Here is a 576,716-nt window from a genome sequence, read left to right as displayed (position 1 = left end):
GACTAGAGACGAGGGAAAGGAAAAGCACAGACATGTATTCCTTGCGTGGCTGAGTGCAGGAACTCTCAGGAGCCTCATGAACCTTGTTCTTATCTTGTCTCCATTTTACAGACAAAGAGGTTGAGATTTTTTTAATTAAACATAAAATTTCTGTATTTCATCAAATTTAAATCAGTCTTGTTTTAAAATATAATGTTATTTTACACACTCACAAAAGGGAGAAGAAATAGTTAATTAGAAGACATCATGAAAAAAGTCATCCCTATTTCAGAAATATTAAAATGTGAGCCCGTAGGAGCGTGATGTCCTCAAGACCGCAAACTAGGAAGCCGCCCCCCTTCCCGGATGAGACATGGAGTTAGTGAAAACTCCAGACGAGGACCCTGTCTGAGAGCTCCAGGGACCGGTTGGGAAGCCATGGCACCCAGGCTGCTGTGAACCAAGACGACTCCAACAAGAGGGCAGGCGTGCTCATGGCGCCCCCCGGGCCGCTCGCCCACGTGGCACCGTGCCGATCGACTGGAGGAGAGCCTCCCACGCCCAGATCCTCCCTCCGGACCGAAGCGAGGGGAGGACCAGCCGCTGATGCTGTGGCTGCCGTGGGCGCTGCCAAGGGAGCCAGCTCCGGGCTCTCAGGCTCGGCGGTGGCCAGAGCCCCGCAGCCCACTGCACTGGGTTATACCCGCGGACATTGCAGGCTGTTGATATCTTTCTTAGAGGTTTTTACACAGTAAAATTCAAAGAATTTCCATTGCTCATTTTGATTCTTCGAGCTTATTTTGCCCATCACCTGAGGTCTGCTGTCACCAGGGCTGTCTGGGGTGGAAACCAATGACAGAAATCTGAAGACATCACCCCCAAGGACTCTAGCCTAAGGGCCCCGCCCTCCAGCCCCGAATACGGGGAACTGGGGCATCGCCTTTCTCAATGGTTGTCAGAGTATGTGGACAGTTAATGAGGATGTCAAGGAGCAATACTTATCTGGTCATTTAAACTTTTCCCCATAACTTCACCATTCTTTGCATTAAATTACACCAAGAAAAATAAACCATACGAGCTGTCTATCAGCAAACCTTGGTTACATGTTGCTTAGTAGTTGGAAATCACAGGATTATTTTTTAACAGGTGTCTATTTTGTAATTACCTATAGGAGGCAATTAATTTTTCTTCTGATTCTAGTAAGAATGATTATGAAAACACATCACAGCTTCTTTCCTATGAAGCGCTGAGACACATTTGACTCCTTTACAGTGTTCTCAATTTACATTGCTTAATTAAACAACTACAGAGAAGGCCACTTGGAGGACACAGCAAAAGGGACCATGGATGACTTCAGAGTTAATCATTTGGCCCAATGGTGCTATTCATACAATGATCTGCGGGATTTCTGTTGTCAGCAAATGTCCAGCCCATTGTTTTTGCATTTCAGTCTTCAGGGGGCAGCTGTTTCTCCACGAGCTCCCATGGAGCTTTGCTGCAACACAGCACTCTGCTCAGGGCTCAACTGTCTCCACCAACAGCGTTTTCTTGCACAATGAGACTCCCTGATGGGTCTCCTTGTGTTTCATTTTTACTTTGTATGAAATGTACTGCAAATAGCTGTTTATGCTCTGTCTATTTTATGGTGTCATGCCTTCTCTTTGGTGTATTAAGGGCCTGAAAGTCTTCTATTAGCTGTTTTCTACTTTAATTATTTGCCTGCCACTCTTGTGTCTTTGAGCTATGTAATCTCCAATAGGTAACAACCTAAATTATCTGACACTTTTCTTCCTGTCAATTTGCTTTAAAATGTACCTTAGCAGTTTTTAGCAGGCATGTATTATCATTGCAATAACATACCAATAAAGACTAAGTATGCTTTCATGTGCACGTAAAATATAAACACACCTTTAAAAGTGAGGGGGACTAGCAAACCAGTTCAATGTCAAGAAGAAAGTTGGTCAGAACTAAACAAAGTAAGCTGTAGGTTAGGAGGACTTTTAGTAACAAGAAATACATGATTCTGGGATTTCTTTTCTGGAGAAGAAGAGTAATAACATCTCTCTCAGATGCAATACTTTCAGTGTCAGCATTTTGCCTGGCAAATAGCAAGTGTCAACAAAAACTAATTGTATTATATATGATTTGTTATATCATATCACATAAATGTGTATAGTTATTCATTTCATTCAACATAACCTTTTTCCTGAGTACCTTGTAACAGACTTATGTGTTTGAAAGCCTACTATGTGACTATACTTGGCTCATGTATCATAATGATTTCATTAACTCTAGCCTAAGATATGAACAACTGATTTTTATTAAGCATATAAAACCTATTTTCTAGCAAGCCATAGAAAGGATCATTATATTTTTTAATGCAGAGATTATGTCTCTTACACTGAAGAAATTATATCTCTCAACTGTCACTGTTTATGGGATTTTAGAATAGTGTATCCCTCTTGGTCTCTCTGAAACTCCCAAACTCTGTGGCTCACCAAATTTCATTATATTGTCAAGATTTTAGGAGGTGCCATGGTACAGAGGCTTTATAAGTCATATAAGTCTTATAAGTCACTTAGATGATTCAAACATGTAGATAATGTATACGAATTTATATTTATCACAGAGAGTCATTAAAATGTCTACAGAGACAGTCCAGTCTTGTAGAATGCATTATTCTGCCATTCTCCTTTCAAATGAATCTAAAGAACTTTCGCAGGCTGCCACTTTCACTGTTCCACTCCCCAATACTTACCCACACAGTATGTGATTTGAATTATGCCCATCAGTGGGCTCCCTTCTATTTCCACCCACAAAAAGCACAATAAGTGACTTCTATTGATCTTTGCCGAAGCATTAAATAGTGACCTAAAAAGATTCTTGGCAGTTGCTACTGTTGTAAAATACAGGCTCCTTCATCATGTCTCCTGTAAATTTTGGAACTTAAAGAACTAGAGATCATTTCTTTGTCTGTTTGTCTATAAAATTAAGATCTAGATGCAGGGTTGAAAGGATCATTATAATATTAAGGGTTTACAAAGAGCCATATAATATATCCACCACATTCAAAATATTTTATAAAAGTGCCCCAATATTTCATCTTCACCACAACCAGTGTTTTATAATAACTTAAAATAATTTAAATGGTTAAATAAAGTGAAGAAATAAGTAAAATTCCACTGATGTCTTTCACATTATGTCATTAGTTTATTTGTTGATAGATACATTTTTATCATGTCTGATGAAGGGCACTTCAAAAATCAAGTTGAGTGACTGAACTGAACTGAACCAGAATTAAGTCACATTCCAGTCATTAGACTTCCTCCTAATAGTCTATGCCATGACCTAAAATTAAGAATTTTTCAACAGAATATCATATTCATCTCTTATATTACCAGATCATCTTTTGAATTTGACTCTTTTCTTTCTCTGTAATTGAGACCGGAAAATGAAGGCAAGCACTTCTTTTGTGATGGAGTCTGAGTACTTTTCCCCCTCTTTTCTTACTGAGAAAGATTGGAGATTTTCTTTTCAAATCACAGTGCAATCTGATTTGCACAACTGTTTGGAAGGGTATTGATATATGTGAATTTTGACATAGAATATGAGTACAAATAAATTATCATACCCTGAGTCATCATTTAGAATGAATAAATGATGGGCTAAAACACTGGACTATGCAAAAAATTCTTCTTTTACCATTTTCCTCATAGTCAGAGCCTTGTCCTGCGGTTCATCAGCAGTGATTCCTTTTCAACAGGGTAGCATCTTTGATGTTTGAGGGAAGAAATAAAAGTTAACTCCTAAGATGTCTAGAAAATACTATTCTTACTCCACAGAAAAAAAGATAAAAATCTAATCTATACACAGTCTTTTGAAAGAGAACAATTCATCAGGTTGTGCTCAAGTCTATTTGCCATTGAATTGTGAATATATTCTTAAATTTTGTTAGGACATAATGTGTTTTCATTTTTCAGTATTAGGTGAAATATTATATCAAGTAATGCCTTTACCAATTTAGTTATGGATTCCAGGCTATAATCCTCCTTTCTACATTTTAGTAATTCTAAATCTGCTCTATTTCTTCTAGGAATTATTTTCTAATAGTCTTCTTTTTCTGCTAAAGCAGACCATTTCTTTTCATTGCAGCTCCATTTTGAAATGCTCATTAGATGTTGAATGTCTATCAGTAGCCGCCGTCTGTGTTCCTAACTCTTCTTTGTGCCTTTCAACTTTCATTTTTCTCAATGCAAACACTTTCAGATTTTTACTTTCATCTATTCTTTAAGGACTTGAAGGATGACAAAACCACTTTCAGAAAGTGCTGGGTCAGTAATATGAGGCATTTTTTAGAAGATTCTCCACCATGCATAACAGAGCAAAACAGGAAACAAGAGGAAGCAAACTAGAGTTGTGTGAAATTGCTCATTTATTCCTCTCAAGTAGTTTTCAGTTTTTCATGAAACTGCTGAAAAATTCACAAATTGTATTCCAATGAGATGAATATTTGTTTGCCAAGTGTTCATCAAAACTTTCGTCTTCAGGTAAACATTGCATATGCATAAGACATCCTGCTCCCAAATGTGCTGCTAGTACCTGCTTGTTCACAGGCATGAAAATGGAATTGGTATTAAATATGCACAGACCGGCTGGCTGGATAAGGGGAGACGCAAAGGGTGCTGGGAGGGTGCTTCCAGACTAATGCGAGGGGTGGGCATGCACCCGCCCGCCCCCATGGTTCCAAAATGAAGAATTTAAGGGTCAGATTTTTTCTAATAGGAAGTTTTTGTTTTGATGCGTTCTTTCTTCCTTTCCGACTAATTTTATCATGGGAAACTACCTTCTATGTCAAAATTTCTTCACCCTTATTAATAATAAGGAAAGAAAAAATGACCCAGATGCTTTGGCTTTTCCCCAGGACTCTTTGTTTTCACGTATAATCTTTTCTTTTGACGATAATGTAATAATTCATTCATTTCCTTCTTCAAATCATAATTTTCTGAATGAGCAACTTTAAATGCCATAGTCCCTTAATGGATCAGTAATGTGACAGCAAGTTTGGGTATCTGCTAGCTTGAAATACCACACAAAGGGTACTTTGAAATTGGTTTTCCTCTGTGTGCATTTAAATGATATTAAAGCATTTCTTAATTTGGGTGAGGTAAATTATCCCGTCACAGAACTCTGACAGAGGCATTTGTAAGGCTGTAGCCCAACATAAAAGGCCATTTGGGACCCCTATAAGTGGATGAACTGAGAGGTACATTTTCTTTCCTTCTTCTCTGCCTCCGTCCCTTCCTTCCCTCCTTCCTCCCTACCATTTTCCCTTTCTCTCTTTCTTTCTATTTATTTTCTAAAATCTCAAAGCGTCTCATAACTGATTTTTAACCTTCACAAAAAGTGAAGCAGGAAGAGGTGTGCCCAGCCTAAAGACTTCCAGACTTTCAAAATGTTGTCTGATACTGTGTGTAATGAAGTGAACCATAACTTCACTTGGCCTTAGACAGTTCTTGATGCCATCCCAGAGCTTTAAACGTCTTTAACACTCTTTGTCTTGACTTCCTATACTTCCCATCTCCCAAATTATTTGTGTATATTCACGTGTGCATCTCGTGACTTGCTTTTTGAACATGTTATTTTGGTGGTTCAGTCACTAAGTTGTGTCCTACTCTTTGTGACCCCAGGGGCTGCAGCACTCCAGGCTACACGTCTGTCATTGTCTCCCAGAGTGGCTGCGGCATGTAGACATTGAGATGAGCCCCAAGAACCTTGCTGCCATCCAATGGGCCTTGGATAGTAACTATAGAATGAAGATATGATACAGTCTCTTGCTTTATATTCTAGAACGTTGAGTTCTTCTAAGTTAAAGGCCTAGCCAGTATTACCATAGCGGGAACCATAACTTCCATGAGGTGCTTTATTTCCTGCTGCTACTAAGTCACTTCAGTCGTGTCTGACTCTGTGTGACCCCATAGACGGCAGCCCACCAGGCTCCTCCGTCCCTGGGACTCTCCAGGCAAAAACACTGGAGTGGGTCGCCATTTCCTTCTCCAATGCATGAAAGGAAAAGTGAAAGTGAAGTCACTCAGTTGTGTCCGACTCTTAGCGACCCGATGGACTGCAGCCTACCAGGCTCCTCTTCCATGGGATTTTCCAGTCAAGAGTACTGGAGTGGGGTGCCATTGCCTTCTCCGGCTTTATTTCCTAAGTGGGGTCATATTCAGAAAACTTTCCCAAGAGATAGGACCAAATTATAAGATCCCTAAGAGTTTAAAGTTTTCTGTGGATTTCATTGGCACATTTGCTGTTTGGAATCTTTCTTTTTTACCTTTACAATGACCTCAAACCATTTAATGACTATCTGTTATATGCATGTGTGTGTGCTCCATCACTCAGTCGTGTCTGACACTGTGCGCTCCCATGGATAATAGCCTACCAAGGCTCCTCTGTCCATGGAATTTTCCAGGCAAGAATACTGGAGTGCATTGTCATTTTCTACTCCAGGGGATCTTCCCAGCCCAGGGATCACACCCACGTCTCCTACATCTCCTGCCTTGTCAGGTAGATACTTTATCACTGAGCCATCTGTTCACTGAGCCATCTGTTGTATACTTTTACATTGTAATATAACTAAGGACACATTGGTGAAAAAGACAAGGGTCTTTCTCCTCAAGAAGCTTGAAATCTAATAGGTGAAAAGACAATCATGATGTGTGGCAAATACAGGAAACTGACCCAACTATGGGGAATCAGAGTGGCCACTCAAGATAATGCAATGCCTAAACTAAGCTGAAGCTGAAGCTCCAATACTTTGGCCACCTGATGCAAAGAACTGACTCATTGGAAAAGGCCCTGATGCTGGAAAAGATTAAAGGCAGGAGGAGAAGGGGATAACAGAGGATGAGATGGTTGGATGGCATCACCGACTTGATGGACATGAGTTTGAGCAAGCTCCAGGAGTTGGTGATGGACAGGGAAGCCTGGTGTGCTGCAGTCCATCGGGTCACAGAGAGTCAGCCATGAGTGTGCAACTGAATGGAACCGAACTGAACCTAGTGTTTGGTGGGATGAGGGGTTATCCAGCTGAAGGAGAAAATAAGGAAATGTGAGTGCTTCAAACTCGGGAAACTTGTAAAAGGACTCTGAAGCAGAGTATGGATACTAAGAGAAGCAGACAGTTCACCCTGTTAGAAGGCTACAGTATGAGGATGGCAGAAAGGAGAGATGCATATGGAGAGGCCATATGCTTATGGCCCATAGACCATAATTACAACTATTTACCTCATCCTGGTGATATTGAGGGGCAGATCTAGAGGGGTGGGCTGGGGGCAGGGAGGGAGGCTTAAGAGGCAGTAGATATATGTATACATATGACTGATTCATGCTATTGTACAGCAAAACATTGCAAAGCAATTATACTCCAATAGAAAATAAATATAAAGAGAATTTTTAAGTATGAAAAGTTCTGTATCGTCAAAGCTACAGTTTTTCCAGTAGTTATGTATGGGTGGGAGACCTGGACCATAAAGGAGGCTGAATGCTGAAGAATTGATGCTTTTGAACTGTGGTGTTGGAGAAGACTTTTAAGATTCCCTTGGACTGCAAGGAGATCAAACCAGTCAATCCCAAAGGAAATCAGTCCTGAATATTCGTTGGAAGGAGTGATGCTGAAGCTGAAGCTCCAATACTTCGGCCACCTGATGCAAAGGGCTGACTCATTGGAAAAGACCCTGATGCTGGGAAAGACTGAAAGCAAGAGGAGAAGGGAGTGACAGGATGAGATGGTTGGATGGTATTATAAACTCAATTGACCTGAGTTTGAGTAAACTCCAGGAGTTGGTGAAGGACAGGGAGGCCTCGAGTGCTGCAGTCCATGGGGTCACAAAGAGTTGGACAAGGCCGAGCAACTGAACAACAACAAATGTGTATGTGTGTGTATGTATATATGCACGTGTACTTGCTAAATAACTTCAGTTGTGTCTGACTCTTTGCAACCCTATGGACTGTAGCCTGCCAGGCTTCTCTGTCCATGGGATTCTCCAGTTAAGAATACTGGAGTGGTTTGCCAGGTCCTCCTCCAGGGGATGTTTCCAACCCAAGAATCAAACTCACGCCTCGTTTCTTCTGCATTGGCAGGCGGATTCTTTATCACTACTGCCACCTGGCAAGCCCATACATATATATATTCATAGATACCTAATTATATGTGGATTTTTTGGACCTGAGGACTGATCACAGTGGGAGAGATGTTTACAAACCTATGAGTCCCCAGAATCATATGAGTCCAAATCTCTACCCCATCTCCACACTTTATATGAGAGATGCTTTATGAATATTCTGTTATCAAGATATCATTTCCCTTCTAACCTATACTGAGAGGTTTTACTGCTAGTTTGGTGGAGAGACCATGAGTTGGGGAAAAAATAATTCTCCCACTTCCTACCAGCTATGACTCTGGGCAAATAGCTTAGTCCCTCTTAATTTTAGTTTCCTTTCATTTATAAATTTAAAAATGTATTTGGTGACATCTCAGTCATCCAGTATACAATGCTGTAAAATATAAAATGACCTGAATAATTAAGGTCCATAGTACATTATTGTTGTGCTACAATTAAAGGAATTTCTCAGAGAAGCCTGACCTGTGGCAAAAACCGTTACAAGGATAACAGAGTCTGCGTGAAGACTGATGCTTGAGCTGGCCAGCAGGAAGCCCTCTACTCGTTTCTGAGCCATTCAGCAGCCATGGAAAATAAGTGGAAGGGAAGAATCTTATACAATTCAGAGGTGACTCCGGTAAGGGTGAAAGAATGACGCTTTGAAAGACTAAAGGAAGAAGAAGGAGAGGGATAAAATGGACAAACATACCCTGAAATGTATTATTTCTTACAAAGCAAATGCCAGGGCATATCACACAGTGTATGTAACTCTAGGAAATAATGCAATGAGATACATCTCAGTAGATTTTAAACCCAATATATACAAGTGCTCCTAGATAGCATTCTTTGCGCACGTGAGATGTACAGATTGTTCCGACCATGCTTACCGATGCTCCCTGCGGGGAGCAAGGTTCATGTATTCTATTTTATCTCAAAGGAAATGAAGACCGCAACCCAAAGTGCTACTACACTGAGGTCTAATCATCTTTGCACCATGAAAAATATAATTTAATTAGCTCTGTTAGTTACCATTTTATATTCCTATTTTTGGTTGCCCAGGTGACACCAGGGGTAAAAACCCGCTTGCCAGTGCAGGAGATGTAAGAGATGTGGGTTCAGTCCTTGGGTTAGGAAGACCCCTGGAGAAGGAAACGGCAGCCTACTCCAGCATTCTTACCTGGAGAATCCCATGGATAGAGGAGCCTGAAAGTCTACAGTCTATAGGGTCACAGAGAGTCAGACACGACTTGAGTGACTCAGCACGCGTGAGTTTCTTACTTTGTAGGCTGCTCTTTTAGCTTAGCTAAATAGCACCATCCCAGGAGGAGACAGCAGACATGCCCAGACTTTTTTGATGAGTCAGTAACTCCAGAAGCCAAGCTTGGGATGCCCTGTGTATAAGAACTCTGCACATCATTTGTGGCCCCATTTCCTACAAGTTGTGGTAGCCATTTCTAACCAATACATGTATTTACAGTCTTAACTCACAGCAGGAAAGCTTGATCAGATTCAGAAATCTCATAAGCGTATTTGGCAAGGCAAGCATTACTTTCAGATGTTTCTATGTTCTGGTCTATCAATTAAATGCATTTTTCCATTTAATGCAGACTCAACTAATTCAACTTTTTCAGGCTATCGAACAGGAATGTAAAGCCCCATTTCTTTAAAGGGCTGAAAGAAAGCACCAGTTATCATCCAAAATACCCTTTTAGTTAAAGTGATACCTAAACTTTACCAGATTAATGAATCGAGACCATTTCATAGGAATTTTATTCTACTCCATTTATTTAATGCAGTATCCAAAATGTTGTACACTCCTTGACTGCCTGGTGGGAAGATAGGATAGGTATACATTTATTCAAAACTCAGAATCACCATGGACTCATTAATAGTCCTTCTCATTGTAAAATGGTACTTTCTGCAAACACTTCAAATGGCCTATCAATCTACTCAATTTACATTTATGAGTGTCCTTCATGTGTCCACCCACAGTGCTATGCAGACTTAATATAAAAGAATATACAATAAATATTTAAAAGGCTAAATCAAACAAATAAGTTTTTTTTGTTGTTGTTGTTGAACCTTACAAATCAACAGTAATTTTAAAGTTCTCATGCATAAAAGAATAGATTTCCTGGCTGAAGAACAGGGTGTAGAAGGACTTATGATCTATTAGAATCAGATTGCAAAGTGGCAGGTAGAGGTTCGTGCTTGTAAATTGCGACAGAAATGCTTCCAGAATCAGAAAATCTTTTATGTGACAAGTGTGTAGTGGGTTGGTACAAAAATGAAATCATATGGCTAGTAAAACACACACACACACATGCACATGAATGCACATACAAGTTTACAGTAATCCAAAAGTCAAAAATGTGATTTTTAAAGCAAAGAAAATCACCTCTTTAAGGTTACCAGCATGGTTTATATTTTAAACATTTATACTAGAGAACCAACCGGTAGCAACCCAATTTTATCTGCACTAAATTCAGGGAAATTTGAAGACATCCATGCCTGAATATCACACAGACAATTATGCAAACATCAAGCCACTTCATAGGTCTGCAGGGACTGGAAAGAATATCTGAGTTCTGTCTGCATGCGCATGACACCGCAGGCCACAGCACTGAATAATGTTATTTGCTAAAAATATCTAAATATAAAGCAAAATAGGATTGCAAACAAGCCCCAGGGGAATCAGAAAGTAACTTGGCAAGCACAAATCATTTCCAAAAGGAACAAATTGAAAGGACAAAAAGGGGATAAAGAAATGATCCAAAGCGTTTCACGTTAATTCTAGAAAATTCGAAACCATAGAATTCTGTCAAAGAATGACACAGTCAGCAGTATACAAACTAGACAAAGAGCCTTAACCAGACATTCCACCAACAGAATGCTTGTGGACTATATATTCTAGTCTAAGTATCAGGACACATTTAATATGAGATGCTAAAATGACATAATAGCAAACATTCAAGACTTATTGTCTTTGTCTAATGATGAAATTTCTAAGGTGCTGATTTTTAAAAGAAAAAAAAATAATGTATTAAGCTTTCTAGATCTATTGAATTTGTTTTCCCTCTAGATCATAGAAACCTTATTCAATGCCCTATTTTAGAATTTAGTGAAGAATATAGGATTCTTAAGTGAAGAAAAGTGATGTAACTGTGGTAATGTCTTTATTGTTATCTGATACTATAAAGATCTGATAAGTTATTTTCCCATGTGCAAACTACATGTCATATTTTTTACATATGTAATACTCATGATTTGTCTCTCTCATAATCCTAATTGTTAAAAATTCCATGTCCTAAAAAAAAAGCACCAAATGGAGTTAAAAAGCCAAGAAGAATTTATTTAAGACTATTACAATAAGGGAGAGAGATTGAACATAACCCTTCTGAAACAAAAGTCAAGAGGATTTTTAATGTTAGGTGATCCATGACTAGATTATCTGTGTTAGCTAATTTTCAATTATTCTATTGAAATTAGGTTCCGTACTCCCATGCCATAGAAACAGAGAGATGGGCTCTATCTTCCTCAATGATTACATTATCACATTTCAAAAGGATGGCTCCTGGTCCTTGTAAAATGTAACCCTAGGCTGTAAAATGGTCAGGAAGCTGGGGGAAGGGGAGAGAATTTCTAAGTTCAAGGTGTCTGAGGTCAATATCCTAAGAAAAGGAAGAGTCAGGAAGAAACATGTCTAAATGTAAGTCAAACTGAAAGGAGCATGAAGTTGGTCAGCCATATGTATCCCTTAACTCAACTGTCCAGAAGCATCTGTCCTACAGAGACAGCACCTGGAAATATTCCAAACTGATTTCAATTAACAAAATAAGAATATCAATTTCCACAGCAGACTAAAACAACTACCATTACATCATAGACTAATAGAAAATTATGGTTATGTGCACAAATGTGCTCAGTATAATAAAGCAAAATCATATTTAATACCATCAACATGATGATAAAAAATGGATGAGCCTCATGTTCCTAAAATCATCATATGGAATGAATGGTGCTAATATATGTATTTTCACATTTTAATAAGATTGTGATTCTTCTATAGTCAACAGCAATAGATGTAATGTTTTATAATTTTAAACTTCTCAACATTTTTCTGTTTAGAAGAATGAATATAGTTTTGCAAAGACATGATACAAATACATGTCTATATTAAATAAAAGAAACTAATTGTTGGACATAATTAACTTTAAATGAATACTGCCATACCAGTGGGCAAAATGAAACCCATCAGATTCATTTTCTTTGACCTGGATCCTTTGTAAAATATTCGCATCTATATGCTCTGTGGAGTTTGACGGAACACACTGAAATTAACATACCTTTTTGACACTGTTTGATGATTACCAAATTAGAAATTTAAGCAAAATAGCAGAGAGAAGTCTTTCATAATAAATAAACCCTGTCACTATGGGCAAACTCAGATCCTTTATAGTTTTTCCTGTAAGTTGCCATTCAATTGTCAGCAGCTTTGTTTAATTTCCTCTAGAAAGAAAAACTAAAACTTGTTGGGAGCTTTTTCTACACTCACGGCAGGTAGTTAACAGTTTGGTTAAAAATAATTAAGCCAATTTGTTAATATCAAACTTAAACTCCTTCAGAAAGAACACTAAGCTCACAGGATAAAAAAGATTGCCTAAGTGGAAAGTTCTCGGGGGAGGCTTGGAGCCAGACCCAGCATGGGATGCTTTATTTTCTACTGAAAGTCTTCACACTTCTGCAAAATTGTTGGAAGTCAGTGCCTCCGTGGGTAGTTGTGCTTATTCTTTCCTGCTTGTAACTTGTCCCTACCGGGAGCGCTCTAGTTGCTACTAGGCAGATCCCCTACAGCTAGCTCAGAGCGCTAACAGAATGCAGAGGGAACTGAATAGAGGGTGACAGATGCCTCCAGAAGGGGCCGCCAAGGTAGGAGCAGAAGACAAAGAATAACGGAGGTATATGCTGCTCTTGCCTCGATAAAGATGGAATTAAGGCTCATTCATAGGATAAAGGAGAAGCCCGTTCAATTCTGTTATTCCAATTTTTACATCTGAATCATTTGAAGTAAATTGCTTAGCTTTCATCAATCATAAATGTTTGTCAGTAAAAGGTAAACTGTTTTTGCTTTCCAAATGTTACCTTAATTAACTATGACACAATGCTTCTTGTTGCAGCTAGAAATCTAGTTTAGTCTCAAGCTTCCATTTTCATGTATACAGATACATGTATATATACTATGTTAATGCATTCATTTTGCCTCTCAATATATATTTCTTGACTGCCTTCGCTTGAGCAGCCACACTGATATTGCAGTAGGTAAGGCAGAAATCCACTTATTCTTATCTATCCAACCATTGAGTTAGTGAAATTTGCTCAGTCGAGTTCAGCTCTTTGCAATGCTATGGACTATGTATCCCATGGAATTCTCCAGGCCAGAATACTGGAGTGGGTAACCTTTCCCCTCTCCAGGGATTAGAGCCGTTAAAGTAATACAATGAAATAATTACATGAAGGTGATTATTTTAAACCTCTTGATCTCAGCTTTAAGAAGTTTGCTTTTTAGTTCCAAGTTTTCAATTATTATTTTTTGCCAAACTGTATATAATAGGTTCATAGGCAAGCAAGGAATATCTCACATAACTTCAGGATGAAGAGGTACTAATATTTATCATTAGGACAATATGCCTTTGTGTGTCTATATGTCCACATTCATACACATGTATTACATATTATAGCCATCTAAAATATGTCTGTAGAGTACAAGCAACCAATTTCTGTTAGTTTAAGAAACCAATAAGGCTTTTAATATTGTGTATAAATTAGAGCTATAAAGTCTATAAAATGCAATTTATAATATGTATATCTAGATATAATCATATCCAATGATAACAATTAAGTTAATATTGTATTTTCAGAAGTATTTCTAATATGAGTTATCTTTATACCCACAAAAGGCAAATTACCTAGTTTTAAAATACAATAAAAATGTAGTTATACTTCATTAATTTTTAAATGAAGAAGATTTTATATCCTTCTACTCTGACAAGTTATGAATCAATTTTAAAAGCTCTGTGTTTGTCTTAGAATCCTCCTACACATCAAAAAAAAAAAAAAAACAACTTCATCATTGAATCTGCTTTAGAGAATGCATATGAAGAAAAAGAGAACACACTGAAAAATATTTCTCTTTTTCTGTCTATGTTTTATATGTCCCAGCTCAGTATACATTAATTTTGAAAGCCAGAAAAAAAAGTGGTAGTGATTTTAAATTAAATTTGGCTGAAACATTACAGAGCAAAGCAAAAGCATAGATATAGATAATAGTTATACCTCAAATGAGTGGCATCATCTGCATATCTGAGGTTGTTGAAATTTCTCGTGGCAGTGTTGATTCCAACTCAGTTAAAAGACCCTTGTTCCTTTGAAGAAAAGCTCTGACAAACCTAGACAGCATATTAAAAAAATAGAGACATCACTTTGCTGACAAAGGTCCATATAGTCAAAGCTATGGTTTTTCCTGTAGTCATGTATGAAAAAAGAAGGCTGGGATGCGAAGAATTGATGCTTTTGAATTTTGGTGCTGGAGAAGACTCTTGAGAGGCCCTTGGACAGCAAGTAGATCAAACCAGTTAATCCTAAAGGAAATCAACCCTGAATAGTCATTGGAAGAGCTGATGCTGAAGCTGACACTGCAATACTTTGGCCACCTGATGGGAAGAGCTGAATCACTGGAAAAGACTCTGATCCTGGGGAAAGATTGAGAGCAAGAGAAGGGGATGAAAGAGGATAAGATGGTTGGATGGCATCACTGACTCAATGGACATGAGTTTGAGCAAACCCGGTGTGATAGCAAAGGACAGAGAAACCTGGTGTACTGCAGTTCATGAGGTCACAGAGTCAGACATGATTTAACGACAGCAAATAAGTAGGTACAGTAAAGACACAATGTGAAACACTGCTGAGATTTCTAAACAGGTGTTTCACCCAAGACTCCAAAACTAAACAAGACTACCCTCTGTTGATTTAGCAATTACAGAAAATTCTGAAGATAAAATGAACAAAGGGTGCGTTGTATTTTCAGTCAAGATTAAAACAAACAAAAAAGCTAGATTTGAACTATTCTGTAATCCAGTTACCTTAAAAGTAAGAAGTTTCAGTGTTTTAAAACTTACTTCTTCCTAACCTCTGCTTCACACTTCAGATTAACTTTTACTTCTTTTGCATTTAATATTAGCACTCTAACAAAATTTCCTGGCTATTCTACCAAATTGAAAAGCATTTATTGAATACCTACTGAGTACAAAGTATTTGAGAAGAATACATTTGAGAGGCAAAACACTCTATGACACAAATCACAGCAAGATCTCTATGACCCACCTCCTAGAAATGAAAATAAAAGCAAAGAATAAAGAAATGGGGCCTAATTAAACTTAAAAGATTTTGTACAACAAAGGAAACTATAAACAAGATGAAAAGGCAACCCTTAGGATGGGAGAAAATAATAGCAAATGAAACAATCAACAAAGGATTAATTTCCAAAGTATACCACAGTTCATGCAATTCATTTTCAGAAAAATAAACAACCCAGTAAAAAAGTGGACAGAAAACCTAAACAGATATTTCTCCAAAGAATACATACAGATGGCTACTAAACACATGAAAACATGATCAACATTGTTCATTATCAGAGAAATGCAGATCAAAACTAACATAAGATATTACCTCACACTGGTCAGAATGGCTATCATCAAAAAAATCTACAAATAATAAATGCCAGAGAGGGTGTGGAAAAGAGTGAACCCTCTTGAACTGTTGATGGGAATGTAAATTGATACAGCCACTACAGAAGACAGTGTGGAAATTCCTTTAAAGAAAAGAATAAACCTATGATATGATGCAACAATCTTACTAGTAGGCATATAATCTGAGAGAACCATAATTGAAAAAGACATATGTACCCCCAATGTTCATTGCAGGACTATTTACAATAGCTAGGATATGAAGCAACCTAGATGTCTGCAGACAGATGAATGGATAAAGAAGCTGTGGGACATATATACAATGGAATATTGCTCAGCCATAAAAAGGAAAGCATTTGAGTCATTTCTAATGAGGTGCATGAACTTAGAGGCTATTGTACAGAGTGAAGCAAGTCAGAAAGAGAAAAACAAATATCATATATTGACACATTTTTATGGAATCTAGAAAGGTGATACTTATGAACCTGTTTGCAGGGCAGCAATGGAGACACGGAACAGGCACCGTGGGAAAGGAGAGGGTGGCCAAACTGAGAGAGTAGCATAGCAGCTTATACATCACCACAAGTAGAATAGAGAGCCAACGTGCATCTGCTGTCTGACCGGAATTCACACTGGTGTTCTGTGACAACTTGGGATGGGACGGGATGTGGGAGGGAGGCCCAAGGCGGGGTGACATATGCATATCTATGGTTGATTCATGTTGATGTATGGCAGGAGTCAACAAAATATTATAATGCAATTATCCTTAAATTAAAAATAAATCCATTTAAAAAATAAAATGAAGAATAGTGCAAATTCACCAAACTATGATTGTTTCTGGAGAGATTAAAGAAGCACAAATATATATACATCAGAATCAAACACAATGTGTATAGGATCATAACACTGAGCAACAATAGCTATTATTAATTAATTAGTAGCTATTATGTTATTTTATGATAAAGTATTTATTGTGCATATTACTATTTTACTTAATGCTGAATGATAATAAAAAATTGAAAGAATTAGTTTCTATCCTTTAAAATGCAAATCACAGAACATCTTAAAGGTATAACTCAAGGAATCACTTAAACTAACTCCTCACTGTCCTATGAAGACATTGATGAGTCCACAATGCAGAAAACAGACTGCATATTCAAAGGAAATGACTTTAAAAACAAGCACAAAACAACAAGATGAAATATTTCATTGAAAGGAAAAGATCCTGAAAATGGAAACAAAAAAACGAGTTACTGTTGTTCAGTCACTAAGTTGTGTCCAATTGCGACCCCATGGACTGCAGCACACCAGGCTTCTCTGCCCTTCACTGTCTCCCAGAGCTTACTCAAACTCATGTCCATCCAGTCGGTGATGCAGTCCAACCATCTCATCGTCTGTCATCCCCTTCTCCTCCTGCCTTCAATCTTTCCCAGCATCAGGGTCTTTTCCAATGAATGAATCAGCTCTTCCCATCAGGTGGTTGAAGAACTGGATCTTCAGCTTCAACATCAGTCCTTCCAATGAATAGTCAGGGTTGATTTCCTTTAGGACTGACTGGTGTGACTAGGGGTGTGATTAATTAGGAATATCTTTGAAAAAAAAATTAGTTGAGATCATACATGACATCTCAAACACTGCATGACAGTTGAGAGGCTACCACATATATTTGTGATGCCCCAAGTTGTGGCTCTGAAGTGGATCACAAATAATTATATAAAGGATCTCACAAATATTTCTGTTTTCATATAGAATAGGTGAAAATTCCCAAGAACAAGACAAAGGTTTTGCATCAATCTATACAAGGAAATTCGTGTATGTGCAAGAGATCTTACCAAAAAATATAAAGCCAATCATACAACTGATAACAAAAACACTAAGATACATTAGATAAAAAAAAAATCACAACAGGGGGAAAACAAATGCTTAATGTATGTATTATGAAATGTTCAATCTTACTATTGATCAAAAATTGTTAATGGTAATGGAAACAATGGAAAATCATTTATTTATATACTGCAGTAACAATGAAATTTCATGATATTCAGTCTCATAAGAGTTCATGACACTAGTAATCATTCAGTGAAGTATAATTTTAGAGAATTTCTGTGGAAACCAAAGTAATAACTTTTGTCAAAAAATTTAAACTATCTTAAATACCATCTTAGAAATTATTTTGAAGAAATGATTCAAAATTTCAAACATAAAGATAATATTGTGACTTTAATCGATATAAATTTGGAAACAACCTAAAAAATAAAACTAAAATATGATTCAACTATTCAATAAAATATTATGCACTGATTAAATACTGTGTTTACACATTTAAAAATGTGTATAGCTATTGTCTCTACCTAGTGGGATTATGAATGAATATTTCCATCCTCCTTATATTTCTGTACCTTACAAAAACTCTTAATTGAATGTGTTCCTCATAGGATGGAAAGAGTTTGCTGACTTTAGTTAGCTAATTAGTGTTAGTCACTCAGTCATGTTTGACTCTTTGCACCCCCATGGACTGTAGCCTTTCAGGCTCCCCTATCTATGGAATTCTCCAGACAAGAATACGGGAGTTGTCAGCCACTCCATTCTCCAAGGGATCTTCTCAACCCAGGGACCAAACCTGGGTCTCCAGTATTGCAGGCAGATTCTTCACCACCTAAGCTACTAGGGAAGACCTTGCTAACTTTGGTAAACAAAACATTTGTAAAGTGAAATCAAGTGCATTATTAATAGGGAGGTGGAAGAACAGAAGATAAAATGTGGCAAGTTGTATCCAGGTCAAATTCAAGTCTCACTGTAATAGCCAACAGAGAAGACTCCTGTCTGTGGGGCTACATTATGAAGGAGTCACTGGATTCTGTTAACTGTTTCATGATAACTAAGGTCCTAAAAAGAAGTCACTGAGTCAGTGTAAAATACTATTGCATCACTCTCAAAGCCCCTCTAAAATCTCAGCAACATTTGCCTGCACTTACTTTCAGAAGTAAGAGCTCATTATAGCACTTGAGAATAGGCCACACACATTTTTTGAGTTTCTGCATTTGAAAAAAAAAAATATGTATAGGCAATGGGATAGCCTCCACTCATTCAAAACTTTAAGCTCTTGCTCCTATAGGGCTTAAGGCTATTGGATGTATATTAATAGTCTCCAGTGTCTGTTTGCAAGAAATATTACCATTTCATTTACAATAGGTATTTTCCGTGTTAATATTTTATATTTTAAAGCTAAATACAGCTTCCAGTTTTGGCTGAGACTAAAAATTGTAGTCACAGTTATCTGAAAATTTCACTTGTATTTTGTTGATTCACAAAATCTTTCTTTGTTTAAAAGTATAGAGTGATTTTAAACAAATTCCTTGTCATTTAAAGTAAGTTTTATCTCTCAAAGCAATCAGGAGATCATGGGACCATCAGCAATTGAACCCTTTATTTTCAGGAAATAGTCAAGATAAATTTAAATATATATATCTGACCTGTGTCACTTGCATTAAGAATATCTGCCATGTCTCTAAACATGTGGAAACAGTGTTCATTTCCTTTTAGAATTTCTTTTCAGCCTCTTCAGATTAAGCTGACATTAGCATTTGTTGGTAATGTTGTCACCAAAATGTCAAAGATCAGCCAAACATCCTGACATCTGCACCACAACAATGAGTGGTATCAACCTGGAAAAATGTTGAAATCCTAGCCATCAAGTGGCTTAGTGCCTACTTTGCAATGTGTGTTTTCAGGTTTGTCTCAAAAAAAATACCTAGTAAAGCTTTTCAGTTTTCTTCTTTTCTTCCCACAAAGCAGTATGAGCAGTAATTGCCTAAAATATTTGGATATACATTGGCCAAACTTTACTCTGTGGCCAATACATTGGCCAATTGATGATCACCTTTCTATATCTTTCTCCATAAACCTAATAAGAATATAACCAATACACATTGTTACTTCATTATTATCAATTTCTTCAGAGGCATATTTCTTCTGTACAATGTCATGCCTTTTTTTGACAATTTATCTCAAATAAAAGTAAATATTAAAAATTTCTTTAAAAGCATTTTTTTAAAAAATTACTTTGATTGTTAGTGTATTCTTTATATATTCAACTTATGTCTGTGTGCTGAGTCACTTCAGTCAGGTCCGACTCTTTGTGACCCTGTGGACTGTAACCCACCAGGCTCCTTGGTCCATGGGATTCTCCAGGCAAAAATGCTGGAATGGGTTACCATGCCCTCCTCCAAGGGACCTTCCCAATCCAGGGATTTAACCTGCATCTCTTATGACTCTTGTATTGGCAGGCATGTCTTTACCACTGGTGCCACCTGGGAAGCCCACTCAATGAACGTTTATAAATATTTCAATTCTGTAAAGTAATTGCAGTGAGGAGGAAAAGGATGCAAAAAGGGAATGAGGGAAGTCCCCTTCAATGACAAACTCATAATGGGAGGAGGCAGATTACAGTGCAATGAGTTCCATGAAAAGGATATTCCCAGAGTGCTCTGGGAGCATATAGCCTGAGGATGTCAAGACTACTTCCCCAGAGAATGGAGAGCACCAGTTTGCCTTGGAAGAAGAGTAGGGATTTCCTAGAGGGAAAGAAGAAGAAAGTGGAAAAGGGGATCCTCAGAGGAAAGACTTTAAAAGAATACATGAGGTTGGAGAAAAGCTAAAATCTAAGTATGGTTGGAGCTTAGAAAATTTACTTGATGTTAATTGATACAGTTGATCTACACATGAACATAAGCAGATTGTCAATACCAAAATCAGATTGATTATATTCTTTGCAGCAGAAGATAAACAAGGTCTAGCAGTAGAGCAAAAATAAAACCAGCAGCTGACTGTGGCTCAATCATGAGCTCCCTATGGCAAAATTCAGACTTAAATTGAAGAAAGTAGGGAGAACAACTAGGCCAAAAAATCAAATAACTTATGATTACAAACTGGAAGTGATAAATAGATTCAAGGGATTAGCTCTGATAGACAGAGTGCCTGAAGAACTACAGACAGAATTTCATAACATTGTGCAGGAGGTGGTGATCAAAACCACCCCCAAGAAAAAGAAATGCAACAAGGTTGTCTGAGGAGGCCCTACAAATAGCTGAGAAAAGAAGAGATGTGAAAGGCAAAGGAGAAAAGGAAAGATACACCCATCTGAATGCAGAGTACCATAGAAAAGTGAGGAGAGATAAGAAAGCCTTGCTCAGTGATCAATGCAAAGAAATTTAGGGAAAAAATAGAATGGGAAAGACTAGAGCTCTCTTGAAGAAAATTAGAGATATCAAGGGAACATTTCATGCAAAGATGGACACAGTAAAGGACAGAAATGGTACAGAAGCAGAAGATGTTAAGAAGAAGTGACAAGAATACACAGAACTGTACCAAAAAATGTCTTAATGACCTGGATAACCATGATGGTGTGGTCACTCACCTCGAGCAAGACATCCTGGAGTGTTAAGTCAAGAGGGCCTTGGTAAGCATTACTATGAACAAAACTAATGGAAGTGATGGAATTCTAGCTGAGCTATTTCAATTCTTAAAATATGATGCTGTCAAAGTGCTGCACTCAATATGCCAGGAAATTTGAAAAACTCAGCAGTGGTCACAGGACTGGAAAAGTTCGGCCTTCATTCCAATCCTGAAGAAGGGCAATGCCAGAGAACATTCAAGCTACCATGAATTGCACTCATTCCACATGCTAGCAAAGTAGTGCTCAAAATTCTTAGAGCTAGGCTTCAACAGTATGTGAATGGAGAACTTCCAGATGAACAAGCTGGATTTAGAAAAGGCAGAAGAAACAGAGATCAAATCGCCAACATCCTTCAGATCATAGAAAGAGCAAGGGAATTCCATAAAAACATCTACTTCTGTTTCATTGACTACCCCAAAACTTTTGACTGTGTGGATCACAACAAGCTGTTGAAAATTCTTAGTGAAAGTGAAAGTTGCTGAGTCATGTTCAACTCTTTGCAACCCCATAGACTATACAGTCCGTGGAATTCTTCAGGCCAGAATGCTGGAGTAGGTAGCCTTTCCTTTCTCCAGGGGATCTTCCCAACCCAGGGATCGATTCCAGGTCTCCTGCATTGCAGATGGGTTCTTTACCAGCTGAACCACAAGGGAAACCCAGAAAAGATGGGAATAATGACCACCTTACCTGACTGAGAAATCTGTATGCAAGTCAAGAAGAAACAATTAGAACCAGAAATAGAACAAGGACTGGTTTCAAATTAGGAAAGGGGTATGTCAAGGCTGTAAATTGTCACCTGCTTATTTAATTTCAATGCAGAGTACATCATGTGAAATGTTGGGCTGGATGAAGCAAAACCTGGAACTAAGATTGCTTGGAGAAATACCAACAAATTCAGATAAACAGATGACACCATCCTAATGGCAGAAAGTGAAGAGGAACTAAAGAGCTTCTTAATAAAGGTGAAAGAGGAGACTGAAAAAGCTGGCAGAAAACTCCACATTCAAAAAACTAAGATCATGACATCTGGTCCCATCACTTCATGGCAAATAGATGGGGAAACAGTGGAAACAGTGACAGACTTTACTTTCTTGGACTCCAGAATCACTGCAAATGATAACAAAAGCTATGACAAACCTAGATAGTGTATTAAAATGCAGAGACATCTCTGCCAGCAAAGTTTCATATAGTTTCCAGTAGTCATGGATGGATGTGAGAGTTGGGCCATAAAGAACGTTGAATGCCAAAGAATTGATGCTTTTGAGCTGTGGTGTTGGAGAAGACTCTTGAGAGTCTCTTGAACTGCAAGGAGATCAAACAACCCTGAATACTCACTGGAAGAACTGATGGCTGAAGCTGACTTTGGCCGCCTAATGCAAAGAGCTGACACATTGGAAAAGACCATGATCCTGGAAAAGATTGAGAGCAGGAGAAGGGAATGACAGAAAATGAGATGGTTGGATGTTATCGCAGAAACAATGGACAACAGTTTAAACTAACTCCAGGAGATACTGAAGAACAGGGAAGCCTGGCATGCTTCTGTCCATGGGATTGCAAAGAGTAGGACACAACTGGGTAGCTGAACAATAACAATGGTTGGAACTTAAAAAAGTTGCTTGATATTAATCAACACAATTGCCTTTATATAGGAGTTATTATTGCTTCTCTTTTTTGAAAGTGAAGCTTTTTGATCTTACTAAAGCTTCCTCAAACTTTTTCGGGAGAAACTCTTTCCTTCCTTTAGTGCCTTACATACACATATTTCTTTGGAAATCCTCCAGTTCACTAAGCTTCTTCTCTTCCCTTTCATTTTGATTGGAACTCTGCTCTCCTGGTTCTTCACATGCTTGGCTTCCTCTCATCATGGATTTACATGTCCCTGAAGTAGCAACAGATTACTCTCTCTCAGGTAACCATACTTTTTTTCATCATAGCAACCATCACTTTTTGAGGTTATCTTGTCTATTTCTTATTTACTCATTATTTGTCAGTTGTTACCTAGATATAAAATTTGTGAAGTCAAAATACTAATTCAGGATTCAACACTAAAACCATCCCATATAAAGCAAAGATAAGCACATAGTAGGCATTATATGAATATGTTTAAATTAAAAAAGTGCAAATGGAAAAGCAGATGGAATGTATAAGCTAAGAAAAATCAGCCAAATAATGAGCACATTTAATATGTTAGCATCAAATTTGCATTCTCCCTTCATGACTTTTTAAGATTGGACTTTATCAAAGAGCCCATAGTAAAAGAGAATGGAGGGACTTTGCAGGAAGAAAAATGGAGGTCTTATGTTTTGCAAATGCTGTTAAAAGTTATTAATATCTATGTATTAAAATTTATTTCCCCCTCACTTATATTCAAAGATGGGTGAAACCTGGTGATGTTGCTTTTATATTAACTATACTTATATCACCAAATATTTCAAGATTCAAATGAAAAATAAGTATAAAAATATCATAAAATGTAAAATATTGCATTTCTTGTCTTCTAGTAGTGAAAGAAATAAAATATAGATTCTTGTGGGGTAGAAAGGAAAAAAATTAAGATACCAATTAAATAGATTTCTACTGTTGTATTTTCCATTATCATATGACTCTATGAATTTCATCAGGGAAACAATAAGTAACAGAATTATAAGAAGTATATCTCTTGTTGATCTTCAGAAAAGTGATTGTATAATGATGAAAATAGTGTTCTTTTTTAAATGTCACACATAATCGTGCATAACTGAAGTAAGTGAGCTAGTAAATGGGTTGGCGTTAATAATTATACTGACATGCATGCAATATCAAATATTGACTAATAAAATGATAGATAGTTTTTAGATAATTAAATTTAAAATTATGAAAGGACTTTGAACAAATGTGACTTGTAGCTTTTATCATGCTTAAGTACATGCTAATATAGCAATAATTTATTTCATAAATAAAACCATGAATACATGTGCAAAGTAAAATAATTTCAATAAGAATATTAGTATCAGCAGGCTTTAGATGTCAATCATTTTTAAAAGTATGGTTTATTTTTGTGGATATTGTTACATTTTATATACAATTTCTTACTTCCTTTAAGCTTCAGAATTAATTAAGCTTCTAGTCTTGTTGCATATTTACAAATCACTTTCTGGAGCTCTATCAGTAAAAATTTTGAAACAAATAAAAAAATGGAAAATATTTTTAAGGTAGAAGACAACAGCAAAAGAGAAAATAAGCACAACCAAGAGGAGCATAAACAGACATCACTATTAAAAGCAATCTGTTATCTTTGTTGGGATATTGGAACTGCCAGAGGGCAAATCTGAAGAAATAAGAATATGACCTTTAATTAACACTAATGTATCAATATTGCCTCAATTATGAGAATGAACCTTACTAACTAAAGAAAAATGTTAATAATGGAGAAAATGTGGAAAGGGGCATACATGAACTCTGTTGTATTTGCAATAATTTTGTAAATCTGTAGCTATTCTAAAGTGAAAAGTTTATTTAAAATATATTCATGGTTTTAAAAGCATTATTATCTATCTTCTCATTAACAGGTCAAAAATATTTGGTGAGAGATAGACTAGCAACTTTCAATCTTCATTCTATTCTTCTTAACAAAATTTCTCTTTATAAATAAAGAACATTGAAGTTATTTTCCCAGTGAGTAGTAGGTGTATGGATAAGAATTTTGAAATCTGTTATTGAACTTTTAATCTCAGAGAGCTACTGATAATGAAACATACATGTGCACACATAGTACATTGCATGTATTTTTAGGAAGACCCTCTATTTCCCTTACTGAGTTATATATCATAAGATTGCCTGAAACCCTGGCTTCAAGTGATTAGATAGGTGTAGAAATCTGATCAAGGAAAATCCATCTATATTCTGCCCAATAAATAGGGTAGTGACCTAGTTCAACAATGTAAGCAGAGCCAAACAGATCTCCCCTTTCAAGAATAATTGACTTTGAAGTGAAGATAACATTTGCACTTCCAGCTGTGGCAAAAATAATGCACGCTAAGTTGCCACAACGTGGTAAAACCTGGGTAATCATTTTGGGATATAGAGGAGAAAAGCAATCAAGAAAACCTAAATGCAAAAAGAGGTGAATAAAATAGATGCAAGAAACCTGTGGACATCCACAGGAGATGAGGAATAGAGGAGAAAAAGAGAAGAAGAAAAAAAAGAATAAGAAGCAGAATCTGCTTTTGAGAGAATGGCATCCTATGCCAACAGTTCTCTCTGTGTTTCTGCTTTGAACGCAGTAAGGACTGGTTGTATTTTTATTTCTGTCTTTGTCTCATTTGCTTAAAATATAACCCTCTTTCTTAGATTAAGTAGAGGTCATTCTTGTGAAATTATCATCAAAAGAACCCATTTAAGACAGACACCAGCTTTATAATAGTCACTATGCCTGCCTGTTGGAGTCCCTCTCTACCCATGACACTTCTTTATTTCCAACATCACCAGCTGGTTTTTGGGTACTTTTAGAAACAAAAATTGCCAGCATTTGATCAGAACCTTTAAGACAAGCTTTGGGTTTAAATTTGTAACATTGCAGTTTTCAAAAATTACATTACCCTCTGAATTAGTTTTAAATAATCTTGTCAAAATTATTTCTGTCTTTGTCTCATTTGCTTAAAATATAACCCTCTTTCTTAGATTAAGTAGAGGTCATTCTCGTGAAATTATCATCAAAAGAACCCATTTAAGACAGACACCAGCTTTATAATAGTCACTATGCCTGCCTGTTGGAGTCCCTCTCTACCCATGACACTTCTTTATTTCCAACATCACCAGCTGGTTTTTGGGTACTTTTAGAAACAAAAATTGCCAGCATTTGATCAGAACCTTTAAGACAAGCTTTGGGTTTAAATTTGTAACATTGCAGTTTTCAAAAATTACATTACCCTCTGAATTAGTTTTAAATAATCTTGTCAAAAGACGACTTTGAAAAAAAAAAAAAAAGAAAAAAAAAAAAAGACGACTTTGTCATTACTGAATATATTAGTGTCAAAGTTAAAATTAAAAAGGCATTGGCCTTTATAGTTATTCTTCATCAATAAGCTAATTATTTATCATTTTTTATTGAGCTATATATATAGATAAGTTACATCTAAGACATTGAGAGACAGAAAAATCCTAGATCATCAGAGAATAAATATTACTAGATGCTACTATAGAAATCTTAATATTGTACACATCACATCTCTTTCTGTAATTAAATTGTATCACTTTTCTTTTCTTTTGACAAATCTCTAAATTTCATGAGGTCAATAATGTTTTGTTTACCATTATATCTTCATAACCTAGAACAGTAATTGGTATATAGTTGCTGAAAAAAAATATTGGATGAATAAAGAAAAAGTAGAAAGACAGTCATTTCTTTAGCCACACTAAGAACAAAAACCATAAATAAACAATAAAAAGATGTCAGAAAACAATGAAATAATTACTGTAAAATGAGGAGAAAAATAATTTTATTATTTGCCTCATGAAATCATATTTCAAGATTGAGAAATATATATATACTTTTCTTAATGTATATATTCTATTGAAGTAGAGTTGACTTACAATATTTCAGAAGCACATCGAGGTGATATAGTTATACATATACATATAAATATTTTTGAAATTATTTTCCATTATAGCTTATTTCAAGATATTGATTATAGTTCACTGTGCTATACAGTAAATCTTTGTTGTTTGTTTCATATCTATTAATTAGAAATCTAGCATACTATTTATACTTAGGTGGAATCAAACGAAAGGAAAGTTTGTTAGCCAAAATTTCATAAGTTTTCTAAAATATATATATATGATATGTTATTTATATGTATTAATTAAAACAGAGTTTGCAAAACATGGAAACAATATGAAGAAGCTCCAAAAAGATGTATTTCAGGAATAAGAAAAATTATCTCTAAATAAAATCTGAGGGGTAAGAAAGAATACTGAGGGGAAAGAAGTGGTAGACTTGGAGATAAATCTAAGTCAATATTAGAATTTTCTAACTTGTGAGATCTTAAAACAAGAGAAATAAATGCAGGGAAATAGCACATAACAAGTAAAGTGTTAAGTCAATCAGTCATGTTTTGCTCTTTTAGACTCCACAGACAAAAAAAAAAAAAAAGAGTACATTACCAGGCTCCTCTGTCCACTGAATCGTCCAGGCAAGAATTATTCCATAGTCTTTTCAATTTTTCAGAGTAATATAAAGATATGTAATATATTATCAAGATATAAAGTAATATAAAGATATAGATATATTACTAGTCCCTGATAAATCTATATACTTGTTAAAGTTTAAAGATTCACAATAACAAACAGAAAAATAGACTCAAAATAAGTTTATTAGATAGGAATGTAATCACAATAAATTTGAATGATTAATAATATGCCAAAATGGCCCAATGGCAAAAACTGCAGCTATGTACCATTCATAAGGGCAATCTAGGATAGTAAAGCTATTACTTTTATTATAATAAAAGTAACAGATATGCCACTTGCCACAGAAAATGCTAGTAGGGAATACTTTAAATAGTTTTTTTTTCAGTTTGTCTTAGTAACTGAACACTGATTTTCTTCCGAATGGCAGTTTGTCAGTCTTAGAACTGCATTTTCCCTGCTCCCTTGCAGTAAATGTAACCAATGAAGCTGAACTGGTGGCTTCGAGGAAATCTCTTGACTGGAGATCCCCTCAGCTGGGAGGAAGACTCATTCTGCACTCCTCACATTTCCCCTCTCTGCCGCCTGGGGTGTGGATAGGAGGTGAAGGTGAAAATTAGAGAATCGTGATCAAGATGGCATAGAGAAAGAGATATGGCGTAGACTTTAATGGCAACTGTGACTCTGTCATTTCAGTTTGGGTTGCCTCTCTCCAGACTTCATTTTTGTAGGAGAAAAAAGAAATCTTGCGGTTCACTTTGGGTCTTTGGTTACATACAACTGTACTAAATCTTAAGTGACAGATCACAAAAATAATAATCAAAAGAGTGCTGATGTGACTAATTGTGATATCAGATGAGTCTGACTACTCCATTCAAGCAAAATAAATCACTCCCTCAATAGTGACTTAAAACATTTTATTTTTGTATTCTGTGGGTCAGTAATCCGAACAGTGCACAGGGACAGTCTGTTTCTGATTTTTACCATCTGGGCCGCTGGCTGGGAATTCTGAAAGTCTGGGGCTGATCCAATGTAAGGGGTAAGAATCATCTGGAAGAGCCTTTCTCCCCAGGCTTGCTCTTCACCAGCTATCACCTTAGACCTGACCTCCATGTGGCCTCCTCACATTCTTCAGTTGCATGGTCTCCTTGGTGTTCCTCACAGCTCGGCAGGCGAGAGGAAGCATCACTGCCTTTATAAACCAGGCTTGCAAGGCACAGAGTATTATTACTACCTCCTCCTTAACCACAAATTTCCCAGATTCAGGAGGCGGGAACAAACACGAACCCTCAAGGGAGGGATTGTCAAAGTCGCCCTGTGAGAGTGACTGGGGGTTGGGAGGTCTTGCTGCAGCCACACAGAGAAAGTAGGTAAGTAGAATCATGATGTGGTCGCGAAATAGTCAAGTTATATAAAAGACACAGCACTGCGAATCTCTTTAAAATGAACAATATAGCTTTAACAGTGAAGAAGAAAAACCGATGAAACATGGAAAAATGGACAAATCCACAAATTTAAAAACATCTCTCAGTAAACTATAAATCAGATCGAAAAATAAATCAGAATAATAGAGATTTGAGCAACATAATTAACAAGCTTTAAAAAGTGTATGCAAATAGAACATTGCACAATATTGGGGAATTAACGTTCTTCTCAAAGACACAAAAGATGGAATATACACTTGGCCAGAAAACCAAAAAAAATTAAATAGATCTTTTTACTGCAGATCATATTCTTAGTTCAAAAGTAATTCAGTCTGAGAAAATAACAAAAAGAGAAAATCATCAGGGTATATGTTAAAAATAAGATTCAAAAGAATTTGCAGGTTAAGGAAAACATTCTACAGAACTTTTTTTTAAATTAGAAATAAAAATTTTTAAAAACTACATCATAATTTTGGGATTCAGCTAAGAATCAATGTTATATTTAAAATCTTTTGGTAATTAAAAGATAGAATACAAATCAAGTAACTAAATCATCTAACAGATATTAAAGGACAACAAAATAAAAACACACAAAAGAAATAATCATGTGAGAAGAAGTAATTAACAAATTATGATTTAATATTATAGCAAAACAAATTTAACAAACCACTTGAGTTGTAAAAAGTCTAATAGAATTGTCAAATCTATGCCAAGATTAATACAGAAGCAGAATTGCAAAAGGGCATGTGTGTGTGTGTGTGTGTGTGTGTGTGTGTGTGTGTGTGTGTGTTTGAGCAAGAGAGAGGGACAAAGAGAGAGAAAAGAAGGGAGGGAGGGAGAGAATGAAGGAGTGCAGAAGAGCATTAAAGAATGCAAAAAGATCTATATCTATAGGTGTAGCAGAGATCAAACAATAAATAAGAGATTTCAATTTCATACCACAAATTTAACAGAGGTTAAACAAAATGAACCTATGCTTATAAATAAAGTAGAAAAATAAACCCTGAATAATTCCATTAAAAATTAAAGTATTTGATAAAAATTCTATAAAAATCTTCAAGTTCAGATATAAAATATTATTGAAAAACCTTAAATAATACATAAATGGTAATATGTCATTCCTTCTCAAATATGTCAACAGATTCAATGAATTTCTTGTTTCAGCAATATTTATATTTGTTGAGGGGTTTATTTTTTGGTTTGGGATGACTTGACATGTTAATTCTAAATGTTAATAGCAGAAAAATAAAATATATATATATAATCAAGAGCCTCATAAAAAAGAAAAACACATTGGACAAACCTGAATTAATAGTTAGTAAGATTTATGAGTCAACATAGCAAAGCCAAAGTCATATTCAGTACAAAAAAGACAAGCAATGGGGTAGACAAAATACATTACAGATCACTGTTGAAGAATGGGCTATCCAACTGGTGTTGGAAAAGCTGACTATTCATGTGAGAAGAACTATAATGCCTACGTCATACCATTCTCAAAATTTAATTTGCAAAGGTGATATAAGGAAACCATATAACAGAATATAAAACTATTTCCAAGACATGAAAGTATAAATCACAAACAAAAACATTGATAAAGCCTAAGCTAAATTGAGAGCTCACTTAATCAAAAATTAGAGAAAAGGGACACTGAAAAGCAAAGCCACAAACTAAGGGCAAAAGTCCTGAAGTTCTTAGAGCAAAATAATCGGCCTTCAAGTGTTGGAAAATATGATCACCCTCACAGGAGGATACAAAGTAAAACCACAATGAGATATAATTATGTTCCCAACATTGGCAAAAAAAAATTTTTTTTAATCACACCCAGCTTTAGTAAAAATGCAGAACACAGGAATTTTCATCCAGAATTTTTCACATTCTGCTGGTAGTAGCATAAATGCATCCAGTATTCTTTGAAACAATTCAATATTATAAAAATGCATTGAGACATCTGCATACCTGATGAATCAACATTTCCACTCACATGTGTGTACCAAGAAATAGATACAGAAAATTTGATATTAATATTGCTTAAAATAGGAAAAAGAAAGAAGAAATATAGAAAAAAGAATGACAGGAAGGAAGGGACAGAAGAAAAAAATAAAGGAAAAAGCATAGAATAATCTAAAATTCCATTAACAGTGAAACGGATAAGTAAAATTCATAGCAAGCTTCATGGCTTCAAGCTTCATAGCAAGCTTACAGAACTAGAATGACACATATTACAACGTTTAAATTACACAAGCTAAAAATGGTTTGAAAAAGCAAGTTTTATCTCAGCTTGATTTGCATTTGGGAAATAATAAAAATACTATTTATGCTGGAGAATGCCTGGGTGCAAAGGTGCAAGAAATACATTGGGAAGGAGAATACAGAGGCTATATATAATATAGAGGCTTCATTGATTTAGCTTAGGCTTTATCAATGTTATTGTTTGTGATTTATACTTTCATGTCTTGGAAATAGTTTTATATTCTGTTATTATATGGTTTCCTCATATCACCTTTGCAAATTAAATTTTGAGAATGGTATGAGGTAGGCATTATAGTTCTCACGTGAATAGTCAGCTTTTCCAACACTAGTTATCAGTAGTGTACATGTTATTCAATTTTTTATTATTCTTTAAGCTTGACAATTTTGCATCAATCATTTTATTATAAAAATTATAATTAACTCAAGGCATCAATAATTTTATCAATGTGATAGCTTACAGAAGGTTTCAATAATTACAAACCCACATGCTTACACTATGTTGCTCAGTTTCTCGATGGGTTTTCAAATGGTATAGAGCTAATAGTGATTGAAATTAAAGCAACCATATGATTTTCTGTCTGTTTTCTGATAAATTTGTATTCTTTTAAGCCAGTGGCCCCCCAATCTTTTTGGCACCAGGAACCAGTTTGATGGAAGACAATTTTTCCATGGACCAGGAGTGGGGAATGGTTTCAGGATGATTCAAGTGCATTACGTTTATTGTGCACTTTATTTCTAATCTAATGCTGATCTAACAGAAGGTACCGGTTTGTGGTCCAGAAGTTGGGGACCCCTGCTCTAAACTGAAAAATATATACACAAATTATATTAACTATGCACATTACTATATACATACATACACGTGAACATTTAAAAATAACTAGGGTAGACAATTTCACAATAAGATATATAATTATAAAATATTTCAAAGGGTAAATAATTATAAAATATCCACATTGTAGGCAGTCGCTTTACCATCTGAGCCACCAGGGAAGTCATAAAATATAGAAAATAAAGCAAATATATACTTTCAATCAAATTTTAGTCAACCAAATATACATATAAAACCTATTCAATACTGTTTTGGTTAGAACAATCTGTCTGTGAGATTATTAAAATTCTTATATCCTGGGAATAAACAGTATACTACAAGTGGACAGAGGAGCCTCGTGGGCTACAGTCTACAGGGTCTCAAAGCATTGGACACAACTGAGTGACTACGCACACACACACGCACACACCTTACTCATAGACTATAAATGTTCTTTTGTCTTTGGGAAGCTTGACTTTTATTTGTGAAATAATGAGAAGAAATTGTCTTTTCTTCATTTGTGTTCATCTTTGTATCTGGAGGATGGAAAGTAGAGTTAGTATGAATAATAGAAATTATTGGAAGGATGAAAACGAAGCAGATAGTACAGTAGAACTAGCTATTTTTGCATTCTAGCCATAGAGGAAGTGAAGATGGGTATCTTGTGGTAGTCTATCAGCTAAGCAAGTTGGAGCTGATGGGTGACTGATGGGGCTGACATAACCAGGTCAGAGTGCTCTGCTAGGCTCTTCCAAGCCCTAACAAGAAATTGGCACAGACAGAGCGATATGTCTCTGTAGGGTGATGGTAGTGGTTCAAGAAATAGCCCACAGCAATGAGGGTATGGAATCCTTTTATCCTACCGCAACTGGGTATTCTAAAAATGGTAACCCAAATCTTTTTCAATGGAAAATATCCAGAACTTTTTTCAATTGAAAATATCCAGAACCAGAATTAAACTAGAAAATAAGTAATTGCTGTTCTCCATCAAAACTTCAAAAAATTGAAGGCTTTGCAATACTGGCAAAGATATCAATCTATTAATATGAACACTATAAACAGAGTTTAGGGCAACTAACATATTTTAGGTATTAGCACTATGAGACAGCAGTCAAAATATAAGGATTTCAAGGATACATGGGTATACCCAATGCAATTTGCAAGACATCGTCTCATGTTAATTTGTGAATTTCTGTGGTAAAGAGGCATTTTTTTTTTAAACCAGCATTTGTTAAATTAACTTGGACAGCTTTTTTTTTCCCCCCTCTATAATACTAACACGTTACAGAAGCAGTGTTTTGCTCAATCCACTTAAGTAACAGTTGGCTTATAATCAGAGGCATAGAGTAGTCTGTTCAAGTCTAAATTTTGGAATCTTCTAAATCTGAAACTTTAAGAAGGAAAAATGATGAAAGGGACTAAGTGCCATTGAAAATTTCAAATTTAGTTTTCTGAAAAATTTTAAAAATTTTGAATTCAAGTAGAAAAGTATATGCACACATATAAATGTTCTGCTTTAAATATTCTTGAAGCGAAGTTGGATATTCTGTAGAAAAATATGTATGTGTATTTATTACTGGGCACAGAACACATTGGAGATGGAAATGGTAGCCCAATCCAGCATTCTTACCTGTAAAGAAGGAGACTGGTGGGCCAGAGTTCATGGGGTTACAAAGACCTGGACACGACTGAGTGACTAAACACATACAACACAGAACTACTGAAAGAAAGTTACGTGTCTTTGTCCTTATACTCTGTTCCACTACAGTGGGGGAGATAAGCAAATTTAAGAAAGCATAAAATTTAAAGACTCTAAAATTCAGTACATATATTAAAACCTTGCCGTGATGTGATAAGTACAGTCAAAATGTAGATAAACAATCTGTCACTCAATCAGGAGGTAAGAATTTAGCAGCTCTCTCCCCATGAACATCTGTAAAGGAGCCAGAAATGGGCTGGCCAAAGAACAGGGAAAAACTGTGACTTCATTATGTCTGTATTATAGTTGTATGGTCAACAATGACAATAAACACACATGAGGCTTATATAGGGAACTGAACAATCAAGGACTACTTAGGTACAGTGGTTAAGGAAATCCTGGCTGAAAAGGAGAAATTTTCTGAGATGTAAATGAAGAGAAAAATCTAGTCATGTGTTGATAGTCAGCAAGAAGCATCTTAGGCAGAGAAAAACACCCCTGAAGGCTAGACAAAACTTGGCATGTTCGAAAAAGTGAATACAGCACTGGAGTATCCATAGAGCCATGAGTTTAAAGAAGGGAGGTCCAGATATTCATCTCCTAGAAGAGAATAGAAAGAAGTTCAGATTGTATTCTAAGTACAGTGGGAAGCCCTTGAAGGATTTTAAGCAGTTGAATAGCATAATCTAAAGGACATTTTTACAACAAAGAAAAACTTGGGTTGAAGGCAGTGAGTATGGAATCTAAGGTACTACTCCATAGGCCGCTGCAGAAATCCAGGTAAAAACATACTGGCCTTGATTGGCATGAGGTCCTCTGCGGCCAGGTAAAAAGGAGGTGCATATGGGAGACAAGAGTTGTAGGAGTGGGAAGAATGAAACCATCTGTGAGAGCTGGAAAGCAAGCTCACTAGAAAATTGAAGTAAAGAAATTCCAAGAACAGTAATTTAATTGAAATAAAGCAGCTGAGCACTGCCCTGTTCTCCATCAATCTTTAGCTACTGAAGTTATTAAAGTTGAAATATCAGAGCTCATCTGTGTTTGGAGTTTGCTAGTACTATAAGAAGAAAAAAAAGGATATCTTCCTTCTAAGAGGATAATTGAAACAACATATCATATATTCTAGGTGGGCAAGAAAGGAAGAGAAACAAGAGGGAACAATAGAGAAAAATGGTGATAATGAAAAAGGAAATAATATTGTACACCTTCACACCCAGAGATTCGTGAAGTTATAAAGAAGAAAAGTTCCTCTCCTTGAGAGAACTGTAAGGAAACAATATCTTCACATTTTATAAGGCAAGAAATGTGGAGGAATTCCACAAAGCTAATGTTCCAGAGGTGGGAAATGAATAGGGATTAGGTCTAGTTCAGAGAAGTACAGGGCAATGTGGGAGTGATTATCACTGTAAAAAGGGATGGCCAAGAAGGGAAGATGAGAATAATTATTGTAATCGCCAAGATAAGTGTGGACATGCAGACCTACCGCTGTGCTTACAAATGCTTATGCCTCTTTATGCGATGGCATCTCTGTGATGTTTATTCATGCTCATGGGATGTTGCCAGCTTTCTCAGGGGCCTCCATGTGTGATAATAGCTGTTCTAAGCTGCAGTTCCCTGTGGCTAGGCATAAGGTCCTAGAGAGCTGACTAGAGACTCCCTAGCAGCTGTTCATGGAGGTTTGGAACATCACATTTTTGAGGCTTCTCAAAGTTTCGGCTCTTAAAACTTCCTGTATTCTTACAGCTTCCTCTAATAGAAGGCTATGACTACAGTCTAATTGGAACTATGATTTACCTACTGAAAGTAATTTGCAGATTACCCATGCATTGGTTCTTAAACTTGACTTATATCAGAATCACTTTTTGCAAATTCTTTTGGAAAATATGAATCTTGCATTCCATTTAACAGTTATACATCATCATTTGTGAATATTAATGTATTTATATTTTACTCAATGTTTTATAGAAAAAAAAATACTTTCTCTGCAAGGAATCAATACACCTAATAATGTTTCCCTATAATTGCTATACAGCTAGGTCTACACTGGCCAACAATAGGAACGTCCAGCCAGATGGAATTTTGTTTTAATTTTTATTTTATGTTGGCGTATAGTTGATTTACAATGTTTTGCTAGTTTCCAATATACAGCAAAATGTTTTAGTTATACATGTACGTATATATATTTTTTCAGAGTCTTTTCTCACATAGATTATTACAGAGCATTTATTGAGTAGAGTTCCCTGTGCTATACAGTAGGTCCTTGTTGATTATCTATTTTATATATTGTAGTGTGTATATGTTAATCCCAGTTAGGTGGAATTTAAGATAACCTCCCATGATCTGACTACATCTACAGCCAATCAATGCATCTACCTTGACTTTCACGGGAAAAAAAAAAAAAGTTTTTTGATTTCACTGAATTCTTAGTATAGGAAGTAATTGACAGTTCGGCGCTCATATTGAGAAACCAAATATTCCTAGACTCTGCTCACAGAGCACATTGATGATCTAGTGCACATCCTCACCCTCCACGTTGTATTGGATGACCAATTTGTATGTATGCTTTCTCCTACTAAGTTTAATTTCTTCAAAGATAAGAAAGTGGTTGCTCTTAACTTTGTATTTTCAATATTTAGCACAGTTCCTCCTATGCACATTATTTTTTTAATGCTTTAATAAACTCAATTGTAAGACCTCGGAGTTAAGTGAAAATAAATGCATACAATTAAAATGTAATTGGTAAGGACACACTGGAAACCCACATGAGATATTCTGCCAACATGAGAAGGAACCCCCAACTTAGGTTTGAATGTGGGGTTCAGGACAAGAGAAGACTTCACGAAAGGTGTGAAGGAATGAAATCAGTGTTTGAAAATTCTTAAAGTCAATTTTTAAAATGTTCATGTGAAAGTAGAGAAATGTGTCAAAGATAGGCATCTATTTAAGGCAGGGAAATGGTAAAAGTGAAGTATTAAAGAAGTATAAACTGCTGCTAGCGATAGCTTAGAGACAGCCAGATTAAACAGTGGGATTCTATGTTTAGGGTAGATTCTAAATTTTTTAATCTTTTTTTCCCCAATTTTCTGAAAATGAGCAATTGACTCTATCTACTAGATCCTCTGCAGAATATTTACCCTGAAACATAAGACCTCTTGATAGAAAAACAACAGAACTTGAAAATAGCAGATATGAGCTTGAGCCCTGATTCCTCCACTCATCAGCTTTTATTGCTACAAATTGAGTCCTTAAGTTTTTTGAGACCCAGTTTCTGTAAAATGAGGATAATGAGTCCCGCTTTACCACAGAGTTTTTGTGAAGATAAGATGAGAAAATGTTTGGAATGTGATTAATAAAATGAAAAATGCTTCATAAAAATAAAATTCTCTTATTTTTATTCTACCCTCACTCTGTGTCTGTTTCTGATGATATCATGTCATCTTTCCTAGGAGAATTCTCTAGAGCACATGCAATCATAATTTGCTGATAATTATCTAAATTAATATCTAATTATTTTATTCAAGTGTTTAATTCAAATAATTTTAAATTAAACATGCATGATCTCAAGAACAACTAGTACAGGCTACATTTTCCTTGGTCAGTGAATTCATAACCAAATGATTATATTTTTAAAGTACATTTAATAATACTTCATATATCCACTTTTTTGTTGTTGTTGTTAATTTCCACTTTCTGCCCCAAGGGGAAAAAAAAAAGTCTTTTAATTTCTTCTCCTAGGGGCTTGAAACTTCAGGGAGAAATATGTATGTTTAAGTTGGTGAGAGAGTAATAATAACACTTGCCATAATAATCCTCATTATCCATGAGAAAATAGTCATCATTTTTAAGTATTAATTTGTTCTTTCTACACATTACTTTTAAGGCTTCCTGTCTGCCAGGCACTATGTTAAATACAAAGGACACAGCAGTAGCATAAATAGACATACTCATGCCTTCAGAAAGCCCACAACATATTGAAAAAGACATATAATGAAAAAAGTTGCAATAAAGTAAGATGAATGTGCATGGTGATGCAAAAAAAGAAAACTACATACATGTAGATCCTGATATTTAAAACTTAGAATCAAGGAGATCCATAGTGAAAAAAAGCAAGAAGTCAAGACTTAAGAACCTAACTGGGTATCAAAGTCAACCACTTAGGAGTTCATGGCATGTTACTTGTTATTTAAATGCTAGTTCTTACTGTATTTATATTTAAACTATTTACTCTTGCTTTATTTTTTTCTAATCGGGCTGTCCTTATGTTCCTGTAATCTACACAGGACTTAATTGGAGTGACAGTAATAGACAAGCAGATGATTTTGTTGGCATAAACAAAGCAAGAATAGATAAAATAAAAGGGAAACTCCTACTTGAAAGGAACTCAAGACTATTACTCCAATATAATAAATTAATTATTTATATTTTGAGAAATAAAGGGTAAAATTGTCATTTCTTTGTTATGACCTTGAATAATGAATGAGGAATTTATAGAATTAAGCTTCAGCAATGAAATGCTTATATGATATAAAATCTCATGCACCCTTCCAATAATAATGGATCATCACAGCATGGTCTGCTTCAGAACTGTGTGGCTGTGAGATAAATCTTAGAACATGGGTATCCACAAGTGAGCCAGAGTCAAACTCAGAAAGATAGTTTTGACAACCCTATAAACCCTTGAAAGATTATTTTCTAGAGGTTCTTAGGATGATTAGTTCTTGTAATGCCACATGTTACGAGAAACATGGTAAAATTTGGTTGGTTTTGTTTCCTTTAGTTTGAAGCATTATTTATCAGAAACAAAGTAAATTTCCCAGTGGTTCTCCAAAAAACCGAATGGTTTCTCAAGTAGTGGCTTTCCTTTGTCTCACTTTTGCCCACAGCACAAAGGGATTTTCTAATCAACATTAATGGAGCCACGTAACAGATTTTTTTTTATATTTATATTTATTTATATTTATATTTAATTTAATTTTAATTTAATTTAATTTATTTTAATTTAATTTATTTAATTTAATATTTATATTTATATTTAATTAGATACAAAGGCCAGTGCCTGGGACATAGTAGATTACTAGCAAATATATATTAAACAAATACATAAATACTCACAGAGCTACCTTTAAAAAAATTGGTCTAGAAAAACAATGGCAAAAGCATATACTGAGTGTTAAAAAAAAATGTTACTGGAGCAGTTAAGGCAGAAATATTAAATAAAGTTTGATCTATTCTCACAAACAAGAGTTTTTAAACCAGCATCATACTACTGTACTTCCTTTAGTAAGGAAAAATGGCAAGGCTTTGCCCTGTCTCAGTACGCTACAGAAATGACAACGAGCTCTTGCTACAAACCACAAACAAAAGGATTCAAGATATATTACCGAGACAGTGCCAAGCCAACCACTGTCTCTATCCACGAAAGGTATATGACTAAACATGAAATGGATTTTTGAAATAAAGGCCATATCTTGTCCAAATAATTACTGTATTAAAACCTCTGTCATTTTGGTGGAGGGTTGACAGGTGAAATATCTCACTGATGACGGTCTTATCATATTACAGTTCTACTGTTGCACATTTCTCCCTTTGTTCCCTGCCTTGATAAAGCTGAATAGCAGAATGCTAACACAAGCCTCAGAAGTTCAATTTCTACCTTATATAATGTGTTTGATGTATTAGCAGTGCACTGTTTCATTAGAATTTATCATAATTTCTTTTGATTCATTCTGAAAAAGAAAAAACCATCTACAATCTCTAGCCCATATCAAGCACTTTATATACATTTCACTTTCTCATTTTTACTTTTATAATTTCTTACTGTGAATTTTTTTTCTTAATTAGAATCTTAAAAAAAAATCTACCTAAAAGAAGAGCTACCCATACAATATGAGCACATCGTATGGCAATTTACATCACCTGTATTTCTGTTACAAAACATCAGAATGTAAGGGCAAATGGCTGAATTGGATTACACTCAAAGTTGTGCTAGAAAATCACTAAGTCCATCACCATTACTAGTGGTAGAGTTAGAAAGGCAATTGGAATTTAGAAATGTTTTTTTTTTTTTGGAAATGTATTTTTTAAATGGTGCATAGGAAAAATGCACAATGTGCTAGATATTGAATTTTCCCTGACTTCGGAAAGTTGTAATCGTTTCTAATTTTCTTTTATGTGATATATGACCATCTGAGAGCAAGTAAATAGAAATTTCTAAATGTCAATGTATAAAATATTTCATAAACAAGAGACACAGCCAGGAAGTCTGCTGTATTTCTGGAAATGTTCCCTACACTCCAAAGTTGACAAGGCAGAGTCACATCACAACACTAATTGCAGCCTTCAGAATGGAAGAATATTTCATAGAAATTAAGACTTTCTGAATTTAAAGAATTAGGATCTACATAAGCTTCTCTGCTTTTATGGTAAATTGTTAAATAGTTAATGAAATCAAGTGATTTGAATGGTGGCTACTGGACACACACGGGTTTTCACAAACAACTTGCCAACACTTCTGCCTTGTTTGTCCCCAAACACTTAGACCTTCTTAACCCTACTCTGCCCTGGGGCAAGGGGGAAGCTGGAAGTTCTGTCAGAGCAGAGGAAAAGTCAGAGAGGCAGGGCTCCCTAACAACACGAAGCGAAGGAAAATCGAGGTCCGGTCCCGAGTGGAGGTGTTGGGACGCTTTCAGAGGGCAACAACCAGACTTGAAGCAAAAGGTTTCCAGCGGAGGATGGGTCTAAGGCACAGGCAGCTTCTCCCACTAAGGGGTAAGAAAGACTCCCTGAAACAGCAATGGACAGAGCAGAGAAGTTGGTTTTTTGTTGGTTTGTTTTTAACGGTTACTGCAGCAGCAGTGTTGAGAAGCTACACAGGAGCCAGGACAGTCACGGACTGAAAAAAAAATGTTTTCCCACTAGTACTCATACGGGGAAGAAGGGAGTTTTCAGATAACTGAGATTTGTGATGGCATGGGTGCTAGAAGTGTGGAGAAGTTGGAGGAACGTGAACAGGACTGCAGTAGACATTCATCCTCTGCTTTCTTGCAAAGTAGGGTTGAGAAGGTCTAACTATCGATTTATTCTTGGACTCTAGCTAGGGCAGGAATTTTCACAGGTGAAATGAACTTTCCGCACCCCTAGCTAGAATACAATAAAAAATCGATAATTTCCTAGTCTCCCTCAGATAGCTAACCAACAGTATTCCGTCTCTCATTTTTCTCATCAGTCTCAGTACTTCTGAAGACATTAGAATGTTCAGTCAAATATGGCTTGTAGCAGCCTACCACACCTTTCAGTTCAATCGCTCAGTCATGTCTGCTGATGTGTGACCCCACGGTGTTCAGGATATCAGGCCTCCCTGTCCATCACCAACTCCCAGAGCTTTCTTAAACTCATGTCCATTGAGTCGGTGATGCCATCCAACCATCTCATCCTCTGTCGTCCCCTTCTCCTCCTGCCCTCAATCTTTCCCAGCATCAAGGTCTTTTCTAATGGGTCAGATCTTCCCCTCAGGTAACCAAGGTATGGAAGTTTCAACTTCAACATCAGTCTTTCCAATGAACATTCAGGACTGATTTCCTTTAGGATGGACTGGTTGGATCTCCTTGCAGTCCAAGGGACTCTCAAGAGTCTTCTCCAACAGCACAGTTCAAAAGCATCAATTCTTCGGTGCTCAGCTTTCTTTATAGTCAAACTCTCACATCCATACTTGACTACTGGAAAAACCATAGCCTTGACTAGACGAACCTTTGTTGGCAAAGTAATGTCTCTGCTTTTTAATATACTGTCTAGGTTGGTCATAACTTTGCTTCCAAGGAATAAGTGCCTTTTTATTTCATGTCTGCAGTCACCATCTGCGGTGATTTTGGAGCCCAAAACAATAAAGTCAGCCACTGTTTCCCCATCTATTTGCCACGAAGTGATGGGACCAGATGCCGTGATCTCAGTTTAATGAATGTTGAGCTTTAAGCCAACCTTTTCACTCTCCTCTTTCTCTTTCATCAAGAGGCTCTTTAGTTCTTCTTCACTTTCTGCCATAAGGGTGGTGTCATCTGCATATGTGAGGTTATTGATATTTCCCCATAAATCTTGATTCCAGTTTGTGCTTCATCCAGCCCAGCATTTCTCATGATGTACTCTGCATATAAGTTAAATAAGCAGGGTGACAATATACAGCCTTGACGTACTCCTTTTCCTATTTGGAACCAGTCTGTTGTTCCGTGTCCAGTTCTAACTGTTGCTTCCTGACCTGCATATAGGTTTCTCAAGAGGCAGGTCCAGGTGGTCTGGTATGCCCATCTCTTGAAGAATTTTCCACAGTTTGTGGTGATCCATACAGTCAAAGGCTTTGGCATAGTCAATAAAGCAGGCAGATGTTTTTCTGGAATTCTCTTGTTTGTTTGATGATTCAACAGATGTTGGCAATTTGATCTCTGGTTCCTCTGCCTTTTCTAAAACTAGCTTGAACATCTGGAAGTTTATGGTTCATGTATTGTTGAAGCTTGGTTTGCTTGGAGAATTTTGAGAATTACTTTGCTAGTATGTGAGATGAGTGCAATTGTGTTGTGGTTTGAGCATTCTTTGGCATTGCCTTTCTTTGGGATTGTAATGAAAACTGACATTTTCCAGTCCTCTGGCCACTGTTGAGTTTTCCTAATTTGTTGGCATATTGAGTGCAGCACTTTCACAGCATCATCTTTTAGAATTTGAAATATCTCAACTGGAATTCCATCACCTCCACTAGCTTTGTTTGTAATGATGCTTCCTAAGGCCTACTTGACTTCACATTCCTGGATGTCTGGCTCTAGGTGAATGATCACACCATCGTGATTATCTGGGTCGTGAAGATCTTTTTTGTATAGTTCTTCTGTGTATTTCTGCCACCTCTTCTTAATATCATCTTCTCTGTTAGGTCCATAATATTCCTGTCCTTTATTGAGCGCATCTTTGCATGAAATGTTCCCTTGATATCTCTAGTTTTCTTGATGAGACCTCTAATCTTTCCCATTCTATTGTTTTCCTCTGTTTCTTTGTACTGACTTCTGAGGAAGGTTTTCTTATCTCTTCTTGCTATTCTTTTGAACTCTGCATTCAAATGGGTATATCTTTCCTTTTCTCCTTTACATTTCACTTCTCTTCTTTTCTCTGCTATTTGTAAGGCCTCCTCAGACAACTACTTTGCCTTTTTGCATTTCTTTTTCTTGGGGATGGTCTCAATCCCTATCTCCTGTACAATGTCACAAACCTCCATCCATAGCTCTTCAGGCAGTCTTTCTATCAGATCTAGTCCCTTAAATCTGTTTCTCACTTCCACTGTATAGTCATAAGGGATTTAATTTAGGTCATACCTGAATGGTCTAGTGGTTATCCCTACTCTCTTCAATTTAAATCTGAATTTGGCAATAAGAAGTTTATGATCTGAGCCACAGTCAGCTCCCAGTCTTATTTTTGCTGTCTGTGTAGAGCCTGCCCACCTTTGGCTGCAAAGAATATAATCAATCTGATTTCGGTATTGACCATCTGGTGATGTCCATGTATAGAGTCTTCTCTTGTGTTGTTGGAAGAGAGTGTTTGCTATGACCAATATGTTCTCTTGGCAAAACTCTATTAAACTTTGCCCAGTTTCATTTTGTACTCCAAGACCAAATTTGCCTGTTACTCCAGGTGTTCCTTGACTTCCTACTTTTGCATTCCAGTCCCCTATAATGAAAAGGATATATTTTTTGGGTTTTAGTTCAAAAAGGTCTTGTAGGTCTTCATAGAACCGTTCAACTTCAGCTTCTTCAGCATTACTGGTCAGGACATAGACTTGGATTACCGTAATATTGAATGGTTTGCCTTGGAAACAGAGATCATTCTGTCATTTTTGAGATTTCATCCAAGCACTACATTTCAGACTCTTTTGTTGACTATGATGACTACTCCATTTCTTCTAAGGGATTCTTGCCACAGTAGTAGATATAATGGTCATCTGAGTTAAATTCACCCATTCCAGTCCATTTTAGTTCTCTGATTCCTAAAATGTTGACTACACTCTGGCCACCTCCTATTTGACCACTTCCAATTTGTCTTGATTCATGGACCTAACATTCCAGGTTCCTATGCAATATTGCTCTTTACAGCATCAGACCTTGCTTCTGTCACCAGTCACATCCATAACTGGGTGTTGTTTTTGCTTTGCTTCTGTCTCTTCATTCTTTCTGGAGTTATTTCTCCACTGATCTCCAGTAGCATATTGGGCACCTACCGACCTGGGGAGTTCATCTTTCAGTGTCCTATCTTTTTGCCTTTTCATACTGTTCACGGGGTTCTCAAGGCAAGAATACTGAAGGGGTTTACAATTCCTTTCTCCAGTGGACCACATTCTGTTAGAACTCTCCACCATGACCCATCCATCTTGGGGGGCCATACACAGCATGGCTCATAGCTTCATTGAGTTAGACAGGGCTGTGGGCCATGTGATCAGATTGGTTAGTTTTCTGTGATTGTGGTTTTCCATCTGTCTGCCTTCTGATGGAGAAGGATAAGAGGCTTATGGAAGCTTCCTGATGGGAGACACTGACTCTGGGGGAAACTGAGTCTTATTCTGATGAGCAGGTCCATGCTCTTTAATCAAATTTTCTGTTGATGGGTGGAGCTGTGTCCCCTCCCTGCTATTTGCCTGGGGCCAAACTATGGTGAAGGTAATGGAGATAAGGGTTATCTCCTTCAAAAGAGAAACCTCAGTAAGATGGTAGGTGCTGGAATGGCTGTGAGGAGATACCCTACGCCCAAGGGCAAAGAAGAAGCCCCAGCAAGATGGTAGGCGGGGTAAATTCGAGTTTAGAATCAAACCCCATTCCCATCAGAGATGCTCAGAGGGCTCAAACAAAGCTTGTGTGCACTAGGACCCAGGGACCCCACAGAGACTGAGACAGAACTGTGTTTGAGCATCTCCTGTGGAGGTACTTAGCTGCCGCAGGGGCGGGGGCTCAGGGTGCAGCAGACCTGGGTGTGGCATAAGCCCTCTTGGAGGAGGTCGCCATTAACCCCACCGTAGAGCTGCCAGAACTTACACAGGACTGGGAAATAGACTCTTGGCGGGCACAGACAGAGACTTGTGCGCATCAGGACCCAGGAGAAAGGAGCAGAGACCCCACAAGAGACTGACCCAGGCTTGCCTATGATTGCCAGGAGTCGGTGATGACCTGCTGCAGGGTTGGGGCCACTGAATGCAGCAGTACCACATCTATATGCCTGCTGAAATCCATTCTAAGTGGGTCTCCCACATTGCACTTTCAAAAGCTACCTGGTCCAATACCCATGTTCCTAAAGTCAGCAGTCTCAAAATTAACACACACTTCCCTCCACTATGTGTCTAGAAAGTGTTTTTCAGGTGATAGTATGGCCTTGAATTTGTTGTAAGGCATTCTACTATATAGAGGTACTGAAATATGATTCCTGGCCCTGAGAAAGCAAATAGCCCCAGAAGCCACAGCTCTTGGACACACAGTAAGTCATCACTGAGCAGTGTTTTGTGACCAACACTGAAACACTGCTTTAATACCTAGGGCTCATTTCTGGTACATCCTCGTTTCTGTCGTACACAAAGAGCTGTCTGTGCTGCCTGCCCCGTGTGTGAGCTGTGCTGAGGTGCTACACAGGCCTCACTATAATGCTTTTATTCATTCTGTACAATCTTTCAAACTCAGAATCCCCACTCCACTAGAAAATCTCCAATCAGTGATGACTTCAGTATCTACTTTTGCTTCTTCACAATAGTTTACAAAGCAGTTGTCTCCAGTTTCGGTGGCTAAAATAAATTTCTGTTGGGGATTCTACTTATCCAAGGACTTTAGCAGTTTGAGTTGAATTGCCTTAAATGGCAAATAAAAATCTTTATTCAAAAACTCTGATGTGTATGGAATACCACTGTTTATTAAAAAAAAAACAAAAGCTTTTTCTTTTTTTTCTTTTTGGTTTTTTAATCAATTTAAATCTGACTCCAGCGTATTACTCCAGCTCCTGACTCCCTTTCCCTAAGATTGCAGGAGAAACCAGAAGATTGGTACCCAGGAAAGAAAGAGAAAGTCTTGAACTTTCACTCTCTTATGGATGCTGAGTCTTCCAGTTGTTGAAAGCTCAGTGTACTGCTGAGTCTATGTGAGGTACCTAATACTTCTTTCCATAACTCATTACATTTATAGAATAAAATTTACACAAAATGAAAATCATATTATTGATACTTTCAAGCACATTTTTCTAGTTATCTTCCTTTAAACTTCTTTGAAATAAGAAATTGTACTGATATAAGAAAAGAAATATGTTTTCCACTGCCCCAAAATTTCTGGTAAATTATTGTATACATATTAGGTACTGAATATTATTTTATCAATAAAAAAATAATATTGAATTAAACAGTACTAAATTTCAACTCTAGACACTTTCCATTGGTTGACACTGACTGAATCCATATTATGACACATTGCAATCCAGTGAAGCCTCATTGTTTCCCCCGGAAGTAAAAGTCTTACGTCCCAGGCTGTTTTCGTTCATTCACAGAATGATTTATGCCATAGGGTAAATGTGTCTGCATGAGTGTGTGCATTCACCTATTTACAAATCGCTGTGCTACACAGTGGGCAAAGTCATACATAACATGGAACTTGCAGTCTTCCTGTGGGTTTGAAACCTGTCTCACCATCTATTAGCCTTGTAAACCTGGTTATCTTAACTTCACTAAGCTCTAGCTTGGAAAGTTTCAAAATAGTAGTAATACCTATTCCATGAGGTTCTGGTCAGGATTAAGTAAGAGAAATGCATATAAAGCACTTAGTGGAGTATACAATGCATATCAAGTGCCTAATGGACATTAGCTTAACATATCTAACATGTTTTATAAGAAAATGACTTTCAATTGTTTGACAGCACAGTACATAATATAATTAAATAACAAGCAAATACATTGATAAGCTAAATACATTCTTGTCTAATTATATTTCTCTTACCATGAACCCTGGTATATATGTGTGTGTATATATATATATATATATATTTTTTTTTTTCCACACTATTCTATACTTGCTTCTATTATTTCATTTTTTTTAAATGCCAAGCAGGGCCCACTAAAATAATTTCATAATCCTTTAAATTAATCCTCTCTGAAATGAAGAGACAGAAATAGCTTTCTAAAATGAATAATCATGCTCATAGAAAAGATTTTTGTTTTTAAATACAGACCATAGTCTAGATTGTGATAGTCTGGGTTCCAATGAATTTCAGGTTTTGTTTGTACTAGCGGAGCTAAAATTCAGTGTTTGAGAAGGGAATTTCAATGTCTGACAGCAGATATTGCAAAAATGTACCCTTTGTGTGAATGACACCCAAAGATTTTGTAGAGACAGGAATATTACACAAACTGAAGGAAATAAAAATGTAGAGAGAACACTGTTCTGTACTAAAATACATAACTCTTGGTTGGAACAACATTGAACAGAGTATTTGAAATAAAAATTGCCTTAGAATATCCAGAATGTTTACCAGAATGACATAAGCTGTTTACCAAAATGATATAAAAGCATTTAGTACTTAAAATAAATTATATATTCATGCTTCAAGACACCACACTGATCTCTAGTACATTAATATTCTGGACACTGCAAATGTGCTAATACAAAGTCATGTAAATGTGCAGGTCAAGGAGTTCATTTGGTATTTCTCTGGGCATTAGCACAAAGATACTTGCTCTTTTCAATATAGTCTGTAATTCATATAAGTATTACATTTTCAGCTTTCAGTTAGGCTTTCAAATCTTAGTAATTTGATGAATTTTCTTACCATCATGTCCTGTATTCAATAATTTAGTCCCTGACTCCACTCTTTTGATTTTATGGGATGTTATCATGACTTACTCACTGAATTTTAATATGCTTTTTTCATATTTATGTATATATAGATCTTTCAAACATTTAGCATTTAACTATAGATATTACATGCGTTAGAAATGTTTCTAATCCTTTACTGTAAAAACTAAGTATTCGTGTGGTTAGGTGAAAAGTATGAATTGTAATTCTAATTTACTTATGAATAAAATAACCTCAAAGTTTCTTCTCATTTTTATCCTGAAAAAAGCATGTTCAAAAGTTTCATGTCCTTGGTGAGCATTTATTTTTATTTCAAAATAAAGTGTGAATGTAAAGTTATATCATTAAATTTCAGTTTCCCCAATGGAAAGAACTTTGGAGGAAAAAAAAATCCCAATTTAAAAATTCTTATCACCCTTTACTTTCCACATATCTCTTTTCCAAAGAAGCAACTCAGCTTAAAAGAACTAGTGATAGAAGTCTGCTTTTGTAAAAATGGACAGAAGATATAATACAAATAAAATGAATGCTGAACATGTGAATGTATTTCATAAAACCTTTAAATAAGCCCTTTCCAAAGGTTTATAATGGATATAAATAAGAATTATTTCATTCTCTTAGAATTCTAAGGAAGGAAGCTGGGGTTGAGATCTGGTTACTGGGAAAAATGTGGATTTCTTTGGAGTATCAGAAAACCTATGACTTTTTTTGTTTTTGTAAAATAATATCAATTAGCATATAAACAACTTCTGATTCACTTGATTTGTTAAAGACATTTCACAGTAAGATTGTATGATAAAAATAAATGTTTCATATTTAATTGAAATTCTACTCTTCAGCAAATTGATTTTTCTTAGACTAAGATACTAAATAAACAAAAAAATAAAATAAAATAAGGCTCTAGAATCCAGCCAAGATGGAGTGACTCCATTCCTCTCTTTTACTAAAACCCAAATCCCCTGTACATAGCACAATAAACAAGCATAGAAAAGCTCCATAAAGTAGAAAGAAGAAGGCAAACTTCCTAGGAAGCTCAGAGCTGGAAGAATGACATGGTTTTGAATTCCTGGGGGATCTTATTGTCTTTTGTATATCCCTGACAGAGTGCTGCAGAAACTGGCATCCCAGGTCTGCCAGAGGCCTCGACAAAAACAAGCACCATGAAAAGTCTTCTCGCTCCAGACAAAGGTAGCCTAATACACCTAATACACCCATCCCACAACCCCAGTTTCAGCAGGGCCAAATGGGACACGATTTTCCACCCACTCCTCACTCTTTGCAAATCTATGGACTGTGGCCCACCAGGCTCCTCTGTCCGTGGGACTTTTTCAGGCAAGAATACTGGAATGTGTTGCCATTCCTTTCTTCAGGGTATCTTCCCCACCCAGGGATCAAACACAGGTCTTCATTGCAGGCAGATATTTTTAACATGTGAGCCCCGAGGGAAGCCCATAAATCAGGCAGTGTACTTCAACTAGGTAGGGTTGGCCAAACAGAGAGCTAAGTGTTTCCCTACACTGTTTAGGTATATAAACTTTTAGTGATTGATTGGTTATTACATATTGTTTAGAAACATCATGGTTTCTACTAACTGAATTAATCAAGTGAAGCTATTATTTCTGAATAGAAAACTAGCATACACAATCTGTTTCATTTAAACCCAAGTTTTTATCCTGAAGAATTCTGAGTAATAAATTTCTAATTTTTATTGTATTGAAATTAAAATCACATGACACTGAGCATGAAATAAATCAATAATAATCCCCCTGAATTTCTGCATCCATAAGAATATTTAATGGTGTTGTTTGAAAATGTCACAGCTATGTGAAATGGGGGATTGGATTTCATTTACAATGCAAGTAACTGATTAAAATGCCCCTCTCCTTGCCCCAATACATTCACCAAACAAATATTTTTATATTGAGTATATACTATATAGGGCTTTCCAGGTGGCACTAGTGACCAAAAAAAAAAAAAAAAACCTGCCAATGCAGGAGACATGAGATGTGGGTTTGATCCCTGAGTGAAAAAGGTCCCCTGGAGGAGGGCATGCAACCCACTCCAGTATTCTTGCCTGAAGAATCCCATGGAGAGAGGAGCCTGGAGGCCCACAATCCATAAGGTCACCCAGAGTTGGACACGACTGAAGCATGCATGCACACACTATGTAAAATAAGTGTTTCATTTGCTAGGATACAATAGTGAACAAAGCAAAATGAACTTTCTGTCTCATAGAATTTATTTTTAAGAAAGAACACAAAAAAATGAACAAATTACCTAGTATACAAAATGTTGTTGAGTACCAAGGAGAAAAAAATACACTATACAACATAGAAAATAAATATGAGATTTTGAGGAAGAGAGATGTTTTCATGTAAGGAAGACTTCACTCAAAGTGTTTCATTTGAGTAAAAAGTTAAGTGAAATGGGAAGTCACCTTTGTAGCTATTTAGAAGAAGGCTCTGAAAAGAAATCATGCCTGATACACTTAAGGAACAGAGACTAGAGTTCTGATGGAGTGAGTAGTAAAAGGTAAGAGTGGGAAGCTATAGGTAAACATAATATAGATTATTCTAGGGATTTTGGCTTTAATCCTGATTGGCAATAGAAGAGTTAAAACACTGAGCATTGCTTCACTTATTAGTAAGATCACTTTGGCCACTTTGTTGAGAAGTCTTGTAGCTGGTGGGAATTCACTGAAGGCAGAGTAAGTGCTGCTAGAGTTTAGAATTTGAGAGAAAGTAGAGAGTCTAGGCCAAATCCAGATATATTTGCCTAAAAATTTGGCTTATGGAGCTTTCATTTACTGAAATGAAGAGTTCTATGATAGGAGAAAGTTTGTTTTTGTTTGTTTGTTTTGGTGATAGAAATGATTGGAAAGGAGGTTTCAGAAGTGATGAAGAGGAATGAGTCAAAGAAGCAGAAGAAATAACTGGAAGTGTAGAAGACAAGCAGAATGAGTGTACTTATCTGCAAGTCAAATGAAGAAAGTGTTTTAGGGAAGAGGATTGACAGTTTAATGCTTCTGGTATGTTAAATAAAATAAGAAATAATCAACAATGTGGACATCACTGGTGATCTTGACATGAAGTATTGGGAATGAAAGACTAATGTATGTTTAAGAAGAAATTGGTAAAGAGCAATGGGAGATAGCAAAAGTAGAAAAATTATCTTAGGGAGAAAAGGAGTGTCAACAACATAAACATTAAAGATAACACCTGCTCATCTCAGGTTTGTACAACCCTTCATGCATGCCAGGATAAATGCTTCATAAATTTTGTTTAATTGAATCCCTATAACAAACCTATGTAATAAATATTATTTATCCATATTTCATTGATGAGAAACTAAAGTATATTAAGATTAGAAAACTTGCTTAAGATGACAGAGATCTCACTCTTAAGCATATGTTATGCTAACAATGAGGTATTGGAACTGTATCATTTAAAATATGTTTTGCTTTTCTCGTGGACTTACGCACACAAAAAAATGCATCAACATATTTCACATTGCAAAAAGGTGAGAGTTGTGTGACTATAGGTCTGATTAGTTTAGCATTGCAATATGAGAGGTCTCTTTCCAGTTCTTTGCAGAAAGACTTCAGAGCTCCAAGAGTCACATTTTCATATGGCAACATGTAAAAGTTGGAAGGAAGGACAACTTTTCTTCTCTTAGGAAGAAATAGTCTATCAGTCAGTCAGTCAGTTCAGTCGTGTCCGACTCTTTGCGACCCCATGAATTGCAGCACGCCAGGCCTCCCTGTCCATCACAAGCTCCCGGAGTTTACTCAAATTCATGCTGACCGAGTCGGTGATGCCATCCAGCCATCTCATCCTCTGTCATCTGTCCCCTTCTCCTCCTGCCCCCAATCCCTCCCAGCATCAGGGTCTTTTCCAATGAGTCAACTCTTCGCATGAGGTGGCCAAAGTATTGGAGTTTCAGCTTCAGCATCAGTCCTTCCAGGACTTATCTCCTTCAGGATGGACTGGTTGGATCTCCTTGCAGTCCAAGGGACTCTCAAGAGTCGTCTCCAACAACACAGTTCAAAAGCATCAATTTTTTGGCTCTCAGCTTTCTTTACAGTCCAACTCTCACATCCATACATGACCACTGGAAAAACCATAGCCTTGACTAGATGGACCTTTGTTGGCAAAGTAATGTCTCTGCTTTTTAATATGCTATCTAGGTTGGTCATAACTTTCCTTCCAAGGAGTAAGCATCTTTAATTTCATGGCTGCAGTCACTGTCTGCAGTGATTTTGGAGCCCAATAAAATAAAGTCTGACACTGTTTCCACATCTATTTCCCATGAAATGATGGGACCAGATGCCATGACCTTAGTTTTCTGAATGTTGAGCTTTAAGCCAACTTTTTCACTCTCCTCTTTCACTTTCATCAGGAAGCTTTTTGGTTCCTCTTCACTTTCTGCCATAAGGGTGGTGTCATCTGCATACCTGAGGTTATTGATATTTCTCCCGGCAATCTTGATTCCAGCTTGTGCTTCTTCCAGCCCAGAGTTTCTCATGATGTACTCTGCATATAAGTTAAATAAACAGGGTGACAATATACAGCCTTGACATACTCCTTTTCCTATTTGGAACCAGTCTGTTGTTCCATGTCCAGTTCCAACTGTTGCTTTCTGACTTGCATACAGGTTTCTTAGAAGCAAGGTCTGATGCTGTGTAAAGAGCAATATTGCATAGGAACCTGGAATGTTAGGTCCATGAACCAAGACAAATTGGAAGTGGTCAAACAGGTGATGGCAAGAGTGAATGTTGACATTCTAGGAATCAGTGAACTAAAATGGACTGGAATGGGTGAATTTAACTCAGATGACCATTATATCTACTACTGTGGGCAGGAATCCCTTAGAAGAAATGGAGTAGTCACCATAGTCAACAAAAGAGTCCGAAATGCAGTACTTGGATGCAATCTAAAAAATGACAGAATGATCTCTGTTTGTTTCCAAGGCAAACCATTCAATATCAAGGTAATCCAAGCCTATGCCCCAACCAGTAACCCTGAAGAAGCCAAAGTTGAATGGTTCTATGAAGACCTACAAGATCTTTTAGAACTAACACCCAAAAAAGATGTCCTTTTCATTATAGGGGACTGGAATGCAAAAGTAGGAAGTCAAGAAACACCTGGAGTAACAGCAAATTTGGCCTTGGAGCACGGAATGAAGCAGGGCAAAGGTTAATAGAGTTTTGCCAGGAGAACGCACTGGTCATAGCAAACACCCTCTTCCAATAACACAAGAGAAGATTCTACACATGGACATCACCAGATGGCCAACACCAAAATCAGATTGATTATATTCCTTTCAGTCAAAGATGGAGAAACTCTATACAATCAGCAAAAACAAGACCTGGAGCTGACTGTGGCTCAGATCATGAACTCCTTATTGCCAAATTCAGACTTAAACTGAAGAGAGTAGGGATAACCACTAGACCATTCAGGTATGACCTAAATCAAAACCCTTATGAATATACAGTGGAAGTGAGAAATAGATTTAAGGGACTAGATCTGATAGACAGAGAGCCTGATGAACTATGGATGGAGGTTCATGACACTGTATAGGAGACAGGGATCAAGACCATCCCCATGGAAAAGAAATGTAAAAAGGCAAAATGGTTGTCTGAGGAGGCCTTACAAATAGCTGTGAAAAGAAGAGAAGCAAAAAGCAAAGGAGAAAAAGAAAGATATTCCCATTTGAATGCAGAGTTCCAAAGAATAGCCAGGAGAGATAAGAAAGCCTTCCTCAGTGATCAGTGCAAAGAAATAGAGGAAAACAACAGAATGGGAAATAGTCTATAGAGGAAGAAAATTTTCCTAGAATTCCCACATTTTGTACCTTTTTAACTAACACTGAGTAAATTGCCAGAGGCCTTGCTGTCGTGGATACTGGGGAAATGAACATTCACCCTCTTCAGTGTTTGTAATAGGAGTTCAGTTACAAGGGAGAAGGGAGTTGAGAACATCCATTGGGAAAAAATCACAGATCTATTAGAAATAAATCTCAGGACAGAGTGAGTCATATTATATCTTACAGTTGTACTTGTTGAATAAAATGACAGCCATATTTTGAGACAATATTTGAAAGTCAAGAAAAGTCTCTAAACTTAATATGAAATTTGTGCATTTGTTTCACTAAACAAGGGGTCTGAAATCTCTCAAAGTAGGTAAGTGTCATTTGTAATGTAGGTCTTAAGAATAAATGAAAAAAATATTGTTCATGAATTTCAAAACTTAATATTGTTAAAATGCCACCAAAACAATAAATAGATTCAATGGAACAGTTATCAAAATCCCAGTGTCATTTTTTAAACAAATAGAAAAAATTCTAAAATTCATATTGTAGGTTGAAAGATTCATGTAATCAAGACAATCTTGAGAAAGAAAAACAAAGCTGAAAGTCTAACACTTCCTGATTTTAAAACATATTACAAAACTATGGCAATCAAAATGGTATGGTTTTGGAATAAAAACATTTATGTAGAGAGATCAATGGAGCAGAATAGAGACCAGAAATAAATCCTTGCATATGTGATCTAATAATCTTCAACAAGGGTATCAAGACCACTAAATGGGGAAAGAACCATATCTTCAACAAGTGATATTGGGAAACTGAATATACACATGAAAAATAAAGAAGCTGAACCACTGCCTTACACTATAACACAGTTTAACTCAAAATAGGTTCAATTCAGTTCAGTTCAGTTGCTTAATCATGTCCGACTCTTTGTAATCCTATGGACTGCAGCAAGCCAGGCCTCCCTGTCCATCATCAACTCCCAGAGTTTATTCAAACTTGTGTCCATTGAGTTAGTGATGCCATCCAACCATCTCACCCTCTTTCGGCCCCTTCTCCTCCCACCTTCAATCTTAACCAGTATCAGGGTCTTTTCAGGTGGCCAAAGTATTAGAGTTTTAGCTTCAACATCAGTCCTTCCAGTGAATATTCGGGACTGATTTCCTTTATGATGGACTGGTTAGATTTCTTTGTTGTCCAAGGGACTCTCAAGAGTCTTCTGCAACACCACAGTTCAAAAGCCTCAATTCTTTGGTGTTCAGCTTTCTTTATAGTCCAACTCTCACATCCCTACATGACTACTGGAAAGGCCATAGCTTTGACTAGATGGACCTTTGTTGGCAAAGTAATGTCTCCGCTTTTTAATATGCTGTCTAGGTTGGTCATAACTTCTCTTCCAAGGAGCAACTGTCTTTTAATTTTGTGGCTGCAGTAACCATCTGCAGTGATTTTGGAGCCTAAGAAAATAAAGTCTGTCACTGTTTCCATTGTTTCCCCATCTATTTGCCATGAAGTGATGGGACCAGATGCCATGATCTTAGTTTTCTGAATGTTGAGTTTTAAGCCAACATTAAAGTCATGTAAAGGTTAAAGACATATAAAATCCTGGAAGAAACCATAGGAGAAAAGCTTCATGACATTGCATTTGGCAAATATTTCTTGTATATGACAACAAAAACATAGGTAGCAAAAACAAAATTATGTCAAACTTAAAAACTTGCACAAAAGAAAAACATTCAACAGTGTAAAAGCAACCTATGAAATGGAGAAAATAGTGTCAATGGATATATCTGATAAAAAATTATCAAGACTTTAGCTAAGTATATTTACAACTACTCTCTAAATGCAATGCACTTAAATCATCCTGAAACCACCCCTCCCTCCCCCATCCTGGTCCATGGAAAAATTGTCTTTCATAAAACCAGTCCCTGATGCCAAAAAGTGGGGACCATGGCTTTAAGACTAATGTTTCCTTGTTGACTTTCTGTCTGTATTTTCTTTCCATTTATATAAGTGGACTGTTAAAGTTCCCTACTATTATTGTGTTACAGTCAACTTCTCCCTTTAGATATATTGCTATTTGTGTAAGTAGGTGCTAATATATTGAGTGCATAGTGCAATAAGTTTACAATGGCCATATAAGAATAACCCATGTTCTCCTTGGGTGGATCCCTTTATCATACATAATGCTCTTATGTTTCTTGTTGCAGTTTTTGTTTGATTTTGCATGATGGAAGTCATGCTGCCCCAGCTTTCTTTTGATTTCCTGCACAGAATGCCTTTATTCTTCTTCTCATTTTCAATGTATGTGTGTATCTTTAGATCTGAAGTGAGTCTTTTGTAGGCAGCATAAAGGGATTTTATTTTTGTATCCATTCAGCCACTCTATGTCATTTGATTAGACCATTTAGTCTACTTACAATTAAATTGGTTATTGATAACTGTGTACTTATTGCCATTGTGTTCATTGCTTTTACGTTTTCGTTTTTTTTTTTTTTTTTTCAGTCTTTTACTTCCTTCTTCTGGGGCTATTGCCCCTTGTGATTTGATGATTATAGTGTTATTTTTTAATTTCTTTCTTTTGTGTATCTGTGTATCTATTATAGATTCTTGGTTTGTGGTTATGTGAGTTTATCTATAACTATCTACATGCAAATATACATGTGATTATTTTAAGTTGTTGATGTCTTAAATTCAAAGACATTTTAACAATCCCACATTTGTATCCCCCATTACATTTACTGTTTTTGACTGAATTTTACATCTTTTTGTTTTGTGCATCCTTCAATTTCTTACTCTGTTTATAAATAACTTTACCACTTACTTGTTTTAATCTTTTCAGTTCAGTTCAGTTCAGTCGCTCAGTCGTGTCCGACTCTTTGCAACCCCATGAATCAAAGCACGCCAGCCTCCCTGTCCATCACAAACTCCCGGAGTCTACTCAAACTCATGCCCATTGAGTCGGTGATGCTATCCAGCCATCTCATCCTCTGTCGTCCCCTTCTCCTCCTGCCCCCAATCCCTCCCAGCATCAGGGTCTTTTCCAATGAGTCAACTCTTCGCATGAGGTGGCCAAAGTATTGGAGTTTCAGCTTCAGCATCAGTCCTTCCAATGAACACCCAGGACTGATCTCCTTTAGGATGGACTGGTTGGATCTTCTTGCAGTCCAAGGGACTCTTAAAAGTCTTCTCCAACACCACAGTTCAAAAGTATCAATTCTTCAGTGCTCAGCTTTCTTCACAGTCCAACTCTCACATCCATACATGACCACTGGAAAAGCCATAGCCTTAATTAGACAGACTAGCATTATAAATGATTAATTTACTATCTTTTCTGTTTATTTGCTGTTATCAGTGAGTTTTTTTTTTCCTTTTGTGATTTTGATATTTCTGATTGCAGTCTCTTTTCTTTTTAACTTAAGACAATCCCTTTTACATTTCTTGTAAAACTGGTTTAGTGAACTCTTATTTTTTGCTTGTCTATAAAACTATTGATTATTATTCCTTTAAATCCTGCGAGGTAGAATATTCTTGGTTGTAATGTTTTTCCTTCTCATCAAGTTAAGTATATTATGCCACTGTTTTCTGGTCTGCAGAATTTCTACTGAAAAGTCAGTCCATAGACTTATGGGAGTTTCTGTCATTGAAACTTGCTGTTTTTCCCTTGCTGACTTTAATATACTTTCTTTGTCTTCAATTTTTGCCATTTTAACTACAATGTGTCTGTTTAGGCCTTTTGGAGTTGATCCTTGTCTGGATTCTCTGTACTTCCTAGAACTGGATGTCTGTTTCCTTTCCCAGGTTAAGGACGTTTTCAGATATTATGTTTTCATATATATTCTCTCTCACTTTCTCTTTTCTCCTTCTGGGATCCCTACCATGCAAAGGTTAGTACACTTGACGCTGTCTCAGAGATTCTGTAAACTATCCTCATTCTTAAAATGTGTTTCTGTTCAGCTTGAGTAATTTCTGTCACTTTTTCTCCCAGTTCTCTGATCCATTCCTCTGTATTATCTAATCTTGGTATATGTGCTGCCAAAGCGAGCACTGTATTATCTAATCTATTGTTGATCTCTTCTAGTACATATTTTTTTTATTTTGGTTATTGTATTTTTCTGCTTTGTTTGGTTATCTGTTATAGTTTCTAACTCTGTGAAACTATGTTCATCCTTTCTTCTTCTGAGTTCTTTAAGCATCTTTATGATCACTACCTTAAACACTTCTCAGATAGATTGTTTATCTCCACTTCATTTAGTTCTTTTTTATTTTCTTTTTCCCTACTTTGGAACATATTCCTCTGTCACTTCATTTTGCCCTTTTTGTTGTTTTTAACTTCTACATATCTGGTAGTGTTGCTATGTTTCCCAATATGAAAGAAGTGGTCCTTTGTAGTTGCGGTCTTTTATAGTAGAAGTGGTATTTTGTATGTTGGGACATATTCCTTATGTCCCAACAATGCACTACCCTCTGGCCACCTAGAGCTATATTCTCTAGGGTCCCCCACTGTGTAAGCTGTGTGGGTCCTTCTATTGTAGCAGGCTGATTACTGTTGGTGATCTGGTAGGTTTGGCTGGCCCCTGGTCAGGTTAGTTCCCAGGCCCTGCTTTATGTGGAAGCTGCTGGCCACTGGTGGGTGTGGCCAGCTTTGGAGTTAGCTGGTTGTAGGCCTGTGGGTCCTAGATCTGGTGTCAACCTGTTGCGAGCAGGTCAGTTCCTTCCACTGGCTGATGCTTTGGGGGCATCCCAAAGTTGTTGTCAGCCTGCTGGTGAGTTGGGCAAAATCCTGGAGCCCCTGGCTGAGGGGCACAGTTTCTTGGATCTGGTGCCAGCCTGAGAGTGAGCAGGGCCAGGGACCAAGTGGTCCTGGAGCTAGTACTGGCTTGCTGATGAGTGGACTGAGTCCTGGCCCAGCTAGCTGCTTGGCCTCTGGATTTTCAGGACCAATGTGCAGCATCAGGTGCTGGTGCTAATAAGCTGGAGGATTTTAGACTTTAGGATTTTAAAAAGGTTCTTGCCTGCACCAGTTTCCTTTTAATAAGACAAGGACTCAGAAATGGTTGCTATTAGGGCAAATGTCCCCAGTGTGAGTTCCAACTGCTTCTTGTCTTTCTGGGTGGCTTTGCAAGATCAGCAAGTGGATCTGACCCAGGCTCCTTTCAAATTACTACTTTTGTCCTGTGTTTCAAAGTGCATGGGATTTTGTGTGAGCCTTCTAAGGATGGACTCTCTGTTTCCCAACAGCCCTCTACCTCCTCTGAAAGTAAGTAATCCCTGCTGGCCTTCAAAGCCATATGTCTTCCTGATGTAGGGCTCCTGGGTTGAAAAGCTAGATATGGAACTTGGATCCCTCACTGCTTCAGGAGAACCTCTGCAGTTATAACCTTGTAGTTATCCTCTCTTCTGTGGGTTGTCCATCTGGGATATGGGGCTTAACTGTCCCATGTCTTTGCCCTTCCTGTCTGTCTCATTGTGGTTCCTTCTTTAGAGTAGAAAATCTTTTTGGCTAGCGTTTAGGTCATTCTCATCAGTGATCAGTACCTGCTCTGTAAACAGATGAAATTTTGGTGTGTTCATGGGAGGAGGTGAGCTCTAGGTCTTCCTACTCTGCCATCTTGGCCACACCTCCCCCAGAATCTTATATTTCTGTTTACATTTCCGTTGACCTCTCAATGTGTCCCTTCAAGAAATGTGAGTTACTTTCCCCAGGACATATATATAATAAAATTCTCTATTTCAGTTTACTATGTGGTCTGTTTTTGAACCACTACTTGCCATTTTTCACCCTATTCTCCACTTAACCAGTGTTAATTTGACAGATTTTTAGTAATAGTTCATAGTTAGAATATTAAAGAACTTTTGCAGTTTAAAAACAAAAATCAATCAATTGCCTGATATTTAAATGGACAAAGAGGTGCATTTTTCCAAAGAAGATATACAAATTATCAACAGGCATAGGAGATGATACCCAGAGTCACAAATTATCAGAGAAATGCAAACCAAAATAAGTCATCACCTCATATCTATTAAGATGAACACTATTAAACAACAACAACAACAAAAAGGCAGAAAATAACAAATGCTGGCAAGGATGTAGAGAAATTAGAATTCTTCTGGACTTGATGTAACATGGTGCAACCACTATGAAAAACAGTTTCCTCAAAAATAAGTAAATAAAACTACCATATAGCCATTCTGTTTCTTGGTATGAAAGTGAAGTGAAAGTGTTACTTGCTCAGTCAGGTCTGGCTCTTTGCCACCCCACAGACTGTAGCCCGCCAGGCTCCTCTGTCCACGGAATTCTCCAGGAAAGGATACTGGAGTGAGTTGCCATGCCCTTCTCCAGGGGATCTTCCTGACCCAGGGATCGAACCCAGGGATTCTGCCTTGCAGGCAGATTCTTTACCAACTGAGCAACCAGGGAATCCCAATGGATAAGACTGTAAATTTTATGTTATCGCTCCGTGAGAAAAGAATCTGCCTGCAATTCAGGAGACATCTGAGATGTGGGTTCGATCGCTGGGTTGGGAAGATCCCCTGGGGAAGAAATTGTAACCCACTCCAGTATGTCCAGTACAGACAGAGGAGCCGGGCAGGCTGCAGTCCATGGGATTGTGAAAAGATGGACTCAGCTGAATGCTCACACACACCACAGGAACAAATAAACACAGTTTAGCCAGGAGTAAGCATGTTTTTCTGTTGCATGCTTTAACTGTGACCTGAAACTGCTGAGCTATAATAAAAGTTTGCGTTTACTGAATAATTTACCAGCGTTGACTACAAAGAAGGAACCTAACATAGATTGTTTATAATTCTGTTCTACCAATGAGAAAATCAAGGTTTAGAGGATTATTTTGCCTGAAGTGACATGTCTCATAAAAGTTACATTATTATTCAAGTTAATCACGCCTGATTCTAAATAAGCACTGAGGATAGGGTCTACTTGATTGTTTTGTTGTTTGGGTATTTCAGCTAACCTGGAAAAACCCACAAAATGACCACTTTGCAGCATGGGCTTCCTTGGTCTAGTAAACTTCAGTAATTTTGCCAAACTCATTAAGGTTATAACTGTATATCCATTCATTTTATTTACAACATATAATATGTACATACCTGTGGAATAAATATGGATCTTCATAGCAGCAGTATGTTCTGAAATATCCTTTCTTTAATATAGTTGATCTCATTTAACCCTGTCAGGAAGGAAGAAAACTGTCCTCTACACTTCAAGGTCCTTCTGACTGGTCAAAGAATTAAACTGACATGAAACAGGAGAATATCAAATAATTTTTCATGTTTGGGAACTTCATGTAAATGAGAGGTTTAAAGACAGTAGGGCAAAATGAGGTATAGAAGTCATCCTAAGCCAAACAATGGGGTGGGGACCTGGGGCTTCCAAGGACAGAATGATCATTCATAGGACAAAAAGAACAAATGTTTGATAAGTAGCTTTTGGACTTGCAATAAAGATGGGACCACTTAGATAATATGTATCTCTGGCAATAACTCTTTCTTGGGAAAAATCCCCAGTTTAAATTATTTTAGCTCGTTAATGGAGGGGCAGCAGTTTTCTCTTGAACCTGAAGGATCTCAATTGTCTTTAGCTTAAAATAATCACCATGTAAAAGTAACACATTTTGAGGAGACTTGCTACAAGTCCCCTACAACCTTTGTTACAACTCTGTCTCACATGATGTAGTTTGTCTGAGAAGAGATGAATGATCTCCTTATGTTGATGGAGAAACTGAAGTTAAGAGAATTTGAAGTAACTGAGTTTATCAAGGTGAATCATTTGTTAAAAGCAGAATCAAGAATAAAATTCACAACTTCTCTTTGTCCAGGCTCTTCCCCAAAAGGATGCTACCAGCTACCATTCACAACTTTGCACGTTATAAAAAGAGACTAAATGTTTCTGCAACATTTCACATGAATTTCAAAGGTGAAGCACAAGCTTTGAAAAAGATTCCAGCTATGGGCTGCTTATGAAGCTCTTCTTTTCTTCTAGGAGGTTCTTTCTCATCTTCAGTAATAGCACTTGGATTAAAAAAAAAAAATTATAAGCTGTCCTTTAAATATTTAAAAACAAAGCTCTAGCCAATGTCATTTATACACTCAATGAAAATAGAAATTACCACTGAAATCTGTATGAAAACAAAGCATACTCTTTTATCAAGCCATTCATGATACACTGTTTCCCTTTTACTATTAAAAAGAAGATAAAAGTTAACTTGATATAAGACAAGTTATTAGTAGTACTTGTTTATGTTCTTACTTGAATGAGAAAAATTTTCTCAGGTTTAAATTTTTTTGAATAGAAAACACTTCAAAGACTCATGTGATATACTCACTATATTTTGAAATTAAATAGCACCATAATTTTTTTAAAGAAATTAAGAAATTCATACAACCATTTATTAATTCATATGCTTTCTCTTCAGTCACTGGGTTATTACTATACATATGATACTGTCCACATGCAAGGTTCTTTAAGCCTTTATTTATAATCAGTGAAGGAAAATGAAGAACTAGAGAACAATGGCAAACTATTAGTCAAAAACAAATTGAAAATAAAAAACAGTGTTTATTCATATCACACAGGTACCCATTTTCTGAAGTTTGGATAAATAATAACCAAAAATTCATTCTCACAAACATACATTTTCAACTTCTACCTCCATTTCCTTCTCCCAAACTCTTCTCAAACTTCTATGTCTTGGTTTTACCAACTAAAATCTAATTGACTTAAGTATACTCTGACTGAATTTGAATCCTTCCTTCTTTGTAGCAGCTGATGGCCATAATCAATCACCTTCTCTGTATATTGTGGTTCCACAAATAATATTTAAAGAATGTAACTGAGATAGAAAAGGCATGCCTATGTCTCCAATAAGATCTCCGCTTCCATTAAACCCATGAATATTTTTCAAAATCTCATTTTAAAAGGACTAAGAGAATGGAAATTGAAGGGAAAATGAAGATTATATACAGTGCAAAAGAAGTAAAATAGTGAATTATTTATATATTAAAAGAATAAAATGAATATTGTTCTTGTAAGACACAGATAGAAAGAAAAGATAAATCTTAAAAGAAAGACATGTTGAAACTGATCTTCTGTCTGCCTCTGTTCAATTGACTGAACCAGTACAAATCAGAATGATTAGAAGAAGCTAAGAAGCGAAAGCCCCTTTTTAGTTGGCTTGCAGTACACATAATTCTGTCAGTGAATCATGTAAACAGCTGAGGAAGCACATCTACTATGTTAGAAGGCCACAAGAATCAGAACTGTCTGGGAACAATAAATCACTAAGCAGAGCCAAGGCAGCAAGAAGCGAACAGGATTCGGGGTGTCATTTACACTGAAACACCAATACTGGAGCTGAGGGGAGAGAGAGAGAAAGAGGCAGCGGGAGAGAGAATGTAAAACAACAGTTGATTATAAGTAAACAAACTTAAATCTTAGCATATTATCCTCTAAAGATAGTCTTAAATATATATTGCAGATTAAATTCCTGGAAAAGTAATTGCAATTTGGAATAATGATACTAGCAAAATTATAACAGGAAGTCACATTTCTAACTCCAAGTGGGTTGGATGCCCATTTTTTATAGAAGTAGTCACAATTATCACTTTTAATCAACTATAGATGATATACCCACATAATCTGAGGTTTCTAAAGGATATATAGGGCTTCCCTTGTGGCTCAGCTGGTAAAGACTCTGCCTGCAATGCGGGAGACCTGGGTTTGATCCCTGGATTGGGAAGATGCCCTGGAGAATGGAAAGGCTACCCACTCCAGTATTCTTGCCTAGAGAACTCCATGGACTGTACTCCATGGGGTTGTGAAGAGTCAGACATGACTGAGTGACTTTCATTTCCAAGAATATATACTTTGAGAAAGGAGAACAGCACAGCAAACCATTATGTAAAATTGAATTTGATGTAATAGAGTGCAGCAGAATACTTAACCAAAGATTTAAGATAATGGACTGTATGGTGGAGCGGGTGAAAGTGCTTCAGAGACATGAAGCCCAGGCCATCACACTAGGGACCCAGCACCCCAGCACCTTGAGGGTCTGACCCCAACCCCCTCTGTCCAGGATACTCTATGCTCCTGGAAACAATGCTTCGGACCACGGAAGCGGAGACTAAGTCCTCCAAAACCCTCTCTAGCAGATCTAGGTGGCTGATCCTCAGGCAGGATGCGAATACCTCCAGGAGCCTCTGCCATCCCATCCCAGTCCGTGTGTCCTGTTTCTTAACCTGGCCTCACAGGGCTTCCCCCTCCCTCACCTTTCCCTCAGACCTCTGGTTTCACTGAATTATTTATTTAACATCTCTCCTTAAGTAAAAGCATTCTTTCCTGAAGACAGTGCTAGCCTTGAAACACTCACAGGTAGACGCCGTCTGAGGCGGGTTGCCTGCTCATCTACATTTCTGTTTTGTTCTTGGTCACAGGTCCTTGAAGCCCTTGCAGTTGTGTGACCACGTGGCTGGATTCAGGTCAGTTCATGTAGGAAAAGCATTGAGTGTTGCCTTCAAACCAAACCGTTCAAAACCTCCTATGTTTACTCTTCCAAAGGACCATCCCCTTTCCTTCTGACTGCAATGGAGACCGCTCCAAGGAAGCCTTGGAAACTGCCTGGTAAGATGATAATATAGCCATAGCTGGAAGGAACTCAGGTTCCTGAATATCTCTTGGAGGAAAGTTGGTCATTAGAGGTGATGACTGGGTTAGTTACGTGTATACACATAAATTTTTTTTTATGTTAAGCCATAAAGTTCTGGATGCTTTTCTGTTATAGCAGCTAGAAGGGCACTAGTGAATGCATTGTTCCTTTACCCATATCATAGTGCCTGAGGACTATGAGAAGCTTTTTGTATGCTCTTTAAAAAAAAAAAAAAAATCATAATGCCTTTAGGTTTTTACCTTTCCATCTCTTGTAAGTTTCACCTCATATCCTCCTCGGTCTCTTTTTTCATCGTCCCAGCTAGAATTTATCATTACTCAGAACTTAGAACTTTAACCTCTGAGATTAAATTCTAACATTCCATTTCCTATCACAGCTCCCAGTTAGCTCAGTTATTCAGTGATTCTTACTTCTTTGCTTGCTGTCTTCATGCACTGCTCATCGTTTGATTCCTCTGTTCCCTTGCCCACTCTGAACTGCCCGCCCTCACTATTCACCTTGGATCACTGTTCCAGCCTGTCCATCACCCTCTTCTCAGTATCGACAGCTCCATTTGCCTGTTGGCCCTCCTCAGCAGATTAGTGACACTCACCTGCATGAATTGGTACCTCTATCAATTCAAGGTCCCCGATGTCAACTAAGCTCGCAATATGCCTGAAAATAATTCTATGTTTTCCTAATCAATTTCTTCTCCTATTCTCCACAGCAGTTATTTCAAACCTTCTACATCTCCTTCAAATCTATAATACTGCCACTATGCCTCTCTCCTAGCCAGTGGTCTATTTTTCACTTCGCAGAGGAAACAGAAATTGCTGAAAGGAATTCAGTGAAAACTTCCTGCTATGAGACTTAAACTTAATCGACATCTCATCATAATGAAAAATATAAATTTTAATCTAGCTAACCTTTCATCTGTGATTGGTATCTCTAAGAGTTGCTGGATAAAATATAGGATTCCCAATTAAATTTGAATTTCAGATGATTTTTCTTTTAGTATAACTAAGTCTCTGGAGTTATTTGATATATACTTATACTAAAAAATGTATTTATTGTTTATTTGAAACCCAAATTTTTTTAGACACCCTGACTTTTGTTTTACTTTTTTTTTTTTATTAAATATGACAACCTGATTTATTCTATTTCTATCCTTTATCAACTTGTTAATGAATATTGTAGTCTCTTTTGTGTCTTCAGTATGCTGTGTTTACTGCCCATTCCCTCAAGAACACTGAGCATACAAACTCATCTCCCAAACTGAATTATTCTCTATCTACCCCATGTTTTTCTCAATAATTCCTTATTTCTCTTCTGCTCTTTACAGCCTTTTGAAAGTCATGTATTCACATTGTTCCCTCTTCCTCACTTGACATTCAGAAATCTGACCTTAATCTTCACCAATCTACTACTGAACTTTCTCTTAACAAAGTTAATATTAATTTTGCTAGATCAAGTGGACATGGTCTTTACCTTACTTGACCTTGAAGTAGTATTTGACACTAGTGCTTCTTATGCCTTAAAGCTTTTGCCTTGGAAGCTCATGGCTCTGGAGTCTGCTTTTCTTGTTTCTGTAGCTCTGAATCCCTTTCTTAGTTCATGTTCAGGTTTCTCTCCTCTGCCCAGCCTTAAAAGGCCAGTGTTACCAGCTCATCTACTTTGTTTTAAGTCCACACACCTTGCAATCTCCCTAGAAAATCATCTATCCTCAAGGCTTCCATCCTCATTTTTAGCATAGCTGGATCCCAGATTTTTCTCATAATATTCAGAAGTGTGTTTTCCAATGTCTTCTAGGCATTTTTATTTGAATATGATCACCAAATTTTTAAAATATGGTTAAAGCTAAACTTATCATCTCTACCTCCAAAATGTGTCCTCTCTCATTGGAAGACAAGAAGGAACTGAGTTTCACTTCTGGATCCCCTCCCTGCCACCCTTCAGATCTCCAACTAGTTAAACACAAAGCATTAAGAAATGTTATCTACTACACATGTTTCAAACCAAGCTGCTTGCTGTTACTCCTGCTGTTTCTCCTCTTTGACATGCAACTTTGCTTTGGGTCCAGCTCCTCAAGTCATCCATGCATAATCTTCATCCCCTGCCACTGTGGATCCAGGGTGTTGGGGTTGGCTCTTCTTTCCTGCCTGGTTCCTTTCACCTTCTCCTTAATGGGTAATGAGCAAGGTAGACATTAATGGCTAAAACAATCATGTTACCATTCCACAAAAGAAAGAAAGAAAGTGAAGTCGCTCAGTCATGTCTGACTCTTTGCAACCCTATGGACTGTAGCCCACCAGGCTCCTCCATCCATGGAATTTTCCAGGCAAGAGTACTGGAGTGGATTGCCATTTCCTTCTCCAAATTGCCCTTACCGCTCCATAGTTTGGTCTGAAGGGCCCTGTCTCTTCACTGTCCCACCAGCACTCTATTCTCACCAAGAGCTAGAGATGTTTTCCTTTTGGACGAGAAAATTACTACACTGTAGATTTGACTTCTCCCCACCTTTCACCAGAAAGCAGTTTTGTGACACTCATAATCACGGCCCAAACTCAGCTGCACTTCCTCATTCGGCAGGCTCTTACTTACTGATTATCAAAAACAGAACCCTCTTCCAGGAGTCTGCTAAGTTACAGTAACTTGAAGACCTTTGCAACTCTAAGGCTCCTAGCACCACATCTAAGTGGTGCTACATTAACATTCTTTCCCAGAGTTAAAGCATCTACCAACCAATATGATCCTTGTGTTCAGCTCCATATGGAGTGCCACACTTCACTCCCACCCAAGACAGTATCCTAACTCAAAGTGTAAGTGTGGCATCACTTAGAGCTTCATCCAAACTTCAGCAAATGGGCTAAGAAACCAGGCAACACCATTTTGAAAAACTATTCATGGTTATTCATATTGTTTTAAGGGGTTCCATTCTGGATGGAATGTTTCTAGCCTATCTAGTAAGGTTCTGACAAATATTGCCAGTCTCTTAGAGAAGATATGGCCCACTCAATGCCCTTATTGTTCTAGGTTACTGACAATACCTTCTGTGGCCATATTGCAAAACATCTCAATTGCTCTGAACAGATCTAAGCAGCCAACATGAACCCACAAAACCCACAAAAACTCACAATAGCCATCTCCAAAGTAGAAGCTTTTTTATTCTAGGTGGGTAGACTAGGAAAGCCTTTGCTAAAACCTGCTTTGAAGAACAAGGTCTCCTAAACCCACACCATATATTTAATATTGCTTCCTGTACCTTGGGGGAAAAATGAAAACATAAAATTATCAGATTAAACTCTGGTACTCAAATGAACTCCCAGAAAATCTTTGTATACCTTTCCCGGAAAGATGAATATCATATAATTAATTAAGTGAAACATGTGAAGCTTACAAAGTTTGTATAAGAATTTGTTGGAGAAATGTGTGACAGATTTTGTTTAGTCTTGTCATTGAAAAACAAGAGACCTGCTTTTGAAACTGCCTGAAGTGCTCCGGCCTGGTGCACTGGGAAGACCCAGAGGAATCGGGTGGAGAGGGAGGTGGGAGGGGGGATCGGGATTGGGAATACATGTAAATCCATGGCTGATTCATATCAATGTATGACAAAACCCACTGGAAAAAAAAAAAAGTCAAAAAAAAAAAAAACAAAAAACTATAGTCCACCTAGAGGGATGGGATGGGGGAGGGGGAAGCTTCAGAGGCTTGGGATATATGTAGACATGTCTGATATATGTTGTACAGCCGAACTTAACATTGTAAAGCAATTATACTCCAATAAAAAAAATGCTTTAAAAAAAATAAAAAAAATGAAACTGCCTGAAATGATCTAATAGGAAACTGACTGTTTGCCTTCAGCATCAACGCTTAGATCTAGCAGAGAATATTCACAATGTCCAGGGTACAGGAGACTCACTAGTGGCTAGCTTTCTGCTTTCCTAAATATCTTCTTTATGCCTTATTCAAAATAATTAAAAGTTAGGCCAACCTTGGAGAAAGCTATTCATTATTTTGTCAAGTATGAAACAGATGCATAGAATAATGAGTTAAAAGATTCATAGCTACAAAGATATTGCATATACTTTGACTATACAGTTCTAAAACAATATTTACAGGGTTTATTTAGTCTTTCTTGCCTTTACCTATACCTACTGGGTAGTGTTTTCTGCTGCCTACATTGGTAGATGGAAATACTCTTCTCATTTGGAGCAAAAGACAGGCGTTCTAAGAGTTCTAGAATGTGTTCCCTCCCATTACCCCATCACCATGCATTTCATTATAGGATTTTATTTGGGGGATATGTTTGGGGGGAGCCAGTTGTCTTCAATGTTTATCAGCATCTCTGACCTCTGCCTACCAGATACCAGTGACCACAAAGAAACGTCTCTAACTTATCCAGAGAACATAGAGATGACCAAGAAGCTCACAGAAAGATGCTCAACATCATCATATATCAGAGAAATGCAAATAAAATCTATAATAAGATATCACCTCACACGAATTAGAATGATCATCATCAAAAATTCTACAGACAGTAAATACTGGAAAGAGTGTGGAGAAAAGGTAACTCTCTTACACTGTTGGTAGGAATGTAAAATGATACAGCCACTGTGGAGAACCGTATTGAAGTTCCTTAAAAATCTAAAAATAGAGCTCCCATATGATCCTGCAATCCCACTCTGGGGCATAAACCCAGAGAAAACCATAATTTGAAAAGATACATGTAATATTATTCAGGCATAAAAATTAACAAAATAATGTCATCTGCAGGGACATGGATGGACCTAGAAGTCATCATTTGACATGAAGTCAGGCAAAGTCAAATGTCACATGGTATCAATTATATGTGAAATGTAAAAAACGTGGTGCAAATTCACTGATTTACAAAACAGAAATAGGGCCACAGATGCAGAAACAAACTTGTGGTTGCCAAGGGAGCTGTGGGGGAGGGGTGAACTGGGAGCCTGGATTGACGTGTTCTCAGTACCCGCAGATGGTGTGAGCGGCAAATAACTCGTCTGCCAGTGCAGGAGACATAGAGATGCGGGTTCCATTCCCGAGGCGGGAAGACCCCCTGCAGGAGGGCATGGCAACCCACTCTGGTATTCTTGCCTGGAGAATCCCAAGGACAGAGGAGCCTACAGTTCATGGTGTTGCACAAAGTCAGACGTGACAGAAGTGACTTAGCACACATGCTTACATAAAATGTGTGACTAATAAAAACTGACTGTACAGCACAGGGAACTCTACTCAATACTCCGTAATGACCCACCCGGAAAAAGAATCTGAAAAAGAGTGGATATATGCAAATGGTTAACTGACTTCTCTAAAACAAAACTAACATAGCATTCTAAATCAACTATGTGAAAGTGAAGTCGTTCAGTTGTGTCCGACTCTTTGAGACCCCACGGACTGTAGCCTACCACGCTCCTCCGTCCATGGGATTTTCCAGGCAAGAGTACTGAAGTGGGTTGCCATTTCCTTCTCCAGAGGATCTTCCCCACCCAGGGATCGAACCCGGGTCTCCCACATTGTAGGCAGACGCCTTACCGTCTGAGCCACCAGAGAAGTCCTAAATCACCTACACTTCAATACAAGTTAGTTAAATTATTTAAAAAATGTCTCCAGGCATTGCCAATTGTCCAGTTTGTGATTTGTGCCCAGTTTGAAAGTCACTGTTTTATTGAATATCTCATTAACTCCTGATATTAACCTATAATGCTCAAGATTTAACTACTGTCTTGCATCTCAGAAAGGTCATAGCCTTACTTGAAGGATCTTCCTCTTCCCATCCTCTACTACCTGTATCTCCAAACTGATACAGAGGGCTGCTTGCTCTCTTTGCCCTCAATCTACTTAAGGCATAGAGCAGTACCACTGGAGGGCGTTGGTTACACAAGCCAGGCTGCTGTCCCTTTTTTAGCCTATCATCCTCTTGGCCTTTCCAGATAGCTAACAATACCTCAAGTCATCTAACAATATCTATAAAGGTATCCATTTATTGAGAGCAGGGCCAGTGGCATGTATAGTCTCTCTGTTCATTCCCAAATAAACAACAAATACTGATGACAGTCACCAAGATTTAGCACCCAGTAATATGTCCAATCTGAGGTTGATAAGTGAACATCAAGCAGTGCGATCATCTTAGTCAACACTTCAAATCCTATCCACCAAGTTCTTAAATGTATCTGGGACAGCCCAATCTCAATACTAGTTTAATGAGTAGTGTATCCCAGCTCTCTGTCAAATTGTCTATGACTATTGAAAATTCTGAGTTTCTTTTTTTCCCACCAGCCTTCTGGTATCATTCTGTCTCCAGTCTTTTCAGACAGGTATTAATGTTGGTTGAAGTTAGTAAATTAAATTCAGAAGCATTTGCTGGTTATTTCAGAAGAATTCAGAATGTCTGCTTAGTAAAACTCCTACCCAACTCCTGTTCAATAAATTACTTCAGAGACTTGTGAACTATACCATAATCCACAATTAGAAATAAGTCTCAGCACTGTTTTCTCACTGTGGTTAACACTTTAAAGAGCCATTTGTCATGGTCTTATAAATTCCTTTCAAAAATGATTAAATCAACCATGCCTCTTCTCCCGGCACACCTCGCCCCTAAGTACTTTTCTATCAACAGCTCTGAAAGGTGATGAGGTTTATAGAGATGCTAAAAAAAAAGTACTTTCAAACTTCAAAATTAATAATAGAACTTAAAAAACAGTCCATGACAGATAAAAATTATCTTGTTATCATCCTTAAAACTAGATACCTGGTAATATTCTTTAAAGCCAATACTGAAAACTGCTATCTCTCTACAAGACTGCAAGAACATCTGGATTTCACCTGTGCATTTAGTGACAAATTCCAACTATATAAAATTCCAACTATATAATAATCTTTCTAGATTTTTTTGAATAGTGCCCTGAATAGTGGTAAACTTGAGAATTCAATATAATTTACTTCTTAGCATTTATTTCCTCTGGTCCTTAAATCCTTTGACAGAGTGATCCTCCTTGAATGTCTTGAATACTAGCAGCTACACTCTGTTCTCATCGTTATCATATCCCATTAATGGAGAAAGAACCATTGATTCCTAGTATATATCCCCCATTTTCATTTTCCCTATCATTTCTTCAGTGCTAGGAAATTAGAGAAGTCAATGTTGTATAAAGTTAATTGCAAAGAATCTCTCTTTTCTATCACAAGCTTGACAAGTGGAAACAATTGAAAATTGACTACCTATATCATCTTACTTCTATTTAATAATGTACATTAACTCAGAGTCCCAGGATGGGGACTTTAAACAGTGCATTATCCCCATCCAAGTTGGAATAAGACTTAATGAGTTCACTGATTTCAATCAAGTTTCTGCAGTCTTGACAGATATCATAAAGGAATATGTATGACATGATATCCATGTCATGACTAAAATATTACACTGATCATGGTCCCACTCATTGACATTTCACCAATTCAAGCAAATATTCTGTTAAAGTAACCCCCTGGCCTTTAATATCAGAAAAAGTGAGAAGTGTTAGTCACTCAGTCATGTTTGACTGTTTGCTACCCAGTGAACTATATTGTCAGCCTGCTTATTTAACTTATATGCAGAGTACATCATGGGAAATGCTGGGCTGGAAGAAGCACAAGCTGGAATCAAGATTGCTGGGAGAAATATCAATAACCTCACATATACAGATGACACCACCCTTATAGCAGAGAGTGAAGAGGAACTGAAAAGCCTCTTGATGAAAGTGAAAGAGGAGAGTGAAAAAGTTGGCTTAAAGCTTAACATTCAGAAAAGTAAGATCATGGCATCTGGTCCCATCACCTCATGGGAAATAGATGGGGAGACAGTAGAAACAGTGTCAGACTTTATTTTTTGGGGCTCCAAAATCACTGCGGATGGTGACTGCAGCCATGAAATTAAAAGACGCTTACTGGTTGGAAGGAAAGTTATGACCAACCTATGACATTACTTTGCCAACAAAGGTCCGTCTGGTCAAGGCTATGGTTTTTCCAGTGGTCATGTATGGATGTGAGAGTTGGACTGTGAAGAAAGCTGAGTGCTGAAAAATTGATGCTTTTGAACTGTGGTGTTGGACAAGACTCTTGAGAGTCCCTTGGACTGCAAGGAGATCCAACCAGTCCATCCTGAAGGAGATCAGTCCTGGGTGTTCATTGGAAGGACTGATGCTGAAGCTGAAACTCCAATACTTTGGCCACCTCATGCGAAGAGTTGACTCATTGGAAAAGACCCTGATGCTGGGAGGGATTGGGGGCAGGAGGAGAAGGGGACAACAGAGGATGAGATGGCTGAATGGCATCACCGACTCGATGGGCGTGAGTTTAAGTAAACTCTGGGAGTTGGTGATGGACAGGGAGGCCTGGTATGCTGTGATTCATGGGGTCACAAAGAGTCAGACAAGACTGAACGACTGAACTGACTGATTGACTGAACTATAGTCCACCAGGCTCTTCTGTCAATGGAATGTTTGAGACAAGAATACCGGAGTGGGTAGCCATTCCCTTCTCTAGGGATCTTCCAGACTGAGGGATCGAACCCAGGTCTTCTACACTGCAGGTGGATTCTTTACCACCTGAGCCACCAGGGAAGCCCTTAATATCAGACTGCATTGTCAGTTATCAAAAAGGACTTTCTTGCATAGAATTCAGAAGGATATGTAAAGGAAGTATTTATTTAGGGCTCAAATTATTATAATTTTTATGAAATCCACTCAAGGGTAGACTCAGGAGTACCTACTGCATCTTATCACATCAACGTCTGCCTCTGCTTCTGCTTTTCAAGATGCAAGTAGGATTGTATCCTTCTATGGTAGCCTACATAGCAACTCATATTGAGCTCTCAGGGAGACCCACTTCCCCAGACTACACGGGTTTCCTTTCTCATTTCTTTTTTTTTTTTTTTTCCCCTACAATCCAGTCAATCCAAAAATACTTCTTGTTCTACAACTTAACCATTACCACTTTAGAACAAAACCATCATCTTCTCTCACTGAACTGCCATGATAGCCTTTTAATTTGCCTCCTTACAATCATTAGTGCCTCCTTATTGTTTATTTGTCACATAGAGGCCAGATTATTTTTTATATGAATCATATTTTTGCCCTCTAAAAACCATCTGTTAACTTCTAGTCACACTTAGAATTAAGTCCAAACTCTTTGCCAAAGCCTCAAACAGCCTCCATGATCTGCGAGCCAGTCTCTCTCCTACGCTTTGCCTCTTCAGTGGATTGTGTGCGCTGTGCTTAGTCGCTCAGTCATGTCCAACCCTTTGTGACCCCTTAGACTGTAGACCGCCAGGACCCTCTGTCCATGGGGATTCTCCAGGCAAGAACACCGGAGCGGGTTCCCATGCCCTCCTCCAGGGGATCTTCCCAACCCAAGGATCAAACCCAGGTCTCCCACATTGCAGGTAGATTCTTTACCATTTGAGCCACAAGGGAAGCCCAAGAATACTGGAGAGGGTAGCCTATCCCCTCTCCAGGGGATCTTTCCAACCCAGGAATCAAACTGGGGTCTCAAACACTGCAAGTGGATTCTTTAACAGCTGAGCTACCAGGGAAGCCCCTTGAATGGAATACACAGGCACTTCATAAAGTACAAATTGCTTGGTCCTCATATTCATCAGCGTCTTTCCTCTGAAGTTTAAATAGATGACTCCTCATCATGCAGGTCTCTGTGAAGTCATCTTTTTCTCAAAAAGATATCCTAGTAAGTCTATCAAAAAGAACACTCCCATTGAGAATAATGTTTGCTGTGAGTTTCTCTAATATAGCCTTTATTATGTTGTGGTAGGTTACTTAAATGCCAATTTTCTGGAGGTTTTTGTTTGTTTGTTTGTTTTTAAGTCATAAATGGATGTTTAATTTTGTTGAAAGCTTTCTCTGCACCTGTTGAGATGATCATATGGTTTTTATCTTTCAAATTGTTAATATGATGTATCACATTGATTGATTTGAGCATATTGAAGAATCTTTGCATCCCTGGGATAAACTCTACATAGTCATAGTGTATGATCATTTTAATGTGTTGTTGGTTTCTGTTTGCTAAAATTTTGTTGAGGATTTGGGTTTTGGTATCAGGATGATGGTGGCCTTGTAGAATGATTTTGGAAGTGTTCCTTCTTCTGCAACTTTTTGGAAGGGTTTGAGCGGGATAGGAAGATCTTGAGTGGGATAGCTCTTCCCTAAACTTTTGGTAGAATTTGCCTGTGAAGCCATCTGATTCTAGACTGGCTTGTTGGAAGGCTTTTGATCCCAGTTTCAATTTCAGTGCTTGTGATTAGTCTGTTCATATTTTATATTTCTTCCTGGTTCAGTTTTGGAAGGTTATACTTTTCTGAGAATTTGTCCATTTCTTCCAGGTTGTTCAATTTATTGGCATATAGTTCCTTGTAGCAGTCTTTTAAGATCCTTTGTTTTTCTGCATTGTCTGCTCTAACTTCTTTTTCACTTCTAATTTTATAGATTTTAGTTTTCTCCCTTTTTCTTTTTTTTTTTTCCATTTATTAAGAGACATACAGATGGCTAACAAACACATGAAAAGATGCTCAACATCACTCATTATCAGAGAAATGCAAATCAAAACCACGATGAGGTACCATTACATGCCAGTCAGGATGGCTGCTATCTCCCTTTTTTCTTGATGGGTCTAGCTAAAGGTTTGTCAATTTTGTTTATTTTCTCAAAGAACCATCTTTTGGTTTTATTGATCTTTGCTATTGTTTCTCTTTTTTAAAAAAATTTATTTCTGCTCTGATCTTTATGATTTCTTTCTATCTACTAACTTTGGGATTTTTTTTGTTCTTTTTTTCCTAGTTGCTTTAGGTGTAAGATTAGTTTATCTGTAAGATTGTTTATTTGATGTTTTTCTCATTTCTTGAGGTAGACTTCTATTGCTATAAATGTCTGTTGCCACCACTTTTACTACATCCCATTAGTTTTGAGTCATCTTCTTTCAATTGTCATTTGTTTCAAGATATTATTTTATTCCTTCAGTGACCTTTTGGCTATTTAGAAGCATATTATTTGGTCTCCATGTGTTTGTGTTTTTTACCTTCTCCCCCCCACCCCCACCCCGGGATTGATATCTAACCTTATAGCTCTATGGTCAGAAGAAAATGCTTACTGAACTTTCAATTTGCTTAAATTAACCAAGACTACTTAGTCATAAAAAGGAATTAATTTGAGTTAATTCTAATGTGGTGGATGAACATAGAACCTGTTACAGAGAGTTAAGTAAGTAAGAAAGAGGAAAACAAATATTGTACATAACACACATAAAAATGGCATCTAGAAAAATGGTACCAATGAACTTATTTGCAGAGAAAGAATGGAGATGCAACTGTAGATAATGGACATGTGGACATATTGGGGGAAGAAGAGGGTAGCATGAATTTTGAAAGTAGCATTGACATAGATACTCGATCATGTGTAAAACAGAAAACTAGTGGGAAGCTGTTATACACCAATGAGAGGCCAGCCTGGGGTTTAGTGATGACCTGGAGGGATGGGGTCAGAGGGGGAGGGAGGCTCAAAAGTGAGACACTTCCCATCAGAGAAATGATCACTTTCTAAATTGTCTAACATTTGTCAGTTCAGTTCAGTTCAGTTCAGTCGCTCAGTTGTGTCCGACTCTTTGCGACCCCATGAGTCGCAGCATGCCAGGCCTCCCTGTCCATCACAAACTCCCGGAGTTTACACAGACTCATGCCCATCGAGTCGGTGATGCCATCCAGCCTTTTGTCAACTCCTTGTCAAATATTCTGTGGTTTGCCACTGTATCTTCAGCAACAGAATGATGTCTAGAATGTGGTAAGAGTTCCATAAATATTCAATGAATGAGGCAGTGCCTTCCTCCAATTCCTCATTCTTGCCTTGTCTTAGCCACTTAAGCACAGGTGATCAATTACTCTAATCTCCATGTTTGTTTGTTTGTTTGCTTGCTTTTCTGTGCATGGTGTTTTTTCCTGGATAGCTGTAAGATTTCAGATACAGGAAAGGTAAGAAGTAAAGGAAGGAAGGAAATTCCTGTTAGAAAGCTCAGAGTATAATTAGGCTACACACACAATATGGTAAGCCTCTTAGCATATCTTTAATATGTTGTTATACAAAAAAAAACACAAAAAACAACTCTTACTCTCCATTATCTGATCTTAATTGTACTACAAGAAGTTCCCATGAATTTTATTGCCTGTTCAGTTGGAGTCAAAGAAAAAAGATGGAGATTGTCCTGTACGTCCAGATCGCAGGCCTCCAGGCTCTAAAGAAAGTGAAAGTGAAAGTTGCTCGGTTCATTTCAGTGGCTCAGTTGTGTCTGACTCTTTGCAGCCCCATGAATCACAGCATGCCAGGCCTCCCTGTCCATCACAAACTCTTGGAATCTCCTCAAACCCATGTCCGTCAAGTCAGTGAAGCCATCCAACCATCTCATCCTCTGTCATCCCCTTCTCCTCCTGCCCTCAAACTTTCCCAGCATCAGGATCTTTTCCAATGAGTCAACTCTTCGCATGAGGTGGCCAAAGTATTGGAGTTTCAGCTTCAACATCAGTCCTTCCAATGAACACCCAGGACTGATCTCCTTTAGGATGGTCTGGTCGGATCTTCCCACAGTCCAAGGGACTCTCAAGAGTCTTGTCCAACACCACAGTTCAAAAGCATCAATTCTTCAGCACTCAGCTTTCTATATAGTCCAACTCTCACATTGATACATGACTACTGGAAAAACCATAGTCTTGACTAGACGGACCTTTGTTGGCAAAGTAATGTCTTTGCTTTTTAATATGCTGTCCAACTTTCCTTCCAAGGAGTGTGTGTCTTTTAATTTCATGGTTGCAATCACCATCTGCAGTGATTTTGGAGCTCCAAAACAATAAAGTCTGACACTGTTTCCACTGTTTCCCCATCTATTTCCCATGAAGTGATAGGAACAGAATCCATGATCTTAGTTTTCTGAATGTTGAGCTTTAAGCCAACTTTTTCACTCTCCTCCTTCACTTTCATCAGGAGGCTTTTTAGTTCCTCTTCACTTTCTGCCGTAAGGGTGGTGTCATCTGCATATCTGAGGTTATTGATATTTCTCAATATCAATCTTGATTCCAGCTTGTGCTTCTTCCAGCCCAGCGTTTCTCATGATGTATTCTGCATATTAGTTAAATAATCAGGGTGACAATATACAGCCTTGACGTACTCCTTTTCCTATTTGTAACTAGTCTGTTGTTCCATGTCCAGTTCTAACTGTTGCTTCCTGACCTGCATACAGGTTTCTCAAGAGACAGGTCAGATGGTCTGATATTCCCATCTCTTTAAGAATTTTCCAGTTTATTGTGATCCACACAGACTAGAGATCTCTTCAATAAAATTAGAGATACCAAGGGAACATTTCATGCAAAGATGCGCTCAATAAAGGACAGAAATGATAGGGACCTAACAGAAGCAGAAGATATTAAGAAGAGGTGGCAAGAATACACAGAGGAACTGTACAAAAAAGATCTTCACAACCCAGATAATCACGATGGTGTGATCACTCACCTAGAGCCAGACATCCTGGAATGTGAAGTCAAGTGGGCCTTAGAAAGCATCACTACGAACAAAGCTAGTGGAGGTGATGGAATTCCAGTTGAGCTATTTCAAATCCTGCAAGATGATGCTGTGAAAGTGCTGCACTCAATATGCCAGCAAATTTGGAAAACTCAGCAGAGGCTACAGGACTGGAAAAGGTCCATTTTCATTCCAATCCCAAAGAAAGGCAATGCCAAAAAATGCTTGAACTACTGCACAATTGCACTCATCTCACATGCTAGTAAAGTAATGCTGAAAATTCTCCAAGCCCGGCTTCAGCAATACGTGAACCGAGAACTTCCAGATGTTCAAGCTGGTTTTAGAAAAGGCAGAGGAACCAAAGATCAAATTGCCAACATCCCCTGGGTTATAGAAAAAGCAAGAGAGTTCCAGAAAAAATCTGTTTTTGCTTTATTGACTACGCCAAAGCCTTTGACTATGTGGATCACAATAAACTGTGGAAAATTGCTCAGTTATACCTAACTCTTTGCAACCCCATGGACTGTAGCCCGCCAGACTCCTCTGTCCATGGGATCATCCAGGCAAGAATACTGGGGTGGGCTGCCATTCTCTTCTCCAGAGGGTCTTTCTGACCCAGGTATTGAACCCAGGTCTCCTGCATTGCCGGCAGATTCCCTACCATTTGAGCCACCATGGAAGCCTGTTACAAGGGTCACCTCAAATTAAGTCCTTTGATTTAAGTAGCACCTCTACCACAGTATGCCCACTCCAGTGTTCTTGCCTGGAGAATCACAGGGAGGGTGGAGCCTGGTGGGGCTACCGTCTATGGGGTCTCAAAAAGTCAGACACAACTGACGTGACTTAGCAGCAGCAGCAGCAGCTACCACAGTATATTATTCCTCCAGGCTTATTAATTTCTCGAATACCGATGAGTAGTCAGAAAATATTTGGGTTTAATCAGGCTGGGATTTTGCCACGTTAGTAAGCAGCAAGAGAGGAAATCAAAACTGAGTTGAAAAGGAAAGAGCTAAGACAAGGTGTGTAGGTAGTGGGGAAATGATAGGATCAATCTGATAATCAGAACTGGTTGGGAAACAGCAGAGGTGTAGGTCTTAGAGTGGGTTTTCCTAGGTGGAACTGGTGGTAAAGAGCTCACCTGCAAATGCAGGAGACATAAGAGGTCAGGAAGACCCCCTGGAGAAGGGCATGGCAACCCACTCCAGTATTCTTGCCTGGAGAATCCCAGAGACAGAAGGAGCCTTGCAGGCTACAGTTCAGAGTAATGCAAAGAGTTGGACATGACTGAAGCGACTTAGCACACACACCACAGTCAGAGTGGGCTGTCAGAGAGTGTACTCTGCAAAATCACAATATTGAAAGTGTGACAGTTTTGATAATAATAAAGTCTAGGCTATAACCATAGGAAGGAAGATAACTATTTCACTTGCAGATACTGTTGTGTATGTATACACCTATGTATCAAAACTACTAAAAATAAAGAAATACCTGTGGGGAAGCAGTGACCTTAGGAGAAAGCTAGATTCAAACCACAGAAAGAGCTAAATATAATGCTTAGAGAAGAAACTGTATATATAGGTGTTATGGAATAAGCTGTGTTCCCCAGCAATTTACATATTGAAGTCCTAAAACTGAGCAGCTCAGAATGTGACCATATTTGAAGATATAGTCTTTAAATAGGCACTTAACTTTAAAATGATGATTGTCCTGGGCCCTAATTGACTATGACTGGTGTCCTTATTAAAAAAGGAAGTTTGGACACAGAGAGTTACAGGCAGAAGATCATGTGAAGACACAAGTGAGCAAATGGCCAGTACAAGCTGTTTTCTTCACAGGAAACCAACCACGCCAATACCTTGATCTCAGAGTTCCAGCCTCAAGAATCACAAAAAAAAAAAAAAACATTTCTGTTGTTTAAGTCACCAATTTGGGTTGCTTGCTATGATAACCCTAGCTGTACAATAGAGGATTTTGCTATCAATATTAGTCCAGGGAACATAGTAAAAGAGTTTGATGAGTTGAAACGGGTAATGGTAGATATTGAATCAAATTAGAAGATGTTCAGAAAAAATAAAAATAAAAAAAGCCTAGTGATACTGAATGAACCAGAAGACTTGATCTTCTTAGGCTGACAGAAGAGAAGCAATATAGAATATAAAGGGACCAAATCTGAAGTTCACTTATGGAAAGAAACATACTTAAATCTAAATTATTTACATCTTAGAAGTTACTTTTTAGATGGTCAATAGTGGAGATGCAAGAAATGTTAAGGATATATGGACTTTCATTACCATGAAATTATTAATTCATAATACAATGAAAAAGAAGGATTTCTGGTACAAAGAGAAACTAATTTTTTTTAAATTTGGTGACATGTTAATGAAATAAGTGATATTGACAATATTAATGAAGAATTTTAAGATTAATTGCCAACTTGTGTTGGATCGCAGAAAAAGCAAGAGAATTCCAGAAAAACATTTACTTCTGCTTCATTGACTATGCTAAAACCTTTGACTGTGTGCATCAAAACAAACTGTGGAAAATTCTTAAAGAGATGAGAATACCAAACCACCTCACCTGCCTCCTGAGAAACCTGTATGCAGGTCAAAAACAAGTCTGAACTGGACATGGAACAATGGACTGGTTCCAAACTGGGAAAAGAGTACATAAATCTGTATACTGTCACCCTGCTTATTTAACCTATACTTAAATAATGTATTTAACTTATATATAATTAACTTAAGTAATTTAACTTATTTACTTATATGCAGCATTTCCCACCATGGGAAATGTTGGGATGGATGAAGCACAAACTGGAATCAAGATTGTAGGAAGAAATGTCAATAACCTCAAATATGCAGATGACACCACCCATATGGCAGAAAGCAAAAAGGAACTAAAGAGCCTCTTGATGAAAGTGAAAGAAGAGAGTGAAAAAGCTGGCTTAAAATAATATTAAAAAAAACAAAAAAACAAAAAAACACGAAGATCTTAGCTTCTGGTTCCATCACTTCATGGCAACAGATGTAGAAACAATGGAGACAGAGGGAGACTTTATTTTCTTGGGCTCCAAAACCACTGCAGATGGTGGCTGTGGCCATGAAGTTAAAAGACGCTTGCTCCTTGGAAGAAAAGCTATGACCAACCTAGACAGCATATTAAAAAGCAGACACATTACTTTGCCAACAAAGTCCATCTAGTCAAAGCTGTGCTTTTTCCAAAGTTGGACCATAAAGAAAGCTGACGCTGAAGAATTGATGCCTTTGAACTGTGGTGTTGGAGAAGACACTTGAGAGTCCCTTGAACTGCAAGGATATCCAACTAGTCAATCCTAAAGGAAATCAGTCCTGAATATTCATTGGAAGGACTGATGCTGAAGCTGAAGCTTCGGTACTTTGGCCACCTGATGAGAGGTGACTCATTAGAAAAGACCCTGATACTGGGAAAGATTGAAGAGAGGAGGTGAAGAGAGCAACAGAGGATTAGATGGTTGGATGGTATCACCAGCTCAATGGAGATGAGCTTGAGCAATCTCCAAGAGTTGGTAACAAACAGCGAAGCCTGGAATGCTACAGTCCATGGTGTTGCAAAGTCAGATAGGACAGAGTGACTGAACTGAACTGAGGGCTGCTCACCTGATAAAAATAAATAAATAAAATGATAGAAAGCCTGGCAGACAGTTCCATACTCACAGTGAACCCTTAATAAATGCTTACTGAAGGGAAAAACAGTGAATTAGTGCCACCAGGAAATAGCCAGATTAAACAATGAAGAATAACTTGTAGTGAAAAAATAACAGAAAGGCTAAGTTACTTACTGATTACATTCCATTACAAAGAACTGCATACAGAACATACAGAATCTCTTTAGAAAGCAACACAACATAGGAGGATAAAGTCATTGGAAATCACAGACCAGCTTTTTAGATAATGAGACCCAGCTTTATAATTGTGAGCTGCATTTTCTGCAAATTCCTGAGGGAATTCCTTTTTAGCTGAATTTATTGGCAAACACTTGACAACTCATGTCTTAACAAGCAACGAAGTACAACCAATCAATAAACTGTGAAATGACAAATATTAGCAATTAATGTTGAGTATAAACTGTGGCCACATCAGAAGGTAATAGTCTCAAGTGTTGCTGCCTTACTTTCAGTGCCGATAACCTGTCCAGATTTTATTGCTGCACTCAAAATAAAGTGAGTCTCAATATAGATAACAGAGCATCAATTACTGCTTAGTACCTTGACCAGTGTATAACACTGTCAACAAAACAATCGATCTAAGAAAGAAGTGGATTTTTTATTTGAGTCAAATTGAGGATTGTAGCCCAGGAACAGCATCTGAGAAAGTTCTAGGACTCGTTCCACCTGGTAGAGGCAGCACAAGTACCCAGTCATATCCAACTCCCGGGGACTCCCTGAACTGTAGACCACCAGCCTCCCCTCTCCATGGGTTTTTCCAGGCAAGAGTACTAGAGTGGGTTGCCATTAGAAGGCAAAGAACAGTTATATAAGTTTTTTGAGACAGACAGCTATACGTGACATATTATTAATAGTTTATACAATCCAGACCTGCAAGTACAAAGTGGTGGGCCATGGTGACCCCCTTATAAGAACAGGAAGGAATGCCGTCTCCCAAGGAATTATTTTGTTGATGCTATGAGAATGTGGCTTTTTATGACTGAGCATGTGTTTCTGCTGTCAGGGAGGTTTGGTTGAGGCATAATGCCAGATACACAATACACGGTAGAGGAGTTCAGTTCAGTTCACTTTCTGCTCAGTCATGTCCGACTCATTACAACCCCATGGACTGCAGCATTCCAGGTTTCCCTGTCCATCACCAACTCCCAGAGCTTGCTCAAACTCATGTCCACCAAGCTGGTGATACCATCCAACCATCTCATCCTCCATCATCCCCTTCTCCTCCCGCCTTCAATCTTTCCCAGCATCAGGGTCTTTTCCAGTGAGTCAGTTCTTTGCATCAGGTGGCCAAAGTACTGGAGTTTCAGCTTCAGCATCAGTCCTTCCAATGAATATTCAGGACTGATTTCCTTTAGGATGAACTGGTTGGATCTCCTTGCAGTCCAAGGGACTCTCCAACACCACAGTTCAAAAGCATCAGTTCTATGGTGCTCAGATTTTTTTTATAGTCCAACTCGCACATCCATACATGACTACTGGGAAAACCATAGCTTTAAGTAGACAGACTTTTGTCTGCAAAGTAATGTCTATGCTTTTTAATATGCTGTCTAGGTTGGTCATAACTTTTCTTCTAAGAAATAAGCATCTTTTAATTGCAAGACTGCAGTCACCATCTGCAGTGATTTTGGAGCCCAAGACAATAAATTCTGTCACTGTTTCCATTGTTGCCCCATCTATTTGCCATTAAATGATGAAACCAGATGTCATGACAGTTTTTTGAATGTTGAGTTTTAAGCCAGCTTTTTCACTCTCCTCTTTCACTTTCATAAAGACTCTTTAGTTCCTCTCCACTTTCTGCCATAATGGTGGTATCATCCTCATATCTGAGGTTATTGATATTCTCCTGGCAAACTTGATTCCAGCCTGTGCTTCAACCAGGCCAGCATTTAGCATGATTTCTGCATATAAGTTAAATAAGCAGGGTACAATATACAGCCTTGACATACTCCTTTCCCAATTTGGAACCAGTCTGTTGTTCCATGTCTGGTTCTAACTGGTCCAAGCCAGGCTTCAACAGTATGTGAACAGTGGAGGCCAAATGGAAGAGAACATATTTTATGTCTAATTTTTTCTAATCTTATCACAAAATATGAATTTTATTTTACAACATAATTAATCTTTTGACATAGCAGCTTTTTAATCACTAGAAAAATTGACAACATTTTCTGGGAGTTGAATGCAATTCAGTTAGCTCCTACTTGAATATATTATGTCTCTTTTGTTTGCTGTACATATACAGATTGTCTTTGTGCTGCTTTATTTTTGAGGGCAAAGCCTCATCTTTTTCTCCCTTTCTTGCTATACATGAAGTAAACATTATATAAATTTCCTCTGTGAATGCACCAAATTTGTAAAAGAGAGGTGAACTTGTCCTTAAGTTTTCTAGATGATTTTTATGAATAAGTGGTCATCAAAAATGAGACCTATGGCTGATTCATGTTGAGGTTTGACAGAAAACAGCAAAATTCTGTAAAGCAATTATCCTTCAATAAAAAATAAATTAATTTAAAAAAAAAGATGCAACCAAGGAAAGGAAAAAAGGAGAAATTATACTAACAAATGTAGTAAAAAAAAAAAAAAAAACTACCCAGTTGCATCTGGCAGCTATAGTGATTAAGCAATGTAAAAATTATTGGAATTAAAACTCCTAATAGAAAACAAAAACATCTCAATTGTCTGAATCTGAAGTTAGTAACTTACAGTAGTGATTATAAAATAAATAGATACATAAAACAACTTTAAATTTCACAGGAGGATCTTGGAGAATAAGGATGAGCTATGCAGACCTCCATCGCATTATAACTGTATATTTTAAATTCACTAAGTTCATCTTTAAAGCATGGACAGTAACAAATATGCTTTATAATTTTGTTGAAATCATATAGGTTGGCATATAAGGAACTTTTAGAACAAAGCCTCAGCTTATCATAATACTCATCAAGTATTAGTAGTGTTAGTTGTGATTGTGTCATTGTATGCTTCTGCAAAACGTGGCTCTTTGGCTTAAGGATTGGTTTGGTCTGATTATTTTGAAAAACAGTAGAAACAGAAGCTCTGGAAACAGTAAGCTACCCTTTTCTAATGGAAATTTACATTTATAAAGAATTTCTCCATCTTGGGGCTTCCCTGGTGGCTCAATGGTAAAGAATCTGTCTGCTAAGGCAGGAGACGGGGATTTGATTCCTACTGTCAGGATGATACCCTGGAAAAGGAAATGACAACCCACTCCAAGTATTCTTTTCTGGAAAATTTCATGAACAGAGGAGCCTGGCAGGCAACAGAACATGGGGTCACAAAAGAGTCAGACACGAGTTAGTGACTAAACAACAACAACTCTCACTGTATCTGGAAGAGAAGGGTGACTCTAAATCATGAGCAATTTCTATCAATGGAGAAGGCATAGACTCAAATCTTTTCCTTGTTACTGAACTATTTTTGATAATCATCCCAGGACTCGCCTCCTCTGCACTTTTCTATGCTTTAATTAAAGATTATAGTTGAGTTCAAGTTCTAGCCACCTCTTTGACCTTACTTATTCCTGAGTTGCTGCCATATAAACATAGTAATGCATTTCTTTTTTTACTAATTAATCTATCTTTTATAACAGGATTCTCAGTTAAGAACCTAAAAGAATAAAAGGATTTTTTCCCCTCTCCTCACACCATTATTATAAACAATTTCATTAATATTTATTGAGCCTCCACTATGTGAAAGTGATTATAATAAAAACAATTTATGAATCTTCAGAGTGACAATCAATTTTAAAAGTTCAGGTTGAAATTTTATCACCTAATTCTTTCCCCTCCACCATCTACACAAATCCAGTCTAACCACCTGAATGCAAAGTTATATACTCCTCAGCAATTTAAATTATGCCATTATTCCATTGCCCATTTTTTATCACAGATATAAGCTCTTTAGTGCTATGGAACCTGCAGACACAGAAGTTCATGATTTATGTATGTATTTGATAGCCTCACCCCTGACTTCCTAGCCTCAAATCTAGACTCTTAAACTGCCTACTTAACTCTGTTAACTGTTTTTAATCTTGCACATTAGAGAAGTCATTCAAATGTTCTTAAGCATTATCATCCTGGCACTTTAATTGAAATGTATCTTTACATTAAAAAAAATGAAACATAACAGTGAATAAAAGCAGTCCTTTATTCATACAATGTATGCTAATGCTGACCCAACTGCTCTTGGCTTTTCAAAGGACTCCTGTGACTTCCTGGAATTTCCTGAACTCATCACTTTGATGACCATGGCTATTTTAACTTCATTGCTCTCCCAATTGCAAAGGAGTTTTAACATTTGGATTTTGTGTTCTTCTAATGACAATTGCAATTAAAGCTTTCCCATATCAATAAGCTATGTTTCTAAGGCCATTTCAAAGGGTGAATTCAATATTCAAATTGCATGATGCTTATTGATTTGTGTGTTACTATTTGTGTGACTGGAAACATACTCGTTAGAAATATTCTTGACTCTATTGATAAAAAATAGTGAAAAGAACTAATTTCACTCAAGTATTCTGTGTTCATATAATGAGAACATAGCTGAAGCCCAGATAATTCATTGATTAGCACTGGACCTATACAGAGAAAGCTGCCAACTCTCAGGCCTGATAACAGTGCTTATATTGAAAGGATGAGTATCTAAACTGCATTTATAGATTACTGAAAGTGCAGTTTAATTACTTCAGAGTCATTTTTAAAAGGTCTCCCAAGAAACTGTGGGTTTAGACAGCTTAGAAATAGAAGCTTCCTCTTTAGCCCATGACCCCTAGTAGATTCAGGAGCCCTTGACGCCCACCCTGGGTTCACAGGGTACAAGTGAGTGCCTTCTTTGTAAGCCCTACAGACACCTGTTGAGACAATACATTTTTACTAGTTAGAAAAACGTAGAATAAATAAATAAATAAAGTAAAACAAATCTGCCCAGAGCAATTTATAGATGTTTGTTTCATTCACACTTGCCTTGAGATTATACCTACCCATAAACAGTGGGCTAAGGGATAATTATAATTATCGCATAGTGTGTCATTAAAATTTTTCTCTTTGCCAAAACATCGATTTACTTGGTTTCCAACCTTTTTAAATCATGTGTTCACTGCATACCTAAAATAAATAAATAAATAAAAAGCCAAAGTCATTTCAAGTTATTCAGTAATCAGTTGAAGGACAAATTGAACGTTTATCTTGGTTAACATTCCTTCCCAGGCGTCGTGTTTTTAACAAGCCAAAATAAATAACTTTTAAATTTATTTTTACACATATTTATGTAAGGAAAAGGAATACATAATAATCAGAATCATTTGGAAAATAAATGTAGCTGGCAGCCTTAGACCCTGTTTTGAGCTTAATGCAGATGTGCTAGGAAAAAGTAGTCAAGAAACTCTTTTATTTAAAAAAAAAATAGAAAGGAAATAAATATACAAAAGAAGGGAAAGATGTATATGTATACTCCTGTCATCTCATACTAGGCAGAAGCAAGAAAGAAGCTTATTTTTGGTAATGCTGTCTGTTCTAACTAACAAATTGCACACTAGTTGAAGACACATCAATGGGTAATGACCATTTATGTTGTTAAAATGTAGTACATCTATATAATGTAACAATAATGCAATTTATATAATTGTCTTCATATATTACTGTTATCTCTATTGTATAGATGGAAGCATTAAGATATCAGAAGGTTTCAAAGGCTAACTTAAGGTAGCCTGGCCAATTGTTGGCAGAAAGGGTACTACTAGCAATAGAAACTGTCACAGCCATATACAGCAATCCCATTGTAGAGATGCAGCAAATAGGCAAAGTGTGTATATGGAAAAGAGACTACATAGAATGGACAAGCAACTGTAAACAGAATATACAAGTGTGACTGATTTTTTTCTGTGTGTGTGTGTGTGTGTGTGTGTGTGGAGACAGAGTATCAATTAAAGTAATAATTGTGCGTCTTGTTCTAGAAACCCAGAGAGGAAAAACTGACCATCAGTATAATAAAATTAACAGCAAAAGGAGTTGCTTCATAAGTTGTATGGTAATTGACATGAAATGATGTATAAAATTTTGTTTGATATTTGCATCTGCTGTAGGCAAAGATTGCTTTATCTAGGTGATAGTGGACCTTTTTCAATGAATGGTTTGATTTTTCCCGATATGATTAGGAAGCAAATAATATGAACAAACATTCACTTCCAAATAAACAATAAACCGTCTATTTAGATAATATCAAACAATAATCCTTTCTATAAATATTTGAAATCATATATATGAAGAGTTTTATACATCTTACTGAATATGGAAATAGATATTATTTCTTGTCTTTCACTCTAATTCTTTTTATTACAAACAGATTTCTGCATATCATCTTTCTAGTTAGAAAAAATTAGAAAAGTTAAAAAAAAATTTGCTTTCCTTAAGACAGTTTTCTCAAAATAACACTGTTCAGCCATATATTAATTTATTTAATAATATTTCCTGAGTACTTACCATATGACCAACACTGTGTCAATTTCCAGGTGTTAGGTAGTTAGAATAGGAGAAAAGAGTCCAGAATGGCGGTGGCTAAGAGACATATTCAAAAAGACAAAGAAGGGAAAAGCCCATGAAAATAGAACAAAGAAAGGTCCCAGGACCAGAGTGAGGACCTCAGGGGAAACAAACAGCCCTCCTGGCCAGCCCAATTAACACATGGCAGACTCAGGGGGAGGAGAAAAAACATTAAAAAAGAGCCAAAATTGAGCCTCAGGCCTCTCTTCTCTTCGAATCTTTTGGGTCAGCCCACCCTCAAACCTCGAGGAGGTATTTTCCTTTGCTTGTCAAATAAAACTGAGCTGTAACACTTGTCTGTCCAGCATTTCAAATTTTTGCAGTGGTGAGACAGAACCAAGGAAATTACAAACTCCCCCAACACAGGAATATCTGGATCTAGAACATACCTTCCCTACTCAAAGCAGCTGACTGGAGGAGACACACAGGCAAGCTCAAGGTAGCCCTGTAGTGTGATGCTTAGGATAACTGAGACTAGAGAGACCTGGGGAGACATCCCCAGAGAATGACATCTCAGCTTTGGATCCTCCTGAACAAGCAAGATGCAGTCAAATAAAATGCAGCATGTAGGTAGTGAGAGGGGTAAGTATGGCAATTTTAAGCTTCTACAAGCTATTCTTAAGAGACATATTCAAAAATATTGTGTGCAGAGTGGCTAGATTGGAAGAGCCTTAAGTAGCAAACTTTGACTGATACATTAGGTATGTAACAAATGTAAAACAAGACTGAAATGTAAGAGGCAGGTCAAAAGGAGGCATTTGCATTATATGAAGAGAATTATTTATATGAGAGTGTATGTGTAAGATTCTATTCAATACCTACCTTTTTGCCCTAAAAAGATTTATGTCAGTTATTTTGCACTTTGGATTTCATTTTGAAGCATCTTCTAAGATTATCATAAATGAGAATCATGAATGACAAGAGAATCTCTTATTGGTCAGAAATATATTTCCTTTGCTTACCTTCTCTACCTCTCTCCTACCCCAAATGAGTGTTCCATGAAATTATCTTCATCACTTTTATCAAGAAGGGTAGTTTTATCTTCATAAAAGACTATAACAAATGTATGTCATAAAGAATAGGGATTGATAATCTTTGTGATGTTATCTATGCTAATGTAACTACAAATGCTATTCACATTCCTTGTATGTCACAACAGAAAATGCATAATACAGGTAGAACATTGAAAATATAGTTACACGTAGTCCTATTCAACAAAACAGTTTACATTCTATTGTCGATAGAATATTTCTAAGCTGTTTGCTTGAATAATGTGTGAGGTAAAGCATTTGACAAGTTAATTATACATTGCTTTAAAAAGTATTCCCTAGGATTTTACTTGAAATTGGTTATGTTTTAATCCCTTTGAGTCTTCCCTTGCTCTTTTATCATAGAACCAGAAAAACAGCTTTTTAAGATTCTACCTGCAAGAAAAGGTGTCCATCTCCCTTTATTTTCAAATGTCTACTCACTTCCTTTACTTTTTGCTCCAAAGGCCAGAGTCATTCCTGAGGGGAGGGGTCAATGCCTGAGACATTATTTGGCAGCCTGTTTTACTAACACTTCAGAAGTCATGAGCCAAGTGCAGTTTTCAGATTATAGTGTTCAGTTTGTATCCAGGCAAGTTTTCTATCCAAACACTGGCTCTCTTTTGACCATCTTCCTCTCGCACCTTTTTTTTTTTTAGTTTATTAAGGTATAGTTGATTTACAATATTAGTTTCAAGTGTACAACACAGTTATTCAAAAGTTGTATAGGTAATACTCCATTAAAATTGTTATAAAAGTTAGCTGTATTCCCTGAGCTGTCCAACATACTTTTCTAGCTTATTTTATATATTGCCGGCATCCAGCCTGGGCAGGATCCAGGGGATACCCTCAGGATGAACAGCGTCAGCGAGAAAGAGAGAGAAGACACATGAGACCAGCCTTGATAGGGCCAAGTCTGCGAGGGAGAGAGAGAGAGAAAGAGAGAAAGAGAGAGAGAGAATGACCAGACGGGGGTGTTTGCAGGGTCTGGCAGAGTCTGGCAATGCTTTATTTTTTACCGTGGCTTTTATACCCTAAATTAGTGTATTTCTAAGGGGAAGATAGTTTAACATTACATCAGCTTATTCTTCATGAAACCAGGGTGTTTTCTGCATACTTCTTTGTTTATGAGGGTCTTGTACATTATCTTCTGGCCTTGGGGCCTATTGACATTTTATGACCTAGGTGAATGCAAAGCTATTTTCCGTAATCTATTCTTTAAGGAACACAAAGGTCAGTCCTTTGGCAGAGGTTATCAGTTAAATTTATCTAAAAGGTTTACCACACAAAGACTCTGCAGTTCCAGTGAGGCAGCCCCTGTTTAGCATTCCTGGTTAAAATTAACAATTTTAAACTCTTATTTTTCTAAATCTTTAACTATAACCACTTTTAGAATAATATTTTTATGTTCTCTAATAGGGCTTCCTCACCCCCGAAGGGCTCTGTGCCTATTAGGGCCTTTATGTGATCAGGTTCTTTATGCTGTTTTATGATTAGGGTATTATAAGCAATCACACATATTAGTACCAAGGGCCTAAACGCATTTGCCAAACAAACTAAAATACCAGCAAAGGAGTTTAAATTAAAACCCTCCTTTCACCCTGGATAATCTCATAAAATAGCACCACCCGGGAAACTTATTGATTAAAGTTCTAAACTGATTCTTATTTGGAAAGAGATCGGGGAAGGCCTTCTGCCTGTGTCACAGAAATTAGGGAGTAGTCTATTGAAGCAAGCATCAGAAACACAGATATCATCTTTAAGGTGAGCACTGGGGGCAGCTTTTCAGAATCCCTGAAAACCTGATCTGCCTTGCCGGTCAGGTTTTCTCCCTCATGACCTTGTCATGGGTGGGATCTCGTGTGCCGGCTCCTGGCAATATATAGCAGTTTGTACTTTTTAAACCCCTGTCCCTATCTTCCCCCCTTTCTTCTCCATCTTTATTATGACTTACAATGGGGTACATGCATGCTAAGTTGCCTCAGTCATGTCTGACTCTCTGCAACTCCATGATCTGTAGCCCACCAGGCTCCTCTGTCCACGGGATTCTCCAGGCAAGAATACTGGAGTGGGTTGCCGTGCCCTCCTCTGGGGGATCTTCCTGACCCAAGGATGGAACCTGCATTGCAGGCAGATTCTTACCCCTGAGCTGCAAAGGACCTGGACACAATCCCACCCATTTTAGATTCAAGGAAAGGAGATGGAAACACAAGTCTTGTTTTGTTTTCCTGGTTTAAGCAGTGTTCTCCAGTTTATCACAGCTCTAACTCAGAAGTTGTTAAAGATTTGCCCAGCTATTGATACAACAGCACTTTGCTTCCCATTCAAACTGGACTCCTAGTAAGTATTACTCTGTCAGACAGAAACCCAGGAGTAGAGGAATCCTTGTGTCAAAACCACTGAAAGACCAGTTATCATACAAGAGACCACACAACACATACTCCAAGCTGTTTTCCTAGAAATTGAAAGGTATTTTCCCTTATCTGTGATCATTATGAAGAAAGGTATCCACAAACTTATTTATCAATACATGTTAAATATCTACTGTACCTTTATATTTCTCCTATTCTTATCAATTCATTCTATTCCAGACTCATATTTTCAAAATCTAGTTGACATCTCAACTTATATAAATACTAGGTAGCATAAAGATATCAAAACCAAAAAGAGCTCTTTCCAAAAACCTTCTGTGCCTTAGTCTTATTTAATATGCCCCTTCCTCACCCCCAGCCCTCATCTGATTCATTGCAAGTTGCTCTTAACTTCAGCTCCAAAATAAACTTTGAATCTAACCACTTATTTTTCTGTTTCACTGTTGGCACATTACTCCAAGGCCTCCCTCATTACTTCTCTTCTTAAAGACTGCAATTGCCTCCCAATTGATCTTCTTGCTTCTTTAGAACTAATTCAGCATTTTACTGATTCGAACTCTGCAATGTCTACCACTACTCTGAGAATAAATTCAAACTCAATATCTTAGCCTAAAAAAGCCTACATTCAGTTGGCCCCCAATCTTATGTCTTAGACTTTCCCTTCCTCCTTGATTTCTGTGCCACAGACACACTGACTTATTTTAATCATCAGCCACCTTTTGGCCTCTGCACAAGCTGTTTTCTCCACCAATAAAGTTCTTGTCATCATGTTTTTTGTCTTCATGAACTTGAAAATTATTTTATTTATTTTATAAACCTATAGTCATGAAAAAAACTGTAAATCATAAATCAGTATTGTAATCACTTTTGTTAATAAGATAGATTTTTTTTTATTTTTAAAAATGTATGTCTATGTAAACAATAGCAGATATTATTTGAAATATTTTATATTATCTCATAAATATGTTTAGGTAATATTGTTTGCTCTAAATATCATCTTCCATTAATTTTGAAAATTTATCCACTAGAAACCACTTTTAACAATCTCTAATATCTGCTTTACTTCTCTCTCTTAACCATTTCTTAAGACATTGTTATTTAAATTCCCACATGCATATTTCAGGGTCAAGATAGCGCTTACCCTTTTCTTATTGATTTGGTATTCATTTATTTTTCTATTATACAATGATTATAAAATGTAACAAAAGTGATTTACAAAATAGACATGATTTACAGTTTTCTTTGTGACTATATTTTTTAATGATCACTATTTTAAGTTGCAAATTATTTGAAAAGTTCTAGTGTGGGTTGAAAGGCACATATAAACTCGTATAGTTATATGGTATCTTACCCAGGGTTTTGAATCTATCATTAGTATATAACACAAAAAATAATAAGAATTAGTATTGTTTGAAAATTCTTTAAGAATGTTTTAGTTTGGTGACCTGTAGAACCATACTGGAACAGACTAATGGAACTTTTGAATAATACAGAATGAAGTCATTGATTTGCATTTAAAGAGCAACTTTTATTTTAAAAAATGTGTATCTAAGTAAACAGTGGCAGATTTTATTTTCTTGGGTCTCAAAATCACTGCAAACAGTGACTGCAGCTACAAAATTAAAAGACGCTTGCTCATTCAAAGAAAAGCTATAACAAACCTAGACAGTGTATTACAAAGCAGAGGCATCACTTTGCAGACAAAAAGCTGTGTAGTCAAAGCTATGATTTTTCCTGTAGTCATGTATGGATGTGAGAGTTGGATCAGCTGAGTGCTGAAAAATGGACGCTTTTGAATTATGGTACTGGAGAAGACTTTTGAGAGTCTCCTGGACAGCCAGGAGATCAAACCAGTCAATCCTAAAGGAAATCAACCCTGAATATTCATTGGAAGGACTGATGCTGAAGCTGAAGCTCCAATACTTTGGCCACCTGATGCGAAGAGCCAACTCACTGGGAAAAACCCAGGTGCTGGGAAAGATTGAAGGCAGGAGGAGAGGGGAACGACAGAGCATGAGATGGTTGGATGGAATCACTGACTCAATGGACGTGAGTTTGAGCAAACTCCAAGAGATAGTGAAGGACAAGGAAGCCTGGTGTGTTGCAGTCCATCAGATTGCAAAGAGTCAGACATGAAATAGCAATAAACAACAACATCTAAGTAACACAAAAATATTTACTCTGGTAACATATTATGTGAGAAGAAATGGGAATATTTTCATTGATAAGAAACTGAGCAGATTCACTTATGCTATTTAATTTGTTATTTGGATCTCTCTCTTTCCCCCTCTGTTTCAGTCCGTGTCCCTGTCTCTCTCTGTCTCTACCAGCCTTCATTTTCAGATAGCTCTCCAGCAGGTTCCCAGATGTGTGTTAAGTCAGGTGCATGCCCCTCAGACTGATACTCCAAGACAACCAAATAAAGTCCCCACATAGAGCTCAGGCACCCCTCAGTAGGCTACTTTTATGCCGGACGTTTGGGTGGATGAATCCAAGCATGTGACACCTAAAGAGCCATTTCTCACCTCAGATCACAACAACCCAGAAGCTCTCTTGGGCAAGACACCTGATGAATTTTCAAAGTTGGATGCTTTGGGGGTTTCTCTGTCAGGTCTTAAAAGCTGAACCCCAACTGTGGGGTTCAAACTGTTCGTTCCTTAGGAGAAGCTCTGGGGTTTGAGTTTCTTAAAATTATTAATGTAGTTGCATTTATATATGGGCTTCCCTGTTAGCTCAGACAGCAAAGAATCTGCCTACATGCAGAAGACCCAGGTTTGATCCCTGGGTTGGGAAGATCCCCTGGAGAAGGGAATGGCAACCCACTCCAGTATTCTTGCCTGGAGAATCTCATGGTCAGACCATGGAGTCTCAAATAATCCGACACGATTGAGCAACTAATGCTTTCACTTTAACTTTCATACATACAGAGACAGAGAGCGAGCATATTTCCCATTCAAAAGTCTTCCTCTTATTTTTGCTTTCCTTGATTATTAAAATTCACACTTTTGTCAATTTGTTTGAACTTGATATGTGTATCTTTGTCCATCTCTTATTTTTTTATTTTTATTTTTTGGTATATTTTATTTTATGTACAAATCTGTGCTCAGTTGTTCAGTCCTGACTGACTCTTTGTGACCCCATGAACTGTGGCCTGCCAGGTTCATCAATCCATGGGATTTTTTCCAGGCAGGAATAATGGAGTAGATTCTCACTTCCTTCTCAACATACAAATCTAAATAAGAAATTATAGATTAACTCATCTACAAAGTTACTTTACTGAACCTGAGGATCTCTCTTTTCATAGTGTAGCATAGTTTTATTATTATTACTGTTTTTGGTCTTCCTCTCTAACTTGAAATTTATGTATCTTCTTGTCCCTTTGTATGACTTGCTCTTAGATTTTAAAATATATATTCAAATGCATATCTTCTATGAAAAGCTTCAACAAATCTTTTATCAAAATTTTTTCATGTCTTTCAGAATCATAATTCTCTTTTGCATTACTGTTGGCAGAATCCTAACAATCACTTTTAGTTTCACAGGTAGACTGTCAACATTTGTTGCGTATAAATATAACCAATTCAAGGGTCATATCACTTGAGGTTTTCAGTGCTGGGAGATATCTCTAGGCAGTCCTTCTGATCAGCTTCTTATATAGAAAAACTGGGTTCCAACTCATGATGTTCACGTAAGAGGACCCTGCAGTTCCCCCCACAAACACACTGAATGCACAGCTACAGATGGAAGAACTTCCTCTGAAAATTGCACTTTGAGAGATAGAAACCCCACATGAACACCATGCAGAAGAGGCTGGAACCCAGTTTCACCATAAACCCCACCCTAGCTCAGTGAGGCACAGTTGGGAGGAAACTCAAAATCCCGAGCTTTTCCATGAGGAGCGAAGGGTTTGAGCATCACACTGGGCATCCCCAAATTTAAAGATCTGTATCTGAGTGATGAACCGCCGAAACATCTAAATGTGAAAATCTGGCAGATCTCTTGCCCATGAGACCCATGTAGTTGTTGCGGTCCAACCTTAGAAACGGCTCTTTAGGGTTCGCATGTTTGGAATCACCCATCCCAAGTAGAGAGGCAGCCTGTTGACGGGCACCTGTGCCGAGACTTTGCCTCAGCACGTCAGCCTGAGGGGCAGGGGTCTCATTTGACACATATTTGGGGGCCTGTCGGAAAATGGAGGCTTGCAGGAACATCTCTGTGCTTTCCCTCCGCCATGCTCCTGAGTGCCAGTTCCCCTCGCAGGGAAAAGTTTATCCCTGTCTAGTGTCCTGGTTCTTACTTCCGGTGCCACGGGTTTTTGCAGCGCCAACCCAGCAGGTGCCCCTTGATCACCTAGCTCTGGCACCCAGGGCCCCTTGGGACTGTAGCAATCAGAAAAATATTAATAGTTCTTAGCAGGCAGCCACCCCCAGGGCACTGTACAGACCGCAGCTGACTAAAATACACTCCCTGTCTTTCTGCGGAAAAAGCCTATTTGCTTGTTCTAAAGCTTCAGCATGAGAGACAGACTTCAGGGTTTGCTCACATCTAAAGACCTATATCTACATCACATCTAAAGGGCTTCCCTTGTGGCTCAGCTGGTTAAGAATCCGCCTGCAATGTGAAAGCCCTGTGTTCGATCCCTGGGTTTGGAAGATGCCCTGAAGAAGGGAAAGACTACCCACTCCAGTATTCTGGCCTGGGGAATTCCATGGACTATACAGTCCATGGGGTTGCAAAGAGTCTGACATGACTGAGCGACTTTTCACTTTCGCTTCACAAAGGACTTACACCTGCTCTTGGGGCCTGTAAGCCACTGCACACCATCTAAGCACTGTCCCTCTGCCTCACCCCAGCTCACCAGAATCTCACAGACAGGAGCTTATGCAGCAGCCCCAAGATTTTGACTACAGCCAGGGGACACTCTAAATCTCCTTGGCACTGGCAGCCATGGAGATTACATGGTCCCACATATGGTATATATCTGCATACTTCAAAAGCTACTGCCTGAGGGTACAGGTTCCAAGTAGCCTGAATCTATATGTTGACTGAGATTCTCTCATTTGAGATACTCACAGGTCTTCACACGGCCTCAACTACTGGGAGCTATTAAGAATAGAATAAGCTGTTTGGACAACCACAAGGGTTTAAGAGACAACCAAGATGTAGGGTAGGGTTGAACAACACGTTTCATCTCCTACAGGAAGCCACTTCTTCAAGACTAGGAGAAGTGGCTATTTCGTCTAATGTACAGAAACTGACACACAGCATCAAGCAAAGTGATGAAACAGGAAAATATGTCCCAAACAAAAGTAAAGGATAAAGTCTTAAAGGGAAAAAATAATGAAATGGAGATCAGTGATTTACCTGATAAACAGTTCAAAGGAATGGTCATAAGGATTTTCAGGAACTCAGGAGAAGAATGGATGAACACAGTGAGGACTTCCACAATGAGACAGAAGATATAAGAAAGTACTAAACTGAAGTCACAAAGCTAAAGACAAGAATGGCTGTCACCTCGGCCATGACACTTTCCTACCTGTGTTCCAGGTGATATTGCTCGCTCATCGGATTTTTTCAGTCATATCGTAACTACTTTCTATCCTCCAAAAAAAACTTAAAGTTACTTTTTCTTTATGGCCCTTCTCTCTGCTTTCCAGAATTAGAAATTAACCTGTGTCTAGTACCTTTGTTGTCTTTCAGTAAAGTTTGGAGATGAGAAAAAAATTGCACTTAGTCTATCATCTTGAACCAAAAGTTTAAGGTCATATAATTTCTGGAATACTCTGTCTTCCCCTTCTTCTTCCTTGGTCTAACAAAACTTTTCAAGGGCTGTTTTTCAAAAGGCTATATTTTGTGCCATCTCTAGCTGCTTCCTCAATAGAACTTCTCATTCACTGCACCAGCTCTGGTGTTCTTAACACATCCTTTCTCATGGCTCATATATATTATCTTCTTCCCTCAGTTGTTTTTGAAGTTATAATTTCTATTCACAGTTTTTAACCTATTAGGTACTATTAGGACCTACCACAAAATTTTGTAGAGAGTAGATATTCAATAGATATTGATATGAAAGAAAAATCTCAAATTTTAAGCATAAAAGACCCTTGATGATTCAATATGCTTTCTTTGTGGATGGCATAACAAGATCACACTAGAATCCACACTGACAGGAAGTGTCCAGTGTCCTTTGTATTAGGTTTGAACTCATAGACTTTTAAACTTAGAGGCAAATAGAGTTACTCAACACTCAGAGTAGACATATATACCTTAGTTGATGGCCTGGCATGCAGCTACTTTGTGAATACTTTTTGTGATTTTAAAAATACTCACTTTTTTTTTTTTTTAACAAAGCATTGTATCATTTTTAAACAGATAGAAATATAGAATGTTTTTCCCTTAACTAAGTAAGTCATGCTTAACTAAATTTTCCTGTCATTAAAAACTCTATTCTTATCTGTTATTTCAGCTCAGTTCCTTTTCCACATGACATTCCCTCAATTGTTTACAACAATAAAATTACATATATGTCAGAGATTGAAAATGTCAGCACATCAGCTGTCACTCCCCCATAGTGTGATCATGTAATTCAAACCAGTTTCCTTGTTGAATCTAGATCTAACTTTAGAGTTCTTTACTAAGTTTTGTGGGCAACTTCTGCCTATGGATGATCAGTGGTACATATAATAAATTGTATACTTGTTGAAAATATTCACAGTCTTTCTCTGGGATGCTGACCTTACTTCCCCCCTTACCTGTAGGATCTAACTCAGAAACGCATATTTGACTTAGCTTGGACAATAAAATGTGCATGGAATTGAATATGTTGCTTGTAAGCAGAATCTTCAAGAAGCAATTGTAATTCACATTTTTCCAGGTCTCCTCTCACTTTTATGTTAGTGAGGTTCTTGCAACAAAAACCATATCGAGAAAAACTGCAACATGAGCAAGAAATAAGCCTTTGTGTTCTTAGTCACAGACGTGTGGTTGTTGTTTATAAGTACAGCTTAGTCTCTTCTCTCCTGAAGCACTGTGAATGAATTCACTTATTTGTTCATTACCAGATAGGTTTTCATCTCCAATCATTATTAGATTCTGGGAACACAGCACTAAAAAAGATAGATATATAAGTTCTGTGTAGAAGTTACATTAGAAAAAGAAACCTATTTTTAATGTTTTAACACAACAAAGAATTAGATATTGAGATAAATGCAATGGATGGAACTGATTATATATTATGATAGAAGAGGAGTGGACAGATAGAGACTGATACTGTATTTAAAAGCCCTCTAGTAAGGAGACAGAATTTATACTAAAAGTTGAAAAATATGACAATTACCAAAGTATGAGAGATTTTGAATAAAGTAAGAATGGATCAAGCATAGTGAAAATATGATCAAAAAGCTAAAGGGAAAAAAGAACATGATGTATGTCAAAAATTGAAAGGAAGTCAGTGTGAGCTAAGAATGTTGAATAGTTAATAGCAATGAGTTCTGAAAGCAATGAATCAACTGTAGGACTGTAGACAAAGATGTGGTGTGCACATATGAAAGATCACTCTGACTACTCTACAGGGGTGGAAGGAGAAGAAACCGCTAAGAGATCTTTGAGGTAATCATGGAAAACAATATGGGGACTTAGACTAGGACAAGAGCCACGAAGACTGTGGCCATATGAAAAATTTAATATGAGAATGGAATCAGTTGGAATTGCCAATGGAGTAGAATAAAATTTGAGATTAAGGACAGAATAAAGAGTAACCTTGGTGTGCCATTTCCTGAAAGAATGGCATAGGTACAGGCTTTTTAAAGATATTATGGTGAGTGCAAATGGAGAATTCAAATTTGGGCCCACCCAATAAGTTTTTGTTTTGCTCTGAAATGTTTAAATGGATGTCAGGTAGACAACTGAGTACATATGATTGAAGTTCAAGGGTAATATCTGTGCTGGAAATATAAATTTGTGAATTATTACAATGTAAATTCCATTTAAAGGCATAGATATTATTATAATTTCTTCGGAAAAACATATATAGGCAGGAAAATGAGAACCCAATATTGAGCCTTGCACAACATCAGTCCACCAGGAATTTAGTAAGGAGCAATGCCAGTGAAGAGGACAGAAAAGAATCCACTTTGAGAAAGAGGAGAATGCATGAAAATGATATAACAGGAATTATTAAGTCTTTCCAAAATAGAGTGATTTGTCACATCTACCAAATGCTGTTGAGACACCAAGTGAGTTAAGAGAAAAATAGTGGCTATTAAATTTGGTGACATGAGAGACTCTTAGAGATTTTGAAAATAGTCAGTGAAGGAAGAATCTGGACCAAGAAGGGTTACATGAGTTACAGTCAAAAAGGCATATGTGCCTCTCTTTAGCAAACTGAAGCTATTGAAAAGAAGAGCAGAAATAAGAAAATTCCTGGAAAGTGTCACGCATCTGTGGAGGATGTTTAAAGAATATGAGGCACCAAAGCTTGTTTCATCTTGATGGAAATAATCTATATTAGGAAGGAGATTTATGACATACTAGAAAAAAATCATAGCCATAGGCATGAATTCCTTGAGATGATGAAAAGGGACAGAACCCAGAGCACATGTGAAGACACTGGACTTTAATAAGAGGTCAATTTATTCCTTCATCTTTACTTGACTGGGACAGACCATGGTGCGTCAGAGGCAGATAGCTTTACAGACTGAGTGATGGAAAGATAGTGACTTTGAGAGTCCCTCAGTGAAGTAAGTGTAAACCAAGAGTAAGAAGAGGGTGAGAGACTTCTAATAATATATGAGCAGGAATGAAATAGTTAAGCAGGAATATCAAGCTGATAAAGAAAACATAGCAGACTCAATGATTATTGATTTCAAGTGTGGCTGGTCAGTGTGGTTGTAGGCTAAGACAAATACTGTGGTTTATCCAGGGGTTTGGTTTGGCTTCAGAGTACGCCAGAGAAAGGAGTAAGCAATTATATTTATACTAAAACCACACCATCTAAACTAGAGAACACGGAAATGAAGAGACGAGGCTGACAGGTTATAAGCTGTGGGGTAAAAGGGTGAGATATCTCAATGGGGTCAAAGTATTATGGCTCTGGAGGCATTTGGGTAAGTGAGTTGGAATACTAGGAGGTAAAGGTGAGAGTAAAGGAAGCAATTTTTAGCAACAACTATGTGCTGTCCTGGTCTTAAAAATTCCCTGCTTCATCTTTTAATGCAACTGTGATTCATTTAGTAATCCCTGTTTCATGATATTCTTTCTTCTTTGCCTTCACTGCTTTAGCTATTTTTATCCTATTGCACAGTATACATTTTTCTCAGTAACTTATAACTTTGTGTGGAACAAAGCAAAGTGTTCATTAATTAATTTGACTATTTCAAAATCCTTCTTTCATGGCATGGTTTCTAGGTTTGTTGCCATCTCAGTTCCTCTTCTCTGAATGGATTCCATTTTTTCAAAACTCTTAATAAAATGACATACCAAGAATGAAGAATGATCACTTAGAAATAGATTGAATGTGTCATTGTCAATGATAGGAAGAATTAAGACAGAGACCCAAGCTTCATGTCTCCTGATCCAGTCTGTGTATCTGTTGATCTATACAGTGAACTAAGAATAATTGTAGCTATTTACTGAGCAATGGCTTCCCAGGTGGCACTAGTGGTAAAGAACCTGCCTGCTAATGAAGGAGACATAAGAGACACATGTTTCATTCCCAGAAGATCCCCTGGAGAAGGAAATGGCAACCTATTTCAGTATTCTAGCCTGAAGAATCCCATGGACAGAGGACCTTGTAGGGCTATGGTCCATAGCATTGCAGAGTTGTACACGACGGAAGTAACTTAGCACACACGAGCTGAGTCATAATCTTTTTCCACAGTGACGTTTAATACTTTACATTGTGCATTTCACTATTTCTTACAAATAAACATGAGAAAGATATTAGCCTATTTTAGAGAAAGAAAACTGAGGCTTAGGAAAATTAGCCTGTACAATGTCACACAGCTAAGTTGTAGTGGAGACCATATAAAACATCGAATAGTCTGAAACCACAGTCCACTTTTTTTTTTCCTTTGTTTTAAATGCATTTTATTCAAGCAAGCTCAGGTTGTGTTTTCTGGTTTTAACAACCACTCATATATTTAAATTGAATTTATAATAAATTAAAATTCCTTGGTAGTCTTCATATACTATTAGTTTTTTTTTTCTTTTCTTCTTGCACAATGCCAGAAACATAACACGTACCTAATAAATATTTAATTTGCTGAATTAGTTTTCTGTTCAATCAGTAAACTGAATAAACTCTGCCTCACATATCTTCTTTCCAATAATTAATTAAAACATTGATTAGAATAGAATTGAAGACAGAGTCTTGGAGAAACTTTTTTCTATCATTCTTCTAGCATGAATGTTTAACCAACTACATCAATTTAAAATTCATCTAATATGCTATCTCTAACATACATTCTTTGTCTTGCCTACAAAAATAATCTGAGAAGCTGTCAAAGATAATAATAAAATTGAATGCTTCTCCATCATATTTACTTGATCCCTCTGCCCCAAGAAAGTTATTTAAAAGACAGTAAAGAACCTGCCCACAATTCAGGAGACCCAGGTTTGATTCCTGGGTGGGGAAGATCCCCTGGAGAAGGGAATGGCTACCTACTCCAGTACTCTTGCCTGGAAAATCCTATGGATGGAGGAGCCTAGTGGGCTACAGTCCATGGGGTCTCAAGGACTAGAACATGACTTGAGTGACTAACACTTATTCTTAGTGAACCTATGCTGGTTTCTAATGATCATTGCTAGCTCTTCTGAGAATACACAATCCATCTTGGTAATTAGTGGTCCCATTTTATGTATATTTTGTTTAGAAATAATTCTTTGCCCTTTGTTGATTTGTTTTCCTTAATAGCATTTGTGGGTAATATCTGTCTGTCAATATATTTAGTCTCTCATTGTTTTCTTTTCATTCCTTTTATATGTGTGTGTGTGTGTGTGTGTGTGTGTGTGTTAGAAAACTCTTCCAACAGTAATTGAATTCAATATTACTTTTTGTTTCCTTTTTCCATAGATGACAAAGAGTTCTCTGTGCATGTGTCTGGAAGAGGGCAATATAGTAGCATGATTTGTGGGTGCCAGTAAGGCCTTGATACTACATGCATTCTCTTAACAGATTTGCATTCCATAAATGGTAGCTCTTATCTTGACAGTAAACATTATCTCTTTGGCCTTGTACTATATGGAGTCCATAGAGTAGAATTTCTAAAACTTTGCAAATGAGAACTAGTAGATAGTATTTGAAGACTTGACCCCTAAAACAAACACATAATCATGTATGTACATAATTATCTTCAAAAGAGTTGATGAGTAAAATTTTGCTGTAACGTGACCAAAGGCACTAGTATATTTCAAGAAAGACTATATCACAGCACTATGGTTGAGGGTAGGGTGGCATTGTTCTGTAAGAAAGCAAAGAATAAGGAAGTTAATAAAGAATGAAGGAAATTATAGCTTGTGAGACCTTGAGGCTCTCTTCAACAGACAGAGATTCTTTTCCAACAGACTAGATCTCTAGCCCTACTGGCAAATCCTTCCCCATTTGAATTATCAAGTTATCTTAGTTCAACTAGTAAGCATTTCATTAATCCATTTTCTTTTCTTCAATTCCTTAATCATAATGGAGTTTTATACATCAGGCTTAATACTATATTATATATTGCTTGTTAATAGGGAGAAAATATGTTCATCATGCACACATAAATATTCTCATTCTTGGAAAGTCATTTTTCACTGTAACTAAAACTTTGATATTGGGCTAGAGAAATATATCTTTACTAACCCATTTCATCTCACCGGAGATATTGCTAGACTGGGAAGTGTAGTGTAGCTGTGGGCCTAGTAAAATGAAATGTTTTGCTGATCTCAGCAGTGCATCTAGAAGAGCTTTGTGATTTATCTTTCATCAATAGGATATGAGAGGAAGCGGTATGTCACCTACGGTGCTGGGAAGATGAAATAAGTGCTCATTCCCCACATCCTCTCTTCCTCTGCCAGCAACCTGAGGAACCATATGTTCCAGGCGGTGAAGCTATAAATGTGAAAAGGTGGGCAAAGTTCAAGTTCTAGTAGTCCACAAGTGCCTCACTAAGAAAGCTAGACAGGCAACTACTGAAAGTTACACGCAGAGAGGTGAAATATGAGAGTATCAGTTGAGAAGCAGTACACTCTGTTTATGACCAATAGACTGAGAATAAGAGTGCAGTGTAATGTTATATTGTTCAGTTGTACAAATGAAAGTATAGTGGCTTACACTATTATGTAAAATGTAACACAGCATGAATTAGCTGTCCTGTCTCAATTTTGTTCAGAGCTACCAGTTTTTATTTTCATTTGTATCCTTGTTTTAGTCTAGTCAATCAGAATTTTCAAGTTATTTTCAAAGACAGTGTCCAAGGTAATAATTGAACCATTTCTTTTTATTCCAAACTTAGTGTCTGTCTACAATGCGGGAGACCCGGGTTCAATTCCTGGGTCAGGAAGATCCCCTAGAGAAGGCAACGGCAACCCACTCCAGTACCATTGCCTGGAAAATCCCATGGATGGAGGATCCTGGTAGGCTACAGTCCATGGGTCACAAAGAGTCAGACATGACTAAGTGACTTCATTTCACCCCACTAGGTGTCTTTTTAAAAAAATCATAACTCTACATTTTATTTGGTGGAAATATGACACATGTTTTCTTATGTCAATGGCATTTAATGATTTGTATTTTAAAATTCCAGAGATCAAGAACTATATTCATCTATTTGCTTTCCATCATTTTTCCCAACCACATCCATAAGGTCAGTGCAAAACCAAGATGAGGGTCTCATGTATTTAAGCCTTTACTAAAAATTACCTTCACTTTTCACATGAATTCAGTCAGCTCCAGCATTGGCAAAAATATGTAAAACAATAAAACTGTTCTATGAAGAAAAATGTCAGCTTTCAGTCAGCTATTCTTGGTTGACATAATCTTAGGTGCAAAAATTTTGTGTGTAGAGTTAACTACATCTTATAGTTTAAGCTTCAGTCACCTTCCTCTAGTTCTTCACCCAGTTCAGCATAACTTTGAAATTAGACCCATTCTTCACCATCATTCCTCAAGGAGGTCTCCCTTGACCTTCCAGATCAGACCAACACTCCCCTTGTATGTGATAGCTAGGATCCAGTCACTATCCTTTTGGAGCCATTGTTAGAGATGGACTTTTCCATTTTTTGTGATTCTTTAATCACTATTTGTTTCCACGGCCTGACTATACATGCCTTTATCTTTTCTCACACAAGTATCTCTCCATATTTATCAGTACTGTCAGCACTTGAAGGAATTCATTAAAAATGTGTTATATGAATAAATAAAACATTTTCCTCTTTGTTTCCTAAGTCATCATACTGTATTATCTGAAGCTTATCCTGTTTCCCCTGTTTCCTCTTTGAATTTTCATTGATATATGCTTTTTTTTTTTTTTTTTTTGCTTTGCTTTTCTGTTTTCAGCTGTTTTTACTAGAAAAAATGTTCAGTTTAAATACTATTTAAATAATCCATAGGAATTCTATCCAGAAAATCCACACATTCTTGTCATTTTTTTAAACTCCTAGTAAACTCAAGGGATCATTTAATTTCATTTAAAAAGATGGTACAACAGCCTCTAGGACTCCACACTCAGTAAGTTATAGCAAAGTGACTTAAGCCATATTTTTATTCTCTTCTTCCCTTCAGGAATCTTCAAGACAAGCAGTCAATTTAGCCCCATTTTATTCTTAAAAAAGACTTTAGTGTTCTTGACAGGTGTCAGATTGCAAGTCCTTAGGGACAAATGTTTCCTATTTGCCATCAGAGCATTTATAACACACAGTTGTACGTGGTTTTTCTTTCTCTTCCCCTGTTCCTTACCTTATCCACAGACCACAACCCTGACCCTCAGAGAGCAACTCCAGATGTAGGAGAGTAATTCAGTCTCCTGGCTATTAAATCACTGTCTCTTTAGCACACTTTCTCTACAAAAGTGGCAGCAAACACAACTTGTGATAGTTCTTAGGTGGTATTATACTTCATTCCCTATAATGTGGATGAAAATATTAAACAGTTTATACAAAAATTACTGAATAAGCATACAATCAGAACACCTTCAGCCTTTTTTGTTGTTGTCATTCACATCATCAGTTCAGTTCAGTCGCTCAGTCATGTCTGACTCTTTGCGACCCCATGGACTGCAGCACAACAGGCCTCCCTGTCCATCACCAACTCCTGGAGCTTGCTCAAACTCATGTCCATTGAGTCGGTGATGCCATCCAGCAATCTTATCCTCTGTCTTCCCCTTCTCCTCCTGCCTTCAATCTTTCCCAGCATCAGGGTCTTTCCCAATGAGTCAGTTCTTTGCATCAGGTGGCCAAGTAATGGAGTTTCAGCTTCAGCATCAGTCCTTCCAATGAATATTCAGGACTGACTTCCTTTAGGATTGACTGTTATGCTCTCCTTTCAGTCCAAGGGACCCTCTTGAGTCTTCTCCAACACACAACTCAAAAGCATCAGTTCTTTGGTGCTCAGTTTTCTTTATAGTCTAACTCTCACATCCATACATGACTACTGGAAAAACCATAGCTTTGACTAGATAGACCTGTGTTGGTAGGTTGGTCATAGCTTTTCTTCCAAGGAGCAGCATCTTTTAATTTCATGGCTGCAGTCACCATTTGCAGTGACTTTGGAGCCCCCCCCAAAAATAAAGTCTCTCACTGTTTCCATTGTTTCCCCATCTGTTTGCCAACAAGCCATGGGACCAGATGCCATGAGTTTTCTAAATGTTGAGTTTTAAGCCAACTTTTTCACTCTCCTCTTTCACTTTCATTAAGAGGCACTTTAATTCTTCTTCATTCATCCACAATATAATTGGTGTTTTAAAAGTCACATTAAATTTGTTTTACGGCCTCAAAATTCAGTGTCAGGATTTTGGTATTTTCTTCCCACTGAAATGTTCTCATTTTAAGGATTAATATCTTCAGTTCAGTTAGTTCAGTCGCTCAGTCATGTCCGACTCTTTGCAACCCCATGAACCACAGCACACCAGGCCTCCCTGTCCATCACCAACTCCCAGAGTTTACCCAAACCCATGTCCATTGAGTCGGTGATGCCATCTAACCATCTCATTCTCTGTCGTCCCCTTCTCCTCCTGCCTTCAATCTTTCCCAACATCAGGGTCTTATCAAATGAGTCAGCTCTTTGCATCAGGTGGCCAAAATATTGGAGTTTCAGCTTCAACAACAGTCCTTCCAATGAATACCCAGGACTGATTTCCTTTAGGGTCGACTGGTTGGATGTCCTTGCTGTCCAAGGGATCCTCAAGAGTCTTCTCCAACACCACAGTTCAACATCATCAATTCTTCTGTGCTCAGCTTTCTTTATAGTCCTACTCTCACATATATACACGACTACTGGAAAATCCATAGCATTGACTAGACGGACATTTGTTGACTAGACGGACCTTTGTTGACAAAGTAATGTCTGTTTTTTAATATGCTATCTATGTTGGTCATAACTTTCCTTCCAAGGAGTAAGCATCTTTTAATTTTGTGGCTGCAATCACCGGCAGTGATTTTGGAGCCCAAAAAATTAAAGTCAGCCACTGTTTCCCCACATATTCGCCAGGAAGTGATGGGACCAGATCCCATGGTCTTAGTTTTCTGAATGTTGAGCTTTAAGCCAACTTTTTCACTCTCCTCCTTCACTTTCATCAAGAGGTTATTTAGTTCTTCTTTACTTTCTGTCGTAAGGGTGGTGTCATCTACATATCTGAGGTTATTGATATTTCTCCCAGGATTCTTGATTCCAGCTTGTGCTTCATCCAGCCCGGCATTTCTCATGATGTACTCTGCATATGTTAAATAAACAGGCTGACAATATCTCGCCTTGATGTACTCTTTTTCCTATTTGGAACCAGTCTGTTTTTCCATGGCCAGTTCTAACCGTTGCCTCCTGACCTGCATACATGTTTCCCAAGACACAGGTCAGGTGGTCTGGTATTCCCATCTCTTTCAGAATTTTCCACAGTTTATTGTGATCCACACAGTCAAAGGCTTTGGCATAGTCAACAAAGCAGAAATAGATGTTTTTCTGGAGCTCTCTTGCTTTTTTGATGTTCCAGAGGATGTTGACAATTTGATCTCTGGTTCCTCTGCCTTTTTTAAAGCCAGCTTGAACATTTGGAAGTTCACGGTTCATGTATTCCTGAAGCCTTGCTTGGAGAATTTTGAGCATTACTTTACTAGCGTGTGAGATGAGTGCAATTGTGCAGTAGTTTGAGCATTCTTTGGCATTGCCTATCTTTGGAATTGGAATGAAAACTGACATTTTCCAGTCTTGTGGCCACTGCTGAGTTTTCAAAATTTGCTGGAATATTGAGTGCAGCACTTTCACAGCATCATCTTTTAGAATTTGAAATAGCTCAGCTTGAATTCCATCACCGCCACTAGGTTTGTTCAAAATGATACTTCCTAAGGCCCACTTGACTTCACATTCCAAGATGTCTGGCTCTAGGTGAGTGATCATACTATCATGATTATCTGAGTCGTGAAGATCTTTTTTGTATGGTTCTTCTGTGTACTGCCATAAACATAAGATAGAGTTATAGCCAAAGCATGTGTTTCCTCCCAAAATGTTTTCCAAGTTTTGGAACTAGCAGTAATTTTTCAGAATCTTATGAGGAAGCTCAATAGCCTTCTCATAAATTTCAAGGGGAAAAAAAAAAAAAAACACTTAAAGCTACAGTTAGTCTCAAGCTTAGCAAACATCCTAGGAAGACTAGCTTGAGATTATCTCTTCATACAGGAGGTTGCCTGACACTCGATGACAAGGACAATATCATCAGATTTAAAGGTGCTATCTTTTTATCAACATGGAGATCAGTCTTCCACTTAAATCCCAGAAAAGTTTCCAGCATTATGAGAGAGGTGACAATTCAGCATTGGTGCATGGTCAGCAAGAGTCAGGCCTCGATGGTTCAGGATAACTGCTAAAGCCAGCACCCCCGCCCCATGGGGGTTGTTATTCCCTCCACCAGCCACGCACTACAGTAGACGACTGTGAATGCAATTAATCACCTGGACATCCAACTGATTACCATGCAGAGCTTCATTTAGAATCTAAATTCACATGTACAGACTTTTCTTCAGCTCTAATATTGAATGGAACAAAGATGCTCTACCCTCCCTGGTCCTAGCAGATCCTGATCTGACTCCCGTTACAACACCAATAGCACTAGACTCATACTCATCCTGGAAGGTCAGATTAGAAGTTCTTAAATTGCATGAGGTTGTGGCAGGATAGAACCTAATTTTTAAAGAAATACAATTCCGGAAACAGTGTGGATGATTTTGTATTCCTGTTCCAAACATTTTAAAGCTTGGATCCCAGCAACTTGTCATCATTCCAACCAAAAGCTGGCACAAAATGCTTCTGACTTTCAGTTGTAGACCATTTCCTCAATGTAGTTACTGACATCTTTATTCATTTCCTCATATCTCCTCTGGGCATATGGAGGGAGTCAGTACACTATATTAAAGAAAGAAAACACTAACACTGTGTGTGAAAGGAAGAATATTTTCACAGGCACAGGTCTGGCCACATTTTTAGGTAGAAATTTCACATACACCATCATCCTCAGCATAATCAGGATAGATCTCTGAACTGTGCTTTAAGCAAGTTTTTAACAAAGACATTAAGTTCTAGGACCTCAGTGACAGCCACATCAGAGGTGCTGATCTCAAATTTCCCCAGAAGTGTATCAAGCATATGTTTAGTTCTTCCCAAAACCTAAGTATATATAAAGGATTTATTTCGCATCTCAGAGGCCTCCCTCTCAAACTCCTCACTTGCCCTCTTATTAACTTCATCACTTATGTAGATCAACAATCACTAGTGTCATACATGTTCGACATATTCCTAATGATCACAGTTTGATGTACATCTTCTCCTTTCTCATCTTGGTTTTGGTTTAACATGGTGTCTGAATTGTGGGTGAGGGCATATTGTGAAAGTTTCATTAATACTGCATGTTAGATAACACAGCTGTAAAACAGCTGTTCTGTTGAAAATTTTCTATTATTGCTTATTAAAGTTACTCTCAGAATCAGCTTCTCTATAATGTGCACATTTCTATCAGAAAATTAAACATTTAAAAACAACCTCCACAGCATATGTTAATGCTTAGATATCACCCCTGGTATTGGTCTGGAACAATCTCAAATCTTGTGAATAAGTAAATATTGAGTAAAAGTAAGTAAGTTGCAAATATTAATTGAGACGTATCTTATGCTTCAGGTGAGGTACCAGGCACTAGAGATGCAGACGTGAATAAGGCATTTCACCCCCAGTGAGACTCAGTTCTTAGCTTCTTTAATGTATTGGAGTGGCCTCAATACCCTTTTTCTCTACAATGGATGCTAACACAAAAGAATTGATGAACATTAACAAAAGAGACAAATGGCAAAACTATTTGAAGTCTTCTCCAAATGACAACTGATGGTTAGGTCATGAATAAGACCTTACTAAAACCACTGATTTCTTCTGATTAAAATACTATGTACCGTAACGACATATTGCAGAGGGAACAATCTTTTCACACTCACTACTCTCTCATTGAGTTATCATTCAGTATTGGATAGAGAAGCAGCTAAATGTACAAAGTTTAGGGTCAAGTGAAAATTACCCAAAGCTTTATGGGTAATTAAGTTGGGTTATATTAGGCAAGGGACTATTCATTAGTTACAGTGCAAACACTATGTGGTTACTAGACATTTACATCCCGGCATGATTCCTAGTTCAATCCATAATTATCTATTCACCAGATGATCAGTTTTGCAGCCAGGTGATGAAGAAATCCTCAGGAAAACCCTGTTCTGTCACCCTGGAAATGTGGTGACTAACAGCAAGAGCACAGTTTCTTTATCTCTGAAAAGAAGAAAGGTTCTCTTTGAAATTTCCCTTCCTCGAGAGAGAACTTGATGCATCATTGGAGTAAGAATTCTTCTGCATGTGTTTTGAGGGAGTTTATAAGAGATCTGCTCTAAGATATCAACCCTGGTAATTGCACCATTATAGACTAACTTCTTCAAGTATCAGATGCTTTTCAAATTAAAGACACCAGGTAAAACCCAAATTCTTCCAGGAAGGCAGTATTTTAAACGGATGTAGCTTATAGTTAATTATCTAACTTTAGGAAGGGTGAACAGGTATTGCAGTTTACCCAAGACAGTCCTGGTTTACACCCTTTGGCATGGCATAACATTTAATGGTGCCCCATTTACTCTCATTCTGGGTTAGAGGATGACAATGATATAATCTAAATAAATTGCTATAGGTCAGGTTCTGTGGTTTCAAATATTAATAATAGAAACAACACTGGCTAATTTGAGTTTAACACAAGAGCATATCATTGGTTGAATAAAGACCAAATATTCAACTATATCTGCCAGAAATCAGGGAGAGCTTTTAGTCAGCTATTGTTGATGTTCAATCACCAAGTTGTGTCCAACTGTTTGCAACCACATGGACTGCAGCATGCTAGGCTTCCCTGTCCTTCTCTGTCTCCTAGAGTTTCCTCACACTCAAGTCCATTGAGTCAGTGATGCCATCCAACCATCTCATTCTCTGTCAGCCCCTTCCCCTCCTGCCTTCAATCTTTCCCAGCATCAGAGTCTCTTCCAATGAGTCAGCTCTTTGCATCAGGTGGTCAAAGTATTGGAGTTTCAGCTTCAGCATCAGTCCTTCCAATGAATATTCAGAGTTTATTTCCTTTAGAATGGACTTGTTTACGCTCTTTGGTGTCCAGTTCAGTTCAGTTCAGTTGCTCAGTCGTGTCTGACTCTTTGCAACCCACGAATCGCAGCAATCCAGGCCTCCCTGTCCATCACAAACTCCCGAAGTTTACTCAAACTCATGTCCATTGAGTTGATGATGCCATCTAACCATCTCATTCTCTGTCGTCCCCTTCTCCTCCTGCCCCCAATCCCTCCCAGCATCAGGGTCTTTTCCAGTGAGTCAACTCTTCGCATGAGGTGGCCAAAGTATTGGAGTTTCAGCCTCAGCATCAGTCCTTCCAATGAACACCCAGGACTGATCTCCTTTAGGATGGACTGGTTAGATCTCCTTGCAGTCCAAGGGACTCTCAATAGTCGTCTCCAACACCACCGTTCAAAAGCATCAATTTTTCAGTGCTGAGCTTTCTTCACAGTCCAACTCTCACACCCATACATGACCACTGGAAAAACCATAGCCTTGACCAGAGGGACCTTTGTTGGCAAAGTAATGTCTCTGCTTTTTAATATGCTGTTGGTCATAACTTTTAATATTATGTTGGTCATAACTTTCCTTCCAAGGAGTAAGCATCTTTTGATTTCATGGCTACAGTCACCATCTGCAGTGATTTTGGAGCCCCCTAAAATAAAGTCAGCCACTGTTTCCACTGTCTCCCCATCTATTTCCCAGGAAGTGATGGGACGGATGCCATTTTCTTAGTTTTCTGAATGCTGAGCTTTAAGCCAACTTTTTTACTCTCCTCTTTCACTTTCATCAGGAGGCTTTTTAGTTCCTCTTCACTTTCTGCCATAAGGGTGGTGTCATCTGCATATCTGAGGTTATTGATATTTCTCCTGGCAATCTTGATTCCAGCTTGTGCTTCTTCCAGCCCAGCATTTCTCATGATGTACTCTGCATATAAGTTAAATAAGCAGGGTGACAATATACAGCCTTGACGCACTCATTTTCCTATTGGGAACCAGTCTGTTGTTCCATGTCCAGTTCTAACTGTTGCTTCCTGACCTGCATACAGGTTTCTCAAGAGGCAGGTCAGGTGGTCTGGTATTCCAATCTCCTTCAGAATTTCCCACATTTTATTGTGATCCACACAGTCGAAGGCTTTGCATAGTCAATAAAGCAGAAATAGACGTTTTTCTGTAACTCTCTTGCTTTTTCGATGATCCAGCGGATGTTGGCAATTTGATCTCTGGTTCCTCTGCCTTTTCTAAAACCAGCTTGAACATCTGGAAGTTCACAGTTCACGTATTGCTGCAGCCTGGCTTGGAGAATTTTGAGCATTACTTTACTAGCGTGTGAGATGAGTGCAATTGTGTGGTAGTTTGAGCATTCTTTGGGATTGCCTTTCTTAGGGATTGGAATGAAAACTGACTTTTTCCAGTCCCGTGGCCACTGCTGAGTTTTCCAAATTTGCTGGAATATTGAGTGCAGCACTTTCACAGCATCATCTTTCAGGATTTGAAAAAGCTCAACTGGAATTCCATGACATCCATTAGCTTTGTTCGTAGTGATGCTTTCCAAGGCCCACTTGACTTCACATTCCAGGATGTCTGGCTCTAGGTGAGTGATCACACCATTGTGATTATCTGGGTCATGAAGATCTTTTTTGTACAGTTCTGTGTATTCTTGCCACCTCTTCTTAATATCTTCTGCTTCTGTTAGGTCCATACCATTTCTGTCCTTTATTGAGCCCATTTTTGCATGAAATGTTCCCTTGGTATCTCTAATTTTCTTGAAGAGATCTCTAGTCTTTTCCATTCTGTTGTTTTCCTCTATTTCTTTGCATTAATCACTGAGGAAGGCTTTCTTATCTCTTCTGGCTATTCTTTGGAACTCTGCATTCAAATGGGTATATTTTTCCTTTTCTCCTTTGCTTTTTGCTTCTCTTCTTTTCACAGCTATTTGTAAGGCCTCCTCAGACAACCATTTTGTCTTTTTGCATTTATTTTCCATGGGGATGGTCTTGATCACTGACTCCTGTACAATGTCATGAACCTCCGTCCATAGTTCATCAGGCTCTCTGTCTATCAGATCTAGTCCCTTATATCTATTTCTCACTTCCACTGTATAGTCATAAGGGACTTGATTTAGGTCATACCTGAATGGTCTAGTGGTTATCCCCACTGTCTTCAGTTTAAGTCTGAATTTGGCAATAAGGAGTTCATGATCTGAGCCAGAGTCAGCTCCCGGTCTTGTTTTTGCTGACTGTATCGAGCTTCTCCATCTTTGGTGTCCAAGGAACCCTCAAAAGTACTCTGCAACACCACAATTCAAAAGCATCAGTTCTTTGACACTCAACCTTCTTTATGATCCAACTCTCACAACTCTTTTAGTCAGTGTTACCTCCAAACCTGAGTTTGTGGGTAGACTAACCACATCAGAAAAAGGGTTCAGAGGATAATGAGTTTAAAAAAATTAATCGAAATCTGTCTTCCTTTTGACTTATCTCTAATGTGTTGAATTTATTATGATGTGACAACATGTGTCCCATAAGGACATAAACAGACATCAGTTAAGTGGGAGAAACAACCCCAGATGGTTAAATTTCTCCTTCCTATGTTGCCTAGAAATTACTTTACAAGTCTAATCAGGACGCCAAGTTTAGATGCCCTAAATTTGTTGATAGATCTTTCAGATCTATAAAGCACTAGAATAATGTAATAGTAAATATTTCTGTAAATTTTATGTTAATTTATCCATTAAACATTCATTTCCCTAATATATGAGGATTACCCTAATGTTGTTGCTAGTACACTCATTTATTATGCATATGCAGTAACCTTGTAAAATGAGAAGAATGCAATGGTTTGAAATTTTTTGTAATCCTTAGCTAAAAAGTGTTTGTCTGTGAATGTGAAGCTGCAGCTTGATTTTTAAATGCAGAATGTTATTTTCATAAATAAATGACCACTTTATTGAAGATGATGGAAATATTCAATTTCCTATACAAGTTTGGAAAAGGGATCAAAACCATTGATGATACTTTGGAAGGAAAACAAGCTCAGTTCATAGATAGAAACAAAAAACTTGTCCTGTGCTATACCAAATGTGTTTATGGAAAAATAATCATTAAACTCATGCCACTTAAACTCTTAATAATTATTTGCTTTATGATAAAATTTTTAAAATACTTGTGTACAATATTAAAATATACATTATACAACACTCCAAGAAAGAGGGTTTGATTTCTGTTTGATAAGGAGACATACATCTCTCTCAGAATAATAATTTATTGTAGTTTCAACAAATGCACATTCATGCGATACACTCAGAAAACAAGGTGAAAATAAAACAGTATTAATCCCCAGTAATTGGAATAGTGATTTGGGAATTGAACAGCCTTCGTTCTGCTTACTAATTCTTTATGCAACCATACACTGGCAGCTGAAATTCTGCTTTCCTTAAATTCTAAATTAGTAATGTGACTGTAATATGTCTTTTATGAATGCTGAATCTTGTTCCACCATTAAATATGGCTTAACTTTAATAGAGTTAAACAAAAATAAAAATGCCATGCGTGGACTTAATATTCCATATAGTTTAAGAAACAACGTATCTTTCATAAAAGCATTTTTCTCTGGGAGACTTGTTTGACTATGCTTAGACAGTCCCTTGTCCTCTCTAGATGTTCTTCTTCACTTCTGTATTTCTTGATTGATGATGAAAACAAACTCCAGAGACATGTCAAGAATGATCCCCATATAGATTTTGCACTGTAAAATAAATGCCTCATCACAGCAGGATTATCTGTAAGTGATCCATCCTAATAGAAGGAAAACATAACAGAGTCTATCTATCCTGCCACTAAAAGTTCTTCAGAACATGAATGATTGCTAATTGTATGCCAAAAAAAAAAAAAAAAATCTGAGAGTAGAATTGACTCCATTAAAAGTGGGAATTGATGAGCTCAATGCCAATAAAATGTACACACTTCACAGTTTATTAAACTGTTCACCTGGAAAAAAAAGTCAATATTAACATATTAGCCAAAACAGGACTTCAGCATTTGGGATTATTATATTACATTCAATATGTTGAATATTTTTTTCTATTTCAAAAGATATAATGATTTTACTCAACATTAAATTATATAATCTTACAATTTTCAGTTGAGAGTATAGAGATGCACTTTAGTATGAAGTTAAACCTAAGCAAAGACATAGCATTTATTAATTTGCATTACCACCAGGTCACTAACCAACTTGAACTAGTTGCTAAACTAAAATGAATTACTCTTAAATAACTGGAGAAAATAACAAACAATTTTTATATATAGCTGCAATGTCAAAGCACACAAACTGAAATGGTATAGTGATGATTACAGATAGAAAGAGAAACAGCATAATTTGCATGTATTCTATGTGTTTTAAAAGCCTTGTTAGTATTGTTGTTGTTGTTTTATTTTTCTGTATGAGTGGAAGTATTTCAAGTTTTCACAGAACTTCACTATTTTTTTCAATGAAAAGCTAAAGAACAAAATTACACACTTTTTAAGATAATAGAGCAGAAGCATTCACAATATTTTGTACTTGTTGTGTATGTCATTAGTTAAAATTCTTAAAAGCCGAAGTTGGAATTTAAGAATTCTGTTTCCATGCTTTGCCAGAAATCACTAGAACATTCTGTTCTGTAGATAACATGATGATTGTATTGTCTAATTACACCGTGTGTAATTAGGCTGACTATTTGGTGAGTGGTCATGAATTCAAACAGAAACACTCCAACAGTGAACTCAAACAAAAATTTCCAATCAAACACCCTTCAGCTAAAACATACCATTCCAGAGTCCAGTGTTTATTTCAGAACTTTCTTCACTGTCAATTTCCAAATCATTTAATAGCTGATCTTATTAAGAAATGCTTTATCCTTTTCATTTATTTCTTGGCCAATATATGTATGAGATTCTAAATCCCATAATTATACACATAGGATTCTCAAGAAGGATAAAGTACAGTCAGAATTCATTCCAAGGATGCCACTAATGCATAACAGAGAGAACTAATAGGTACAGCTCAGAAAACTAAGCAATAATTACTCTTATGAATTATATTGTATGAATAAAATATAGATGTATGAGTAATCATATATACATGTATATATATGCATATATATATTTTAGTAGATTTATAGTGACTTTCACAGAGAACATGTGATTTAAGTTGTAAGGAAAACACATTGTATTACAAAAGTACTTGTAAAGTCTAATAAAGAATCAAACATACAAATAATTTTTCTCTTGTTGGTACAGCATCTAGGTATACAAAAAAATAAATAAATAAAGAGTAGAAGATAAAATACTTTTTCTCTTCTTTTGTTTGTTTTTATTCCTGTTTTTCTGCAAAACTGGACCCCTCCCTATATGTACACTACTTCTAATATAGCCAAGACTTCCCTCTTGTGGCTGCTTGATGTCAATATATAACTCCTTTATCTCTTAACTGACCAATTTCTTAAATTGTTTTAGCGTGAAACTGAAAAGAACCAAATCAAAAAGCTTAAGATTCAAGAAATCAAAGATAAGTAACATCTAATTCGAGTAAGCTTATCAGATTCTCTGAAATACTCGAAGTTTAAAATAATCCAATTGAATTCCCAGAGTTCCTTCTAATAGTTGATTTAACCTGTGTGTTTTTCAGTGTGCATATTCTTCTTTTGCTTCTGGCTCACATTTCTAGGGATATTACTTTTGGTTTCTGAAATAAAATATTTACTGTGTTCTTTAGACTACTTGTTTTCAGCCGTACTCAAAGTGGGAAAAAAAAAAAAAAGAAAACACTGTCTTTTTAATTAGTATTTTTGCCTTGAAAACACAAAAATCTGATTTCCTGAAATTTAGAATATATTGGGTGGGAATAAGAAATGAGAAGAAAAATGTTAACCTTTAATTCTTTGAGTTAAAATAGCAACACTTGCAAACAACAAAGTGTTAACATTAAATAAAAAAAAAAAAAAACTAAACTAAACTGAAGGCAAATTAAGAGAAATTGAAGACCCACTTAATGTGACTTGCTTAACTATTCATGTTTCAATTAATACTTGTATAACCCTCTGATTATGCTACAAACTTCCATTTTGTAGCTGAAGAAATTGCTATTTTGATAATTTCCATGAACAAGCCCCAACCTGGACTGTTACACTGTTCAAAAATTAACTCTTGTGTTAGTATTAATAAACAATTTTTCTCATTTTCATGCCTTTATTTTTTTCCATCTAAACTTCACTTTCAACTAAAAATGAAAACTATTGAGATAAAGAGGCTAAATAGTTTGATCAAAATCACAGACAGAAATTATGGTTCCAGTTATGAAATAAATTACATGGGTTCTTTACCTCAAAGGAAAAATACTAAAGATATATCTTCCTTTGGGGCAATAGGCTTTATCTCATTCTAGGTGAGATGTCTATTTCTTGGATGCTATGAGAAAACACTTAGGCAGAGTGAAGTAAAAATAACAGAGATGCTTTAGCAGAAGTGTTTACTATGAGTTTCAAAAGCAGTCTGTTTTATGATAAGAGGGAATACAAAATTCTAAAAAAATAAAATTGCAAAGAACTGCAAGTAATATATTTGAACATTTCTATAAAACTGAAACTTAGGGATAGACACAATCTACCAAAAAAACTTTTGAATTATTAACTAGCTTGTCGGCATTTGCTATTTCAGTGCAAGCTGGAAGGTGGGTTGCTGTGCCCCCTTTTTGATAGGGTTTAAGAAAAACCACTTTAATGGCAGAATATCTTTGAGGTGCAGTTTATATCACTGCCCATCAAATGTGATGAATTCCAAAACATGATTATGACACTTTAGAGGACTTTTCCTTTAAATAATTGCTTTTTTAAAAAGCAGATTCAAAAATAACATAAAAATGGAATGTTTCTTCTGAGAATGAAAAAATATCCTATAGGAATTAGTATGTTAAAAAAAATAATAATAACTGCTTTAGAGTCACCTGGAAAATTATAACAGATCACCATTGATCTTAAGTTCCTTTCCAGCAATCCGTTTCCAATGATCCAGAAGGAAAGTCACTCTAGGAATCAATAACAATTAAGAGGGATGAAAACCTACCTCTATTTAAAATATTATTTTTTCCTATACTTTAATGAGCTGGAAGTAATCTGAGAAAGAATTCTCACTAATGTTGATAGAGATTTTAAGTTAGCACTTAACACGAAGACTTCCTTCAGAGCTGAGCATGCGTTTTGAGCTTCAAATTATTTGCGTTATCTTTAACTCCATCAGAAATAAAGCATAAAATGGTAAAGTTTGCTATATCTGAGAAAAACCATTTGTCTTAATTCAGTGTCACAGATAATCTTTCAGAGAAATATCAAGGATTGTCAAATGCTGCTAAACCAATGGACCATATTAGATTTATACCATGATGCATACTTCTGTTGAAAGCAATATTATATTACTAGGGAATACAATAGACTTGGTTATGGAAGACAAATCTGGTTATACATTTGTCATAAAGTATGCACTCATAAGTTCTCTATTCATTTCAATTGTCACAAAGTACCACATGCATCTTAACTAAACTCTAGATTGTTTTAAAAGAGAGAGAGAGAGAGGTCTAACGCACATCATAATAATGACTGTTTTTTAAAATTAGGTCTTGTCTGCAAGGGCTTAACTAGACATAAGATCAGGAAACACCTGAGTTATTACTACAGTAGTAACTAATGCATTCAACTATCAGTTGAAAAATCTGTTGTGCTGGGAAAAGTGTCTGTGTGTTTTGTCATACTTGGCAACTATATTTCAAGTCTTGGTTATCCTCCAAGTCATATTTTTTATAATTAAGTCATTCAGATGTATAACACAAATAATTGGATCTGTCCTGCCCTCAATAGCTTAATCCATTTTTTGAAAGAAACAGAAATAATCTTAGAAAAAAAATACTCTACCAAAAAATTAAAGCTTAAACAAACTCTAAAAGCAAATAGCTATGAAAAATAAATCAAACAAGCTTTCGTAAATAAATTTATGAAATTTTCATAAATAAATTTTAGGAAATATAAATAATTTAGCAAATATAATGCATTTTATTTTCAAAATTTATTCAAGTAAATTGCATCATTTGTTTGTGTTGTTGTTTAGTCACTAAGTCGTGGCTGACTCTTCTGCCACCCTATGAGCTGTAGCCTGCCAGGCTCCTCGGTCCATAGGATTTCTTAGGCAAGAATACTGGAGTGGGTAGCCATTTCCTTCTCCAGGGGATTTTCCCAACTGAGGGATGGAATTCATATCTCCTGCACTGGCAGGCAGATACTTTACCACTGAGCCACCTGTGAAGTCATTTGTTTTTAACAACTCCTTAAGCTCAAATTTATTATGTCCTTTTTAAGTAAATTAAATTTGTAAACTGTTATAAGCTTAGACATCAGTGGGGGGCAATGGAATAAGATTTTAGACTGACAGCTTTGCATTTGATAAAAAGTATGAAACCAGCCGTGTGTTCCTGCACAAGTGTACAACTTCATTAAAAAATACCAACACTGTGTCTTTAAAGACTATGATGCATAAAATGACATTGATGAAACCAGAAATGCTTATTCTCAAGAAAAGAAAACTTGCAGAAGATAGATTTATCTATCTTGGCTGTTTTGTAGTATAGAGTTATTTCTTTCTTTTTTTTTTTTCCTTTCGTTTTTTGTACATAGAATGAATGGTGGTCAGGAGGAGCCAGTGACACAGAAGCCTATGTGTGCGCAAATAATAATACCTAACCATGTTCTGTAGTGGGGAGAGCTCACCATCTCTGGAGGTTTTCAAAGTTTAAGTGTCTGGGAGGAACACAGAGAAAGGATTTCTAAACTGGAGTTCTAGAGTCCGAGTCTTGTGCTTGGATTCTTGTTCTATTACTGGGACAGTGAACTTGAGCATTGTGAATAATGAAAGTAGTTATATCATAAATTTGTTGAGGATTAAATGAAGTAAGAGATGAAAATCCTTTAATGTGGTAGGTTTCCACATATAGCATAAGACATCCTTAAATTTTACATATTATTATTTCACACATGCATAAACTCCCTTCTGTTTATAAGGCATTTACAGATCAACTCCTAACCGTTAAACATAAAGTGCCACCTAAAGTGTAAAGAAAAATAAGACAGTCTCCTAATTTTGAGGAGCTCATTCTTCTCAAATTAAATGAAATGCCAAATCATCTCAAAATGGCCTGGCAGGTACTAACCAGAAAGTGTAGGAGTACGGAGGAGGCAGGCCCTGGGCTCACCTGAATTTCTAAGCAGCGGACAGAAGACATAGACAGAGCCACAGGGATCAGCCCCTTTCTATTCTGTGTATTTCTGAAATAAATAATGTCTAGAAGTAGCTAATCTCATCATTACTTGAAACTTTATATGTTACTGTTAGAAAGTAGACTGATATTCAGTGTTTACTTCAAAATGTATGTATGAAAAGGGGTAGAAATGAATTGAAAGCAGGACTACAGCATTTATCTGAAAGCTATAGTTGCACATTAATTTGAGAGAAGTGATAGAAACCGAGATCATAAACCTCACCAGCCATTCTTTGGTGCTACCACTGCTGGATTTATACTATGAAACATATCCTTATCATTTTTGGTATTTCTTAAAATATCTTTTTATTAAAACCAAAATTCAAAAAACTGTAACTTTGACAAAACTACCTTTCTCTCCCTAGAGTACACAATTTAACATAACCAGATTTTCTTTCTGCTTGGAGAAGCTTCTCCACTGGCTCCATCTTTCAGGATCTTTTCCATTCTTCAAATACCCATTGAATTCTACATTATTCTTCTTACCCAATGATTCTTCTTAATAAGTGGGCATTTTCTTTTATGTAACACCATACAAATATCATTCTGATATTCTACCATAATTTGTGTTAACATAGGTTTTTGCCATTTTCTTGTTTTTATGAGTCTTACTGATTGATGAATCATCACTTGCAACCCCTAAAACTGTACTTTGCTCCATAAATGTTTGCCAAATAGTGAAATTGAGCAGCCCATTAAACAGCCCTTACCTGTTTAATCCTAAAAGGGGTAAAGAAGTAGTTGTAGCAAATATTAATAATTTTACATAATACTAGTTTTAAGAACTCTCACAATATAATTTGTTCCCAAATAATGTAGTTCAGAAAAATAACTAGTCATATATTCTTATCAAACTCTTTTGTTATATGATTGCTAAATTGCAACTCAGTAGCCAATATCCTCTGCTTCAGTCTTGTCCTTTGATAAAGCTTTATAAATTATGTGAATCACAGAAAATAAAAGGGGCAAGTTGAGCATTATCTAAATCATAGAGCTAGTAAATAAAAGCAATTCATTGGTATATGATTTTGTGCCAACATTTCATTATGTCTCTCAGGTTATTCTAACACACTTCAGAGACAATCGATCCTTTTCTTACGGCATCAATAGGTCCTAAGAAAAAAGTTACATACAAATTTAAAAGTGATAAAGCTAATAGAAAGGGATGAGTGAAACAAGTATTTCTTAAAAACTGCATTGCAAAAAAACTGTTTAAAAAACTATTTCCCTCAAAGAAAATTTCCAGTTCTGATATTTGCATGATTGAATGTCTGTCTGTAATTCCTGCAGAGAGTGACTATAACTGTGAGGGGGATTTTGTGATGAGCCTTAAGACTTCAATACTTTAGTTGGCTATAGGGTAAAGACAGCCAGTGTGTTAGAATAGTATAGTAGTTTATTAATAAATCTATTTGCTCTAAGCTGCTAACTATGCCATTGTTTCTTACTTTCACCTTCCTTGCCTGTATTCCTTTATCCTTTCTCAATTTTTTGTTCTATTTTAGTTTAATAATGTTCACCTAAAGCAACACTTACTTAAGTGAGTGGCACGAAAGAGTAGTGCCATGATGTATTCTATAATAAAATGGAACCATTGTCATATTAGCCTGGAAAATACTACAAAATCCATTACCATTTAGCAAGTCAATGTGCACATTGGTATATTAAGTCCCAATAAATCATACAGTAAAGAAATCTCTGTAACTTGGTTAGCCAACATTTTTTATTTGACATTTACCATGTGATTCATTAGAAATAATAAAGAATTGATAATGCACCACTGACTGTATTGATAATTATATTGATAATGCACCAATGATAAATTCTTTGCAGCCAAAGATGGAGAAGCTCTATACAGTCAATAAAAACATGACCAGGAGCTGACTGTGGCTCAGATCATGACCTCCTTATTGCCGAATTCAGACTTAAACTGAAGAAAGTAGGGAAAACCAGTAGACCATTCAGATATGACCTAAATCAGATCCCTTATGACTAGACAGTGGATGTGACAAATAGATTCAAGATATTAGATCTGATAGACAGAGTGCCTAAAGACTATGGACCGAGGTTCATGACATTATACAGGAGACAGGGAGCAAGACCATCCCCAAGAAAAAGAAAGACAAAAAGGCAAAATGGTTGTCTGAGGAGGCCTCACAAATAGTCGTGAAAAGAAGAGAAGCTAAAGGCAAAGGAGGAAAGGAAAGATATACCCATCTGAATGTAGAGTTCCAAAGAATAGCAAGGAGAGATAAGAAAGCCTTCCTCAGTGATCAGTGCAAAGAAATAGAGGAAAACAATAGAATGGGAAAGGTTAGAGATCTCTTCAAGAAAATTAAAGATCCCAAGAGAATATTTCATGCAAAGATGGGCACAATAAAGGACAGGAACGGTATCGAACTAACAGAAACAGAAAATATTAAGAAGAGGTGGCAAGAATACACAGAAGAACTATACAAAAAGAGATCTTCATGACCCAGATAATCACAATGGTGTGATCACTCACCTAGAGCCAGACATCCTGGAATGCAAAGTCAAGTGGGCCTTAGGAAGCATCACTATGAACAAAGTTAATGCAGGTTATGGAATTCCAGTTGAGCCATTACAAATCCTAAAAGATGATGCTGTGAAAGTGCTGCACTCAATATGTCAGCAGATTTGGAAAGCTCAGCAGGGGCCAGAGGACTGGAAAATGTCAGTTTTCATTCCAATCCCAAAGAAAGGCAATGCCAAAGATTCTCAAACTACTGCATGACTGCACTCATCTTACCCGCTAGCAAAGTAATGCTTAAAATTCTCCAAGCCAGGCTTCAACAGTACCTGAACTGTGAACTACCAATGTTCAAGCTAGATTTAGAAAAGGCAGAGGAACCAGAGATCAAATTGCCAACATCCATTGGATCATCAAAAAAGCAATAGAGTCCCAGAAAAACATCTACTTCTGTTTTACTGACTACGCCAAAACGTTTGACTGTGTGGATTACAACAAGCTGTGGAAAATTCCTAAAGAGACAGGAATACCAGACCACCTGATCTGCCTGCTGAGAAATCTGTATGCAGATCAAGAAGCAACAGTTAGAACTGGACATGGAAGAATAGACTGGTTCCAAATGGGGAAAGGAGTACGTCAAGGTTGTATATTGTCACCCTGCTTATTTAACTTATATGTAGATTACATCATGAGAAACACTGGGCTGGAGGAAGCACAAGCTGGAATCAAGTTTGCTGGGAGACATATCAGTAACCTCAGATATGTCATAACCTCAGATGATACCACCCTTATGACAGAAAACAAAGAAGAACTAAAGAGCCTCTTGATGAAAGTGAAAGAGGAGAATGAAAAGTTGGCTTAAAGCTCAACATTTAAAAAACTAAGATCACGGCATCTGGTCCCTCACTTTATGGCAAATAGATGGGGAAACAGTGACTGACTTTATTTTCTTGGGCCCCAAAATCACTGCAGATGGTGACTGCAGCCATGAAAATAAAAGATGCTTGCTCCTTGGTAGAAAAGCTATGACCAACCTAGACAGTATATTATAAATTAAAGACTTTACTTTGCCAACAAAGTCTGTCTAGTCAAATCTATGGTTTTTCCAGTGGTCATGTATGGATATGAGAGTTGGACTATAAAGAAAGCTGAGGGCCAAAAAATTGATGCTTTTGAACTGTGGTGTTAGAGAAGACTCTTGAGAGTCTCTTGAACTGCAAGGAGATCCAACCAATCCACCCTAAAGGATAACAGTCCTGAATATTCATTGGAAGGATTGATGCTGAAGCTGAAACTCCAATACTTTGGCCACCTGATGCAAAGAATTGACTCATTGGAAAAGACCCTGGTGCTGGGAAAGATTGAAGGCAGAAGGAGAAGGGGATGACAGAAGATGAGATGGTTGGATGGCATCACCAACTTGATGGACATGAGCTTGATCAAGCTCTGGCAGTTGGTGATGGACAGGGAGGCCTGGTGTGCTATGGTTCATGGGGTCACAAAGAGTCAGACGTGACTGAGCAACTGAACTGAACTGAATGCAGTATAGATCACATTAAGCACTTTACCTTCATTGTATCATTTAGTATCATAACCACCCTAGGAAATAAGTGCTATTATTACAGAGGCTTATAGATGAGAAAATATTGTTTTGCTAAAATAAAGAATTGTCTGAGAGTGATAAAACTGCTAAGACTTAGGACTGATTTGACTCAAAAATCCATGTGTGTACCCACCTTTCTCTTCCGTCCCAATATAATTGCATGACTTTATAAAACTATTTTATATTTGATGGGGAAAGGGGAATATAATGAAGATAATAGAGAAGTTCTTGTTCAAAATATCTTTTGCTGTGAAAAATGCTACTTGAAGGTAAAGCCTGGTAGCAGTTTAACAAGGTTGTAATAGTAAACAGAAATCTCATAGAACTCAAAAGTTCTTTTCTATCCTTGATGCACAGTTCTCTGGGCTATATCAGCAATCTTTAATAATCTTTTTTACCATCACATTTTTTCTTGGCTGCTTAATATCTGTTCTATTCTTTCTTTTCTTTTATTCATTTGTACCTTATGGTTTTGGTATTTTGTTTACAGTTCATATTTATAAATTGTTGAAGTAATGTTTCAGTTTAAAGGTCAGTCTTCCCTCATACTTCTGCTTAATATTCATTTTCTTAGGATTCATTTAAAGTCAAATAAGCTCAATAATTAAAACGAAAAACTAAATGAGTGATTCAGTTCAATTCAGTTCAGTCCCTCAGTTGTGTCTGACTCTTTGCGACCCCATGGACTGCAGCATGCCAGGCATCCCTGTCCATCACCAACTCTCGGAGTTTGCTCAAACTCATGTCCATCGAGTTGGTGATGCTATCCAACCATCTCATCCTCTGTTGTCCCATTCTCCTCTTGCCTTCAATCTTTCCCAGCATCAGGATCTTTTCCAATGAGTCAGTTCTTCACAGTAGGTGGCCAAAGTATTGGAGTTTCAGCTTCAGCATCAGTCCTTCCAATATATATTCAGGACTGATTTCCTTTAGGATGTACTGGTTGGATCTCCTTGCAGTCTGAGGGACTCTCAAGAGTCTTCTCCAACACACAGTTCAAACATATCAAATGAGTGATTACATATGCAGTTAATTTACATAATAAATTACTGGATTTTAAAGACACTTATAGATTAGGGTAGCTTCAGCAAGCTCTTACTCAGTGTTGGATAATATACCAGGCACACGATAAAAAATTAAAGTGAGATGTAAATTCTGTCTTCAAAGAGCAAGGAATCTAGTGGTGAAAATAGTTACATAGGAAATAAAATTCTATTACTCTAATACAGACAGTGAGAATAGAGTGAATGCAGTATGCGTGGAGAATTATGGAAACCCAGAAAGAAAGTATCTCTCTCCGATTTTTGAAAGGTCAATAGATTAACAAAATGGATGTGATGAAGAATGGGGTTCCAACAGAACAGCATTCTGTAATCACTGATAGGAAAAACAGAAGTGTATGTGTGTGTGTGTGTGTGTGTGTGTGTGTGTGTGTGTGTGTGTGTGTCTTAAGTTTGAATAAGTACCTCATGACTGTCAGGGTATGATGTATAAATGATGAAATGGCACCACAAGAAATTGCACAGGCAGATGCAGATCAAGCTATGTAGGTCTGTTATGTAAATAAATATATGAAATACACTGAAAATTTTATGCAGAGAACTGACATGGTTAGATTTGCAGTCTTGATAGATTACAATGGCTTTAATCTGGGGAACAAATTTTCATGAAACATAACCAATGATGAGAACAAATTGGACTTTATCACGATTATTGAGGTAGGAGATGATGAAGACTTGAGTAAAAGCAGTGGTAATAAAGATGGAGTTGAACAGATCAATTCATGCAAGCATAAGATGGTAGATGGATTACATTTGATATGTGTGTGGGAAGGGTGTCATCACTTGAACATTTGTGTTCTCCAAAAATTCAATCCTAACCCCAGTGTGTTAGTTTTTGGAGACAGAGCTATTGGGAGGCAATTCTGTTCAGAAGACACCAAGAAGGTGGTACCCCATGTTGGGGCTAGTGCCATTATAAGAGGAGCATGCTCTCTCTCTCTCTCTGTCTGTCTCCATCACATGGGGACACAGTGAGAGTGGTCATCTGCAAGCCTGGAAAAGAGAGAGCTCTATGAAAAATGAATGTCTATTGCCTAAGCTAGCTAGCCTTTGGTAGTATTTTTATAGCAGCCTGAGTTGAATAAGACAGAGAATGGAACTAGAAGTTGTTAAACTCATCTCCCCCAAATCTACACTGTGTGTAGGGCTGAATGATGGAGCCACAAACTAAAATCGAGAAAAGAGGAGGCGTATTATGTTTGAAGGAAGGATAATTGGTTTTGACGTGTGCATACTGAATTTGAGGCAGGGATGTCTAATAAGAAATTTCATATATATAAGAGATGATGAGGGGCTCCCCTGATAGCTCAACTGGTAAATAATTTGCCTGCAATGCAGGAGACCCCGGTTTGATTCCTGGGTCAGGAAGATCCACTGGAGAAGGGATAGGCTACCCACTCCAGTACTCTTGGGCTTCCCTTGTGGCTCAGCTGGTAAAGAATCTACCTGCAATGCATGAGACCTGGGTCCAATCCCTGGGTTGGGAGGATCCCCTAGAGAAAGGAAAGGCTACCCACTCCAGTATTCTGGCCTGGAGAATTCCATGGACTGTATAGTCCATGGGGTCACAAAGAGATGGACATGACTGAGTGACTTTCACTCACTCACTCAAGAGGTGATGAAAGCATGACCAAAAGGTGTGAAAGAGGCAAATGCTACTGAAGATATAAGTATGCATAGATGTTCTTCAAATACCTCTAAGGAGCTTTCCCCTCTCTATATATCACATAAGGTAAGATAAAAGGTAATTTTGCCTTAAGTTAATTGAAAAAGGTCAGATATTTTGCATACTCAGCTTCCTCTTCTTGTGAAGTTTAATTTCCTTTGGCAATACTTTATTTTCTTGAGGGATGAAGGCCATTTTGGAGACATATTTATTGAACGTAAGTAAGAAACTAAAAGAATTCCATACTGATTTCCCAAAAGCAATTGGGAGACAAGGAAGGAAAATGACCTAAAGAGAAGATAATGAGATTTATGTTGGTATGAGTAAGAATATTTCTATTACAAGAAAATAAAATTCAACTCAATTTAAGAAAAATAAGAGAAGGATTATTTGGCTCACATGACAAAAATTTCAGTGGTATCTGGCTTCAGGCATAGCTTGATCCAGGGTCTCCAACAGTGTCATCAAAGCTCAAATAGTACTCTTTCCCTGCTCTCCTTTTCTGTGAAGGGTCTTGTTCTCTTGTTACTTCTGTCTATTGTTGAGGTTCCTAGTAGCTCTTTGTTTATATCATCCTGAGAATTTTATTAGGAAAAAAAGTCTATTTATTTTGAGCTCAAAAGAAAATCCCAGAATTAAGTCTTATTGGACAGACTTGAGGCATGTGTTTATCCCAGAACCATTATCTCCAGTGGGGATAGAGTGTGCAAATTGGCTCAGCCTGAATTGTTTGCCCACAGAGGGTGCTGGCTTGGGAGAAGATGCAGCACCACTGAAATGGGAGGAAATCTCCAACCGGAAGTCAGGTTCTGACTTAAGAAAGAAGAATGGAACCTGGCAAGGCAGGGTCAACATCTATTTACCACAGATCCTCACCACAAAAATAACTAGCTTGGAAGGAAGAAAGGTGTTGAGTTTGTGTACATCCAGCTGTGTGTCCACATTCACAGTGACAGGAGTCTACAGCAGGCTACTCCATCCTGGTTTATTTCATTTGAGAGATTCCTCCTTTTCACCCACTGGATTTAAAAAGCTGGAGAAGACTCTTGTCGGGCCCTTGCTCCTAATAGTTGTATTAGCTCTTTTTTTTTTTTTTTTTTTTTGTATTGTCTCTTAAGAAGACATCTAAGACATCTCTGGGTAACTTCAGTCCTGGCATCCCCTCTCACTCTCATTCGAAGCAAATAATGTTGTGTCCAATTTAGCATCACAAAAATTTGCTCTGAATTCATTCCCTAAATGTTGACATATTATAGGAAATGGACAAATGACAGCTCATCAAAATATGTCCAGAACGGTCACGGACCACATAATGATCAAGACAATATGAAATTTAAAACCATTTTCCTGTTGCTTTCTTTCCTTCACTAAGTCAATACACTCATTTTTCCACTCCCTCCCTCCTTTCCTGCTGTCTGCCTCCATTAAATTAACAAAAGACAGTTATCAATCATGCACAATTCAATGTGGATGGCGCTCAGACTGGCAGCCTTGCTCCTTGTCCTTCTGTAAACTGCTGAGAGTCAGATGGATTGTGAAACTGATTTTCTACATAGTTCCAGAGAGCTGAAACTCATTTTTCCACTCTGGAAAAATAGAACTGGAAGAATAGTATTGATTTTTACTTCATTTTAATACAAACGTGATATGTCAGTTAATTATATGCCAAATACATCCTAAGTATCTAAATGCTCTACAAAATTTATAAAATCATTTAATTTATTAAATATCAAAATCTCAAACAAATTACTTTTAAACAGTACTTTATAAGAAAGAAAAAGTTGAGCACTTTTTACATGACATACAAATAAGTTAGAAGCCACACTGGACACTTAGTGGAAATGTGCTTTTGAATAACTGTACATAGCATATTTAGAGTAAATACAGAAAATGAATGCATGCTCGGTGAAGGCAATTAGATAGAATCAAATAGAATCAAATCTGTTCCCAGCAAGCAGTTTAGTGTCTGACATAGTAGGTTCTGCATAAACATTTGTTGAATGATCAAATTAAAAAGAATTCCATTGTATAAGATCTGGAAACAGAAATTGTACATACAGTAACTAATGCAAAAGTTCTTTGGAGAAAACAGACTAAAAAACAAGAAAGAGGGGGAAAATCGTCATGCTGAGCTTCAGCTACACCAATCTCAATTAATAATCAAGGTTCTATATTACTAGAGTAACAATCTTTGAGAGAAAACGTAAATTGCTTCCTGACAGCTTCTGTAATGCTAATAGAATCTTTAGACTCCATTGTTGCAGTGATGATTCACCTGTAAGAAGCAAGCACACTTTTTTTCCCCCTCATTATCAGCCCATTTCTGGTCTGATTTGCTTTAGATGATTTAGACTTTGCTGCATCTGAACTCTGACTTTGCTTATCAGAAAAGAGAATGAAAACTGAACAAAAGAAGGAGAGGAGGATTGTAAGAAGGAAAAGAAAAAAAAAAAAAAAAAACAAAACAGGAGTGTAAAAGTAGCTCAGTATCCTGCCTCAGTATCTCAGTCTTTATGCTTTAGGTTGAAATGTTAAGTATTTGTAGGATATTTCCCTGCATCTGACTCCTGCAAAATCTACTGTCTGGCATCCAAAGGATGTTACTTTATGGTGTGTGAAACAAAAGCTGTTTTGTCCTGGTTTGCTTTTCAAACTGTCTGCAGTGCATAGCAACAGAGCTAGGGAATCCAGCTACATTACAGCTGTCTTGCCATTCCTCACGGCAACCACTCTTTGTGGCCACAGCTTAAGTTTGTCAGTTTAAGCCCTAAGTATATCTCTTGCCCATTAGCAGGCAACTTTGACAATTTTTGAATAATATTAAAGCTTTCTGGAGCCCAGGAAGGCCAGAGAGAAAGCATGAAGCCAAGCCTCTATCTCCCCAGAGAGCTACCACTCTGTGACTGCCCCTGGGCACAAATGAAGCTGTGATGACCTGTGGTCAATCTGTGACTTCAGAAGCAGCCACAGCACTTCATTTCAGAAGCTGCAGCTCACATGTTTACTTTACCCAGTGATAAGACCAGCTGTCGGGTTTGTTATTGCAAGCCTCAGTACGTGGAGTGTGGGTTTACACTCAGACACCTGTCAGTCAGTTGAGTCGCTCAGTCGTGTCTGACTCTCTGCGACCCCAGGAACCTCAGCACGCCAGGCCTCCCTGTCCATCACCAACTCCCGGAGTCTCCTCAAACCCATGTCCATCGAGCCGGTGATGCCCTCCAGCCATCTCATCCTCTGCCATCCCCTTCTCCTCCTGCCCCCAATCCCTCCCAGCAGCAGGGTCTTTCCCAATGAGTCAACCCTTCACATCAGGTGGCCAAAGGATTGGAGTTTCAGCTTCAGCATCAGTCCTTCCAATGAACACCCTGTAAGTGATCCTTTTTAAGACTAGTATGATAAAGTGAATAAAGAGCCTGAATTAATATAAATCTTATTACAAGTGAAGTGAAAATGGATTCCCCCATCTTGATTTGCATTACTGTTGTGTTTTTATGGCTTCCCTCTCAGGAAAACTAAGCCTGAGATACCATGTACAGAATGATAATACGGTAACCTGGTCAATCCGGCAGTGTTGGTTCATTTGCAGACAGCCATACAGTCAGCTGCTATGTTAATGCAGTTTTGTTTTTTTAATTGTTTAGTGCAGACTCAACAAAGGATCACACTAATTTCCCAGTTTAAAAGCGCTAATTTCATTCCCCCATTTCTGAGTTCTGTTCTTTTCTCACTTTTCCGGGATTATATAGCCTATCTGTATGGATTTATAATGCACGCAGAGCATTTCCTTGTGTGGAAGCTTTCTGGCAGTGATAGAATAGCAAAATCCACCTTTCATTTTAATGTCTATTAACTTTTTTAGTCTTTCTTCCCTGGAAAGAACCTGAAAAGTCTCAGTAGAAGTGTGAATTTTAAGAGAAAGCAAGCTTACTCTTAAATAATAAAAACTGTTGAGTGTGAGCTATATTTTAAAACTTCATCAAAATGGCATCACTTCCTTTAATGCATCAAATTTTATGAATTAAAGTTGCCTTCCCTGGTCTTTCTGCACATTAGCATTTTTGATAGCTGGTTAATAAACATAAGCATCATAATGGGTTCTTCTAGTTGACTCATTGGAAAAGACCCTGATGCTGGGAAGGATTGGGGGCAGGAGGAGAAGGGGACAACAGAGGATGGGATGGCTGGATGGCATCACTGACTCGATGGACATGAGTTTGAGTAAACTCCGGGAGTTGGTGATGGACAGGGAGGCCTGGCGTGCTGCGATTCATGAGGTTGCAAAGAGTCAGACACGATTGAGGGACTGAACTGAACTGAACTGAAGATGATTTTTAAGACTCTTTAGAGAGCTACTCTGGCTTACCTATACTGGAAGCATCTACATTGGAAACATGACAGCTGCAAAAACTACACTGTCTGCAAAGTAGTTAAAATGTGGTTTTGTCACCATTTTGCCCAGTAATAAGTGAGGGAGGGAGAATAAAAGATTAGAGTTCACTTCATTAATACAAGAGCCATCTTCTTAACAAAGTTCAAATATACAGTGCAGTACTGTTAATTCTCGTGACCATGCTGTACGTTAGATTCAGAAAGCGTTCATCTTGCCTAAATGAAGCTTTGCGCCCTTTAACCAACATCTCCCCAATGCACCTCCCTCTGTCCCCTGCCACCACTGGCAACCACCATTCTAGTCTCTGCTTTTATACTTTTGAATGTTTTATTTTATATTGTTTTATTGAGATATAATTGATATATGACATTGTGTTAGTTTGGGGAAGCCCATATAAAACATAATGATTTGATAAGTATATATATTGTGAAATAGTTATCATAAATTTAATTAGCATTGCCTCACATAGTTAGAATATTTTTCTTGTGATGAAAACTTTTAAGATCTTTTCTCTTAGAAACTTTCAAATATACAGTAAGGTACTGTCAGATATATTTAACAATAATAACCATGCTGTATGTTACATCACCAGGACTTATTTGTCTTATAGCTAGAAGCTTTTACCTTCTAACCACCTCCCCAATTTTACAAGCCCTCACTCACCAGCCTTTGGGAGCTACCAATCTGTTCGCTTTTGAGTTTCCACACATAAGTGAGATCATGCAGTATTTATCTCTGTCTGACTTATTTTGCTTACCATGACACCCTCAAGATTTCTCCATGTTTTTGCAGATGAGACTTCTGATATGCTTTCTACTGCATAAGCATGTACTCAGTACAGGATAGCTAATAATGAAAGACATGGCAACAAAAAATCATTTTATCACTTATTACTTTTTCCTTTCTACATTTTTAAGGATACAATAAACTGCACTGTACCATCTGCTGAAGACTATTAGTCTATGAAAAAAACAAAGGGTTAATGTGGAACCATTCACTGATACATCTACTCACTTTAGCCCAAAAGGAATTGCATGCTAAGCTTTCTTGGCTGTCTTCACAGGCAACAAAGCATGGAGTTCATGGCAAATTATGTTGTGAGGGGCAATAATGACTTTGATGTTGAAAGTAAATGCTTTACTTATCATGATTTGTGTGTATGTATTTTAACCTCAAGCTATTCTTAAGGTATTTTCTCCATCAGAATTTTAAAAAGCAGGTGTAAGCCTAGAAATGAAGACGAATCCACAGAATGAATGCAGTCAGTGCCAGTGCAAGGTCCTATGTCCACATCCTGTAACTGCATGTTGTCAAGAACTAGTCAAGTACAATTAAGGCAAAATAATAATAATAATAATAATATAATCAAGCATACCAATTAATAGTATAGCAATGAGGTTAAAATTCAAATTTGACCCTGAAATATATAAATACACTGAAAGAATGCAAGAAATAGGAGGTCATTCACTTATTTATATTGCAGCAAAGTAGAGGAAAGTGGGAACGTGCTAATTGGAAGCAATAATCCAAGGGTTGTACGTATACTTAATATTCATCCATATCACCACTTATCTCCCAGCCTTAACCTTGAGTGATGTTACTAGATTCACAGAAAGGAATCTGTTATTTTTAAAAATGAATTTTTCAAACTCTACAAAGCATATGAAAAAGAGGAGTATTCTGACTCTGGGAGATGGGTGGATTAATTCAACCATCTTTTGTAAATGTGTTTTTATGTTACATCAAAGCTAAATGACTCTCTGCTGTTGGCAATGCGCACCTGGGTCTCAGTTCTTCCTTTGACTGGGAGAGTGATGATGAGTACATTGTTAAATGTCCCCGAGCCCCAGTATCCTTATCTACATATTGAGGATATAAAATACATGAACTTGCCAAAGAGAACTGCTGCAGGAATCAAAGGCAAAGCACTTTATTAGCCATTAGCAAATTGGTTAAGAGCAGACTCTGAATTGACTTGCCTCAGTTGTTATCCAGGCTTTATGCTTACAAGCTGTAGAGACATGGGCTAGTGATTTCACCTTTCTATGCATCAGTCCCTTCTCCAGTAAAATGAGGATGACAATACTACTTACCTCATAGAGTTGTCAGAATTGAAAGAGTTAATTTAGGTAAAGAAATTTGTGTCTGGCATATACTGCTATCTAAGCATTTGTTGTTATTGCTATAATGTTGAGAATTCTAACAGATTCTTCTTTGTACACAACATAAACTGTTTACACTGAAGTTTAAGCGCATATTTGAGTTGGTGGAAAAAGAGCTTGAAGAAAATGATTCAGCACAGAAAGAGTGAAAATGATCTCCCCAAAGCTAAGGCAATCATCACAAATTCCCTGGGCTTTCGTTACCCTAAACTGTCAATTTATTGTATTTCAGTGCCCCATAATGATGGTGGTCATTATGTTTTGCTAAAAAAGTAACTGCATTACATCAAACGCCTTTCAAAGTTAATACAAGAATCTAAGTTATACACACTCACACATATATGTAGCTTTAGAGCAAGTATTTAGCTTCGAAAATAATGCCGTATCATTTTTCAACAAAACAAGGAAAGATAGCTGACTAGAAAGATGATAAATACATAGATATGTAGTCAGAATTTTGTTTTCATGAGAAAATATATTCTGAAGTCTCAGTTTGGAATGTAAGATATTAGGGATATTGGTTCAATGGTCAGTGGTCTCCTAGCAGGAGGTCACTGACTTACAGGGGAAGACCAGGTCATGGTAGCACCTGAAAAGGAGGAAATTCCTGTCTCTCAGCCTAGGCTGAGATAAATCTTGTGCTGGGTACAATTCTCCCCCCGTTTTCTCAGAGACAGCTTCAGTCTGCATGATGTTGTTGCAGGTTTCCAAGGAGTGTATCTGTACTTGAAACCAACTTAAAAGATTTCACATTGTACAGCTCCTCCTCTGAGTTGCCTCTCTTCCCACACCCATCAACTGCCAGGCCAGCTTCTTATTTGTGTGTTTTTGGTCTTTTTTAGCACCTGATATCCTTGATGGTTCAGATAATAAAGAATCTGCTTACAAGGCAGGAGACCAGGGTTCAATCCCTGGGTGGGGGAGATCCCCTGGAGATGGGAATGGCAACCCACTCCAGTATTCTTGATGAATTCCACAGACAGAGGAGCCTGGTGGGCTTATAGTCCATGAGGTCACAAAGAGTCGGGTACGTCTAAGTGACTAATACACACAATCAGGAATAATAGCTAATAGATGGTCAAAATTTCTAAATTTATATCCATTTTATTTTAATGATTACTTGATAGTTTGTACGTAAGACCAAGGAAAATAAAGATTTATTCACAAAATTAACTTTTAGTGGTTCAAGCAACAATAGCTCTTAGGAAAACAACTCATAAAGGAAGAACCAAGCCAAGTGATTTTAAGGAGACCTGCAATCATTTTCTACTATAAATCAGGAAAATTGAAAAGTAACAGGCTGTCTAGATTTACAAATGAAAAAAATTGCATATGGATATTTTCATACATATTTAGAATGTTATATGCATTCACAAAAACACAACATAAATTCATTTCACACATAAAAAGTATAAAATGTGAAATGTTAGGGCATCATTTAATTCATAGGTATATGTGTGTATGACAAGGAGACTCATTTTATTTCTTCTCTAATAAGGATACTGCAGTAGAAAATATGGAAATTTCTAACATAGTATATTCATACATGTAGACTATCTCAAGAGGAAGACAATCTTTCTTTGTTTTTGAGGTCATCATAAAACTCAGTGACCTGTGAAGGTAAGAAATTACTGGATCTGTTGCTCTTGGAGCCATGAAGCTGGCTGAATCTCAGTGATCCTATAAAGGCACAAAGTATGCATTTAAAAAATTGTACACCCTAGACAACTTCCATAGTCACATTTTCACTGTGTCAACCAACACAGTTGCCTTGACCATAGCAGTCACATCATGGAAAACAATTAATTTTATGTTCTAAAGACTTGGCTATAAAACACGAATGAACTGACTATGCCTGTTGACTCAAAATAATCCACACTCAAGTGGTAAATTATAGGATGAATGATCAAAATAAGTAATTTACTTTTGAAGATAGGGAACAACCACATATAATATAAAGCACAGACACATCATTTAGTGAGTTGCAAATATTAAGCTTTGAAAAGTTATCTTTTCCATTATTGGGCTTCCCTGATAGCTCACTTGGTAAAGAATCAGCCTGCAATGCAGGAGACCCTGGTTTGATCCCTGGGTTGGGAAAGTCCCCTGGAGAAGGGAAAGGCTACCTACTCCATTATTCTGGCCTGGAGAATTTCATGAACTGTACAGTACATGAGGTCACAAAAAGTTGGACACGACTGAGTGAATTTCACTTGCTCACTTGCTCAAGGACTGTATTGGGTTTCCCTTATGGCCCAGCAGTAACAAATCCACCTGTAAAGCAGGAGCCACAGAAGACGTGGGTTCGATCCCTGGGTCAGGAAGATCCCCTGAAGGAGGGCAGAGCAACTCACTCCAGTATTCTTTCCTGCAGTATCATATGGACAGAGGAGGCTGGTAGGCTATAGTCCATAGGGTTGCAAAGAGACAGGCATGACTGAAGTGACTCAGCATGCACTCAAGGATTGTATTACACAGAAAATTTTAAAATTGTTAAGTGATAGTTCAGTTCATTATTTGGCAAGTTTGAGTAGCACCAACTGGAAGACAAGAGACTAAAAGCTGACTCCAACTCTAGCAGTGACTCAGTCAGTATGACGATGAACTGCACAGCTCAAGGCCCTTGATTGTTTATAGCAAAAAGAGGGGATTAGATAAAACATCTGGATTCTGACCTAGTTTCTGAGACTAGACAAGATACTAAATGCTGAGTTTTCAACTCTCAAATTTGTTATCATATTTCAAACTGCTCAAAAGGTGTTTATACAAAGAAAAGGAAGGGAAAAAAAGAAAAAAATGGGGAAAATAATTCCATTCATATTCCTAGGAATAAATAGATCAGAAAATTTGAGCATGAAGAGAAGAACATAAAAAAAAATTGCAAGTTTTATTTATTCCATCCACTCATACAAATACACATTTCCCTTCCCCAAGCAATGTGTGAAGCAATATGGCTCAAATACCTATATAATTATATGACAAAATGTAATCCTCTTAAAAGGAGGGATCACCATCAAGTCTTTCTTCAAGCTGATACTCAATGATGATGGTCCAAAACTACTCCCAACAAAAAGAAGAGTTGAGCCAGAGGCAAACAACCTCACCACCACTGCCTTTGCATGCACACCCCAAGCCTCAGAGATGCCCCCACTGCCCTCACAGTGTAACAGTGTTCAACTCATCCTTCCTCTAGGCACCAGCTTCTGACTTACATGAAAACCAGAAAGTAGGCAATTCTTTAGAAAGCTGAAATCTCTTGATTCTTTATGTCTATATGAGTCTTGATGTATGATACAAAACAGTTTCATATGGTGCTTAAGGGAGAAATCATGGTTGGGCTTTAGAATGCTGGGAACCAGCGTTCTTGGGAGTCTGTGCCCAGCTGTTTTAAAAAGTATACTCTGTGAACTCACAACACCCTCAAAAAAAATACCTGATCATCACTCTCAAGGTATCTGGGACAACCAGGAGGGGAACAAAAGCCTGAATGTAGATGTCATTTTTCTTTTCTTCTTTTCTTTTTTTTTTTTTTGTTTGGTCTTTTATACATGCAAAATGTGTTTCTGGTCATGAAAGAGGTAACAGTTCTCTTTATCCTTCAAACTTACCTGAAGCACTTTTGCTTTTTAAGTGTTTATTGGAGTATGACTGCTTTATAATGTTGTGCTATATGCATTATATATGTGTTTTATGTGTAGAGCAAAGTGAATCAGCCATAGGCATACATATATCCCCTCTCTTTTAGATTTCCTTCCCATTTAAGGAACTGCAGAGCATTGGGTACACTTAAGAACATTTTATATAAAAAATCTGATTTCTTCCTGTATCTGTGGATATCCCTTTCTTGGATCACAGCCTTGTCATGGTTAAGGGGCCTGCGTAACTCAGTGAAGCTATGAGCCATGCCATGCAGAACTGACAGGTCATAGTGAAGAGTACTAATAAAACCTGGACCACTCGAGGAGGAAATGGCAACGCTCCACTATTCTCGACCACAGAACCCCATGGACAGTATGAAAAGGCAAAAAGTTAAGGCACTAGAAGATGATCGCCCATGTCAGAAGGCATCCAATATGCTACTGGGGAAAGGCAGAGGAAAATTACTAACAGCTCTGAAAAGGATGAAGTGGCTGGGCCAAAGCAGAAATAGTGCTCAGTTGTAGATGTGTCAGTTGGAGAAAGTAAAATCCGATGCAATAAAAGCAATATTGCATAGAAACCTGGAATGTCAGGTCCATGAATCAAGGTAAATTGGATGTGGTCAAGCAGGGGATGGCAACAGTGAACATAGACATCTTAGGAATCAGTGAACTAAAATGGACAGGATTGGTTGAATTTAATTCAAATGACGATTATATCTACTACTGTTTGCAAGAGTCCCTTAGAAGAAATGGAGAAGCCCTCATAGTCAACAAAAGAGTCCAAAATGCAGTACTTGGATGCAATGTCAAAAACAACAGAATGATCTCTGTTCATTTCCAAGGCAAACCACTCAGTATCACAGTAATCCAAATCTATGCCCCAAACTCTAATGCCGAAGAAGATGAAGTTTACTGGTTCTATGAAGACGTACACCAGCTTCTAGAACTAACACCAAAAAAATGATGCCCTTGACATCATAGGGGATTGGAATGCAAAAGTAGGAAATCAAGAGATACCCAGAATAACAGGCAAGCTTGGCCTTGCAGTACAAAATGAAGCAGGGTGAAGGCTAATGGAGTTTTGTCAAGAGAATATGCTGGTCATAGAAAACACTTGAAGAGACTGAAATGGAAAAGAAAATAAAAGAAAGAAAGAAAACACCGTGTTCCAATAACCCAAGAGACAACTTTACATATGGACATCATTACATGATCAATGCAGAAATCAGATTTATTATATTCTTTGCAGGCAAAGATGGAGAAGCTCTACGTGGTCAGTAAAAATAGGACATGGAGCTGACTGTGGCTTAGATCATGAGCTCCTATTGCAAAATTCAGGCTTAAATTGAAGGAAGTAGGGAAAGCCATTAAATCATTTGGGTATAATCTAAATCAAATCCCTTATGATTATACAGTGGAGGTGCTGAACAAATACAGGGGATTAGATATTTTAGATAGAGTGCCTTGAGAACCATGGACGGAGGTTTTTAACACTGCATAGAAGGCAGTGACCAAAACCATCCCATAGAAAAAGTAATGCAAGATGATCAAGTAGTTGTCTGCAGAGGCTTTATAAATAACTGAGAAAAGAAGAGATACAAAAGGTAAGGGAGCAAGGGAAAGATACACCCAATTGAATGCAGAGTTCCAGAAACTAGAAAGGAGAGACAAGAAGTCCTTCTTAAATGAACAGTGCAAAGAAATAGAGGAAAATAATGGAATGGGAAAGACTAGAGATGTCTTCAAGGAAATATTTCATGCAAGAATGGGCACAATAAAGGACAGAACCAGTAAAGACCTAAAAGAAGCAGAAGATATTAAGAAATGGTGGCAAGAATATACAGAACTATACAAAGAAGCTTGTAATGACCTGGATAACCATGATGGTGTGGTCACTCAGGTCAGTTCAGTTTAGTTCAGTCACTCAGTCATGTTCAACTCTTTGCATCCCCATGAACTGCAGCATGTTAGGCTTCCCTGTTCATCACCAACTCCTGGAGCTTGATCAAACTCATGTCCATCGAGTTGGTGATGCCATCCAACCATCTCATCCTCTGTTGTCCCCTTCTCCTCCTGCCTTCAATCTTTCCCAGCATCAGGTTCTTTTTCCAATGAGTCAGTTCTTTGCATCAGGTGGCCAAAGTATTGGAGTCTCAGCTTCAGCATCAGTCCTTCCAATTAATATTCAGGACTGATTTCCTTTAGGATTGACTGGTTTGATATCCTGCAGTCCAAGGGACTCTCAAAAGTCTTCTCCAACACCACAGTTCAAAAACATCAATTATTTAGTGTTCAGCTTTCTTTATAGTCCAAATATATAACTATCCATACATGATTTCCAGAAAATTCTACTAGCTTTGACTAGACAGACTTTTGTCAGCAGAGTAATGTCTCTGCTTTTTAATGTCTCCACGACATCTTGGAGTGTGAAGTTAAGTGAGTATCAGGAAGCATTGCTAGGATCAAAGCTAGTAAAAATGGTGGAATTCAATCCAAGCTATTTAAACTCCTAACTGATAATGCTGTGAAAGTGCTGCACTCAATGTGTCAGCAAATTTGGAAAACTCAGCAGGTGGCACAGGATGGGAAAAAGTCAGTTTTCATTTTAATCCCAAAGAAGGGCAATGCCAAAAAATGTACAGACTACTGTATAATTGCATTCATTTCACATGCTAGCAAGATTACACACAAAATCCTTCAATCTAGGCTTCAGCAGCACATGAATTGAGAACTTCTATATGTACAAGCTGAGTTTTGAAAAGGCAAAGAAACCAGAGATTGAATTGCTGACATTCCCTGTATCAAGGATAAAGCAAGGGAATTAAAAAAAAAAAACAAAAAACAACTACCTCTTCAACTTAATAAACTAGAATAAAGTCAACGGTTTTACTTTGACTGTGTGGATCACATCAAAGTGTAGAAAATTCTTAAGAGATGGGAGTACCAGACCTCCTAAACTATCTCCTGGAAAATCTGTGTGCAGGTCAAGAAGCAACAGTTAGGACTGGACATGGAATAACTGACTGGTTCCAAATTGGGGAAAGAGTATCAAGGCTGTGTATTAACACCCTACTTATTTAGCTTATATGCAGAATACATCATTGAAACTCTGGCCTGGATGAATCACAAACTAGAATCAAGATTGCTGGGAAAATCAACAACCTTAGACATGCAGATGATACCACCCTAATGGCAGAGAGTGAAGAGGAACTAAAGAGACTCTTGATGAGGGTGAAAGAAAAGAGTGAAAAACTAACTTAAAACTCAGCATTTGATAAACTAAGATCATGGCATCTGGTCCCATCACTTTATGATAAACAGAAGCAAAGAAAGTGGAGATAGTGACATATTTTCTTTTTTGGAGCTCCAAAATCACTGAGGTGACTGCTGCCATGAAAATAAAGTATGCTTGCTCCTTGAAAGGGCAGCTATGACAAGACTAGATAGCATATTAAAAAGCAGAGACATCACTTTGTTGTCAAAGGGCCATATAGTCTAAGCTATTGTTTTTCCAATAGTCATGTATGGATGTGAGAGTTAGATAATAAAGAAGGTTGAGCACCTTGATGCTTTCAAATTGTGGTTCTGGAGAAGACTCTTGAAAGTCCCTTGGACTCCAAGGAGATCAATCCAGTCAATACTAAAGGAAATCAACACTGAATATTCATTGGAAGGACTGATGCTGAAGCTGAAGCTCCAATATTTTGGCCACCTGATATGAAGAACTGACTCATTGAAAAGACTCTGATGCTGTGAAAGATTGAAGGCAGGAGGAGAAGGGGATGACAGAGGATGAGATAGTTAGCATCACCATTCAATGGACATAAACATGAGCCAACTCCAGGAGATAGTGGAGCCTGGTGTGCTGCAGTCCATGGGATCACAAAGAGTCAGACAAGACTCAGCGACTGAACAAGAGCAACAATATCTTTGTGCGTAAAATAGATGGGTGAGGTCTTAATATCCTTTGTACTGAAAACAAGTCTTTTCAGATGCAACAATGAGAACCCTGTTCCTTCTCTACCCATATTCTTTTTACTGCATGTCTGCATTAAATTCCAACTATATTTTTTGAAAGCAGAATTTACTTTCAGGATTAATAATCTGAAAAGTCACCCTCATCCAGCCTCCAACTGGCCTTTTGTATCATTCTGTAAGGTTATTCACTTCTCACTATCCTTTGGAATTCTCACATAGAGAGAAGAAGAATTATTAGGTTTTAAATACTACTGTGAGTTAATTTATTCACTAAAAGTGCTAAAATAGAGAGATTTGTAAAATAATGGTAGATGGAAAATTTTCCTGAACTGACATGAAGCTCTCATTAAGAATCTAATGCTTGCTCTGGAATACATTGGTTTATTACTTTCCAAATATATTTGCTTTTTTTTTTTTTTTGTAGACACAAGCTTAGAATCAAACACTCTATAATTGACTACTTAGGAATGTTTTCTACTGAATCATTGACCTCGGTGGTCTGTCACAACTTGAGAAAGTGATCCACAAAACTCCTATGCCACCACCGAAAGATCACAGGAATATTTACCTTTCATGTCTGTGCTCAGAATGGTATTTGATGAACACAAAATCTTTAAAGATTGTTGGATACATTTACAGCTTAAAGTCAAACTGAAGCTTTTTGCAGGTTTTTTTGTTGTTGTTTGTTTTTTGGATTTTTCTTTCATTTTTTTTTCATAGTTCATCCAACACTCTGAGGAAAAGTTATTTTTGCATTCACAGACACTTAGCAGAGTTGAATATACTGTAATATGTTATTTTCCAGATATAGTAAATGCTGAGGTTTGTTTTTTTTAATCTATTTATTTCTTTTTCTTATCTCACAAAAACAGCTTTCATCTAAAGAATTTGGTTATGTTACATTGTTAGCATAAAGCAAAACCGTTCTGAAGGATGTACTCATCCTTGATTTTAATACCAGTAGAAAAGGGTTTTTTCAAAGGTGATAACATACACCCATTGAAATAAAGTTATTTTCCAGACACACTTTCCCTCTCCCTGTTTTCCCTTTGAACAGTGTGCGCATGTTTTCTAAGTGTAGCTGTAGAATCACAAGGCTGAGAGCCAGCAAGCATCCTGAAGGTTTGTCACACCAACCACATCTTGTGACACAGCTAAGGATAGCCTGTGTCCCTGAAAACAATTTTTCTCTACACTCTACTGGTAACTGGGCTGTATGGGAACAAGCAGACAAATGGTATCAAAAGCAATTAAATTTTTGACATGTTCACCATTTTCACACTGCATTGTATCTTTCCTGTCCTAAAGGCTCCTTTCTCTTTTAGATCTTGCAAACAAATTGTTACAGACCATTATTTTTCTGATTTTCAATACAACACAGAATGAGACAGGTCAAGGCCAGCATGGCAAGACATATGTTAGAAAGGGGTAAAGGCCAAGAGAATATTTATTAAAGGGTTATTTCTGTTGAATTTTTGAAGCAGTGAATATCAAATAACCCATTCAACCTCTGATCAAAAGCCAAGTGAGAACTATCTTTAGACATGTTGAAACAAAGGAGTTGGGATTTGTGAATTTCCAACTTTGGGGCAGATAAGGAAAGATGAAGAATGGTACTGAGGGAGGGTAAATCCGGGGACCTCCATCCCTGAAGACTTAAAGCTCTCCCATCTCTCTGTCATCACTGTGACAGACATGGTGGGGTGTCTCTGCCCCTCAGCTCACCCTGGGCACACTATTCAGGCCGAAGTCTGCCCTTGTGCAAATCCTCCCCCCCTCACCTCAATATTGCCTTTGATCTTTTCATTTGGGGGGAAAAATGAGTGAAGAATGGGGTAAGGGAAAGTAAAGAGAGAGACATTAATGTGACGATGGAGAGAGAATACCATATTATTTCTGGCACTAATCCACTTAGAGTCCTCAGGTCATCCTCAGCTGTATTTTATCCATTCTTTGTGGAATTTTTCATTTGGTTCTTTGTGTTTTACTTCTTAATTTGATTTTATTGATTTTTCCCCACTCATCATTACTGTACACCAGATTGATGACTCCTGACCAGTTCTTGACAGAAATGACTAGAGGAGCCCTTGTAAATACCTTAAATGAAAAGGAAAATGCATAATTACTTGTGTGGCAAATATTTCCTTATTGCTATTCATCAATTTATCTTTAGAAAATTTTGGCAACTGACTTGCCATATAGGCATGTCTTAAAAGCTTCCCTTAACTGTCTACCCCACTAATTCTCTGCTATTGACGATACACAGTGACTCCTTGAATCTGGAGGTAGCTACATCAGTGTGAGTTTAATTGTTTATCTTGGCTTCTGTTTCATATTCCCAGTCTCATCAGCTCCACTTGACTCTCTTCTCATCTGTCCCTAGTTCTCTTTTCCTTTCAGACTTCTAGCTAAGTATCTTATTCCAGGCATCAAACAGCAAATTCCTTTTTCTATTTCTTTAGCTAAATAGGTTGATTCTCATCTCCATTCTGTATCTAGAAAGACATTATAAATGTGCCTGCCTTGACAGAATGAATAGGAAACCATCTCGGATTCTTCCCTTCCCTAGTCTGCCTGGACAGACTACACTAGATGACAATTTCCAACCTTGGTCATTTATCAACCCATTAACAGATCTCTGATGTGTCACTAAAGAATCTATCAGGAGACAGACCTGGAAATGCAAACAGGAAACACTGTACAATTACTGGTTCTACCCGAGTATATCCTTGGCACACTACTTTTATATCCCTTCAGGGGGAGCAGTTAGAATTCACAAATAGTGACTTAATATTTTAATGCACTTCTGTTTCCTTACAGATTCTTGTGCCAAGAGGCATGTGGGGGACAAGAAAAAAAACGAATTGTTTACTGTACTAATGGAAAAAGTTTTGGCTCTAAATAGTATTTACAGTATTAAAATTAATGATTAGCCATCAAGTTGATATAGAGAATATGAAAATAGATGCAAGCTCTCTTTCAGAAGCATGCAGATCTGAACACCTGCTGTCTTCAGAGCTATGGCTACACTGTGCCACAGGTTTAGAGCCATGTCCCTCCCCGCAGCCTCAGCGAGGCTGCTGACTGTCAGTATTCAGTCTGATGCCCCCCTCCCAACCATTCTGCCTTTCATCACCTAAAGCTCTCAGCCAGAAAGTGGTGACAGAGGCGGCCTGCGTTGTATGTCAACAGATTATCAGGATGGTTACTAATATTCCCTTGCTAGGAGCCTTTTTAAATCCCTGCATTGGCAATCCTAAAGCTCTGTTGATTTTTGTTCCTTGCTGATAAGGCTTTTAATGGCCAAAGCCTGATATATTTTTAGGTCTTTTGTCACCACGGGTCTCCTGTCACTCACTGAGGTTGAAATCAGCAGGTTATTAGTTTGTCCGATGTATAATCTCAAGTCCCATGGAACAAGAGTTTGCAGCAAGTAGGCCCCCTGACTCGGAAATTTACTTTCGATTTTTACTCATAGAGCACTGTCATTCCTGCCTTTAAAACTAAACTGAAAACATATCCGTCTGGAGCTGTGCTTAGAACTCTCTTAAGGAAAATGTGTTTTAAAGCATCCTGCTATGTTTCATTAAAATGATATATAGATCTATTTGCTTAACACATCAAAATATAGCTCAAATATTTTTAAATTACTGGATGAGTCTTTTTTTCCCTGTAAGAGAGGTAATTAGAATCTCTTTTTAATTTAGATTGTGGCACTTTTTAAAAAATAGAGGGTAATAAATCATCAAATGGGAAACTAAATTAAATATAGGGAGAAAAAACCTTCAGCATACCAAGAAATATTGGGCCCATGCCCTTTAAAAGATACATTATGGAAAGAATCCCTTGTTTACCAGTGAATGTTCTTTAACTGGAGGGTTTTGTTAACGGAAATAAATCCATCCGCAGTCTCTCATTTGTAACCGCAGCTCCCCTGTTTAAGAAGGAGAATATAACAAAAGGAAAAGAGAGCAGGAAAGGGGACTTTGGAAAGATTTCACTGGAGTAGTTTAGTGGGGAAGAAGCAATTGTAAACATCTAGGTGGAGTAAAGGAAACGCAGGAAGCAGTCAGCCAGGCAAAGTAAACACATCATGAGTTTGACGCAGGAGATGAGCACGTGGCAAATCTCAGTTTCCGTCAGAGTGCAAAAGGCATATCCTGTGAAGGATGTGACTTTTGTTTAAACAGTGTGTGTGTTAGTGGCCCAGTTGTGTCCGACTCTTTGCGACCCCGAACTGTAACCCGCCAGGCTCCTCGGACCATGGAATTCCCCAGGCAAGAATACTGGAGTGGGTTGCCATTTTCTTCCCCAAGGGATCTTCCTGACCCAGGGATCAAACTCAGGTCTCTCGGGCATTGGAGGCAGATTCTCTACCGTCTGAACCACCAGAGAAGCCCTTTACTTTTTCGAATTTTTAAATTACAAAATATTAAATTGCAAAAAAAAAAAAAGGGTAAGGTGACATATTCTCAGTAGTCTGCTTTAGGAAGACATTTCAAATCCAGGCTTGCCCCGGGATAGACGGTGGCTTAGTGCTCAGGATATATTTGAAATAAAGGGGTCATTGTGCTGAAATGAAGTGAACAAAATCCATGTGGAGAAGGATGTGTTAACACAAGGCACAGTGTGGTTTTAGGATAAATAGCTCTGTTGGATGAAAGAGTCCTTTAAATAAAAAGCGGAAAGATTTAAAAGACACCGACAATGAAATGTGATGAGGCTTATACACAAAAACTTCCTGGAAAAGTAAGCCAGATATAGCCTTCATCACAGGATCCTATCCAACTGTACATCTTCCTGTTGTAAAAATACACACTCCGTTTCACTAAATCTTACTTTCTCCTGCAGAACCTGCTTATTTCGCAGTGGACAGCGCTCTCACAGCTACTTCACTTTCAAGAACTAAAACGTATCCATTTCATCAAAAGCTGAAGAGTCACAAAGGGAGGCACATATTGTAGCCGCCCTGACACCTGGAAAGGCGCGGGGCACAGGGCATCGTCAGCCGAGCGGTGGATTAAATGGTGGGGGGGCTGCGGGAGGACCCCTCCAATACGTTCGTCAGCCTTCCCGTTCTCTCCACGGGGTTCACTCCGATTTTCAAGAGAATAATATGGAAGTTTGGGATGCTGCACGAACAACACGTTTTTCCCTCTCAGCGTTTGTCTCTGAAGCTCAGCGCTACAAATTTCCTGATGGTTGCTCTTTCCTGAGCAATTCCACCATGGGCCCGTCATTTCCACAAGAGCAACATTGCACTTACTGATGAAGACTTTGATATCATGGAAGCTAACATTCATTATTTAGTGTTGCTTCTCTCTGACCTTCCCTCAGTTTTGGACAAAAGTTTTGCTATTACACAGAAAACCTCTTTTCTGCAGGCCCATACTATTTTGCCCTATCTCCATATGTATTTCTTTAGCGTTTCCTTTGTTACTGTTATTAGAAAGGCAATATTTACAAAAGAAATACTGAGAAAGTGACAAGGGAGGTAGGAGACAAAATACCTATATTGACATGTGTTATTTTAATATAGTTTATTTGTACATCTGCCTTGCAAATAATCCAGTATGTATATAATGGCCACTTTATACACTCTTCGAAATGCATAACAAATAAGACATGTAGATATGCCATTGAAATACTTAAAATCTAATTATAATAAAAGTATATAATGTGAAATACTTGAGAACCATCAGAAGGAGGATATTGTGAGATTGAAATGTGTAACACACAAATGGTATGCTTCAGTGTTTGAATCATGTAATATCAGGACATCATGACAACAGGTTTATCAGTAATGGTATCCCAGATGAGATAAAATTTGAACCATATTTTTCCAGAAAATGATGTAAATAGATGAAAATAAGCAAGGACTTTCAGCTGATGAGAAGGTCTTGTGTAAACAGAGTCACTAGTTTACTAGAAATTTAGAGCTAGAAGCAGATAATCTAACATTTTCTAAGCCCATTAAATATTTTTAATATGATTTTTCAGCATATCAAATTTAACCAGATTGAATATTTGAGCTGCATTCCAGTGAACAACTTTAAATGAAGGATTTGCTTTTTAGTGAAGCATTTGCATTTAATCATAAATTTGGAATGCAACATTTTAACTTGGTTATTTCTATTGGAATTAGTTCTTTCTGGACTTTATACTTATTCTTTAGTAAACACACTGTTTCTCAAAATATATTTCAAAAATAAAAGATGAGAGAAATATTTATAGAGAAACCTGGGAAATATAGTACATACAGTAGCAAATCCACAGTTATGTAATAAAAATTTCCAAAATTTTATCACTAAATCATGTGCAACAGCTCCAGAAGACTATTTTTAAAAGAAAGACAGAAACAAATTTTAGAAAAGTGATTCACAAGACTGTAGTTATTGACAGAGAAAAGCTGAAGTACCAAGTAACAGATGAGTCAGAAGAAAATTTGGGAGTAGTACATCAAAGAATGTTTTAAAAATTCATCATCTGGGGAGAATTATAATCTACTCTAGCTATAATAAGCAAAAAAGAAGAAAATATGTCTATTTAGAATGAAACTTGAACTAACAAAAATCCTCAATAATTTTTAAAACTACCTGCCTCTTCTTTAATTACAGCTTTATTGAGGGTAAAAGCCACCCTTCTGAATTGTACAAGTCAGTACTTTTTGTGTATTCAGTGATACAATCATCACTATCTAATCTTAGAACATTTTCATCATCTCCCAAAGAAACCCCATACCTGTTAGCAGTCACTTTCCATTTTCTCCCAATTCCCTAGGCAACCCTTAATCTACTTGCAACCTCTATGGAGTTCAATATTTTAAACAATTCATATAAGTGGAATTAGGCAATGCATGGTCTTTAGTGACTGGTTTATTGTATTTTTTTTCCATTTACCATGTTTTCAAGTTTCATGCATGACACTGGATGTAGGTAGCCTTTCCCTTCTCCAGGAGATCTTCCCAACCCAAGGATATAACCCACGTCTCCCACATTGCAGATGGATTCTTTACCAGCTGAGCCACAAGAGAAGCCCCATCCATGATCTAGTATATATCAACACTTCATGTTTTATTTAACTGCCAAATAATATTCCATTGTATGGTCACCACAAATTGATTATCCATTGATTAGTTGATGCGCATTTGAGTTATTGCCACTTTTGACTATTAGGATGTTGTTATAAACATTTGTGTACAAGTTTTAGTGTGGATATATTTTCATTCCTCTTGTATACATACCTAGAAGTTGAATTAACTTGCCTCCTCTAGAGTAATAAGATAATAAACAAATATCATGGCATATTTCAACTAAAAACAAAATACAAAAAAAAAAGAAGCCTTCGATGCAGGTTGTGGCTAATACAATGCCCTCCAGTATTCTAGTTTTGTAATATTGTACAATTAAAATTGATAGAATTATAATCTGCAGTCAGGGTAGGAGCAGGAGATTGTCAGCAAGATACTGGACTATTTGTTTACGACAGTATACTTAGTCAAGCAGAAAATTGGAGCAACTTAAAAAAAATTTGCAGCAGTAAGGTTGAAAGCAAAAAGTAATTAAAATTAACCCAATCAAAAATATAATCAAAGTTTAATGGGATTTTTTCTTTAAAATTGTGGTTCAATGAAAAATTTATTTAATGATGAAATTATTCAAATAAGATTTAAGCAAATTCAGATTGACAGAATAGTATTCATGTCAGCAGTATTTGTGCTGTAAGAGAAGTATCTAACCCTGACTAAATAGAATCTGATGACTCCAGTGGACTCAGAGCAAGATATATGAGATGAAATGTATTCTGCTTTGTTGTTCTCAGATGAAAACTTGTCAGAATACAATATTTTCAAGTGATATATGGGATCAAATATGAAATGATTATTCATCCTATTGTATGATATTTGAAAAAGGACTCATTCTATTCATTTTAAATTCAATATTATACAGGATTTATTTTTGCATTTATTTTTAAAATACAAATTGTGTATATTTAAGGTCAACCATCTCCTGATATATTACCTTTCATTTTGATTTGTGGTGAGAAGACATGAGATCTACTCTCTTAGCAGATTTTCAGTGTACAATACAGTATTAACCACAGATACCACGCTGGTAGTTAGATCTCTAGAACTTATTCATCTTACATAATTGAAACTTTGTACCTCTTGACCAGTATCTCCCCATCATCCCACCACCCTGCCCCTAGTGGTGACTATGGCAAGAGCATAACTCATAGGTTAAAACTATAAATTTTAGGGGGCATGTTAAAGATTAATTTTGAAGGGACTTATTCTGTCTCTGACAAAATATTTAGTGGTATTCATCGTTTGATTTTATTAGCCTGGCTTCCAAGCAAGATCACTGGTTGATGCCTTCCTATATGCAGAAGACACTTTGAGGATTCACTTAGGACTTCCAACCAAAGAAAAATTAGAGATTCAAATATGACTTACCTGTTAACATGCCAAGAAGCTTATGCCTCTCACTTTTAAACTTTGCCTCTTTTTTTCTTTTCATTAGTGATTCTCAACTTTTTCCCACTCAAATCATTTGAAAGTTATAAAGATATGATGTCTATCTTATCTGTGAATATTCTCATTTAATTGGTCTGAGATGTGGCCTGGGCATTAGAATTTTCAAAAATTACTAGGATGATGCTAATGTGTTGTGGTCCTTTAATGGACTGGAACCTGGTGGTCCAGAGTCGATGATAAGAAAGCAAAAGAGAGAAAGAGGCTAGTATTCTCTGGGTTACGCAGAGAACCAATAAAGCCCTAGGACAGGGCTTGTACTGCTCATGGAGGCACAGGGCGTCCTCTCAAAGAGGTCTTGAAAGCCCAGGCAGGAAAGTGAGCTCGGCAAGTTTCTATGCTCCAGAGAATTAACCAGAGGGAGAGAGAGAAAGAGAAAGAAAGAGCGGCATGGGGACCCAAGTATCTAGGGGAACAAGGGTATTTTATTAGCAGAAATGTACACTTATATATCTTTAGTAAAATGATTACTCAGCCATTACAAAGAATGAAATTCCATCAGTTGCAACAAAATGGATAGTCTAATACATACAAGGACGTTGATGCTGAAAAGAGTCACTGAAGGGAGCTACTGAAAGGAATCCAAGCAGGTACCCTTTCCCACGATCTCAGTCCTGAGAACTGCATGCAGCTCTACTCATTCCCGGAATAGGAACTGATAAGGAACAGAGAATAATCCTTGAAAAAGGGCCCACAAAGGAAGACAAGTGCAACATATTGGATTCCTTAAAGTCGAGTGTCCCCTGACACTAATGTACAACCCATGGTTGAAAATCACTGTCTTTGCTAAACCTAGCCATATGCTAAGTTCCTCTACCTTCAAAGCTAAATACTACAGACAACATTACCCATGAAATTGTCTTACAAAGTCACGAGCTTGCAAGGGCCTCCAACACTGCCAAAGCATGCTCCTCTAACTTTCTGGCTCATGTTCTACCAAAGCTTATTTTTAAAACTCTACTTGATTCTATCCAAACTTGTTATTAAAACTCCACTTGATTCTACCAAGACTTGTTTTTAAAACTCCACTTGATTCTACCAAAACTTGTTTTTAAAACTTCACATAATGCCCAGTACATGTCAAGTCATGTTTTAGTTCTTTATTTCTAGAAAAAATGAATCCATTAAGACTTAATCTTCCAGCTAACAAATGTTAAATTCTGTAATATCACACCCATCCTGTTTTACTGTCTTCCTGTAATAATGAAATAATGAACAAGTGGCTCCTCCTTAACCTCTTCTTTCAATGTATCCAAGCAATCTCATCAAATTTACACTCCCTCATTCCATGACATCCCATCCTGGCTTCCAGGGAATATATTATCTGTTCCCTTGGTGTTTTTAACCAAGACTTGTCCAAAGATCCTTCCCCAACATTTATTTAACTCCTCCCTTCTAGTAGCTTACTGTATCTCTCTTTCTCATTTCATTAAATCCAGCGGGTGCTTACTCTCATCTCACTCATCTGCATATTGTTGCATATTTACCTTTTTTGAAGAATGTCCTCCTCTTGATTTCTATGACACAGCATTCTCTTTAACCTCCTTCTTCTCCAGTCTTTGTCTGAGCCCATGCTCTACTAGCAAACCTGTGCCTATTAGTATTATTCAATTCCCAAATGCCAGCACCTTCCTTTTGTGACAGCATTCTGTCCTTATGCCCACAACTTCAATTTCCACCTACGTACATGTGATTCCAATCTTATATTGAGATTGATGAGATATTTCTATTCATGCATTTTCTGTTTTCATCTTTGACTCTTTAATATTTCAACAGCTGGAAAAGGTATAGATTTCATTTCCTTTGCAAGCTAACAACTTGGTTGGCTGCAGCTTTATGGATACTTAGATAAGATACAGGACTCTTGGATCAGACATTGAAGGTTTTTTTATAACAGAAGTAGTAGTTAAAGGGCCAACAAATTTGGGCCAGTTTCTCTAGGCTCAGTTCCTGAAGAGAGTAAAAAAAGAGCAGGTGACATTTACATAAACAGTGAGTTGTTTTAAAAGAGAGAAACTCGAGACACAGAAATACAGAACAGACTTTTGAACTCTGTGGGAGAATGTGAGGGTGGGATATTTCAAAAGAACAGCATGTATACTATCTATGGTGAAACAGATCACCAGCCCAGGTGGGATGCATGAGACAAGTGCTCGGGCCTGGTGCACTGGGAAGACCCAGAGGAATCGGGTGGAGAGGGAGGTGGGAGGGGGGATCGGGATGGGGAATACGTGTAAATCTATGGCTGATTCATATCAATGTATGACAAAAAATATATATATATATGTTCTCATTTGGGATACTGCAGAATTCCCTGTGCTTAGAGCTTTCTAAAACATAGAAGTCATTCAATAAATATTTGTTAATATATAAATAAAAGTTTAATAGGTAAAAAAAATAAATAAATTAAAAAAATAAAAAATAAAATAAAATTCAACAACCACAAAAAAAAATAAAATAAAAAATAAAAGAGAGAAACTCAAGGCCAAGGACTCAACATAGTATGGCCAAGCAGTTGACCTGTCTATCTTGCCTGGGATTGAGCATGACCTGATAGGTATATTTCCATCACTTTGACCCAAATTCAGTGGCCTAGGTGACAATCATAAGCCTTGTAACCTGAGGAGGTCAGCAAGAATGGGATGACATGCTCAGGGATCATGGAGGATGACCTTCTAACACAAGGTGACTTAAGTTCTCTACAACCCAGAACATTGGATTTTGCTCAGTTTTATCAAACTCATGCTTTTTTCTTCCATTGCAGAAGCTTTGAGAAGTGGAATTCTTTCTATGCCAGAAGCTCTATTTCCATTGTGGAAAAATGAAATGAATTCAAAGTAATTTTTATTTCTCTGAATATGATAGTAATAAAGTGGAAAAATGTCTGCATTTTTCTCTTCTGTGAAAATGCCAAACATATAGACCTTTTGGTCACCAGATTAAATGCTCATCTTGAGAATATATTATGCTGCTTAGTGTCATGTTGACATCCAATTAATGACATTTATGACATTTTATAGTGGCTTCCCTGGTGATTCAGACAGTAAAAAATCTTCCTGCAATGTAGGAGACCCGGGTTCGATCCCTGGGTTGGAAAGATCCTCCGGAGAAAGAAATGGCAACCCACTCCAGTACTCTTGCCTGGAGAATTCCATGGACAGAGGAGCCTGCCAGGTTACAGTCCTTGAGGTCGCAAAGAGTTGGACACAACTGAGCGACTGACACTTTCTCTTTCATGACATTTTATATCTTTAATTTTTTTTAGTGCAAATTTTTTAAAATAAGAAACAAAAATAAATTAATAAAATGAAAACAAAGATCTGAGAACAAGAAGACAAAACAGTAATGTAGTGGGGAGAAAGCAAACCATGCAGGAGATGCTAAAGATGCAGGTTCGATCCCTGGGTCTGGAAGATCCCCCGGAGTAAGAAATGGCAGCTCACTCCAGTATCCTTGCCTGGAGAATCCCATGGACAGAGGAGCCTGGCGGGCTACAGTCCATAGGGTCGTAAAGAGTTGAACATAACTGAGCATAGCACAGCAGTCATCTAAGTAGCTGAGATAAAAATTGGCTATCGATTTAAATTCAATCCATAACCTGAGGGTAAACCTCAGTGTTTATATTTGGTGCCCTAGCAGTATGAAAATAACCTAGTCAATTGTTCCAGAATCTTTCTCTGTTTCCCAAATTGTTCATGCATGTTCCTCACACTGTTTTATAAACATATCCTCAATGAATGACCTAAAAACAGTGTGAGGAGCATCCTGTGATTTTCTCCTTCCTAAAGAAAATTGTTCTGTTTCTGAAGTTCCTCTGTGGTATTTCACAGGATAGCTATGCTTTACCCCAGGCTAAGCTGTGGAAATGGATCATGAGCTTTTCCAACCTACTGTGACTCTTTCTACCCCCTGCCTTACATATAGACCCCTGCAAGAGACAGGAAGACTGTGCTTAGTCAAGGAAATGATGTGAAATTAGTATACTTAGAAAGATGTACGTCAAGGCAGCTGAAAGGAATCCCCTCTAATAATTCCTCTGAATCTATGCAAACTCACTCAACAGTTCCCACTTAAAATGCGTTTACCCACCATTTTGCCAATGCCTTAACATCTTCTTTGCTGATGATTTGCTTAGCAGTATTCTAGAAAGTTTATTTCATAGTATAGTTCTTTTCATTTTCACTCACTGGTTTGTGATTTTTCACTGAGCCCTAAGAATTTCAGTAAATGATATATTTTGCAGTGTAAAATGCCCCTTTAATTTAATATTTGCTGTCATTTGCACATTAAAAAATAACTCCCCTACTTTTATATTTGTACTTGAACTGCTTTTGCCAGCTCCCATTTTACCTTTTTCTCTATATCGAAATTGATATTGCCACCCCCCAGAGCATAACATGGCTTTACTAGCATTAAGACATAATTAAGATACTGAATTCAGCGTTTCCTGGCTTTCTAATATTGGCTCTTTAAAATATAAATTTAGTTATGAGGCTCTGCCCCTGAGGGAAAATACCAGTGACAACCTAATCAGTTTCTGGCAGTTAAATTTCAAATAACAGTGGGGTTTCTGTCGTGGTTCTGGGCAATTTTTCTCTGCTGCCAGTCAAGGATCTTCCTTTAGATGCATCTTTCGTCAAATCCATCTAGGGGCAGACTGTTGATTGACAATAGATTATATGATTCATTGATATGATGCCAGATCCGTGTACAAACAGCAAGGAATTTGATTAGCGACTTCATAATGGTTGAGTTATAATATTTGAACATTTTAGCATATGTTTAAGTAGAAGCATATATGCACACATCTTACCTAATGCTGAGCATATTTAGCATTTGTTAATGATGAGGATCCAAGTTTAGGATAAAGGGATAAAGATAAAGGGATGACTTGAATTTAGATAGGGAGGAGTTAGTGATTCAAGTTACCACAGCTGTGGTGATGTTAAAGATCAGCAGCGAGACTTCATCATCATAAGGTCCTGACATCCTTGGCCATAAAACTCATGCATGAGTGCATGCTAAGTTGCTTGAGTTGGCTCCTCTGTCCATAAGATTCTTCAGACAAGAATACTGGGGTGGACTGCCATGCCCCCCTCCAGGGGATCTTTCCCACCCAGGGATCAAACCCATGTTTCCCACAACTTCTGCACCACAGGTGAATTCTTTACCGCTCAGCCACTGGGAAGCCTCACAAAGTTTTTACTCACTGATAATACAGCTGTGTTCGCTTTTGAGAGAAATGGAAGAGCGTCTGAGACCCACGGCTTCCTTTACAGTGGTATCAGTTCCTCCACAGCAGCATGAGGGCCAGGACGGCTCACAAAAAAAGAGGTTTTTTGTTTTTTTTTTTTTTAATTGGTGAATGTGTCCCATATTTAAAAGCCCAGCTTTTTTGTTTTGTTTTGTTTTTTGTTTTTTTGTTTTTTGTTTTTTTATTTTATTTTTTTTTTCCAGTGGGTTTTGTCATACATTGATATGAATCAGCCATGGATTTACATGTATTCCCAATCCCGATCCCCCCTCCCACCTCCCTCTCCACATTTCGCCATATGTATGTAGCGAGGATTCATTAATGCAGAGCTACTAGTGCTCTAATCAAGTCAGAAATTCTGCTTCTGAGAGCCCCCAAGTGGCTGCACCACTATACATCTTCCCAGTTGTAACTGTTCAGTGTGTTGGCAGGGCCCATGAACATTTCATTGTACTTTCTTTCCTCCCTTCCCACTTGCTGCCCTTAACCCATGAGGGGAACAGTGGTCAATACTGTCTACAACTAATCCTTTTTCCCATTATACCCATCATTTTATGAGAGACTGTGAGAGAACAAAATTATATTTCTGAAGTCTCCATACCCATATAATTTGAGGCAAATGCTTTTCTATACTATGAGAATGAACAGGGTAGCATTTAAACAGTGATAATTTAAAGGCAGCAATAGATAAACTTTATTTTGTATTATATAGGGTTTGGGGTCCTATCTTAATTTGACATCTTCTAAACTTGGTTTCCAATATCACCAATATTTTACTTGCTTTATAATCATTTTGTAAATCTATAGACTTAAAGAAGTTATGAAAAACAGTTTGTATTCAATCCTTGTTGAGCAGTAAATATCAGCAAAATATTGCTATGCAACTTTGACTCCTGAATTTTAGTTTTATTAAAGGGTAATTAAGAATCCTACACTTTAATCAAGTTAATGTATTGTGAAATAAAATTGATAGCATTCCAAAAAAAATGAAGAAATGATCCAAAAAAGTATAAATTAAGTGTATTTATTGAAATCCAACATGTATCTGTGAGCATGTATATGTTTTTAATATATTTACTATATAATTTTTCTCTATAACGCTCTACATATAATCCATCTTTCTATAAAATAAAGAATAAATACAATAAATTTTCTGCAGGAACACTGTGCCTTTCATATCAATAAGTCACTAAATATAGTTGACCATATGTTTTATTTATCAGACACTTAATCTACATATCTTCTTAATTGTTGAAAATGAATCGTGAATTATATTGACTGTTTTATACATTTATATTATGTAGTATTTAGCAATTTAATAATTCAATTTCCCCACAGCTATAATAGAAATGATCTTAACAAAATAGTTCTGTGTAATACTGTATTATACTCTGTACTGTTAACTGTAATTCAAAGTCATTCCACTATGCCCCAAAATTTATATAGACCTTTTGTGAAATAGGGGGCTTTCCTGGTGGCTCAGACAATAAGGAATTTGCCTGCAATTCAGGAAACCCAGATTCTATCCTTGGGTTGTGAAGATCCCCTGGAGAAGAGAATGGCTACACACTCCAGAATTTTTGCCTGGAGAATCGAATGGACAGAGGAGACTGGTGGGCTACAGCCTGTGGGGTCACAAAGAGTCAGACATGACTGAGTAACTAACTAACTCTTTGTGAAACAGCTAAATTTGGTTTGTTCTTCTTGACCTTTCTCCATGAATCCATGAGGCTGGAATAGGGACAGTTTCAAATCAGAGCCATCAAGCTGAACTCAGAATAGTGAACTCCTCCAGTTTCAGAAATTTCTGAGGGTAGATTCGTCCTGCCTGGAACTCTCCTTCCTTAGATGTATTCTTCCCAAAGAGACTATTCAGTTCCTCTTGAAAAAAGAAAAATCCACCAGTCTCAGCTACTTTGGGGTACTGTAGCTGAGGTGATTAAGCATTACTGCAAGACCTTGAGAAAAATCACCTTAAATTATTACTCAGCCATTAAAAAGAATTCATTTGAATCAGTTCTAATGAGATGGATGAAACTGGAGCCCATTATACAGAGTGAAGTAAGCCAGAAAGATAAAGACCAATACAGTATACTAACGCATATATATGGAATTTAAAAAGATGGTAACGATAACCCAATATGCAAAACAGAAAAAGAGACACAGATGTACAGAACAGACTTTTAGACTCTGTGGGAGAAGGCGAGGGTGGGATGTTCTGAGAGAACAGCACTGAAACAAGTATACTATCAAGGGTGAAACAGATCACCAGCCCAGGTTGGATGCATGAGACAAGTGCTCAGGGCTGGTGCATTGGGAAGACCCAGAGGGATGGGATGGGGAGGGAGGTGGGAGGGGGGATCGGGATGGGGAACACATGTAAATCCATGGCTGATTCATGTCAATGTATGGCAAAAACCACTACAATATTGTTAAGTAATTAGCCTCCAACTGATAAAAATAAATGAAAAAAAAAATTTCTGAACTCATTTTAAAAAATGAAATAATACTATTATGTGATTAACCATATTAATATATAATTAATAGTGAATAATAATATTATATGATTATACCTTACAATTATATTCAATTAAATATATATTTTATATTATATAGATGATTGCATCAAGCATGAATACTATGGTTATTTAACAAATGTTCTTTGATAATCATCATGTGCCTAAGAATGTTCTCATTTCAGGGGACCTAAGAGAGAAAAAGTCCCTAAATTGTGGCGTTTATTTCTACTCTAGTCAGCAAATTCCCGAACCAAAACAATTTTTTCATTTTCTACAGACTGTCACTAATTAGGCATTTAGTCACTATAATCTGCGCACAAGACTTTCTGCTCACTGTAACCAGGATTTCTTAATAGTCCCTCTTGGGTAGAAAAGCTAACTTCAGACTTCACTTTGAAGTACCTGAGCAAAATAAGAATATGTAAAAAATCAAACAATAAATGTTTATGAAACAATCACCATCAGTATAAAAGGAAGCCATGCCCAATCTGTTTGAACTGCGGAGTAATATGTTTATGTTATCATTCAGCAACAACCAAAATCTCATATGTCAAAACATCAGCAAATAAAATCCCCAGATACATATCAACCTGAATTCGCAGAACTACATTATAGTGGAATGACACTCAGATCCATTTTATACATATTTTTAATATTTCAAAGAAGAATATAAGAATGTTATTAGCCTAGTAAATTGTAAGTGATGGAGCAGCAGTCTTGTTCCCACTTACCATATCTTATCCATCTTCTGCTCACTGACAGCTTCCACTTTGGAATGGCTGCTTATGAATTACTCTGAAGCAAAGAATCTGTCTCATTCAAAGATGCTCCTCTAGCCTTCCTTCCCTAGTGATGAAGCATGTCTCTACCTCCTGGACCTTTTTGAAAAATTATAATTTTTCCCATATTTTCTGCTATTATTTCTTTCATTCATGTGAGAGTGGGAGAAAAAGTAAGCAATTTCATGTTTGCTATGAAGCAAAACACTTCATAGATTATGATGTAACATTAATAGTCTAGAGACACTAAATTACATGTGTCACCAGGAAACCTCCCCGAAGTTCTTAATGGTAACTTCCATGGCTTACAAGGCAGTTATTAGGTGTCAATGGAAAACTGAGATAGGAAATATAGGTTTAAGAAAGAATAAAGATTATCTTACTCCTTGAAGGTAATATATAAACACATATATATTATCTAAAGAAATTTGAAGAACTTATACATGAAAAAAGTGATTTGGCTCTAAAGCCTATTTTTTTAGTATATATAGTGAAGATAATTCTATTATTCTGTAGGGGAAAAGGAAAAAAGAACGGGAGATAGAGAGGTAATATGCAAGAGCACTTGTTATATGCCATGCATTTTACATGGAGTATTTATTTTATTCTTCAATATATATTTATAGTATATATACTATGTTTACATATTAAGAAATGAAAATCCGAATGGGAAATGTATCTCATTAACGTCTTATAGTTAGCAGGTGGTGAAGACTGAAGACTACCCCCTTGCCTCAGGCTACCACCCCTTGTCAGACAAAGTATATCCTGTCTGTGATGGAGTCCATGCCAGCTTAGAACAGTAAAAAGGAAAGATGCACATAGTCAAATTCTGCTCATAAACTTTGGGAGAAAAAAAATAATCTTTCATATGACATGTGAGAGGGAGAAAATGTCATGTATGCATGCTAAGTCATTTCTCTTGTGTCTTACTCTGACTCTACTGACTGTAACCTGCCAGGTTCCTCTGTCCATGGTATTCTTCAGGCAAGAATGTAGGGGTGGGTTGCGATGCCTTCCTCCATGGAATCTTCCCAATGCAGGGATTGAACCCTGGTCTCGTAGGTCTCCTGCATTGACAGGAAGGTCCTTTACCACTCCCACCACCTTGGGGGTGAAAATGTCTTATTTCCCTTTAAAGAAAGTGCTGTTGGCCTCAGGCTGCAAAAGTCCTGAAGTGCAGGGACAAAGATGCTCATTCAGCCAATGGATTGGTGAGGCAGATGGGCAGCAATTTACCAACACTATGTTAAGGAAAGCCACTTTCCATATTTGGAAGTTTTCCATAAGACATGAAATATTGTCTCTTTAATGACATATGCACCCTAGAATTGATCACATTTCTGCAATTGTTTTAAACATTAGCTAGTTGAAACCACTTCAGAAAGTATAGTTTTTCCTTAGGAAAAAAAAAAAAAAAGTGCTAAAACTCAGAATGAATTAGGTGTGAAATCCTCACCAGCAACAAGTGAAGGAAACACATTCCCTTAAGTCCTGAGTTGACAATCTTCAAGTAGGAATATTGTCCCTGTGTTTTCAGAAAATGAGCTCCAAGACCCCTCACAACTGAATTCTTAAATCAAGTAAGGAAGGAAAATGAGACAAAGTTAGCATTTGGCTCCCAAATAGCAATAATAGTAGATTTAAAATCAGTTAAGTTTGCCAAGACAGTTGCTTATTATTCTGAAAATTCAACAAATGCACCTCTGTGAACACCGAAACCTTAGCAGAATTTTGCCAGTTGTATTTTTTTTAAATATAATTCTAAAGGAGAGTTTTGAAATATTTTGAACACTTAAAATTCATTGTACAGGCTACCTATGTGTTTTTAAAGATAATATTTAAATTATATTTTACAATGAGTGTGTCAGCATGCCAAGTGATGCCCATTGGTTTCTATTTCTAGCAAATCTTCACAGGAGCATGTTTAATGACTGCTCGTAAAAAGGGCTCCTTCATGTCTGATAGAGTACTGTTACTCTGAATGAAGAGATTCCTGAGGTAATTAAACTGTCCACATTTGCACTAAGTGCCTATTAAAACTGCTTTAGTCTTTGAAAATTACCTTTTGTTGTTGTTATTGTTGATTTTGTTGTTACAGTGGTGGTTGTAATTGTTGTTCACTGAAAAAACAAGTTCTTACCAACAAAAAGACATGAAGAAAGAGACAGAACTTTAGTGGGGGATGGACTTAGCCTTTTTGTGTGAATTTTGCTCTCACTTCTCCCACTATTTTCCTTTTATTTATTGAAATGGCTCTGTAGCTCAGCAAGGGGAAAACAAAAGGAATGAAAATTCATTTAAGTACTCTCTTTTATTTATGTTAACATTTCATCATACCCTGTTTAACAATTTACTAAATGTTTATTATGCACAGTGTTGCATTCTCAAGAGAATAAATAAGTTTCTGTCAGCACTTCTCTTATGAAATCCTATTTTGGTTGTGGATTTTAAAAATTCATAATAAACATTTCCTTCAGGAAGAAGCCAAGAAAGGAAATGCTTTGACACTGTTGATAAGTGAGCTTGTAACTAAAGAAACAGAAAATAAACACGTACATAAATATTCACTTTGTGGACGTGTGAGGAGAGGAGCGGGGGAGTGAAGAGAAAGAACGAGAGACCTGAGAGAGAGGAAGAGAGCAGGAGACCGTGACTAACCCCTGGATCGTCGGGTCTTCTGCGCGGTTTCAGCGTCAACGATCTCACAGTTATGTCGTTAGCTATATCCACAATGGCCTTCTTTAGAGTCTTCTAGTACGTGTGGTTCATGCTTCTGGACAGACCACTAAGTGGCCTTCTCAGTCCTCAGCTTCACCGACCCTGAGGAATGCAGGCTTCACAGGGGTGCCTTCAGGGCTCCCCAGATCAGGTCCATGTAGTACGTAGAATGTACTTCAGACCACACCAAATATACTTTCAAACTCTGGTGGCAGTCTATACATTTATTTTGTGTATCTTTGTAACAAGTATCCAGACTACAAATTTATATGGTTATATAGAGATTATGTGACTAAAATTACTTTTCCTTTTACCTCAAAAGCCAAATTTCCCCATACCATCTATTAAATAGACCATCTCTTTAATGTCCATTTATTCATTTGTTTATTTAATGAATACTCTTGAGTTTGCTACTTTGGTTCATCAACCTTGCCAGAAACTGAGAATATAGTGGAGAACAAGCTATAGTTACTATCTCAAAAAGGTGAGAATTTATTGGGGGAAAATAGACAAAAATAACTACACACAAAATTAGAATAATTATTAACTACTTGCAGGTTGATAAGAGATGAAGTAAACTAAAAAGATGCTGTGTCAGAGAATAAGGTGAATGTGATATCATTAGTACAGCCCAGGCAAAGAGGCATAGGTTGTATTTGTTTGGATGCCACCCCAAAGGCTTTTCAGTCCAGATATTCAGGGAGCTTAACTGAAATTTACCGGACAGAGGTCATTACCAAAAGATGAGAATGCATGCTTTTAAAATATAAGGCTATTCTGGATCCAGTATCAAGTAGGGAAAAATGAGATTATATGACTGTGGTCAACACTGAAATCAGATTGATTATATTCTTTGCAGCCAAAGATGGAGACGCTATATACAGTCAGCAAAAACAAGACTGGGAGCTGACTGTGGCTCAGAGCATGATCTCCTTATTGCAAAATTCAGACTTAAATTGAAGAAAGTAGGGAAAACCAGTAGACCATTCAAGTATGACCTAAATTAGATCCCTTATGACTATACACTGGAAGTGAGAAATAGATTTAAGGGACTGGATCTGAGACACAGAGTGCCTGATGAATTGTGGACAGAGGTTTGTGATATACAGGAGACAGGGATCAAGACCATCCCCAAGAAAAGAAATGCAAAAAGGCAAAATGGCTGTCTGAGGAGGCCATACAAATAGCTGTGAAAAGAAGAGAAGCAAAAAGCAAAAAGAAAAGGAAAGATATACTGATTTGAACGCAGAGTTCCAAAGAATACCAAGAAGATAAAGAAAGTCTTCCTCAGTGATCAGTGCAAAGAAATGGAGGAAAACAACAGAATGGGAAAGACTAGAGATCTCTTCAGGAAAATTAGAGATACCAAGGGAACATTTCATGCAAAGATGGGCACAATAAAGAACAGAAATGGTAGGTACCTAACAGAAGCAGAAGATTTTAAGAAGTGGCAAGAATACACAAAAGAACTATACAAAAAAGACCTTAATGAGCCAGATAATCACAATGGTGTGATCACTCACCTAGAGTCAGACACCCTGGAATGTGCAGTCAAGTGGGCCTTAGGAAGCATCATTATGAACAAATCTAGTGGAAGTGATGGAATTCCAGTTGAGCTGTTTCAAAGTCTAAAAGATGATGCTGTGAAAGTGCTGCACTCAATATGCCAGCAAATTTGGAAAACTCGGCAGTGGCCACAGGACTGGAAAAGCTCAGTTTCATTCCAATCCCAAAGAAAGGCAATCCCAAAGAATGCTCAAACTACCACACAGTTGCACTCATCTCACCTGTTAGTAAAGTAATGCTCAAAATTCTCCAAGCCAGGCTTCAACAATACTTGAACTGTGAACTACCAGATGTTCAAGCTGGTTTTAGAAAAGGCAGAGGAACCAGAGATCAAATTGCCAACATCTGCTGGATCATCAAAAAAGTAAGACAGTTCAAGCAAAATACCTTTTTCTGCTTTATTGACTGTGCCAAAGGCTTTGACTGTGTGGATCACAATAAACTGTGGAAAATTCTGAAAGAGCTGTGAATACCAGACCACCCCCTCTGCCTCTTGAGAAATCAGTATGCAGGTCAAGAAGCAACAGTAAGAACTGGACATGGAACAACACACTGGTTCCAAATAGGAAAAGGAATAGGTCAGGGCTGTATATTGTCACCCTGCTTATTTAACTTATATACAGAGTACATCATGAGAAACGCTGGGCTGGAAGAAGCACAAGCTGAACTCAAGTTTGCTGGGAGAAATATCAATAACCTCAGATATGCAGATGACACCATTGTTATGGCAGAAAGCAAAGAACTAAAGAGCCTCTTGAAGAAAGTGAAAGAGAAGAGAGAAAAACTTGGCTTAAAACTCAACATTCAGCAAACTAAGATCATGGCATCCGGTCCCATCACTTCATGTGAAATAGATGGGGAAACAGTGGAAACAGTGTCAGACTTTATTTTGGGGGGGCTCCAAAACCACTGCAAATGGTGACTGCAGCCATGAAATTAAAAGACGCTTACTCATTGGAAGGAAAGTTATGACCAACCTAGACAGCTTATTAAAATGCAGATACATAACTTTGCCAACAATTGTCCATCTAGTCAAGGCTATGGTTTTTCCAGTAGTCATGTATGGATGTGAGAGTTGAACTATAAAGAAAGCTGAGCACTGAAGAATTGATGCTTTTGAACTGTGGTGTTGGAGAAGACTCTTGAGAGTCCCTTGGACTGCAAGGAGATCCAACCAGTCCATCCTAAAGGAGATCATTCCTGGGTTTTCATTGGAAGGACTCATGTTGAAGCTGAAACTCCAATACTTGGCCACCTGATGTGAAGAGCTGACTCATTTGAAAAGACCCTGATGCTGGGAAAGATTGAAGGCAGGAGAAGAAGGCGATGACAGAGGATGAGATGGTTGGATGGCATCACCGACTCAATGGGCATGAGTTTGAGTAAACTCCAGGAGCTGGTGATGGACAGGGAGGCCTGGCCTGCTGCAGTGCATGGTGTAGCAAAGAGTCAGACACAGCTGATGACTGAACTGAACTGATGACTGTTCTTTTTGCCACTCCTCTCTGATTTAGAGGCAGGGTTTTCTCACATGCCAAGACCTACAAAAGCCTGTTTGAGCTGAGATAAGCTCTTCAGATCACTGCTGAGGTGCTTGACCTCATCTTGGGCTGCACTGCTGTCCATTCCAGAGAAGACCTAGCAGCACAGAAGGAGGTCACAATCAATGTTTCCAAATAAACAAAGATACACCCATCTGTCCCAATTATTTCACCCATTTGCCCTGGAGAAGGAATGCCAGGCTTTGTTTAGTAGGTTGTTTGAAATTTGAAGTTCTCTGTCAATTTGTCCCACCCTTCAGAGAGTAGCATTGAAACATATACATTACCATATGTAAAATTAGATCATCAGTGGAAATTTACTGTTATGATGTGGGCAGCTCAAATCAGGTTCTATGAGATATCATAGAGGTAAAAGGAACTATTGTCTGGGCAAACAATCCCACTATAGAAATACTGTATTTTTCTTCATTTCTGTGCAATAGAGAACCTGATGAGTTTTGATCCCCACTCCCTTCCAAACACATACACTTAAAACAGGTATGTGACATTCCAAGGCTTACTTGAACAATTGTTACTTAATAATTCAGTAATATTGCTCAAGATATGATCACATATTAAAGATTTTTAATAATTCCATTTGATAGTGGGACTATTAGTAGAATCAATATAACATAAGCAGTAAGAAAAATATAGAGACTGAGTGTTTTCTAAGAGCTTTTTGTCCCATTTCAAGCCCATATATTAATTTGGAAAGAAAATACCTCTACATTATTCAGGTTTTGCATTCAGAAACATGATATAGCTCTTTGTTTACCTAAATATTTTATCTAACTCAGTAAAGTTTTATAAACGTCTTCCTATCAGTCTTACCCATTTTCTTGCTAGGGTTATATTTAAATAATACATAAGTTTTTGTTGTTGAGCATAAACAGTGCTTCCTGTTTATCTTCTAACGGTCACCTCTGGTTGATAGCAGTTGATGTTTGCATATTTATCTTACATGTGCTCATTACTCAGTCCATACAATCTTAACAGTCTTTTAATTGGTTTACAAAAAGTGTGTCAAAAGTCATTAATATTAGTTTAGATCTCCATTTTCACCAGCTAGGTATTTCAAGGTATTTTTAATATCTGAATAGCTTTTTTGAAGTTTTAACATTACTTTTGAGTTTTAGAGAATATAGACTCCTCAAATTTTAGAACATAGACTCTTCAAATTTTAGAGAATACAGACTCTCCGCATTGAGAAGAGTACAGAGATTATTTTTGAGCCACCATAAGAAAAATTTTGTATATGTGTACCCCAAGGCTTTAAACATCTTTTTTAATTCTCTCTATTCTGTCTTTTGCAGCATGGTATATTTCTTTATCCAGCCATCTCATCCTCTGTCATCCCCTTCTCCTCCTGCCCCCAATCCTTCCCAGCATCAGGGTCTTTCCCAATGAGTCAACTCTTGGCATGAGGTGGCCAAAGTATTGGAGTTTCAGCTTCAGCATCAGTCCTTCCAATGAACACCCAGGACTGATCTCCTTCAGGATGGACTGGTTGGATCTCCTTGCAGTCCAAGGGACTCTCAAGAGTCTTCTCCAACACCACAGTTCAAAAGCATCAATTTTTCGGTGCTCAGCTTTCTTCACAGTCAAACTCTCACATCCATACATGAATACTGGAAAAACCATAGCCTTGACTAGATGGGCCTTTGTTGGCAAAGTAATGTCTCTGCTTTTTAATATGCTATCTAGGTTGGTCATAACTTTCCTTCCAAGGAGTAAGTGTCTTTTAACTTCATGGCTGCAGTCACCATCTGCAGTGATTTTGGAGCCCAAAAAATAAAGTCTGACACTATTTCCACTGTTTTCTCATCTATTTCCCATGAAGTGATGGGACCAGATGCCATAATCTTAGTTTTCTGAATGTTGAGCTTTAAGCCAAGTTTTTCTCTCTTCTCTTTCACTTTCATCAAGAGGCTTTTTAGTTCCTCTTCACTTTCTGCCATAAGGGTGGTGTTATCTGCATATCTGAGGTTACTGATATTTCTCCCAGCAATCTTAATTCCAGCTTGTGCTTCTTCCAGCCCAGCGTTTCTCATGATGTACTCTGCATATAAGTTAAATAAGCAAAGTGACCATATACAGCCTTGACGAACTCCTTTTCCTATTTAGAACTGTGTGTTGTTCCATGTCCAGTTCTAACTGTTGCTTCCTGACCTGCATGCAGGTTTCTCAAGAGGCAGGTCATGTGGTCTGGTATGCCCTCTTTCAGAATTTTCCACAGTTTATTGTGATCCACATAGTCAAAGGCTTTGGTATAGTCAATAAAGCAGAAATAGATGTTTTTCTGGAACTCTCTTGCTTTTTTGATGATCCAGTGGATGCTGACAATTTGATCTCTGGTTCCTCTGCCTTTTCTAAAACCAGCTTGAACATCTAGAAGTTCATGGTTCACATATTGCTGCAGCCTGGCTTGGAGACTTTTGAGCATTACTTTACTAGCATGTTGCTGCTGCTGCTGCTAAGTTGCTTCAGTCATGTCCAACTCTGTGTGACCCCATAGATGGCAGACCACAAGGCTTCCCTGTCCCTGGGATTCTCTAGGCAAGAACACTGGAGTGGGCTGCCATTTCCTTCTCCAATGCATGAAAGTGAAAAGTGAAAGTGAAGTCGTTTACTAGCATGTTAGATGAGTGCAATTGTGTGGTAGTTTGAGCATTCTTTGGGATTGCCCTTCTTTGGGATTGGAATGAAACTGAGCTTTTCCAGTCCTGTGGCCACTGCTGAGTTTTCCAAATTTGCTGGCATATTGAGTGCAGCACTTTCACAGCATCATCTTTCAGGATTTGAAATAGCTCAACTGGAATTCCATCACCTCCACTAGCTTTGTTCATAGTGATGAACAAAGGCCCCATTGACTTCACATTCTAGGATGTTTGGCTCTAGATGAATAATCACACCATCGTGATTATCTGGGTCATGAAAATCTTTTTTGTACAGTTCCTCTGTGTATTCTTGCCACCTCTTCTTAAGATCATCTGCTTCTGTTACGTCCATACCATTTCTGTCCTTTATCGAACCCATCTTTGCATGAAATGTTCCCTTGGTATCTCTAATTTCCTTGAAGAGATCTCTAGTCTTTCCCATTCTGTTGTTTTCCTCTACTTCTTTGCATTGATCACTGAGGAAGGCTTTCTTATCTCTCCTTGCTATTCTTTGGAACTCTGCATTCACATGGGAATATCTTTCCCTTTCTCCTTTGCTTTTCACATCTCTTCTTTTCACAGCTATTTGTAAGGCTTCCTTAGACAACCATTTTGCCTTTTTTCGTTTCTCTTCCATCGGGATGGTCTTGATCCGTGTCTCCTGTACAATGTCACGAACCTCCGTCCATAGTTCATCATGCACTCTGTCTGATGGCATCACCGACTCGATGGACATGAGTTTGGGTAAACTCCGGGAGTTGGTGATGGACAGGGAGGCCTGGAGTGCTGCGATTCATGGGATCGCAAAGAGTCAGACACGACTGAGTGACTGAACTGACTGACTGACTGATATTTCTTTATCAGTTTAAATTTCAGGGCTATACAGTAACTCCCCTTAAGTTACATACAAGTCTTCAAAATCCATGCTTTCAAGATGTGGAAGTGCGTTCACAAGTCCAGCCCTACATTAGTGCACGGGTCTGTCACACATTATCACATTCGTGCACTCACTGTAGGCGCGGCTGTGCTTCTGTGTGCTTTACTACACTATATAGAGCGCAGCAGCGCAGTATCTTCATTTCAAGCCCAGGATGTCCCGAGGCAAGCATAAAGTAGAGGTAATATAGCTAGTACTGCTAAGAAGGAGGTACTGTTCGTTTTTGAGGCACAAGATCTGAACATAAAACTGCACGTGAAGGTTGTAGCAGCCATTCAGAATGCAATCCAGTGCTGCCTTGTCATCTATAAAGATTAAAAAAAAAAAAAAAAAAAGCTACTACCCAGACATTACTAGCTTGGATTTTGAAGAAAGTGGATAGAATTGAGTTCAGGAAGGAAGCAGAACCTGTGCCATCAGCATCAGGTATGAGTAACGCTGCGGCTTGCCCCCCGTCTCCCATCGCTGAGCATCCTTCAGCTCTACCATCTGCATCAGCTCTACCATCAGCGTCAAGCGGGAGTGATGCTGCGGCTTGCCCCGCGTATCCCATCGGTGAGCATCTTTAGCTCTACCATCTGCATCAGCTCTACCATCTGCATCAGCTCTACCATCAGCGTCAGGCGGGAGTGACGCTGCGGCTTGCCCCCCTGTCTCCCATCGCTGAGCATCCTTCAGCTCTACCATCTGCATCAGCTCTACCATCAGCGTCAAGCGGGAGTGATGCTGCGGCTTGCCCCGCGTATCCCATCGGTGAGCATCTTTAGCTCTACCATCTGCATCAGCTCTACCATCTGCATCAGCTCTACCATCAGCGTCAGGCGGGAGTGACGCTGCGGCTTGCCCCCCTGTCTCCCATCGCTGAGCATCCTTCAGCTCTACCATCTCCCACCCTCTCTGCCTCTTCAGTCAGTAGGTTTCTTTGCCTGTTCACTCAATCCAACCTCTGTATGCCACTTTTTGTACTATACTACTGTGCTTTTCAAAGTATTGTACTGTAAAATTATTTGTGTGTGTTTTAATGCATCATTTCTGTAAGAAGTATCATACAGCGCAGCACTGTTTAGCCCGTTGTGTTAGCAATGCTTTGTTGCTCAGTCGTGTCCAGCTCTTCCGCACTCCATGGACTGCAGCCCCCAGACTCCTCAGGCCTTGGGGATTCTCCAGGCAAGAATCCTGAAGTGGGTGCCATTGCCTTCTCCAGCGCTAGTAGTGCACCTAGACTAACATGTTGAACTTATGAATAACCTGGACTCAACAAATATGCTCTCCAAATGAAACTTGTTCATAGGTAGGCATTTTACTGTAGAGATAAACAATTCAAAAATTTTAGAAACTACGCTTTCACTTACATAACTTTGATTGTCAATACCAAAATCAAGATGCTCCTTTTGGTCCATCCCCTCAGATTTCTTCTCACCCCTCTCCTCACTTCCTAGCTACCATCGCTCTTAGTCACAGATATTATTTTAAAGATATTTATACAGATCTTATTTATACTCGACAAAATGTTTAATAACAAATAATATACATTACAAGCCTTTTTATGTTTCTCTATTTTAAGATTTTACTTTTGTTTCTTCTCTTAAAATCTGGAAGCTATTGTTTTGTTTAATTTTTGGAGTCTTTGCATAACTGAGAATTTTCTTTTCACAAGAAATGAGTAGAGTGATTTACTTACAATAATAAAAGATTCTAGCAACCAACATTGATTAAAAATGGTCAAGTACTGGCCAATCTGCATTCAGAATTGTACAGTATGTAGTGCATTTTAAGTTATTAGGCTTAATTGAGCTCAGCATAAATATCTAATAATAGACAGAAGCCCTGTAACACAATTCTCAGACTAAATGCTCTATAAAATCTATAAAAGTCTAGGAATGCCCTTGACTAGAGATTTTTTATGAGGAACAAATGAAACATTTAACTGACTCCAGTCTTCCCCTCATGTTCTTTTGAGTCAAACACCTGTGGTTTCATCTGCTAAATCGTTGCTCAGGGTGATAGGTGAATACAGACTTTCTTCTTTTTGTACTTAAACATCTTCAGAAACATAAAGGTCATTTTTTGTACCCTAAGTTAGGTCACCTACAAGTAAAGACCCTCCTGCCATGGAGCCCCACCCACCACCCAGGTACATAATGCCACGCTTTGATTTCTGTCTGACTTTGTTCCCTTGGCTTTGGTATATGGTTCTGCCTCTGTGATTTGGGCCACCCAGGAACTTGTCACTGGCAGAGACTCTTTATAACTGTGATTCCCACTTCTCTCAACAATTACACCCTGCAAGAGGTCAAAATGAATATTCCAGAGGACTTGCACAGGCTGCCTGCCTACATCTTCAGCCATGTGAGTCCCAGTTGTTACACTTTCTCAAAGCAGCACTTCTTTGGGGAATATTCAGGGCTGTTATTTTTCACTTTCTTAGCAACAAGGCAAACTAGGGAGGAGGTATCTTTCCTTTCATTTCACCTCTAGGTCTGTTTTGCTTACTTTGCAGTTAGAACGAGAGAAAGCACCTTAGAAAATGTATCTTTGATAATACTACTAGCCTCTAAATAAAGCACTCCTCATATTATTCAAAAACACAATTTGTAAAAAGGGGAGCTTCTGTGGGAGAAATGAAGTGGGGAAGCTCTGTCTTTCTGAAGCAATACTTTCTTCTGCATTTTCTCACCAGTCCCTCTTCTCTCTGTTAGATAAACCCAGTGCAAATGTCCACTTTGCAGGAGCTCTCCCCTATTGAAGGTAGAATGAAGAGCAAGCAGCCGTGATATGGGCAGTTTGAGTTTTGCTCTAAGGATTGAATTAGAATTGCCAGATTCAGGATGCCAAACACAGGATGTCTAAATTTGAATTTCAAGTAAACTATAAACACTATTTAATTACAAGTATGTTCCAAATATTGTAAGGGACATACTTAATACTTAAAGATTATACACTTTTTAATCTGAAATTCAGGGTTGTTTTTTTTTTTTTTTTTCCCCCTGTATTTTTCCTATGTTTTTTATTTTCTAGCACTGTCAACTTTAGATTGGACCAAAGGGCAAGAGTGATATGTTACTCATGGGCTATTATAATGGGAGGATAGGAAATGGTATAGAGACCTATAACTAATTTCCAAGCTTTGGTTAGAGACTATGTACTTGCACTTAGGAATGTACACTTTTTAAATGCCAACAGAGTCTGTTGAGGTGGTCAGGGGAGGAGTGATTGACAGCAGTCTTGAGGAGGCTTGGGAGATTAGAATCCAGATGAAATCTCAATAGTAAACATGATACTAACAATCCCCTGCTCACTCTGATTTTGCTTTAGAAAATCAATCTTGTCAATGGGTTTAAGAATTAAAGTATTTGTTATCACTCAAGCCCCACAGGTCTCAAAGTATAACCAGTAATGTGTGTTAACATAGTTTCAGCAGGGTTATGAAATGGTTTTTAGCTTTAAAGAGAATATCTTAGAAGAAAACAGAAATAGCATGTTCTCCACAGGACACAAAGTTGCAGTGTTCTCTCTCCTCTTTTTGAATGTCTTCCATCTCACTCTCTTAAAGGAGATAATCTCTTATCTCTCAGGTACTGGATTATCCACTGTAGATAGCCTTCTACTGATCACCTTCCTCTTCCACTTATGTGTCTCTCTCTCACTAGATTGAAAATTCTCTGAGGACAAGGACCATTTTTTGTTTGTCCCTGTGTCTTAAGACCCTAGCAACCAGTGAAGTTCCAGAAATATTTTTTGAATGAATAAAGAAGTAAAATCTGCAATAACATTGTTTTGATAATAGGAACAACTCAATAGATTTTGAAGTAAAGAGTTTCATGAAATAATTCCAAAATGCACTATCACCAATTTTTAAACAAATATCAGAAAACCATTAAATTAAGGTCAGATTTAAGAAGAATTAGGTCACAATAAACTTCAAATGCTTGAGCCTCATGCTAGAAAAAGCAGTGTATTTAAAGTGAAGGATGTATTTCGGTTTCAATGTGGACATTTCATTTACTGCCATCTTGCTCAATGCCCCTTCTTGGGAATGCAATATATTAAATATAGGCATGTTTGACATACTTATCAAATATACTTTCTCAATTTAGAAATAAAATAAAACAATTAAACTATATCCCTCTGCATGATTTGTCCCTTTTCAATTTGAATGATTATTTATAGCTACTGGCAAGTTAAAGTGCCACTACATTTGAGGAAAATCAAGCAGTTTAAAAATCTTTAAAATATTCATAGCATTTAATTCAAAAACTCCATTTCTACAAATTCATTCAAATATGAAAGCAATTTTATCTCCAAAGAAACACATCAATTGGTTATATGTTGAAACAAAATATATGAAACAACATAGCAAACCAGCAAGCAGAAAATGGTTAAATTAAGTTTTAACACCTATGTTCAATTGGAAATTATTTAGCTATTTAAAATAATGCTTAGAGAAACATGTTACACATGAAACTATTTGTAATATTGCATAATTAAAATGAAATATAACCAAAATGTGATTTATGCAAAGATTAACAGGAAAAGTAATTAGAGGAAATAGAACAAAATGATAAACATTTTTAAAAATGGTTCTTGATGCACCAGTCATCTTTCTAAGTATTTTAAATATGTTAACTCATTTAAGCCCTTTAACAACCCCATGAGATAAGTACCATTATTACTGCCATTTTACAAATGAGGATGTAAGTCACAAGGATGTTAAATAACTCACTTAAGTCACACAGCTAATCAGTACAAGAGAGAATATTCAAACCCAGATCATTCAGGGCCATAGCCGATGCTCACTGACATAGCTATAATTATGTATCCAGGTTGGCATTTATCATTTTTTTTCATTTCATCTATGTTGTGTCACTTTTCATGGAAAATAATTATACATAGAAATATATTATCCTCTACTGAATAACAATATCTAATTTTAAATGGATGAAATTCAATAAATCAGAGCTTCAAGACATTAAGATGAGTGGTGCTATTTCATATCAACTTGGACTTCCTTGTCCCCTCTTACAAAGCAGTCTTTGGTAACCAGACATCTAAGTGCTGAGCAGTGAGGTCCAAAATGATGTCTAATTCTCCTCTCTATGGCAGATAGCATACCAGGGTATCACTTAATTGCAACACCAGGAGGGTAACTGAAAAAGATGAGCTCACACTAAAGCCATTAGTCTCAAGGCATAGGTGGAGATCAGCCAAGTGAAAAGGAAACAGGTGTCTAAGTTAGATGGCGAGAGATACAATTAGTAGTTCTCTAGATTTGCACAGGAGCCTCCTGAGGCTCATGTAACCATTCCCAGCAGGTGTTCAGCCTGATCCCTGAGAGAGCAAGCTGCTCCAAGGGACCAGCAGCTCTTGGCTGGAAACAAGGTTGCTACCCCAGGGAGGACAGGGATGCGGCAATGCTCCCTGAAGAGCGCTGCTCCATTTCCCTTGGCCACGGTCTCTGCAAGGTGCGCTGTAAACACGCCCTGGAAATGCATCTGTTCTACTGTCATTTCCATCCTAGCATGGCACGTCAGTGGCCTTGATTCAATCCATAGTAAGTTCAAAACCCTCACACTAAAGCACAAACCTAGGAACACTTTATTCCAGAATCCGTGTTACAGTGATTGAAATCACAATTGTGAGCACTCCCTTATATAATCCACCTTTTTTTCCTGTATTGTCTTCTAACACACTTTGGCATCATCCAATCAAAACTGTAAGAGACAACTAAGGTTTATCCTCTTTTATGAGGTAAGCAGAGGTCACAATCTCATTCCAGACAAGAATGGCTTTAAAGTGTCCAATCAGGTGACTTATCAAGACACCTTGTTTTCTAGTCTCACTTACATTTCAGAAGCACTCCTAACTCCATCCCATTTTTTTGTTTTTAATAACTAAGTATTACCAAGAAGAAAGGATATCTGAACTAAGGTGTTAGAAGTAAAACAGTGCAATTCAATGTGTATCTTCAACACCTAAGCTAAGTGCCATCACAGTATTAACTTGCTAGAAGGAAATATCCCTCTTGGAAATAATTGCCATATCATGTTCTCTAACCATGAAGTTTCCTTCACTTAATACTTTTTTAGCACAAATAATGTATATACGTTGCTAAACACTCTAATCTTATTTGCTCTTGGTAACAGCTTGAAACAACTATGTTTTATTTCACTCAATAAGTGATTTATCAAGTGCTATAGGACCAGTATTGAGATCACTCTCACAAACCATTACAATACCAAATATTATGTTTCTTCACCTTGCCCATTAGATGGGTATATTGCAATTAGTGGATATTATATATGCATATCTGTAATAGTTTTGTTTCATGTGCTGAAACAGATTTTAGGGTTGTTGTGTTTTATACACCTAAACAGATTTTAGGGTTGTAAACCTTCTTTTCAAGTGTCTTATTGCTTTAGAAATTAGACCTAAGCTGACACTATTTGCTCACACTAATGCTCTATACAAACACAAATGCAGGTCGAGTGTTCTAAATGACATTTGTACTAAATCTATATAACTGCTGCAGTCTGTTGAATTAACTATGTGTCAACACTGAATCCACTTGGCTAGATTCTCAATGCCTGGCAATAATGGATGTGTCCAAACTATGCTCTTCTGGAAAGTTTCCGTCTTTATAAGCTTAACATCTTATCTGAGTTTATTCTACTTCACAAGTTGATTGTAGCATTCATGAAAGAAGATACTGCTACAGATACTGACAATATTCAAGCCATGTCTTTCTTAATGACACTTTTCAGTTAATGTTTAATTCACTCTGCTAACACAGCTTGCACTGGGAGAGGAGGGCATCACAATACTTGGATTCTACTCCCACAATGTCTACTAACAGTCATGAGCTCTGTATAAGCCATTTAACTTTTCCAGAGTCAGTTTCCCAATGTCTAAACTACCTTGTAGTTCTCAAATCCCATGAACACTTACATCTCTTCTAAAGCAAAATCTGGGTTTCTATCTTTCATCCAATAAGTAATTTTAACCCCCATTTCTCTGAAAGCAATGCAAAATGTATAGTTTTACCACATACTCCTTTCACAGAGATTACACATGCAGATGCCAACACATACACAAAATGTAAGAAATTAAAGACTGTGATTCATACCAAAGAAATGTAAAACATTATCTGGCATTTCAAGGAAAGAGTAGCAAACTGCTTCTTACAGTCAACAAATATTAATAAAGATCTACTAGATAACAGACAATGTATTTGAGCCTTGGATTTCATGGATTAAAAAACAGGCCTGCTTCTAATATTTGTCCAGCCCAGTGCAAGAATATATAAATAGAGGTCTCAATATCACACATCTGAATATTTAGAAATTGGACTAACAAACTATTAAGTAAAGTATATTTCATCATCCTACCTTGAGCTCTCCAAGTGGTGCTAGTGATAAAGAATCTGCCTACCAATGCAGGAGACACAAGAGATGTGGTTTCAATCTCTGGGTTAGGAAGATCCCTTGAGTATGAAATGACAAACCACTCCAGTATTCTTGCCTGGAAAATTCCATTCAGTGGACAGAGGAGCCTCACAGGCTACAGTACACGGGGGTCGCAAAGAGTCAAGCATGACTGAGCACACACACACAGCCTTGATGAGTATAATTTCACAATGATGTGGAAGATTGGATTCATGTTTATAATTCTCAGACTTACTTGCCCACTACTGCTCCATCTTCTTTCTCTATTTTCCCACCTCTGGTTTTATGCCATTTCCTTGCAGGTCCTCATGTGTGCTTGTGAGAATATGCCAGTCTGTGTATTCAAGATCTTTCAGTGAAGGCCAAAGCTCCCATTGAAAAGCTGAAGAGGGTTTTAACAGATAGAATTAAAAACACTCCAGGCAGAAAAACGTAATTATTACAACCTTTGGTAGAACAAAGTATCCAGGCTTGGTTGCAAAATATTTGAATTGTTCAGTTTTGTTAGAGTTTAAGCTAAAGGAAAATATTAATGCTAAACCCACAAAAATAAGCCTAGATCATAATGACAAAGACTAAAAAGTCTGAACTTTATTTGGTAAGCAAAGAGAGATTTGAAGGTTATTGAGCAGGGGTGACATAATCAAAGCTGTACTTTAGGAAGATTAATTTGGCAGCCAAATGCAGAATGAGTAGATTAGAGGCAAGACTGGAGGCAGGGAGAAGAGTTATAGCAGTAGTTTAGGTAAGCAGTAATAAGACTGTTAACTAGGGCCGGGGTAATGTGCAGAGGAAAGGGCGCTGTGAGGCAGTAGGCAGAAGAAATTGACAGCCCCTGATGAATCATTGGTAATGGGAGGAAGGCGAGCGATAAATCAAAGAACACTTATAGATCTTGAGCTTCTGTGACTAAAAATGAATATTGGAAATCATCAGCAAGAAATCAGAGGGAGGAGCTAAACTGTACGGTGAAAGTGATGAGTCGCATTGGTGTATATTGTGTTAGCTGCTTTAGCAAACTTCCCCCCAGGTGAAAATGCTATTGTGAATTTAGAATTGCAGGACTAGGGTTTGAGGAAAAAATCAGAAAATTACACAAAGAGATAAAACTATTAAGTCAACTTGTTTCAAATACAAACGATGCTTTATGCAATTTCATTATCCCCATATCTTGAAAATTTTCTCTGGTTCATGAGTTAGCTCCTTGGTTTTTCAAGTTGATAAAACTATGTGTGTCTTCTGAAAGCATGGTTATTTACAGAGTTAATAGTTAAAGTGGGCCAGTTTATCCACTTTGGCAAGATCTGTTTTATGATCTGGGCTTCCCAGGTGGCACCAGATCCCACCTGCCAATGCAGGAGGTGGAAGAGATGCAGATTCAGTCTCTGGGTTGGGAAGATCCCTTGGAGGAGGACAAGGCAACTGACTCCAGTATTCTTGCCTGGAGTATCCCATAGACAGAGGAACCTGGCGGGCTACAGTCCATGGGGTCACAAAGAGTCAGACATGACTGACTAAGCACACAGAACAGCTGGTAACTGCCCAGGTTTATTCCCAGCATAAATCATTGGTCAGTATTACAATGTTTAGTTCTGTGAATATTGACTTGGTCCAGATTTAGACTTTCTGCCTTTGTCTAACTTAATGCTTACAAACAATGAGTCTGCCTCTGGGGTGACATATTTTTCTAATCCACTACTATGTGCCAGATGCTCTTTTTGGCTCTCAGCTGACACAACTATTGATGGACTATGAAGAGCATATGTCTTTTGTTCTCACTCATATTAGACACTGTTGTATATACAAACACCAACATACACACACAGCTCATGAACTCAAGCAACAATAAAGATGAGTTAACAGGGCTAATGCTTTACTTCCTGTGTCTGCTAATAATAGTCTCTGATGCATCCTCTTCAGTTTTCCCTAATGCTTCTCAATATTTTAGTCCTTGGTGAAAGATCTTAAGTAATTGCCACTAGTGCAAGAATTGGGAAAGAAGCCCTCCTGTGATAAGAAAATATCAATCTTTGGGAAAACAGAAGCAGGAACAAGCAACTCCCCAAACATCTTTTCTGGGGTGGTGGGGTGGGGTGGTGGGGTATGTAAAGAGTGGTATTAGGTTATTGCAATGGCTCCCTTTGCTTACCTCTATGTTAGACAAAATGTACCAAAGCTTTTACCTCTATCAATGCCTCAATTTTCAAAGTTGATAACAAGTCCTAAATCTAAATACATAAAAATCTAAATATGTAATAAGTCTGCCTTTTAACATATACCTTCAACCCAAATAGCATGGAGAAATGCACAGTTAATAAATTATTCCTCAAAGTATTAAATGGTTAATGTAGATTTTATGTCTGTAATGTAAATATATATATTTTTGTAAAGAAAATATATTACATTTCAGTGATGGCTTTCAGATAATAAAATTATCAAGCCTCTGAATGAAACTGTATGACTAATAAAAGAACATTTTGCAAAGCAAAGTAGGCAAGAGAGACAAATATAGCCAAAACTATAAGTAATATAAAAAACCACACTAACTAATGCGTTTTAGGTCAGCTGACTGCCTCTAGTCTCCCACAGCCAACCAGAGTTTGGACAGAAGCCACACATTCTCTTCATTGTTGCTGGAAGAAATATTCTGGCATTTGGACCAGTCTGACTGCTCATCAGAACATTGACCTACTTCTTCCATACCTTGCAATTTTTGCCTTTGTTCATTTCCTTATCTTTTCAATCAGTTACCAGCCAATCCTTGTTCTCTTCATCTGTCTTCATCTATTAAACTCCTCAACAGGCTATATTTACTTCTCTAATGTCCCTAACTTTTCAGGATTTCCTTGGTCCTAAGTCTTAAATACATATAAATATAACCATAGTTACATGTTAGTTAGTTCTAGAACTAATAGTTACATTTTAGCTAGTTCTAGAACTAATAGTTACATGTTAGCTAGTTCTAGAACTAACACCCAAAAAAAGATGTCCTCTTCATTATAGGGGACTGGAATGCAAAAGTAGGAAGTCAAGAGCTACTTGGAGTAACAGGCAAATTTGGCCTTGGGGTACAGAATGAAGCAGGGAAAAGGCTAACAGAGTTTTGCCAAGAGAATGCATTGGTCATAGAAAACACCCTCTTCCAACAACACAAGAGAAGACTCTATACATGGATATCACCAAACTCAGATTAATTATTTTCTTTGCAGCCAAGGATGGAGAAGCTCTATACAGCCAGCAAAACAAGACCAGGAGCTGACTGTGGCTCAGATAATGAATTCCTTATTGCAAAAATCAGACTTAAATTGAAGAAAGTAGGGAAAACCACTAGACCATTCAGGTATGACTTAAATCAAATCCCTTATGACTATACAGTGGAAGTGAAAATAGATTCGAGGGATTAGACGTGATAGACAGAGTGTCTGAGGAACTATGGACAGAGGTTCATGACATTGTACAGGAGGCAGTGATCAAGACCATCCCCAAGAAAAAAAAAGGCAAAATGGTTGTCTGAGAAGGCCTTACAAATAGCTGAGAAAAGAAGAGACGATAAAGGCAAAGGAGAAAAGGAAATTATACCCATTTGAATGCAGAGTTCCAAGAAGAGATAAGAAAGCTTTCCTCAGTGATCAATGCAAAGAAATAGAGGAAAACAATAGAATGGGAAAGACAAGAAATCTCTTCAAGAATATTAAAGATAACAAGGGCACATTTCATGCAAAGATGGGCACAATAAAGGACAGAAATGGTATGGACCTAACAGAGGCAGAAGATATTGAGAAGGGTTGGCAAGAATACACAGAAAAACTACACAAAAAAGATCTTCATGATCCAGATAACCACAATGGTGTGATCACTCACCTAGAGCCAGACATCCTGGAATATGAAGTAAGTGGGCCTTAGGAAACATCTCTGTAAACAAAGCTAGGGGAGGTGATGGAATGCCAGTTGAGCTATCGAAAATCCTAAAAGATGATGCCGTGAAAGTGCAGCACTCAATATGCCAACAATCTGAAAAATTCAGCAGTGGCCACAGGACTGGAAAAGGTCAGTTTTCACTCCAATCCAAAAGAAAAGTGAAAGTGAAGTGACTCAGTCGTGTTCAACTCGTGGCAACACCATGGACTGTAGCCTACCAGGATCCTCTGTTCCTGCGATTTTCCAGGCAAGAGTACTGTAGTGGGTTGCCATTTCCTTCTCCAAATCCCAAAGAACGGCAATGCCAAGGAATGCTAAAACTATCGTACAATTACACTCATCTCATATGTTAGTAAAGTAATGTGCAAAATTGCCAAGCCAGGCTTCAACAATACATCAACCATGAACTTCCAGATATTCAATGTGGATTTAGAAAAGGGAGCAGAACCAGAGATCACATTGCCAACATCCACTGGATCATAGAAAAAGCAAGAGAGTTCCAGAAAAGCATCTACTTTTGCTTTATAAACTATGCCAAAGACTTTGACTGTGTGGATCACAACAAACTGTGGAAAATTCTGAAAGAGATGGGAATACCAGACCACCTGACCTGCCTCCTGAGAAATCTGTATGCAGATCAAGAAGCAACAGTTAGAATTGTACATGAAAAAACAGACTGGCTACAAATCAGGAAAGGAGTACACCAAGGCTATATATTGTTACCCTGCTTATTTAACTTATATGCAGAGGACATCATACCAAATGCTGGGCTGGATGAAGCACAAACTGGAATCAAGATTGCTGGGAGAAATATCAATAGCCTCAGATATGCAGATGGCATGACCCTTATGGCAGAAAGGGAAGAAAACGGAAGAGTCATTGGTGAAAGTGAAAGAGTAGAGTGAAAATGTTGGCTTAAAACTCAACATTCAGAAAACTAAGATCATGGCATCTGGTCCCATCACTTCATGGCAAATAGATGGGGAAACAGTGGAAACAGTGACTGACTTTATACTTCTGGGCTCCAAAATCACTGCAGATAGTGACTGCAGCCATGAGATTAAAAGACACTTGCTCCTTGGAAGAAAAGCTATGACCAACCTAGACAGCATATTAAAAAGCAGAGACGTTACTTTGCCAACAATGGCCCGTCTAGTCAAAGCTGTGATTTTTCCGGTAGTCATGTATGGATGTGAGAGTTGGACTATAAAGAAAGTTGAGTGCCAAAGAATTGATGCTTTCAGACTGTGGCGTTGGAAAAGACTCTTGAGAGTCCCTTGGACTGCAAGGTGATCCAACCAGTCCATCCTAAAGGAGAGCAGTCTTGAATATTCATTGGAAGGACTGATGCTAAAGCTGAAGCTCCAATACTTTGATACTTTGGCCACCTGATGTGAAGAGCTGATTAATTGAAAAGACCCTGATGCTGGGAAAGATTGAAGGCGGGAGGAGAAGGGATGACAGAGGATGAGATGGTTGGATGGCATCACCGACTCAATGGACATGAGTTTCAGTAAACTCCGGGAGTTGGTGATGGACAGGGAAGCCTGGCGTGCTACAGTCCATAGGGTCACAAAGAATCTGACATGACTGAGTGATTGAATTGAACTAACCATAAGCATGATACTGTTTTAAAAGGCAAGAAATTGCCAAAGGGACAAACAAACATGAGTGTTGTCAAAGGATGTTTAACTTCCTTTGAAAACTAATGGGGTGTTAAAATTAAATATCTAGAATGTTAGGAAGAAAAAAGATCGGCAGAAAGACAAATTAGAAAATGTTTGAGAATTAACTTAAGTTTGAATTGTGAAATTTAACTAAAAGTGGCACTATTGCTTTTGTGAAAAAGTGAATAAAAACCTTTAAAGATGCAAGAAGTTATTTTAATATTTTTTCCTCCACTTATCATATTATTATGTATTATACATTGTATATATATTATATATTATGTAATATTCATTTTCTTGGTTTATTCTGTGCTAGATTACATTAGGTAATAGTAAGGTCTCCTATTTTCTAAAAAATGAAGAAGAAATAATTAGAACACTGCATCAGTAGGTACTAAATGGAAGTTTTCTAAATTAAATTCTTTATCAGACTGTTAAATATGTTTGAAGATGTCACAATGACTCATCACTACCCTTAAAAAATTTAGTAGTCTGCTACTAGACTGGTAATATTCTGCTAATACATTTGGGACCATCACTTAAATATTAAGGAGGCAAAAAGGATTAAAATGTTGAGTTCAGAAAACTCAGTAGAATCATGGTTAAGTGAAAGGGTCTAAGACTTTTTTTCATAGCACTTATTAAGCAAAAGAAAACAAAGTGGGCCTCAGTTCAGTTCAGTCCCTCTGTCATGTCTGACTCTTTGCGACCCCATGAATTGCAGCACACCAGGCCTCTCTGCCCATCACAAACTCCTGGAATTTACTCAAACTCATGCCCATCGAGTCAGTGATGCCATCCAGCCATCTCATCCTCTGTTGTCCCCTTCTCCTCCTGCCCCCAATCCCTCCCAGCATCAGGGTCTTTTCCAATGAGTCAACTCTTCACATGAGGTGGCCAAAGTACTGGAGTTTCAGCTTCAGCATCAGTCCTTCCAATGAACACCCAGAACTGATCTCCTTTAGGATGGGCTGGTTGGATCTCCTCACAGTCCAAGGGACTCTCAAGAGTCTTCTCCAACACCATAGTTCAAAAGCATCAATTTTTCAGGGTTGAGCTTTCTTCACAGTCCAACTCTCACATCCATACATGACCACTGGAAAAACTATAGCCTTGATTAGATGGACCTTTGTTGACAAAGGAATGTCTCTGCTTTTTAATATGATATCTAGGTTGGTTATAGCTTTCCTTCCAAGGAGTAAGTGTCACTTAATTTCATGGCTGCAATCACCATCTGCAGTGATTTTGGAGCCCCAAAAAATAAAGTCTGACACTGTTTCCACTGTTTCCCCATCTATTTCCCAGGAAGTGATGGGACTAGATACCATGTCTTAGTTTTCTGAATGTTGAGCTTTAAGCCAACATTTTCACTCTCCTCTTTCACTTTCATCAAGAGGCTTTTTAGTTCCTCTTCACTTTCTGCCATAAGAGTGGTGTTATCTCCATATCTGAGGTTACTGATATTTCTCCCAGCAATCTTGATTCCAGTTTGTGCTTCTTCCAGCCCAGCATTTCTCATGATGTACTCTGCATATAAGTTCAATAAGCAGGGTGACAATATACAGCCTTGACGAACTCCTTTTCCTATTTGGAATCAGTCTGTTGTTCTGTGTCCTGTTCTAACTGCTGTTTTCTGACCTGCATATAGGTTTCTCAAGAGGCAGGTCAGGTGATCTGGTATGCCCATATCTTTCAGAATTTTCCACAGTTTATTGTGATCCACACAGTGAAAAGCCTGGCGTAGTCAGTAAAACAGAAAGATATGTTTTTCTGGAACTCTCTTGCTTTTTTGATGACCCAGCGGATGTTGACAATTTGATCTCTGGTTCCTCTGCCTTTTCTAAAACCAGCTTGAACATCTGGAAATTCACGGTTCATGTATTGCTGAAGCCTGGCTTGGAGAATTTTGAGCATTACTTTACTAGCATGTGAGATGAGTGCAATCATGTGGAAGTTTGAACATTCTTTGGCATTGCCTTTCTTTGGGATTGGAATGAAATCTGAGCTTTTCCAGTCCTGTGACCACTGCTGAGTTTTCCAAATTTGCTGGCATATTGAGTGCAGCACTTTCACTGCATCGTCTTTCAGGATTTGAAATAGCTCAGCTGGAATTCCATCACCTCCACTAGCTTTGTTCATAGTGATGCTTCCTAAGGCCCACTTGACTTCACATTCCAGGATGTCTGGCTCTAGGTGAGTGATCACACCATCGTGATTATCTGGGTTGTGAAGATCTTTTTTGTACAGTTCCTTTGTGTATTCTTGCCACCTGTTCTTAATATCTTCTGCTTCTGTTAGGTCCATACCATTTCTGTCCTTTATCGACCCATCTTTGCATGAAATGTTCCCTTGGTATCTCTAATTTTCTTAAAGAGATCTCTAGTCTTTCCCATTCTGTTGTTTTCCTCTACTTCTTTGCATTGATCTCTGAGGAAGGCTTTCTTATCTTTCCTGGCTAGTCTTTGGAACTCTGCATTCAGATGGGAATATCTTCCCTTTTCTCCTTTGCTTTTCACTTCTCTTCTTTTCACAGCTCTTTGTAAGGCCTCCTCAGATAGCCATTTTGTTTTTTTGCATTTCTTTTCCATGGGGATGGCCTTGATCCCTGTCTCCTGTACAATGTCATGAACCTCTGTCTGTAGTTCATCAGGTACTCTATCAGATCGAGTCCCTTAAATTTATTTCTCACTTCCAGTGTATAATCATAAGGGATTTTATTTAGGTCATACCTGAATGGTCTAGTGGTTTTCCATACTTTCTTCAATTTAAGTCTAAATTTGGTAATAAGGAATTCATTATCTGAGCCACAGTCAGTTCCCAGTCTTGTTTTTGTTGACTATATAGAGCTTCTCCATTTTTGGCTGCAAAGAATATAATCAATCTGATTTTGGTGTTGACCATCTGGTGATGTCCATGTGTAGGGTCTTCTCTTGTGTTGTTGGAAGAGGGTGTTTGCTATGACCAGTGCGTTCTCTTGACAAAACTCTATTAGCTTTTGCCCTGCTTCATTCTGTACTCCAAGACCAAATTTGCCTGTTACTCTGGGTGTTTCTTGACTTCTTACTTTTGCATTTCAGTCCCCTATAATGAAAAGGACATCTTTTTGGGGTGTTAGTTCTAAAAGGTCTTGTAGGTTTTCAAAGAACCATTCAACTTCAACTTCTTCAGCATTACTGGTTGGGATATAGACTTGGATTACCTTGATATTGAATGGTTTACCTTGGAAACTAACAGAAATCATTCTGTCGTTTTTGAGATTGCATCCAAGTACTGCATTTCAGACTGTTTTTGTTGACCATGATGGCTACTCCATTTCTTCTAAAGGATTCCTGCCCACAGTAGTAGATATAATGGTCATCTGAGTTAAATTCACCCATTCCAGTCCATTTTAGTCCACTGATTCCTAGAGTGTCAACATTCGCTCTTACCATCTCCTGTTTGACCACGTCCAATTTGCCTTGTTTCATGCACCTAACATTCCAGGTTCCTATGCAATATTGCTCTTTACAGCATTGGACCTTGCTTCTATCACCACTTCCATCCACAACTGGGTGTTGTTTTTGCTTTGGCTCCATTTCTTCATTCTTTCTGTAGTTATTTCTCCACTCATCTCCAGTAGCATATTGGGCATCTACCAACCTGGGGAGTTCCTTTTCCTATCATTTTGCCTTTTCATATTGTTCATGGGATTCTCAAGGCAATAATATGGAAGTGGTTTGCCATTCCTTTCTCCAGTGGACCTCATTCTGTCAGACCTCTCCACCATGACCCATCTATCTTGGGTGGCCCCACACGGCATGGCTTAGTTTCATTGAGTTAGCCCAGACTGTGGTCCTGTGATCAGATAGGCTAGTTTTCTGTGATTATGGTTTCAGTGTGTCTGCCCTCTGATGCCCTCTCACAACACCTACCGCCTTACTTTGGTTTCTCTTACCTTGGACGTGGGGTATCTCTTCACGGCTGCTTCAGCAAAGCACAGCCACTGCTCCTTATCTTGGATAAGGGGCATCTCCTCACAGCTGCCCCTCCTGACCTTGAACGTGGAGTAGCTCCTCTCAGCCCTCCTGCGCCCGCACAGCTTCTGCTTCTTGGACGTGGGATAGCTCCTCTCAGCCGCTGCCCCTGACCTTGGATGTGGGGTAGCTCCTGTCGGAGGTAGTGGGCCTAGGCAGTAGCTAATGTTTGATGAATGAAAGAAACCAAGGTGGTGAGCAAACCTTCACTCACATGTAGATTCACAGGGAAAGGGAAGACCAGGCTAAGTACATGAGCCATTGAGTGGCTTACACATAAACTAAAAAATATGTTGTGACAACACTGGATCTCCCTGCAGAGGAGTGGACAGAGGTCCACAAATTCAAATATGGAAAAATTGCATGTTACCTAGTGGGACAACTCAGGAACCTCCAGAAAACCCTGTGATTGGGGAAATAAGTTATCATCTGCTTGAAAGAATGGTTCTTCACGGAGATTCTCATAAAGGTCCTAAAAACCTTGAAAATAGAGTAATTAACAGAGATGTCCTTAAGCACTAAAATTAAAAGAATCATAGATTTAGGTCCATTGAACATAGATATGCAAGAAGCTTCTGGCTTAGAACAGCAAGGTTTCTTGTTCATTTGAAGGGGGTAAAATTTAATAAAAGAAATTCACATCAGAAGACTCATGAAATAAAAATGTACATTCTGAGCAAAGTCAACACAACTTTACATCCAGGGCTCAAAGCTTCTTGTACCTAGTCTCAATGAGGTGTCATCTTAACGCTATCTGCTGAGTGTCCTACTGTGGTTGAGTTTTGCAAGTTTGATCTTTAATTGTGAATTTCCTCCTGCTGATGGCACTAAGGCAGAATGTAACATTTTCTAAAGTCGCTTTTGCTGGGTGAATATTTTAAAGCTAGTCTGTTATAAAGAAGGTACCAGTTTTTTTGCCAGTTTAGAGAAATGCTTTAGCAATCATATCATACCTATAAGCACTATTAATGTCAATAGAAAGACAGTGAACTTGATAATGTACATGTATCTGTTAAACTGTTGGAACAGAATAGGCAATGAAAAAGGAAGTCAAATACAGTATGGAAAATCAGTATGGGGCCAACAAGGTTGAAAAAACTATTAGAATACTTTGCTTTTGAAATTATGCATCAATGGCCTGTAGGATATTTTTATTTTAAAAATCAATACAACTGTATATATACTGAAAATTCTATTTTAGAGAAAAATTTTATTTACTTGAAGAAAATTTTAATTATTTCTTTTTTATATGTATTCATGTTTTTATTTATAATCTAACAAAAAGGTGAAATACAACTGTAATTGCTAGAATATGTAATAGGTAAACATTAAGGTGTAATTTTGTTTCCAAGCTACTATGAGCACAAATCTTTATTCTTAATAGGTTTAATAAATGTTACAGTAAATAACACAATAATAGTAGGAAACTTTAACATCCCACTCACACCAATGGACAGATCACAAAAACAGAAAATTATTAAAGAAAACACAAGTCTTAAATGATAAATTAGATGAGATGGATCTATTGATATATTCAGGACATTGCATCCAAATACAGAAGAATACAACTTCTCAAGTTCACATGGAGCATTCTTTAAGATAGACCGCATCTTGGGTCACAAATCAAACCTCAGTAAATTTAAGAAAATTGAAATTGTATCAAGCATCTTCTCCAACTCAGTGCTAAGAGACTAGATATCAATTAAAGGGGAAAATAAAAAACTGCAAGAAACACAAACACATGGAGATGAAGCAACAAGTTTCCAAATAACCAACAGTTTACTGAAAAAATCAAAAGGGAAATCAAAAATTATATAGAAACAAATGACAATGACAATATAGGAACTCCAAACCCATGGGATGCAGCAAAAGCAGTTCTAAGAGGGGAGTTTATAGCAGGACAATCCCACCTCAAGAAACAAGAAAAGCATTGAATAGACAACCTAATTTTACACCTAAAACAACTGGAAAAAGAAGGAAAAAAATAGTAGAAGGAAAGAAATCATAAAGATCCAAGCAGAAATAAATGAAAAAGAAATGAAAGAAATAATAGTAAAGATTAATAAAACTGAAAGCTGGTTCTTTGAAAAGATAAACAAAATTGACAAACCCTTACCCAGACTAATCAAGAAAAAAAGAGAGAAGAATCAAATCAACAAAATTAGAAATGAAAAAGGAGAGGTTACAACAGACAATACAGAAATACAAAGGATTATGAGACTATTATGAACAACTTTATGGCAATAAAATAGATAACCTGGATGAAACGGACAGATTCTTAGAAAAGTTCAATCTTCCAAGACTGAACCAGGAACAAATAGAAATTATGAACAACCCAATTACAAGCACTGAAATTAGAAGCTGTGATCAAAAATCTCCCAAAAACAAAAGCCCAGGAATAGATGGCTTCGCTGGGGAATTCTATCAAACATTTAGAAAAAACTTAAGGTTTATCCTTCTAAAACTCTTCCAAAAACTTGCAGAGGAAGAAAGACTTTCAAGCTCATTTTACGAGGCCACCATCACCCTGATACCAAAACCAGACAAAGACAACGCAAAGAAAGAAAACTACAGGCCAATATCACTGATGAACATAGATGCAAAAATCATCAACAAAATTTTAGCCAACATAATTCAGCAACACACCAAAAAGCTCATACATCACGATCAAGTTGGATTTATTCCAGAGATGCAAGGATTCTTCAGTACATGGAAATCAATCAATGCAAAACACCATATTAACAAATTAAAATATAAAAACCATATGATCATCTCAATAGATGCAGAAAAGGCCTTTGACAAAATTCAGCACCTATTTATGATTAAAACTCTTTGAAAAATGGGCATAAAAGGAACCTACCTCAACATAGTAAAGGCCATATATGATAAGCCTACAGCAAGCTTTATTCTCAATGGTGAAAAAGTGAAAGCATTCTCCCTAAGATCAGGAACAAGACAGGGGTGTCCACTTTTGGCACTATTATTCAACATAGTTTTGGAATTCCTACCTAAAGCAATCAGAGAAGAAAAAGAAATACAAGGAATCTGGATTAGAAAAGAAACAAAGCTCTCACTATTTGCAGATGACATGATACTGTACATAGAAAACCCTAAGGGTAGTATCAGAAAACTACTAGAGCTGATCAATGAATTTAGTAAAGTTTCAGGATACGAAATCAATACACAGAAATCACCAGCATTTCTATATACTAAGAATGAAAAATCAGAAAGAGAAATTAAGGAATCAATCCCATTCACCATTGCAACAAAAAGAATTAAATATTTAGGAATAAGCTTACCTAAGGAGACAAAAGAACTGTACACAGGAAGTTATAAGACACTAATGAAAGAAACCAAAGATGACATAAACAGATGGAGAAATATTCCATGTTCCTGGGTAGGAAGAATCAATAGTGTGAAAATGACTATACTACCAAATGCAATCTACAGATTTAATGTAATCCCTGTCAAATTACCAATGGCATTTTTCACAGAACTAGAACAAAAAATTTCACAATTCATATGGAAACACAAAAGACCCAGAATAGCCAAAGCAGTCTTGAGAAAGAAGAATGGAGCTGGAGGAATGAGGCTTCCTGACTTCAGTTTACACTACAAAGCTACAGTCATCAAGACAGTATGGCACTGGCACAAAAACAGAAATATAGACAAATGGAAGAAGATCCAAAGCCCAGAAATAAACCCATGTACTTTATTTTTGACAAAGGAGGTAAGAATATACAATGGGGTAAAGACAGCCTCTTCAATAAATGGTGCTGAGGAAACTGACAGCTACATGTAAAAGAATGAAATTAAAACACTTCCTAACACCATACACAAAGATAAACTCAAAATGGATTAAAGACCTAAATGTGAGACCAGAAACTGTAAAACTCAGAGGAAAACATAGGCAGAACACGCAATGACATAAATCAAAGCAAGATCCTCACTGACCCACCACCTAGAGTAACAGAAATAAAAACAAAAGTAAACAACTGGGACCTGATTAAATTTAAAAGCTTTTGCTCAGCAAAGGAAACTATAAGCCAGGTGAAAAGACAACCCTCAGAGTGGGAGAAAATAATAGCAAATAAAACAACTGACAAAGGATTAATTTCCAAAATATACAAAGAGCTCATACAACTCAGTACCAGAAAAAAAAAAAAAAGTGAGAAAAATACATAAACAGAAATTTCTCCAAAGAAGACATACAGATGGCTAACAAACACATGAAAAGATGCTTAACATCACTCATTATTAGAGAAATGCAAATCAAAACTACAATGAGATATAAACTCACACCAGTCAGACTGGCTCTCATCAAAAAGTCTACAAACAATAAATGCTGGAGAGGGTGTGGAGAAAAGGGAACACTCTTGCACCATTGGTGGGAATGTAAATTGATACAGCCACTATGGAAGACGGTATGGAGATTCCTTAAAAAACTTGGAATAAAACCACCATATGACCCAGCAACTCCACTCCTTGGCATATATCCTGAAGAAACCAAAATCAAAAGAGACACATGTATCCCATTTTTCATTGCAGCACTATTTACAATAGCTAGAACATGGACACAACCTAAATGTCCACTGACAGATAAATGGATAAAGAAGCTGTGGGACATATACACAACAGAATATTACTCAGCCACAAAAAGGAATGCGTTTGAGTGAGTTCTAACGAGGTGAATGAACCTAGAACCTATTATACAGAGTGAAGGGAGTCAGAAAGAGAAAGGTAAATACTGTATTCTAACACATATATATGGAATCTAGAAAAATGGTACTGAAGAACTTACAGAGCAGCAATGGAGAAACAGACATAGAGAATAGACTTATGAAAATGTGGAAAGGGGAGGAGAGGCTGAGAAGTATGGAGAGAGTAACATAGAAACTTACATTCAGTTCAGTTCAGTTCAGTCGCTCAGTCGTGTCTGACTATGATCCCGTGAACTGCAGCACGCCAGGCCTCCCTGTCCATCACCAACTCCCGGAGTTTGATCAAACTCATGTCCATCGAGTCTGTGATGCCATCCAGCCATCTCATCCTCTGTCGTCCCCTTCTCCTCCTGCCCCCAATCCCTCCCAGCATCAGGGTCTTTTCCAATGAGTCAACTCTTCGCATCAGGTGGCCAAAGTACTGGAATTTCAGCTTCAGCATCAGTCCTTCCAATGAACACTCAGGACTGATCTCCTTTAGCACATGTAAAATAGATAGCCAAAGGGAATTTGCTGTGTGTCTCAGGAAACTCAAACAGGGGCTCTGTATCAACCTAGAGGGGTGGGATGGGGAGGAGACGGGAGGGAGGTTCAGGAGGGAAGGGGGCATATGTATACCTATGGCTGATTCATGTTGAGGTTTGGCAGAAAACAGCAAAATTCTGTAAAGCAATTATCCTTCAATAAAAAATAAATTAAAAAAAAAGAAAGAAAGAAATCTGGCATTTGTTATTTACAAAATAAAGACAAGCTTGTGACAGGAAACTTCCTGGAACTAGGTTGGCAACAAGTTGATGCCAGAGAGATCAACTTGAGTGAGGCATTTCAATAACAAAACAATTTTCAGGAAGCAGTCTGTCAGCAAGACAGAGCAAAAGGAAGAAATTCTGCATTATTGGCAACCCTATAACTTCTGTTCTTCTTGGACCAGCTAAATATGAGACAAAAATTTTACTTAATGCTGCTACAAAGGAAGCTTCTTTATGAATCAGAATACCTCATAGTGTGAAACATGACTCTACCTTGACCCCCATGTTATTCTCCTGCAAATACTTATCCCAGAATTTACCTCAAACAAATATATATATTATAAATATATATATATATATATATATATATATATATATATATGTATAATTTTAAAATGAAACCGCTCCAGAATCTGCAGAATCTGGCTAAGCTGATTAGTAGGGCATTTTTCCTGTATAAGGCCAACTTGTAACGATTAGGAGAGGTCCCTGCCTTGTCTAATGTGCAGACTCCAACATACAGAACCAAGGAAAATGAAGAATCAGGCAAAGAAGTTCCAAACAAAGGCACAAAATAAATCTCCAGAAACTGAATCTAATGACATGGAGCTTTGTAATTTACCTCAAAGAAAACTCAAAATAATTGTCATAGAGATGCTCACTGAAGTCAAGAGATTAATTCATGAACAAAGTGAGACTTTCAACAAAGACATAGAAAATATATTAAAAAGGACCAAAATGCTAAGGAATTCAATAATTGAATTGAAAATTTCACTAGAGAAGTTCAATAGCAGACTAAATCAGGGAGAAGAAAGGACTATTAAACTTAAGGACAAGACACTGGAAAAAATTCAAGGAGTAAAAATTTCAAAAAAAAAAGAAAAAAAAAACTTAAAGAACTTATGAGATACCATTAAACAGAAATGCATACATTATCAGAGCCTCTGAAGGAATAAACAACAGAAAAAAAAAAAGAAAAATCAGAAAGATCATTCTTAAAAAAATTGCTGAAAAATTTCCAAATCTGAGTAAGAAAATGGACATTCAGTTCCAAGAAGCCTAAAGAACTTAAAATATCATGAACTGGAAAAAAAAAAAAAAGTCATTGTCAAAAGTCAAAGTGAAGGGAAAATTTTTGAAACTTGTTACATACAAATTAGGCTCCCATAAAACAACTAGCAGATGTTTCGGTAGAAATCTTGCCAATCAGAAAAGAGTAAGATGATCTTTACAAAAAGGTATACTTAAAAAAAAAAAAAAGATGTATACTAAAAGAAAAACCACTAAAGAAGAATACTGTAATTGACAAAACTGTTTTTTAAAGATATAAGAGACTTTCCCAGGAAAACAAAAACTAAGGGAATTCATCAACAGTAGGTAAACCTTACAAGAAATGCTAAAGGAAGTTCTTCAAGCTGAGATAAAAGGGCACTAAATAGCAGTATAAATCATACAAAAGTATAAGATTGTCAAATATTAGATTTTCTTAACGTTGCTTTCATAGGGCAGGGCTGGCTGTTTGCAAAAACTGATGAAAGAGGTTGTTTTTTTTTTTTTTCCCTGATACACCACACAGCTTGCAGGATCTTAGTTCCCTGAATGGGGATTGAACATGCTCCCAGACAGTGATATCCCTGAGTACTAAATACCGGAGTCCAGGAGAGTTCCCAAAAGAGATATTTTTATTTTATTGCTGTTTTAATTTGCATCTAAGACTTATAGGTAAAGGCAAATATATAGACAAAAACATTGTATTACTTATTACTGTAGTAGTATTGGATATATCACTTTTAATTCTAGTATAAAAATTAAACAACAAAGGCATTAAAAATAACCAACTAAAATGTATGTTAAAACCTACAGAATATAGATAGATATAAATTGTAGCACGATAATATAGAGAGGGAAGTAAATTACAGTGCAAATTTTTGCATGCAATTGAAATTAAGTTGTTATCAGTTTAAAATACACTGTTTTGACTGTAAGATACTTTCGTTAAGTCCAAAGGTAACCACATACAACACATGCACACAAACACCTGTAGAAGTTACACAGAGAAAAAGGGAAAAGAATCAAGGTAATAATTTTAAAAATTCAACAGAACACTAAATATTAAAGCAAGAGAGGAAAAGATAAACCCAACAACTACAAAACTAACAGAAAGGAAAAAATGGGAATACTAAATCTGTCTCTATCAATAATTACTTAAATTTAACTGGATTTAGCTCATCAATTAGAACACACAGAATAGTTGAATAGATTTTAAAAAATAACAGAAAAATATATGCTATACTTTTTTAGACTTAAGGACTCAAATATTCTGAAAATAAAGGGATAGAAAAAGATATTGCATGCAAATGGTAATCAACAGGGAGAAGGGATAGTTATACTTACTTCAGAAGAAAATAGGTTTTAAATCATACTATCTCATGAGACAAAGAAGGACATTGTATAGTGATGACTGGGTAAATCCACCAGGAAGACATAACAATTACAAAATGCATATGTACCCAAGCTTTTTATATTTATACAAAGGAAACATTAACAGAACTGAAGGGAGAAATAGATAGCAATACAATAAAAGTAGAAGACTTTAATACCCCACTTTCAATAATTGATAGAATACACAGATAGCTGATTAAGAAGGAGACAGAGAATTTAAAAACGCTATAGAGCAAATAAACCTTATAGACATATACACACTATATCAGCCAACAGCAGTATAATGCACATTCTTCTTTAGATTGCACAAAAATTTCTCCAAGTTAGACCACAAAAGAAATAACAATGAATTGTAATATATTGAAATTGTATCAATATCTTTATTAAACATACTAGTGAAACTAGAAATCAATATCAGAAGGAAAATTGAACTCACAAATACATGAAAATTTGTAATATATTTTGGAACAATTATTGGATCAAAAGTGAAATCAAAAGAGAAATCAGAAAATATGTCAAAATAAGTAAAAATTAAAACACTTTAATCAAAATTTATAGACTATAGTAAAAGCTGTTCTAAGAAGGAAATTTATTATAATAAGTGTTTATTTAAAAAATAAGGAAGATCTCAAACAACTAAACTTAAAATTTCAAGGAGCTAGGGAAGAAGAACAAAGTAAGCCCAAAGTTAGTATAAGGAAGGAGATAACAAAGATTAGAGAAGAAATAAGCAAAATAGAAAATTTAATAAAATGGAGTTTTTTAAAAAATATGAACAAAACTGCCAAACTCCTAACTAAAGTAACTAAAAAATAAAGACTCAAATAAAGTCAGAAATAAAAGCAATGATGTTACAGTTAATGCCACAGAAATAGAAAGGATCATAAGATACTATTATAAATAATTATTTACCAACAGTCTGTATAACCTAGAAGAAATGGGTAACTTCTGAGAAACATACAGTCAACTAGTGATAACGCATGAGGAAATAAAAGTTTAAACAGACCTGTAACTAGCATGGAAATTAAGTGAGGAATCAACCCTCACCTACCCACCCCCAACAACGATAAGTCCAGGACCAAGTGACTTCACTAGTGGGTTCTGCCAAACATTTAAAGAAGAATTAAAGCCAATCATTATCAAAATCTTTCAAAAATTAAACAGGAGAGAACATTTTCAAGTGTGTTTTATGAAATCAGCATTATCCTGATTCCTAAGCCAAAGACATAATAAGAAAAGAAAATTACAGACCAATTTCTCTAATGAATATAGGTGCAAAAGTCCTCAACAAAGTACTAGCAAACAAGATCCAAAAGGACATTGAAAAGATCATATATCATAACCAAGTGGGATTAATCCCTGAAATCCAAGATTATTCAATATATGAAAATCAATAAATGTGATACCCACTGTTAATAGAATAAAGAATTAAAATCACATCATCTCAATAGATACAGAAAAAACATCTGGCAAAAATCAACACCTGTTCAGAAAAGAGGGTATAGAAGAAATGTACCTCAGCCTAGTAAAGGTTATGTAGGAAAAATTAAAAAATAGCATAATAGTCAATGGAAAAAAACTGAAAGATTCCCGTTTAAGATCTAGACCAAGGCAAGGATGCCACTAACACACTTCTCTTCAGCATAGTCCTGGAAGTCCTAGTCACTGCAGTTAGGCAAGAATAGGAAATAAAATGTATCCAAACTGGAAAGGAACAAGTAAAATCTCCTCTTTTGGCAGATGCTATGATCTTATATAAAGAAAACTCTAAAGACTCCAATAAAAAACTGTTAGAACTAATAAAAAATTTTAATATAGATGCAAGATAAAAAATTAGCATATAAAAATGAATTATAATTCTATTAGCAATTAATTACCTGAAAATGAAACAACATGGAGGACATTTCATTATTCCACTTGTGTGAGATATCTAAAATAGTGAAAATCATAGAGCAAAGGTTGACATGATGGTTGCTAGGGACCCCGACTCCAGTATTCTTGCCTGGAAAATCCCCATGGACAGAGAAGCCTGGTGGACTGTAGTCCATGAGGTCTCAAAGAGTCGGACACAGCTGATCAACGAAGAACATACACACAGGGGATGGAGAGGGTGAAATAGAGAGTTACTAATCAAGGAGCACACAGTTTCAGTTTAGCAAGAGTGGCTATACAACACTGTACCTATAGTAAGCAGTAATGCATTGTACACTTAAACTTTTGCTGATAGGGATGATCTTATACTCAATCTTCTTAACCACAGTAAAATTAAATTTGAAAAACTAAATAAGTAAAAAATGGTTCAGCATCCCAATATGGCTCTTTCAGCGTCAACTCTAGAGAACCATTTATAGCATCTTATACCTTACCATGTTAATTTTCTATTGCTGTATTAAAAGTCTCCATGAACACTGTTACTTAAAACAATATCCATTTATTATATCACATTTATTATATCACAGTCTTAAGTGCAGGTAAATTCAGCTAGATACTCTGCATAGGGCTGATAGTGTTGACTGGGTGAGAGTCTTTTTTTTTTTTCCATTTATTTTTATTAATTGGAGGCTAATTACTTTACAATATTGTAGTGGGTTTTGTCATACATTGACATGAATCAATCATGGATTTACATGTATTCCCCATCCCGATCCCCCCTCCCACCTCCCTCTCTACCCAATCCCTCTGAGTCTTCCCAGTGCACCAGGCCAGAGCATTTGTCTCATGCATCCAACCTGGGTTGGTGATCTGTTTCCCTGTAGATAATTTCTTTTCTGAAGTCTCAGGGGAAGAATTCACTTGCAAAATCATCCATATTGTTGACAGAACTTATTTTCTTGCAGTTATTATTCTGAGGTATCCTTTCCTTTCTGGCTGCCAAGCAGAATCCACCTGTATGTCCTAGGGGCTGATCACATTCCTTCACTAAGGACCCTCTTCATCTTCAAGCTAGTAAAATAACATCAAATCCTACTCATGCTTTGAATATCTCTGACTTCCTCTATTGCCACTAGACAGAAAAAATTCTGTGCTTATAAGGGCTACTATGATTAGATTAGGACCATCTGGATAATTTCCCTTTTAAAGGTCAAATGTGCCTTTGTTATAGGTTGAATTATGTTCCCCCCAGAAGATATGTTGAAGTCCTAATCCCTAGAACCTCACAATGTGATCTTATTTGGAAATATGGGCTTTAAAAGGTAATCAAATTTAAAATGAGGTTAAGTTGGGCCTTAATGTCATACTGAAAGGGTAATCTGGACAGTGCCATATTAAAAAGGGGAATCTGGGCCCAGAGGCAGATGCTCACAGAGGAAGCATGAAGTAAAGACACACACGAAGACCTCCATATGAAGCCAGAAACAGAAATCAAACTGAGGCAGCTGCAAGCCAAGGAACACCAATTATTTACCACCACCACCACCAGTACCAGCAACAACAGCTGAATTTATAATGAACAGCTAATTCCTATGTCTATGAAAACATCCAGAACAGAAAAATAGAAAAGTTCCAAGTCTGTCATAAGAAACTAACAGAAATCCAATTCTAAAGCTGTAAATATACCACCTAAAAAAGAAAACAATAGATTAATCACATATTTACAAACTAAAATAAAATGTTAATACATTAAATGTAAATGAATTTTTAAAATTAATAAAACAACATAGTAACCCAGAATATATGGAAAGGTATACTAGAAAATCTATTAATAAAAATTTTGGCATTGTCCTTGGTGGGTCAGATGGTAAAGAATCTGCCTGCAATGCAGGAGACTTAGGTTCTATCCCTGGGTTGGGAAGATCCTCTGGAGAAGGGAGTGGCAACCTACTCCAATATTCTTGCCTGGAGAATTCCATGGACAGAGGAACCTGGTGAACTGCAGTCCATGAGGTTGCAAAGAGCTGGACACCACTGAGTGATTAACACACATATTAAAATTGGGATTATCAATGCCATATTCACTATTTTAAGAGCAGTTTTAGGAAGCACAATAAAACTTGAAAAATAAATGATCAATGTGCTTATTAAAAAGAAAACCTAATTTTCACTATCTTTAATGAGTTCAGGTAAATTAAAAGACCAACAAGCTCATAAAAGCATAAATAGATCACAAAATTTTTGAACTGCAAATTAAAATAACACAAAAATTGAAAAAGAAAAAATTTCAAAGGTAGAATAGAAAAAGTATTTTCTGAAATAAAGGAGAAATTTAATGTGCACATTAGGGGAATAATATCCCTTGGAAATATATATGCCTAACAATCAACATTAAGACATATCTAGCAATATTATTGGATTTACTATACTAAATAAAGAAGTCACCGATAGGAGGAAAAAATAAAGTAAAAATGAAACAATAATCCAGTAGACAAAGAAAGGACTTAAGTGAATTAATAACATAAAAGAGAGCAGTATACATATATGTTTGTGTATGAATATATATATATAGTATATTCTAAAAGCAGGGTAATGTCTGATCATTTGAAAATATACAAAAATTTAGTGAAACTAAAAACTCAAATTTTGAAATATAGTTACTTCCTCTAGATTTTGAAATATGAACATCTAAAAAAATTAAGCCTATCCTATTTCATTTAAAAAAAACAACCTACAAATGTTGTGAGGTGCATTCACCCTAGCTGCAGCAAACTCAGTATAACTACTTATTTTTGGACCACAGGTGTATTTCTGGTGGTCTGTAGCTGTTGGATTTTACCATCTGCCTCAGAGAAGTTGTTAAAAAGATTTATGTACATTCTTAATATGGAATAGTCTGCAATTTTAATAACATGGACAGATCTCTGAGACATATTTTTATATGAAAAGGCAAGTTGCAGAGCTATTTGGAAAGTATGTTCCAATTCATATTTTAAAAATAATTACATATGTAAAAGAATTCATGCAAATAAATACACTGGAAATGTACCCAAGTTTGAATATCAAATTTTCCGGGGGGAAGTTAAAAGTAGGAAGACTTGAATAAAATTTAGATGTTTTATTCCATATTATTTCTGAAATGTTTGGATCTTTCAATGTAAGTATTTTCATTTATTCTGCATTTAAAAATCAAAATATATTTTTGAAAGGATTATCTGACAGAAACCTAAATTAATCATCTCTAAAAGCCAACTACTTTAGTAATTATGCAATTTTCCTGGTTTATTATTATTATTATTATTATTGCAAAAGCAGAGTAAGCAATAGTCTATATTGCTTAGACTATATAGCAATGGAACTGCTATGGAAAGGGAAGATACCAAAAATATTTAACTGATCTACAAACTGATGGCTGAAAGAGTATCTGCCTTTGGCTTAAACTTACAATTTCACTAAAATGTGTAATGCCCTACGTATATAGCACTTTAAGTAATGGTTAATTATATTTGAAAGTGAGTGATTTGGGGTTCCTTCCTTAGGAAGACACTGGGAAAATTTGAAATAGAGTAAGGACATCTCAAGAAAAGGAAGAAGTGTTGCAAGTCCCCAAAATGCAAAATAAGCTCAGGTATTTGACAAAAATACCTAGGGTATGAATTGTAAGTTAACACAAAAGACAGGTCTTCTTCATTAAAATATCAATCAAAATATCTATGAAGGTAGTTAAAGGCAGAAAAGAGTGTTGAACTCATTAACTAGTTTTATATTTTAAAATGTAAACAAGAATGTGGATTTGCATGCTTAAGTCAAAAAAGGCACACATAAGGAAGAACAGTGATGTAAACACTGATGTTGTAACAGACCTCAGTGGGACTCTGAGGCCCAGGTCCAGTGTACATTCCTAATTTCTGGTTAATATTTTCCAAACCATTTAGATTCCAAAGGAGATAAGCAACTAAAGACTGGATATTTAAAATTTCCCAGGATAAACGGATCCAAGCATTGATATCTCGTTCTCCATAACAACAACAACAAAAATATTATGAAGGTAGGATGTTAAATATAAATCTAACACAAACTGGACCAAGAAGTAATTATGTGCAAATTTTCTCTTAATGTAAAATGAGAAAGCCTGTCTAGGCCATCTAAACAAAACATAATGATAGTCATAACACAGTGTTTCAGGGTATTACAAGTGATTCACCTAAGTATTGCCCTACTGAAACATTTTCATTTTTTAGGGACGTAGGATATACTTTTTTAAAAAAGCAGATTTTAGGAATTTCTTGAGGAGAAGGAATTGTGGCTAATAAAAACAGAATTTTTGCTAACACATTCTTACTCAATAAAATAATGTGTCTGGAGAAATATTAACATATTCTGCTTTGCAAGGAAGGTGAATAGGTAATTTAAACACCAAATAGGGATTACCAGATAACCTTTTCGGATCCCTTTCAACCCATAAAGTCTATGATTCCAAACCAAACCAGGCTGCAGTTAAAATGCAGGCATTGAATCAAAATCATTTATTAGTGTCAGGCCTCCCTTATAAGCTGAATTTCAGGTATATCCCCATTTATGCAATTTAATCAAGAAAGAGATTGTGTTTTGAATAAAAAATAATAGTAGAAAACTTACTGAAAAACAAGTGGGTTTATTCAGGAGGGATAATTCACAACTGGGTAATAAAAGAGTTCTTTAATATAGCATCATTACCGAATTCCATAGCCATCTAGACGAAGCACCTCCACCTCATATTACTCACTCACTCTTACTTGCTTTTCCAGCAAATAGTTGTTATTCAAAACTCAATGGCTTCTGTTGACAGGTCACTGGTTTTATAAAATAAATTAATACATTTATTTTTGACTATTGTCCCTGGCTTATTTTTAATCTCTTTATTTTAAAACAAATCAAGTTTACAGAAATTATGTTGACTAATACAAGTCCAATATAGCTTCTACTCAGATTCAACAGCTTTGCAATTTACCCCATTTCTTGCTTTATCATGCTGTTTATGAAGTGAAGTGAAAGTCGTTCAGTCACATCTGACTATTTACGACCCCATGGACTATACAGTCCATGGAATTCCCCAGGCCAGAATACTGGAGTGGATGGCCTTTCCCTTCTCCAGAGGATCTTCCCAACCCATAAACTCATGGACATATGCACACAGGCACACACACAGACACAAAGACACACACAATTTTCTTTCTCTATATGATTTGAAAGTTCATTGAGGGTATCTATCTCCTTTATTCCTAAATACTTCAGCATGTATCAATATTTTCCAAAAGCAAGACACTCTCTTACGTAACCATAGTATAATTGTCAAAATCAGGAAATACTGTTATATAAAGTTTGTATTCAAATTTGTCACTGATCCAATTCAGATCATTCATCGTGTTTAGTTGAGGCATCTCCTTGAACTTTAAATTAGAAGAATTCCTCCACTTTTGTCTTTCTTAACTTTGGAATTTCAAAGGCTATAGGCTAGCAATTTTATAGAATATTTCTCAATTTTTTGGTCTGATATCTCCTCAAGTCTAGATTTAGCTCATTCATTCCTAAAAGTAACACCACAGTGTACCCTATTAGGAAACATCTGATATTAGTTTTTTCAAATGTTTTTGATATTAACTTTGATTGAATGGTTGACATGATGTCCACAAGAATTTTCTGCTGTAACATTATTAGCTTTTCCTCTTGTAATCAATTGCTAATTTGAGTGTAGGTCATGGTTTGATACAATGAAAATGTTGTGTCTCTTCTCAAATTTTCACCTATTTACTATGGCATTGATTGATTTTCTAACTCTGTCCATCTCATAATTATTAGTTGACTTTTTATAGTAAAGAATAGCTTTTCCTTGAACTTATTCATTCAACATTTATTCACTTATTTACTGTATTAATATGAGCTCATAGATTCTTATTTTCATCATTACTATCATTACTGAATCTACAATTTTATCAATTTATCTGCACTTAATTGTTTAATTCATTAACATTGATGCTTCCATTGAAACTTGCTTTGGTATCATTTTTGACTTTGGTGCTTAACTCCTGTATTTAGTTAGCGAGAGTCTTTGGAGCCGACTTCAGTGTCCCTTTGATATGTCACCATATTTCTTGTGCAAGACAATGTTTTAGGGTTAGTTTGTATTTCCCCCATTCCAGCCCTAGTGTTCCTGAAGAAGAAAATGGCAACCCACTCCAGTATTCTTGCCTGCCTGGAGAATCCCATGGACAGAGGAACCTGGTGGGCTACAGTCCATGGGGTTGCAAAGTGTTGGACATGACTGAATGCCTAACACTTGCCCTGGTAAATAGCAGTTAGAAACCAAAATCTGGTCATTAGGTGAGCTTAGTTACTGGTATGTCATTACTTTCAGGATATCCCAGCAGACAGGGATATCCTTTCTTTTAGGAGGGAATGTACATTCAGAAAACTACATGCCTTAAATCTATAACTGAGTGAATTTTGACACTCTCATTTAATTGCCATGCTCTCATAAGATATGGAAAATGTCCAGTACCCCCCCAAAAGTTCCTTATTACTCTACCTATACAATTCTTCTCTCCCAATAGGCAACATAAACTGGTTTTGTCTGCTATGGAAATTCATGCAAATGGAATAATACATTGTGTACTACTTTGTGTCTAGTATTTTTTGCTCACCATAATATCTATGAGAGCATATTATTGTACTTAATCAGCTATCGTTGTTGTTTAGTCATTAAGTTGTGTTCGACTCTTTTGCAGTCCCATGGACTGTAGCCTGCCAGGCTCCTCTTCCATGGGATTTCCCTGGGAAGAATACTGGGGTCAGTTATCATTTCTTTCCCCAGGGGATCTTCTTGACCCAGGGATTAAACCCGGGTCTCCTATTTTGCAGGTGTATTCTTTACTGTCTGCACCACCAGGGAAGCCCCATAATGTCACATACATGTTTTTAAAAATTACCATGCTATGGGATATTGTGCAAAAAAAAGAGACAAGGTTTATGGGGGAAATGAGATTAAGGGCACAACACTCAATACCAAAACTCAATACAGTTGTCAATAAAACAACAACAACAACCTTTATGAAATCAGTTATGCTGTTTGTTTTTTTTTACACATTCTCAGGTGGCTTAGTGGTAAAGAATCTGCCTGCAATGCAGGAGATGCAGATGTGATCCTTGGGTCAGGAAGATCCCCTGGAGAAGGAAATGGCAATCCACTCCAGTATTCTTGCCTGGGAAATCCCATGGATAAAAGTGCCTGGTGGACTGCAGTCCATGGGGTTGCAAAGAGACAGACATGACTTAGCAACTAAACAACAACACATGACTAAGAGTACAAAAAGTGTAAGTATGAATCTCATTTCTCATGGAAAAAGAAGGTGGCTTGTAGAAGTAGGCATTCAAAAGGTTGTAGTTTGAGAGTTATTTTAAGGATTACTGAAAATAAGAAGGAAGACTGTAATACCAGATGTGGATCAATGCGGTTCGTAACACAGAGTTGAACTGTGTAGCAACTTGTAGGTGTTTGATATGTGTACATGTGTGTATTTGTATATTTCTATACAGCTCATTTCAGCTGAACTTCATGTTTTCTGTGCTGTGTTTGTCACAGACACAGTTATAAGTAAGCAAGTAAAATACATGTATTATACTCAAATTGTTCCCTAACATATCAATTGTATCAAACTGAATTTTCAATTTTTAAAATAAGCACTATAGCAGAACCAAATGTACCTAGAAACACATTGCTGAGTCCTAAGGTAAATATATAACTTTATCAGAAACTTGTTTTCCTTATCATTTGTACTATTTTAAACTCACACTAGCATTGATTTCATTGACTTGTGCTCTTATTATTTTATTCTATTTATTAATAAGTTTAATTTTGTCTTCTCTTCCTAGATTAAGTTGTAAATTTAGATAATTCATTTTAAACTTAATTAAATGTCATCAATTTTCTTATAAGTACTGCTCTAGTAGCTCTTTTTACATATTGTGATATATTGCATTTTCTTTATCTTTCAGCTTGAAATATTTCCTAAATTTCTTTAAAATTTTTGTTTTAAACTCAGTGTTTGCTATTTATAAGTATGTTGCTTAATCTCAAACATTAAGACAGTGCCAAGTGCCTTATAATTGATTTATATTTTGTTTTAGGTCAGATATCATATGTGCATGATTTCAATCAGTTGAAATATATAGAGACTCTTTTTAGAGTACCAAATATAGTACATCCTAATAAAAATTTATTTTACACTAAATAAGTGTATGTATTATAAATATTTGAGGTTTAAAGTACTGTAAATATAATTAAGGTCAAGGTGGTTGAAGGTTTGCTCACATCTATTCCATTACTGATTTTTTGTCTGGATTTCTAACATTTACTCTCTGTAGATTCAATAATATATTTTGATTTATCTTCAGATCCACTGATCCTTTATTCTGTTGTCTCCAGTTTGCAATTAAGGTGGTCCTGTGAATTTTCATTATCAGTTTGATACTTCTAAGTTCTAGATTGCCCATTTGATTCTCTTTTATAATTTTTATTGTTCTGCTGAAATTCCCCATCTCTTTTACCATTATGAATATATTTTTTCCTAAGCTCTTGAACATACCTGTTTTTATTCTTTCCTGTTAACTTCAATATTTTGGTCTTTTATGATCAGTTTTATTCACTGCTTGTTTCTTGGCTATAAATAGCATTTTTTCTCATTTCTTCCCATGCCTAGCAATGTTTTATTCTATACTGAACATTGAATAGAACAGTATTGCTTCTTTTCTATCAGTTGGTTAGACTGAATGTACCCAGACTTCGAATTCTCTCCCCCTTACAGGAAACAAGTGCTGAAATCTCTCCATTTCTTTCAGACTTCCAGTTTCTGCTTTTGCCAGAAAGCAGAACACTCCAGAAAGCTGGAGTGTTCCTTGGGGGTTTGAGTGGATAAGATGGAGGCTATAGCCACATTTTGGAACTCTCCTTTCTATGTGTCTCTTATTGTCAGCGTTTTCCTCTTTACTTTTTCAGCTGACCTGGAGGCTCCAAACTTCTTCTAAAAGCCAGGAAGATTTAAGTTTTTCTCCATTTCCAGCCTCCATCAAATGAAAATTTATGTAATTTCAAATTTTACCCATCTAATTAATTCCCTTGTCTAGAGTGTGATTTCTCCTTCAATTTCTGCCCTTTTTAAAATCACCCTTAGTGCCTTAGAAAACTTATTATTCTTGATTGTTCAGAGTTTATAATTGTTGTCTTCAAGAGCCTTAATCATATCTAAGTTCGTTTACTATTATTGGTATCAAATCTTATCAGTGGTTAAATTTTAACTTATTTATAAGTCTAGCCAAACATCTACTATGCTTCTAATATGTTTCAGATACCCCTCTGTGTGCCAAGGATGCAAAGAATGTAAAACTATAGCTCAAATATTTATAGGCAGGAAGTCATAATATAGACTTATGACCCACATAATAAGAGAAATTGAGAAAGTACTATAGGAGCGCACACACACAAAAAAGGAGAACTCATAGGCATATCTCTATCTCCAAGTTCAGTAACACATTTACCCTTGAGATAACGCTACGTCACGGATTTGAGTATTTCATTTATGCCATGATGACTAGAGGGTCCCCTGTCATTGGTTTGATCAGGATAGATTTCTCAAAAATGTTTAAGTACATTAATGTGAGAAATTGTTATTATTGAAGATTTGTTTGTTGATTAGTTGATTAATAACTAACCATGTTAGTGGTCTGGGGGGTAATAATCATGTAACTTATTTTAGAATACACTGCTATTTATAAAAATAAACAAAAAAGGAAACTACTTAAACATCCAACAAATTTAGGCCGAACAAAAATATCTTAGAAGAAGATTTGGGAGACTCTATTTACAACCTAGAGATTGAAAAGATCTTTCCAAACTAAGAAAAAAAATAAAGATATTATAAAATGTTTTTATGCAAAATATATTAAAACTTCTAAACATATATCAATTTGGAAAAAATTGCAATGCAAATGATAGACAAAAGACTATCTGAAATGCATAAAGGTATTTTGCAGAATGGTTACAAAGAGTTTAACAACCTAAAACATACAAATGAAAAAGATATGAGTAGACAATTCACAGAAAAGCAAATTCAAGTTGCTGATAAACATATGAAAAAATGCTCAGTGTTTATAGATGTCAGGAAAATATGAATCAAATTTAAAAAGCACTTAATGCTGCAAAGAACTCATACATTGTTGCAGTAGTTTTGGAAAGTAATCCTGAAACACCTGCTAAATTCAAAATGTGCTTGCCCTTCATTCCAAGAATCTAATTCTTGTCTCTGTGTGTGTATTTCTCATATTACTAAAAGCACCAGTAAGTAAGGATAGATATACAAAAGGGTCCATCACAATACAGTTTTATAAAAGAAAAAAAATTTTTTGAGGTTCTGTTTTGTAAACTCAGAACATTCCCTAATGCCATGAAAGTCAGTGGTTTAGTCATGGCATTCTAGATTAAAAGTCTTACTCAGTTGATGCGCTACATAAAGCAGACCCAATACATAAAGTAAACCCAATCCATAAAGCAGATGACATCAGATAACTCACTGCAGAGACTGAAGCCAAGTTGGGGAGGAAGAGCAAGGCAGTGGTATTCTGCAACTTGAAGTGGGCTGTGAGGAGTTCTATTTGAAATTCAGACCTCTATTTGATCACCCCCTACAATGACCTAAATTTATTTCCTCTGTATCTATAGTGTCCTTAGATCTTAAACTCCTTTAAGACAGGTGCTGCGTCCCTTTCCCCACCCATGGCCAATCAGAGTGCTTGCTGCTGTATATTATATGATATCAATAAATATGGCTTATTTGTTGAACTGAGGAACTTTATAGTGTACGTTACTGTCTGAGATGTTCAGCTTAAAAATATGTTTGATACTCTTTCAAACCATGTGAATAATAATTGTAATCAACTTTGGTGTGAACTCCTCAAATGCACTTAGGTATTTGAATATAGACAATTTTATATTATAAAGAGGAAAACAGATCAGAAGTCTTTGTGAAATTATAAAAGGATATCACTTAATGATGTTCTAGGATAAATGTTTCTTTTTTAATCTCAAAAAGTTTTTATTTTTCAAATAATTGAATTTTTGTGTTTTCCCCATTATTAGGTCAATAAAGAATAACAATGTTTAAAAAATGCAGTTCTTTGAAAAAAAACAAGCATTAAATAAAAAGAGTTTAGCCAAACATACTGACAAGATTATAGTAGCTCTCATAATCTAAGTTGCATTTACTCTGTAATTACCTAGGAAAAGGTGCAGAAGTATAATTCACTGATGTCACAGAATAGCAAACAAAAAGATATGTGATGAAACCATGGGCTAGGAGGTAAAATTAGTCACTGCTCTTCTTGTTCTTTCTGATGCACCAACATCATCCAAACCAAAGGCAGAATGCCACTCACAGCTTTATTCTCTCTGTACCCTTTCCAGCAACATGTTCTCCCTCACTTGTTCTGCAAAACAATTATTCTTCTCTTCCTAATAGGATAAAGAATGCATGTGAATTCATTGTAAACCTTAGACAGAGTTGGCACACCAAAAAGTCTGAAATTTGTGCAGTATCATCGCAACACTCTGCAGTGCAAGACAAAAACTTGGGAAAAAAGAGAAAACTTGAAATTAATTAACTGGTGATCTTATACCTTAGAATAATTAATATTGAGTTCAAGTTAAATCATCACCCATAGAGGTTCTCATTCTTTCATGATTTTATCATCACATATTAAACTTTAGTTAATTACTGATTCTGGAAAATATAAGGAGGTTCAGTGAATACCTTCTTGATGGCTTTCATGTTTAAATGAGACCGTGTTTAAAATTTTTAATGAAAAAATCCAACTCAATACAGTTTTCAAATATTTCAGACATTCAGAAATGTCACACAAGTCAATAATTTTGATGAATCTGTTTCTTCATTTATGAAATGAGGGAAACAACATCCATATCATAGCATTATTAGAAATATTGAATACAATTGTACATGTAAAATATCTAACTCAGCATTTAAACCATAATAAGTAATCATCAAGTTTTGATTCCTTTTATTCCCTTTAGTTCAGACAGTCTGAGTACTATATTGAATATGGTAATAAGAGACTGTAGCCTTCCAGGCTCCTCCATCCATGGGATTCTCCAGGCAAGAGTACTGGAGTGGGTTGCCATTTCCTTCTCCAGGGGATCTTCCCGACCCAGGGATGGAACATGGGTCTCCCACACTGCAGGCAGACTCTTTATCATCTGAGCCACCAGGGAAGCCCCAAAAATGTTAATAAAAAATATAAAAACAATATTATAAATATATTTTCACAAAACAGGCATAGAAATATTTATAAAAATAGCATCCTTAACCATTGGAACTTGGAAACATCTCACACAGGTGTACATATAAGAAGCAAGAAATCTAGATTGCTCCCTGTGGGCTAGCTGTTTTCTGCTCAGATCCAAAGTAGCAGATGAGGAATAATGCTATGATTTTTATTTCACAAAGATAGAAGGCACAAGGACAGAAAATAAGGCAACTGGCACTTTTTATTTTGTATTGGAACACAGCAGATTAACAAATAATGTTGTGATAGTTTCAGGTGAATAGCAAAGGTACTCAGCCATACATCTACATGTATTCATTCTCCCCCAAACTCCCCTTCCTTCCAGGCTGCCACATAACATTGAAAAGAATTCCATGTGCTATATAGCAGGTCCTTGTTGGTCATCTATTTTAAATATATCCGTGTGTACATGTCCATCCCGTACTCCCTAACTATCCCTTCTCCTTAACCTTCCCCTCGGCAACTGTAAGCTCATTCTCAAAGTGGAAACCAAGCATTTAGATGGTAACACTGATGTTTATTATCAAATATGTATTCCCAGCTCTTTCCTTCTTTATCAAAATATTTAATAATGGGAGGGAAAGGGTGGGAAGATATATGGAAGTTATAGTTTTTTGTCTTTTTGTGTTAAGAATTTCTAGAGTTTCAACAAAAATTCCAAATATGCTGGATAAAATAAATTAATGAAAGACACTTTGGTGAATTTTTATGTCATTATTAAGCTACATTATATTATATGTTCATAATATTCTTGAGATGTGGATTTGTAGAAAAACATGATGGAATATATGAAATCTCCCTCTTAAAAGGAAAAGAACATCATACAGATACAGTGGGTGTTTGTTTATTTGTCTGTGCAGGGTCTTAGCTGTGGTATGTAGGATCTTAGTTGCTTCATGCATGATCTTTCACTGTGGTGCATGGGCTCTCTAGTTATGGCACATGGGTTTCAGAGAGCATGGGTTCAGTACTTGCAACTCATGGGTTTAGTTGCTCTGTGCCATGTGGGATCTTTGTTTCCCAGCCAGGGATTGAACCTGCGTCCCTTGCTTTGGAAGGTGGATTCTTAGCCACTGGACCAGAAAAGAAATCCCCTGACTGATGAATTCTTGATGTATAGGAAGTAACTCAAGCACTGATGCTGTCATCATGGGATTAAAAGTTTTATTTCAAATCGCCCTAATTCTCAAACTCAGAACCTCTGAGGCTTATGAAATGCAGATTTTTTATAATAATTTTTCATTTAAAAATTACATTGTTACCTCCAAATAAGTATCAGTAAATTTTAAATAAGTTGTTGATTGAATAAATGAATGCATGAACACATACATAATTTTATTTCCACTGACTCAAGGTTCAAATAATTTTCTTGTTCTGTGAACTGTAACAAAAACAATTTTAAAGTCACTATCCAAAACAGTATTTTGAAAGGAATAGCAACAAAACATTGTGACCTTTATCAAATTTGTCTTTTATAACCTTTGAGTGAATGCATAAGTGACAACCAAACATTCCCTGTAAATAGTGATACAAGGAGGCGACATTTCTCATAGACAGTGGTAGTGCAAGCATAACCTGGCATCAACAGAGGAACAACATCTGACTTTTACAATACAAGAAGAATGAGTCCAGACTAAAACAAACTGAACGTATTGTCCTAGCTCTGTTCAGTAAGATATTCACCAATTCTTTAATGAAAAGAAAATACAAGTTTTATACCAACCCTCCCCCTTCATATACACAAAGGTAGATATAGGCATAGACACAGAGTTACACATATACTTGTGTGGCACACACACATATAACCATGCTATATTCCATCAAAAGTCACTCTTCCATTCCTCTTGGGAACTATTTTTTTTTTTGGGGGGGGGGAACTATTTTTAAAAGAGAGAACTAACTGAAGGATGTAAGAAGACCAATGAGCTAAAGTGAACAGTGGAGGAAATGAAGAGGTTATTTTAAATAACTTTAAAATAAAAGTTTAATAAAAAAAAGAAAATTTTAATAAAACTTTAAAAGAAAAAGAAAATGTGTGGGAATATTGGACTTAGATAGGAACTTCAGCTCTTGTTAAAAACACTGTAGGAATAGCCATGTATTTAAGGAAAGACAGCATCTGGATACAGAGGGTCTCTAAGCAGTGCTAGGATAGGATAACCCTACACATTGAGGAAGGACTTGCAAGATCCATATTTGGAATATGCAACAGGCTTTCAGTCTGCATGAGAAAGAAAAATAAATTAGAAACATTTCATTAATATAGAAGAGAAAGATCTCAAAGACTTTCTAGCAGATGAAGAATGAATGGTACACCAAAAATTATAAAATTTGCTATTAATATTTATATACCTTATTAGGTAAAATATTTTTCATAAGATAAAAATGACACATATTTCCCTGTTGACTCTAAGCTCTCCATAATGTTTTAAATTCCTCAGTCCCCACAACCAGCAATTGGAGTAGAGACTAGGAAAATATTTGTTGACTGTTGATAATTAATTGTCTGGCCTGGTGAACATTGTCTGGATATATATTTAAAGATTCTGGAGCTTAAGATGGGTAAAATCAAGAACACAAATGGTTGCACTCCAATTAAGAAGAAAAGGAATGAAGGGTCACAGAGAATGGGGATCCAAGCTGTCAAGAGGCCAATAATTGGTTGGAGCCAATATGTAAGGCAGGAGGAGAAGGGGATGACAGGATGAGATGGTTGGATGGCATCACTGCCTCCATGGACGTGAGTTTAAACTCCAGGAGTTGGTGATGGACAGGGAGGCCTGGCATGCTGCCATCCTTGGGGTCGCAAAGAGTCAGACACGACTGAGTGACTGAACTGAACTCAACTGAACTGAATGTGTAAGCCACACTTAAGAACTGCAGGCAGGTATGTTTCCACTGCCCTTTAGCAAAGGGATCACATCTTGCTCCATGGCCAGTGAAGCCAGAACATGGTCCCGAGAACCATCACTCCCACCATAGCTGGAACCATCACCCCACCACAGCTGAAGCCATCACCCCACCACAGCTGAAGCCATCACCCCACCACAGCTGGAGTCATCACCTCCCCACAGCTGGAGCCATCACCCCCCCCACAGCTGGAGTCATCACCTCCCCACAGCTGGAGTCATCACCCCCACCACAGCTGGAACCATCACCCCCACCACAGCTGGAGCCATCACCCCACCACAGCTGGAGCCATCACCCCACCACAGCTGGAACCATCACCCCCACCACAGCTGGAGCCATCACCCCACCACAGCTGGAGTCATCACCTCCCCACAGCTGGAGCCATCACCCCACCATAGCTGGAGCCATCACCCCACTACAGCTGGAGTCATCACCTCCCCACAGCTGGAGCCATCACCCCCACCACAGCTGGAGCCATCACCCCACCACAGCTGGAGCCATCACCCCACCACAGCTGGAACCATCACCCCCACCACAGCTGGAGCCATCACCCCACCACAGCTGGAGTCATCACCTCCCCACAGCTGGAGCCATCACCCCACCATAGCTGGAGCCATCACCCCACCACAGCTGGAGTCATCACCTCCCCACAGCTGGAGCCATCACCCCCACCACAGCTGGAGCCATCACCCCACCACAGCTGGAGCCATCACCTCCCCACAGCTGGAGCCATCACCCCACCACAGCTGGAGCCATCACCCCACCACAGCTGGAACCATCACCCCACCACAGCTGGAACCATCACCCCACCATAGCTGGAGCCATCACCCCACCACAGCTGGAGTCATCACCTCCCCACAGCTGGAGCCATCACCCCCCACCACAGCTGGAGCCATCACCCCACCACAGCTGAAGCCATCACCCCCACAGCTGGAGCCATCACCCCCACCACAGCTGAAGCCATCATCCCCACCACAGCTGGAACCATCACCCCCACCACAGCTGGAGCCATCACCCCACCACAGCTGAAGCCATCACCCCCACAGCTGGAGCCATCACCCCACCACAGCTGAAACCATCACCCCACCACAGCTGGAACCATCACCCCACCACAGCTGGAACCATCACCCCCCCCCCCAACTGGAGTCATCACCCCACCATAGCTGGAACCATCACCCCCATCACAGCTGGAGCCATCACCCCCCCCCCCACAACTGGAGTCATCACCTCCCCACAGCTGGAGCCATCACCCCACCACAGCTGGAACCATCACACCCCCCCCCCAACAGCTGGAGCCATCACCCCACCACAGCTGGAACCAGACACCTCTTCAGCCTTGCTTGTTTAAGGGTGACAGCAGAGCAGGCCCCACACAGCCCTGCTTGATGCCTTGGTGTGTCTGAGCTCAGGTACATCTAAGTTGTTGAATCTAGATCCTAAGCTTTCATCCCAGCTGTCGCAGAGGCAGAAAAGATGAGACTGACTATTGATGTAGGGAATTAACAAAATACAGTGAGTGTGATTAAAAGATGCTAAGTGACCAAATATGGTAAAAATTGAACTCACCTCACAGAACACTGCTCTCACAAGCCTTAATTCTGCCCAGGTGCAACTCTCTAAAAAGTGTGTGGAAACAAAAGCAAGCCACTCTAAAATGAATAATTCCTTAGTGATAAGACTTCAGTCTTATATAAGTCTTCCTGGCAGCATCTTTATTTCACCCTGTTACAGTGGCTCTTTCCCTCTGTGCTTAAATATGCTATTTTCTTCCTCTTCAATTAATTAGTAATTCAGCCTTCATTTGACTAGTCTACTTTTCCACCATTCTCTATATCTCTTTCATCAACTGTATTTGTTTTTTTAATTCTACCACTGCTGTAGTCAGTCCCTCATTCTAAGAGCATTTTGAGTCCTGTCTCCATCATTCCATAGCCGCTGCATGAGGGCAAGTAACTCAGTCATGTCTTACTCTTTGCAACCTGATGGACTATAACCCATCAGGCTCTTCTGTTCATGGAGATTCCCCAGGCAAGAATACTTGAGTGGGTTGCCATTTCCTTCTCCTGGATCTTCCCAACCCAGAGATAGAACCTACATCTCTTTGTCTCCTGTATTGGCAGGCAGGCTCTTTACCACTAGTGCCACCTGGAAAATCCCTCCGTAGTAGCTGTACATAGTCATTCAGTCATGTCCGACTCTGCAACCCCATGGACTGTAGCCCACCAGGCTCCTCTTTCCATGGGATTCTCCAGGCAAGAATACTGGAGTGGATTCCCACGTCCTCCTCCAGGGGATCTACCCAACCCATGGTCAAACCCAGGTCTCCCACATTGCAGGCGGATTCTTTACCGTCTGAGTCACCAGGGAAGCCCCTACACTACTGAAAACCACAAGCTGTACTTCTTTAAGTCCCATGGGCTTCTGAGCCCACAGCCTCCTGAACTGCTCTGAAGCAAGGGCATCATAGATCTTCTGGAAGCTCTTCCTGCATTCCTTTTCCAGAACGCTTCCTATTTTCCTTCACTTGATCTGTCATCCATTTTTGCATCTCTATTACCTCATCTCTGGTATCCACTCCTATAGTTCTGTCTTCAAACCTATGTTTTCTCTTATGATCTTCCTCAATGAGGTCACTGACACACTATTTCATATTCACTTGTTCACCTGCCCCCTCATTTATTCAACATGTATTAATTGATTGACTACTGGACAGAAGGCACTCTGCTATGACCTGGTGATCAAAAAAGTAAGACAGACATAGGCCCCACCCTCAGGTTACTCAGGGTCCTTCAGGAAAGAACATGGAACAGAGACGTGGCATAAAATCAAGCAGAAAGTGCACAGAGATAGCCATGCACAGCCTGACATCATCAAAGAGATGGGAGGGGACCACAGACCAAGGCAGTAGCTGATTGCCTGGAAGACAAGACAGCGTCACTTCCTAAGCATGTCTTCCCCTTTGTCTCCATCTCTGCCCTTGTACAGGTTGGATTCACCTTTCTTCCTCCTTGCTGGATACTTGCCCCTCAATGCCTTTGAAGAAACTGTGTTTAAATTCAAACATTTCATTCTCACACCACCATTAACCTCTTTGTTGTCTAATTCACAGTGATAGCATCAATGTTTCTTTATCCAGACCAGCTGCAAACCAGTGAGTCTTCATGGACTTGCTCCTCTGCCTCCCTCCAGACATCCGCTTTTTCACAAAATTCTGTTGAATTCTTTTTAAAAGCAAGTATAGTACCAGGGAGTAGTTGGCAACATAGGCTGAGTTCAAATAAAAAGAAAAAGTCACTTAATCTGCAGCTGTGGGCAGATTATTTTTGTGTCTCAGGTTCCTCTTCTTTAAAATGGGGCTAATAGTTCTTAAATCACAGGGTGGTTGTAAAAAGTAAATGAGATGACTTCCTGGAACATAGCAACTATGGATCACGTATCATCTATTGTTACTCATAATTTCTATGTTGTCCATTTCTACTTTTTCCTTCCCAGTGTCTTAATCATGCCTCTGAATTTAGACCATTCACATCTGGGTAGGCATCTTATTGAATGAACTGGACTTTTGACAAACTTATGAAGTCACTTAATTCTTCTTCTTCTTTTTTTTAACTGTTTCCTCACCTGTAGAGTGATTCTATCCTTGCCTGTTGAAATATTTCAGTCAGATTGACTAGCGTTTCAAATGTTCACAAGAACACTTCATTCTGGTACTAATACCTAGTTTGATGCAATAATCAAAAGTTCAAGCTCTTACTTCATCTGGAGCTTCCCCCATCACCAACTGGACAGCACTTCAAATCTGTAAACCTGCCAAGCCGGGCTGAAGTTTGGTTGACTTCGTTTTGTAGTCCGCCGGCTCCCCGCTCAACCTGCAAGTTATTGCTGTTGACACCTCCAGCGTCAGACCTGGGGAAGGAAGGAGTAGGGGCCAGAACTGCGGAGGTCCGTGTTTGGATCCTCTGGCTTGAAAGAGGGCATTCAAAACTGATCCGTTCTCTCTCGGGGGTCATTCAGCTCTGGCTCCCCCAGGAAGCCTTGCATAACGCGCTCCTTCAGTCCTTGGGCCTCAGGCGGCTCCACTGCCCCGCTGGGTCACTGCCCGCTGCACACCCAGACCTCAGGCACGCTCATGGCCTCAGGCCAACACCCTCCCACAGGACCACTCCTTCCAGAGAAAGCCCCGAGACCCTCACTCGCCAGGGCTTCATGCTCATTTCCAGAGCACACGGCACTCAAATCTCTGACTCTCTCTCTCTTGCCATTTCCCCCCTCCTTGCTCCCTCCCTCAAAAGTCTGCTCTTAGATTGATAGCCAGGATTTCTCATCTTAAAATTTATCAGATAGGTGTAAAAGCATTCATTCCCTTGGAGTCCTCAAACCCCCGATGATACATATCAAGCCCTCCAAGATGTTCCCATGAAGCTCTACAGGCTGGGTTTAAGCTGGAATGGAAGCATTTCAGATGAAAGAGGAAATGCTCCGAGTTCTAACAGTGCCTCCAAAAGAACTAAATGTCTTTGCTCCGCTGCCCTCCTGACCAGTCCTAGACACACTTTATCTATCCCTCAGAGAGGTAATGAGCCTCACAAGGCAGTCTGGGGAGAGTTCCTCGGCAAGTGCTATAACCAAGTCCTACAGGCACTTGGCATCCTTGTTCTCAGTCTTAGGACTTAATGCCGAAAGTGAAACAGAAAGAGCTCCATTTTCACATCCTGGTACCCAGCATTAGTCTATTCTATATTCCTCTCTATCTAGAATTTTGTCCCCATCAACCAGGTGGGTCGCCCTCAAGCACTGCTTTATTAAGCCCCCCAGCTTAAAAACTGCCATTGAATCCCACCGCCTTTTGAGGACTTCCGCTACTCCTATTTGGGCTACAAACTTTCTCATGTTCGGCTCATCTGTAATACTTAAAAATAGAATCCTTTCCTAAGGGGCTCTTGAATCATTATCATTGCTTTTTAATAAATAAGAGAGACACTCTATTAACAATTAATTAGAATAAATGAAAGGGGACTCTCCCTGCCTAGATGAAAGCAAATGGTTTGTGTTTAGGGAGGACTTACTAAAGTACTTCAAATTGTAAGATAGGCAATCAAAAAAAGGTGGAAATATTTTCTTCAAACTGTGACCAGAAATCATTAAGAACTTCTCTGCAGATTAGAAGCGCTAATAATGAACAGCACTCAGCCCTGAATAAATTAATGCATATTTATATATTATCTTAGTCATAAAAAGAATCTTTGGTAGCACATCCGTAGATAAGAAAACTAGAATGATATGTAATGTAGACTAGCTATTTTCTTATTTTAAAAAACACTGTAATTTTTTTCAATACCAAAAGAAAATTTTAGACACCAACTCTTTGTATATTACACTTATTAAAAACACCATGCAAATGATCATTTTAAATATTGTCCATACAGAGAATATTTTACTAAAAAAACAGTAATACACTAAAACATTCAGAAAAATTGAAGAATTGAGAAGCATTTTAATCAATTAATAGATTTCAAATTAGATAAGACAGTAAAAGTTTCCTTTTGTGGGAGGAGACTGACAAAATGGACCATTCAGAGAAAACAAGGGCAAAAAAGATGTCCTATATGCTTGGTTCCAATAAAACCTTAAAATGCAAAAGTCTGAAGTTAGCTAGAAACAGATGAATTGCGATTCTTATTTTTGATGAGTCATAATGTTCAAGAGGAGGGGTATATGAATATAGAATGAGGTTGTTCTAATTTCAAGATATTATCCTAGAGGACTTTTAATATATTACTTATATCTTCTTTTCCACTTGAAGAAAGAAATGATCTGACCTCTAAGAGGCACATTTTCAATAAATTCCATAAAACAGCAGGAGAGAATGCAGATTGAAAATGCAGTTCCAGCATCTTGCACTTTAAAAAGCTTTTAAGGCCTGTCTCATGCATTTATCTTTTAACAAAGATGAATGCACAAGACACCTCATATTCTACTCTTCTCGGTAAGGTGGTGATAATGTTAAATCAATGGCACAATGATCAAAAACGAGAACAGGATCAATATTCTGATCAATTGAATTGCTTTAGATATTAAAAAGCAATTATTCCAGAACAAGTCTACATTGGCAAAAATAAGGGTATGTCTGCCTTGTCTAATCATTTCCACTTTAAATATTGACAAACTTGGTTCACAAAGAAAATAACAAATTTTGAAGTATTTATTGAGCACAAAGTCAGACGAAAATGTGTCTGGTGCAGATAAAAATACAATTATATCCTTTTACACATACCTCTGAAAGGGGAGACTTCCCCTCTCCAATCAAACTTTATAATAAATTTCTAATTTATTATTATGTTTTTTAATAAAAAGCATGCATTTGAGTAGAAAAAAAAGAAAGTAGGCTGAGGTTGTACCCTCAGCTCCAGATATAAATCAGAGCTGCTAGGCGGTCATCACAAGGCATCGATTTATAGCTGCAGGTGAGAGGCATAGTAGGTAGAATTAGAATTGGTCCCTGACCTTAAAGAACTTACATTCTGTTTAGAAAGCCAAACCTAAACATATGAAACAGTGTGAGAAGACTTACGAGCAAAATAATGTAATGAGAGCTAACCTTTATTGGCAGCTTCCAACGAGCCTGATACAGCTGTAAGCACTTTGTATGTTGCAGTGGATTCTGTTGGTGAGCTGCCCAGAACTGCATCATTGGCATGATACACCCAACACCTAGCTGCCACTTGCCTTGGCTGCAAACTGCTCAAAGCTTACTGTTCCCCACAAAAGTGCTCTCCTTAGAAAGCAAGCCAATGAGTCTAGGAGTTTACGCACAGCCAACAGCTGACACGGTAAGGCCACCTTCATTCAAGGCAGGGCCAACTCTGTGGCCTCCCTTGTAGTTCATGACTGTCAGTGGGGTCAGTTTGGCATTATAGTCTTTTGCCAGGAATCCAACTTTGTCTAGCTTTTTCCTCCTGTTCCTTCCTCCTACCCTCTCTCCTTTCTTTGGGATCTTTCTCTCTCTTTCAAAAAATCATTTGTGTAGTAAGCTCTGCCTGTAGCTCTGCTTCTCAAAACTAGACCTAAGACACAGAAGTCTAAGACTCATTCAATTTTCTCAACAGCCTGCTAGGGAAATTACTATTAATATACCCATTTCACAAATGGGGAAACTGAGGCACAGAGAGATTAAGAGCATGGATGAGGTACCCAGCTCACGCACCCAAATGGTAAATTTTGACTTTGATCCTAGGCACTGCTGGCTCGAGAGATTGAAAAATCATGGGTTAAAACTCTACATTCCATGCTATGAATGCTTGCCAAGTGAAGATGTCCCTATGAGTGGCAGAAAGAATGCAGGATTTAAAATAAAGAGACTGATTTAATGTAAGTGCTTTAACTTCCTGGCCTTATGATTTCTGAGTCCGTCACTTGACTTTACAGTACATATTTGTAAAATAGGAGCAGTAATACGAAGCTATTGGAAAGACCAGATGAGATCAAGTGTGTGAAGTACCTGGCCTAGAGAAGCCTTCAAGAATGGTAGTAACATTTTAAATCTGAGAATACCAACATTGCTTTGAAAGCATGCAGCACTTTATAAGTTATAAAATGTCTTATTTAATATCACCTTAGTCATCACTATAGCCTGATGGCAAAAAATATTATTGAATCTAATTTATTGATTATAAAAAATTGATGCTTGAGAAATTTTCAAAGTTATTTGACAGAACCAAAACTCAAATTTTAAATATCTGAATACAATTCCAGTATCTTTATCTTATTTGTACTACAGTTTCTTAAAGTAATAAATTATAATTTGAGGATACTCTAATGATTACTAGAAAATATCATTTTATTCCTCTCTTGCCTTCTGAAGGAAATACCAACATTTTAAAACACAGTGAGTGCTATTATGCCCACAGGAATTAATAAAAGGAAGGAAATACGTAAGTGAGGTCAGGGAGACAGTTTCAGAAGACTCTATGAAGGACAGGACATTTGAGCTCAATTTTTATTTCTTCAACAGGGAAATATTTGTTGACTGCCTTTTGTATTTCAAGCACTTTTCTTTAGAAAGACAAAGACAGATGTTGGTAAAGAAACAACATAAGTAGAAGCAGAGTCAGAAAGGAAAGAGCATCTTCAAGAAAATAGGAGTAATATATCTCAGGAATCTAAGAAAGAATCATGGACCATCAACTTGAAAGTTCATTTGGAACAGATCGCTGGGGACAGAGAAAGTCCAAATTAGGGTCTGCAGGTTGAAGGAGAGTCATTGAAAGCCATCAAGAGCTATTGAGCACTGTAGGTAGTTGTGACATGATTTCAGTTTTACTTCAGGATCTATAACAGTTGAGATGATGGATTTGAGAAAGCAGAAGATGGAAAGAAGAAATATTGAAACTCTAGCAAAAGGTTAAAGGAAAAAGATGTTAAACTTTCAGAGGTCAAAGTAACAGGATTTGTTGATTAATCAACTGCAAGGGGATGAGAAAGAGGAGAAAGTACAAAACAACTTTGCAAACATTTCATTTTCATAACATACTGAAATAAGAAAAGATATAACCCAAGACCTCGCCCTCTTTCAAATTCTAGCTCTCCCAGTGAATTGCTAGCTAAATAAACATGTGTAAGTTCCTTTTCCTTTTTCTGTGACTATATCTGCATTATGGGGTGAATTGGTACCTCATTGTACCTCAGATTGATACAAACAGTAAATGAATCCTAACAAATGCACCTGCTGCAAAGGGACTCTCAGAAAACTTTCTATTATCATGAAACACTCTGACAAAAAGAAAAAATGCTATAAGACATGACTTACAAGAGGAAGCAAGAGTTTGGCATGAAAGGCTGCTACTGTCAGAAGAGTTGGGTTTGTTTCCCAGCATTGTCTTTTAGTTTTGGAATTTTTTCCCTATCATTCTTTTGCTTGATTTTTATGATTGCCCCAAAAGGAGAGAGACTAGTCTTTTTAAATTGCAAAGTTAAAATTTCATATAAATAGGTCACCACCAAAAAGAATAATTAAATCATCCATTCATGTACTAGTCCAACAGACACAAAAACCCGTGACCTCAGAAACTCACACAATAAAGTTTTTCCCCATGCACAATTTTCTCATGCTGCAAAGCACTGTAAACCAACTAAATTGGTGGAGAATTGGAAAAATAAAAATTAAAAGTATGAAATTCTAATGTTTTTAGTGAAAATATAGAGTAATTGACACAATTCAAAAGAATCAGGAATATCTGAATAATATACTATGTAAAGTTAAAACATATTTTTGTGTGTGTGACCAGCAATTGTTCCTTTCTAATGATATGATGAAATCAATAGGTCTTTGGTGTTCTGAAACTTTCCTAGTTTTCATTATCTGTAGATGATTCTCAGGAACATCTTAAGACAATGAGCATCCTTTCTGAAACCCATGATTAAATATCATGGAAGAAGTCTCTATGTACCCATCGTCACTTATATATTCTATTAGCTGACCTATTGTTGATCTTTCATTTTTAAAAAGATTCTCATTTTTAGAGCAGCTTTAGGTTCCCAGGAATACTGAGCAGCAGGACAGACATTTCCTATATACTTTCTGCCCCTACACACATAGTCCCCCCCCGATTATCAACACCCATTCCCCACTAGCACACTGGCAACAACTGATGAACTTACACTGATGCATGTTTATCACTGGAAGTCATAGCTTACGTTAGAATTCACTCTTGAAGCTGTACATTCTGTGAGTTTGGAAAGCTTCATTAGTACGTGTATCTATCATTAGAGCATCCACAGAATAGTTTTACTGCCCTATGTGCTTCTGATTCTTCATTTTCTCTGTTTTCATTTTAGTCAGAGTTACTGCAGCTATTCCAGGAAAAGTACTCCCTGAATCCATAGAAATAGTTTTAAAAGTGATGTACTTAAGATGAGGCTAAAGAAAGTGCAAGTGTTAGTTGCTCAGTCATGTCCTACTCTTTGCAACCCCATGGACTGTCGCCCTCCATGGCCCATGGAACACTCCAGGCAAGAACACGATGGGCTGCCATTTCATCCTCCAGGGGATCTTCCTGACCCAGGATCAATTCCAGGTCTCCTGCATTGCAGGCAGATTCTTTACCATCTGAGCCACCAGGGAAGCCCCAAGACAAGGCTAAAGAGTGATCTAATAAAACCTGTTTCCTGGTTTTTGAGATTTGTATGTGGTATATTTTTCTCATTTAATATAAATTAATTAAATTTAGCCTAAATATAGTGATCCTTATGTATGTACTTCATAACAGAACCTTTTTAATACAGTAGGAAAATTGTGCTTAGGAAGTAAACTCCAAGTCTTAACTGAGGCTTTGTGTTTTCTATAAGATACCAAAGAGATTTTCAAGCAGATATTCAGTACTAACTAAAAAGGGAAACTGTTAGAAGTTTGATCACTTAAGTGAGACACTGGAAAAGAAACTATAACACAAAACATTGTGATGTCTCATCCAATACTTATCACCTTCACCCCAAAGTTTGCAAAAAATGTCTTCAGACATTGCCAAAGTTTCACTGAAGAACAGAATTGCCCTTGGTTTAGAACCACTTCAGATAAATAAGTCAAGCATTAACTTTTCCAATATCCCTCTTAGTTTAGGGAGGAATGGGTGACCCGGTTCTAATCAATGAGATGTAAGGAAAATATGATGAAAAAATTCTGGAAACAAATGTGCTCCCTTGGGAAAGCCTCTCTTTTTTCTGGTTTTGTCACTGTCTTCCTTAGAGTTGCGGCTGCCATGCTTTGAGCATGAGAAGAAAGTCAGAAGCATAGCTGGTCTGCTGATTCAGAGCCCCAGTGTTGTGCCGCTGTTTCTCAAAGCCAGCAACTGCCTGTGGACAGACTTCTAACTGTGAGGGAACAAAAGTCCTCTATTACACTGCACATTTTAGTTAGGTGCTGTTCTTGCAACTGAAGACATTCTCACCACATGCCTTAAACAAAGCATCTTATTGTCTTCAAAACTCCATTATCATTATTTTTAAATGTGAATATTGCTGGCAACTTGCAGGAATTGTTGAGTTAATTAAAAAAAATATGCATAAAGTAGGTATGTCTGGCACAGAAATGCCAGGCAGTGGTAGCTGGCATTAATAATGGTTCAGGAAATGGTAGCTATCGTCATTTGTCATTTGCCATGGCATCGATGCTTTCAAACTGTGGTGCTGGAGAAGACTCTTGAGAGTCCCTTGGGCAGCAAGGAGGCTAAACCAGTCAATTCTAAAGTAAATCTACCCTGAATATTCATTGGAAAGACTGATGCTGAGGCTAAAACTCCAATACTTTGGCCACCTGATGTGAAGAGCCAACTCATTGGAAAAGACCCTGATGCTGGGAAAGATTGAAGGCAAGGAAAGGGAGTGACGGAGGATGAGATGGCTGGATGGCATCACTGACTCAATGGACATGGGTTTGAATAAACTCCTGGAGATGGTGAAGGACAGGGGAGCCAGGCGTGCTGCAGCCCACGGGGTCCCAAGTGTTGGACATGACTGAGCGGCTGAACAATAGCAGCAGCAACGTGGCATTACTTAACAATAATAACATCCTTTTAGCTCCTTCTCCTCCTCTCCCAATACTACTCCAGATTAAACATCCTAGGACCTCACTCCAGACTGAGCCCAGTGTAGGACCCCACTCTAGACTGAACTGAGTCCTAAAATGGCAGTTCCTAATTGGAGTTCAAAAATAGCCTTCTGAAGATGGACTTCCTGAAGTAGCGTTCAAATTATGTTCAGTTCAGTTCAGTTCAGTTGCTCAGTTGTGTCCGACTCTTTGCGACCCCATGAATCACAGCATGCCAGTCCTCCCTGTCCATCACAAACTCCTGGAGTTTACTCAAACTCATGCCCATTGAGTCGGTGATGCCACCCAACCATCTCATCCTCTGTCGTCCCCTCCTCCTCCTGCCCCCAATCCCTCTCAGCATCAGGGTCTTTTCCAATGAGTCAACTCTTTGCATGAGGTGGCCAAAGTATTGGAGTTTCAGCTTCAGCATCAGTCCTTCCAATGAACACCCAGGACTTATCTCCTTTAGGATGGACTGGTTGGATCTCCTTGCAGTCCAAGGGACTCTCAAGAGTCTTCTCCAACACCACAGTTCAAAAGCATCAATTCTTTGGCACTCAGCTTTCTTCACAATCCAACTCTCACATCCATACATGACTACTGGAAAAACTATAGCTTTGACTAGACGGACCTTTGTTGACAAAGTAATGTCTCTGATTTTTAACATGCTATCTAGGTTAGTCATACATTTCCTTCCAAGGAGCAAGCGTCTTTTAATTTCATGGCTGCAATCACCATCTGCAGTGATTTTGGAGCCCCAAAAAATAAAGTCTGCCACTGTTTCCACTGTTTCCCCATGTATTTGCCATGAAGTGATGGGACCAGATGCCATGATCTTAGTTTTCTGAATGTTGAGCTTTAAGGCAACTTTTTCACTCTCCTCTTTCACTTTCATCAAGAGGCTTTTTAGTTCCTCTTCACTTTCTGCCATAAGGGTAGTGTCATCTGCGTATCTGAGGTTATTTAGCATAATATAAACATGAACTCAGGAGAGAGTCTATTGCTTTTATCAGCCTTTCAGGGGACTCCAAAGAGGTTAACTCAAAAATGAATTGACCATGAGCCCTGAGGAGCTTCTTGGTAGGATTACTGTAGATAGCCAATGTACATCTTCTGCTTTTGAAGAAAAAAAAATGCTTCAGGAAGTTCAGTGGGAAAAGAAAATATGCTTATTATTAATACAAAGTTACAACCTGGGTGACCTGATAGATAGGAGAGTGACCTGATAGATAGGAGAAGGCAGGTCCTACAGAGAAATAATGTTAGCTTTTAAAATAATACAGAAAACGCCTCTTCAAGGACTCCCCTTCAAATATGGATTGCCACAGAAAAGCTGATTTCTCTAATGAATCTCAATTCCCAATTTAAATGATAAATTGGGAGGTGAATGCAAAGTTCTCTCCTCCCAAAAAGAGTATATTTGACCCTCCTTGGAAAAGAAAATAAGAATGTTTGATTCTATAAAATAAGAACAAACCTAATTTGGAGTGAATTTGTCAAGAAAAAGTCATGTTTTCCTACCTAATGCACTTTTTTTTTTTTTTCTGGCCTGATTGTTATTTATCTAAAGATTTAAGATAATTGATCACAAGCTTTAGATATCCTTCAAAATATTATAAATAACTTGTCTTAAAAGTGAGCCTTCCTTTGAAGAATCCATCATTCTTCCTTTCATAAATCTGTTTTGGGAAAAATACACTTTTCTTCGGAAGAAGCTATAGAAAGAAATGATCACAATTGGAGAATGAGAGAGAAGACTAGAAATAGGGTGGGATGATGAAGAGAAAAGCCAGTGACCTATTATGGGAAATCAGTCCAGTCTCATGGAGCACCTGTGAATTAGCTATCCCATTGCAACAAATAATGCCTTGATAGGGTTAATTTACCATACAGGGATAATAAAAAGTTACATCTAAAAATATTTTACATAAGACTGAAAAAATAAGCTTGATTTATGCATGAGATTAAATACACTCATAGATATATTACAAACGGCCAATTTGAAAAGCTAAGTGGAATACCAGAAACTTTCTATGTTCTTTTTCAGGATTTATTTCAGTTATCTGGCATGTACCTTTGCTACACACGGCATTGCCTTCAACAATGCTACAGCCTGTTCCCCGCATCAGCTCCCTGAACGGGACTTATAAAAATCCCCATAATATCACTGAAGGTCATTGTCAAGTAGCAGAGATTCTAACTTTTTTTTTTAGATTTGCAAGCAGAGATACCTCAGGAATATTAACCAACTCAGTCCTTCAACAACAATTATCCTTATTAAATAAAATCTGTATCAGCTGTATCTTCAGCACAAAAGAAATTAGAACTGCTATAGCAAATCTGCAGTGTAAATCCATGGCAGTAACTGATTTTCGCAAGAGAATATTAATCAAGAAAAGTTTTAACTTTATCAACTCTACTAATGAAAAGACATTTTCTGTTACATATCACACAAAGCCTGATGGGGTGAAGAAGTGCAAGTCTTAAGCCTCTAGATTTTAGCTGATGTATTACTTCTCCAAATTCACAATGCTTTTGAAGTGCCTCGGATCTTAAATCAAGGAACTTGCACTACAAAGAGAGCCGCAGTGAAATTAACTTTTTCCTATCCTTGTAGACTCTATTATTTTTCTTGTCTTACCACCTTCACATGACAGATGTGTAATACTGAGAGAGGCAGACATTTTATATAAAGACCTTAATGGCTAATTTAGTGAGCAAACAAACTGTGACACAAATCTCCCGCTCCTTTAACCCATCATTGGCAACCTTGATCAAGCTAGTCTGTTCCTAAGCTAAGAACATGGCAGTTGCATCCTTTTTCTTGCAGTTGTATTATTTTCTTTAATGTTTATGCTTAAAAAAAAAAAAAAACAGCAGAATAAGTCTATTGTCAAAATTGTTTCAAAATAAATAAAATCTCAAGATAACAGATACTCTCTTCCTCTATAGCTGTGGCATGTTTCTCTTTTTTAAAAAATTGAAGTGTAATTGATTTACAAGGTTTTGTTAGCTTCAGGAGCATGGCAACATGATCCAGTCATGCAAACACACTAGTTTTCATATTCTTTTCCATTACTATTTTTTATAAGATATTGCATATATTTCCCTGTGTTATACAGTAGGTCTTTGTTATTTATCTATATTATATACAGCAGTTTGTATCTACTAATCCCAAACTCTTAATTTATCCTTCTCCTAGCCCCTCCCCCTTTCATAACCATAAATTTGTTTTCTGCATTTGTGAGTCTGGCACATTCCTCAATCTCAATAAGCACCAGGTCTTCTGTACATAAGTACCTGTTAAATGGGAATCTTAAACTGATCACCTCATAGGCTTAGTTTATTAAAGAAGACAGTGTATATAAATCAGTCAGCATGTGTGTCTGATATAAAACAAGTGCACAGTGCACAGTCGTTTTTATTGTTGTTTTTTTCCTTGACCAGAGTTTTTGTGGGGGAAAATGCTTATCTTCACAATTTTCCACTGTGATCACAATTTTTATTTACACATTTTGGAAAATGAACAAATAAGGATGAAGAAGTAAGTTGCATCTACATGTGTTTACTGAGATTTTTGTCTGTGCTGAAGTTCACAGAAGGACAATTCATGAAGTGTTAAGGTGCTTTTCACTGATTCTAATACCCTGAAGGGCCAAACAGGTGTGATATTAAGGATTGCTTCTCTATGTTTGTGCGAAACTTTCTTGCCACATCCTTATCTCCATCACTCCCAACCACTGGTTAGGGAAGATTTGGAAAAGTGCTTGATAAATGCAAGTTCTGATGTTTGAAGGAGCCCTCTGGAAACCTCCAGAAGCAATGCCAGATTGACACAGTAATGCGAGGAATGAAGTAAATGGAGGAAAAGGACAGGGTGGTCAGTGAATTTCAAAACAGAGAGAATAAGGGAGTCCACGAATATTCATTGTAAGGACTTACGCTGAAGCTGAAGCTCCAATACTTTGGCCACCTGATGTGAAGAGCCTACTCATTGGAAAAGACCTTGATGCTGGGAAAGATTGAAGGCAGGAGAAGGGGATGACAAAGGATGAGATGGTTGGATGGAATCACCAACTTGATGGACATGAGTTTAACCAAACTTCAGGAGATCGTGAAGGACAAGGAAACCTGGAGAGCTGCAGTCCATGAAGTTGCAAACAGTTGGACACAACTGAGGGACTGAACAACACGGGGAGCCCAGGGTACAAGTGCTCAGTTCAGTTCAGTCATTCAGTCATGTCCGACCCTTTGCAACCCCATGGACCACAAGTGCTCAACATATACTTAATGAACATTTATGATGTGCCAACTATTTTAACAGGCATAAGATATCTATAATGAGAGAGGGGATGATCAAGTGTATGTAAGCAGAATGCAACATTTATCCTTGAGAAGGTCCAAACAGACTCAGATATAAATATAAGTGCATGTATTTGTAATTAATAATATAATGTTAAACTATAAGGGTGGATAACAAAGGGTTTTGCCAATGTATTAAGAGATATGAAATATACAAAATACCAAGTCACATTACCTGGAGAGTGCAAAAGGGTGATATTTGAGCAAAATATTAAAGGCTAGGTATTACTTAGTTTATGGGCTTCCATAGGTAGCTCAACAGTAAAAATAAATAAATAAATCTACTTGCAATGCAGGAGATGCAGGTTTGATCCTTGGGTTGGGAAGATCCCCTGGAGAAGGAAATGGCAACCCACTCAAGTATTCTTGCCTGGAAATTCCCAAAGGCATAGGAGCCTGACCTGGTGGGCTACAGTCCATAGGGTTGCAAAGAGTTGGACATGCCTGAGTAACTAAACAATTGTTTAGTTTAGTAAACAAGGAAGGAAGAGAGATTTCAGTGATAGGTTGTAAGATGGATGTGATAGATCTGGACATGGTATAATTAAGAGAGGTTGAAAATCAAGTTGGAAAGTCAGTGTGAGGCCTCAAATTTTGAAGCCTTCTATTTCAGGTCAAACAAACTGTGGAAAATTCTTTAAGAGTTGGGAATACCAGACTACCCACAACCTTATCTGTCTCCTAAGAAACCTGTATGCAGATCAAGAAGCAACAGTCTGAACCAGATCTGGAACAATGGACTGGTTCCAAATTCGGAAAGGAGTACATCAAAGTTGTATATTGTCACCCTGCTTATTTAACTTATATGCGGTGTACATCATGAGAAGTGCCAGGTTAAATGAAGCACAAGCTGGGATCAAGATTGCTGGGAGAAATCAATAACCTCAGATATGTAGATGATACCACGCTTATGGCAGAAAGCTAAGAGGACCTAAAGAGCCTCTTGATGAAAGTGAAAGAGGAGAGTGAAAAAGCTGGCCTAAAACTCAACATTCAAGAAACTAAGATCATGGCATCTGGTCCCATCACTTCATGGCAAATACATATGGAAACAGTGACAGACTTTATTTTCTTGGGCTCCAAAATCACTGCAGATGGTGACTGCAGCCACAAAATTAAAAGATGCTTGCTCCTTGAAAGAAAGGCTATGACAAACCTAGACAGCTTATTGAAAAGCAGAGACATTGCTTTACCAACAAAGGTCCCTCTAGTCAAAGCTATGTTTTTTTCTGTCGTTATGTATGAATGTGAGAGCTGGACCATAAAGGCTGAATGCCGAAGAATTGATGCTTTTGACCTTTCCTGTTTGAGAAGACTCTTGAGAGTCCCTTGGACTGCAAGGAGATCAAACCAGTCAATCCTAAAGGAAATCAATCCTGAATATTCATTGGAAGGACCGAAACTGAAGCTCCAATACTCTGGCCACCTGATGCAAAGAAGTGACTCAATGGAAAAGACCCTGAGGCTGGGAAAGATTGAAGACAGGAGGAGAAGGGGATGACAGAGGACGAGATGGTTGGATGGCATCACAGACTCAATGGACATGAGTTTGAGTAAGCTCCAGGAGTTGGTGAAGAACAGGGAAGCCTGGTTTCTGCAGTCCATGGGGTCACAGAGTTGGACACGACTGACTGACTGAACAACAGCAATCTCATGTCAATGTGTCAGGCCCTCATCTGGTAAGCAATGGAGCAAGACTGTAGATCTCTTAGCAAAGAAGTGGTGTGGATGTAGACTTGCTTTAGAAAATGCTCAGGCAGCTGTTGAAGGAATGATCAGGACACCACTTTAGACAAGCGAGCACCTAGAATCCAACCAAATTGTTCCAACAGAGAACAATGCAGAATTGGGAAGAAGCAGAGACATACCCGAAAGCCATATAGGATGGAAAAAAGAAGAAAAAATGTGTTCAATGAAGATTCAGAGTCAGGCTCAAATTAACGATGAGAGCAAAGCCCAATTAGCCAGTTAACATACAGACACTTGAATGAGACACACATAAAATAATTCACTGAGGCTTTTCCAAAGGTAGAATGTCCTCTCTTTTCTAAAGTAGCCTGAAAGCATGTACTGCTCACGCCCTTTGTTTTCTGATTCATTCTTTCAGCGCTTGTGAACTTCATGCTGTTAGGTAAAGCTGGCAGTTCCTGTCTCTCATCCTGTACCAAGCACTGTACAAAGAGCTTCATAAATATTAATGACTGGACCACAAGGTGCCCAGAAGTTGGTCAGACAGTATTCTGGGTCTTTCTGGATAAGATTAACATATGAATCTGAAGACTGAGTAAAGCAGACTGCCCTCTTTAAAGTCTGTGGCCCCCATCCAATCAACTGAAGGCCTGAGTGGAACAGAAATGCTGAGTAAGAGGGACCCTCTTCTGCCTAATTGCTGGAGCTGGGACATCCATCTTCTGCTCTCAGACAGGAACTCACACCTTTAGCATCCCTGGTTCTCAGGCCTTTGAACACAAATGAAACCACAGTGCTGGGTCTTCTGGGTCTCCAACTCGTTGACTATAGATTTGAGGTTTCTCAACCTCTATGATTATGTTAAGCAATTCCTTATAATAAATGTCTTGGTTCTGTTTCTCTGGAGAACTGTCAACTAATATAATTTATTTACTGCTTGTAAAATTATTTTAAGGAAAGTCCAGTCATCCTGATTTTAGGATGAAAAAAGTGAAACACAGAAGGATTAAGTAGCATGATATCATCCTAGAGATAAACACAAAAAGAATGGCGTATGTCAGGGAGTGATTTCTAATCACTTAGAAGGTAATTACCAACACAGCCTTAATATTCAAAAGTCCCATGTTGACTGTAATTGGCCACCTTTTACCTATTTAACCTTGAAAAATTTACTCAAGTTTCCCAAACTTCACTTTATGCTTCCTAGAGCTGGTAGACAACCAAGAAAACAAAGTATACAGAGAGTTGTGCAAGTTTTTTAGTCCTCTCTATAGATGACAAAAGTGAAGCCCAGAAAAGATGAGTACAATTGACCCCTGAACTCAAGGGTTTCAACTGCACAGGCCCACTTTGATGGGGACTTTCTTCAATAGTAAGCGCTGATACTTGTGGATATGGAGGGACAACTATAAGTTATATTTGGACTTCCAACTACATGGAGGGTCAGTGCCCCTAACCCTCACATGGTTCAAGGGTCAACTGTAATTTTTTCAGACTCTCACAGCTGAAAAGTAGACACCCTGGAGTATAAAAAGAGCTGTGCCAGTAATTAAGAAATAGCACTTCAGGCTAATGAATATCATGACAATGATGGTATTCAGACAGGGTGAGGTAGGGCCCCTGTTTGTGAACCATAGTACCCTGTTAATAGATAATATATACATATTTAAAGGTCATTTCTTCTTCAATCTCTTTAACCAGGATTTCATTTTTATCTTTGGATAATAAAAAATCGATGTGTCTCCATGTCTCTACTCTTATCCCAAAGCTGTAGCCTTTTCTTAAATTGTCCATGTTAGGCCAGTAAATATGCCTGGGTTTCTACCTTCTTTTCTGTTTGGGATTCCAGTATTTAAAGCTAACCCCAAGCTCCCAGTGACTCTTAGGTCTCCTGCATTGGAAGACAGGATCTTACCATTAGCACCACCTGGGAAGACCCTAATTAGTTATGGATCACCATTAATCACTTACCCAGTTTGACTTCAAGGCAAGCTGAGGGGATGGCAAGAATTAACCTATACAGAATAAAGTGTGGGACCTGACCAAAGACGTGAGAAACAAGGCAAGTTGCAGGCCAGAGGAGCTGAATTTTACAACTGACGTGGAGAGTCGATGCCTCAATAGAGGTCTGGGGAATGCAGCATGGCAGAAATTCTTGCAATGTATTGAGGACAGACAATAGGACTAGGACCCAGCAGACTGGCTCGCTGAGCTGTCTGGGGGCTGAAAATGAACTCTGAATGGGGATGGAAAAGCTGGAATGCTTACTGCTTTCAAAAATAATTTGTGGGAATTTCAGCCAATTTGTGGAAACAGTCTGACACTTCTCAGCTAATTTAGGGTATAAGAGAGAAACTAATTCTGAATCTTTCTTGGCCTATGCATGGAACTTCAGATTTGCTAGTCTGTTCATTTCCATGTAGAGACAATAAAAAGGGAGCAAAACCTGGACATTTCTGGATATACATTTGAACTATTAAAATTTGGAAAAGACAAGATAGAGAGTGATTCTTGCTAGCTCCAAATTTCTTGTATGCATGCACACAAATACAGTCACAAACTCATTCACATACTCACAGTATCTCTCACTCTCTCTCTCACACAAACACATATACATACACTCCCACCCTTTCTAGATGATTATCTTGTTTCAAATCAAGTGTGAGGTTATTAGATCCTGTCCCCGACTTCTCCTTCCAGCTGTCCGCCTCAAAGATAAATCACTTATCTTACTATAGATTCTATCAGAAGAATCTTTGCTGCTAAGTTATTAGAATTGTGATTGAAAAAAATTATGACAGACATAGTATATCAGTGTTTATCAAAGCAATTGACAAAGATTCTCATGTAGAATGGAAATTAAGGAGGGATATAATAGTAAAAGCTCTGTGAAAGAAAAAAAAGAAAATGAATTAGTAACTGGTTTGATACCATAGTTGAAGAATAATTACAAAGAACATCATTCAGCTTGGGAATCTGACAGAACCATTCTAAAGTATAAACTGTGGAGTTTTTACCCTTTTATAGCCATGGACAACTTCATTCTTCAAAGCTTTTATTTCCTTAACTCTATAATAGATCTAAAAACAACAGTAACAGTAACATTCTTTATACCGTGGGTCTGAAGATTAAATGGAAGTTTATTAAAAGTTCTTAGCATAGTGATCTATCTTTCTTGGCTCAATTTTTAAAAAACTCTTTTGAGTTGTGCTTCTCAAAGATAGTATCATCTTGAAAGGATGTCCATCCAATGATATAGAAAATAATCAAATACCAGAGAGTCAAATGTTGTTGGAGGAAACATTTAGATCCATCAGTCTATGATCTTATGCCCAATTATCAGACAGTTGGGGTTAGAAGGATCTTTCAGCAGATGGCAAGTATCATGTTACTGGGGCTGAAGATTCTAGGAGTCTAGGAGTGTTGCACAATGGAGCTGTTAGAAAGTGTTTTACTGAAGTGATAATCACCTCTACTCAAACGGGCTCAGTTAATAAACAAATACAATTATTTTAACCATAACAATCCAAAAATACATTAGGATTAGTGCTTTAGAGATATTATCCAGGAAATTTCTTATTTCATCTTCCATCAGCAGGGTTGATTTCACCCTAAGTGAGTTTTCCTCATGGTTCTAAAATGGCTGCCAGCAACAACTGAGGAAGCGTGCTTCCTGTTTCATAGGTTTTTCCCTCTAAACTCTTTCCTTTCAGTACAGTTGGGTCATTTAAGATATAAGCTCAAGCTTACCTCCAGAGGTTAAGAGTCGCCATGGTGCTCCAGGCACTGATTGGCTCACATCGGTTTGGATGCACAGTTAGATGAGTGAACTGAATCAGCTTTGCAGGAAGCGCCTCCTTGGCCGGATGCCACGGCTAGACCAGGGGCTGAGGCTGGTCGAGCTGATCGGGTTCTCCGGCTGTCACCTGGCCCCCTTTGGGCACCTACACGCCTAAGAAAGCTGGTGCGACGAACAAGGCCGGCGGCAGTTCCTATGGCCGCGGGATGCGGGGCCGCAGGGATGTGGGGCCGCAGGGATGCGGGGCGGGAAGCGCGGGAGAGACGCCGGCCCGTGGGCTAAGAGCCAGAGCAGGGAGCCAGAGAGCCCACTTTCCCCTCAGGTCCTGCAGCAGTCTTTCCTAAAGGCGGTATCATCATGCCCATCCATGCCAGAGCTGGTTCCAAACAAAATGCCGTGACAGACGTGACAACCGAGCTGTGAGTGTAGACATCGCAGCGCCTCCAACGGAGGGAGAGGCCAATGCGGAGCTGCGCCGCTGTCCTTCCAAAGTCTTAGAACTCGGAAGAGCGATGTGGTTTTGGATAAGGGCGGTAAATCTTGTGACAAAGTGGTGAAACTTTTGGCCTCCACACCTCCGGAAGAGATCTTGGAGAAATTGAAAAAGCAAGTTGAAAATAAATAAATAAAAGCCCGAAAAGAAAAGTAGGTCTTTGAGAAACTTTTTTTTTTTTATTGCTAATGATGGAGAGACTGTTAAAATATACTTAAATACACAGAATGGGGAAATAAATTTAATAAGAACAGGACTCAAAAAAAGAAGTATGAAGATTAAAAGTACTGGACATGGAACTTAGATTTTCAAATACCTGATCCCAAACAGCTTGGGCCATGTTACTCTGATTTCACAGAATTACAAAGTACAGAGCTGGAAAGGATATTTAGGATGGCCTGATTCAGCCCCTTTCATTTTGTGATGAGGCTTCTGACTTCACAAGTTGAGAGTATTCAGGATCACTTGGTGCAAGATGGCAACTAGAACTTAGATCCCTTGGCTCCTTGCTGAATGCAGTTTATCCTGGTTGTAAATGAAAATGGTAATATTTCCACAGCATTACTGGACTCCCGGGGACTGTCTTCTAATCCAGTTTAAAAGTGACAGAGGAAACCTGTCACACTGCTTCATAGTGTCACTTTATATTTTAAAATGCTTATGTAAATGGCTTCCCTGGTAGCTCAGCTGGTAAAGAATCCATCTACAATGCAGGAGACCCTGATTCGATTCCTGTGTCAGAAAGATCCACTGGAGAAGGGATAGGCTACCCACTCCAGTATTCTTGGGCTTCCCTGGGAGCTCAGCTGGTAAAGAATCCGCCTGCAATGTGGGAGACCTGGGTTCAATCCCTGGGTTGGGAAGGTCCCCTGGAGAAGGGAACAGCTACCCACTCCAGTATTCTGGCCTAGAGAATTCCATGGATTGTATAGTCCACGGGATCGCAGAGTTGGACACAACCGAGCAACTTTTACTTCACTTCACTTTGCAGGAAGCACATAACTATAAAACACAAAAGTCAAGATCTGAAGCAAACAGATGAGTTTAGAAAGGAATAAGAAATTAGTGACATCCAGCTAGGCAACATGGCTCATGTAGGTAATAGCTCCAGAAACAACAGGTTGAGTAAGAGTATCCAGCACACCCTAGGACTAAGGAATTTGTAGAATAAGCAAAAAGTAAGGAAAGAGTTTGGTCAAGCTTAGAAGGATACAGGATCTAGAAGTAGATGGCAGTCTCAACATGTTTATATAATTATTTTTAGCCCTGAGGCTCTTCACAGAACAGTGAAAAATTATGAGTAAATGTAAAGAAATGATTCAGCTTATTAATGACAGGCACATATTATGCACTTAACATTTTTCAGTACACATTGAATAATTGAAATAGGAAGCATTTTTTTCTGAGCACTCAGAAATTTCTGATTGAATAAAGAATGAATAAATGTATTAGTGAAGGAATACTTACACAGAAGAAATACTAAAAATCATACCTCATTTAAATTTCACCTTTCTATATGATTGGTTTCAAGAGGTTGTTAAAGATAAACTGGAACATGAAGGTGGCAATGGAGTGTCAAGCAAAACTTCTGAGAGAAAACAATGTTGAAACACAGATAGGGACTTATAGGAATTTGTGGTAATTTGAGGATATAATCCATAATAATACTCTAGAATATTTTTATTATGCTCCCACAGAAGGGAAACATTTGGATCAGTTTATATGATGGTTAAAACAAAAGAATGAGAATATCCATTTAAAAGAAAAGCTTCATTTAAATGTATAAGTATTTTTCTCCTTGGAAAAGTCAACAAGATTTTATAGTGAGACCTTAACAGTTCTTAATGGCTGGCTCCTTTTCTTGATTTGGACTTGAACCTATCACATTATACATGTGTTATACCAAATTTGGTAAAAAGTAGAATATCAAAGGAAGACATCTGTGCATAACATCGAACTCACAGCCTCTGTTCTTCCGGCTCTGAGGCCCTCTTACCTTTTCTTGCCAAATCCTTTCTGCTCTCTGTCAATGTCCACTGACAGTTTGACAAAGTGTTGGCTCTGTGGGACGCATGGCAAGAGGTGCAACAGCTCCCAGGGCAGATTTCTGACAGATTTTCTTCCCCTGCAGTACTAAGGCTTATACTACATTTTGTGCAGAGTGGCATAAATTAGTTAATATTTCTAGAGAATTTTGGAGATGAAGAGAGTAAGGACATGTAAGGTAAGGAGAAGAGACTAAGGGTCTTTGCTATAATGATCAAGATAAGTACAGAAGCACATTAAGCTCAACTCACAGACGCGTTAATATGTTGTAGAGATGATCAGGATGCCTGATGAAGACAAAACATTGCATTTGCCTTCACATTTGTCAATATTTGATGAAATGGATAAATCAGTGTTCTGGAAAAAAATAGAAATTTATCGTAGTCTTAGTTTACCTGAGTCATAGATAAAATGGTAACAGAGATTTTGCATGTGTTGATAACCATATGGATAGACACCTGAGAACTGCACAGCACAATCTCAATTCTAAATTAAAAGTCATTTTACTAAAATGGGCACTGGCCATCTTGTATATTTCCTTCTTTTCATACGTGAGACTTCACTTAACCCAATATTCACAAGAAAAGACTTAATCCCTAAGAAATTTTTAAGGCCCAGATTAAAAATACCAATTCCTCTCGACTGCTCAAAGTACTGAATCAAACTTTCCAGGGATAGACCTACAGCATTCATATTTCTAACAGGAGTTCCAACTGCTTCTGTTTTCTAGTTGGGATTAGAAACCACTGTTATTAGGTACTACCTACATTCCTAAAAGGGTTTCTTCTTTCTGACAGCAGGTAATGCTTTCACTCAAGCAAAATGTTAATTACAGTTATCTTGTTGCTAAAATTTAGATTAAATTGACTCAAACTGTAGGAAATTCAAATTTGCAAAAATTTTGGAGCTTATGTTTCCTCTTTTCACCTCTGATTAAGTTCAACTTTTGTGAAAACCTTTTACTTCTTCATGCCTTTGGTTATTTCCCTTTTTTTATCCTCACTTGCCACACGTGTTTGCTGATATTAGATCAGGAATTCCACCTATATCTTCAGTACAACCCTTCCTTTTGAATGCTACAATAGCCCTTGTCTGGCTCTGGCAGCACCCTAATTTCTTGCTTTTAACTACTGTAAATTCAGACAAAAAACTTAACTCAGCCCTTTGAGGATATTCTGTCTGTTCAGTTGAATTATGTGTTTTCACCTTGTCTACTTTTACTGTTTCATCTCATTTTCCTCTAAAGTACTATCTGTCAATGTATCTTTGTTTTATTTATTTTCACGCACCTTTTTATTCTTCCCTTTTCAAACGTGAAGCAGGAGATGCCAACATCAGACAAGCAGTCAGGTTCATTGCTAACATATGCCAGAACAGTACAATCAACCCCAATCAAAACTGGACCCCTGTTGCAAGATAATGTCACCACATTTCCCGAACAATTCAGGTATATCATGATAGAGGTAAAAGTGCATAAGATCTAGGATGAGAAACTTAATTTAATCCCTGTTTAGACCCTTGTTAACTGTAACCTCAATCAGGAAATTAACTCCCTGACTCTGTGAAATGAAGACAGCAATATGGCTCTACTTAACTTCATGAGATAGTTGTCAGGATCAGATAAAATCTTGGATCTAAAAGTGCCTTGAAAACTGCCAAGTAACTGTTGCTCATTTGAGAAAAAAGTCTGTAAACTAAAAACTCTTTTCAGTGTAAAGAGTCACTTATCTCTGGATAAAGGAAGGACCAAGAGGAAAGTGAAGGGTAGCATTTCAGTGGACTAGAGGCAAGACTGTAGGAGGATCAAGATGAAGCCAACACAACAGGGCATGGGGCGCAGAGTAGAAAGAGAAATGGGCAGGATCATCTGAGCCACTGGAGCTGGCTCGGTGGTGGTGATTTAGTCATTGAGTCATGTCCAACTCTTGCAACCCCATGGACTGTAGCCTACCAGGTTTCTCTGTCCATGGGATTCTCTAGGCAAGAACACTGGAGTGGTTTTCTACTTCCTTCTCCAGGGGATCTTCCTGACCCAGGAGTCGAGCCCCAGGCTCCTGCATTGCAGGCCGATTCTTTACCAAGTGAGCTATGAAGATCTGGCTTAGACTTACATTAACCTTGCCTCAGAAATTTTCAGAAAAGTGAACCAGAACATTCTTTGTTTTAATGTTGGTTTATATCTCAAGGAGTCAGACCTGATTAAATGCATCTGTTAATTGCGGGTACAAAGGTATCATGCCAGGTTCTAGGATTTAGAAAGATGAATCCAAATGATTTGACTTGAGAGGATTGTGCTTGATAAAAGCATATTTTAAAATTGCATATATGTTCAGACAACTCTTTTTTAGACAGGGTGAATTTTAGACAGGATTCTGCTTTAGAATCCTATAGAACTGAGTCCCTTGACAGCGTATCCTTTAGAAGAGAAGTGTGGGTCTCAGATAAAGCTATTCCATTGTTGACCATTGCTAAGCATCTACCCAATTTTACACCTTGTGCTTTGTGGAGAAATTCTCACCTTACTGGGAAAATATTTGAGAACAATGTAAGTCTTTGTCAGCAGTATTGATCTACAGTTAAGCTTTGATTCTATAGAAGGGAATCACTATGGGCCAAACTATGTGATCTCAGCACAGATCTCAGGCTGTGAAGGTTCCTTCAAAGTGTGAACCATAATACCACTGTCAGAATTAGAGAAGGTAGGAACAGACTCTCTACATCAAATTCCAATCAAAAGCCAAGAAAGAGACTTGTGTCCTAGCCCTCCTTCTTTTTAATTTATTTCAAAATAATTTGATACAGCTTTCAAATGATCTGAGTGAATATCTTCCTGCCACAGGAAATGAGAAGACAAGCACCTACTTCTGTACTGATGACTTAGATTTCTCATTAGGTTTGAGGAGCTGCCTTAATAAGCCACTAGCCTGCTGGCTAAATACTGTCAGTTTAATATCTACTGTGCTAAAATAAAAATTATTTTAGACAGACACTCATGACATGCAGATAAAAAATATGAGTGAAGTCCATCCAAAAGGATTATTAGTTTAGCTATACGGGCTGGTGGTAGGAGTGATACAACTTGTAGTTAGCATTTCAAGAAACTCATAAACACTAATTTATTTCATCTTTGCTGAAAAAAAAAAAAAGATTCCAAGTGCCATATTCTGTGCTTGGAAGAATCTGAGGTCGCTTAATGATTAAAACTCAGCCTCTGGCCTTAAGAAACTTATATGCTAATATAGAATGCCAAAATCATATAAGTTCTCTAGAGTGATACTATAGTATAAGACTAAGGAGAGAAAAAAGTCAATTGCTGAGCATTTGCTTTGATCAGACAAGAGTAAGCCAAATTGAATGCCTTAGTTTATTATGATGTACAAGTTCAATAGGTATCTTTCACTAACATGAATCTGACTTTTAATTTTAGGAATTTCTTTGTATATGTTTCTTCTTTCAAGTGTCTTCAAATCTCTTTGATGCTATTTTAAATATTTTGAAGAATGGATATTTTGCATTTCTGCTTAATAGTATCATTTACATAGTAAGGTCACCTCTTGCCTAGCTTCCATCCCTTTTAATAAAAACTGAATGAACAAAAAACTTGTTAAAAACAAGGAAAAAGGCAAAAAATGCCAATCACCTCATGAATGGAGAAGAACCAGTCATCAGGTTTAGTATGAAATCATTTGGGACAGTGGTGTTTGACAGAATTTCTCATGGTATTTCTGTATAATATTCAACAATAGTCCCCATGGGTGGGGGTTTCCCCAGTGACTCAGTGGTAAAGAATCCGCCTGTAATGCAGGAGCATCAAGAGACGCAGATTCTTCCCTGGGTCTCGAAGATCCCCTGGAGGAGGAAATGGCAACCCACTCCAGTATTCTTGCCTGAAGAATCCTATGGACAGAGGAGCCTGGCAGGCTACAGTCCATGGGGTCACAAAGAGTGGGACACAACTGAAGTGACTCAGCATGTGTGCATGCCCCCATAGGTAGACTCATAAATAGCTGAGCAGAGTTGACTCATGTTCGATCTGAAAGTCAGCCTCTAAGGATAAGACCAAGAAGGTATCCTTGGTCTTGTCCTGTACAGGGTTTTTAATCACTGGTCAGATAAAACCATAGAAGACAAACAGTATATTTTCAGGATGCAATCATTTTAGCGGGATGGCTAAATTTTTGGATATCAGAAACATGGCATGTAAAGTTTTCACTTAAATTTTACATGGTTCAACAATAATGTATAAAATTTCAGGCTGGAGGAGAGTGCAATTGGTTGCCATTTGGGCAAAAATGTAAGAGGTTTAAGTAAACTGGAATCAATAGGAATCATCCCAAAATGAGGAACAAGGTTATAGTGCAAGCCTGCTATGCCTGTTGTTCATGGAGTTAACAGCGAGCAGGGAATGGGGATATGGGTGGTAATGGGTCCAAAAATACGTGTCTATGAGAGTGCCATGAATGTGGAATATTTAGCTTGGAGAGACGAGTGAGTGACTGAAATCTATAAGTGTTTGAAAGTCTGTTGTGTATAAAGGGAAGCAAACATTCTAAACATTATCAGAGGTTAAAACTAGAGTCTGTAAGTAAAGTTATAGAGAGGCAGATTACATCTCCATTTAAAAATGCTTTTAAATGGTAGAGACTGGTAAATGAATTTCCTTATAAGAAGTGAGTATTGGGGAAACTTTGATAAAATGCTGAATGACCATTTGTCAGGAAGTTGTGAAAAAATTTCTTGTGAGAGAAGTAAGACTTCATGACCCCTATTTTTTTTTTCTTTTAACTCTAAGAGTTCTTGGTTCTATATTTTTTATATTTCTTGGTATATCACAGACATCATATAAATAGCTGCCCAACACTCTTAGTATCTGAAGTACTAATAAGTATGTGTCTTTTTTTAAGGGACAGACCTTCAGATCTTAGGTCCCTATTCCTACATGGTATTTGTTTCTGTTCCCTAGGAAGGTGTTAATTATGCTGGAAATGTAAGATCCAAGGAGTTTTTTTAGCAGCTGATAGAACTTTCCTGTAACAAAAATACCTTAAAAACTTGGAGTTTGCTACCTGTAATAATTTGAATACGAGATGCTCATGCTTAGAGTATGGACTTCAGTTCAGTTCAGTTCAGTGGCTCAGTCGTGTCCAACTCTTTGCGACCCCATGGACTGCAGCACACCAGGCATCCCTGTCCATCACCAACTAGCGGAGTTTACTCACTCACATTCATTGAGTTGGTGATGCCATCCAACCATCTCATACTCTGCCGTCCCCTTCCCCTCCTGCCTTCAATCTTTCCCAGCATCAGGGTCTTTTAAAATGAGTCAGTTCTTCACATCAGGTGGCCAAAGTATTGGAGTTTCAGCTTCAACATGAGTCCTTCCAATGAACACCCAGGACTGATTTCCCTTAGGATGGACTGGTTGGATCTCCTTGCAGTCCAAGGGACTCTCAAGCATCTTCTTCAACACCACAGTTCAAAAGCATCAATTTCTCGGTGCTCAACTTTCTTTATAGTCCAAATCTCACATCCGTACATGACTACTGGAAAAACCATAGCCTTGACTACATGGACCTCTGTTGGCAAAGTAATGTCTCTGCTTTTTAATATGCTGTCTAGGTTGCTCGTAACTTTTCTTCCAAGGAGTAAGTGTGTTTTTATTTCATGGCTGCAGTCACCATCTGTAGTGATTTTGGAGCCCCCCAAAATAAAGTCAGCCACTGTTTCCCCATCTATCTGCCATGAAGTGATGGGACCAGATGCCATGATCTTAGTTTTCTGAATGTTGAGCTTTAAGCCAACTTTTTCACTCTCCTCTTTCACTTTCATCAAGAGGCTCGTTAATTCTTCTTCACTTTCTGCCATAAGGGTGGTATCATCTGCATATCTGAGGTTATTGATATTTCTCCCAGCAATCTTGATTCCAGCTTGTGCCTCTTTCAGCCCAGCGTTTCTCATAATGTACTCTGCATATAAGTTCAATAAGCAGGGTGACAATATACAGCCTTGACGTACTCCTTTTCCTATTTGGAACCAGTCTGTTGGTCCATGTCCAGTTCTAACTGTTGCTTCCTGACCTCCATACAGATTTCTCAAGAGGCAGGTCAGGTGATCTGCTATTCCCATCTCTGTCAGAATTTTCCACAGTTTATTGTGGTCCACACAGTCAAAGCCTTTGGCATAGTCAATAAAGCAGAAAGAGATGTTTTTCTGGAATTCTCTTGCTTTTTCAATGATCCAGTGAATGTTGGCAATTTGATCTCTGGTTCCTCGGTGTTTTCAAAAACCAGCTTGAGCATCTGGAAGTTCACAGTTCATGTGTTGCTGAAGTCTGGCTTGGAGAATTTTGAGCATTACTTTACTAGTGTGTGAGATGAGAGCAATTGTGCAATAGTTTGAGCATTCTTTGGCATTGCCTTTCTTAGGAATTGGAATGAAAACTGACGTTTTCCAGCCCTGTGGCCACTGCTGAGTTTTCCAAATTTGCTGGCATATTGATGTAGCACTTTTATAGCATCATCTTTCAGGATTTGAAATAGCTCAACTGGAATTCCATCCCCTCCACTAGCTTTGTTCGTAGTGATGCTTCCTAAGGCCCATTGGACTTCACATTCCAGGATGTCTGGCTCTAGGTGAGAGCCAGAGTAGGGACTTATGGGGCCCTTTTTCCAAATTAATAAGAATGTTGGAGGACAATAGCTTTTCAATAGTCTCTTTGATATTTGCCCTAACTGAAAGCTATGTTGACAGCAAATTCTTTGCTATAAAACAATCCATACCTTTGGCTACATTTTTTTTTAATTCATTTCTAGGATTATTTGCCTAAACAAAAGATCTGGAATCCTCAATATTTTATCAATTTTTGCTGTTACTTCCAAACTCTGTGTTCTATATTCTGGAATGCTTTCTTCCCAATTGTTCTCTATTGGGCAAACTCCTACTTGTATTTCAATATCCCTCTCAATTTTCCTATCTCCTATGAAGTTTTGGAAATATTTATCATTCTCACCAATAATTTCCTTTATATCTTTATTGTAGCTTTTATTTCATGCCTCAAAATACCAGAGTAAATTTACAGAATCATTTTCATAAATACAAATAAAATTCTTGTGAACATAGAAGAGGGCTGATTCTACAGGTTTTCTGAGATACTTTTCAAAGTGATTCAAGGCACAAAATGTGAATACATTCACACTGTGAATACATACATATTTCATATTTTGTTCCTCTAATACAGCCCATTGAAGATTTGGCTTCATCACTTCAAAACTAAATGTATTGAAGTGAAATTTTGCTTCTTACCTGAAAAACTGCAGAACCTAAAAACATCATGTAGATAATGAATCCAAAATGTGGAAATACAAATATAAGTGCTTTATTTTAAAAAGCAAGCAGAGAAGATTATTATAGCTTTTATTATTTATTTTAGTCTCCACATCTAGACTAAGAGTAATTTCTAGAATTAAATTCCATTTTGTTCATTTGTGTTCCTTCTCTTTGGAACCCACTAGAGTATCTGGGAAAAACAGAAACCTGTGAGGAGAGATGGCTGAAGCAATACATACAGTGAAGAGATAAAGTGATTAAGGAAAGCTCACTTTTAGGAATTATGACCTTAAAATGATGGCAGACTTATCATTACATTGCATAAGTGCATATCCATGGGAAGTATGGTCTTCCCTGGTGGCTCAGTGGTAAAGAATCCACGGGAGATGTGGGTTTGATCCCTGAGTACAAGAAGATCCTCTGGAAAAAGAAGTGGAAACCCACTCCGGTAATCTTGCCTGGAAAAGCCAATGGACAGAGAAGGCTGGCAGACTATAGTCCATGGGGCCGCAAAAGAGTTGGACATGACTTAGGGGCTAAACAGCAACAACAAAGGAAGTATTATAAGCAAATTTCTGTGAAGGAAACTAAGATACAATGCTGTGGCATTATCTAGTGTCACTTATAGCAATAGACATTAAGTATACATTATCACCTAATTTGTATGATTCTTGAGAGGATGTTCACCTAGGAAAATTGTACAGATAATAAAATTCGATTTGTTCTATATGTCAAGTTTTTATTCTTTTTCCTTAAAAGAAGATTGTTGTTGTTCATTGGCTAAGTCATGTGTGACTCTTTGCGACCCCATGGACTGCTGCATGCCACATTTCCCTATCCTTCACCATCTCCCTGAGTTTGCTCAAACTTATATCCATTGAGTTGGTGATGCCATCCAACCATCTCACCCACTGATGCCTCCTTTCCTTCTGTCTTCAATCTTTCCCAGCATCAGGGTCTTTTCCAGTGAGTCAGTTCTTCACATCAGGTGGCCAAAGTACTAAAGCTTCAGCTTCAGCATCAGTCCTTCCAATTAATATCCAGGACTGCTTTCCTTTAGGATGGACTGGTTTGATCTCCTTGCTCTCCAAGGAATTCTCAAGTCTCCTCTAGCACCACAGTTCAAAAGCATCGATTCTTTAGCACTCAGCCTTCTTTATGGTCCAACTCTCACATCCATACATGACTACTGTAAAAAGAAAACTAGCAAAATTCAATAAATCTTAATTTCTTTAATTCCAAAGATACTGTTCATATTTGCATCTCAGCTCTTATATACAGTAGAATCACACAGCAATTTGCTGAATGCATTATTATTATATGTCCTGTAATTCTCCTTCTGTTATTAAAATGTTTTGTTAAATATTCAGTTTCAAATTACTAGATTCATAGATCAAAAATTAAATAGGTAATATGATTATAATTTCATGTGTGAAAAAAAATCCCCAAGTTCTAAATTATGTTCTTTTCTATACACCAAATTTGAAGCTTTAGTCAGAATATTTCTTGATAGTCTGTAGTCCCTATTATTCACATTTTAGTCATTATTGCTTCTTTTTGTGTTTGATATTGGTCAGATTTTGATTTCTAGATTATTGAAGCATGATTGCTAAAAACAGCTATTCAATATCAAGTCCTTAAATGAGGAAAAGGTATAGTTTTTCAGAGAGAATCTCCTGATTTTTATATCAAGTGAAGCTGATGGGTAACAATATAACTAAAAGTTTTAAGTCCTTATATCTTTATTTTGAAAAAAAAAACAATATTTGCTTTGAATGAATTCTAATGAATATTAATATCTTTGAGCACTTATAAATTCAACGCAAAAACAAATCCTATACCAACAGGTCAACAATGTTTCTGTGACATTATTTATTAAAATTTCACAAATTTTGCTGCAAAAATGAGCAGTACTTCATGATGAGAATATTATCTGTGTAACTATGCTATGGTGGTACATATTTTTTTTTTCTCAATAAAAATTTTGTCTAAGCAGCATGATGCTGTCATTTAAAATGTAAATAGTAGGTACTGTATGAGACTGCCTGTTGAATTGGACAAACTCTGATTGAAGAGCATTTTAATCAGTGACATTTCTGGAGCAGCAGTGTGACACCCATATGGCACCGATCCATTCGGAGTTGTTCAGGCAGCGGTACTGTTACGTGCGTGTTGATTACTGAAATGAGAGGTGTGCCACGTGTCATGTGTTACTTTCTCAGCAGCCGAAGAACACTCCAACTGTTGTAACACAGATGAAACTCTAGGTCTCCTGAGCAAATCACACGGCTCTCACTTTCCTAACACTTACAACATATGTCAAAAATGGATTTCAACTTTGAAATGGATTTCAACTCAAACTTCAAATGCACTTTATAATTTTGTTTATACATTTAAGCCATAAGGTGTTATAAAACAAATCATGGGAACGTGTGCTTATTAAGATTACAGTGACGAATCCTAGATAAAGGAACGTGTACATGGACGATCCAAAGAACATGTCTCTATTATGATTTTAAAGTCAGTGTTGAAGAATTAAGTGTTCACATGTATGTTTTATATACTTTAATAATTTACATGTGCCTTTGTTCCTATGTATTTGTGCTGTGTTTAAGGATTTTAGTATTTGAAGATGAGATTGAAATTCTTTGTCAACTTCTTGCAATATAAACTACAGAACAGAGAAATTGACAACACCGTTAACAATAAGAAGTATGTTCTTAATTAAATGACTTTAAATATACCAAATGCTATGCATTTCTTGTCTACTAAATCCTTATAAAAATTCTGAAGGTCTATCTTGCTATCTCTTATTTACATATAAGGAAATTGAAACCTCGAGTGGTTGAGTGACTTGCTTGATGGCACATGGGGCTGTAAACTAATTAGAACCATTTTTGCTTTCTCCTCTGTCACAAAGCTATACTGTTATCCCAGTGCTTTGCCTGAAAGTCATGTAACAAAGGCGTGTGAAAAGTATTCCATTCTCATGCTGCTTAACATTGATTTAAAGAGGAAAATAAAATATCCTCGATTCTTTTATGCAATTGCAAATGTGTAAGATTATTTCATGTTTATTGAAAGAGCAATAATTAAAAAAACAGTAAAAAAGATGACAGTGAAAAGTTAATCCTGGGACTATAGCCATCTTAAGAATACAGTCTGTCTGGCTTTCAAGTCTTTTGAATGCTTTGACAATGATCAAATGACACTCCACAACTAAATTGGTGGTACCTTTCCTAGATGATCTTGTTAACGCACTCCTGAAGGGCATTCTGACCTGTGTTGCTCCAACTGTCCAAAAAACATCAATTTTCTACCTTGATTTTTGTCTGATTATTGACAATTTTCTCTGTGAGGGAGTATTTGATTGATGAGTCAAAACTCAATATGATTGGCCAGGTTAACAAAGTGAGAATGTCCCAGTCAGTTAGCATGATGCTCATTAGTATTGTCTCCCTTGTGATTCATGAAAAGATATCCTGAGACAGAAGAAAGAATGTTCATACAAGGTTGAAAACACTTCCTTGTTTGGGTTTACTAACATCAAACCTTGTATTTGATAATAAGAGTCTAAAAATTTTCTTTCCTTACCTCCATTACCAAGTCCTTTTCTAAAGTTTTCCGTTTCTTTTCCCACTTGGAAGTTAGCAGATTTACCAACCAATATAGTATAATTATTTAATAGCTTAAATCTCTTTTGGCCATAAATTGCTTATCCACAGAAAAATGAGCAGCCATAAAAATCTTGGAAAGATAATTTCAAAGGCATGGGCTTAAAATTTATTTTAGGATATGATTACTTATTTGCTAGGAACATAGAAAGCAGTATTTATAATTTAAGAAGATAACTAGTGGAAAATACTGTCATTTGATAACAGTAGAAAGTGTTCGTTTCATTATAAATATTCTAACTTGGGCAAAGACTTTGTTCTTAAAATAGTATTAGTTTGGAAAATGGCCAAGAGTATATTTTAAAACCACAGGAATATAAAACCTGAAAATAGATATTAATACTTAATGTAGACTAATACTTGACTACACAAACTAATAAACTATGCCTCTGAAATAAAATATCATTATTCGCAAAATGGCTGCATCAGTCAACTCAGAGTAGTGACAGATAGATGGCACTCTATAAATTCTTAAAAACACTGAATTTCTATTGGTAATTAATACCAAGTTTATTCTGCTTACAAACAGAAAACATTAAAAATGGCATAATCTTAGGTGCAACAAATGTCATTATTTTTCTTCAGAAATGCAATTATGAATCAACTTATAATTTTCACCAAAAATATCTATGGGTATAATATCTGCTTATTTTACTACCTAAAAGGACTCTGGGAATTTTAGATGACTGGAAAAGAAGGACACGTGGCTTAAAAGAGGTCTTCTTAAGAACTATTACATAGAAAATATTCTCCAAATAATTTTCTGATTTCCAAATTATATCTAAAAATTTTAATGAAACATCTTTCTCTCAAAGTTCATCTGTTAGATTGAATGCTGAATCAAGAATCAGAATGTCTGCATTTTCATGATGCTTGCTTTTTAAAATCTTCTTATAAGATTAAATCTTTTGTTGTATTATTACAAATTGGTAAAATTTATGAGAATTTTTAAATATTAATTTATAAAATTACATGTTTAATTTTTAAAAATCTTTGTAAATAAACAAAGCTTATATTTTTGTTTCAATATGTTAGTTATTTCAGAAGTAATATTTTGGAGATGATAAATTTGTTTTTAGAGTTTTACTTTGACAGGGTATCTCAAGAAATAATACTTGACAAATAAATATTAATTTACATGCTGACATTAACACATGAACTGAAAGCTGTTTGAAAGGTTAGTAAAGAGTAGTGACAAACAGAGTTTATTGAGTTGATTGGAAGTCTTGTATGTGTCACGGACTGATATTAGGGTCTTTTAACAGCTTCATCAATGATAAGGAGGAAAGAAGAGACATGTTAATTAAATCCTGGGAGCCATTTAATCCAAGAACCAGCCTATAAAAAGTATCACCCCAAAGTACTTAGTTCAAATATGCTCAGAAATACTTGAAACCAAAAATTAAGGACAAAGAAAAGTTACTAGAATAATGCTTAACATTCTGTTGCATACCATTATGGGCTTCCCTGGGACTTCCCCGGTGGCTCAGACGGTAAAGCGTCTGCCTGCAATGCGGGAGACCTGGGTTCAATCCCTGGGTCGGGAAGATTCCCTGGAGAAGGAAACGCCAACCCACTCCAGTATTCTTGCCTAGACAATCCCATGGACGGAGGAGCTTGATGCAGGCTACTGTTCATGCGGTCGCGAAGAGTCGGGCACGACCGAGACTTCCCTTTCCTTTCATTTCCCTATGGGCTTCCTTGGCGGCTCAGTGGTAGAGAATCCACCAGCAACACAGGAGACGCAGGAGATGTAGGTTCATCATCAGCGATGATGATTAGTTTCAGAGATGTCTCTGAGTGATGAAAATTCCCTGGAAGAGGGCATGGCAACCCACTTGCTGGGAAAATGCCATGGACAGAGGAGCCTGCAGGCTACAGTCCATGGGGCGGCAGAGTCAGACACACCTGGAGCGACTGAGGACAAGTGCATTCACACAGAGACCACTGCAAGGATACCATGTCTTCCAGTGCAAAGAGAACAGGACGAAGTAGCTTTATGTTTAATTTCATCAATAGTCTTCATTTTTTATTTGCCATAGAGATGACAGCAAAACACTTATAAACCGTTCAGAGCAGTAACACATAGATATTTAAATTCAGACTGAGACCATGAAATTAATTTGTCCTCAACCATCTGCTTTTCTTTGCAGTTCAGCACGTTGACCGCTCACTGCAGAGTCAGCTTTGCTTCGCTCTTCCAAGGGCGGCCCTGGCTCTGCAGCCGGGGGACACTGAAGGAGCTGTGTCCATACTCCGGAGTAAGATGGACAGCTTGGGTCTGGCATTCAGCTCACCTACAGAACTGAATTTTTGTCATCTTGCTGAGTCTAGCTTTCCCACCTCCTCCTTTTTGTGTTGTTGGCCTTAGCCCCGTCTTTATAATGGGCTCCCTGGTGCCTCAGACAGTAAAGGATCTGCCTACAAAAAGGGAATGCAACCCACTCCAGTATTCTAGCCTGGAGAATTCCATGGACAGAGGAGCCTGGCAGACTACAGTCTGTGGGATCGCAGAATCGAACACAACTGAGTGACTACTAACACTTTGACTGATAATATGACCAGTTTTCTAGTTTCTGTGACATGGGTTTTCCCTTCTTTTCACCAGCCATTCATGTTCTTCTCACCCCATGAACTGGAAAGGTTTGTTTCTGAATTCCCAAGTTCTGCTTCATGCTGACACCTTTGACACTATTTACCTGGCTGCCTGGATGCTTCCCTGAGTGTTAATATACTTAGCTACTCCAACATTGAATATGTCAATGTTGTACTTCCTTGCTTGTGGAAATACTCTATTATTCAATCTTTCTAAAAGGAACAGTTTGCTACCACAAATGATGAGTAATGTATACATAGCTGTAATTAATAAACAAGTATTCAGAGAAACAAAATGCTTCTCTAATTTTAATACAAAGATAGCAGTGTGAAGTTTATTTCACAATTATCGTTAATAGTACATGAATTTAAAATAGAATATTCCACATTAAAGAAAAGCAATTCGAAATGAATGTAGCATATTTACTTGCTATTAGACAAATCCTGCTTGCTAATTTCATTAAGAGAATAAATTCATTCCTTTTTATTGTTTTAATCTAAACTAATCTTTTAATGCTCTAGATATTTCTGTTTGGGGCAATTTTCCATCATAGTCAGGGTATTTAAATAATAATTGGAATTTTGCACTCAGTAAAATGCTAAGTATCAGTGCTATACTTAAAATGATGATTTAGTAGCAGTGATTCTGCTTGCTGGACAATAAAGCAGAGGAAACTGAAAGTGAAAGTCGCTCAGTGGTGTCTGACTCTTTGTGACCCCATGGACTACACAGTCCATGGAATTCTCAGGCCAGAATACTGGAGTGGGCAGCTGTTCCCTTCTCCAGGAGTCTGTCCAACCCAGGGATTGAACCCAGGTCTCCCGCATTGCAGACAGACACTTTACCCTCTGAGCTACCAGGGAAACCCACACCTAAAGCTAAAGATCTCTCTATTTCCCTACATTCAATTATCTTAAATTCATTTCTTTAACAGTGACGAATATACTCAACTCAGCTCACCTTTGTTAACTTTCACCTGACTTTTGCTTTATGAGACAGTCTTCACATTTTTTGTTTTAAAGATTATTTGACCTATTATAACTTTTCTCTCTGGGTCTCTCTGATCCAACATTTTTAATGGTTCATCCTATGTCTCCATATCATCCTTCTCCTGTCTCTGTCAGAACTTCCTCTGATTTGCTTGCCTCTTAAAAGCTTATTTTCTAAGGATTTCTTTTTTTGCCCTTTAATCACCTTAATCTATGCATACTTTATAAAGTTTATATATTCCCCATAAGCTGATTGCTCTGAAAGTTTTAACTCGCTCAGGTTTCTCTTCTAAGTTTAGGCCTTTTCATGACTGTTTATAGTATCTTTATTCATAATCACTAAAAACTGGAAACAACACAAATATTTATCAACTAATGAATAAATACACAAATTGTAATTTAAATATACAATGGAACACTACTCAGCACTAAATAAATAATTAAATAAAAAGAAAAAATACTGATAATACGAAATAAACATCCCATGTATCTCAAAAGCATGATACTAAGCAAAAGCAATGAAGCACAAAAAGTTATCCACTGTATGATTCTATTTGAATAATGTTCTAGAAATACAGAGGCTTAGGAACAGAAATCAGTTTAGTATTTAGCAGATGAAGGAGGTATATGAGAAATATTTACTGTAAAATGGACTTATGATGGTGAATGTATTTTTTAATTTGATTTTGGTGGACATTGTATGACCATATATATTTGTCAAGACTTATAGAACTATACTTCCCCAAAGAGTTTATTTTCTTTCATGTAGATTTTAACAACCCTGATATTGGAAACAAAATACAAAATGAATTCAGATTCATTATTTTCTTATCTAACATTTTCCTATTTCCTACTTTAAATGTTAATTTATATCAATTTTCCATTTATATAAGGAGAAATCTAAAGTTGCTTTTCTCTCTTCCTAACATTCCACACCTAATTCGTCATCAACTCCAGTCAATCTAAATCTCAGAAATAAGTCTTCAAATTCCTCCCCTCCTTATAGCAAGTGGCCAAGTGTAGACTCTCAGCTTCTCTTAGTTAACTAAAGCAAAAATTTATTGAAGTCACCTCCGTAATAATAAGATTCTTCATTTCCCCTTTTATCACAAGGACTCATTCTTATATTGCCAGAACTTGACACAATTCAGACTCTTTTCTTTTTCCTGACAAAATGTTTAACTTTTTATACCTATATTTATTAAAATTCTGTATGCACATGCAACATTTCTGAAGCAGAACAAATTATTGCTATATACTTACAACACATAATAAATACATAGTTCTCTTGTGTCCCAATTTTTACTTCTGGGAAATATGGTTAAAGCTAGATATATATAGGGCATCTTTATGTAGAAGAACTTAAATAATATAAATCTGGACATTTATTCGAGAGAGAGAAAGAGATGCTGCTTCCCATCCTAGGAGAGTTTCCTGAGAAATGTGAGGGAAAGGAGCCTGTGTTCTAACCCTTTGGAGTATAAATAAATTCTTCAGGGGAAAGGTAAGACCCTATATCTAAAACCCAGAGGTGTTGCCACAGTCCCACGTCTCATCCTCCCTTAAAGTATAAATGCATGCCTCCAAAAAGGTCAGTATTGCTAGACGGTTTCTTACTCAGTCATAATTTAATTTCAGATTTGTCTTTTAGTTCAGATGCTAAGTTTCAGTAAGATTTTCTCAGAAAGCCCTGGCTGTGCAGAAACACAAGAATATCCAGTCGCACACTCTTCCTCTCTTGCTCTCTAACTCCCAGAGAAGGATTAGCAAACTCCTCTGAATCCTCACCCTTCTCTCTAAATAATCCCTACACCTCCTTGTCTTAACTATCACCTGGATATCCTCTGAGGTCACTGTTTCCCCTTTAGCCCTTTCCAGTAGAGGATGTTCCTCTTCTCAGGGTCAGCAAGGAGTCAGAGTCGGTGTCCTTGTTCTCCTGTTTCTTCCAGACCATCTCTCCCCTTTCTGCCTGCGAAGCTCTGCTCGTTGAAGTGCAAGCCATGTTAGTCATTTTACCAGTTTTCCACTATGATTCTGCAGTCTCCTGACATATCAGCTCTTCTCTTCATTCAGTTAAAACCTTAGCCTTTCTTCCCACAGCCACTTCTGCCATTGCTCTCTAACGAGTCACAGCCAAACCCCCTGTTTAGGGAACAAAGAAACAAGAGTGAAGAATCAAGATCTAACAGAAATCTCAAAACGACTCACTGCCAATGTTCCCACCATGGCCCAAGCGCCATCTATAATTCTCCTGGAATTCTGAAAGACTTCCATACTGATCTTTCACTCCTGCCCCCTTCAGTCATTCTCCACACAGAAGCTAAAATGCCATTTATCGCACTCCTGGAAACACTTCTGCAGCTGCATCTCTCACTTAGAACTTAGTACAAGTCTGTCCCCATGAACCAAACCTGCATGACCTGGCCCCGTCACCCTTCCACCTCAGGGCATGACTCTTGCTCTCTGAATCTGCAGCTCAAGCTCACTGGGCCACAGGCTACAATAGCCTTTCAGTTCTTAGAGTACAGTTATTTCCTACCCGTGGCTCATCTTTGGTCTCAACTGTTCTCTCTGAACACATATTTCCTTTGGATTTTCATCCTTCTGTTGTAAGATTAGATATTTCCTCTTCCCAAAGGCTTTCCATTATAAAGTGTCCACCTCTCCCTATGATCTCAATTATAGGACTCTCTTTCATTGCACTTATCATTACATAAAATGTCTTTTTAATAGTTTCACTGTGTCTTATTTATCTCTTCATCAGAATGCAAACTCCATGAAGGCATATGTAAAACTATGCCATGGTCAAGCAGGAGGTGCGTTTTAATTGGAATATGGTGACCCTCAACAAATATCTGCGGAAGGAACAAATGGTCTCTACTTTCTCAAACCCATTTCCATTCAGCCAATAGAAGGAACTTATTTTTTAATTTTTATTTTATATTGGGGTATAGTTGATGAACAATGTAGTGTTAGTTTCAGGGATATAGCAAAGCACTTTTGGTCCCCAAAGCTCAATAATTGTTTATCCTTTCTGCATCTCAAAGGAAGAGTTCATTTTCACTTATTTCAAAAACTCTTAACTATACAGGGAAGCAAGATACCCTGCTTGCCAGATATATGGTCAATACCTTCCAGATGTTATAGAGGCAAAAGGAATTTAAATGAACCCCACAAGCAATTCTGAAGCTTTGACTCTTAGTTCTATTCCCACACTCTCCTATTAGTTGAAAATCAGGAATTCTAGACAAAAATTTGACTTTGTTACTTCCCTGTTGAAAACCTGTAAACAGTTCCTCAAGCTGTCACACATAGCTCTCAGCCATCTGATCTATGTTTATGTCACTAACTTCAACTCAGTAATTCCTGTCTCACCCTGTAACCTGCAGCATTACAGAACTCCTATGTGTGTGTTATGTATATACACCTATCTTCAGCAATTTAGTGGTTTTGAGTAGTTGAAGTTAACAATCATTTGCTCTTCACATAATTTTATTCAGTTTCCCAAGATGTCTTGGTAAAAGCATTTTATTCATTGATCTATAGATCACTTACAAACCACCCTAAAACAACCAATTTCTCAGTTATTTTCCCTATCCCCCACCTCATTTCATTGTACGTGAAGATTATGTTGTTCCTTGGGAGTGTGAGTAGGGGAAAGAATGAGTATCTGGAAAAACTGCTGGTAATTCTTTATTCCTCTGTCTTACTTAAACAGACCCAATCTTAATGAACATATATATTGGGACAAAGTAGAAAAAGCAAAAAAAAAAAAAATCATTTCATCAGGACTTGAATTTAGTAATTACTTTTATCTGGCCAGGTAAATTTTCCTTCCAAATTAGTTAATCTTAAGTAGCCAATCCGCTGTTTTGTATCATCTGTCAAGAATAATTTATTAATTAGACAAATATTTATAGAATGCCTTTAATGTGATAGCCATAATGTAACGTGCTGGTGATACAATTGTTGAACAAAAAGTATACAGTCCCTATATTCAGTGAGTCTAAATTCTAGGAGTTATATGTTAACCAAATAATCACAATGATGATGTATGGCTTTGAACTGAGATAGATGTACTGAGGGAAATAATCACAGTTCTGTGAGGAAATATATCATATATATCTGATTTATACTGGAAAGCAAGTAAAGCTTCCTGAGAAATAATTAGCTATCATATTAAGAATGAATGAGTTAACACACAAAGAGGTAAGAGGAAAGAAGTGTCCCTGAGAGAGAAGAGCAGTGTATATATAACCCTATGGTGGAAATGAGCAGACAGGCGCTCGAGGGCAATGTAGTGAAAAGCAGGGACCAAGGCGGGAGACCAGAGACTGCAGGGGTAGCAGGAGGTCAGCCACGGGGGCCTTGCTGGCTATTATAAGAATGTTGTCTTTATTTTTTTCTAAGATCATGATATCTGATTTAAATACTTTAAGCTTGGTGAGGGTCTCTACGACTAGTATTTTAGAAATACTGGTTGCAGGACTTCCCTGGTGGCACAGTGGATAAGAATCTTCCTGCCAATGAGGGGACACAGTTTCCATCCCTGATCCAGGGAGATTTCACATGTGCTAATTTCACATGAGCAAATAAGCCCATGTACCACAACTACTGAAACCCATGCGCTAGAGCCTGTGCTCCCAGCGAAAGGGGCCACAGTGAGAAGTTACGCACCACAGTGCAGAGTAGCCCCTCTCACTTCAACTAGAGAAAGCTTGCAGGAAGCAATGAAGATCCAGAGCAACCAAAAATTAATTAAAATAATAAACAAAAATAGTGTTTACAATAAAAAGAATACAACACAGGGGACAAGTCAACTGTTAGGAGTCCATGCTGTATTCTAGGCTGTGATGGATAATTTAACATGTCAACTTGTCTAGGTTATGGGACACCCAGATAGCTGGTAAAGCATTATTTCTGAGGGTGTTTGTAAGGATATTTCTGGATGAGATTAGCACTTGAGTTAGCAGGTTGAGCATAAATGATATTTCTCACCAATGTGGCTGAGTGTTGTGCAATCTATTGAGGGACTGAATAGAATACAAAGACAGAAGGCTTTGCTTAAACTGAGATAGTTTTTTTTTTTTTTTTTTTTTTGCTTGTTTAAATAAGAGATTTAAATATGTTTAGATTCTTATATGAAAATACAGATTGATAGTGACTGATAGTGAGGTATTAAATGTTAGGGTGTCCAAGTATACACACATGTGTATGTATGTATACACACATGTGCATTTATATATATATATATATATATATATATATATATATATATATATGCTTATGTGACACAGAGAGAAAGAAGGAAAGAAGATGAGAGGTGAGAGGAGAAAACAGGAAGAGGGGAAAGAAGACAGGAGAGGAGAAGGGAGCAGAGGAGAGCAGAGGGGAAGAGAGAGGAAAGGAAGAATGAATATTGATAGTGAAAAGGTCCTGAGAAGATAGGACGACCAAAGAGAACCAAGGCATACTGGAAAGTCCAGCCTAAGAGAGTCACTGAGAGGGCTTCTCTGCTATAGAAGAGGTGAAGGATGAGAGGTTACGAGCAAAGGAAGGCAGGCTGGGTGAAGCGGGACAGACGAAGGTAGACTAAGGGAAGCAGGGCACTTAGAGACTGGATTTCTACGTGCTTTGTAAAGTAAGAAAACAGACTTGTGGACACAGGGTGAGGAGAGGAGAGGGTGGGATGAGTGGAGAGTAGCATGGGAATATGTGGACTGCCATATGTAAAATAGACACCCAGTGGGAATTTGCTATATAACTCAGGGAGCTCAAACCGGTGCTCTGTGGTCAATCTAGAAGGATGGATGGGGTGGCAGGCAGCAGGGAGGTTCAAGAGGGAAGGGTCATATGTATCCCTATGGCTGCTTCATGTTGATGTATGGCAGAAGCCAACACAATAGTGTAAAGCAATTATCCTTCAAGTAAAACTAAATTTTAAAAAAAAGAGACAGAGCGACAGAGAAGATGAAAAAAAAAAAAAAGTCTTAGTTGTAACAGTACTCTATAAACTTTGTGGGCTTCTCAGGTGGCATTAGTGGTAAAGAAGTCACCAGCCAAAGCAGAAGACATAAGAGACGTGTTTCCATCCCTGGATCAGAAAGATCCCCTGGAGGAGGGCATGGCAACCCACTCTAGCATTCTTGCCTGAAGAATCTCTATGGACAAAAGAGCCTGGTGTGCCATAGTCCATGGGGTTGCAAGGAGTCGGACCTGACTGAAGCAACTTAGCATGCACACATAAACTTTGTAATTTTACCCCCAAAAGACCCATTAAAATGAATAAAGGTTTATCTTTATTGAAAAAAAGAAAAAAGAAAGAAAAGGTATCTATTAAGAAAGCAAGAGGAAATGTGAGAATTATGAGGTTTAATGATAGTGGGGAAGACATGGAACTGTTTTGTTGAGATTAGAAGACCCCAAAGTAACTGATGGCTAATGAATTTCTAGGCAAGATTAAGAGCCAGACTGAGGCTGGTGATCATGATTTTATACTGATGGTAACTTTCTCTGTGATGCCTTCCTCCAAGGCCCAGATACTCAGATAGGCATGAAGACAGATGATAGTAGGGTTTAACCTAGTTTAGAATTTTTCAGGGGAGGCAAGAAAATGAAATATGAGTAAGGATGCTTATGATAATAGCAAAATTATTGCTAAAAGTTTGATTCATACACACAATGGAATATAACTCAGCCATAAAAAAGAATGAAATAATGCCAATTGCAGCAACATGGATAGACTTAGGAATTTTCATATTAAGTGAAATAAGTCAGACAGAGAAAGACAAATTTGTGTGATATCACTTGTATGTGGAAGCTGAAAAAATGATACAAATTAACTTATTTACAAAACAGAAATAGACTCACAGATAAGGTGGGAGAGAGGCAAAATAGGAGAGTTTGGTATTAACATATACACCCTACTGTATAAAATAGATAACTAACAAGGACTTACTTATAGCAAAAGAGACTATATTCAGTATCTTGTAATAATCTATAAGGGAAAAGAATCTGAAAAAGAAAAAAAAAATATATATATATACTTAACTATCACTTTGCTGTCCTCCTGAAACCATGACACTATCAGAACATTGATAATAGGCTATACTCCAATATAAAATAAAAATTAAAATTAGAAGAAGAAAAACAAAGAAAGTGAAGAAGGGAGATTGAGGAAAATTACATGTCAGTTGATTGTGGAGGATCTAATATGGAAATATGGTAACTGAGGGAATAGTGATGTGTAGGCTAGAAAGAGAAGTGATAAGAAGTTGAGGAATTTGATTAGTGATTTTGGAAGTAGAGCAATTTCAGATGATAACAAGGTGCAGGGTAAAACTATGGGATGGCACACCTGAAGTAAACCAAATGTTCTTATCACTGGAGACACAGAGGTGAAGAAAATGGGCAGTCTTATTGAATGGGGTGTTTATAAGAGTGACAGAATCAGTCAGAATAATGGCAGACTTAGGATGATAGGAAGACTAGGACCCAAAAAGCTCATTAAAGTGTTTACTTGATGAGAAAGACTGACAGAGTTTGGTGAATTGCCGGGGTCCAGCCCCAGCAGGATCCAGGGGGTACCCTCAGGATGAACAGCATAGGCGAGAGATAGAAGACACGTGAGACCAGCCTTGATAGGGCCAAGTCTGCAAGGGAGAGCGAGAGAAAGAGAGAGAGAGAGAGAGAGAGAGAGAGAGAGTGACCAGACGGGGGTGCAGAGAGTCTGGCAGAGTCTGGCAATGCTTTATTTTTTACCATAGCTTTTATACCCTAAGTTAGTACATTTCTAAGGGGAAGATAGTTTAACATTACGTCAGCTCGTCCTTCACGAAACCAGGGTGTTTTCTGCATACTTCTTTGTTTATGAGGGTCTTGTACATTATCTTCTGGCCTGGGGGCCTATTAACATTTTATGCAAGTCAGGTGAATGTAAACCTATTTTCTGTTTCTATGGTGACCTTAACTGAAAGGTAGCAGTCTCATAGGGCAACAGTACAGAGTAGAAGTATATCCTTGTTAATACAAAAATTAATCCTTCTGCAGAAGTTGTCAGTTGCATTTATCTGAGAAGTTTACCCCACACTGACTCTGCGACTTTGGTGAGGCAGCTTCTGCCTAGCACTCCTGGCTGACAATTAACAACCATCTCATTGTTACCACACTAGGGCTAAATTCTATTTCTCTAGATCTTTAACTATATTAACAATGTTTTTTATAACACAACCTTAGCACATTAAAGGCAAAAATACAGCAAGCAAAAACACAGCAAGCAAATCACAACCCAATAACCACCTATAGAGTAATTTTTCTTCTGTTTCCTAATAGGACTCCTTTACCCCTTAAAAGGGCTCTATATCTATTAGGGCTTTTATATAATCAGGTTCTTTATGCTATTTTATGATTAGGATATTATAAGCAATCATGCATATTAGTACCAAGGGTATAAATGCATTTGGCTAACAAACTACCAGCAAAGGAGTTTAAATTAAAACACTCCTTTCACCCTGAATAATCTCATAAAATACCACCACCTGGGAAATTTATTGATTAAAGTTCTAAATTGATTCTTATTTGGGAAGAGATTGGGGAAGGCCTTCCTGCCTGTGTCACAGAAATTAGGGAGTAGTCCATTGAGGCAGGCCTCAGAAAGACAGATATCATCTTTAAGGTGAGCACCAGAGGCAGCTTTTTGAAATCCCTGAAAACCTGATCTGCCTTGCCTGTCAGGCTTCCTCCTCGTGACCTTGTCATGGGTGGGATCTCGTCTGCTGGCCTTTCCGAAACCCCTGAAAACCTGATCCGCCTTGCCTGTCGGGTTTTCTCCCTCATGGCCTTGTCATGGGTAGGGTCTCGTGTGTTGGCTCCCGGCAGTGAATGACAGTATGAGACAAGGGAGAAGGTTAAATGGTGTAAATTTGAGGAGAGCAGAACTTTCTAGAAATCATAGTGAGATAAGTGTATTGATATGCAAAAAAGAGACAAAGAACCTAATCCTATGGCTGACTCTGGGTTTCAAATTTTGGGAGAATACATAAGAATCCTTTGAAAAAACTAAAGAGGAAGATGTAGCATGGGAGCAGTACTTTCTTTCCTAAGATGAGGAAGAAGATAAGGACATAAAGGAATGATAACTATGAAACAATATTTCCTGGGGCATAAAGCAAAAGCAGAGATGGAACCAAGACCCAAGATTTCCAAATTGGCATTCTGGGGATGCTAGTGAGAAGTGAAGCTTGGTATAACCTTGGTCAGTTATTGATGAAAATTGTGTTAAGAGAATGATGATTTCACTTTTTAAAGGCTTTGAGATAAGCACTAACCCTGAACCTAATGCCCAGAGTGAGTAAACCTCTTTTTTACCTGGTGAGTCTACTACCAGTGACTGCTGGTAGAAAACCCAGAAATGATGGAAATTCTAAGTCAAGTTTGGAAATTAAACAAATCCTAATAACTCCAAACTGCATCCACTGAATGTGGCTGCAGATTGCCTCTAAGAGAGTTGTCCTGGAATGGTTCAGTGTGATAGGTATGGTCTAAAACTGTGAAGACTTGGGAAGACTGCAATAAGTTGCAGAAAACTGATTCTTTAAAAAGAAGAGGAAGAAACAACTAGGATGTAATAAGCTGTCAATCATCTCACACGCTAGTAAAGTAATGCTCAAAATTCTCCAAGCCAGGCTTCAGCAATATGTGAACCGTGAACTTCCAGATGTTCAAGCTGGTTTTAGAAAAGGCAGAGGAACCAGAAATCAAATTGCCAACATCCGCTGGATCATCGAAAAAGCAAGAGAGTTCCAGAAAAACATCTATTTCTGCTTTATTGACATGCCAAAGCCTTTAACAGTGTGGATCACAATAAACTGTGGAAAATTCTGAAAGAGATGGGAATACCAGACCACTGGACCCATCTCTTGAGAAACTTATATGCAGGTCAGAAAGCAACAGTTAGAACTGGACATGACCAACAGACTGGTTCCAAATAGGAAAAGGAGTATGTCAAGGCTGTGTGTTGTCACCCTGCTTATTTAACTTATATGCAGAGTATATCATGAGAAACGCTGGGCTGGAAGAAGCACAAGCTTGAATCAAGATTGCCGGGAGAAATATAAATAACCTCAGATGTGCAGATGACACCACCCTTATGGCAGGGAGTGAAAAGGAACTAAAAAGCCTCTTGATGAAAGTGAAAGAGGAGAGTGAAAAAGTTGACTTAAAGTTCAACATTCAGAAAACTAAGGTCATGGCATCTGGTCCCATCACTTCATGGTAAATACATGGGGAAACAGTGGAAACAGTGTCAAACTTTATTTTTGGGGGCTCCAAAATCACTGCAGATGGTGATTGCAGCCATGAAATTAAAAGACGCTTACTCCTTGGAAGGAAAGTTATGACCAACCTAGACAGCATATCAAAAAGCAGAGACATTACTTTGCCAACAAAGGTCCGTCTGGTCAAGGCTATGGTTTTTCCAGTGGTCATGTATGGATGTGACAGTTGGACTGTGAAGAAAGCTAATCACCGAAGAATTGATGCTTTTGAACTGTGGTGTTGGAGAAGACTCTTGAGAGTCCCTTGGACTGCAAGAAGATCCAGCCAGTCCGTCCTAAAGGAGATCAGTCCTGGGTGTTCATTGGAAGGACTGATGCTGAAGCTGAAACTCCAGTACTTTGGCCACCTCACATGAAGAGTTGACTCATTGGAAAAGACCCTGATGCTGGGAGGGATTGGGGGCAGGAGGAGAAGGGGATGACAGAGAATGAGATGGCTGGATGGCATCATCGACTCAATGGACATGATTTTGAGAAAACTCTGGGAGTTTGTGATGGACAGGGAGGCCTGGCGTGCTGAGATTCAAGGGGTCGCAAAGAGTTGGACACGACTAAGCGACTGAACTGAACTGACTGAAGCTGTCCATTTCAAATACTGCTCTCTTAAGAGAAATACAGCAAAAATAACAAAGATTTCGATACATACATCTTTAATTTTCAAAGAGCTTTAAACTTGTATTTTTTTTTTTATTTTGAAACTTATCTGTACTGTATAGCAGGGGAATTGTATTCAATATCTGTTAATAAACCCCTTCAGGGTCTTCCTACTGCACCATCTTGGCCGCCTCCCACAAAAGAGGCTTTTTCAATGACCTTGAAGAAGTAAGATGTTATAGTATGAATGGCCTGTAAACAAGGTCACATAACAGGCTACTTGAAATGGCCTCTAGGAGTTGAGACCCTCAGTTGCATAAAACCTCAAGAGATTGGATTCTACCAACAACTTGAATAAACCCTGTAAGAGGACCCTGTTCTCCAGATGAGACTGCAGCCCTGAAGACACTTCATGAGGCCCTCGACGGCCATACCCAGACTCCTGACCAGCCCGTGGAAATAGTGAAAGAGTTCAGAGGTACTGTTTTACATCACTAAACTTGTTATGCAGTGATAAAAAAAAACCAACAGATTTTTGTTTTAGAAAATTGATTTCAAATGGTTTGCAAATATTCTGATGGATTAGAGAAAGTTGAAGCAAACTTTGAGAGTTCATCAAAGTTTTTTTTCTCTCAGTGCCTACTGAAAGCTTTTCCTGTTGTAGCGTGAACTGTGCTTGCTTGTGCTCACCTCCTAATGACTTTGGGAGTAAATTCAGCTATCCAGATATGTTATTTTTCATGCTTTAAAAAACTGTAAGATGTATTAATAGAAAAATCTAAGAAATCCTAAAAGCAAATGAAATCAATAGCACAATAAATTTTTTAAAAATAACAGAAAAATAGAGGAAAGATCCCATGCGGTCCTAAAATAAAACAGAATGTCAGAAATAATAACAGATTAAAAAGTTAAACAGTAATACTGGCAAATCATGATATTTGAAAGCTACAGATAAAATGCCTCCAAAGCCAAATGCAAATTGCAAGAAGTCAGAGTACAGGACTCTTAAGGAAAAAGACACTTTCCAAGTGCTAAATAGTCCTAATGAATTGTCAGTACTGTCAACAGTATTGTAACTTTTGCAACTATTTGCTATGTGTCAGGGACTCATTTTACTAAATTCTTTCTATCAGGATTATATAATATAGGTGTCATTGCTCTCATTTTTTTTTTTTTTGCTCTCATTTTATAAATAAGGAAATAAATCTTAAACAAATAATATTTTCAGGATCATATATGTGGTAAGTTTCAGAACAGAGCTTCCCATGTAGCTCAGTGGTAAGGAATCCACCTGCCAATGCAGGAGACACAGGTTTGATCCCTGGGTCAGGAAGATCCCCTAGAGGAGGAAATGGAAAGGAAGAGGAAAAAGAAAATCATTGAATAAAAAAAAATTAAAATGTCTAAATAGAATAGCATCAAATAACACTGAGGAATAAACACATGGATGAATACAAGGATGGACAAAATGATAGAAGGCCAAAAAAAAAAAAAAATCCCAAATATATCTGGGAAATCAAATATATGACAAGATAATATTTCATATGGTTCATTTCAATACAATTTTATTAATAAATCAAAAGAATTACTATTACTGAGATGTTATTGGAATTAGAATCTGATTTCTACTTCATTCTCAATGCAAAATAAATTCCAATGGATTAAATATATAACACATAAAGAAATAATATTATTTATATTGTCTGCTTACGTTTGCATTTGTTCATAATTCTGTGTGGCCTACTAGCCACTCTAACATGAGAACAAAACCAGAATTAAATCAATATATGTTATTACAATAAAATAAAAGTAACTTTTATGTGTGAAAAAATGCCAAAATCAAACTACAATTAGTGATCAGAAAATTAATATGAAACTTCTTAGCATTGCACCTAGTACCAAGAAGGTGCTCAATAAATATTTGTTGAATACATGGATTCATTTGACAAAGCATACATTCCTTTTCTATAAAGTGCATTTCTAAATTTATAGGTTATATGGATATCATGAAAGAAGCAAAGATAATAAACTAAAAACTTACTAAAAGATAAGTGTCCTTACAATAAATATGCAAAACATATGTGAGGATTAAATATTTATCAGGAAAAAAGTAAACTAAAACAATAGAGATACAGTGATATAGTACATTTTCCTGATACATACAGTCAAAAAAGACCCTTCCTCCTGGGTGTTGGTTCTTGATAAGGACACGAAGAATCTGAGGCCTGACCCATAGCAAAAACAAGTTTGTTGAAGAAAGAACACCTCTAGGGAGAGCTGGGCCAAGCCAACAGAGGCTCTGGTGCCAGAATGATGAGATACAGGACTTTTCAAGACAGGGCTGTTACATATTCATTTAGGCAGGTGTGAACTGACAGTTTTCACTGACAGTTGCAAGTTACATAATAATAGGCTCTATTGCTCATGTCTTTCCCATAATTCAGTCTGTTACAATCAGATGAATGTAGGTATAGAATATTTATAAACCCTTAATAGGCTCCCAGCAGCCTAAGGTCACTTGAAGACAAAGCTGTGCATCAAGGACACATGTTTGGCATTGGAAAAGTCTCTGTGGGTTATTTTGTAGCACATCTGTGCATATCTGTATGAAGGTCAAGAAGCAACAGTGAGAACTGGATATGGAACAACAGACTGGTTCTAAATCAGGAAAGGAGTACATCAAGGCTATATATTGTCATTCTGTTTATTTAATTTATATGCAGAGTACATCATGCAAAATGCCAAGCTGGATGAAGCACTAGCTGGAATCAAGATTGCCAGGAGAAATATCAATAACCTCAGATATGCATCTAAAGTGAAGAACTAAAGAACCTCTTCATGAAGTGAAAGAGGAGAGTACAAAGTTGGCTTAAAGTTCAACATTCAGAAAACTAAGATCATGGCATCCAGTCCCATCACTTTATGGAAAATACATGGGGAAACAATGAAAACAGTGAGAAACTTTATTTTGGGGGGCTCAAAAATCACTGTAGATGGTGACTGCAGCCGTGAAATTAAAAGATGCTTGCTCCTTGGAAGAAAAGCTATGACCAACCTAGACAGCATATTAAAAAGCAGAGACATTATTTTGCCAACAAAGGTCTGTCTAGTCAAGGCTATGGTTTTTTCAGTAGTCATGTATGGATGTGAGAGTTGGACTGTAAAGAAATCTGAGTGCTGAAGAATTGATGCTATTGAACTGTGGTGTTGGAGAAGACTCTTGAGAGTCCCTTGGACTGCAAGGAGATCCAACCAATCCATCCTAAAGATCAGTCCTGAGTGTTCATTGGAAGGACTGATGCTGAAGCTGAAACTCCAATACTTTGGCCACCTGATGGGAAGAACTGACTCATTGGAAAAAAATCCTGATGCTGGGAAAGAGTGAAGGCAGGAGGAGAAGGGGATGGTAGAAGATGAGGTGGTTGGATGGCATCACCGACTCAATGGATGTGAATTTGAGTATGCTCTGGGAGTTGGTGATGGACAGGGAAGCCTGGTGTGCTGCAATCCATAGGGTGGCAAAGAGTCAGACACGACTGAGGGACTGAACTAAACTGACCTATGCACTGTCCTGGGCCACACTGGGGTGGAATTTCTCATGCATAAATTCCTACCTAACATACCTATCAAATTGCCCAAAAATGCCTAATGATCGTGAGGGTGCATGTCACAGGCACTTTCAGACACAGTTGGTTAGAATATAAATGTATAAAAGTTTTCTGTAGAGATACTGGCTGTGTGCTAGGTCCCTTCGGTTGTGTCTGACTCTGCAACCCTATGTGCTGTAGCCCACCAGGCTTCTCTGTCCATGGGATTCTCCAAGCAAGAATCCTGAAGCAGATTGCCATTCCCTCCTCCAAGGGATCTTCCTGACCCAGGGGTTGAACCCACATCTCTCATGTCTCCTGCACTGGCAGGGGGGTTCTTTATCACTAGCTCCACCTGGGAAGCCCCAGAGATTTGGATAGTTTGTATCAAAATTTAAATATGCCATCCCTTCAGAAGCTAGTAATTTTTCTTTGCAAATATTTGCCAGATTAGACAGATGATGATATAAGCAGAAATAAATAGACGGATAGATGTAAATATAGATATATATAAAACATACATATATACATAGGTCTGATGAAGACATAACAATTTTAAAATTTAAAATTGTTTTAAATAAATTTTAAATTTTAAAATTAAAATTAGTATCACCAAGCTGAGTTGAGTTTTCCATAAATAAAACCTCAGAGTGCCTGGCACATCATCTATAGGTCATGAGGTGATGAGTGAAAGAAAGTGCATTTAGATCAGTTTGGATATCAGGATGTCCATGGTCAATGGGATCCCAGGCATTTTCCTAGCAGAGACAGTCTTCAACTCTCCGCAGCATCAGCAATCATGAAATGAGTAGGCCCAGTCTCTGGGAATTAAATATTGTAGGTCAAGTTGTGGACACCCAGGGATTCTACATAATATTGGGCTCCATAATGTCTATGAGCCTGCAATGGGAGCACTCAGGTCCAGTATAGGTGTCCTGAGGTTCTCTGTTTCCTTGGGCTCTACCTAGGACTTGCATCTGTCTCTGCTTTGCTTTCTCTAATAACTGACTCCCTCACAAAAGGGAAGGATTTCATCAGGCTCCTAAAGAACCCTGAATCTTTCTAGAGGGTGAACCACTTGTTTGTCATGATCTGGACTCTGTCACTGTTGAGCATGGTACTCAGATAATCCCGTGGCCCTTTTTAACTCCTTCTGAGGATATGATATTCAGACTCAAGGGTCAGAGAGCTCCTGATGGCACTGACCACTCTCAGAAGAGAGACATATTTTATCCAGTTTTCCAACTTTGGTTTATCCTGAAGACTACCAGGACTGTTTACTAGCTCAAATGTGGAGTTTTAGTTTGTATCTCTCTCATGCCACACTTTGATATGCTTTTTATATCTTCTAAAGGCATACTTTAAAAAACTTAGTATTGTCCACCAGATGCTTAACCCACAAATTTTATACTGAGTAAATATTTGTTTTGGATTAACAACAAGGAGATCAAACCAGTCCATCCTAAAGGAAATCAGCCCTGAATATTCATTGGAAGGACTGATGCTGAAACTGAAGCTCCAATACTTTGGCCACCTGATGTGAAGAGCCAAGTCATTAGAAAAGACCCTGATGCTGGGAAAGATTGAAGGCAGGAGGAGAAGGGGGATGACAGAGGGCAAGATGGTTAGATGGCACCACCGACTCAATGGACATGAGTTTGAGCAAACTCCGGAAGATGGTGAAGCAAAGGGAAGTCTGGCCTGTTGCAGTCCATGGGGTCGCAAAGAGTCAGACATGACAGAGTGGCTGAACAACAACAAATAGATATTAATTTGGCGGTAATACAGGAAACCTAAAGGTACTCAGGTTTTAAATATCGAGTAGTTCTTTATTTTAACCCTAAACATGTGCTCAGTTACTTTAGTCATGTCCAACTCTTTGCAGTCCTATGGACTGTAGCCCACCATACTCCTCTGTCCATGGGAATCTCCAGGCAAAAATACTGGAGTGGGCTGCCATGCCCTCCTCCAGGGGATCTTCCCGACCCAAGATTCAAACCAGCATCTCCTGCATTGCAGGAGGGTTTTTGTTTGTTTTTTTTTTTTATCCATCAGGAATGGAGCCACCAGGGAAGCTCAACCCTAAACATATAAAATCTTAAATTTATATTTAGTATTTCTAGAATGCCAAATTTCTTAGTATTTGAGCTCGTATATTCTGTTTTTATCTGACTATAGGTATACTTGAACTAGTTATTTTACACAGTTGTTGTGCTTAAAATTTTATCCAAATTTTTCTGTAAATTGCCTAGAAGGCATTAATATCATCTCAGCAGATATATACCTACTAACCTACCAAAAGTAAGAGCATTTCACACCGTAAGTAAGCATTTGTAAGCATTGTAGTTGTTCAGTTGCTAAGTTGTGTCCGACTCTTGTGAGCCCATGAAATATAGCCCTGCAGGCCCCTCCGTCCATGAGATTTCCTAGGCAAGACTAGTGGAGTGGTTACCATTCCTTTCTCCAGGGGATCTTGCTGACCCTGGGATGGAACACAGGTCTCCTGTATTGCACGCATATTCTTTACCAACGAAGCCACCAGAGAAGCCCCTCTTTGTAAACATGCAACTGACTAAAACATTCAATTATAAGATGTTTTGAATCCAGTTTTACCTTTGGAATTAAGGAAACTGATAGCCAACAAAGGTCATTCATCTGGCGAACAGAAGAATGCCCTTGATTACAAACCAGGCAGTTAATGTGCCTTGTTTGAAAAGATGTGCCTTCAGAGACAGTGAAGTTAGCTGCTGTTTTGAATTTCTAAACGAAGCCCTGATTTCCAGTTACAGCGGGTCTTGCTGACAAGTCCCCGGGTTTCACAGTCATGCCTCACGGCTTAAGTTTTGCTTCACTGTGTCCTTCCGCCCACACATCTGAAGGCTCCCTCCTCCACTTGCCATCAAGCAGCTGCTAAAGCATCCAGCTGTCTGCCATCTCTCACGCACGTCGCGTCCAGAGGAGTCCCTACTGCAGCATTCCAGAAGCATCTCTGCTGAGGCACTGACTCCACTCAACACCCAACAGGAAGGGGAGACACTACGAATCTGTAAGTGCTTAGAAACACCAGAATGGTATTTGGAAAGAATTTAGCAAAGATAGGCCAGAAAAGTGGCTAATGACTAGTTAGCTACACCTAACATATTGATATCCCGAGAAAAGGGTAATAATTCAAAGACATGGAATGACTGAATGAAGAGAGAAAGGTCAGTTCACGTATGGAGGGAACACTTTGATTACTGAATACAGAAATATTTCAAATGCTACAAAGGAAAAATTTTAAATAACAACATGAAATGGTAAACTAGTTTCTAAAAGATTTTCCTAATTCAATAAAATTTCATCATAATTCAGATATGTGAAGAAGTATCTAAACAATTCTATTGCTGCAAAGGTTTCCCAGATGGCTCCAGGTATTTGAGCTCATTTAAGAAATGAGCTGATGAAATGAGCTCTGAAAGAAATGTGGTGATGGGTAACCCAGGTGCTGTTTTCATAATGCCTTGGATGTCGTAACACCCAACGCCATCACTGCCGTGAGGTGCTTGGTCGCTCAGTCGCCTCCAACTCTTTGTGACCCCATGGACTGTAGCCCGCCAGGCTCCTCTGTCCATGGGGATTCTCCAGGCAAGAACACTGGAGTGGGTTGCCATGCCCTCCCCCAGGGGATCGTCCCAATCCAGTGATTGAACCTGGTTCTCCTGTATTGCAGACAGACTCTTTACCAGCTGAGCTACCAGGGAAGCCCAATACCATCACCAACACCTCACAAAAAATGTCCTGTTCTTTAAAGAGGAGAGGGGCTTATTTGATATAATGTTTATTCCCCTTGATATTGAAAGGAACTGGCAGAGTGAATTTGTACACAGAAGGGCAAAGGGAATAAAATAAAAATCCAGGGCCATTAGTCAAAGAGAATGAAAAAAAAAAAGTAAATTCTTCAAGGCAAAGTGATTAAAAGCATGACACTTAAAGGTCCAAAGGGAATAAATGTTTCAAACAAGGCTGGAGTGTTAAAATATACATCTTGAAGGATTTGACACCTAAATTTCTAAAGGGCTTGAATGATTTTCAGCAGACCTCCGGCTAAAAATTTGTAATGAGAACTTCTCAGAAGAAATACCAAGGGAAAAAAATCCACTGTTAATAAAAAAGGAATTTATATTTCATTGTCATTAATTCACATTAATTCACATTTGTTTAATTTTCTTAAATGAGGAGTATGACTTATGACAAAGAAATAAGGGGAAAAAATAGTTTGTATCTACTAAGTAGAACATTTCTGATCATTTTGCAAACATTGCCTTATAAAATTTCTTTACGACTAAGTGACATTCAAGAAAGAGCACAGTCTAACAACAAATAGGCAATAAGAAAAAAAGCAGAACTATCTGTCTAGAGTGCTGCATGCAATAGACAGTAAATACTCATAATTTGAAAACCACGGAAGCAGTGTAAATCAGGGATGCTCTCACAAATGTAAAGGACACAGATTACCTACAATGAGATCCAAGAAGACAGACATAGCAAGCAGGGTGTTCCCAGTGCTAAAGAACTCACCTGCCAATGCAGGAGAGATAAGAGAGGGAGGGTGGATCCCTGGGTTGGGAGGATCCTCTGGAGGAGATCTTGGCAACCCACTCTAGGATTCTTGCCTGGAGAATCCCATGGACAGAGGAGCCTGGAGGCTATGGTCCCTGGGGTCACATGGAGTTGGTTATTGCTGAAGGGACTTGGCTTACAAGCCTAATAAGCCACCTTCCCAAACTATGCTTGGGCTTCCCTTGTGGCTCAGCTGGTAAAGAATCCGCCTGCAAGGTGGGAGACCCAGGTTCGATTCCTGGGTCAGTAAGATCCCCTGGAGAAGAGATAGGCTACCCACTCCAGTATTCTTGGGCTTCCTTTGTGGCTTAGCTGGTAAAGAATCCTCCTGCAATGCAGGAGACCTGGGTTCAATCCCTGGGTTGAGAAGATCCCCTGGAGAAGGGATAGGCTACCCACTCCAGTATTCTTGGGCTTCCTTTGTGGCTTAGCTGGTAAAGAATCCTCCTGCAATGCAGGAGACCTGGGTTCGATCCCTGGGTTGGGAAGATCCCCTGGAGAAGGGAAAGGCTACCCACTTCAGTATTCTGGCCTGGAAAATTCCATGGACTGTATAGTCCATGGGGTCGCAAAGAGTTGGACACGACTGAACGACTTTCACCGTGCACCAAACTATATCTACCACCAGAGGTAATGTTCAAAATACAACCAGCAATATTTTTTACTATTTTAAAAGAATATTGATTTTAGTAATACTCTACTTTTTAAAAAATCTGAGCAAGAGCATTTAATGACAAAATGAAAACAAAAAGTCCTGCACCTCAGAAGGATGGGGTGTCAGAAAGCAGAGTAAAGATGGAATAACTGACTACTCTTCATCTTACAAGGCCAGCAGTGGGCCTCTATTGTATGGTATCTGTGGGCAAAATGGAAGGGTGAGAAATAGGAGGATGAAGGCAAACACATACCTCCTGGGGTAGAAACACTGATTCCATCATATTTAACATGACTTTGTACCATATTGAAGACATCCTCCAAATAACAGAATTTACAAACTAGTCTTTTGAGATCTTGTAAAATCTCAAACATTTTACTGATGGGAAACCGATATTTAATTACTGAGTTCATAAAATGGATGGTTATATAGCTAAGACCAGTAGGTCATTTTCTCAAATTCAATGGATTCATAATACATCTCACAGTCTGTTGTTATTCTAAGTTTTTCTCCTTTAGATAAACCTATTAATGCTAGTGATGTTGCCACTGTTATAATTAGACCATATCGTTACTTGTGTCTGCTCTACTGAACTGGTATCCAAAGGTATATTATAATTTAGTTATTTAGGGTGTAATAGTACATTGATAATTCTTGAAAATGTTGTCTCAAAGTGGTGATGTTTTTCATTTTACTTCTAAGGATACTGATGTCATTGGAGCTAGTTTCAGTAGACTTTTACTTTTAAATTTACAAATGTATTGCTTACCAAAAGGTGATAACCACTGATTAACATTTTCAATGATAAAATACTAGAAAAGTAGAAAGTAAATGGAAGTTCTAACTATTTGACTTATAGGTCGCTGCATTGCCTATCATGAAGTCATCATTCAACTTTAGTTGTGACTTAAAAGTCTGTTTTTTCCCACCTATTCAAGTTGATATCAGAAATAATAAAACAAATGATCCACTTGGACCTAAATGTCTCAAGTCTGGGCTCTGGCACATAATGTTATCTGGGGATTCTCAGCACCCCGAGTTGTCACAAGCTTCAGGGTGACACTTGGGTATGTAGGATAACCATAGGAAACCTTGATGTGGGAACCACTTTACTTGTTGCTTTGAGAAAGGAACCCAGAGTTCATTGTAGCTGTCCAGTACTGAAAGAATGATACGGAATATAGTCATTTTTCAGCACACTGGCCACAAAGTGACATCCTAAAAATGACAAAATGGTTTGGCCCAGGTTTAGATCCAAACTATATCTGTCATGATTGAAATTCATTCATTTGTAACACATCCATGAATTCAATTTTTCATAAGCCTCCACAGGCGAATATTATTATGCCAAGCTTGCTTCATCCCATCTTTCCCAATATTTGAATGATTAACTTTTTAAAACAAAATTAAGAAGTTTTGTTTAAATAACAACAACAACAAAAACCCCAAACAAAATAGATTACACAGATGTCAGAGGTATCATGAAGAGAATACAAATAAACCGTGAAAATTTCTGGGAATGCTTGACCTCCAAACTAATTTACCACATTGACAGCTAGCGATGATGCTTTCTGCAGCCCTGAAAAATTGGAGACCTTGGATAACATTTTGTGTTTTCAATTTCCCATAATTTCCTAGGACTCCACCACATTGAAATGAAGTAATTCCCTTCATTCTAACCTCAAAGCTAATCTCTCCTCTTGGTTCTCTGGGGTAGTTTAGTTTGCTGCCTGGATTCCTACCTTAAGCCATGGGTCTCAAAGTGGGTGTGTTTGTCTTTATTCCTTCAAGAGATGCATGTTGCCAGAACAATCTGTGTACAGATCAGAGGGAGAAGTTGTTTCTATTGACTGGAAATCAGCATCTAATTTTTACTTCCTCTAACTCTAATCTTGTGATTATCAGAGTCCTCTGATAACCTTCTTGACCTGTTCTCCACCATGCCTCTATATCTCTTACATCAAAGTTTTGTTTCATGTTCATTTGTTTGTTCAACAATTATTCACTGAGTGATAAAATATGCTTTTTTGTTCTTAAAAAAAAAGACATCAAGATAATACAGTTCCTGTCCAAGGAACTCAAAAACTTTCAGAATCTACAGTTTTAATGATGTGCTGGCTTTATATCCCAAGAGATTAAAGTCACTCCTAGTTAGAACTCTCCACACATATATCGCTAAAGCCATTCAATGCTCTTAGAAGATGAAGTAGTTTGCTACAATATAGACTGCTGATCTTATTGGGGGCAGAAAGTGTTGATATGAAATTAAGTAATATCAGTTCAAATTTCATCCCTGCCATTTTCCGGCTATGTGACTTGAACAGGTCTCAGTTAAGCAGTTATTCCTAAATATGAGTGTTCTCATACATGCAACTGTTATAACTATGCCCTCCTTTCAGGACCATGTGAAGACTGTTTCAAATACCTCAAGGGAAAAAACAACACAGTTGCTGCTCCATAGTAAGCACTTGGGAGTAGGAAATGGCAACCCACTCCAGCATCTTTGCCCAGAAAATCCCATGGACAGAGGAACCTGGCGGGCTACAGTCCATAGTGTCCAAAAGAGTTGGACATGACTGAGTGACTGAGCACACATAGTAAGCACTTGGTAAATGTTACTTTAGTCAAATTATGATCAAATCAGCCTATTAAATGCCAATCATGCAATAACTTCTTACCTGTTTATTTTGAAATAACTTCATTGGAAGGAGTGATGCAAAAGCTGAACTCCAGTATTTGGCCACCTAATACGATGGACCTAATGGAAAAGACCCTGACCCTGGGAAAGATTGAGGGCAGGAGAAGAAGGAGGCAACAGAGGATGAGACGGTGAGATGACATCAGTGACTCAGTGGACATGAGTTTGAGCAAACTCTGGGAGAGAGTGAAGGACAGGGAAGTCTGGCAGGCTGTAGTTCATGGGTCACAAAGAGTCAGACATTACTTAATGACTGAACAACAACAAGAAGGCCAATAAGTTGCAAAAACTGTACAAAAAATCTCCACATACACTCCACTATGATATTGAAAATTATATATTTTCTTAATATAAATAATATTTCATAATATTTTTTCTGAAACATTTGATATTAAATACATATTTTCTAAGAATAATAGCATTTTCTTATATTACCACAGTAGAATTATCAAATTCAGAAACTAACATTGATAAAATATTGTCACCATAGACTCCTAAGAGTCCCTTGAACTTCAAGGAGATCAAAACAGTCAATTCTAAAGGAAATCAACCCAGAATATTCATTGGAAGGATTGATGCTGAAGCTGAAACTGCAATAGTTTGGCCACCTGATGTGAAGAGCCGACTCCTTGGAAAAGCCTCTGATGCTAAGATTGAAGGCAAAAGGAGAAGAGGGTGGCAGAGGATAAGATGGTTAGATAGCATCATCAACTCAATGGACATGATTTTGAGCAAACTCCAGGAGATAGTGGAGGACAGAGGAGCCTGGCATGCTGCAGTCCATGGGTTGCAAAGAGTTGGGCACAACTTGGTGACAGAACAACAACAAGAACAAATCTACAGACTTACTCATCCCCGCCACTTGTCCCACTAATGGCCCTCATGGCAAAAGAAAAAAAGAAATTATGGTTCAAAGTCCAATTCAGAATGATACATTTCATTTAGCTATCAGGTCACTTTAGTTTTCTTCAATCTGGAAAATTTTATATATATTCTTTGTCTTTCTTAACCTGGACACTAAGAAAAAAATAAAAAAGGCCACACCAGCCCAGAGGGATTCTTTAGGCCACCTGCACTTCTTATCAACGAGATACAAATCTGGGGGCTTCTGTGCCATGTTTTGGGTGTGGTACTTCACTAGAATGACTCACAGAACTCTCTTCTTGCAATATCCCTGACCCACTATATACCCGACATAAGAACCCTAATTTATGTTAGACTCAATGTACATCTCCTTTTAATGATCCTTTCCTTGACCCTGGACAGAATTCATCATCTATGCTACTTTTGAATCTAGTCATAAGGCCTTCTCTTAAGCATTTTGTTGAAATTTTAATTTAATTATAGGCTATCCTTTAATAAATTCTCACCTCCTTGAAAGAAGATATAGGCCAGTGATCTTGTAGAATGCTCTTTAATTTTGGTTTCCCCAAGACTTCCTCATAATTAGATTCAGTTTACACCTTTTTGGGTGATATTACAGAGTGATACACAGAGTGATATTGTATTCTCCCCTTTGCAAGATATCAAAAGACACATGAAGTCAACCTGTTCCATAAATGGTGATGCTACCTTTGATGATGTAATAGACATCTCCCTTTGTAATCAATAAGTGTCTTATAAAGAGACTTTGTGACTCTGTAATTGTCCTGTTACTCAGTACATTTATATCCACTAGTTTTAACTTATAAGTGGTATACACTGTACCATTGCCAAATGGTGATTTTCTGATTCCTTCTATATTTATTTGATCAAATGGTAACAGCAGTCATTATTAATTATAAACAAACTAATATCTAATTTATTTATTTAACTAAAAGAAAAAGCACTGATTTAAACATTAAAGGAAAATGGTCTATGTATATAAGCATATGTATATATACATCTACATGTATATATGTACATATATATATATATGTATATATACATCTTTTTGCTAGGTAATAATAATCAAGACAATGTCTGATTGAAAGATAATTCTGAAACTGCATTAAAACTTTAGAACAAAGAACACTTAATCCTAACAAAACTGACAGTCTCTAATAGGAACCAGGAAACAAAACTGCCAAGAACACAATTAGTCAAATAACAGTGTCTGAGTATACCTGAGAACTAAGAGTATATCTAGATATATTAATGAAGATGTCTTAATGGCTTGATTCTTCTTTCTTTTTAAAGCCACCCTACTTCTGAAAAAAATCTCTATCTTTATTGTGAAGTTCAAAAGAAAATTGAAGAAATCACTTTATAATTTTATAATTAGATTTGTTATTGGCAGAATAGTAGAGAAATATTAGAAAACACTCTTTTTTGCTAAAAAAAAAAAAAAAAAAAAGATGTGGAGAAATTTCTTCAAAGGTGATTTTCTAAATGCTTGGAAGTTCAGTTTTAAAAGAAAAAAAAACAACACTGTTATTTATACTTTTATTCCTCAGGGCCACTATAATTTGACTTTTATAGTAACACTTCGCTTCTAATTCCCAACACAAATTTTCTGAACAGCAGAATAGAGTCATGAGAAAATGCAAAGTGTAGTATATATGCAGGATTCTCTAGAGAAACAGAATCAATAGGAAATATATATTTGGAGAAAGAGAGGGAGATTGATTCATCATAGGAGCTGACTCATGAAGTTATGGTGGCCAAGAAGTGCTACAATCTGCCCTCTGCAAGCTGGAGAACCAGGAAATGTAATTCAGTACATGTCCAAAGGCCAAAGAACCAGGAATGTCAATATCTGATGGCAGGAACAGATGGAGGTCCAAGCTCAAGCAAAGAGAAAGTCAACTCATCCTTCCTCCATTTTTTTTGTTCTATTCAGCTTTTCAGCCTACCGGATGATGTTTGTCCACACTGGGAGGGTGAATCTCCATACTCAGTCTACTGAATCAAATTTCCATCTCTTCAAAAGCACAGACAAACCCAGAAATAATGTTTTACCAGCAATCTGGGCATCACTTACGCCAGTTGAGTAAGTTGGCACATAAAATTAACCAGCACATACTATTTTATGACAATGGGAAATATATTTACTTTTTGGTTGTATAGCAAAATTTTACTGTTTTGGACTGATTGAGAAATTAACAGAAAGTTTTAATTTCATAGTAGTTGTTGATAACTTAAATTTACAGCTTTCAAATACTTTAAAACAATCTATTTTTTCCTGATAAATGTATCTTGTTGCCTGTACAGATTAGAGATGATTTGAATAAGTAAATTGAGTAAAGCTCTATTAGTCTAATAATCAGGAGACCTGGCACCCAGATTCAACTCAATGCTAATTAGCTATGTGATCTTGGGTAAGTTAATAACCATCACTTACCCTGATTATCTGTAAAAGGAAAGAGGTGGTGTGATCTCTTGAGGGTTTTTTAGACCTAAAATTTTTCATTTAAAAAAAAACCATTGTGATTCTGATTACATTTCTAATAGGCACATTGTATTCAAATTATGTTGTTCTATTTTGTATGTTTATCAAACCACTTGCTCCTTATATATATTTAACTTAACTTTCTGTGTGTGTTATTTTTAATAGATTGGTTGTGTATAACTTCAGCTTAAAATATTATTAACTCTGCATTGGTCATGGTCCAAAATAAAGTGTCACAAATTCAAATTAACAACATCGAAGAATGAAATTCTACTGTGCATGCTTTTCTTTGTGTTAGTAAGCATTTGTGTTATTAAACTAAATTTTTCCCTCTTTCTTTTTTCACCAAACTATCTCTGATCATAATGTCACTTCCATGAAAATTTGCTTTCATACAGGGACTTCAAAAACATCCTGATCTTACTGATAATTCCCACAATATCAAAGAATACAATCTGGTGAATATTTTATTCTCATGTGAGTTTGGTTGATGTGAACCAACCCTTTCAAGTTCTGATATTTCTTGAATACTGGCAAAAATCAGATTCTATACAATGGGATCAAGCAAACACTCATGGCTGGGCCCTGATAAATTTACCCAGAGTTCTTGATGAGATATGATGGTAGAAGTCCAATAATAGTAGACTTCGATTCGGTGATAACCCCACCTCACCATAAGATTCTTTTGGATTGCGTTATTTCCTTCATCTACCTAGGGCATTTTGCAAGCTTCAAGTCAACTATCAAAACTGTTTAGGTAAAAATGAGCTCTAGTAATTTTAAACCTAATTCTTGGAGATTTACTTGATAGAAAAATAGTGTTAGATAAGAGTCACTGATCATAAAATTCAACCTTTCCCACTTAAATATTAAGAAAATGTGAGAAAGATATAATCATAATGGCTAACACCTAATTCCAGGAATAACACCAGGTCCAGGAATAAAACTGAATGATGGAAGAACTCCAGCTCAAATTATTAAGTTGTATCTAATATCCAAGCTTATCTAACCAGGTATATGCCTAACACCAGAACCTGGCAGATAAGCTACCAGAGATGACTCTGTGCACATAGACTGAAGAACCAGTTCACCCTAAATGATGGAATTTTTCCATTATGAGAAGTTCTGCATCTAATTTTCAGTTAGCCTTGTCAGAATAAATAGAAATCCTCATTCTGGACCAAACTTTTCCTACCATGATACTTCCATTACCTACTTTAGTTCAGTTCAGTTCAGTTCAATCACTCAGTCTTGTCCGACTCTTTGAGACCCCATGAATCGCAGCACACCAGGCCTCCCTGTCCATCACCAACTCCCGGGGTTTACTCAAACCCATGTCCATCCAGTCGGTGATGCCATCCAACCATCTCATCCTCTGTCATCCCCTTCTCCTCCTGCCCCCAATCCCTCCCAGCATCACAGTCTTTTCCAATGAGTCAACCCTTCGCATGAGGTGGCCAAAGTATTGGAGTTTCAGCTTCAGCATCAGTCCTTCCAATGAACACCCAGGACTGATCTCCTTCAGGATGGACTAGTTGGATCTCCTTGCAGTCCAAGGGACTCTCAAGAGTCTTCTCCAACACCGCAGTTCAAAAGCATCAATTCTTCAGTGCTCAGCTTTCTTCACAGTCCAACTCTCACATCCATAAATGACTACTGGAAAAACCATAGCCTTGACCAGACGAACCTTTGTTGGCAAAGTAATGTCTCTGCTTTTTAATATGCTATCTAGGTTGGTCATAACTTTCCTTCCAAGGAGTAACTGTCTTTTAATTTCATGGCTGCAATCACCATCTGCAGTGATTTTGGAGTGCGGTCCATTGCAGCGAGCGTGCTTCTGCCATTACCTACTTTAGTTTATTCTATATTATGAACCTGTACACCCAAGAAATCAGTTCAGTTCAGTCCCTCAGTCATGTCCGTCTCTTTGCGACCCCACAGACTGCAGCACGCCAGGCCTCCCTGTCTATCACCAACTCCTGGAGTTTACTCAAACTCATGTCCATTGAGTAGGTGATGCCATCCAACCATCTCATCCTCTGTCACCCCCTTCTCCTCCTGCCTTCAATCTTTCCCAGCATCCGGGTCTTTTCCAATGAGTCAACTCTTCACATGAGGTAGCCAAAGTATTGGAGTTTCAGCTTCAACATCAGTCCTTCCAATGAATATTCAGGACTGATTTCCTTCAGGATGGACTGGTTGGATCTCCTTGCAGTCCAAGGGACTCTCAGGAGTCTTCTCCAACACCACAGTTCAAAAGTATCAATTATTTGGCACTCAGCTTTCTTCACAGTCCAACTCTCACATCCATACATGACTACTGGAAAAACCATAGCTTTGACTAGATGGGCTTTGTTGGCAAAGTGATGTCTCTTCCTTTTAGTATGCTGTCTAGTTTGGTCATAGCTTTTCTTTCAAGGAGCAAGAATCTTTTAATTTCATGGCTGCAGTCACCATCTGCAGTGATTTTAAAGTCCCCCAAAATAACATCTCTCACTGTTTCCACTGTTTCCCCATGTATTTGCCATGAAATGATGGGACCAAATGCCATGATCTTAGTTTTCTGAATGTTGAGCTTTAAGCCAACTTTTTCACTTTCCTCTTTCACTTTCACCAAGAGGCTCTTTACTTCTTCTTCACTTTCTGCCATAAGGGTAGTATCATCTGCATATCTGAGTTTATTGATATTTCTCCTGGAAAACTTAATTCCAGCTTGTGCTTCCTCCAGCCCTGCATTTCTCATGAGGTACACTACATATAAGTTAAATAAGCAGGGTGACAATATACAGCCTTGACATACTCCCTTCCTGATTTGGAACCAGTCTGCTGTTCCATGTCCAGTCCTGACTGTTGCTTCTTGACCTGCAAACAGGTTTCTCAGGAGGCAAGTCAGGTGGTCTGGTATTACCATCTCTTTCAGAATTTTTCAGTTTGTTGTGATCCACACAGTCAAAGGTTTTGGTAGAGTCAATAAAGCAGAAATAGATGTTTTTCTGGAAGTCTCTCACTTTCAATGATCCAGTGGATGTTGGCAATGTGATCTCTGGTTCCTCTGCCGTTTCTAAATCCAGTTTGATCATCTGGGAGTTCATGGTTTATGTACTATTGAAGCCTGGCTTGGAGAATTTTGAGCTACTTTGCTAGCATGTGAGTTGAGTGAAAGTAATAACAATCACTCATCTGGAAGCAGGGTCTTTGTCATATATTACTAAAAAGAATAGGGGTGTGTTAATAGTTTGGTGGTGGTTTCATCACTAAGTATTGAGAATCCATGGACCATAGCCTTCCAGGCTTTTCTTCCAATAGATTTTTCAGGCAAGAATACTGGAGTGGGTTGCCATTCCCTTCTCGAAGGGATCTCCCTGTCCCAGGGATCAAATTCACACCTCCTGCATTGCAGGCATATTATTTACCACTGAGCCACCAGGGAAGCCCTGTTGATAGTTTAATTCATATTAAATGTGTCCTCTGTCATCATCTTGTTGATGTAGTATGCTCTCATCTAGATGCAACCATATTTGTTCATTCTGTTTTTGTTTTTGTTTTGCTTATCTCTCAGGATGCTGCCCATCTCCAATACGATAGATCTATGTCTATTTTAAGAAGAGCACAAGTGTATGCACACACACCAAGTATATACTTATATGCATTAATAGATAGATAGATAAGAGATAGATAAATAGACATATATCATTCATATTCATTTTGTCCTATGCTTTGCCCTTTCTCCTAAGTGCTTTTGTCTCCCTTAAAACAGATTAAGGCAACTATCAAATGCTTAGCACTATAGCTTCCTAAATCCTAGATTTCCTTGTCCTAAACCATAACAGCTTGCTCTTTTAAAAGATATAAACTTTTACAACTTTCTTACCTGGAGGTTAACCTGGTTGAAACTTGGACTTGAGATTTTTTTTTTTTCCCCAAATCATTTCCCCCTGGTTCCCTGTACTCTGCTTTCCTGTCACTAGTACCAGGACAGATATTTGCTGAGGGCCTCTGTATGCCAGGTGCGTTGCAATCTCATCTCAGTTAATATTACTATCAAGCATACCGGGCAGTGAAAATTATCCATATTTTACATGCAGAGGCGGTGAAGATGAAAGAACTGTAGCTGTCCAGTGTATCACAGCTAATCGATGGCGGATCCTGATCTGTCTGACTTAAACGTCCATGCCCTTCCACTGTAACAGACTGTCTCACAATGAAAAGGGTGTCTGCATGCTTTAATCTACCTGTGGTGCTTCACAAACGTCAGAGCCAGCAGTATCCCAAGATTTCAGTGGTCAGTTTAAGATTTAATCATCTTTAAACCTGATGCATATTTTATACAAATAATAACTATACATTGGATGTTTGTGTGGGTGTGTTCGTGTGTGTAAAAACCATGCCCTGAATTTTTAAGATGTCCCTTTTAGTTCTTATTTTTGAAAAGCGTTGTCATAGGAGAGGTTTGACTAAGTGTAGCTACATGATTCACGCCAGTCGAATTAGCACAGTACACAGGCAACTTTGTTTTTTGGGATGGCTCTGGGAATTGCCTTTTGATTTGGGGATTGCCATTTACTCCTGCCTGGAAAGAAAGACTGATGGCTGAGGTGGCTGTGGATAGACAATGACCTCATTAATCACTGTGATGGAGAGATGGGTTGTTCCTTACAGAGAGTCATTATAGAGTGCATCAAATAATAAATACTGACAGCTAGCTAGTAGTGAGTGAAGACTGACAGATGGTCAATAAATTCAGAACTGGCATATTTTTGTAAATTGATTGTAGATGTGAAGGCTTGCAGTGCCTTTCACCACAACTTTAAATCACTATACTTGTCTTCCAGATTAAGCAATTAAAATTTAAACATGGAAAGTCCTAATATTGGAGAATGGGGTATTGCCTACTTTCTTATGTCACTGAAATTGACCAAATTATTTTTACTAGAAGAAAGTCATTTTTAGTGTCTCTGGAAAAAAAAAAAAAACAAAGCAAAACACAGTAACTAAAGAGCAGATACTTTTGTATGAAGGCCATGAAAAGTTTATGTAAAATAAAAATATAACAATGGAATCCATAGCAAAATTTTCCCACTAGGAACTATTATTTCTGATGTAAATATGCAAAATTAATAAATGAAAACAAATGAAAACCTTGAATAAAGCATTATCCTTTATAAAATCCATTTCACAAGTCTAGATATCCTGCCATGTAAGATGTAGTTACTATAGGTGATATAGTTCTCTCTTCCAATAACTTTCAAAATTACATGGGTCTTTTCTAGTGATTTGGGAAGATTTATAAAAGACATGCCAATTTCAAAGTCCAGGGTGGTATTTCCAATGAAAGTCACAAACCTGTCTTCTATGCCTGTTGTGTCCAGGCAGCTGCACAGTCATTTTCCTGTGATAGCTTTTCTGTACAGAGCATAGATTATTAAAAAAAAGGCCGTTCTCAAGAATGATGAGAAAATGTTCATTCAGTCCATTTCATTAGTGACAAGCTTACATCTATTTATGACATCAATAGCAACATCATAAAAAAAATCCAGAACATAACTTTCCTCCATGTGTTCTACTTGCCCCTCTAGACATACATCGTCCCCTGTCTGTTAGAGATTGAACTGCATCCCCTGCAAGAGATGTTGACATCCTAATCCCCAGTATTTGTCAGTGTGGTCTTTGCAGATGTAATGAAAGTGAATATGAGGCCAAGTTGCATGAGAGTGGCTCTAACACAATGTGCCTGGCATCTTTATGAGAGGGCACAAGCACGTGAAAGAGCCTCATGTGGCGCAGACGCAGACACTGAAGCAGCTGTCAGTCAAGGGACATCAAGGGTTGCGGGCAACACCAGAACCTGGGACTAGACGAGGAAGGATCCTCCTCTCTAGGCTTCAAGGAGAGCACAGTCCTGCAGAAATCGTGGCATTCTGACTCCTACAGAACTGTAAGATAATATTTCTGAACGCAGCCCCACCCATCAACAGAAAATTGGATTAGAGATTTACTGAGCATGGCCCCGTCCATCAGAACAAGAACCAGTTTCCCCCTCAGGCAGTCTATCGCATCAGGAAGCTTCCATAAGTCTCTTATCCATATCTGTCAGACAGCAGATAGAATGAAAACCACAATCACAGGAAACTAACCGATCTGATCACATGGCCCACAGCCCTGTCTAACTCAATGAAACTATGAGCCATGCCGTGTAATAGCCACCCAAGATGGATGGGTCATGGTGGAGAGGTCTGACAAAACATGACCCACTGGAGAAGGGAATGGTAAACCACTTCAGTATTCTCACCTTGAGAACCCCATGAACAGTATGAAAAGGCAAAAAGATAGGACACTGAAAGAGGAACTCCCCAGGTCGGTAGGTGCCCAATATGCTACTGGACATTAGTGGAGAAATAACTCCAGAAAGAATGAAGAGATGGAGCCAAAGCAAAACAACACCCAGTTGTGGATGGGACTGGTGATGGAAGTAAAGTCCAACACTGTAAAGAGTAATATTGCATAGGAACCTGGAATATTAGGTTCATGAATCAAGGCAAATTGGAAGTAGTCAAACAGGAGATGGCAAGAGTGAACATAGACATTTTAGGAAACAGCGAACTAAAAAGGACTGGAATGGGTGAATTTAACTCAGATGACCATTAAATCTACCAATGTGTGCAAGAATCCCTTAGAAGAAATGGAGTAGTGATCATAGTCAACAAGAGTGTCCAATATGCAGTACTTGGATGCAATCTCAAAAATGACAGAATGATTTCTGTTTGTTTCCAAGGGAAAAAAATTCAATATCACAGTAATCCAAGTCTATGCCCCGACCAGTAATGCTGAAGAAGCTGAAGCTAAATGGTTCTATGAAGACCTACCAGACCTTCTAGAACTAATACCCCCCCCAAAAAAATATCCTTTTCATTATAGGGGACTGGAGTGGAAAAGTAGAAAGTCAAGAGATACCTGGAGTACAGGCAAATTTGGACTTGGAATACAGAATGAAGCAGGTCAAAAGCTAACAGAGTTTTGCCAAGAGAACACACTGGTCATAGCAAACACCCTCTTGCAACAACACAAGAGAAGACTCTACACATGGACATCACCACATGGTCAATACCAAACTCAGACTGAATATATTCTTTGCAGCCGAAGATGGAGAAACTTTTTACAGTCAGCAAAAATAAGACTGGGAGCTGACTGTGACTCAGATCATGAACTCCTTATTGCCTAATTCAGAATTAAATTGAAGAAAGTAGGGCAAACCACTAGACCATCCAGGTCTGACCTAAATCATATCCCTTATAATTATACAGTGGAAGTGACAAATAGATTCAAGGGATTAGATCTGATAGACAGAGTGCTTGAAGAACTATGGACAGAGGTTTGTGACATTGTACAGGAGGCAGTGATCAAGACCATCCATAAGAAAAGAAATGCAAAAAGGCAAAATGGTTGTCTGAGGAGGCCTTAAAAAATAGTTGAGAAAATAATAGAACCTGAAGGCAAAGGAGAAAAGGAAAGATATTCCCATTTGAATGCAGAGTTCCAAAGAATAGAAAGGAGAGGTAAGAAAGCCTGCATCAGTGATCAATGCAAAGAAATAGAGGAAAACAACAGAATGGGAAAGAATAGAGGTCTCACTGACTCAATGGACATGAGTTTGGGTAAACTCCAGGAGTTGGTTATGGACAGGGAGGCCTGGAGTGCTACAGTCCATGAGGTCACAAAGAGTCGGACATGACTGAACGACTGAACTGAACTGAACTGAACTGAACTGAGAGATCTTTTCAAGAAAATTAGGGATACTGAGGGAATATTTCATGCAAAGATTGGCAAAATAAAGGAAAGAAATGGTATGGACCTAAAAGAAGCAGAAGATATTAAGAAGTGGTGGCAAGAACACACAGAAGAACTATTCAGAACAGATATTCATGACTCAGCTAACCACAATGATGTGATCACTCACCTAGAGCCAGACATCCTGGAATGCAAAGTCAAGTGGGCCTTAAGAAGAATCACCATGAACAAAGCTGGTGGAGGTGATGGAATTCCAGTTGAGCTATTTCAAATCCCAAAAGATGATGCTGTGAAAGTGCTCCACTCAATATGCCAGCAAATTTGGAAAACTCAGCAGTGGCCACAGGACTGGAAAAGGTCAGTTTTCATTCCAGTCCCAAGGAAAGTCAGTGCCAAAGAATGCTCAAACAACTGCACAATTTAATGTCACACACTAGCAAAGTAATGCTCAAAATTCTCCAAGGCAGGCTTCAACAGTATGTGAATGGTGAACTTCCAGATGTTCAAGCTGGATTTAGAAAAGGCAGAGGAACCAGAGATCACATTGCCAACATCTGTTGGATCACAGAAAAAGCTAGAGAGTCCCAGAAAAGCATCTACTTTTGTTTTATTGACTACACCAAAGTCTTTGACTGTGTGGATCACATCAAACTGTGGAAAATTCTTCAAGAGATGGGAATACCAGACCACCTGACTTGCCTCCTGAGTAATCTTTATGCAGGTCAAGAAGCAACAGTTAGAACTGGACATGGACCAACAGACTGGTTCCAAATCAGGAAAGGAGTACATCAAGGCTGTATATTGTCACCCAGCTTATTTAACTTATATGCAGAGTACATCATGAGAAATGCTGGGCTGGAGGAACCACAAGCTGGAATCAAGATTCCCAGTAGAAATATCAATAATCTCAGATATGCAGATAATACCACCCTTAAGGCAGAAAGAGAAAAAGAACTCAAGAGCCTCTTGATGAAAGTGAAAGAGGAGAGTGAAAAAGTTGGCTTAAAGCTCAACATTCAGAAAACTAAGATCATGGCATCTAGTCCCGTCACTTCATGGCAAATACATGGGGAAACAGTGGAAACAGTGACTGACTATTTTTTTAGGCTCCAAAATCACTGCAGATGGTCACTGCAGCCATGAAATTAAAAGACACTTGCTCCTTAGAATAAAAAAACTATGACCAACCTAGGCAGTATATTAAAAAGCAGAGACATTACTTTGCCAAAAAAAGGTCTGCCTAGTCAAAGCTATTGTTTTTCCAGTAGTCGTGTATGGATGTGAGAGTTGGACTATAAAGAAAGCTGAGCACAGAAGAATTTATACTTTTGAACTGTGGTGTTGGAGAAGACTCTTGAGAGTCCTTTGGACAGCAAAGAGATCCAACCAGTCCATCCTAAAGGAAATCAGTCCTGGATGTTGGAAGAACTGATGTTGAATATGAAACTCCTATAGTTTGGCCACCTGATGCTAAGAACCGACTCATTAAAAAAGACCCTGATGCTGGGAAAGATTGAAGACAGGAGGAAAAGGGGATGACAGATTGAGGTGGTTGGGTGGCATCAATGGACTCAATGGACATGAGTTTGAGGAAACTGAGGGAGTTGGTAGTGGACAGGGAGGCCTGGTGTGCTGCAGTCCATGGGATCTCAAATAGTTGGAAACGACTAATGACTGAACTGAACTGAACTGAAGTCACCCAGTTTGTAGCCCTTTGCAGCCTTAAGAAACATATGAACTGCCCATCCCACTTTATGTCCATCCAGGCTGCAGCCGTGAGCTTCCCCTCACAACTGATTCAGTTAGGCCAAAATAAAAGCCTAGCAGGTGATCCAGGGGCAGTCAAAGAGTGAGGACAGGCATTCATTCCTAGCTCCTCTCCTTGCTGCTAGTTGCTTTGACATGTCCATTTCTCCCCAAAAGACTACAGTTATCCACCTCCACACACCTGTGCTTTCTGGGTCTGGAACTGCCCTATATCCTTTCCCATTCAGGTATCTGGTTGGTAGCAGTTGACAGCTTATACCATCCATGTGTATACTAAAACACTTCAATCATATCTGTTTGTGACTCTATGGACTGTAGCCCACCTGTAGGGTTTCTGTGTCCATGAGATTCTCCAGGCAAGAATACTGGAGTGGGTATCTTCCTGACTCTCTCTCTTCCAGGGGATCTTCCCAACCTAGAGATCAAACCCGCATCTCTATGTCTCCTGCATTGGCAGGTGGGTTCTTTACCACTAGTGCCTATACCATCCATTCTAAGCACCTATTGCTACATGAGTAATTGGGTTAGGGTTGGGTTAAGACAAGGTACATTTATCATCAGAAAGTTTCTGTGGAATCAGGCATCTGAACCTTTGCTTCAGTGTCTCCCCAAAGGCTGAGATCAAGATGTTGACCAAGGCTGGAGCTCATCTGAAGCCTCATCTAAGGAAAAACCTATCTCAAATTCATTTACATTGTTGTTGGCTGCCTTTGGTTCCTTTTAAACCACTGCTCTGTCAGCCTGGGTTTCTTGCTGGTTGTTGATCAGAGACCATCCTCAGTTACTTGGCCTCCCCAACATGACTACTTGCCTCATCAAACCTGGCAAAGGAAAGAGTTTGCTAGCAGCAGAGAAACCAGAACTTTTGTAATTTAATCATAGACATGGCATACCCTCAAAGTCAAAATGATCTATGGATTATAAACAATTTAAGGAAAAGAAGGAGATTACATAAGGCAGTACTCACACAAAGGTGGGAACGTTGGGGGTCATCTTAGGAGCTGATGACCACATTTCTTGTTTTGTTCCTTAAATGCTGCCACACCTTTGTAAATGGTTCCCTCTGAGTGTGCATCTGTTTCTTTCCTCAATGCTGACTGATATGAAGGGTGATAAAGGGAATTTAATCATTCTTCTCTTACCCACTGTGATGCATTACTGTTCATTCTGAATAATGTGCTGGTTTCCAAGATTCACCAAAACTTAGGAAAGCTATGTAGATTTGAGAGTAACAAGGGAAATCAGTGTCTCACATTCTCAACATATGCAGTCATCCAGGCCATCTATAAATTTAACATTTCATCTGAAGCATGGAATAAAACTTCTGGAGTGATTTACATGCATATCAGATAGATCAAAGAAGAACTAGTTCATGAGAAATTATGGAAGATCAAAGACCAGGGCAAACTCAGCAAGTGTGTAAGAAAAGTGTGTAAGCAGAACAACTGAAAATGTAGTAATGAAATCAACATTAAATGTGATTAAATGTGGAGGGGACAGAGTCAGAGTTGGAGGAACAATACCTAATGTGACTTGCAAGTGATAGATAAAGACTGTAAACAAGTAGAAGGTCAAGAAAGGAAGAGATGAGAATGTCCAGAGAAACCATGGAATGGATGCAGCTAGGAACGGGCACAGCTGCCAGAACAAAAGAAGCCTATTGCATTTGGAGGAAGAAAAGCTGAGTTAAAGACTCTCACATACACATAAGCGCTGTGCAGAAAAAGCAAGCATATTAGGAATTCTCTTTTTAAGAAAATAAGAGAAAGGCTAGCTTAATTTTCCTTTTGCCCCCTCTCTCTTTATTTTAATTATCAAGTAATAAAATATTGCAAACATAACTTCAAGAAAATAATACTAAATAAGAAGCAGAGTCAGAGACTATAGATCCATTTGCTCAAACACAAACATCAACTTACCATGAGATACAGAGCATTTCACTTAATCGTTCACTTTCATTTCCCCACCTATAAAGTGGGATAATAATTGCTACCTTGCTTACATCACAAGAATGTTGTGAAGGTTAGCAGATAATACCATGAACATAAGGTATTTTGAAAAGCAAAGAGCCTCAAATAAGTGTTATTAAAAATACTTTTTTAACTTAAAAGTATTAATTTTAATTTTAATTAAATTATATTAATTAAATAATACTTTTTAATACTTTTCAAAACTCAATCATGTGGCACATATTTATGACAGTGATAGGTCTCAGCAAAGCATCTGTTCACAAGCATCTCTAAATTTTGTCATTAAAATTTTAAAAGCACAAAATTTCTTTGCTTTGCTGATGATTAGGCTATTTGGTAACTACTGAACTAAAACATATAATATATAAAAATATATCAACTTAATGGCACTAGAGAATTTTTCCCTAAGATATAATTCAGTAATTCATGTCAGCTCAATACTGTGAAAAATGAGGATAATGTTTTCTAATATTTCCTGACATAGTTTTCTTCACAGTAATAAGATACCTCCCTAGGAAATGTTATCTTGAAGTGTGAACCAGATGACATAGGAAACATTCCGGTAGACAAAAGAAAAGGAGCGGAGGGAGGAACAGGAGCTTTACCAAGAGTAGAAGATAAAAAGAGACTCAAAGAAAAATGTTAATCCTTATTTTCTGCTCTCCTAGCATATATGAGTAGAAAGGAGGTGTGGTATAAAAAGGCACTGGGCAGTTTAGGAGGAAACTAATCTACAAAAACCAGGTCCTGTAAGAGGCTCAATGCCCTGATGGAAAGAAATGTCTCCCACCAATATGAACTGAGTGCTTCAGAGAAGAGATGGTAGGATGTGTGTAGGGAAAGAAGACCTGGGGTCAGGGTCACAGACTGCCCGAGCTGCGGTGAGATGTGACATACCAACAGGGGACCCTGAACGTATCTGGGAAGTAAAAGCTAGCCTACCTACCATGGGGCACTGTGTTCATACAGATCATGATGAATCTATGTTGGAGGCCGGGATGAAAAGTGTAAAGCCAAGAACAAAGAATTTGGTTGAGACTAAGAGGATTCATAGAAGCAAGGAAAACCAAAGAGAAGTCAACTCACCCAAGAGGTATTCCAAGTGTCCCCAAGTTTCCCAGCTCTGCCCAAAATGATGGTTGGGAGCCCCATAGCCACACAGAACAAAAGGCCTATCACAGAGGCCGACAGGGAAATCAAAAGGCCGCAGAAGGGCCCGTGCTTAGATTGAGCTCTCTACCCACACACTGAGAAAGACTGCAGAAATCTCCCCCTGCAGCCCATGTTGCACTCTGGAATATTTCCCAAGGAAAAACAGTTCTGAAACTGGGTAGAGCTCTGTATTGGCTTAATATGGATTCAAAAGGAAAAGGGTTTAAGCTAGATGGCATTCACATACATTTACTTAGTAAGTTCACATTTTATCTAACACTCAATGGATGGTGCTTTAAAACAAAGTTCAAGTCAGTTGTAGATTCATTTGTGTACATCTGGCTTTTTATGTATAAATTTCAACTTCTTTGAGTTTCTAAACATGCTTCAAATATACATTTTAAAAGAAGTATACAATTTCAGATCCACAAAGAATTTAATCACTCAGCAGGAGTAAACATAATTTGTATTAACATGTGCCTTACTGTGGAATGACAGATTCTGAAGTGACTTTATATGTGTGCCATGGTACATTATATGTGACAAGTGCCCAATGGTACAGGGCAAGTGTCCTCAGGCAATAGCACCCTCTTCTTTAGGGTGAGATATGTATCCTATAAACCAAAGTGCAGTGGGAGTGCAGCCCACAATTATTTATTTTATAGCTCACAGGCTTTCTGTACAATAAGGTATTCATAAGCTAAATAGAAATTTTGAATTGGAATTCCAAGTCTGCCTGGAGAAAAAGTGCATGTTACAACAATATAAATAGGGAATAGTTTATATGACTTGGCTTATTTTCACTCCATTCAAAAAAATTTTTTCTTTATGAGATATGTAAATATCAGAAACTTTTGAAATACTGAGCAGATTTTTAAAATCTGAAGCAAGAGAGAGGAGACCATATATTGAAAATGGGAAACAAATGCCCAGTTCTGAAAAGGCATATTAGTAATCTCATTATTCAGATACTTGCTATTTAAAGCATCTTATCTTCAGAATCTCATAAAAAAGGGAGTTAATAACATCCTATTTTTCAGGAAAAAAGTGTGTTTAAATTTTTATAAAATATCTTAAAGCTAACTTAGAATAACTCTGCAGACAATACCAAAAAATACAATAAACCACACACAAAAAAGATGTTTTGACTTCCTGATTAAACAGTGGCTTCCATGCATGAGGTCAAATAATTATTTTGACTGACTTTTTCCTTTAATTAACAATTCCAAGTATAGTGTTATTGACATTTATCATAAAATTTACCAGTTTATTCAACCGAAGGTAAGAATCCTAGGGATTCCTTGTTGATATATGAAACATTTCACAATAGTAACCATCTGTACCTTCCCTCAAGCAGCTTCATATTTTCCAAAGGTCCAGTCATAATTACTAGATTTTTGAAAAGTGGACCAGCAGAAATGAATCTTAGATATGTTGGCTTAGAAATCTCTAAGAGACGAAATTTTTTATTTCAAAAATACTCCACTCTATACAGTTCTGTTTCTTATATCAAGAGATGGATTATGGCCTAAAATGTACCCAACATATACCCACAAGTTCTCTGTGACAGAGACTGAGGTGCCATAAAGCACACTTTTTTTTTTTTTTTAAATTATTCAGTCCATTTGAGCTTCCCTGGTGGTTAAGACAGTAAAGAATCCACCTGCAGTACATTTTGATCCCTGGGTTGGGAACATCCCCTGGAGAAGAGAATGGCTACCTACTGTAGTATTTTTGCCTGGAAATTTTCATGAATAGAGGAGCCTGATGGACTACAGTCCATGGGGTCACAAAGAGTCAGACATCACTGAGAGACTAACACTTTCACTTTCACTCAATCCATCCATTTTCCACCTGAGAGTTTTTGAGACATCCAGCACCTACCTTTTGGGGCAACCTCTAAAATTAGTGACTTAATTGCTTTTTTCATTTTCAGTTTCAAAAGCCAGATATTAAATTAAGGTGGAACTTCAGCTGCCAGTATGCTTTGGTAGATTCTGCATCCTTGAGAACATTGCTAATAATTTGTAATGTAAGTTTATAAAAGTAAAGTTATTTTTAATTTGTAATTGTGTGTGTGTGTGTGTATATATATATATATATATAATGATGTGTGTGTGCACACACATGCATGTTTAGTCATGTCCGACTCCTTGCAATCCCGTGGACGGTAACCCTCCAGGCTCCTCTGTCCATGGAATTCTCCAGGCAAGAACACTGGAATATGCTGCTGTTTTCTCCTCCAGGAGATCTTTCTGAAGCAAGCATTGAAACTGCATCTCTTAGATCTCCTCCATTGGCACATTGGCAGGTGGATTGTTTATCAACTGCACTACCGGGAAGCATATATATATATATATGTGTGTGTATATATATATATATATATATATATATATATATATATATATATAATGTACAAAAAGTAAGAGAGTTTGCACTTGTCTGTGTCTACAGCAACCAGCTTGCTTACTTTTGAAATGATTGCTAGCACAATGAATTTTTAAAGAGTTAGTATGTTGGTAGAGAACATGTAGCTGAATTTGAATTTGGTAAAAAAGTTGATTCAAAAATAAATGATCATCTTGTTTATTGCCTCCTTTGCTATGCAAAAACTTTTAAGTTTAATTAGGTCCCACTTGTTTATTTTTGTTTAATTTCCAAAATACACAAGCAGCTCAGACAAGTCATATAGCTCATACCAGAAAAATAAGTAACCCAATCAAAAAATGGGGGAAAAGACCTAAATAGACATTTCTCCAAAGACATACACATGGTTAACAAATACATGAAAAGATGCTCAACATCGCTCGTTAGAGAAATGTAAATCAAAAACTATAATAAAATATCTCACACTGGTCAGAATGGCCATCATCAAAAAGACTACAAACAAATGATGAACAGTGTGTGGAGGAAAGGGAACATTTGTGCACTGTTGGTGGGAATGTAAATTGAACCAGCCCCTATGGAAGACAATACGGGGATTTCTTTTTTAAAAAACTAGGATTAAAATCAGCATATAACCCAGCAATCTCACTTCTAGGCATGTACCCTGAGGAAACCAAAATTTAAAAAGACACGTGTACCCCATTGTTCATTGCAGCACTATTTACAATAGCTAGAACACGGAAGCAACCTAGATGTCCACTGACAGATGAATGGATAAAGAAGCTGTGGGACATATACACAATGGAATATTACTCAGCCATAAAAAGGAATGCATTCGAGTCAGTTATAATGAGGTGGATGAATCTAGAGCCTATTATATAGAGTGAAGTAAGTCAGAAAGAGAAAAACAAATATGGTATACTAAGTCGTATATACAGAATCTAGAAAGATGGTATTGATGAAATAATTTGCAGGGCAACAGTGGAGATACAGACAAAAAGAACAGATTTATGACCAAGGAAGGAGAGGGTGGGATCTATGGAGAGAGTACCATGGAAACTTACATTACCATATGCAAAACAGATAGCCAGTGGGAATTTGCTGTATGTCTCGGGGAACTCAGACTGGGGCTCTGTATCAGCCTAGAGGGGTGGGGTGGGGGAGGAAGGTAGGAGGGAGACTCAGGAGGGAGGGACATATGTATATCTAGGGCTGATTCACGTTGATGTTTGGCAGAAACAAACAAAATTCTGTAAAGCAAATATTTTTCAATTAAAAAATAAATAAATTTAAAAGAAAAAGTAAATAACTGGTCATGCTTACCTTATACAATTGCTTATACTTCTGGCTACTTCTGGCTTCTGTCTTGAATCTCAAGTTGCTTAGAAAGTAGCCAAAATATTAATGTTAGAAGTGTCCAAAATATATTGGAAGTAAATTTTCAGCAACTTTGGGATAATCTATTTCTTGGCTGGATATTTTAAATATTTTAATTTTTCTAAAAATTCATGTATGGTAAGTCACATTCATACCCCAAAATTTATAGTCCCTGAGTAGCAATAATTCCTGCTTCTGCCACTGACTTACAACCTTGACAACTCCTTCCTTATTTATTTATTTTTTACTGTCATGGAACTTAACACTGCAGGCTCTAGCAAAAAGGCAACCCCCTCTTATTATTTTCTCCTCCACACTTAGAATTCACAAACGAGGTTGATTAAAGAATTGGTATGGATGTGGCTTATCACACAAGATACTGCTGGCTGACTAGCAAGAAAACTGAAATATGACAAAACATCAAAGGTGTGATTAAACTTAGAATTGAAATGAGAACATACTCGCTGATCCTCTTGAAAATCATATTCAGCTATGCAACATTATCGGAAAAGTACAGACAAAATGCCTCTAAAAAATCATTTTGTTATAGCTTATTTAGTTCTAAAGAGCATTTTTTTTTTTTCGCTGAAGAGCAGGTTCCCTTATTAGTCATTTATTTATGTTTAAGCTTGGTGATTCTACGAGTGTATAGATGACTTTTGGAGAGTGAAAAAGGAAAGGCAGTGTAAATACATTCTTATTTTATTATTATCAGTATCAATGACCAAGTAATTGATATTTTTGATAAGTAATTGATATTTTCTATAAATTAAAAATTTTATAGAAAAATATTTTCTATAAATATCTATATTTCTAAACAGATTCTTTTTCAATTATAACTTCATCATTTAGAACTTTTAGGGTTACATAAAAGTGGAAAAAAATGCCTGCTTATCAGGTATCCTGTTTTATGTTATTAGAATTGTCTTAACCATCGAGACATAATAGAGTAGAAGTCAATTGGTTAGAACTGGACTTTTCATTTAATAAATTAACCTCATGTCCCTTGGGATTTTTTTTTTTTATTCTTTGTCTTTCTATGTATTAAATAAATGTAAAAGTAGCCACCACTTTCAAGAGAATGTGGTGATATTGTACTTGCTTAATGTAAAGGAATTTTAGATCATATAAGGTTCTAGGGAAGTATCATGTATGAGTTCAGCTTATCACTCCAAAGTTAATACATGTTCGTCTTTTGTTGTATTCCAATAGCTGTTTAACATAAAGGTCTAAAGCAATGGTTCTCAAACTTCATCTGAATCACATGGAAAGATTGTTAAAAAACAGGATTCTGTGTCTCACCCTTAGTTTCTGATTCAGTAGGACTAAGATGGCATCTTAGAATATGCATTTCTAACAAATTCCCAGGTGATACTATTAGTCCAGTCACTACTTGAAGAATTTCTGATCTAAAGAATAGCCTTGTTCTGTGAACACACATAAAATGGTAACCATAAACTATATAAAGCTGACTGTAGAATATGATAAACTTCCAAATGCTTTTTTTTCTTTTCATTTCAACATCAGTTTTCGAAAGTTTTGCTAAAAAGTGGTCTGTACCATCACAAAAAAGTCATCCAACCTGGATTGCTTAGGTGAATTACATCCTTAAGAGAAGAGGTGACTGGCTAGACAGCTTCATTAGACCATTGTGCCATAAACTGTTTTTCCTGGCACACAATAGTTAGTAGTCTAGCTAACTCAATAAAAACAATATTAATACTATTACATTACCCAGCGATCACATTGCCATTAGCATCAGCTTCTGTGAAAGGTATTCCTAAATTGGAAGTTAGCCAAATTACTTCAGACAATCTCAACTTACAGCACAATGTAATTTGGAAATGGCCATATGGCAATAAATATGGCTGCAAAATATTTCACAAGCCCTTGCTCAGCCTTCTTAGGTGACAGAGAGAACAGAGTATCTAGAGGTTGCCTTAGTGATAACTCATATATATGTGTGCATGTGTCTGTGAGTGTGTGTTAAAAATATTACTATAATCTTTGGCTCTACAGCCACAGAAAAATAAACATTCTTTCTGAAATTGAATAAACAAACATTTTGTCACTGTAGTCACTTTTAATACACAAATGTTTGTCTCTGCTCAGTAAAAAGTGGTAGAAATGAGCAATAGGATTACAAGCAGGAATTTTTCTATTGTGTAACTGGTCATGCTTTCGTCCACAAAAGAGTGAAAAGTGCACCATTTTTGTGTACTTGATGAAACAAAAGAACTAACACTTACAACATTAAAGCAGAAATATTTAAAACCTGATGGAATCTCAAGTGAGGTCAGTTCCCATTTCTCCCTCTGCTGTACATGTCAGTTAGAAGACTATGGAGGACTTCTCATAAGTACTAGCTTTTCTATTCTCTTGCCTTTTAGCATTATCCTTCAAGTACAGCCACCTTCTCAGACATTCAACTTGACTTTCTATGACTTCTCAGTAAATGAAGCTTCTCCACTAACCCAAGGGTACTGTCAATCTAAAATATCTATATGAAAGCTTGAATTGCACATTTTATGATCAGCCAACTGTACTTAGGCAGTAGCCATACTTAGAAGAGAGCCATTTTCTCATCTTTTAAAATCATATTCTACTGTCCCCTCTCACTAATATTAGAAGCCTATCATTTTGCATATTAAATGCAACATTACTAAAAATGCAGCAGAATGAATTGATAGTTCTATTTCTACCCAAAGAAATTTCAAGGTTGTTATTTCTTTCAGACAGAAATCTCAAGTAAATAGCATTAAAGATTTTTAAAGGGTCTCCATAGACATGTGGCTGAAGAATATGAAATTAGCAAGTCTATATCCCATGAGACTGGCCCTATGCTAATTCTGGCAAGTGTTTCTCTTTATTAAGACATTTCTTTTCCCGGTGTGTTTATATCAGAGATTGTCTACTTTTTCAGGATATTGGGGATAAGAAAACTATCAGCCCTTTCTAAAAGGCCTGCTAGATCTTACTATTCATTCTTCAACAATTTACCTATCCTGTGTGAATGAGGGAGTTTGTCAGATAGTTCTCCAAAGATAGACTATTCTGCCTTAATAAGATTGGATGGACATTAAGTCAGACAGTGTTTTCCTCTTTACCTAAATCAAATTTTAATTATCTAACCTCACATAACAAGTGGGGCCTAAAAAGAAGCTAAATCATTGCAAAATAGGCCTCAGTATGGCTATATTGTACTTTCCACCATCTTAAATGTGAAATAGAGCTGACCACCTTGGTTGAAAATATGAACTCAAAATTCCCTTGGGCTAGGCTACTGCCCCCACTGTAACTGAGCTGCTATTTCTTGCCTGTCATAGCTCTGACCTTAGAAAGCTTCCCTTTGGTAAAAATGAAAGCCCAAAAGTAAAGAGAATTTTTCAACAATGTCATGAGTATAAAACATGTATGAGATATTAGATGAGATTAGGTGGTCACAATAAAATTCTGATATAATAAAATTCATACTAAATTTGAAGCAGAAGACCAAGCTGGATTTGTAATTTGGATCCATTCTTTGCTATTTGTGGAAGTCTCCCAGCTTATGTGAGCTTGAGTCCTCATATAATAAAAAAAGGAGGGTGAGCATAATAATACCTCCTTCGTAACATTATTTGTAGCATCTAAACTGATATATTTTAAAATAATTTTGAACTACAAAGTATCTACATAAATGCTAGGGGTTTTTTTCTCTCCACTCTCCCCCAGCTCAGTTTCCCTTTGTCTTCTAAGAGGATCAATCATCCAGAAAATCTTGAAATTCAACTTTTAACTTCAATGACCACCAATGTCTTGCTGACACCCATATTTCCACTTCTTGTTTGAAATTCTACCCCACTGCAAACCAGCTGGCCACCACCACCTCTACTCATGAGTCATTCTAGAGTCGTTCTTTGCTTCCCCAAGTTCCACAAGTCAAAATCAGAAATACACTCTTCTGCTTCTTGAAATCTGCCAACTTTCTTACATTCACCTTCTTAGAGGCTGGAACTTGCTGACCAGTACTATCAACGTTCTCTTTATCATCTTTACCTAGCTGGTCACCAGGCTTACTAATTCTATGTCATTAATATTGCTTGGTGCCATATTTTTATATCAATCACTATTGAAATTGTTAAGGTTTAAATTTTCATCTCTTGCTTCCTGAATTGAGGGAAGTATTAATATTTCTAACAACTTTTTTTTTTTTTTAATTTTAGTCTCCTTATTACACTTAACCTTATCCCTCAACAGTGCTGCCAAAATGCTTTCATTAAACACACGGTCTGCTTGAAATCCCTCATTAATCTGCAGTCCTCTTGAGGGTGAAATCGGAATTACTCCATGAAGACTTCCCAGATCTAGATTCCTTCTGGAGCCATCTCCCCTCCAGCTCCTCATCATTCACACCCTAATACCCGATCATGGTAGAACTGGAAGTTCTCTAAAGGTGCCTCAAGTTCCACTAAGCGTTTCCTTCTCACAGACCTCTCTGACTCCCTGAAAGTATGTTTTTCTTCACCTCTCATTTTTGAAGGATTGTTGGGTCCACACTCTTTCCAGAAACTCTGCCTCAGACTGAGCTTAGGCCTTCCTGTGCTGCCAGAACACCTTTGTCCTTCATAACACACTAACAATTTATAATTATTGCTTGTCCTTTGTCTCAATTAAAATGTAAGTATTAATTTTTGTTTTAATACCTAAATTGTCAATTTAGATATTTGTCAGTTTAGTGTCATTTTTGCCCAGAATACTATAAATGTTCAAGAAACAATTGCTAAAGAAGCACATTTTTCATAGGCATTTGTTTTTCTTATTCTTTGATTTGTTGAAAAGTCACTCAAATATTTCAAACAACCGAGCTAATGATGTCCTTTGAATAGCCTCAATATTACCATACTGCCTGCTTGCCTTCATATATCCCTAAACAAAACTTTGTCATTAAGTTCTCATATATGTCAAAGGCTAGAAATTTCAATCCTAGGGAAATAAGTTGTATTTTTTTATTCAATTCTATCATAGGGATTCCAATTATAGGGCTACCATCTGATTTCCAGAACATAGAAATAAAAATTACCAAATAACCTAGTCTCATTCTGAGCAGCACTAAAGGTTAGGAAGGTCTTTCTTTGAAGAAAGATGACTCAATGTATTAAAACATATCTGATATTGGAGATTTCCTCTGTGCTTAAGGACTTTTATCATTTATCCATTAATCTTATAAGTGTAAATGTGATAAATTTAAAATGCTATAAGACTTCTCCCTTAAAAAAATATGTTCCATATTAAATATGCCTATGCTGTTTCACATATCTTCAGGATTTCTATAGTTAAAAAAAGAGTAATTTTTGTTTTGTTTTCTTTTGGTTAGTATAGTAAATGGTGGTAATTTCTAACAGTTGTTTCAGAAAAATGAGAATGCTATCATAAGGAAGATGCTTTTTGAAAGTAACTCCCTTATTCCATAAAATGTTGTATAAAAGAAATAAAGAGAAAGGAAGCCAGATTGTATGGAAAATTCTTCTTCATTGTCATAAACATGCCGGTCATTAAAGAAACAGGAAAGCACAATGTAATTAAAGTGGTCCACAAGTTACTTTATAATTAACATAGACAACTTGAGGTCAAAACAAGTTTACTAATTGTTTTCTTTATGTTTCTTCCTCCTTTTCATCCTGTGATCACACTTACTTTACACTAACCAGATTCTCCTACCAAATTCTGTCCCCTCCTATAAAAACAAATATATGTATGCTAAAAATCTTGTAATTCAAGTTCTTCTCTTTAAAGACATTTTGGAAAAAGTTCATTTTCCTATCTTCTACCTTTAGAAAAATGAAATGTTTTAAACGAATAATTTCACTAACATCACATGTTCAGAGTTTTGAGTCCTTGTACTAAGTTAAACTCTGTAATAACTTTTATTTTGTAGCACTGAAAGATACTATGGAATACTCCAAAGTTTTTTCAGTGATATCTTTTAGCGAAAATACACTTTCTGGGTTTTAGTAAAATTCTTTCCAAAGATCCTTTGGCACTCCTGTCACTAGACTTTTTTTTTTTTTTTTTTTTTACCAAATTCCCTGCTAGTTAAGCAATAAGCCAACTGTAAGGCAGAAAATTGCTCATGTGATAAAATAATCACCTAAAAGATGTTGTTGTGGTGACCCCAGGACGAAAGAGCAGATAAAACCAAGGAGGGTCTTGGAATGCAGGAACAGAAAAACCAGACCCTGATCATCCTTCCCTCCCCCAGGTTATAACTATTAATGGATTTTAGGTCCTCCTGAGCAGTGTAATCTATCTCCCCTCCTACCCCATAGGGAGTGAAGTCGCTCAGTCATGTCTGACTCTTTGCGACCCCATGGACTGTAGCCCCCCAGGCTCCTCCATTCATGGAATATTCCAGGCAAGAATACTGAAGTGGGTTGCCGTTTCCTTCTCCAGGAGATCTTCCTGACCCAGGGATTGAACCCGGGTCTCCCGCATTGTAGGCAGATGCTTTACCATCTGAGCCATCATCTATCCTACCCCATAGGGAGAAAATATTTGCCTTACTCTTCTTCCCCCAATTCAGTATATGTGCCTCATCCAATCAGCAAATGACACGCAAGATGCCTATCCCACTCCTTGTACCCTGGGTATAAAAGTGAACTAAGGACCCCTTTTCAACGTCTGTTCTCCCTTGAGCTGGCCCACTGTTCTAACAGCGTCTCCCACTCCTAATACACTTTACTTCCGTCTCATTCTGCCTCATGTCTGGAAATTCTTTTCCAACCTGCGCCCGGACCACATTTTTGGTGGCCCATAGGGAGAACCTGGGGCCTCTTCCACACCTCCTCGCATCTCCCTTCTCACAGGAACCTTCTGTGAACAGGCGAGTGCTGTGGAAGCAACTGAGGAACTTCAGTTCAGGGAACTCTGGCCAGGTTCACCCTCTGGTGTGTTCCAAAGGCCCCACTGCTCACCGCACCCCAGTAGCTGCTGCCTGAAGGGGTGAGGGTCTCTCCTTTGTCTTCTTTCCAACTGAGATTTAGGCCAAGCAATGTTGTGTGGGCACGAGTCAGGCACTTAAAAGCCTTTAGGGCACCGGCCACATGAAGGCTCCCATGTGAGGATAAGGGGGACACAGAACCGATCAGGCCACAAGGGCATCCGCCCCCAGCAAGACAACGTCTGTGCACTGTGTCAGGCACATAGTGGTTGGAGCAAAACAGAGACTATCGTCCCCTGGCCACCGCCTCCCCAGTAGGATTGTAAGGCATGCTCCTCAGCCTTCTTTCCTGTCACGTTCACTTCTCTCCCTTTTGGTCTTACAGGATCCTAGGTGTTGCCTCTGAGACATCCCAAGAGTCCCTTCCATGTTTCAGGGAATCACCAAACGGTGAGTCACCGGGTTGCTTCTGGGAATCTCTGTCGTTCTCTGCCCAGGTCACATGGTGCCTTAGCTGCATGATTCCCAGGGGTCACCTCTCACTGTTGGATGTGACTGTTGGGAAGGTCAGCCATTTTTGTGCCGTTAGTCGCCCAGAGAGATCACTGGGGCAAAAGGGATGACTTTCTGTCAGCCAGTGACTCCCAGTACCCCCATTCTATGGCAGGTAGGCTAAGAGTGGGTTCTAGCACGTCCTGGGAGCCTCTCTCAGACTCACCCCTTGGCTACATTCTCAGAAGCTGGAAGATTTTGACCCTCCAAAAGGTCTGGCCCCAATACAAACTGGGGGACCCCCCCCCAAAAAAAAGAAGCCTCTGAAAGGCACACTAGCTTTTGCCAAAAGTAGGCAAAGGACTCAGAATTTCCCTACGTTCAGTCCTTCATGGCCCTCAGTCAGAATCCGGGTTTGAGCGACTCATGACGTATGTCTTTCTGTTCCCTCCCTATCTCCTGTCCCCCTCGATCTCTTTCCATCAGATTTCCTAGACAACCCCTACTCCACCTTTCATATCCACATGATCTATAGGAAAGGATTCTGAGGTTCCTTTTGGTGCAGGTCTTTCACCAATATTCAAAAGTCTGAAGGATCAAAAACTCTCCTCGATGCTTATCTCTCAGTTGGGGAGGGAACCAAGTTTCCCCCACTCCTGAACATGCTAAAGAATTCCCTGCTAACTACTCCTGTTTCTCAGGGCGGGGAAGGACCAAGTTTCCTCTACTCCTGAAAATTTCCAAGCTCTTCAGATTCTTCTGCTGGAACAAAGACCTCACTTCCCACCAGAGGGACAATTCAAGATTTTTATCAGCTGATCTGCCTCTGATATCAGAGTCAATTTGAGCACTATTTGGTCTATAATTTAGGTATAAAACTATGACTACATAAAGGAAAGATGATTTTTTGACACAAGGTAGCCATGACATTCTTTAGACTCCAGAGAAAACTGGTTAAAATGAAATTTTTTTCTTGGAAACTGCAAAACCAGTTCTTTTTGCAAATGTAATTAAAAACAACTAGCTTGTTAAAAGCTCTGCCTAGGGAAAAGCTTGAAGTTAACCCTTTCCATGTCCTTGAAATACACAGCCCACTTTGCCTGAGATCTCAGCCTTGGGCAAATCAGAACTTCAAGCAAAAAGGAAAAAAAATTAAAAAAGGAGGGGGGTGTCAAAGAGACATTTTCAATCTCAGAAAGAAAACTATGAGATCTATGTCTGTCTGTCTGGATTTGTGTCTTTTGGGTTTTTTTGATAATATTGCTGAAGTTGTAAATGAGTTCTAATATAATTGGTCTAAAGATGGGTAAGTGCTTATAAATCAGACAACTCTAAATACAAGAGAAATTAACCTATATGAATATCAGATTCACATGAACTGGGAAATATTCAATATTAAATATCTAGTATCAATGCTTGTTTGCTAATCTAATATAGACATGTCTAAGAGTCATTAACATTAAGCATAATATTTTCATTGTACCTAGGTTTATTATAAGTTAAATGCTGTTATATTGTTATATCTGTTACAAGTTTGTCAACAAGGAGAGTACCTCCAGTGAAGAAACCAAAAAAAAAAAAAAAAAATGTATGTGAGATATGAGCTTTTGGATAAACTCTATTAAGAATAATTATACTTTAGAAATGTCTGTCTAAAACAGTCTCTCTTGATTTGGGTAACCTGAATTCCTAGGGTAGTGCTTAACTAAGTGATGGAAGTTTAATGAATAGCTAGGTCATCTCCAAATAAAATAAGATTCTGAAACATTCGCTACTTAACACTAACTTCCACTTACACAGAAACTAAAGAGATTTTGGACTACTAATGAATAATATTTGATGACATCCTGAGATATTCTCTAGAATTCTTTTTTAGAAATTGTACTGGCATTTATGTTCACCAATCTATAAAATGCTAATATAAAGGTCAGTTCTTGGTTGCTTAAGGAAAGTACCATGTGCCTTTTCAGAAAAGAAGGTATGAGGAATGAAATTACATTTTATGGAAAGAAAAGGAAGTAGGTTTGACTTACAGGTGGCTGTTTCAGGGTGGGAGAACACAGTAATGGATACAGAAAGTGATAAGAAGGTTTGATGGACAATGCACCCCAAGGGAAGAGTTTTGTGCATAAATACAAGCTTTCTTGAGATATTGAACTGCTTTTGATAACGGATTTTAAGTTTCTTTACCTCTGAAGTAATCTGTTCTATGTTTACCTTTGAAATTTTCTTTGTTACTTTGACTAAGTGAATATATAGTTTCACAGTGATCTTAAATGATTGCATCTGACTGAGTGTTATAAACCCTTTTGACATTTATCGAAGAAACTTCCTAAATAACTTGACTTCTATCTAACTTTGGGATATTTCAGAGGGCCCCTGAGACATCCCAAAGAGCTATTAAACTACCTGAGTTCATTGGACATGTTAAATTACATGGGAAGTACTGTTGAAGGAGTGATAAATCTTCTCAGGTTATACTGTATGGTTGATGTTACTAATATAGATATCCTAAAATTATGTGGAATTTATATAGATCTGATATGCCCTGATAAAATGAGGTCAGTTACAATTCTAGTTTTCATGTTATAGTGTTACAAGTCACAGCAATGACCAGGTTACTTTGTCAGTTGCAGTTTAATAAGGTTTTAAATATGCCTTCTATGGTTTCACTCTGATACAATTGTAAGAATGCTGCTACTTCAAGATTTATGGAAAAGACTTTTCTAAAATTAAGCAATAAACAAATTTTGTTTGTTTGTTATCTGGTAAACTGGTAACAGACTGGAATTTAGTCTACTCGCTATGTTAAGAGAACAAAGCTTTCTTAGAATGAAGCTTTCAACAACAGATTATGAATTTCTTTGCCTTTAAGTGATTTATATTTGTTTTGAAAATCTTTTATTACTTTGGTAAAGTAAATAAACATTTTTTAAGATTATGGTACATGTAAAACTCGTTCTGCTTCTACAAAAAAATAACCCCTCACTGTTAGACTTTTGCTATTCTGATGTCCTTAATACATGGCAATAGTCTACTCCTAAATTGAGGAATTAAAAATGCATGAAAAATAGCTGTAAATCAGAGCCAGGACTATGGGAAATCCAAGACGGCCGCTTGGCTTTTCCTGGCTCCCTGACAAACCTCATTTTTATTTGATGGGTTAAAGCCTTCCCTGGCTATAGGGTTAATGTCCTCATAGTGAAAAAATCATGTTTCACTGAAGTTTTGTTAATTGTTAAACTAAGTTTCTAGTTTTGTTAATTAAGGTCTAGTGTTTACTAAGACTCACTTCTGAGATAGTTCCTTGTTGTTATGTTATATTGATAAAAGATTAAGTTATTAAAAAGGACACTATAAGTTTGTTTCTAAAGCTTATCTCAGTAAGCAATCTTCAGATAAAGATCAGATGCTCCATGATGTACAACCAGGAGATTAACACCAGGGTATAGTCATCTAACAAATGAAGTCAGATGACCTGCGGTATACTGGGCTATACCTAATGAAAGTTTTTGACTTAAATTCTTGTTTGTGACCTTACTAATAAATGCTAGTTATATTATTTTCTATGTTGCTTGTTTCAGAAGATTGTTTCTTATGTTACCAAGTGTGTAACTGAGCATGTGATAAAATGCTGATATGCAGCTCCATATGAGATCATTGATTTTAATAATGCAACTATAGATATGGGTAAAAGCACAAGAGGGATTATTTTCCTGGACCAAGAGGTTGGTAAGACAGGTATGGTCCAAAGACTTTTGCCACTTGCAAGGCCTGGTCTAGTAACAACACATTGAGTGGCCCATCAATGAAATCTTTGGTAGACCTGGGAATGAGCCTTCCCAGCGCCATGGGACACAATGGCCATGAAATGCCCCAAAGCATGGTTGAATATAGGGCTATGAAGGGACCCTGCTGACTGGATCCTGCCAGCTGCCTCTACAAAGATTATATCATGACCACGCAAGCTGCTGACCTTCAACACCCTCTGAAAGGAGTTTAGGGTAGAGATCAGAGATAAGGCACTCTGTGCTCTGGGAAAAACCCAGAAGAACCAGCCTTCAGATAGTCAGATGTTTTCAGGTAAAGATTTTATGAGCTGAAATTCTTGCATTTGCTTGTACAGGTAGAAACACTAACGTCAACATCACAAACCAGTGTCTGGTCCTGGTTCTCTTGGCTTACCCCTGAGCAACTTTTCTACTTCTATTAATCTTTGGTCTATGTACTTTTAACTTTCTTGTTAAGTCTGTTTCTTCTAGAATACAACAAATCTCCAAGTGGTAGTACAACAAGAGTATTCTGTGACCAACACCCAGATGATGCTGAAACAAGTCACCTTATATTTCACAGACTCTCATCTCCCTCTGTAAATGCACCCTGACAGAGAGCAGGCCAAAGGAAACCAGAGCCCCATGATGCCCCTGTACAGCCTGAAGAAGTGGGAGGGTCATTGCCCCTTTACCTTTGAGACTGGGTTCCCAAATGCCTGAGAAGGGAAATGGGTAGATAGACATGAGCAGGGTATCAAAAGGGGCCAAAGAATCGGCCCTAAAATTAAAGAGAGGGAGGAACATGGTGATCCATGGACGAAAGAGCAGATAAAACCAAGGAGAGTCTAGGAGTGCAGGAACAGAAAAACCCACACCCTGATTGTCCTTCCCTTCCCCACATTGTACCTATTAATGGATTTCAGGTCCTCCTGAGCAGTATGACTTGTTTCCCCTCCTACCCCACAGAGAATATATATTTGACTTACTCTTCTCCGTGCCACTCAGTAAGTGTGCCTTATCCAATCGGCAAAAGACCCACAAGACCCCTATCCCACTCCTTGTACCCTGGGTATAAAAGTGGACTCAGTTCAGTTCACTCACTCAGTTGTGTCCGACATTTTGCGACCCCATGGCCCGCAGCACACCAGGCCTCCCTGTCCATCACCAACTCCCAGACTTTACCGAAACCCATGTCCATCGAGTCGGTGATACCATTAAACCATCTCATCCTCTGTCGTCCTCTTCTCCTCCTGCCCTCAACCTTTCCCAGCATCAGGGTCTTTTGAAATGAGTCAGCTCTTCACATCAAGGGGCCAAAGTATTGGAGTTTCAGCTTCAACATCAGTTCTTCCAATAAACACCCAGGACTGATCTCCTTTAGGATGAACTGGTTGGATCTCCTTGCTGTCCAAGAGACTCTCAAGAGTCTTCTCCAACACCACAGTTCAAAAGCATCAATTCTTCAGCACTCAGCTTTCTTTATAGTCCAACTCTCACATCCATACATGACCACTGGAAAAACCATAGCCTTACTAGATGGACCTTCATTAACAAAGTAATGTCTCTGCTTTTTAATATGCTGTCTAGATTGGTCATAATTTTCCTTCAAGGAGTAAGCGTCTTTTAATTTCATGGCTGCAATCACCACCTGCAGTGATTTTGCAGACCCAAAAAATAAAGTCAGCCACTGTTTCCACTGTTTCTCCATCTATTTGCCATGAAGTGTTGGGACTGGATGCCCTGATATTAGTTTTCTGAATGTTGAGCTTTAAGCCAACATTTTCACTCTCCTCTTTCACTTTCATCAAGAGGCTCTTTAGTTCTTCTTCACTTTCTGCCATAAGGGTGGTGTCATCTGCATATCTGAGGTTATTGATATTTCTCCCAGAAATCTTGACTCCAGTTTGTGTTTCTTACAGCCCAGCGTTTCTCATGAGGTACTCTGAATACAAGTTCAATAAGCAGGGTGACAATATAGAGCATTGACGTACTCCTTTCCCGATTTGGAACGTCTTTTGTTTCATGTCCACTTCTAACTGTTGCTTCCTGACCTGCATACAGGTTTCTCAAGAGGCAGGCTGGGTGGTCTGGTATTTCCATCTCCTTCAGAATTTTCCACAGTTTATTGTGATCCACACAGTCAAAGCCTTTGGCATAGTCAATAAAGCAGAAATAGATGTTTTTCTGGAACTCTCTTGCTTTTTCAATGATCCAGCAGATGTTGGCAATTTGATCTCTGCTTCCTCTGCATTTTCTAAAACCAAACTGAACATCTGGAAGTTCACAGTTCACATATTGCTGAAGCCTGGCTTGGAGAATTTTGAGCATTACTTTACTAAAGTGTGAGATGAGTGCAATTATGTGGTAGTTTGAGCATTCGTGGACTAAGGACTCCTGTTCAACGTCCGTTCCCCCTTGAGCTGGCCTGCTGTTCTAAAAGCGTCTCCCACTCTAATAAAATTTATTTCTCTCTCATTCTGTCTCATGTCTGGAAATTCTTTTTCAGCCCGCGCCTGGACCATGACAGTTGTGATTAATAATTGCTAATTAATTCACTATTAATAATTACCTAAATGCTTTCTAATTAATAAGTATAAATTAATAATAAAATTGTCCCTTGAAGTGAGTTGTTGGTGAATACTCAGAAACCTCTGTCCCTTACTTCTCAGATAAAGATGTAATTATCTCAATAACACAGCCTTGTCTAATTTAATGAAACTAAGCCATGCCATGTGGGGCCATCCAAGACAGATGGGTCATGGTGGAGAGGTCTGACAGAAGGTGGCCCACTGGAGAAGGGAATGGCAAACCACTTCAGTATTCTTACCTTGAGAACCCCATGAACAGTATGAAAAGGCAAAAAGATAGGACAATGAAAGATGAACTCCCCAGGTCGGTAGGTGCCCAATATGCTACTGGACATCAGTGGAGAAATAACTCCAGAAAGAATAAAGGGATGGAGCCAAAGCAAAAACAACACCCAGTTGTGGACAGGACTGGTGATAGAAGAAACGTTCGATGCTATAAAGAGCAATATTGTATCGGAACCTGGAATGTTAGGTCCATGAATCAAGGCAAATTGGAAGTGGTCAAACAGGAGATGGCAAGCTTTCTAGGAATCAGTGAACTAAGAAGGACAGGAATGGGAGAATTTAACTCAGATGACCATTATATCTACTACTGTGGGCAGGAATCCCTTAGAAGAAATGGGTAATCATAGTCAAAAGAGTCCAAAATGCAGTACTTGGATGCAATCTCAAAAATGACAGAATGATCTCTGTTCGTTTCCAAGGCAAACCATTCAATATCACGGTAATCTATGTCTATGTCCCGACCAGTAACGCTGAAGAAGCTGAAGTTGAATAGTTCTGTGAAGACCTACAAGAACTTCTAGAACTAACACCCAAAAAAGATGTCCTTTTCTTTATAGGGGAATGGAATGCAAAAGTAGGAAGTCAAGAAACACCTCGAGTAACAGGCAAATTCGGCCTTGGAGTACGGAATGAAGCAGGGCAAAGGCTGATAGAGTTTTGCCAAGAGAACGCACTGGTCATAGCAAACACCCTCTTCCAACAGCACAAGAGAAGACTATACACATGGATATCACCAGATGGTCAACAATGAAATCAGATTGATGATATTCTTTGCAGCCAAAGATGGAAAGGTTCTATACAGTCTGCATAAACAAGACTGGAAGCTGACTGTGGCTCAGATCATGAACTCCTTATTGCCTAATTTAGACTTAAATTGAAGAAAGTATGGAAAACCACTAGACCATTCAGGTGTGATCTAAATCAAATCTCTTATGACTATACACTGGAAGTGAGAAATAGATTTAAGGGACAAGATCTGATAGACAGAATGCCTGATGAACTATGGACAGAGATTCATGACATTGTACAAGAGACAGGAATCAAGAATCAAGACCATTCCCAAGAAAGAGAAATGCAATAAAGCAAAATGACTCTCTGAGAAGCTCTGAAAAGAAGAGAAGTGAAAAGCAAAGGAGAAAAGGAAAGATATACCCATTTGAATGCAGAGTTCCAAAGAATAGCAAGGAGAGATTAAAAAAAAACAAAAACAGCCTTCCTCAGCCATCAAAGCAAAGATATAGAGGAAAACAATAGAATGGGAAAGACTAGAGATCTCTTCAAGAAAACTAGAGATCCCAAGGAAACATTTCATAAAGATGGGCTCAATAAAAGTCAGAAATGGTATGGACCTAACAGAAACACAACATATTAAAAAGAGGTGGCAAGAATACACAGAAGAACTGTACAAAAAAGATCTTCATGACACAGATAATCAAGATGGTATGATCACTCACACTCACCTAGAGCCAGACATCCTGGAATGTGAAGTCAAGTGGGCATTAGGAAACATCACTATGAACAAAGCTAGTGGCAGTGATGGAATTCCAGTTGAGCTATTTCAGATCCTGAAAGATGATGCTGTGAAAGTGCTACACTCAATATGTCAGCAAATTTAGAAAACTCAGCAGTGGCCACAGGACTGTAAAAGATCAGTTTTCTTTCCAATCCCAAAGAAAGGCAATGCCAAAGAATGCTCAAACTACTGTACAATTGCAGTCATCTCACACACGAGTAAAGTAATGCTCAAAATTCTCCAAGCCAGGCTTCAGCAATATGTGAACTGTGAACTTCCAGATGTTCAATTTGGTTTTAGAAAATGCAGAGGAAGCAGAGATCAAATTGCCAACATCTGCTGGATCATTGAAAAAGCAAGAGAGTTCCAGAAAAACATCTATTTCTGCTTTATTGACTATGCCAAAGGCTTTGACTGTGTGGATCACAATAAACTGTGGAAAATTCTGAAGGAGATGGAAATACCAGACCACCCAGCCTGCCTCTTGAGAAACCTGTATGCAGGTCAGGAAGCAACAGTTAGAACTGGACATGGTACCGCAGACTGGTTCCAAATAGGAAAAGGAATACATCACTGTTCTATATTGTCACCGTGCTTATTTAACTTATATGCAGAGTACATCATGAGAACCGCTGGGCTGGAGGAAGCACAAGCTGGAATCTAGATTGCCGGGAGATATATCAATAACCTCAGATATGCAGATGACACCACCCTTATGGCAGAAAGTGAAGAAGAACTAAAGAGCCTCTTGATGAAAATGAAAGAGGAGAGTGAAAATGTTGGCTTAAAGCTCAACATTCAGAAAACTAATATCAGGGCATCCAGTCCCATCATTTCATGGCATATAGATGGGGAAACAGTGGAAATAGTGGGGCTGACTTTATTTTTTGGGTCTGCAAAATCACTGCAGATGGTGATTGCAGCCATGAAGTTAAAAGACACTTACTCCTTGAAGGAAAATTATGACCAACCTAGACAGCATATTAAAAAGCAGAGACATTACTTTGTCAACAAAGGTCTGTTTAGTAAGGCTATGGTTTTTCCAGTGGTCATGTATGGATGTGAGAGTTGGACTATAAAGAAAGCTGAGTGCTGAAGAATTGATGCTTTTGAACTGTGGTGTTGGAGAAGACTCTTGAGAGTCCCTTGGACAGCAAGGAGATCCAACCAGTTCATCCTAAAGGAGATCAGTCCTGGGTGTTTATTGGAAGAACTGATGTTGAAGCTGAAACTCCAATACTTTGGCCCCCTGATGTGAAGAGCTGACTCTTTGAAAAGACCCTGATGCTGGGAAAGATTGAGGGCAGGAGGAGAAGAGGACAACAGAGGATGAGACGGTTTAATGGCATCACTGACTCAATGGACATGGGTTTCTGTAAACTCTGGGAGTTGGTGATGGACAGAATGGCCTGGCATGCTGTGGTTCATGATGTCGCAAAGAGTTGGACACAACTGAGAGACTGAACTGAATTATCTCAACAACACTTGCAAATACACAAAATTGAGAAAGAAGTCAGAGCGAATACATGTTAATTTTATTTTTTAATAAATGTTGTATACCAGCCCATTATTAATAAAAATAAGAGCAAAACTTTTCACAAAATAAACCTCTACTATATACTTACAGAAGAAGAAGAGAGCAACAGAAGATAAGCTGGTTGGATGGCATCACTGATTCAAGGGACATGAACTTGGGCAAACTCCAGGAAATGGGGAGGGACAGGGAAGCCTGGCGTGCTGCAGCCCATGGGTTCACAAAGAGTCAGACACAATTTGGCAACTGAACGACAACAACATAAACTGAAAATAAACACTTTTGCTTTTATTCTTGCAATTATTTATATACAAACTAATTCACTATCTTCATATGTTCAAGTGTTAGTGTTCATGCACAAAGCTTACATTAATTGGAATTTTAAATTGCTGTATTTGATAATGTGGATCTTGGAGTTTCTACAATATGCATTAATATTACCACAAGCATTCAACATGACCTCACAGAGATCTTGCAACACATCTCTATGATGGAGAAGGGAAAGTTAGTTAATTCAGAAATGAAAAAAAAAGGAAGAAGAAAAAGAGTAGCCTCAATTGTTTAAATCTCTTTGAAGAGAAAGGCTGAACCTATCCATAGCTTTTAAAGTAAAGTGATTTGCAGATAGAAAAATCATGACATATAATATGTTTATCAGATCTCTGATTTCAATGACAGTGGTAGTACAAGCCGTCAAACACCTGCATATTCTTTGGACTGGAATAAAGGGCATGGCATCACACTGAAAACTAGATCACTCTTAAGATAGCTATTTATCAGAAATTAATTAAATTGCAAGAGAAGTAAAACTCTGTTTACAGAATAGATCTGATCTAAGATCAGTTTCTGAATGTTTTAAAAATGTTTATTTTATGAATCAAAGAAAGGAAAAACAAATATATTAGGAGTTTATCTAAAAATTCTTGAAAAACAATAATCATTTTCTAATAATGATCAACACTTATCAGGCATACTCTTATTGCTTTACTGATGAGTTGACACATTCAGAATCTTCTTAAAATACACAAGAAAAACCCACAATATTACATATTTTGCATAATATTACATATTTACATAATATTATAGTATATTACATCTTTTCAGGGAAACATTCCTTGATCATCACATCTAAAATATCCACCCCACTACCACATTCTCTCAACTCATTCTTGTACTTTTTTCCTTTTTCTTACCACTATTTAAAATTTTCTTCTTTTTTTAACTCATTTATCCACCTCTTCTCCTCCAGGAGCGCACATGCTATAAACGTTGGACCACGTCTAACTTGGTAAATTTTGTACCCCAATACCCTAGTATGTGCATGGCTTAGTAGAAACACAATGAATTATTTAAAATTCTTTTCAAATATTACTCAGCTATTAAAAAGAATGATAATAATACCATTTGCAGCAGCATGGATGAACCTAGAGATTGTCATAATAAGTAAATTAGATAAAGAGAAATATTGTATGGCATCTCTTATACGTGAAATCTAAAAAGAAACAATACAAATGAAGTTACAAAACAGAAGGAGACTCACAGACATAGAGAATGAATTTATGGTTGCCAGGAGGAAGGATGGGGGAAGGGATAGTTAGGGAGTTTGGGATGGACATGTGCACACTGCTATATTTAAAATGGATAACCAATAAGGACCTACTATAGCGCACATTGGGACTTCCCTGGTGGCTTAGATGGTAAAGCGTCTGCCTACAATGCAGGAGACCCGGGTTGAATCCCTGGGTTGGGAAGATCTCCTGGAGAAGGAAATGGCAGCCCACTCCAGTATTCTTGCCTGGAAAATCCCATGAACGGAGGAGCCTGGTAGGTTACAGTCCATGGGGTCACAAAGAGTCGGACACGACTAAGTGACAAAAAGTTAAAGTAAAGCATATAGCACATGGAACTCAGTTCAATTTTATGTGGCAGCCTGGATGCCAGAGCAATTTGGAGGAGGGTGTGTGTGTGTATGTGTGTGTGTGTGTGTGTGTGTGTGTGTGTGTGTGTCAGTGACTCAGTTGTGTCTGATTCTGCAGTCCCAAAAACTGCAGCCCACCAGGTTCCTTTGTCCATGGAATTCTCCAGGCAAGAATACTAAAGTGGGTTGCCTTCCCTTCTCCAGGGGATCTTCCCCACCCAGAGATCAAACCCAGGACCCCTGCACTGCAGCCAAATTCTTGACTGTTTGAGGCACCAGCGTAGCCCCTTTGAGGAGAGTGGACACGTGTGTATGTATGGCTGAGTCCCTTCACTCTTCACCTGAATCTGTCACAGCATTGTTAATTGGCTATACCTCAATACAAAATAGAGTTTAAAAAAATTAGAAAATAAAGTTCTTTTCATATAAACTGAATGAATTCTTTTCACTGATATAACATTTTTCTTTTGTTAAAACATCATACTGTATAAAATCAAATGTCTTCATGTCTGAATATTGATTCAGTAATAAAACCAAGGTCCTTGAGTTCTTTTCTTTCTATGTGTTTTTCCTTTATGAAGAGTCCCCCATGGTGCCTGGGATGAAATTCACTGGCTGCAATAGGGTCTCAGGGGAGTCCCAGGTCCCTCCCAGCAACCGGTGGCCATCCTGACCACTGGGGAGAGGCTCGTGGCACCGTTACACATGGGAAGGTAGCTTGCAAACGTCTACAATCAGCAAGGAGAAACGGCTAGGGCTGCTGGCTCCAGGTTACTTTACAATGACTCCCCTCCTGATCGTTAGACCCACGAAGAAACATGGAGGGAAAAGAGCAAAGCAGAGGAGAGAAAGCCCCGCCGAGGAGAAAAGGTGTGGTAGCTCTTCCTAAGCCATCAACTGCCAAGGTTACTTTTGGCAGAGAGAAAAAGGAAAGGGGCCAGACTGTGCCTGCTAGAAGCTGTTGTACTTCTGCCCAGACTGTGGGGGAAATGACGGGATTAAATAAAAATGCCAGCGATAACAAAAAGGAAATCTTCCCAAAAGTTTTCCTTGCCTGAAGGATGAACTGCTTGAGGCGCTGACCTCCCTGCCTGTCTCAATGAGGTCAAGAAACTGACTGTCACTCCTACAATTATGATTAATGATGCTCCCGCTGGTGACACATTTCTAACTGCTGTCTCTGGAGCGCAGCGAGACTCAGTTGCCGGATGGTGTGTTGAGTCATTGCTCTGGCAAAAGATCTATTTGTTAGTACAGGCTTAGTTTTCAACAAGCCATCCTCTTGATTCTTTGCTGTGACTTCCTATCATGAAAGAACAGAAAGCCCAGTACAAAGAAGGACGGCTAAGAAGGATAAAACATTAAATTAATTTTAAAAAAGCTTTTGTACTGAATGGCAAAATGCAGCATAATGAATAATTAAACAATTAATAATATAATCCTCTTAAAAGCACAGAACCACTATGCAAGAAGATTAAGTGTTTAACAGTTTCCAGTATAATGCAAATGGTAAGGATGAGCCTTTTTTTTTTTTTTTCACTTTTTGGGGTAATAGAATTGAAAGCACATTTTCAGATTTTAATTAAATACTATTAAATTTTCAATAATAAGCCAGCAACAACAGTGCCATAATATGGAAGGATTATCAAATACAAAGGTAAGTACACAATAGCAAAAAGCTAACATTTCTTGGTTCCTTTTATATGAAAAAAGAAAGTTTTCTTGAAAGGGTGCAGTCTATTTGTAAGCTGCTATAGTGCACATCACCAAACATCAAGTCGAACACTAATCTGTTATAATGACTGTAAAATTGGGATTTAGATTGACGTATTTCAGTGACAGTCCCATCATGGGAAAAGGCCTGGAAAAACAACAAAGATTAGTTGCAGAGCTATGAAACAAGTCATTGATGCATTCAAATTTCATTTTGCTCTTACATTCTCAAAACTGCAACGAATACTCTTCATTACCTAGCGTTGTGTTCCTATGAGCATATTTGTTATTATTTCTCAAAATATCAAAAGAATGGGTTATCTTAGCTCAGTTTCCCCAGAAGAAGTGCAAAAGAGAAAGATTCACTTGCAAGTGATTCGTTAAAGAATCACTTTTTTCCAGGAGATATAGAAAACAATGTGGTTTTTAAATGAACCCCCTGCTTATCCAGAGTCTGCAGGGCGCTCTGGAGCATAAATTACACCACAGAGTTTGCCTTGGCCTTTGGCTAAGTGATTCCTGCAGCTGAAGTTTGAAAGCTCTAAAGAAGGAGCAGAACATACAGAAGTGGCCGTGGGCAGTCTAGGTGGAACACCAAGAGTATCTGTACATAACTGTAGTAAAGAAATATTTTTGCTTACAATTATCCATGAACTAGTTGAACTGTATAGTTAACTACACTCTGAGTTTAAAATGCTGACTAGGTCAAGCCTTAATTCCTATATTCCACATGCCTCCACCCTGCATGGCCAACTTCTGCATGAAGACATATCTCTGGATCTATTCAGGCTTCAAGCAAAAGGGATTTTTGAAACAAGTAGTATTTTCCTGACATTGTAGAATTTGGCCCCATTCTGAGAACTGAGCTATATTCCTGAAACTCAGCCTTAATGTTTTCCCTTTGCTTGGTGTGTATTTCATAGACTTCAGTCCTACAAAGAAGAGACCTTCACTTTCCTCTCTGAACTCTGACCCTAGACTCCAGACTTAGGATGATACCACTCGCTGTTTGGTTCCTTTCCATAAAGTCCTAGTGGATTTGGTCCACATGTAAGTTTTCAAGAGCACAACATCCAAAATCGATGCTGCTCTGCAGGGCATGGTTTCCAGCTCTCAGGTCCAAATTCCCTTCCTCCTGTATCTGCAGCTGGAACTATAGGTTAGTCTCTTGCAGATGCCACATTCTCCTTGTCTCCCATCTGTCAGCAGCTACCTGGGCCATAAAAGCTACATCTTAGAAGATAATGCCACTTATGGTTCTAAAGAAACCCGATTTTTAAAAGAGTAAGTTGTTGAAGTCATTCAGAAAGCAATTACAGGAGAGGAAGGTCTGAATGAAAAAAAAAATTTCATTAAAGTACTCCAGTATAAAAGGATATTTTAGAAGCTTGGACAGCAGTTTTTTTCTATAGCGCAAAAAGCTTCACTCTAGGAATAATTCTTCAGACTACACTAGACTTAAGCACAAGCTGACCTGAAAATGAAGAACAGTACTCAGAACGCATGCAAATCTTAACCATAGAGCATAACGACTATTAAAATTATATAATCTTGAGGGTGTGGGTGTGCAAACAACAGCTAAGAACCAAGCAAAGTCAAGTAAACTAGCCACAGTTAATTTAAGAAAGAGTGTTTAATATTCATAACTCAGTTAACCAGTTGTACTTAGCTTATCATTAATAATGAAAGGAAAAAAAGGGTTAATTGCTCAGTCATGTCTGACTCTTTGTGATCCCATAGACTGTAGCCGGCCGGGATCCTCCGACTATGGAATTCTCCAGGCAAGAATACTAGAGTCGGTTACCATTCCCTTCTCCAGGGGATCTTCCCAATCCAGGGATTGAACCTGGGTCTCCTGCATTTCAGGCAGATTCTTTACCAGCTGAGTCACCAAGGATCCCCATTAATAATGAAGGGACAATTAAATATTGTATTATTAATATAAATAAATTTTAGCATGTACAATTTAAGGAATAGCTTAGGAACTCTTTGCTTTGAATTTATTTTCAAAAGGCTTATCCTAAAGTAGGATTCTTAGAGCTTACATTCCCCAACTCCACCATGTGGAGTAGAGAATCTGAGACCACTGAGTTAAGGCAAAATTAAATCTTAAGTAAGTGTTTGAAATCCAAAAATTGGTGAGCAAGATGAAAAAAGCGTGATCATTAAGGCAAAAAAAAGAATCAGACACATAGAAAGGACCAGATGCTTGAGAAGACCAATTTGATGGAAAGTCATAGACTATATGGGATAAATTAGGCAACAAACCAAGTGGGAATAGAGGAGACAGAAGTAAAGCCAAGAGTTTCACAGCTGACTAACATCTTTACATCTGGGGCTCTCCTCAGAGCTCATTCCCCTCAAGGACACACCTCTTGGTTTTGAAGCTGTTACTCCCTGAGGCCGACCTCCATGTGATAGTTCTTAAACTTTAAATCAGAAAATCTTCATCTTAAATCCAGCTCTGATGTTGTCAGCTGCATAAACCAGGACAAAATATTTATATTATTTGAATTATAATGGGAAATGTAATATCCCACTCTTAGAACTATTGTGAGGATTAAGTAAAATGATGGAGATCAAGGCACATGGTTGGCTGTTCCTGAGTGTTGGTCCCCCGCTGCCCACTCACCCTTACACCACTTCTGGAGCCCTCTGAGTAGAAAGTATCTGGGTTTCATGTAGCGGTGACAGGAGAAAACAGACATATGATGAGAGGTGTAGGATGTAAAGCCAGGTGGACCTGCCTTTCTTCCTAACTTAGCAGGTGCTCCAACCAGCTCCATCACCAGCAGAGTCTAATACCACTCATGAACACAGAATACGGAGAGGTCAAGTGAAAGAAGATTTCCTCCAAGATCCCATCCCTTCCCTGCGGGTCTTCCCGAACCAGGATTCGAACCGGGGTCTCCTGCGTTGCAGATGGATTCTTTACCAACTGAGCTATCAGTGAAGCCCTCCTCCAAGGTCAGATGAGGCAAAACCCATGATAAAATAGTACAGATTTGGAAAAGAAGAGAAGAAGGAAGTAAAGAAAGAAACCAAGTCAATGAAGAAGTTAATATATATATGCATATATACATTTAAAAATATAAATTAGTATATACATTTGGGAAACAAAACATCTATTAAGTAGCAGAGACTGTGCTAAACATTTTACATTTTATTTGATCCTTACAACTCATGTAAAGTATTAATATGATCTTTAATAGATGAGATATTGAGCTTCACAGAGGTAAAATGGCATGTCCAAATGACATAATGAACAATTGACAATAAAATCTCTGTCTATACCCATATCTCATCTGTGATTCATTGTGATCCTTCTTTGGACAGGTAGATGGGACTGAAATATTGTAAGGATAGTTTTTTAACTTTAGAGAACAGTTTGTGTGTTTGTTTTTAATGGATGATAGTAGATTTAAATCACTCTGCTATTTAGGTTCCACCGGATATGTTCAGAAAACTGACAGAATGCATTTTAAAATGTCATAATTTAAAATATACTGAAAATCAGATTATTTACAATTGTTTAACCTTGTCATGTGAAATTGTTAGATGTCAACTTAAAAATGTACAAGGAGGTACATAACTTTTTCAAAAGAGAATCTTCTCTAACACAGAAGTTCTTAGCATGGGCTGGACAGCAGGAGTTTAAAATAGTGGTTACAGATGCAGACTTAGGAGTCAGTCTTGCTGATTGAGTGACTTGGACAAGTGACTTAAATTCAGCCCAGTCAATTTATTTGAAATGGAGATAGCAACACTCTATCTCAGTGTTTGCCAAACATTAGTATACACAGAATGACCTGGAGTTATAAAAACAAGTAGACTGCTCAGTCCCCAACTCAGAGTAGCTGATTCTGAAGGTTTGAGCTGACACCCCAAATTTCCCATTCCTAACACATTTCTGGGTAATGCTGATGCTACTGGTCCAAGGACCACCCTTTGAGAGCCTTCGGCTTGTCTCATAAGGTAATTGTGAGAATTTGAGAAGTTAATATTTATATAACATGCTTGGAACCACACTATTACTACTTAATAGGTATTGATACATATTAATAAACCAGTATTGTCTGTTAGGATTAGAGTCACTGTAATGGAAAATTCTACTCCAGTGGGTTAAATGGAAAGAAGTGGGTATATTTTGTTTAACAAGAACTTCTGAGGAAAAGCATCCATGGCTGGCTCTGAAATCAAACAGGCCCCTGTGGAGTTGCTGGCCATGGAAGACTTTCCGAGTCCCTGTTTCTTGTAGGGAACAGGCTACAGCTCCGATTACCTTCTCTAAGCTCCAATGGACATATTTCAAATTGTTGCTAATCTGGGAAGGGAAAGGATGTGAAGACAAGGGAGGGACAGTCATGAAACAATAACGCATTCTTGGGTCAGTTTCCTGGTTCTGCCTCAAGGGACACTCATAACATGTTTTTAAGCTCTTTATAGAATTAAATCTCAAAATGTGGAGGATGTCAGCATCCTTTATTCCAGAGACCACCTAAGGACAGATTAAAGGAACATGAGAAGTTCATCAAGAAGATTACCCAATGCCAGATTAGAGGAGTACAGGCAAATACACACAGTCTAATCTTGTCAGTGATCCCACCATTGAACTACTGCTATAAAACTTTCCACTTAATCCTCCCAGGTTGGGACACAAAATTTTCAAGGGCAGAAGCCCACTGTGTCCCCCTTTTCCTGTCAAAGCAATAAAGCTATTGTTCTCTACTTCCCCCAAAGCTCTGTCTCCAAGATTCAATTCAGCACCGATGCACAGAAGCTAAGATTTTAGCATCACCACCACTGTTGAAAAACATCATCAAGTTCCCTGTCTCCTTGCTCAATCACCTTTGTTCCACGGTTTTCATCATCATGGATACATACTAGTTGCTTCTCCTCCAGGAATCTTGTCTATAGAAGCCAGGCTACTTCTCAGCTCTGCATTTGCATCTGGAAAATCTTTCCCCACTACCTTGTCCACCTTAGACAACTCTGACATGTGCTACTTCATCATCTCATTTCCTGATCTCTTTTCTTAGGCAGAATAGAATAAATTACTGGTTTATTACAAAGGATATTAAAGGAAATGAATGAACAAAGAGTTCATGAATGATAAAGAGTTATGTAAGATAAAGTCTGGAAAGGTCTCAAGCACAGGAGCCTCCGTCCCCAGGTGTTTCGGATGCTCCACCCTCCCAGCAAGTGACGACACTCTCGCTCACTAACCTGCAATGCAGAGGCTTCCATATGAGGACTTTGATATGGCTCTTGCACTAACTGTATCCTGCTGCAAGAGGCCACAGATTCATCCTTGAATTTTTATTGAAGATGTGTAAGTGCCTCCAAGTTTAGCTATGTAATGATTTATGATGAACACAACAATGAACCAGTTGGATATTGAAGAATATGTAAGAAAACTATCCTAGAAGTCATACATATGTATATAATGAGTACTTAAGCATCATAGAAATTCTTTGGATTTAGAAAATTTATTTAGCATGGAAAGTATATTCCTAGAGTATAAGAAGTAATTAAAAAAAAAAAAAAAGGAGTGGATTAAGGGAAGCCAAGTACCCCTAAAACCAAGTTTCCCTGCTGAGTTTAGATAAACTTCTCTAGCATACATTTTATTCACTTTCTTGTCCCATCCTTGTCACCCCCAGGATCGAGGAATATCAAGAAAAGGGGGACCCTACCAGGTACAAAAAAAATCCATCTTTATCTCAGTTCCTTGTCTGTAGAATAAGGCTTTAGTCTCCCAGTCCTTCCCTGAGCTCCAAAAAGCAGACTGAAACAGTTACTAGTTAGAGAAGTGATGGACTTGCAGAAACAAAGAGAAAGCAGTGAAGCAAGTTAGTTTGAATAGTTCAGTGAGAATACAGAGTCCTAGTTCGTCCTCAGGGGATTTATCTAGCAATCTGACGCATAGCTTTGAGTTGTTCCTGCAGAACAGGTGAAAAACAGTGAAGATAAGCTGATCACAAGCAGTAGACCCCAGACTGGTTGAAACCAGAGGCTTAATGATTAAGATCCCAAAATATTACCCTGTTGCTTCACCATCAAACAATCAGAAAGTCCACAAGCCGCAACCCTCACCTCACCCCAAATGTTGCTTCTAAAATCCCTGCCCGGAAAGCCCCCAGGAAGTTTGATCTTTTGAGCATGAATTGCCCATTCTTACTCAGTGCCCTGCAATAAAAGTTGTAGTTTTCTTCACTGAGTGGTGTCTATGGTTTGATTTTGCTGCATGATGGGGGAGTGGACTCCAGTTCTGTTCAGTAACAGAAGCAATTTCCAACATTTCCAACCCATGTTATTTTACCACAATGTCTGGCATATAATGTTGACATCCTCTATCTCTATCCAAAGTTTTCAATACAGTCTCAGTTTCTTTTTATGTCTTAAGGGAAGGCAGCTCCAATTTCTCATGATAACCAGTGGAGAAATCTGATTTACTTTTAAGGAACTATTTTTCCAACCAGGTTGGCTGGCATTCATCTACACACTAATGAAACATAAAAGTTCAGTTCTCAACATTTCACTACCCCAAGTTGACATTTGAAACCACTTTAAAGGCAAAGGCTATCATATTTGAATCTGAAGAAAATTAAAACAGGTATGAAAAGGCTAAGACCTCAGAGCTTCTTTTCTTAAGAAAATTAGCATTATTCCTAACGTTCACTCTGTAAAGAATGAATGGCAGAGGGCTGTTGTGAAGTGAAATCTGTGCATCAGATGCTATCAAGAGCTTTGAAGCCTTTCTAGATAAACCAAATTTGAATGAGATAAGTGGAAGAACCCAAATATCTGTTATTACATCTGGATTATCCCAGGCTTCCTAAATTTCAACCAAAGTCAGAAAAACCAGGAAATATTGCTAGTAAAGGATGTGACTATTTTTGCCAGGTAAAACTGATTAAATTCTTTCCCCGAGGAAAGACTGATATTGAGAGAAAGCTAACACTTTGAAGCAAGTAACATAAATAACAAATTTATTCAAGTAGCACTCTTTATTGGAACTCTATTTGGTCTGTCTGCCCCAGTGCACACGTGTGGGTGCACTCATGCATGGACCCCTGAAAGCCAAACCATACAGCCCAGCAAGGCAGAGGAGTCATTCCAGAAGGCAGGCAGCCATGGAGGCGCACCCAGAGGAGAGAAGCCCGTCGTTTCTCTCAATCCAGCTGCTATTCCCTTTCCAAACCTAAACACAACTCTCACCCAACGGCTGCTGAACTCCCTTTTAAATAACAGCCTAGGCACCTCAATCTCAGCTAAATCTAATTTTATGCTCATTTCACTCTGTTGAAGAATTTTTTTTTTTTTTTTCGTTCTATGCTGCATTTTTTCTTGAACAATCACCAAACTGGCAAATTCTGACCAGTTTGTCAGAAAGGAAAGGAATTTATATTTCATATGAAATTAATCTAATCAGCAGACTATTTACAAGACCAAGTCAGGCTAGTTTACAAATGAGCAATACCTGAAGGCAAGAAATTTTAATCTCATTACAATATGACCTTCCAAAGCCTAGGACACAATTATTTAATTCCCTTTGTTAACTCATTATGTTTAAAGTTTACTGTCTTATGGTTTTCAGGGAAAAAAAAAGAAGCTGAAAATCTCCTTATTCCAATAAAAGAGGAAGCAGGAGGTAAACCAATAATAACCTTTAATACTGTGATGAAAATAGCCTTCATAAAACAAGGATAAACAACATTGCAGTCTAATTTACCTCTGCATAAAAATGAAAGCTAGAATTCAATGTGCAATAAAATATTAGTATCTTTACTGCCAGCATAATCTTAACTAATCATTTCTTATGTTATTTCTGTAGTTACAGAAAGTCATCTGCATGAAATGTGACTGAATGAGGCTAGCCCAACAACGGAAACGACATTACTGTGGTTTTCCTCTCTTTCTGATTAAAAAATGTATTTTTTTCTCACTAATGTTCTCACACAATCTTAAACTAGTCCCAAACAGGATCACCCTCTACCCTTTCCAGAATGTCACCAACCCAAACAGTTTCTTTTTAACAATCCACTTTTTTGTGATACAAAACACATTCTTCAGGGGCACTGTAATTATCCAAAATGAGCTTTAGTACTGCAAATTACTTCAGCACCCCTATGATTTATCTGTAGTAAACACACTTTATAATATTTATATTCCCATTAACACTGCTACCAATAATGAATCGACAGCACGGAAACATTTATATGATACAAGGTGGACAAATACCGGATGCCCCAATAATAGTTATATTCCTTGCTCTTCCTATCATGTTTGGAAAAACCAAATCTTGGCATTTTGCCGTGTTTATGAAAATACTTCTGAAAATGGCTCAGCACACTGCACTTCACATTTGCAACCATTTCCTTTAAAAAGATGGCATTCGTCTGTACTTATGAGGTCTGGGTTATTGCATTTTCACATTATGCATCATTACTCCGAGTAGGTGTCTTATCAGCAGCTCCAGTTGCTGTAGAGAAGATTGGAATTAAACACTGGAAGCTTTTTATTTATTTTACATGCTTTATTCCTACAAGGTTTTCTGCATATAAGCTTCTTTGTTCGGCTGAGAATTGGCTACATTGCCAAGGCATTGTAAAATTTACATCTTGCTTTTTCCTCCTATATTCTTTCCAAAATTGGATTGAAAACAAAGTATAATTTTTAATTAAAGCTCTGACCAACAATAGACATTTTTTCCCCTAAGCACTGGCATTTCTGATCATTGGTGAGGTTTTATAAAAGCCTAATAGGAGGTGCTCACAACTTAAATGTAATCAGCCTTCAAGCAGTTTAGGTGTCAGCCAAAACCTATGGTATTCCTGACAATATTCATTTAAAGATAGCCATCACCAAAGTTTATCTAACTGAGATCAATGAGGCCATGAAGAAATCTGAAGGAAATTTATCTTTTCCTTTTAACACCATGTAATTCAGAGTGATTTTCCTTCTGATTTTAACAAAGAGAAACTGAAAAAGAAAAGTTTCAGCTCTTTTTCAAGAATTTTCAGAATAGACTTTTGATTACCATTTTATTACTTATTTCAAACTAGGATGACCTATTTTATCTTGATGTGGAGTCCAAAAGTCATCTTTTTGGCCTCCAAAAAGTCTTAATGGCCTAAATGTCTTCATTTAGGCCAATAGCCTGGTCATTTGAGCACAGATTTCAGAAAGCCAAAGATCACAGTAGACGCTGTTATCCGATTTGAAGCTAAGCTAGTCAAGAAAGAAGGAGGTTCATTTTCCCTTTTGTAAAATAAAATAAGTAAACACTTCTATGATATGGGAAAAACCTATACTTTTCTTTGAAACTATCTGGCCTTTGGCCTCCCTGGGCTGTCTGCCTTCTGCATCCAACATTTAGACATTAAAATTCCTCAGGACTCAATCCTAGCTCTTTTCTCTCATCCTTCTTTCCCGTGAAGCGATCTCACCCATTTTCAAAGCTTTAAAAGCCCTCAACGTTGATGACACCTAAATTTTTAAGTTCAGCCCACGGCTTCACTGAAATCCAGGTGTCTGTATCCACATGCTAACTTGACATCTTGACCTTAACATTTCACTTCATTTCATCCTAAGCTTAACCCACCCAAAATTGAAATATCAAATTTCTCTGTACCTTTTCCCTGTAATCTGGCTCAATTAATAAATACTATCCCATTTTACTTCAGTGCCCTAGAAAAAAAGCTAATAAAATTGGATGTATTAACATTAATAAATTCTGTCCAGTCTAACTCTAAAGTACATTAAATATCAGGGTACAATTATCTTTATTTCTATCCCCACCAACTTGTTCAAACACATCACTGCTCATAAGACACTTTCAAGTCCATTGTCCTCCAGTTCCTACTCTGCACAATAGCAAAAATAATCTTTTATAAAATATAATGAACTTCTTGTCAACCTATTTCATTCCTCCAACTGATTCCAAAGCATTACAACTAAAAGCCAAACTCATTGCCAAGACCTATGAATTCCTTCTTGACCCCCTATCTTATCAAATTTCACTTTCTTATTTGCTCACTACATTTCACCACACAAGCTTTCTGTCTCTCCCAAAGCAAATAGCCATCTAACAAATACCCTGAGGCAAAACTCTATCCTCTATCACAGTTCAGTTCAGTTCAGTCGCTCAGTCGTGTCTGACTCTTTGAGACCCCATGAATCGCAGCACGCCAGGCCTCCCTGTCCATCACCAACTCCTGGAGTTTGCTCAAACTCATGCCCATCAAGCTGGTGATGTTATCCAGCCATCTCATCCTCTGTCCCCTTCTCCTCCTACTCCCAATCCCTCCAAGCATCACGGTCTTTTCCAATGAGCCAACTCTTCGCATAAGGTGGCCAAAGTATTGGAGTTTCAGCTTCAGCATCAGTCCTTCCAATGAACACCCAGGACTTACCTCCTTCAGGATGGACTGGTTGGATCTCCTTGCAGTCCAAGGGACTCTCAAGAGTCTTCTCCAACACCACAGTTCAAAAGCATCAATTTTTTGGCACTCAGCTTTCTTCACAGTCCAACTCTGACATCCATAAATGACCACTGGAAAAACCATAGCCTTGACCAGACAGACCTTTGTTGGCACAGTAATGTCTCTGCTTTTTAATATGCTATCTAGGTTGGTCATCACTTTCCTTCCAAGGAGTAAGCATCTTTTAATTTCATGGCTGCAATCACCATCTGCAGTGATTTTGGAGCCCAAAAAAATAAAGTCTGACACTGTTTCCACTGTCTCCCTATCCATTTCCCATGAGGTGATGGGACCAGATCCCATGATCTTAGTTTTTTGAATGTTGAGCTTTAAGCCAACTTTTTCACTCTCCTCTTTCACTTTCATCAAGAGGCTTTTTAGTTCCTCCTCACTTTCTGCCATAAGGGTGGTGTCATCTGCATATCTGAGGTTATTGATATTTTTCCCAGCAATCTTGATTCCAGCTTGTGCTTCTTCCAGCCCAGCACTTCTCATAATGTACTCTGCATATAAGTTAAATAAGCAGGGTGACAGTATACAGCCTTGACATACTCCTTTTCCTATTTGGAACCAGTCTGTTGTTCCATGTCCAGTTCTAACTGTTGCTTCCTGACCTGCATACAGGTTTCTCAAGAGGCAGGTCAGGTGGTCTGGTATTCCCATCTCCTTCAGAATTTTCCACAGTTTACTGTGATCCACACAGTTGAAGGCTTTGGCGTAGTCAATAAAGCAGAAATCCATGTTTTTCTGGAAGTCTCTTGCTTTTTCAATGATCCAACAAATGTTGGCAATTTAATCTCTGGTTCCTCTGCCTTTTCTAAAACCAGCTTGAACATCTGGAAGTTCTCGGTTCATGTATTGCTGAAGCCTGGCTTGGAGAATTTTGAGCATTACTTTACTAGCATGTGAGATGAGTGCATATGTGCGGTAGTTTGAGCATTCTTTGGGATTGCCTTTCTTTGGGATTGGAATGAAAACGGACCTTTTCCAGTACTGTGGCCACTGCTGAGTTTTCCAAATTTGCTGACATATTGAGTGTAGCACTTTCACAGCATCATCTTTCAGGATTTGAAATAGCTCAACTGGAATTCCATCACTGCCACTAGCTTTGTTCGTAGTGATGCTTTCTAAGGCCCACTTGACTTCACATTCCAGGATGTCTGGCTTTAGGTGAGTGATCACACCATTGTGATTATCTGGGTCATGAAGATCTTTTTTGTACAGTTCTTCTGTGTATTCTTGCCACCTCTTCTTAATATCTTCTGCTTCTGTTAGGTCCCTACCATTTCTGTCCTTTATCGAGCCCATTTTTGCATGAAATGTTCCCTTGGTATCTCTAATTTTCTTGAAGAGATCTCTAGTCTTTCCCATTCTGTTGTTTTCCTCTATTTCTTTGCATTGATCACTGAGGAAGCCTTTTTTATCTCTCCTGGCTATTCTTTGGAACTCTGCATTCAAATGGGAATATCTTTCCTTTTCTCCTTTGCTTTTTGCTTCTCTTCTTTTCACAGCTATTTGTAAGGCCTCCTCAGACAACCATTTTGCCTTCTTGCATTTCTTTTCCATGGGGATGGTCTTGATCCCTGTCTTCTGTACAGTGTCACAAACCTCCATCCATAGTTCATCAGGCTCTCTGTCTATCAGATCTAGTCCCTTAAATCTATTTCTCACTTCCACTGTATATTCATAAGGGATTTGATTTAGGTCATACCTGAATGGCCTAGTGGTTATCCCTATCTAGAATGCTGTAATTTATCTTCTGCTCTTAGGGACTAGGGCTTCCCAGGTGGCACTGGTGGTAAAGAACCTGTGTGCCAATGCAAGATACATATGAGAGGTGGACTCTATCCCTTGGTGCAGAAGATCCCCTGGAGAAGGGCTGGCCAACCCACTCCAGTATTCTCGCCTGGAGCATCCCATGGACAGAGGAGCCTGGGAGTACCATCCTTATGGTTGCACAGAGTCAGACATGACTGAAGCAACTTAGCACAAACACGCTTAGAGACTATGGCTCCTCTGAGCTCTTTAACCTGAATTCAGATCCCTCTCACTTTATTCTTTTTCACAGTTTATTTTATCCTTTATAGCAGTTATGACAACTACAGTGCTTACGTTTATTGTCTTGACTTTTTCATTTATTATTTTAAAGTTTCCTGGATTTATTGACCATTGCTCTATCCCTAACCCCTGGTGTGACAATAATCGTGCACATTTTTTTGTTTTGTTTTGATTCATTTAGCTTGAAATATGAAGAAGGTATTGGCAATCCCTGATGGTCACCATAAAGTTATATTCTTTCAGTAAAAAAAAAGGTCTAAAGGAGAGCAACAAAGGCATTTTCATCAGGCAGAACAAAACTGTTGTTGTAAAAAAAAGTTGAGGTGTAAGAGGATATGAAGAGCAAATAAAGAGGTAAAATTATAGGCATTTCTACATAAGTATTGACTGTGCACACATGCGCTCAATTGTGTCCAACTCTTAGCAGCCCCATAGACTGGACCCAGCCAGGCTCCTCTGTCTGTGGGATTTTCCAGGCAAGAATACTGGAGTGGATTGCCATTTCCTTCTCCAGGGAGCTTCCTAATCCAGAGATCCAACCTGCATCTCTTATGCCTCCAGGATCAGCAGGTGAGTTCTTTACCACTAGCACCACCTGGGAAACCCAAATATTCACTGCAAAAAACAATAAATTTAAGAAGTCAAAAAGATAAAGAATTAGATACATGGCAAATGTATCAAATACTAAATTAAAAGTAAAGAAACTAATAATTTCAAAATAACTGCAAAAACCAGGAATTTAAAATAAGTATACAATCAATAACATGATCTCAAAATGTACAAAGTTATTAAAAAAAAAAAAACTACAAGGAGAAAGAGTCAAAATACAGTCATTTGGAGACAGCGCATATAAACTCGAGATATAGAGAAAAAAAGTTGACTCATTGGATCTAAGAGAACCCCATACTGCCCTTAAATTCTTCTAAGAAAAGTATAATTATTATAAAAATTGAACACTATTTCATGTCATAAAGCCAGTAAACATGATTGTAGTCATAAGGTATATGTTCTTTGACAACTATGAATAATTAAAATATAAATATAAAATCTTTATATGTTTAGGCTTTATAAAAGTATATGTCAAAAGAAATTAAGAGAAATTTAGAAATATACTGAACTTACTGAAAATGAAAATATGACATATCAAACTTCAAAAAGTACAGTGTGTGAAAGGAAATGCATTTTAATAGAAATAAAAAGTGTAATGACACATACAAGAAGACTGACAAAGAAACAATGAAGAAGGGACAATTTACTCAGGAATAAAATTGGGGAAAGAGCATAAATAAGATCCTACAGATATTAAAAAGATAACAAATTTATTCCAATAAATTTGGAATTCAGTAAAAATTTCCTTGAAAATTCCTAGAAATTCTTACAAATTTTTCAAAAGAGATAAACACCTGAGATGAACATAAAGAAACTGAACCCAGTAACAAAACTTTCTTCAAACCACACCCCAGGCCCAAGTAACCTTACTAACAAGTTCAAGGAGAAATTAATTTCAACCCTCCACACTTCCAGAGAACAGAAAAAAAAAAATAGGATAAACTTTAATTAATTGAATCAGGCTGGTATTTCCTTGATACCAAAACTTTCTGAGGAAAGTATGAGAGAAAAATACAGTACAAGTTCATTTTGAACATAGGTACAAAAATCTTTAAAAGTCTGTTGACAGATTGAAACCAGGAATTGGCTAAAACAGGATAATTCGTCTTAATCAAGTTGGTTATACCAGAAAACAAGGTTAGTTTAATTTTAGAAAAGCAATGTAATTGGCCATGTTAACAGATAAGAGGAGGAAAAAATGTTGAAAGAAAAAAAAAAAGAAGAAAATGACTAGGTCATTATATACCATACTGCAGTGTAACTGGTGGTGAATTCTGAACCATGCAAAGAGAAAGGGAAAAAGAACTCCATGCAGATGGGAAAGGTCTCAAGAAAGAGCTTAGCTTGTGAGGGGAGCTGACAGGAGTCAGAACAGCTAAGCTCTGAGGGACAAAGGACAGAATTGGCAGAGGATATCAGCGGGCAAGAAGAGAAATGGAAGAGGAAGAATGTTCTGAGAAATTCTAACATGGAAGAGGTGGAGGAGCAAATGCCAAGAAACTGAGAAGGAATTAAGAGGGAGACGGGAGGTGTAAAATTGCATCATCGCAGCCAAGCGAAAATGTGTTTCAAGAGACTGATCAACTGTGTCCAAAAGTACTGAAAAGGCAAGATTAGAACCAAAGTGCATCAATTAGATTTAACAACATTCATGCATTCATGTTCTGAGTGAAAGAAATAAAGTCTCTAAAACATCTTTGGACTTTAGATGAATGAAAAATAGGTTTTAGCAAAAGGAAGGAAGTGGGAAGTGAAAGTCGCTCAGTCATGTCTGACTCTTTGCGACAGTCCATGGAATTCTCCAGGCCAGAATACTGGAGTGGGTAGCCTTTCCCTTCCCCAGGGGATCTTCCCAACCCAGGGCTCAAACCCAGGTCTCCCACATTGCTGGTGGATTCTTTACCAGCTGAGCCACAAGGAAAGCAGAAGATAGGCTTTAATCTCTCTCAAGTGTTATGGCTCAATTCTTCAGAGAAATGTATTCTGTTTTCTAAAGTATTTCTTTATTTTATTTTTAACTGTGCTGGTTCTTCCCTGGTGCATGCGAGTTTTCTCTAGCTGCAGTGAGCGGGGGCTATTCTCCAGCTGCGGCACCTGACTTCCTCACTGTGGTGGCGTCTCTTGTAGCACGCGGGCTTTAGGGTGTGAGGCTTCAGAAGCTGACTTGCCTGGGCTCAGCAGTTGCAGCTCCTGGGCTCCAGAGCACTGACTCAATAGCTGTGGCACACAGGCGTAGTGACCACGCAGCATGTGGGATCTTTCTGAACCAGGGATAAAACCCATGTCTCCTGCATTGGCAGGCAGATTCTTTACCACTAAGCCACCAGGGAAAGCCGAGAAATACATTCTCCAAAATTTATTTCTCTGAAAATGGATTGTATAAAAGGATCATAATTTCTTATATATATATATATATATATATATATATTACCAATTATTCTTGTTTTTCTTTGACAGCAAAGTAATACTCCTTTACTAGATGTTTGATTCTGGGCAAGTTATTTATCTGTCTGGAGTTCAGATTCCTCTGCTATGTAGGGGACATTTTACCTACAGTACACAAGTTTTGCTAACTTTCAGGATAATGTGCAACCAATGGCTGAGGCTTCCTTGATGGCTCAGATGGTAAAGCATCTGCCTGCAATGTGGGAGACCCAGGTTTGATCCCTGGGTTGGGAAGATCCCCTGGAGAGGGAAATGGCAACCTACTCCAGTATGCTTGCCTGGAAAATCCCATGGACAGAGGAGCCTGGTAGGCTACAGTCCATGGGGTCGCAAAGAGTTGGACACAACTGAGTGACTTAGCTTCACTAATGGTTGACTTAAAGCAGATATTGCTGTATGGCTTGGATTCTCCTTCTCCATCAGTGGGACTCCTTTCTCTAACCACCATGCGCCATTCCCCCTCCCTAAACCATCAGGAGGAACTGAATCTAAGGATTTCCCCTTCAGCCATCACACACTTACCCATGGGGTTACACAACCAGTTTCACACAGGATCAGCGTTTGACTGCAAAGCAGTGTGCTGCATGTCATGGGCTTCCAGAAATAATCAATGCTCAATAAAATATCTTTAAAAAATGTAAGCAAGTAACTCACTTCTCCTAAAAGCAGATCCCTTAAAACAAACTGCAACTCCGTGAAACTCATGAAATTCTATTTCCTGAGATTAGCATTCAACAGATGCTTGATGTGCCATAAACATTGTTTAGAATATTACAGTTATTTTAGCTTATTCTTTTTAGAATAAATCACATTCCCAGAAGCACATTTATAGAAGGCTGGTGAAGACAATGCCATGTTTAATAAATAGAATTGTTGTTTTTGCTCTTGACAGTGAACACTTATTAAACACCCACTAGGTACTGGAACTAATGGAAATGAGTATGAATTAACACATTTCTTCTCTAAAAAGACATCTTTTCAGCAACTTGATCTTTTTTCTAGTATTTGGGGTAGGCAAGGAAAACTGTATCTCATAAGAGAGCAATCAGTTATCAAAAGTAATTTTTGCAACAGCCAACATTTTTAGGCTATATGAATACACCCCCCCACACACACACACACACATAAACACACACACAATAAAAACATCTGAAACAGGCAATCTTCTATTATTCTAAATGTGCTCCCTGACTGAGACCTGGTATGCCAGCCTGAAGCAAATTATTATAGCCTAGCTATTAACTCCTAAAAATAGGGAACTATAATGGAAACACTTGGAGGCTGAAGACTGGGCAAAACTGCTGTCTCAATAATGGTCCAGTATGAGACATGTTTGCCCACATTGCCATATCATGGTTGGATGGTGGTATGTGACAGCCATCACGGACTCACATCAATCTCGACTTCTGGTTTGATTATTTTTTTCTTTTATTGTAGGTTTCATTTATTTATTTACTTATTAACAGGATTCTTTTTTCTGTTTCTTTCCCTTTTCGCCTCTCTAGCAAACTTCTCAGATTCCTTTGAGAGACTGTTCCTTTGAGGCTGTATCAAAGAAAAGGGTGGCAGCATTTGTTGAAGCAGAATCTCCAAGTAAAAGTTCCTAAAGTGATCTGAAATGAAAACGCCAGAACTGTGATCCTTGGCAATTTTTCAGTCCTTGTGGAGTGACCATACATGTGAGTGCATATTTCCCACTGCAATCTACTAGGTTCTGATCATTTTGCAGAAGTCTAAAGCTACTTTCTTTGAGCCTATGCTGGGCCTCTAGTACATTGAGATCTAAATTTGTGTTGTAAGTTAACTACTTGCCATCTTGTAATTAGGTGTGTTAGTAGAATTTGTGTATCTATTAGACTTTCCTAAGACTTTAAGTAGATCATTGTTAAATGACTTTTAATATTGTAAAAAAAAATTAGTAAAAATAAACAAATAAAATATGTCATTTAGCCTACAGACTTCGTACAGCTACAGATGGATAACTGCAAAATTCATTTGAAACCACAAAGTGAGGAAAAGGAAGTGAGTAATCCAAAAGGTACTTTTATTTTAGATTCATGTGTAGTAATCATACAATGAAGTATATAAGCAATAAATGTAGACAAATAAATACACTCACTTCTGTGACCCACAAGTCTATCATCACAGAAAATTCCTGCATCCCTCTTGCCACTCAATCTTCCCTAAATCTATTACCTGTAGGGGCAACCACTGTTCTAACATCTATCTCAATTTCACCTGTGATACAATTGCTCTAAAATATATGGGTAAGTACTTTTAATCAAATTATTTCATTCAGTTTTCAAAAAATTCAACTTTTTACATGTACAAGTGGTTCTTTCATGTTATTGCTAAGTAGTATTTTATTGTTCAGTTCAGTTCAGTTCAGTCGCTCAGTCTTGTCCAACTCTTTGTGACCCCATGAATCACAGCACACCACGCCTCCCTGTCCATCACCAACTCCCAGAGTTTACTGAAACTCATGTCCATCGAGTTGGTGATGCTATCCAGCCATCTCATCCTCTGTCATCTCCTTCTCCGCCTGCCCCCAATCCCTCCAAGCATCAGGGTCTTTTCCAATGAGTCAACTCTTCGCATGAGGTGGCCGAAGTATTGGAGTTTCAGCTTCAGCATCAGTCCTTCCAATGAACACCCAGGACTTACCTCCTTCAGGATGGACTGGTTGGATCTCCTTGCAGTCCAAGGGACTCTCAAGAGTCTTCTCCAACACCACAGTTCAAAAGCATCAATTTTTCGACACTCAGCTTTCTTCACAATCCAGCTCTCACATCCATACATGACCACTGGAAAAACCATAGCCTTGACCAGACAGACATTTGTTGGCACAGTAATGTCTCTGCTTTTTAATATGCTCTCTAGGTTGGTCATCACTTTCCTTCCAAGGAGTAAGCATCTTTTGATTTCATGGCTGCAGTCACCATCTGAAGTGATTTTGGAGCCCAAAAAAATAAAGTCTGACACTGTTTCCACTGTCTCCCTATCCATTTCCCATGAGGTGATGGGACCAGATGCCATGATCTTAGTTTTCTGAATGTTGAGCTTTAAGCCAATTTTTTCACTCTCCTCTTTCACTTTCATCAAGGGGCTTTTTAGTTCCTCTTCACTTTCTGCCATAAGGGTGGTGTCATCTGCATATCTGAGGTTATTGATATTTCTCCTGGCAATCTTAATTCCAGCTTGTGCTTCTTCCAGCCCAGCGTTTCTCATAATGTACTCTGCATATAAGTTAAATAAGCAGGGTGACAGTATACAGCCTTGACATACTCCTTTTCCTATTTGGAACCAGTCTGTTGTTCCATGTCCAGTTCTAACTGTTGCTTCCTGACCTGCATACAGGTTTCTCAAGAGGCAGGTCAGGTGGTCTGATGTTCCCGTCTCCTTCAGAATTTTCCACAGTTTACTGTGATCCACATTGTCAAAGGCTTTGGCCTAGTCAATAAAGCAGAAATCCATGTTTTTCTGGAACTCTCTTGCTTTTTCAATGATCCAGCAGATGTTGGCAATTTGATCTCTGGTTCCTCTGCCTTTTCTAAAACCAGCTTGAACATCTGGAAGTTCTCGGTTCATGTATAGCTGAAGCCTGGCTTGGAGAATTTTAAGCATTACCTGATTAGCATGTGAGATGAGTGCAATTGTGCAGTAGTTTGAGCATTCTTTGGGATTGCCTTTCTTTGGGATTGGAATGAAAACTGACGTTTTCCAGTCCCGTGGCCACTGCTGAGTTTTCCAAATTTGTTTATACATAGAGTGTAGCACTTTCACAGCATCATCTTCCAGGATCTGAAATAGCTCAACTGGAATTCCATCACCTCTGCTAGCTTTGTTCGTAGTGATGCTTCCAGGATGCCTGGCTCTAGGTGAGTGATCACACCATTGTGATTATCTGGATCATGAAGATCTTTTTTGTACAGTTCTTCTGTGTATTCTTGCCACCTCTTCTTAATATCTTCTGCTTCTGTTAGGTCCATACCATTTCTGTCCTTTATTGTCCACATAGTCAAAGGCTTTAGTGTAGTCGATGAAATAGAAGTAGATTTTTTTTTCTGGAATTCTCTTGCTTTTTCTATGATCCAACAGATGTTGGCAATTTGATCTCTGCTTTCTCTGCCTTTTCTAACTTCAGCCTGTTAGTTAGAACATCTGGAAGTTCTCAGTTTCATTGCTGTGGAAGCCTAGCTTGAAGGATTTCAAGGATTACCTTGTTAGCATGTGAAAAGAGTGCAGTTGTACAGTAGTTTGAACATTCTTATGCCTTGCCCTTCTTTGGGATTGGAATGAAAATTAATATTTCCCTGTCCTGGGAACACTGCTTAGTTTTCCAACTTTGCTGGTGTATTGAGTGAAGCACTTTAACAGCATCATCTTTTAGGATTTGAAATGGCTCAGCTGGAATTCCATCACTTCCAACTATCTTTGTTTATAGTGCTGCTTCCTAAGGCCAGCTTGAGTTCACACTCCAGGATGTCCGGCTCTAGGTGAGTGATCACACCGTCGTGGTTATCCAGGTCATTAAGTACAGTCTTTTTAGTATAATTCTTCCACGTATTCTTGCCACCTCTTCTTAATCTCTTCTGTATCTTTAGGTCCTTATCACTTCTATCCTTTATTGTGACCATCTTTGTATGAATTGTTCCACTGATAGCTCTAATTTTCTTGAGGAGATCTCTAGTCTTTCCCATTTTATTGTTTTCCTCTATTTCTTTGTATTGTTCACTTAAGAAGGCTTTCTTATCTCTCCTTTGTTATTTTGGGGGACTTTCTGATGGGTATATCTTTCCCTGTCTCCTTTGCCTTTTGCTTCTCTTCTTTTCTCCGTTATTTAAACCATTATAGATATCTTTTATCTTACAGATATTCTGTGGCACAGTCAGTAAAGAATCTGCCTGTAATGCAGAAGACCTGAGTTCGATCCCTGGCTTGGGAAGATCCCCTGGCGAAGGGCATGGCAACTCACACCAGTATTCTTGCCTGGAAAATCTCATGGACAGAGGAGCCTGGCAGGGTACAGTGCATTGGGTCGCAAAGAGTCAGACACTACTAAGCAACTAACAGTTTCACTTTCTTTTCATAGATATTCTTATGCAAGACCTTTTTCAACGTTATTTCTCTTGGATAAATACTTAGGAGTGGAAAGGGCTTCCCTAGTGCTTCAGACAGTAAAGAATCTGTGAATCTGCCTACAGTGGGGAAGACCTGACTTTCATCCTTGGGTCAAGAAGAACCCCTGGAGAAGAGAATGGCAGCCCACTCCAGTATTCTTGCCTGGAGAATTCCATGGACAGAGGAGCCTAGTAAGCTACAGTCCATAGGATCACAAAGAGTTGGACAGGACTGAGCAACTAACACTTTCACATTGAATGTAATTATAGCTTTAAAATATACTGCCAAATGGTTTTCCAAATTAGTTGTATCATTTTACACTCCTATTTACAATGTGTTAGAGTTCTAATTGCTATAAGTATTTGTCAATATATATAGTCATTTCAGCTTTTTAAAATTTAGTGTTTATAGTAAATATGTATACCAACTCATTGTGGATTCAATTTTCATAAGTCTAATGATGCTGAATATTTTTTCACATGCTATTTGCTTATCTTTCTTTGTAAATGGCTGTTCAGGACATTCACCCTTTTACTAAAAAGTACATTTTTCTTTTTTTCTTAAATTGGTTTATAGAAGTTCTTTAGAAAGTCAGATTAAGTCCATTTTATTGCAAATATGTTTAACCAGTTTTTTGGTGAGCAGAAATTTTTAATATTTATGAGGTAAAAATTATCAATTTTTATTTGTTATTGCATTTTACAGTTTCACATTTCCATTTTTTAAATTTCTATTTCTATACCAGCATTTCCCATCTGTGTATTCATCTTGTTCATTCTTTCCTTTAAAATGTTAAACATATTTAAATTGCTATTTTAAACTGCCTGCTAATTCCAGCATCTCTGTAATCTCTGGATCTGCCTCTACTATCCTTTTTTCCCTCATTATGGGACACAGAATTTCTAGCTTCTTTGCCTATGTAGCAGCATTTTATTTTAAGGTAAACATGGATGGATGCTACATTGTTGAGAGTAAGGGACTTTTTTACTATTTCTTTAACAAACATAAAGCAGAGAGACAAGATGGCGGAGGAGCAGGTGAATGTATAGCACATCTCTCGCCACGGCTGCCTCAGGAATACATCTTCAGATACAGATCTCACAGAGCATACGCTCAGAGTTGGCAGGAGTCCTTAACCACCAGAAAGGAATACATAGATACACATAAAACCCTGTAGGACAAAGGAAGGAAGGAAGAAAGAGGAGTAGAGTGAGTGGGACCAGACCTGCACCCACATGATGTGGGAACTGAAGCGGGGATGAGTTCTCCACATTGGGACAACATGCTGGGACAGAAGGGAAGCATTTGAGGCTGTCAGAGTGTGAAGCAGCTCATCTGTGACTGTCTGAATGGAGTGAGAACCACACAGACAATCTGTGCCACAGCCTTATGTGCCCCAGACAGGGATGTAAGTCCACTAGAATGTGTGGCATCTGGGAGCTGGAGTGTAGTGATTGGAGAGCAATCCCAGAGTAAGGACTGCTACTGACTACAGGGAGATAACCTGAGGGGATGGAAGAGAGGAGATAGTGGTGGGGAATGCCTTTGTGGGAAAGTCAGGTGACCATAGGACTTCCCTTGTGGCTCAGATGATCAAGAATCTGCCTGCAATGTGGGGGACTGTGATCAAAAATATCCCAACAAACAAATCTCAGGGCAAGATGATGTCAGAAGTGAATCCTATCTATCAAAAGTTAAGACAAGAGCTAATATCTATCTTTCTCAAACTTTTCCAAAAATTACAGAGGAAGGAACACTTCCAAACTCATTCTATAAGGCCACCATCACCTTTATATAAAAACCAGATAAAAGAGAAAAAAGAAAGAAAGAAAATAATAGGCCAGTATCACTTTTGAATATAAATGCAAAAATCCTCAAAAATCTTAGCAAACAGAATCCAACAACACATTAAAAGGATCATACATCATGATCAAGCTGGGTTTATCCAAGGGGATGCTAGGATTCTTTAATATATACAAATCAATCAATGTGATATACCATGTTAACAAACTAAAAGATATGAATCATGTGATAAACTTAATGAAAGCATAAATAACTTTTGACAAATTCGGCATCCATTTATGATAGAAACTCTTCAGGAAATGGGCCTAAAAGAAACTTATCTCAACACAGTAAAAGCTATATTCAAGAAACCCACAGTAAACATTATTCTCAATGGTGAAAAGATTAAACCATCCCTTTCAAGATCAGGAACAAGACAAGGGTACCCACTCTCACTGCTATTATTCAATATAATTTTGGAAGTCCTAACCATGGCAATCAGAGAAGAAAAAGAAATGAAAGAAATATATATTGGAAAAGAAGTAAAATTATCACTGTTTTCATAAGACATGACTACTATGTATGGTAATACATAGGAAACCCTAAAGATACTTTACTATTTAATAAAATCAAAGGATGCAAAATCAATACAGAAATCCCTTGCATTCCTATATACCAACAATGAAAAATCAGAAAGAAAAATTAAGGAATAAATCCCATTCACCATTGCAACCAAAAAAAATAAAATACCTAGGAATAAACCTAGCTAAAAAGACAAAAGAGAAAACAGAAAACAATACAGAAAACTATGAAAGTGATGTCGCTTAGTCATGTCCAACCCTTTGCAACCCCATGGGCTGTAGCCTACACCAGGCTTCTCTACCCATGGGATTTTCCAGGCAAGAGTACCAGCGTGGGTTGCCATTTCCTTCTGCAGGAGGATCCAGGGATCGAACCCAGGTCTCCCACATTGCAGGCAGACACTTTACCCTCTGAGCCACAGAAAACTATAAGATACTGAAGAAAGAAATCTAAGATGACATGACATAAACAGATGAAGAGATATATCATACTCCTGGATTGGTAGAATCAATATTATGAAAATGACTATAATACCCAAAGCAGTCTACATATTCAGTTCAATATCTATCAAATTACCAATGGTGTTTTTCACAGAACTAGAACAAAAAAAAATTTCACAATTCGTATGGTAACACAAAAGACCCAAAATAGTCAATCAATCTTCAGAAAGAAGAATGGAGCTGGAGGAGTCAACCTTCCTCTCTTTAGCCTATAATACAGAGCTACAGTCATCAAAAGAGTATGCTATACTGACACAAAAACAGAAATACAGACCAATGGAACAAGATAGGAAGCCCAGAGGCAAATCCATACACCTGTGGGCACCTTATATCTGACAAATGAGGCAAGAATATACAAAGGAGAAAAGACAGTCTCTTTAATAAGTGTTGCTAGGAAAACTGAAAAGCTATATGGAAAAGAATGAAGTTAGAACACTTCCTAACACCATACACAAAGGCAAACTCAAAATAGAATAAATACCTACATGTAAGACCAAAAACTATAAAACCCTTACAGGAACACTCTGACATAAATCATAGCAAGATTCTCTTTCACCCATCTCCTAGAGTAACAGAAATAAAAACAAAAATTAAGAAATGGGATCTAATTAAACTTAAAAGCTTTTGCATGCCAAAGAAACCAAAGAAGATGAAAAGACAGCCCTTAGAATGGGAGAAAATAATTGCAAGTGAAGCAACTGACAAAGGATTAATCTCCAAAATATATAAGCAGCACAAGCAGCTTAATATCAGAAAAGCAAAGCAAGCAAAAAATGAACAGAAGACCTAAATAGACATTTCTCCAAAGAAGACATATAGGTGGCTAACAGACACATGAAAAAATGCTCAGCATAACTTATTATTAGAGAAATGCAGATCAAAACAACAATGAGATGTCACCTCACACCAATCAGAATGACCATCATCAAAGAATGTACAAACAGTAAATGCTGCAGAGGATGTGGAGAAAAGGAAACCCTTTTGCATTGCTGTTGGGAATGTAAATTGATACAGCCGCTATGGAGAACAGTGTGGAGATTTCTTTAAAATCTAAGAATAAAACTACCATGCATGTATGCTTGCTCAGTCATGTCCAACTCTTTGAGACCCATGGACTGTAGCTTGCCAGGCTCCTTGGTCCTTGGAATTTTCCAGACAAGAATATTGGAATAGGTTGCCATATCACCCAACAATCCCACTACTGGGCATGTAACCTGAGAAAATCACAATTCTAACCAACACATATGTCCCAATGTTCATCGCAGTACTATTTACAAGAGTCTGGACATGGAAACAGCATAGGTGTCCACTGACAGATAAATGGATAAAAAAGTAGTGGTATATAAAGAATGAAATATTACTCAGCCATAAAAAAGAACAGATTTGAGTCAGTCCTAGAGAGGTAGATTAGCCTATAGCCTGTGATACAGAATGAAATAATTCAGAAAGAGAAAACATGTAGTGTATAGTAATACATATATATGGAATTTAGAAAAATGGTATCAGTGAATCTATCTGTAGGGTAGCGGTAGAGATGCAGACATAGAGAACAAATTTGTGGACACAGTGGGGGAAGGAGAGAGTGGGACAAATTGAGAGAGTAGCACTGAAATATGTACATTGATGTGAAGTCGCTCAGTCGTGTCAGACTCTTTACCACCCCGTGGACTGTAGCCTACCAGGCTCCTCCGTCCATGGGATTCTCCAGGCATGAATATTGGAGTGGGTTGCCATTTCCTTCTCCAGGGGATCTTCCCAACCCAGGGATCGAACCCGGGTCTCCTGCATTGGAGGCAGATGCTTTAACGTCTGAGCCACCAGGGAAGACATGTACATTACCATATATAAAATAGAGAGCCAGTGGGGATTTGTTGTATGACACAGGGAGCTCATCCCACTGCTCTGTGACAACCTAAAGGGTTGGAATGGTGTGGGAGATGGGAGGGAGGTTCAAGAGAGAGAGGACATACGTCTACCTATGGCTGATTCATGCTGATGTATCGCAAAAACCAACACAACTTTGTAAAGCAATTATCCTCCAATTAAAAATAAAAATTTTAAAAGCATAAAGCATTACTTTGACAGAAAAATAATTGAATAGTGGATCACTTTGATTATTAGGGTCGGTTTGTGTTATTTTTGTTCTAAGTTTAGAGTTGCCCTACTCCTAATATATAAACTTTCAGAGATCTGCACTGAATGCCATGGTGCTTAGCAAAGGTCTAGCTAGTCACAACTCCTAACGCTCTCAGAAATATGTGTCCTCCACAGTCTGTATTTCCATTTACAGCTCCCTAGCTTTTCTTGTGGAGCCACAGTTTAATATTTGGTGAAAAACTTTAAAATGATCCCTTGGCTGATTTCCTTCTTTGCACAGCTCTTTTCTCTAGGGTACTTGTTTGTATAAACTTCAACCCATTTAGTGGTTCCAAATTTCAGTTTCTGCCTTCTAAATTCAGGAAGACTATCATGCTCTGATTGGGATCTGCCTTTTTTTTTTATAATCTGGAAACTACCTCCTAGAGATAACAATGGTGATTATGGGGTTCACTTGGTGTTTCTTTCCTCTCAGAGGTCACAGTCCTGGGTTGCCTCCTGTTGAAAGTCTGAAATAGTTGCTTCATTTATTGTTTCTTTTGATCATGGTTTATATTGAGTGGGCTAGCCAGTGCCAGTTAATGTCTTGCTATAGTAGGAGTCCCACAAGATCTACTATTTATGAAAGTTCATGTGCATTGTTAACATAAAATGTGGATACTACTGAGTAAAAGGTCAAGACATATCTAAGGATTTCAAAGTTTTTAATAGAAACTTTAAAACTCCCTGCTTCCATGAGATTAAATTCCCCAGTTTCATCAAGCCTAATGCATAACAGATTCTATCTGATTTATGCCCTTAAGCTAAGTGAATTTTCAAGTTAAGTGAAGTGAAAGTCATTCAGTCATGTCCAACTCTTAGCAACCCCATGGACTATACAATCCATGGACTTCTCCAGGCCAGAATTCTGGAGTGGGTAGCCTTTCCCTTCTCCAGGGGATCTTCCCAAGCCAGGGATCAAACACAGGTCTCCCGCATTGCAGGCGGATTCTTTACCAGCTGAGCCACAAGGGAAGTCCAAGAATACTGGACTGGGTAGCCTATCCCTTCTCCAGTGGATCTTCCTGACCCAGGAATCGAACCGCAGTCTCCTGCATTGCAGGAGGATTCTTTACCAACTGAGCTATTGGGGAAGCCCGAATTTTCAAACATAATGCAATCAATTTTTAAAAAAACAATAGCAGTTAAAGATAAGATACACTGTATATGTATACATTCTTAAGAAAAAAATAAAATGTGATTTTTGGAAATCAGATCTGAGATGAGATATTAAAAATCAAAATGAGATATCAAAAATCATGATATTTGGTTTTACTTCCTTTCCTCCATGGACAGAGCAGTTCATGTATTAACATCGATGAATAGATAGATAGATAGATATGAAGTTGAAGGTAGATTTTCTAGACTTTTGACTCTGGAAAGCTAAAACTAGATATATGTCAAATTTTCCTTCACTGATCTCAAGCTATTTCACATCTCACCTCTGTATGTACTTGCCCCTAATCCTTAACATGCACACACAGACACACACAAATGGCCCCGTGAGGGCAGAGACCCACCCATTTCTGCCTTTGCCAAGGATATAGATAGGCAATGCACATAACAAAATCTGGATAAGCACAACATCTTTGATCATGTTTGTCACTATTTCATCATGGCTTACTGTCAGCTCTTTATATATTTTTATATATATATATATATATATATATATATATATACACACACACATTATATATATATATATATATAATATATATATATGGAGAGAGAGAGATGCTAGATAGATAATAGGTAAATAGATAGTCTCAGGACACAATTATCCTTCTGGATTTTGATGTTTTATGAAATTTCAAGCTCATTTTAAGTAAACAATCAGATCTTAAATTTCCATGAGTGCTGAGAGGGGTGAATTTGTGACCAATGTTTCATTCACTAACACGTATATGGAAATGTATTTTTGTTGCTGATACAGAGCAAATTTTCCTCCTCTACATATAGACTCGGTGCAAGAGGAGGTAGACATAGGTTACAAAGCATATAAGCTTATTGGTGCTAAGTCTCTTCAGTTGTGTCTGAAGCTTTGTGACCCTATGGACTGTACCCTCCAGGTTCCTCTGTCTATACGATTCTCCTGGCAAGAACACTGGAGTGGGTTGTTGTGCCCTCGTCCACAGGGGATCTTCCCAACCCAGGGATTGAACCCCCATCTCTTACATCTCCTGCGTTGGCAGGCAGGTTCTTTACCAGTAGAGTTACCTGGGACAAAAAAAATAATAATAATAAAACTGGATGATGTTCTGGGAATGGCAATCCACTCCAGTACTCTTGCCTGAGAAATTCATGGAGCAGCATAGTAGGCTACAGTGCATGGGGTTGCAAAGAGTCGGACACGACTGAGCTACTTCACTTTCACTTTTCACTTTAAACTTAAATTCAAAAATTCTTTCAATAAGAAACCTTCAAAGGAAGAAACAGGCTAAAGGATGAGCAAAAGCCAAAGAGCAGCAGAGTAGAGCTCAAGAAAAAGATCAGGAATAAGGGATCCCTTTATCTAGTTAAAAATTACAATGGTCCATTGGGAGGTAGACCTTTAAGTGTATAGTAATGATCTAAATATATGTGCATCCATGAGGGAAGATGGGCAGTGTATATCTCTCCTTACTTTTTAAATATAGTTAATGCTTAGTAATGTAAGGCTGATCACCGCACTTCAAATTGCTAGAATAAATCCCTTGCCTTTTCTTTTTCAGTCTGCAGTGTTCATTTCAGGCTGTTGTTTTTGTTGTTGTTCAGTTGCTCAGTCACATCTGACTCTTTGTGACCCCATGGACTGCAGCGCACCAGACTTCCCTGTCCTTCACCATCTCCCAGAGCTTGCTCAAACTCACGTCCATTGAGTCAGTGATGCCATCCAACCATCTTGTACTCTGTTGCCCCCTTCTCTTACTGCCCTCAACCTTTCCCAGCATCAAGATGTTTTCCAATGAGTCATGTCTTCACATCAGGTGGTCAAAGTATTAGAGCTTCAGCTTCCAATGATTTTCAGAGTTGATTTCCTCTAGAATTAACTAGTTTCATCTCCTTGCAGTCAAAGGGACACTCAAGAATCTTCTCCAACACAACAGTTTAAGAGTATAAATTCTTTGTCATTCAGCCTTCTTTATGGTCCACCTCTCATATCTGTTCATGACTACTGGAGAAACCATAGCTTTGACTAGATGGACCTTTGTCGGCAAAATAATGCCTCTACTTTTCACTGTCTAGGTTTGTCATAGTTGTTCTTCCAAGGAACAAGCGTCTTTTAATTTCATGGCTGCAGTCACCATCTGCAGTGATTTTGGAGCCCAAAAAAGAAAGTCTGTCACTGTTTCCATTGTTTCCTCAACTATTTGCCATGAAATGATGGGACCAGATGCCGTGATTATATTTAGTTAACTCTTATTATACATAGTTAACTCTTAGTAATGTAAGGCTGACCAAGCTCACTTCAAATTGCCAGAGTAAATCCCTTGCCTTTTCTTTTTCAGTCTGCAGGGTTTATTTCAGGTGGTATGCAGATGTCCACTCTAGTTCTTGGCCCATGCTCGGTCCATAGTGCCTCCTGATGGTCTTTTATACTGTCCAAATAAGGTAAACAAATAAAACTGTACATATACATGGCCATATGACATACTAAAAAACTGGGTAATGCCATTTATATCTCAATTTTAAAATAAACACTCTTTAAAAAGGAAAATTATAACAAAGAAAATATTAATAAACTAAAGCTAAAGTAATGTGTTAGTTGCTCAGCTGTGTCTGACTCTTTGTGACCTCATAGACACATCATGTCATTTTCCAGGCAAGAATATTGGAGTAGGTTGCTATTCCCTTCTCTGGGATCTTTCTGGCCCAGAGATCAAAACCTGGTTGTCTTCATTACAAGTGAACTCTTTACCATCTGAGCCACCATAAAGCCATAAATGAAGGCTAAGAGAATTTAAATAATCTTTTTCTACTCACAGAACAAGCAAGTGGTAAAAACAGTGTTCAGACCTGGGTCTTTCTGTTGTGAAAGGTCATATTCTTTCCACTGGCTTTACTCTTTTCCCTCAGGTTCTGAATATTTTGGAAGGGGAGTAGGTGGGTAGGTGATCTTTTCCAAAACTAAACATTGGCTCATGATTGTAGAAAGTTTCATATGTAACATGAAACAATGTCACACTTATTATTCTGTAATAGACTTTAGTCAAAATGATGAGATCAAATGAAATTAAAGGCTAAGTCTTATTATAGCAATAAAATATCTAGTGCTTTATCTAGTATCTGGTTCCTTGTCAAAAAGTATCCAAAACCATATAGAGATTTTTTTAAACAGTGATCCCAAATTCACCCTTATTAGGACTCATAGAAAGTTAAGAATTGATTATTTATTTAAAGACACCTTGAAAGAATTCCCAGAACATCAAAATTCAGAAGGCTATGATTTATCACTGAGAAGGCAGTATTGTCTAAGAGTTGCCATTGACCTACTTTGTGCTGAGGGGACCAGAACCTTGATGGTAATATTTACCTAGGGTACAACCATAACTGCTGCTAGCCAGTATGCACTGTTATGGCAGCACTGATGGTTAAACTGTTTAAACACTCCCCTACTCATTGGTACATATCAGTTGCAATAGCAGTAACACGAATTAATGATATAAATTCCAACACATCTGGTTTATTTTAGAAATCCAATACACACTTCATTCCTAAGACTTTTTTTGCCTAGATCAGTATCTGTGCATGGAGGTGAGGGCCTGCTCCAAAATCCTACCACTTATTTTAAATATCAGGGAGTTATCTGTATAATGGTAAAAATATTTTGGGGTGGATGTGTCATGTTTTTGATAAGTTGGCCAGTCTTATAAAAGACTGAGGACAAGAGGAACAGAGTAGAGACTCAGGAGGAAACAAAGGTTATTGCACTCTAGATCCTAGAGACAGAAGGCTTTGCATGTCATGCAGGGCCACATGGGAAAGCACCAGAGCAGAGAGGAGTGAGAAAATAGGAGTGAGGAGGAGGTTTAGACTAGAAACCTTATTGAGGTTTCTGTGGGAAAGGCGAGGCAAGGCAGACGGAATAGTCAGGACTGGCTGGTTTGAGTATTTCCTCAGGGTGCTTTGGGCTACAGGGGCGGTCCCTCATTTCTTGGCCCCTGACCCTGGGAGGATTAAGGCAGAAGAATGTTGCCTCCTGGGGTGTCAGAGCCAGAGAAAGAGGGTGCTGTGGATTTGTTAGTTTGCGTATCAACCTGCATCTGGCTGGGCCCTTTGCTGGCTATGAGAATTGCTTTGCCTCTGGAAAGGCAGACATTTCCACCAGAAAAAAAATTTTTAAGAAGTCAAAACACCATAATATACAAAAAAATTAAATATGGACTTCACTAGTGGCTCAGCAGGTAAAGAATCTGCCTGCAATGCTGGAGACCTGGGTTTGATCCCTGGGTTGGGAAGATCCCCTCGAGAAGGGAAAGGCTATCCACTCCAGTATTCTGGCCTGGAGAATTCCATGGACTGTATAGTCCATGGGGTCGCAAAGAGTTGGACCTGACTGAGTGACTTTCACTTCACTTCATATATATATATATAAAATACAGTGGAAAAGAAGGCTACTCAGCCAAACTAAGGAGAACCTGTTTCATGAATCTCCACAAGAAATGACTGCCCATAACCTTACAAGAGGAGAAGCAGGACTATGTTCATGGGTGAGTGGAGAGTCTTCTGGGGCTGCTGTCAAATGCAGGGGCTGTAGTGGGTCTTCCAGTGGAGTTTTTAAAAAGTGCTACATTTTTGACAACTTATCTTCTATTGGGTAGTGGTCATCCTTTTGAGTTATCAAAGGTCAAGTTAGGGGCTACCCAAAAAAAAACCATCTAAAACACATTTGCTAGTTGGAAGAACAAACACACCCAGGACTGACAGTGAATCTCAGATGTCACACTCTCCTAAATTTGTCTCAGGTCATCCCTGTTACTGAATTCATATTCAACAGCTTGTCATTAGAAAGCCAGTACTTCAGAGGCAAGAGTTGGTAGCAAGGAAAGTCTGCTTTAATCAGAAGGCCAGTAATCTGGGGAGAAGGCAGACTCATGTCCTCAAAATCAACTCCAAAGATTCTGATCAGCCATGACAGTTTTTAAGAGGAAAGGGGGCAAGAATCTCAGTGCATAATCAAGGCAGGAGGTCAAGTTCTACATCCATTTTCCATTGTGCCCAGACTGACTGACGCCCCATGGGCTTTCTTCATGTTACCTCATCCATGTGGTCTGCCAGCAGGATTGCTAAAGAGGCTCCTGAGGGTAGAGTGATAGTCGTTCTTTACTTAATTCTTCATTCTTACTTCTTTTAATCTAGGGAAAGAATTGACAGATTAGTCAAGGCACTGTGTGCATTTAGGAGAGCACAAGTCAAGCGTTAGGTTAAATGTTACCTAGTGATCTCATTTTCATAATTAACATTTAAAGAAAACAGGATCAGGTAAATGGGAAAGGGACAAAACCTTCTTATACCCTCACTGCCCTTCCTCTCCATGCCCGAGAGTTCCTTTATTTCTGGGAATATTCCAAGCCTCTGTGTCTTCTGGCAAAATGAGCCCTCCACCTTGACCACTGGTAGCTGCAGTTTGTACTCTTCCCCCTTCCTCTTTTCACCTTATATTTGTGTCTCAGTTAAATAACTTGCCATCCATCAGTCACCACCTCACCTGCTGGAACTAGCTTCTGATTTACCCACACTATCTACAGCTGTCTCATGCTCCTAGGGTGGGAGGGAGGAAAAAAAGCCCAGAATCCTGACTCTAAAACCCCAGGGTAAACCTGTCTCCCAGCCCCTTCTTGCTTGTCCATTCTGTTTTCTCTCTCTCTCCCTCTGGCTTGTGGTATTTGAGCACTGGTTATTCGATTAACCCACAGAGAGAGAAAGGGGAATAAACAATAAGGGACAAAGACTTGAAGAGCAGTGTGGGGAGCAAAAGCTAACTTAGGAAGGCAGCCCCCACGTGTCTGAAATGATTCACAGGTAACTAAATGGGAGAATCACTACCCCAGACTGAGGCATGTTATCATTTAGCCAGGAACTTTATAAATAGATGATCATGTCACCAATTACTGACTCCAAGACAACATCTGATGTGTTTGCTTTGTCTGACAGTTGCTTCTAACCTCTGCGCTCTTGGTCTTGTAGCCAATCCTTTGACAACAATTAGAGGAACATTTTCAACTCCATTGATGGAAGCAATCAGTTTCTAATTAGAAACCATGTTGAGAATCTATTTGGTGAGCTGCTGTGTTCTTGTCACTTGTTGAAGACACATTTATCCCCTACCCATTAGCTATTTCTGCCTCTTTGTTCCTTAATGGCAAAGCCCTAAAGCTCTGAAGTTGAAGAATCTTAATATACTTAATTTCTAATTTTTCTGGAAGCTACTACAGACCTAAAAGAAAATCTACTGGAGGGTGCCTGGAAATATGCTTCTCTCTAATAAAAGCATATTTGCTAAGACATAAGCATCACTCTTTCCCACCACAATATTCAACCTTGCTTCCTATATTTGATACAAACTCCTGGAGATAGTGAGAGACAGAGGAGATTGGTGTGCTGCAGTCCATGTGGTCACAGAGAGTCAGACATAACTCAACAATTGAACAAGTATTTCTTACCATGAAAATCCCATGGACAGAAAAACCTGGCGGGCTATAGTCCATGGGGTTGTAAAGAGCTGAAAGTGACTGAGCAGGAGAAAAGGAGGCTGAGGACTGAGGCTTAAAGATGCTGTAGCTTTTTAAGCCAGGAATACAGACCAACGATGAGCTGTATAAACAACTAACAGACACGCAAAAGAGCCCTGATCTTTAGCTGCTTAATTGTTAGTTGCTCAGTCATATCTGACTCTTTGTGACTCCACAGACTGTAGCCTGCCACTCCTTTATTCATGGCATTCTCAACCAACCAGAAATTAGCTACCTACAGACTTCTTGTTATGCAAAACTATAAATTTCCTTTGTCTTCAGTGCTCTTGTTCTTTTTTCTGGTGTGTTGTTATTTGTAAATGAAAAGTGAAAGTGAAAGTGTTAGTTGCTCAGTTGTGTCCAACTCTTTGCCACTCCATGGACTGTAGCCCATCAGGCTTCTCTGTCCATAAGATTTCCCAGGCAAGAATACTGAAATGGGTTGCCATTTCCTTCTCCAGGGGATTTGTCCCCAGCCAGGGATTGAACCTGGGTCTCCTACATTGCAAGCAGATTCTTTACCATCTGAGCCACCAAGGAAGTCCCACTTGTAGAGGAAGATATTCAAATTTAAACTTGAAAGTATCCAATGAGGATGCGTGGGATGGTGAAGCATCTTGTCTCCATGCATTCTGTTATTAACCTCTCTGGATAAACCATCAACAAGAGGAAACAACTGCCCCAAAGTTAGTTGTGGAATTTTAAAAGATCATGGAAATTCAGGGATGAAAGGGATTGTTCCCTTTCTTCTATCTTATCAGCATTCTTTCCTACCATGTTGCTCCTGGAAAGCCATTGAGCTTATGCTCAAACTTTCTCAAGACAGAAAACTCATTACCTCATAAGGCACCTCAATTTTCCCTTTTAATTTTATCCAACTTTCCTACCAGACCATAGAGTAGTACATTATAAGAGAAAAAGAAGAATCTGGTGACATTGATTCTTTCATTAATGCACACTTGAAAAATGTGTGCTTGCCTAGTGGTGCATTGGCTAAGACTCCATGCTCCTAATGCAGGGGGCCCGGGTTCAATCACTGGAGAGGGAACTAGATTCCACATACTTCAGCTAAGAGTTCTGTCAACTAAAAAATTATAGTCACAGCATGAAAGTTGAGAGTTATGTTTATTAGGTGGTAATTCTTAGGACTTTAAGCCTCTGAGGCAGCATCTCAAGTAGCTCTGAGAGCCTGCTCCAAGGAGCCTGGGAAGGAGCAGGTTATACAGAAGTTTGCAAAGAAGGGGGCAGATAATCTGAACATCAAAGATTATTGTTAATTAAGGAAAACCAGATATCTCAAGTTAAGGAATTTGACTCTCTTCTATGTATGGAAAGATGCAAGCACCTGGGTGCAGTGAAACCATTCCTTTCATATGCATCTCAGCTATCTGGGGCCAGGATCCTGCTTCTTGCTTTTTATTACATCCTTGGTCATGTAGGGAGTGGAGGCTGCTGACAGCTGCTGGGTTGCAGGCATCGTTCTCCCTTTTGGGGCCCCCTCCAGGCGCAGAAATTCAAATTTGCAGGTTTGAAATCACTAATGGCTGTTTATTGATATGGAAGGAGATATTGCATTTCACAGTCCTCATGATGAAAAATGAAAAATGAAAAATCCCACATGCCACAATAAGATTGACGATCCCATGTGCTGCTACTAAGATCCAGCGCAGTCAAATAAATTTTTAAAACTTTTTAAAAATGAAAAATGTACTGGTCTACAATGAAATCAGTTGAGACTTGGGGAAAGATAATATATTGAATAATTTTATATTGTTCTTTTACTTTTATAAATCATTAATGTATTTTAATTGATTTAAAAGTAGGAAAGTGAACCATTAGATAGTAAATATAACAGCTAATACAATTAATGTTATTAATAAACCAACCATGTGGCACTCAAATTGTTAATTAAGGGAATGTTAATCATAGGAGACAAAATGAAAGCAAAAATAACTTATAAAGCCTAATAAAAACCATTAAGAAGAAATTAGAAATAGACTGCTATTAAAAATATCAAGGAAAAAAACTGCAGGCGGAAAAAACTAGCTATACATTTAAAAATGTATATAACTAATGTAAAATTAAACACAAATATTTGTCAAAGTCTTTGTTCAAAACTTGGCTTTTGCCAGCAATTTATGGTCTTAGAGGATTTATGCATTTATTTATTTTTCAAATGTTTTCTGATTTTTCTGACTCTTAAAATAATTAGAAGTTCAAAATAAAATTCACTGGAAGATTTCCTTGGTTATGAATTTTATTTTGATGTTTGTTCAAAAGGTCATTAGAATATGTTCAGTGATTGGTGAGCTGATTTGGAATTTCTTGTATGTCTGTAATGTCATATTGAGATATTGCATTAGACTAAGATTCCAAAAAACTTTAACAAAACTTAATAGAACTATTATAGTGTTATTCCATCCAGTATGAAATGGCAAAATTGCAGTGTATCTTTAGGCCATAGACATGAAGCATACTGTATGAAAATAGAAAACAAGCTCAAGAATTGTATAGTATAGTCATTGATCTTACAAAAGCATCTATCTGCCAGAGCAAAGCTGAACCTTGCACACCAAAACAGCTCATAGTTATCTCGTGCTCTCTCAATCTTCTAAGACACATGCACCTATCTTTTAAGTCTGAAATAAGATTGTGTCATTCTAGACTATAAAATTATCTCTGAAATACATGTTGTGAATTACCTGCTTTGGCAAAGCAATAGACAAGATAACTTGTGTTGCATTTTTCTTTGATTCTTTGCATTTTATACAAAGCATCCAGTTGAATGGGGGTAGGAGGAATCAAACAACATATTCTAGGTCAAATATCATTAATAAAAGTTTATTTTCTCAAACAGAGTTGTACATGTAAACAAAGGCTTGTAATTCCACCAGTGTCCTGTAAGTACCACAAAATATATTAAGCCATCTGTTTTTCTTTATCTTTTTAGAACTAAAATTTCAAAGCTAAAATTTGCCTCTAATGTCTTCCAATTGCAAGGCAGCTATTACCATGCTGAGATTTAGTGTGTCTAGTTTGTTTCATGACCTCACATTTCACTTACATAGAGATTCACTGCTTTGTCACAGATTGTGTTAAGTTAGCTTAAAATTTCCAAAAGTAACCTCTGTGTTGCTTGCTATTATTCCAATCAAAACTATTACTCCCTGAAAAATATAAAGCGGAATGCTAGGTATTATGTGTTATATATTTCTGTTGTTTGTTTATTTTGTTGACCATACCATGAAAACAAAAAGGTCAAATTTGTGGCTAAGTACTGCCCAAACCAAATTTGAAAAATGTCACCTCCAGGAACATCACTTTTCTCTGGTTGATATCCCTTTATACTCTAATTTGAAAGTCAAATGAGCATTTCTAGGCAAAAGAAATAAGAGCTAGGGTGTGCCAGTGGGTTTATTTTTAATTGGAAAAAGAACTCCTCTTTCTTAAAAGTCAGGTAATGATTTCAGTGTGTTTCTAAGCAAGACCTGAATAAAATATTAGACCATCATGCTCAAAAGCCATTAGTGGTTTTCTAATCTAATACACAGGGAGGTAGTTTTGAAAGTAATTGGAGTTTTCTTTATTTGCAGCTGTAGAACTTGTGGGAAATTTACCAAGTATACCATTTTTTTAAAATTTTCATCAGGCCGAGTTTCAAGTTTTTTACAAGTGAGTAGAAAAATAAATAAATAAAAATATAACACATTGAAAGGTTCTGTAGAAATAAATGCATAGTAGTCATAAGATAAAATCTAGACCTGCAGAGAGGAGAGAGATGCCTTTTTACTCTGTTTCAGTTTTAAACTACTTGTAATAGTCTGTTGTCCTGGGACAGGATCTTGCAATCATTTTTATATTTCTAGTGAGGGAGGAAAGGAACAGGCTGAGCTGACTCCATTGCGAAAAAGACGGAAACTGCATCTTGCACTTTCAGTGAGCTTTGGACTAGGTGCCTGGTAGCCATGAGGATAGCATACCTACAGACAAACTAGGCTCCCGGACTGATACACACCAGATGGCCTACCAAGATTCCCTGTCATCAAAAAGAAAGTAACAATCCCCCTGTAGTCAATCCCCTCTGTAATCTCTATGGCCCCCATTGGTGTAGGCTACAGTGTATAACCAGCTGCCCCTTCTGATTATGAATCATGGCTATAACCTGATTGTATCTCCCTTTAACACTCCCCAGGCTAAGGTTTAAGGAATTTTGGGATGTGGACTTGAGCAGTACGCTTAAGGTATATAAGGTTTTCACAAGGTCAGTCAGGGGCCTTGGCTGAGAGGAAACTCTGCCTTGAACCCACTGGTGTAATAAACTGCACTCCACTAACCACACTGTCCTGAGTGAGTTTGTTTCCCAGAATGCATGGCTATGACACTAGAGCCAAACTCAAAGAGTAGAATCCAATATGTTCTCAGAAAAAGAGGCTTCAATTGAATTAATCAATGGAACCATTGATTTGGAATAAAACTTAAATCTCGGCTTTTTCAACACTGATCAAAAGTCTTCCTTAACCATGTGATTTTTCTTGTGCATAATTTTGTATTATGCTTGCATGGGAAATTGCATGCAAATGCTTACATGGGAAATTACTAAAAGTGGAGAAATGGGTAACTTTTATTTAGAGAAACAGTTGTCTGACTTAACCTAAAAGCAGAAACAATTGAGCCATGTTGTGTGGCACATTAAGGCACTGTTTCTTTTCTCTGAAATCTTAGTACTAACTGCAGAATTTCCTTGGGTATGGAGGGCAAGAGCATGCTGGGTTCATGTTTTCCGTTGATAACTCTTGTTACAACTTTTAGTTGATAACTGTGTTGAATTTTAGGATGTACAAAGAAAATCAAACAAAATGCCAAAATATGTAAAATCCCAACCACTGCAACCTTAGAAATAGGTCTCTGATTCCCCCAAAATAAGTCATTTCAAGAATATAAATCCAACAGGGTTCTGAAACTATATTTTGCACGGTACAGTCTCAATTAGTGGAGAATCGCTAGGATTTACTTTCATTAGCATACAAAAACTCCATTTACGGAATATTTAATGATGACAATAGAATTGCTTCCCCACTGCAACTTTAAAAGGGCACTGGCACAATATTTCTTGCCCTGCTGATAGTCAATTTTTTCTTCCTGCTGTTCATCCATTCCTCACTTTTGAAGACTAAGTATCTTCTTTTTCTTTTAAGAAAATATTTAAATAAATACTAATCACTTGACCTAGGGACAAATTAAAATGATTACCATTTTAAATATCATAAGCATAATGTAAAAAATAAGAATTTGACACATTTTCAATAAACACTGATGTATTTTTCAACACTAGCAAGATGCATTAAAACATGTTCTCCTTATGAGATTTCAAATTCGTTACCAGACAGTTATGTTTTCACTTTAGTCTTAAAGGCAGAGCTGACAGTGCTCTGAATAAAAATGAAAAGTAAATTCCACATCAGAAAAATCTAGTAGCTGTGAGCCCTTGTTCCGTGGGACTTGAGGTTATACCTTGGGCAAACTAATAGCCTGCTGATTCAGCCCCAGGGAGTGACAAGGTGGTTAAAATACAAGAAAAAAAAAAAAAAAGCTAAAAACATATCAGGGTCTGGCTACCGAGAGACTTATTAGCCAGATAAAAAATCAATATAAAACTTTTGAATACTCAATGTTGAGATTTTAAAGAACCTATAAAGGGAATATTATTAGTCTTCCTGTTCACTTATTAAAATAAAATAGAGGCTGAAATTTTCTTCCTCTTCTGGGTAATAGCAGTATGAGAATCACTTTGGGTGAGGCAAGCATTGCTTCAGATCCTTAGTCTCTGAACAATTCTTCATTCATCACCATGTGATTCGTTCAGTTAAAGGTAAGATTATGTCTGAATTTCAGAACTAGAAAAACTATAGTTATGAATTCCAGAACTATAAATGCTTAATTGTATATTTGAGTAAAGTGAATCAGTGTAGTAAGTCCGGTATTCATAAGTCAAACTCAGATCTTCTGATTTTTCATCAACAATTTTTGTTCTATTTTTTTTGTTTCCCTCCCCATCCGTCACACTTACCAGTATTTTTGTTTTGTGAACCAAAGAAAGTCAATGGCTTTCAAACTTTCTGAGATAAGGTGAGAAATATATTTTACATCATTACTACACACACAGAACTGACAAAAGTTTCTTGACACAATATTTATTACATATGATACACCAAGGAATTCTTAGTTCCTTTTTATCATATTATGACATGGCTTCCCTTTTGGCTCAAACAGTAGAAGAATCTGCCTTGCAAAACAGGAGACCCGAGTTCAATTCCTGAATCAGGAAGATCCCCTGGAGAAGGGAATGACAACCCAGTCCAGTATTTTTGCCTGGAGAATTCTACGGACAGAGGAACCTGGCGGGCCACAGTCCTTGGAGCAGCAAAGAGTTAGGACTGAGAGACTAACACTTTCACTTTCATTATCAATAGAATAACATTTTTTAATGGTGATCAAGACCCAATAAAATAATTATTTCACTGTTCACTAATGGTCAGGATAAACATTTTGAAACAGTAACTGTAGTCTATGTTTCCCATTTTGCTGTCTTCAAAGAGACAAAAGAACTTCACTTGTAACTTGAGGAATCCAGGCCACCAATGTAACAGGCAGTGGGATAGCACACTTGCCCTCCAGATGGGGAAGACCCTCAACAAGAGTGACTGTGCCGACCTTCCTCACCGTGCTCCCTCTCTCATATCGGCATTCACCCAACATCGCTGCTTCCAGTATCCCTCTGGCCCTTCCAGTCGGGAAGAGGATGACCTCTGGAGAAAGCTTTGTTCCCCTGTAACTGCTGCCACCTCCTCGACTCCCTTTTCCTGAGCAGAAACATTTGCATTCCAGCCACATGTGACTGAGAAAATCATAGCAGTTTTTACTGTCATTTCTTTCCCTCTCGCAAGTGAATTGGGCTTCCCACATTTTGTTGGATAATTCTATTTCAATTATCGTTGAATTGAAGCTAGTGTCTTTCATTTATTGAGGTGCCCCATCCCATGAATCTTGGAAAAATCATTCTTCCATCTAATCCCCCTCTGTAAAGAGACGATGGGCACCCCATGGAATTTTTGCAAGTCTTTGACTGTCTTGGTAGTCGTTTGCCACCTCCTTACCCCACCATGCTCCCTTACACCTCCTCCTGCACATTCCCATTCTCTGTCTCTCACACACCCATGTTCCATCTGCCTCAGAGCAAACACACATCCCCACTGGGTATGAACCAGAATTTGTGCCAGCTGACGTGGTCTTCAGGTGACAGAGTATGTTCACCCCCACGGGCTCCCCGTCTCCGTCTGCCACACCTCCGTCATGCACATAGATGCCGGCAACCGCCATGAGCCGGTCCGGAGGCAAGGTGACCTTTGCATATACAGTTCTATGGGCTACTTCTGTGAGTCTCTTCATTTGCTTCCACCAAAGCTTAAGCAGAAGCCTAATGTGAGAGTGAGGGAGAGGAGGAATCCTGGGTTAAGAGTTGCTGAATTAACAGGTGGGCTCCATGTCTCGCTGGCCTCCCACCCTCCATGCTAGGTCCTCCAGCCCCACCAGGCCCTCTCAGCTCCTTAGGCTCAGCGTGTATTCAGCGCTCAGTCACTCAGTCGTGTTGACTCTTTGCAACCCCATTGACTGTAGCCTGCCAGGCTCCTCTGTTCATGGAATTTTCCAGGCAAGAATACTGGAGTGAGTTACCATTTCCAGCTCCAAAGCAACTCTCAGCTCCTTGGTATAGGTTAAAATACCCGAGGGCTCGCTCCAATGTTCTCAGAGGCTATTAGGAAAAATATATAATATTCTGATTATCTGAAATGGGGCTAGAAAGGAGAAAACAAAAGGAAGGGAAATAAAGGGAAATGAATTTCTCACTAGGTGTTGATAGGAAGATCTAAAAACAAAGCTATGCTGAAGCCTTTACAAATATCATTGGCTGTTTTTATCCTCATATTAGCTTGTTTTTTGTTAGTAGTCACTCAAGGAATGAAAGGGTCTTCAGAAAGATAGTACTTTATTATGACAAATCTCACTCATAGTTAAGCCATATCCACAACCCTGAAGCAGTCATGAGCCCTAAAAAGAACAAGACAAATTAAATTAAAAGGGATAAACACACATTGGACCATGGTGCCCGCTGGCAAACAAGGCATCCTATCCTCCTTAGCTGAAATTATTTTTCAAGCAGTAACCGAGGAGACTGCTGTGGGGCTCTCTCTCTCTGCTCTGCAGAGCAGTTATGGAGATGGCAGGTGATGCCATCCAGCCTCTGAATGGTCAGAGAAGAATCTTCTCTGCTGCTTCTTTATACTTGACCTTGTGAATTGACATCAGATATAACTGTAAAATAAAAGCCATTGGTCTCAAAGCTCCCCTACTGTTCCAATCATCCAGATCATCCAGCTGCTAATTTTAGACACTCTAGACTTAAAGTAACACAGCACCATAGCTTCCTCCCAGAGTCAAAAGAATCCATTTGTTTAGTAATCAGCGAAGACTTACAATTGCTGTAAAAACTACATAAGCAAAAGTGTGGGGCAAAAATGTTTCTTGCAAATGTTCTTATCTCTCCTATATGCTTTTAGTGAAATGTGGGTGATAACGTTCAAAGCAACTAACAAGGTCAAGCCATTACCGGGGTGGGTTCTTCTTACTGAATGTGGACGAAAGGTTAAACAGTGAGAGAAATTAGGCAAGTCTTCTTGGCCAATGTCCTTCAACAATCTGTTTCAGAAGGCCTTCAGTTATCTGTGTCCTGCTTTAAAGCCCCACCATTTGTTTGGGGGTGATGAGGCACAACTGTGACAGTTTAGATAAGGTGGTTGTCTGCAGGTTCCTCAACCCAACGGAGGCAAAAAAACAGAAACAATAATGTCTGTCAATCTAAGGTGCTGCAAATAAGTGACACAGAGGCAGCTGTGCCCAGGCAGAAGAGATTTAATTTAGGGCTAGGAGCTCTTGGAGGAATGCTGATCAGTCTCCCAGAATCATAAATTGTTTTCTCTAGAATGATCCAGCCAAAGAATTTGAGCTTTTAACCATGGCTTCTTTGTCCCCCTGCCCAGTAAGGAAAGTGCTTTGGACTTGTTACAGTAGCAAATTGGTATGTGTTAAACACCTTTAAAGACTTTTAAGTAACAGAATCACTTCCACAAGACCAGCTACATTTTAAAGCCAAAGCTTTTATGCAAACACTTCAGGATGTGTGCGTTTAGTGTGGCAAACATAACGCAATCACTTCATTTGAGAACAACACTGTCATTTCTTTCCTTTAAAATGTGTGCTTTATGCATAGCCAGCTCACAAGATTATTTGTGAAACCCTGGCTTCCCAAGCAATGGCTTACTGAAAAGTAGACAATTGATGTCTCCTTGCTTGTGGTATTTGTGGCTAAATCTGAGCTCCTGAGCTGAGTGATGGTTGCACTCTGTGTAGCGTAATAACAATGCAGATCAGAAGACAGCAACTACTTAGAAACAATCCTCACTTTGGTCTCCAATGACACAAATTCATCTCCTACAGGAATTAACCTGGGAGAGGGGCGATGAGGGATGCAGTGGCTTGAAGCAGGATCTCTTTCCTTGTCTTCTTTTCTTCTCTGAAGAAAGAATTCAACAGACAGAAATTGTGAAGCAGAAAAAGCATTTATTAGAAGCAAAGCATGTGTGGAAGAACATTTGGAGTGAGTTGGAATCAGTGGGGATGGCTTAGATTGCGTATATGGGGGCAATCTTTTGGTCTCTGTCCAATCACCTTGCTTGTCCCCATATTTGTCTTTAGGGTCTTCCCTGGTGGGTGCATGCACATCCCTTAGGCAATATAGATTCCAGTATGAAGGCTTCTGGGAGGTTGGCAGGGCATATTATGGGATGACAGATCCTCTTTCTTTGGCCCCTCCCTAGACTGGGGACATTCTGAAAGAGTCATTTCCTAAGCAGGTTGATAAGAGGTCTATGGGTCCCCAAGGAGAGAGGTCTGGAATACTCAAGGAGGAAGAAAGGACAAACTTTCTACCTTTCTTTTTTTTTTCGCTACATTCCTTAGGATTATATAACAATAATGTAGCCTGCCTGAGGACAGTCTCTGGATTAAACCTTCTCGCTAATTCTGTTATCTTAAAACATAAATTATGGGAGTAGGTCTGGTGAGGTCTTTACAACCTCCAGACATTCTTTGGATTCATTGGAGAGTATATAACTGCATTGCTGACACTAGCAAGGGGGTACTCTTTCTACCCCCTTCTGATGTCTATGTCAGAAGCTTTCTCTATCTCCTTTATACTTTAATAAAACTTTATTATACAAAAGCTCTGCGCAATCCAGCCTTGTCTCTGGCCCCAGATTGAATTCTTCTCCTCCGGAGGCCAAGAACCCCAACATCTTTGCGTGATTCAGCAACAACCTTTCAATTCTTCATGCATTTTGTCAAGCTGGGAAATTCCCTTAACCAAAAGAATTAGAATAATGCAGTTGATTTGTCTTCCACCCAATCACAGTTATCTCGATGTAGAAGCAAGAGACTAGTTGCACCTCAGCCTGGGGTCCAGCTGTCTCCTACCTCAGTATGATTCAGCATCATGGTAGAATGTGAAGACATTTATTCATTCAAAGAAAACTTAGGCTTTTTCTTTGTTATTTAATTATATCACCAACTGTGTTCCTTGGAAGGAAAGCTATGATAAACCTAGACAGCATATTAAAAAGCAGAGACATCAACTTGCCAAAGGTCCATATAGTCAAAGCTATGGTTTTGCCACTAGTCATGTACATATGTGAGAGTTGGACCATGAAGAAGGCTGAGAACCAAAGAACTGATGCTTCCAAAGTATGGTGCTGGAAAAGACTCTTGAGAGTCCCTTGAACTGCAAGGAGATCAAACCAGTTAATTCTAAAGGAAATCAACCCTGAACATTCATTGGAAGGACTGATGCTGAAGTTCCAATACTTTGGCCACCTGATATGAAGATTTGACTCATTGGAAAAGACCCTGATGCTGGGAGATATTGAGGGCAGGAGGATAAGGAGGCAACAGAGCATAAGATGATTAGATGGCATCACTGATGCAACGGACATGAGTTTGCGCAAACTCCTGGTGATACTGAAGGACAGGGAAATCTGTCATGTTGCAGTCCGTGGGGTCACAAAGAGTCAGACACAACTTAGTGGGTGAACAACACCACTAACTTCAAAATGGACTTCTCTTAGATGGAGTGAAAATCAAAGACACTGATGTAATTTGTCTGAAAATGTTACCCTGGAAATGCCAACTACAGAGTTCTCAACTTTCTACTCAATATTTGATGTAAATAAATGATGAGGAATTCCATGAATCATTTTCACATAATTAATCCTTAAAACCAATAGAGAAAATTTAGTTTACCAGGGTTCTTTTTAGGAAAAACTGTGTGTTTATTGGAAGAAATAGTTTGGCAAGTATTAATAACTTGGGTTGAGGGTGATACCACAGGGCAAGTTCAGATAACAAAAGTTACAAAAGTCCAGGGTGAGAATTCACAACATAGCTGGAGAGGGGAAGAAGGCAGACCAAGAAGGAAGGAAAAAGAAAGAATATGGAGAGTACAGAGAAAGGAGTAAGGTAGTGGATTCTATGAATAGCAATGAGTGACCATGGCATTTTTAAGCAAACGACAAAAATCATAAAGGGTTTGGTTTGAGTGGATTTTCTTTTTGAAAACTACATGAGAAGCTTGATTCTACCTTTTGAACTAATTCTGAACAAAATGTAAGTGCTAAGTCTGGACTCAGTAGATGACTTGTGAAATGTGATATGATTTGTTGATTCTGTGCCCAGGAAACCAACAGGAATATTTTACCAAACTTGAAATCCTAAAATATAAGAGCTCATGTCTTACACACACACACACACACACACACACACACACACACACACACACACACAAATAAAGCCAATATAAAGAACGCAATATAAAAAATTGCTTCAATAAATGTTGACAAGAAACCAATAAAAAATTTTTCTCCTCACCAGGTGCTGCTGCTAAGATGCTTTGGTCTTGTCCAACTCCTTGCGAGCCTATGGACCATAGCCCACCAGGCTTCTGTCCATGGGATTCTCCAAGCAAGAATACTGGAGTAGGTCGCCATGCCCTCTGCAGGGGATCTTCCTGACCCAGGGATCAGACTTACATATCCTGCATTACTAGCACTGGCAGGCAGGTTCTTTACTATTAGCACCACCTGGTAAGCCCAGGTGAAGAGAAAATATTCTGCAAATTGAGGTGAAAGGAAAGATATTACTAAGATATTGGAAATATATATAGCTCAAATATTTTAAAGGTTTAAAGGTAAAAAGTTAATTGGCAAACATCACAATGAGTATAAAAAAATTTAATAATAATATAAATGCTCCTATAAATCAATGTGATATATATATATATATAAACACTTTAATATAAAAATGAGCAAAAAAATCAACAATTCTAGAGAACAGAAAAAGAAAGCAAGAGTACTTAATGCATATGTGAGTTCTGGACTCCTCAGTGTGGTGAGACTGTCATGGGATAAGAATCTCATAAACTGCTGGTAGGTCCATAAGTTGGTCTAGCTTTTTGTAAAGGCATAGACATTCATCAGTTCAGTTTAGTCACTCAGTCATGTCTGAATCTTTGCAACTCCGTGGAATGCAGCACGCCAGGCTTCCCTGTCCATCCCCAACTCCCAGAACTTGCTCAAACTCATGTCCATTGAGTTGATGATGCCATCCAACCATCTCATCCTCTGTCATCCGCTTCTCCTCCTGCCTTCAATCTTGCCCAGCATCAGGGTCTTTCACACCATTTCATTTTCATCAAGAGGCTCTTTAGCTCCTCTTTGGTTTCCGCCATAAGGGTGGTGTCATCTGCATATCTGAGGTTATTGATATTTCTCCTGGAATCTCTTGATTTCAGCTTGTTCTTCATCCAGTCAAGCATTTCACATAATATACTCTGCATATAAATTGAATAAGCAGGACGACAATATACAGCCTTAATGTACTCATCTCCCAATTTGGAACCAGTCCGTTGTTCCATGTCTTGTTCTAACTGCTGCTTCTTGACCTGCATACAAATTTCTCAGGAGGCAGGTAAGGTGGTCTGGTATTCCCATCTATTTAAGAGTTTTCCACAGTTTGTTGTGATCCACACAGTGAAAGGCTTTAGCATAGTCAATGAAGCAGAAGTACACATTAATAGTTTCTTAGTAAGCCTGTTCCTGTGACTCTGTCCCACTGAAATGATTAGAAATCTGAATACATTTTAGTGTAAATATAGCAGATATTGTATTATTATAGTAAAAATTTCAAATTATTCCAAGTGTCCAGAAATGGTTAATGATGCCACATACTCATGATGAAACATTATGCAGCTGTTCAAATAGTGGTGTTTTCAAAGTATGATCAATGACATGATAAAGTCCCATAATAAACCCTGAGGAGAAAAATGGTCAAACACAAAATTATATGTACATTAGAATTCCTATGGTCTCTCTCTAGTTCTCCCTGTGTATATTTAGACAAAGAAAGTAGATAAAGATATATAAACCTGGAGAGGGTTCTTAGGCTAAGAGGTTTTCCTTTGCTTTTTCATACTTTTGAATATTTTTCAAATTTTCAAAGCAAGTGTTTATTTCTTTTGTGATTTTTACCTTGGATCATTCTTTTATCAATAACAGAACACTGTCTTATTAAAGCACAGAATAAATAGGAAAAATACAATCTAACATAAAGAGTTGCTAAAGTTGTGATAAACCTAAAGAATGAAAAGCTTTCTGATTTTCTGTAGAATAACCGTGCAAATGGGCTGTGTGTGACTGAAGATGGCTATTGTATATATGGTTGCATTAGCATAGAGATGCCACAAAGTTAAAAAACTTCATCATTAAGTATGAGATGGTTTATGAAATATATGCAGATATATTTCATAATATATAACCTATAACCACCATACATATGTATATATTTGTGCTTGGTAAAAAGTACACTACTGGCTTTTAAGTGAATTGATGCAATGGATTGATCAAGACAAAATTATATTTGAGCTTCTTTGCAAGTTCCAAGTTCATCTGTGATTATCTTATATTTGAAGCCCAGTTAATTTTAACTGATGGGGATCCTATCATCACAGGCTGTTTTTGCAGTTTCTGAAGCCCTGACAGCCTCAAGCTGTATACCTATAGAGTATACTACTGGCATAGTCAGTACCCCAGGCAGAATAAGCTGGAATCACAATCATTGGGATTGACATCATTTCCAACTGAGCCAGCAGAGTCAAGTCTTCCAGCCTCCGGAAAGGTTAAGTTGCCTCTAAATCTGTTATTTCCTACCACTGTTTTACTCAGTGTGTTCCCTCAGAATTCCTTGCAATTCTATTTAGAATATCAATTTTGTTTCATGTTAAGATCTTAACTCTCACTCTTAACTTTCCCATCACCAAGAAAGTGGGCTGAATTTTTCCTCCCTTAAAATCAATACAAAAAAACAGTAAATGCAAAATCCTCCATTGACTTCACATGCCTTCTAGCAAAAGTTGTATCTCTTTTGCCCTTTCCAACAAAGCATTTCAACAAACTTGTCTATAGTTTCCATCTACATTTCACTTTCTCCCAGTCATTCATCTGTTAAATGGCCTTCATGTGGTTAAATCCAAGGGATATTTTTTAGTAGCTTATCTTACTATATATCTCTTTAATATATATCTTTGCTTCTCCCCTATCCTTCTCCCTTTTTAGGAAACACTCCTAGCCTTCAGCTTCCATAATTTTGGACTAAATTTTCTAAATTGAGCAATTCCTGCTGTCTCCTCTATATGATCAAATTTGTCTGCCAGATCCTTAAATGTTGGCTTGGATCTCGATTCTTTGCTTTTTATATATAACAATCTGCCCTCTTCACCTGGGTGATTTAATTCATGCTGATAGCTTTAATTATTGCCTGGTAAGAATTTTACCAATTTTTATCTCAAGCTCTAGCCATTTCTTTGAGCTCTTATTTTAACAGAATGTTTAAAAGATGCCTCAGAAATACACCAAATTCAAGATCTATCACACCCACACCACTCACCACCACCACCTGTAACTTCTCTCTATTATGTTTTCTATCTCACTGAATGCTACCACCTCTAAACTGCACACACCATGTATTTAAACACTATTCATAATACAGCTTTCATTATTTCCTTAGCCAGCCCAACACCCAGTCTGGCTGATCTTCGCCTCCTAAAATGTATTCATTTCTTCCCAGCTCTGCCACAGTTTGCCGGGTCTCTCTGCCCTCACCCTTGCCTCCCCCCCAACTTGCTGTCCTTTCTGCAACCAAAATTATATTTTCAGAATGCAAGTTTGATCATGTCATCATCTGCTAGAAACACTGAAAGGGATTTCCATTAGTTTGTTAAATACCTTTAATGTGTTCTAAAACATTATAGCCCTTGCCTCTCTCTCCACTTCCGCTGTCACCATCTCTATAGGTTTTCTCTACTCAAGGATTGTTAACCTTCTTCTAATATCTTAGATGATGTGTCCCCCATTCCAGAGTACATGCTGTTTCAACCCCAAGCTGAAATGCCTTTCCAGGACACCAACTACAATTATTTAACTTTTGCTCAACTCTTATATTTTATTCATATTTCACTTACTTCCATATATCACTTATGTTACCTTTAAAAACTAAATCTCCTCCAGCACAGACCAAGTCTCACAACACCCTCACTTTTCTTTCAGGGTATTTCTCACCGTTGTGATTTTAAATTATAGCTATAATCCTTTTATTGCCTAATATATAGTATGAGTGAATGTGTAAATAATTAATCAATTAATATGTACTAGGTACCAGGGTGGTGACAGAGATTTAAAAATAAGTGAATTCAGATTCCTGCTCTCCTTGCTGATGGGAAAGAAACCTAGGCAAAGAATTAAAGGTATAATGCAGCCTGATAAGTATTACAATAAAAACGTGTACCACACAAGTTTGTGGAGAGGAAGACCCAATTAATTTTATGAGGAAGGGACAGGGCAGACAGACTTCAAAGAAAAGCTGACATCTGCTCTGGACTTTGAAGGATGATCTGAAGTTAGTGAGGTAAAGACATTGAGAAAAAGAGATCCTAGGCATATAGAACAATGTGAACAAAATCTAAAAGGAACTGGCATGCCTGTCAGGTACAAGTGACTGGGCATGAATGTTACATTGTGGCTGGAACATGTGGCTTTTGGAACAGGTTGTTGTCATTGTTTAGTCTCTAAGTTGTGTGGACTCTTTGCGACACCATGGACTATAGTGCCACAGGCTTCTCTGTCCTTCACCTTCTCCTGGAGTTTGCTCAAATTCATGTTCATTGGGTCGGTGATGCCATCCAAACATCTCACCCTCTGTCATCCCCTTCTCCTCCTTCCCTCAGTATCTTCCAGCATCAGGGTCTTTCCCAATGAGCCAGCTCTTCACATCAGGTGGCCGAAATGTTGGAGCTTCAGCTTCAGCATCAGTCCTTCCAGTGAATATTCAGGGTTGATTTCCTTTAGGATTGACTGTTTGATCTCCTTGCAATCCAAGAGAGTCTCAAGATTCTTCTCCAGCACCACAATTTAAAAGCATCAATTCTTTGGCTTTCAGCCTTCTTTATGGTCCAACTCTCATATTAGTACATGACTACTAGGAAAACCATAGCTTTGACTAGACAGATCTTTGCCAGCAAAATGATATCTCTGCTTTTTAATATGCTGTCTAAGTTTGTCATAGTTTTTCTTCCAAGGAGCAAGTGTCTTTTAATTTCATGGCTGCAGTCACTGTCTGCAATGATTTTGGAGCCCAAGAAAATAAAAGTTGCCATTGTTTCCACTATTTCCCCATCTATTTTCCATGAAGTAATGGGATGGATGCCGAGATCTAAGTTTTTTGCATGTCGAGTTTTAAGCCAACTTTTTCACTCTCCTTTTTCACCATCATCAAGAAGCTCTTAAGTTTCTCTTTGCTTTCTGCCACTACAGTGGCATTGTCTGCATATCTGAGGCTATTTATATATTGATTCTAGCTTGTGATACATCTGGCCTGGCACTTCACAAGATATGCTCTGCATATAAGTTAAATAAGCAGGATGACAATGTACAGCCTTGATGTACTCATTAAGTAATTTGGAAGCAGTCCATTGTTCCATGTCCTGTTGCTTTTTGTCCTGCATACAGGTTTCTCAGGAGGCAGGTAAGGTAGTCTGGTATTCCCATCTCTAAGAATTTTCTACAGTTTGTTGTGATCCACACAGTCAAAGGCTTTAGCATAGTCAGTGAAGAAGAAGTAGATATTTTTCTGAAATTCCCTTGCTTTCTCTATGATCTAACAAATGTTGACAATTTGATCTCTGCCTTTTGTAAATCCAGTTTGTACATCTGGAAGTTCACATACTGCTGAAGTCTAGTTTGAAGGATTTTGAGCATTACCTTGCTAGCATGTGAAATGAGTGAAATTGTACAGTAATTTGAACATTCTTCATAATTGCCTTTCTTTGGGATTGGAATGAAACCTGACCTTGTCCAGTCCTGTGGCCACAGCTGAGTTTTCCAAATTTGCTGGCATATTGAATGCAGCACATTAACAGCATAATCTTTTAGAATTTTAAATAGCTCAGCTAAAAGTCCATCACCCCCACAAGGCAAACTTGACTTCACTCTCCAGGATGTCTGGCTCCAGGTGAGTGATCACACCATGGTGGTTATCCAGGTCATTAAGACCTTTTTTGTGTAGTTCTGTTGTGTATTCTTGCCACCCCTTCTTGAGCTCTTCTGCTTCTCTTAGGTCCTTACCATTTCTGTCCTTTATTGCATCCATCCTTGCATAAAACAGTCTTTTGATATCTCCAGTTTTCTTGAAGAGATCTCTAGTCTTTCCCGTTCTATTCTTTTCCTCTATTACTTTGCAGATTTTACTTAGGAAGGTTTTCTTATCTCTCCTTGCTGTTCTCTGGAACTCTGCATTTATTTGGGTATATCTTCACCTTTCTCCCTTGCCTTTCAATTCTCTTCTTTCCTCAGCTATTTGCAAAGCCTCCTCAGACAACCACTGTGCCTTCTTGCATTTCTTTTTCTTTGGGATGGTTTTGGTCACCCCCTCCTATACAGTGTTATAAAGCTTCATCCACAGTTCTTCATAGTAGGCTAGGATAAAACTGCAAAGAATCTGAAATACTATGCTAAGGACTTTAGACTTCACTTTTTCTGAATACAGTTGGATCTCCTTTCCTCTCTTTCTCTTTCTGATGATTCAAGGTGTTTGCAAAAGATAATGAGTGGTAATATGGGCAGTGAAGTGGAAAGGGGTGTTATATGAGAGGCCAAGAGACCAATACTACACGATGTAGTTATAATTGCAAGCATGCCAAGTCACTCAGCCATGTCCAACTCTTTGCGACCCCATGGGCTGTAGCCCACCAGGCTCCTCTGTCCATGGGATTCTGAAGGGAAGGATATTGATGTGGGTTATTGCCATGCCCTCCTCCAGGGGATCTTCCAGACCCTGAGATTGAACTGTGTGTCTTATGTCTCCTGCATTGGCAAGTAGGTTCTTTACCACTAGTGCCAATTAGAGCAATAAGAAATAATGTAGAGAGAGTTTTGAAGGTGAGAAAAACACAATCTGCTGACCAACTGAAATGCACTCCAGGGACATGGTGAAAAAAAGAAAGAGTCAAAGATGCTAACTGGACAACTAAGTGGATTATGAGAGCACTTACTGGCACGGCAGTCACATTAGGAGGAATAAGTGTTTGTGGAGATGAGTGCCATGTGTTTCTGTGTTTTTAGAGCATACAATCTAATAAACAAGAAACATTATCACAATCTACATCATGATATCAGTATGCAGGAAAATCTTGTTTTTCTTAGCAGCTGGAGAGAAAGAACATCTTAAGGGGAGTCTATCATTTATTCATGAAATGTTTTGATAAGTCCACTTAGAGTCAGGGCTGATAATTAAGATTTTCAGGCATGAAAATCAAGTGCATGACTTTTTGATCTATCAGAGGAAGAATGTATAAAGCAATCTGGACAATTTGGAGGGTTGGGTAAAGATTGAAAAAGAGGGAAACACAGTAACTGGCATCACAGAAGAGATGGCCAATGGATATTTGCATGAGAAATACTTGTAATATGTGTTGGTAGGGAAGATTTTCTCAGTTTCTCCCACAAATTCTTCAATAAAGTTCTCATCTCTGACTAATGCCTTGTGAAAGGTGCTTTCTTGTGGAAGAATGTAAAGGTCATTTCATGCATGGAGAAATCAGAGGATTTCAATGTAATTTAAGAAAAACCTATACCATTACTCTAGAAGGTGGAGCAAAGCAACCCAGAAGAGATTAGTCTCCAAAATACACAAATAGTGCATACAATTCGATATCAAAAAAAAAAGGACAACCCAATCAATGAATGGACAGGAGATCTAGATGGACATTTCTCCAGAGAAGACATACAGATGGCCAAAAAGCAGATGAAAAGATGTTCAACATTGCTCATTATTAGAGAAATGGAAATCAAAGCTACAGCAAGGTATCACCTCACATCAATCAGAATGGCCACCCTTAAAAAGATCTACAAACAATATATGTTGGAGAGGGTGTGGAGAAAAGGGAGCCTTCCTACACTGCTGGTGTGAATGTAAATTAGTGCAGCCACTATGGAGAACAGTATGGAGGCTCTTTAAAAATCTAAAAGTAGAACTACCATATGAGCCAGCTGTTCCATTCTTGGGCATATACCCAGAGTAAATAATAATTCAAAAAGATACATACATCTCAATGTTCATTGCAACCTATTTCCATTCCAGAACAGGGAAGCAACATAAATGTCCATCAATAGAAGAAAGATAAAGAAGATGTGATACATATATACAAAGGAATATTATCCAGCAATGAAGAAGAATAAAATAATGCCATTTGCAGCCACATGCATGGACCTAGAGATTGTCATACTGAGTGAAGTAAGTCAGACACAGAACAACAAATATCATATGATATCATTAATATATGGAATCAAAAAATGGTGTAAATGAACTTATTTACAAAATGCATGTAGAGTCACAGATGTAGAAAACAAACTTATGGTTACTAGAGGATAAAGAAAGGGGCTTATCAAGTCTGTATATTGTCACACTGCTTTTTTTAAACTTATATTCAGAGTACATTATGCAAAATGCTGAACTGGATGAATCACAAGCTGGAATCAAGATTGCAAAAAGAAATACCAACAACCTCAGATAAGCAGATGATACCACTCTAATGGCAGAAAGCAAACAGAAACTAAAAAGCCCCTTGATGAAGGTGTAACAAGAGAGTGAAAAAACTGGCTTAAAACTCAACATTCAAACTAAGATCATGGCACCTGGCTCCATAACTTCATGGCAAATAAATGGGGAAAAAGTGGGAACAATGACAGATTTTATTTTCTTGGGCTCCAAAATCATTGCAGATGGTGACTGCAGCCATGAAATTAAAAGATGCTTGCTCCTTGGAAGGAAAGCTATGACAAACCTAAGCAGCATATTAAATATCAGAGACATCACTTTGCCAACAATGTTCATATGGGCACAGCTATGGGTTTTCCAACAGTCAGGTACAAACATGAGAACTGGACCATAAAGAAGGCTGAGTGCTAAAGAGTTGATGCTTTTAAATTGTGTAGGAGACGGCTCTTGAGAGTCCCTTGAACTACAAGGAGAGCAGAACAGGCAATTCTAAAGGAAATCAACCCTGAATATTCATTGGAAGGACTGATGCTGAAGCTGAAGCTCCAATACTTTGGCCACCTGATGCCTAAGAGCTGACTCATTGGATAAGATCCTGAAGCTGGGAAAGATTGAGGACAGGAAGAGAAGAGGGTGACAGAGGATGAGGTAGACATGAGTTTGAGCAAACTGCTGGAGATGGTAAAGGACAGGGAAATCTGGCATACTGCAGTCTGTGGGGTTACAAAGAGTAGTATATGACTTAGTGACTAAACAACGAGGGAGGAAGGAAAATTGGGAGACTGGGTCTGATATATATACACTACTATATATAAAATATGTAAATAATAAGAACCTGCTATATAGCACAGGGAAATCTACTCAGTGCTCTGTAATGGCCTAATGGGAAAAGAATCTTAAAAAGTAAAAAGAAAAAGTGGGTAGATATATGTGCATAATTGATTCACTTTGCTGTACAACTGAAACTAGCACAATATCATAAACTAATTAGACTCCAATAATATTTTTTAAATATAACCTCTTAGAAAATAAAAATAAAGACCCTATAAAGTTTAAAGTAGTACCTAGAGGAACAGAATAACATAGGATATTTCCTGAGATGGAAGAGGACATGCCACGGAACGGAACAAAGCATGACCAAAGGCACAGAGACATAAAATTGCAAGTAATCTAAGATCTTTGTGTAAAGGGTAAAAGAAGCAGGGGGGGGCGGGTGCTGGGAAATTTTTGAAATAATTTCAAACCAAAATTTCCTATTCAAAATAAAGCCTTTTTGCAAGTATTCCCAACAGTATTTGGGAGCAGATTTATGCTACTTCCTATGTAGTCATCTTAAATATTTTAAAGTGAATACTTATAAAAAAGTGTAAGGAAAAAAACAGTGACCACATATAAGGCAAACAGAAGTTAACCATTCTTCACCATTCTATCACTGAAAAACAAGTTTTGAACAAGCTAAATCTCTTATATATATACCACTAAAGAAATGTTTTAAACAAGGCAAATAAGAAATAAACATGTACATGGGATGAGCATACCTACCCTCCTGGCATGCACACCACTGAGTATTTCCTGTAATAGTCCCATGAAAAAAGGTATATTCTTGGTAAAAATCAAAGCTTAGTATTCAAAGTGAAGCCTCCATCTCTGGTTGAAGAAGAATCTGCAGAAACTGTAGTAAGAGTGCTCATGAATGTAGATTTCCTCTCCCTTCACTTAGAGTGGCTAATGCTGGTATATACTTAACATGACTTTCTCCTCAGGGCCAAAGTGCAGTCTCCTTCCAATTACAGGGTAGGTAAGTAATTATGTGTGACTAATTCTGCAAAGCTCTCATAAAAGATATAAGGTTTAGCATCATTACATTTCCAGTGTTCTTTAATAATTATTAAAACAAAGGACTATGCCTATTTTAGATGGCTCAGTGGACCTTGTGTTTCCTTCCTCTGCATCTGTAATGAATTGAATAGTTTTTATATTTTCAACAAATCAATTGTCTATTCCCTAATCTGCATTATTGTTCTCACAGAAAAGATGAAACACTTTACTCTTCCAGGCAGAAGTGTGGGATCACATTTAATTAAGTACAGGGTTTATGTAAACTATTCATTGACATGAAACAGAAACATATCACTTAATAGCAGAGCTAAATTAGTCAAAAAATTCATTATTTAAACTTTTTTTCTCTCAATTTTAAAGCCCAAGATTATTAGTATACCTATGAATATGGCTCTTTCTGTATATATAACATATTTAAGGAAAAGCACTGCTCCATCGACAAGTCTCTCAAAAAAAATCTCTTTAACTCTTTTTCAAAACACCAAGGAATATGATGTCAATTTTTCATCTTTTCTCTAGCATGTTACAGGACTTCTTGGCTGTTGTATACATTTTGGCAGTTCTAACATACTGAATCTAGAGCCATCCAAAAATCTTTAGTGAAAGTGAACAGTGACTGTGTAGGAGGATTTTTCTCACATTTCTATTTGGACCTCCACTAGCTCACAAAATATAAGTTGGGTTTGAGAATTCTTTTATTAACATTATTTAACCATGTTAAAGAAACTCCTTTCAGAAAAAAATTTAGTCCAACCACACGAACACTCTGGGAAATCACTTATTTAACCTGTGAGACCAGGTTAATCATGGTTTGTTAAGCGCCTGTGGCTTTGTTTAAAATCTGCATCACTGAAAACAATTCACAACTCCCACAGTTAAGCTCACAACTGTCATGAGGCTGGCTGCCTCAAATACCTGGGAAATGCACACAGAGCTCATAGCTCTCACCAACCCTAAATTTATCCCATGGGGTACAACCAGATCACTACAAAGACCACATTAAAAAATAATATTAGAAAACCTTCTTGAGAGATGATTAGTTATCCCTGCTACTATTTTTCATTCTTTTAATAAATTTATTTTCATGACCATGTCAAAATTTATGACTTCTGAGCAAAAAATATACCTAAAGCTAATCAGTAATTCTATGTTCAAGAAAACTATAGTCCTGGTTCACGGTGAGGTTGCATTAGTTCAGCAAATCTATCCAAGCACACAAATCTAGAAGCTGTTTTGATGCTGTGCCCTATTTCTCAGTAGTAATATGTCAGTTCTTATTAGGTATACAATAAAGTGTATTGCAAGACCTTTAAAGTCAGCAAGCATTTTGACGTAACCTGATATCAGGATGAACAGCTGTTGTAAAGTGATTCTTAAGGAAAGTACAGATGCAGTCAACAGCTACTGAACAAGAAAAAGAGAATTAAAATTTTTTTTGAAAAATTAGCAGACATAAATTTCGCTGCAACTATGGGTAGTTGGTTAACTATTCTCTTTCCACAGATATTAGCAAATCTCTGAGTGTAACCACCCACATTTTAATAGTTAAAGTTCCTTAAAATTCTCCTCCCACCACCTTCAGTAGTTAGTTTTTTCAGTCATGAAAAAAGCAGAGAAAATATTGGCATACATTTTATTTATCATGCCAAAAGTAAAAATTGTGAAAGTGAATAAATAAAAATGAAAACAGAGCCAGACACAAAAAATTTCAGCTTCTGAAATAGTATGTTTTTTGAAAAAGGCTTTCTATACTACTGCCCTTAACCCTTCATGTCCCCAATCATGTTTAAATATGTGTAGCAAAAGACAACTAAGTCACACAAAGTGTTAGCGAAACTGTCCCACAAAGTAAAGAGTAGAGGACTAGATGGAAATAAATGGAGAAAACAAAAAGACATCATATGTTATCTTCAGAAAAATGCCTGTGTTAATTAGTCTTCAGTAAACATCAATATTTACAATTATTTTTAAATGTACGCAGTGTCAAATAACAGATTATAATCCTAAAAATACTACTAGGAAATTAATTCCTGCAATCAAGAAAGCTTGCAGCTAGTTTTTAAACTAGCAACAGGCTGTCTGATTGACAAAAGTTTTTGTTTATACTAAACAGACAGCTACACCTACTAAGACAGTCTCTTATTTATTCAGGAAGAATTTGTGAAAGCCCACTATGTGTCAGAATCTGCACCAGTCATTCTTATCAAAAGAAATGTCAATAGATACATATCTTGTTTGTTTGTTTTTTTTGTAAGATTAGGTTTTGCATATATATGATATACACCAGAAACAGCATTTGCTGAGATGGGCACGTGATGTGTGGATTTATTCACTGTGAATAAGAAGTAAGAAGTGAGAAGACTAGAGAAATGTCACCCTGGCACCAAGAATCAAGATGGACTGAGTGGGCCCCAGAGAAAGAAGGCAGCCCCACCTGGACGGTTTCGCCCATAGGGAGCACCGCTGTGATGGGAAGAGACAGCGCAGAGGATGCTCGTGACCATGGAAGAGTCACCTACTGCCACCTGTGAAAGGACTGTTGCTACGGATGTTTTTTAAAATGTTGCTTTAGGTTTTTCACCCCTTGGTATGTGCTGCCAAAATCACGATATTAGAAAGTTGAGCTGAACTCAAATCAACTGAGCATCATTATTGTCACTGAGTAAAGTATTTGTACTTCTTCAGCAACCACTAAAAACTCTCAAAAGTCATCTCAGTGAATATGGCTGTGGAAAGTTGGAGGTGTCTAGCTCTCCTTTCCCCCCAGAAATTTCCCACCCCACTTTATGCCCCATTCATATGTCTGTCATAGCACATAACACGTTTATGTACTCCTTCATAAGTCTGTCTTAACCTGCCATGATCATCTGGAGAGTAAGATCCTTGTCTTACACAACTTGTTACCCACATAATACGATTTCCTACAAAAAAAATAAGAAATTTGTATTTGAATTTGCTCAGTCATTCAGGCCAGAAAAGCAAATAAAACCAGTATTATTGATATCAATATTTTATTTTGGAAAGATCAAACTTTGATTTTAAAATGTGATATCTCTCATTAGTATTGCTATGATCCTGTTGACTCACTTTGCAAAGGTTATATCTTTAAATTCTGCCTACATAATTAGCCCTCAGCATGATGCAGAAGTTACTCAACCTCTCTATACCTTAGCAGTAAAAAATTTTCTAACTTACCTTATAGTAAGGTTGGGAGAAACCAACTATGAGGCAAATTATAATATGAAGTCTATAAAGAGATTAATGAGGATGATTCTGACTTGTACAAAGTGATTATAATTAAAATCATTCTGGATTCAACAGGAACTTAAAACAGAAACAAAGCATCTATAGAAATAATGTCAAAGTTATTTCAATTTATCCTATTTATCTTAACAGCGTTATATCCAGATCATAGTTGATATTTATTTTTCTAGTTCTTTAATACATTTCTGAGATTACCTAAGATGTCTTAGGTTGTAATAATTAATAAATCATTGAAGTTATTAAGCTCACTATTTATCTTAAAACCCATAACTCTGAAACAAGGCAATGAATGTATAAGCTAATGAAATATTAAAGTGGGATACACTTGGAAAGCTATAAAAATCCAAGGATCTTTTGGTGCAAATATCAAGCTTCCATAAAAATAGTACACTGAATATCGTGTTCCCTTTCCCTAAACTCATCAATCATTTTGCCCACAAATGCTCTGTCTACACACACACACACACACACACACACACACACAAACATACAAACTTATTTTAGTTTTTGCTGAACCACTTTAAACTGCACATATTATAACATTCATCTCTAAATACTAAATATTCCACCTTGCATCATTTAAGAAACAGGAAACAAGAACATCCTCCTACATAGCTACAGTACCCTTATCACACTCAAGAAATAAACCATTGATGCAACATTTGTTAATACAGGGTTTCTTAAGTTACATGGGGAAAGGGATCAGTATTCCCTATTTCCAATCAGTTGAGAAATAATAGTTTAATGAAATAAAATAACAAAGAATTACTAAAAAATGAGCAAGCACCTGTATATCACAAAAATGTCTAGTTACTATAGAAATTTCTAATTGCCTACTTAATTCTGTATGTATCTCCTTGTTGAACAATAAATATCAGCTCACGGATTAGCATCCCCTTAAGGACCATGCTTTGAATGGCATTGTTATGATACTGAGTAGATATTCAAATGTCCCAAATTAACCCACCAAGTACATCTGTGATGTGACCCAGACAAAAATCAACTTTAATGCATCAAGTTTGGTTCTGAGAAATCTATTCTGAGGTAGGTTTATGTCTTTTGTCTAATACATCCCAGAGAAGTGTGAAGTAGCTCTCTGCAGGCTCTGATTTGGCTCTCTCTACCCTCTTGCTGTGCATCTGCTAAGTAAGTGCTTAGTGAGAGGGGTTGGGTAGTTTGAATTGAAAGACTGCATGGTTTCCTGTCATGCTAGGTAGGACTGGAGGGTCACAACCTTCTACTTTGGGATTTCTTAGCAGAATGCCTGCTGATGCTGTTACAAAGAAATGCCTAGTAACTTTTCAGATAATTCAGCAATAGTAAGAACTGACATTTATTGAACATGTTCAGTAGAAAACTCTGTACTTGTGTGTCTAAATTATTTAACCAAGTCTTTGGTTGGAGATGAGTCAATCAAGGCTTGGAGACATTAAGTAACTTGCAAATGATATACAGATGGTAAGAAACAAAGCCAGACTCTGAATCCAATTTAGGCATATAACAGATCCCTTTCTCCTAAACAATGCTGAAATGCTCATATTAGTAGGCATTTACAGGGACATCATTCAGTGATATGTAGGAAATGCTATTCCAGATAATCGCTAAGGTAGCTGTCAGGGTTGACATTTATGAGTCTAACCAGTCATAATATTCAAAATATCAAGCAACTGGTCAGACTGGATACCTAATAGTCTGAAAGTAAGCCAGCACACTCTGGTTTCTCAAAGGATGTTTACCAAAAGGTGACTTACAATAGTCCAAACTTGGAAAATAATCTCCATCAACATGGGACTAGTCACGTAAGTTGTGATATAACCATGTAGTGACATCTACCATTTTTATAATTGGATGACAAAGTTGTACACTTGCTGAATTGAAGAAATGCCTAGGAAATATCAAAAAGTAATAAATGCAGCTTACAAAGTAAAACAAAAAAACAATCACCTGTCTTTGTTGTTGTTGTTCAGTCGCCAAGTTATGTCTGACTCTTTGCGACTCCATGGGCTGCAGCACATCAGGCCTCCCTGTCCCTCACCATCTCCTGGAGTTGGCCCGAGTTCATGTCCATGGAATCAGTGATGGCATCCAACCATCCCATCCTCTTTTGCCCTCTTCTTCTGCCTTCAATCTTTCCCAGCATCAGAGTCTTTTCCAATGAGTCAGCTCTTCACATCAGGTGGCCAAAGTATTGGAGCTTCAGCTTCAGCATCAGTCCGTCCAATGAATATTCAGGACTGATTTCCTTTAGGATGGACTGGTTGGATCTCCTTGCAGTCAAAGGGACTCTCAAGAGTCTTCTTCAACACCGCAGTTCAAAAGGATCAATTCTTCAGCACTCAGCTTTCTTTATGGTCCACCTCTCATATCTGTACTGGAAAACCCATAGCTTTGACTAGATGGACTTTTGTCAGCAAAGTGATGTCATACTTGAATGGCCTAGTGGTTTTCCACTAGGGATAAGTTCAGGAAGAGCCAGAGGGCTCTAGGAAATATAGCCTCCAGTACTAAAGGTCACACATGAAATCTTACATGCTCTGGGACCAAGGTAGAAGCAATCATTTGAAAGGAGCCACAGTCAGACACACCTGCCCATCTTGGAGAGTCTCCCAGAGAAGCAGGAAACAATTTAAGTCACCTTGAGGATGGAGATGCTGGCAGGAGCCATTTGGGTGAGCTCCTTCTACCAAAAGTAAACTGGTGTATTTTGAAATCCTCCTTCTAACTTATTAGCTCCAGAACATGGCCCTACCCTCCAGTCTACCGGCACTAGTTCTAGAATACCTAAAGCTAAGCAACTGCTTGGACAGTGACATACCCCATCCACCAGTAGGCCTGTTGCCTAAAGGCAACTTGAGCCCATCTCCACCTCAGGGCCTGGATCTATCCACCAGATGACCCAGGATAGCCATAGCACTAGCACTAGCCCCGGTAACCCCCAGGAATTTGCAGCCAGAGGCCCTGGAATCAGGGTCACCCACCAGAGAGTAGACACCAACCTCAAGAACCCTAAGTCTCAGCTCCACCCACCAGTAGGTGGTCACCACTTCTGAGATATCTTGGACTCCTCAGCCAGCTACTCCAGGGGCCTACTACTACTCACTAATGAACCAACATATTACAAACACCCCAAGTCCCTCAAGCAGGCCTTGTCAGGAACTGGTTCCACCCACCAGCAAGCCAGTACTAGATTAGGGATGCTAGCCCCACAACACCCAACTCCAGAAGATAACTCAGCCCACTAGTGGGCCAACATTATCCTCATGGGGTCCTGCAGCCACCAGGCTTGTTATTCAGCCTGGTCACAATCAGCCAGCAGCTTCTGCAGAAGCCAAGTCCTGGCACCAGCCTGACCAAGGGACCAGTCACACCTACAAGACCACCCATAGTAGTTACCCCAACACAACAGCAGGACGTATGCAGCCCTCAGAGGGGGCACTCCGGAACATATAACTCTGGTGACCAGAGTGGAGAGAGCTGCTGGCACAGGAGGTCTCTGGGAAAAAAATTATCCAAGGCCAGGAAGAATAACAAATGCATACAAGTAAAAACGTCCAGAGGAAGCAAGAACAGGAATCTCATGGCCTCCAGAATGAAAACGAAAGTCAGAGGAAACTAACCAAAATAATCACATGGATCATAGCCTTGTGTAACTCAATGAAACTATGAGCCATGCTGTTCAGGGCCACCCGAGACAGATGCGTAATACTGGAGACTTCAGCAAAACATGGTCCACTGAAGAAGGGAATGGAAAACCACTTCATCATTCTCGCCTTGAGAATGCCATGAACACATGAACGGTATGAAAAAGCAAAAAGGTATGAAACTGGAAGATGAGTCCACCCCTGCCCCAGATCCATAGGTATGCAACATGCTACTGTGGCAGAGTGGGGAAAAAAGCTCCAGAAAGAATGAAGAGGTTGAACCAAAGTAGAAATGAAGCCCAGAGTTGGATGTGTCTGGTGGTGAAAGTGAAGTTCAATGCTTTATAAAACAATATTGCACAGGAACCTGGAATGTTAGATCCATGAATCAAGGTAGATTGGAAGTGCTCAACCAGGAGTTGGCAAGAGTGAAAAAATCAACATTTTAGGAATCAGTGAACTAAAATGAATGGGAATGGGTGAATTTAATTCAGATGACCATTATATCTGCTACTGTGGGCAAGAATCCCTTGGAAGGAAAGGAATAGCCCTCATAGTTAACAAAAGAGTCCAAAATGCAGTACTTGGGTACAATCTCAAAAATGATGAAATGATCTCAGTTCCCTTTCAAAGCAAACCATTCAGCATCACAGTATTCCAAGTCTATGCCCCCTCCACTTATGTTGAAGAAGATGAAGATGAATGGTTCTGTGAAGACCTACAAGACCTTCTAGAACTAACGCCAAAAAAAGATGTCCTTTTCATGATAGGGGATCGGAATGCAAAAGCAGGGAATCAAGAGACACATGGAGCCACAGGCAAGTTTGGCCTTGGAGTATAACATGAAACAGGGAAAAGGCTAACAGAGTTTCACAAAAAGAACACACTGGTTATAGCAAGCATGCTTTTCTCTCAACCCAAGAGACAACTCTACACATGGATATTACCAGATGATCGATACCGAAATCAGATTGATTATATTTTTTGCAGCCAAAGATAGAGAAGTTCTATACACTCAGCAAAACCATGTCCTGAAGCCAACTGTGGTCACATTATGAGCTCCTTATTGTAAAATTCAGACTTAAATTGAAGAAAGTAGGGAAAGCCACTAGGCCATTCAAGTATGACATCACTTTGCCAACAAATGCTCATATAGTCAAAGCTATGGTTTTTCTAAGCATTCAAGTGCAGATGTGAGAGGTGGACCATAAAGAAGACTGAGCACCAAAGAATTGATGCTTTTCAACTGTGGTGTTGGAAAAGACTCAGAGAGTCCCTTGGTCAGCAAGGAGATCCAACCAGTCCATCCTAAAGGAAATCAACCCTGAGTATTCATTGGAAAGGCTGATGCTGAAGCTGAAACTCCAAAACTTTGGCCACTGGATGTGAAGAGCTGACTCATTTGAAAAGACCCTGATGCTGGAAGATATTGAGGGTGGGAGGAGAAGGGGGCAACAGAAGATGAGTTAGTTGGATGGCATCACTGACTCAATGGACATGAGTTTGAGCAAACTCTGAGAAAGACAGTGAAGGACAGGGAAGCCTGTCGCTGCAGTCCATGGGATCACAAGGAATCAGGCATGACTTAGCAAATGAACAATGAACAAATGGCTAGCATTGTTAAACATATTTTCATGTGCATATTTGCCATTTATATGTTTTCTTTGGTGAAGTGTTCTGTTCTTTTGCCCACTTTCCATTGAATTTTTTGCTTTTTTACTTTTGAATTTAGAGAGTATCTTATACATTCTTAAAGTGAATAATTTACCAAATACATAATTTGAAAGTATTTTCTTCCATTTGCTGGCTTGTTTTTTCATTGTCTAAATGGGGTCTTTCACAGAAGAAAGGGTTTTAATTTTGATGAGGTTCAATGTTTCTTTTATAGATCATGCCTGTCATGTCTTATCTGAGAACTAGTCAACTAACACTAAATTATAAAGATTTTCACTATCATGTCTTCTAAAAGTTTTGTAGTTTTATCTTTCACATTTAAGTCATAAAAGTCCATTTTGGGTTCAGTTTTCTTGAGTACTTGCATACTGATATCCAATTATTCCAGCATCATTTGTTAAAGAGACTACACTTTCTCCATTCAATTACTTTGCACCTTTTTCAGAAACTGTAACTTCAATTCAACATAAATAAGGTTAATAATCTTTCAATTTAAAAGTATAAGTCCAGAGCAAGTATGCGTTATATTATAATATCTGAGATAACTTTAGTTTGTTAGATTTATAAGACTTTTTCAGAGTGAGGGGAATCTTTAATTTACCTTTTTTTTTCTTTTGTTTTATTCAGTTTTAGTGAGATTCATCATGTTCTATTGACAAATAGGAATTATATATATTTAAGGAGTACAGCTTGATTTGATTTGAAGTTCTCCAAAGATTTTATTTGTTAGTCAGATAACTAAAAAGAAATTGATCAATTGAATGTATAATTCACTTTAAAATCTTTAAAAGTGATTAACTAAATGTGTAAGTGATACGAAATACTATTAAAACACCCCTCAAAGATTATTTTTAAAGTTTTATAGATATATCAATAGAATAATAATCCACACAAGTTGCAGATATATGCTGAAAGATGAAGTATGTCTTTTGAACTTCTAAATTTGGTAATCTGAAGATTCAAAAGACCAAAGTAACATTTATTTGAATAGTTAAAATTTTTTAAAATGGCAGTTTCAAATTCTGGAGTTGATGCTGAGAAATTGAATTCTTCACACATTGCTATTGCGAATATGAAATAATACAACCACTCTGGAGAACATCTTGGCAGTCTCTCACAAAGCTAAATATACCATATACCTTCACCATATGATGTAGCAATTTCATCATTGGGCGCTTATCCAAGAGAAATTAAACTTAGTTTCATGTAAAACTTGAATACTCACAAACTAATGCTTATAGTATCTTTATTTAAAGTAGCAAAAACTGGAAACAATCGAAATGTCCTTCAACTGATGACTGATTAAGCAAGTTGTAATACGCCCATAGCATGGAATATTACTTAACAGAAAAAAAAGGAATGAAGTATTGATAAATGCAATAACTTGGATAAATCTTGGGTGGATTATGTTAAGTTTTTTAAAAAGCCAACCATAAAAGATTATAAGCAGCAAGCTTTCATTTATGTAGCATTATTAAAATAAGAAAATTATAGAGATGGAGAACAGATTAGTGCTTGCCAAGAGTTAGGGACTGGCATCATGAATAGGTAGATGATACAAAGCAGCATGGAGAATTCTTAGAGAGACGGAACCGTCTGTATCTTGACATGGTGGTAGTCAGACAAATCATATGTGATACAACTGCATAGGACTATATACACACACATGCAAATGAGTGCAAGTAAAATGTGAAATTTGAGTAAAACTGAAGTACCAATGCTAGTAACCTTGTTGTCTTACTGAACTCCAGATTTGCAAGAGAAGCCTGGTGGGCTACAATCCATGGAGTAGAAAAGAGTCAGATATGATTGAGCAACTGAGCACACACACACAAGACTGAAAGGAATCAGATGAAGCATACCCGGAATCTTCTGTATTATTCCTTAGAACTGCATATGAATCTACAATTAGAGTTTTAAAAATATAATTAAAAAGAAAAGTAGATCTCTGAATAGTCCCTTCTGCGTACACACACACACAAAATCCCTTATGGGCATCAAAAGAAAAAGAAAAAAACCTTCTTACACTAGCATAAAGATATACAGAAATTATTCAGAACAAGCGGTGAAAATATATTGTACACTTAATATATTGCGTCTGCTATTGCTGCCACTGTTACTACTACTTCCATAAATGTTGTCCTGAATTTAACACTTTGAACTGGCATTTGCTCTCATGCCTGATACTCTTCCTTCAGATGTATTCATGGTCAACTTCTTCACTTTATTTAGAGAAGAGAATTTTTACCACAGTAAACATCACTTCTTTGACCAACCTATTTCAAATAATGCTGCCCTTTCTTTCCACCCTTGATTGTTCTCCACTCCATCCCCTTTTCCTGATTCATTTTTCTTCTTAGCACTTGTAATCAAATGAAATATTGTATACACACACACACACACACACACACACGTGTGTTTACTTGTTTATTCTCAAATCCCCCCCCCCCCCCCTGCAGAAAGCAAACTGTAAGAACAGGGCTATCATCTGGTCTTGCTTCCTTTTGCATTCTCAGTTTTTACAAAGCGCATGATATGGTAGAGGCTGGGGAACTATTTCTTATATACGCAAACATCACAATAAATGATAAGCAAGTGTTGGTATTAGGTATAATGATGCAAAATTCATTTTTTTGTCTTTAAGTAACAGCTTCTGGTGCATGAGAATTCTAGAGAAGTTATCTTAGAACTTTCTTACCAAATTTTTATTAAAATTACTCATAAAGCTATTTGAAGAGAGCCTTCTATGCAGGTCAATGACAAAAAAAAAAAATCAAGAAAATGCTACATTTTTCTAGAGTTTAATACAATTTTCCTTATGTCTTATTCATGAGATAGGACCCCTTTTGGAATCTGTTCTCTAAATGTAACTTCTCTACTTCCACTAGCTTTTCAAGTTAACTGGTTCTTGGAGTTCCACCTCTTAGGATGGAAACTCAGTTGCTTTAGACCAAATTTGCATTTTGCCCTCAGGCTCCATATAAAGTCTCTTACCTGAAGCTTCTTTTTGCTTCTTTATGCAGGAATTTTGGAATTCATCAAGCTGCACAAGTATAAGCTCCCCCATCTTTTCCTCCCAGGATAACCATAAGTTTCTTTATATTTCCTAGAAAGAGGAAGTGGCACTTTAAAAATATCTACTAGACACCAGGACTGTTTCATAACTTCCCTTCTGTTTAAGCTCTTAAAGGAACATCTTTTCCACCCAGATCCACTGGGAAATGGTTTACAGCAACTCTCCCAACGAATCTGTGTGTTTGACTCTATATTCAAAGATGAGTAAGTAGGAAAAAAAAGTTGCATAGGACCTATGGAGGTAAACATATGATTTATTGAGTATTCTTAAACTGTTACATATGTTTCAGGATATTAGAAGTTACCAGATAGCAAAGTGAAAGTAAAACAACTCTCATTCCAAATTATGCTAGATATATAAAGGGCTGCAGGAAAATCTATTCCATGACTCGTAGAGAACTTAATCTTACAGGAAGCAATCAGATAGGAATGTGAGGAGACTGATAGGAATACTGTAAAATATAAGACACCCAAGATAATGTAAATTCTATGCTACTACTAGCTGGCTCCACCCTCAACCTAACTCTCCATTCTCAAAATGCCTAGAAGGTGATGTGAAGGTGAGTAGTACATGAATGACTCTTGATCCATTGTGAAAATGTAGGGTCAGTTTTATAAGGTAAGTTTCACTATCTTTATCCTGACCTGACCAAAAGCATAGTTTTTCATTAGACTCAAAACAACACAATTTTGCAGTTTACGGATTTGCATTTTGGAAGCAAACTTTTGTACTACCGTGGAAATTTTACTATGCATGGAGGCAACTCTGCTCCATGTCTAGTAGGAAGAGATGATGGTCTTCAACAGGACTAGTCAAGGTGCTGGGGAGTGTATTCCAACAGGTGAGAGTCTCCGAGGTCCAGGGCTGACTCATGCACACAGCAGACTGTGAACTGGTCACCGACTCTCACCTGGGCAACTTAGAGGCTTGGAGAAGGGCCGGCTTAACTCACTGGGTGGCAGACTGTTTGAAGTGGACTACCCCCCTGAGTTCATCAAACAGGAGAAAATGAGCCTTGTCTCAGAAACAGATGTGGGCCATGTGTTCAGCTTACCTTCAGTCTTTACTTTTTTTTTTTTTTTAATGTAATTATTTTCAATTGAAGGATAATTGCCTTAAGGTATTGCATTGATTTTCACCAAACATCAACATGAATCAGCCATAGGTTTACCCATGTCCCCTCCCCCTTGAATAGTAGCTGGAGACTACAGCTGAAAGGTGCAGCAAGAGCAAAAGTCAGATATCAGGTGAGCTAAAACTAAATCCTAAGGCACCACAGGAGTGAGATGCAACCTCCAGATGACTGCAGGAGAGGACGCAACAGTCAGCCTCTTGGCTGAATATCCATTAAATGCACAGGAAAAGAAAGGCAACACGGACAACCTGCCAAGGCCTACAACCTAAGTCACTAAAAAAAGCAAGACCGTCCTATCCTCTGAATCTCTTCCCCACTTAACTGACGACAGAGTGAAATAGCAGCAAGTGGGCTCAGATGGAGGAACTCACCTTCCTGTTACAGGTCTCTAGCCCTAAGCAGGCCTAAGCCAAGCGTGGAAAACTATGCTACAAAAGCTAGGAATTCCAATTGTTATACAAGAGCACCCATTTCAATTACTTAAATGAGACAATATTTGTAACCTAAAATCTCTGCAGTTGTGCCTTATCCAAGACTCTATTATCATAGGCCTGCTGGAGTCTTCTTCCAGGGAAGGAGAAGATAGCTGTGGCTGAATGGGCAAGACAAGAAAATAAAATTGCATCTTGATGCAGTTCAATACAGCGGCCACATAAACATGACTTCATTTACTCCTCACAGCATCTTCAAAAGTTAAGCATGTGAACTTGTGCAGCTGGGCATGGCTGCATGCTCAGAAGGGCTCTGCACTTGGTTTAATGCTCTGTTGTTGTTGTCTTGAAATTTTTACTAATTTTGGAACAAGAGCACCACATTCTGACTTTTCACTGAACCCTACAAATTATGTAGTTGCTTCTGCAAAGAGCTTTTGGGAGTCTGACCATATTGAATTTCTTGACCTAGATTTGAATTATATGGTGTTAACTTCTCACAACTTTTTATGCTGTGCATATTTATGCAATTTTCTCTGTGTGTTTTATATTAAAACAAAATTTTAAAAATAAATCCTTCCCCAGGAATAGATTTACTCCAGGAAATAAAAAAAAATTAACTTTTGGCTTATGTTCTCAATGAGATATAAAGGCATGATTCTATCAAATGGACTTCACTGATGGCTCAGACAATAAAGCGTCTGCCTACAATGTGGGAGATCCAGGTTCAATCCCTGGGTTGGGAAGATCCCCTGGAGAAAGAAATGGCAACCCACTCCAGTACCTTTGCCTGGAAAATCCCATGGACAGAGGAGCCTGGGAGGCTACAGTCCATGGGCTCGCAAAGAATCGGACACGACTGAGCAACTTCACTTTCACTTTTTTCTACCAAATAGACAAAAATAAGAGAGTTATTCTAAATTTAAGAACTGAAATAAAATCCCTACTGGAAGTACTAAATAGCAGATTTGACATAGCAGAAAAATAAATTTTGAAGAAGACAAGATAAGCTTGAGATGGAATCATACAATTCAAAATAAAGACATAGGAAAGTAAAAGAAGACAACAGAAATGGAAGTTAAGATGACAGAGACTCAAATTACAAACTATGGTCATCATCAAAGGAAAAAAGTGGATCAAAGTCTATTGAAATAAATAAATAAATAGATAAATATATATATGTATGTATATATATATATATATATATAGATAGATAGATAGATAGATAGATATATCTTCATAGTAGAAAGGGACCTGACACCAATAGAAATAAAGAAGTGTCACTGTGTTCCTGGAAGGTTTAATAGGCAATGTATTTCTTGTTAACTTTGTTCTTTGAATCCAAGAAAATAAAAGTCATCTTGAAATCTTCTAAACTTAAAAAAGGTAATTTTCCAAGAATTAATGTATAATCAATAAAGTTTCTATTTTTGTTTCTCTGCAGAAAACAGTAGAGAAATGCCTTTGGGTTTTAGTAATAAAGATATAGGGAGGTGATGGCACAAAAAATATGGTGACCAGTCAATTTGCTAGTCATGGTTGAGAGCAAAATGACAAACTCAGATATATCTACGAAAAAGATTACTTTAAAGTTGTTAATTAGTCCACTGAAAAATGAAAATGAATCAAATTTAAAACTCTATCATTGGGAAATCATAGTAGAATGGAAAAGAACTAGCAATAAACCCTGAAAATGGCAAGAGAAAAAACTTAAGAAATCACTAAACACTAAAGGAGAAAGATTTATGTCTGAAATAATTTGCGTAACTATGGTAACTAACATAGGACACAAATGACAAAATATGCTTTAATAAAAGCATTTATTTACCTTAAACAACAGGGCCTACAACCCCAGATTAAACTAACAAAAAGTATATAAAGAGGGAAAAGAGCAAAAGAGCATATATTCTTCTTACTTTTCCATAAAATGGAGTTAAATTGTAATATTTAGTTTCCATAATAACATCAGAAACACAGCTTCAAGAAATCTATAAAAATTGCTAACCTTACAACTAATGAAATTAAAATCAAGTTCTCCATTTTCCCAATTATTATAAAAGATGAGAGCATACAGAACATCTTCTATGCCACCAGGGAAGCGCTATGCAAGAGAATACACACAAAGGAAGAAACAAACAACTTGGCTAAAAGAGGCATAAAATTAACAAAAGTCAAAATCATAAGGCAATGGCAAGCCACTCCAGTGTTCTTGCCTGGAGAGTCCCAGGGGCGGGGGACCCTGGTGGGCTGCCGTCTATGGGGTCGCACAGAGTCGGACATGACTGAAGTGACTTAGCAGCAGCAGCAGCAGCAAAACCATAAAAACGATTAGAATCAATTACAATAAAGTTAAATTCAGATGAATCATGTGGTTCAAACAAGATTATCCCCCTGGTCTTGGAATAGCTCTAAGTGGCTATTACTTCAGAGGAAATACAGTATAAAATATACATTGCTATATAGAAAAAAATTAAAAACCAAAAGACTAATAACACAGCCCAGCCTTCTTGATGCACACAGATACTAAAATTGTAAATGAAGTAACAGGGAACAGGAAACACTCCATGGTCCTAGCCTGTTTTTCCTCTTTAATAGTTCAGCAGACAGCTGGCACAGGAGACCTGAATCCCCTCAAATAAAGGAAAGGCAGCCTCAACCTTCCAGGGGTCCTCTTTTCTAGAAAGGCCCCTTCTAGGCCTGTGAGCATCCATTCTTACATACTCACATAGATGATCCCTGGCCGTCTTGATGAATACACAGGGCAAGACTAGGGCTCCCTCTACAGACACAGGAGCCTCCATATACCAAGAGCCCGCTGTGTGTGTGTGTGTGTGTGTGTGTGTGTGTGTGTGTGTGTGTGTGTGTGTGTGTGTGTGTGTGTGTGTGTGTGTGTGTGTGTGTGTGTGTGTGTGTGTGTGTGTGTGTGTGTGTGTGTGTGTGTGCGTGCGTGTGCGTGCGTGCGTGCGTGCGTGCTCAGTCATGGCCAACTCTTTGTGACCCCATGGACTAGTCCACCAGGTTCCTCTCTCTGTCCAGGGAATTTTCCAAGCAAGAAAACTGGAGTGGCTGGCCTTTTCCTTTTCCAGGGGATCTCCCCAGCTCAGCGATCAAACCCACATCTCTTGCATCTCCTGCATTGGCAGGTAGACTCTTTACTACCGTGCCACCTGGGAAGCATATTGTTGTTCAATTGCTCAGTCGTGTCTGCTTCTTTGCTACTCCATGAACTGCAGCACACCAGGCCTCCCTGTCCTTCATTACCTCCCTTCCCTAAACTGTGGGACAGTGAGATTCTGGGCGATCTGTCTGTGTGACACTGTTCTCTGCTAGGCAATTTCCTCCATATTAAATCTACTCTACATTGCTAATGATGTTGTCCAGGTGTTTTTGTACAACAGGAATAGAAGTCAACAATTTATTATGCCAAAGGACATTCATTTGAGTAATGAAAAGCAGATTGTCTATAAAACTGATTAACATCCTGTGCTGTGCTTAGTCGCTCGGTCGTGTCTGACTCTTTTGACCCCATGGACTGTAGCCCACCAAGCTCCTCTGTCCATGGGATTCTCCAGGCAAGGATACTGGAGTGGGTTGCCATGCTCTCCTCCAGGGGATCTTTGCAACCTAGGGATCAAACCCAGGTCTCCCTCATTGCAGGCGGATTCTTTACCATCTGAGCCATCCTATGTCACATTAAAAAGATAAATATCAAAAATTTGTATTATCTCTTTAATGGAGTGGCAACAAAGCATATGGTAAAATATGCTCATTTCTAATTACAACCCTTTAAAAAAGACAAAAGGTTGGATTTAGAGAGTTTATTTCAAAACAACACTTAGCATCATGTTCAATGAGGAAAGAACTTACATCTTTTCCTTTCAAATCAGTAGCAAAGGAAAGATTTCTATTAATTCAAAAATAGTGATAATTCACAAATTCTTATCAACTTCACAATTTATAAATCAAAAAAACCCCAAAATCATAATAAAAAAGCACAAAAAATTTTATCATGATTTGTAGAAATTAGTATGCAGAAGCTCTAGAAAACTAACCAATTGAAAAACAGAATTCATAGATGAATTCAGCAAAGTGGAAGAGTAAGAATTACATATGAAAAACATTAATTCCAATTCTATATACCAAATTCAAGAATTCCCATAGAGATAGCAAAAATTAAGTAAGAACTATCCAAATGAGAAAAATGAGTGGTCTAGAGACAAAACTTTTTAACAAAGAAAACATGTTTATATCTAAGACAAAAAACTATATCAAATTTTATACTACTCAATAGTGTCAAGACTTTAAATATTCCAAAATTAATCTATAGGTTTGATGTGACTGGAGTAAAATTATAACAGGATCCATTTTCAATACTGAGGAAATAATTTAAACCCCATCTGTTAGAATATCTGGTAACATCTTTGAAATCTTTCAAAAAAAAAAAAAAATAGTAAACCATATATTTAAAACAAATTGTACAATTATGGTATTTAAAACATTGGTCTACTTTTATATATTGATGAGCATACAGATTATTGCAACAGATAAGGTGACTGAAAAGAAATTATATTTGCATACATAATAAAAGAAGCATCACAAGCCAAGGAATAATGAATGGATCATTCAATAAATGGGCCTTGAGGGCGTGGGATTCATGCATTTCTTCAGTTTTTACCATGCAACATAATCCACTTCTGATGAATCAAAAGGTTGACTTAGTAAAGATCAGAGAAAACTGATATGAATACTCATCCATTTTTGAAGACAGACTGATTTTCTACTTAAACACAAAAAGAGGAAATAATCCTATATTTAACTCAATAAAATAAAAACTCATGTGAAAAAGTTACTAAGATCTAGAAGGTAAATAAAAGGTTGGGTTCAAATTTACAAAGAGGTAATAAACAGAGAGGTGATATCTTTATAAACCTCGCTACTGTTTTAATTTCCTTTTGTTAATAACTACTGAGATCAGCACTTTCTCACATGTTTACTTAGTAGCTGTAATTCTACCCTCTACCTCACCTGTTTCTATCACTTTACCATGTGTCTGTTATAGAGTCTTAATATTTTTCTCATCATTTCACATTTGGGAAAAAAACTTTTAATAAATAAAGCAAAACAGAAAATGCTTTTAATGCACAGAATTAGACAAACACCAAGCCTCCTAGTTATCAAAGAAACGTAAGCCAAAGCTATAGTGAAAAATGCTTACTTGCTAAATTAGCAAACTTTTTGGAAAAGATGACCTCCAAAACTGGCTTAGATAAACTGGAATCTTTTCTTATTTGAATTTTTAGTTTGAAATTATGATTAGGAGAGCAATTTATAATTATAGGCACTATTTATAAATTATTATAAAAATATTAATGATAGTAAGCTTGTATTCTAAAACAAGTAAACAAACTATTCTAAAATATGGGAAAAGCTATTTAAAATTTTTCTAAAGAGCCTGTAGATCCAGCAGCCCAGGAATGAGAAATCAAATTGCAACACTCATACAGGGAACTCAGTATTGTCATTACAATGAAGATTATGAAGATTGTATAACAGCATGAAAATACTTATGATGATTTTATCATAGGAAAACACAAAAGCAAAATACCAAATGATGAGAAAAGTAGCAAAAGGTAAAAAAAGGAAAGAAATGCACTAAATCAAAAACCTAATCTTTTTTTTTTTTAATTAAAATGAAGTCCAATTCCTTTGGGTTACAAATTTACAGTCGCTACTCAAAAATTAAAACTATTCAGTTCTAGTGAACTGATTCTACTCCATTCCTCATTCAACAATAAGAAACCCCTTACTCCCACCGCAGGTGGGGCTGGAACTTAAGGCCTGGGGAGGAAGGGCTTCTCATCTCTGTTTTCTGCTCCCCCTCCCTAGATTGGGACCCTGGAATGAGACTCCTTTGCTGTTGGCTTCTCCTCACCCTCTGAAGCAGTCCTCTCAGGCAGAATTTCTTTTTAAAAGATTTGATTTCTTAGAGAAGTTTTAGACACATAATTGAGCAGAAGACACAAATTTCTCACTTACCCCCTGATCCCACATTTGCATAACGTCCCCTAGGGTCAGCATCCCTCACCAGATGGTGTATTTGTTACAACTGATGGTCTTGCATCGACACGTCATCATCACCCAGAGCCCACAGCTCACTTTTGGTGGTACACATTCTAAGGGTCTGGGCAAACATATAACGATAAATATCCATCACTATAGTATCACACAGAGTAGTTTCACTGCCCTGAAACTCTTTTGTGCTCCACCTATTCACCCCTGAGTCCTAATTAGACCTTTTTTTTTTTTTCTTTTTTCTTTTTTGGTCATGCTCTGCACAAGGCTTGCAGGATCTTAGTTCCCCCACCCGGGATTGAACCGGGAGCACAGCAGTGAAAGTGCAGAGATGCAATCGTTGGACCCCTGGATTTCCTTTCTGTGGTCCCCAGGAGATGCATCCTCATTGTTTGTCCGTGAAGATGGCAATAACCAAGAGGGGCCCTCCACTCCCTCTGCCTTGCTCTTGGACTTGAAGCATGAACAGAAGGAACCCACCAAGAGCACCCTGAACTGCTGGAAGCCCACCCTTCATGCCTGGAGAAGAAGGCAGCAGCACCCCTCCCCTTCCAAGGAGGCTGGAGCTACGCACGCAGTGCAGCTCCTCTCTCCAGAGAGACTGTGTTATTTTTCTAACCGGAGTGTTTAATTTGCAGTGTTGTGTTGGTTTCTGCCATACAACACCCTGAAGCAGGCATGGATGTACATATGTTCCTTCCCCCATGAGCTCCCCTCCCTCCCACCCCCATCGCATCCCTCTAGGTCATCACAGAGCACCAGGCTGAGCTCCCTGTGTGATACAGCGACTTCTCACTGGCTATCTGTTTCACACCTGGTCGTGTTTATATGTCAATGCTATGCTCTCAATTCGTCCCTTCTTCAAAGACTCTCCATTGTTTTGAATTGAATGAATGGTCAAGAGGTTTGAGAGCTGTGGATAGGATTCTTGGACCACCGCTCTGAGTATTCCTCTGTAATGGGGTCCTTTAATTTTAACTCAGTCGTGTCCAACTCTTTACTACCCCACGGACTGCAGCCCTCCAGGCTCCTCTGTCCCTGGGGATTCTCCAGGCAAGAATAGTGGAGTAGGTTGCCATGCCCTCCTCCAGGGGATCTTGTCAACCCAGGGATTGAACCCTGGTCTCCCGCATCACAGGTGGATTCTTTACCGACCGAGCCACTAGGGAAACCCCTTTAATTTTAACAAGCTGTCTCAAGTATAAAGAGCACAGAGAAGCTTGATAGGTCCTAAATGTCACTTCAGTTTATTTAGGTGATTAAAAAATAAATATATAAATAATACAATAAAAAGGAAAGATAACTCAATCAGGAACTGAAACTTCGAGATCTTCTGGAATCCCTATTTTAATACTTTTATGCCTTGGTCAGTGTCCTCCCTGAGCTTCTATTCCTTCATCTAAAATTTGAATAATAAATAATAGCTCTTTTCCTTCTTCAACAGTGTGTTATCATAAAAAGTAAATTGTTTACTACAAACATTATATCAATGTAAGCTAGTCTTATTGTAACAATTGGATATTTCATAAAGAGAAATATTCTGATGTATTCTGTTTTCTTCTTAATACGTGTGAATTGCTATGCTCTTCTAAGTGGTGCAATGATCAACAGGGAAATAATCAGAAGTGAATACCAAAGTCAAAATTTACCGTTACAGCTGGTGCATTGAGGCTTATCAGAATATCCACCCAGCATTAACAAAAAAAACAAAACAAATTACCTGTTAGCGTCTGAAGAAAAAAAAAAATGACAACTTGTGAGATGGGTTTTTTTTTTTTTTTTTTTTTTTTTTCTTTTTTAAACTGAAATTAGTAAAACTAAGATGTAACATATCTGGAAACAAAAGCACATCAAAGCTTTTCTTCTAACAAACACAAAAGACATATTGCTGGGGTTAGATACTTTAAAATGAGTGAAATGAGTTTAGTGTTGAAAGAAGCTTTTTGTTGAAGATTACTGCTTTTATTCAGATTCAGATGAAATTGTTTATTTTAGTTAGACAATGAATTTCTTCCTTAAGAGTAATTTCACTGTAAAGTAATTTTCATCTGTGGCAATTTATATCTAATGTTAGGAGAGAATGATAATAGAGGTAATTCATTCTAGGTTTTTCTGGGGTGGTCGCCTCAAATGGGAATCCTTGGAAGTCCGATACAGCACTGGGGTAGCTAAGGCAGACAGACTAAAAGCTTGGGCCCTTCTGCACACACCTCCACCCTTCCGTCTCCCTACCTCCTTCTCTCTCCGTCTGCTCCCTAATAGAGCTCCTCTAGGTATGGACATGAGCACTGCAGTAAGTGTTAAGGTGTGTAACTCTTCCCCAAGAAAGAACTTCCATTCTAAGGAGTCTTCAATTCATTGGAGAGCAAAGGTTTGGGGGCCAAGTGGCCTCTGGAGCGCCTTGCCTGACAAAATCTCACTGACCCCGACCCCCACCTCCCCTTAACACACAGGCCCTCCAGTTCAGCAAATAGACTTGTCTGTCTACAGCGTTCACTCACACAGAATTAAGCATTCATGCATACCATTATCAGTTTTAAATATGTGCTTTGCTTGCATTCATGCGACATCACTTCAGCTGTGTCCTGACTCTGTGGGACTCCATGGACTATAACCCACCAGAGTCCTCTGTTCATGGGATTCTCCAGGCAAGAATACATGGGTTGCCATGCTCTCTTCAGGGAATCTCCCCAAACCAGGGATTGAACCCGCATGTTCTATAGCACCTGCATTGCAGGCAGATTCTTTACCACTGAACTGCCAGGGAAACCCTAATAATGGCATACCCCCAAAACTTCTTAATATTTCCTAATAATGGTAAAATTATATTACATATAATATGTGTGAGTGAGTAAGTGAGCGAAGTCGTTCAGTCGTGTCTAACTCTTTGCGACCCCATGGACTGTAGCCCTCCAGGCTCCTCCATCCATGGGATTCTCCAGGCAAGAATACTGGAGTGGGTTTCCATTTCCTTCTCCAGGGGATCTTCCCAACCCAGGGATCGAACCCAGGTCTCCTGCATTTCAGGCAGACGCTTTAACCTCTGAGCCACCAGGGAAGCCCATAATATATGTGTAAATATACATAAATACACACATATACATATATATTTTTGACAGATAAATATATCTTTAGATAAATATTAATATAGCAATTTTGAAGTGAAGTGAAGTGAAGTGAAAGTCGTTCAGTTGTGTCTGACTCTTTGTGACCCCATGGAGTATACAGTCCATGGAATTCTCCAGGCCAGAATACTGGAGTGGGTAGCCTTACCTTCTCCAGGGGATCTTCCCCACCCAGGGATTGAACCCAGATCTCCCGCATTGCGGATGGATTGTTTACCAGCTGAGCCACAAGGGAAGCCCAAGAATACTGGAGTGGGCAGCCTATCCGTTCTCCAGCAGATCTTCCCAACCCAGGGATCGAACCAAGGTTTCCTGCATTGCAGGCGGATTCTTTACCAACTGAGCTATCAGGGAAGCCCAGTAATTTTGAAATGGCAGTTAAATAACAATAGCTTTGGTAATGAAGCATGATAGTTCAATGGAACACGGAAATGTTTACATTGGTGGTTTTGACAGAATTATACAATTTTAATGTTAAGAAGCCTTTCATAACTGTCCTCATGTCTTGCACATGAGGAAACTGAATGAAGAATATAGAACAAGAGGTAAGGTCTCTTTATTCCTGGCCCATCGCCTCTGTGTGTATGTTTTACACAAGATCCTTCAACTCTTAGGTTTTGTTATGAATCATATTAAGAAATACTTGTTGGAACTGTCAACCTGAGACCTGACTGGGCCGTTGTAACGCCCTTAAGAATCAAGAGAAACGAACAAGAGGAGTGAAGCCTCTGGCCCCTTCCCCCTGCTGATTCACTGCCCAGAGCGACGCCGCTCACACCACCTTGTCCTTTCACCGCCGTGGGAGTCACGGCTCAAACTTCTGCGGTGAATGAAGGGACTCCGTATTCCCGGCAACGCGGAGCAATAACGGCTCCTGGCGTCGCAGCAACGGCTCCTGGCGTCGCAGCCACCCGACTGAGGGAGGGCGTCAGTGCCGGCTCCCCGCCCCTCACCCACTGTATCCCACCCATCGTTTCTACCTGTAAGCATGTAGGCCTCGGCCCAAACAAGGGTATTCAGCTTCTCCACAGAAAAAGCAAACCTCAGTTTCTTAGTAGTGCTCCCACCGCCATTCCCACCGCCATTGGAGCGACTGGCCAGGAGCCACCTGACGTCGTGATTTCCACCTCACAGGGGATAACAGTGGTTGCCATCCTACCCAGAGACTGCGACACTCCTGGTACTTCTGGCCTGAGATACCCCCTCAGCAGCAAACGTTGGGTCCTGAGGGAGATTCTCCTTGGAGAAACCCACATCTCCAGGGCAATTCGATCTTCCCTCTGGGTATGGGAAACATGGCCCAGTACAGAACAGAGACCCTATGAAGGATCCTTGCACTGAGGCGGCTGGAATTCAACTCAGAATTCTATAGTTTCTCTCCCCCCCACCCCCCCGACTCTCTCTCCTCCCCTCCCTTTCCCTACCCACATTCCACTCAGCCCTGGAGCCCAGGGAATAGTCTAATGGGTGAATATTTACAAATCTCTTTGCTCAAATAAGTTCTTTGAGAATAAGATCATGTTGAGGATTATCTCAATTACAAAAGAAAAACAAAAAAGACTATTTCTAAGTAAACAATCCAAATGTCCTTCAATGGGTGAATGATTTAAAAACTTGTGGCCCACAATACCATGGAATACTACTCAGCAATAAAAAATAATGAACATAGACACAATAGCCTGGTTATAATAATAATATAATAATTATTATAATAATATAATAAGGAATAATGTGAATTTAAAAAGTCAACCACATAGTCTTATGTACTGTATGATTCCACTTATACAATGTACTTGAAATGACAAAAAGTACAGATGGAGAAAAGCCTAGAGTTTTCCAAGGGTTCGGGGAGGATGGGGAAGTATAGTGACTTTGGCTATAAAAAGGTAGCTCAGGAGATCCTTGTGATGTGAATATTCTGTATCTTGATAGTGGTGGTGGTTGCACAAATCTACAAATGTGATAAAAATTATAGAGAACTAAATACGCACATAGGTACACACATGACTGCATGTAAAACTGATAAAATCTGAATTAGTTCTGTAAATTATGTCAATGTCAGTTTCCTGACTGTGATATTGTACTACTGTTATGCAATAGTCATATTATGCTTTGGGGAAAACTGTGTGGACTCAATGTATTTTGCACAACTGCATGTGAATCTACAGTTGTCGCAAAAAGTTTTAAAAAATAAAAAATGCTAAGATAATTTTCTGGGGCTCCTATAATTAAATCATTCTGCCTTTGGACTTTTCTTATTAAAAAGGACACCTATGAAAAATCTCCAAATTAAAAAAGTGGATTGGTAAAAAGTATATCTTAAAGTTATTGAAAATTCTTTTTTAAATATAAGTGTAGAAGTGATAGGCAAATAGATGACTTTGTCAACTATATTTTTCTTTTAAAAAGAAAGGTGCAAAAGCAGGCATTCATTGACAGTACTTGCAATACACGGACTGAGTTTTGTTAGCTATTGCTGCTGTTTCTGATTTCTGGTCACCAAATCCAAAATTAGCTTGTCCTAGACTTCTGAAATCTATCATCCAGGTGTTGCCTAAGATCAATTCTGCTTGGGAAGTTCACACACACACACAAAATAAACAAATTAAGGGAAGTCAGCCAGAAATTAGGAGGAAATTAGGAGGGAGCAGGAAACAGATTTTGTTTGTAGATGTCTTTCTTGCTCTTCCCACCTGATTTACTTTTAATGCCAGACATTTCTTCTTTGGTCTTCACTTCCCCAAGTTATTTACCAGATTCTAAGCCAGGGTTATGTTAAGTCATCAGGGGAGGAAGTGCTGACTACTGAAGTTTACCTGAGCAGCATCAACCAGGCTGAAGTAGTGTATGCCCTGGTCCTGTGAATATTCTAGAGAGTCTGGCATTTGTCTTAGTGCTGTTTGCTGGATAATGTATATTCCCTTGCTGCTGTGATGTTCTGCATTATTAAACATTCACCCGTTTGTTTACAAGTTTTTCATCGTATCTATGACACTGGCAAAAAAATCTCTGTATGTCCCTGTCTCCTGCAAGTCCCTCATTCAAGCATAGACAGGCTGGTGCTGTGAAACCCTCAAAGCCTCTGCTGCCAACATCACACTGACAATAATAAAATGTGTACATCACTGTTGAAAAAGAGGAGGAACTGTGATGTTAGTTTAAAAAAAAAAATCACTGTGCTAATTTATCAACTTTCAATTGGTAGAATTTAAAATGTCTACTCTGGTGAAAACAGGGTTTTCCAAACTACTGGAGCTGAAGAATCAATTGCAGGCTGATACTGCTTTAAAATTCGATAAAATAAATTATTAGAAAAGCAAAGAGAAAAAAGTTAAAGATGTAAAAATACAGCCTCAGAATATTATTACTAATTTTTTTATGTGAACCATTCTTAAGTCATTATTGAATTTGTTACAATATTGCTTCTGTTTTATATTTTGGTTTTTAGACTGCAAGGTGTTTGGGGAGGTAAGACCCACATAAGACCCACATTGTAAGACACACATAAGACCCACATAAGACCAGCATTGTAACTCCTCAACTTGTAATTCCTGCATTGAAAGGTTGAAGTCTTAACCACAGACCATCTCTCCCCAGTTGTTACTAAATTAGCATAGAATTACTCTATCCAACTGCCATAAAAATTCTAAACACTTAGCTCTCAATTTCTGTACTAATTTCAGTATAAATATTTCATAAGCCAGCATTTTGAATAGCACTGAACTAAAGGACATTCTGTCGTCCGGTCACCCTTCCTCACTTCCTTAAACCTCTTCAATACTCACATTTAGACCACTCCTCTCCACTTTCTTTCCTCTGCTGCTGCTGTTGGCAAAGAAAGACAATCAGAAAAAGCCCCCAAGTCTACATAATCCTCCACATATGTGTACTGTCTCACTCAGTAAAAAAACTGGCAGGTCCAGCTTGATGTCTGACTTTTATTCTCCCAATGGCTAAAAGGACCATGCAAAGGAGAAATTATTTCAGGGAACTCAAGAAAGTCAACTTGTAAATAGCAGGAGCAGACATCGAATCTGGAATTTTTTTTTTCAAAAACCTGAATGTTTTCTACACCATTTCCATTTTCTTTTATAATGTTCTAAAAAACATTATTGTGCCTGCATAAGTCAATGTGATGTGTAGTTATCTGCATAGTCTAAGCATAAAAGTTCAGTACTTTTTTAGAGTTCCTTCCATTACTATTTAATTGTTCATTTATGCATTTCTTTTCTCCCCCAAAGAGAACATACTCTCTTTGAAGGCAGAGATTTTGCCTATTAACTTTTCATATCTTCCACAGCATCTAACACAAGACATTTTCAACATTCTGCAAAAATAAAATAAGGAAACAAGTATAAGTCTCTCATTGTTAGTTGAAAACTTAAATATGCAAATTTTCAGAGAAAACTGAAATAATACTTCAAAACAAAAGCAATATTTTAAATATAGAAAGAAAAGTAAGACAACATAATTTTAATTCTCTTTGATAGTTAAAAAGGCCTTCTGACATCTTAGAAATCAGTTTTTATTGGCTTGGCAAAGTATATGTACCAGAGCAATTACAGTTATTTGCTTTTTCCTTAATCTGGACCATCATAGTTATTTTACAAAGCATTTTGGAGGACCCTGAAGACAGGGCTGAATTGCCCCTGGTTAATAAGGACCCTTAGCTAATAACAAGAATACTCCAGCTGTTAGACCAACCTCAAGAAGCAACTGAGACCCAAGTTGGATCGTTTTCCAATATACGCTGCCATCTTGGCCTTGCTTCTAAGTTGACAGAATCTCTACATCTGCTTTAAAAGCTTTCTACTTTTTATTTTGCCAAAGCCTCTTTAAATATTGCCTATGCGTATTAAAGCTTTTTCAAACAAATCAGAGATTTTTATATCTCTAAAGCAGCTATAAGGACTTTACGTTTTCATAAAGGGAATAAAAGATGGAGGTGGTAAAGAGTACTATATGGGAGCCTTTGTACTTATAACTAAAGTGTCTTAATAAGCTTATCCATGCATACAAAATAAAGGGAAATGGTTAAAAAAAAAAAGAAATACAAAAAATTATTTACTATCTTGACCAGTAAACTTATGTCAATGAATTTTTTCTACTTCTATGGAGAAGAAAATTCAAAATAATTAACACTAATTCTCTAAAATCTCACACATTATAAAACTATGTATTAGTTTCCTAATTAAGATTCTAGGCAAAATTTTAATGGAACAGGTTGATATATATTTAATTATATAATTCTATTTTTTTCTAATATTCTAGGCAAGCTTGCAAGTGACAAATTATATCTAAAATATAATAAATAAAATTGCAAAATTTATAATGAATCAATTATATCTTATAATAGCTTCTTCATTTATAGTCCTGGATAATCACATGGAACATATGTTTCTAAGGAAAACATGCAATTTTACTAGATATTTATTTGCATAGTAGGTATTTAATTACTATTTCCAACATAAAAATATTATTATGTATCAGCAATAAGTGGCCATTACATTTTATGTTCTTGATAAGGATGAAAAACTCCTCATGATATGACATGTATGTTCAAGAAAAGTAAACATTTAAATTAATAACAAAATATAAGAAATTCAAGAAAAGTAAACATTTAAATTGATAATAAAATATAAGAAATTCTTATATTTCCTATAACAAAATATAAGAAATTCTTTAAATGGCCCAAACTGTTCACCCACCGTAACATGGTTTGATAGTCCTTTATCAGTTCCACATGTACTGTAGCTCTTTCCAGAGATAAATGAAACATTATCCTACTCTATTTCTTATTACATGAAAGGTAAATACCCTGTGGCTAAATGATATCAGTGAATTCTCATGGGCATTTATCAAATGAATGAATGAGTGAATATGTGAATGAAGGACTGACTAAAAATACAAATACCACTATGCTTGACTAAGATTGAATAGAGTGTTATGTTGCTTTTTTATTTCTTGAGATCTCATTCTGTATCCAGCATGATTATATCCAAACATTTTCAGCATTAAATAAGAATTTATTATTTTTATTAAGACAACATGATTAACATTCCATCCAAAAAAAGTCATAAAGAATTTGCATTTGTTCATTTTAAATTAGTAACACTTACCAGAATTCTCCATTTTTCACCTCAAGTTCCTGCTCAGTTGGAAGGATTTTCAATTTCTTCCATTGTTGTTCATTCACTAAGTCGTGTCCAACTCTGTGACTCCATGAACTGCAACATACCAGGCTTCCCTGTCCTTCACTACCTCCCAGAGTGCATAAGCTCATATTGAGTCAGTGATGTCGTCCAATCATCTCATCCTCTGTCACCCACTTCCCCTCCTGTCTTCAATCTTTCCCTGCATCAAGGTCTTTTCCAATGAGTCGGGTCTTTGCATTAGGTGGCCAAAATATTGTAGCTTCAGCTTCAGCATCAATCCTTCCAATGAATGTTCAGATTTCTTTTAGGATTGACTGGTTTGATCTCCTTCCTGTCCAAGGGACTCTTATAAGTCTTCTTCAACACCACAGTTGAAAAGCATCAATCCTTTGGTGCTCAGCCTTCTTTATGGTCCAACTCTCACATCTGTACATGACTACTGGAAAAACTATAACTTTGACTGTACAGACTTTTGCCAGCAAAGTGACAGACTTTTGTCTGTTTTTTAATATGCTGTCTCAGTTTGTCATACCTTTTCTTTCAAGGAGCATCTTTTAATTTAGTGGCTTTAATCACCATCTGCAGTAATTTTGAAGCCCTCAAAATAAAATCTGTCACTGTTTCCATTTTTCCCCATCTATTTGCCATGAAGTGATGGGACAGGATGCCATGATCTTGATTTTTTTAAATGTTGAGTTTTAAGCCAGGTTCTTCACTCTCTTCTTTCACCCTCATCAATAGGCTTTTTAGTTCCTCTTCACTTTCTGCCATTGGAGTGGTATCATACAAATATCTGAGTTGTTGATATTTCTCCTGGCAATTCTTGATTCCAGCTTGTGAGTCATCCAGCCCAGCATTTTGCATGACGTACTCTTCATTATGTACCATCTCAATGGACATGAGCTTGAGCAACCTCTGGGAGGTGGTGAAGGACACCGAAGCCTGGCATGCTGCAGTCCATGGGGTCACAAAGAGTCAGACACAGCTGAGTGACTGAACAACAACTCTGCATATAAGTTAAATAAGCAGGATGATAATATACAGCCTTGACGTACTCATTTCCCAATTTGGAACCAGTCCATTGTTTCAAGTTCGGTTCTAACTGTTGCTTCTTGATCAACATACAGGTTTCTCAGCAAAGGCTAGGTGGTCTGGTATTCCTATATCTTTAAGAATTTTCTACAGTTTGTTGTGATCCACGCAGTCAAAGGCCTTAGCAGAGTCAACAAAGCAGAAGTAGATGTTTGTCTGGAATTCCCCAGCTTTTTCTATGATTTCTTCCATAGGCTTTCATAAATATCACCTCTGTTATGCAATGAGTCTATTTTTCCCTCTTCATTTTACATATTATAGTTTGAAAATCCGTGTTTAATAAACAACAAACAGACAAAACAAAATAGCACAAGCAAATGGACATATAAGATGGAAGCCTGAATTCCTCCAAGGTTGTAACAGAAAACACAAACCAGGAGAGAACATGGACCTTGTCATCCTTGTGCGAGCACAGAGGGTAGTGTTGAACAGCGTGGCTTCTGCTCTGGGACTGCCTGAGTCTGGATCCCAGCTTTGTTTCAAAGGACCAATAACCTCTCTGCACTTCAGTATTTTCATAAGTGCAAGGTGAACATTATAGCATCTACCCCATAAGCTTACCAAGAGAAACAAGAGCATGCCTACAGTAAGTATTCAGTCAACATTTGCTGTTACTGTTATTACAGGAAATCCATATTATTTCTGGCAAATAGATAATATTTTAAAATTACATGTAGTTCTCCAGTATCATTTGTGTTATGCCCGATGTCCGAATCCCCGAGCGGGAAGAGAGAGAAGGCTTCCAAGACAATGCAACTCGCAAAAAGGGAAGTTTATTACTGTCTCGAGCCAGGGCCTTCTGCCACAAACATCACAGTGGTGCAGGGTCAGAAAGCGCCGAGCTCAAGCTTGTTACACAGATTTATAAGATATGCAAAAGCGGTTAGTAGCTGGCTTAAGCGGATTGGTTACATGTTTGCAAAGTAATTCTATCGGTACAGACTTTCGCGGGCTTTTCAGCTCTCCCTTTGTTCTTACTGGGCGCATATTGATTGGCTGGCTCCAGGTTACCTGATGGGGGTAGGGAATCTTACCATTTCGGGGGAAGCTAAAACTTAGGTCCAGGCCGCCCGTCATGGTATTAACCCTGGCAGCCTCACAATTTGCCCTAAAATTGATCTGTGAATTAAGTACTTTTTTTTTTTCTAAATGCAATGTAGATTATAATTTTGAATTTAATGCTTGCCCTAACATTAGTTTCGGCATGTTTATGCAGGGTGAGGGGGAAGGACTGTCTCTAGTGAAGATTTGTTCCTTGAAAAACAGGAGTCATTTATTCCAGATGGCAAGAAGCTGGCGAGACCCCCTTTCATTTGCCCTTGTTCCCTCCCGCCAGCCTCCCTCCTCCGTCTCCCCTTTGTGCAGGCTTTTCCTGTCCTCAAGATGTTACTTCAATATAAAATGTGGTGAAAACTAATTGTCACTAAAGGATTTAAGGTAAGTGACACGTTCCATGATGCTTGCATTTTAAAAGAGGCCTTTCTGTAATAGTCATGCTTAGTATAGTGTGTAAGCCTCAACTGGTGAAATTTCAGTCACTGTGTTATCAGCTATAATACAGAGGTAATCTGAGAGTATATAGGAGCAAGTACACACTTTGATGAAAAGCAAGAGAAGTGAACCTAAAAATGATGGCCTGGTAAGTCTAATATCAACAGTAAAATAATAAAACAGGCCCAAAGAGAGAAAATTTATCAAAATCTGGAGGATGACGGAATCATGAGCAATAAGCAGGGTTTTATAAAGAGCAAATCATGCCTGACACAGTCAATAGCTCTTTTCAGCAGAGTGACAAAATTAGAGGATAAAGGGAATCAGGTAAATGTTGCCTATTTGCACTATCACAATGCATTTAAAATGGCCCCTGTGAATTTTAAATTCAACTGTAGATAAAACTGATTCAGTTCTGAATGCCTTCTTAAAAGGCCTGAAAAAAAAAAACATAAAATGTCATAGATAATGACAATGGGGGCCATTGTGGGATGCTGGAGTTAATAAAGCTCATTCACTGCATTTCCCATACTGATGAAGGGAAAAAGGGTATCAGAATTGTGCATAACATTCTTAGTGAATAGCAGATTCCATGGAACACAATTAGGCAGATTTTAAAATACAATGGGTAATCTAAAAGGATCCTAAGTGACATCCAAGAAACAGCTATGTCTGTTCTGAAATAAAACAGACTGAGCTAATTGGGAAGCCCCCAGGATGAAGAATCAAGAAATCCTGGGTTGTGTCTCTTTCTGCCTTCTCCAAGTGCAGCTTCACTGACTTATTTACTGTCTGGGCTTCCTTCCCCAGCCCTGATTTCAGGATTGAATAGGATACAGCAGGAACCTGATGGTGCCCACGGAGCACACTGACTCTTTGTCCAGAACTTGACGAGACAAATTTATAGAGACTTCCTCAAGTCTGACACCCCTGTTCTCGGTGAAGAACAAACAGAGCCTTGGCCCAGAGATGCTCTCCCGGCCCACAGTCTGCACAGAGAGGGAGAGAGGAGTCATAAATAGCTACAAGGCCATAAGATAATGAGTAATTATGCAGCGTGTACAAAGTTTTAGAGTAACTCAAATAAAATAATGAGACTAACAGAGGAAATGGGGTGAACTTTTAAAGAAACATTTGAACTGGGCCTGGAAGGTCAGGCAGAGCAGGGGTGGGACTAAAGTAAATGCCCCATAAAGGCATAAAGCGAATGCAGGAATTCTCCTCGTGGATATCAAGAGAAGGATGATTGCTCCGTCTAGCACAGAATTCTGCTTTGGAGAGTAGACAGAAGGACCCATATGATAGAATTTTGTAAAATGATTACAAAAATACCAAAAAAAAAAGTTTAATTATATTACGAGCAGTTGAAAATTGTTTTGAAATATTCAGTTCAGTTCAGTTCAGTTCAGCCGCTCAGTCGTGTCTGACTTTTTGGGACCCCATGAATCGCAGCACGCCAGGCCTCCCAGGGGGAAAAAGTCAGGTGAGGCTTAAGCCCAAGGCTACCCTGAACATGGCAGCATTAGGGTCTCCCAGCTCTAGCCACCTCTCCGACTGTTTCAAATCCCTGAGTTGGGCAGGGAGACGCCTCCTGCAGAGAGAGCTGAGTTTTGTTCCTGGTACGCGTCCTCCAAAACGGAGCATGACTCACACGTGCGGGGTAGGAAACCACCCACAACTCAGCATGGATTCACAGGCGGCAGCTGCCACCATCCTCCTCTGCAGTTATGTTCCCTCTGGAAAGGGGGAATCGGTGCTCCCACCATGTAAGCTTAAAGGCTCCGACGCCTTCTCCGTGTGCTGTGAACCCGCAGTAACTCATGTTTCTTGTACTTGTCTTTTCATTTCCTTTCACGCTGGCACCAGTAAATCTACCATCTCAGCTGAACCATTACCAGATCCCTGACCTGGGGTCTTGGAGCCTCTCCCCCTCCTCCAATGCATCTTCCACACCAACTAGGCATATACAAAGTGCTTTTATCCTGATATATTCAGATTCAAACTTCAACAGCAACTCCCAATAGCTTACATCAGTGATCCTCAAAGTTTATGTGCATGAATACCATGTGTGATATTTCCTAAATGTAGATTCCGGTATGTTCATTTGTTTTCTTATCCAATAGTGATGGGGTCCTTGAGCCTTCATTTTTAGTGAACAAAAACTTATTATATGAGGTTTTAATTGCTTATTTTTTAAATTGAAGTACAGTTGTGTTAGTTTCAGGTATACAGTCAAATGATTCAAATATATATATATATATATATATATACAGTCATATGTATATATTCTTTTTTTCAATCATTTTTCATTATAGGTTATTGCAAGATATTGACTATAGTTCCCAATGCTATACAATAGGTCCTTGTTGTTCATCTACTTTGTATATGGTAGTTTGTATCTGCTAATCCCACACTCCTAATTTATCCCTCCCTCCCTCTTCCTCTTTGGTAACCACAAATGTGCCTTCTACATCTGTGGGTCTGTTGCTGTTTCATAAATAAGTTCACTTGCATCATTTTTTTTTTTAGATTCCACATAGAAATGATATCATATATTTGTCTTCCTTTGTCTGATTTATCTCACTTAGTATGGTAATCTCTAGTTCCACCATGGTGTCAATTTTATTATTTGAGGACATGCCTACAAGAGAGATCAGCTCTTCTTGGTCTCTGGACCTGAACTTTAAATACCTATTACCAACTGTTATTTACAGTCTTTTAAACATAATCACTTCATTTAGGCATTATTACAAAACTGGGAATATAATATATAATTTATGTGTGTTTATAATGCATATCTATCTATCCCTTTGTCTATCTATCTAAACATACAGTATGATATGAATAAAGTACAAGCTGAAATGCCCTTCTGCTCCCCAAGGGGCTACTAACCAGTCCAAAGATATCTGTTGAAATGGCTCACAGTTAAAAATAAAAGATGCTAAACTCCATATAGTCATGTTCAAAGGAAGTTTGATTCATGGGCTTAAAATCTCACAGTGTAATAAGTCTCCAAAATTAACTCTTCCTGCCAGGAAGGGAGGGCTGTCTTCCTGAGAAGAGTTAAGTCATGAGATAGCTATTTCTTCCCCTTTCTTCCGCATGCTGAGGTTGGCAGTGGCAGAACATTGAACTTATTTCTCCCACAATGATGCCCAGGCATCAATCCCCAAACTGGAAACTCAGCCCTGCCTTCTGTTTGAAAGTGACCAGTGGCAAATGTACTCCATTTGGCTGAGTAATGATCAAAAGAAAGAGAGTGAACTGAGAGACATGTTATTTGGAAATAGCTTATATTCCCAGAAATTAGCACTCAAGGGGACATACATGTGACTTGGTCAAAAGAATGCCATGTTAGGTCATTGGGACCTATCTCAACTTTCCAGGCACAGCTGGATTGAGAAGAGCCCAGAAGCAAGGTTTCTCAGAGACCATGCCTTTTGTGGAAAAAAGGGGGAAGGAGGCTGTACATCACTGTGGTCATCAGACCAGGAAATGAACCAACAATGTCCCCAAGGACCCACCAATGCACCTCATAAAAGGTCTTGCCTTTGGGGGCCCACAGTTCAGAAAGAACCAAAGGCCACATTGGTTAGACAATTGTAAGTACAGAAAAGGACTCTCCCCTCCTGAGGTCACTAACAGAGCCTGGGCTGAAAGAGACTTGATACTCTCCTAGGCCATCAGCTTCAACAATTTAGAATCAGCTTCTCCACAGTTTATAGAGCCTCTGCTTTGTCTCCTGGAGAAAAGTCATAGAACTGGGGAGTTCACAGTACTAAGTTGACTGACCCAAACCAGAAGTCTTAGAATGTTACAGGATAAGAGTATCATTTATCAGAAGGGATCAATGTGTATGTAAAACTGATTCACTTTGCTGTAAACCTGAAACTAACACAACACTGTAAATCAATTACACTCCAATAAGAATTTAAAAAAAAAAATGCATGGAAATAAAGCCAACTGGCTACTTTAAGTCTGAACATAAATATCTGTTTTTGGTAGCCTACTTTAAAAAAAAATGACCATAAACATAATATAAAATTAAAATAAAACAAATATAATTCCAACATATGTATTAATAAGTCTTTTCATTTTTTAATTACTCTAAGTGCAGCATGGTGCAAAGAAAAAAGCTCTGGATTGCAACCAAAGACTTGAAGTCAAGGACCCACCAAAACATTTTTCAAAACTAGGTGAGTGCTATAAGCATCATGAGCTATATAGCTCATGAATTAATCTGTGAATTAGGCACAATGATTATTGTAGTACCTACCAAAAACAGGTTTGAAACAAATGAGATATGTAATATTATCATCCATAGTACTTTTCAAATTCACTGTTTGAACTTTTCAAATTCACTATTCACATCTCAATATTTGGTAGATATCTTTAAAATGAAAACTCCATCTAACATCAAATCTTATTTTACTCCTTGAAAGTTTTTGCCAAGTTGATCTCTTTCACAATATTTTAGGGTATTTATCTAACTTTTAATTCTAAAATCTCTTTTCCATATGAGAGAATTGAACTATAAGTTTTCTAAGTTTCCATTCAGCTCTTAAGAATTTTGTGATTCTATCTTTTCTTTTTGCTCTTAGAATACATTTTATTAGAACTATTAATAAGTATGAACATAGTGTAATTTCAGTTTTTCATCAGGGTAATGAGGAGCAAAAAAATAAAATGAAAACAAGAATCTAGAAAGGGGAAAAATAAGAGACCAAAAATTTGAAAAGAAGCCGTCTGAAAAATCACCTAAAGAAGTAACCAAGAGTTGTGAATTGTGAAGTCACTCAGTCGTGTCCAACTCTTTGTGATCCCATGGACTGTAGCCTACCAGGCTCCTCAGTCCATGAAATTTTCCAGGCAAGAGTACTGGAGTGGGTTGCCATTTCCTTCTCCAGGGGATCTTCCCAACCCAGGGATCAAACCTGGGTCTCCCGCATTGCAGGCAGACGCTTTACCATCTGAGCCACAAGGGAAGCCCACATTTCTGTTAATCTTAATACAGTGCTCTGTAAGACATATTTTACATACTTACTGGTTACTGTTTTGTTTTTTTGTTTTTTTTTTTGAATTATTATAGTTGAAGCTTAAATGTTCATGAATAATTAGACAGGAGGTAATTGTCACTTTCTGATTTATATATTACATGAAGGAACCACCATTCAGAGATAAAAGAGTTAAAGAACTTCACATTATCTTTTGTGAATTTGAACTGTCTAGAGGGAAACAGTTTCTAGGAGTCAGTGCTTTTGCAATGTGGAGTCACGGCATGAGGCATTCTCCACGTTTCCCTTTTCCAGCAGAGTGAGCTGAAGCATCGCTGGAACAAATCCTAACAGCAGTCTGATCCGGCCTTTGTGGTGTTCCATTCCCAGCGAGCTCATGTCCCTTGGTTCAAGGATAGATAATGGGTTATAAGCACCTAGTATTGCAAGGGTCTTGATTCTGCCCACAACTACTAAATTACCTATGTATGCAACCCAAATATTGATGTTAAATAACCTGTAAAGGAAACATGGCAATGCAAAGAATGTTAAAGTAATCAGGCAGGAAGCAAGAGAAGTCAAAGAGAGACTTTCATATCAGAAACCTGTTCACTTTTCCTGCTGAGGCTAAAGTAACCACGAATCATTTTAATTAATCTGCCATAAAATGTCACAGCCTAAATGAGTTCAAAGGATTTCAATTCAATCCATAGTGCATCACAAATACCACCATGAACCACAGTCAATGCTGCAGCCTTAAATCTGAGAGACACGCAGATAAGAAGACAGGTGTATGCATAAAAGAATAAAGTATAGTAGAAACCAATTACAGCAAAGTCGTTTTTCTTCCAAGAAAAAATTTTTATTATAAAAAGAAAAATTACTACAATGAAGGGAACTGATTTCTCTAATGATTGAAGTATCTACATACTTTCTTGATGAAATGAATTTCACTCAGGGTGAATTATAAATAAATTGTCCAGCTTGCCATGAATATTATAGTTCTAAAAAAAATGCACCACCTGCACTGAAAGATACATTCACCACCTCATATCCTAAACAATGTGATGTAATTAATGGGGCAGTTATAATTAATATGATGCTTTCATATCGAAGATTAAATATACAGATGGTGACAAAAGTCTAGGGTACATCTGGTTCCAAATAAGAGCCTGACAAAGGCTCTCTTGCTTGATTTGTTACTTAAATATTTGACAGGGTGCAGAGATCTAATATGTAATTTTGCAGGTGAACATCACCACCCAGCTAATCCTACTGTGGATATCTTTATATTTCAGATCTGTGGTATTCTTTCTACTTGAAGCAGATTGCTTTTTGTGGCAGCTGAATACTTAAGAACAGCAAAGATGTATTATTAGCAAAAATCTGGCTTATTATTCAATTATCAATGGCTGGTTGAACTCTCAAAGTAGACTAAGTATGGCTTTGATAAATATGCAGAAGTTTTCAAAATGTTCTAAAATAGTAATATCACAAAATAAAGCTTTTCAGGATTTTTTTTTTTTTTTTATTTCTAAGGTATCTTTCTCTCTCATTCAAAATAACTAAGACCATATTGTACCAAAGAGAACTTCAGGAGTTTGTTGATATTTCAGGAGTGCTCATATGTTTAAAAATTTAAAAAAGATGAAGGGAGGATGAATTCATTCCTTTTAATTAAAGAAATGTGCTAGACAATACACTGGTAGCTACTACTTAACACAACGATGTGATTTATTATTATTACTATGAACTCAACATTAACTGCATAACTGGAAAAACTCTAACTTTTCTAACTTTAGATGTGGTCACAATGATAATAATATTTCATAATATTGTATAATTGTTAAATAAATATGCCAAAAACTTAGTGTAGTTGTGGCGATAATAATAACAATAATAAATTATGTTGGTTTTCTTTCTGCTTTGAGTAAACATTTCCTTATTTTCTCTCTTCCTTCCTGACAATAATTTTTAGACTTTCAGAAGGGCAAGAAAATTTATAGAAATTTAAGTACCTTCCATTTGTCTCATTATATCATTGTCTTTCATCCCTCTGTAATAAGTGTTTTTATAAGCACTAATATTTGTGTTGTATTTGCCCTTCAGTTCAGCCACTCAATTGTGTCTGACTCTTTGCGACCCCATGAATTGCAGCATTCCAGGCCTCCCTGGAGGGGAGTAAACTCACGGAGTTTACTCAAACTCATGTTCATCGAGTCGGTGATGCCATCCAACCATCTCATCCTCTGTCATTCCCTTCTCCTCCTGCCCCCAATCCCTCCCAGCATCAGGGTCTTTTCCAGTGAGTCAACTCTTTGCATGAGGTGACCAAAGTATTGGAGTTTCAGCTTCAGCATCAGTCCTTCCAGTGAACACCCAGGACTGATCTCCTTTAGGATAGACTGGTTGGATCTCCTTGCAGTCCAACGTACTCTCAAGTCTTCTCCAACACCACAGTTATGTGCCCTTACTTGCTTAATTTTTCAACTTGACAATAAACTCACTAAGAGAAAGAGCATATATATACATGTTCCCATGCTTTGACCCTAGTTCATCTAGAAGACAATAAACTAACAATAAGATTTATTGAAAAAAAAATCAATATTGGGAAAATTCAATGAGATCCCTGTCCATAAATACAGAACACAAAAAATATGATTACTTAATTCTGTAAAGATTAAAAAATGCATCCATGCACATACTCCATTCTTTTAATCCATACAACAATGATAAGGTATATGTTAGCATGGCAAAAGAGTAAAGTGTCCTGTGCTCAAAACCCTGTCCTTACCAGTCACCTCACCTAAGGCTGTGGCTCTGAGCCTGTCTTATCTTCAAACAAGATTAATATCCATCCTGCCTCCCTGGTAGGGTCATAGTTAGAATCAAATGAGAGACTATTCACCTAGATATATATGAACTGGAAACATATATGTGTCAGTGAAAGTAGTGAAAGTGTTAGATGTTCAGTCATGTCCTGTCTTTGTGACCTCATGGATCATAACCCACCAGGTTCCTCTGTCCATGGAATTCTCCAGGCAAGAATACTGGAGTGGGTAGCCATTCCCTTCTCCAGGGGATCTTCCCAACCCAGGGATCAAACCCAGGTCTCCTACGTTGTCGGCAGATTCTGAGCCATTAGGGAAGCCCCAATACATGTAAGAGGTATCTACAAATTCTAACCTGAAAGGTAGGTTATAAATTATTAGTTATGAGTTGTCTTCTTCACATAGCAATTAAAAAAAGAACTCTGAAGACCAAAAGGCCATATTTTGTACAGAAAAGTCTGTAGGTAAGATTGAAATAATGGGAGCAGTTAAAGAAGAATGCCTGTCAGAAGGCATGAAGCATGTGAACCTTGAAATCTGGTAGAACCTGGATGGGAAACAAGTGAGGGGGAGGATGTGGCTGGCAAGAGCATTTGAAGACCGGCTTGATGCAGAGCACAAGCAGACTACTTGGGGAATTGAAAGCGTGTCCCTGTTGGAACTGAGTACTGGTGTAGGTAAATAATAGATGAACTTGGAGAGCTAAAGAAGTCAGGGTGCGGAGGATTTTGAATGTCACAGTAATTTTCAACTTCTGCATGCAAACAATGAAATATTTCATATATGAAAAAACAGTATCTGTATAACCAGTAATATATTATGTGAGTTGAATTTTAGGAAAACAAACCCTAAATTATATCCATTGGATTGGAGATGGAGATTGGTTGGTTAAAAGGTTATTAACGTGCGTAAACAATGGAAGGAAGGAAGGGAAGTTACCGTGGTCTATTCAGAAATGAAGATCAAAACAAAAAAAGAAAAAGAGCTTAAGGAGTAAGCTCCTAAGGATGGAAAGGGGGAGAAGTGATGAATTCAATGTCATAAGTAAGGACCATGGAATTAGTATAAGTTTCAGATATATACAATATGGTCTTAGAACACACGAGTGAAACACGCTTAATTGACCAGATGCATGGTGGTATGTCTATGAGTCCCTGGGGTGTTTAGGTCTCAGGAGGAGGCCCATCCTATCAAACCCTTGTCTGGCATGAATAAGTAAACATGAGTGTAGCATTATAGAAGAGGAATTCAAACAGTATTTGAGAATACAGCTTTGGAAAATCAAGGTCTTATTTATATTTAAATAGTATGAACATCATAATATTAAATCTGAATATGAGACCCAATATATAATGCTTAATCCCTATAAAGTAATATGTCATAAGGAGTGTGAAGGGGTCCACATAGGAATAATGACAATAGTCAGTTAGGATAGCAGCATTTTACACTATTAGCTCTAAAATCATTACTAGAGAAATACTAGATCCTTAATTAAGGGGAAAAAAGAAAAGGAGGCCAAAGAATTCCCCAAAAGCTTTAGAAGGAAGCTGACTAACTGGGATTCTAACACCTAAATGAGAAATAAACACACATAAAGGGAATGTAGTGGTTAACTTCATATGCCAACTTGTCTGGGCCATGGTGCACAGGTATTTGGTAGAGCATCATTTTGGGTGTTTATGTGAGAGTGCTTTGGGATGAGATTAGCATTTAAATTAGTGGACTTTGACTAAAGCAGCCTGCCCTCCGTGATATGGCTAGGCTTCATCTGGTCAGTTGAAGGATTGAATGGAACAAAAGACTGACCTACCCCAAGCAAGAGGAACTTTGAACTTGAACTGCAACATTGGCTTTTTCCTGGATCTCCAGACTGGCAACCTAATCTTCAGACTTGCAACTTGCTAATCTCCATAACTGCATAAGCCAGTTCCTAAAAATAAATCTCTTTCATAGATAGATATAGATCTATCCAGCCAATTGATTATGTTTCTTTGGAGAACCCTGACTAACAGAGAAAGCAATACACACATAAGAGCAACATCACGCCAATACTGAATATGCAGTGAGTAAGATATGTGAACATGCCATACAGTGGATATTATGCAAATATTCAATAATGTTGTCTATAAACAAAACTGAAATTCTGAGTCGAGATTAATGCTAAGTTCTGAAATACTTTGTATAAACAGTATAAAAACTGCAATATAAAGTCTAGCAAAAGTCAGATATTCTCTTATTTTTGTACCTTATAACCTGTCGTAAAACATTTTAGGAAGTAAGAAAGGTATTTCAATTCTGGAGTAAATCAAGGCAAGTTTTAGGTATTTAGGAGCTCTCTCTTACTACTTTCAAAATAATAGCTTATATGAAAACAAGTATTTGAAATTTTAATTAATCAAAGTCTTCATTTTCATAGAGCTTTACAGTTTACAAAACACAAATGAATATTATGTATATTTATTGGTATATACTAACAGATGTTTGTCAGACTTTTTCATAAACTGTAAAGCACAGAAGCAAATGTAACATATTGATAGCTATGTTATAGTCATTTTGTTAAACAATTTTAACTTGTTCATGTATGTCCTTGAAATAGCTTGGTTTTTCTCCTGTCATTGCCAAATTTAAGGATATCTTCTGCAGATCCCAAAGATTTGGTGTCACATTCTGCCATGCACATATAACCTAGAGTGGTTTAAAGCTCCAATCTCGTATGTCCCTCTTCCCTCCAAACCAGCTATCAGCCTCTGAGTGGGGGTGAGAATGGTCTGCTTTTGGGGCCTTCTGCTGCTCTTTCTGGTCTCAGCTTCTCTCAGGAAGAATATACATTATAGAAGAAGGATGGAAGGGAAAAGGGCTAGAGTTTCTTCACGGGGCTGTAATCCTACTTAGCTGTCACTGTACTGAAGCTAACACTGGTCCCAAGGCCCTCACTGTGGAAGTATTCACCGCTACCTCTCCCAGTACTATTTACCTACTGAATACTTTCTTGATATATATGAGCAAGCTATAGCATGGAGTTTTCTAAACTCCCTCAGTTTCTACCAGGGGTTCAAACCATAAGCAGTCATCATGGGGACCCCCAGTCTCATGACCAATCAATCCTCTTGTTTAGGATAACAGCTCAAATAGGCATGTAGGCAAATTTGCAAGTCCACTGCCTAATTAGAATCCCTGTGATGGAATACACGCTAATTAACAGTAGACGTAGCATTGGTTTCTTGGATGTGACTCCAAAAGTACAGGGTACCGAAAGAAAATGTAAACAAACTGATTTTATGAGTTTAAAATTTTTGTACATCAAAAGACACTATCCACAAGTAAAAAGTCAACACACAGAATGAAAGAAAACACTTCAAAATCATATACTGATAAAGGATTAATATCCAGAATACATGAAGAACTCCAAAATCTAAATGCAATCCAATTCAAAAATGGGTAAAGGACTTCAGTAGACATTTCCCCAAAGAATATATACAGATAGTCAAAAAGCAACATGAAAAGATGCTTTACATCACTAAACATTAGAGAAATGCAAATTAAAACTGCAATATATACTATCTCATAACTGCCAGGATCAGTTCAGTTCAGTTCAGTCACTCAGTCGTGTCCGACTCTTTGCGACCCCATGAATCGCAGCACACCAGGCCTCCCTGTCCATCACCAACTCCCGGAGTTACCCAAACTCATGTTCATCGAGTTGTTAATGCCATCCAGCCATCTCATCCTCTGTCGTCCCCTTCTCCTCCTACCCCTAAGCCCCCCTAGCATCAGGGTCTTTCCCACTGTCAGGATAGCTATTATCGAAAAAAAAAAAAAAAAAGATAACATGTGTGATGTGAAGAAATTGGAAGCCTTGTGCACTATTGATGGGAATGCAAAATGGTGCAAGCTGTTGTGAAAACAGGTTGGAATGTCCTCAAAAATTTAAAAATAGAACTACCAAGCAACCCAGAAATTTCAATTTTGGGTATATACCCAAAGAACTGAAAGTAGGATCTTAAAGAGAAATTTGTGTATCCATGTTCATAGCAGCGTTATTCACTGTAGGTAGAACTCAGAGGCAATCCAAATATCCATCAACATATTAATGTATACAAAAAAATGTTGTATACACATACAAAGGAATATTATTCTGCCTTAACAAGAATGGAAATTCTGCAATTTGCTGCAACATGGATAAAACTTGAGGACTTTATGCTAAGTGAAATAAGGCAGTCCCAGAAAGACCCAGATTATATGATTTCACTCATATAAGGTATCTTAGAGTAACAGGAGTCAGAAAAGTACAGTGATGATTTCCAGGAACTGAAGGGAAGAAAGAATACAAGAAATAATTGTTTAATAGGTGAGTCTGCTTCATAAAATGAAGAGTTGTAGGGATTAATAGCAGTGATCATTACACAACAAAGTGAATGCATGTAACACCATTGAACTGTACCTTAAAATGGTTAAGATGGCAAATATTATGCTGTGTATTTTAACACAATAAAAAAGCAAATAAAAGAGATGGGGGAAGGATTCTACTGAGAGGGATATGGATACAAGAGATGGGAGGGACTGAGGGACTGTGTTATTTTGCAAGCTTTTGGTTGGATGTGGATCACCTCAGGCCAGAAAGGAGAGAGAAGTCCTGGCTGAGGAACAGAGCACACAGACTTTCCCCCCCAGTCTTCTGCTTAAAGAGGTAAAAGTTCATGAGACACTATTGTCCGTCCTTGAGAGATTCAGAGCTTGTGGAAAGTGGCTTCTATTTTGGTGTCTGGTTTTTAAAAATGTGTTTCATTCATATTTCTTGAGCTCCAACTGTGGAATATAGTTGCCAGTTCTGAGATTACTTCACATCCTATTATTACAGCATCATTATAACATTTAATCTGATTGGGTAGATAAAGCTGTAATTTAACTATCTATCAGATTGACCTTTGGAAAGATTAAGGACCAGAATTCTAGGGCACACAGATAGGAAGGGGTAGAGGTCCCAACCTTACATAAGAAGTGTTCTGATTCCAAGTCAGTGGCTTCTTAATTTCTATTTTGAGGGGTTTGATATTGCCAATCAGGTTGAGAGGATGAACTAGAAAAATTTTTTTGAAAGTTACATGTACTTAGCCCTTAACATAGATTGAAAAACACTCAACTCAATTGTCCACTTTAAAAAAAAAAATGAAGCAGTTGAAGAGAATTATGAAGAGAGCTAATGATGTTCCTTTCCCACAAGCCAGTACTTGGTGATGCCTTTGCTTTTAATCTGATGCTTTTCCCATGACACAGCCCTGCCTTTTGTAGTGGGTAGTACTGTGTCCGCTAAAATGATGCACTAATTCCTAACCCGTGGTACATGTGAATGTAACCTTATTTGGAAATAAGATTTTTACAGATGCAATTAAGTTAAGGATAAGGGTGGGCATTAACCTGAAAACGTGTCTTTAAAAGATGGGGGAGGGTACTCTTTTGCCCCCTTCTGATGTCTATGTCAGAAGCTTTCTCTATCTCCTTTATACTTTAATAAAACTTCATTACACAAAAGCTCTGAGTGATCCAGCCTCATCTCTGGCCCCGGATTGAATTCGTCTCCTCCGGAGGCCAAGAATCCCGCGTCTTATCGTTCAGCAACAACCTTTCATCTTGGGGGCTCGTCCGGGATCCTTCAGGACAAGATGGGAGCTAACAATTCCAGCCTCACTCCTTTGAACTGTATCCTGAAAAACTGGGATAGATTTGATCCCCAGGGCTTAAAGAAGACACACCTGGTCTTCCTATGTGATACTGCATGGCCGCGGTACCCACTGGAGGACGGCGAACGGTGGCCAGTTGGAGGGTCTCTTAAGTATAATACTGTTTTACAATTAGACCGGTTCTGTAAAAAGCAAGGGAAATGGGTAGAAGTAGCATATGTGTTGCCCTTTTTCTCTCTGCGAAATATGCCAGACTTATGTCCTAAGGGTGTAGATTTGGGTGTAAAACCTTCCTCTCCCCCTTGTCCTCCTACTTTGCCCCCGTATCCGGGGCTCCAAGCTGAGGTTCAAACTGCTTTGGTCTCAGTGGAAACACAAACTGAGACTCAAACTGCCTCGGTCTCAGTGGGAACCCAAATTGAGATTCGAACTGCTCATGTAGAGGTCCAAACAACTCCTGTCTCAGTACGACTTCAGACTACTCTGGTTTCAGTAGAAACTCAGACCATCGAAGTAAGAGATGAGATAGAGGACAGGAGGCAAAGAGATAAAGAAAAGCAGGTTTTTCCAATCTATCCCTGGGATATGCGCAGAGCAGCCAGAGGGACTGAGGGACAGCCACTCAAGCTGTTGCCTCTTCCATGAAGTACCCACCGGGAGAAATTATCAGTCTATGAGAGTTAATAAGCCTTTTTCTCATCAAGAGATAGAAAGAATTAAGGAGGATCTGGGAGACTATTTAGAGGACCCAGAAAAATATATTAGAGCTTTTAAAGGTGTTACTCTGCATTATGACCTCACTTGGAAGGATGTGATGTATATCTTGGGACAAACGCTGACTCCCGACTCAAAGGCTCGAGTTTTGGGGAAAGCGGTTGCTTATGGTGATGAGTGGCTTGGTAATGAATCAGTGGGAAAGAGGGAGGACGAGATAACTGCCCTCCCCACTGGGAGTCAGGCAGTCCCAGCTACAGAACCAGACTGGGACTATAACACTGCTAAAGGAAGATGGGATCAGAGTCATTTTGTCAGATGTATCCTTGAAGGACTCAGACAGGCACGTTCTAAGCCTTTAAACTATGGCAAACTGGCAGACATAGAACAGGAGGAGAAGGAAGCTCCTGGTAAATTCCTAGACAGACTGAGAGAAGCCCTTCACAGATTCACTGAGATTGATCCTGAAAGTGAAGAGGGAAAAGTGATCTTAAAGGATAGATTTCTCACTCAGTCGGCTCCAGATATTCGCCGTAAGTTATCAAAACGGGCATATGGACCAAATCAGTCTTTAGATAGTCTGTTACAACTGGCTCAGACAGTCTATTATGGTAGGTAATATGAGGAAAAGAAAGACAGAGAAAGACTAAGGAAAAGAGGGAAGCCCTCGCAATGACTATGAAAACCGTTCTTAAACAGCCTGAGAAAAATGCCCAGAGGGACCCAGGTGAAAAGGGATGGGCTTGCTATTGCTGTGGAAAGGAGGGGCATCTCAAGCGGGATTGCCCTCAGGCATCTAAGCCGCCCCCGGCTCCAAGTCCGGTCTGCAAGGGACCACACTGGAGGAGAGACTGCCCCCAGAGGCGTAGGTCTCAGGGGTCTGACTCTCAAGACAATCAGGACTGAAGGTGCCAGGGGGTCCCCACACAAGCTCCCGTCCTAATTACACGAGGAACCCCGGGTATTGATAACGGTGGGAGGCCAAACCGTCAATTTCCTTTTAGATACTGGGGCAACTTACTCCGTGCTTACTGAAGCCCCTGTCCCACTTTCTTCCGGATCCGCTTCCGTAATGGGACTGTCTGGACGAGCCAAAAGATGGGCCTGATAATCTATGTGAGCCTACTATTGCTGACTCCAGAAATCCTGAGTCTGCCGTTTGATCCTCAAGACAATGCCTTCCTGTCCTGGGCTCACTCCTATGCTGCATTCCACAATCCGTCTAACTGCTGGGTCTGCGTAGCACTCCCCTCTTCATCAATGGAAGGCATCCCATGGTGGACATCTCCACTTCAAGGAAAGGACTTTCTCCAAGTCTGCAAATACCTTCAACAATCGCATGTGATACCTCTTCTTAAACTAATGACATCTACCAACCTTAAGATGGACTGATGTAACTATGGACATAATGTGACTTTTCATTTTGATTTTAACTTGGTTTAATAACTATTTTGCCTTACATCTGTAACTGTATAATGGGGTTTTCTAACCGTCTAAAAGCTTTTAATTTACAAATAGTTGTCCGAGCTCCTATGAGTGCCACAGCCTCCTCCAACTATTGCTTGGAGCCCCTGGATCAGACATCCTCACTATGAGGATTAGGAGAATATGTTGCCTCATCAATTTAGGGACAACGCCCCTTGTCAGCTCGGAAGCAGTTATGGAATGAGAACGACGCCCCTTTTCCCTAAGCAACATAATTCTCCTAAAAGAAAAGGGGGGAATGAGAGAGTCATTTCCTAGGCAGGTTGATAAGAAGTCTAGGGGTCCCCAAGGAGAGAGAGGTCTGGGATATTCAAGGAGGAAGAAAGGACAAACTTTTTTACTTTTTTTCCTCTACATTCCTTAGGATTATATAACAATAATGTATCCTGCTTGAGAACAGTCTTTGGATTAAACCCTCTGGCTAATTCTGTTATCTTAAAACATAAATTATGGGAGTAGGTCTGGTCTTTACAAGGATGTATCCTGCCTGAGGACGATCTTTGGATTAAAACTTCTGGCCAACTCTGTTATCTTAAAGTGTAAATTATGGGAGTAGGTCTGGTGAGGTCTTTACAACCTCCAGACATTCTTTGGATTCATTGGAGAGTATATAACTCCATTGCTAACACTAGCAAAGGGGGTACTCTTTTGCCCCCTTCTGATGTCTATGTCAGAAGCTTTCTCTATCTCCTTTATACTTTAATAAAACTTCATTACACACACACAAAAAAAAAAAAAAAGATGGGGGAATTTTTGGACACAAAGAGACACATAGGGAGGAATATCATTTGACAACCAAGGCAGAGATTGGTGTGGTCTATCTATAAGCCTGGGAATGCAGAAAATTGACAGCAACCACCAAAAGCTAGAATGAGGTTTAAAAAAAAAAAAAAATCTTCTAGAATCTTCAAAGAAAGCATAGCCCAGATGATACCTTGACTTCAGACTTCTAGCTTCCAGAACTATGAGACAATAAATTCCTATTGTTTGAAGTTACCCAGCTTGCCATAATGTGTTATAGCAGCCCCATATACTTTTCAACTTCTTCCAAATTTTTATGAACTTCTTTCATGATAAATATCCTAGTGCACACCTTGTATAAGTTAATGAAGAGAAGAAGAATCACAGGCAAGTCAGTATTTAATATTTCTTAGAATGAAGAAGGGAGGAGTGGGAAAGAATGGAGAACTTTTGCTTTAAAATATGCATTTTTCCCTCCAGTTCTCACAGGGCCAGCCCCCTAACCAAAACAGCCACTTGAAGCTAATCTCAGAGTTCCCAGCATAATTTTATTTGACCTTTACCTTACCAGACAATGGACTATTCCATCTCCTTGGGCTGTTACGAAAGGCAAGTTTCACAGTGTTCCTTTCACTGCTCTGCTTGGGAATCTAAAACCTGTTCATCCTAAAAGAAACCAAACTGAGAGTGCCAAGGGATGCAATAGCAAAACATATTTCATGCACTGTTGAGAAAAAAAATATCCAGAGAAGAAAAATGAAGAAAATAAAATAGCTTGTTTATCTGAAAACCATGTTTTTTCATGCTAAGTACTATGTTTATGGAGCCAATACATCATGTCCACCAGTAAGTGGAAGTGAAGCATGTTTCTTCCACACATTGTTTGACACGGCAAGTGAGTATTTTATTGGCATTGGGTAATTTAAACTCACACAGTGGTGTCTGGAGTCTATTAGCAGTATACCATGCAAAGACTAGATTATTCAGCAATTTGGGTACTAGAGAGAAACAATCCAATATAATTCAGGAGAGAGGCAAGGGCAAAAAGTGTGGGAGCAATTCTGTGCCTGTTGCCACTTCAGGCGTGTCTGACTCTGTGAGACCCCATGGGCTGTGGCCCCCCAGGCTCCTCTGTCCATGGGATTCTCCAGGCAAGAAGACTGGAGTGGGTTGCTATGCCCTCCTCCGGGGGATCTTCCCGACCCAGGGTTAGAACCTCATCTCTTAAATCTCCTGCATTGGCAAGCAGGGTCTTTCCCACTAGTGCCACCTGGAAAGCCCCTGCGGAAGTTGTTTTATATCAGGCGAATACAGGTGGATAAAACATAAACAACCTAGCACCCAGTTTGCTATCTACGAGTTTATACGGCAGAGTTGCAGGCAATGATCTGGAAATATTGACTGAACCACATATGCAGCGCTGATGCCTCTTCACCTTATCTTTTGCATTCGTTTTTCTTACTTTTTCCCTGTCTCTCTTATCACAGGTAGCATGTAAAGGTACACACACGCACATACATGCCCCCACACAAACATCCACATGCATATTTATTGCTATGAGAAACAAGCTGTATTGTGGTTTAAATTGTTGTATCTGTAGTTAGACAAGCTAGATTTGTATCCTAGCTTTACTATTTACTGTTACTGCTCTGCAAGCTTTATTTGTAAAATAGAGATTGTATAGTTCAAATCTCACTGTGAACTCTTGTGATAAGCATCAGAAGGGATAGTGCCCACAAAATGCAGCCTGAGGCACAGAGTAGGTGGTCAATAAACATCAGATATCACCAGCAGCAGCATCATTATTATCATCACTATTGTAAACATGCACACACTTGGTTATCAGTGTATATCTGGACAACCAAAAGCATCTATAGGTTTGTTTATAAATTTAGAAGCCTGTGAGCTTAAGACAGGTTTCGAGTCTGAGGAGATTACATTAATTTCTCCTTTTAAAATATTGTGAAGATAACATCAAATGCTGGCAAGAACATGGAACAATAAGGACTTTCATCGCTCGTGAGAATGAACAGTAGTACAGCCATTTTGGAAGACACTTTGGCAGTTTCTAATAAAACTAAACATACTCTTACCATATGATCCAGCAAGTGCTCAGCTTGGTATTTACTCAAAGAATTGAAAACTTCTGTTCACACAAAACCGTGTACCTGAATGTTTATAGCACCTTTATTCACAAGTGAAGGTGAAACTTGGAAGCAACCAATTTGCCCTTCAGTTTGCAAATGGATAAATAAACTGTGGTCTATCCAGACCATGGAATATTACTTGGCATTAAAAAGAAATTAGCTATAGTAAGGCATACAAAGACATGAAGGAAACATATGCATATCACCAAGTGAAAGAAGCCAGTCTGAAAAGGCTACATACAACTATGTATGTTGTATGGAGACAGTAAAAAGAAATTCATTGTGGGAGGGTGGGGGAGAAGGGGATGGATAAATAGGTAGAGTTCAGAGAATTTTTAGAACAATGAAACTATTCTGTATGGTACTACAATGGTGGATACATGTCATTATATACTTGTCAAACCCATAGAATGTCCAGCTCCAAAATGAACCCTAAGGTAATCTATAGACTTTGGGTGATCATAAAGTATCAATGCAGGTTAATGAATTATATATTGCAAATAACCCATTCTGGGGAGGGATGTCAGTAATGAAGGAACCTACATGTGTGGGCAGGGAGTATATGGGGAATTTCTATGCTTTCCATTCAATTTTGCTCCAAACCAAAAACTGCTCTAAAAAATAAAACCCTAAAAAATATATTTAGAAATAGAACTCCAAAAAATGACCTGGAATTCAAGCTCAGAATGTTTAGTTTTTACTCATGGCTTCCCTCAGAAGCCTCTTTACTGTGGCTCAGACAGTAAAGAATCCACCTGCAGTGCGGGAGACCCAGGTTCAACGCTTGGGTCAGGAAGATCCCCTGGAGAAGGGAATGACTACCCACTCCACTATTTTTCCCTAGAGAATTGCATGGACAGAGGAGCCTGGCAGACTACAATCCATGGGGTCTCAAAGAGCCAGACAGGACTGAGTGACTAACACTTTTACTCTTCATGATTTATTACAGTGAATGAATATGAAGCAGGATCAGTAAAGAAAATGGGCACATGGGGCCAAGTCTGGGGAGAGCAGGTGTGAGCTTCCAGAAATTCTATCCCAATGCTATTGTATAATACAAGACATGCCCATTCCTTCAGCTACAAACAACAGCAACACATGAAGTGCTGTATGTCCAGGAAGGTTTATTGGAGTCTAGGGCTCAAACAATCAAGTGTCCAATTAATTTAATAAATAAAGTCTACTCAATATTGAGAGATTTTGCCAGCTAGTCAACCTAGAACAGCTTTGTCTCATCTATGTGTTTATGGACTATCTGAATCACTCTATTAAGGAAGAGACAACATGATTAAAGGCAAAAAGTAACTAAAGCCAAAGATGTTGAGGAAGAGTAACAAATAGGTCAATTTGTCTGACTCACCAAGTCATAGCATAAAGCAAAATAAGTGAAAGTGAAAGTCGCTCAGTTGTGTCTGACTCTTTGCAACCCCATCCATGGGATTCTCCAGGCCAGAATACTGGAGTGGGCAGCCTTTCCCTTCTCCAGGGGATCTTCCCAACCCAGGGATCAAACCCAGGTCTCCCACATCTCAGGCAGATCCTTTACCAACTGAGCCACAAGGGAAGCCCAAAGCATAATAGACTTGAGACAAATCTCAACTTCCACTCTCTGACCTGCAGTACAGACATCAGACTCCTCAGAGCCTCAGTGTTGTGTTGAATATTCATTTCTGCTATAGGCAAATGTTTCAGTGAGTAACTGTATGTCAAAGTGCTTTCTAAGATTCTTCAAATTAGTAAATAATAATAGACATTTTTATTAAACCCATTATAAGAAATCATCTTAATATGCAGTTTAAAAGTCAATAAAAGTAAATAAATAGCTCCTACTTGTTTATTTTTGTTTCTATATCTGTTACTCTACAAGGTGGGTCATAGAGGATCTTGACGTTTTCCTCTAAGAGTTTTATAGTTTGTGGTCTTAAATTTAGGTCTTTAATCCATTTTACAATGGATTATATCTGTGAATGGTGTTAGGAAGTTTACCAGTTTCTTTTTTTTTACATGTAGCTTTTCAGTTTTCCAGCACTACTTATTGAAGAGACTATCTTCACCTCATTGTATATTTTTGCCTTCTTTGTCAAAGATAAGGTGACCATAACTCTGGGTTTATTTCGGGCTTTCTATCTTGTTCCACTGGTCTATATTTCTGTTTTTGTGCCAGTACCATACCATCTTAATAATTGTGGCTTTGTAGTATAGTCTGACTTCACGAAGGTTGATTCCTCCAACTCCATTCTTCTTTCTCAAGATTGCTTTGGTTATTCAGGGTCTTTTGTGTTTCCATATGAATTGAGAAATTTTTTGTTTGAGTTCTGTGGAAAATGCCATTGGTAATTTGACAAGGATTGCATTGAATCTGTAGTTTACTTTGGGTATTATAGTCATTTTTACAGTATTGATTCTTCCAATGCAAGAACATGGAATATCTCTCCATTTGTTTATGTTGTTTATGTTATGATGTTATGTCTTCCATCACTATCTTATATATAATTTTCTGTATACAGTTCTTTTGTCACCTTAGGTAGGCTTATTCCTAGATATTTGTATTCTTCTTGTTGCAATGGTAAATGGGATTAATTCCTTAATTTCTCTCTCTGATTTTTCATTGTTAGTCTATAAGAACACAAGCAATTTCTGTGTAATGATTTTGTATTCTGCAACTATACTAAATTCACTGACTAGTGCTAGTTATTTTCTGGTAGTATCTGTAGGGTTTTCTATGTATATATCATGTCATCTGCAAACAAAATTTTACTTCTTCTTTTTCAATCTGGATTCCATTTATTTCTCTTTCTTCTCTGATTGCCATAGATAGGACTTCCAAAACTATGCTGCATAGCTGTGGCAAAAGTGGGCACCCTTGCCTTATTCCTGATCTTAAAGGGAATGCTTTCAGTTTTTCACCATTTGAGAATAATATCTCTTGTGGATTTATCACATATAGCCTTTATCACGTTGAAGTAGTTTCCCTCTATGCGTCTATGCCCATGTTTTATAGAGTTTTTTTTTTATCATAAATGGATGCTGAAATTTGTCAAAAGATTTTACTATGTCTATTGAAATTACCATATAGTTTTTTATCTTTCAGTTTGTTAATATGATGAATCACATCAATTGATTTGCATATATTGAAGAATCCTTGCATCCCTGGGATAAATCCAACCTGATCATGGTATATGATCTTTTTAATGTGTTGTATTCTGTTTGCTAGAATTTTATTGAGGATTTTTACATTCATGTTAGCCTGTATTTTATTTTTTTGTGATGTATTTGTCTGTTTTTGGCATCAAGGTGATGGTTGCTTCATAGAATGAGTTTGGAAGTGAACAGAGAAGCTAGCACATGGAAGCAACCTAGATGTCTATTGACAGGTGAATGGTTGAAGAAACTGTGGTTCATATATACAATGGAATTTACTCAGCCATAAAAAGAACACACTTGAGTCAGTGCTAATGAAACGGATGAAACTAGAGCCTATTATGCAGAGTGAAGTAAGTCAGAAAGAGAAAACCAAGTATTGCATATTAATGCATCTATAAGGAATCTAGAAAGAAGGGACTGATGAACTTATTTTCAGGGCAGCTTTGGAGACACACACATAGAGAACAGACTAATGGACATGGGTGAGGTGGAAAGGAGAGGGTGAGGTGAGTGGAGAGAGTGGGATGGAAACGTATACACTACCATATATGAAACAGACAGCCAACGGAAATTTGCCATATGACTCAGGAAACTCAAACCAGGGCTCTGTGACCACTTAGAGGAGTAGGATGGGGTGGGAGGTGGGGGAGAGGTTCAAGAGGACAGGTACCATATACATACCTACGGTTGATTCGTGTTAATGTATGGCAGCGAACAGTACCATACTGTAAAGCAATTATCCTTAAATTAAAACTAAATTTTAAAAAATGAATACATAAAAGTAGATATGCCAATCTAGAGACGTTGGATTCTCTACTCCAGCCCATGGAAAGCCAGCAAAGAAATTTTAAGAAATGAGATCATCAAAATGTTTCAATGGTTGCTCTTGCAGCTATATATGCCTTATTTTAATTAGGTCATGTTTTTATTCTTGCAACTTAGGTGAAATCACAATATATTCTATAGAATATATTTTTGCTGCTTAGAACTTACTATAACAAATATGCATTAAAAAGCAACTTGTGACATTTGTAAACATGATTCCCTATCACCTGGCTTTACATTGCCACAAATGAAAACACTTAAAGGAAGAAGATTCTAAAAACCTATCAGAAGTGGATTTTTTTCTTTTTCATGTAACCATGCTTGGTTCTGCTTTTAAAGAAACATGGCATGTTTTCTTCTGATATAATTGCACTGGATTTGCTTTCTACCATACTCCTGCCAGTATAGTAGGCTGTATTATCATTAAAAATATTTGCTGTCTCTCTCAACTCTGTGACTTGATTGAAGATTTGTTGCTCAGTTTATCTCTGTGATTTTCTTTGACCAATAAAATGTGAGTGGAGGTGACACATCACTTCCAAGTGGAAACTATAAAACCTTTCAAGTGGTTTCATACCATTTTCTTATTTCTGAATACCAAGGGAGAATGAAATAATAAAAGTTTCTATACTCAAGAAAAAGACTGTCCTGAAGCCATGGAATGAGGTAACTACCAGAATTCTTTAAAATTGTTTAATCAGTCAATGGCAGTTCTACAGTCATAGTAACAATCACAACTGCCTAGGAACACCAGCAAACAGTGACAGAATTTTGCTTCTAAAAAAGTCATCCAGTGGGGAATGGACTGACAAAAGAAACATTCTCTGAATGTCAGTTAGTCAACAACAGTTTCATTGTAGTATTCATGCCCCTACAGCTGATGCCAGCACAATCCCATTCCCAAATTCCATTCTTGCAAAAGTTTTGAAAAAAAAATCAGTTCTCCACTGTGGCTGAAGAGTACATGCTGATTCCTCCTTCACTTAAGGAACACATTTAATGCTAAGGTTTTTGTTTTAGATGATGGTCTTATCCTTTGATGGTTTCCTGGTGGCTCAGATGGTAAAGAATCAGCCTGCAATGTGGGAGCTGCTGCTGCTGCTAAGTCGCATCAGTCGTGTCCGACTCTGTGTGACCCCATAGACGGCAGCCCACCAAGCTCCCCTGTCCCTGGGATTCTCCAGGTAAGAACACTGGAGTGGGTTGCCATTGCCTTCTCCAATGCATGAAAGTGAAAAGTGAAAGTGAAGTCACTCAGTCGCGTCCAACTCTTAGCGACCCCACAGACTGCAGCCCACCAGGCTCCCCCTTCCTGGGATTCTCCAGGCAAGAGTACTGGAGTGGGGTGCCATTGCCTTCTCCAGCAATGTGGGAGACCTGGGTTCAATCCCTGGGCTGGAAAGATCCCCTGGAGGAGAGCATGGCAACCCACTCCAGTATTCTTGCCTGGAGAATTCCCATGGACAAATAAGCCTGGTGGGCTACAGAGTCAGACATGACTGAGCAACTAAGCACTTATCCTTTGACACATGAAAAAAAAAAAAAAAGACTAGATATGCGCTAATCTGTCAGTTTACATCCTCCAATGAAGAGCAGTGCCATGGTCAACCCATAAAGCACATAAAACATTAGTGAGAACTCTTACCTGTGTAAGCCCCTGAGATTTTCAGGTAGTTTGTAAATACAGAATAACTTAGATTACACTGAATTATATGGTCTGTAAATTTAAGTTATGGCCATAAGACATTACACAAAGAAAACAAAGTCATAATTCACATCCCCTTCCAGTGAAAGGTGAGTTTTCCTCTTCGGAACTAGATTTCTCCCTTCTAATGTAACCATGATAGCTAGGTTAAAAGCTTCATTATATTATTTCACTAGAAAATTATTTCTTCTGTCAAATATATGATTCTAAAAGATTTCTATTGTGCAAAAAGACCTGGCCAAAGCAACAGCAATGTGAGTAAAAATTATAAAACAATAAAAAATTAAGCAAAAGAAATATTTCATAACACTTTATCCAGCCATAAATATTCAATTATTAAGCAATTCCTCCTACAGGATTCTTTACTCAATTTTAAAATGAAAACAAATACAAAAATTTGTCTTTAAAACATGCTAAACTTTACTAGAATATATATTACAAATGGAAATAGTATGTCTATATTTGTATCTTATTTGATATGTAATTATTTAAAAATTTTATTATTTAGTTGTAGCTCATATAATTTATTTTGAAGGACAGTTAATCATAAGAATTTGGTTATCATGGAAACCCAGTGAATCATTTAACAAGTATGTGATGAGAACATATTAAATGTAAAATATAGATTTAAATGCTGTTGGTGTTCAAAATCTAAAAGTAAACAGAATTTACCTTCAGGTCTAGAAGTAGAAAAGAGAAAATATAATGTATAATCATAATATAATGTCTGACTAATAAATGGCATCAGAAAGATATAAATGAAATGATATGCAAGGTCTAAAGGATGAGAAATTACAATTGAAGAAAATCAGGGAAGTGTTATGGAACTGGTACATTTAAACTGGGCCTGAAAATATAGGTAGGAAAGACACAAATGAGCCTGGATCTAATCCATAAAAGCAAGAAAGAATCACTCCTCTCTTCAATGTTGCCCTGATCTAGCAGGACAGAGCTCTTCTTCCAATATCAGGACTCACCACCTTCCTGACATGTGTGTACATACATGGTATGTACCATGGTATGTACCATACCACCATGTATGTACCAGGGTGTACCATCTCACCCTCTGAGATGTGGCAGGAGGGAGGGAGGTTATGTTTTAAGCTCTATTCTTGAATTTTCCCCACTCACTTAAGCAGCATAATTTAACCCAATACTTCTTTTAACAAATCTTAGTGAAGCAGAGATTTCAAAGCATACAGGTCATTGGAAATTAATTCAGGGTCTATGCATCTTTCTGAGTTGTTGGCCTATGAAGGCCCAGCTTTGTCAATACCTTGAGTCAGAATCTTTCTCAGAGTAGACTACCTTTCTAGATTTTATTTCTTCTATAAAGGTCAGAGCTTTAATCCGAAGCACTGAACCTCGGCCCAAGATTAATAGTGGTAAAAATTGTTAGCTAATGAGATTTGATGGAGCAGAGGACTGATAAGGCTTGATTATAAGCCTCATAATTTACAGGGAAAACTTCATTAGTCAACATTTTTTCTGACAGTCCCTTTCTACTAATAGTCAAAATATAGTTCTGTAGCCCTTTCCTACAACTGCTTTTCTCACCTGAGAAATTCTGGGACAAAGGGGTTTAAAAAATATAAATCCTTCACCCCAAATCTTACTTATGAAAGTGGGCAGCAACATGATTTGGGGAAATTTTCTGAAATCATGATAAAATTTATAGCAGAACAAAAGCCACCTGGACCTGTTATTTATTTTGCAAAGCAAAGTAAGATGTTTTTTAAAAACTCATATTCAATTTTATTAAGCAATATTAAAAAGCCGTAGCACTTCCAGGACACACAAGGATATAGTGCACATATCATTTATATGCAGTTGTGCATAAATCATTCCTCTTTATTTCAGGTGAATAGAATCAGAACTTCATGGCACTTGCAGAAAATACCCACTTAACTCTCAAGAATAACCCTATAAAAGAATGCTTATCAAATTCCCCAGAATAAAAATCAGGACTAAATATGAAGACTTTGCCATTTTACAGTCATTCTTCAACCTATGACTTAGTGAAGTTAATATCTCTGCTGTCACTATGACTTAAAATAAATGGAATAATGGCCTCTTTCAGCTGGGGGGGGGGGCGGGGGGGCAGTAAATTCACTGACAAGCCCATGAAACTAAAGTTTCCATGTTTAAAAATATTTTTTAAGTTCCCTGGCTAAAAATGTAGTCATCAGCAACCACTTTCTAAAAAGAAAATAAAAACAAAACAGCCTTTAAACTCCCCATGTGAATTTCACTAATGAGCCAAACTAGAGGAAAAAATACTGGGCAATGATTCAGAGGACCTTAGCCCCAGACTGAGTTTACTAGCTGACATGAGGTGACTTTCTGTTCCTCACTTTCTTCACCTGAAAATGAGGATCAAATCTAGGATTTTTCCAACATCAGGTTTAAAAACAGCAAGTAGAATCCTAGAATTTTCCAAACATCAATTTCCAAAAGCACATGCAGAAGCACTCTGTAGACTACAAAAGGTGAGACCTCACTATTTCCCCACTTGTCAAGTCCCTGCGGCCTGGAGTTCCTCTTCACGGGGCTCAGCAGTTGATCCCGTGGATATTTATGTCCAGACCCTCTTGGCCTTGACTTTCTTGGTACTGCTAGATGGGCCCCTACCCTCTCTTTTCTCATTCTTCTCACCTGTAAATCTGAGTTGATCTCCACTAGTCACAAATATCTGTGAGATAGATAAATGTTTCAAAAGTTCTCTGAGACACTCAAGAGAAAAAAACAAAACAGACTGAAAATTCAAAGTTCTAGTAAGATTTTCATGACACTAAAGTATTACCACATCTCTCTGGAATTTGTAGGTCTTTTCTATCTTTAGGACAAAGTAGAATAAATTGGATGAGGGTTACTGGGTCTTTGAGAGCAGCTCCAGGCAGACAGGTATGCACACAGACTGCGGCCAAAGCTGAATACAGAGCCTCAGAATTTCATAATGAAACTGTTGGAAGAGGCTATTTTTCCTACATACATAATGAATAAATTATCTCAGGCTTCCAGACTCTTTTGAAACTAGACATATGTCACTTCAAATTGAGGTAAGCAATTTCTGAAAAAACTGAAAATCTGCACCACCAACAAAAAAATGTTCAGAATGTTTTCTTCTGCAGCCAGGTACATTTAACTATGTGGAGAGAAGGGGAACTAATCTATGTTTCAATTAGTTCCCAGTGACTCCAGTGAGCTTTGATGGATTAATCAAATTCTGGCTTTTGGGGGGAAAGATTTACTTAAAATCAAATTGATCTGTTGTTCTCATATTATCACTGCTAAATCTATATTTACTCTGCTTTAGGGCTTCTGAAGAGTAATAAATTGTCACCTCTCCTGCAGTCTGCCCAAGTCTCAAGTCACATGTGAAATGAGTTTAATATTTAGAGCCCCTTTCAAAAGTACTGTTGCTTGGAGACACTCCGTCGTAAACTTTTCAACAACAGACAACACCATGGTGGAGGCAAGATTTCACAAAGGCAAAGTCAGGTTGTAATTTTTTTTTTTTTCTTGACATTTGAGGACAAGGAATATGCTTGCAGCAAAGAAAAGCAAAATTCAAATAAAAGAGCGTGAGAGGTGAGTGGGCTGTGCGTGTACAATGTGTGTGCGTTTGTGTGGCAGCCGGCGTGGCGGTGGGGAGGGCAACTAATTGCTAGTCCACTATTGCTCCCACGCGGTGAACCATTCTTCCGAGCCTCTGGCGTTCTGTTCATTAGATGAACACTGACAACAGGCAAGCCATTCAGTATCACATTCATCCAAGTCTATGCCCCAACCAGTAATGCTGAAGAAGCTGAATGGTTCTATCAAGACCGTCTAGAACTAACACTCCAAAAAGATGTCCTTTTCATTATAGGGGACTGGAATGCAAAAGTAGGAAGTCAAGAAATAATTGGAGTAATAGGCAAGTTTGCCCTTGGAGTACACAATGAAGCAGGGCAAAGGCTAACAGAGTTTTGCCAAGAAAATACACTGGTCATAGGTAACACCCTCTTCCAACAACACAAGAGATGACTCTGCACATGGATATCACCAGATGGTCAACACCGAAATCAGATTGATTATATTTTTGGAGCCAAAGATGGAGAAGCTCTATACAGTCAGCAAAAACAAGGCCAGGAGCTGACTTTGGCTCAGATCATGAACTCCTTATTGCCAAATTCAGACTTAAACTGAACGTAAGGAATGTAAGGAAAACCACGAGAGCATTTAGGTCTGACCTAAATCAAATCCCTTACAATTATACAGTGGAAGTGACAAATAGGTTCAAGGGATTAGATCTGATAGAGTGCTTGAAGAACTATGGATGGAAGTTCATCACATTGTACAAGAGATGGTGACCAAGACCATCCCAAAGAAAAAGAAATGTGAAAAGGCAAAATGGTTGTGTGAGGAGGGCTTACAAATGACTGAGAAAAGAAGAGAAGTGAAAGGCAAAGGAGAAAAGGAAAGATACACCCATCTGAATGCAGAGTTCCAAAGAAGAGCAAGGAGAGATAAGAAAGCCTTCCTCAGCGATCAGTGCAAAGAAATAGAGGAAGACAATAGAATGGGAAAGACTAGAGATCTCTTCAGGAAAATTAGTGACACCAAGGGAACACTTCATGCAAAGATGGGCACAATAAAGGGCAAAAATGATATGGACATAACAGAAGCAGAAGGTATGAAGGAGCAGTGACATGAATACACAGAAGAACTATACAAAAAATATCTTAATGACCTAGATAACCATGATGGTGTGATCACTCACCAAGAGCCAGACATCCTGGAATGTGAAGTCAAGTGGGCCTTAGGAAGCATTACTATGAACAAAGCTAGTGGAGGTGATGGAATTCCAGATGAGCTATTTTAAATCCTAAAAGATGATGTTGTGAGAGTGCTGCATTCAATATGCCAGCAAATTTGGAAAACTCAGCAGTGGCCACAGGACTGGAAAAGGTCAGTTTTCATTCCAGTCTCAAAGAAAGGCAATGCCAAAAAATGTTCAAGCTACTGCACGATTGCACTCATCTCACATGCTAGTAAAGTAATGCTCAAAATTCTCCAACCCAGTCTTCAACAGTACATGAACCATGAACTTCCAGATATTCAAGCTGGATTTTGAAAAGGTAGAGGAACCAGAGATCAAATTGCCAACATCCATTGGATCATAGAAAAAGCAGGAGAGTTCCAGAAAAACACCTACTTCTGCTTCATTGATTTCACTAAAGTCTTTGATCATGTGGATCACATCAAACTGTGGAAAATTCTTCAAGAGATGGGAATACCAGACCATATTTCCTGGCTTCTGAAAACATTTATGCAGGTCAAGAGGCAACAGTTAGAACTGGACATGAAACAATGGACTGGTTCCAAATTGGGAAAAGAGTGCATTGAGGCTGTATATTGTCACCTTGCTTATTTCACTTATATGGAACATGGTACATCATGTGAAATGCAGGGTTGGATGAATCACAAGCTGGAATCAAGATTGCTGGGAGAAATATCAATAACCTCAGATAAGCAGACAACACCTCCCTAAGGCAGAAAGTGAACAGGAACTAAAGAGCCACCTGACAGTGAAATAGGAGAGTAAAACCTGGCTTAAATCTCAACATTCAAAAAACTAAAATCATGGCATCTGGTCCCATCACATCATGGCAAATAGATGGGGAAAAATGGAAAGAGTGACAGACTTTCTTTTCATGTGCTCCAAGATCACTGAAGACAGTGATCACAGCCATGAAATTAAAAGATATTTGTTCCTTGGAAGGAAACCTATGACCAAACTAGACAGCATATGAAAAAGCAAAAACATTACTTTGCCAACAAATGTCCATCTAGTCAAAGCTATGGTTTTTCCAGTGGTCATATATGCATATGAGTGTTGGACCATAAAGAAAGCTGAGTACTGAAGAACTGATGCTTTTGAACTGTGGTGTTGGAGAAGGCTCTTGAGAGTCCTTTGGACTGCAAGGACATCCAACCAGTCAATCCTAAAGGAAATAAGTCCTGAATATTCATTGAAAGGACTGATGCTGAAATTCCAATATTTGGCCACCTGATACGAAGAACTGACTCACTGGAAAAGACCCTGATGCTGGGAAATATTGAATGCGGGAGGAAAAGGGGATGATGGAGGATGAGATGGTTGGATGGCATCACTGTCTCAATGGACATGAGCTTCAGCAAGTTCTGGGAGTTGGTGATAGACAGGGAAGCCTGGCATGTTGCAGTCCACGGGGTGGCAAAGAATCGAGCTTGACTGAGTGACTGAACTGAACTAAACTGACAACAGCCTCCCATGTTCAGAACACAGTCTGCGGGTGTTGATTAGAAAAGCCTGCACATCACTGTTTCCTTAACTTCTTCAGGAACTCTTGTTCTTTGTCCTTCATGGGACAGAGGCGCTGATAAAAACTTCAAGGCTCTGAAGTTTAACTACAGATTCATGCATTCAAAAAGCATCAGGGGGGCTCTTCCTGCCAAGAGAGCTAGACTGCTAATTTGACACATCAAATGAGCCTTTTGAACCGCAAAGGGTTAACCCAGCCTGCCAGCCAAGCTGGGGGAGAGGAGCTGCCTCCCAGATGCCAGTGCTAGCAAAATTAATCCTGGAGCTTAGCATCTGGATGCTTCATCTGCCAGGCAGGCCCCAGTAGGTCTTTTTCATCACTGGACCAGATTAAAAGAGAATGATGAGCAGAAGAGGTTCTGTACCACCAGGGACAAAAAGGAAAACGGGAAAAAGCCATCCTCTGCCAACAGCAAGGCTCCCCATCACCTCCAGGTACTAATGTCCTGGAAACACTGGACAGGAGCGTGTATTACCTTGTCCAGACACCACCTGAGCTGTCTGGCTGCTGGAGGAAGGCTCGGGAACATCGGAAGCCACAGGGCAGGGCAGGCGGAACAAGTCCAAGTACCTTCAGGGTGCCACCTGTCAAGTTTTCACCTGAGCAGACAGGATTTTTAAGTATGTCCTTTGGTTTCAGGCTCCTGCAACATTTGTCAGGACGCCCAGCCCCCATCTCCACCTGGCATTTTTTTTCCCCTGCTTTATTTGCTTTGCACTCAACAGAAAATTAGACTTTCTCAAACCCATATTCTTCTTGATCTTCTCATCTTAAAATTTTTTAAATTCCAAGCTTCTCTTGTCTTCATAGGTATTTGTTTTTACATTTTCAAAATCTAGCATTTTTAGCATGTTGTTTTAAACATTAGAAACACAATTACAGTGTTGGGAAAATGGTCAGTGCCAGAAAAACACTCCTTTCCATGTATCTAGATGAATCTGATGGGAGAGCAAAGGGCTGAAAAAAACAGGAAGGAGGGCCAGGAGGACAGAGCTGATTTGCAGGGCAAGAACCTCAAAGAAATAATGAGGTCCCAGGAGAGGGGGAGCTCTGATGTAGGGAATTGAATCCTTCTCCAAAACTTTCATAAGATGTGTTTTTCTTCCCACTGCCAGATAAAGGTCTGTGTGGGGTAGACGGGAAGAAAGAAGGGAGGCGAAGCATTTGATGAAAAATAGAGAGGATGGTTCAGTGCTTGGATTAGGGGTCAGTTAAAGTCTCCTTCAAAGGTACCATAAGCAACTTAAATAGGAGAAGTGTCTGGGAATTAAAGAATAAAGCAGGATGGAGACATGCATTTCCAAAGATCATTATGGGGAACAATATTGTTCTGTTGAGCAGACACAGCTCAAAGAGGATGGAAAGGCATCGCCTAATATCAATATACTAGATCTCTGACCTGAAGACATAGTTCTAAGTTTTTGAGCTACTACTTTTACAAACGAACTATGCCATCTCCCAAGTGAATAGCTTGTATTAGTGTGTGTCCTCTGAAAAAGAATAGTCGGTAAGCCAAATCTCAAATTTTCAATTTGTTCTCATAGCAAGATAAAATAATTATTTCCAAATGTGAACATCACAATGCTAATGGTTAATTAAATCTAAGCATGGTAGGTTGACTCTTCTATAGAGGTGATTTTAAAAAAAAATCAATCTGTTTTATAAGGAAATAACACCCTCTGCAACTTCTTCACTCAGGTTCATGAATGTATATGATTCTCTTACTATTTTCAAAACTATATCTCCCAGTTTGCCCAGAACAGCCCTGGCTTTTGCTTGTTATCTAGGTGAAATCTTTAACAGCACCCCTTGTATTCTGTTTCGGTTTGGATGATAAGTCCTGTTGTCTCCTTAGAGAGGACGGCAGTGTTCTCAGGTAACACGTTGAGGCCGTCCGGTGTGGAGACCGGAGGGTGGCCCCACAGAGGCCCTAGTGCGGGCGTGGACCTCAGCCGTGGGGAGAGCTGACGGTGAGCTCTGCTGCAGCTAGGATGTCAGTGCCCTCTAGGAATGGTGCATCCCTTCACATGGAGTCAAGTCTGGCCAAATGCTCAGAGAACTCTCAGCTGAATTAGGCAGAATTAAACAAATGATCAGTGTCTACTTTGGGGCCTGACTGTAAAGAGATGCAAACACCCCAAATCCAGAGCTGTCACAAGAGAGATCTGTGAGAAGCCACCCGTGAGAAAAGGATCCATCCATAAGGGTCGGTAGCTCTTCAGCCAGGAGCACACTTCCCAAGATGCTGGCCTTAGAACACCTGGTATTTGTTTCATTAAAGCAATCGGTAAATTTTGTCTTGTGATATGTTCAGTCACTCAGTACGGTCCAATTCTTTGAGACCCTATGGAGTGTAGCCTCCAGGCTCCTCTGTCCATGGGATTTCCCAGGAAAGAATATAGGAGTGGGTAACCAATCCCTTCTCTAGGGGATCTTCCAGACCCAGGGATCTAAACTGCGTCTCCTGCATTGTAGGTGGATTCTTTACCACTGAGCCACCCGGGAAGCTCCCCCATTATATTGAAGAATGCCTAGATGTTTAAAACTGCAGTAAAGGAAGGGAAAACAAAACACTCACAATAAATGCCATTTACACTAGTGAGATGAGCAATGTGTAATAGGTGTAAAATAACACAATAAGTACACACTAATTTAAATAATGCAGATTAGAGAAAGTGATAAATAATCAAGAGCAATATCAGGGCATTAACACTACTCTATATACAGTTGTGGAAGCCTCAATTTGTTTATTTCTAGATTCTGAAGAACTTATCTGAAAATCAAGAAGAAAAAATATGATTACAGTTGTATGAAAGTAGACATTCACTCAATGTACAAATATGTATTAACATAATACCATGCACAATTCTTTAAGCAGGGCTCAAACAAATAACATCAGGGATATTTAAGCCTTGCAGGAAACATAAAACATACATGCATTTGTAAGCAACTAACATTTCAAGGTTGTATAAGGCTTTTCCACACCCTTTATTTCATTTGATTTTCTGGACAGCATATTTTACAGGTGAACTAAACCAAACTCATAGACGTTAAGTGAGTGATTCAAGTAAGTAAGTAAGAGTAAGTAAGTAAGAAAGTGAAAAACAACAAAAAAAAAAAACATAATTCCTAGCTAAATTTTCTTTGACAATAGTTATATTTCTTATAGGATCGGTTGTACTCAGGAAAGAATATGACACAAGATTTCAGTACAGCAGGAGGTAGACAAATAAATGAATAAGGATTCTAGTCACATACCATGATAATTTAGAAAAAGTTCTTGACTTTCTATTTCTTCCTTTGTGAAATAGATTATTGTTGCTTTTTAGTCACAAAGTTGTGTTCTACTCTTTTGCAACTCCATGGAATATAGCCCGCCAGGCTCCTCTGTCCATGGGATTTCCCAGGCAAGAATACTGGAGTGGGTTGCCATTTCCTTCTCCAGGGGATCTTCCCAACCTAGAAATTGAGCCATGTCTCCTGCATTGCAGGCAGATTCTTTACCACTGAGCCACCTGGGAAGTCCATGAAATAGATCAAATAGTTAAAATACTCCATGACTTACCCCCTTCATAGTATCCCATAATGAAAAACTCTTGAAAGCTTCATAAGTGATGCAAAATTTTATTCCCATTAGAAACTAGGAATAGTTAATGACTCCTATCAGTTATTTTAATTAAGCAAAGCATTTTTCCAAGGAAGAATTTTAGACTGGGGGCCGGAGTATGTAGGAGATGCCTGTACTGGTATGGCCACATGATTTGGTAAAATTTTGAAATACTTCTCAACTGACTGATTAATTGCCATTTGCTCTAGTCTCTTGAGTGCCTTGCCCCTCCCCTGACAACTTCCAGATCTCCCCATGAATCAGAAAGTAAAGGATTAACAGCAGGAGATTCATACTTTAGTACTAAGGCCAGTACCAGCCTTACTGGTCCTTGACCTCTGTCCTAACCTCATTGGAGACGTTCCTGACCAATAAAGGTAAAACTCCAGCTATGTGTTTTCAGTCTGCTTTCTCATGTGACCAGAGTCACGTTACCAACCTATGTTCCTGTGATTAATGCTCATGTGAAAATTATATCACTCTTTCTACTCACTACAAGATAATAATTCCCAGAAATAGTTTTTAAAATGTGGTTGGGATAGGATGTTTATCAAAACGTGATGCTTGACCTCAAGGGACATTAGTGCAGCTATAGAGAAGGTCTAAGCTTGAGAGATCTGGAAGCAGTGTGGGAAGGTTCTTGATTATTTATTCACTGTCTTGGGCAAAGGAACAGCTAAAGAGTGCTTCGATTATCCAGGAATTTATTCCACAACCCATAGCAATATAATGTGGTTGGACCAGAAAATGATCCCTCCCAAGCCAGCTGATCCATATTACAGAAAGACCATCTAAATACTAGGAACTTCAGAGACTCTTAACATCAAAAACCCTCCTCTCCAGTTTAAAGCCTGAGACAACTCCAACAGTTGTCAAATGGCTAGTGAGGTTAACCCAGAGAAACCACCAAAACTGTTTGCTGGCAAATATCATAGTAGGACATACTCTGCTCATTTGGGGGGGGGGGGGGTGGAACACAATAAAACCAAAGAAAAAATAGGCATAATTCTTATGAAAATAGTCTACACTTTAAAAATGAAAACATAAGCACTGAAAATACAAAAGAAAAATTTTAACTTTTGAGAAAAATCTATTATAGGAAATGGACAAATAAAAATGGTTGAATTTTTTGCAGAAATCTTATTTTTCATTCCAAATGATATTGAAGAAAACATGAACTGTGAAATAATATAATGTTAATGTTTAGATAGAAAGGGAACTGACTATATCAAGGAGTTAGATTTTTTAAAAAGAAGGACACACTACAATGATAAAAAAATTTGCAATAAAATTAAATCATCCATTTAAAATGTCTTTATGAAGAGCAAGGCAATCTCAGGAAAAAAGATGAGCAAGATATTACAAGCAATATTATTGAAAACTAAATCCATTGAACAAGCAACAAATTTAAGAAGCACTTCAAGAATGCAGAAGGTGCAGTTTCATAGACTGGCTCCTATACAGGAAAGGCAAGCAGAGACCAAAGTAGGATGCAGCCACTGCGGATTGGTAGGTGGAAGGTTTAATGAGCAAAGGCACTCACATATGAGGTTCAGATAGCCATGGGGCAAGCAGACCTCCACACCCGCCACCAAATCTTTAAAGTTTATATAAAGGCTTTAACTGGGTTCAGTGAGGCACACTGTCCAGATGATCTCAACACCACACTGCTCTCTCAAGGTTGTGTCCTTGAAACAGCTCCCAGGGTGGATATGGGGGGTAGAAAGTTCATGCCAAGGCCCAAGAAGCAGGGAGGAATCTCTGATTGGCCAGTGCCAGCTCAAGGGTCAAAAGGCAAGCCATGTGCTTGTAATGACCTCTTCCAACAGAAAGACAAGAAAAGAAAAATTGTATGATTAAAAGTGATTAAGGTGGAAGACAGAAAGTAAAGATATAAAAAATGAATAACAGATTTCCTGAAAAGAAACCAACAAATATGACATAATAAATGATACAAAACAATAGGGTTCCCTAATAAAGTGAAACATTCCTATCTTCCTCCCAATAAATTAAAGTGTTCCTATTGATTCCCTAATTTACATGGTGTGTGTCAGTTGCTCAGTCGGGTCTGACTCTTTGCGACCCCATGGACTGTAGCCCACCAGGCTCCTCTGTCCATGGGATTTCCCAGGCAAGAATACTGGAGTGAGTAACCACTTCCTTCTCCAGGGCATCTTCCTGACCCAGGAATTGAACCTGGATCTCCTTCATTGCAGGTGGATTCTTTACCATCTGAGCCACCAGGGAAGCCCTGGGGGCTTGGATTAAAAGTTCTTACCTTTTTCTCATCATACTCTGGTGAAGCTGTGAATTTCAAGGGAAAATAAGAGCAAATCATGCAACTTTGAAGCTGGGGCCAGGACACACAGGGGAAAACTCTCTCAGAAGAAAATGTCTCTCAGAAGGAAATATCTGAAGCTCTCCCTAGGCTTCTCTATAGCATTAAAAGCCAATTTTAAAAAGTTACAAAACAACTTAAGATATTTTGAGAAAGAAAAGAGTTGTCATCAAACCTGTACTCAACCAAGTTATCATTCCAATACGACAGGAGAAAAATATTCTTAGTAATACACAGACTCACAAAGGCTGTCTGCCAGAGTGCTCCCACAAAATGTTAATAGTTCAAAAGATCAATCAAAAAGAAAGCTGAGCATCTGTTGACGGGCACTTAGATTGCTTCCATATCTTGGCAATTGTAAATAATGCTGCTATGAACATTGTGTTGCATATGTCTTTTTGAATTAATGCTTTTGTTTTCTTTGAATATATGCCCAGGAGTGAAATTGCTGTATCGTATGGTAGTTCTATTTTTAATTTTTGAGAAAATTCAATATTATTGGCTATACCAATTTACATTCCCACCAAACAGCATATTAGGGTTCCCTTTTCTCTATGTTGTTATCAACATTTATTATTTGTTGCCTTTTTGATGATAGCCAGTTTGACAGATATGAGGAGATACTTCACTGTGTACATGTGTACAGTAGAATATTAGCCATAAAAAAGAATGATATTTTTCCATTTGCAACAACATGAATGGAATCAAAGGGTGTTATACTTTAGTTAGATAAGACAAACAAAGACAAATGCTATATGTTTTCACTTCTGTGTGGAATATAAAAAATGACACAAAATAGAAACTGCCTCATAGATCCAGAGAACTAACTAGTGGGAGAGAAGTGAGTGGATAGGGCAAGATAAAAGTAGGGTATTAAGAGGTACAAGCTGCTATATAGGGTACAATGTACAGCACAGAAAATGTAGGTGTATATGTGTGTATATGTTACAATAACTTTAAACAAAATATAATCTATAAAAATATCTAGTCACTATGCTGCAAACCTGAAACTACTTTCACATTCTAAAGCAATGATTACCGTGCTTAGTTTCTCAGTCGTGTCTGATTCTCGGTGACCCCACAGACTGCAGCCCAGCAGGCTCCTCTGTCCATGGAGAGTCTCCAGGCAAGGATACTGGAAGGAGTTGCCATGCCCTCCTCCAAGGGATCTAGCAACCTAGTGATCAAACCCAGATCTCCTGCATTGCAGGTGAATTCTTTACTGTCTGAGCCACCATGGAGCCCAAAATCAATTATATTTCAATTTAAAAGTAGAAAAAAAGAACACTAAGAATTCAGCCTATGGTGTAGGAGGATGTCTGGAGGGCACTAAACTCACTTAAATGTAATAACAATTGTGAAACAAACAAAAGAGAAAATTATTTAGAAAGAATAACTATGTAATGTTGATATATAATAAATTAATAATATTTTATTAATGACATTAATATCATGGTTATGGTGGAGAGGTCTGACAAAATGTAGTCTACTGGACAAGGGAATGGTAAACCACTTCAGTATTCTTGCCTTGAGAACCCCAAAAGCAGTATGAAAAGGCAAAAGGATATCACACTGAAAGATGAAATCCCAGGTCAGTAGGTGACCAATATGCTACTGGAAAAGAGTGGAGAAATATTCCAGAAAGAATGAAGAGATGGAACCAAAGCAAAAACAATTCCCAGTTGTGGATGTGACTGGTGATGGAAGTAAAGTCTGATGTTGTAAGAACAATATTGCACAGGAACCTGTAACATTAGGTCCATGAATCAAGGCAAATTGGAACTGGTCAAATAGGGGATGGCAAGAGTGAACATCGGTATTTTAGGAATCAGTGAACTAAAATGGGCTGGAATGGGTGAATTTAATTCAGATGACCATTATATCTACTACTGTGGGCAAGAATCCCTTAGAAGAAATAGAGGAGCCCTCATAATCAACAAGAGTCCGAAATGCAGTACTTGGGTGAATTTCAAAAATGACAGAACAATCTCTGTTTGTTTCCAAGTCAAACCATTCAATATCACAGTAATCCAAGTCTATACACCGACCAGTAATGCTGAAGAAGCTGAAGTTGAATGGTTCTATGAAGACCTACAAGATCTTCTAGAACTAATAAGCAAAAAAGATGTCCTTTTCATCATAAGGGACTGGAATGCAAAAGTAGGAAGTCAAGAGATACCTAGAGTAACAGGCAAATTTTGCTTTGGAGTACAAAATGAAGCAGGGCAAAGGCCAGCAGAATTTTGCCAAGAGAATGCACTGGTCATAGCAAACACCTTCTTCCAGCAACACAAGAGATGACTCTACACACAGACATCACCAGACGGTCAATACCAAACTCAGATTGATTATATTGTTTGCAGCCAAAGATGGGGAAGCTCTATACAGTAAGCAAAAACAAGACTTGGAGCTGACTGTGGCTCAGATCATGAACTCCTTATTGCCAAATTCGGACTGAAATTGAAGAAAGTAGGGAAAACCACTAGACCATTCAGTTCTGACCTAAATCAAATCCCTTATGATTATACAGAGGAAGTGACAAATAGATTTAAGGGATTAGATTTGATAGAGTGCCTGAAGAACTATGGATGGAGGCTCTTAACATTGTATAGGAGGCAGTGATCAAAACCATTCCCAAGAAAAAGAAATGCAAAAAGATTGTCTGAGAAGGTCTTACAAATAGCTGAGAAAAGAAGAGAAGCGAAAGGCAAAGGAGAAACAGAAAGATATACCCATTTGAATGCAGAGTTCCAAAGAATAGCAAGGAGAGATAAGAAAATCTTCCTTAGTGAACAATGCAAAGAAACAGGAAAACAATAGAATGGGAAAGACTAGAAATATTTTCAAGAAAATTAGAAATATCAAGGTAACATTTCATGCAAAGATGGACAGAAATTATATGGACCTAACAGAAGCAGAAGATATTAAGAACAGGTGGCAAGAGTACATGGAAGAACTATACAAAAAAATCTTCATAATTCAGATAACCAGGATGGTGTGATCACTCACCAAGAGCCAGACATCTTGGGGTGCAAAGTCAAGTGGGCCTTAGGAAGCATCACTACAAACAAAGCTAGTGGAAGTGATGAAATTCTAGCTGAGCTAATTCAAATCCTAAAAGATGATGCTGTTACAGTGCTGCACTCAATATACTAGCAAATTGGAAAACTCAGCAGTGGCCACAGAACTGGAAAAGGTCAGTTTTCATTACAATCCCAAAGAAAGGCAATGCCAAAGAATGTTCAAACTACCACACAATTGCACTCATCTCACATGCTAGCAAAGCAATGCTCAAAATTCTCCAAGTGAGGCTCCAACAGTATGTGAACCTAGAAGCTCCAGATGTTCAAGCTGGATTTAGAAAAGGCAGAGAAACCAGAGATCTAATTGCCAACATTTATCAGATCATAGAAAAAGCAAGAGAATTCCAGAAAAAAAATCTACTTCTGCCATATTGACTACACCAAAGCCTTTGACTGTGTGGATCACAACAAACTGGAAAATTCTTTAAGAGATGGGAATAGCTGACCACATTACCTGCCTTCTGAGAAATCTATATGCAGGTCAAGAAGCAACATTTATAGCCAGACATGGAACAACAGACTGGTTCCAAATTGGAAAAGGAATACATCAAGGCTGTATATTGTGACCCTGCTTATTCAACTTATATGCAGAGTACATCATGTGAAATGCCAGGCTGGGGAAAGCACAAGCTAGGATCAAGATTGCTGGGAGAAATATCAATAACCTCAGACACATAGATGACACGACCCTTATGGCAGAAAGTAAAGAGGAACTAAAGAGCCTCTTGATGAAACTGAAAAAGAAGAGCAAAAAATCTGGCTCAAAGTTCAACATTCAAAAAACTAAGATCATGGCATCTGATCCCATCCCTTTATGGCAAATAGATGGGGAAAAGATGGAAACAGTGACAGATTTTACTTTTGGGGGCTCCAAAATCACTGCAGATGGTGATTGCGGCCTCAAAATTAAAATAGATTTGCTCCTTGGAAGAAATGCTATGACAAACCTAGACAGCATATTAAAAAGCAGAGACATTACTTTGCCAGCAAAGGTCTGTCTAGTCAAAGCTATGGTTTTTCCAGTGGTCATGTATGGATGTGAGAGTTGGACAGTAAAGAAAGCTGAGCACTGAAAAATTGATGCTTTTGAACTGTGATGTTGGAGAAGACTCTCGAGAGTCCCTTGGACCACAAGGAGATCAAATCAGTCAATTTTAAAGGAAATCAGTCCTGAGTATAATTTAGACACCTGATGCAAAGAACTGACTCATTGGAAAAGACCCTGATGCTGGGAAAGATTGAAGGTGGGAGGAGGAGGGGACGACAGAGGATGAGATGGTTAGACGGCATCACTGACTCGATGGACATGAGTTTGAGCAAGCTCCGGGAGTTGGTGACGGACAGGGAAGCCTGGCGTGCTGCAGTCCATGGGGTCACAAGGAGACATACACAACTGAGTGGCTGAAGTGACTGAATAATATCATTTGGAAATCCCACATCATATGAGATGGAATGAATAAAAGTGGGCACTTGGTGGAACAGGTGGGTGGCAACAGTTCCTGGTGCATTCTTGACATTGATAATCAGCCATTTTTTAATTTTACAGCTACCCTCTAAAATATTTTTCTCCCCAATTGTCAAGCAACAAAATTTAAAATGAACACATTTCACAAGACAAAAAGAGCAAACAGAAAAATTCTGAGAGGCAAAATGTACAAAACAATATAATACAAAATACAGAAATCTCCAAACAAAATGACAAAATAAAATCAAACAATATTTATAGTAACAAACACTTCTGCTAAAAGATAACTGCTAGATTTATCTTTAAAACAAAAGCTAGGAATAATAGTCCTCTCTAAAGCAAAAGAACAGAAATCCTAAAAGTAATTATGTGGCAAAATGCAGCAGTTAAATCCAAGGAAATAGAAATAACCAAAGTATATTAATAACAGAAGAAAAGCCTTCAACAAAAATTGAAATATGTATAATCTTCTTTTTTATAAAGCTGTAGCTTATAATTATTTATAATTATGATATTGGAGTCATGGAAAAATTATAATTTATAGTATTAAGATTAGCCACTCACTCACGTCTGACACTTTGCGACTCCATGGACTGTAGTCCTCCAGGCTCCTCTGTCCCTGGAATTCTCCAGCCAAGAATACTGGAGTGGGCAACTGTTCCCTTCTCCAGGGGCTCTTCCTGATCTAGGAATCAAAACTGGGTCTCCCACATTGCAGGGGAATTTTTTACCATTTGAGCCACCAGGGAATTATACTTTATAATTTAATTTAAAATACATGAAAAAACTGTTGAAAATACAAGAAATAAATAGAAACATAATATGAGGTAGAGATTTGAGTGCAATATTCATAGTCTTTGGTAAATAAATAATATGAAAAATAACATGAAAAATCTAAATACTTTTATTTATATTGAACTCCATTTGAAAAATATAAATACCTAAACTTTTATCTCAAGTCTAAATAGAACTTTTGCAAAAATTGTTCTTCTATGAGGCCATTTCAAAATATCTAAATAAATTTAAAACCTCAGAAATTCCATGATACAGTCTTTGATACAAAATAAAAAAGCCTATAAAGTAATATCAAAATGTTAAACAAAAAAATTCAAATGTTTGAAAAAATTATTAACTTCATGGATTACTGGTATTAAAAATAAAAATAACAGAAAAGTTTAAAGTAACATTATGATAAAACTGCATACTAAATATCTGGGAAGTAGCCAAAGTTATGCAAAAGACTATTCTTCTCATTCTTAAATACTTTTATTATAAAAAAAGAAGAAAGGAGAAAAATGTTAACTAAATGTTTAATTCTATGAGTTGGAAAGAAAGCACAACAAAACAACTTTGGGAAAAGCAGAAGAAATGAATTATAAGTGCACAGAAATTAACATTTTAATGTGAAAGTTAAAAAGTAGGATTATTCTAAGAAGTCTCTCTTTGAAAATAAAAGTATGCAATCAAAGTAACTATTCTCCAAAAAACAATGATTCTCAAAAAAGAAATCCTAATACACAGGTACAGTATAGAGGTGGTTAAAACTAATGCCATGTATTTCATGATGTTAAATATAATATCAATAGTATATAATTTTATATAATATAACATATTATATAATAATTCTATGTGTTAGCTTATGCTAAAATTTTGATAACATCAATGACATATACTTTTTTCCCTAGGAAATTTAATTAGTAAAATTGACCCAGAAGAGGTAGTAATCCTGGAAGGAATTTAAAAGTTACTGAATCACTCAACAAAAATGTGCCAAATTAAAACAAGGTATCATACCATATAAATCCCTCTGGAAAGCAAAAGCAATTAGGTTTCTTTTATAATTTTTTGCATTACCTTAATACTTAAGTTCGAAAATAGGCAAAGTAAGAATTCAGGCCCACTTCACATATACACGCACATTTGAAAATTTTAGATAAATCTTGGTATTACAGTGTTCCATTTTAAAAATTGTTCTCCACAAGTGGACAGGTCATGCATGCAGGATGTGACCGGCATCGGGAACATAGAGAAGTTTAGAAGTCTTTAGTATAAATTTGCTGTATTGTGTCACTATATATGTGGCTGCATTTTGAACTCAGACCCAGTTGACGACTACAGAACCACTCTATGGTGTCTGTGAGCTGAGGCTGCTGTTCACTGTTCGGTCGCTAAGTCATGTCCGACTCTTTGTGACCCCGTGGACTGCAGCACGCCTGTCTCCCCTTGCTTCACTGTCTCCCTGAGTTTGCTCAAACACATCTCCATTGAGTCAGTGATGTCATCTAACTATCTCATCCTCTGTCGTCCCCTTGTCCCCCTGCCCTCAATCTTTACCAGCATCAGGGTCTTTTCCAATAAGTCAGCTCTTTGCATTAGGTGGCCAAATTATTGGAGCTTCAACATCAGTCTTTCCATTGAAAATCAGGGTTGATTTCCTTTATTTTTTTTTCCATTTATTTTTATTAGTTGGAAGCTAATTACTTTACATTATTGTAGTGGTTTTTGCCATACATTAACATGAATCAACCATGGATTTACATGTGTTCCCCATCCTGATCCCCACTCCCGCCTCCCTCCCCATCCCATCCCTCTGGGTCTTCCCAGTGCACCAGCCCTGATTGAGGTTTCTTGACAAACCACAGTACTCATCCATATCCACAGAGAAACCAATTCTTATGAAAATTGATTGTGATAGTACTGTGGTTTGCTACCTACATTCTACTTCAGGGAAGAATTCATTGACCAGACAGACGCTAAGTGCCAGCAGCAGACAGTCTTCAGCTCTCAGCCTGTTCGGAATTAACTCAAATGCAGAGAACTGCCTAACCCCAGGTCACACCTTCTCTAGGTTGGCCCATCTTCACTGCAGGAGTATAAAATGCTGGCCATCTTGGCCCAACTCAGGACAACTCTGAAAGGTCACTCTTGCTCTGGAGCTCCTTGGGAGTATATTGCAGCTCAACCTCATCCCCTGCCCAACACTGATATCCTCCCTTCCATTCCACAGGTGTTTGTCCCAAAGGCACTCCTTCATAAACATCCTGCAAGCTAAACTCCATTTCCGAGCCTACTTGCTAGGAAATCCAACCTACAGCTTTATGACTTATAATCATGTCATTTTATTTAGTGCCTGGCCCTAGTACTGCATTTCAGAATCTTTTGTTCATTATGAGGGCTACTCCATTTCTTCTAAGGGATTCCTGCCCACAGTAGTAGATATAATGGTCATTAGAATTAAATTCACCCATTTTCATCCATTTTAGTTGAGTTCAGTTCAGTCATTCAGTCATGTCTGACTCTGCGACCCCATGGACTGCAGCACACCAGGCTTATCTGTCCATCACCAACTCCCAGAGTTTACTCAAACTCAAGTCCATTGAGTTGGTGATGCCATCCAACCATCTCATCCTCTGTTGACCCCTTCTCCTCCTGCCTTCAATCTTTCCCGGCATCAGGGTCTTTTCCAATGAGTCAGCTCTTCACATCATTTTATTTCTCTGATTTCTAAAATGTCAATGTTCACTCTTGCCACACCTGGGCCAGACATTAAATCTTGAGCCAGGGACTTAGAAATGTGTCCAGAACATCACCCTGGGCTGCTATCTCATGTTCTATTTCTGAGGCTGTGAGCCTCAGTTTCTCACCTGTAAAATATAGAAATCTAAGAGATTTCTAGGCTTTTTTTCAATTCAAATGCCATAAGATGGGATTTTCAAATATGATTGAGGGCTTTCAAATATATGTACCATTATGTCACTCAAATAAGTTTCTAAACAACGTAATACTATAATCACTCGGTAAAAATAAATTGTCAGACAGTTTGAGGTTGAACCTAGAATAGCTATTTGGAAGCCAAATGAATTAGAAGAGATAATGAACATCATCTTCATTCACTCATTTACCAACTTATTTCTTCATCAGCCACTTACTATGCTCTAGGCATTGTTCTATGTTGCTATTCTTGAGAGCTCACAATTTAATGAAGAAAAGGGATACTTGAATAATATAACAATACTCTACTATATTCAGTAATAAAATGCAATGAGTTCTGTAGGACCATAGAGGAATGCACCTGACTCAATCTGAAGGGCATAGGAATGGCTCACCAAAGGGGTTGACAGTCCCTGGAGTAAGCATTAAAAGCCATCCAGAAAAAGGAAGCAGTATCCATAAAGATGTGTTCTCAACAATCAGCATGGTCTTTGGAGAATGCTATCAGTAGCTAAGTGTCTCAAGGAATGATCAGGGCAAAGTCAGAAAGACTTAGTGAATCAGTTTAAGGATCCTGTAAAACAGGGGCAGCTATGCTTCCTAGCATTACCCTCCCTGCCCCCACGTGCTCAAGATTCAGCTTCTCTAGGTGACCTGAACCAACAAGCCAAGTTGATTGAGTTGATTCGCAGATGAAATCTACAAATTACAAGACAAACTGGGGGTGCCAACGTATAATGGTATCCCTGAAACAGCCTCACTTTTCACCTATTATCTCACATAGTTCAATGGTAATTTCACCATTCACTCTCAGAAGTGTGCCTGTCTGGGGGATAAATTATTATAGTCACTCTTGTTACACGTGGGTATGGTGAAGGTACCCCAGGGACCACAGAGGAGTGTAAGGAGTAAAGGATGGTCTAGAGACTGAGGCTCTGGCCCTCCCCCTGATTCAGTTGGATCAGTGTCACACATTGAACCTCTGCTGGAGATTTCTTCTACAGAAAAGTTCAGATGCTTGAAAATGAAAACAAAAAAAGGAAAATAATTGAATGGTTTTTAATATGTTTTTAACTTGGTCAGATGGATACATGACCTTGAGAGGAATAGATAGATCATTTGGTATCTACGTAAACCATGAAGAAATGGGCAGTCCAAATAGGAATCTGTTCAACTGCCCAACAGAGGAGTAGTGAAGGCCCTAAATGAGATAATGAAACAATGGGAAACAGTCAAGAAATCTCAAAAGTAGCAGGACTTGTGGTAATTAACTTTACAAGAATGGAGTGAAAAATGTGGGTAAGTTATGAAGGGTTTCCCATGTGTACGTAAACCACTAAAGAAGAAGCCCTGTGAATGTTCCATTATGTAACCTCTTAGGGAAATCTGCAAAGGGCATAAAGATCATTTAGTGAGAAAGAACAAATCTCTTGCCAACATACACAATAATAACAGCACTTTATTTCACTTATAAAAATGTTCTATTTCATTAAACTTTGCCAACCAATTTTAGATTGTCAAACTAAACCCCCAAAATAAAGTTATGACTCTGAGATAGAGAATCATAAGTGGCACAGTAGTAAAGAGTCCACCTGCCATTGCAGGAGACACAAGAGATGTGGGTCTGATCCTTTGATCAGGAAGATCCCCTGGAGTAGGAAATGGCAACCCATTGCAGTATTCTTGCATGGAGAATCCCATGGACAGAGGAGCCTGGTGGGTACAGTCCAGGGTCTCAAAGAGTCAGACATGACTGAGCATTCACACACAGTGATGTCAAATTTTACTGGTATATATAAGTGCTTAATCATAATTCTAAACCAGGATTAATTCAGGATTTGGAGAAGCAAAGATAAAATTTTGAGGGGTACCTTAAAAAAAAAAGAATAGAAGCTTGGGTATAAATTTACATTTTGATTAGGAAAAATACAAATTACGAGTTTTGAAAATATGAAAACAAGACAAAGCCCAGACAATATAAAATATGTGTTAATTACTTGTTCAACATCTTTCTCTATACTTTTCCCATATAATTGGCTATATCCTCTTTGATCGTCTCTTCATCAGATAGGATTTTATATCATTTTCCATAACAGGGTTTCTCAGGTTCGACCATCTTGTCGCTGCTGACGTGTTGAACTGGGTGATTCTTTGTTGTGAGCAGATGGAGGGAAGAGGGGAGGCAGTGTAGGGTTTTTGCAGCATCTCTGGCCTCTACCCAGTAGATGCCAGTAGCATTCCCTGGCTGTGGGCATCAGAAATGTTTGCCAGGCGGTGTCAGATATTCCCTGGGGGACAATCTCACCCAGTTAAAAATCACGGTGTTGCAGAAAGAAGAGAATGACAGTGTCATGGTCAACTCAGGCTGCCATAACAAAGTATTATAGACTTGAGTGGCTTAAAGAACAGAAATGCATTTTCTCCCAATCCTGGAGGTTAGAAAGCCCAAGATCAAGGTTCTGGCAGGTTCAGTCTCTGGTGAGGGTTCCCTACAGTTAGCCTAGTCCTCACTGAGTCATCACATAGCAGAGGATGAGATAGAGAGGGAGCAGGAGAAAGAGAGTGATCTCTTCTCATGATGTCACTAATCCATCAACTCATTGTTTTTGCCTTGAAAGTGAAAGTGAAGTAGCTAGGTCATGCCTGACTTGAGACCCCATGGACTGTAGCCTGCCACGCTCCTCTGTCCGTGGGGTTCTCCAAGCAAGAACACTGGAGTGGGCTGCCATTTCCTTCTCCTCTTCCCAACCCAGGGGTCAAACCTAGGTCTCCTGCGTTGCAGACAGATGCTTTACCATCTGAGCCGCCTTACTTTATCTTACTTACTTTCCTGAAGACCCCTTCTCCAAATACAGTTACACTGAAGGTTGGGCCTTTAATACGTGGAACAGGGGGGAAACACAGTTCAATCCATAGCAGATAAATAATTAAGTCTTTAGTATGGTTAGTCAAACTGTTTTAGTATTTTGAATATGTTTCTATAAGTTTTATAACTTTATTGGTAATATGTACACTTTTATAATTGCTGTCAAATTTGAGAACATACCAAGTTTCTTTCATAAATGGCCTATGAGATTCTGGACATTTTCTGACACTTGTTTGCCAGTTTGTCACAGGCGTCCTCATTGCAGTGGTAATGGTACATTATGGATTTTATGATAATGTTGTCAGTGTTAGAGTTTCACGTCACATTAGCAAGAAAGTAATAAGAAATATGCATAGGTTTAGTTTGGCAAAGGTATTTCAGAGAAAGGAAAGAGCATAAGCAAAGGTCTGTCCCAGCAATGACAGAGTCTGGGCAGCAGCCTAGGATGAGAACATTAGAGAAAATACTCCAGAGTCAGGAGGAGAGGTGGAAATGCTGTCAGACACTGGCCAGGTGAGAACAGATGACCGTGGCTTGAAGTTTGGGTTAATGAATCAAATATCGGTTGAAGTACCGCTAAGCACATTAAAAACAGTTATCATGTGAAAATCATTAGCATGAGAGTCTGCCAAACCTCTATTGAAACAAAGATCTGACCCAAGCTAGCCTGGGAAATCTTTCATTGCTTCAGTTCATGTCTTCTGGTGAGATGGAATTAGGTGTGTGAGAGACTGAGGGGATGTCCTCGGAAGATAAAGAAGAGTGTGACCACGATGAGGCCGCGCTGTAGAGCACCGGGAAGCCCGCTCAGAGCTCTGTGGCAGTCCGGTGGGAGGTGAGTCTGGGGGAGCATGGATAACAGGCGTATGTAAGGCTGAGTCCCTTTGCTGTCCATCAGAAACTGTCACAACATTGTCAATCGGTTATACTCCAATATCAAATAAAAAGTTTAAAAAGAGAGAGAGACCAGAAGATAGAGAAACCTGCAAACATGATGAGGATCCGACACCTGTGAAAGGAAAGAGAGAAGGAAGGAGAACTGGGTGGGAGAACCCTAAGACTGCTGTGCTGTCTTAAGAAAAATCCAGATTCCAGGGCAAACACCACCCAGTTTGTGCCGGGCAGGAATGGTCTGGCTCTGGATCTCTGGCCATGTTCAGTCAGCGGCTGCGTTGGCTGAGAGCAGCCTGGGGTGAGCAGGGCCTTGGCGTGAGGTCATGATGGATCTGAGGGTGTGGGGGCCGCAGGAAGCCTGCTGAGATACTCTCTCACTATGGAGGTCTGAGCTGCACACCTTCAACCCTGCCCCGCTAGCCATGGCTTACTTCTGGAAGTAATTCCTAAACACACAAATCCATTCCAATATACTCAAACTAAATGTATCTTACATTCTACTTGGCCAAATACAAAAAAAAAAAAAAACCAAACCTGTCCAGGCCCACCTCAGTGTCACCAGTGATGAGTGGAATTATGACAGCAGAAATCAGAGTGAAAAGACACGGTGTTCTTCACGGGTTGAAGTCAAACTAACTACTTTTGCAAATCATTTGTCTAGGCAAAACTCAGTGCAGGAGCCCCAGCCTGGGCATCAAAAGGAGCCCATGCAAATGAAGACCCAAGAATTCAGGATTCTTTAGCTTCACATAAATTCACTCTGCTTCTAGAGGTGGTGATGTTTCATCAGCAGTCAGGGCTGGGCTCTCGAGTTAGGGGACCAGGTAGATGGTTGAGGGAAACACCAGTAGCCAGACCTCCTGGTCGGTGGACGGACTTTCCGGGTGTGCAGTGAGGGTGGGCGGCTAGACCATGAATCCACTAGCCCCACATATCACTGGCAAGGAGGCAGCTGCTGGAACCTTGCCGCAGCTCCCCGTCACCTCAGGGACTGAGCAACGAGAGACAGGCCCTTATTACCCGCATGTAGCAGAGCAGCCTGAGGAGACAGGCAATGAATGGGGAATTACATCCATGCTGCGCAAGACTCTTTAGAAGGCATCCAAGCCTCAGAGCTCTAAATGTCCTTCTCACCATCGCCAGGCTGTCAGGATACAAAGTTAATAAAAGGAAATCCTGGCCAAGATGAGACCCTCAGAGGCACACAGAAATACCTACCAGAGGAGAATAAAAACAGCAATTGTGTGTGCAGGGGCATGTGCACTTTATCGGTACAAAATGAGATGCAAGCAAGGCAGAAAACAATCTTGGAGGAGAAATCAGGGGAAAAGGCAAAATAACAAGAAAGACATGGCCAAGAGTTCCTCAGGAGGGTCACAGACAAGTGACCCTTTGCAATTACGGCATTTGTATAAAATCCAGGTGTAAACAGCAAAGTTGGCACATCCTTAGGTTTAAAAATCTCTTTCTTAAACATAGCTAATTTGTGTCCCAGCTTCCTGGTTATTGGTCTCATGTTCCCCCTAAAAAATAATTTAGAACCTCTGAGTGGGCAGTAAGAACTGGGGATTCTCTCCAGTTATAAATTATTTATCACCTTACTCTGCTCTCTTTAACTTCATTGGGATGCTTCCAGATTGACAAAGAAACCTATTTACTGTTAATTGACCACCATTCTAAATTCACTGAGATTGCAGCAGAAACAGGCATCTCAGGTATTTTAGCTGAGATTAGCTGTATCACATCACAGAAGAGGAGGCAGGATGTGGCTTCAGTGGGTTCCCCTAGATGACAGTGGACTTCCAATTTTAAGTGCACATGCTTTGAAATTCAATACGACAGTCTGAGTTTGTCTGAAAGTCAAGCTAAAGTGCAGAGCTTCATCTTTGCAGCACAAATGATGGTCAATGGGAATTAAGTCGGGAGAAGAAAACAGATTCCTTACTTCTTCCACTACATGTTAAAACTTACTAAAAATAGGTAAAACTCTTGATATCATATTTGTTGATAGCATAAAAAAAGGTTTTCCTTTTTTACTCAGTTCTAGTTTCCCAAATATAATAAGCATTAAATTTTAAAGCAAGTAAAATAAATGCAGCAGAATCTAGTGTTGTATGGGCACAAAAAAAATTTCTACACAAAGAAATGAGCTCTAAGGAGATGCATTTTATTTCACAATATTTTTGCCAGAAATGACTTGTTCATAACATTATTCATTCAGTTGTAAGGTTCTAATGTATAAATTGCATTCCCCAAAGTTGAGAATATTTCTTATCAAAGCCAGAGTTAATTATACTAAAGCCAGAGGTTAGTGGTACAAAAGCAATCAAAGAAAAAGTAGTTAAAATTCTTATACTTAAGAACTTTGAACCCATCTACAAGAATGACACATTATATCACAAATATTAATATCAATTTATTCGTTCAACAAATACAAATCGATTTCCTAGTTCAAATCAAACATTATTCTAAGCAAATCTGAGAAGTTTCTGTCCTCATAGACAATATATAAGGAACACAGGATGGAGAGTATTGTGAGAAGAAAAATGAGAAAAAATATACAATGTTATGGATGATGAATGTTGGAGAGAGAACTGAAGGATGGAAAGAGTGTTGCCATTTTATAATGAGTGGTCAAGATAGACTTTCTGACAAGGTGATATTTTAGCAGAAATGTCAAAAAAAAAAAAAAAAAAACCATGGAATAACAAAATGACCTATGTGCCTATCTAGCAGAAGAGAGTTCCATGTAGAAAGAATGCAAGTGCTTGCAGGTTTGGGGAAATAAAATGTGACCAGGGAGGCTAGAACAAAGGGGGCCTGGGAGATCACGGCCCATCATGCTGACCATCATATCAGAGCTCGGATCAAGCCGGGTGATGGGGGCTGCTGTACGGACTTTGGATCCTACATTGTCAAAGGACAAACGCGGCTCATCAGCAGATGGTAAACGCAGGCGCATAGAGAAGTGTACGCAGAAGGACCACATAGGACATGGTTGAAGCACTTCAGGCAAAAGATGTGGAGGGAGGTCACAGTGGAGGGTGTCGTTGCTGTTGTTGGTCAGTCATCAGTCATGCCTGACTATTTGTGACCCCATGGACTGTCACATGCCAGGCCTCCCTGTCCATCACCACCTCACAGAGTTTACTCAGACTCATGTCCATTGAGTCGGTGATGCCATCCAACCATCTCATCCTCTGTCATCCTCTTCTCCTCCTGCCTCCAATCTTTTCCAGCATCAGGGTCTTTTGAAATGAGTCAGCTCTTTGCATCAGGTGGCCAAAGTATTGGAGCTTCAACTACAGCATCAGTCCTTCCAATGAATATTCAGGATTGATTTCCTTGAGGATGGACTGGCTTGATCTCCTCACAGTCCAAGGGACTCTCAAGAGTCCTCTCCAACACTGCAGTTCAAAAGCATCAATTTTTTGGTTCTCAGCTCTCTTTATGGTCCAACTCTCACAACCATACATGACTACTGGAAAAACCACAGCTTTGACTAGATGGACTTTACTTAGTTGACTAGATGACTTTACTTAGTTGCAAAGTAATCTTGTTTTTTAACATGCTGTGTAGGTTTGTCACAGCATTTCTTCCAATGAGCAGGTGTCTTTTAATTTCATGGCTGCAGTCACCATCCTCAGTGACTTGGAGCCCACCATCACAGAAAACTAACCAAACTGATCACTTGGATCACAGCCTTGTCTAACTCAATGAAATTATAATCCATGCCACATAGGGCCACCCAAGATGGATGGGTCATGGTGTAGAGTTCTGACAAAACGTAGTCCACTGGAGAAGGGAATGGCAAACCGCTTCGGCATTCTTGCCTTGAGAACCCCAAAAGCAATATGATAGGCAAAAAGATAGAACACTAAAAGACGAACTCCCCAGGTTGGTAGGTGCCCAATATGTTACTGGAGATCAGTGGAGAAATAGCTCCAGAAAGAATGAAGAGACACAGCCAAAGCAGAAACAATGCCCAATTGGGGAAGAGTCTGGTGGTGAAAGTAAAGTCTGATGCTGTGAAGAACAATATTGCATAGGAACCTAGATTCATAAGTCCATGAATCAAGGTAAATTGGAAGTGGTCAAACAGGAGATGGAAAGAGTGAACAAAATTTTAGGAATCAGCAAATTAAAATGGACTAGAATGGGTGAATTTGATTCAGATGACCATTATACATCCTGCGGTGGGCAAGAATTCCTTAGAAGAAATGAAGCCCTCATAATCAACAAAAAAGTCCTAAATGCAGTACTTGGGTGATTTGGGTGCAGTCTCAAAAATGACATAATGATATCTGCTCATTTCCTAGGCAAACCGTTCAATATTACAGTAATCCAAGTCTATGCCTCAACAACTAATGCTGAAGAAGATGAAGACAAACCATTCTATGATGACCTACAAGACTTTCTAGAACTAACACCAAAAAAAGATATCCTTTTCATCATAAGGGACTGGAATGCAAAAGTAGGAAGTCAAGAGATACCTGGAGTAACAGGTAAATTTTGCCTTGGAATTCAAAATGAAGCAGGGCAAAGGCTAAGAGAATTTTGCCAAGAGAACACACTGGTTATAGCAAACACCTTCTTCCAGCAACACAAGAGATGACTCTACACACAGACATCACCAGATGGTCAATACTGAAATCAGATTGATTATATTTTTGTAGCCAAAGATGGAAAGCTCTATACAGTCAGAAAAAACAAGACTGGGAGCTGACTGTGGCTCAGATCATGAACTCCTTATTGCCAAATTTAGACTTAAATTGAAGAAAATAGGGAAAACCACTAGACGATTCAGGTCTGACCTAAATCAAATCACTTATGACTATACAGTGGAAATGACAAATAGATCCAAGGGATTAGATCTGATAGACAGAGTGCCTGAAGAACTAAGGACAGAGCCTCGTAACACTGTATAGGAGGCAGTGATCAAAATCACCCCCAAGGAAAAAACAAGCAAAAGGTTGTCTGAGGAGGTCTTACAGAGAGCTGAGAAAAGAGAAGTGAAAGGCAAAGGGGAAAAGGAAAGATATACCGATCCGAATGCAGAGTTCCACAGAATAGCAAGGAGAGATATGAAAGCCTTCCTCTGTGAACGGTGTGAAAAATAGAGGAAAACAATAGAATGGAAAAGGCTAGAGATGTCTTCAAGAAAATTGAAGATACCAAGGGAGCATTTCATGCTAAACGGGCTCAATAAAGGGCAGAAATGGTATGGACCTAAGAGAAGCAGAAGATGTTAAGAAGAGGTGGCAAGAATACACATAAGAACTATGCAAAAAAAGATTTTAATGACCTGGATAACTCAACAGTGTGATCACTCACCTAAAGCCAAACATCATAGAGTGAGAAATCAAGATAACCTTAGGAAGCATCACTATGAACAAAGCTAGTGGAGGTGATGGACTTCCAGCTGAGCTATTTCAAATCCTAAAAGAGGATGCTGCTCCAGTGCTGCACTCGGCATGCCAGTTTACGGATGGACCAGCTGATGTGCTAATACATCCTGGTGCTAGTTTCCATAGGGAAGAGCAGGTGAGGATGGCCGAGGTTTATGTCCTGGAGTTTCCACTTATTGAGGAAGGGAAGAACATAGACAGATTTGAGACAGAGAAACTGAGTTCTCTTCTGATCATATCAAAACTGAAATGACAGATATCTGAGGAGAGGAGATGTGTGTCTTTCCATAGTCATTCTACTGAGAATAATCAATGTTGCCACGAGTAAGGATTGAATTGTGGATTTAAAAAGAAAATTCTCAAGAGGAGATACCAGAGACACCAAAAGACTCTTGAACAGAAAAAGATAAAATGCCATTAGCTGAATGAGCTCAAGGTGTCAGACAATCTTTCAGAGACTAGGATGTCTCTCATCCTTAAGAAAAAGAAATATGACTAAATTCCACAAGTGAATGACTCAGCATTTCCAAATTTAAAGAGGAAACAAATCCTCCCAAACCACTGCTCACAAATAGAGCCTTCATTTCCACCCCTGGGGTGATGGCAGGGGGCGGGGGGTGGGGGGCAGATTATTTTTTAGATGAGAACAGTTTCCTGCTTTGGGACTCAGGACTTGTTTGAAGACTTAGGAGCTAAAATTCAGACTGACTTGCATTTTGAAGAGGCTGCAAAATGAAGATAGAGAAATGTACAAGGAACACCAGCACGTTCCATCTGACTGTTCTGTCAGGAAACTGGTGATGTTGCTGAGATCTCCAGGATGCCACACAAATGTCCTCATCTAGAAAAGAAACCGAGTAACACCACTTCACACAGTGGCTATGAAGACGTAAGAAATGAAGGCTTGAACACCACGTGACATGGTATAGATTTGGACTACACCATCTCATTCAGAACCTCCACAGTGGCTCAGAGGTAAAGAACCTGCCTACCAACGTAGGAGACACAGGAGACCCGAGTTCCATCCCTGAGTCGGGAAAATCCCCTGGAGTAAGAAATGGCAACTCACCACAGCTTTCTGGCTTGGAAAATCCCACATACAGAGGAGTATGGTGGGCTACAGTCTATAGGGTCACAAAGACTCAGACACAACTTAGCACATACATATACAATTTAGAATGTACTGCAATTCCTACGTATTACAATATCTCCACCACTCACTCCACAGCTTGAGTGGAGCCAGACAAGAACCAAGCCCGTTAGTGTCAGGATCTGATTAGTCCTGTAGCCGAATGAGTGAGAGCTCACAACAACGTGAATTAATTTACACAGTGGGGAGGCTGAGAGAACCACACTTTTAGCATCTACCATATGCAAGGTATTTTGTAAACATTGCTCAAATTAATCTCCCTAACAAACATACGAGGTAAATATTTTCATCCTATTTTGTAAATAAGGAATCTGAGGCTCTGAAAGGTTAAGTGATTCAAGCAACTCCCACAAGATCATGCGGCCAGTAACTGCTTCTCAGCCACCCTTGATTCTGCAGCCTCTTTCACTGCATGACTTCTCTCCCTTGAGGCTGCTTCCCACCCTGCCTCAGTGGCCTGGCGAGGTTTTGAAATCTGATGATGGGAACAGGTCTTCAGACTAAGAATAGACTGTGAACGTGACCTGTCTAGACGTGTGCCTGTCCATGCCGCTCTCCTCTCTGAATCCCACCTACCACTGTGCTCTGTCTGCACTTCAGTTTTTATGATCAAAGGCCCTCTTTAAATCAATGTTATTTCTGATCAGTCATCTGGCCATGCTTCCAGACAGCACCTTGGTCTGCAAATCTACCTGTACTCCTCTTTGACTACTGTTATTCAACTTTGAAGAAATCTACAAGTTTTCTTCAAGATTCCCCTCTCAGCCAGTCCTTGAATTTAATCTAGCACCAAGATCATTTGCTTCTACATCCAAATTATCTCTTGAACAGTCCCACTTTTGGTTATTCCCATAACCATCCTTCTCCTTCAGCTCACCTATCACCTCTCATCTGAATGTCTACAATAGCCCCCAACGTTCTCCCCAGTTTCTCTCTTTTCCAACACTTATCTTTTCTCCTCATAGAAAAGTAAGATTTTTAAAGTAGCAACAGATTCTGGGCTTCCCCTCAACCCACCAGATAACATCTGTAGCTTCTCACTGCACTCTGGGAAGCTGCAGATGTTATGTGGTGGGTTTCCTGGTGGTCCAGTGGTTAAGAATTCACCTGTCAATACAGGGGACATGGGTTTGATCCCTGGTGGGGGAAGATCCCACATACCACAAGACAACTAAGCCAGTGTACCTAACTACTGAGCCTGTACTCCAGAGCCGTGGACCTCAACGACTGAGCCCATGAAGTTACAGCCTCACGCTACACAGGAGAAGTCACTACACTGAGAAGGCCACGTACCACAGCAGAATATCCCCTGAAGAAACTGAAAGTGAAGTCACCCAGTCATATACAACTCTTTGAGACCCCATGGACTGTAGCCTACCAGGCTCCTCCGTCCATGGAATTTTCCAGGCAAGAGTACTGGAGTGTGTTGCCATTGCCTTCTCCAGGGGATCTTCCTGATCCAGGGATCAAACCCAGGTCTTCCACATTGTAGGCAGATGCTTTACCATCTGAGCCACCTGGGAAGCCCCAGATATCCCCTGCTTGCCTCAATTAAAGAAAACCTGCACCCAGCAACAAAGATTCAGCACAGCCAAAAATTAAAAAAAAAAAAATAGTCAACTTTAGGTGGTGCATACTATCCCCAAGTCTGCATGACCTGCCTCTCCCTCGCATCCCTGCTCACGGCCCGGCCCCGGCCTCTCCTCTCATTTCGAGGAGAAGCAGTTGTTCCTCTCTGAGATGTGGGCAACTTCCTCTCCCCCTCAAGTGCCCGGCCCCTGCTCCTCCCTCCGGTTTCAGGGTGACTGTTGATTGTCTGTCTCCACACTCCCTCCCATGGCGTTATAACAATTCACAGTTGGTAACTGCAGGCATGTGCCTGCCAAGAGAAAAGAGAAGAGCCTTCCAGGCAGAGGTGAGAACAAAGGCCAGCGTGTGCAAGGCTTCTGATCAGACACGGGAAAGGGTTGCGTGTGCTTAAGGAACTGAAATTAGGGCTTCCCTGGTGGCTCAGAGGTTAAAGTGTCTGCCCACAATGCAGGACACATGGGTTCGATCCCTGGGTCGGGAAGATCCCCTGGAGAAGGAAATGGCAGCCCAATCCAGTATTCCTGCCTGGAAAATCCCATGGACGGAGGAACCTGGCGGGCTACAGTCCATGGGGTCACAAAGAGTCGGACATGACTGAGCGACTTCACTTTCACTCTCAAGGAACTGAAATAAAAATTTCTGGAAGGCAGCCTGTGTGTCTAACTTGGCAAGACTGTAGGTTCCATGGAGGCAGGGCTATAACTGTCTTCTTCACCAGTTCACCTGGCATGATGCTTAAAGATCTGACACAAAGGAGTCACTCAGTACACACAAATGACATAATTTATCACTTTTGCAACCAAGTGTCACAGTCATTCTGGACGTTACTTGATTTAATCTTGTTCTCAACAGCACGGACAATATGTGGTATTTTCCACAGAAGCATGTACCTAACTACCTCACATCCACAAGTTTATTTGTAGTCATTGATGCTTAGGCTGTAGGTTGATCTCAAAGGTCAGTGGCCTCATCTTGACTGACATGTAATACAAAAATCAGTATCTGGGCATTTCTTGATCTGACCAGTTATGTGAACAAAGACCTTAGGAATATTTTATAAATATTTACTGATGATGTGATAAAAGAGACAAAGGATCTAATAAGCCTGACTTTTTGTTTGATGAAATTTATTTCAAAACTCTGCACTTAATCAACCTAAAGTTTTAATTTATACAATGATATTTGTATTAATTTTCCAAAAGCCAAGGTAAGGAGATATTTTAAAGTGGCAAATAGTTCAGAATTAAACCCAATGAATTTTTTTTAAGTTATTATTGTACATCTATTTAGTGTTTATATTTGTGCCAAATTACTTCACCTGTATCTTTAGTCCTATAGAGAAGATATTACTATCCAAGTCTTATTAATACAAAAGAGAAAACTTAGACTTACTGAGATTAGGGAATTTTTTCAATGGCATAAAGCTGGTAAATGGCAGAACCACAACTGAAATTATAAACTGGAATCAGTTTAATGAACGAAGATCTTAGTTTTCCAAGAAGTTGTGTTTATGGGGCTTGAATGTAAGTAAAGTTACCTTGTTGTTGTTCAGCTGCTAAGTCATGTCTGACTCTTCGATACCCCATAGACTGCAGCATGCCAGGCTTCCCTGTCCTTTACAATCTCCTGGAGTTTGCTTAACCTAGTTTTTAAAATAATCAGATTTATCACCTATTGCTGCCTTAATGCTGCAGAAAAATAGCTCCAGTATCTCAGTGGCTTACAGCAATAAGCATTTGTTATTTTTTTTTTTCATGCCTGGGTCTATATGTCAACTATGGCTCAATTGACCTTGGCTGGTCTTCATCATCCAGAGGCAAGAACTGTCTGGGGCAGGGGGCAGAAGCAAAAGAGATTAAATGAGGTAAAAACAAACAGCAACATATTTAAAGTTTCTGCTTGCTTTCACATTTCATTGGCCCAAGCAATTCACATGGCCTAGTCCAAAGTCAACTATGCAGGAATTACACTTCACCCAATGGCTTCCATCTGGCTGCCAAAGCAGGAGACACAGGGGTTGGGAAGATCCCCCAGAGAAGGAAATGGCAACCCACTCCAGTATTCTTGCCTGGAAAATCCCATGGACAGAGGAGCCTGGAGCCTGTCAGGCTATTTAGTAGCCAACTTAGCAACTACCTAAATAATAATAATAAATAACAATGGACTATGTGAAGTACTTTTGAACTGTGGTTTTGGAGAAGACTCTTGACAGTCCCTTGGACTTCAAGGAGATCAAACCAGTCAATTCTAAAGGAAATTAGCCCTGAATATTCATTGGAAGGACTGATGCTAAAGCTGAAGCTCAAATACTCTGGCCACCTGATGTGAAAAAGTGACTCATTGGAAGAGACCCTGATGCTGGGAAAGATTGAGGGCAGGAGGAGAAAGGACAACAAAGGATGAGATGGTTGGATGGCTTCACTGACTCAATGCACTTGAGTTTTAGTAAACTCTGGGAGTTGGTGATGGACAGGGAAGCCTGGTGTGCTGCAGTACATGGAATTGCAAAGAGTCAGACATGATTGAGTGACTGAACTGAACTGATCTGAATGTGAAGTACTACAAAGTCACATATTAATAGTAAAAAGCTTGAATGCGAAACCCATAATACAGAGTGAAGGATTGGGAACCATGATACAGTCTACTACAGAATTCATAAAATTAGTCTCTGAGTTCAAGGAGCAATCTTGGATCTAGTTACTTAAAGACAAAATAAATAGAACAATTCTTTTAAAATTAATTTAGTGACAAAAACGCTTATTTTGAGATGTAAGTTTACATATAAACTTAAAGATAAGTATAAACAACTGTTTTAAGAATATTATTAAATAGAATGTGTCAAAAGTAGAAGCTGGAAGTTCGAAAATTCCCATATCCAGAGAAAAAATGATTAACAGGGAGTCATTTTTAAACCTGTCAAATCAGGAGCCATTAGCTACTAAAGTTTATCATAAGATGTTAGTTTACAGATCTCACCAATATAAAGATATGAAAATCAATGCAAAAATAAGATTCTATTTAATATGTGGGCTCAAAGTGTTCAAATTCATAAGGGTAGAAACAAGAAATGTATTAATAAAGTTGCTCATATTGCAGTGTTGCTGAGAAAATAAGAAAACCACAATTTATAAAACATGGCCAAATATCTTGGGTAAAAATGTTAAATGCTAGAAATAAAGTAAGAAAAAAAAAACACATATACAAAATCACTTAAACATTTTCTTTACCTCAGAGATATGACTGCTTTAAATATTAAAAAATTAGTTCTGAATTCTTAAGAGGTTGGGATCATTATGTCACTTAACAACATTGATTCACTTTAGAAGTACACACACCAATGCCAAGATGAAGAAATCAGTCCACTTCCAATTCTTTCCACTTCCTGATTTTTTTTAAATTTTATTTGACTGTTTCATTGTGGTTTATAATATTTACATTTTCCTACAATCCCACCCACTGGCTCAAACAGCCACAATGACCTTCTTATTATTCCTTGTCCCTGCTCTGATCATCCCTGCCTTGGGTTCCTTCTACTACTACTTTTCTCTTCCTCTTCCTGCTACACTCTTTCTCCTAGTATTTGCCAGGCTGGCATCTTCTCAGCAGTCAGGTCACGCACAGCTCAAATGCCACCCTCTCAGAAATGCTTCTCTGACCACTGGCCCTCCAAATATCCAACATATCACTGTGTTGAATTTTCTTTAGAGCATTTATCGCTATCAGAAACTCCCTTGTTCAGTACTTTATTTTCTGTCTTCCCCCACAGTTGTGTAAACTCCATGACAACAGGAATGCTGTGTTTACCACTGCTATTCAGGACTGTGACACTTCTGATGAAACCTGTTCTCTCTAGATTGGAGAAGACTGTGTCATACCCCAACAGACTCTCTCTCTCTTTTTTTTTTTTTTTTCCATTTATTTTTATTAGTTGGAGGCTAATTACTTTACAATATTGTAGTGGGTTTTGTCATACATTGACATGAATCAGCCATGGAGTTACATGTATTCCCCATCCTGATCCCCCCTCCCACCTCCCTCTCCACCCGATTCCTCTGGGTCTTCCCAGTGCACCAGGCCCGAGCACTTGTCTCATGCATCCAACCTGGGCTGGTGATCTGTTTCACCATAGATAATATACATGTTTCAATGCTGTTCTCTCGAAACATCCCACCCTCGCCTTCTCCCACAGAGTCCAAAAGTCTGTTCTGTACATCTGTGTCTCTTTTTCTGTTTTGCATATAGGGTTATCGTTACCATCTTTCTAAATTCCATATATATGTGTTAGTATGCTGTAATGTTCTTTATCTTTCTGGCTTACTTCACTCTGTATAATGGGCTCCAGTTTCATCCATCTCATTAGAACTGATTCAAATGAATTCTTTTTAATGGCTGAGTAATATTCCATGGTGTATATGTACCACAGCTTCCTTATCCATTCATCTGCTGATGGGCATCTAGGTTGCTTCCATGTCCTGGCAATTATAAACAGTGCTGCGATGAACATTGGGGTGCACGTGTCTCTTTCAGATCTGGTTTCCTCGGTGTGTATGCCCAGAAGTGGTATTGCTGGGTCATTTGGCAGGTCTATTTCCAGTTTTTTAAGAAATTGCCACACTGTTCTCCATAGTGGCTGTACTAGTTTGCATTCCCACCAACAGTCACCAGATGGTCAACACCAAAATCAGACTGATCACATTCTTTGCACCTGAAAATGGAGAAGCTCTATAGAGTCAGCAAAAACAAGACTGGGAGCTGACTGTGGCTCAGATCATCAACACTTCATTGCAAAATTCAGGCTTAAATTGAAGAAAGTAGGCAAAACCACTAGACCACTCAAGTCTGACCTAAATCAAACCCCTTATGATTATATAATGAAAGTGAGAAATAGATTCAAGGGATTAGATCTGATAGACAGAGTGCCTGAAGAACTATGGACAGAGGTTCGTGACATTGTATAGGAGGCAGTGATCAAGCCCATCCCCTAGAAATAGAAATGCAAAAGGGCAAAATGGTTGTGGGAAGAAGTCTTACAAATAGCTGAGAAAAGAAGAGAAGCTAAAGGCAAAGGAAAAAAAGGAAAGCTATACCCATCTGAATGCAGAGTTCCAAAGAAGAACAAGGAGAGATAAGAATGCCTTCTTCAGTGAGCAATGCAAAGAAATAGAGGAAAACTATAGAATGAGAAAGACTAGAGCTCTCTTCAAGAAAATTAGAGATACCAAGGGAACATTTCATGCAAAGATGGGCACAATAAAGGACAGAATGGTATGGATCTAACAGAAGCAGAAGATATTGGGATGTGACAAGAATACAGAGTTCAGTTCAGTTCAGTCATTCAGTCATGTCCAACTCTACAACCCCATGGACTGCAGCACTCCAGGCTTTATGGTCCATCACCACCACCCAGAACTTGCTCAATCTCATATCCATTGAGTCGGTAATGCCATCCAACCATCTCATCCTCTGTCATCCCCGTCTCCTCCTGCCCTCAATCTTTCCCAGCATCAGGGTCTTTTCCAATGAATCAGTTCTTCACATCAGGTGGCCAAAGTATTGGAGTTTCAGCTTCAGCATCAGTCCTTCCAGTGAATACTCAGGACTGATTTCCTTTGGATTGACTGGTCTGATCTCCTTGCATTCCAAGGGACTCTCAAGAGTCTTCTCCAACACCACAGTTTAAAAGCATCAATTCTCTGCCTCTCAGCTTTCTTTAGAACCCAACTCTCACATCCTTACATGACTACTGGAAAACAATACACAGAACTATACGAAAAAGATCTTCATGACCCAGATAACCACAATGGTGTGATCACTCACCTAGAGCCAGATATCCTGGAATGTGAAGTCAAGTGGGTCTTAGGAAGCATCGCTACAAACAAAGTTAGTGGAGGTGTTGAAATTCCAGTTGAGCTATTTCAAATACTAAAAGATAATGTTGTTAAAGTACTGTACCCAATATGCCAGCAAATTTGGAAAACTCAACAGTGGCCATAGGACTGGAAAAGGTTAGTTTTCATTCCAATCCCAAAGAAAGGCAATCCCAAAGAATGTTCAAACCACTGCACAACTGCACTAATCTCACACATTAGCAAAGTAATGCTCAAAATTCTCCAGGTGAAGCTTCAACAGTACGTGAACTGAGAACTTCCAGATGTTCAAGCTGGATTGTGTTTTCTTTGTTTGTTTGTTTGTTTTTCAAGCTGGATTTTGAAAAGGCAGAGGAACCAGAGATCAAATTACCAACGTCCATTGGACATTGAAAAGAAAAAGCAAGAGTTCCAGAAAAACATCTACTTCTGCCGTATTGACTACAGCAAAGCCTTTGACTGTGTGGATCACAACAAACTGTGGAAAATTCTTCAAGAGATGGGAATATAGACCACCTTACCTGCCTCCTGAGAAATCTGTATCCAGGTCAGGAAGTAACAGTTGGAACTGGACATAGAACAGCCTGTTTCCAAATTGGAAAAGGAGTATATCAAGGCTGTCTATTGTCACCCTGCTTATTTAACTTAAATGCAGAGTACATCATGAGAAATGCTGGGCTGGATGAAGCACAAGCTGGAAACAAGTTTGCTGGGACTAATATCAATAACCTCAGAAATGCAGATGAGACCATCCTTATGGCAGAAAGTGAAGAACTAAAGAGCCTCTTGATGAAAGTGAAAGAGGAGAATGAAAAAGCTGGCTTAAAACTCAACATTCAGAAAACTAAGATCCTGGCACCTAATCCCATCACTTCATGTCTAATAGATGGGGAAACAATTGAAATAGTGACAAACTTTTATTTTCTTGGGCTCCAAAATCACTGCATATGGTGACTGCAGCCATGAAATTAAAAGACACTTGCTCTTTGAAAGAAAAGCTATGACAAGCCTAGACAGCATATTAAAAATCAGATACTACTTTGTTGACAAAGGTCCATCTAGTCAAAGCTATGATTTTTCCAGTAGTCATGTATGGATGTGAGAGTCGGACTATATAGAAAGCTGAGCACTGAAGAATTGGTGCTTTTGAACTGTGGTGCTGGAGAAGACTCTTGAGAGTCCCTTGGACTGCAAGGAAATCCAACCTGTCCATCCTAAAGAATATCAGTTCTGAATATTCATTGGAAGGACTGATGTTGACACTGAAACTCTAATACTCTGGCCACCTGATGCAAAGAACTGACTCATTGGAAAAGGCCCTGATGCTGGGAAAGATTGAAGGCGGGAGGAGAAGGGGACGACAGAGGATGAGATGGTTGGGTGGCATCACTGACTCAATGGACATGAGTTTGAGTAAACTCCTGGAGTTGATGATGGACAGGGAAGCCTGGTGCGCAGCAGTCCATTAGATGCAAAGTGTCAGACATAACTGAGCGACCGAACTGTCCCAAAGCTGTGGGAGATTTTGTAGCTGTGACGGGAAGAAAGGACAGGGGAGAAACTCAAGCAGCAAGTGACTAAATGTTTCCAAACTGCTTCCAGGATCCCAAGAGTGTAAATTTCTTGGTTTTCGTAATCCAGGGTTTTGATTTCTTGGCTTTTCTTCCAGGTAATCACGGTGATAGTACCAGAAAGGTGAGTTGGATGTAGAATATTGACATGATAAGAGTGAGTGGACAGCCCGGGGCCAGCAGGCCCTGGAGGCCCTCTCGTGCATGCAGTATCATCCATCTATTTCTCTAAAAGTCATATTCTTTCCATCAATTACATGATTTTTAGAACAGAAACACCCCAATTACTCCCACTTGACCCATAGTAAATGTAGTGAGGTATCCACCTCTTTAAAGATGTGTACATCTTGTTCTTAATTATAATGTCAGTATCATAAGGCAAATGTCCTATTGCCAAGGCAACCAGGAATGGGATATCTTGCATCAATGGGGCAACTTTGATCAAGAAGTTGAACTCCATTTGGTCCGAGTACTTCTTGGTGTTGATGCCCTCACACCACTTAGTTTAAAGAACTGCAAATCCTTCTGCAGTGGAGTCATTCCCTCCTAGTCTTATCTCTCACTGCTGAAGCCTGGATGACCTCCACAGATTTATTCCTCTGATCCACACTGCTTCAACATCTCTCCACTTTTAAGAGAAGTTTCTAAAATTTTATCTCCTTACTAAAAAAAATTGAAGCCCATAGTTGAGTTTTATTGTTAAAAAATTGCCTGGTTCACTTTGTATAATTGCTATTAGAATATAGTAGTCTTGAAGAATAGTAACACTCTTCTTTATTATAATTCTTACATAAAACCATATAAAATGCCAAAACTTACAATTTCTTGTAATCTAAACAGTGACATTCCCCTAACCTAAAACAATCCCTGAATACAGAAGCACATATTTAGGCAAAATAGATCCTGAAGTTTCTCCCAAGATGGGCTAGTGTATTCTCAGGTGGCAGCTCAGATGTTGATCATAGCACCAAGCCAAAGGGGCCTTATCTATACACATCCCTAGGTCATGAAGCTTCTATGTCTCTGAGTGCTTATACTATCCCTTTGACCGTCAGTCATTTGGGGTTACTTCATTAGCATGCAGTAGAGATATAAAACGGATTTTTAACTGCCAGATGCACTAGAACTAGATTGTATCCCGGTCCAGTTAACTCCCCCTTGAGCCCAGCTTCATACATAATATTTGACCTGTGTAATCCATGTGGCATTCTGCAATGCTGAAAACGTCTCTACCAGAGGTGTTCCCACTACTAGCAGAGCACAGAAACAATTCACAAGAAGCCACCATGTTTAGTTATACAAAACTGAGCAGTGACCACACACCCCACCAACCACACGTAAATGCACTGTCTATATTCAAAAATATCCTACTACAACATGGCAAAACAATAGAGCTAAGGTACTGCCTAAATTTTTAAATGATCCATCCTACTCTTTTTTTTTCCTTCAAATAAAGTGTTTGCTGTCATATTTACTCAATCGTCACAGAAAACTAAGGCAAGTATAAATGTAGCCAGCCATGACAAATAAGGCTTCCCAGGTGGCTCAGTGGTGAAGAATCTGCCTGCCAATCCAGGAGACGCAGGAGACACAGTTTTGATCCCAGGGCAGGGAAGATCCCCTGGAGGAGGAAATGGCAACCCACCCCAGTATTCTTGCCTGGGAAATCCCATGCACAAAGGAGCGTGGGTGGGCTACAGTCCCTGGGGTCATAAAGAGTTGGACACCACTGAGCAACTGAGCGCACACAGTAAAGAAATACCCAACAGCTAAGGTAGCTTATGTATTAAGATGTGGGTTATCTCAACGCAGGTTATTTCTGTAGGGACTTCATGCCCACAAATCCTCAAGCATGTACGGTGTTGCACACCAGATTGCTCAGTCAGAAATTCTGCCTCTGAATTCCAGGTGTGCTCAGTTTGGCATCTGTTACTTCACAAACGCATCAGACTTGAACAGCGAACCATATGGCTTCCCTTACTGGACTGACTTTTTATCACAAATATTCACCAATTACCAGTACAGAGGCTCTGCCATCTGAAAATGCCCAGAGTGAATGGTGCTGGGTTGGGTGCGCAGATATAACTCAACCTGAGTTTACAGCAGCCCCAAGTGTACTGTCTGGGGCTTCCCAGCTGACCTCGATCTATGGTATCTGGATAACAAATGTGCACATTTAGAATATTTTGTTCCGTTACAGCTCTGTGCTGGGAATCAAACAAGTTACAAATAGCCCCAAGTCCAAATACAGTAGTGACACGCAGTAATGGTGTCATTATCAGGCAATAATTCTACGCCTATCACTGACTCCGACTAGCAATAAAAATGGTAGCCGGCAGCAAGGCGGCCGCTCACAGACACTAGCAAGGGGACAGCAAATGACACTTGGGGCCATGATCCTATCCTCAGTTAGCTGTGTGTGTGAATGTGAGGCTACCCGTGTATCTGTGTGTGCCTGCATGTGCGTGTGTGTGTCTGCATGTGTCTTTGTGAAGGTCTTAATGATACAACTTGAATGCATGTTGTCCAGTCATTAATTCACTGGCAAAGAAAAATTAAGTAAAAAAGGGAATGTTCATTTCTCAGAATCATTTGTGGGCACTGCCACATGACAAGTTATCATCAAGGGTGCTTTCACTAAACAGCACTTCTTTTTATGACATAGCCATGGACCTCCAAACGTTCCCTCAGGAAGAGATGCTTTTTGAGAAGGGAGCTCTCTGAAAGAGAAAGATATGGAAATGCTTCTGTATAGCTCTTCAAGCAAGAGAAAGGTGTCCAGAGTAGAAGATCTACTTGAAATTCCCAAACAAGGAAGAAAACTAAAAATTTTTTGACCCCACATATTTACAGCACCTTAAGAAAGACCTAACAATTGCGGTTGTTATTACATCTCTTTCATCGAGGACTTCTCATAATCACTGCTTGAGGCAGTCTCAGATTACCAGGGCTTTATTATGCAAGGGAAACAAAAGTTCATGCTGCCCTACTGGCATTTTTATCAATTCCTTATTTACTTTATGAATCATAGAATGGTGACAGAGCAAACATGTAAAAGATGGCCACAAATCAACACTTTTAACAGCATTCAAAATCAGTCTAATTTTAAAATAATTTTAAAAGGTTACAAGCATTTAATACAAAGATAAGCAACAGATCGAGACTAGCAAGTTCAAAACTGGAACAAAAGCCAACACAGCTAAAAAATGTTAGTGTGCTGTTAATCTGAGATTCCAAAGGCTTTGATTGGCATTGCAAGCTTAGTGCTAATCGAAGCAACAGATAACATAAGACCAAAGTTTGCTCAGATCACTTGGCTCTCTCTGCTTCTTTTTACTTCCTAGTGTGAGGCTGGCTGTATTTCAGTGTTATTTACTTACTTGTTACCAACTTAGGCAATGAATTATACAGTCAGGAGCATCATATGCTTTCTTTCTTTCGGCCAATTGTATTGATTTAGTTCTTTCTCATTGGCAGATAAATTCAGCTTACATAGCAGCAATTATCCAGAGGGAACAGTAATAAGATCCAGAAGATATAAGGAGCTTGCTTAAGCCTCCTGGACCACCCTTAAAATCTGACTTTGAGACTATCTTTTATTTGTGCAAGACAAAAGTCTCACTGGCCTCACCTCGTTAATCTTGAATGCAATGTCACAATTTACAGTCTAGAGGTATAACCTTAATAAGCACAGATCCTAACTTTACCAGAGCTTGACTTGAATCTTTTTTTAAAGAATAATAGCCACTTATGTTTGAGGATCAAAGCCTTGACAGAGATTCATGACCCTCACCCAGGTGAAGTTATAAGGGGCAGCTGTGTCTGGACTCCTGAAACTGGAACTCCACCACAGGGAGAACATACAAGATCGCTCTGTGACAAGCTGAGAAGGTCTCAGTTTTAATTGGTTCCATTTCACTGTCTTACCTCCTGCCAAATTACTAATTATCATAAATTATGCAGGAATAGACTGAACAGAATAGAAAAGATCAGACTTCGGCCATGTAGTAACCAAAATAATGAGCTAACCAAGGATTAAAGAGAGGAATTTGTTACTATGTCCTTAATAATCTTAGTAACTATCAGGTCATTAGAATTTAATAAATAAAAATTTATACCATCTTACTATTGCCCCCCTGGAGAAGGAAATAGCAACCCACTCCAGTATTCTTGCCTGGAGAATCCCATGGACAGAGGAGCCTGGTGGGCTACAGTCCATGGGGTTGCAAAGAGCCAGCAAGACTGAGCAACTTCACTTCACTATTGCCCCATTACAAAATTTCTAAATTTACCATTTATTTACCTGAGCAGACAAATTTTCTCTCTATTCACATGGCATGGTTAAGAATTCCTTCTAACAAAGAATTGGAGAATCAGTATTCTACTGCTTCCAACATAGTTGACTCGTCTGCTTCTAAATTAGGAGATACTATCTCACATAGGCATTTGAACTCCATGAAATTGATATAATACTGTACATCTCTGGCATTCTCAATGGATATATACTCAGATCTCTATGATCCTCAAAATTACAAACTGCATTAATTAATTGAGGTAAAGCTGGGAAACTGGTTAGGTTTCCTAACCAGTAAACTGAATTTATCCAATTTCAACACTAGCCGCCATGTGACTCAAATTCACCTTGTTGTTTTCAAGGGGTATGTCATTTAATGTCTCTAGGAAGTAGGTGTGTTTTTCCTTATTTCAACTATGGACACTTAGGTCCTTCAAGGAATGTCAAAAGGATAAATGCTAAATTTACTAATGCCAACAATTACAAAAGCCCTAAACTAAGTCTTTTCTGCTTCTGATAAGAGTAAATAGATTTTTAATATTAAATCAATAATAAAACTGATGTTATGCTTAATTAAATGTTTATAGTAAAGTTTTACAGATTACCATTGAATACTAAAGTGCAGCCCTTACTTTTTAACATATGCATGCATGTAAATCCATGTTGTTTTTTTCTACAATGCTTTGGGAGCTTTTAAAATAATCTGCAAAATAAGAAGTGGATAAGTTTCAACTATAAGTTACAGTGAAGTAGAATGCAGTAGTTAATCAGGTAACACCTAATTTTACCTACAGATATGAAGTTAAAGAATACAAAGAGAAAATAAAGTGATGATCTTAAAATATATACATATAAAGGAAGCAAGAATTTCAGGAAAATATGTGGTAACAAAGTGATCAGAAAATAAAAATGGATTTATCAAAGATAAAAGATAAAGAGTAGGACCCAAAAATTAATGCCCTTAAAATTTCAACCTTTCAAATGATTGAATAACTGGGCTGCTCTTGTTGGGAATCCAGCTCTTCAAATAAGGTGATTCAGTCTTCAACAAGAAATGAGAGCTGAAGCCTTTAGAAACTGCTTAGTATTCACAGAATTCTGAGGCCAACAGTAGATCCCACGTAAGACAGTTAGCTGTACTGTAGCAGCTTTTCTCTTCTACTTTGTTAACATTTCCTTCTTCCAAATTTCCTCTGGATACCTGCCTGCCCAGAATACTTAAGCCCTCTGACCTCCCTTACAGGTCAATGTGACTAGACCACAGGCCAAAGTTTACACGATGGTATACAAACAGAAGTCAAGTGGCAGTTTCCAAATGCTCTTGTAAAGAGCCATGTCGTCACACCTTTTGCCTTATTTTTTCTTTCTTTCTTTTTGATGTTTTCTGGAATGCTATTTTGATAATAGAACCTGGACTACCCCTTCTGGACCATAAAGTGACCTTAAGAATGAAAGACACAAATGATAGAACAAGTCAGAAAAATACCTGTATCCTGGTAGAATACAACCTTGAACCTCTTCCAGTGACTCATTCTGGTTAGAACCTGACTTGCTCTGGCCATGTTTATCTATTGGGTGAAGTTAACAAGGGGAGGGTCTCTGTTCACTCGGGGCCCAGTCTCTTGGCTCTGTTCATCCACATACAATGGACATTTATTCTCAACCTTCAGGCTCCATAGAAAGAATGAGGCAGGTCAGGCTCCCTCATCCTGCTCCTGCTAGTGGAGAGACTAATTCAAGACAGGGTGGGTGGAACAGAAAGAATCATTTTAGGCTCAAGGCCAAGCCCATTTCTAAAATTTAGCTGAACTACGCATGAATAGGGCAATTAGTTTAACCCCCATCCTACCCTGCTGTGACTGTTATCAGTTTAGGCCTTGAGGAGAGAAGGGATACTAATGAGGCCAGCCCACCAGTGATGTTCTGTGCTTCTTCTCAGTGTTTATCAGCCCAAAGTCAAGTCAGGAATGTCAGTGGTCCTTAATTCTCCAGTTCTGTATGTCCATTTTAAGTAACTGCGATCATAAAATTTTCATAGAAATAAAATGTTACTTTTATTTTTAAAAATATATCCAATAAAACAACACACAAAAAGCATCACCACTCTGTATTTCAGTGATCTGAGCTTGAAACAAATAGCATCACCATATTGTACCAGTTTCAATCCACTGAGCATGTCTTCAGCAATGGCAATAGGGAGGCAGTGCCCAAAGAAACAAGAGTAAACTCCAGGTGTAGGGAAGTTTATTTATGGAATAAATTTGTGGAATCTTAGATATTCCTAAGAAACATGTCAGGAAATAAGTCTTACACAATTGAGAGCAGTTAGATGTCATCTTATCCCAGTAGATGGCAGATAAGGAGGTTTGTACTTTGCAGCAGTATCATGCCAAGCTACATAGATGCCTGAGGCAAAGGCAAAAAATCAGTTGTCCTGGGGCTATCTTTATTTTAAATTTTGATATTTTATTCATCATGGATTTTTTGGTACTACTTTTGGTTTAAATATTTTCTTGAAATATTATTTCTATTGTTCCTCCTTACATTTGGCACCCAAAACAAAAGGGTATGGAGATACATAAAAGGGTCTTGGGGTCTCACCCTAGTCCTGGCCATGCATTTCAGAGCCCAGCACTGGCTATCTGCATGAATTCTGCCAAGTTCATCTGCATTTCTGGACCTTAGAGCACCTGAGATGTGTCACCAGATGATGTTTCCTTGCTTCACATTATCATCTGACAGTTGAGAAAGCCTGTGCCTTGCATGGTGCCTGAAGAGCTGGCATTAAACAACACCAAAGCAGCCTTGCTGTTGTCCTCAAAAATACAAGCCCTGACCTGCATGGGGCAGGCTCATAACAGAGCTGGTCCCATCATCCCTGAGATGGGAGCCACTTTCGACATGTCAAAGAGCTCCAAATGGGGTAAATACTCAGCTGTGAACCCTTTGGGAGGATTTTTCTTCTTTTCGAGAGGACAGTGCACAAAACTATGAAAACCTGCAGATATTTAATAAGAACCAGCATCTGTGCTTTGCCTGCTTCCAATTACACAGCATCATCCTAGTGCCAGACTGGGGCTTCTTACATGCACTGATGCTGAAAGCACAGCCACAGCAAAAGCTGGACTGACACTCTTTGCCTCTAGCAATTGCTCAGTGTTCTGTTTTGTTTTCTTTGGCTTTTGGTTGGATGAACTACAAGCCCGGCCTGCAGCGACAGCAAATACAGTTCCTTCCGGCCAGCTCACAAGACTTCTCCAGCGGTCCTCACACCTTCTGCGTGGTGGGCGACAAAGATGGGGCAAACTCCTTCCAAGGGGCCACACACAGACACACGCTGAAAGGCACGTTCCTCTTCCCAGGATGAGTGCCATCTGCAATGTCGAGATTGTCAGCAAAGAACAACGGGAATCTTTAGGGATAAAAGCATAACCTAAATGCAAGATTTTGTCAGGTAATGACCTCACGGTTTTCAAAGTATCTCACAATTGCTGTCTGGTGGTGATTTTAGGGTAGGGAGCTGTGTGTTTCTTGGAATGCTCCAGATTAGGCTTGGGAGGGAGGTAAGGTGTCTGGCTGGACTGACATGTAATGAAAGATTATAAAAACCTGGTTTCTCCAGTCTGACAATGAGCATGGTTAGAAAGGAACTTAATTGCACCATTTAAGATTAGGAAAGGTACAGGGGGAACAAAGTTATCAATTCCAAGCTTAAAATGCCATCGCACAATATGAGAATAAGTACTCATATGAATGGCGCAGCAAGAAAATTTAAAAACCAATAAAATGAAATACTTCTGCACACAGTGGAATTCAGTGCTGCAGGAGATCAGAGAGTCAAATGCAGTAGCTGTATTTTAAAAGGAAACTGAATAATTTTATGACCACTATAAAAGAGGAGACAGGCTTAAATTGCTGCAGGAGGTTAGAAATGAGGAAAAACTTCATAACTATAAAAGTTGTAAGACCCGGGTGTGGGCTTAGTCAAAGTATTTTGATTTGCCACATTTTCTTTAGCTTTACCAAAATTCGTCACTCCTGTTAGACCAATGGGAATCTGTTCAGCCTTTAAACTCATGCCCTTCTGTTTCCTTCTGGGTGGCCCACCATCCTCTGTCTTCCCCATTTTTAGCATCACCAAGGCATTTATCACAGACTCCCTGGTGATTCTTCCTCGGAAACACATCCACCAAAGTGACTGGCCAGATGCTGTTTACTTTGCACACAGATTCCTGAAACCTACTTTATGCCCTCAGTCTCTCCTCCACTTCAAATCACATTATAGCCCGAAGGAGATACTGGGAGCAGACTCCAAACTACACCCAGAGATTCCATCAGATTTCAGATCAGTTGCCTTAACCTCTTACACACCACAGACCACAATAATCTATCAGACCATGCTACTTTAACCACATCCTACCTCTCCCCAGGAGCCAACAATGAGCTTCTAGATAAATTAGGATTTTCATTTTGTTGATTGTCTTTTGCATTACACTCCCTTCCAGGTCGTTTCTTAGAGGTTGGCACCCTGAAATGATCCTTTGTATTGGTATAGCACTTCATATTTTTGTATCTATATCACTTAATAATCATAGGAACTCACTGTAAAAGTCAGGGTACGGCCGATATTAACACAGACCATTGATAAATGAGGAATCAAGCTTCATTTCTGCTCAAGTGCTTTTATTTTCTAATTCCTGGTCCTTTTCAATACAAAAGATAATTTACTGTAGCTAAGCAGTTGGTCATTTTACTCACAAATCTCCCTCCTTCCTCTGCCAACTTACTTAAATGTTCTACCACACCTAAAAATCATCTAGTGTTTCTTTCTAATAGTTTTAGTTCCTAGAATACTATTTATTCCATAAAAACAACCTTCATTCACTTAGAATGATCTCATAGCCCAAGCAGTTATCCCTAATACACACATTTCTCAGGATTCTTTCCCTAGTCTGCTGAAAAATCATGTTTGCATCCATAAAATACCAAGGAACAGATAAGGTGAATAAAATCCATGATGTTCATCATTTTATACGCCTCACAAATTCAGACCATCTTCCATATGAATGTTCATATTTTCTCTCATTTATTCAATAAATATTTGACCATCTTCTTTATGCAAGACACTGAGGGTATGTAGCAGAGAATTAAACAGACCAGCATTCCTGCCTTTACTGAGTTTAGGGTCTAGTGAGAGAGACAGAAAACAAAGTAACTAAGAAATTTATAGCAGTTTTAGAGTCTAAAAAATACAAATTTAGTAAAGAAGGAGAAAAGTGTCAGGATGGAGGCAAAGAGATAAAAAGGGTATATAAGTCCTCACTGAAAAGATGACTTTTGAGTGAAAATGAGCGAAGCAAAGAGATACCACATGACTGCGTATTGTTATTCAGTCACTCAGTCATGCCTGACTCTTTGCGAGCCAATGAACTACAGCACACCAGGCCTCCCCGTCCTTCACCATCTCCAGGATGCTTGCTCAAACTCATGTCCATCAAGTCCGTGATGCCATTCAACCATCTTGTTCTCTGTCGTCCCCTTCTCCTCCCGCCTTCAATCTTTCCCAGCATCAGGGTCTTTTCCAATGAATCAGTTCTTCACATTAGGTGGCCAAAGTATTGGAGTTTCAGCTTCAACATCAGTCCTTCCAGTGAATATTCAGGACTGATTTCCTTTAGGATTGACTGGTTTGATCTTCTCGCAGTCCAAGGGACTCTCAAGAGTCTTCTCCAACATCACAATTCAAAAGATTCAATCCTTCGGGGCTCAGCCTTTTTATGGTCCAACTGTCACATCCATGACTACTGGAAAAACCATAGCTTTGACTAGACGGACTTTTGTCAGCAAAGTAATGTCTCTGCTTTTTAATATGCTGTCTAGGTTTGTCATAGCTTTTCCTCCAAGAAGCAACCATTTTTTAATTTTTTCACTGCAGTTACCATCTGCAGTGATTTTGGAGCCCAAGAAAAGAAACTCTGTCTCTGCTTCCACTGTTTCTGTCTATTTGCCATGAAGTGATGGGACTGGATGTCATGATCTTGGTTTTCTGAATGTTGAGCGTTAAGCCAACTTTTTCACTCTCTTCTTTCACTTTCATCAAGAGTCTCTTTAGTTCCTCTTCACTTTCTGCCATAAGGGTGATGTTATCTGCATATCTAAGGTTATTGATATTTCTCCTTGCAATCTTGATTCCAGCTTGTGCTTCATCCAACCCAGTATTTCTTTTGATGTACTCTACATATAAATTAAATAAACAGGGAGACAATAAACAGCCTTGACATACTCCTTTCCCAATTTGAAACCAGTCTGTTTTTCCGTGTCCAGTGCTAACTGTTGCTTCTTGACCTGCCTACAGGTTTCTCAGGAGCTGGTCTGGTATTCCCATCTCTTTAAGAATTTTTCACAGTGACTATTTGAGGGAAGGGCATTTTGTATAAAAGGACAGCAAATGCAAAGGCTCTAAGGGACAGCTCTGTCTATGTGCTTCAAGAATCAACAAAGAAGCTTGTGTGGTCAGAGTGGAATTAAGAAGGACAACAGTGGTAGAAACTAAAGTCAGGAAGACACCAAGGGTGATAGTAATACAGGGCCTGGTAGGAGGTGGAGACCATGTGTGAAGAGAATGATATGAATTAAGTTATACTTTACACAGTGTCTATCTGATTCATTAAAAATAGGCCAAAGGAGGCAAGAACAGAAGCAGGAAGATCGGTTAGGAGTCTTTCGCATTAATCCAGATGTGTGACTCAGGAGTTACAGTGAGGATGGTAAGAATGAGACAAATTCAGGACATACTTTGAAGGGTAGAATCAGTTGGATTTATGACAAATTATATGTAGAACGCCAGAGAATGAAGAGGCAAGGATAACATGAAGATTTGGGCTAGAACAAGTAGATAGATGAATTTTGTGTTATGAAGATATGGACGACAACTGTAAGACAGATTTGGAGGTAGGGAATATGAGCAGATCTACTTGGAAAATGTTAAGTTGTGGTGCCCATTAGACATTCCTGTGCAACCTCAAGTAAGCACTGTGTGTGTGAAATATTTGGATGCATTTTGATTTTTAAGTTCAGAGATGGAGTACACAGAGAGACTTAAACATAGGCATTGATAAGCATGTAGATAGATGGTGAAGATATACCTAGAAACGAAACAGTATGAGATCCCCTGGGGAGTGGGAGAGAAGGAATCAAAAAGAGAAAAATTTAAGGAGTGAGACCTGCACATTTCAACATGTAGTAATTGGACAGATGGAGATGGTACAGACATAACTAGAAAAGTAAAAGGAAAGATAGGTAAATGTGCATCTCAGAAGTCAAATGAGGAAAGTATTTCAAGGACAGAGTGATAATCTGTGTCAGATGCTTGTGAGAGGTTAAGTGAGATGTAAGAAATAATCTTTAGATTCAGCAATAAGGAAATCATTGGTGGCCTTGATGAGAATGGTTTCACTGGTATAGTTAGTTAGTTAAGTCGCTCAGTCATGCCTGACTCTGCAAGTCTGTGGACTGTAGCCCACCAGACTCCTCCATCCATGGGATTCTCCAGGCAAGAATACTGGAGTGGATTGCCATTTCCTTCTCCAAAGGATCTCCCTGACCCAGGGATCGAACCCAGGTCTCCCACATTGCGGGCAGACGCTTTAACCTCTGAGTCACCAGGGGAGCCCTTTCACTGGTATAAAGTAAGTAAGTAAGTAAGTAAAGTCACTCAGTCATGTCCGACTTTGTGACCCCATGGACTGTAGCCTACCAGGCTCCTCTGTCCATGGGATTTTCCAGGCAAGAATACTGGAGTGTGTTGCCATTTCTTTCTCCAGGGGATCTTCCTGACCCAGGGATTAAACCCGGGTCTCCAGCATTGCAGGCAGATGCTTTTGCCGTCTGAGCCACCAGGGAAGCCCTGGTGTAGTGAGGAGTAAAGGATGATTTAAGTGGGTTCAAAGGAGAGAGGAGAAGAGTAATTGGAAGCAGAAAGCCAACAAACATAGATAATTCTTTCAATGACTAGTGGGATCATGGTTAAAGAAGGAATTAGGGACATGAGAGGTTATTATCATCTTTAATATTAGAAAAATAAGGACACAATTATAATCTAATTGGAATAATCCAATTTAAGGGGGTTTGGTGAGCTACAGAAAAAGTGTTGTCTCTAAGGAAGGAAGGCAGGTTGGGGTGGAGTCCCTCATGGAGTATTTACCTTATCCAGGGATATCAAACTCACTTACAGCAAAGAAGAGAAAGTAGATTTGAGATAAAGGTGGGTGATTAGAGCATGTGGAAATTTCTTCTGATTGCTCTGAAGCAGTATTATTAAGCAAGAGTTAGAATGAGACAGGGGTTCTTGGGAGGACTGAAACTGAGGAAGTACATAGCACAAACCTTGGAGACTGAGAGAATAGATGGATTGGCAGGGTGGCTGGCAGCCTTAAGCTGTGCCTTGAAAGTAATGATCATGTGTTACAAGTGAAACCAGTCATTGCAAGGGTGCATTTTGTCTTACTTATACTGGCTGCCTGGATTCAATTACAGAAGTACTCAGAAAGCTTTTCTCGCCAAGGTTGTTATTTAGCCAAGTATACTGAAGGGAGAGGGGACCAGGGAGTTGAGGGTACAGTAGGCCCTCCACAGGCACGAGCGCCACATCCGGGGATTCAACCACCTGCAGATTGAATTTTTTTTCTTTTTTTAAATTTCAGAAAGTCCCAAAAAGCAAAATTTGAATTTACTACACACTCACAACTATTTACATAGCATTTACATTGTATTTCATATTATAAGCAAACTACACATTATCTGAAGTATCTGGGAGGATGTGTGCAGATTGTATGGAAATACCCTCTTATATATGGGATTTGAGCATCTCCAGATTTTGCTATCTCTGGGGGGAGAGGAGAGAGTGAAGGGTTCCTGTAAAACCAATCCCCTGTGGATACTGGATTCTTAGGGATGACTGCATTTGAAAATGACAAGTGAATGAGTATAATTATTGGCCATAGATTTTAAACTAGATAAGAGGTTAGGAGAGGAGGTCAGGGATCTAGAGAAATTGAGAAGGTGGCAGGATCCTGAGGGGTGGGGGCAGTGAAAATACTTGCAATTGAGGTAACTGAGGAAGCAAACTTGGAAGAAGGGATGGGGAAGTAATCACTTAATGGGGTGTTTGAAATTGTGATAACATGCATTTGGATAAGGAAAAGATCAAGGTTATAGCCACAGGACTCGTTGGCTGATGTCCAGTGGAGGCTAGGAAACTGAGAGTGCAGAGACCTGACTGGAAAGATGGTATGTATGCGTGGACTTTGAGTCGCTAAGCGTGTGACAAGTGGTCCTGGAGTGAGGAGCAGTAAGATAAATCCTCAAAGGATACAGCAGACTAGCCAAGGGGGTGGATGGATGGGGCAGTGGATGGTGGCAACAAAAGATTACGCTCTAGTCTGATGACAGGAGAGTAACAGTTCAGTCTCTTCAAGGAAGAGGAAGATGGACAGAATTATTTGGAAGTGGTCAAAAGTAAATGGCCTAATCCATCTCTTTTCCACAAGGAATGTAAGAGACAAATGTTATATTTGATGGGTCTCCGAGGAAAGTAAGGCAGGTTTTAGTTAAATGAGAAAAGTGAAAAGAACTCTGACAGAACAGGTTGAAAGCAGAGAGATGTTTTTGCCAGTTGACCCTTTGTTTCAGAAAAGTGAACATGGTTGAGAAGTGAGGAAATGAGAATGAGTCTGGGACGAGTTCCTGGGCCGCTTCTGGTAACTGACCCGAACAGGAGTGAAAGGCCTGGTGAGGTTAGCCATGGCCCCAAGGCTGTGAGCTCACTTGTTATGTGTCCCTTCACTCAGCCGTGTCCAACCCTTTGCAACAATCCATGGACTGTAGCCCATCAGGCTCCTCTGTCCATGGAATTTTCCAGGCAAGAACACTGGAGTGTGTTGCCATTTCCTCCTCCAGGGGATCCTCCCAACCCAAGGATTGAACCCACATGTCCTGCATCTCCTGAATTGGCAGGCAGATTATTTACCGCCATGCCACCTGGGGAATCCAGTCCTTATGAGAGGGCGCTCATTTCAGTGAGTGAGCTCTTGTTCAGGAACTTTAAGAGTTCTAGACTAGTAATTTTGGAAGCATGGCAGTTGCAGAGGGGCAATCTTATTCCTAAGGCACAGCTCCTGAGCCCAGCTGTTGCGGCCTGCAGAGGAGGGGCCGTCCCTGGCGCTGCGGCCCTCCCTGACTCCCATCAGTAGTCTCCAAGGCTGGGACTGCAAAGGCAGCAGTCGGCCCTCCTCTTGGCGCCCCCCTCCCAGTGCATCAGTAGCCTAAGACCTCTACAGAGAGTGAAACAGCTGAGTTGGCTTGGGAAGAATTTTAAAGAAAACCCTAACCATACATCTGTGTATATTCATTTTATTAGAGTACATACATATATTTCATTCATTAAAGTATATGAAATATTTACCAAAAAAAAAAATAGAAGGAGGAAATATTGGAAGCCTATAGCTTCAAAAGAGAACTAGCTGGTCTCCTTTGGTTATTAATTCCTTTTTCTGAGTGTTAACACATCAAGTTCAGCCTGAAGAAATGAAGAGTTGGTAGTAAATTCTATATGTTTTCCAGATAGGATTACTAAAGAAAATACAGGAGAGACAATTAAATAATAGGATTTCCCAGGTGGCACTAGCGGTAAAAACCCCTGCCAATGCAGGAGACATAAGAGACTCAGATTCAGTCCCTGGGTTGGGAAGGTCCCCTGGAGGAGGGCATGGCAACCCCCTCCAGTATTCTTGCCTGGAGAGTCCCCTGGACAGAGCCTTGTGGGCTACAGTCCATAGGGTCACACCAAGTTGGACACAACTGAAGCGACTTTGCTCACACGCACAATTAAATAGTAACTTTTTAAAGTATAAATGTGCCCCATGTAGTTTTTCTCTTTATTGTATTTATACTTGCTATATTTGACAACCTTATCCCTAAGGGAATTTTAGGAAATCAGTAGGTATGTTCAGATGGCTAACAGTGGTCTGTCTGAGAGTAGCAAGCCCTGAATGCATATGCTTCAGAAATAGTGAAAAGGTTTTAAAGCCTCCTTCTCCCAAGTTACCCATTCTAGGTTTCCTGTGTCACCAATTGAGTTTGAAAGGATACAGCTGGAGCTGAAATAAGCCAATAGTCACCTAAGATCTCGCTCTGTTTTCCCAGTTCATTACTGTTGTTGCTCTTCAATCGCTAAGTTGTGTCTGACTCTCTCCAACCTCATAGACTGCAGTACGCTAGGCACCTCTGTTTGCCCAATACACCCCATTATTTCCAATGGCCTCACAATTTCAAGGGATGGCTTAAAGAAGGAAGACAAAAACAGTACAAGAGATTGGATCTAGTAACCATTAAAAGGTGGTTTCAACAAGGTTCCACAGCAATGGGACAAAAGAAGACAGTCTCAGGGATGGTGCCCGAAACAATAGCCCCATCCTATCACAAGGCTTTCACAGCACTGTCCTCCCCTGTGGGGTCTCTGCATAACCCTGGATAAATAAATATTCTACATATTTTCACCTTAACAAATTTTAAAGAAAAAAAATAGAAGATGGAAAAAAATCTTTTCCAATGAAATAATTCAAAATTCCCAATTTAAATGTAAAGAATTTAGAATACTACATTGTTTGCCACTTGTGTTCTACTTACTTAGAGCAAAGATGATGTTCCTTGATTACTGAAGGTCAACAGTCACCAGAGCATAGCCTGTGTTATACAACCAAAAATGAAAGTCACATGGGTGGCTGAAACAGAAAGAAATACATTATATTAAAATCTACTATCAATCCAGGAGGCAGGAGCCAGATGGATAAATCAGAACAGACTTCAAATAATCACTCTATATGAACCTGCAAATTTATCTACATCCCTATCTCAAAAGCTAACACATTTCATGATCTTTCTCATATTTAAATCTAGATAAGTGAATTTCCAATATCCTTTGAAGATGCAGCTGTTGTTTAACAATGTGATTTCATATTTATACAGCTCCTCTCATCATAGGATCTTAGACCATTTTACCAGCATAATTCAGTATTAATAGCCATAAAAAAAAAACAATAATTTCAGCTACAGTATTCTACTGGGCAACTACTGAGGAACACATTTATTTTTCTGGGCATTTGGAAGTCCCTGTTTTAACCTCAAGGAGAAAATACCACCAAATCTTCTGATCCCCCAAAAGAAAATAAAAAATAATTAAGGCCAGCCAACAGGACAAATGTCAATAACCTTAGATATGAAAGTGAAGGAGGAGAGTGAAAAAGTTGGCTTAAAGTTCAACATTCAGAAAACTAAGACCATGGCATCTGGTCCCATCACTTCATGGGAAATAGATGGGGAAACAGTGGAAACAGTGTCAGACTTTATTTTTGGGGGCTCCAAAATCACTGCAGATGGTGACTGCAACCATGAAATTAAAAGATGCTTATTCTTTGGAAGGAGTTATGACCAACCTAGATAGCATATTAAGAAGCAGAGACATTACTTTGCCAACAAAGGTCCATCTAGTAAAGGCTATGATTTTTCCAGTGGTAATGGTATGGATGTGAGAGTTGGACTATGAAGAAAGCTGAGTGCCAAAAACTTGATGCTTTTGAACTGTGGTATTGGAGAAGACTCTTGAGAGTCCCTTGGACTGCAAGGAGATCCAACCAGTCCATCCTAAAGGAGATCAGTCCTGGGTCATTGGAAGGACTGATGCTGAAGCGGAAACTCCATGCCACCTCATGCGAAGAGTTGACTCATTGGAAAAGACCCTGATGCTGGGAGAGATTGGGGACAGGAAGAGAAGGGGACAACAGAGAATGAGATGGCTGGATGGCATCACCAACTCGATGGACATGAGTCTGAGTAAATTCCAGGAGTTGGTGATGGACAGGGAGACCTGGCGTGCTGTGATTCATGGGGTCGCAAAGAGTCGGACATGACTGAGCGACTGAACTGAACTGAACTAACAGGACAAAAGAGTGATGTTTCAAAACAAACTCCACTTGCAAGAACATCTAGAAAATCCTTTATGTGTTTCAGGAAAGAGGGGATCGGTTTGGTAATGTGGTGAAAATTTTTGACAACATTTATATAGGAAAGGAAACCAAGATTTTTGCACAGATTAGGCTACTTGGATAAATTTATATTTTTTAATTAATGTGACAAGTCCCCAAAATAGGAAGAACTACAAGCAAGAAAATAAGCAAGTGTACCTATTCTGTCTTATAACCAAGAATACCGTCTTGTGTGTGAAAATTAACTGTAAAACTTGGCAGATTCTCACTAGATGCAGAGAATGATTTTTAAGCAGTTCAAATCACTAGGATAACTAGGTCTCATTAAATGACACTGTGCCTGTCACCCTCTTACAGCACAGTTTGTTTTGGTTGATTGGCATATCGAAGTTCTTGGTGCTGAATCTTTTGTCCCATTTTAAAATGAAATCTCCTCTTGAAAGTTTCTTTTCCTTTTCTTTGTTTTGAATCATTCACACATCAAACTTGCTCCCCACAAGTGAATGTCATTCACTCAAATTGGGTCATGAACTGAAGAAGTAGCATGCTGGGAAGACAGACTGAACCCTGGACATCATTAGACACTGTGGGATTCCTAAGTAGCTCCAGAAAGAAATCGTATTTCCATGTCACAGTGATCCGAGATGGATTTAGGACAAGACAAGGCAAGTAATAAGGATGTCTGTTGAATGTCATGAATCCTACTAAATCAATTAGTTGCTAAGGTATAGAAGATTTTCTCTACCCTCTTCCTCACCCCCAGTGCTACAAAGGCCATGAAGTTAACAAGCACAAGGGAATGGAGTGCTCTGCCAGTGCTCAACTGCTGCGGGAGGCTCCTAAATGGAAAATTAGTCTGATTGTGGCAGAACAATTTGAGAAGGCAAGTGCTGTCCACAATATTGAACCTCTCTGCTAAAGCTCAGAAAAAGGCCTAAGTGTTTATCCCATTCTAAAGACACAATTAGCTCAAGTTTTTATCTCCACATCTGAAGAACCTAAATCAGACTAGTGCCGCGTGAGCTCTTCCGGTGGAGAAAGGGAGGCTGGAGTCCCACACTGGGTGGGTTCCTTTTTTCTTCCATTAACTGGCTTTTTGAATAAGCAGCAATTAATCACTGTACTCTGCCTACAAAGACAAAATTAGAGCTTTGTATTCTAACTCTATTTGATGAGTATTTAGGGTAAAGAAATAGCAATATGGTCAGCACCTTCAGCATCAAAATAATAGCTTATGCAGAGTGTCATGAACAAGCAATTTTTTTATCTCCACAAGAATTTTTTCAGCACAAATTATTAAAAAAAAAAAAACAGAAAAAAAAAAAAACCGGAAAGCTGTTGAATCATCTTTGGAAGGGTATAAAATACAAATTAATACATTGCTAGTGATCTCATCAAACAAGTGCAAAGAACATTCAACCGAAAGGGTGTTGCCCATTAATGTTACTATAAGAGGGTACACTTGATCTTTCACTACACTGTGTTCTTTCACTGAACTCTCTAAATATTTGTCCTTTGAAGCAAAAGCTGATTTTTTCAAATTTTCAAAATTTGTATGGAAACTCATCTCATTTGATGAATAAGAGCTCCTAAACTGACCACATTGAAAAACAATATTCCTTGGGGAGCACCATGTTTAAATTGTCCTGTATAAGATGCCCAGATGGAAAAGTACAAATAAAAATACATATGTAACTTAACCACCCTACCTAAGCAGATACCTGGGCAATTGCAGCATACCTCAAAGGGCTTACAGAGTGATCTAAGAGCACCTAAATAGGAATTATTAATGAGAAGATTGTGATCTTCTCATTATGAGAAGATTATTAGTGAGAAGATTTGTGATCATGGCTGAGAATGTTGGATTGAATCTGGGCCTTGAGAGATGAGTAAATCTGTAACAGAAGAAATCAATGATGGATGGAAAGGAAGTTCTTGTGAAGCAAATATGAGAGCAAAGCCATAACAGGCAAGAAAGTTTAGAGTGTGTTTATGATGCCACAATTATCCTGTTGTAAGTCAAGGCTTATGTGCAAAATAAGAGACTTGAAAAGTAGAAAAGTGGTCATCAAAAAATGTAACACTGGATAGGACCTGAGAGAATATATGATTCTACTCTCTTCTCTCATAGATGAAGAAACAAAACCTATCTAGTCTAAACTGTAATGTCCCAAGAATCACTAGACCCAGCCAGAAGTCAACCCAAATCTTCCAAACAGTTTCCTTTACGCCACTCTACATGTAGGTTGGCATCACCTTGTGGAAGGCTGTCCTTGAAAGCAACAGTGAGTATGAAGTATTTGAGCAGGAGAATGATGTGATCAGATATGTATACAGTATAGAAAACTCTGAAAGCAGGTAGAAGAGACTGGAGAGAGAAATACTGATGAAAAAATCTTCTATAGCCATCAATGTTGGAGAATAATCTGCACCAGATCTGTGATGACCGAAATAGAAAGGGAGCAGGGGATTCAAGTGTCATTTCAAGAATAAAATTGCTGCAACTTGGTGATGAGAGAGAGAAAAGAATTACAGATGATGAGAAAGCTTTAGAACTTGAGTAAAGCATAATATCCTATCACCTGAGAAAGGAAAAGGAGAAAAAAGAAAAGACTTAGAGGGATAAAAGATTTAACTCTATGTTCTCCAATCTTGGTGAAACATTCAATTGCTCATTAGAAACTAAGATCTAAGTCTCTGCCCAAGTTTCTGGCGCCTAGAGAATACATGCAAAGATCAAAGACAAATGAGGTTAAAACAGCAGTTTTATTAATGACTGGTGAAGAAGAGCAAAATGTTAAGTTTGGGGACACTGTACATTGGAGATGTAAAAAAAAGAACTTATTTTTTTACCCAAGTCAATTGTTTGAGATGCAGAGTAGTTTGTCTACAGGGCAACCCTGAATCAACTTCCCAGGCAGCATTAAGGGATTCAGTTCAGTTCAGTTGCTCAGTTGTAGCCAACTCTTTGAGGCCCCATGGACTGCAGCATGCTAGACCTCCCTGTCCATCACCAACTCCCAGAGCTTACTCAAACTCATGTCCATTGAGTTGGTGATGCCATCCAACCATCTCATCCTCTGTCATCCCCTTTTCCTCCTGCCTTCAATCTTTCCCAGCATCAGGGTCTTTTCAAATGAATCAGTTCTTCACATCAGGTGACCAAAATATTGGAGTTTCAGCTTCAGCATCAGTCCTTCCAATGAATACCCAGGACTGATTTCCTTTGGGATGGACAGGTTGGATCTCCTTGCAGTCCAAAAGACTTGCAAGAGTCTTCCCCCACACAATAGTTCAGAAGCATCAATTCTTCAGTGCTCAGCTTTGTTTACAGTCCAACTCTCACATCCATACATGACCACTGGAAAACCATAGCTTTGATTAGGCTGCGCAGCACTGGAGTGACTGTGAGGAGATACTCCCATCCAAGGGCAAAGGAGAAGCCCCGACAAGACAGTAGGAGGAGTGAAATTGCTTTTAGAATCAAACCCCACACCCACCAGAGATGCTCAGAGGGTTCAAATAAACCTTGTGCACACCAGGACCCACAGACCCCACAGAGACTGAGACAGAACTGTGTTTGAGTATCTCCTGAGGATGTATGTGTCAGCAGTGGACTGCCGCAGGGGCAGGGACTCTGGGTGCAGTAGACCTGGGTGTGGCATAAGCCCTCTTGGAGGAGGTCACCATTAACCCCACCATAGAGCTGCCAGAACTTACGCAGGACTGGGGAAACAGACTCTTTGAGGGCACAAATGAAACTTTGTGTACACCAGGACCCAGGAGAAAGGAGCAATGACCCCACAAGAGACTGACCCAGGCTTGCCGATGAGTGTCCAGGAGTCTCTGGCAGAGGCGTGGGGTGGCCTGCTTCAGGGTTGGGGGCACTGAGTGCCTCCTTTTGAAGGAGGTCGCCATTATCTTCATTACCTCCACCAAAATTTGGCCTCAGATCAAATAATAGGTTAGGTCAAACCCTGCCATCAACAGAAAATTGCATTAAAGATTTACTGAGCATGGCCCCGCCCATCAGAACAAGACCCAGTTTTCCCCTCAGTTAGTCTCTCCCATCAGGAAGCTTACATGAGCCTCTTATCCTTATCCATCAGAGGGCAGACAAAATGAAAACCACAGTCACAGAAAGCTAACCAATCTGATCACATGGACCACAGCCTTATCTAACTCAATGAAACTATTAGCCATGCCAAGTGGGGCCACCCAAGATGGATGGTGGAGAGTTCTGACAGAATGTGGTCCACTGGAGAAGGGAATGGCAAACCACTTCAGTATTCTTGCCCTGAGAATCCCATAAGCAGTATGAAAAGGCAAAAAGATAGGACACTGAAACATGAACTCCCCAAGTCGGGAGATGCCCCATATACTACCAGAGAAGAGTGGAGAAATAATTCCAGAAAGAATGAAGAGGCTGAGCCAAAGTGAAAACAGTGCCCAGGTGTGGATGTGACTGGTGATGGAAGTAAATAAAGTCCAATGCTGTAAAGAATAGTATTGCATGGGAACCTGGAATGTTAAGTCCATGAATCAAGGTAAATTGGAAGTGGTCAAACAGAGGATGGCAAGAGTGAACGTCGACATTAAGGGATACTTCAGCACTTACATGAAGATAGGCTGCAGACGAGAATCCCTCCCCATAAGAGTCGACAAAGGAAAAGGAGGTCTTCTGCCTGGTTCCTTATTTTGAGGACAGTAGCTTCGTCCTCTAATAAATGATTGTCCAATGAGCATCAAGCTCTGACCAAGCTGAATAACTCATCTTCCTCCTGAAAGCAAATGGAGAGAAGCAGAAGCTTCCTGCCAGCGTGCGTCTGCAAACACCAGATTTCCAACAGAGTAAAAAGAACAGAGAACTTCCTTGCTCTATTTCCTAAGGCAGAAACCTGGGAGTCACCTTCAACAACATTCCCTTCTCCCCAACAGTTGACTGATCCTGAAATCCAATCAGTTCTATCTCCTGAACACAACCCAACTCTGTCCTTACCTGCCCATCCATACCAGCACTGTTTTCATATCTCCCTTAGATCAGCACAGTAGCATCTCCCAAACAATGTCATAATCTGTGGCTTCACAACTTTCCATTTCATTCTTTACAATACTGAGAGATACTAAAATTCAATATAGGGACTTCCCTGGTGAACCAATGGTTAAAACTCCACCTTTCAAATGCAGGAGGCATGTGTTCGATCCCTGGTTGGGGAATTAAGATCCCACAGCACAGCCACAAAAAAACAACAAATAAATGCAATGTAATTCTCTGTCCTCTCACTTAAAGCTCTCTATGTGCTTCAAGTCATTTGGATAATATCTAAATACTTGACAGTATTAAATTTATTACAATTATCTGTTGTCAAATTCTTCTATCTTACTAAATTCTGGGTTCTTTTATTGCAGGAACCTTGTCTAATTTATTGCTTCAAAGCCTAGCAATGTATTGAAATGCTCAAAAATGTATTTTGACCTGTACAAAATTCTTCAATATTTGAGCCTGCCTATTTCTCTAACTATGTGTCCTACCTGTGACAGCTTCATCAGTTCCTACCTACCTTTCATACAAGTTTTAATTCCAAATATATCAAACTATTTGCTAGTAACTGGGCATTTTTTTGCTCTTTCTCCTCACATTTGCACATGGTCTTTGCCTCTTTCTTTCTGTTTCTTTTTCTCCTAGATATATTCCTGCATATTATCTATATTTCAAAAATATCAGCTTATGCCCCTTTCCTCTAAATAGATTTTCCTGTTAATCCTTTCTTCTCATTGCACCACTGGGCCCAGAGTGAATAGAAAATTCTTCCCATAGCTATCTATGCATGTCTCTATCTCTTCATTTATCAAATTGCTTTTTAATGGTTATTTATCTTCTTCTCTTCCTATATAGATGAGAAGACAAAAAATACTGCAGGCCATATCAGTAAACAAAGGACATTGCAGCCATCACGCCATCACATTACAGCTGTCCAGATGGTGAGCCCTGAGGGAACTCAGGATGAGAAAACACTGGATACTGGCCACAGATAGCTGAGGTGCATGTCAAAGGAATGTTTCCAGAGAGTCCAGACTTCCATCTTCCTGTATACATAGAAAAGCATTAAATTACTTAACTTGAGATATCTGGTTTGCTGTAATTAACATTACTCTTAAACTTTGGATGTTCCAACCCCCTGGTCTTTGTTGCAAAAACTCCTACATATCCTGGCTGCCCCAACCTTCTCTTTTTGGAGCAGTCTCAGAGTTATCTGAGATGCTGTGTTCCAGGCTTAAAAACCAGAAGTGTTAGTCACTCCGTTGTGTCTGACTCTTTGTGACCCCGTGGACTGTAGCCCACCAGGCTCCTTTGTCCATGGAATTCTCCAGGCAACAATTCTGGAGTGGGTAACCATTTTCTAGGGGATTTTCCCAACCCAGGGATCAAACCCAGGTCTCCTGCATTGCAGGCAGGTTCTTTACCATCTGAGCCACGAGGGATGTCCCAGGCTTAAGACCTCAGATTTGTCCACTGAATAAAACATAATTCTCAACTTTTTAACTGTGAATTTTTTTCAGTTGACAGACACTGTTTCCTGTATAGAAGCTGAGATGCAGGCACAGGTCTTCATGTGGATGATACACACAGAGGTTTGGTAACTGTGGAATGGAAGGAGGTTGGGAGGGAGAGAGGAAATGAAGGATGGAGCAAGGAAAGGAAAAAGAAGCTCAGCATTTTACACATTCAGTTTTTCAATAGAACATTCATCAGGAAATGCCCAACAGATCGACAGGGTGGAGTGGGTAGAAGCCTGAACACCTACTCCTCTGTCTTCCTGATAAATACTTCATTTTACCAAACCTTCAGAAACAATTCAGTAACTAAAGAGTTCATTCTAAATTGCATTTCAAGTTGTTAGGAGACAGTAAAAACAAATCTTTTAGGAAAAGCCATGTTTTATTAAATATGTAACTTTCTCCTAAGGCTTATGCAAGTCAGAAAAGGTCTGCTATTCAATTAGATGGTGCAACTATAAAAAGTAAATAAGGTCAAATTTGCCTATATTTATGAATTATTTGACAATTCTGACTACTACTGGAAGAGAATCACATCCCTCCAAATACTGTCTGATTGCTGCATTCTCTCTGGGCTGTTGCATTTCATGGCCACAGTCAGAATCATGAAAAACAATATTCCAAAAATTTAACTATACTCTATTTTTTTTCCTCTGATGAAAGACAAGGGTCCTTCAAAAATTCTTACAGGAATAAACAAGAACACATGAAATACTTAAAAAATAAAACCATTATAGTTTAATAAGTTAAACCTGGAGGAAGAGCTTAGGACAATAAGAGCCATTTAAAGTACTATGCAAGTAAGTTGTAAGAAAACAAGAAACTTTATTCTGCAAAGTTCTGCTTTCAGCACTTCTGCTTCTTTGGAGACGAAAACAAAACAAAGAAAATTAAGATTCCTCTCAATGATTGTACATATATAATGGGGCTGATACTTCCACTCAATTTGTTTTGTCTTTTCCTTGTCTATTCTAATTTTCATGACAAACCTATCTGACTAGGGTTCTACATTCAGCCTGTAAATATTTAGTGGTGGTTTAGTCACTCAATCATGTCTGACTCTTTTGACCCCATGGACTGTAGCCCACCAAGCTCCTCTGTCCATGGGATTCTCCAGGCAAGAATACTGAAGTGGGTTGCCATGCCCTTCTCCAGGGGATCTTCCAGACCCAGGGATCGAACCTGGGTTTCCTGCACTGCAGGCAGATTCTTTACCAACTGAGCTATGAGGGAAGCTCCATAGCTCATAAGTATTTATTGTATGTCTATTATATAAACACAATGGTTAACAAAACTCAATCCTTTCCCTGAAGGTAATTTAAAGAACCAAAGACAAAATCAAGGTGTGATAAGGGCTAAACCAAGGAAGCAGGTAGAAAGAGAAGATAATCTTGTCTGGGGGAGGAGCTAGAGAGAGGACTTCCAGGTAGAGGTAACTGCTAAACTAGCATAATCAAGCGAAGAATAGTGGCTTAGCAATAGGGCAAAGAAATCAGGAGAGAGTGGAAGTTTCTGTTTGAGGGAACATCTGCAAAAGAAAAAAAAAAAAAAGAAAACATACTTGTAAGGGATTTACCAATGTTTTAGTGTCTTGTAATTTATACTGTAACAGAAGAAAGACAGGAGATGAGATAGAAAAGACCAAAACAGCAAAATCATGAAAAGTCTGAAAGGACAAGTAAAGGATTGGGATCTTATCCTGAAGACTGTGAGTTCTACTAGAGAGTTTTAATCACATCATCCGGATTTTAGAGAGACAATAGGCTGTTAGTGTGGAGAAACACAAGCTTGGGAGATAGTTTAAAAAGACTGATAACCTAGGTAAGAGATGATGATGACCCAACTCATGAGAGCAGTGATGCGTGAAAGATGTGGAGACATTGGGATGGTCTTAGGGGCAAGAAGCTATAGCAGAACTTGATATGTAGTCTTGGGAAGTTAAAAGGGAAGAAATTGTTCTCTGGGTTTTTTATATCATGTTTTCTTTTGTCTTTTTAAACATGATCCATGAAAGTTATGCCTGGGTCAGGAAGACCCCTGGAGATGGGTTAGGCTACTCACCCCAGTATTCTTAGGCTTCCCTGGCAGCTCAGATGGTAAAGAACTTACCTGCAATGCAGGAGACCTGGGTTCAGTTCCAGGTTGGGAAGATCCCCTGGAGGAGGGCATGGCAACCTGCTTCAGTATTCTTGCCTGGAGAATCCTCAAGGACAGAGGAGCCTGGCAGGCTACAACCCATGGGGTCACGAAGAATCAGACATGACGGATGGGCTAGGCACAGCTCATGAAATCTATGCACTGCACTACTGGTTGTGAGATACCTACGATGTCATGGAAGGCAGCTGTGTGGAATGCATTCAGTTGTTTATACTGATGAGTTAAGGATAGTGATAAAAAGAAATGAAACATCCCGCTCAATTAACAGAAAGTTTTTCACTGCTCTAGGAAAAGGGGATATTCAACATTATACTTAGGAAGATGAATGAAAATTATTTGAAAAGGTAAGAAGAACAAAGACTGAGGTTTGTGATCATGATTCTCCATAAAATTACGAGACCAGTCATAAAATTATAAACCAGTCATAAATGTCTCCATGAATCTGATGTGTTTCAGAATTTAGTTCTGTTGTTTCAAAACAAAAGAAGTCTCTGTTAATATGATTATTATTTCATATGAGTTCACATCTCATGTTTCTTTTTTTGAACCTACAATTCAAAATTAGATTCAAATCTAATCATGAAACTTCAGGGTTTTTTCCCTCCAAAATCTGAGAATAGACTGAAATTCTTTTCACATTTGCATGAAATCTATACAGGAAATATAGTTCCCTATTAAGAGATTTCTCAACCAAAGATAAACACAAGCAAATTTCAAAATGTTCCAAGGAACCATCCAGTCTTATTTTTTTTTACTACCTCAGCCATGAGACAAATAGGAGAAAAGAAAAAGTACTGTGTGCCCTGACCAAACAGAGAGGAATAGCAATGAAAATCTAAACATACCACTCTGATAGTCTCCTTTAAGGAAATAAAAGTAGACTTCTGAAAAGTTAGAAGTGCCATGAGGCACCAAAATGATCAGTTATAGTACAAGGAAGGAGAGGAAGGAAGGACACGGCTCATAAGCAATAATCTTCCCCAAAAGCCCCACATAACAAAATAACCAACATAATACTCAGGGGAACTTTATTCTTTTACTGCTCCTTCTCTGAATGGTCAGAAGTACAAATCTAGTAAATGTATGTTGATAGGTTTGAGTCTGTGAAAAACAGTATCTTAGCATTACAACCCTTGGCAATAACCCAGCGAATATAGAGCCAAACCAGAGATTTCTCCAACTATTACAACAGAACCACACAGCAAAGATCAGAAATATTTTAAGTTCCTCTGAGTAGTATTTATTGCCACCACATCCCTAATGAAAGAAATTGCCTTAAATTTATGAGATGAAACTTTTTTTTAAAAAAAAAGTATTTTTAGAGATTTAAGAAATTAGACAAATTCCTACCTTGATCTAGCACCCCACCTTGGGAGGATAAAGGCCCCCATGATGATTACCTTATGTGGAAAAAGTATCTTGGCAGATGTGATTGAATTAAAGGTTTCAGATGGAAAGATGATCCTGGGTTATCTGGGTAGGTCATAAATGCCATCACAGTGTCTCTGCAGACAGAGGCAGAGGGAGATTGGACTCAGAGGAGGTGATGTAATCACAGAGGCAGAGAATGCAGTGATGCAGCCAGAAGCCAAGGGATCATTGGAGCTAGAAGAGGTCAGGAACAAGGCTACCCTGGAACCTCCAGACCAATCTTCGCCTACATGTTGTTGTTCAGTCACTCAGTCATGTCCGACTCTGCAACCCCATGGACCACAGCACGCCAGGCTCCCCTGTTCTTCAGCATCTCCCAGAGTTTGCTCAAACATGTTCATTCAGTCGGTGATGCCATCCAACCATCTCATCCTCTGTCATCCCCTTCTCCCGACTTCAATCTTTCCCAGCATCAGGGTCTTTTCCAATGAATCAGCTCTTTGCATCAGGTAGCCAAAGTGTTGGAGCTTCAGTTTCAGCATCAGTGTTTCCAATGAGTATTTAAGGTTGATTTCCTTTCAGATTGACTGGTCTGATCTCCTTGCAGTCCAAGGGACTCTCAAGAGTCTTCTCCAGCACCACAGTTAGAAAGCATCAATTCCTTGGTGCTCAGCCTTCCTTATGGTCCAGCGCTCACACCCATACATGACTACTGGAAAAATCATACCTTTGACTATGCAGATTGCTATTGGCAGATTGATGTCTCTGCTTTTTAATAGGTTTGTCATAACTTTTCTTCTGAGGAGCAAGCATCTTTTAATGTCAAGGGTGCCAACATGGGTGATCCTGATTTCAGACTTCTGGCCTGCAGAACTGTAAGAGAATAAATGTATCTTGTTTTAAGCCACCAGGTTTACTGTGAGTTACTCCAGCAGCCATAGGAAGCTGAAATAGACACCTTGGCTTCAGTGGGGAGTGAGAGGCTTCTCATCTCTCCCTTTTCCACTCATCAGTTCTCCTACCACTTCACTTGCAGCCTTGGGCATGTTACCTCATAAAAGAGGCAGAGCTTTGACTCATCTAACTGAAGATGGTCCCCAGGGTATCCTTACACCAAAGGAAGTTGAAGCTTCTGTGCCATCGGAACGTCTATGCCCCTCATAGGAGCAGCGTTAGGCGGTGGGTACGCCATCCTTCTCAATGCACTTCCTGCTGCCAGTTATGCTGGGGACCATTCTGGTAACAAGTCAGGTTGTATGACTCACTGATGAGGAGAAATCAGAGGCCGAGTGTGGGCTGGTGGGAGCACTCCTGGAGAAGGAGGCGCCCGTCTCCGGCACAGCATTCACAAGCAGCGTGACTCTGATCAAGTTGCTAACCTATTTCACAACAGTGTCGTAGGGCAGCTTCACAATGAATTTGGAAATGCCCTTTGGCTCACAGAAAATCCATTCTGCCTGTGAGATTTGTTATCTCCCAGAGCTACTCATTTGCATACCATGCAGCTCTGCCAAGGCAACAAGCAGGTGCCTGCAGAAAGGACCCATGCCGAGTTCTCTCGCAAACACAGATTTCTCTGCAAGATCCGCATAAAAGCGAGAGAAAGGAGAGGGAGTCTCCTCCACTTGTTTTGGTCCTACTGATGAAATCCTATTTGACAGATTCTGATTCTGTTTAAAAAACAGGTATATTGGCAAGCATTTATTTCCTTGAATCCTGTGAGGCTGTTGGCAAATTGTGTTCAGATGCTTTCAGATCCTCAGGAAAAGGGCACTGTATAAATCCAGGGAACCATTATGTGAGAGAGACAGAGCCTTCATCTTCCAGTCTTAATAAAGAACTAAGCGCAGGGCCTATCAGACCTGTGGTTCCGACACCAAATTGACCCCTCTGGGATCTGGGAAAGTCTCAATCTCTTTCCTGCCTCATATAGTGGTGGTAATAAAAGAACGTGCGCTGAGGATTAACTAAAGTTCACATACTGCCTTGAAGAGAAAAGTCTTTATTTTAGTGCTGAAATTTATATTAGTGGGAGGGGAAAGATTGGAGAATGACAAAAAGAATGGAAAGTTACAGAAAGTTATAATGAGAAATATAAATTGAAGCAGGTCTAAAGGGAAGATGAGAGATCAATGCATCAAGATAGGGCGTCGCAAAGATTGTCCCCCAAAATAGACTTTTCCTCCATGTGTTGGCTTGGGCAGGCTCCTCCAGTCCTAAGGCGAAGTGTATCCTTTAGGCAACAAAAGAATAGCAATGCCAAGTGGAGAAAAGAGAGAAAGTCGCAGTGGAGTACCAGGGAATGGGAAAAGGAAGCAGAAGACAAAGGACAGAAAGGTGAAGAGAGGGTAAGGGACATGATAAAACAAGAGAACGAAATTCATGGGCTCTGTAACAGGATCCAGGAGAGGAGGCCTTCAGTCTCAAATCTATTCTAAGCACAAAAGTTGCTCTGATCTTATGAAAGCAGACCCACACTGTCACCTTCCGGCTTCAGAAACAATGTAACCAAATCAACTGGAGATATAGTCCAGCCTCTTGGAATATGGCAAAAGGAAATGTTTTACTCACATTTAGAATTCCTAACATAAATACTCTGACCACCGAAGCTGTATTTGCACAGGAAAGAGCAAGTTGACAGAATTTTGCTAAAAAGTTGAATACAATGAAACTGGTTTCCAGGCTCCTATAATCAAGCAAATGGTTAGATTTTTTTGTTTATCTGTTTGTTTTTGATGAAAGTTGCCTAAGCTTTACATAGACATAGCTGAAAATAGTGCTTACAAAAAAGTAACATTTTCAGATTTACCTAAATTGTTAGAGGCAAAGGCATGACACTGCATTTTGATTTTGTAGTGGATAATTCCAAAACCATTTCATGGTTTTATAAAAATCTTGGCCAAGTTCCATCAGAAAATAGTTACATCTCTCTTTGTGATGTGAAGGGGAGTAGGGAGGGCAGGTGGCAAAACTGGCCTGTGCTGCAGCCGACAGCAAAGTCAACATTTCCCCAGCTCAGGAGTGAGCAGATCTCAGACTATGTGGCTGCTCCTCAGGCCCTGTTTCTTCAACAGTGCTCAGGTCTCTTACTCTATTTCAAATGATTAAACCATATCATCTGTGCAGCTTTTTAAGGTATAAAGATCTTAGTTCCTCAACAGCATCATTCATTTATTGGACAAAAGTACTGGATATAATTCAGTTAAGGAATAACTAGCAGACTGGTTATTTCAATAAGGGATGATTTGTACAAGGAATGATTTTTACAGGGAATGATTAGGTAGGTGTTAAACATGGTTTTATCACAAGTAGTAACAGCAGAAGGACCTCCCCCTGGGCCTGGAAAATGAGGGAAGATGTTGCAAATATTAAACTTCAAGTGGTATCATCCAACACGGCAGCCACTAGCCACATTTGGCTTTTGAGCGCTTGAAACATCATTAATCTGAATTGAGATGAACTGAAAGTCGATTTCAAAGACAAAGTATGAAAAAAAGGAAGGTAAAGTATTTAATTATTTTTGTATTGATAATAGACAGAAATGATAATATCTTTCAATATCTTGGGTTAAATAGCATCCTTGTATCACCTATTTATATTTACTTTTCTGCCATGACTATAAGGAAACACCGCTTTACAGATGACTTGCCTTTCCTTTCTACTGGGCAGTGCTAGCTTCCAGGTTTAGAAGTCTCCCTGGAGCTGGAGTCTTTGAGAAGGGCTCTGCGGGTTGTTGTCAGCATGTTTGAGGAACAGAGAAGGGGCCGGTTCTGGCAGCATAGAAATCTGCAAATCGGCGCCAACTGTAGGTGCCTACAAAAACAGTAGGAACATGAGCAGAGGAGGTCTTTCCTTTCCCAACCTTGTAATTTTCCTCTGTTGCCCCCAGTCGACAGAGCCTAAAAGGAACCCAGCTCTAGGAGGGAAATGTGATTTGCAGGTTGCCAGCCTCAGAGGCAGAAAGCACAACACAGAAGTAGGAACTTGATGCTGAGAAGTAAATCGCCTAACAACCAGCGTGACAGATACTCCTTGCTGTCAGGCATGGTTCAGGGGTGCAGCCATGACCTGAAGCCCCTGACTTCACACAGCTTCCACTTCAGTGAGATTAACACACGGTAATAAATACATTAAACAGGATGGTTACAGAGTGATAGGTGTTACAGAAAGAAGAAAACAGGGCCACAGTTTGGGCTTCCCTGATGACTCGGATGGTAAAGAATCTGCCTGCAATGAGGGAGACCCAGGTTCAATCCCTGGGTTGGGAAGATCCCCCTGGAGAGGGAGATGGCAACCCACTCCAGTATTCTTGCTTGGAGAATCCCATAGACAGAGGAGCCTGGAGGACTACAGTCGATAGGGTCACAAAGGGGCATAGGTTAGAAGGTGACAAAAGGAAAGAATGAGTTGGGCGCTGCTTCAGATAATGAGATCAGTAAAGGCCTCTCCAAGAAGATGACACTGGAACTAACGGAGGATGGAGATGAAAGAGGAAGCACTCCAAGGCTGAAGGAATAAAATATGCAATCTCTGAAATGAGAATGATCTGGGATGGTAGCTGAAGCAAAGCTGCCAGGAAGAAAGATGATAAGGGATGGTTGGGTCTGGATTAGGTAGGGTCCCTGTAAATCGTGGTAAGTAATACAGGTTTTAACTTAATTGCTGTGGGAACCACTGCAGGATTTTAAGCAGGAAAGTGGTATGATTTGATTTACATTTGTAAAAGGTCATTCTGACTTCTGTGAAGAGCAATGGACTCTAGAGGACCCAGCATGTGAGGGAGACCAGGAAGCTATGGCAATACCCAGGGAAAAGATGAGAATGATTCCCCAGGCTGCGGGCAAGCAGTGGAGACTGTGAAAAAGTGCCTGTCTTCAAAATATGTGTTAGAGGTTGAGCCTACAGAACCTGTTAAGATTGGGGTGATTCACTCAATTCATTTGAGTAAATTTTCCAAAGTGTCAAAACACACTTTAACCACTGAAATTTTTTTTTACAAAAATTCTTGGTTTTCTTTCATGGAAACAATTTAGAATTGTACAAAACATTCCTTGGTCTTGTTCTATAGAAATCGCAACTGAATTCACAAACTGTTATTTTGACTCCAGGTCCTATTCTCCATTTTGTCTGCCATCTGACAGAGTCTCTGTCAATTTCTTGAGTTCCTCAACTCCAATTACTTAGACTCCATATGTTAAAACTCTGCTTGTTTTGAGGCAAGTCTTAATTAGGATGAAAAGATGATTTTCTAGCTAATCTAATCCACACTGACTATGCCATTTAGGTAGAAACTGCACCTGCCTGGCTGAGGTCAACACCTGCCACCCCAGTCTGTCCACAAAGCCTCTGTTCACAGAAGCCCTCATGTAACGAAAATTACCCTAGCTTCTGAGACATCAGTCATAGTGAGCTGTTGTGACCCACCAAGGTCAAAATCAACATGATCTCTATTTACAAAAGCCGAATAACCAGTCATTCAGAAAACCTTATCTCCATATTATTTTAACTCTCAATTTCCAGTTCTTGTCTATTTCTCAATGTTTCTAGCCAATTCATAAAGTTGCTAGGCTTTTTAAGGGGCCGATAAATGACCTTTTTTCATCTGTCAAGATGTGAGTGGAAGTTCAAACTAAAAATCACATTATCATTTTCGGATGAATCTAAAGACAGTGGCTTGGATTTAAGGCTAAATGGCTTTCCTAATGTCTTCCTGAATTAAACTTAATTGGCCATACAACAAACTCACCCCCTTCAATGAAATGGTGAAGGTGAAAATCAGATTAGAATTGGATGAAAAGTGGATAGCAGGTAAAGAGGTAGAGACAGAAAACAAGGCTTGACCATTCACAAAGTTGGGCTCCTGAGAGGAATGGCGAAATGGAGCAATAGTTGATGGGAATGTCAGATCCCTGAAAGACTGCATTTTAAGAAGGGAAGCAGTGAGGCATGTTTGCACGTCCATGGAAATAAGCAAGAGAGAAAGACCAAGGATGTAGGAAAGTGTGCGCGTAGCAGGGAAGGTGACTGAGAGTCGCTGCGAGTCTGTGGGTGAGACTCGGAGCCACAGAGGAGAGACCGCCCTCCATAGTAACAGGAGGGAATGCAACAGACACGTAAAGGAACTTAGGTTTCTAGATTTAGCTGTGGGCAGATGGAGTTTTCATTCTATGTTTTCTATTTTCTGAATGAAAAATAAAGTGATGTATTCAGCAAAGAATGAGGGGGTGGGAAGTGTGAAAGACTTTTGAAATTAAAATCTTGCTGGGGAGCAGTTACTTCAGAGACATTTCTGAGTGGTGGTGAAGGTCCATTCGTGGCATGTGATGGTCCAAAGGGAAGCAGTCAGCTCAGACAGGTAACCTTCTCCAGCAATATTCCCCAGCTCAGGAGAAGGAGAAGATGGGCACGTGAATTCAAGTCAACAGAGTTACCACAAGTCAAGGACGAGGAGAAATGGAGAGTCAGGGAGCTGAAGACATTTGCAAGAGCATGATTATATTAATTTATTTAGCAATAATCCTTCAACTTCTGATACACGTCAAGAACTAGTCACAGACATCCAGCTGACTGATGGGTGTGTGTAGGCGCAGGCCACTGTCTGGCTCTCCCAGAAGTGGGTGTGGACTTCTTCTTTACCCTTGTACTTCTCTTAATGCTTCTCAGGAAAAAAAGAAGGAAAAGAAAACAGCAACAATGAAAAAGATAACATGTAATTTAGTACATTCTATGCTTCAGGTACTCTGCTGCTGCTAAGTCACTTCAGTCGTGTCCGACTCTGTGCGACCCCATTCCTGGGATTCTCCAGGCAAGAACACTGGAGTGGGCTGCCATTTCCTTCCCCAATGCATAAAAGTGAAAAGTGAAAGTGAAGTCGCTCAGTCGTGTCTGACTCTTCTTGACCCCATGGACTGCAGCCCACCAGGCTCCTCTATCCATGGGATTTCCCAGGCAAGAGTACTGGAGTGGGGTGCCATTGCCTTCTCTGAGATACTCTGCTAGACACTTTCAAAAATTATCTTACTGTTCCTTATATCATTATTATCAGAAAATCACTATTACTAGCCCCATTTACAGATGAGGGAAAAGTGTATAAAGATATTAAGCAACCTTTCCAGATAATCACCCTGCATTCTGAAATGCTGGCTTTAGAGTCCCTTGCTTGCACAGGTTAAGTCCTCATCACATGGAGGGTAAAACTGAATACTTTTCATTAAATATTTTAAGTTTTCCATTTTTACTTTGACACGTAAGAATGGATCATTTACTTGGAGATCCTTTTAGAAGAAGTAAGAACTTTAAACTCTGTTATAAATTGGAGTGAAATTATTATTTCAAATTTTCTGATTTTAAAAATTGAGCAGTCTTGCCACACAAGTAATTGTTTTAAAACTCTACATAGAGGTAAATAACTATTCTAGTCTCCTTCCTTCCTAAAGTCTCTTGAGGGTGATAAATGCTGAAGAAAATATTTATGCTTTATCTAATATTTTCTACGTAAAAGAAACAGCCTGAATTTCTAAATTTGGTCCAGAAAATAAATAGAACTGTCCCTCCTAATTCTTCTTCCTTCCTTCCTTCCTTGCTAATCAAACCAAAATGATTGTTCTGTCCTAGATAATGTTCAATGAGTAACAGACACTATTTTTTTTTCCTATGCAAAGTTAAACTTAAAAAGACTCCCAATCCTATTTATCAAGAATCACAAAATTAGAGAGAAATGAAAGGAGTCAGGCTTTAAAACAAGTGCTGTGTAGGGGTGAAAGTCACTCACATTTTAATGTGAAAACTTTGACAGGGAAATAGGAAGTGTTCTCATGTCATCTAGGAAAAACACAATTTCTAAAGCTGAATAATACAAAGCTCTTTTTGATGACTTCTATTTTTTAAGACTATGTCATATTTGAATATATTCTACCATCAGTATCTGGAAAGACAAATCCAGGTCAGACAAACATATAAAACGAATCACGCTCGTGAACTGCCGAACTGATTGGTCATGCATGACATTTAGCAAGGTTTGGTAATAGCTATCATTTGTTAAGGGTGTACTGCATTCTAATCCAGAGATTCTCAATCCTGATTACACATTAGAATCACTGGAGATTTTTTAAACTTTTGATTTTGAGCTAATTTTAGGCTTAGGGAAAGTTGCAAAAATAGTACAGTGGGTTCTCATATATTCCTCACCTACTTCCTGTGACATTAACCCCTTACCCAGGACAATGATTACAGCCAAATTAGCATTGGTACAATACTAGTAACTAAGTTACAGATCTTATTAGAATCTTAGGAGTTATTCCACTCATGTCTTTTTTTTTTTTTCAATTCGGACTGCATTTCCCTGTATTTCTTCTTAGTTCTATCCAACTTGTGATTTTCTGTCTTCCCTTCTCTTCCACAACCTTGATCCTTCTGAAGAGTACTAATCAGTTATTTTGTAGACTCTCTTTCAACTTGAATTTTGCCTGGATCTGTTTTCTCATGATCAGAATAAAGTGATGATTTTTATAAGAATACCCAGAAGTGATGGATCCTTTCAACACATTGTATTAAAGAGCTCATGATATCCATTGTCTTTTTCCTGGTGATGTTTACTTGGATAACTTGGTTAAAGTCATATCTATTGTATTTCTCCACTGTAAGTTTACTATGTCTGCCTTAGTAGTTAACAAATACAGTGATACTTTGAAACTACACAAATCCTGTTTCTCCTCAGACTTTTATCCATGAATTTTAACATCCATCAGTAGATCTTTTCTACAACAATTATTACTGTAGTCTTAATCTAAAAATGAATTTCTATTTCCCTAGTTCCTTCTATATATATTAACTGGAATTCCACCTGATACTGAACCCCCACCACAGGTCAATTAAGTGAAAATATACGAAGAATATTATTCCTGGTCCTCACGATGTGGCTATAATCAAATGCTAGTATCTGCGTTGGATATGAAGAAACGGATACTTGTAAAGACAACATTATATTTTTACAGCCAGTAAGTAACTCTGATCTGCTGTCACCAAATTCATGCTATTTCCACTTTCCCGTCTTCTTCCCTTTCAAGTTCACCTCAGTGTTTCTGATGTCCACATTGTCCCATTTAAAGCCTGCTCTCTCTATTAACTCTAATCATCTGTAATTTTTCCTAGATCAGCCTAAGGTTAGACAGTTCTTTTTTTTCCAGGAACCTTTTGACCTTCCTAAAGAGTAAGGAAGAGATGCCAACTACATCTTTTGCTTTCATAAACAACAGATCATTGCAAATAATATGTGGGTAAAAAAAAAGAATATGTCATATACATATCAAATCTTTTCTGTTTTTAGGCTAATAGGCAACTTTTAAATAAGTATAATCCAAATATTCTCTGAAGAAATTCAACTTAGCAAGTACTTAAATTTGTGTGTGTAACGGTTAAAAGTGAGGTTTTCTCCTACACTGTTGGTGGGAATTTAAATTTGTGTAAGCACTATGGAAAACAGTATGGAGGTGCCACAAAAAAACTAAAAATACAGTTGCCATATGATCCAACAATCCTATTCTTCGTCATAACTCCAGACAAAATTGTAATTCGAAAAGATACATGCTCCCCTATGTTCACAGCAGTGCTATTTACAATAACCAAGACATTTGTTGTTGTTTTTCAGTCACTCAGTTGTACCCAACTCTTTGCAACCCTATGGACTACAATACACCAGGCTTCCCTGTCCTTCACCATCTCCCAGAACAACTCATGTCCATTGAGTCAGTGACATCATTGAACCATCTCATCCTCTGTCTTCCCCTTCTCCTCCTGCCATCAATCTTTCCCAGCTTCAGGGTCTTTACAGTGAGTCACCTCTTCACATCAGGTGGCCAAAGTAGTGGAGTTTCAGCTTCAACATCATTCCTTCCAATGAATTTCAGGACTGATTTCCTTTAGGACTGACTGGTTTGATCTCCTTGCAGTCCAATAGACTCTCAAGAGTCTTCTCCAACACCACAGTTCAAAGCATCAATTCTTCAGTGCTCAGCTTTCCTTATAGTCCAACTCTTCACATCCATACATGACTACTGGAAAAACCATAGCCTTGACTAGACAAAACTTTGTTGACAAAGTAATGCCTATGCTTTTTAATATGCTGTCTAGATTGGTCATAGTTTTTCTTCCAAGAAGCAAGGATCTTTTAATTTTATGCTTGCAGTCACCATCTGCTGTGATTTTAGAGCCCAAACAAAGAAAGTCTGTCACAGTTTCCATTGTTTCTCTCTATTTGACATGAAGTAATGGGATCGGATACCAGGATCTTCTTTTTTTGAATATTGAGTTTTAAGCCAGCTTTTTTACTCTCTTTGTTCACCTTCATCAAGAGGCTCTTTGGTTTCTCTTCACTTTGTGCCATAAGGGTAGTGTTATCTGCATATCTGAGGTTATTGATATTTCTCCCAGAAATCTTAATTCCAGTTTGTTCTTTATCCAGCCCAGCATTTCACATGATGTACTCTGCATATAAGTTATATAAGCAGGGTGACAATATACAGCCTTGACATACTCCTTTCCCAATATGGAACTGGTCCGTTGTTCCATGTTCAGTTCTAACTGTTGCTTCTTGACCTTCATGCAGTTTCTCAGGAGGCAGGTATTCCCATCTCTTGAAGAATTTTCCACAGTTTTTTGTGATCCACACAGTCAAAGGCTTTGATATAGTCAATGAAGCAGAAGTAGATGTTTTTCTGTAATTTCTTTGCTTTTTCTATAATCCAGTGGATGTTAGCAATTTGATCTCTGGTTCCTCTGCTTTTTCTTTTTTATTCCTTTATTTTTATTAGTTGGAGGCTAATTACTTTACAATATTGTAGTGGTTCTTGCCATACATTGACATGAATCAGCCATGGATTTACATGTGTTCCCCATCCTGATCCCCCCTCTCTGCTTTTTCTAAATACAGCTTGAACATCTGGAAGTTCTCAGTTCATGTAATGTTGAACCCTAGCTTGGAGAATTTTGAGCATTACTTTACTAATGTGTGAAATGAGTGCATTTGTGTGGTAGCTTGGACAGTCTTTGGCATTGCGTTTCTTTGGGACTGGAATGAAAACTGACCTTTTCCAGTCCTGTGGCCACTGCTGAGTTTCCCAAATTTGTTGACATATCGAGTGCAGCACTTTAATAGCACTGTCTTTTAGAATTTGAAATAGCTCAGTGGAATTCCATCACCTCCACTAACTTGGTTCATAGGGATATTTCCTAAGGCCCACTTGATGTTGCACTCCAGGACGTCTGGCTCTAGGTGATGCTGCTGCTAGGCCCACACCATTTAACCAAGACACAGAAACAAACTGGGTAGAGAAGACGCAGTGCATATGTGCAATGGGACCCCACCCATCCATAAAAAGGAATAGCCTGCGTCATTTACAGCAGCATGCACAGACCTGGAGATTATCATAGTAAGTGATGTAAGTCAGACAAAGACCATATGCTATCACTTATATGTGGAATCCAAAGTACAACATGAATGAACTTATCTACAGAGCAGAAACAGGCTCACAGACACAGAGAACAAACGTGTGGTTGCCAGTGTGGAGAGGTGGTGGGGAGAAATGGTTTGGGAGTTTGGGATAAGCAGATGCAAACTGTTATATATAGAATGGACAAACAACAAGGTCTTACTGCAAAACACAGGGAACTCTATTCAATATCCTGTAGTAATCATAATGGAAAAGAATATATATGTATATTGTATATATAACTGAATCACTTTGCTGTGCAGTAGAAATTAACACAACGTTGTCATTCAGTCACTAAGTCATGTCCAAATCTTTGGGACCCCAGAGACTAGAGCATGCCAGGATCCTGTTTTCCACTATCTCCAGGAGTTTGCTCAGATTTATCTCTGTTGACTTTGTGATGCTATCTAATCATCTCCTCCTCTGTGGCCCTGTTCTCTTTTTGCCTTCAATGTTCCCCAGCATCAGGGCCATTTCCAATGAATTGGCTCTTTGCATCAAAGAGCCAAAGTATTGAAGCTTCAGCTTCAGCATCAGTGTTTCCAATGAATATTCAGCATTGATTTTCTTCAGGATTTACTGATTGGATTTCCTTGCAGTTTAAGGGACTCTCAAGAGTCTTCTCAAATGCCACAGTTCAAAAGCATCAATTCTTTGGCATCTAGCCTTCTTTATTGTCTAACATCAGTACATGACTACTGGAAAAACTTTAGCTCTGATTACATGGACCCTTGTTGGTAAAGTGATGTCTGCTTTTTAAAAGCTGTCCAGATTTGTCATAGTCTTCCTTCCAAGGAATAAGCGTCTTTTAATTTTGTGGCTACAGTCACCATCCACAGTAATTTAGGAGACCAAGAAAATAAAATCTATCACTGCTTCCACTTTTGACCCATCTATTTGCCATGAAGTGATGGGACCAGATGCCATGATCTTAGTTTTTTGAATGCTGAGCTTCAAGTCTGCTTTTTCACTCTCCTCTTGCATCCTCATCAAGGATCATCCTCATCATCGTTAGCTCCTCTCCACATTCTTCCATAAGAGTGGTATCATCTGCATATCTGAGGTTGCTGATATTTCTCCCATCCAACTTGATTCCAGCTTCTGATTCACCCAGTCCAGCATTTCACATGATGTACTCTGCATAAAAGATAAATAAATAAGGTGACAATATACAGCCTTGTAGTACTCCTTTCCCAGTTTGGAACTAGTCAGTAGTTTCATGTCCAGTTCTAACTGTTGCTTCTTGACCTACATACAAGTTCCTCAGAAAACAAGTTTGGTGGTCTGGTACCCCCATCTTTTTAAGAATTTTCCAGTTAGTTGTGATCCACATAGTCAACAGCTTTAGTGTAGTAAATGAAGCAGAAATAGATGTTCTTCTGGAATCCCTTTGCTTTCTCTATGATTCAACCAACATTGGCAATTTGATCTCTGGCTCCTCTGCCTCTTAAAATTCCAGCTTATACATCAAGAAGTTCTAGGTTCACATACTGCTGGAACCTAGCTTGAAGGATTTGAGTATAACCTTGCTAGTGTGTGAAATGAGTACAAGCATACAGTAATTTGAACATTCTTTGGCATTGCCCTTTTAGATTGGAATAAAAACTGACCTTTTCCAGTCCTGTGGCCACTGATGAGTTTTCCATATTTGCCGACATATTGAGTGCAGCACTTTAACATCACTATCTTTTAGGTTTTGAAATCACTCAGCTGGAATTCCATAACCTGCACTAGCTTTTTGTAGTAATGCTTTTTAAGGCCCACTTCACTTCACATTCCATGACGTCCAATTCTAGGTGAGTGCTCACACCATCGTGTTTATCCAAGTCATTAAAAACTTTATTGTTTAGTTCTTCTGTGTGTTCTTACCACCTCTTCTTAATCTCTTTTGTTTCTGTTGGGTCTTTACTGTTTCTGTCCTTTATTGTGCCCATCCTTGCATGAAATGTTCCCTTGATATATCCAGTTTTTTGAAGAGATCTCTAGTCTTTGCCATTCTATTGTTTTCCTCTATTTCTTTGCATTGTTCATTTGAGAAGTCTTTCTTATGTCTCCTTGCTATTCTCTGGAACTCTGCATTCAGCTGAGCATGTCTTTTCTTTTCTCTGTTGTCTTTCACTTCTCCTCTTTCCTCAGCTATTGTAAAGCCTCTTCAGACAACCCCTCAGCCTTCTTGCACTTCTTTTCCTTTGGGATGGTTTTGGTCGCTGCCTCCTATGCAGTGATTTGAACTTCCATCCATGGTTCTCCAGGCACTCTGTTCATCAGATCTAACTCTTTGAATGTATTTGCCATCTCCACTGTATAATCATAAGGGGTTTGATTTAGGTCATGCCTGAGTGGCCTAGTGGTTTTCCCTACTCTCTTCAGTTTAAGCTTGAATTTTGCATAAGAAACCCATAATCTAACCACAGTCAACTCCAGGTGTTGTTTTCCTGACTGTTTAGAGCTTCTCCATCTCTAGTTGCAAATAACATCATCAATCTGATTTTCACATTGAGCATATGGTGATGTCTATGTACAGAGTCATCTCTTGGGTTGTTGGAAAAGTATGTCTGCTATGATCAGCATGTCCTCTTGACAGAACTCTGTTAGCCTTGGCTCTGCTTCATTCTGTACTCCAGAGCCAATCTTCCCTGTTAGTCCAAGTATCTCTCAACATCCTACTTTTGCAATCCAATCCCCTGTGATGAAAAGGAAATTCGCTCTAGCCAGTCTTGTAGGTCTTCATAGAACCAATCAGCTTCAGCATCTTTGGCATCAGTGGTTGGAGCATAGACTTGGATTACTCTGGTGTTGAATGGTTTGCCTTGGAACTGAATCAAGATCACTCTGTTGCTTTAGAGGTTGTACCCAAATACTGCATTTTGGACTCTTTTGTTGTCTGTGAGGGTTACTCCATTTCTTCTAAGGGATTGTTGCCCACACTAGTAGATACAATGGTCATCTGAATTAAATCCACCCTTTCCCAGCCACCTTAGTTTACTGATTCCTAAGATGTCAATGTTCAATCTTACCACATCCAATTTACTTGATTCATGGAGCTAACTTTCCAGATTCATATGCAATATTGTTCCTTGCAGCATCAGGTTTCACTTTCACCACCAAATACATCCACATCTGAGAGTCTGAAAGTTGTTTCCTCTTTGGCCACATTGCAGGCAGATTCTTTACCATCTGAGTCATCAGGGAAGCCCCGAGTTGTTAGATTATAGGATAAATGAATGAATACCTTGATAAATTCTAAAGGCTGATTAGGAAGCTTAGCTACTAAAGAAGGGTATGTCACATTACTTACAGGTCTTTTCTGTTGATAAGAGAGGTAAAAAAAAAAACAAAAATCAGGGGGCAGAGCTGATTTTTCAAGTCTATAGAAGAAAACCTGGGTTCACCTGCAAGCTGCACTTCTTGTCTCCTCTTTCTCACTAAGGGTTTAGCATCTTTTCTAAATACTTGCTGAACACATTTAAAAATAATAAGTTTTAAAAGGATGCCCAGTTATTAATCTGCTCAGGACATGTACAAGTCTTTTAGACCTTGGCTACATGTTACTGAAATTAGTCCTGAATAGTCATTGGAAGGCCTGATGCTGAAGCTGAAGCTCCAATACTTTGGCCACCTGATGCAAAGAAGTGACTCATTGGAAAATACACTGCTACTAGGAAAGATTGAAGGCAGGAGGAGAAGGGGATGACAGAGGATGAGATGGTTGGATGGCATCACCAATTCGATGGACACAAGTTTGAGCAAGTTCCAGGAGTTGGTGATGAACAGGGAAGTCTGGTGTGTTGTAGTCCATGGGATGGCAGAGTCAGACACAACTGAGGGATTGAACTGAACTGAAGAAAGAATGCAAGACTGATACTGCCTTGGTCCTCACCACACACTGCCAGAGTGTATAGCCTCTCCCTGCCCACTGGAGGTGTTGACGCAGTCTCCTTCTGTGTCCTGCCACTGAGGAATTTGGGCCTCTGGTAACAAACCTGTCTCCCAATCAATGCAGGATACACAAGAGACCCTGAGTTTGATCCCTAGGTGGGGAAGATCCCCAGAGGAGGGCATAGCAAGCCGCTCCAGTATTCTTGCCTGGAGAATCCCATGGACAGAGGCACCTGGTGGCCTATAGTCCATGGGGGTCACAAAAAGTCAGACACGGCTGAAGCAACTTAGCACGTATGTCACTGAAAATTGTATTTGTACAAAGAAAAAGTCATTGCTTGCCCAACTATGAAAATGTGAAATAAGATGCCATTGGCAATGATTTGAAGTTGCTTTTCTCCCTTTCATGTTTAATAAGAGAGCCCTGGGAAATGTGCCTAGCTGAAAAATTTTATTTCCCAATCAGAGTTGTAAATAGACATGGTCACTGAGATGTAAGGGATCTCCAGGGAAACTGCCTTGCCCCTTGCTCTTGTATTCACCCCTGCAATAAAAATATGATGATTGGAGCTCCATGAGTTATCTTGTGATTTTGAGGATGATAAACAAAGATATAAGGAAACTGGGTCTCTGATGATTTTCTAGAGTTTTCATAACAGTGTCTATCTCCAGACTTGATTTGTGTAGGAGAAAAACAAACTTCCATCCTGTTTAAGTGACTATAGGGCTTCCTCATAGCTCAGTCAGTAAATGCAGGAGACCCAGGTTTGATTATTCGGTTGGGAAGATCCCATGGACAAGCAAATGACAACCCGCTCCAGTATTCTTGCTGGGGAAATCCCATGGACAGAGGAGCCTGGTGGACCTCATTCCATGGTGTTGCAAGAGTCAGACACAGCTTAGCCACTAAACCACCATACGTGACTGTAGTGAGGTCAGTAGCCAATACAATTTCAGTGTTGTACCCTATCGGATGAAGAGTGTATAGCTGAAATGGTAGAATCTAAATATCTGTACTTTGGAGAAAGAAAGCAGTCAGAAGTTTTAATTGACAGTTTGAGTAATCATTAACAGAACGGGAAGAAACTGGTGCACAATTTAAATAGAGGCTTACTATGAGAGCACTGTTATCCAATGTAGAGATAAATAGCTGAGCTGTGTCATAGCAACTGTTTTTGTCAATAATTGGCACATGTAGTGTTGAAAAGAAGTATAAATCACCTAGTCCAATCATTAATACCTGTCTGATGATCAACTCTTGTCTAGATATTTAGGTAAGAAGTCATATAGCTTATGCTTGGCTAGATCAAGTGATGAATCTGCTTCCCACGCTAGCCCATTTTTATCTTTGGACAGTTCTGAAAGTTAGAATGCTGTTTCTTACATTGAGCTGAAAATCTGTTTTCCTTTAGCTCCCATCCACCCATTCCAGCATTCATCTTTAAAGCCATGTTCAGTATAACCAATCCCTATTCTAAATGATAAGCCTTCAGTTATCACACTCTTCTTGAGACAGCTGTCCCTCTGAATTTTCATGCCACAAAATCGTGCTGACCATGTTTCTGAACATATTGAAATCTACTTTCCCAGTATCCAGGGAATATGCAATGACTACTCTTTCCTTTCCTTGGAATCATATACCTTGAAGGGATATGGCCACGTCCTTGTAGTTATATAACAATTTCAATTTTGCCAAATACTGTCTCTGTTACTCGAATACAAAGTAATCATTATTCCCAGTTGCTTCCAATAACTCTGGGAGATACATTTTGAGACAAAAGCAAGTAAAGAAGTTTTACTATTTGCTGAATGAGACTCCCATTATACAGCTCCCCAATTTTTTAAATTTCCCTTCTTACTATGTATTGTATACATGCAACTTATTTGACTTACATCAGAAATAAGTCACTTTTTTTTTTACATGGAGCCATATGACATTTGGTACATCTTCATGGTAATATCACCTATCCTTTCACCTTTCATACACACTCCAGTGATCTCCAAAAATTTCTGCTCTGTGGATTTTGGATTTCTCAGCAGGCATAAATGATATTGACGTGGAATACTGTTGTGAGTTTCTCCACTAAACAAAGTCTATTTCTACTCAATTGAATCAAACAGACCCCACATGCCAAACTTTGGGGATACCATGAGGTTTTTACCATCTGTCTGGTAATATTTAATTCAGTTGGTTACCTGTTAAATGCAATTGATTACCTGTTAAAATCAAATATATTGAGCTCAGAAAATGTAATAATAGGCAAATTAAGTATAACCTAAAATTTATTTCTGTTCATTTTAAAAAATGAAACTGAAATTTGACCAACTAGCAATGGCATTGTAAATTTAATCTGGAATTAATCTATGGGACACCTAAGGGCAGACATCCCTTAAGTAATGTCTGCTGCTTTTCTCTGTTTCTACAAGTGGTGTTATGTCAAAGAGGCAAAATGAAAATAATCAGGAACTGCAGGTACCCTGTACCAAGGGGCAGAACCCATTTTTCAGGCTAGATTTTTAAAAGTAAAAAAGCCAGGTTCACAGTTTAGGAGAAACATAGTTTCTCATTCACAATCTATCTTCTAGTCAACCTATCCTATTACCAGTATCAGGAAGGCACAGAGATAAAATATAGTTTAAACTTTAAATCCCTCAAACCAGGCTGGCTGTCAGGGAGGGGAAAGGTCAGAGACTGACCTGCTGGAAAAAAAGAAAACTGATGATGACCACAATGGTGATATCAGTTTTTCACCAGATAAGTGTGAGCTGGGATGGGATCAGCAGAAGGTGAGAGTTGGGTTAGTTGAAGTTTATGCTGTGGGCTTGAGAGACAGATGTGCCTAGAGAGAGTTAGGTTAAGTAACAGGTGAAGCAATGCATGCTCAAAGTTGAGATAAAGCCTCTGCAATCCCTGGGAATCATTCTGTTCTCTATGAAATGTAGAAAAGATTTGTTTTTGAATCATATGCATCCAAAAAAATTATTTTCTTCTGGCCCCAGAAATTCCCGGCTCATAGCACAAGAGGGAAAGATGAGCTCTGTCTACAAGCTTATTCATGTCCTTAATTGGCTTCCACTTCAACATGTATCTATTTTTCCTTCTCTTAAAAAATAAAGACATTAAGATGTATTAGCGGGATACCACTTGGGACTTTCATTCTTATGGCATATTAGAAACAATTGTTTAAATTATGCAATTATTATGTGGATCGCAACTTATTTTTATTATCAGCTTTCTGAGTTGGTATTGACATTTTACAGGCAAGAGAGAAAGGATAGGTTTCTTCTGTCTTTACAGATGCTGCAGCCGAGGAGAGAAGGTAAGACATACATAAATACCTAATACATAATCTATACTGTAGCATGTACCTTAAGAGAAAGCCAAAGAGTCCTAGAGTTCTAGGGGAAAAATGTTAAATCTGAACTCAAGAACACCACAAGTAAATGAGTACTGTGGTTTGAATGTTCATGCTCCCCTAAATTTGTATGTTGAAATCCTAATGCCTAGTGGGATGGTTTTAGAAGAAAGGGTCTCTGAGGGTAGAGGGGGTCCTTAGGTCATGAGGGTGGAGCCCTCACTTAAGTGGATTGTGGTTGTTCAGTTGCTCAGTCGTGTCTGACTCTTTGCGACCCCATGGACTGCAGCAATGCCAGGCCTCCCTGTCCTTCACCATCTCCTGGAGCTTGCTCAAACCATGTCCATTGAGCCAGTGATGCCATCCAACCAACTCGTCCTCTGCCATCCCCTTCTCCTGCCTTCAATCCTTCCCAGCATCAAGGTCTTTTCCAAAGAGTCGGCTCACTAGTGCTTTATAAAAGAGGCTCCAGTAAGACCCCTAGCCCCTCTCCTATGTGCAAACACAGCGAGAAGGCCGTCTATGAACCAGGGTGAGAATTTTCACCAGAAGGCGACCATGCGGGCAACTTGATTTTGGGTTTCCAGTTCCCAAAACTGTATAAGCCACTCTGCTGCTGCTGATGCTGCTAAGTTGCTTCAGTCATGTCCGACTCTGTGAGACCCCCCAGACCGCAGCCCACCAGGCTCCACCCCCCCACCCCCCACCCCACTCCCCCTACCCGTCCCTGGGATTCTCCAGGCAAGAACACTGGAGTGGGTTGCCATTTCCTTCTCCAATGCATGAAAGTGAAAAGTGAAAGTGAAGGCGCTCAGTCATGTCCGACTCTTAGTGACCCCATGGACTGCAGCCCACCAGGCTCCTCCATCCATGGGATTTTCCAGGCAAGAGTACTGAGTGGGATGCCATCGCCTTCTCCGTATAAGCCAGCCTGTGGTACAGCAGCCCAATCAGACTAAGACAGTAGCTAACGGCAGAAGGACAGGACTCAAAGGTGCACACAGTGAATGTTGATCTCAGTTTTACTGCCCCAACTTGGCCACTTCATTTCACTGTGCATTAGTTTCTTGAACCATTAAATGAGAAAGGAAAAGCGGCTTTCTTGCCCAAAGTACTCATGCCCTCTGGAGACAGCTCAGAGATGAACACATCAATAGACAGATCCTAAACCAAGCAAAAACATTGCATTGTTCATGGAAAGCTTCACAGAGCTCAGAATAGAACAGAAATGTCTTCGCTGCCCACTACTGCCATCTTCCAAACTTCACAGTCTTTAGGCCCGCAAACTGAGACTTTATTGTCAGACTGGAGTAAAACCAGACGTTCGCATCCAGCCAGTCTTAAAAGAAGGTTAATTTGCCTTAGCAAACTGTCAAATAACTTGTCATACCTAATTATTTTTCTTTACACTCATCTTTCCCCACCCCCAGCATAAAATAAATAAACAGAAAAATAAGGTCTTCAGGACTGTGTGATAGCTGATCTTTCAAGGTGACTTTGTGGCTAGATAAATTAAAAGAAAAACAGAAACATTGCTATTCCAGGATTTTTTTCTCTCTTTGAAGATCCTGCAAAGCAATAATGATGATGTAAATTCAAGGACAAGTGTTTTATTCTGTATAAACTTGAATTAGTAAGTTGATCCTCTTCATCCAGCATTTTATTAATGCACAGAGAGACAACATTTGCTAAGTTCACGAAAAAAAAATTACATCAGTACAAGGAAGAGTTGTTAACAGACTGTAGGCAGTGAAAATGAATGAAACAAACCAAAACACAAAGAAAGTGATGGAGTCCCTATTGTAGTATGTAAATGCACTGTTAAAATGACGATTGATATTATATTTCCTATTTCAAAGACTCCCTTTATATAACAAGTCTATTGTCAAAACCGATAATAAGAAAATACTTTCTCAAGAGCATACCTGCCCATAAATTATTCCTATAAAATTGTAGGCATGAGAGACTTATCTGAAATAATGGCACATCTGAAAATGAGAGGTGAGGAGATGAATTTAAAGGAAGAAAATGACACTAAAATATATCACTTTAGAATGCTTTTTTCCAAAGTATATTGCATAAAGGTGCTGCAAAATATTCAAAAAAGGGCATGCAAGATTATATTATTTAAATCTATATAGCACTCCATGTTTTTCAGTTTCCCTCCATGCTTGAATTCCTAGCAGTGTTCTTCTATAGTTATCAGATTATATACTAGATAACTCTCTCCCTTTCTCTTTTTGTCTCTCTCTCAGTATTCTTCAATAGTGGTCTGATTTAGTTCAGTTCACTTCAGTCACTCAGTCATGTCTGACTCTTTGTGACCCCATGGACCACAGCATGCCAGGCTTTCCTGTCCATTGCCAACTCCCGGAGTTTACTCCAACTCATGTCCATTGAGTCAGTTATGCCATCCAGCCATCTCATCCTCTGTCATCCCTTCTCCTCCTGCCTTCAATCTTTCCCAGCATCAGAGTCTTCCAATGAGTCAGTTTTTCATATCAGGTGGCTAAAGTATTGGAGCTTCAGCATCAGTCCTTCCAATGAACACCCAGGACTGATCTCCTTTAGGATGGACTGGTTGGATCTCCTTGCAGTCCAAGGGACTCTCAAGAGTCTTCTCCAACACCACAGTTCAAAAGCATCAGTTCTTGGGCACTTAGTTTAATTACTGGTCCAACTCTCACAGCCACACATGACTACTGGAAAAACCAGAGCTTTGACTAGATGGACCTTTGTCAGCAAAGTAATGTCTCTGCTTTTTAATATGCTGTCTAAGTTGGTCATAGCATTTCTTTCAAGGAGCAAGCGTCTTTTAATTTCATGGCTGCAATCACCATATGCAGTGATTTTGGAGCCCAAGAAAATAAAGTCTCTCACTGTTTTCATTGTTTCTCCATCTTTCCATGTTATGAAGTGATGGGACCAGATGCCATGGTCTGATTTCCTGAATGTTGAGTTTTAAGCTAGCTTTTTCACTCTTCTCTTTCACTTTCATCAAGAGGTTTTTTAGTTCTTCTTCACTTTCTGTCAGAAGGGTGGTGTCATCTGCATACTGAGGTTATTGATATTTCTCCCGGCAATCTTGATTCCAGCTTGTGCTTCTTCCAGCCCAGCATTTCTCATGATGTACTCTGCATATATGTTAAATAAGCAGGGTGACAATATACAGCCTTAAAATATTCCTTTCCCAATTTGAAACCAGTCTGTTGTTCCACATCCAGTTCTAACTGTTGATTCTTGACCTGCATACAGGAGGTCAGGAGACAGGTAAGGTGGTCTGGTATTCCCATCTCTTTCAGAATTTTCCACATTTTTTGTGATCCACACAGTCAAAGGCTTTGGCATAGTCAATAAAGCAGAGGTAGATGCTTTTCTGGAACTCTCTTGCTTTTCCTGTGATCCAACAGATGTTTAAAATTTGATCTCTGGTTCCTCTGTCTTTTCTAAATCTAGCTTGAACATCTGGAAGTTCATAATTCACATAATGTTGAAGCCTGACTTGAAGGATTTTGAGCATTGCTTTGCTGGAGTGTGAGATGAGTGCAACTGTGCAGTAGGTTGAACATTCCTTGGCATTCCCCTCCTCTGGGATTGGAATGAAAACTGACCTTTTCCAGTCTTGTGGCCACTGCTGAGTTTTCCAGATTTGCTGCACATTATGTGCAACACTTTAACAACATCATATTTTAAGATTTGAAATTTCTCAACTGGAGTTCCATCACCTCCACTAGCTTTGTTCATAGTGATGCTTCCTAAAGCCCACTTGACTTTGCATTCCACGATGTCTGGCTCTAGCTGAGTAAACACACCATTGTGGTTTTGGGGATCATGAAGATCTTTTTGTATAGTTCTTTTGTGTATTCTTGTCACCTCTTCTTAATATCTTCTGCTTCTGTTAGGTCCATACCATTTCTGTCCTTTATTGTGCCAATGTTTGCATGGATTGTTCCCTTGGTATCTCTAATTTTCTTGAAGAGATCTCTAGTCTTTCCCATTCTATTGTTTTTCTCTATTTCTTTGCAATGGTCCCTCAGGAAGGCTTTCTTATATCTCCTTGCTATTCTTGGGCCTCTGCATTCAAATGCGGGTATCTTTCCTTTGCCTTTCACTTCTCTTCTTTACACAGCTATTTGCAAAGTCTCCTCAGACAACCGTTTTGCCATTTTGCACTTTTTTTCCTTGGGCCCTGCTTCCTGTACAATGTCACAAACCTCCGTTCATAGTTCTTCAGGCTCTCTGTCTATCAGATCTAATCCCTTGAATCTCCACTGTATAGTCATAAGGGATTTGATTTAGGCCATACATGAATGGTCTAGTGGTTTTCTCTACTTTCTTCAATTTAAGTCTGAATTTTGCACTAAGGAGTTCATGATCTGAGCCACAGTCAGCTCCCAGTCTTGTTTTTGCTGACTGTATACAGCTTCTCTATCTTTGCATGCAAAGTATATAATCAATCTAATTTTGGTGTTGACCATCTGGTGATGTCCATGTGTAGAGTCTTCTCTTGTGTTGTTGGAAGTGGGTGTTTGCCATGACCAGGGCATTCTCTTGGCAAAACCCTATTAGCCTTTGCCCTGTTTCATTCTGTACTCTGAGGCCAAATTTGCCTGTTACTCCAGGTATTTTTTGACTTCCTACTTTTGCATTCCAGTCCCCTATGATGAAAAGGCCTTTTTTTTTTTTTTTTTGGTGCTAGTTCTATAAGGTCTTGTAGGTCTTCATAGAACCACTCAGTTTCAGCTTCTTCAGCATTACTGGTGAGGGCATAGACTTGGATTATTGTGATATTGAATTGTTTGCCTTGGAAATGAACAGAGATCATTCTGTCATTTTTGAGATTTCACCCAAGTACTGCATTTCAGACTCTTTCCTTTTCTATGAGGGCTACTCCATTTCTTCTAAGGAATTCTTGCCTGAAGTGGTAGATATAATGGCCATCTGAGTTAAATTCACCCATTCCAGTGCATTTTGGCTCACTGATTCCTAAAATGTTGATGTTCACTCTTGCCATCTCTGTTTGACCACTTCCAATTTACCTTGATTTATGGACCTGACATTCCAGGTTCCTATGCAATATTGTTCTTTACAGCATCGGACTTTACTTCCATCACCAGTCCCATCCACAACTGGGTGCTGTTTTTGCTTTGGCTCCATCCCTTCATTCTTTCGGGAGTAATTTATCCACTGATCTCCAGTAGCATCTTGGGCACCTACTGAACTGGGGAGTTCATCTTTCAGTGCCCTATCTTTTTGCATTTTCATACTGTTCATGGGGTTCTCAAGACAAGAATACTGAAGTGGTTTGCCACTGCCTCCTCCAGTTTTGTCAGAACTCTCCATCACTCTTCTTGGGTGGCCCCACTTGGCATGGCTCATAGTTTCACTGAGTTAGACAAGGCTGTGGTCCATGTGATGAGTTTGATTACCTTTCTGTGATTGTGGTTTTCATTCTGTCTGCCTTCTGATGGATAAGGATAAGAGGCTTATATAAGCTTCCTGATGGGAGAGACTGACTGTGGGGGAAACTTGGTCTTGTTCTGATGGGCAGGGCTGTGCTCAGTAAATCTTTAATCCAATTTTCTGTTGATGGGTGGGACTCTGTTCCCTCCTTGTTGTTTGACCTGAGACCAAACTATGTTGGAAGTAATGAAGATAATGGTGACCTCTTTCAAAAGGTCCCATGTATACACTGCCACACTCAGGGCCCGGGACCCTGCAGCAGGCCACTGCTGACCCACACCTCCACCTGAGACTCCTGGACACTCACAGACAAGTCTGGGCCAGTCTCTTGTGGGGTCACTGCTCCTTTCTCCTGGGTCCTGGTGCACACAGGTTTTGTTTGTGCCCACCAAGAGTCTGTTTTCCCAGTCCTGTGTAAGTTCTGTGATCAAATCCCACTGGCCTCCAAAGTCAAGTTCTCTGGGAGTTCTCAGCCCCTTTGCCAGATCTCCAGGTTGGGAACTCTGTTGTAGGTCCTAGAACTTTCTTAACAGTGCAAGAATTTCTTTGGTAAAATAGGTCGTCTTCTCAGTGGCTTTATGGTGGGGTTAATGGCGACCTCCAAGAGGGCTTATGCCACAGGCTGTGGCCCAGGTAGCTGAGCCCAGAGCCCCTTACCCTGCGGCAGGCCACTGCTGACCTGTACCTCTTCAGGAGACTCAAGCACAGGTCGGACCAGTCTCTATGGGGGTTTTGGGCCCTGGTGCACACAAGGCTTTGTTTGAACCCTCTGAGCATCTCTGGTGGGTATGGGGTTTGATTCTAAACATGATTTTGGCCCTCCTACCATCTTGCTGGGGCTTCTCCTTTGCCCTTGGATGTGGGGTATGTTTTTTTGGTGGGATTCAACATTCTCCTGGCAATAGTTGCTTGGCAGCAATTTGTAATTTTGGAGTTCTCACAGGAGAAGATGAGTGCAAGTCCTTCTACTCTGTCATTTTGCCAGAGTTACCTGATTATATACTAGATAACTCTTTCTCTTTCTGTCTCTCCCTCTATCTTTCTAATGAAGAAATTGAGAAAGAAATTAGTCAAGTAATTTGCTTTAGCTCATAGTGAATAAAGACAAGCTTTTGGACATCGAATAAGAGAATTTTCAAATATGGTAAGAAGGATCATGTCTGATCAACTTATTAAAAAAGAGAGAAAGAAAATAAGGCCCTTAATCAAGCCTAACATGATGTTTGTTGATACTTTGTAGGTTGCAAAGAACAGACAGGGAATTTCAAGCTATTTCAAGTAATAGGGATAGCTTCCAGTTCAACATGTAAAAAACTTGGAAGTTGTCACTCCCATCCTCACAACAAGGAAAGAGCTGAACAATATGAAAATCAGCAACTCTTCTTAGATGTAGCAGAGAAATGAGATCATGGAGTAAACCACAATACCTGAACCTGGTGAAACAGGCAGATACAGAGAACTACAGCTTACTGAGAGAAGGAACTGCAGCTAGAGCCAGCATCCTTTAGAGATGCTTAATGGGTAATTAACTAATTGCTGGAGAGTGAGTATGGACAAACTTGAGAAGTAAAACCTGCTGGAGACCCAACCTTGGGAGCGCCCCCAAAATTTTCTTCAGCAGCCTCCAGCAGCCCTCCCAGGTTCTTACTGAGAAATCAGAGAAAAATCACCTCAAGTTTCTAGAAGAGTAGGAGAGTAACCATTCTGAAATATTCCTAGAGCATATTTTTTTTCTCCTTAACAAAGATTTCCCTTAAGGCAAACTGTTTTATCAGAGCCTAACTGAATTGGGTTTTAACAGAGTTTAACAGATCTGGAGGAAGGGAAACACCTAAAACCAATCACTTCTAGGCAGGGGAACTAAACAAAATAAAATTGAGACATAGACATAGTCATAGGACTATGGAATGATCCCCTAATGCCCACTTGCACCACATCAATATTGGTCCCGAATAATAAGGGGGGATTTTACTTAAAGATTACTGCATAGCTCAGACCTTATTTAGAAAGGAGACTTTAGGGAAACCTGACTACAACAGAGAAGACAAAAGCTAGGAACTACAAGAAATGGCAACCCACTCCAGTATTCGTGCCTGGAGAATCCCATGGACAGCGGAGCCTGGAGGGCTACAGGCCACAGAGTCGCAAGAGTTGGACATGACTTCACGACTAAACAAGAACAACAGGAAATTTTAGCCTCTGGCATCTATAGCTACAATAGTGCACAGCTTAAAATATAACCAGATAAATATAAAACCTCATATTAAAGGTCTCATTACTTCAGCTCCTAATAGCCGATATATCATGTCTGGCTTTCAGTTCAAATTTATGAAGCATTATAAAAGACAGAAAAAGCAGTCTGAACAGAGAGCAAACCTTAGAAGAAGACTAAGATCTGGCAGATATTTTGGAATGGTCAGACCTGGAATTACCCATATCTTTAGACTGCTAATGGAAAGGGAACAACGTGCAAGAACAGATGGGTAAAGTAAGTAGAGAGATGGAAACTCTAAGAGAGAATTAAAAGGAAATGCTAGAGATAAAAAATACAGCAACAGAAATTAATGTCTTTGATCTGCTCATCAGTAGACTGACTTCAGCCAAGAAAGAATCCGTGAGCATGCAAATATGCCAATAGAAATGTCTCAGATTGAAAAGCAACGAGATTTTTTAAAACTGTGGGGGTGGAGGGGTGAGGAATGGAAAATGCAAGATCTGTGGGACAAATGAAAAGGTATAACATTTACCTAAAAGTGATTCCATAATGAGAAGAAAGAGACAAAAGAATGCAAGACATGTTAAACATGTTAATGAAGTGGTGAGGACTGGGAAAATTAGGAAGTGCAGGCAACCATCTTCAGCTGTCAAAGAAGCAAGTTTCATAGAAATGTGAAGGCCTTCTTTCTCATCAGGCCCACTCTCCCAGTCACTGTTCTCACAGATGACTTTTCCACTGTGAGTGGGTCTGGTCTGTTTTCTAACTACTTGTTTGCTTCTCCTCCTCCTGTCTTTTTTCACATGGCTTCTACCACCGCATGCCTGCTGTGCATCTCTTAGTTTTGTGATTAATTTATTGTCTGTGTTCCTCTCTGGATGTCTCTATTCCACTCACTAAGAGAGAATCTGACTGGATTAATCACCCTCCATCATCAGAATCTCTACGAGACAGGATTCCTTTATCAAATCACCTGTTAGTCTGCTGTGTGTGTGCTCAGTCAATCAGTCATGTCCAAGTTCTTGTGACCCCAGGTAACCCACCAGACTCCTCTGTCCATAGGATTTTCCAGGCAAGAACATTGGAGAGGGTTGCCATTTTCTTACTCTGGGGGATCTTCCAGACTCAGGGATCGAACCTGTGTCTCCTGTATCTCCTGCATTGGCAGGTGGGTTCTTTACCACTGAGCCACCAGGGAAGCCAATGTCAGGCTTCTGGCCAACCTATAAAATGACTATATGCAGTTCAGGGGCTGATTACGAATCCAGTCATCTCTGAGCTAAGCAAATGGATCACATGTAGGAGGAATTAAGAACCAGAAGCTTCTTCTTAGTTTGTGTTTGGAAAGGACTACTGGCAAGTTAGCCTCTTGGTAGAATATTAATTTATTTGAATTACCTGGCACTTTGGCAGCATGTTGCAAAATGCAAACTTAAGCACCCCTCTCCAAAAAAGTGGTAATTTTGATTCAATGTATCCTTTTCTTTTTGAGTTCTGATTTATACCATGTTACATAGAGCAACAGACTGGTTCCAAATAGGAAAAGGAGTACATCAAGGCTGTATATTGTCACCCTGCTTATTTAACATATATGCAGAGTACATCATGAGAAATGCTGGGCTGGAAGAAGCACAAGCTGGAATCAAGATTGCCAGGAGAAATATCAATAACCTCAGATATGCAGATGACACCACCCTATGGCAGAAAGTGAAGAGAAACTAAAAAGCCTCTTGATGAAAGTGAAAGAGGAGAGTAAAAAAGTTGGCTTAAAGCTCAACATTCAGAAAACTAAGATCATGGCATCTGGTCCCATCATTTCATGGCAAATAGATGGGGAAACAGTGGAAACAGTGGTTGATTTAATTTTGGGGGACTCCAAAATCACTGCAGATGTTGACTGCAACCATGAAATTAAAAGATGCTTACTCCTTTGAAGGAAAGTTATGACTAACCTAGATAACATATTAAAAAGCAGAGACATTACTTTGTCAACAAAGGTCCATCTGGTCAAGGCTATGGTTTTTCCAGTGGTCACGTATGGTTGTGAGAATTGGACTGTGAAGAAAGCTGAGCACCGAAAAATTGATGCTTTTGAACTGTGGTGTTGGAGAAGACTCTTGAGAGTCCCTTGGACTGCAAGGAGATCCAACCAGTCCATCCTAAAGGAGATCAGTCCTGGGTGTTCATTGGAAGGACTGATACTGAAGCTGAAATGCCAATACTTTGTCCACCTCATGCAAAGAGTTGACTCATTTGAAAAGACCCTGATGCTGGGAGGGATTGGGGGCAGGAGGAGAAGGGGACGACAGAGAATGAGATGGCTAGATGGCATCACTGACTCGATGGGCATGAGTTTGAGTAGACTCTGGGAGTTGGTGATGGACAGGGAGGCCTGGCATGCTGCCATTAATGGGATCACAAAGAGTCGGACACAAATGAGCGACTGAACTGAACTGAACTGAACATAGTCCCTACCACCACCAATGGTGGACAGGGAGTGTGAAAAGTAACACTGCTGCTAACAGCTCCAAGGTAAAAGCTGAGATTCAGAACCTGGACCAGGCTGTGTCTATGACCCAATGCACTCTGGTGACAGATCAGGACAGACAGCTCCAAAGAGAGCACCCAGACTGACCCGAAGTCCCCAAGAACAGCAGTGCATATCCTTGGTGGTCTTATTCTTTGAATTATTCCACTGTGTCACCTGTTGCTAATATTCTCAACCATCCTCTGCTAAACATGGCTGAAAGATACAGAGGAAAATGTGTGTGCCAAAACAGAGGGGTGTGTGTGTGTGTGTGTGTGTGTGTGTGTGTGTGTGTGTGTGTGAAAATTTCCCCTCAAGAGCACAGTATGCTTGAAAAGAATTATTTTTCACTTACCTGATTTCAGTTTAGGCTATTAATTTTCTGAAGCAGATGAAATCAATGTAGGAAGAAAGCAGCGTTCTATTAGTGTTCACTTTTCACTGAAATTCAAGTTAAATATGAATGTGCTTTCTCTTCACTGGTTTCCAAGGGATTGTATTTAGCTGACTTCTCCATATACTTGTGACGGGCAGCAGTGAGGGAGAGGCACCAGGCACCAGCATTATTCTCTTTAGTGTTGACTGTGTCTGACTTTTAAGGGTACTTTTCTTAGGGAGGAAAAGAGTGTTTTGCTCTTCCTTCATGTAAAGGGTTGTGGGTTAGTAAAGCCTACAAAGAAGAAGATAAGAACCCTACCCTTGTTTAACTCTGGCCTCAGAATCAAAAGAATTGTCCTCCTGCATGACATCCTGTTTATTATCTTTGTCCTCTGTGCATGCTGTTTCTTGGAAAGAACTAGAGCGGTGTCCTATGCTTTCCTAGTACAGATCCATATTTAAGAAATTGACATAAAATGTGCACAAGTACACTCTTCCTATTTTACTGGTTTTCTTCGATTCAACATACCTTAAAACCTGACTGTTGTATGACTGTAAACAGCACATTTCATCCTAATCTGTTTCCTATGAGAGATTTTTAGGGGAGAAAAGATAACTTTTAAACATGTTTTCTTCATAAATCCTTTGTCTTTACCACGAAAAAAATGTTCACCGTTGTCCCTATTCAATTTGCAAAGGAAAATATCAAGGTGATTTATTCAGTCATCAATGTGTATTAAGTGCCCCCAAGACTCAAACAACCTTTATAACATCTGTGGGAACTTAAACTGGTCAAATACTATTCCCACTTTAAAGATGAAGAAACTAACTCACAGGGAGGTTAGATGATTCATCTTAACTAAGAAATGGAGTATAACTGAAAAAATGAGGTTATTTTTGAAGTCTGAATTTATGACTTTCAGCCAAATCATTTCACTTACACTTTCACACAACTGTTATAAATGTTACCATACATTAGGACCCATATAAGATCTATACTTTCTGTAACGTGCATAACATGTATACTACAGGAATTATATCTCAGGTAGCATTATGCAATTTTTTTGTTTTTACCTGTTACATAAAATTTATGGTGAATTTATACTCAATGTTAATTGAAAAAAAAAAAAAATGTCCATCGTCAAAAAATCTACAAACAATAAATGCTGGATAGGATTTGAAAAGAGAGGAACCCTCTTGCACTGTTGGTGGGAATGTAAATTGAAGCAGCCACTATGGAGAACAGTATGGAGATTTCTTAGAAAACTGGGAATAAAACTACCATATGACCTAGCAATCCATAACTGAAAAGGACACATGTACCGCAATGTTCATTGAAGCACTATTTACAGTAGCTAGGACATGGAAGCAACCTAGCTGTCCATCGACAGATGATCGGATACAGAAATTGTGGTACATATATAAAATAAATATACTCAGGCATACAAAGGAATGCATTTATGCATTTGAGTCAGTTGAACTGAGGCGGATGAACCTAGAGCTGGTTCCAGAGTGAAGTAAGTCAGAAAGAGAAAAACAAATACCATATATATGAAAAATGGTACTGATGAGCCTATTTTCAGGGTGAGAATAGAGACATAGACATAAAGAAAAGACTTGTGGGCACAGCAGGGAAAGTAGAAAATGAAAGTGAAGTCGCTCAGTCGTGTCGGGCTCTTTGCAACCCCATGGACTGTAGCCCACCAGGCTCCTCCATCCATGGGATTTTCCAGGCAAGAATCCTGGAGTGGGTTGCCATTACCTTCTCCAGTAGATCCCCACCCAGGGATTGAACCCTGGTCTCCAGCATTGCAGGCAGACGCTTTACCGTCTGGGAAGGTGGTGGGACAAATGGAGAGAGTAGCATTGACATACACACTACCACGGGAAAAGAGATAGCTAGGAGGGAGTTGCCGTGTCCCACAGGGAGCTCAGCCCAGTGCTCTGTGACCATCCAGAGGGCTGGAGCTGGCAGTGGGGAGGGAGGCTCAAGAAGCAGATAATGTGTATACTGATGGCTGATTCATGTTGTTTTACAGCAGAAATTAATACAACCTTGTAAAGCATTGCTCTCCAATTAAAAATTTTTAATAAAAGAGAAGAAAAAATGTTCATAGTCAACTTTTTCATTTTTCATTAGCAAAAAACAAAAAAAAAAAAAAAAAAAAACTAGAATGTCCCCTAAATTAAAGATGACAGTTGGACAGATCTGCTTTGTTCCCTCTCCTAAGGGCCTCTTGTGCATGAATTAGCATTAATGAAGGGAGTGGGAAGAGTGAGCTCCCTGTACCTGGACAGCAAACAAAGCCAGACTTGCACAGAGAGCTTAGTGTCCACAACACGTAATGGTATATCTGACGAGCAGTGAACTCCACATTCAAACAGAGGTTGGCAAATAAATCCAAAGTTCCTGAGAGCTTCATTTTTCCTTTTTAAAGATGAGCTGCTCTGATGGTTGGAAGTTGTCATTTGCCACCCCAACACAAAATAGTCACAAATGCAAATATGGACATGATGCCTGCAGTCTCAGTGTAGATTAATTATTTCTGGCCACCAGGAACCACGAGTGAGCTATGTTGTTTCTGTGATAAACCCCAACCCTCCCTCCCTCAGAGACAAAAGAAACACACACATGAAAAGGCTAGAGCCTCAAACCATAATTATTTCACCTTGAATAGACTTTCAAAATGAAACCCTTTCATTTTGTTTTCTATATTAAACATTGAAAATGAAAAAGGAATTTCAAATCTTGTTTCTTCATTGGTGTATCACAAACTGCTAATTAGAAAAGATTTCTTTTACTAAATGATTATCTCTTATGTCTTTTTTAACACTTGAAAAGTTACAACTTCAGGAGAAGAGGAAAGAGCCTTAATTAAAGAATGAATTATTGAATATTCAGTTTTAATTGATGTTGCCCTGTGCTATTATTTTGCATGTTTATGGATGTTTTATGTGATTCTGTTATCAGAATAACTAAAGACAGAGACATTGACTATTCAGCCTAAAAAAGGGGGAGGGTTTCTGCCTGATCTCATTCAGCCATTTAAGTTCAAGAATCATCTGAAGCATGGTTTCCATGACAACAAGTCACTAATTGTGAACATAAAATAAAAACTCAACCTTCCCTGAATTTGGCAGTTACATGGATGATGTCTAATTTCTTTTTTTTTTTTTTTTTTTTAAGTAGTAAAATGGCACTTCTCCTTAGGGAATTCTTCAAGTCAATTTCCTGAAATGAAGAAGCCACTTCATTGTGGAGTTAACTCTACTCTGGCAAAGGTGTGGGCTTAAAGGATGATGTCTAATTTTTTTTTTAAGTAGTAAAAATGGCACTTCTCCTTAGGGAATTCTTTGAGTCAATTTCCCGAAATGAAGAAGCCACTTCATTGTGGAGTTAACTCTAGTCTGGCAAAGGTGTGGGCTTAAAGCTGTCCAGATCGTCAGACAGTGACTGTCAACACATAGCTCTTGCTAGAGACATGGGAGGAGGTTGCAATGAGTGAGGAATTTTTCCATTTTTGAACTAAGAGAGTTGCTGAAGTAGATGAATGAACCCAGAAAATGCTATCAAGCACTGGATTTGAACCTTCTTTAGACTGGGGACAGAAAAAAACAATTGAGGGGAAAAGAGTTAAAACCTAAAATCAGCTGCTTTTCATGGGGTTAGTCATCTATGCTCAATCACTAGCAAAAGTTTCTGGTTTCTGTCTAGCATATTTTTTAAAAAAGTGAAGACTTCGGGGCTTGGAAACCTATTCAACTGACACCGTGGCACCACTGAAAATTCATCCGTTGATGACCTGAGCATATCATTTGTAAAAATCGCTTCAGTCTGAGTTACCTATCACCAGGTCTGTAAGTCTACTCACTAGGTCACTAGAAGTAAGAACATTGTGACAAATTCTGTTTCCATGACAATGAATGAACCAGTGAAAATGGGGAGGTGAAGAGAGATCTGTATTCTGTAGAATACTCTCAAATGTTTGCCTGTTTTCATTTTTAGCCATTTAGTTCTCGTGGCTCTGTTCCAGGACTCTTTAATTTGCCAGTAGCTGTTTTTCCTACACAGATTACAGGAGTAATTCATCAGTGAATGTTTCACTCAGTGGTCCCATCTAATGTAAGAAAACATAAAAATGATTTTTTTTCCAATTATGTATTTTTGTTTGTTTAGAAAGAAATAAGCTTTTTTCCTTTCTTTTTTTCACAATCTAGTTTTAGTGTTCTTATTCCCTTTTATTTATTGACTATTACTTTACACAGACTACAACTGCAATTTGTAAGTTGTGGGATCTGCTTTTAAATATCAATAAATTCCAAAAAGGCAATGATTTTTTAATTTACTGGACTGAAACCCAGAGGGGGATGTAAAGAGAAAAGGAACATTAAAATATGTAGACCCAATACATGCTACAGTGAAACAAACTGTTTAGGAAAAATTAAGAAAGCAACAGAGCCTTTCCTTTACTAAATTACCTTAAAATGGCTTATGTATTTATATACAGTGGGATGTGTTTATGTTATTTCAGCTCTTATCCACTTCCTGAACTTAATGATAGAGCTACTATTTCCTTGGGGAGAGAGGGAAAATTGATTCCAGTGGTTTTAGTTTTTAAATTATGAAAAAAGCGAAAAGAACTCATGCTTGCACCAGGAAAAAAAAAAAAATAGATCAGCAACTATTTATTTCTGAGGTATGAAATAAGAAAAATACCCCCTGAAAACATGTATTTTCAGTTTAGCTTTAGTTTGTATCTCACCAAGTAACTAAGTTAGCTCATTTTAAAAACTAAGTTCAAATAATAGGATTTTCCCCTTGCCTTCCTTTTCAACTAAAACAAAGAAAATTAACCAGGTTTCAATTTTCAAGTGTTCATTCTGCTATTTTGTAGCCACAGATTTAAAGGATAATTATTTCTTTTCCAAATTCATTCATTTGCTCAGAGCAGGAAGAAATGTTATCCCTAAATGTTGTAGACTGCCAGCAATGAACAAACTGATCAGATTTCATCTTCATCTGAGACTAAAAGGGCAAAGGTCCTTGAGATTCACAGAAAGTAAAGCATAAAACTACTTAACATTTATTATGCTAAGTTCTGCCAATCAGAAGTATTTTTTTCAAAATTTCAATAAATATTAATGCAATAATATATTTTTCCTTGAAGAACTGTTCTTCAGGGTCATATTTGCTCTGAGAGCTTAATTTCTCTACCAAGAACAGAAAGAGCTCTCACATTGAAAAGAATATGGTAATTTTCTTTTCCTCCCTTTTTAACACATACACACAAAAATACTAATATTAGTGGATCTCAGAGAATGTGCATGATTGAAAATCAAAGTAATTGTCTTAATGAATAAACTCTAGTTGTTTGCAGCAGATATCTATAAACTATTTAGAAAGAAAGCCGTACCATTCTGAAATCCATGTTGGCAGCTCTGAATTTGTTCTTCTTGATTTAAAATAGTGAGGGCAACAGTGTCAGTTGACTGGATATGAACAAGGCGAAGTCTAATGACTTCTTTTGTTCACCTGCCATGTGTAACTCCTTCCACTCCTTATGGGCAATGTGCACGGTTCTGTTAGCAGTGTCTTGCTTCCCTTGCTAGACTTAAGATCATAATGCAGGTAGCTGGCATTCAGTTCACGTTGATGTTAATAGTGTGAGATCCCTCAGCCAGCTGCTGTCTGGGAAATATAAGATGGCATGACCCACCCAAGAGACACCTGCCTCCACACCAACATGACCCAGAGCTGGTACCAAACAGTGCAGGAGTCGGCCTGTTAACGCTATTATCTCCAGTGACATGGGAATAAACAGCCACTGTCTCAGTCCTGTAGATTGAAAGCGTCACAAAAATACTGTCAGGCTCAGTGGCTGATCATTAAAAATGAATACAAATGGGAGGAATAATGACTTGTTGATCCCCCCAAGTCAAGTTGACATCCTTATGACACTATTCACAACTATATAGATATCTTTCAGGTATTAGGAGGAGAGAGGCTGACAAAGAAAATAATCATGAGATTTCCTGACTTTTAGGTTAAAACTGGTTGATAACAAAAAATGTAAATAATGTATATAGATATATACATATATATAGCTGAATAACTTTGCTATACACCTGAAACTAACACAACATTGCACATCAGCTAAATTTCAACAAAAATTTTAAAAATAAAATTGGTCAATAGCAAAACACACTATATACTCCAATGATTTCTTTTCATAATGCACATTAAATGTTGTGCTCAACAACTATTTCATATGTCACCTATGCTACAGAATATCTATTACTTAAAATTGTTCTTAACACTGACAGGACACTATATAAATATTCAGGACAATGACATTTTAAAAGGCTTATTACTCTGTGTATGAACATAATACATATATAAATGCATAGTGTTTATCATAAATGTGGTCACATTTAAAAAACAATGAAAAAAGATATTGAGATATAGCCCTATAAGTGTTAATAAGGAAATATATATTTATAAATCTAACAGGCATTTTCTAATACTTTCAATCCATTCCTGAAAATTTATGTGAAATGGTTTTTTACTCATATAGTTTTTTAATCCACTGAGATGTCACTACTTAATACATTTTGAGGAGAACTTGTTAGTAGAGCCAGAAATATATTTGCAGTATGAAAACTATTCTTTTTATCTGCTTTGCAACTTTATTTTTTAATACCTATGATTTTAAAATATGCTTAATAGTAAACATTTAAAGCACATATGCACTTTTATTGTTGGCATTTTTTCCATTCTTTCCCCTGAGGTGATGCTGAGAGGTATTGCTTCAAGGTTATCAATATTGAAGCAAATTAGATCTGACCAAGAGTGCTGGCCCAGGATCCAACATCCCACATGCCCAGAACCTAATTCCAGTGGCCAACCAAATCTACCTTTGGCGTTTGGGGAGTGTAAGAGATTTATTTCATACATGTAGTTGACAGCTCAGGATCTCTGACCCAAGCCAAGAAAACATCTATTTGAAGGATCTTTAGATAAATGAAAGTCATAGTCTTCTATTTACCGTATAAGCAAGGCTATCTCCCATCAGTAAATCATGCAAAATTTTCAACTGCGTTGAAAGATCATTACTTTTAAAAGACCTTCAGTAAAGTAGATTGCTACCAATTTAGTGTGCTGACAGTCATTCACTCAGTAGTATTCTTTATTTCTTCTTCCCATAGTAGACAAGGTGTGCACCAAAGATAAATAGAGGTAGAGTTAAAGAATCTAAATATTATAAAGCAGTATGGAAGAGTAACCACAGAAAAGCAACCAGAATAATTGCATTGGAGGATTATAGAAGGGAGTTATCAGAGAGAGCACAGTAAGGTTTAACAACATAATAATTAGGGAAAGAATTTTGCATGCAATGAAACAATTGAACAAAGGCAGAGAAGTGAAAATCAATCTTTTATAGATAGATGACCACAAACAGCTCACTGTTGACTGAACACCCAGTGTAATGATGCAGGTGGTAGAACCGAAGAGTGACAGAGATACACGGGGGCCACATCACGGAGGTCCCGTGGTCATTAACTCCTTGCATGTTGTTATCCCAATGACCTTTCAGATGAAGATGGCAGTTCTGATGAAAGGTAATGACAGCGACAGAAAATATTCAACAAGATGAATTGGAGATTTGTTTTGAAAGTAGAATTGTCAAACCTTGGTGATTATTTGGGAATCTCATGAAGAGATGAGAGACTACAAAATTCTATATGATGCACAAATTCTACCCGGAGCAACCGGGTGGATGTTGGTGCCACCATGCAAGGGAAAAGAGCCAGCTTCGGGGGAAGCGGTTGAAACAAATGTGTCTGCAGGACATTCCTGTAAAGATGCTCACCTAAGAACCAGGTAGATGAGTCTGGAGCCCAGAACACAGACCCAGAATTAGGATCCACTGGTAAATAATGTATGCTGAAACCAGGAGACAGAAGGAGACTGCTCAAAGACAATAAAAAGTGAAATAAGTTATGAATTCAGGATCCAACCCTGGGGCAGAACAATTATTTAAGAAATTTCCAAAACAAAATGAGCCAAGGAAGGAAACAGCAAGGATTTGACCAAAGGAGGAGGAGAATCCATAATATATTAATATTATGGAAGCCACAAAAGTGAAAAATGCAGCAGAGGGTTCCAGGAAGATAAAATGAAAAACTACAAATTAATCTCCTGCTCTGCCTCTCCCTATCTGAATACAAATCTACATCACTGGAAATAGAACTTAGATTAAGAAATATCTAGGAAAGGCCATGGTCAGCATACTCACGTATTATTTAGAAGTTTGGTAAGTTTTTTTTTTTTTTTAATTCCTTTTCTACCTTATCCTCAAAGCACCACAAATTCTTTAGATAAAATTCCTGAATTCATTTTTCACAATTAAACTTGTAATAGATGTTAAGCAAAAGTCAGTTCAATGTTATTGTCATTGACAAGGACCAGGAGGGAAGATTCTATCTGTTACCAATTATGGGTGGAAACTTTGGCTTTAATGTCAACCTGAGAGTACAATAGATATTTTGTGAAAGATGAGAAGCCTCCACATTAATGGAGTCCTAACAGAAAAGCATAACATTCTTCAATGCAGACAAGAAGAGCAAGTTTCACAATGGAAGGAAACTGGGTTGGAAAGCCACACAGAATGAGCACAAAATGCCAAAGACTTTGACTGTGTGGATCACAATAAACTGTGGAAAATTCTGAAACACACAATTTTGTGTTTCGCACAAACACAGATGGGAATACCATACCACCTGACCTGCCTCTTGAGAAACCTGTATGCAGGTCAGGAAGCAACAGTTAGAACTGGACATGGAACAACAGACTGATTTCAAATTGGGAAAGGAGTACATCAAGGCTGTGTACATCAAGGTGATAACCTTGCTTATTTAACTTATATGCAGAGTACATCATGAGAAACGCTGGGCTGGATGAAGCACAAGTTGGAATCAAGATTGCCAGGAAAAATATCAATAACCTCAGGTATGCAGATGACACCACACTTATGGCAGAAAGTGAGGAAAAACTAAAGAGCCTCTTGATGAAAGTGGAAGAAGAGACTGAAAAAGTTGGCTTAAACTCAACATTCCAAAAAACTAAGATCATGGCATCCAGTCCCATCACTTCATGGCAAATAGATGGAGAAACAGTGGAAACAGTGGCTAATTTTATTTTGGGGGGCTCCAAAATCACTGCAGATGGTGACTGCAGCCATGAAATTAAAAGATGCTTACTCCTTGGAAAGAAAGTTATGACCAACTTAGACAGCATATTAAAAAGCAGAGACATTACTTTGCCAACAAAGGTCCGTGTAGTCAAGGTTATGGTTTTTCCAGTAGTCATGTATGGATGTGAGAGTTGGACTATAAAGAAAGCTGAGTGCTGAAGAATTGATGATTTTGAACTGTGGTGTTGGAGAAGACTCTTGAGAGTCCCTTGGGCTGCAAGGAGATCCAACCAGTCCATCCTAAAGGAGATCAGTCCTGGGTGTTCATTGGAAGGACTGATGTTGAAGCTGAAACTCCAATACTTTGGCCACCTCATGCGAAGAGTTGACTCATTTGAAAAGACCCTGATGCTGGGGAAGATTGAGGGTAGGAGGAGAAGGGGACGACAGAGGATGAGACGATTGGATGGCATCACTGACTCAATGGACATGAGTTTGAGTAAACTCCGGGAGTTGGTGATAGACAGGGAGGCCTGGCATGCTGCGATTCATGGGGTCACAAAGAGTGGGACATGACTGAGCGACTGAACTGAACTGAATGAATACACTGTAGATTCCTGGGTAGGGGACAGCAGAAACACAGTGGACTGTTGACATATTGGCATTGTGCACAGGAACAACTCATCAATTAAAGACAATAACATGCCATCAAAGCTTTGTTTTCAGGCATTGTCAGTTTCTAGTAACAGCCCAGCCCATCCCAGCTGTGTGTCTTAGGTAAATACTTATGGTCCTAAAGTCTACTTTCCTCATTCTTTCCTACCCTAGAATCTTGCGAAGCATTAGTCTAGTACATTAGTTCACAACACAGAGTGATTTTGCCCCACAGGGGACATCTGCAAATGTCTGGAGACATTTTTGGTTATCATGACTCAGGAGGGGTTGGGTGTTAACTGTCATCTAGTAGGTTACTAGATGCAGGACAGCATCCAAGAGTGAAGAATCATCTGATCCAAAAGACCAACGTGCCAAGAACAGGAAACCCTGATCTAGCCATCATGCATACGTTATAATAGTCCTTACACCATGCTAGAAGCTACTTAAGTGCTTGACATCATCTCAGCTAACCTCACCCAAACACCATGAGATTAGTCCTAGTATCACCCCCTCTTTACAGATTGGGAAACTGACAGACAAAAAAAGTTCAGTAATGTAAACAGGGTCACATAACTAGTAGTGATAGAACTAGGGTTTCATAAATGTTAACCATTACTGTATTTCATAGAAAAGTGACATTTTTTCAGGTATTTTCAAATACTCAACTTTTGGCATCAGACAGCAAAGAGACTGGTATTTCAGCTTCCCTGCAAACACTGACATAAACCCAGGCAAAACTAATAAGCTGCATGCTTTGGCTTCCTTTCTCAATTTTTTCTTTAGATGAGGGCAAAATGAAAATGGAGGAATTGTTAAAAAGGAGGAAATGCAGCATTTCTTAAGAGCATCTTAAAAAGACAATTGCCAGACTTCCTTTTAGAGAAATCTTCTTAGTGTTAAAAATCAGTAAAACCTGACTTCAGTAACTGGCATTTGGGCTCCTCTAATGCCGAAGTCAATAGCTCCTCTTGTAGTGGTGTTATGGTTTAAGCACTGCTTCAGGCCTATGCGGAACTTGAACGTGGGATCAAAGAGATAAAAGTCACCTGACTCTATCACTTCACTTTATAGCCTCAAATTCCTAGGATGGTACACTTATGCAATTTTCAGTGATGTGTCATTGATTGTTTTTAACAATTCTTTGCATCAGTGTGTTTTGGAAGGTATTTCTCTCCTTTTTAAACCTCCCTTTAGGGAAGCTGAAATATAAGATGTTGAGTGTAGATATGTGTGGACCTAAAACCCTGAAAGGCAACAAATACTGAAATGTTAGCACACATATTAATATTTTGACTATTGTAACAAAATATTTATGGAATTTAGGCATCCTGAATGTTCAAGATAACTGCAAATGGAGAGAAAACAGTATAATATAACAGTACACTATAGCACAGCATAGTGGCTAAAAGTGTAAAGTTTATTCTCAGATCAGTATTCAAATCTCATCCTTTAATAATTACATGATCTTAAAAAATGACTTGACTACTCTAAATCTCAGTTACCTTTCCTGCTGGAGAAGGAAACAGAAGGTTTGATCATAGAATGTTCTCTATAAGTAAAAACTATCATATGCCAAGCACTATTTTAGACAGTAAGGATACTACAATGAACTACCCTCAAGCAGCTTATAATTAAAAAATTAAAATGAAATATCATCTCAGCAATAATTTGTCCAAAGGAAACAATTCTGAATAAGCTGATTTTGATCAGACAAGTGTAGGGGTCAATAAGGCCTCTAAGGAGGTGACATTTGAGCAGAGATCTGGACATTATGAATCAGTGATTCACGTGAATACCTGGGGAAGAGCTTCCCAAGCAAAGGCAAGAGCAAATGGAAGCATCCCCAGTCTGGAATACTCCAGTGAATTTGAGAAAAATCAAGGAGATCTGTAAGGCTGATGCTCAGTGACTTATGAGTTGAATTTGAAAAGTAGCCAGGGATTATCTCTTACAGGAACTGATATGCTATAGTAGGATTTTGGATTTTATTCTAGGATGGGAAATCATTGGACATTTTTTGTACAGGAGTATCATGATGCAGTTTATGTTTTGAGAGGATCACTATGGGTACTATGTGAAGAATAGACTCTAGGAACCAGGGGTAGATATGGGAAACCAAGAAAAAGCAGTTGCAACAGTGAAGGGGAGAAGTGGTGGTGAATTCAAATAGGAAGATGACACTTGGAAGCAGCCAAAGGGATTAGAATCATCATGTATTTGGAAATAGATGTAGCATAACTTCTGATAGATCGAATGTGAACTGTGAGAAAAAAAATAAAAGTGATTTCAAAGTTTGGGGTCTAAGTAATTGGATGAAAAGAGACTGGATAATGAACTGGTAAAAAGAAAGAGGAATTATAAAGAGTTTAGTTAGAGATACTAATTTAGCATCCATGTGGGAATATTCAGTTGATCATTGGATGTACAAGTATACATTCAGGAAAGAGGTCAAGAATGGATCATAAAATTTGCTCATCATTAGAGTATAAATGTATTGAAGCCAGGAGAACTGAGTAAAATCACTCTAGGAGTATGCTGAAATCATAAAGAAAAGAGATTCTGGGTCTAATCTCTATGGGTATCCAAAACTTAGAGGTCAAGAAAATGAGACAAATGAAAGAAAATTATGGGAGGAGAATTTCTTAGATCCAAGCAAATAAAATGCTTCAAGAAAAAGAAAATGGCCTACTGTCATATGACCTACTCAGTGCTACAAATGCACTAAGATGAGGGAAGAATTGACCATTGTCAAGATAGAGGCCATCAGTGATCCTGGGAAGAAAGCATTCAGTGGAGTGATGGGTATAACACCTTATCTCATGGACTGAGTTCAAGAAAGAACATGTGTTGGGGGGGGTGGGTGTTGGGAGGGGTACAAATAGATAAAGGAAAAATAACACTTGTTTGTGAAAATTAAATAAGAAAATATATGTGAAGCATTTAGCTCAAGGCTTAGCACATTACAAAGTGGTAGTTAATAGTCACCATCACTCTTTGTATAATTTTTATGTAGTCATTCCCTATTTCTTAAATGTTAACAGTGTACACAGTCAGACCAAAAGAAATATATGTGTGCATTAATACATTAATATTTTTGTTAAGGTGTTCTATATATATGTATATGAATAATTATATTTTTTCTCACAATATTCTGTAGAAAATAATCATATTGTCATGTGAGTTTTTTCATTTCACAGCTGACAAAGCTTAGGTTCCAGTTTATGACTTACCCAAAGTCACATATAAAACTAGAAGTAAAACCAAGAACTAACAATACTTGACTCTTTTTAACAAAGAATAAGAGTTCAGTTTTATCACTGAAGAGGAAAACAAAAATATCAATGAGAATTAGACAACATAAATACAAACATATATCACATTAGTGAGCTTTACTTTATTGTGCTTATCACACAGTGTGCTGTTTAAAAATTAAATATTTATGGCAACCTTGTATTAAACAAGTCCATTGGCATCATTTTTCAAACAGATTTTACTCATGTCATGTATCTGTGTTACATTTTGGTAATTCTTGCAATATTTCAAACTACTTCATTATTATTATATTTGTTATGGTTATCCATGGTCAGTCATCTTTGATGTTACTATTATAAAAAGATTAAAACTGACTGAAGGCTCAGAAGATGGTTAGCACTTTCTAGCAATAAAGCATTTTAAAGGTATATAAATTAGTTTTTTTTTTAACATAATGGTATCACACATTAATTTACTACAATATAGCATAAACATAAGTTTTACATGCACTGGAAAACCAAAGACTTAATACAACTTTCTTCATTTTGATATTTGCTTTATTGCAGTGGTCTGGAACCAAACTCATAATATCTCAAAGGTAAGTCTGTATCTGACTTGAATAATGAACACCCAAAAGATATTTTTAATTCATAAATCATTTACACATGTTCTATTAACCACCTTGCACAATTTGTTCTTTGCAGATATGGTCAGATTATTCCATCAAGTGAGAAAATGTTCTACCATAGTGACAGATTAAATGTTTTCTTCATAAAAATTATGTAAGGGAAGGGTAGATAAAGGGCAAAGCATTTCTTTAAGTATATGTTTAATCAATCAAAAAATATACTGCAATTACCCATGCTGGGTAATTGTATAGGTACTGAGCATACATAAAGAGACAAAGCAAGCATGATTCCTGCTCCCTTGATATCTATAGTCTAGTGAAATAAATAATAATCAAAATTAAGAGACAGAGGAATATGTTCCAAATGAAAAACATGATGACACCCAGTAAAAGAAACAAACAATGTGGAGAAATGCAGTCTATCTGATGAGGAGTTCAACTGGATGATCATAAAGATGCTCAATAAACTCAGGAGAAAAGTGGATGAACACAGTACAATCTTAATAAAGAATTAAAAACAAAGCTGAAGAGTATAATTACTAAAATAAAAAACACACCAGAAGGAATAAACACTAGATTAGATGATGCAGGGTAATAGATTGGCACACCAGAATACAAAGTTATGGAAAGCATCCAAATTGAACATAATAAGTAAAAAGTGTTAAAAATGAGGATAGTAAAAGACAACTTTTGGACAACATCAAGCATAATAAACATTTTCTTTAAAGACATCCTAGAAAGAGAAGAGAGAGAAGGAGTGGACAGAGAATTTATTTGAAGCAATAATAGCTAAAAATTTCCCTAACACAGGGAAAAAAACAGATGTTCAGGTTCAAGGAGCACAAAGAGTCCCAAACAAGATCAATTCAAAGAGATATACAATAAGACACATTATAATTAAAATGGCAAAACTTAAAAATGGGACAAAATCTTAAAAGCAGAAAGAGAAAAGCAACTAGTCATGTACAAGGGAATTCCCATAAGACTATGAGCTGAATACATGAAAATCCATGGCTGATTCATGTCAATGTATGGCAAAAACCACTACAATATTGTAAAGTAATTAGCCTCCAACTAATAAAAATAAATGGAGAAAAAATAAAATAAAATAAGCTACAAAAAAAAAAAAGACTATGAGCTGTCTTTTCAATAGAAATTTATGCCAGAGGGGGTGGCATGATATTTTCAAAGTGATGAAAGTAAATAGAATGCTATAACTAAGAATATTATATTATCAAGGCTATGATTCAGAGTTGAAGGTTAAATAATGAGTTGTACATACAAACAAAAGCTAAAAGAATTCAGTATCACTAAGACAGCTTTACAAGTAATTTTAAAAGGACGCCTCTAAGAAGAAGAGATCACAGCTATAAATATTAAAATTATGAAAGGAAAAATCTCATCAGCAAAGGTAAATATACAAAATGATAGTAGATAAATCACTTGTAATACTAGTTCAGTTCAGTTCAGTTCAGTCGTTCAGTCGTGTCCCACTCTTTGCGACCCCATGAATCGCAGCACGCCAGGCCTCATTATCCATCACCAACTCCCAGAGTTTACTCAAACTCTTGTCCATTGAGTTGGTGATGCCATCCAACCATCTCATCCTCTGTCATCCCCTTCTCCTCCTGACCCCAATTCCTCCTAGCATCAGGGTCTTTTCCAATGAGTCAGTTCTTCACATGAGGTGGCCAAAATATTGGAGTTTCAGCTTTAGCATCAGTCCTTCCAATGAACACCCAGGACTGATCTCCTTTAGAATGGACAGGTTGGATCTCCTTGCAGTAATACTAGTAGTAATGTTCAAAGACAAAAGTAGCAAAATTAACTATATCTATAATAAGCAATTAAGAGATACATGAAACAAAAAGATGTGAAACATGATTTCAAAAACATTAAACATGAGTGGGGATTAAAAATGTCAAGAATATGAGATTTTTATAATGTGTTCAAACTCAAGAGAACATCAACTTAAAATAATATATCAATAATACATGATGTTGTATATAAGCCACATGATAACACAAACCAACAACCTATAATATATGGACACAGAGAAAAAAGAAGAATCCAAGCAGAGCACTAAAAATACTTATCAAATTACAAAGGAAGAGGGAAAAAAAAAAAAAAAACAACAACTACAAAACAAGGAAATAATCAACAAAATACATTAAGTACATACCTATCAATAATAGAATTACTTTAAATGTAAATGAACTATATGGTCCAGTCAAAAGGCATAGAACAGCTAAATGGATTCAAAAAAAAAAGACCACATATATGTTTTGCTTACAAGAAACTAACTTCAGATTGAAAAACACAAAAATTGAAATTGAGGAGATGAAAAATGGTATTCCATGCAAACAGAAAGAAAAAGAAAGCCTAGGTAGGGACTTCCCTGGAGGTCCCATGGTTAAGACTTTGCACTTCCACTGCAGGGGGCACAGGTTTGAACCCTGGTCTGGAAACTAAGATTACAGATGCCAAGTGACCAAAAACAGACAGACAGGCAGAAAGAAAAAGAAAGCCAAGTTAGCAATAATTAAACCAGGCAAATTAGACGTCAAACCAAAACTATTGCAAGGACAAAGAAGGACATTACAAACTGATCAAGGAATCAATCTAAGAAGAAAATATAAAGACTGTAACTACATATGAACCTAACAAAGATCACCTAAATATATAAGGAAAATATTATCACATGTAAAGGGAGAAATTGACAGTAACACAGTAATTTCAGGGGATTTAACACCTGACTTACATGAACAGACAGATAATCCAGACAGAAATCAATAAGGAAACACTTATTAATAAATTAAACCAGATGTACTTGATAGATAGATGTTCCATTCAAAAGCAGCAAAACACACATTCTTTTCAAGTGTACATGGAACGTCCGAGGATAAATCACATGAGTGAGTGAAAGTCATTCAATGGTGCCCAACTCTTTGCCACCCCAGGGACTATAGAGTCCATGGACTTCTCCAGGCCAGAATACTGGAGTGGGTAGCCTTTTCCTTCTCCAGGCTATCATCCCAACCCAGAGATTGAACCCAGGTCACCTGCATTGCAGGTGGATTCTTTACCAACTGAGCCACAAGGGAAGCCTAAGAATACTGGAGTGGGTAGCCTATCCCTTCGCCAGTGGATCTTCCCAACCTAGGAATTGAACCGGGGTCTCCTGCATTGCAGGCAGATTCTTTACCAACTGAGCCATCAGAGAAACATATAAATCACATACTAGGCCACAAAACAAGCCTTGGTAAATATAAGAAGATTGGACCAACCTAAGAATTGAACCAGGGTCTCTTGCATTATAGGCAGATTCCTTACCAATTGAGTTATCAGAGAAGTCCATAAATCACATACTAGGCCACAAAACAAGCCTTGGTAAATTTAAGAAGATTGGAATAATATTAAGCATCTTTTTCCAATGTAATGACACTAGAATTAACTACAAGTAAAAAAAAATGCAAAAACCATATACACTTTGGAGGATAAACAATATGCTACTAAACAACCAATTGTTAACTGAAAAACTTGAAAAGGATTTTTTTTTTAATATATGGAAACAAAAGTAAATGTAGATGGTTTTTCCAGTAGTCATGTATGGATGTGAGAGTTGGACTCTAAAGAAATCTAAGTGCCAAAGAATTGATGATTTTGAACTGTGGGGTTGGAGAAGACACTTGAAAGTCCCTTGGATTGCAAGGAGATCCAACCAGTCCATCCTAAAGGAAATCAATCCTGAGTGTTCATTGGAAGGATTGATGCTGAAGCTGAAACTCCAATACTGTAGCCACCTGATATGAAGAACTGACTCATTGGAAAAGACCCTAATGCTGGGAAAGATTGAAGGCAGGAGGAGAAGGGGATGACAGAGGATGAGATGGTTGGATGGCATCACCAACTCAATGGACATGAGTTTGAGCAAACTTCAAAAGTTGGTGATGGACAGGGAGGCCTGGCATACTGCAGTTCATGGGGTCACAAAGAGTTGGACATGACTGTGTGACTGAACTGAACTGAACTGATATGGAGACAAATGAAAATGATAGCACAACAATCCCAAATTAATGGGACACAGTGAAAGCAATTCCAAAAGGGAAGTTTATACAAGCTTACCTTACTTTGGGAAACAGAAAAATCTCAAATAAACAACCTAACCTTACACCTAAAGGAACTAGAAAAATAAGAACAAACAAAACCCAAAGTTAGTAGAATGAAAGAAGTCAGAGAAGAAATAAGTGAAGTAGTCTTAAAAAATAGAAAAAAAGTCAATGAAACTAAAAGTTTGTTCTTTGAAAATAAAATTGATAAAACTTTAGCTGGACTCACCAATAAAGAGTGCCCAAAGAAATAAAATCAGATGCAAAAGAGGAACAGTTTCAGCCAACATCACAGAAATATAAAGGATTTTAAGAGATTGCTATGAGCAATTATACATCAATAAAATTAACAACATAAACAAATTTAATAAATTCCTAGAAATTTGCAATATCCCAAGATTGAATCAGGAAGTAAGAGAAAATATAAACAGATTAGAATTAATAAAATTTAATCAGTATTAATAGTAAAAAGTAAATGAAATTTCTTTCCCAACAAATTAAAGCCCAGAACCAAGAGGCATCACAGGTGAATTCTATCAAATATTCAAAGACAACTTAGCAACTTTCTTCAAATGGTTCCAAAAAACTGATGAAGAAATACATTCTATGGCCTTCTGCACTCAGTCTATAAGATCAGCACCACCGTGATACCAAAACCAGACACTGACAACACACACACACACAAAAAAAAGACTAGTCAATATCATGAATACCAAAAAAAAAAAAAAAAAACAAAAATCCTCAAGAAAATAGCAAACCAAATTTAATGGATCAGTTCTAATGAGATGGATGAAACTGGAACCCATTATACAGAGTGAAGTAAGCCAGAAAGATAAAGACCAATACAGTATACTAACGCATATATATGGAATTTAAAAAGATGGTAACGATAACCTTATATGCAAAACAGAAAAAAGAGACACAGATGTACAGAACAGACTTTGGGACTCTGTGGGAGAAGGCTAGGGTGGGATGTTGTGAGAGAACAGCATTGAAACAAGTATACTATCAAGGGTGAAACAGATCTCCAGCCCAGGTTGGATGCAGGAGACAAGTGCTCAGGACTGGTGCACTGGGAAGACCCAGAGGGATGGGATGGGGAGGGAAGGGGGAGGGGGGATCGGGATGGGGAACACATGTAAATCCATGGCTGATTCATGTCAATGTATGGCAAAAACCACTACAATATTGTAAAGTAATTAACCTCCAACTAATAAAAATAAATGAAAAAAATAATAATATAGATAAGGAACAAAAAAAGTATACCCACTGTCACCACTTTTCCCCAACATAGCTCTGGGAGTGCTAGCCACAACAATCACACAAGAAAAAGAATTAGAGAAATAGACATGGAAAAGGAAGACTAAAACTGTCACTATTTGCAGATGACATGGTACTATGTATAGAAAGTCCTAAAGATGCCATCAAAAAGCTATTAGAACTAATAAATGAATTCAGCAAAGTCATGGTGCTCATGAATTTGGAAGAATTAATATTGTTGAAATGACTATCTTATCAAGATAACCTGCATATTCAATGCATTCCCTATCAAAATACCAGTGGTAATTCTCACAGAACTAGAACATATAATCCTAAAATGTATATGAAAGTACAAGAGATCCAAAATAGCCAAAACAATCTTGAGAAAGAAGAAGTTGGCATTATCATGCTCCTTGATTTCAAACTATATTACAAAGCCAAAGTAATCAAAATAGTATGGTACTAGAACAAAAACAGACAAATAGATCAGTGGAACAGATAAAGTCCAGATATGAACCCACACTTACATGGACAATTGTCCTACAACAAAGGAGGCAAGAATATAAAATGAAGAAAAGACAACCTCTTCCTTACATGGTGTTGGAAAAACCAAACAACTACATTAAAAAGAATGAAACTCAGCTTCTTTCTCACAATATACACAAAAAGAAACTCAAAATGCATTAAAGGTTTAAAGGTAAGGCCAAATCCATAGAAATTCTAGAAGAAAATACAGTCAGTATGCTCTTTGACATCATCTTGGCACTTTTTTGGAGGATCTGTCTCTTTAGGTAAGGGAACTAAGGCAAAATTAAACAACAGGACTACATCAAACTAAAAAGCTTCTGCACTATGAAAGAAACTATGAACAAAATGCAAAGACAGCCTTCTGAATGGAAAAAGATATTGGCAAACAGTATGTCTGTTAAAAGAGTGGTCCCCAGTCTTTTTGGCACCAGGGACTGGTTTTGTGGAAGACAATTTTTCCAGGGACTGGGCAGGGCAGGGGGAAGATGGATTCAGGACGATTCAAGAGCATTACATTTACTGTGCACTTCATTTTGATTATTATTACACCAATTCTACCTCAGATCATCAGGCAGATACCAGAGGCTGGGGACCCCTCTGTTAAGGGGTTAATGTCCAAAATAAACAAAGAACACATTCAATTCAAAATTTTAAAAAATTGGTGATTAAAAAAATGGCAGAAAAACTGAATAGACATTTTTGCAAAGAAGGTATAGAGATGGTCAACAGAGACATGTAAAAAGATGCTCAAAACCACTAATCACCAGAGATATGCAGATCAAAAGTACAGTGAGATACAACCTCACACCTGCCAGAATGGCTAAGATCAAAAGATAACAAATAAAAATTGTTGGTGAGGAGGTGTGGAAAAGGGAATCCTTGTGCACCTCTTTAAATCTATGTGGAAAAAAGTAGGGAGGTTTCTAAAATACTTAAACAGAACTACTATATGATCCAGAAATTTTGCTTTTGGGTATTTTTTGAAGAAAACAAAAACACTAATTCAAAAAGAAATATGCATTCTAATGTTCACGCCAGTGTTATTTATTATACCCAATACAAATGTCCCTTTCATGGATCCCAACCTTGTTGTGATGAAAGGGCACGCATAACTCAATGAAGCTATAAGCCATGCCACGTAGGACCACACAAGACAGGTGAGTCATAGTGCAGAGTTCTGACAAAGTGGATCCACTGGAGGAGGGAATCGTAAATCACTCCAGTTATTCTTGCCTTGAGAACCCCATGAAATTATGAAGACAGAAGATGAGCTCCCAGGTTGGAAGGTGTCCAATATGCTATGGGGGAAGAACAGAGGGCAGTTACTAATGCTCCAGAAAGAATGAAGTGGCTGGGCCAAAGAGGAAACAACATTCTGTTGTGGATGTGTCTAGTGGTGAAAGTAAAGTACAATGCTGTAAGAACAATATTGCATAAGAACCTGGAATATTAGGTCCATGAATCAAGGTAAATTGTACATGGTCAAAGAGAAGACAGCAAGTGTGAGCTTCAAGGTTTTAGGATTCAGTGAATTAAAATGGACAGGAATGATTGAGCTTAATTCAGATGACCATTTTATCTCCTATTGTGGGCAAGAATCCCTTAGAAGAAATGGAGTCCAAAATGCAGTATTTGGGTGCAATTTCAAACAGCAGAACATTTTCAGTTTATTTCCAAGGCAAACCATTCAACATCACAGTAATTCAAGTCTATGCCCCAACCACTAATGCTGAAAAAGTTGAAGCTGAATGGTTCTATGAAGACCTACAAGACATTCTAGAATTGACACAAAAAAAATATCTTATTCATCATAGGGGATCGAAATGCAAAAGTAGGATGTAAAGAGATACCCAGAATAACAGGAAAGTTTGGCCTTGGAGTACAAAATGAAGCAGGGCAAAGGTTAACAGAGTTTTGTCAAAAGAACACACTGGTCATAGCAAATACTCTTTTCCAACAGTGGCCAACTCTTTTCCAACAACTCTACACATGGACATCACCAGATGGTCAATATCCAAATCAACTTGATTATATTCTCCAACTGAAGATGGAGATGCTCTAAACAGTCAGCAAAAGCAAGCTCTGAAGCTGATTGTGGCTCTAATCATGAGTTCCTTATTGCAAAATTCAGCCTTAAATTGAAGAAACTAGGGAAAACCACTAGGTCATTCAGAGATGACCTAAATCAAATCCCTTATGATTATACAGTGGAGGTGATAAATAGACATAAAGAATTAGATCTGGTATACAAAGTACCTGAAGAACTATGGACAAAGTTTCATCTCACTATACAGGAGTCAGTGACCAAAATCATCCCAAAGGAAAAGAAAGGCAAGAAGACAAAGTGGTTGTCTGAGGAGGCTTTACAAATAGCTGAAGAAAGAAGAGAAGCAAAAGGTAAGGGAGAAAGGGACATAGTCGATTGAATGCAGAGTTTCAGAGAACAGCAAGGAGAGACAAGAATGCCTCCTTAAATGAACAACAAAAGAAATAGAGGAAAACAATAGAATGGGAAAGACTAAAGATCTCTTCAAGGAAATTGGAGATATCAAGGGAACATTTCATGCAAAATGGGCTCAAAAAAGGACAGAAATGGCAAGGACATAACAGAAGCAGAAGAAATTAAGAAGTGGCAAGAATACACAGAAGAACTGTATAAAAAAGGTCTTAATGACCTGGATAATCATGATGATGTGGTCACTGAACTACAGTCAGACATCCTGGATTGTGAAGCCAAGTGTGCCTTAGGAAGCATCACTATGAACAAATCTAGTGGAGGTGATGGAATTCCAAGTGAGCTATTTAAAATCCTAAAAGATAATGCTGTTCAAGTGCTGCACTCAATATGTCAGTGAATTTGGAAAATTAAGCAGTGGCCACAAGACTGGAAAATGATGTCAGTTTTCGTTTCCATCCCAAATAAGGCCAATGCCAAAGAATGTTCAAACTTCTGTACAACTGAGTCCACTTTACATACTAGTAAGGTTATGCTGAAAATCCTTCGATCTAAGCTCCAGCAGTATGTGAACTGAGAACTTCCAGATGTACAACCTAGGTTTAGAAAAGGTAGAGGAACCAGAGATCAAATTGCCAACATCTGTTGGATCATAGAAAAAGCAAGGGAATTCCAGAAAAACTGCTTCATTGACTATACTAAAGCCTTTGACTGTGTGGATCAAACTGGAAAATTCTTAAACAGATGGGAATACCAGACCACCTTCCCTGCTTCCTGAGAAACCTGTATACAGGTCAAGAAGCAACACTTACAACTGCACATGGAACAATGAACTGGTTTAAAATTGGGAAAGGAGTAGTCAAGGCTGTATATTGTCACTTTGTTTATTTTACTTTTATGCAGAGTACATTGTATGAAATACTACGCTGGATGATTCCACAAGCTGGAATCAAATTTCCAGGAGAAATATCACTAACCTCAGATATGCAGATGATACCACTCTAAAGGGAAAATGTGAAGGGGAGCTAAAGAGCCTCTTGGTGAAGGTGAAAAAGGAGAGTGAAAAAGCTGGTTTGAAACTCAGCATTCAAAATATTAAGATCATGGCATCCAGTCCCATCACTTCCTGGCAAATAGAAGGAAGAAAAGTGGAAATGGTAACAGACTTTATTTTCTTGGGCTCCAAAATCACTGCAGATGGTGAATGCAGCCATGAGTTTAAGACTCATGCTCCTTGGAAGGAAGCTATGATAAACCTAGGCAGTGCATTAAAAGGCAGACACCACTTTGCTGACAAAGATTCAGACAGTCAATGCTATGGCTTTCCAGGAGTCATGTATGAATGCAAGAGCTGGACATTAGAGAAAGCTGAGTGCTGAAGAATTGATACTTTCAAACTGTAGTGCTGAAGAAGACTCTTGAGAGTCACTTGGACTGCAAAGAGATCAAACCCATGAATCCTAGAAGAAATCCACTCTGAGTATTCATTAGAAGGACTGAGGCTGAAGCTGAAACTCCAATACTTTGGCCACCTGATGTGAAGATCTGACTCACTGGAAAAGACCCTGATGCAGGGAAAGATTGAAGGCAAAAGGAGAAGGGGTTAGCAGAGGATGAGATGGTTAGATAGCAGCCCCAAATCAATGGACATGAATCTGAGTGAACTCCAGGAGACAGTAAAGGACAGGGAAGCCTGACATGCTACAGTCCAAGGGGTGTCAGAGAATCAGACACGACTTAGTGACTGAACAACCACGTTACAAGTGTCCATTGATGGTGTACTAGATAAAGATATATAGATAGACAGATAGATATAGATATACATATTTGTAATGGAGTTAAATATTTACATATATAATGGAAAAATAGTCATAAAATGAATGAAATCTTGCCATTTGTGACAACATGGATGGATCCAGAGGGTATTTATTATTCTAAGAGAAATATTTTACACAAAGACAAATTATCTCATTTATATGCAGAGTCTAACAAACAATGTAAAATGAAAACAGATTCGTAGATACAAAGAACAAATATTGGTTGCTAGAAGGAAGGAAAATAGAAAGTTGGGTGAATTAGTTGAAGGGGGTTAAGAGTTGCAAAGCTCCAGTTATATAATAAATAACAGGTATATAATCTATAGCAGAAGAAATATTGTGAATAATATTGTAATAACTTTGTATGGGTATAGATGGTTACCAGCCTTATCATGGTTACCATGTTATAATGTATGCAAATGCTAAATCATTACTGAGCACACTGAAACTAACATATATATATATCTACCACATATGTTAACATACGTATGTTATATATACGAAAATAACATATACGTATATATCAACTGTATTTCAAATTTACTTTTTTAAATTTTTTTCCCATTTATTTTTATTAGTTGGAGGCTAATTACTTTACAATATTGTAGTGGTTTTTGCCATACATTGACATGAATCAGCCATGGATTTACATGTGTTCCCCATCCTGAACACCCCTCCCACCTCCCTCCCCATCCCATCCCTCTGTGTCTTCCCAGTGCACCAGCCCCGAGCACTTGCCTCATGCATCCAACCTGGACTGTATTTCAAATTTAAAAAAGAAACACTTATTAAACCAACAAAAAACTTTTTACTAGTAAACAAATTCCAGAAAACAATAAATAATATATTCAAAGTTATAAAGGAACATCTCTGTTGATCTATAATTAAACCATTGTACAAAAGGAAAGAAAGATATTTTTTATGAATGAAAACACAAGGCTAGCAAAAGTTTTCTCTTAAATTCGTAGGCCTTATATTACATATAAGAATACTTGGATTGGAAACACTAGACCATTAGCAAAACCTTGTCAAACCGGGAATCAAGATCCACCCTGGACTCCTCAATATCTTACACTCTTCACCCCATGTGTATTCACTTTTCAATACCTATGTATGGAAATCCTTAAAAATCTCTCGTACCCATCCACTTCTCTCCATATTCACAGCCATCACTCCAGTCCAAGTAAGGTCATCTATTCCTACAGTTACTACAGTCTGGTCTGTGCCTTTGATATTATTTCTCACTACATTCAATTCTGCACTAAGCCAAGGTGCTTCTTGTATTGGAAGACAAAAGAGGAAAAAGAGAAAACAGATACATAACTGCGGCTGTTTTTGATACAGAGACTTTTTGTAAATTCCAGGGGAAATGTATTATGAAGGGAAAACTATATTGAGGTAGAAAATATTTAATCATTTTGTTTATGGAATACTAAACTCCTTAAGGTTAATTTGTACTGTGTGCATGTGTGTGCACACGTGTGTGCAAGTCACTTCAGTTATGTCCAGCTCTTTGCAACCCTATTGACTGTAGCCTGCCAGGCTCCTCTGTCCATGGGATTCTCCAAGCAAGAATATTGGAGTGGGTTGCCATGCCCTCCTCCAGGGGAATCTTTCTCACCCAGGGATAGAATGCATGTCTCTTAAGTCTCCTGCATTGGCAGGCAGTTTATCACTAGTGCCATCTGGAAAGCCCCAATTTGTACCGTAATTACAAGTAAATAATATAATGAAATTAGGAAGTGCTTTTTGGGCAATAAGAATTTGTCGACTTGGTTGTTTCATTTTTAGTACAGTTAAGATTTATTTCTATCTCAAAGTTTTTAGCCAAAATTGATTCCTGGGGAAGGAGGGATCTGCTCTCTAGTTGTGGAAGGCAAGTCTGATAGGAACTCTACCCTAACAGTGATATATGACCTGAAGTTCACACCTCCTTCAACTCCCAGTGAAGGAGATGCCATAGCACAAGGAATCCTTACACATTTTTTGCCTGGCTTTCTAGGAGCCATTCATGAATTAGAACTACTTAGGTGTCCCTCCCTAAAAGCAATGGGCCTGGGAAACACAGCTTTCTGTGTGTCCAGAATAGAGAACTGGATAATCTCTGCAGAGTCCGTCTATTCAGTCTATACCCCAGTCACTTTCTCTCCTGTGTAGAGAATGTTCCCACCCACCCACTAAGGAAGACAACCCCGCTGGACACTAAACACAGAGCCAGGCTATTTCTTTTCTTATCCAGGTCACATGTGATCCTTTTGATCTCATTCTGAGCAATAAAGACCAGTTTCTCTCACTTTATCAGATGACTAGCAAGGACAGCTCCCTGGCCCCTGGAATGATCTGGTTAGTGCTGCATTTTGGCGGAACCTCAGTAGGCCTCTTTGTGTCTGATGATATGAAAGAGGAACAGCTCCTGTGGGATCTGAAAGCAGAGGTGGTAAAGAATGATGTCTGTGTGGCCTTTACAAAAAAGCTTCCTGCCATTAAGAGAACATATGAAAAAACGGATGTGACTCCCACATCCAGAATCAGTGTCAGCCACAAATGTGCACATAATGTGTGGTGATGTATGTTGCTTCATGATCCCGGCGTGCTGTGCGAATTGTGTTCAACCTCAAGGAGTGTGTGGGCCACGGCCATGACTTGTTTCTGTTAAGGTGAGGGTATGTTAGATTGTCCCCTGCCCAGCCAGACAAAGGAGTTACTCCTCTGTTTACTTTGGGTGGGATTCCTGGGGTAGTTGGGGCTCCGAAAAGAGAGGAAGTGGGGAAAGAGGCTGTGGTGTGAGGAAGAACAGAGCGCAGATTGCCTCAGTCTGTAAGGGTGGCGACTGCCAAGGGAAGTCAGCAAGGCCCTCCCCCAGGACAACTAATGACAAATTAGCTGACTTCCAGGTTTTCCTTTTCTCCTCTGTAATCCTCTTATGAAAGCCTCACATATTTAGCAAAGCATGCTAGTATAGCCTCGGGGAAGGAAATAAATAGATTGTATTTATTCCTGTGGTGAAGCAGCATGGGAGAGGCCAGTGGCTCACAGGGCAGCTATGGAGAGGCCAGGAGTGCGTGTGAGGAGCCTCAAGCCGTGGTGAGGAGTGAGCAGCAATGACGGGAAAAACGGAGCCCTCCTTTCTGGAGGTCCTCAGACGAAATTCTGTACTTGGAGCAGATGGAGTATTTTTCCCACAAATTTACGTTGTCCGTCACTAACACTCTTCTAGGTGCTGGGGGAAAGAGAACAGAACCAGCACAGCCTATGCCTCCTGGGGCAAGAGTACCCCTGCAAGACAATTGAAAAACACCCTCGTGCTTCCCAGGTGGCAAGCAGCAAAGAATCCGCCTGCCAATACTGGAGACGCAGGTTCGATCCCTGAGATGGGAAGATTTCCTGGAGGAAGAAATGGCAGCCCACTCAGTATTCTTGTGTGGAAAATTCCATGGAGAGAGGAGCCTGGTGGGCTACAGTCCGTGGGGTCACCAAGTCAGACACGACTAAGTCACTGAACACACACGCACACACAAATTATGTCCTATGGTGGTAAGAACTGTGGAGAAAATAGCGTGGTGATGGGATGGCAGCTTCTGAGGGAGGGTTTCGTGCCGTTTAAGAGGAGACCGGGGGCCCTCCCCAAGAAGATGACATTTGAGCAGAAAGCTGAAGGAGGTAGTGATTGATTCATACAGATGTCTGCAAGAGAATGTTCTAGGCAAATGGAGCAAGTGAAAAAGACGAGCCTGCAGTGTGCTTGATATTTTTGACAGCTTAGTAAAGAAAGAAGCTCCATATGTCCATGTGACTCACTGCTATCCCTACTGGTATGTATTGGCATCAAATCTTATTTTCCACTGAGAAATTAAATTCATGAGAAACTGAACATGATTGACCGGTTTTTCCTGAGGATTTAATCAAGAAATGGAAGAACATGAACATTTTAACTTTTATACCAGAGTTTTCTGATCTTCCATAGGGCAAATCTGGAAGCATTTGATTAACCTCTGGCAAGATATGTCGCTGTTTGTTTTAGGGGTTTTGTTTTGTCATTTTTTGTTTGGGGGGCACTTTGGAGGGTCAGGGGTTTTGGAGGGTTTGTTTGTTTGTTTCTGAGAGAGAGCAAAAAAGCTGGACAACTCTAATTGTTTTTCAGAACAGAGTCCATTCGTGATTTGCCTTATTTGGAAGCCATGTTTGTCCATATTAATGTGATACATCTTTTTACCCAAAGTCTTCCATCACTGTCAGTGAGGCTATGCAAGAATATGTGCATTTGGGTCAAGCTGCTCACTTCTGAAGGGAAGATTGAAGGTAAAGAACTATATAAATGTAATGTTAATGAAGTGTTTCCACAGTCTAGAGTTGAGTGACCAAGCTTTAATGTCTCTGCAAGCAGAAAGCTGCAGATACCTGGAAATGAAAGAAAGAAAGAAAAAAGAAATGAAAGGAAGAAAGGGGGGAAAGGTAGTGCGCTTTTGATGTGAAAAAAGCCAGTGATTACTTAAACATTTATCTTTATTTTGATGCCAAGAATTACGGAATACCCTGACTTCAAAGGCTGAGGTAGGAAGTGTAACCAACCCTCTCACAGTTCACCCTCAGATAAGAGGGGACTTGTATGGGGAATTTCAGAGATCAGGTTTCCAAGCTGAGCAGCTGAATTCATATAACATCATTTCTTTTGTCTTCAAATCAAAGAAGCTCCCTTTAAGAAGAACTATGACACAGATGCTGTCCATGGCAGGAAAATTACAATAAATTCATGCCTGATTTTTAAGGTCACCTAAATAGACATAAACCTTAAAAAACTTGGTTTCTTCCTTTCCCTTTCTTTCTTTTTCTTTCTGACCTTGTTTCTTTTCCTTTTCTTTCTTCTTTTTATGTTTACAGATATCTGCAGCTAGCTTGATTCCTCCTATTCTCTCTCTTTCTTCCTTTCTTTCTCATTTGTGAATAAATCTTCGCTTCCTCATTAAGTTTAAAAGCATGTTAAAATTTACTTTTAAAATCTGCACAAGTTACAATTATGTCAACTTTTTAGGAAATGACCATTTTTTGTTGGTATGAGAAAGCATGACTGAAAGATGCAATTATTTGGAGAGATTGATTTTACATTCTGGCTCTGAAAAGAAATCAATTTTCCATTCAATAGACTACCTTGTATGCACTTCTTATGTATATGTGTGTTTACATGCAGTTTCCTAGGAACAAGTCTATGGCTTTCATCAAATTCTCAAATGACTTTCAAAGGAATACAAATTTAAAAAGCCAAGGCCTACTGCCTTAAACCAAACCCTAGCTCTACTCTGGGAATGGTTCTTCTATTCTCTCCAGTAGAGTCTGTTAAATTCCTCACATTTCACAAATCTCAGCACCGGAATATGATCCCCACTACCGTTTCCAAACCACTCCTCACCAACCATCTTGTATCATGTTTATCCTCATAGCATCACTGTCTTCCGCCAACTTCCTTTTCTTTGTCCTTTCATTACTATAAACCTCCTAACCTAATTCTCGGTCTTCCTCTCCACTCCAAGTTCTGCCAGCATTAACGGAAAGTTGAGCACATATGTGAACAATATATTCAAAACTATCCTCAAACTATCCTCAAACATCATTTATTTTTCTAATTTCAATGACCTTCCCCATCATTCTAATTCTGTCATCACTTGAAATGTTCATGTCTGATTTTCTATACTTAAACATCACAATCTAATAACCAAAACTCCTACTCTTCCAACTGTCAACTTAAAAGAATGCACAACGTGAGAGTTGCAAGTTAAGTTTCATTTGGGGCAAAATGAGGGCTGCAGCCCAGGAAACAGCACCTCAGATAGCTCTGAGAAACTGCTCCAAAGAGGCAAGGGAGAAGGTCAGTATATATGTGATTTCGGTGAAGGGAGAATACAAGCAATCGGTTCAGTTCAGTTTAGTCACTGTCACGTCCAAATCTGCAGCACGCCAGGCCTCCCTGTCCATCACCAACTCCTGGAGCTTGCTCAAATTTATGCCCATTGAGCCGGTGATGCCATCCAAACATCTCATCCTCTGTCATCCCCTTCTCCTGCCTTCAATCTTTCCCAGCATCAGGGTCTTTCCCAATGAGTCAGTTCTTCACATCAGGTGGCCAAAGTATTGGGGTTTGAGCTTCAGCATCAGTCCTTCCAATGAATATTCAGGACAGATCTCCTTTAGAATGGACTGGTTGGATCTCCTCGCAGTCCAACAAACTCTCAAGAGTCTTCTCCAACACCATAGTTCAAAATCATCAATTCTTCAGCACTCAGCTTTCTTTATAGTCCAACTCTCACATCCATACATGACTACTGGAAAAACCATAACCTTGACTAACGGACCTTTGTCAGCAAAGTAATGTCTCTGCTTTTTAATACGCTGTCTAGGTTGGTCATAGCTTTTCTTCCAAGGAGCAAACAACTCTTAATTTCATGGCTGCAGTCACCATCTGCAGTGATTTTGGAGCCCAAGAAAATAAAGTCTCTCACTGTTTCCATTGTTTCCCTATCTATCTGCCATGAAGTGATGGGACCAGATGCCATGATATTAGTTTTCTGAATGTTGAGCTTTAAGCCTGCTTTTAAACTCTTTCACTTTCATCAAGAGGCTCTTTAGTTATTCTTCACTTTCTGCCATAAGGGTGGTGTCATCTGCATATCTGAGGTTATTGATATTTCTCCTGGAAATCTTGATTGCAGCTTGTGCTTCACCCAGGCCAACATTTTCTATGATTTACTCTGCATATAAGTTAAATAAGCAGGGTGACAATATACAGGCTTTCCCAATATGGAACCAGTCTGTTGTTCCATGTCCAGTTCTAACTGTTACTTCTTGACCTGCATAAGATTTCTCAGGAGGCATACAAGCAATAAAACACATATTTTTCCAGAAGGTTTCTACTAGTCTCATGATGTTTTTGCTAGTCATGAGGAACAGTTGTCACCATGAAGGATTTTAGAGGTTTTCTAGATCAGAGGAGATACAAGAATAGGGCTTGTAAAATGGCTCCTGAAAATTTCTAACTGTATGAAGAACTGTCTTGCCAGTTTTTCCCTGAGCACAGAGTGCCTCATTTCTTCTGTTCACCTTGAACTCCTTCAGCAGTTGTTGAAAATCAGTAGCTTCAGCAGCACATGATTTAATCCATGTAGAGGTAGATAGCAAGTGCCCGTGGCAAGTGCCAGTTCGTAGTTGACAGTGATTCTTTCACTCAGCTATTTACCTAACACCTGCAGCTGCAAAGCGGCCCAATGGTTACACCAAGAGCTCTGGAACAGACACTCTGGACTTAAGAGCAGTTCTACTATGTTTAAGATGTATGAACACGAGCAAGTTTTTTAAGCTCTCTAAGCCTTTGTTTTTTCTTTTGGAAATAACAGTTGTTGTTGAGAAGATAATATAACCCATAACATTTAGCGTGATGCATGATGCTACTGAGGAAGCAGGCAATAAATCACAGTCCTGTTTGTTATTATTTGACCTTAACAAGATCTCTAGTGACTTCCTTCCTGAAATTTCTTCTTTGTTAACTCATTTCTAAACTCACTTCCCTCCCTAAACAATGTAGTCGTTCACTTTAGACATTCTCCTGCCAATATGTGCAATTCTTTTACCCCTCTCTGCCTCCACTGCCCTCACTGAACAAAACCCCAGTCCTAGACTGTCATCAAAAAACAAAAAGTCCTATGACTTGGTGTGCTGTACTGGGACCAGTATAAGTGTTCAATAAATTGTGAGTGAATTAATGCTACCATAAATTCAAGGACTTCAGAGACCCTCAGAGCTGCTCAGTAGACTTATTTCTTAGTCATCTCTTCCCTTTCTCTCAAACTGTTTTTCTTTTTCAAACATTCTCTACCTTTCTCTTATCATACTGCCTGATTTCTCAGGAATTGCAGTCTATGCATTTTCCTCTCTCTCCTGTGTCCTACACTTTTGGACCTTCTCCATAAGCCCTGAATTGCATATGAGTCTCTCTCCTGCCCAAATGCAAACAAAACCATACTTCAAAGTCAAATCCGTTCTTCTTCTTCATATCCTCTCCAGTTATTAACCCATTTCTCTTTTTTTCTGATCAAATTTCTTGAAAGTGTTGTCTAAGATTGTCTGTACTTCCTCGCCTCCTGTGTACTCCTTAATATGATTTGCACCCTCACCAGACAACTGAAACTGTTCCTGCGAATGTTACTTGCTGCAATAGAAGCTTGGCATTTTGGTATCAGTTGACATTTTGACCTCTAGATATTTTCCTTTGAATGCTTTTTTCCCCCTGAGGTTATATATATATATATATATATATATATATAGTAGCTTTATTAAGATGTAATTCACATACCATAAAGTTTACCCTTTTAAAGAAGACAAATCAATGGGTTTTTAGTATATTTACAAAGTTGTGCATTGATCACCATGATCTAATTTCAGAATATTTTATCACCTCCCCCAAGAGACCTTGTACCTAGCAACAATCACTCCATATTTTCTCCTGCTCTGACAAACATGAATCTACTTTCTGACTCCCAGACTTGCCTATTCTGTTCACTGCATACAATGAAATCGTATAACATATGGCTTTTTATATTTGGCTTCTTTCACTTAGCACACTTTGAAGGTTCATCTATATTGTAGCATGTATCAGAGCTTCATTAATTTTTGTGGTTGAATAACATCACATGAAGGTGTGGCATGTGTGTTTTCATTAATTAATTAATTAATGTGCATTTGTACTGATTCCATTTTTTGGCTACTATGAGCTTTCATGTGCAAACTTTTTGAGTATATACCAAGAAGTGGAATTGAGTTATGTGGTCACTGAGATATGTAACTTTTTGAGGAAATGTCAAACAGTTTGCCAGGGTGTCTGCACCAGCAATATAAGAGGATTCCAATTTCCCCACATCCTTGACAATGTTTGGTATTGTCTATAATTTTTAATTATAGCCATTTTAGTTGGTGTGAAATGGTATCTCATTGTAGCTTGAGTTTGCATTTTCCTAATGAATAATGAAAGTGGGCATCTATTTTATTTGCTTCTGAGCCATTTGTTTATCTTCTTTGGAGAAATATCTATTTTCTCTTGGTGTCTATGAATCATACTTTACTAGTTTTCCACCCTCTTATGTAGGTTCCTATTCATTTTCAATATCAGTGTCTCATTATTTTGTGCCAGATCTTATCCTGAGGTGACCTCATCCATCCCAAGTATTCATTAAAATCTAAATATCAAATATGCCTAAATCTCTACCTCTTGTTCAGCTCTTTACTGAAGTCCAGATTTGGCTATCCAACTATATTCCGGACATCTTCACCTGTGTTATCTAAAAACATCTCAAACTGAACATGATTAAACTTAAATAATCCATTGCTCTCCACCAACCCAAATCTGTCCTTCCCACGATGCAGCTATCCAACCCAAGCCAACATGCTAGCTATCTTCATCTTCCCCTTTCATTAACCCATACAAGTAGAATATCCAAGTCCACGTCGTTCTATTTCTTCAATTCTCTGAATAGGGGCTTCCACCATGTCCCTGTTATCAGTGCCTAAGGTCAGACCTCTTCATTAATTATTGAATCACAAATTAGTGTGGAAAATACTACAGGCTGGCTCCCTTAACACCATCCATCCTGTCCTGCAAACATGAGCAGAGACTGGTATCCTTAAGGACTATATTTCCCAAGGTACCTTCAATTTGAGTTTTCCATACTGAATTACCAAGCAGAATTATCTTCCAGGGTGAAAGACAGAAGTAAGTCTGATGAGATGGCAGTCACTCAGTTCTGAGAGCACTGGCAAAGAAGCAAATTGTTTATCCTGTGGCACTTTTCCTGAAGATCCTGAGATCCTTATGCACGGTTCTTAACCTGTGCTCTCTGCCAACATCATCTGGAGAGGTTTTTTTTGGTTTAATTTTTAATACTATGACCGGGCCCTACTCCAGGGCAAGTAATTACAGTCTCTGGAGGTGCAAACCCAGCATCAGTGGCTTTGTAAAGGTGATGCTGATGTGCAGCCAAGTTAGGGAAAACTTACTCTGATGCCCAGCTGGTCCCTAACTTCCTGGTTGCCAAGTCCAAACCACAGAGCAGCCATAGCTCCTGATTCAGCAGTTTTCCTGAGAGTGGCCAAGGCAGTGTGATTCTTGAATAGGAGTGGTAGCAGCAAACAGCAATTTTGTGGCCACCCAGCGTGGGAATGTGAATTGTGCAGTTGTTGCTTTAGGAAGCTCAGACTAGAGTCAGCTTTGCCAGTCCTTCCAACAAGTCTGTAAGTTGCTTGCCAAGTCACTTCAGTTCAGTTCAGTTCAGTTCAATTGCTCAGTCATGTCTGACTCTTTGCAACCCCATGGACTGCAGCACGCCAGGCCTCCCTGTCCATCACCAACTCCCAGAGCTTACACAAACTCATGTCCATTGAGTTGGTGATGCCATTCATCCATCTCACCCTCTGTTGTCCCCTTCTCCTCCCGCCTTCAATCTTTCCCAGCATCAGGGTCTTTTCAAATGAGTCAGCTCTCCGCATGAGGTGGCCAAAGTATTGGAGTTTCAGCTTCAACATCAGTCCTTCCAATGAATGTTCAGGACTGATTTGCTTCAAGATGGACTGGTTGGATCTCCTTGCAGTCCAAGGAACTCTCAAGAGTCTTCTCTTGAGAGAGAAGTTTGAGCCACTGTTCAAAAGCACCAATTCTTCGGCACTCAGATTTCTTTACAGTCCAACTCAGAAAAGTTATGACCAACCTAGACAGCCTATTAAAAAGCAGAGACATTACTTTGCCAACAAAGGTCCATCTAGTCAAGGCTATGGTTTTCCCAGTAGTAATGTATGGATGTGAGAGTTGGACTATAAAGTCATTTCAGTCTTGCCAACTCTTTATAACCCCATGGACTAAAACCTGCCAGGCTCATCTGTCCATGGAATTTTCCAGGCAAAATACTGGAGTGGGTTGCCATTTCCTCCTCCAGGGGATCTTCCCTACCTAGGGATTGAACCCACATCTTTTATGTCTCCTGCATTGGCAGGCGGATTTTTTACCACCAGCACCACCTGGGAAGCCCAAGTTGCTTAGTACCCTGTAATAAATGCCTTTCTGCTGAAACTGGCAAGGAATTGTTCAGTTGTCTACTATTGAACCATACCCAATACAGCTACCTAAAATTCAAGTCAGACCACATCACATTCATGATTTAAATAATTTACTGGTCCACTCTGTTCTTGCATTAAATCTAATAAATTACAAGGTCTTTTGTGATCTGGCATCTACTTTTTTTAAAGACCCATTAGAAATATGTATTAAAAGTCATTTAGAAATGCATATCTTCATTGAGGAGCTTTCCTGTTGGCTAAGACATAAAGAAACCACCTGCAATACAGGAGACCAGGGTTTGATCCATGGGTCTGGAAGACCCCTGGAGAAGGAAATGGCAACCCACTCCAGTGTCCTTGCTTGGAGGATCTCATGGACAGAAGAGCCTGGTGGGCTACAGGCCATAGTGTTGCAAAGAGTTGGACAAAACTGAAGCAACTTAGCATGCATAGTTGATTAACAATGTTGTGTTCTTTTTAGATGTACAGCAAAATGATTCAGTTTTACATATACATGTATCTGTTCTTTTTCAAATTCTTTTCCCATTTAAGTTATTACAAAATATTGAAAAGATAAAAACCATATGATTATCTCAATAGATGCAGAAAAAGCCTTTGACAAAACTCAACATCCTTTTATGATTAAAACTCTCCAGAAAGCAGGAATAGAAGGAACATACTTCAACATAGTAAAAGCTATATGTGACAAAACCACAGCAAGCATTACCCTCAATGGTGAAAAATTGAAAGCATTTCCCCTGAAATCAGGAACAAGACAAGGGTGCCCACTCTCACCACTACTATTTAACATAGTTTTGGAAGTGTTGACCACAGCAATCAGAGCAGAAAAAGAAATAAAATAATCCAGATAGGAAAAGAAGAAGTAAAAGTCTCACTGTTTGCAGATGACATGATCCTCTACATAGAAAACTGTAAAGACTCTACCAGAAAATTATTAGAGCTAATCAATGAATACAGTAATGTTTCAGGATATAAAATTAACACACAAAAATCCCTTGTATTCCTATACACTAACAATGAGAAAACAGAAAGAGAAATTAAGGGAACAATACCATTCACCCTTGCAAAAAAAGAATAAAATACTTAGGAGTATATCTACCTAAAGAAACAAAAGACCTATACATAGAAAACTATAAAACACTGATGAAAGAAATCAAAGAGGACACAAATAGATGGGGAAATATACCGTGCTCATGGATTGGAAGAATCAATATTTTCAAAATGACTACCCAAAGCAATCTATAGATTCAGTGCAATCCCAATCAAGCTACCAATGGTGTTTTTCACAGAACTAGAACAAATAATTTCACAATTTGTATGGAAATACAAAAAACCTCGAATAGCGAAAGCAATCTTGAGAAAGAAGAAGGAAACTGGAGGAATCAACCTGCCTGACTTCAGGCTCTGCTACAAAACCACAGTCATCAAGACAGTATGGTACTGGCACAAAGACAGAAATATAGATCAATGGAACAGAATAGAAAGCCCAGAGATAATTCCACATACCTATGGACACCTTATCTTCGACAAAGGAGGCAAGGATATACAATGGAAAAAAGACAACCTCTTTAACAAGTGGTGCTGGGAAAACTGGTCAACCACTTGTAAAAGAATGAAACTAGAACACTTTCTAACACCATACACAAAAATAAACTCAAAATGGGTTAAAGATCTAAATGTAAGACCAGAAACTATAAAACTCCTAGAGGAGAACGTAGGCTAAACACTCTCTGACATAAATCACAGCAGGATCCTCTATGACCCACCTCCCAGAATATGGGAAATCAAAGCAAAAATAAACAAATGGGACCTAATGAAACTTAAAAGCTTTTACACAACAAAGGAAACTATAAGCAAGGTGAAAAGACAGCCTTCAGAATGGGGGAAAATAATAGCAAATGAAGCAACAGACAAAGGATTAATCTCAAAAATATACAAGCAACTCCTGCAGCTCAATTCCAGAAAAATAAATGACCCAATCAAAAAATGGGCCAAAGATCTAAACAGACATTTCTCCAAAGAAGACACACAGATGGCTAACAAACACATGACAAGATGCTCAACATCACTCATCATCAGAGAAATGCAAATCAAAACCACAATGAGGTACCATTACACGCCAGTCAGGATGGCTGCTATCCAAAAGTCTACAAGCAATAAATGCTGGAGAGGCTGTGGAGTAAAGGGAACCCTCTTACACATTGTTGGTGGGAATGCAAACTAGTACAGCCGCTATGGAGAACAGTGTGGAGATTCCTTAAAAAACTGGAAATAGAACTGCCATATGACCCAGCAATCCCACTGCTGGGCATACACACCAAGGAAACCAGATCTGAAAGAGACACATACACCCCAATGTTCATTGCAGCACTGTTTATAATAGCAAGGACATGGAAGCAACTTAGATGCCCATCAGCAGACGAATGGATAAGGAAGCTGTGGTACATATACACCATGGAATATCACTCAGCCATTAAAAAGAATACATTTGAATCAGTTCTAATGAGATGGATAAAACTGGAGCCCATTATACAGAGTGAAGTAAGCCAGAAAGATAAAGACCAATACAGTATACTAATACATATATATGGAATTTAAAAAGATGGTAATGATAACCCAATATGCAAAACATAAAAAGAGACACATGTACAGAACAGACTTTGGGACTCTGTGGGAGAAGGCGACGGTGGGATGTTCTGAGAGAATAGCACTGAAATAAGTATACTATCAAGGGTGAAACAGATCACCAGCCCAGGTTGGATGCATGAGACAAGTGCTCAGGGCTGGTGCACTGGGAAGACCCAGAGGGATGGGATGGGGAGGGAGGCGAGGGGGGGATTGGGATGGGGAACACATGTAAACCCATGGCTGATTCATGTCAGTGTATGGCAAAAACCACTACAATATTGTAAAGTAATTAACCTCCAACTAATAAAAATAAATGAAGAGAATTATATATATATATAATTTTAATTATATTATATATATATATATAATTTTAATTATATTATATATATATATAATTTTAATTATATTATATATATATATATATATATATATATATATATATATATATATATATATATATATATTGAGCTGAGTTCCCAGAGTTCCCTGTGCTATACCCTAGGTCCTGGTTGATTATATATTTTAAATATAGCAATGTGCACATGGCCATTCCAAACTCCCAATCTATCCTTCCCTCTCACTCTTCCTGCCTGCTAACCATAAGTTCATTCTCTAAGTCTGTGAGTCTGCCTCTATTTTGTAATTAAGTTCATTTGTATCATTTTTTAAAGATTCTGCCTATAAGTGGTGTTATATGGTATTTTTCTTTCTCTAACTTAATTCACTTAATATGATAATCACCAGGTCCATCCATGTTGCTGCAAGTAGTGTTATTTCATTATTTTTGATGGCTGAGTAATATTCTATTATATATTTGTATCTGGTCTTCTTTATCTATCGAGCCACTGATAAACATTTAGTTTATCATATTTTGGCTGTTGTAAACAGTGTTGTAATGAATATTGGGGGGCATGTATACTTTCAAACCAAGTGCTTCTTTGGATATATGCCCAGCAGTGGGATGGCTGTATCATATGGTAGCTCTGTTTTCAGTTTAAGGGATACTGGTCTCCATATTGGCTGTACCAATTTACATTCCCACCAACAGTATAAGAGCCTTTATGCCAAACTTTTATGCCAAACCCTCTCCAGTATTTGTTGTTTGCAGATTTTTGATGATGACCATTCTGACTGGCATGAAATGATATCTCACTGTAGTTTTATTTGCATTTCTCTAATAATTAATGACACAGATAGTCAGACATGACTTAACGACTAAATAACAACCACAATTAGTGATGTTGGACATATTTTCATGTGCCTCTTGTCTATCTGTATGTCTTCTTTGGACAAATTCCTATTTAGATCATCTGTCCAATTTTTGATTGAGTTGTTTGTTTTGATGATATTGAGCTGCATTTGTTGTTTGCAAATTTTGGAGAATAATCCTTTATCAGTTGCATCATCTGCAAATATTGTCTCCCTTTCTGTGAGTTGTCTTTATTTTCCTTATGGTTATTTATACAAAACTTTTGAGTTTAATTAGGCTCCATTTGTTTATTTTTGCTTTTATTTCCATTACTCTGGGAGACAGATCAAAAAGGAAATTGCAATTGAAGTCAGAGTTTTCTGCCTAGGTTTTCTTTTAAAAGCTTTGCAGTATCCAGTCTTACATTCAGCTCCTTAATACATTTGATGTTAAAGAGTGTTCTAATTTCAATTTTTACATGTATTATAGCTATCCAATTTTCTCAGCACTATTTATTGAAGAGATTGTCTTCCCTTCATTGTATATTCTTACCTACTTTGTCACAGATTAGTTGACCACAGATGCATAAGTTTATCTTTGGGCTTTCTATTCTATTCCATGGATATATTTTTTTCTGTTTTGGTCCCAGTACCATCTTGTTTTGACTACCATAGCTTTGTAGTAGAGTCTAAAGTCAGGAAGCCTGAATCCTCCAGCTCTGCTTTTCTTTCTCAAGATGACTTTGGCTATTTGAGGTCTTCCACACAAATAGAAATTTTTTTTCTAGTTCTTGAAAAATTCCATTGATAATTTGGTAAGGATTGCAGTGAATCTGTAGATTGCCTTGAGTAGTATAGTCATTTTGACAATATTGATTCTTCTTATCAAATATATGGTATATCTTTCTACTGTTTGTGTTGTCTTCAATATCTCACATCACCTACTTACAATTTTTGGATTAAAGGTCTTTTGTATCCATTGTTCTTGTGATTCAGCTGCTCAGTCGTGTCTGAGTCTTTGAGACACTATGGACTGCAGCACGCCAGGCTTCCCCGTCCTTTGTCATCTCCCAGAGTTTGCTCAAACTCATGTCCATTGAGTCGGTGATGCCATCCAGCTATCTCATCCTCGGTCGTCCCTTTCTCCTCCTGCCCTCAATCTTTCCCAGCATCAGGGTCTTTTTCAATGAGTCAGTTCTTTGCATCAGGTGGCCAGAGTATTGGAGTTTCAGCTTCAGCATCAGTCCTTCCAATGAATATTCAGGACTCATTTCATTTAGGATTTACTGGTTTGATCTCTTTGAAGTTCAAGGGACTCTCAAGAGTCTCCTTAAACACCACAGTTCAAAAGCATCAATTCTTTGGCTCTCAGCCTTCTTTATGGTCCAACTCTCACATCCATACATGACTACTGAAAAAACCATAGCATTGACTAGACAGAAATTTATTGGCAAAGTAATGTCTCTCCTTCTTAACAAACTGTCTAGGTTTGTCATAACTTTTCTTCCAAGGACCAAACATCTTTTAATTACATGGCTGCAGACACCATCTGCAGTGATTTTGGAGCCCAAGAAAATAAAGTCTGTCTCTGTTTCCATTGTTTCCCCATGTATCTGCCATGAAGTGATGGGACCAGATGCCATGATCTTAGATTTTTGAATATTGAGTTCTAAACCAGTTTTTTCACTCTCTTCTTTCACCTTCATCAAGAGGCTCTTTAGTTCCTCTTCACTTTCTGTCACAAGAATGGTGTCATCTGCATATCTGAGGTTACTGATATTTCTCCCAGCAATCTTGATTCCAGCTTGTGCTTCATCCAGCCCAGCATTTCTCACGATGTACTCTGCATAGAAGTTAAGTAAGCAGGGTGACAATATACAGTCTTGACATATTCCTTTCCCAATTTGAAAGCAGTCCATTGTTCCATGTCCAGTTCTGACTGTTGCTTCTTCAGCTGCATACAGATTTCTCAGGAGGCGGGTAAGGTGGTCTGTATTCCCATCTCTTTCAGAATTGTCCACAGTTTATTGTGGACACAGTCAAAGGCTTTAGCATAGTCAATGAAGCAGAAGTAGATGTCTTACTGGAATTCTATTGCTTTGCCTATGATTCAGCAATGTGGGTAATTTGATTTCTGATTCCTCAGCCTTTTCTAAATCCAGCTTGAACCTCTGAAAGTTTTCAGCTCATGTACTGCTGAAACCTGGCTTGGAGAATTTTGAGCATTACTTAGTTAGCATATGAAATGAGTGCAATTGTGCAGTAATTTGAACAATCTTTGACATTGCCTTTCTTTTGAATTGGAATGAAAACTGATCTTTTCCTGTTCTGTGGCCACTGCTGAGTTTTCCAAATTTGCTGACATACTGAGTGCAGCACTTTCACAGCATCATCTTTTAGTTTTTTAAATAGCTCAGGTGAAATTCCATCACCTCCACTAGCTTTACTGGTAGTGATATTTCCTGAGGCTCACTTGACTTCACATTCCAGGATGTCTGGCTCTAGCTGAGTGATCACACCATTGTGGTTATCTGGGTCATTAAGGTCTTTTTTATGTATTTCTTCTGTGTATTCTTACCACCTCTTCTTAATGTCTTCTGCTTCTATTAGGTCCATACAGTTTATGTCCTTTATTGAGCCCCTCTTTGCAGGAAATGTTCCCTTGGTATCTCTAATTTTCTTGAAGAGATCTCTAGTCTTTCCCATTCTATTGTTTTCCTCTATTCCTTTGCATTGATCACTGAGGAAGGCTTTCATATCTCTCCTTGCTTTTCTTTGGAACTCTGCATTCAGATGGGTATATGTTTCCCTTTCTCCTTTGCCTTTTGTTTCTCTCCTTTTCTCAGTAGTTTGTAAGTCCTCCTTAGACAACCATTTTGCTTTTTTGCATTTTTCCCCCCTTTGGGGATGGTGTTGATCACTGCCTCCTATACAATGTCATGAACCTCCATCCATAGTTCTTCAGGCACTCTGTCTATCAGATCTAATCCCTTAAATCCATTTGTCATTTCCACTGTATAATCATAAGCGATTTGATTAAGGTCTTACCTGAAAGGCATAATGGTTTTTCCTACTTTCTTCTATTTAAGTCTGAATTTGGCAATAAGGAGTTCATGATCTGAGCCACAGTCAGCTCCTGCTCTTGTTTTTGCTGACTGTATAGAGCTTCTCCATCTTTGGCTGCAAAGGATATAATCAATCTGATTTCAGTGTCGACCATCTGCTGATGTCCATGTATAAAGTTGTCTGTTGTGTTGTTGGAAGAGGGTGTTTGCCATGACCAGTGCATTCTCTTGGCAAAACTCTGTTAGCCTTTTTCCTGCTTCATTTTGTACCCAAGGCCAAACTTTCCTGTTACTCCGGGTATCTCTTGACTTCCTGCTTTTGCATTCCAGTCCCCTACGATGAAAAGAACATGTTTTTTTCATGTTAGTTCTAGGAGGTCTTGTAGGTCTGCACAGAACCATTTAACATCAGCTTCTTCCACATTAGTAGTTGGGGCATAGACTTGGATTACTTTAATATTATGTGGCTTGCCTTGGAAACAAACAGAGATCATTCTGTTATTTTTGAGACTGCACCCAAGTACTGCATTTCAGACTCTTGTGTTGACTCTGAGGGCTACTGCGTTTCTTTAAGGGGTTCTTCCCCACAGTAGTAGTAGGTATAACAGTCATCTGAATTAAATTCACCCACTCCAGTCCATTTTAGTTCACTGATTCCTAAAATGTCAGTGTTCATTCTTGCCATCTCCCTTTTGACCACTTCCAATTTACCTTGATTCATGGATCTGACATTCCAGGTTCCTGTGGAATATTGTTCTTTACAGCATTGGACTTTGCTTTCACAACCAGACACATCCACAGCTGGGCCTTGTTTCTGGTTTGGCTCAGCCTCTTTATTCTTTCTGGAGCTATTTCTCTTCTCTTCTCCAGTAGCATATTGGGCACCTACCGACCTGGAAAGTTCATCTTTCAGTGTCGTATCTTTTTGCCCTTTTATACTGTTTATTTGTATCCTTAGGTAGGTACATTCCACAGTAATTTATTCTTTTGATTTGATGGTAAATGAAATTGTTTCTTTAATTTCTCTTTCTGATATGTTGTTATGGTATATAGAAATACAACAAATTTTTGTGTATTAATTTTGTGTCCTGCCAATTTATTGAATTCTTTGACAACCTCTAGTAGTTTTCTGGTAACAACTTTAAGGTTTTCTATGTATAGTATCATGTTACCTTCAACAGTGACAGTTTTGCTTCCTCCTTTCCAGTTTGGATTCCTTTTTTCTTCCACTCCTCCCCCTCCTCCTCCTCCTTCTTCTTCTCCTTCTTCTCTGATTGCTATGGCAAGAACTTCCAAAAACTATGTTAAGTAAAAGTGGTGAGAGTGGACATATTGTCTTGTTCCTGATTTTAGAGGAAACGTTTTCAGCTTTTCATCACTGGGTGCAATGTTAGCTGTATGTATGTGTGTGCTCAGTTGTGTCCAACTCTTTGCAGTCCCATGAACTGCAGCTCATCAAATTCCTATGTCTATGGAATTTTCCAGGCAAATATACTGGAGTGGGTTGCAATTTCCTCCTCCAGATGATGTTAGCTGTAAGTTTGTCATATATGGTCTTTCCTATGTTGAGGTGTTTCCTCTATGCTCACTTTCTGGAGAGTTTTATTATAAACAGGTGTTGAATTTTGTCAAAAACTTTTTCTGCATCTATTGAGATGATCATGTGGCTTTTATTTTTCAGTTTGTTGATGTGGTGTATCACATCAATAGATTTGTGGATATTGAAATATATCTGCATTACTGGAATAAATCCCACTTGATTATGGTGTATGATTCTTCTAATGTGTTATTGGATTGGATTGCTAGTATATTGTTGAGGATTTTTTAGTGTATGTTTGTCACTGACATTGGCTTGTGGTTTTTCTTTTGTGGGTATCTTTTTCTGGATTTGGTACCAGGAGAGTGGTGGCCTCATAGAATGAACTTGGGAGTGTTCCTTCCTCTGAAATTTTTTGAAGTGACTTTAGAAGAATAAGAGTTAACTCTTCTTTAAATGTCTGATAGAATTTGCCTGTGAAGCCATCTAGTTCAGAACTTCTGTCTGCTGGGAGTTTTTAAATCACATTTTCAATTTTAGCATTTGTGATTGGTATGTTTGTATTTCTTATTTCTTCCTTGTTCAGTCTTGGAAGATTGTACCTTTCTAAGAATTTGTCTATTTCTTTCAGGGTGTCCTTTTTATTGGCACATAGTTGCTTGTAGTAGTCTCTGTTGATAATTCTAATTTCTGGTTTTGACATTATATTTGTGTGCAGATAATTTTCTACCTTTATTGTCGTTTGCCTTTGCTGGTGCACTTATCCATTTACAATTTTCTTGTTTCTAATTATAACCTTTTCTTTTCCACTTAGAGAAGTTCCTTTAGCATTTGTTGCAAAGTTGGTCTTGTGATGCTGAATTCTATTAGTTTTTGTGTGTCTGTAAAACTTTTAATCTCTCTGCCAAATCTGAATAAGAGCCTTGCTTGGTAGGGTATTCTTGGTATTAGGTGCTTCCCTTTCATCACTTTAACTATATTATGCCATTCCCTCCTGGCCTGCAGAGTTTCTGCTGAGAAATCAGCTGATAGCCTTATGGCCATTCCCTTGTATGTTACTTGCTGTTTTTCTCTTATTACCTTTAATATTTTTTTCTTTGTCTTTAATTCTTTTCAGTTTGATTACTATGTGTCTCAGTATGTTCCTCCTTGGATTTATACTGCTTGGGACTCTGTGCTTCCTACACTTTGGTGACTGTTTTCTTTTCCATGTGAGGAAAGTTTTCAGCTATTATCTCTTCAAATATTTGCTCAGATCCTTTTGCTCTCTCTTCTCCTTCTGAGACTCTTATAATGTGAATTTTGGTGCATTAATGTTGTCCTAGAGGTCTCATTTCTTTTCATTCTTTTTTTGTTCCATGGTAGTGATTTCCACCATTCTATCTTCCATCTCACTTATCTGTTCTTCTGCCTTGATTGCTCTGCAGTTGAGTCCTTCTAGTATATCTTTTATTTCAGTTATTGCATTGTTCACCTATGTTTGTTTGTTCTTTAGCACTTCTAGGTCTCTGTTAAAACATTTCTTGCAAGTTCTCGATCCTTTCTTCATTCTTTTTCTGAGATCCTGGATTATCTTCACTTTCTTTATTCTAAATTATTTTTTTCTAGTAAGTTGCCCATCTCCACTTCACTCTGTTTTGCCTCTGGGGTTTTATCTTGTTCTTTCATGTGGAACATATTTTTCTGCCATCTCATTTTATCCAAATTTCTGTGATTGCTGTTTTTGTTCCGCAGGGTGCTGGACTATATTTCTTGTCTGCCCTCTAGTGGATAAAGCTATCTAAAAGGCTTGTGCAAGCTTCCTTATGAGAAGGGCTGCTTCCTGCCCAGTGGTTGTTGGAGCTGGTTCTTGTCCCTCTGGTGGGCAGAGCTGTGCTCAGGAAGACTTTAAACCACTTGCCTGCTGACGGGTGGGGCAGTGTGCCCATCCTTTCTGCTGTTTGGCCTGAGGCATCCCAGCACTGGAGCCTATGGGCTGTGGAGTGGGGCTAATGGTGCGCTCCAGGCAGGCTCATGCCAATGGGTGCTATCCAGAACTGCTGCTGCCAGCGTCTTTGACCCCGTTATGAGCCAAAGCAGCCCCCTACCTCTGCAGGAGACCCTCCAATAGTAGCAAGTAGGTCTGGCACATTCTCTTATGGGGTCACTTTTTCCCCTGGGTCTTTGTGTGTATGAGACCTTGTGTGTGCCCTCCAAGAGTATAGTTTCCATTTCCCCCAGTCTTGTGAAATTACTGTGATCACACCTCGCTGGCTTTCAAAGGCAGGTTCTCTGGTGTCTCCTCTCCTGTTGCTGGATCCCCAGGCTGGAAAGCCTAATACAGGGCTCAGAAATCTCACTCTTTTGAGAGAACTTCTGTGGTATAATTGTTTTCTAGTTTGTGGTTTATTCACTGGTGGATATGAGACTTGATTTTATCACAGTCTTGCCCCTCCTCTTGTTGTGACCTTGTCTTTGGATATAGTGTATCTTTTTTGGAATCTTCCAGTTGTTGTTTTTTTTTTTTTTTTTTGCCAATGGTTATTCAGTGGTTAGTCATGATTTTGGTGTTCTCATAAGAAGGGGTGAGCTCATATCGCTTTACTCCACCATCTTGAGCTAATCTCCCCTCAGTGATTTCTTATACTTCATTCTTATTTCTCAAATTTTTTTCAAAAAAACATGTATTTGTCCATCAGAAAAAAAATTCCTAAAGAGAGCTTCACTGTAGGAGAAAGAATATTATAAGAGAAAATAGAATCATATACACCACCCTCCTTAGAGAACAATGCCTTTAAAAGTCAGGATTCTTTCTGGGTGACTTAATGGACATGTGCTATCCATTCACAGGTTCCTTTTGTGTAAGCCACTTTGGTCATTGCTATGGACTTTATGGTCGCTAGAAGGTGAAAGGATATACTGCAAAGATGTGAAGAAATCCACATATCTTATGAAGTGTTTATTTGCTTTGCCTGCTGAGTAAAAGTAAAAGAATCCTAAACAAAGAAGAGAGATAAAAGCAGACCTAAGGAAATTAGGAGAAATCATCAATAATTCTGCTCTTTTCTTCAGCTTCCTTTGTCTCTTGCATGAATAGGATGTGTCATAGCAAAAGGAAAAGCAATTTGGTATTGACTAATGCAGATACTGATAAAAAAAAAAATCATCAAAACATGTTCCCATTTTCTAGCACGCACCAGAAGCCATGGGAGGAGCTTTAGGTAATACATAAATATCATTATAACCTCATAGAGTATCTTATCTGGCTCTTTCAATAACCCTATGTGATGGGAATTCCTACCTCATCACTTTATAGGTAGGAAGACTGAGGTTCTGGAAAAGTCAAGTTATCTTGCTCAGGTCAGCATAATTTACAAGTAGCAAACAAGGTTTCTTAGCCAGACTGTAGTATTCATTTAAGTTCTTTTTATGAAACATTTAATTTTCTAAATCCTATTTTATTGTGGTATGAACACTTTAGATAATCTTTACCCTCAATGAATTTTAAGTGCACAGTATGTATCGTTGACCATGGGTATGGTGTTGTGCAGCAGATTTCTAGAGCTTATTTCATTTTGCTTACCTAAAACTTTATGCTCAATGGTTAGTAACTTCACATTTCCCCCACCTCCAGCCCTTGGTACCCACTTTCCATTCTTCAAGTCTGTGAATTTGACTATTTTGGATACCTCATATAAGTGGAATCATGTCATATTTGTCTTTCTGTGACTGACTTATTTCACTGAGCATAATATCCTTAAGATTCACACAAATTGTCACATATTGAAAAATTTCCTTCTTTTGTAAGGCTGAAATATACCACATTTCCTTTATCCATTCACCAGTCAATGGACATTTAAATTATCCCCATATCTTGGCTATTGTGAATAGTGTTGCAATTAACATGGGAGTGCTAATACCTCTTTAATACCTGATGTCAATTCTTTTGGATAAATACTCAGAAACAGGACTGCTGGATCAGATGGTAGTTGTATTTTTAACTTTTTGAGAAGCTTCAATACTTTTTCCAGAGTACTTACCAGAGGTGAAAGTCTTCTGTATTGAAAATGACAAAATATTGATAAAACAATGTAAAAAAGACACAAGTAGAAAGATATTCCACTTTCATGAATTGGAAGACTTAATATTGTTATCATGCCAATTCTACCCAAAGAAATCTACAGATTCAATGTAGTCTCTATCAAAACTCCAATGGGACTTTTTATAGAAATAGAAAAAAAAATTCTACCATGCATATGAAACCACAAAAGACCACAAGCTGGCAAATCTATGCTGAAAAAGAACAAAACTGGAAGCATCACACTGTCTGCTTTTTAACTATATTGAAAAGCAACAGTAACGTATGTTTTGAAAAGAAAATTCACAGAAATCATCGAGGTCTTAAAGCCAGGTCTGCAAGTATAAGGAGGAAGGAGAGGAGGGGTGAAGGAAGAGAACAATGAAAGGAGATTTTCAAGGGAGTAGTGTGAGTAGTCCCCCTCATCGCTTCTTTACAAAAGCAAATTTGAAGAAACTCTCCCTTTTGGGAAACAAATTTAGTAGTTAACACAGTGTGTGTGTGTGTGTGTGTGTGTGTGTGTGTGTGTACTCATTCATCCTATGGAAACAGGAAAGAATCCCTTCCCTTCTGTCGGTTCCAGGAAAGACCATCCTAAACCAAGGTGTCACCAAGTGTGTCTGTGCTGTCTTCTTCCTTCCAGAGTTTGGGGAGCTCACTACACTGCTCATGTTTAGTTGAGAAATCCAACTTAAAGCAAATTTCTACTTTTAAAACATGGGGCAATGCTGAAGTAAATAATAAACATAAGGAAAAGGAAATTCTCACCTCTAATTTTTTCCCCACTCTACCACCTGTATTTTTTCTCTAAAGGTGACTCTGGGGAAGAGTAGCATTGTTCCTACATGGCTGAGATTCCTGTCCAGAATACAGCCTCCCTTCCTTACTTTTAGCAGTCAGTTTTAAAGACCGCTCAATTTTAAATACACACAATTACATCATATACATGGATGTTGATTGTAGCACTGTTGATGACCATAAAAAATTGAGGGAAAAGATGCCAATCAATAGGAGTGATAAATAAATCATGAAAGAGCCATACCCTGGAACAAAAAACAACAATTAAAAATTAAAAAGTGGACTTCGAACAGGAATGTTTAGAAACAGCCGCCTAACAGCAGAAACCAAAGAGGAACTCAAGAGTGTCTTGATGAAGGTGAAAGAGGAGAGTGAAAAAGCTGACTTAAAACTCAACATTCAAAAAACAAAGATCATGGCATCCAGTCCCATCACTTCATGGCAAATAGATGGGGAAACTATGGAAACAGTGACAGACTTTTATTTTCTGGGGCTGAAATTAAATTTCAGCCATGAAATTAAAAGACGCTTGCTTCTTGGGAAAAAAGCTATGACAAACCTAGACAGCATATTAAAAAGCAGAGACATTACTTTGCTGACAAAGATCTATATAGTCAAAGCTGTGGTTTTTCTGGTAGTCAAGTATGGATGTGAGAGTTGGATCATAAAGAAAGCTGAGCACTGAAGGACTGATGCCTTTGAACTGTGGTGTTGGAGAAGACTCTTGAGAGTTTGTTGGACTGCAAGGAGATCCAACCAGTCTATCCTAGAGGAGATCAGTCCTGAATATTCATTGGAAGGACGGATGCTGAAGCTGAAACTCTAATACTTTGGCCACCTGATGGGAAGAACTGACTCTTTGGAAAAGACCCTGATGCTGGGCAAGATTGAAGGCAGGAGGAGAAGGGGAAGACAGAGGATGAGATGGTTGGATGGCATCACCGACTCAATGGACATGAGTTTGAGTAACCTCTGGGAGTTGGTGATGGACAGGGAGGCCTGGCGTGCTGCAGTCCATGGGGTCACAGAGAGTCGGACACGACTGAGCGCCTGAACAAACAAAGAGCAACAACAACACACCCCCTCATTAGGGTCCTGATTCCTGTCTAACAGGGAGTTTAGGTCGGGGAGAAAGCTTTTTTAGCCTAAATAGCTAATCACAGTGCTTTTCAACCCGAATCCTTCCAGGGAACTGACAAAAGTGGAGTGGCAGTGCATCTGGCAATATAAGAAGCAAATGACCCATGTGAACTGAAGGAGGCCAACACGATTAAACTCTGCTAGTAAGAGCTTTAAGCTATTTTTGCTCCTGCCTTGACTATTTTGCTACTGTTCCATCCAGGTATCCCACATATTCATGTTCTCCTCTCTTCCTGCTTTCAGCTCAAAGGCTGATCTGAAAGCAGTCATTTACAGCTTAGTGGGAATGTGTTTGAGAACCAATGCAGGCCTGGCTGAATCACTCAGGCACCTATTCCCAGAAGTTCCTGGGCTAGAGTATTTAAAATAATGGTGCAGTAGAATTGCTTTTTGCTATTTCCATCTTTTTTAACATTGTTGTTACAAGTGCACTGTTTTATGCTACAGAGGGTCAGTTGTGTTTTTATGGACTGGGCTGACAAGATAAGGGTAATTTTCTAATATTGTTCAGTGGGAAGGATGTGACCCAAATTTCAAAATTACTGACACATTATAAAGGAATCTGCTTCTAAATTTTGAACTACATGGATGCTACCTCAGAAATTAAAGGTGGTTAACCACCACAAAGCATTCCTGAAGAGACGTTTTTGCCTTTGGAGCAGGGATCTGAGTGTCATTGCTGAAGGCAGTGGGAAACCACTGAGGTTGTGAGGGAAGGTGACAAAATAAAAGTGACACTTACAGAAAATCAATTTGTTAGTGAAGAGTGGACTGGAAAGGATGGAGGTGGAGGCAAGCAGATTAGAAAGCTCCCGTGTGTACAGTCACTAAAATGCACACTTTCCACACTAGTCTCACTCATCACGACAATAATCTGCCATAGATATTTTTATATTTATTTTACAGATGAGAGAACTGAGGTTCAAGGAATAAAATAGCTCTCCTAGTATCACATTGCTATTAAATATCAATGCCAATCTGAGAAAAAAGAGAGAATAGAATAAATGTATAACCTCCTAGGACCTAGGATCAGTTACTTTGATGATTCTCTCCCTAAAACAATGCTTCCAACTTGACTGAGCACTGGAATCACTTGAAGAACGTTTTAGAACACCAGCCCAGCATTCCACACCAGAAAGATTCTGATTCTCAGTCAGGTTTGGGAAGCTCTGTTGTCATCCTTGTGATCTTCTGCTCATTTTACTGAAAGAGAAACTAAGTGAAGGGATGATTAATTTAGCATTAGACCTGTTAAATTTGAGACACTGGCAAGGACCCAGTAGAATCTTTGTATAATTTAGCTGGAGACACGAATCCAGAGCTGGGAAGCAAAGTCAGTGAGGCAGAATTCGGATGTCCCACCCCTCCACCCAGGGTAAAGCAGTTGGAGATTCATTGCCTACTAAAGGAGAAAAGGAAAGATATTCCCATTTGAATGCAGAGTTCCAAAGAATAGCCAGGAGAGATTAAAAAAAAAAAAAAAAAGCCTTCCTCAGCGATCAGTGCAAAGAAATAGAGGAAAACAACAGAATGGGAAAGACTAGAGATCTCTTCAAGGAAATTAGAGATACCAAGGAAACATTTCACACAAAGATGGGTTCGATAAAGGACAGAAGTGGTATGGACCTAATAGAAGCAGAAGATATTAAGAAGAGCTGGCAAGAATACACAGAAGAACTGTACAAAAAAGATCTTCATGACTCTGATAACCACAGACATCCTGGAATGTGAAGTCAAGTGGGCCTTGGAAAGCATCACTACAAACAAAGCCAGTGGAAGTGATGGAATTCCCGTTGAGCTATTTCAAATCCTGAAAGATGATGCTGTGAAAGTGCTGCACTCAATATGCCAGCAAATTTGGAAAACTCGGCAGTGGCCACAGGACTGGAAAAGATCAGTTTTCATTCCAATCCCTAAGAAAGACCATCCCAAAGAATGCTCAAACTACTGCACAATTGCACTCATCTCACACTCTATTAAGGTAATGCTCAAAATTCTCCAAGCCAGGCTTCAGCAATACGTAAACCGAGAACTTCCAGATGTTCAAGCTGATTTTAGAAAAGGCAGAGGAACCAGAGATCAAATTGCCAATATCTGCTGGATCATCAAAAAGCAAGAGAGTTCCAGAAAAACATCTATTTCTGCTTTATTGACTACGCCAAAGCCTTCGACTGTGAGGATCACAATAAACTGTGGAAAATTCTGAAAGAGATGGGAATACCAGACCACCTGACCTGCCTCTTGAGAAACCTGTATGCAGGTCAGAAAGCAACAGTTAGAAGTGGACATGGAACAACAGACTGGTTCCAAATAGAAAAAGGAGTACGTCAAGGCTGTACATTGCCACCGCACCGCTTTAACTTATATGCAGAGTACATCATGAGCAACGCTGGGCTGGAAGAAACACAAGCTGGAATCAAGATTGCCGGGAGAAATATCAATAACCTCAGATATGCAGATGACACCACCCTTATGGCAGAAAGTGAAGAGGAACTAAAAAACCTCTTGATGAAAGTAAAAGAGGAGAGAGAAAAAATTGGCTTAAAGCTTAATATTCAGAAAACTAAGATCACGGCATCTGGTCCCATCACCTCATGGGAAAGATGGGGAGACAGTGGAAACAGTCTCAGACTTTCATTTTTTGGGCTCCAAAGTCACTGCAGATGGTGACTGCAGCCATGAAATTAAAAGACGCTTACTCCTTGGAAGGAAAGTTATGACCAACCTAGACAACATATTAAAAAGCAGAGACATTACTTTGCCAACAAAGGTCCATCTAGTCAAGGCTATGGTTTTTCCAGTGGTCATGTATGGATGTGAGAGTTGGACTGTGAAGAAAGGTGAGCACCGAAGAATTGATGCTTTTGAACTGTGGTGTTGGAGAAGACTCTTGACAGTCCCTTGGACTGCAAGGAGATCCAACCAGTCCAATCCTGAAGGAGATCAGTCCTGGGTGTTCATTGGAAGGACTGATGTTGAAGCTGAAACTCCAGTACTTTGGCCACCTCATGTGAAGAGTTGACTCATTGGAGAAGACCCTGATGCTGGGAGGGATTGGGAGCAGGAGGAGAAGGGGATGACAGAGGATGAGATGGCTGGATGTCATCACTGACTTGATGGACATGAGTTTGAGTAAATTCCAGGAGTTTGTGATGGACAGGGAGGCCTGGCTGCTGTGATTCATGTGGTTGCAAAGAGTGGGACACGACTGAGCGACTGAACTGAACTGACTGAAACTCCAAGAGGAGAATAGCAGGACAATTAAGACAGGAGGCGGGCCCTACCCAGACCACATCTTTCTCGTTCTCAAAGTCAGGAGAACTCCCTGACCACACACGAGCGGAAAAGCTCCTTGGAGGTCCAAGAGGAGTGATGCTGGCTAATGCCAGCTACCCACAGGCCTCTGCGGTAGAGTCCATCCTGGCTGAGTTGCGTATGCACACATGGGAGGATCCGGAGATACACCAAACTATGGGCTGTGAACCAGGTAAATCAAAATGATTAGCCAAAGAAAACTTGGAAGAAACACCCCATAAAGTAATTCAAACTGCAAAGCAGGCGCAACGCAGGGACTCTCCTTCTGAGTCCGCCTGTTATCTATCCACACATAATGTACTTTTTTCCTCTCACTAAATACTTCCCTTGGTTCACTGCTTTCTGTCTTTGTAGAAATTCCTATCCGCAAAGCTGAAGGGCCAGGGTTCTCGTCACTGACCTCTGGTCGAGTGGCTGGAGGCTGGGGCTTTCACCCCCATGACCCAGCCCAGGCTCTAGCTGGGAACCCAAGCCCCGCTGCAAGCCATGGCATGCTGGGGCCACCCGAGAGCATCAGGACTAGAGGAATGCATTTAGGATTGATTTGCACGGAGGCGGTAACTGGTGTCTCTCGGGAAGAAATGAAGGGGGAGGGATAGATGCTGAGAACAGAGTTCCAATAAACACCCACAGAGGTGGAAGGGGAGGAAGAAGGAACAGGGAGACACAGCTGAAACATCCTTCTTTAAACAGGAGAACAGGAAGATAAACTACCTCAGGAGTCAAATAGGGGGAGTCCAATCCTAAATTCATTAATGGCAATAGGCACTAAGGAAAATTCTGTATTTAATCTTTGAAAGGTTACTGATAGACCCTGAGATTATTATTTGGGATAGAAAGCAGATGATAGGGAGTTAATGCACTCAGTGAGAAATGGAAGGAGGCAACTATCAGGCTCAGGGAAGTCTGGTTATGAAAGAAGGGAAGAAAAAATAGTAGCATCTGGACCAGGAAGCTCAGTGGAGAGTGTTCTAACTGCTATTGTCATTGGAGTATTTGGAGAATGTTGAGTAAGTGCAAAAGCATAATATTAAATTTATGAAACAACTTACCCAAAGCCAGAAAAAGTATCCCCAGTACTAAACAGGGCTTGGTTATGGCTTGGTTATTGAATTTGATCTATTTATTTTGACAAAGAGGCTAAGAACAGGATTCAGTTTAAAGTTCAAAAATTAAACTTGGGATCATGTTGGGATCAGACCAAAAGAGAGGTGTGCCTGGGGCTCTGGACATCAAGTTTAGTGCTTCACAGATATACATGTGTGACCATCTGCTTCAGAGGAGGGGAGGAAAAGCAGACAGTCTACCATCTCACAAAACTGTTGTAAAAATTAAAGTGTGTATGTGAAAGTGTCCTCTAAGCTATGACAGTCATTATTCATAAATTTATTTTAATCCTATGTGATGTGACATAAGACTAATAAGGGCAGAAAAAGTCTTTAATTCACAGCTTTAACCCCCATATGTAGAACAGTACCTATTATGTAGTAGATGCTCACTCATTGCTTATCAATTAAAGACTGGCCATTCCTTATGTATAAAATAAGTTAAATCAATAGAAAACTCTGTTGAGTCAGTTAGTCCTACTCTTTGAAATGTCAGGATATCCTTAGAGGAATTTAATTTAAAGGTTCTGAAAATAATACACAGTCACACATATGAAAGGGTGTTTAAAAATTGAGATGGTAGAATACACAAATCATTCCTTTAAAGATAACTTTAAGACCTATGTCCCTAGTTAATTGCCATTAATACTTGAAAATCAAGTCAAGCATTATCTCCTCCAAAAAGTCTGCCTTGACTACCCAGTCTCGGCTAAATACTCACCACACTCCAACCACACCCAGACCTTCTGCAGGACAGTGGGAATATCTCTTTCACAGCACCTTTCCTATTGCTTTGAAATTTGCTGATGTCATCCCCACCAGTCTTTAAGTCCCTTTAGGTCAATGGGATTGTCTTATTTTTCTAATGGCTGCTATTTCCTAACATAGTATCTGGCATGTAGTAGATGCTAAATAAGTTTTCATTGGAGTGAACAGAATTCATGATGACTTTCGCAGATGGTATCAATTTTATAACCTAATTCACTCGTGCATTAGCTTTCAGCCAGTTTTTCAGCTAATCCCTGTTCATACCTGGAAGGAATGATAACATATCATTTCATAAAGACTTTCAGGACCACTTTCAAGTTACCAAATGTCATTTTAAAGGATTCTGATCAGTACTAGTTTAAATTAGATATCAGAAAATCCAATGCATACATAAGTGTTTGCAGTGTTTATATAAAGCTAAACTCAACAGTTTCATCCATTTCCTTTCCTTCATTTAGCCTGACATTTCAGCGGATATTCCAGAACTGCTGGGTAAAGCAAATGCATTTCTATTAGAGCCAGTTTGTCTCGTGAGATTTTGCCAACAGGTGCTCCAGCTTCTTCATTCTATGTATGCTTTCCTTTTACTTGCTTGATCACTAAAACTAGAATTCTGTATTCAAGAATTCACTGTGATCACTATAAAAGCTGATCTTTACAAATAAGGCTCTGTGGGATTACATACAAAACGAAAATTTAAGGACCAACTGTTCCCCAGCATTGTATGCCATGTGGTCAGTTGACAGTGTCCTGACATTTTCTTACCTACTCCTTTGCTCAGTACTGAAATTCTGGTGGGGGTGGGGGGGTGCGGACAGGGAGAGATATTCCAGGAACGCATCTTTATACTCACAACTCTCACTGTGCCAAACACACACAAAGCCCCACTCTAAGAAAATACAGTGTAATCTTTCCCTTCCACATATGACATGCCAGCCTATGTCCATATATATTCCAGATAACCCTCTTTGGTAAATATATACTTTGTGTTATCCATCTGTGCAACCACCACACAGTTTTAAAGCCCCACAGTTCACAGAAAACTGTCTTAGAGAAACAAACAATGGAAAAAATATACAAATATCTGATTCATTTCTCTGAATAGGGACCTCCCCAGAAGAAAATATACTACAACATCTTCAAAGCATGTGGTTTATTTTTGAGAGAAGAGGGTGAGGGTGAAGGAGGCATCATTATTCTGCAGTTTTAAGGGGTATCTCTAGTGATATTTGCAAAAATATTTATGATTCTCAAGAGTTTTAAAAAGTCGGCTTTGCTATGTACTAATTAATCTTGAACTCCCTCAATACTGCTTCACTCTTCTTTTCCCCAGAAATTTGTAATATAGGCATGCGCACGCGCACACACACACACACTTTATTTCCCTGGCTAATTACAATTGTATTCATTATCTTCTGTCCTTTTCCCTCTCCCATATCTCTTGCCCCAACAGAACATTCTTGCACATTTTATTTTGTCTTATCCTGCTGAACATCCCCAACTATTATTACTCTGCAGCAGCCCCTGCTGGTAAAAAGCATCATTCAGTTTATCTGTCCTTTCTCAGCTGTGTGTGTCAACAAACCATGCCCCAGTCTAGCCATGGGCGACCTGCAGGCCCGGTGGGGCCTCACCAGGGCTGCCAGCCCTCTGCAGGGGAGCGACTGTGCCTTGCTTCCAGTGTGGAAAGAGCACCAGAGGAATGCATAATTTTCAGGAGGCTTTATTTCCCTTGTTTCTAGAGCACATAAGGAAAAAAGGGATTTGAAACTGTTTGTGACTAAAATGATAAAAGAAAATCAATGCAGCAAAGCATAGACTACCAGAAAATCTTTGGTTGAAGCACAAGTTGTGACATGATGTCAAAAAGGCATTCTTTTCACAGAGAAGGCATATTAAATTATGCGAGTGCTGACTGCTTCTCCAAGGACTCTTGATAGATGCTTAGGAGAAGAAAAATCTTCCTTCCTGGTTGACCTTAAAAACTGTCTTACTCCAGGCCTTAAATGTTTAAATGTGAATATAAAACATTTTTTCATTGATCCTAGAAAAAAAAAAAAAATTCCCAACCTGTTCTCTTTGGTTGTGGCTTATCATCTGTCCATGCATGAAAATCTATGTATGTATAGATGGGTAGATAGATGTATAGATATATTAATTCTCAGCTAAAGAATAAATACATTTATCATTCAGAATGACAGAACTAGAGTGGAAAACACCCAGGTGATTGCAATTTGCTTTGCCATGCACCCATGAAAAGTCCCTGTAGTGGAAAGAAAATAGAGCAGGCAGGTTATGATAATAGAATATATCTATTTTTCCTCACATTTGTCACTATATTTAAGCCAATATTCCCAAACAGGGTAAAATGTATACATTTGTAATATGGATACAACTCCCCCAGGACCAAGTCGATTGTGGCAAAAGCTGTGGAACTAATCTACAAGCAGGTGGATCATGTCACAGAGCAAACAAGGCATTGATTGGGAAAAATAGAAGAGAACAATGGGGGACAGGAAACAGGACACAGAAGACAAACCAATTTGAGAATCTGGAGTATGTGGCTATTTTGGTATCAGGAAACCTATCTTTAAAAGGAAGGATGAATAAGCCTAGAACAGTGGGAGATGCATTATTTTTGTCCACAATATCAACAGGAACAACATCCCTTCAAAAGAGTCATCTTGGGGCTACTCCTAATTCAAATATGATGAGTAGGGTAATTTTATTTCATAACAAATAATACCACCAGGTGTGCCAGCTACCAAGATGCTGTTAACCCAGCTAGGCATCCCAAGCAGATCAGGTTGTGATATTTCCAGGCTTCTCCTGAGCACTCTGGAGAAGGCAATGGCACCCCACTCCAGTACTCTTGCCTGGAGAATCCCATGGATGGAGGAACCTGGGGGGCTGCAGTCCATGGGGTCGCTAAGAGCCGGACACAACTGAGAGACTTCACTTTC

The 576,716-nt window shown here is 38.4% G+C and overlaps 1 non-coding gene across 1 annotated transcript; it reads right to left on the bottom strand.

Moving 5' to 3' along the window:
- Positions 1 to 389,377: 389,377 nt before the first annotated feature.
- On the bottom strand, positions 389,378 to 389,449 carry TRNAF-GAA. Its single transcript has one exon. It is a non-coding gene; the product is annotated as a tRNA-Phe (tRNA).
- Between the last annotated feature and the right edge of the window lie 187,267 nt (positions 389,450 to 576,716).

Source organism: Cervus elaphus, chromosome 30 (genome assembly GCF_910594005.1).
Source record: "Cervus elaphus chromosome 30, mCerEla1.1, whole genome shotgun sequence".
Lineage (NCBI taxonomy): Eukaryota > Metazoa > Chordata > Mammalia > Artiodactyla > Cervidae > Cervus > Cervus elaphus.
Note: the sequence above shows the minus strand (reverse complement) of the source record. Positions and strands in the feature narration are given on the sequence as shown.